The sequence below is a fragment of the Pararge aegeria genome, chromosome Z (genome assembly GCF_905163445.1).
Source record: "Pararge aegeria chromosome Z, ilParAegt1.1, whole genome shotgun sequence".
In the NCBI taxonomy this organism is placed as follows: domain Eukaryota; kingdom Metazoa; phylum Arthropoda; class Insecta; order Lepidoptera; family Nymphalidae; genus Pararge; species Pararge aegeria.
In genome coordinates, this window is record NC_053208.1 from 25,836,657 (window position 1) to 26,322,243 (window position 485,587).

At 37.1% G+C, this 485,587-nt stretch overlaps 7 protein-coding genes and 1 non-coding gene across 13 annotated transcripts; 4 read left to right on the top strand and 4 right to left on the bottom strand.

Moving 5' to 3' along the window:
- Nucleotides 1-367: 367 nt before the first annotated feature.
- Nucleotides 368-12,708, bottom strand: LOC120636673 (protein ABHD13). Of its 2 annotated transcripts, none has more exons than XM_039908240.1 (6): nucleotides 12,614-12,708; nucleotides 12,290-12,390; nucleotides 10,562-10,790; nucleotides 9,305-9,498; nucleotides 7,001-7,161; nucleotides 368-5,881 (listed from the first exon to the last, which is right to left on the bottom strand). In XM_039908240.1, coding segments are annotated over exons 1-6 (948 nt in total). In that variant the 5' UTR covers nucleotides 12,616-12,708; the 3' UTR covers nucleotides 368-5,620. The 2 variants fall into 2 exon arrangements, with proteins under 2 accessions (XP_039764174.1, XP_039764173.1); XM_039908239.1 differs by having other exon boundaries at nucleotides 12,290-12,475.
- An 850-nt stretch (nucleotides 12,709-13,558) lies between these two features.
- On the top strand, nucleotides 13,559-34,974 carry LOC120636672 (serine/threonine-protein kinase tricornered). Its single transcript, XM_039908238.1, has 7 exons — nucleotides 13,559-13,891; nucleotides 22,233-22,313; nucleotides 25,749-26,394; nucleotides 27,111-27,434; nucleotides 32,499-32,663; nucleotides 33,549-33,712; nucleotides 34,809-34,974. Exons 3-7 carry the CDS (start codon nucleotides 25,772-25,774, stop codon nucleotides 34,922-34,924), a joined length of 1,392 nt encoding a protein of 463 aa, XP_039764172.1. The 5' UTR covers nucleotides 13,559-13,891; nucleotides 22,233-22,313; nucleotides 25,749-25,771; the 3' UTR covers nucleotides 34,925-34,974.
- A 19,695-nt stretch (nucleotides 34,975-54,669) lies between these two features.
- LOC120636019 (ecdysone-induced protein 78C-like) lies at nucleotides 54,670-113,451 on the bottom strand. Of its 2 annotated transcripts, XM_039907246.1 has the most exons (9): nucleotides 113,276-113,451; nucleotides 86,175-86,339; nucleotides 74,035-74,228; nucleotides 60,891-61,032; nucleotides 59,586-59,960; nucleotides 57,953-58,131; nucleotides 56,933-57,046; nucleotides 56,261-56,440; nucleotides 54,670-55,826 (listed from the first exon to the last, which is right to left on the bottom strand). In XM_039907246.1, exons 1-9 carry the CDS (start codon nucleotides 113,409-113,411, stop codon nucleotides 55,593-55,595), a joined length of 1,719 nt encoding a protein of 572 aa, XP_039763180.1. In that variant the 5' UTR covers nucleotides 113,412-113,451; the 3' UTR covers nucleotides 54,670-55,592. The 2 variants fall into 2 exon arrangements, with proteins under 2 accessions (XP_039763180.1, XP_039763181.1); XM_039907247.1 differs by lacking the exon at nucleotides 86,175-86,339.
- Nucleotides 113,452-154,062: 40,611 nt separating this feature from the next.
- On the top strand, nucleotides 154,063-170,925 carry LOC120635983 (GATOR complex protein NPRL2-like). Its single transcript, XM_039907196.1, has 9 exons — nucleotides 154,063-154,367; nucleotides 155,484-155,575; nucleotides 157,486-157,642; nucleotides 158,647-158,758; nucleotides 160,170-160,405; nucleotides 161,340-161,450; nucleotides 162,667-162,801; nucleotides 163,914-164,071; nucleotides 165,240-170,925. Exons 1-9 carry the CDS (start codon nucleotides 154,179-154,181, stop codon nucleotides 165,466-165,468), a joined length of 1,419 nt encoding a protein of 472 aa, XP_039763130.1. The 5' UTR covers nucleotides 154,063-154,178; the 3' UTR covers nucleotides 165,469-170,925.
- A 5,734-nt stretch (nucleotides 170,926-176,659) lies between these two features.
- On the bottom strand, nucleotides 176,660-236,925 carry LOC120636377 (proton-coupled amino acid transporter-like protein CG1139). Its single transcript, XM_039907830.1, has 9 exons — nucleotides 236,844-236,925; nucleotides 196,604-196,675; nucleotides 184,507-184,629; nucleotides 184,011-184,161; nucleotides 183,406-183,615; nucleotides 182,781-183,053; nucleotides 182,089-182,267; nucleotides 181,104-181,273; nucleotides 176,660-180,061 (listed from the first exon to the last, which is right to left on the bottom strand). The coding sequence occupies exons 2-9, from the start codon at nucleotides 196,669-196,671 to the stop codon at nucleotides 179,823-179,825; spliced, it is 1,413 nt and encodes a 470-aa protein (XP_039763764.1). The 5' UTR covers nucleotides 196,672-196,675; nucleotides 236,844-236,925; the 3' UTR covers nucleotides 176,660-179,822.
- A 13,429-nt stretch (nucleotides 236,926-250,354) lies between these two features.
- Nucleotides 250,355-270,863, bottom strand: LOC120636043 (coatomer subunit beta'). Of its 2 annotated transcripts, XM_039907304.1 has the most exons (18): nucleotides 270,777-270,863; nucleotides 270,404-270,562; nucleotides 269,433-269,625; nucleotides 267,901-268,049; nucleotides 266,977-267,151; nucleotides 265,646-265,832; nucleotides 264,852-264,985; nucleotides 263,076-263,375; nucleotides 261,587-261,677; nucleotides 258,040-258,205; nucleotides 257,256-257,425; nucleotides 256,121-256,289; nucleotides 255,077-255,368; nucleotides 253,666-253,822; nucleotides 252,596-252,725; nucleotides 252,084-252,250; nucleotides 251,356-251,497; nucleotides 250,355-250,512 (listed from the first exon to the last, which is right to left on the bottom strand). In XM_039907304.1, the coding sequence occupies exons 1-18, from the start codon at nucleotides 270,777-270,779 to the stop codon at nucleotides 250,480-250,482; spliced, it is 2,817 nt and encodes a 938-aa protein (XP_039763238.1). In that variant the 5' UTR covers nucleotides 270,780-270,863; the 3' UTR covers nucleotides 250,355-250,479. The 2 variants fall into 2 exon arrangements, with proteins under 2 accessions (XP_039763238.1, XP_039763236.1); XM_039907302.1 differs by lacking the exon at nucleotides 270,777-270,863 and having other exon boundaries at nucleotides 270,404-270,589.
- Nucleotides 270,864-272,529: 1,666 nt separating this feature from the next.
- LOC120636057 (protein furry) lies at nucleotides 272,530-459,494 on the top strand. 3 transcript variants are annotated; one of them, XM_039907326.1, is made up of 58 exons: nucleotides 272,530-272,726; nucleotides 274,699-274,743; nucleotides 275,500-275,627; nucleotides 276,684-276,902; nucleotides 278,758-278,909; nucleotides 279,700-279,899; nucleotides 281,093-281,305; nucleotides 284,515-284,638; nucleotides 285,136-285,357; nucleotides 286,704-286,938; nucleotides 287,608-288,229; nucleotides 288,848-289,031; nucleotides 289,965-290,167; nucleotides 290,705-290,904; nucleotides 291,985-292,058; nucleotides 292,788-292,909; nucleotides 293,796-293,975; nucleotides 307,890-308,057; nucleotides 308,554-308,703; nucleotides 309,729-309,874; nucleotides 310,866-311,023; nucleotides 314,506-314,616; nucleotides 315,229-315,383; nucleotides 326,676-326,836; nucleotides 377,138-377,260; nucleotides 377,733-377,866; nucleotides 380,487-380,588; nucleotides 388,222-388,356; nucleotides 389,050-389,241; nucleotides 389,603-389,694; nucleotides 397,957-398,074; nucleotides 408,647-408,819; nucleotides 409,431-409,547; nucleotides 414,641-414,810; nucleotides 415,433-415,528; nucleotides 416,359-416,541; nucleotides 417,650-417,816; nucleotides 418,309-418,567; nucleotides 419,013-419,129; nucleotides 419,693-419,799; nucleotides 419,976-420,188; nucleotides 420,421-420,618; nucleotides 421,551-421,730; nucleotides 430,753-430,881; nucleotides 432,629-432,760; nucleotides 433,347-433,491; nucleotides 436,451-436,608; nucleotides 437,144-437,218; nucleotides 438,079-438,108; nucleotides 441,151-441,324; nucleotides 441,411-441,551; nucleotides 441,747-441,897; nucleotides 442,538-442,683; nucleotides 443,390-443,626; nucleotides 447,672-447,803; nucleotides 455,544-455,674; nucleotides 458,554-458,684; nucleotides 459,322-459,494. In XM_039907326.1, exons 3-58 carry the CDS (start codon nucleotides 275,558-275,560, stop codon nucleotides 459,429-459,431), a joined length of 8,967 nt encoding a protein of 2,988 aa, XP_039763260.1. In that variant the 5' UTR covers nucleotides 272,530-272,726; nucleotides 274,699-274,743; nucleotides 275,500-275,557; the 3' UTR covers nucleotides 459,432-459,494. The 3 variants fall into 3 exon arrangements, with proteins under 3 accessions (XP_039763260.1, XP_039763261.1, XP_039763262.1); XM_039907327.1 differs by lacking the exon at nucleotides 438,079-438,108; XM_039907328.1 differs by lacking the exon at nucleotides 438,079-438,108 and having other exon boundaries at nucleotides 397,960-398,074.
- On the top strand, nucleotides 329,713-329,820 carry LOC120636706. Its single transcript, XR_005659396.1, has one exon. It is a non-coding gene; the product is annotated as a U6 spliceosomal RNA (small nuclear RNA).
- Nucleotides 459,495-485,587: the final 26,093 nt, after the last annotated feature.

Genomic DNA, 485,587 nt, shown 5'->3' on the forward strand with positions numbered 1-485,587 from the left:
GGGAATTGAACCCACAGCCTTGGACTCAGAAAGCAGGGTCGCTGCCCACTGCGCCAATCGGCCGTCATAGTGTATTCATTAATTCGCGTTCCTGCTGAAGAGTTCTCGACCTTTCTAAGTTTACATAGGTTACATCTACGTGAACGTAAATTTTACGTCTACTGTAATTTTATGTTGGACCGTACACGTGAAAATTTGTCCACTCCACACAAATTTGACAGATTTACTTAACGTAAGAGTAAGGTTTGTTTGTGTTATAAATAAGGGCACTGATAAATACAGCTGTAACAGTAAATGATTGAGGCGACTTAGTAAGATTAGTATCAGCGACTAAGCTAGGGTGCGGCCGCGTAAATGAATAAAAAAGTAATTTTCGAAAAATATCTTTTAATAGACACTTATTAATTTCACATCAATATTCTTTTGTAGTTAGCAATATTTTTTTTTGTACTAGGTATACATACAATACTTGTATAATACATCTGTAGATAATGGTAGAATACATAGGCAGGAGTTAAGTAATATTTTATTTCACAAGTTGAATGCTGACCGCACAATACGCAGTACGGGCGCACTGTTGCGTGCGATCTGCGGCGCTGCAACTATGACGAATACAAGCGCTACATTACTTATACCATAGTGCCTCTCACAGTCAGCATAATCTCGTAAATTATAGACAAAACATACGAAAGTCTTAAACAAAGCATGATGTAATTTTCGGTGATTGAATTCGTATATATGCCGTTCTTAATTTAAAATAGGCGAAAAGTTTTCGATGTGTGAATTCGTAAACGTAATGTAGCAGGAATATTATACCGATTGGCAATTAACATGAAATTATTGATAGTTTTTCTGAATTAAGGCATATGTACGATTTAAATCTTGAACGCTTGCGAAAAAGATAGTGTGCTTCCAGTAATAGGAGTAATTGACAGTATTATTTTTTAATATACCTACTTAGATTAAAGAAACATTAAAGTTAGTATAATTTATTTTTAAGTTGTCTTTTTTACGAAGTATTATGGCATTATTACTTCACAAGTATAGCAAGTCGTATAGTCATTAAAAAAGATAACATAGTATCATGCATACGACATTTTCATTTTAAATGAACATCAGATGTCGTTATTTACAACACCTTACAAATTTAACAGATATTTAACTTACTAAATTGTGAGAAAGGAAATATTAAGACATATATGGTTACGATAAGTATTAATTGTATGATATATATTAATATTTAGCTTACTTAAAAAATAATTTAATAAAAAAAAAACGATCGGACAAAATGTCCTCGATATCTACTTTGATAAAACGTGTGCCACCGAACTACATGTAAATACATACCTAACTTACGTCAATAAATTTTCATAAGAATTTTCGTAGCCCTTTGAAATAATATTGTACCAGCTACACATTAATAGGTACGCTAGTTGATATGAAAAATGATCATAGATGTCAAGCCGAGCCGTAGACAGATTTTATTTTATAACTAGCCATCGCAATGGGCGTGATGACAGTAACAAAGTGTCGCCAAAATATTTATCAAATGCTGTATGATTCGTGTATTATGAAAAACGTGAGATTGGTATTTATGTTCTATAAATAAAAATTCAAAATCTAGTGATCCGCCATGATGGGTGAAACGCCGACGTTATGACGTCACGTCTATATAAACAATTTTGTATCGCTTGAACATCCAAAATTTCTGCGTATATCGAAAATCATTGCTAAGTTTCTTGCTATCAATTGCCCCAAAAGTAGTAAATAGTTATACAAAATTTGTCATCATGCCCATTAAACCCTCCAAATAAAACCATCCAAATTGGACCATACCTTTGACACAAATCCATATACACCGGAAAACAGCTTAAACTTTTTCTATGAATTTAAATGCCACGTGTAATATAATCTTAACTATTTTGTAGTATTTATACAATATAAAGATAGTTTACAATATTACTACACATTTAAAATACACATTTAAAATTTAAAACGTTGATATAAGTTTACAGTGCACCGTTTCGTGCTCTAATTAAATAAAGACAGTTTATCTACGAATTGACATTGAAAAAGCTTTTACGGTCAAACATTTAAAGCGTTGATATACATCCACAGTTCACTGTATCGTGCTCTAATTAAATAAAGACAGTTTATCTACGAATTGACATTGGAAAAGCTGTTACGGTCATTATTAATTTAATAATTAATAATTATTAATTATTAAATAATTATCACATAAAATGAAAAGGCATCCGAGGATAAGTCGGATATGAAACTTATAGAGAACGCACGTTCGCGATTGCTGTGTCAGATCGAAAACTAGGGGTCATTCAACCCAGTCCACAAATACACAAGAAATTCGGTTATTGTATCCTATCCTCTGATACTGATTTTTTGCGAACAAAACCGCTTTTATTAATTTTGTTCTTAAAGTTTAATCTAACCTCTAAAAAATCACCGGATTAAAATTTTTAAGAAAATTTATTTTGAAATATAAAATCCGCAAATTGGTTTAATGATCTTCCCAATGGAACTGAACTTTATTTACGTTCCCTGAACACTCCATAGAATTTCAAATATTGACCTAATTGAAAAGGATTCAATCTTCACTTCTATGAAATCAAAATAAATAGAAAAAAACAGATAACACACTGAATAAGTACATCGGTAGTGCAAATAATATAAAAAAAAAATCCCGGGGAAATTGTCTACAATCATCCTGGATCATAAACATTCCTCTAAGCATCAATTCAGATCGTGACTTTATCGTCACGTCACATTTTTTTTTACTCCCTCCTCACCTCCCTTCATAAGACATTAGCGCTCTAAACGTCAAAGAACTCATTATTTATATACTATTAAAAACGTTATTAAATAGCTGATAGACGTAAAAGATATTCATTATCATTTTCATATGGGTTGCACTACATACAATAAATAATATATACATACTTATACAACTAAATTCATAAAGTATACAACATTTTCGTAAGCTTGCTCAATGAATTATGAAACTTTTTTTTTTGCGATATTAAAATTCTCTACATACATTTATTACACATACATTTTCTTAATTAATTGTTAACATTTAAAAAAAATATCGAAAAAAGCGTAAGTACGGGACGAAAGAGTTAGTGGAGTGTACAATTTTTTAATACCATATGGTACTAAACAAAAAGCCACTAAACACTTGTTTCATATGTAGATCGCCATTCAACAGTATGACTTAGTCTGAGGTAATAGAGGCATTTAATACAACAGTGACAGATGAGAGCCAACCAATGGCGTGCACTTCATACATGCACAAAAGCAAGGCCTACTCTAGCATTTTTTATCTTCTTGTTCTATGCTCAGTTTGGTCAGAAACCTTGTACACGCCACTGGAGCAAACTTATTGAAAAAACTTTGATGGGGTGCAAAAAAAGTCTTAATATTTATTACTACTATAACTTATGATAAAATATGACCTGGATCTCTTGGAGGAATACATTTGAGGCGAAAGCTTACAGCGCTGTCGCTCTCCCGAATACTGCCATGGTTACACAGGTGCGAAAGTTGTATATTTGCATAAAAATAACTTTGCGCAGAAAAGGACGCTCGTCGATTGGCGATGACCATGTCATTGGGATGGGGGTTAAGTCTGATAGCACTGGTTCGATTGGAGTGAGTCATGTAGAATGCACATTTGGTTATGCCATTCGTCATGTAGGACGCACGAGTTGATTATAGCATTCATCATGACATTCGTTGTGACTATGCATGAATTGGTCATGTCAACAATCATGCAGAATACACGAATTGATCATGACGTTCGCTATGCATAATGCACGAATAGGTCGTGTCGTTTGTTATGCAGAATGCACGAGTTGGTCATGCCGTTCGTCACGCAGAATGCACGAGTTGGTCATGACATTCATTATTTGCAATGCACGAGTTGGTCATGAAATTCGTCAAGCAGAACGCACGAGTTAATCATGTCATGTCATTGGCCACACATAATGCACGAGTTGGTCAGGACGATAATTTTTTGCAATGCACGAGTTGGTCATGAAATTCGTAATACTGAATGCAAGAGTTTGTCTTGTCATGTCATTCGTCACGCAGAATGCACGAGTTGGTCATGAAATTCGTCAAGCAGAACGCACGAGTTAATCATGTCATGTCATTGGCCACACATAATGCACGAGTTGGTCAGGACGATAATTATTTGCAATGCACGAGTTGGTCATGAAATTCGTTACGCTGAATGCACGAGTTGGTCATTCAATTCGTTAAGCAGAATGTCATGTCGACGCGAGTTGGTCATGTCAAGAAATCATTGGCCGCACAGAATGCAGGAGTAGGTCATGAGATTCGTTGTGCAGAATGCATGAGTTGGTCATGACATGTTATTCGTCACTCGGAATTCACGAGTTGGTCATACAGAGCAGATCGAGTAGGGAAACAGCACACGAAAGCATCGCAGCTCGGAGTAAAACTTCGTGCAGGTCCGGATAGTTTTGTGCTCCGGACACCGTGTTGTGTATTCCGTGTATGCTTCTAGAGTTTTACGGGTGAGTACGTATGAGTTCATGTAACAGACCTAGCTTTTTAGCACTGGTTTCAATGCGTCATTTGACACAAGATGCGCAGTGCTTAATGTGTGGGGCAGTGCCATAGGCGTCAGGTATTCAAGAAAGGGCCGTAATTCAAGTTTGTATACTCTAGGTATTTTGCGCTTCTGGTACCACGTTGTGCTCTTGGACAGTGGGATTTTACGAGTCAGAAATGGGAGATTTTTGTTGTTTGTAATTGGGAGACAGTATCTAACCTTATGAGAGGATTTGTACGCTGCTAATAAAATAAAATTTATGAACCTATTTTTGAAGTTCAAATTCATCCAATATTCTAAAGCAAGGATTTTTGGAAGAAAAAAAAACAGAACATTAGGTTTTGGCATTACAGTGTTTGATACCCGAAAACGATTGCAACTTTTACACAAAGTTTATCTTTTCTTTTTCGTTTACTTTATCTTTTAGGATGTGATACCCAAGATCGAAAACTTAGTCACCTTATAGTATCGAAACATTATACCACAATTGCAAAATTGACCTAGTTTAAAGATAAAAATTCGTACTACAGATTTAATTTTTATAAGTGTTTTGCTAAAAGCTGTAGCCATATTATATTAGCTCTTGACAATTCTAAGATGATACGTCTAAGATGGTAGCGGGCTAACCAGTAAGGCTTAGACTTAACCCTAATCTGTTGCTATGCGACATCGTACTCGAACGCTAAAAAGGTAGCACGTATCTGTCGCTAGGGTGGTAACCAAGCCTCCTACAAAACATTGAAAAAATTACAACACTACTTTATCATTTATCACATAAATCTAATTGAATAATAAAATATGTTGAACTACACCAAAGCATTTTCAAATAGACGGAAATCGATACTTTTTTTTTTTTGTGGTGGACTAAAAATGCCTGTAATCAACCGTCCAGCTTTGATCTCTAATACAATGGAAACAGGATCTATTTTACTCTGACGTGACAGTTCGTTAAGATGTCTACTCGCAAAAGAATCTACGTTAACGAGCATGCTAGTACGGCAGCGTTGTTTTGCGGGTCGGTGCTGCTCACACGACGTGCACGGTGTTGGGCGGGCGCGGCGGCACCAGCGGCGGCAGGAGCGCGATGAAGTGCTGCAACTCGTTGTAGTACTCGGCGCAGGTCCACGTGTCGTCGTGCGAGCCCGGCAGCGAGGCGTGACAGCGCACGGCCGCGCCGCAATGCACGAGCAGCAAGCGGCCCATTCGCGGCGGCACCAGCGCGTCGTGCGAGCCGCACACCACCAGCGTGCCGCAGCGCACCGCGCGCATCTTCTTCAGGGACATATACTGCAACCACAAAATTAACAACGTACAGAAGCCTTCTTCGACTACAACCCTTCAGGGTTCTCGACCACGGATTAAAGTAGTGGATGAACTGCTTCATGCACACTTACAGAATATTCAAATTTTGTGTTCATTTATAAAAAATATATATATTTATAAAAAACTAGCTGGTCCCCGCGACTTCGTCGGCGTTTAATTTTGTTTTTTGACGTGGCATTAAAGTTAATAGTAGTTCTATAAAGTTTAAAGTAGGTATTCAGTATCGCTAAGCTTTAAATGAGGGGTCTGCTGCTGTCCGCTGAGGAGTTCTGTCCTCTATCTCCAACCACATTCATCAGATCTACACAAAGTTTGGGCAAAATTAAACACATATTTTAACCTCTATAGTAATTATTTAAATCGGTTATAATTTGTCGGAGTTATGGTGTAAAATCGTCAAACACTTTCATCCCCTCTCCCAAAGGAAACGAGCTTAATATCGGAATAAAAAGTATCCTATATTACTTCTGACACTTCCAAGAATATGTGTATAAAGTTTCATTAGGATAGGTTAAGTAGTTTTTGCGTGAAAGCGTAACAAACAAACTTACATTGACATTTATAATATTAGTAGGGATGTCCTATCCTGACTTTTGATATAAATACTGGTGCATTTTTAATAGACATCAATCTTTAACGTTAATTACCCAAATACCAAGATATATTAAACAACAAGCTTAATTAGCTTCATTCTGCGAAAACTAGGCAAATCTGCACGAAGTTCATATTTTGCATAAATTTGAACTGTCTAACCGTAACGGTTTATGAGATACAGCCTAGTGACGAACGGACGTACAGACTTGGCCAGCGTGAGCCCTTCCCCTTGTAGAAGGAGACCCGTGCCCTGTAGTGGGCCGGTGATGGGTTGATGATTGTATAAAACGGGACTCTATTAATCAAACTTCGAAAGATGTATTTTTTTATCGCTGTAACAACAAACGCTAAAAAACAGAATAAATTAAATATTATAGGCACATGCGAAAAGACAAATGCGAGTTAACTAATGGCTAAAGTAACAAGTACAGGGACGGACCACAAACTTCATACTTACATGCTGTAACAGGCATAGTGATAAAGTTTTACCTTGTTTTTATGGCAGAACATCGGCAGCCAATTCAGACATTTCCACTTCAAAATAACACGAGCCATGTCCGGTATACTTGTGAAGGTGTTCTCAACAATCAGCGCCCATACCCGATCTCGATACTCCAGCCGAGAAGCCAAGTCTATGGCAACGGCTCCACCTGGAACACAGACAATCAACAAACCTGATATTGCGATAATGAAATGTCATAACTGAAAAGTAGCTTTTACCTATACATATATATTAATATTATTCGGTCTTCTTGGTTTTTACCTATGTGTATGCGAATAAACGCACAGAGGAAACAAACATAAGCTCATATATTTCAATGAGTATACAAACTACATTTATAAAGTGTGATATAAATACTATTTCCAATTAAATTGATCCCATATTCAAATAACCAATTTTAAACTCACTCAACACAGATTATACGATTACTTTAATTAAACAAAACCATAACACTATGTTCGGCTCAACCCACTGCACCAATATTAATGAAATTTAGCACATATGTAGTTTGCATCCTGGAGATGGATACAGGATACTCTTTATCCCGGGTAAAAGCACCAGGGTAATGTTTTCTTCCGTTCCCGGGGATTTATTATAAAATTGCAAAACGCGGATAATCCACAGACAATAGCATAGTACTTATAATAAATGCAAACCACAGCGTTGACACGTTGATATCGTGAAGACGGCAGGATAAAACTGGATGCGGCTCACCAACAACAGATGGCGTGATTATGAGGCCTTAGACCTGCAGGGGACTGCAATGGGCTTACGTTGAATAAATGCAAAAAGCGTGTTTGTTTGTTACTCCTTCAATTAAAAGCAACAGAGAAACGGATTGATATAATATAATGCATATAATAAATTTACAGGCTACATTGTGTTACTATGTATGAGATCTATTGCGCGATTCTGCTATTTTACATTTGATACTAAAAATGGTGTGAATGGTTAAAATCTTGAACATGGATTGGAACAGCTTCTAACACAAGTAGTAATTAATTAATTTATTTATTTATTTAATTAATTTCCAAGCTTAAGTAGTAGAGTGTTCTCAGCACGGCTAGCGTAGGCAGGGGACAATTATACCACCGGGGAATGGATATAAATTTACCTTCCCCCACAGCTTAATCAACTCTCAGAGCACTGTCGCACAAGTGGAAGTATTATCCAAACAATAAATGTGTATTAATAAACGGTGTTAAACTTTTCCTATTCCATGTTCCAGTGATTTAGCAGGTGGACACGTTAATTGTATCCCTGGTCAGGGTATATAATCGGTTGATATAATTTTTATCTCCCGCCCGTGCTAGCCCTGCAGGAAGACGATTCTCTTCTCACCGTACTCGCTCCATCTTAGGGCGGATCATAACTTACTATCGAATGTGAAGTGAATGCAGTCAAGCAGGGTACTCATTTACAAAATAAAGTAGTCTTGGAATAATCTACTTACAGAACTATAATATAACTATATTTACTAATTTCAAGATTTCATCCCGAAAAGCCTACAAATATTATCAATGCGACAGTAGTTCCTTTTTTGTTTCACGCAGCAACTATCGCATTAATAACATTAACCGGCGTTGCTGCTGGCAGATCTAATTAATTAAAAAATAATTTCTTTACAACTATGCTTCTTCTATCTAATATTATAGAAAATTAAGATTAATAAACTTTATCTATTAACAGTGATTGACAACAGTGGCGTGCTCAGAGTTATTGACCAGTGTAAACGGAAAGCAGAAAGATGGCATAAAACGAAAATCTCCACCTGCTAGACAAGTTATATAAAAAATTTGGTGTATGCAGTGCTTTTGTGCATGTATGAAGTGCACGCCACTGTGTAATGTATGATATCGTAAATGTACGAGATTATTTTATTATTCATTCAATTTTTTCATTAAATATAATTTCAATTGTAAGTATAAGCGGTCAAACATTTTGTATTGCAAATAAATCAATAATTAGCACCCATACTTTTCTAGCGCATTTTTTTCCCCAACTTCGTTAATAACTTGATAAACAGAATAAATCCGTACAGGGTACAGTGACTTGTCAAAATGTGTTTAGCGAATGCCACTTGCCTTCTATTCCTATCCTACAATAATATATGCAATGCTTTGGTTCGGTGTCATAGTTAGTTGGTGCATATTAATGAAATTTATACTAAAGTTATTATAAGAGCATACGCAATGCAATACTAAGTATGGGCGAGGCTTCAGGATTAGATTTTTCTATTACAAACCTTAAGTACCTTAATAGTACAGTTTATGCAAGAGAATATTACTCACCTAGTGATCTACCGAATACTATAATTTTCGAGTGGTCAATGTCACTTCTTTGCATGATGTAATCAAAAGCACACTGGGCATCAAGATACAGGCCTCGCTCGGATGGACTACCTTCTGATAACCCATAGCCTCTATACTCCACCAGAAGGATGTTTATGTTCAGTTTGTGATAAAATCCAGAAGCATTTGCTAGTCTGAAATAGTAATAGATTAAAATCATTTAGATTAAAATATAGCATCATACCTTAAGATGAATAATATTACAAGCAAAAAAAAACTTGTGATAAACGACTAAGACACAGGAAGGTATCTTTGCATTGTTCGAGTCCATGTAGGACTGAAGGGTATCAATGCAGTTGTTTTTATATAAGTCATGAACATTGATTGTTAATCAAATATAATTTTAATTGTATCTTGAAAACTATTTATTAATGAAATAATAATTATTAGCGTATTTGTAAAAGATCAATTAATTTTATATAATTATTTAAAATTTAAAATAACTGGCCAATATGAATTTATAGAAATAAAAAGTTTAATTAAATTACTGTAACATTCGTTATGCTGTTTACTAGGCTACATAAAATTGCTAATTCATTCAAAGAATTGTGTATTATTTTATAACAAATTATCGAATGAAATCTTTGACATGTCTCTGAATAAGTCCAAAGTTTATATAAATTGTAAGCTTAGAGAATAATCCTGTTACAATATTAAGGATAACGATGATATGAGTTGCTTGGATATGAATTGCTCAACTCCATAGCTAAATATTAACTGACTGTGTAAGTATACTTGACTTGTAGATTTAGGTTTAAATTGGCGAACGTAGTTATCAACATCACCTTGCCATTGTGTATATGTATGAACCCTTCATGAGGGCCTGTGACAGGCCTACATCAATTTTGAATTTTGAACTTTAATGAAGATGTATTCTTCAACATTGGTTAAAAGTAATATGAACCCAATTAGGCAGTCGGTTAAATGTTGTAGGTGAACTAAGGAGCACATACTTATTGGTTTATAATTCATTTTATATACAAAATGCGGAATTCTTGCAGAACAACATTAATCCAATATGTATTCAAGAATTTCTTACTGACCAATTAGAATTACTACCTAAATACAGGCTTTATAGAGTGTATATGTAAATAGATTATACATACAGCTTGTGGAAAGGGTTCAGTGATGATAACTCTTGTTCAGCCAAAAAGTGCTTAGCGCACCTAGAAAAGATTCCACTTATATTATACTAACCTCTGGCCAATATTCCCAGCATTGCCATGAAAGAAGATCATAGTCGGTTTGCAGGCACTTTCAGTTGCTTGCAATATTAGAAACATATGAATTTTGAATCCATCCTTGGTCTTAATCTTAACACTCTCATACGGCAGCTTGAAGGTACTGGGCTGCAGCACGAACATGCGCGAGTTGGTTGGGTCATTGGGGTAGTATAGCAGTAGGTCTTGAACATTATACAGTATGCCTGCCCAATACAATCATACAAGTTACATTCACATGGTCAAATACTGCATTCAGCCACCAAATAGGTACAATCTATTTTGTTATTCACTGAATAGCCTTGAAGCAGAGCATGGAGGGAGTGATGCAGTGCACTAGCAAGCCAATGTAAAAATTGTTTGGCAACCTAACTGGCGTGCTAATTTTCTTAACTCTGATGGCTTGAAAATATATTACAAAAAGAGGGGCTTTCTACATAAGAAGTATTGTCAATAATTGCCAGTGACAGACAGTTACATATTATAATAATCTGGGCTAAGCTACATATATACAACACAAAATTTAGTTTCCCAGTCACCAATTGACGTGTGAACATTACTACTTCAGCCACAGTACAAGCTTAAAGCCTTTCATTTTCAAGAAGCTATAAGTGTCAGCACTTGACTGACTTCTTTACAAAAAACATAAATTGGCTATACTCAGGATATAACAACTTAAAAAATGTGTTTATTATTTACACACACCGCTTTAATTCTTTTATGACACTGAAAAACGTAACAGAAATGTATTTAAAACAATATTAACAATATTTGAGTTTGTTTCTATGGTGTCTGTATCATAAAGAATTACCAATTTACTTTGCGAACAAATTGCAATGTGCACATTGTGGCAGTATGTACAAATGTGGACACACCAGACAATACTGATGACATTAAATTAGTGCAATTTTATGTCTATCTTTCATTTCTAGGCGACATTTAGAAATTTCAGATTTATATCAATATCTTTGCTTCTGGATTACTCAGGAAGATCATAAGTGTGTTATACGTATATATCAGGATATAAATACAATGACATCAATTTGAAATATAATAGCTATTTCCCGTTATTTTGTTTGCATTTAACGTTTGACTTTTGAAAATTTGAAATTCAGTGCCTTCATGTGGCAGTTTGGTATTGGTCTGTCACCATAATCACAAAATGCTACATTTGGGCAGGTGCTCATTATGATTTCTAATCACAGTGTCTTCATTGTTACTAAGTCGAGTGCTATGAGAATATAACAATGTGTGTCTACTATATAGAAGTGAAAATATGGGTTCATGTGATCAAAGACCTGAGTTACTCAGCACTGTCAGTGGACAATTTAGATATCCAGCCTCAATAGTCCTCCCTACAGGAAGTGGACAGGAAGAACCTACCTATGCATACATAACCATACCTTGCTACCTAAGTAGCTCCCGTAGCTCAGTAGTAGTATTAGTAGTAGTAAAAAACCCACCCAGGTTTGCCACAGGTGCAACTGTGCCAAGTTTACTGCAAAACATATTTTTGCAGAAGTTTCAACTCAACTGAACTGAACTGCTAGAAATCATTATGAGCAGGGGTTCTTAGTAGACCTACTTAAACAAATCTTTAGTGGGACATGTTTGAAAATGTATTTTGGGATGGGACCAGATGGGTTTAACAGAAGTTTTTCGAACTACCTACAAACTACAAAATACATACAAAAATAATACGTACCCGCTATTCCACAAATCAGACATAAAAGAGATAAAAGAACGCCATAAAACCAAAAAATTAAAAAACTAAAAAATAAAGTGAATGTGGACACAGCCCACAGCCTGTAAAGTAAGGCACTTAATATATTTTTCATTATCTAAATTTTCCAAAAAATCCTTTATTTATCATGTTTCCGATATTTAATGTCTGGAATTAAATTAGTAAAAAAAAAAGTATGAGTAAAAAAATGTAATAAATTTGCCACTGATAGATAGAGCTGTTTAACCGTGAAAAACTAAAAACGAAAAATATGATTTGTACTGAATATTCAATAAATTTATTTACATTGCTTTGCTACATAGATTGAGTAATATAGATCAAAATATTAAAAAATATTTTATCAAAATTCAGACGAGGCCGTTGTTCGATTTGTAAACATATCAACCACAGACTACACAGTATCACTATCTACAGAGGACAACAGACCGTACCACCGTAGCGATTTTGGAATACAGACTAAAAATTACAAAGTAAACTGTACAGACGAGAAAAGAGAGAAAAACTGTTGTTTGTTTTAATTAAACCAACTTCCTTATTCTTTCAAATAAGAGGAGGTTAACACTTCTGATGTTTTTTTTAAATGTATGTTTAGGTATAACTCCGTCATTTATATGTATATAATTGCATTATAAGTTTTTCAGGTTTAGGTGCGAGTTAGAATATCATTTGGTGAAGAAAAACATCGTCAGAAAACCAGCATTGCCGGTGAGATAATCCACAGCGTTCTTAAAGTTGTGTGTTGTCTATCAATCCACACATGCCAGCGGACTTCGGCCTTAACCTTTTTTATTCTGAGTGGAGTTCCATAGTGGGCCGGTAATGATTTAATTACGATGATAATGATGATGATTATATTGTTTTGTACATAATCCTTCTTCTTATTTTCTTAGCAGAATGGTTTTAAACGTGCGCACTGTTTCTTTAAATTTAAATAACTGGCCATTTAGCGTAGAATTAGAATAAACGCCATTTAGACAGTACACAGACAGGTCGAAAACATTTTCTGGCTTTGTTCTAAGTAGGTTTTATTTTATTTTAGACAGTGATTAGTTTCTTATTCATTTGCCTTACAAAAGGGGGTAAGTAATTCAATCTTTGACTTTAAAATATTTAGATCTGTGATTTTGGTCAAATTTGTTGGCAGCACTGTAAATGATAAATGTCAATTTTGTCATGCAGAAATTGACAATGATTTCTTAGAGCGTCTGTGGCTTGCAAATGCAATAATTCTCATTGTCCGCTTGTGGCTTGACTTGACAATTTCTTTGTGCTTACTGAGGTCGCTCATTGTAAATTCCCGTTACTTCACTTTCGTAAATCATATAACAAAGGCTTCGAATTAATAGAGACGGTGAAGCACGACTTTTGGCGAAGTCTATGTCGGGATCCGTCTACGTTCAGCGCGGAGTGCAGTGACACAGATCTCTATTTGTGATCATATTTTATTGATTATATTTTATTAACGTTGTTGTGCAACACTTTGTTTTTATGCTGTTCATTTATTAGAACATCGGTTAACTGGTGAGCTAGCGGGGACATTTTCGTGCAGAGGGCTCAAACAAGGTAAGTGTTTTGCGAAGTTAAATCTTTCAACATTGACGTGTACTGAGAATACAATCAGTAGGTAATTGATAAGTAATTCAGGCATCTATAAATATCTCCCCATCAGGAAGGCAGAGTCTACTCTCCAGGTAAACCAATGTGATAGAATGGAACAGTGACTATTTTTGGCTGTGATTCACTCATTTATTAGCACTGTTGTTAATGCACTCTAAACTATGCCACAGCACTATCAGTTCCAAATACATAGTTCATTACTTGGTATGTAGTTATTCGTATGAACAGCGGTTGTTTACAATATTTACTGTATTTCTGTTTCATTGTTGAACTAAACTTTTATGCTTGTCTTATTTCTACCTATCACAGGACAGAAGTCTAAAGTAAAATCAGTTTAGTTTTTTGTATAGTGTTAAAAATTCTAATTCAAAAATGATTTATTCATATAGACCTTATTAAAGGCTTGTTCATACATTTAACATGTTACACTAATTAAAAAATGGTGATAACTGCATTTGTTAACTTAAAAGTAAAGCTAGGAGGGTTCCAAACGCGCCCTAGTCTAAGAAGAGACCACAAAAAACTTAGCCAGGTTTTTTTTTGTTGTCACCATCTCACAGCCTAGTTAATGTTGAGCTATGAAGTTAGAGCAATTCATACCAAAGCTTTTTATCATACATGTAATCCTTAATATTATAATAGGAGTTTTCTATAAGCTTACATTTTATATAAATTTTGAACTTATTGAGAGACATCTCAAGGATATCATCTGAAAATTTGATATTTAAAAATATACAATTGCCCTTAAATGAATTACTAATTTTATGCAGCCTAGTACACTGCACTACAATTTTATTTTTAATATTGTTTCAGTCCACTTTCTTTTCAAAATTTGTTATATTTTTATGAACATAAATTAAATTTTTAAATATGTATTGATTATGCACCATCATAATTTTAGCTGCTTTAAATTTATCTCTTATAAAATGGATCCATTTTATATGTTGCTCAAACAGCCCTCTTCTGCAGAATAGAATCAATATCAGCAGCATTACCCCATAACAATATGCTGTAGGACATAGTGCTGTGAAAGTAACTAAAATACACAAGCCTGGCATTTTCCACTATGATGCACAGTTAAGTCTGTTTGATAAATTATTTATATGTATAAGTTTAGCATCTAATGTTATACCTAGAAATATTGTTGTATCCACCTGATCCAATTCCTCATTATTAAGTTCTACAATGGTTTTTACTTGTTGAACATTAGGTGTTGTACATCCACGCTCCTTATGTCCCTTCTAAACAAATCAAGATGATAAAATTTAAAAATCTGTGCTTAGGTTAAGTTACTTTATTGTTTCTTATTTAACAATAACCAATGTATATAATAACTTATACAGTGCAAAACAAATAACCAATGTTTTCAAAAGATAGAAAAGACAGTCTATACCAGAATCAACAGTAAACCTTTATTTTTACCATTATTGACTCCATGGTGCTATTTTTGTATAAAATTATCAAACAGAGCTTTGTTTGTGTTAAAATTGTACTAAGGCTGAATTGTTCATTAAGCAACAGGAGCTTATTTAGCAGATAATTTTGGAGACAGGTGATAGCTCAGTCAGGAGACAGGAGTTGAACTTTTTCGTGGGGGGGGGTGAGTTTGAATCCCATAACTTTTCTTAGTTAAGTGCGTTTGAAGCAATTAAAATATCACTTGCTGCAACGGTAAATGAAAACATTGTGAGGAAACCTGCATACCTGAGATTTCTCCAAAGGGCTGGAAGTCCACCAATCTCCACTTAACCAGCATGGTGGACTACAGCCTTAACCACTTCAAATTGTGGGAGGAGACCTGTGCCCTGTATTGAGAAGTTAAAGATTGTTGTTTATCTAAGTGGAAGCACACTAAAATTATTGAATCACTATAATCAATAGGTAATTTCTGAATAGCTAATAAAATATTCTGTAAAATTCTAATGGAATACTTAAAGTGGGACTTAGATATTACTGTTAATAGTAAATAGAATGTATGATTGTTGGAATATAGGTTTACATTTCTTTAAGATGATATCATTATCATCTTAAAGAAATGTAGGCATCATTCATATGATGCCTACAAAATTTATTGGAAAGGAGCTGGAGCTGGCTAATGTTAGAAGTATCATACAAAATGTGTTGTATGAATTCATCTATCATTCGGCCTTCAACTGAAAAAACCTAATCTTATGGCTGGCATAGCTATATTCAAAGTCAAGTTGTGCTGTTGTGAGTCTGATGTGACCGGCCTTCTAAATCAGATTTTCGAATTTCGAAATTTTGCACCCTAGTCAGGTTAGGTGATAAATATAATAATTACTTTCAGCAGCTGAAGTGTTGTAGTCTGACCATACATATTATACAAATGCCAGCAACTCGTCAACTGGCAACAAGGCCTATTGATCTAAAGTAATTCTTTCTTTAGATAATTGGAAGAATAAACCTTATAAATAGTTTATAAATAGTACTTATCAAATCAACCCATTAACGACCCACTGCAGAACACAGGTCCATTCCCACAATGAGAAGGGACTAAGGCCATAGCCCAACACGCCGACCCAGTGCAAATTGGTGAGCTCCACACACCTTGGAGAACTTTATGTAGAACTGTCAGGAAAGCAGGTTTCCTTACGATGTTTTCCTTCACCATTGAAGAAAGTGATATTAATTACCTAATACTTAACAAGTTAGAGATATAACTTAGATAAGTTAGAGGTGAGTGATGGCATTCTAACTCCACCGCCCCTGAAAGAGCAGCTCTTACCCTGCGCTATCACTGATTCTTAAATTTATCCTATTACATATAATTTTTTTTGTATATATAGCAAGTACAATGGAAAGCTCACCTAAATAATAATTGGCTTGAAGCCAATTCAGTGTAAGAATAACCATTATATAGTCATAAAATAGTTTTTCACACTGCTGCATGTGCGCATTGTCATCAGCTAATCTCTTAACTAAAATCCATCAATTGTGATGACATAGCAATATTGATTAAATCTTGGCCTGTAACTTTCCTGTATGCTTTGATGACAATCTTAAGCTATTCATTCTGGCCATTATAAATAAAACCTAAAAAAAAAAGAATGTAAATGAAACTTGTAACACTAAGGCGTAGGGTTGTTTTACCTAATCTCATCTAGCCACGATAAGTATAGAACTATAATAGTACCAATGCAGGTTAGGTTTAACCTCAAAACTGCATTGATTCTAAGCGCTATAATATTCTGACACTTCTATGAGAGTGAAGGCCAACCAAGTACAACAGGCCCAGGAAAAGAAAAGAAGAAGAGAGAGGAGGCCTGTGACCACAAGTTATTAATTAATCAGCCTGAAAATAATTAGGAGTCCTTGAAAAATCATCATAAACTTATAACTTAAAGTTATCACTTTGATACCTATATCTATATCTGAGGCAGGGAACCATATATGTACTATCAGGGATGAAGAGAATTTTACTTATTAGACTAGAATTTATTTGACTTAGTATTCAGACAATGTCTACTAGTTTAATGGTGCATCAATTGCTAAACACACAGCCTTTATTAAGTGAAGGTAGTGTTTTAAAAAAAAAATTAAGTCTGACTTTGACTTTCAATGAAATCCTTTTTTGTTGTGTTTGCGTCTATGCTCATATTATAATGGTCCTGTGATCTCAACTCTAGTCATTAGCATGTTCAACTTCAGTTCACGTGATCTTGTTTAATTCCCAGGCCAGCATGGAAATCGTTAGGTATTGGGTTCTTCTGTTATCAAATTCTCAGTGCTAGTGTACCAATAAGGCTATGCAAAAAGTTAAACCCTTTCTAAGAAAATAACTTTATCCCGCATAAATAAATAAATAATAAAAGCGTAAGCGTAGCTCATGTTATGGGTACTTAGATGGCTGATGAATATTTTTATATATAATATACATAAATACTTATAATATTCAGATAAACACCCAGACACTAAAAATCATTCATGTTATTATATCCCTTAAATATATTATATCCTTATTTTATCCCCTTTGTGTGTGGAACTTTTATGAAATCTTAAACATTTATTTTACCATTTTAACTGACAACTTGGATACAAATTTTCATCAATATAACTGGAAAAGTAAAGAACATTCACACAACATTTCATTCCCTGTTGGCATATTTGACTTATTTAGTCTGGAACAATAACAGATGTACTATTACAATGTCGTATGTAACACAGAAGGTTTTTTAGATCCGTCAGTAAATTTTTATTAAATTACAATTTTTTCTAATAAATTGTAATAACTGATGGAATTAAAAATAAAATTAAAAACATGAATACAAAAATATGTGAAAAGGTCAAAATAGGATTATGAAATCATAATTCTGCCCGCCTTAGTCCAGACTAGAAGGATCAGACTTTCAAATATGTCCATTTATATCTACTTTTATACTTGCCTTATTACGTAAACAATCTAATTACTTTTTAGCGTGAAGTATGTTGTAAAAATATTAGATATTTAAAAGAGTTTTTGTAAAAATATTAGATATTTAAAAGAGTTTTTGTAAAAATATTAGATATTTAAACAAATACATGTTATTAGTTTTAATCAATTTTTAACATACTCTACAGTAAATAGTAACGAACACGTTATTTACATAATCGGACTAGCAAGAAAAAAATGTCTATAGCTATGCCGGTATAGTAGGTAGGGAATAACTATATCACTTTCCATTTCCTCTGCTACTCCGAGGTCACACAATATTCACTTGTCCGCGTCAGGTAGCGTGACGGCAACGACGTCTTGCTGGCCTCAAGCTCAAAAAACAACACTGAACCCAACGCGCACTGGACCGTGTGCGGACGTTGGCCGATCGAGGCCTTCTGTGGCCTAGTAACTACAGTCTAGCCTAGTAGGATCAAATTCAAACCACAGAAATGGTAGCTCAAGACGAAAAAACTTCATCTTTTAACTCATGAAACATGACCATTAATAAGGTAAAAAGCGTTTATATAACTTGTGTTAACTTTACGACCTTCTTATGGTCAATCTGTTGATAGCAACATTTTTTATAAAAAAATATTAAGTAAACATTTCATTCATCTTAATCGGTCTTTATTTTAGTAATTATAACATCAATAGCGACCAGTGGCGTGCACAGGAATTTGGACCAGGGTAAGCATTAAGAATTAAAATGGCGTAAAATAGCAAAATCCTCATCCGTTGCCAGTTATATGAAACTTTTATGTTGTATGGTAGGCAGCGCTTTTGTGCATGCATGAAGTGCACGCCACTGATAGCGACATAAAACTTACCGGATACGAAATGATTCTATTTTGATTCGCAATTTCACACCAAGCCAACAAACAAAAGCAAGTAAGGTCGGAACCGAAACCTGTCGCACTGTATTTTATGAGAGGATTTATATGCCTACATAAAATGGGCTAGGAACAGCGCGGCGTCATCTCAGATCTCGTTGACCTAAGTCTATAGGGCAAAAGTAGGTGATAGTGAACATTGCGGGCGTATTAAAATGTTAAATTTAAAATGGATAAGATTCAGATTCAGATTCTGCACCATAAATTATTTGCACTGTTTAAGAAAGGTTTAACTATACACCTTAAATATATATTAACTTCCCAAAAAATAAAGTTTTGGTAATTTTACCTTTGTACCGAATAGGCTCCAAAATAATGGGAACGATTTTAACTATTTCTTCTCTAAAAGAAAGCTAAACCATTATGGAGTAACTCAGGCTATAATTTATTGTCAAAATAAATGGAGATCCTTAAGAAAATAGCAATAATTTAAACTAATAACTAGGCGTGCGCTACATGATGAAAGTACTCATTTTTGCAAAAAACACCGTCAGGGAATATATATAGATCGCTGGAAGAAACAAAAGTGGGTTACATTAGTATCGCAGTAATAATTCTTGTTCAAATTAATAGTTTTATCATCAAAAGTATTAAAAAAAAGTACTTTTTAATTAATTCCTTCATTCTATTTTCCTATATTCATTAATTTAACTTGAAGCTATCGCGAGTTTAAAAAATTAAAGACTACACCTGTACAAAACAGTTCTTTTTAGAGATAGTTATTTTTAAAAACTATAGCTGATATATCTGTAGAACTACACCTAAATTGAATGTCACACATCTCCAAAATAAATAGCTTTAAAAACTTGGCCCCAAGTTCGATACCCGGCCTGCACTTCTAAATGGACAACAGACAAAGTGCACTTTTTCAGCAAGTAAACTTGGAGAAATAGTTTCGCTTAGAACTAGTTAGTTTTTTGAAGCTTACTTTTGTCGTGTATGCATCATGGCTAATATCCCTACTTCCTTTCAAACTGCAGAGCAGTATGTCGCGCAGGTGTAGACTAATTGAGAGATGGCGTGATAATTTTATCACTGGAACGTGACGAAATCGATAATTGTCTATTCTAGCAGGCCTGAGTCCCTCCCACCTTCGTACCTATGTATAATGTATGTATCTGTACTAATATTATAAAGAGGTAAACGTTGTGAGTTTGTGTGTGAGAGTGTGTTAGTCTGTGGGTTGTTTTGGGTAATATCTGGATCTTATGTACCGATTAATTCTGTTACAGAAAGCCACATTTTTTGCGAATCTCATAAGCAACATATGTTAGCAAATCTGCCTTTGTATGTACATTTGGTTAAAGATAATAAGGTATCTTCGTTCAGACTTGTCGAAATTTATTTAAATCTGACGGTCGGTATAAGTTGGAGTAGAAATTCAAAATGACAAGAACCCAGATCAAAAAGGAAGGATCATTTAAAATGGCGGCAAAAATAGAGGCACAGAGGAGTACAGACAGAAGTGTGAAGGGATGATTGAAGAAGTTATCTATCTCTTTGTAGTTAATTAACGGTGTGATATAAGTTCAGAGAGATGGATGTTTGAGTTTATAATGTGCCATGTTGTAATTAGAGATACTATATACGATATGAATACGGGGTTTCTTTCACATATTAACCCGTAAAACGAAAAGACTTTTTTGTAGTAGTCGTATTTGCAAAGTAAGTCTGCGAAATAACGGTGGAACGTAAACGTTCCTTACGAACGCTGCCTTAAGTGAGATGCATGATCGAGTTCCAGAGTAGACTAAGAAAAATGAGTGTTCTAGATGTTGATAACTCCAACAAAATTGTCATATATACGTCAAACTTTTTTACTTAGCTTAAAAAAAAAAACGAATACTTAGATCATGTTTATTGGTCATATTATCATCAAAAATTATGAATTCTTATCAAAATAAGTAAACTTGTGGTCACAAGTGTTTAGAATAAAAAACTTATTCCTTTTACAGCATTTAATTTGGGCGAATGGTAAAAGAGATAATACGACATAAGTTATATGTTGGTTTATATCGTCGGATGGAATTTTTGAAAGAAGTTATATTTTTGGACCAAATAATAAAATTAGATCTAATATAGTATACAGAGAAGTTTCGAACAATTAGGTACAATAAACATGAATTAAATCATAATCATTTCATTCACTCATTTGAAACCCGACTTTATAGCCCAGTTGGCGTGCAAATACATTGCAAATAAATCCTAGCACTCAGTACTAAACCGAATCACACTTATAATTTCATCACGAGTAGAAATGCTTACCGCCCAACAAAGTGTGCACGGGTCAGCGTCTAAGGATTCGAAATAACGGCCTCATGATAAGCTTATTTGATATTTTAAAGAATACTTACTACCAAAAAAAATTACTTTTATTTTTACAAAGGGACACTTTTTGAACCAAGAAGAATACTTCGCAAGTTGTACTTATAACATCATCCATAACCTATTACAGTCCACTGTTGAACTAAAGGCCTCCCCAAACGAGAGTATTTCTATATATTCTCCTCAGGAGAGTGTGCGTGATCTCAGTAGATTGTAGTAGTTGCACAGGACGCTGCTGCCCGATCTCTTTTATATTCTCTTAGTTGCCGAGACGTGACAGTCGTGGTGACAAATTTATTCAGATTTTTTGTAACCAGCCGGCGCGGCGCGTTATAATAGGTAACGGAAAACAAGAGATTATAAAATGAATCTGGGCACACTGTTAGCCCTCTATGAAAACGTTGATTGATTCTCTCCATTATCGTGGCATGTTCTTAATGCGTCCCCTTGGTTGATAGAATCTTGGAGGTATCCATGTCGATTCATACGTCGGTTCTCGGCTTTATCGGTCAAGAGGACATGGCGTCTCGACTATATACCACTGGGTATTCCGCGGCTGAGTCATTTCGTTACTTGGTAAACTCGTTCGTTCTACACATGCGTGCTATTGTAATAACCGTTATTTCTTTGTCTGCAGAGTGAGCCGTGTCTTGGGGTAAAAGCAACCCGGGCACTACGGTGGCCCCAGACACCCCGGCGCCAGCGCCCCAGCCCCCGGGTAAGTTACTAGAAACAGACTTATAACATTTATTTTTCAAACATCCAAGCAAAATCCGATGAAAATATTTTTTTTAAACACTGCAATGTGATTAAAGCTTTAAATTATGATATGACGTGTAACAGAATTACGAAATAATATTGAAGGATGCATAAGTACCTATATTAAATAAGGAATCAACCTGTAGAAACATTACATCAAAATAAGTATATTTATTTTTCCATACAAAAGGAATTTAAAACATTCTAAGTGTTCACTCGTTACCACCCTATTGAAGATAAAAGACGCATAAAGTACGCGGCGCGTACCTAAAAACGTGATAGGAGTCATTTGATTTATGATTTAATTTTGCATGTGATGTTGGGGCTGTATCTGATTTCTTTGGACGTACTCCTGAAGGCAGTGGTTTACTCAAAAACTTTTAGGTTTTCGGTTTCACCGATAAGTCTCAGAGACAGTACATAATGTACCTTTAAAGCCTGTGAAGTATTATTTCGGTTTTCATTTATACGGTGTATATCATCTTTAAAAGAACAGTTTTTTAATTTGGCCATTTAATAAAAGTCTCAAAATGAATTATTTACACGTATTAGAAAATAAATAAGTGTCAATATCGCCTAAGAACTGGCTAAGAAAAAATATGATAGACGCACAAGCGTGTAAACAGGTCACCGCCCAACAAATAATCTTGATGATGGGCTTAAAAAGAAAATAAACAGTGATAATATTAAAAATAAACTTATTCAAATTAACAAATATCATATTTCCTTACTATGTCTCAATATGAGTAGACGGTTTGGACGCTCGGTTAAACTTGAGTGGTTTTTGTGGTGCTATTATATCAAAATACTAGTTGACCCGCGCAACGTCGTCTGCTTCAAATCGGTTATGACAGGTTTTAATATCTTAAAAAACCTAGAAACTAATTGCAGCGCCACCTACCAATCCCAGTTTCATTTCCAAACTACATATATAATTCGCGGCCGCGATTTTTAACTTTTGATTCCTCAGATAATATGAAAATGGAAAATGATTTTTGACGTGAGAGTATCGGTTCCGATTGTCCTCGTACCGAAAAACGTCAAATCCAATCGACGGATTACCGAAAACGACCTCCGTACGATCTTGGTTACTGCTAATATTCATTACTACCGCTACTATTAGCTTAGTAACTACACACGAGATGTCTGAGATATAATCTACCTACGCGAGTATTGTGTAGATGTAACAGGTGAAGTCACAGTCATAAACGCTAAGTGCCGAGCCAGTTGCGTTTGTTTGCTCGCGCTCATTGGACGGACAGACCAGCAACCCGTCCGCCACAAGGCCATGATATCATTGTTTTGGGCTAGTTAATTTCAAACAATGCGTTGTTGCTTAATCATATCCAAACAACATTTCGTTAATTGATCCATATAAATAAATTAAAAAGCTTCTGTCTGAGATTTCTAAATAACGCTTTATATGAGCGACTAGCTGATGCCCGAGACATTGTCTTCGTTTGTTTTTGTTTTTAAAGAATCCCGTAGGAACCGTTTATCAGGGAAATGTGTGACATTTAATTTGGGTGTAGTTTAGGTGTACTCTTATAATCTCCTAAAATTTTTTATTTTAAACTCGCGATAGCTTCTAAATTAAATGTTCGATTGGAATAGTTTAAAGTGTATTTTATGGCTATATAAATACCTTTGATGATAAAACTATTTATTTGAATAATAATTAATACTGCGATACTAAAGTAACACACTTTTGTTTCTACCGGTGATTTAATTAAATATTAGAACACTAAAGTGGTTTTGTGACTTAACAGCTGTGATAGTTAGATATATTGACTCGGAAATTTTTGTGTAGGTAATAATGAGTACTTTAATCATCTAATGCATATTTTTGTATGCAGCATCAATAGTTTTCTGAGCGCAAGCCAATTTATTATTATTATAAGCAGAATTTTGCTACTACGGGTTTTTAATGCAATTTAATAAGGATTTCTAATATAAAAAAAATAATAGCCTATTTTAGTTTGTCACAGTGTGACAAACTTTAGCTTTACTAAAACATCTTTTCTTTTTTAGTATTGGTGTATATATGCCATATAATATGGAAGGATTAAGGTTAATTTTCAATAATCTGTGTGCTGTAACTAATATTCTCTTTACAAAACAATAAAAGAATTCATTCATTCAAGTAAATGAAATTTTCTTGTGCATTTGTGTCAATGTACTTAATTAAAAGTATGTATTTAGTGTGAGAAAGCAACTATAAATATATTAAATCTTGATTGAATACTTCATTTTTTCCTAATACAAAAATATATATAAATTATTTATTAAAAAAATTTTGAAATCAATTTCACTTGCACTTTGTATTTATGTGTAACAACAAAGGTAGCATTGTTTGGTTTAAGACAGTCGATTTTGAATAGTTGATGTGATAATAGTTTTCTTAATACAAAAAAACGGAAATAATTCTATCTTGAACCAATTTCCAAATATATATTACCCTTACACCACCCAGGAATAATGCAAGAGCGAAATGCCGATTGTGAAATCAACGTCTCCTGAGGCCTAATAGATTTGTCTGGCCTGGTAGCTCAGCTTCACTGTACTTACTACTTTTTTATGTCGGTTAAATAATATAAGTATCTCCGATTTTAATACCCAACCATCTAAGAGAGCAATTTGTCAACGTTGTATTAATTCAGACAACGATGCTTGTTCGTCATAATTAAGGTTATTGATTTTATGTATAAATAGCTTTGCTTCGCTTCAGCGCTCGCAAATTATGGAAATAGCCCAGTTTCATATTGAAAACATCTACCGTTGATCATTAAAAGGTATTTTTAAAGGTCCTTTTTATTGAACTAAGCAAGTGTAATATCGTCCACAGCGTTACTCAATAAACCGGTGTAATCAAGCACAAAAATGTGTTTCGAATGAAACTGGTATATCCTGAGATTACTTTTCCTATCATACAAAATCTTTAACTTTATAATACAACAAAACGCAACCGATTGTATAAACAGCAAATATTAACGACTATGTATATTAACTATACCTATGTGGTAACAATGATTAACAGTAAACCATTCATTATTGGTAATGATTGAGAGTGACTTGTCGTTGCCCTTTGAGCAGATACGGCCTCCTTCGTCTACAATGATTTATCAGATGTTTACTTTGTATTAAAAAGAAAGAAGAAGAATTATTGCAATTGATTATTTATTGAAATTCATTAAAAAGGATAGCAGATATAATAATAGATGGCTCTCTGCTGTGGAGGCTCTTCTAATAGTCGTCCAAGTTTTGTAATATAATTTTAACTAGGGATTTATTATGTGATTTAAATTAAATAAATAATAATAAACGATATAGAAGTCGATATAGCTCGAATTAGGTCATTAGTAGAGCGTATGCTGACTCCGGTCGTTTGTTGCAGATGTGGTTGCAGGGGTGCTGGAGATGACGGGCGCGGACAACATGCGCTTTAGCGGCCACACCCTCGACAAGGCCACCAAGGCCAAGATGACGCTGGAGAACTTCTACACCAACCTCATCACGCAACACCTCGAGCGCCAGCAGCGGTTGCACAAGCTGGAGGAGTCGCTCAAGGATGAAGCGTTGACGGAGGCCCAGCGCACGGAAAAGCGCCAGCTGCACGCTCAGAAAGAAACAGAGTTTCTGCGGCTCAAACGCTCGCGGCTCGGCGTCGAGGACTTCGAGCCGCTTAAAGTCATAGGGCGCGGCGCCTTTGGGGAGGTGCGCCTCGTGCAGAAGAAGGACACGGGCCACGTTTACGCCATGAAGATCTTGCGCAAGGCCGACATGCTCGAAAAAGAGCAAGTGGCCCACGTACGTGCGGAGCGGGACGTGCTCGTGGAGGCTGACCACCAGTGGGTTGTCAAGATGTACTACAGCTTCCAGGATCCCATGAACCTGTACCTCATCATGGAGTTCCTGCCCGGCGGCGACATGATGACGCTGCTTATGAAGAAAGACACGCTCAGCGAGGAGTGCGCGCAGTTCTACGTGGCAGAGACTGCGCTGGCCATCGACAGCATCCACCGGCTGGGCTTCATACACAGGTGAGTGCGGAATCGCGTGCTAACCCCCGTAGGGTTTCTGGTTGACATCTTTATAAAGGGATGGGCCGAGTAGACACCTAGCAAAACTACTGATGGGCCTTAAATAACATACGCCCCGGGCCTATAATGCTCTGCGTTTAGGATGCTGTCGAGGCTGCCGTGCTTACATACAAAATACTTTTTGTCTTACTACGTAGAAATGGGTCAGGGTTTTTCCTACAGCGCAGAGCTTCCAGCATCCTAAAGGTAAAGGCCACGAAACCCGGCTGTAAACCATGCCTACTGCGCCTCTGTGTGCTGGTAACTATTGGGTGGTTATAACTACTGTAACTGTATTAACCGTGTTATTAAACATACTAAGCTAGTAATTAAGGAAAAAATTTTACTAACATACTAACGTCTGCAATAAATGTTCATAAGTGAAGCTAATCATGCAGATTCCATCATCGAAGCTGGTCGTGATCGTTTCATTTGGCAAAAGAACACTTTATCGCGGTAACTATTTTTATACTATTTTACCTGAGATCTAGACAGATTTATTGTAATGCAAAGAGTAATCAGTGGCATCTTAAAATATGACCGGATTTTAGAAAGATAGATGTAATTTAACTCTTCCAACACAGGTCGGTTGGCATTACTTACGTTCTGCCAAGGACTTACTGTAGTAAATGTTTAGTAGCCGCTGTATTTGTTCACAAGAGTATGGTACTCCACAGAGACATCAAGCCCGACAACCTGCTGCTGGACGCACGTGGCCACATTAAGCTAAGCGACTTCGGGCTCTGCACGGGGCTCAAGAAGAGCCATCGCACGGACTTCTACCGCGACCTGTCGCGCGCCACGCCCTCTGACTTCAACTTTTTCTCCGTGTCCACGTCTTCTTCGGCGCTGGACTCGAAGCGGCGTGCTGAGTCGTGGAAGCGCAATCGGCGCGCGCTCGCTTACTCTACCGTGGGCACGCCCGACTACATCGCGCCAGAGGTCTTCCTGCAGACCGGATACGGACCACAGGCTGACTGGTGGAGCCTTGGAGTCATAATGTGAGTCTTTCATTACACGAACAACACACAAATGCATCGACAACATCATCAACATATTATAACCCCACTGTAGGGCACCTACAATTGGGACCACGCTGACCCAGTGTGGATTACTGGACTGCACACGCATTTGAGATCATTATGGAGAACTCTCAGGCATGCAAATTTCCTCACGATTTTATTCCTCATCGTCGAAGCAAGTACTAATATTATAAATGTGAATGTAAGTTTGTTTGTTACGCTTTCACGTTAAAACTACTTAACCGATCCTCATGAAACTTTGTACACATATTCTTGGAAGTGGTAGAAGTAATATAGGATACTTTTTATCTCGACATAAAACTCGGTTCCTTTGGGAGAGGGGATGAGAGTTTGACGATTTTACACTATAACTCCGACAAATTATAACCGATTTAAATAATTATTTTTGTACTATAGAGGTTATAATATGTGTTTAATTTTGCCCAAACTGTGGTTGGAGATAAAGGACAGAACTCCTCAGCGGACAGCAGCAATCCCCTCATTTAAGGCTTAGCGATACTGAATACATGAAAATTTTTAGATCTACACCTAAATTTAATGCCACATCAAAAAACAAAATCAAACGCACATTGAAGTCGCGGGCAACAGCTAGTAACTTATAAAAGTTAAAGGTGCGTGCTGGGTTCGAACTCAGCCACCCGAAATTGAAGCCGAGTCCTAACCACTAGGCTATCGTTTCAATAACCACTTTCGCTAGCGATTCTATAAATTGCTAATGGCGCTTTTAATACCTAAACTTAAGATCCTTAGATTGCCGACGCGAACTTTTCATTAAGCCTCCGAAATCTGTCTTTCCGTCCATTCGTGTGTCTGTCCGGCTGGTCATGTGCGGATTGGTAGACTTCGCACGCCTTTGAGCATTTCAGATAACTCTGGGACAAGCAGGTTTCCTCACGATATTGCAGCAATTTTGTTACATGTATTATTACTGATCCGCATACAATATGTTTATACATATTGTATTATCTACCATACACCTGTAGCGCATTCGTTTAACGCCTTTACGGCGAAAAACTTTAAGTACTTATTTATATGTTTTGTTTTTTTTTTGCTATGCACAATTAATCAATGTTCATTTATTAATTTATTTAATGCGATTTTTTTAAAGCTATTTTGAATTATTTTGTTGGTTGCGAATCTGTTCGGGAAAATTAATCATTGCCTCTTGCATCATTGTTATGTTTTATGTTTTTTGCATTGCCGTAGTCCCTGCCAAGTTTCCGCATCATTCTAATTAATGTCTCACTGCTGGTCACCGGGTTCTTCCCGAAACACTGAGCCGACGAACACGGGCTTTGTTAAAAAAAAAATTGGCACTTGGTAACGATTTGTATCGTTTCTTATGGGTGAGACGGTTATAGAGCATAGACCCATCACGCTGCTCCTGACACTAACCGGGACCGACGGTTTTACGTGCTCTCCGAGGCACGGAGGCTGACACCGCGAACGTCCTAAACGATAGAAAATACGCAACACCTTGTACAACGTGTAAATCAAAACCGAAATATTTTACAGGCTCTAGAGACATATTATTTACTGTCTCTGAGACTTATCTGTGAAACCGAAACGCTAATAGTTTTTGAGAAAACAGCTACTATAATTCTTACGGAAAAAAAAAAACAGATTAGAATTAGACAACAGCCCTAGAATTACACGCAAAATTAAAATCAAGTGTCACCTTTTGTACATTTAATCTATTATAAAAATATGCGTCGCGTAGCGTAGTTACGAATAAGTAAATAGCGCTTCGAATTCTAGCCATTGCTGATGCAACTTAATTCAGACAATATTAACTTATGTATTCGTTCTATATGTTAAAAGCGAATTAGAATCACTCTTGTAGCGATTGTTCGATAAATCGATTTAATGCGATTATTTGAATTTACACTAGTTGTTTCAAGGCGAATCGTTCGTGTTTGTTTCGTTTTTTTTTTAAATCCTGCGGGAACCATCTTTTTTTAATAATGCTAAAAATTATACGTCTAGAAGAGTCTTTTCAGAGTTTGCCAAGTTTTAACGCAATCTGTTCAGTGATTTAGTCTTAAAAATGGTTACATTCGAATTACCATTGTTGTGATTTATGCAGATGACGCAAAAAAGATTCACTTATTGTCTTAATTAAGACGAAACAATGTAAGTTGATTCCTTGCGTTAAGCACTCACATGCATCGTCATGAGAACCCCGATGTTTAACGGTTCCCGTATTGTTTTAGTTATAGGTGAATTTGAAAATGCTCTTATGTATGAAGAAGTATGGTTAGGGTAAGTCCGGGCTAGTTGGCCATAGTTTTTCGAACGGGCTGTTAAAAAAAAATATTTATTTGAAATTAATCTTTGAACATACAACTATGAAATATGAAATATCAAATAAACAATTTGTAATAAGATTAGATAGTGTTAAGATGGCCATAACATAATCTAGCTTTAGTATTGATTTTTTAGTATTATTTTATGTTTCATAACACCTTATTTCTCTTGAAAATATTTAGAGCACATGTTTTAAAATTAAATGCAATTATCGTGTACCCAAAACGGTCATACCTACTGTGCATTCGAGCCAGTCTTCGATGGTACGTGTTTAATAGTAGTGTTCGTTATATTCCGGATATTGTTTAGCTTAACTTGGTTTTTTTTACCCTATCACGTTATTATTTAATAATTGGACATCGTCACTACTATCAGTTAGTTACCAGGTAGCTTAAACTTTTGTTTACAGATCTAAGAGTGGTTTTATATGAATTTACTTTTTTTCCATCGTTTTCCCGGCATTTTTTATATCAATCTTTTTTCAATTTGTTTTCGATTTTCTTAACATTGAATTCGTAGTCATTACAAAGTTTTTGGCTTGTATTGTTTTGATGTGAGCAATCAATATCTTCTCTTCAAACAAAGTAGATGGCCCATAGTTCCTATTTTACTATTATAACAAAAAGGGTGGTGGTGATAACAAAAAGAACACCCGGCTAAGTTTGTTGTGGGCTTCTTCTTAGACCAGGGCGCGATTGGAACCCTCGTAGCTTTAGTTTTAAGTTTACGATTGTAGTTATCGCCATCACTACTCACTGCTATGTACACATTTTGTATACAATAACGCATCAAAAGTGCCATCTATGTGCCTATTTGAATAAAGAAATATTTGACTTTGACTTTGACTTTATATGTTATTAATATTTTTTCTAATGATTTTCTCGGAGTATAGTAATATTTTTCACAGCACTAATAATGTTTTTATTGATTCTTGTGGGTGTTATTTACTATTTATCTAAAACAAATATGAAAATTAACAATCGTTCAGACGATACATCATTTATGTACCATCGGTATATAATAACCATATGGCCTTCATATACCGACTAAAGATGGCCATCTCTCCTTTTGGAGAGATGACCACACTCAAAATAAAAACAAATAAAAACACGCAACGATTAATTTTTAGAACAAAGTGTTTTTCATATATTTTACAAGAAATACTAAAAATACCTCTCCATTTTAAAAAACAAACATCACAAATACGCTAAATGTGATCCCCTTTAAAAAAAAATGCACTAGACAAAACAATTAAAATGGATTTTACTTACTTTTGCATTTTATTTTAGCCAATATTTTCTCTGTACTTTTGTTCTTACCCACAAAGTGAAGCAGATAAAACAATAACTAGTGACATCTTGATGATTTATTTTTATTTATTAGTGCATTCTATGATTTATTGCGATAGGTCATCTCTTACTTATGGCCATCTACCCCGGAATTACCCTATAAATGAACTGCGAATTAGCGTCGTAAAATTGTATACTTTTTGCAATTCAGTCAGCGGGCGATGCTGTTTGGTCTTTTTTTTTTTGTTTTCTCAGTATAAAAATAAATAGAAACATTTGACAAATCTCAAGATCACGATTGAATGTCCATTAGACTTACGCTGCTCTGCTTTCCATATCATAAATCTTTTGAATTAACTTATAATGTGCGAACTTCATCCTAGCCTACCGATATTTTGTTTTAAAATAACTACTTTTCGATATTAAAAGTTTAATAGCAGATATATTTTTGATGTGTTATTTTTGCTTCTTATATTCGATATGTTATTTTTGCTATGCTTTTATCGACGAATATAATTTGTTTCATTGCTCGCGGCATCCATATGCATTATTTATCTATATATATAAAAGAAAGTTGTGTTTGTTACACCATTTATAACTCAAGAACGGCTGGCCCAATTTTTATGATATTAGATTTTTTGGATTTCTCTTAGACCGGAATAGGATAATAAATATTAAAATATAACATGCATCAAAAAAAAAGCTAGCCGGGACAGCTAGTACATAATATAAACACAATACATATTATACTTAATAGTAATATTAAATGGTAATACATGGTCAAGACCTAGACATAGACAAAAATGAAAAAAAGTTGGAAGAAGCCTGTCTCGCTTGACAAAGCCATGCCCATAATATAATTAGTTAATTGTAAAAAACTTGTATACTATCTGAATAAAGGCTTACATTAAAATTATAATACTAGATGTCGCTGGCGACTTATTCGTATGTTATTCTCTAACCCCTGAACTACTACAAAGTACACTATCAAAAAACATATCAATTGCTCTGTGAAAAACTAAAAAAATATCTTTCCGACGGAAACCATAACTTGTTCCGGGATAAAAAGTCTTTGTTCTATTCCAGACTACAATCTATCAATTTGCTAAATTTCATCCGTTGTGGCGTGTTAGTAAAAATACATTGATACAAACTTTTGCATTTATAATATTAGTTTAAGTATCATCATCATCAACCCAGCCAGCCCACTACAGGGCACGAGTTCACCACGCAGGCCCAGTGCGGATTGGTGGACTCCACACATCTTTGAGAATATTACGGAGAACTCTCATTCATGAAGGTTTCCACACGATGTATTCCTTTAGAAGCAAGTGATATTTGAATTGCTAAAGTATTATATTATATGGTATTTTTAGGTTGAGTTAAAACTGCAGTGGCGCTTGAATCAGAATGATTTGTGTTCCAGGTACGAGATGCTGATCGGGTACCCGCCCTTCTGCTCGGAGTCACCGCAGGAAACGTATCGCAAGGTGATGTCGTGGCGGGAGTCGCTCACCTTCCCGCCCGAGATCCCCATCAGCGAGGAGGCTCGTGAGACCATAATGCGCTTCTGCTCCGAGCCCGACCGCCGGTAACCTTAATCACTCAACTAAACACTTAGTTTTCTGCACTCTTACGCTTACTCTCCTACACTCTTACCATTCTACACTCTGATCATTCTACATTTACCATTTTACACTCTTACTATTCTACACTCTTACCATCTTCTACACTTAACGTTCTATTCTCTACCATTCTACACTCTTACTCTTCTACAGTCTTAGCATTCTACATTTACCACTAGACACTCTTGCTCTTCTATATTCCCACCACTCTATACTTATACTCTTCTACACTCTTACTACGCCCTTATCATGCTGATCTTACTCTCCTACACTCTTACTCCTCTATACAGTAGCGGCTAAACGCTACATCGACTGAAGTTAAAGGTTGATAGAAGCAGGCGACTTACTTTGCGAAATTTCGTGATGTTTTATGAAAATTAAGCTTAATTTGCGCGAAAAGCAGGAGAATCTTAATATTGTTATTTATAATTACTTTAATCCAGATTTTATACACCAGACCAAACAGATCTTCGCCAATGTACCCTCTACGTACATTTTTTGACTTTACAATGAATAATTGTTACTTGAACTGTTAAAGCGTACTTAACAAGTTAAAGCATTGAAATGTGAGCTTTATATCATGAAAATATACTCTTCTACACAATTTTCCACCCTCTCGTGTTTTATACAATATCTATTATACACAATCATTCTGCTACACATATTCTCTTACACAATTAATCTTCTACACATTTGATCTCCTGCACAATGATTCTGCTGTACACTCAATCTCTTACACAATCACTCTCCTGCCCGCTTAGACTCTTCCACACACTTAATTCCTTAATCGTACCTAAGCATTAAACCTGTCGCCAAGCGCCAGTGTGAGTGACGGGGTGGTGTTGTCGCAGGCTGGGGTCGCAACGCGGCATCGAGGACGTGAAGTCGGTGGGTTTCTTCCGCGGCGTGGACTGGGGCCACGTGCGCGAGCGTCCCGCCGCAATCTGCGTCGACGTACGCTCCATCGACGACACCTCCAACTTCGACGACTTCCCCGACGTCAAGCTCGAGATACGTGAGTGCCACTTGCCCTACTTGTCTGTGGTCTCAAAAAATTAAAAAAAAAAAAGCTTAGTGATGAAAACATTCAACTTAAAACTATTACGTGTAGAGAGCGTTTGAAGAAAAGAAACAGTAAGGAGTGTACAGTAAACAATGTAGACATGCAAAGGCGGTCTTATTGCTGCAAGCAATCTCTTTCAGGCAACCTTTGTAGACAGTATTTACAGCAATAAAACGGGATAGTGCCAAAAGTGTTGAGATATATATATATATACATAAATACCAAAATGAATAGAATGTATATTTGAAACAACAAACCTATAAATTTATAAACTACATTATTTTCTGACAGCATAAATACGAAAATGTTCTACAAAACATTACCAGTACAAACAATCCTTACTACAGATAAGTTTTTTCAATTCAGTATGGGATGGGGAAATGCTACAAATACAAATAGAGTATATTGCTCGATAAATAAAAGTAAAGACCAAAATTCAAGAGTTTAGAAATCCTTACACTTTCTGGCAAATGTATTTATGTCAGCAACTTTTGTTAAATATAACCCAAGATCTCTTCGGAAAGGTTACTGGTTCATTAGTAAGTCTAAACGAAGACCGATTAATATTCAATAAATGACCTAGGACAGCCGTATATCTAATAAACTGTAGTGCCATGTGTGTAAAAATCTGTTTCAAAAACAACATCTGTACTACCGTATAAAAAATTTAAGAATATATGGAAAAAGTGGCTATTGAGGAATGTATTTTATCCAATTGATAAATTTCTACAAGTTAAACCTCAGAAGTACATTATTTCATCAATGTTACGTAAATTGAACAAATTTTGTATGTTGTGGTTGCTTGACTGGATATATTGCGATTTTTTATTTTGCTAAGATCTTTTCAACACAAATATATATATATATGTATATATATATATATATATATATATGTATATATATACATTGATACATATCTAATAAAAAAAAACCTGTTAAAACTTAATAACTACTCGTTACAACGTAACGTAACTTTAATTAACTTGTAATAAGGTTTTTTTGTACAAATATATTATGTCGAATAACACAATGCGTGTGCGTGTTTCAGCGTCAGCGCCCATCGCTACTGAGGGCGAGGTTGCGTACAAGGACTGGGTGTTCATCAACTACACGTTCAAGCGCTTCGAGGGCCTCACACAGCGCGGAACGCCCAACAAGAAGTGAGCGTCACTAACGCAGGCGCCGCAGCCGCAGCAACCGCAGCCGGAGGCGCAGCAGCAGCAGCAGCCGCCGCAGCATCAGCAGCAACAACAGCAGCAGCAGCAGCACTACCAGCAACAGCAACAGCAGCAATCTCAGCTGCAGCAGCCGCAGCAGCAGCCGCAAAAGAAGCGGCAAGCGCCGCGGCGGCGACAGGCGCGCGTTGCTGCTCCGCGCAGCACTTGCTGCACGCTGCTGTGACTCCGCTCGCCACTAGGCATGGGTGATATGTTCACACTACACCGCACTGTGCGTTGTTCAGTTCGGCGCTACGTTCCATTTGTATCCGTCTGTGCAAACTAACAACGAATGCGAAATACACCTATGAGTTATAATGTTGAATGCGGCCGCTTAAATGAAATCTTTACACTTATCTATTTTTGTATATATAAGCACGTTTAAAATCTGCCCTTGATTAGTAACTTTTGTGACATTTTAAATCCGGTCGCGACCTTTAATCATACAAATTTACTGTCAATTTACGTGATTTGTATGGAGACTATGAGTTGGAAACTGGTAACACCAAAGCTGCTTAAATAATATGCATAATTGAAATGAAGTAGTTATGGTTACTTGGTGACTATGTGACCATTTCACTGCGTACTAGAGACGAAGTTATTGTAACACATTACACTTTGTAGTCCACTGGGCTGCATGTAACCGATTCATAAGTGATTTTGAAGCTTGCCTTGTATCCAGATTTAAAATTACCCAAAAAAATCTTAAATAACTAAAGGCGTTATTTTATGATATTGCTTAAGCGAGTACTTAGATCTTATTGGATAATGAATGGTGTTAAGTGGTGTTTTATTAGACAATAAATAAGTAAATAAAAAAATATTTAAATAAAAACTATCGCTACCATGTGATCACAAAACTGCTTCATTTTTATTGATAGCCAACGCACCGCATTTTCATTATTACTCACTGGCTACTAACTAGTACACACTGGGCACCCCTGGTAGCTTGGTGAGCGTTTTTCTCGACTCCGCGACGATTTATTTCACCGACGAAAAAAACGCAACGCAAGCAGTATTATTTTTAAACGACGAATAACATACCTTGACGTCACTAAAATACGGATTATAATTCTGACACAAGAGTGTCAAAATTATTTAAATACTTAAGAAAAGCGTTTAAATCTGACGGTATCACGCAACTTAACGCTTTTTAATACTTCCAATGTGTACTAGTTATAATTTTACATTAGGATATCCGATGTTGAATCTATATTTTACAATATCTATGTATTGATGGAAATCTATAGTACTCTCTAGTACTTTGCTCTGTGGTTGCTTTAACTTTTCTTGTTTTCTTCGACTTTTATATATTGCTCTCATTTTTTCTCATTCTATTAAATCAGAGTACCATAGATATACGTTGTTAATAAATACGATATTAACAACGTTGATATAATACCAACGTTGCAGCGATATAGACAGTAACTAATCTGCCGTCAAATATATAGATATTTGTTTTAGTATTGTAAGTGATGTGTAGGTACACCACTACACGATTTATATCGCCCATCCCTAGTAGCAACGTAGTAAGACCACAGTTTAAGGAAGTGGTACAGTGGTTCGACACATTTGATCTCTAGATAAATGCCGACGTAGGTGAAAAAGCGTCGTGCCATTGTATTGGAGCGAGGACACTATCCAATCTGGCACCCGTAGAAGGGGACTTGAAGTAGGATCGCTCTATCTTGACTCTGTGGTGAAGCTCTTCGTACTCAAGACAACGCTAGTATCTGATACTGAACAACTTCAGTGTTTTGCAATATAATTATAAATTTAACGTTTTTAAGATATAAAAACTCGCTGATTTGGTATAGATTAACACAAAGGCTACATCGTTGGTTTAAGCCATCGCTCTTTCATTGGAAATTGCGAATAAACCAAAAAAGCTGAATAAAAAAAGAACCATATGATTCTGTTTAAATACCTGCAATCAATCGATCAATAAAACAAAAAGAAATCTTTCTGCCCATCTGCAAAAATTATTGCCATAAAATAATTGTTTGCTCGAATTCGAGGACGAGTCAAATATTCATTCCTTCAAAAACATAAATTTTATTGAGAGCGCTCGGCACGTCCGCACGCACGAGGTACGGATGTCACACGTATCGGAACCAGCCCTTCCTCGTCCGAGAAACGGCTGTTTTCACGTACAAGATACGGATACAAGACACCAAGAACAACATACGAAGCAGTTTTATGCTACACTTCGTGGCATCCGTTCTTCGAACGAGGCTCAGCCTTACTCGTTGCGTACAATTAACTCTTCACATAAATAGTTCGTGAAGTTATCGACCCGAGTCTCGTCCGTATCTCGTACGGCCACGGTCTAGCATGAACCGTCCTTTAGTCGTTGAGTATTGCCTGATTTTACCTTATTATCTTAATAGTAGCCACTGAGTCGCGATAGCTTTGCGAGCTACGTCTCGTTCAGTTACTACCTGGGGTAATGGGGGCCAGTAGGAACCGAGTCGTTCGCCCCATCGCTTCCGTGCGAGCTGCGAGCGTAGGACGTCCGAACGTAGTGATTTGTAAATATCAATATTCTCGCATCGGCGAACTACCGGAGCCGGGTACCGTTACGGAACCCGTTATATATTGTGTCGATGTATTTATTAGTATCGGAGGCGAGGCACCCCTCTCCATCCAGCGATACGATGGAGGGGGGCGCGCTCTCACTGGGGCGTGCGTCGCTCCCCACTCGAGTGCGTCGCCCCCCACTCGAGTGCGTCGCCCGCCCCGCGGTCGCACACCGCAGTGTGCACTGACCCGCGGCCCCGACCGAGCCGAAAGACTACGATTCCCAATGAAACTTAGCCGCGAAACGTCGCGCCGGCACACTCACGATATATTTTTGAAGGTTAAAATTAAAATAAAGAGATATTCTATTGAGACTTAATATTTTTAGATGATCTACACGAAAGTTATAGCAGAGTTTACGGTTTAGGTGTTCTTCTGTCGGAGTGTTGGCCCGCGAAGAGGCTAATAAGGAATATATTAAAAACTAGCTAGTGCCCGTGGCCTTCGTCCAAGTTTATTACGGTTTTTTGCGAATCCCATGGGAACTGTTCCTTTTCCTGGGATAAAAAGTGGCCTAAGTTACTCACCGTATTTTCAACTAACTCTTAGCCAATAATCAAGCTTGATTGGTTGCTTAGAGCGTAAAGGCAGGACAAACAAACTCACGTTTACAATATTATATTAAGGTTTGCCCTTCACACTGCGCTAATCAAACAGACCGTTAAACTTTTTTCTTTTTGCTTGGCTTACAAGTACCATTAGTTCAGGCTGAATGAAGTCTACATTTAATTTAGACATTCATTTAATTTAGATTTGAATTAAATGTATGACTTTGGAATTAAAAAAGCTTTTGACAGTTAAAAAGATTTATTATATATGTTTTAAAAAATAAACAAATAAATCTTTCCTCTTCGGAGTATTATGATTACTACTTATGATGATTATAAGTTAAAACACTGGGAAGTAGGTCACTAGGTGGCGCTGCTTCGATTCCTTACAAATCGAAGTGAACTTTGACTCAATTCAATAAGCAGATATCTATAGAAAATCTCACACTAGGTACTCTGTTGAGCACGATATTTACAAATCTATTTACAAAACTTCGAAAACAAAGAGGTATTTTTACTCTTAAACTATCTAGATATAGCGACATAGATTTTGCTTATAGTTATGACGTCAAGCCGCTGACACTTCGACAAAATAACATACGTCATAAATGTGCACGCCTGATGCACGGATATAACAGATTATAATATAATGATTTTAATCTGGAAAGATATCATTCGCAGTTCATAGACTATTGGGTGATTATTTTTGTCTGCCTGCAAATTAAAACTTATTAGGTTAAGGCAATGCAATCTAAACATAATACATTAATAATATTTTATTTTTAATTACTAATTTTGACTGATGTTGACAAAAAAAAACTAAAACAACGTCAAATCTTAATATAGTATCTTAACTAGTTATATAATTTTTCTTTTAATTGTTGACGATAGTCTGTGTAGACAAGATATTTTATTTTTCATCATTAGCTGATTATAGCGTTAGATTATTTAAATTACAATGTAGCCTTTATAATATAACTAATTAAATCATTTTAAACTGAACTTATTCAATATATCTAAGAATAAGGCCCAAGGACTTGTCTAAGTTGTTTTACTGTGCAAGATACTTTGTTCTAGTTACCCTGGTGGTCTAGATTTTACTAGCACTACATTCTTTCAAAAGTCTTTTCTTTTAAATCTTTCCTCTTGAGCAGATGAATTCCCTCGATATCTAAATGATGAAAGCGCTCCCGACAGCTTCGTATTATCTGTTGAAAACATATATGAAGTTAATTCGCGTATCCCGGTTTGGTGTTGCAATAACGAAAAATTTCAATATGACACCATGATAAGGATTTTTCTGTTGACCGACAAAAGGAAACCCAATTATAGTGATATCCTTTTATGTATTGAAAAAATAATAATATAATGGTTTAATTAGAATCGTGTTTCGTTGTTATAACGTTTTAGCTGAGTTTCATTTGGATACGCAACGTCATGCACTGTGGTGTAAAGTGCGGGTGTACTGAACGTGCAAAATGTGGTCATGCACCATTAGTACAAGTTAGTGCGTGTCGAAAGCATTGATGGTTTTCGTGACAGTCGACAATAGAACATCGTAAGTTTATTTTTTCATACATGTCCTATGATGCAAACAATCATTCAAAAACTTTAAAGTGTATGTTTTGTAACATACACTTTAAAGTAGAAAAGGAAACAAAATGTTTTAAAAATATTATATACATATAAAAATATTAAGATATTTCAATGCGTTTACTTAAAATTAAAGAAAAGATTATATAAATTTTAGGACAGTTAAAAAATGGACTTAGTATATATATAAACTACATTTTTGTTACTTAGTATAGGACAATTAAGCAATCTTTTTGTTAAACTATCTGTTAAAGTATGTTTTAAAAATAGTTAAATAAAACAAAGGAGTTGAAATAAATAAAAACAATTGTATTTAATATTTTTAAAACATATTTACTAAATTATGAAAAGACCGTTTAAGATAGGTAATAAAATATTAAGTATTTTTGATGGCTACGATTTGCTAACTCTTTGCCATTCTGTGCTGCGTAACATTTTGCACGGTCAGTCGAGTCGAGCATACTCGTGGACATTTGCTCATAAAAACTATTGAGAATTGTTTGTATCTAGTTTATAGTTATTATATTATAGGTATATTATTACATCACATCGCATCGCATCGCATTTTACTTTGATAATAATTATTACTAACTTTTGATTCGATTGGAGTGTTTTATTTATATGGATATGCGCTACGAGTTTTTTTTATGAGCTGTTGTAGGTGTCATTTAGGAATAGCTCTGAAGTATTCATCCGGCCATTTTAGTAATCACAAGCGAATTAATGCGTTTTTATATATCTAAGCCGAGTTTAATGTTTATTAACTAATTAAAATTAAATTAAAGAAATGTATTTATTTAAAAGTAAGTAAGTTACATGCTTTTTCATATTATTTATATTTTTTTTTTTACCTAATTTAATTTTTCTTACACTAAATAAACAATTCATTAGCTGATAAAGATATACCGCACTCATTCAAATGTAATTTATGAATTGTCTTGATCTTCATCTTCCGCGCTCTTATGACGTGACACCAAAAATTAATACACACATACGCCATCTTGCCAAATTGACTCGCACTACAACAGTAGCCTCAGTAAAAAATTTGCTCGCTCGCAATGCAGGAGTCGTTTTCGTTTATGAAAATACTTGAACATCGGAGTAAGATTCTTACTTAAGGTCTTATTTGCATTGCGTTAAAGCTCAAATTTGTCTACAAATCTAGGCTCGGTCCTTGATAGAACATGTGTAAATAAAAAATAAGAAGTAATTTCCCGATCTAAAACAAGTGATACTAGGTCCATTTTGACGGCCGACTGGCGCAGTGGGCAGCGACCCTGCTTTCTGAGGTCATGGCCGTGGGTTCGATTCCCACAACTGGAACATGTATTGTACATTATTAATATTATTCTGAGTAGAATAACGTTTACACCGTTTGAAACATTCTTGTAAACATCGATTGTATAGTTTTATTTTTCACCTATCTGATATTGAAAAAAATCTTTACTTTTAAGATAAAAGTATTTGAATAAAATTCAACCGTTTTGCGTCCATCGCTGGCCATCTGTAGGGAGTTTCACAATCCAAGAGCCTGGGCCGCTGGATTCCAGCGGCACCCAGCCACTCGCTTGATGTCCTCTGTCCAACGCGTTGCAGCCGACCAACGCTGCTTTTTCCGGTGCAGCGTCACCACTCTACTCCAGCACCTTGGGACCTCAACGTCAATCGTAAATCTAGTAAAAAAATGTCGATTTCATCACATAGAGATACTCCTAAAATAGCTCTCTCCATCACCCGCTGAGTGACTGAGCCTTCTTATGAGGCCCATAGCAAGCGACCGCGTTTCAAATCCGTAACGTATTCGTATATATATAATTTATAGATAACAATTTATTTATATATACAACGTGTAAACGAAAACTGAACTATTACTTCGCATGCTTTAGAGGTACATTATTTACTGTCTCTGTGACTTCTGTAAAAATCTGATCTGTAAAAGCGAAACGCTAATAGTTTTGAGTAAACCACTGCCATAGTTTTTAATAAAAGATATTAGATGCAGCCCTAAACATCACATTCAAAATTAAAATCAAGTGACTCCTGACACTTTATTCGTAGCGTAGCGTAGGTATTATGTGCGTGTCGGTATTTTATCTTTAATAGGGTTGTCACAAGTAAGCACTTTGAATGTTTTGAATTTGAGTTTGTGTGGAAAAAGAAATATGCTGCTTGTGATTTCATATTTTTATATGAAAGGTACTTATGCAGCCTTCAACAGTATTTCGTAATTCGGTTACACGTTGAATACTTTATTTTTTAAAAATCTTTTTTAATAAATTAATTGAAAGATTTACTACATTATCCAATAGGCTAGTTAAAATAGTAACCATCTTTAGAGAATCCCCTTTTACGTCACGCATTTTACATTCACATAAGGTGCAATCTAACTGTAAACTTTTTACTTTTATTTCCAATGTCGGCGAGGCAATATAACGCCTAAATGCCGTTAATGCTAATTTTGCCAATACTCAATACATTACTGTCGGAACTTTCTCATAATTTTTCTGATAGTTTACTGTTTTTGTTATAAAAATATTAAAATAATACAATTCTTTATATAGTAGTTAGTACGTAGTCAGTAGTACATAAAAATAGGTCATTGTTTATGCATTTTTTAAATACATTTTCGACTCAAATGAAATATTGTCGACCTCCCTGGCGCAACGGGGAGCGCTCTGGGTTTATTATAATTGGGGAACTTTGGGAATTTAAAACTTCTGAACTTTCTCTGGTCTTGTCTTAGAGGCTTCGGTCGTGACTTGTTACCACACTATTGACAACGACATGCCGCTAAGTGATTTAGCGTTCCAGTACGTAGTACGTAGTAAGTCGCGTGGCAATCGATTGGGATATGGTTGAAAAAAACTGTCATACTCCCTAACAGGTTAGACCGCTAGCATCTTACTCTGCATCAATAAAAAAAGTTTGCTATTTTTTATGTTAAAAAAAGTAAAATTTAGTTTACCGGTCATAATAACGAACGAATCGTTTTATTTTTGTGTCGTTACTATTTATTATAAATATATTATTTAAAATGTAAGTTAAAGATTTATAATACAATTTACTGAGCGAACTCGGTTTACAACTCGTCCGGTCGTTTGCTCTTTTAAATCCAATTAAAACGTAGCGTATTAAGAATAATATTAACTAAGAGATATAATTCACATATTATATTGTACAAATTAACTCGTCCATCTTTTGGTTCCCCGGATTTTACTGTCCTATAAAGCAACGCATTTCTAAAATATTTTTCAACCTTCAGTACATGAAGTGTCTGTAGTTTCTTTTGTAAGTGTGCTTTATTTACATAAAAAAATAATGAAGAGCATACATACGTCTGCAATATAAATTATTAACCTACGGCGACATTCAAAGCCCTCGATTATTTCAATATACATCTCTATTAGAATCTTATGTTTTTACTTGTATCATGGATAGGTACCATATCGCGTGAAAATTTAAACGCGTAATGACATCGCAAAAAAATAATCTTACAATTGACACGTCTGTAACTAACTGTGGAAAACTAAATGAACTTTTTTAAAAACCGTTAAGACTACAAACGATTTATTACCGAAAAATCATGCTCATCGGTATCTTCAAGTACATTATCATGGATAACATGAAAAACATTTAGCCGTTTTCGTTTCGAAATAGCCGTTCTAAAGAATATTAATTTTTTATTTAGTAACAAGCGGACCCCAGCGCCATCTGTCGGGCTGATTTGTGAATCTAAACCATCCAGGGTGCCACCCAAAGGCATACCAAAAAATTCATTCAAATCGGTCCAGCCGTTTAGGAGGAGTTCAGTGACATACACACGCACACAAGAATTATATATATAAAGATATTAAAAAATATATTATGACAATACACACTCAGCATCTGTTTTGCCAAAAGTGATCGCATTTTGTGTTGTGGGTACTAAGAAAAATATTTAAAAATAAACACAAATACGTATAATATACAGATAAACTCAAAGGCACTGAAAAAGATTTATGCTAATCTCAGAAACGTTTTCCAGTTACGTGAGTTCAAACTGTCCGTGATCACAGTGTTTGTATTCTCATAGAAGTTTGTTTACAAAGTGACAAGATGGTGAAAATTACCATTCCCTATTTAATAATTAAAAAGTAATTTAAGAAATGATGCAAGCAGTTAAAAAATTGCAATGTAACTTTTATTAAGAAAAGTTTTAAGTCGTTTATAGTGTCGTTAAGATAAAAAAAAACACTGAAATAAGTGGAAATTACTAAGCTAATTAAATTAAAATCCTAACAATTATGGATCCCGAGGCAATAAACTTACATTTAAAGTTGATTGCAGAATGCTCACATTACTGTCGTTAACTTATCCCCACTGTCACATATAACATATGTATTAAAGATAAAATCAAAGACATCAGCATACCGGTACGATATCGGTTAACACATACACCTGCGTTTAATGTAACTGCTATAGGTTAGCCCGCTTCCATCTTCGATTGCATTACTTACCACCATGTGAGATGCAGATGCAGTCAAGGGCTAACTTGGAGTGATTCCTTAAGTAGTTCCTGAGGGCAAACGTAACATTGTTTACGAGCTAAGCGGTGGGTAGACAGCTTTGAAATTTTGTATGAATGTCACCTAAGCTATGGAAAACTTTACTTTCTATACCGATCTCACAAATAGTTCCCGTCGTGTGATTCAAAATTGTTAACGACTGAAAGTTTAGACCCAGTTCTGAAGCTAGTGTTAACATAATTGTTAAGGACTAGCATGTAGCTAGTCCTTAACAATTATGTGATTTGTAGCGTAGTGATGTCTGTAAATATATTTTGTTTTATGCTACTCCCTTAGGTACGGTATTAAAGGTGATTTAAGTTTACCTATAAAAGCATGGTAGTCTTCTTGTATACAGTCAAACCCGTTTATGGCGACATCGTTTAGAACAACATCCGGTTTAATTGACCAAAATCAAAAGGCCTGGCTGAATACGATATGATCACCTTATCGGAAAACATTGGTCTTTACGACATTGTTTACTACGACATACCGCATTAAGCGACCACATTTGGTTAATGTTTTCGGAAAATTATATCTGTAGAACGACCGGTTCAGCTGTATTGTAAACAATTTGAATAGGTAACAGTATCCACATCTGGCACAGTATAATTGTCAATGGCTATTATCGTAAAAGTAAACAAAGTTTAGGGTCTTTTATAATTCTTAGAAACAAAGCACGTGCATGCCCTAGCCTCAAGGCCCGCTTCGTCATGACTCTTAAGTCTGTTTGTTACTTATCTTTACACAAGACGCACCACAACATATTGTTGAGTTAACTGTGAAAATTGTAACATGTCGCAAAAAAGGAAACTTATCAATATCAAAGAAAAATCGCGTATTACATACATGTATAGTCTTTCCTATTAATACCTGTCACCGGTTGTTACAACTATCGGTTTTTACGACTAAATATGAGTAGTCCCTTCGATGTCGTTATAACAGATTTTGACTGTATTTTCATATCCGGTCACATCATCTCACGAGTCCGAAGGACCCCATATCTGTATGTTGTGTGGTCCGATCTGTATGTTGCTACCAAGAGTATATATGCAAGATAACAGTGCGCATATAACTTATTACTCTTTATCATTTCATATAAACCCATTACCGTCCCACTACACGGCACAGGTCTCCTCCCACTGTGGACTACAAACGCCTTTGAGAACGTTATGGAGATCTCTCTGGCGTGCAGGTTTCCTACAGTGATATTTTAATAGCTTAAAACGCACGCACCTTAGAAAAATATGAGGTGCGTGCTGGGATGTAAACTCTGCCCCCCGTAACTAACGCCGAAGTCCTAACCACTAGGTATCACCGCTTCAATTGCACATATTATTATTATCATAAAATATCCAGCTATTAACAGCCATTTAGCGTAACTGACAAAACACCTTTTTAACAGGAGAAGCTGCATTTCAACTTTTTTTAGCGGCTGATGATCTGTAAACTTAATATACATATTTTGTAACATTATTGTATTTCACATAAGTTACTTGTAAAACACGATAAAATTTCAATTTACTAGCAAATTTGTTTACAAAAATAAAAATAAAATATATTAAAAATGTTAAAAATGTAGAATTGCAGAATTGCTTTTTTGTCGGTAACGGTTGTCGGCTAAGTCTGGTTCAAATATCGAAGAATTGGCCCGAGTAGTTCCGAATCTTTATACCCATATTACAATTTGTAACTTATTTCAGATCCAAGAAACATACGTTGCGTCAGTCGGTCATAGTTTGTCCATTTTCAACTTAATTAGTTACAGGTGACAAAAACACACAGAAGATCGCGTTTACACGATGAAGTTGGTACCATAACACTAGTTCTATAAAAAATGGATCTATATGAAATTATTGATGAAAATAATACTATAACATTGAATTTATTCATACTGTGCTGTTTAAAAAAAACATTTTGTATTATATATAGATGTGTCAGATTTCGGAGCTGTTTGATAATAAGTTAATTTCACCTAGAATATAAGAGTTACAAAATCAATCGAGAAATTACTATTTGAATGTATTTTGTGATCTACCTTATAATGTTTGTATGTTGTTTGTCGCCATTGATAGAAATTACCCAAATATAACAAGTAGTTATATATATATATATATTAAGCAGAAATTCTATTAAAACCATAAATGTACTAAAAGGTCAATTTCATTTTTAAAAGATACTGGATAGAAGCACATACCTACTTTGCGGAATTCCATGATATACTATGAAAATTAAGCTCAATTTGCTATACGAAATACAGGAAGACCATGAATTAAACAATGATTGATTGACGGTCAGCGACCCTGCTTACTGAGTCTAAGGCCTTGGGTTCGAATCCCACAACTGGAAAATGTTTGTTTGATGGACATGAATATTTTTCAGTGTCTGGGTGTTTATCTGTATTTATGTATATTATTCATAAAAACATTTATCAGTCATCTTAGTATCCATACACAAGCTATGCTTACTTTGGGGCTAGATGGTGATGTGTGTATAATCGTAATATATTTATTTAATAATTCATTGTGAAGTCAACATCTCCTGAGGATGCTGGAACGAAACGTTACTAGAGGGTATGCATTGCGGAAAGTCTGTTTGATGTGGAGGATAAATATTGAAGAAATTATATTTGACACTGTACAGATTGTCCTGCTTTTCGCGAAGTACAAATTAAGCAAACTAAGCTTAATTTTTATAGTGTTCTAAAAGTTCGTGTTTCAGTACCGAGATGATAGCTACGACAATGTTATTTTCTATGCCGAATAAATGTAACGGTAGAAATTCTTACACCACCTCATTGCCAGTGATCCTTCAAATGTTGCTATGCCACGTTTCGAAGCTCATGCTATAGTACCTACTGGCAAAAGGTTGCTTGTTTCATCTTGGCAATATATTTAACATTTTCATTCGTTGCAAAATTTTACAGTATTAAATAACTTTAACAAGGTTGTTCTCGATTTTTAGGGTTTTAGGAGTTGCAATATAGAATCCTCCTAGAGCTTGTGTTAAGCGAAGACCAAACCAGGGCGTACTGGCGACCAATCAAGTCGTGTGATTGGTCGCCGTTGGTCGTCGACGTTGTTCAGCGCCTCGGGGCCTCGGCTTACACACAGCGTTAAGGCTTAAGTTAAGAGCATATATAGTATTAAAATGTGATGTTATAATGCACTAATTACTAATTGTTCACTGTCGCTTCACCCGCGAGCGACTGACGGTCGCTTGTTTCGAATTTCGATTGAATTTAGCTAAGTATGCGCTTTGTTATTGTTATAGAGAATGAGATAAAGTATCATTATTTAATTTCATAAATTATTGTAAGTCTTATTATTATTTTAAAATAATATTTTGTTTAATAATAATTATCTTTTCTTCCTTGCGATTTAAGAAAGTGGCAATACAAATAAAGCTATATGAAATTTATATTTATTTTACTCCAACAGTTCCTCGCTTGCCTTCGGTACTACGAAGGGTACACCTGGATGCTCTAGGTAGAGCCGGACTTTTACCGTCCGTACCGTCTAAAGGCCCCCACCCCCCACTCCGGGCATCTTGTACCCGCCACTACACACTACGGTTCTAGGCTCTTGTAGAAGAGCTATTGTAATGCGCTGGGCTTTAACGCTGGCATCGCATTGAATTTGACATCCCTAACGACTGGGCGGTGTTAACCACGGCAGGGAAGGAATCCTGTCAATAATCCACACGAAGTCACAAGTCTAGTTACCAGAGTGCCTGTGAGGAAAAGCCCGGTCAAGGAGGTGTATCGACGTACGCCCAATCGGTCTAGGCCAAACGGAAAAGACTTGAATGTGTGCCCGAGGCCAGTCGTGCACATTACGCAGTTTGTTCAGCGACACTAGCAAATTTTGTAAAGATCTAGATGCTTTTCATGATCATTTCATAGCAAGGCCACAATTACGTTGTCGCCTTAGGATATTTATCCTGCCATGCGGTTTCCTGCAAGCGTGTGTGTAATACACTCACACGGACTGGACCGTCTCCTTTAGTAAAATGCGCCCCGCACGAATAGAGCGTGTGATAGGAAAAAAGGTATATGAAATTATAGAATACGTGCGGCCAGCATGCGTACCTGATCCGCACGCGGGTAGAAATCCGCACGACAGGATATTCCAAGGGCCACTGTTATAGGGCTAGAGCGATGCCTTACGTTGTAATTTATATTAATAAAACTGAATCACAGTTCCGAGAAACAATTTACTCTCGGGCTTACAGACGGCACAAAGGCGTTGCTTGCAAGAACCAGATACAATATGGTAACGACGATTATTCAACAGTACCGTCCTTTTTTTTAGTAATTAAGTGCCGAGCCAAGCAGAAGGCATACCTTATGGCAAGCCTGAAACCATCGCTTGGTAACGAAGCAACACTTCGTAGGGTATGCGAGGTCCTAAGAAGTGCTGCCCTGGGCTCACATCTCTACCGGCATAAGATCAAGTTTTTTTTTAAATTGTGTAAATTTACGGACTAAAGAGATGGTACATCTGATTGTTACCAGAAAACAATCGCTTGTAACAGAGCAACATTGCGCAATAAGACGACTGGTTCTTATTTTATTTCATCTATTTATTAATATAGCTTATCATAATATATATTCGTTTATTATTTTTATATTTATTTTATACATAATATATATATATATATATATATATATTTTTGTGTATATTTTGTTTATGTATTCGTATATAGTTGAATGTAGAATGAATGTAGATTTATAATAATTTTTCACCACCTATCTGTTCTCGCTCTTGTTGTCCTAATCCTAAGGTTGCCTGGCAGAGATCGCTTTTAAGCGATAAGGCTGCCTTTTTTATTCTACTCCAGTTTTTGTGTTTCTCTCTATTCTTCCTTTATTTTCCTAACTGTGTAGTCGTGTACAAATAAAGAGTTTAAATAAATAAATAAATAAATAATAACATTGCCCAGAGCACTTCCTTCAAAACGCTGCCCTGTGTCCATTAACCTTACGTTTAGGTGTTAAGCCTCATGCAGTGGCGTGCACTTCATACATGCGCAAAAGCACTGCTTACCCTAAAATTGATATATAACTCGTATGGGAGGAGGATTTTTGCAATTTTATGCCATTTTCCTGCCTTACGCATACCCTGGTAAGAACCCAGTGCACGCCACTGGCCTGATGTATGATGCAGTATAAATATGCATGGCGGTAATATTTCCCCGGTCGAGCTCTGTTACTAAAAGCTCTACTGCTACTAAAGGGAATCGAGCGGATTCTTAAAGTCAGGTACAATTGCACGCCTCATAAGCGGAGCGTGAGGTGATTATCTTACTCTCGGCATGTCAAAAAACCCAGTCTTTCAAAACTTAAATGATGTTTTTTTTTATTAGTAAGTATAACAGTTACAGGATAATATGAGTGCGCTAACATCAAGTTAAATAATCTGTCTAGCACATATGATATATATTTCATAAGCAATTATTCTTGTTCAATATAGTAAATAATAATAAAACTAATCATTCTTGGACGACCGTGTGTCTGTGTTTACGGATCCGTGTATGTGGCAGAGAAATTGGACGTAAAAATTATCTAACCGGATTTTTTTTTATTAGATATGTAAAGTAATGCACTGTGCTTATTCCTAGTTTTATATATAAATAATAAATAAATAAATAAATATATTACGACAATATACACATCGCCATCTAGCCCCAAAGTAAGCGTAGCTTGTGTTATGGGTACTAAGTTAGCTGATGAATATAATACACATAAATAAATAATAATAATATACAGATAAACACCCAGACACTGAAAAACGTTGAACACTGAAATGTTCATCACACAAACATCTTCCAGTTGTGGGAATCGAACCCACGACCATGGACTCAGAAAGCAGGGTCGCTGCCCACTGCGCCACTCGGCCGTCAATATTAACGTTCTAAGTACTGTCGTTTAATTATTATTTATCAAAAAATAAAAAAAAACCACTGCATTGTATATCTATATATAAATTTTTTTAGTAGGTATATTCTTTTCCCACCTTAGAATTATGGCGCCACAATTTTTATTTTATTTTTGTTTTGATATTTAGTTTTTTTTTTTCTATATGCAAGAGTATGTATGTGGAAAATCAAGATTCGCGCATGCGCTATGTAAATTTCGACTCATAAAATCGTGTGAGACATAAAGATATTAATTTTATTTGTTATTTCACTTTGAAAAACTTAATTTTTGTTTCAGGTTTTTTTTTAAAATGTGAATGACCGCTATGAGGCACTTTTGGATTTTCCATATTTTTTTTATTTTTTCAATGATCAAGAGGTAATAAAAAGAGTGTTTGCCTTTTTTATATACTTTTATTGAACTAAAGTTTACAGCAGCACAAACATAGCGATGATGATTACCTAAATAGCAATATATGTACTATATTTTAATATCTACCAACTAACAAATTAGAATTTACGATTTCCTTGTTACTTTAAAGTTGGATTCACGCTATACCGTGGGTGTCCCGGCTATGGTCAAAACATAAATGAGTGATTACACATGTCAGTAAGTGATGAGGCATACTAAGAAAGAGCGTAATTGATTAAAGAATTCCATTAATAAATAGTTTCAATGGTAGAAATTATAGATAAAGTAGTAATAGTAAATTTATAGTAACGATAACACTGATTTAACATGTTACTACAAAATGTGTGAGTCAGATTATGTTGACTGACATCAACGATCGGAAAATGGAAAATTGTTCATTTTGTTCTAAAAGTCCACACGTGTTAAAAAAGTTAGGGGAAATGTTCCTACTTTCAAGAATGAAATCCTTTTCTATAGATAACCTAAAGTTACTATTCATAGAATATGAAAGTAAAATTGATAAAAATTACTCTTCTAGTTCTAAAATTTAATAGAATAATCTGAGATTCGTTCACGGCGTATCATGGATCCAGCTTTATTGTACAAGTTACAGAAATCTGACCTTAAATCTAACCGACAATAGAATTTTCAATACATAGGCATAATTATTATGGAACATAATTAAATTAACGAAAAGAATATAATTTTTTCAATAGACAACAACTTATCATGACAAAATAAACTTTAACAATAAATTTTATAAGAAAATTAAAAAAATTAAAGAATACGGATATATTTTACCTAGTTTAAAATAAATGCTTATTAAATATATTTTTAAAAACCTTCGAAAAAAAAAAATACTAAATTTGCACATTCATCTTACATTAAACACTAATAGTAAAAATAAGATCAACAAACTTAGCCCATTATAATAATTATAACTCCTCAGTCATCATTTTTATCAATCTAATAGAAACATAAGGAAATAAAATAGGAACACAATTTTACACGTCCTAATTCCAGGCCCTTATTATATGAGTGCACGTCCGCATTCGTAATCATTTTATAGAATTCGAAAAAATCGATAAAGTGAAATGGGACGCCTTTTTTTTAAGTTTGTTCATTCTGCCCTGATTCAAAATGTAGCGCGTTGACGAGCCACGGGTGAAGCTTCCAACAATTTCAGCAGAGAATCAATTCGGAAGTAAAAACTCACCCGGGATTGAATCCGGAAGCTCCAGAGATGTGAATAAAATATAACTGTGAGGATTGCATAGTAAGCATCACGGGCTTTATTCAGATTTCAATGTCACAGAACAAGGGCCCAGTAATCCAGTGTTTTTCAAGTTATCAGTCAAATTAATGTAAAAGTTGGTACAGAGACCGGCAAACATCTCAACCAAAACGCAGGGACATAGGCATCGACTTTAACGCCCGTTAGCCAGTTAATAATAAACGATCTAATCCAAGACTTCAGATTGCAGTTTGCATTTAGTAATGCTTTCCTTATCTACAGCAAAGAAAAGGATCGTACCAAGCTGTTATCTGGAGGATTCGTCCTCTACATAGTACCTTTAAAAGTCGTGTAACCAAAGCAGTTTTTTCAAATTGCCTAGAACGGTTAGTAACGATAACAAAGTACCTACCCATAAAACATTTACCAAATTATTTAAATTAGACTCGATCACTACCTGTCAAAGTCAAATTTATATATTTGGTTATTGAAAGGGGTCCATAGATGGCACTTATGATGCGTACATTAAGTACCATTGCACATGGAATTCATTTCATTTAACCCAGTTTATTAACCCAGTGACTTTGTTGTTAGTCGTGGGTCTGGTGGGCACCCCTTGCGTGTTTGTTATTTTGTTTTAATCCATAACTTCGAGGGTATTGATTTAGTTTATTTATGAAGCCATGTTTGTAGTCACTAAGAATATGGGTGTCATAGGTTCCGGTCCAGCTAACCTTATACGCGTTCACGGAACACACGTAATTCGTCGGCTGCGTCATTACGTGTGTTCCCGTTGTAAACTCGTGTCCATTTTTTTGGATTTTGATAGGGTCTGTAAGGCCTTGTGACAGTCCAGTATGAGTTTGGATGATACTAAAAGGTCGTATAACAAGGTGGTACTGGGATACGACACCTATAAGCTCCATATAATATCCTTTACCAGGTATTGTATTTAGTGTTGAAAATTATACTATACGTTCGAGTATGGTCGCGTTAAGAAAATAGTGAATCACACAAACTCCAATACTTATGTGGAGTAAAGATTTTACAGCGTTAAATAAAATATACCAGAAAGCTATATGCCTCGTAATTCCTGTCATATAAACTAACTTTCTATTCTACAACTTTTCAAAATTCATTTAACAATATATTTCATGAAGAAAATGTTATTTCTATAAAGTGACATTACACTGTGAAACCAGATACATGTCCCTGTTGCGAAACCGCTGCGAGCACGCACGATGGAGTCGTGGTTCGCGGGATGTTGCCGATGTTAAATTACAGTGTAGTAACAAGTAGAGTACCTATCTATGTAAAATATTTAATTTTTCACAAACTTTCGAGTTAAAAAAAGTTAAAGAACAAAAGTTGATAGTTTTATTATGAACAACTACAGACCGAGAGCTTTCTGCTATTTTTTATTTAACCCCGTATATAAAAAATATATAACCCTGTTCATAACATACATTATAGAAATACATTTAGTTAGCTTGAAATAAAATGAAGTCATAATAGGTTTTATCAAGCGTGGCGTAGCGATGGCAAACGATGATTGACTATTTTCTTAACGCAAATGAACTATTATTATTGAAATGATCTGACATGTCATTTCAATGCTATAACATTAGTCGAGTATGTTAGGCGAAGTTTTAGCCTAACTCAGCTCGGCACGGCTAAACTACCCTTCAGTCCTTCGAATATACCTAAAAATTTACTTATCGTACTCAAGGTTATTTTTTTAAGATGTTTGCGAATCTCTGTAACAAGGAAAATACCATCGAAAGAAAATATCTTACCTATTTATATTTTTAAACATTTAATCTAACATCAATTACCTTAATATGATAACACATAATTGAAGAGAAGGGAGATTATATACCACTTGAAAGAAGACGCAAGTCCCGACCCTGCAGCTTTCATTACTCTAAATCGGCAAAGACCGTTTCGCATTGTACATTATTGATTGCGGCGCGAAGACTATGCTTCGTAATTATGCAGATATGGAAAACTGCAATGAAAATACTTTGTAATATAATATTGCACTGGCGACAATGTAAGCCCGTTAGGCATACAACGGTCACCTGTGTGTGGTTGTTATTTTTGTTGCTGTATTGCGCCTATAAGTGCAAGAGAACGCACGCGTTGGGGCCTGGAAGTGCGTAAAACTACTCACACATCTTACTACAAGTCGATTATCATTATATATTTTATATATAGTCACTACATACACATGAAAATTACATTAATACATTGATACATAAAATGTCGCAGTTAAGTGAAGAAAGTGTTCAGCCATTGGTGAAAATACTACGAAAAAATCTACTTAGTTGACCATATACTGAATGTATAACTAATACTAGAGTGGTTAAGTTATATGCAGTATGTCTACATTCCGCATTTTAGGCAAGAAATTATACCTAAAGAGACGGAGTCCGTCGTTGTTGCTAATTCAGTAAAGTGTGGGCTACTCATAGTAACGTTATTTACTTACACTATTGTTCACCGTTTGACCAATTAATAAATGAATTTGTCTTTGCTGCCCAAGTTGTATTGACTTAGAGCGCTGACTGTTCTTTAAATGGTGTCAGCAGCGATTCGTATCTACAAAACAATATCTGTATCATAGTTTAGTAGCGTTATTTGAATAAATCTATCTTGTACTACGAGCATTCTGTGGTATTGGTGAGGGCGAATAATTTTTTATACATATATATTAATTTTAACCATTGAAACTGAATTCATGACGTTATTTAGTATTTTCTTGCGCAGCGAACGCGTAAGAGTACAAAATATTATGTTAGGGTTATAACATTGTCTTTACTTATTGTTGAACAGTCAAGTGTTCTCTACTTTTACGATCTAGTTATAAATCTATTGTGATTAGTGATTTCAATTGTTTTTTTTTTTTTTTTTAATAACTTGCTTTCGTGTACCTACATACGAGATTACAGCAATGCAATAAATAACGTTGTCGTTTCTTTTTGATTGAATTAAGTAGGTAAGGTGTCAAAATTTGAAATCGCCCCGCGCACGCCTCCCTTACCACCCGCGCAATGTTGCTAGCTCACAATCTTTATTCCAGTTTCCCATTGTATGAGAAACGTTTAGAACATGAGAGGTAAAATAATTTCTGCCAACTGCTAAATGATGTTTACTAACCGCCTAATCGAGAAACACTACTAAAGCGGAGGGGTTTTTGATGCTTCAGTATTAGTCGTGTAAACGGTTTCTGTATTTTCTTAATTCTGCATATATTCTCTTAAATGTTAACTATTCTTTTGCCCACTTTACTGTTGAGTTACATTACTGAATCTTCATTAACGACTTAATATGACTATTTTCGATAAAATTTTATGTAATTTATTATAAGTAAGTAATATAGTTAAACACCAAGAATTCAAAAAGGTGGATGTAGCGACAGTTCGTACACATACCATATATCTAATATTATAAAGTTGAATAATTAATTCGTATGTATTAAACGCTAATCTCAGAAACTACTAGCTTTTTTTTTATTTTTTTTTATTTTTATAATTGCATCACTACATACATTCAAAGCAATCGAAATTCCGTTGACGAATAAGCATTTGTTTAAGGCTAAAGCCAAACTAACGCATCGACTAGGCGGCCGCGTTGGCGTGAAAATCTACGATCAACCAGGACGGACCGGTTTGAGATAGTCTAATGAAAAGTAGGACGCACATTTTGACGCGGTGACGACGCGGGTCAGACGTGTTAGTTTGGCCTTGCCTTACGAATTAGTGGTGTGGTGGTCTGGCGGAGCTCTATACTTGGACTTGCATGGCGGGAGCCAAAGCAACCGCGTTTTCTTCCTCCTCGGCCTTGGGGATGTCGAAGATCTCCGCGAACAGCGCTGGCAGCAGCAGACGCTGCCAGTTGATGCGGCACCAGCCCAACAGCTCATCGTGACGCGCCCCCAGCTTGTACGCGTCCACCGCCACCGCGTTCAGCGCATCGAGTCGCGTGTTGGTTTCCAGCCTCGTCATGTGCACCTGACACTGTGGGTGCGAAGCATTTTATAATTCACCATACCTCACTGCAGGTAGGCTAGTTCAAATTACCTATTTATAATTCACAATAATTAATGTAATATGTGTAACGGCCGATTGGCGCAGTTGGCAGTGACCCTGCTTTCGTGATATGTATATTATAAGTGTTTGTGTATATTATTCATTAAAGGGTGTTTATATGTATTATATGTATTTATGTTTATTATTTATTAAAATATTCATCAGTCATCTAAGTACCCATAACACAAGCCACGCTTACTTTAAGGCTAGATGGAGATGTGTGTACAGTCGTAGTATATTTATTTATTATTGAATTTAAAAAATATAAATGTGTTGATACTAGGTTAGAGAAAACAAAAAACACTTTATAATATTAGTAAGGAAGTAAGGATGTAATATGTAAAAAAAGTTTCTTAGCTCACCATGACCTGCAGAGCGTCCTCGACGGATTTGTGCAGAGCGGCAATCCCTTCGCGGTCGGTGAGGCCGGCGCGCACGGGGCACAGCATCAGCCAGGCAGTGTACAGCGCCATCTCCGGCTCGGACAGACGCAACTTCGCCACGCGCTGAGCGTAGCGCAGCAAGAAGTGCGAGAAATCCGTCTGCGAAGCAATCCTCGCCATCAATACTGGGCACAAGCTCGTAGGAGGCTTTGAAGATTAAGATCAACTTAAATGTTGCTCTAATACGGTTTTTAACGATTATCATACGTTTTTGATGTGAAACGTCGAGGGGCCGTCATTCTGTCACAGCAAACGGAATGACGGCCCCTCTTATGCCACCATGACGCCCTTGTGCGCTCGTATACCATAGAATACGAGTGATCATATCAACTCACCCCATTATTGGTCACGGATCTCCTACCACAATGGGAACGGCTGTCCACCACGCCGTAGACTTGCACGTTTCCTCACGATGTTTTTCTTCACCGTTGAAGCAAGTGACTCATACTCACACACACATAATTACTCAGAAAAATTAGAGGTGCGTAATGCGATTAAACTCGAGCCGCGGAAAGGCTATAACCGCTTCAACTTTTTCTAATTATAAAATAATAAATATTTTAATAAACGAAGTGTGGGCATGCTACTCACATCGTACATGGTCTCAAGATGGGTCTGGTTGAAGGATGTCCCATCGTCGAACACGACATCGTCGGGGGTGAAGAAGGAAGAAGCGCGCGAAGCCCATACCTCGAAGAACCCGAGCTACGGACACAAGGTTATAACTAACTATCACGACAGCGCATACGTGTAACGTAATAACACAGCACAACATACATAACATAAAATCACATACATTAAACAATAACAAAACGTAACATAAGCTAAACCATTTATCATTTATTATCTAAGAGCAATTAATAGTCACAATTGTTACAGGCTAATATTTATGCTTTATTCATTAGTATATAATAATAGCAAAGCGAGCAATAATATTATTCGCAAAGCACGCTTTCGCAGAAATATAATTCGCAAACATTCGCGAATAAATTTCTCCTAAATAACATATATATATTTGTTACTTACAGTAATATTCGAAAACGAATTTTAATGTCGACGCCTATAAGAACAGCGTGCCCCCTTACGAAATCTTAGTAAAACATATGTATAACGTTATAGTTTTTTTAAGTTTAAACCCCCTGCTGTAGTTTTTTTGTACTCTTGACGTTTTAAAACCATACTGGGCCCTTATTCTTTGTTCCAAGCATACTATAACCTGAGCTCTAAGCTAACATTTGTTACTGCGATACTGACTTGTGCTTCAAAGAGGTGGCAAGATTGACTCGTAACACATAATTAACTCAGCAAGGTGGTAGCTGTAATTTAAGACATAGAAACGGTAATTCATCGCTTGATTCTTGTTGCTTGTCGCCATTTGAACGTAAATTAACCTCAATAGTAAATACAGGGAAACAGCAGTTGGAAATGACACCTGTGGGCCCAGTAGTAGTAGTATCGGTCTTTAATGCCGCTTACCGGCAGAAGTAAGCATGATGGAAACACTTCCCCGGATCAGCTGTCACAAATATTAACATCAGGCTTAATTTGCTTATAGGGTTATCCGGAACTGGTTAGAACTTGTAGCCGTAGAGAACCCCTCCGCGGTGTTACCTTGATGAGTATCAGCTGATCGTCTTGGGGCAGAAGAGTGAAGCCCGGAATGCGCTTGGTGAACTCCACCACTTGCTGAACCCCAGGCGTCATGCGGAACGCGATGTTGTACCACAGGCTCGCGATCACATCCCTGACTTTGCCCGTAGTCGAAGTAGCAGTCTCTTCGTCACTAGAATCTACAATCACATTACTTGTTTCATCACATGGTATGCCACTGATCACGATTTAACCCTTTTTATTCCACTACAAGTATAAAGATATAGGGTATCTTTCAACCGGTTTCTACGCGACATTGTACAGGAACGTTTAATTGCTTGGTGGCATGACTTTGTCGCTAGGATGGTAACTAGCCACGGTTTAAGCCACCCACCCGACAGAACACACTGGCTTAATAACAGCTTATCCTTATATTTTTTAACTGACTTACAAAAAAGGCGAAGGTTCTCAACTCGGTTGTTTCTTTATGTTTGTTAACCGATTTGAAAAATATTTTATATTGTCTGAGATGACTTACTTCCTATGTGGTCCGATTTAAATCAGATCAAGTTCTGTTGGATCTTGAAGAAATTGAGCGAACTCCTAAAATATTAGAAGGACAATATTTTTTCGAGTAACGCGAGCATTTGCTATCGAAAAGAACCATTTGGTCAATTAAAACTTATGATGACGACCACGGATGGCCACCGGAACTACATAATAATAAGTAGTTACACTGGTTGCGTTTCGATTATGGTATATAGTGGGTAAGCAATTTATTCTCTTCACAATTCAAGAGCTGAAGGTAAAGTGCCGGGGAACTCCTCAAACATGAACTACAGCTACAACTACGGCTCCGGGGAAAGCAATATTTTGTAGAAGGTTATAATCAGTTGACATTCGTCTTTAATTACTTAGATATAATAACAAACTGACTTCATTGGAACTACTATTAAAAGTTTAAGCCCTTATTTGTCATCGATCGTTAAATCGTTAAATCAATCGTTAAACCGAACCGATTTTGATAATTTTGTTCACCATCAGAAGGCTATTTAACCCAGAATTAACGAAGCTTATATTTATTTTGTTTATTGAAGTTATACTTCTTTTGGCGCGTTGGGGAAAAATGATGAGAGTAAATTTTTACGATGCGCACACCGTCACATAAAACCGACACCCTGAAGTTAGCTATAAGGTTTGACAGTGTACACTTTCAATTGTCAAGGTCTGCGGGCGCATTCGGGTGATTCAATTGATTCATTTGTACATAAATCTCAAATTTTAAGGTTGGTTGTCCGATAATGAGTCTAATAGTATTCCAAATTTAATTATGTTTATTATGTCTATTTCTTTAATTTTAAAGATTTTTTTTTGTGATATTTAAATAAACTTTATTTAACTAACTGATATTGCGTTATAATAAAACTTTCAATGTATTAAATACCTTGTCTACAAACGTAGCATAAGGCAAAAGATAAAATTATTGATTTTTTTTATCTCGTTACACCAAAGGAGTATAACTTCTTACGCGTGTACATAAGTACACATACGTTTTTTTCAGTTTGAATCATTACTTATTATATGTGAAGCAAGCCTAAATCACCGCGGATGGACTTAAGGGAACAAGTAATGCGGAACTGATTCGTCGGGCTACCTTCGCTTTCCTCTTCCTCCTCCTTCTTGAGCTGCAGCGGCTTGATCTTCAGGGTACTCTTGAGCGCATCAGTGTATGTGTTGCTGGAGCGGTGCGCGACTAATAGGTCGCGCGCTAGCTCCAAGGCTACCTCTATCTGCATCGCGTTTCGGATCTCCGGGCGGAACTCCCGGGAAGGAGTCGCCACTGCCCTGAGAAGCAGCAGCGAAGAGCCGGGCGAAGATGCTAACGATGCCGACGATGCTGACGATGCCGACGATGCCGATAATCCCGAAGAGGACGATGAGGATGTCACAGCAGTCGAAAGGCATGGCGTAGCCTCCGAGCTGCTTGCTTCCTCGCGGCTTCGTTTCGGCACACGTCCGTACCTAACGGCTGGTGGAATATCTCTCATTGATACCATATAATACTTTGGCCAGACAAGGAGCATATCACTCGCCAGCTCTTTTTAAATTTCAGAGCCCAGAGATTTTGGAGTCACGTATATATGTATTCATATGGTGCTGTGAAATGATGTTCCATCTTTCACTTATAATGGGAGAATGGGCTAACGTGGATGGGACGTAAGTTCACATGAGAGCTTCTAGTAAAACAACTGTAATCAGAAATTATTTAAATTGCGTTGCTCCGTTGCTGCTTAAAAGGATAAACACACTGTCGCATTAACTTCATGAATTTATTCAACTGAGGCTACCCAGTCTTCAATCAAGGAATATTTTAGGTGCGCTTTACTTAAATGGACAGTCTACTCTTTGTCATTTTTCTTCTAAATGAGAACGCGTTGTAGTGGAACGAGTGCAAACGTTGAACTGCGGCCGATGCACGTTGCGTTGGCACTTGATAAATTGGAAAATAGGCGTGAGGCTAACGCACCGCCGGTGCAACGATCCCGTGCTCTATTTCGTTTTCCTACGACCTACGGGACTATAAAAGTTGCAATGATAAATAACCGAAGATTAAATTAAAAATTCAAAAGCTCACACACTTTCGATATAGTGTACATTATTCTACTAGTCAAGCCCTTTTATTTGATAACCATATTGAGGGAATCGTGACAAAATTGTTACGGTGGTCCAGCGAATCACTAGTAGAATAATGTAAACTGTATTGAAAGTTGGGGTTTTTCTTTAATTTGTAACAATAATTGTATTTATTTTGTCATCAAGCCCTAAACTGTCTCGAACTAACTCCTTGAGCGAGGTCACTGCAGCAGCCAAATTGACTTTTATCCAAGTTAAATTAAAGGAAGGGCGTACCTTAGATTTTGATCTTTGGCAAAGCGCAGACAGTGCTCCCAGTACTTACAGTCGCGGCTCATTCCCACGTTCAAGCACTTTTTGAATCTGCAGAACTGACAGCGGTTTCGATTTAGGCGGATAACGTGGCACTTCCCGTCACGTAAACAACGGTACTCGATCTGCTTCTGGATGCTTCTCCTAAAAAAACCCTGCAACAAAACTTAAAATAAGTAAGTGATGACAGCGTCACTCGTAATAGACTCTACTTTAGTGCGAGTGATTAAAAACTCCTATCAAAAGTATCACTGTGTCTAGTCCATAAGGATATTCATGCCGTACACATTTTTCTATATGAAATTATTATTAAAGTTAATCGTTTAATCTGGTATGGCATTTTTATCATTATAGCTGTTACCATTACTTATAATTTAGGTGAGAGATGGTGCGGTCTAAAATGGTAACAGATAAAAAAATTGGGTAAAAAAAAAATTACCCAGCTAAGTTTGTGGTGGGCTCTTCTTAGAACAGGGCACGTTTGGAACGCTCGTAGCTTTAGGTTTAAGTTGGCGAACGAATTTATCACCATTCCTTCACGTAACTATATGAACATATATGTATGAACGCTTCATAAGGGCCTGTGATAAGCCTACATGAATAAAGAAATTTTTAATTTGTATTTAAATTATTAAATTTTTACTCCACATCGGAACGTTAAATTACTTTGCGGCACGGCACGGCTTTGTCAGTAGGGTGTTAGTTAGCCACGGATGAAACTTCCTATCGGGCCAGACCACCGAACATTCAGAAATTATCAATTCGCAATTTGCACCAGCAGGGAATGGCACCCTGGGCCTCCCACTGAAAACCACAGCGCTGACTGTTGCGCCAGGGAGGTCATAAAAAGAATAACTGCGCGACACACGGAATTTAACCTGCTCTCTTAAGCTCAAACAAACAGACAAAATTTTAACTATTTCAGCATTTCCACATTTGACTTAAATGTTCTTACGCATTAAACGGACGCTATTTATTTTCAATTTATTTGAAACGATATGGTTAAACAGCCGTGACAGCGCATTGGATAGGAGCACAACTTAACTGTCGGGGGGCCGAGTTCGAATCCCAGCCTCTAACTTTTCTAAGTTATGAGCGTTCTAAGTAACTAAAATATCACTTGCTTCAAGGGTGAAGGAAAACTTCGTGAGGAGACCTGCATGCCTAAGGGCCTACATAATGTTGTTAAAGGTGTGTGGAGTCCACCAATCCGCACTGGGCCAGCGTGGTGGACTACGGCCCTAACCCCTTCTCATTGTGGGAGGAGACCCGTGTCTATAGAGGGCCGGTAATGGGTTGATGTGATGAAATAAAAAACAATCGACAATTAAAAAACGAGAAATAAATATTTTTCACAACATTTTTAAATCGGTGCCAAGTAAAATGTACGAGTAGTTATAAAAATAATTAAATAGTTCAAACAAACAAGTTTTTCTTGATCTATTATTTTACTTAGAGCAAAATTAATCGGTAACCCATCCACCATTAAAGAGATAAAATATTTTTTTTTTTATTCAGTGTGCCCGTCTCTCGAAATGCAAGTTCTAATTATTATTTAAAACAGGCCATTAAAAAGTAATAGCTAACGCCCTCTACCATCTAGTAGCCTAATGTTTTCTGTGGAATTTGTTAGGTACGCGAACGCCATAGGTTTTTTACATTTGGGTCTAGATGGCGCTGTAGTAATTAGTAAAAAATCTTATTTTTTATAGTGAAAATTGGAATAATCTTTTCAGATTAGTGCATTGTCATCGGTCCTCGGTATATCTACAAAGTTTGAAAGAAATCTGACCGTTTAAAGTGGGTCAAAATCGCGCCCAAAGAAGTCGGTTACAAACAAACATACAAGTGAAGCTAATATAAAGCGTGTAATAATAGATGTTTAGATTTCAGAATTTTTTCCAATCACGGTATTTCTTAAGACTTTCTATGAAATCATAATTGCATTGAATAATTATTTAATATTGAATTTGGTGTTTATGTTTTTGTATCACCATCTTCTACAACAGAGGAGAGGTGGTGACAACTATATTCTGAACTGCCGCCACACTATATGGTAATATGAACATACAACTTTCTATGATGAATAGTTAGAGATGCGTGCGGGGGTTCGAACTCAGGCCCCCGAGTGTAGGCTATCATAGCTTTGGATGGTAGGAGTTGATAATGATAGCAATCTTAACGATATTTGGATATAAGTACCAAAAATTTGGAAACCAGAAACAGATGACGCGTTTAAGGAGGGTCCACACGGCGCCGACTTAAAATTCAATTCAAATTCAAATTCCAAATTCATTAATTTCAAGTAGGCCTAATATAAGCACTTTTGAAACGTCTAATATGTCTGTTTGTAGTGACTCTACCAAAGGTTCGGAAGGCAGATTTTACCGAGAAGAAGCCGGCAAGAAACTCAGCAGTTGCTCTTTTCCAACATTGTTTTACAATTTAATAATCCTTGTTCTATCTTGTGTGAGATGTAAGCGGAGCGGCTTGCTTCCAGGCAACCTTGTCATTAAGAAATTCATCAATAGTATAGTAACCTCGATGTATTAAATGTGTTTTTATACATTCTTTTAACTTATGTAATGGTAAATCTAATATTACTTTGGGTATCATATTATTAAAGCATATATTCAGTCCCACAAAGGTTTTCTATTTTTGGTTCTCGGTCTTAAGCTTATGCTAATGAGCCGTGTGCGTAATATTTGAAACGCTTGTTTGTGACTACCGTAAACGCATGCTTTGCTTAGTCATATTCTAGTCAACCTACCGCCAAGTTGACGTGGGCTAGAAAAAAAACTAGGAAACTCGACGAATGTTAGGATTACTACTATTAATTACAATCTTTAGTAACAAGTATATATATCATCTTCATCATCATATCAACCCATTACAGACCCACTACAGGGCACGGGTCTCCTCCCACAATGAGAAGGGGTTAAGGCCGTAGTCCACCGCGCTTGGACTTCAGTCTTCACACACCTTTGAGAACATTATGGAGAACTCTCAAACTTGCTGGTTTCCTCACGATGTTTTCCTTAACAGTTGAAGCAAGTGATATTTCAATTGCTAAAAACGCACAAAACTTAAAAAAGTTAGAGGTGCGTTACGGGATTCGAACTCGCCCTCTCGAAAGTGAAGTCGAAGTCCTACCCACCGGGCAAGTGTACAACTTCAAAGTACTTGTAAGTAACGTAAACAATATTTTTTTAGAGAGAATTCAAGTTGAATAACATCGCTTTTATGAGCAACCCGAGCTGTCAACGGAATAATGGAAGCTCATTGACACTATTGTGTTAACCTTATACAGTCTAGTTTTTATACCTAATGTATTTTGTTTCGTCTAGATTTTATAATTTGACCTGTGGTTTGTATGGTTAGTTTGGAAAATATAAATTCTGAATTGGATTCGGCGTGTTAATGCCGACAAATGCTCATCGCCTTTAAAACTACCGGAACCATGTCGGGTAGCAAAAATTTAATGCCGAAAGACTCCCAGGTTAAGGGGATTTGAACCATGCCACAGCCTTTAGACTAAGATGGACTATTGACACCTTCCACGCGAACAAATCTGGAGGTTAGATTAGTCTAGACACGTTATGCAATGATTGGGACTAAAAACTGCATGACTTGTATCTCGTTGTATGTATATCGCTCTAACCAAGTTGCTTCTTTAATAGTTGAAATGACAACGTGAGATGGTGATAACAAAAAAAAAACAACCGGCCAAGTTTGTTGTTTGCTTCTTCTTAGACCAGGGCGCGTTTGGAATCCTCATAGCTTTAGTTTTAAGTTGATGAATTTAGTTATCACCATCAACTCACTTCTACGTCATATTTTACATGTTATGTACGCAGCAAAAGTGCCATCTATGTGCCTATTAGAATAAATAAATATTTGGCTTTGACTTTTGACATTGCATAATTGCTTGATCTTTGTTACAGTTGACACTAAAGCACCGAACTATTGAACTATGCGGTTTTATTCGCACTAAACTATATATCATCTGGCGACAAAGATAGGGTCAGTTAGTTCAAATGGAACAACTAATACCATTTGGAGGCAAGACCAGCATTCGCTACCACCTCATAAGAAATGCACAAAGACGGCACTAGTACGATGCTAAGATCAGCGATTGAAACAATACTGGAGATTCAGCCCTTGCACCTATACGACGCCATGTTGGATAAATACTGACTAACGTAGGTTGTACGACGAATTAAAAAACACATCTTATTAAACTGACATGACTTGACAACTGACATGCATGAAGACAGTAGAACGCCAACGCAAGTGAAGTCCTACATCCCCAGCACGAGGTGCCTTTCTTAACGACAATTCTTCTTGGGAGCAGGCTCCGCTTTTATATCTACAAGATAGAAAGTTTTAAAGATTGCAATCTGTAAAATTATGTAGAAAAGAGCAATCTGCTGAGTTTCTTGCCGGCTCTTCTCGGTGGAATCTACCTTCTGAACCGGTAGTAAATCGCTGCAAAGAGGCTGACTTGACGTTTCAAAAGTGCTTATAAACTGGGCCTACTTGAAATCAATGAATTTTGAATTTTTTCGAATTTTAGGTTTTTTGATCATGCTTGGATGGCTGGACCAGCATTTCTCTGGACGGGTCAAAGTTAATATTTAAGACAAATGTTAATGAGGTTTTCACTTGAATTGCGAGAAAATAAAATAACTAGATACGCTTTTGGTTTTATTGATATGGCGTTTGTATGATTGAAATAGTTGTTGCATTATTTTAAACGTTTTTTGGCTAACACGCATTTTGCGCGTGATATCTTTCAACTCTGACAGATTTCGAATTGTTTCTTTGTCTTTACCGGATTCGGAGTAGATCTTAAATAAAGTATTATAGTAGTAGTATAAATTTTTAGTTGATATTAAATAAAGTATTTTAGTGTGCGTGTGTGTGTGCGTGTACATGTGTGTGTGTCTGTGTATATTTGTCTGAACATCGTTGCTACTGAACGGATGAACCAATTTAAATTTTGTTTCTTTTGTTTGAAAGATGAAACGGTCGGGATTGTCCTTCGCTAAGTTTGATGAAATCAGTCCAAGATGGCCGCCGCCACAAGATGGCGGATCACATTTTACACCATTCACTCAATATGCATATTAAATGTAAAAGCTTGACTCGTAAAATAATTAACATTATATTGGACGTAGATTTTTTTTTTTTTAATTTTCAATGCCTTATACAACGCTTAAATGAAAACCGAAATGTTACTTCACAGGCTTTACAGGTATATTATGTTCTTTTTCTGAGACTTATCTGTACTACCGAAACGCTAATAGTTTTTGAGTAAACCACTGCCATAGTTTTTACTCAAAGAAATCAGATCCCTAACATCGCATAAAATTAAAATAAGTGGCTTCTGTCAAATTCAAATTCAAAATTCATTTATTTCAAGTAGGCCTAGTTTATAAGCACTTCTGAAACGTCATGTCAGTCTGTTTTCGTTGACTCTACCACCGGTTTGGAAGACAGATTCCACTGAGAAGAGCCGGCAAGATACTCAGCAGATCCCTCTTTTACTGTTGTAAAAGAGCAATCTGCTCAAAATGATGTTTCATTTTATAGTTTATCAATCTTTATAATTGATCCGTTTTATGAGAGATGAGACCGAAGTGGCCTGCTCCGAGCAGCCTTGTCGTTAAGGAACGTTAAATGATAAACGTTATTCCACCTACACTGTCTTAAAATGGCTTAGTTTTAAATCAGGAGAAGTAAAAAACTGATTTCATTTAAATTTATAACGGATAAAACATTTCTTAGAAACTGTAAATACCTAGAACACAGCATAACAAAACCGGTTTCCAATAAACCCACTAATATCCCTATTAATATTATAAATGTTAATGTAAGTTTGTTTGTTACGCTTTCACGCAAAAACGACTTAACCGATCCTCATGAAACTTTGCACACATATTCTTTAAAGTGTCAGAAGTTATATTCTTTTATTCCGACATTAAGCTCGGTTTCTTTAAGAGAGGGGATGAAAGTGTTTGACGATTTTACACCATAACTCCGACAAATTATAACCGATTAAAACAATTATTTTTGTACTTATAATATGTGTTCAATTTTGCCCAAACTGCGGTTGGAGATAGAGAACAGAACTCCTCAGCGGACAGCAGCAAACCCCTCTTGAATACTTTAATTTTTTTTAGAACAACAATTAAATTTAATGCCGCATCAAAAAACAAAATCAAACGCAGACGAAGTCGCGGGCAACAGCTAGTAGATAATAAATCAATTGCGAAAAAAACCACCACAATACTCGATAAAAGGCGATAAAGTAAAATTAATCAGCAGATAGTACATAGTTTAATTAGGTTGTACTCTCTTTCCCTAATCAACTCAGTTGCCAAGGGGACCGAATACTCTATAATAAAAAAATTAGCCTAATCCTGAAAAGTAATCAGTTACAAAAAAAAAAAAAAGAAAATCTGCTCAGAAACAGACGAGAAAATGGTACTATCATATATTCTCCTTGTCCATTTATTAGAGATAAATCCCTAAGTATCTATCCGTATATTAACAATCGAGAAAATTGGTAAATAGAGAATTGATGAGCCGAATGATTAAATTGTATGGAAATTTACAAAAATGTTGGAACAATAATACGTACCTACCTTTATGCGGAACGGATATCTACCTCCACGACGCTTTAAAACCCGAATGCTGAAATAAAACCCGGCTGACTTTACGATAGGCGGCTAGACACTCTACGGCACGCGGCGTAGACCGTAGGCGTGTAGCAACTGAGCTGAGCTCTTCCGCGATACTCCATGATGGAGTCGCCCCCAACTGCTTTTATACCTGATTCACAGCGCATTGAGCAATATTTTTCACGTGACTTGTGCGTATACAAATTTTAATTTCGCGTGAGATTGAGAAATTTTCTTTTGGCAAAGCCTTCGCAAATAAAATGTATTAAAAATTTTAATTTTATGATTTCCTTTTAATTTAATATTTATACTTTACTAGCTGTTTCTCCGCGACTTCGTCTGCGTTTGATTTTGTTTTTTGATGTGGCATTCAATTTAGTTATAGTTCTAAAAAAAATTAAAGTATTCAGTATCGCTAAGCCTTAAATGAGGGGTTTGCTGCTGTGCGCTGAGGTTCTGTCCTCTATCTCCAACCACATTCATCAGATCTACACAAAGTTTGGGCAAAATTAAATACATATTATAACCTCTATAGTACAAAAAATAATTATTTAAACCGGTTGTAATTTGTCGGAGTTATGGTGTAAAATCGTCAAACACTGTCATCCCCTCTCCCAAAGGAACCGAGATTAATGTCCGGATAAAAAGTATTCTTTATTAGAAGTAATATAGAACTTAAACACTTCCAAGAATATGTGTACAAATCATGAGGATCGGTTAAGTAGTTTTTGCGTGAAAGCGTAACAAACAAACTTACATTGATATTTATAATATTAGTAGGGACTTAAGCGGACAATAAATATGTTTTATGCTTTATTAGTATTATTATTATTATAAATGACTTTGCGGCATTTTATTAAGATATGTGTGCTTATGATCTAGTCTTTTTGATCCTAAGGCAATCTTTTTCGAGGATTTTGGCGGGGTCTTATAAGATGTTTGATGTCTCGTGTGTGTGTGTTTGTGTATTTGTGTGTCTGTGTGTGTGTGTGCGTGCGTGTGCGTGCGTTTGTGTGTTTGTGTGTGTGTGCGTGCGTGCTGTAGCATCATGTTATCATTTAATTTAAACATCTTATTAAAATAAATTGTTCAAGTGCAAAAAAACCGTAGCCGAACAGTAGAATATTTTAACGTATTACCTACTTACGAGTTAATTGTTAGTGAATTTCATTATTATAAGATTTCAAGTATTAATTTCTATGTATTCCGGTTAAACGGTAAGGGTAAAAATACTATTGGTAGTTGAAATATTTACAATACATCACCATTTTGGTGAGCCTATTCTCCATACAAAAACGATGTCTTACTTATGTTATGTATGAAATTTATAAAATTATTTAATTTTAAAAAGTGGCTACGCCCAATCTTTGTATACGTACGTGAAATTAAATAATTAAATTTATTTTAAATATTGTATTATTCATTTTATTTTTATTCATAATAATTGTGTTATGTGTCGTAATTTTTTTTTATTTTTATAAATAAATAAATATACTACGACAATACACACATCGCCTTCTAGCCCCAAAGTAAGCGTAGCTTGTGTTATGGGTACTAAGATGACTGATGAATAGTTTTATGAATAATATACATAAATACTTAGAATATACGTATAAACACCCAGACACTGAAAAACATTCATGCTCATCACACAAACATTTTCCAGTAGTGGGAATCGAACCCACGGCCTTGGGCTCAGAAAGCAGGGTCGCTGCAAACTGCGCCAATCGGCCGTCAAAAATTGAAATTGAAATTGAAAACGATTAACTCCTTTCAATCACTAAACCAGAAGGGGGCTACAAAAAAACATCATGTAGATCTATATCACAGGTACTATGCGATTTTCCGGAACAAAGAGAAGCCTATCACACTCTCCGACCCGTGACCAAACTCCATGCAAAACAAAATTGTTTTTGTGTAAAAGAACAACCAACGCACTTCGCGTTTATATGAATAGTGAGTTGTGTAAGCAACGCAAAAGAAAAAAACGTTTGATCAAAGTTTATGTGTTGCCAGTTTCACCACCGCACGTTGCTTAGTTAACAACAATACCTTCTTGATTGAGAAATACATTTGAGAAGTACAACTTAATAACGAGGAGTTGGATTTGGTGGATACGACAATCTTTTTAGGAATAACTTTTGATGCTAAGCTTCAATGGGGCCCACAAATAAATAATTTAGCGAACAGACTTAGTTCTGCAGCATACGCGGTAAAAAAGATTCGTCATATGACAAACATAGAAACTGCGAGGCTTGTGTATTTTAGTTATTTTCCCAGCATTATGTTCTATGGCATTTTATTATGGGGAAATGCTGCTGATATAGATTCTATTTTCGTCCTGCAGAAAAGGGCTGTTCGTGCGATATATAAAATGGGCCCAAAAGAGTCATTAAGGGATAAATTTAAAGAAGTTAAAATAATGACGGTGCATAGTCAGTACATATATGAAAATTTAATTTATGTCCATAAAAATATATCAAAATTTAAAAAGAAAATGCACTTTCATTCATACAGGTTTAACTTATGGGAGGTGACATGTACGTGGGCGGTCAGAGCAACACTTTGCGGAGCATACACCTTTCATAACAATGCTTTTCCTGGATCCCTCTAACGCAGCGTGGAACGCAGATTTTTTTAAAATTCGGGTTCGGAAAATTTCCACTGACTATTTGTGTGGCTAGTCATATTGTACAGGTTAAGTCTTAGATCCAAGCGGTTCAAATTTTTGACTGTAATCTTGCTATACTAGGCTAAGATGGTACTGGGCTGACCTGTTAGCGCGTTTGTGAAATACACCCTCATTCGATTTAGAAGCGGCATCAGTTCGTTCAGTTTTTCAATTTGTTAGTTGTTTTGTTTTTGATTTTTTTTTCTACAATTATTCTAACACCTTTTTAATGTTAAATGAATACGTGAGTAGTTTTTTTCCCTTTTATCAAAATCTGTAACATTTCATTATAAAAATAACGCTTTTCATTATAAGTGACGTGGTTATTTGCTCAGTTTGATACTGGAGTAGACTGAAAATCAGCGCTGAGCATTCAAATTCATATATTTCCTTATAACAAAAAAAATTTAGGTATTTTAATCTATTATATGGCATTGTTGCCAATTGGCATGTTGTTAAAAAAATTAAGGGGTAATTATGTAGTTCAGACTAAAGAAAATTACCCCTCTCTGAGATCGAACTAAGGATCTTCGGTTTCCAAGATCACAGCGCTCATCGCTGCACGCGGAAAGTATTCAAAACTTATCGCTACGATGCTACGCAGACGGCAGAAGTCGTAGCACCTCTAGTGTACTACGCTTCCATCTCAGTAGTGACTTTACGTACAAATCTCTTAAATAAAAGTCCACTATTTAACGCTAAATACAGTCTCAAAAATTATTGTCAGTTTAAAAGGTTTTTATCATCTTCATCATTCTCGCCCTCCTATGTCAGAGGTTAAAAATATAATGCTCATTTTGACGTAGAGGGCTTAATACGTATCCTTGTACTTTTTATTTTATAGACTAGCCATTGACCGAAATCTCACCTGATGGAAAGTATACATGTGGCCTAAGATGGGACGCGCTTGCCTAAGACTCTTGTTTTAAAGATACCCAGTTTGTAAGAATTAGGAAACATAGAAGTCGGAAAAGCGTTGCGAAACCCAGCTATGAGTATACGAAAAGAAGATGTAAATCGTTTCATGCGAGTTTTTGGGATATTGACAACACCGTGAAAACCCGTCCCGTGAGGTCGAATTGATCAGAAGCAAACATACCCAAATATATCGTATAAAAGATCGACAAACTGGCTATCTTACGACGATGGTCAAAACTTTGGAGTAGCTAAAAGAGGTGAATTCTCACCTGAATGTATCTTGGCGATCCAGCTGCTACTTAGCGGAACCATCATAAAGATAACCATGTATTTATTGATAAAATGGACCCCTTGAGGTATGAAATGGTGATGGAAAATGTACATGAAAGTCCTTATATTTTTAAAGTTAGAAAGAACTAAATTATATGAAAATTTTATTATCCTCCTATTTAAAAACAAACGAATGCTAAAGGGTTCAATAAAGTATTGGAAGATTATAAGAAATCGTTGTGTTTTGCAAGCTGAATACATTAGATTTATTGATTGTGGGTGTTGTGTGGGTGGAAATGAGTAAAAATATATATTTCTATGGAATAGCCACCTGCTAATCTGCAATTAAGTTAATAACTGATTGAATAAAAATCCTTATTACGTAGATTATCTTTTGTACTCGTTTAAGCTTATACATAAATGGACTGCTTTTGCAAATCGGATTATATTGTACCCTACCACTCAACCGAATTGAATATTTTTTAGTTTTTTAAAGGATGTAAAATGAAATTATATCCCGAACAATTTGTTTTCATATTTCTTGGAGACTTAATTAATTGCATATCTGAACCGTATTTCGCCATGGCAAGGAAACTTAACGGTGAAGCTATACAAAAAAAGTTTAAAAGTTGAAAACACGATTGCAAAAACCCTTTGTACACGTTCTTTGACATGTTTTACTGCAAAAAGCATGTCAAAAAACGTGCCGAGAATTAATACGTCTTCTTCTACTTCGTGATGTATTTCCTAACATTTTTATGAAAAGTTACCCAGCTTTGTGGATCTAGTGGTTGACAAGTTCAACTACGGATTGTGTACCATACTTTGGTTCTGGGGTACCGGACTGACAATGGTTGGTAATTAAATTATCAATTTCAGCTCGGTGTTAGGTTAGGTTAGGTTTAAGTAGCGTCCATCTTCTTGTCCCGAATATAAGGTTACTGATAATTTCACTCACATGTTATAATGAACTCTAAAGCCCACCAACCACCTAAATACCTACAGAAATCCTTTGTGGGGATGGGTGCTTAGTGCTTTTATAACATGTTACCGAAGGTTATATTAGATCTACCTTTACCTAAGTTTAAACAATATTTAAAACACATTTAATTAATCTTAGTTTCTACACGATTGATGAATTCCTTAACGAGAAGGCTGGTTGGACGCAGGCCACTCCGCTCTCATCTCTCACAAAATAGAAAAGTTCTAAAGATTGTTTAACTATAAAATGATCTTGGAAAAGAGCAATCTGTTGAGTTTCTTACCGGCTCTTCTCTTTAGAATCTGCCTTCCAACCGCGGTAGAATCTACAAACAGACTGACTTGACGTTTCAAAAGTGCTTATAAACTAGGCCTACTCGAAATAAATGGATTTACCCATAGACCTACTTGAATTTTGAATTTTATTCTTTCTCTGTTAGAAAGGGGGCCCGTGCACAAAAGTAGACGCTAATAATAGGCTGATAATGATGATGATGAGTTATTTAGTTTCATTTGATCAATAGGTAGATGGCTCTAGTGGTATATTTCTGTTTTTTTCGTACTACATGATCGTCGTCACGTCTTTCCACATACAAAGACTAAGCATATCTAAGATGCTACTCAGCAATTTTGTGTCTCATTTGTGAGACTTCAAATTTGCGGCGTTTTAATTACGAATTCTGTCAAGTGTAGTCCCATGTCCTTCCCCTCTTAGCATCATCTAATATAAAATAGATCGGTAGGTTCATAATGAGACATAATATCAAAAGAAGAATGAAAATTCATCACTACGAGTGACGATTTATACTATAAAATTTATTTACGTGTGTTCCAATAAACATTTTCATCCTTTTCAACTAATGCCGCACCCACACTAGTTTGTCTCGCCTTTCAAATAATTCCTTGTAGATGGTATCTTAAAGTCCTTTGTGTAACCTATACATGGTTGTACCATACTGTGTAAAAAGATCTGACGAGGCACATCCCATAAAAGCGCAGCGACAATAATGGAAACATCAAACAACGTATCGAGACTGTCTTTGATAGATCTTACTGAATAATTTTGTTAACTTCGGCTTAAGTGCATTTGTTACTTTGTTAACACAGGTAGTTTCTCTGAACTTGTTTTTAACAGAAAACATAAGTAAACTTTATAATAACATGTTTATCGACCATTTGTGGTAAATTATCTAAGAGAAAGGAAAACCGCATCAAACTCCAAGGAGAGTTAGAACTTTAACATACGGACGCAGAATGCTACTTTGTATATAACTATGTAGAGGTAAATGCCCGTGCTTTGGAGAGCACGTTCAATTCAAGTCCTGCGCTTGATCTCTTTCCAGTCGGAGCAGCAGTGGAGATCCGCAGGAATGTTGTCGAGAGTGAGAGAACAGAGAGTGAACCTGTTTTGGCACACACTTGTGTACTGTATTATTTATATATATCCTGCGTATATAGAATCTATATTTCTTGAGACTTAGCTCTGCTGCTGAAATCGGTTAAGGATATAGTGGAGACGTAGAATTGATCTTGAATTTTATTATTTTCGACTTGCGCTCGCTCGTTTCTTTTTTGTTCATTTTGTCTTCAGATGTGTTCTGCGTCCTAGTACGAGTTTTGTGGTTTCTTACCTTGCAACCCTCGCAGGAGGTGACCCCGTAGTGGTAGCCCGAAGCCTTGTCGCCGCACACCTTGCAAGGAGGCGCCGTCTTGCCACAGTTTACCGAAGTGCTAGAGCTGGCCCCAGCGCTACTGCCCGCAACCCCACTGCTTGGCCCGCCACTCGCTGCACTGCTGCTCCCACCGCCCGCGTCTCCTTGTTGCTCTGCGAACCATTGACATCATTAGCTTTCAATTCAATTCAATTCAATTTTATTCAAAGCAATTCAATTTTATTTATTTGCTGATACAGGTAAATAGGTGTTACAGAAAAAAAAATATGCAGATCTTAACTGTACCACGCTAAATTGGCATGCAAATTGTTGTCAGGGGAGTGTTAAAATTTTAATTTGTTACTACTAAGTACAATTAAGATATTGGCAATTACAATGTTTATAATAGCACAATACAATTAATAAAATAATAAATTACAATAAAGTTTATATGGGCACATGTCAAAGAATACAAATAAATTAATCATTACTAACAAATGTCATTTTAAATATTCATCAATAGTATAAACAGAATGTCTATTTAAATATTGAAATAACTTATCTTTTAAACCATTCATGTCATTTATTAGTGGCTTTTTTCTTGCAACTACTTTTTCAACCCCCGACGCAATAACGGGTTGTTACATGAAGTATTTGTGTTTTTATTTTTTTTGTATTGAAAGGTGAATTCGTTGGAACCGACCGAACTACAGGGCACGGGTTTCCTCCTACATTGAGAAGGGTTATGCCGTTGTACACCAGGCAGGCCCAGTGCGGAACGTTGGACTCGACAGGCATTTGAGAACATAATGAAGAAATTAATATTTAAAATATCTCTTAATACGCTTGATATTTGCTTAACAAAAGATAGACGTGCTGGGATTTGAAACCGCCCCCCCTCGAAAGTGAAGCATAAGCCACCACTGTCACTGCTGCATGAAACCCTCATGTGCCTAGATTTCACTTGCAACCTAGCCTTAGGTGCCAGCGGTCGTAAATAATTCCCGAATGAGCTCCATCACATAAAGCTCTACTAGGTACTAAAAAAATTCTAGCATAAAGTTTTAAAATTCACTACAATTAAACAGCATATATAAAAAAGAAGAAACAGTTTTTTATTATGCATTAAACTTTCTACTTATTATCAGCCATGACAGACAGATGAGCAAACCTATTTTGATTTTTTTTTTCATTAATAATTCAAACTTCGAATTTTTGGAGATTCGATAAAACAGTTGTGAAATATCAAGAACACGTTTAGGCGCATTTAGTAAAGTTTTCCGGTCCGCTGTGGGGGAGAAAGTTCTATTTCGTTTCACGTGTACGCCGTAAACGTGATACAATTAAAAAATACACGTGCATTTTGTTTTATTTCTTAATTTATTGGGCAACAACATCATTATTATTATCAACCCTTCACTCTCAGAATGACCAGGGTACAGTACGTAGTCCGCCATGCCGGTTAAGTGCGCATTGGTGGAATTCACACGCCTTCACACGGTTATAAAGAAATATCAGGCGTGCAAGTTTGTTTTCTCACAATGTTTACCGCTAATGTTAAATAAATATAAACAATGCTTTTATAATAAGATAAATAAAGTCTACGATGATATATCTTACATAAAATTAGAATTACAACTCAATCAAAAATTAAAAAATTAAAAAAACAAAAATATATAAAATAATAATTGCAACCAAATAAATATCAGGCTACCATTTACACAATACAATTAATACAAATTTAATTTATTGAATTGTTATCAAGAAATAATTAAAATTATGCTTGGCTACAAATACAAATTTCATATATCATGCATGCTACATAAAATATTTAAAAAGAAAAAATAATTAAAGTTAAAGAAAGTGGTATTTTATTTACTTAAAATAAAAACGCACTAAACTCTCAAAAGTTACAGATGCTTCATTAAAAAAACTATTTAATGTCCCGGTAGGCGCAGGTTTCAACTCGTAGGAGAGAGATTTTGGAGCATAGATCCACCAAGCTGATCTAATACGGATTAGCGGACTCCCAATAATCGAAACAAACATATATGAAAACGTCGTAGCTATCTGTAATAAGCCCACATGTTTTTTTTAAAAATTGAATATGAACTTTTGATAAATAATAACAAAATGCAACCTTAATATAACGACTTGATTTTTAAAATCTTTCGTAATCCTCTTGGATTGTTCGTAAGAGTCAATTTAAAATTAAACTTTTTAATTGCGATTTTTTCTTGCAAGCTAATTCTTTATAATGAATTCACAATCAGAAAAATTGGAAATACCTCTAACTAAAGAATTTTGTCAACGCCGAACCTTATCAAGTAACTAAAAAAAATATTTGATGTCATTAAAAATTTTTTTTGTCTCCTTATAGCAAATTTTTGACCAACCTTACCTGCATAAAACAAACCTTGATATAACGAATATTTACTTGTTCCCTTCCTATATGTCATATCGAGGTTGCACTGTTATTCCAATTTCGAATCACAAATTTTTAACGCTTACATCAGTTCAGGGGCGGCTACTTTAAAAACACCCTTACCTGCACCGAGTAATGCGATGCACGGGATATAATGCAAGCCCGTTATTGGGATTAGGTACAAGGTACGGTTGCTTGAGTTTCCCGCCATGTGTGTAAGTGAAGTGCGGGAACAGCGCGCTACCTTAGAAATTCACTGTCGCACTGACACGGGGAGCAACAAAGCTGTTTATTATATACCGTATGTGGACGAACTACCAGCCGCTAACGATCGCGGCAACGCGATACGAGTTTATTCATCTTTACATGAATTTCTTTCTGCCTCGTCGAAATAAATAAATTGGGAATCTACACATATAATTATCATCAAAGAAAAGTATATTAGCCATTTTCTTAAACCTTAATATTAATAATATTGAGTAATTAAAATATCACTTGCTTCAACTGAAGGGAAACATTGTGAGGAAATATGTGCGTGCCTGAGAGTTCTGCATAATCTTCTCAAAAGTCCAAATTTCATGTAGCTTGGGGCAATGTTTGAGCCAAACAAACATACATTTAATAATATTAAGCAATTAAAATATCACTTGCTTTTGCGGTGAAGGAAAACATTGTGATTAAACCGGCATGCCTGAAAGTTGCATTTATGCATTTATATTACAGTCTGCACGTGTATTTATTTTTTATTTAACTATCAAAATATTCACTACAAATAATTTATACGGCAGAACAAAGTTTGCTGAGTACTTTAATTAAAACTGATGTAAATTATTGCTTAAATATTATCTTATTACTATAGTTTTGCTGAGACCTTATTTGGCCTTAAATGTTAAACACAGTTTACTTTGACATTGTCACTGCGTAATTTTTTATAAGACCTTTATATTTAACTAAAAGTGTATATCTTTGAAAAAAGGAAAAAAAACAAACGTTTATCAGTATTATGAACAGAGAAATAAACCGACCTAGTGGCACCCCTTATTGCTACCCCTAACATGTGCAACAAGTGTTTGTCCTTTCCCACCCCCATTTTTGTATTACGTTCAGTTCATTGCTGTGCTGTGTGGTAGCGGCAGCATCCTCTATGCTACTACTCGATCTGCGATCACCAACACCCGCATACCCTCCCGTTGGCATTGGCTTTTAATGTAGCGGTGGACCGTTACAGCCTACTTTTGTAGATGCTTCAGATGACTATATTCTTATATCAACCCATTACCGACTCACAACAGGGCCTGGGTCTCTTTCCACAATAAAAGGGCTTGGGCCCTAGTCCACCACGCTGGCCCGGAGAGGATTGGGTGCCTCACATGAGAGAACCCCCAGGCATGCAAGCATCACGATGTTTCCGTTCACCGTTGAAGCTAGTGATATTTTGATTGCTTAAAACGCACATAACTAAGAAAAGTAAGGGATTCGAACTCGACCCCAAGAAAGTGAAGCCGAAGTCCTAACCACTGAGCTATCACCGGGGATGAGTACGTAGGTAGGATATTCGGAAAACTTTGGAAAAACTAGATGTTCTGTTACTAGTCAAGACCTTTCTTAAAATACGAGACAACATAGTAACAGGTAACATACGTATGATCATAGTATAAGTAGGTAATGTCGAATCGATATTAGCGATGGGCTACAATCATTATTAATCTATTACGTTTGCGGGCATATTTTCTGTTATAAATTATAGCAAAAATGTTTTTATTTCGCTTGTAAATTTCAAATGTGTGCTTTTGACGACCGGGCGCAGCCGAATTTTGTGGTTATAGATCCTTGGTTTGATGCTTGGCAGAGAAAATTTGAATTTTCTCTAGTCTGGTTTAATGGGGGTCTACCAGTGGCGTGCATAGAGGGTATGAACAGGGTATGCAGATGATATAAAATGAAGAAAGTCTGCAGCAAGAGTTATAAATGCTTAACGGGTACATACCACCATAATATTTTTGGATTTGTCGATATTATAACCCAGTTGCATGGATCGTGGTCACGACGGGTCATATTATCGTGGTACCCTTTGAATAGATTTAATAAATGTGGATTAACCACGAAATTTTAGTAGGGTAGGCTTTTTATAACTATAACGCCTATCCTTAAGTCTTTTATAACTCGTACTGGAGATTTTCTTCATTTTATATCATCTGCATACCCTGTGCATACCCTCTATGCACGCCACTAGGGGCTACAGCACTGGCTAGCTATCACCCTCCGGTGTTGCGCAACGATGGGGCTCAGAAACTGAGTAGAGGTAGGGTTTTAACACAACTGCAGTAGCCCCTTACAGGTTGGCCTGCTACTATCTTAGACTGTGACATCACATACAAAGAATCAAACTAAATTTAATAACCTTACTATACGATTGATGACACCAATCCGTGACATCGCTGTCACGGCCTTTACCCCTTCTCATTGCGGGAGGAGACCCGTGCCCTGTGGGGGGCCGCTAATGGGTCGCTATGATGAGGAGGAGACCCGTGCCCTGTGGGGGGCCGCTAATGGGTCGCTATGATGATACGATTGATGAATTTCTTAACGACAAGGCTGTTTGGAAGCACTCTCCACTCTCATCACTAACAAAATAGAAAATTCCAATCGTACACCGTAAAATGATGTTGAAATAGAGCAACTGCTGAGTTTCTTGCCGGCTTCTTCTCGGTAGAATCTGCCTTCCGAACCGGTGGTAGAGAAAGACTTGACGTTTCAAATGTGCTTATATTAGGCCTGCTTTAAATAACTGAATTTAGAATTTTGTTTGTATTTGAAATTTTTGAACTTCATGGTATGCTGCTGCTTACTAAGTTGATTATGTATAGATAGAGAAAATATAGCTATGAAGATTAAATATTTCATCGTACGATAGAATTGCATTACATAATGGAAATATGTATATGTTTTCATGTTTGTTAGCTCAGAACTCTTAGCCGACTTAATTTTTATTTTTTATTTTCACGATAATAGCTGTTGGGATATAGTGAAGTGCACTGGCTTTCTTACCAGGGTATGCATAAAGCAGGAAAATTGCGAGCTTTAGATAAATTTTAGGGTAGGCAGTGCTTTTGCGCAAGTATGAAGTGCACGCCACTGGTAGGATACACCTTTCGGCTTTTAAAATTAGTAAAGAACTAAATAGTCTGTGAATCTGTCCTCGTAATCCGCATTGAAATATGTTAACACCTAGATCGAACTAGATAGATATATACGGTGATAGCCTAGAGGGTTCAATTTTGGGGGGCCGACTTCAAATCCCATCAACCACCCATAACTTTTCAAGCAATAAAAATATCACTTGCTTCTACGGTGAAGGAAAACACCGTGAGCAAACCTGCATGCCTGAGAGTTCTCCATAATGTTCTCAACGGTGTGGTGGAGTCCACCTATCCGTACTGGGCCAGCGTGGTGGACTACGGCTAACCCTTTCTCATTGTGGAAGACCCTGTAAAGGGCCGGTAATGGGTTGAGGTGATGACGATGAATTGAAATACAATTTATAACATGTTTTAAATTAAAAAAACAATAACAAATTCAAGTTCAAGGCAAAAATAATATTCGGAATTGCGTATCAATTATTAAAATAGTATTATATACCTTTAGAAATACCTAATTCAAAAAGAGATTGTTAGCTTATGACACGTATTTCTGTCAAGCGAGTGGTGTTCAATAGAATAGGAAAGTTCTAATACTTTAGGTACGTAAATTCATGTACATGAATACGAAATATCTTCTTGTGACATAGGGGTACTACTCTAAAAAAATACTTCAGCGATATATGCATACTTTGTTTCTTAGCGAAAAAAAATGTTATAATTTAATTTAAAAAAAAATGTATGTATGTTCAGAAAAGAACGTTAGGCACCTACTTAGGTACGTACATCTCCTGAATTTAGTTATTTGTATTAGTGTTTTTACCTAAACTTGGAGGATTTATCAATTTTATAAATTTAAAAAGCATGTGTGTATTGTCGTAGTATATTTATTATTTTATTATTATTATTTATTCAAACATTTTCGAAAGCCACAGGATTCGAACCTGCGACTCTTTGACACTTGCGGTTGGAGCACTTTACCAATTAAGCTACGGCTCTCCTACAGTTGATGCCGAAATTAGCCATATTGCCATTCGCAGGTTCAATCCTGTCGGTTCAGAAAATGTTTATATGCATTTTAAAGACATAAAACTCCCAAATTACGCATTCAAATAATATTCTGAAAAGGGTATGCTGTATGTAGGGTATACCAAAAAAGTCGGAGGTTCTCAATTCGGTTGTTTTTTTATGTTTTCAATAAGCTCAAAGGTTATATAAAACGTAAGCTTACAGAAAAATTCTATTATAATACTAGCTGACCCCAGCGCCATCTGTCGGGCTGATTTCTGAATCTAAACCATCCAGGGCGCCACCCAAACGCATACCGAAAAATTCATTCATATCGGTCCAGCCGTCTAGGAGGAGTTCAGTGACATACACACGCACACAAGAAATATATATATAAAGATTAAGGATTAGTATGATAAAAAAAGCTTGGGTATGAATTGCTCCGCTCTAGCTTAAAAGAATTTTCTTTTGTTTGTTGTGGGCTCTTCTTAGACCGGGGCGCGTTTGGTACCCTCGTAACTATAGTTTTAAGTTAACGAATGTTGTTATCATCTTCACCAAACATTAGTCGTAACGTCCTCGTTTGACGAACTCCCTGGCGCAACGGTGAGCGCTGTGAATTTAAGTAGGAGGCCCCGAATTCGATTCCCGGCAGGCAGCTATTAAATTTACAATTTCTGAATTTTCTCTGGTGTTGTGGGAGGCTTTGGACGTGGCTAGTTACCATCCTACCGACAAAGACGTGCCGCTAAGTGATTCGGCCGGTTAGTGTTCCGGTGCGATGTCGCGTATAAACTGATTAGGGGTCAAGATGGGTCAAGGGCTAACTTGCAGTGGAAAAATAAAAAGTAAACATATCATATGTATGAATGCTTCGTAAGTGTCTGAGATAAGGTCAACATTGAATAAAACATTTTTCCAATTTGAATTTACCAACTACGGCCTCCTTTTCAGGAGGGACAAGTTCCACCTCATTCTTTTGGGAAAGTAAGGTACTCTCCGAAATTTATGAGGTGGGACTTGTCCTCATACTTTTCGGAGGGCGACCTCAGTGATCTCTGTGGCCTTATACCTACGTGTACGAGGTTTGTCCCGGTTTCAACCCAGGGAGAGGCAATTGAATGGCAGTGAATTTATAATTTTTGTTATGTCTCTGGTCGGGCTGATTTCTGAATCTAAACCATCCAGGGCGCCACCCAAACGCATACCGAAAAATTCATTCATATCGGTCCAGCCGTCTAGGAGGAGTTCAGTGACATACACACGCACACAAGAAATATATATATAAAGATTAAGGATTAGTATGATAAAAAAAGCTTGGGTATGAATTGCTCCGCTCTAGCTTAAAAGAATTTTCTTTTGTTTGTTGTGGGCTCTTCTTAGACCGGGGCGCGTTTGGTACCCTCGTAACTATAGTTTTAAGTTAACGAATGTTGTTATCATCTTCACCAAACATTAGTCGTAACGTCCTCGTTTGACGAACTCCCTGGCGCAACGGTGAGCGCTGTGAATTTAAGTAGGAGGCCCCGAATTCGATTCCCGGCAGGCAGCTATTAAATTTACAATTTCTGAATTTTCTCTGGTGTGGTGGGAGGCTTTGGACGTGGCTAGTTACCATCCTACCGACAAAGACGTGCCGCTAAGTGATTCGGCCGGTTAGTGTTCCGGTGCGATGTCGCGTATAAACTGATTAGGGGTCAAGATGGGTCAAGGGCTAACTTGCAGTGGAAAAATAAAAAGTAAACATATCATATGTATGAATGCTTCGTAAGTGTCTGAGATAAGGTCAACATTGAATAAAACATTTTTCCAATTTGAATTTACCAACTACGGCCTCCTTTTCAGGAGGGACAAGTCCCACCTCATTCTTTTGGGAAAGTAAGGTACTCTCCGAAATTTATGAGGTGGGACTTGTCCTCATACTTTTCGGAGGGCGACCTCAGTGATCTCTGTGGCCTTATACCTACGTGTACGAGGTTTGTCCCGGTTTCAACCCAGGGAGAGGCAATTGAATGGCAGTGAATTTATAATTTTTGTTATGTCTCTGGTCTGGTGGAAGGTTTTGGTATGGCTACCATCTTACCACTATCAGCAGTCTAAGAGCTAACTTGGGATTCCCAATATTGAAAGGGCCAGTAGAAACAATGGCCAATATTATTATCTTACCGACTGACGTATTTGGTGTGTTTATGGCCTTATTGGGAAAAGAGAATCAGGGAGATGCATGTACTGCAAAGAAACGGACGTTGCACACTATTTTCAATAGCGTCAATTGGGACAAGGAAAGACGAGCTCTCCTCTAAAACGGCTCTTCTCGGTGGAATCTGTCTTCCGAACCGACTAGAGTCGTAGAGTCACTACGAACAGATTGACTTGACGTTTCAAAAGTGCTTATAAACCAGGCCTACTTGAAATAAATGAATTTTGAATTTGTGGCTAGACTACCGACACGGCTACGTCGGTAGTATAGCCACTGGCCACGGCCGAAGTCTCCAACCAGATAAGACCATTAATATTCTCAAAATATTAATTTCCCAAGTCAAATGGTCTCGACCAGTTATCGAACCTGATTCCACCAACTTTATAATTTAGCGGTTACCACTGGAAGGTCGTCAAAATGAATCCGAAAACTTGGGACAAAAGATATCAACGCGTTCGTCTTTGCTATATTTCAGTTATTTTAGTACGTTAATTTTTTTTTATTTATTTATTACTGTCACTAACAGATGATATATATACACTTCAACTAGCCTAGGAAGTATAAGATTGGCAAGCAGAATATAGTGTATTCTATTATATCTTATACTAAAATATAAATCTGAATAGTTTGTTTGTTTACTTGTCTAGTCCGATTTAAAAATTCCTTTAGTGTTAGATAGCTAATCTATTAAGGAAGGCTATAGGCTATTATCATGACGATAGGTCCAATAGGATCATAACACCAATGAAGAATATTTCAAAATCGGAGTTTTTCCTTTTGACAGCTTCCGCTGCGTGCGCTGCGTAAAAGGTTAAAGTTTCGATAAAATCATGTATGACAAAGTGGTTCCCATTTAAAATAAAAAAAAAAGACACATATCTATCTTTTAAGGTTGACTAATACGTGGACGAAGTCGCGGACGGAACGCTAGTACTGTAATAAGGTGTAAACCCAATTACTGGCAAACCGACATATAATGATGCATTTACCAACGGAGTTGAAATCGTTCGTACTGGTAAAGACCGATCAAATCATTAGGTATACTGGTAACTTGGTAAAATTATCACAACGTCTTGCAATCATTTCATCGTCATAATTGCACCGCCCATGGGCATACCCAGGGGGGTGCAAGGAAGGGTAGATGCCCCCCTGGAAATCTCGCAGAAAATTAATGAACTGTTTTAAAAAACGTATGGCAGCCAAGACACAGACAGAGAAGATAAACTTTTTGTCCTTTCCTCTAGGAGAAATGCCTGCCTATACTAGCTAGGGTGCCAGATCTCGTGGTGCACATCTTGGCCCAACTTAAAGATTAAATTTGTGCCAAATTTCACCAACATCGGTGCAGCGTTTAAACCACACAGATATACAAACACTCATGAAATCCCTATCCCTACGAATATTATAAATGTCAATGTTAGTTTGTTTGTTACGCTTTCACGCAAAAACTACTTAACTGATCCTCATAAAACTTTGTACACATATTCTTGGAAGTGTAAGAAGTAATATAGGATACTTTTTATCCCGACATTAAGCTCGGTTCTTTTGGGGGGGGAATAAAAGTGTTTGACGATTTAACACAATAACTCCGACTAATTATAACCGATTTATATAATTATTTGTGTACTATAGATGTTATAATGTGTTTAATTTTGCCCAAACTTTGTGAAGATCTGATGAATGTGGTTGGAGATAGAGGACAGAACTCCTCAGCGGACAGCAGCAAACCCCTCATTTAAGGCTTAGCGATACTGAATTCTTTAAATTTATTTAGTACTACAACTAAATTGAATGCCACATCAAAAAACATAATCAAACGCAGACGAAGTCGCGGGCAACAGCTAGTAGGTATATAAAGAAGCGAACCGGTCTTTGTACGAGCTGAAGTCGTCAATCCTGACCAGCGTCTAATTGACATAATTCGACTGTGTGAGTTATAGCCCAGTGGGTAGGACTTCTATTTCACTTTCGGGGCGCGAGTTCGAATCCCAGCACGCACCTCTAACTTTTCTATGTTATGTGCGTTATATGCAATTAAAAAGTCACTAGCTTTAACGGTGAAGGAAAACATCGTGCGGTGAGAAAGCCTGCAAACCTGAGAGTTGGCCATAATGATCTCAAATGTGTGTGAAGTCCACCGATCCGCACTAGGCCAGTCTGCTGGACTTCGGCCTTAACCTCTTCTTATTGTGGGGGGAGACCGATTCCCTTTAGTGAGGGTAACCTTTATCGGCGTCATTGGTCTAGTGGTATATACAATTATGGATCACAAGGTCCTGGGTTCTATTACTGAGTCAGGCAAAAATTAGATTGTGTTTGGGTTTGAATTTCCTATTCGGGCATGTACACGCCAGTCGCCATCAAGCTATAAGTGCTTTGAACTAACTATATGTGCAAAACTGAACATAGGTAGCAATTAAGCGCTTTCTGACGCGAGTTTGCTGACCTTTTTCATTTTTTTTTTTATGAAAAGAGATGCACAAATCAATACTTGTAATAAAACTGTAAGGGGTCGAATTAATTTCGATACTCAAGCCACAGCTATAATTTTTTCCAATTTTATCTGTCTGTCTATCTGTATCATGGACGTGCATCATGCTGAAACTATTGAATTGAGCCCGTTTTGAGTTCAAAGTACGAGGTAGAGACTAGAATTTCTTTTCCTGAAATTCAGTTCAGTTCCTTTGGGAGAGGGCATAAAAGTTTTTGACTAATTCACACCATAACTTACAGTAACTGCTTAAAGTATTGTTTAATCTAAGGTATACAACTAGCTGTGATAATGCGCAAACTATACCTAACTGCGCTACACACGGTCACCTGAAACGGCATGTCTGTACTCCTATCGCGTAATAGCTTTAAGTCTTAATATGTAGTAATCAAGGACATAGTCGGAAATTTCTGGACACATCTTTGCACTAAAAATATTGCTATGCGACTTCACCAATCGACATACAAGTGTAATACACTGTACCTTACAATATAAGCTGAGATCTGTGGTTGAAAGATTTTACGCGCAATCTACAGCGCCTTAAAGCCTGTAGTTATTTATCATCTTCCCGTGGCTTAGCTCAGATGAGCTCTAAACAAAAAGGGTACAAGTAAGTTAAGTTTTTATATACTCGCTGACGAGACGACCTTTGCTGAGATAAACTGCATTGCTTAATGGCTCCTAGAGATCTAGAGCTTGAATTGTTTAACGTTGCAACCTCTCGTAGTTTAACAACGTCTTAGTGCTACAGCGGTGTTTTGTCACTGAATGAATTTCATCCAACAACAATGTGCAGGTGCAGTGCAGTACCGCTCCGTTTGCGGTTGCAGTCTACTCACAGCGCTGTCAGAGTCATACCTTTCGTCGGCTCAGCTGTGGATGTACTAGTTGGCGTACAAATTGGCAGTGTGTATCTCGTTACATAACTCGGCGCAGCACTTTCTTCCGCGAATGCACCGTCCCGCTCGCACCACCCGCGTGCGACAGAGCCAGCCGCGCGATCTCGGAGATTGCCGTTCAGGGCTGTGGATCCATTCATTTATTGTTTATTAAACGTCGATCTATTTACTATCTAAAACTTTATTTATTGTAAGGATGCTGAAGTGGCAAAAAAATACCAATTGCATTTATTGAAGTAGAACTTCTTTAGGCTCGACTACGGAGTAACTCAGATTTTTTCTGATGGAAGTAACGCTTACGTCAGACGTCTGTCTAGTTTAACTTTTGTAATAAATAAATTATTACTTTTGTATTAGTATTAGTAAATAAATTGTTAATACATTTTCTGACGATTGCGACATTCCATAATATTCAATGACGAGGTTATATTGACATTTGCTGATCTAACCTTCAATTTTCTACTCCCAATTATTCTAGTTTAAAAACGAAAAAAATTGTGAATGTGATATTAATGAATTTTAAATAGAATATAAAATGAAATAGTGAATATTAAATGAAAGGAAATTGTACTCTTTCATCAATAAATAATAATAAAAGATTTACTTCGATCGCATTTTAAGGTTACACGCATACACTTTTTTTCTTTGAATTAAATTGCTGATTATGATCCAATCTAACTTAATTATATTATTATTAAAGCTCGTTAAAGTAAGAGGTTTTCAAACTAACCTATCTAAGTTTGACGTTATATTTAACCAAAAATATTAACCCATATGAATTTATTAACAAGCAATAGTAAATAAGGGTTACTAAAGTCAACAAGTATATGGATAGGTGTCGTACTCGGCTCGTTCTAGAAAGTACCAAAGCCAAAAAATTATGCCATAGAAACATAAACCATCTTCTGCATTTCCGCTGAAAGCTTTGATCGATTAAATTATATTTAGGTTAATGGTATCTTGAATGAAATGATATCTGCCTAAGCAACATTTAGTAAATCCTTAACATCAAACATAACCCCATCTTGAAACCCACCAAACATAATTGGTTTCGCGTGGTGAGTCTAAGCACTCAATCCCAGGCCTGTTATAGACATTGTGTGGCTGCGCTGGATGAATAAAACTTATATTTTCGTTTCAATTCCCATTTCTAACCATTTAACCCGACAGGAGTTGTTCCGATCAATTTGGTTTTTATCCAAAAACCTTCATCACTAGCACTAATTAGAGCAGAGTGATAGCACTAAGTTTTAAATCCCTAAATGGGCACAGGGCACAGGGCATCTCTCGAAGAAGGACCCTGTGACCAGCAGATAAATACTTGTCAAGGAATGTTTAATAAAACTTATTAACACACAAGCACAGTTTCCCTGTAAGATTTGGTCACAGTGGTCAATCACATGGGAGATTTTCTAACTACACGCGATATATAATAATGCAGAAGTGTGGGCGAACTTTATTGTACTATAACTCTCATATTCTGATGTGACAGCAGTTCCGACAACCAGAAAGAGATCAGGGACAGCATCGTCCGCTTAATGTTTTATTCGAAGCACGGGTCCATTTCCAACCTTCGAGCTCGTACATAGAAACCACACCAATACTATTTATATACATTTCCCAGACCGTGGATCGAATCCAGAATTCCTGATCAACAGCCGTTCGATCGTGCTCACAACTAGACCAACGAGGGAAAAAATTAGAAAAATAAAAATATGAGATTCGAAAAATTATATTAAATCAGACATTTTCATCTCTGGAGCCAACGAACTCTGAATAGTCGGGATGAAAAGAATAAATTCTGTACGAATTTATTTCATTGCTATTTTTTCTTTCATAATGAACGACAGCCAATTACCTGGAAAATAATTTCGGTAAGGGTGAAGAAGCACCCTCTCGTTTTTGTTTTTTCAGGCGAGAAAAATATTATTTATTATTAATAATTTGAATCATCCGCTTCGATATTATGTTGATACAATAATTCTATAAAATTAACTTTCAGTTAATCAGTAAAACTTTTACAGTTTTCTTTCAATATAAACCTGAATCGGGGTAATGCGAACATTTATAATAATAAATATCATACCAAATATATATTAATATTGCATTATTTTTTTATTTATATTATATTCAGTCCACAGTGAACTTTGAATTAAAAACGAGTCTTAATGACAAGGTTGCCTGGAAGCAAGCCGCACCGTTTTCATCCCACAATAGATAGAACAATAAGAACAATAATTGTTAAATTGCAAAATGATGTTGGAAAAGAGCAACTGCTGAGTTTCTTGCCGGCTTCTTCTCGGTAGAATCTGTCTTCCGATATGGTGGTGGAATCACTACAAAAAGACATAAGTACTTGACATTTCAAAAGTGCTTATATTAGGCCTACTTGATATATTTGAATTTGATTTTACCTACTATTGGAGTAGTTTATTCCCAAATATATAATTTTAATATGCATATACATTTTTGAACTGCAAACTGCAACTGACGCTAAGAGATTACTGAATAATATAAGGCAGATGGCGCTGAGTGCTTATTACTTGTCAGTTGTTACTTATTATGAACTAGCTGTTGCCCGCGACTTCGTCTGCGTTTGATTTTGTTTTTAAAGTATTCAGTATCACTAAGCCTTAAATGAGTATAGTAGTATATATATAACATGCGACTGTCAATTTATTATAGACAAATAATTTGCAATAAAATAAAATTGCGACTATAATTAAAGACCTAAGCTATCCTATCTCTTAAGTTGGACCAGACTGCTCACGGTGTGTTAATTTAATTTAAAATCGGTTAAGTAGTTTAGGAGTCCATCGCGGACAAACATCGTGACAGGAGATTTATATATATTAAGATTAGTATGTAGCTAGCTCCTTTATCTAAGGTATAAAAACCAAATCTTAAAAAAGTTTTTTTTAATTCTATAATTTATTAAAATCGGAAAAAGTATCTAAAAGTACAAATTATAAGGAAATTGAAAATTCTTTTGTAACGAACATATGGCGCCCTCTAGTCTGAACTGGCTGAACGAGGATAACCTTACTAAGCCGCGGTTCCCGAACCATATGCTGATGGATTGATTCTTATGCCGTTTTCAGCTTTGTAGCGTCTGTTAGCGCCATCTAGTAGGAAACATTTGAAGCGAAGATAGCTTGCTTGGTAGGACTTCGGCTTCACTATCGGGGTGCTGAGTTCGAATCCAAGCACGCACTTCTAACTTTTCTAAGTGCGTTGTGCGTTTAAAAAAAAAAAATATTTGTAAAAAAAAAATTATTTATTTATTTAATATTCTCAAAGGCGTGTGAAGTCTACCTATCCGCACTGGAACAGTGTGGTGGACTCCGGCCCTTCTCGAGACCCGTGGCCTTTATAGGACTGGTAATGGATTGATATGATGATGAGTAGAAATCATTGCAGATTCTACTTTAAACGAGAAATGACCGTTGATTTTTTTAAATTTTAGTAAATATTTATTAAGGGTTAGCTTGGGTCTGAATTGATCTAACTTCATAGCTAAACATTAACTTGACATGGCGATAACAAAAAAAAAACCTGGCTAAGTTACTTGTGGGCTCTAATTAGACCAGAGCGCGTTTGGAACCCTCCTAGCCTTAGTATTAATTTAACGATTGCAGTTATCACAATCACTGATATTAGTGTAAACATGTTAAATGTATAAACGCTTCATAAGTTTCTGTGATATGAATGCAACATTTTTGAACTTGAATTTGAATTTCATTTTTAAATGCATTTCAAAGTTCCGAACTGTCGGGCTTTAAAACATCGCATCTTTTCTACGATCACGTTCTGCTAATAATACCGGAACTTGGAGTTACTTGTTCAAAACCAAACTGAATAAAATTTTTTAAGGATTTTTTTTATCCACTACAAGTTAGCCCTTGACTACAATCTCATCAGCTGGTAAATGATGATGCCGTCTAAGATGGTAGCGGGCTAACCTGACCTTACTTAGCCCATACCACGGGGTAATCGGTTTCTACGCGACATCGTACCGGTCTTTGTCGAGTAGTAACTAGCCACGGCCGAAGACTCCCAAGACAAAAGGTATGGAGGATACATTTTTTTTATTATACTTTACCTTAATGTTTAGTTTAGCCGTGGCATAATAAACTAATTACAGAAACAATTTTATTACCGATTCAGATCAAATATTTTGTAATAAAGGAACAGCCCTGTCAATTTTCCAAAGCAATGATTGCAGTTCAACAAACTGCGCGCGAGTCGAGCATTGAACCTGCACTAACCGTTACTGCGTCTCGCTTGCACGCGCTGCATCCTCAACATCTGTCTCTTTCTAAAACGTCACTTAGGTACCATCGGCATGTCCATCGATGATATGGTACTGAGGGAAATTCCTCAGGATGATTGCGCCTGCGCAATGTATATTTGGTACCAACAAAGTTCTTTCTATCGCAAACTTAACAAAGTCACTCGAGCATAATTTTTTAATTAGGGTTCCCTCGGTCAAAGTTTTTACACTTTTCCTACTAGTAATTTCACCCCGCTGTCTATGCTACATTATATCTGGCCGTTGGTCTATCTGTCATTATATCACATGCCATTTGGATACTTAGTGCAGGTTGGGTATGATTTGGTGTTTATTATGCCAAACTAAATCCGAATACATAATAAGAGCATGTGAGGTTTTAATGTTTAATTTTTTTTTAATGATATACTACGACACATCGCTATCTGGCCCCAAAGTAAACGTAGCTTGTGTTATGCGTACTAAGATGGCTGATGAATATTTTTATGAATAATATACATAAATATTTATAATATAAACCCAGACACTGTAAAACATTCTTGTCATCACACAAACATTTTCCAGTTGAGGGAATCGAACCCACGGCTTTGGACTCGGAAAGTAGGGTCGCTGCCCACTGCAGCAATCAGCCGTCTATTACATCGTTGTCTGAATGAACATTACATTTTTAAACTTATTCGTTGTTAAAAACTGCCTCGTTGATCACTGGTTAGCATGTTCAACTACTAAGCACAAAGTCCTAGGTTTGAGTACTGGGTGGGTGATTGTTTATTTTCTGTTAATAATAATTTTAAGAGTTCAGATTTAGGAAATCAGGGGAGTGATGATCCAGTCTAAGATGGTAACGGGCTAACCTGTTAAAAGTATGGCGGTTATATTAAGGCCAGATTAGGGTTAGGTATTCGGCACGCGATATCGGGCTGGAACGCTAAATCGCTTAGCGGCACGTCTTTGTCGGTAGAATGGTAACTAGCCACGGTTGATGTCTCCCACCAGTCCAGGTAGGAGAAAGTTCAGAAATCATAAACTAAGGAATTGCCCCTGCCTAGGATCGAATCCGGAGCCTCCTATTTTAAAGAAAAGCGCTCACCGCTGCGACATGGAGGTCGTACTTTTTTGTAAAAACATATCAAAATATATTTTGTGATCGCTTAGTGGTACAGTTTCAAGTAAGAATTTATTTTAAACTAAGTTTTAAAAAGCTGTGATAGCGCAGTTAGTAGGAGCTCGACTTCACATTCGGGGAGCCGAGTTCGAATTCTAGCACTCACCTCTAACTTTTCTAAGATATGTGCGTTTTAATTAATTAAAATTATTAATTGCTTCGACGTTGAAGGAAAACAACGTAAGGAAACCTGCATGCCTGAGAGTTCTACATAATGTCCACCAATCCGCACTGGGCCAGCGTGGTGGACTACGACCTTAATCCCTTTTCATTGTGGGAGCAGACCCATGCCCTGTAGTGAACCGGTAATGGATCTATATGATGTTAAGTTCGAAGATTAAAATAGTTCTGGTGTCAAACTTCTTTAAACAAAGATATTGCCCAGGCTTCATTGTAATTATAATTTGTCTTATGTCACTACTGAAAAAGGGTATATAAGCGTGTATATCAAATATTGTAGTGTTTGAAATTTTTTTTATTGATGTTTCAATGTATTTTTAAGCATAATTAAAAAAAAAAAATAGTTACACAATTAAATTTAACCAAACTATTAAATAATACGCGAAAAATGTTAAATGTCTTGTGAGTTTAACTGTCGATATAAACGTCTTGTCCAGCGAATACTGTATGTTATGGAGCCCTAGTATTAACAACCAGGTGGACCGAAAGAAAAATAAAATATATCATGCTAGTTCGCTAGACCAGACATCCGTACGGGACGGATGTTTAATTATTTATTATCTAAATCTAAATTAATTGTTAATTTTCCACGATGTTCTGTTGTTAAAAGATATTCTGTTTTTCTTTTCCGGGGACAATGAGGTGGGCGTTTGCGAGAATAAACTATTTCTATCTATTCCCCAATTAATATATTTTTGGAAATACGAAAACATTATCATTTCTATATAAATTGTATCTCTTTGAACTCTCGATCAAACAGGTACCTACTATATAACTATCGTTTATATCACAAACTCATACAATTAATGTAAGAATAAGTACAACATAACTATGTATGAAATCTTATTTTTTTCTTATTAATCGATGAAATCTTTGAGATGTTTCTCAATAAGTTCAAAGTTTACATAAAACGTAAGCTTAGAAAAATCCTATTAAAATATTAAGGATTGCATGAATTATAAAAAACCTAGGTCTATCTTCTTCATAGCTTAATTTTAATTTGACTGTGAGATGGTGATAACAAAAAAAAAAACCCCGGCTAAGTTTGTTGTGGGCTATTTAAGTTAACGTATAAAGTTATCAACATCACTTCCCATTAATGGTAATAATAGATGTGTGAACGATTCATAAGTGCCTGTGATACCACATATCATGTATGGAGCATATAGGTATACATAAATAAAAAATGTTTGAATTTTGAATTTTATTTTGGAAATTCTGCATTACGTTCTGCCTACTTTATTTTACGAGGAGACGCCGATGCTCCAGATCTTCATAACCAACTGTGTTGCATACGTGCCCCAAAAAAAGAATAACATTCTTGGACAGCAATTCTCAGAGGGATCTATTCCATGACGGGTGGACAGCATTGTTCCGTTAATTGTTGAGATACTCTGAGAATATTGAATGACCTTTACTGCAATACTGGCAGAGTATCACTATAGTGCACGATATTAATATCACGTCGTTTTTAATGGTTAAAGTCATCTTTCATTCATTTGTCTTATACATAAATTATGTAGTTTTATGTAGTTAGTGTGTGATGTAAAATAAAGAAATAAATAATAGATAAAGAAACGATTTCATGTTACTAACGTATTTTTATAATCTGCCTACAATATTGGTTTTTAATAATTTAGGCATAAAGATATGAATGTGGACATTTAAGTATTGAACGTACACAAAATGTACACAATGTACGCGGACTCAATCGCGAGCTGACCTATAGTTATTGATATTATTTTTATAATGTTAGGTTGCTCCCCTACGTAGTTTTGTAAAGTCAGCCTGTCCGTCTTTCCGTCCGAGTATATATGTATCTAACAACGATTTTTGTATAGAAACTATCACTAGGTCCTTTGTTTGATTAACGGGTTAGGCCAATCATTGTTATGTATTTTTTGACGAACTCTTTACCTACTTTGTACAACGTGAAGTGGAAAAAATATATACAAAAAAGTATATAGCCCTTGATTGCAATCTCACCTGGTGGTATTTTGTTATGTTGCAGTCTAAGACGGTAGCGGGTTAAGATGGTAAGGGAAGATGGATAAGGTAGTATTTAGACGAACTCTTTGGCGCAGTGGCGTGGTCTTAAAAGTTGTGATCGATCCTTGGAAAGTTCGACACGACAAGTTGGCGGTACGTCTTTTCAGTCTGGTGGTAAATAGGTAGTTCAGAAATTGTTAATTCACAAATTCCCCTGCCCGGAATCAAAGCCGGAGTTCTACTAAGAAGCCCATAGCGCCAACAAAAGTGCCAGGGCGGTATTAGAAAGAAAATAATATAACCATAACAAAATTCGCGAAAATTATATTCCTCTGTTGTCGACATCTACGGAGTTCTATTCGTTATAAATATTCAAAGTGTCTCTTCCCCGCCATAACAACGTACATTAACCCTATTAACAATGAGGTAAACCAAGGGCGACGTGTAAACCTGTCAACAAGATCACGACATCCAAGCATTTAATACTTGCTTTAAACTCCGTTGGTGACATAGGTGTCTTAAGTCAATACAACGAAACAATTTCAGCAAATTCTTCGTAAAAGAAATGTGAATCTTATAATTTATTTAAAACTATTCAATAAATATTGCTTTTAAAACCTCTCATTTTCGGTCAACAGTTAAAAAATAAAAACAATTTTAGGAGCGACCCAGGACTCGAAACCTGCACCTTTTAGTCCGCGGTCAACCACTGGACAAACGCATTTATTACATCGATTAATGTAAACAATACTGTATTATCATGCAATCAGTGTGGGCCTCAAATTATATTGTCAACGCATACACAATGCACATGTCAGCGAAGCCTGCGTTTGATAACAAATGACAAGCTATTCACCTGCCCAGTGCAAGGCGCTTCGTATAACGTTTCGCACTGTTTACTTATTATATCCTAGCTGTTGCCCGCGACTTTGTCTGCGTCTGATTTTGTTTAAAAAAAAATCCAAAATTTATTTATTTCAAGTAGGCCTAATACAAGCACTTTTGAAACGTCAAGTCGGTCCGTGTGTACTCTACCACCGGTTCGGAAGGCAGATTCTACCGAGTAGAAGCCGGCAAGAAACTCAGCAGTTGCTCTTTTCCAAAATCAAAAATTTAAATTTTACATTTTAACATTCCTTTTTCTATCTTGTGAGAGATGAAAGCGGAGCCAGATGCTTCCAAGCAACCTTATCATTAAGAAACTCATCAATTGTATAATAACCTCGCTGTAATAAATTTGTTTTAACACATTCTTTAAACTTATGCATTGGTAGGTCCAAAATTACCTTAGGAATCCTATTATAAAAGCGTATACTCAATCCCACAAATGACTTCTGCACCTTTCGCAGACGTTATGCAGATGTCACTAATTTATGACCATTTCTTGTAAGTCGACTGTTTATATCCACTTTTTGTTTATAAAGACTAATATGTTGTCTTACAAATACTATATTGTTATAAATATATTGTGAGGCTACCGTAAGTATACCTATTTCTTTAAATTTTTCACGGTGGGATTCACGTGATTTAAGTTTATATATTAACCGCACAGCTCTTTTCTGCAATATGAATATAGTTTCAATATCAGCAGCTTTGCCCAATAATAAGATCCCGTAAGACATCACACTATGAAAGTACGCGAAGTAAACTAGTCTTGCTGTTTCTACGTCAGTAATCTGTCTAATTTTCCTAACGGCGTACCAACCGAGCTTAGTTTACATGCTAGTGTATCTGGGTACCCCACTGAAGCTTACAGTCCAAGGTCATGCCCAGAAAAACTGTGGAATCTTCAATTTTTAGTGATTCTCCATTTATTATTATATTTTGATGTTACAATAAATTTAGTTGTAGTTCAAAAAAAAAATAATAATATTTAGTATCGCTAAGCCTTATATGAGGGGTTTGCAGTTCTGTCGTCTATCTCCAATCACAGGTTTGGCAAAATTGAACACATATTATAACCTCTAAAGTACAAAAATAATTATTTAAATCGGTTATAATTTGTCGGAGTTATGGTGTAAAATCGTCAAACACTCATCCCCTCTCCCTAAGGAACAGAGCTTAAAGTCGGGATAAAAAGTATCCTATATTACCTCTAACACTTCCAAGAATATGTGTACAAAGTTTCATGAGAATCGGTTAAGTAATTTTTGCGTGAAAGCGTAACAAACAAACTTACATTGACATTATATATATAATATTAGTAGGGATAGGGATATTTATATACGAAGCGAAGATAGCCCTGTAGGGAGGACTTCGATTTCGCTTCCGGGGGAACGAGTTCGAATCCCAACACGCACGTCTAACTTTTCAAAGTTATGTGCGTCTTAAGCAATTAAAATAGCACTTGTTTCAACGGTAGAGGGAAACATAGTGAGGAAACTTGCATGCGTGATAGTTCTCCATAATGTTCTCAAAGGTGTGTGGAGTCCACCAACCCGCACCGGGACAGCGTGGTGGACTACGGCCTTAACCCCTTCTCATTGTGGGACCTATGCCCTGTAGTAGGCCGCTAATAGGTTAATATAGTGATATATTTATGTATATACTAGCTGTTGCCTGCGATGCTATTTATAAATATTTTGGAATGCTAAATCAAAGAACGAAAAAAAGTTGGGTCACTTAAGGATGTGGAAAATAGTTGACGACTCGTTCTCAGACCTTCTCAGTACACACAAAATAAATCATAACAATTGAAAAAACCGGAGGAGTTTTATTACAAACACTGTTACCCCAGGATTTATATATTTGATACATTATCATCATCATAGCAACCTATTTCCGGCCCACTACAGGGCACGGGTCTCTACAACGATGAGAAGGGCTTAGTCCACCACGCTGGCCAAGTGCGGATTGGTGGACTCCACACTCCTTTGAGAACATTATGTTTTATTTCGCCGTTAAAGCAAGTGATATTTAATTAGCTTCAAACGCACGTAACTTAGAAACGCCACCCGGCTCTTTTTTTCGTCGCGGATTAAAAATCAAGTCATAGTACGATCTTAGCTTTATTCTAGTCTTACGGCAGGTAGAAAAATTGCTACATGCATGGACTATGCGTATGCATGCATAACGCATGCATAAAAGATATCCATAACCTCCAGCCGAGGTAGGCATTGGATAAGATAAATGTTCTTAGGAATCGGTCATGGATTTACTCTATTGGAAAGTAATAAAATATTCTCTAGGCCATTCCTCGGATAATACAAGGCAGGTAAAGTTTCCTTCCCACCGGGGATACCAGAATTTTTAGCGAGGGTCTACGGCGAATGGGGACGACTGTTTTAAGAATCCAAACTCCCAATCGGTTTGTGTGACACATCGTACCGTAATGCAATATCACTTTCGGTTTTTAAGTTTAAAAGTCAAATTCAAATTTTTTTTTTTTCAAGTAGGCATATTTATAATATATTAGCACTTTTGAAACCAAGTCTGTCTGTTTGTAGTGACTTTACCACCGGTTCGGAAGGCAGATTCTACTGCGAAGAAGCCGGCAAGGAACTCAGGATTTGCTCTTTTCCAACATAAACAATTTACATTTTAACATTCTTGAAGAGAGAGTGAGAGATGAAAACGGAGCCGGATGCTTCCAAGCAACCTTGTCATTAAATTTTTATCCAATGATATCCATTTGGATATTGGATAATATAATGTATTGTTATATAATTGGATACGATGAATATTATATTTAACACTCTATAATTATGATTAATTTTTTTTGTCCATTTTAGTCTTTAATATCCTACTTTTTATAGTATTGTGAAGAAAACTCAAATTATAAGTGGTGCGGATCATATATCCAACTATTGAATTATATATTTAGACGAGTAACAAGATATACCTTTGAGAACATTGTGGGGAACTCTCAGGCATGCAGGTTTTGTCACCTTTGAAGCATGTGATATTTTAATTTTCGACTCTCCGAAAGTGAAGTCGAAGTCTTGCACACTGGGTTATCACCGCTCAAAAATAATGCATATTTTAAAATATTCAAGTGATTTAGGTGCTTCAGTATGCAAACCTACCTACTCATCAGTGGTTATTTTACCAGGGTAAGCATAAAGCAGTCAAATGGCATAGACTGTTAAAATCCTTCTCTTTTACCAGTTATATGAAAATGTTAGGGTAGCTAGCGCTTTTATGCATGTATGAAGTGCATACTAGTGCTACTCGTATATACCAACAAGATCTTCAGCTTTACAATGTGATATGAAGGTAAAACTACAAATATGGCAACAATAGCTAACAATACAACCGATGGCCGTAAGCTTTGTCAACAATGGCCGATGCCGATATTCAGTTTGCTCTATGAATTGGTTCAGTTAATCGCACTGCCGGCTTTCGCCTTTTTGAACACTACGTTCCCATGGACTAAATTCCCTCACTAAACTGTTAATTTAAAATTAACATATCTTACTAAAGCGGCGATAGCCTAGTTTATTGATAACAAATAAATAATAATAAATAAATATACTATAAAAATACACACATCGCCATCTAGCCCCAAAGTAAGCGTAGCTTGTGTTATGGGCACTAAGATGACTGATGGATATTTTTACGAATAATACACATAAATATACAGATAAACACCCAGGCACTGAAAAACATTTTTTATGTTCATAACAAAAACCAATGTTCCAGCTGTGGGAATCGAACCCACGGCCTCAAACTACCCACTCAGAAAGCACGGTCACTGCCCACTGCGCCACTTGCCTGACAGTACCAGGGTAATAGTTTTTTACTCACTGATACCGACTTACGGACGGCATATTTGCTAAATTAAATAAAATAATCCTCTTCTAATTAAATTAATAGACAACCACATTGTAAAAAAAAATGTAGTTTGACATTTTGTGTCGGCGGCCATCTTTGACCGATTTTCATCCAACATGCTAAGAACCCTCACAACAAATACAACTTCCAAACAGCAAATCAAATTCAGTTCATCCGTTAGAGACAGTCACGCACACACAAACAAATAGACACGTCAAACATATAACACGCAGTCGTTTTCGCGTCAAGAGTTGGCAAAGAGTTTCAGGATCAATTAAGTCTGTTTCTGACAAAGAAAGTAAGAATAAAAGTTTTTTTAGGTAACTTCAAACAAACATGTTTGATGTTCAGTATTGAAGTTGACAAAGGGGTTTTGGTAAAAGCAACCTTTAGTATGAACCTGTGCCATTTAGTAGAAAACACGAAATTCTGTTTATATTTTGAGTAGTACGTATATAAGCAGTTCTTTACAGAAGAAAAACTCACAGGTAATCGTGCTCTTTGAATTATTATTTTTAGCAACGGGTTTGCGATTCCAGGCGGTGGTTCGTAGAGTTTGTATATATTAATCATACTTTAGCAGTGCAGTGGGTAGGAGCTTCCCCGCTGTCGTCTAACCCTGGGGCTCTTCACATGGCAAGCTTTCGCGCTCGCCCCAATCCCCCGGTGACGCCGTAGCAACCCCTCAGGTGGTTATCGGCAAGTGTCCATCCCTAAATCAAAATCGGGTAGGAGCTGGACTTCAATTTCGGGGGCCGAGTTCGAATCCCAGCACACACCTCCAAATCTTCTGAGTTATGTGCGTTTTAAGTAATTAAAAATATCACTTGCTTCGACGGTGATGGAAAACATCGTGAGGAAACCTGCATGCCTGAGAGTTCTACATAATGTTCTCAACGGCGTGTGAAGTTTACCAATCCGCACTGGGCCAGCGTGGTAGACTACGGCCTAAACCCTTCTCATTCTGTGAAGACACCCAGCCCTGTAGTGGGAGGGTAATGGGGATTTTCATGACGACGATGGGATTTTATTATTATCATAAACATTGGCACATTTCCTACTTTTTATTGTTTTGTAATTATTCTTTCTCCCGTCCATCGATCCATTTATAGATTTAATTTGATGTGAGACAGTTCAGCAAACATATTACATAGCTGTACAAAAATACATGATGACAATGGAAGTAAATACATCGCCTGGATAGCCTTCGAACAATTAAAAAAAACTGTCAGATAATATAAATACCCATCAATGTGTCAATCAAACGTTTAACGCTACGTTGAACGTTTAACGCAACCTTGTTGGAAGTCGTATTAGAAGTTTCACTTCATAATTAAAAATATGGATCGATAAATCAGTGTACAAACAAAAATACATACAGTCAAATGCAATGAATACTAAGTTTCTTGTCGGCCCTTTTCGGTAGAATTAGCTTTCCGAAAGCTGACTACAAACTTGACGTTTCAAAAGTGCTTATGCATTAGGCCTACTTGCAATAAATTAATTTTGAAATATAACATGTTATGTTTAACAAAGTCCTTTTTGAAAGTATTTTCGTGTCAAAAACTTTGCTTGTCTATTTTACATCAATTCTGTTGGTATTAAATATCTAGAAAAGCGTGCTAATAAATAAATGCAATTTAAGACCAAGGACCATGACCCCACGAGATTCTATGTTTGATTCTTTTGTTGTCCTAACAATTGGACCAAAAAAATAATTATATTATTATTAATACCAACAAGTTGTATGTCGGTAAACTGACGATATTGATTTAAGTACACTATTTACTGTCATTGTGTTTTATATTGTTACTTTGTGTATTTTTTCAATAAAGTAAATAATGATTATACTTTACATATACAAACTCTCACTCTCCCATGCCATCTATAAAGTATGAAGGGTATTCAACATCATCATATCAACCCATTATTGGCCACCAGGCTGGCCCAGTGCGGATTGGTGGACTTCACGCACCTTTGAGAACGTTACGGAGAATTCTCAGGCACGGAGGTTTCAAGCAAGTGTTATTTTAATTGCTTATAAATCAGATAACAGAAAAGTTAGAGAGAAGTACGCATGGGATTCGAACTCTGCCCGCCGTTGTAAACTGTAGTCCTAACCACTGTGCTATTGCTGCGTTTATGAAATGAATATTAAGGTATTATATGTGCTTAAGAGATAAGTAATGACAATTTTCAAATCCCTAACCTACGAGTAAGTTAACGTGAAAGTTGGATCTGGTATAAACAACAAACACGTCTTTTATCAGGCAAAGGCTTGCATAACATTCGGTCGTTGAACCCGCCCCCCTCTCGCCACCCGGCCCTTCCCCCACGCCGACCACCGCACACAGATTCGCGAGCCTTCGGAAATCGAGCGATTAATAATTGTGTTGTACTTTAAATTACATATTAAGATAAACAAACTCCCTAATATAAATTTTAAGGAGCAGGAAATCAACGCATATAAAGGACTACGTAATCGATAAAAAAGCTTTGGTGTGAATTGTTGCTCTAACCAGGTTGCTCTTCTAATAATTTTGACAATGTGAGATGTTGATAACAAAAAACAAAACACACAAGAGGTCCACAACAAACTTAACCGATTAAGTTTGTTGTGGACCTCTTCTTAAACCAGTACGCGTTTGGAACCCTCGTATCCTTAGTTTCAAGTTTACGAATATGGTTATCGTCATCATCTCACTACCGTGTAATTCTCATGTAATGTACAAATCAAAAGTACCACCTATGGGACTTAAATGAACATATTTTTGGCTTTGACTTTGACTTTGACTTCAACGAAATTCCCTGTGGTTTTCGGAAGGGTTTTATCAAAAAATGTTTGGAAAGAACCTTTCCAAAAATGAATATACTTAAGTATTCCGTGTAATGAATAATAATATTGTGGTGTTCAGCCCACTCCATAAATTACAATAAAATAAAATGGGACTAAGAAACACTCTAAAGCGAGTGCGAGCGATGCAGCTGTGATGGCGTCATCCCAGTTACAATCATCGACTTAAAAAAAATTCGAATACGACATGATTTGTTACTTAAAAACTAGTTTAAATATTTATTTCTAACTAACTAGTGTAGTAAACTGATAGAAAAATGATAAGCGGTTATTAAGTTTTCATCACAAGTGTAGTAAACTGAACATAAGTAGATCTGATGGAAAAAATGATGAGCGATTACCTACAAACTACCTACTGAAAATGCCTGTTCGAACCTGATTGGAACTTGTTGTTAGTAGTCAAGCTTTTTGTGACAGAGCGTATTATCGCCATGCCTGTGTCTGCCAGAAAGCAGCATTATTGCAATGCTGCGGTTTCAAGTGCCTTTTTGCCTGTGTAATTACATACATAAACTCAGCACATGAAGCTCAATTCCTACGCCTAAGGTTGATTTCAATTTCAATTTATTCAGCATTATGTTACATTTATAAAATAATATTTAAAAAAAAAACAACTTTTATTTGTATTTCTTTTAACTCTAAAAACTATTAGCGTTTCGGCTTCACAGATAAGACTCAGAGACGGTAAATAATGTGCCTCAAAAGCCTCTGAAGTATTATTTCTGATAAATCAGTTTTAAGTAAAAACAAACGAACGTTTTGTATCGAGTCGTTTTCTTTTGTTATTAAAAAAAATGCTCAAGTTTTATTCGATCTCAAGCAATTACCATAGGGCCATACAAAATTCATTTCTTCGGTCGACCCTACGAAGTATCGCGTTACTTAAAATACTATCTCATTATACTGAGGGTCAGTATGGTGACTTCTTCGTGTTATTTTGCTGCGTGGTTTATAAAGCCACATCATAAATAAGTATAGCAGGCAGGTTTTATAAAATGAGGAATTATAGAAACACGCATCCAGGCTTTTACGTTCCACATATATATACTCATGTAATGCGCGCCAGTCGTAAACCGGTGAAAAAACTCCGCTTTAAAAAAAATAATACAATATTGCTAAACGGCTCGACCAATTTGATTACTTATTTTGATGTTAGTACAAATAAAAAAGAATATATGCAGAGACGGATTACCTACTTTCTGTAGACCGGGTCATAGCTCTTTGTGCCATCCGATATGCCGTAACAAAAACACTCTAAAAATCACCGCGGATAATTCAAAACTGTAAAAATGTTTAACTAAATGAGTTTTCTGCTTTAAAGTAGGGTGGGAGGTTATAGTTTATTTAACATCCACAAATATATAAGAGTGAAGATATTTACAAAAAAATATGGAGACTCTGGAATTATTCTCCTCAGGTTTCCTAAGCTTATGCCTGAGACTCAATGCTTCTCTGCTCCATAATTATTCTATCTATCTTTAACAAACCTCAAACGACACTCGCACAATCACATAACAAAGATATGAAATGTATGAAGAGTGTACATAATAGGTTCTCAGAAAGGAAAAATCCAAAAAGGTTTTACTTTGACCAAGTTTTTCAGTTAAATGATATTTAATAGCTGGTTTAGTGCTAGGTACTTCAGATCATTTGGTCATTAAAATTGCAAAAAATAAACACTAAAATATAAAAACAGAACCCCCCACAGGCTGAAACTTGAATACAAGCACCAGGTCAAGGTTGCCATCTTCTTTAAAAAATTTTTAACTAATTGAATACCAAGTTTCGGATCGCCTCATCAACTAGAAAAATACCGATGGTTCAAACGGCTCGACAGATTTCCTTTCATAGCTGAGGACACTTTAAATCCAGGGAAACGAAAAAACTAAAGCAAAATCTTTTCGGGATATGCGTTGCAAAAAACACACATGTTTTAATTATAACACGTGTTTCCGTTGGAGGTTATGAAAAATAAATAAATAATGATCCTACTTACTTTTTAGTGACTCCAGGGATCGGTGCCCTCCGAAGCAGATCCTGAGCGCGCTTGATCCTGGCTGTGCGTTGTATGTCAGTCAAGCATGCAGCCAGACCACCGTTTGGATATAGGTTAAATACAAAATGAATCTAAGCGTCAACTAATTGGACATAATAAGGAATTTAATAAAAGGTTGCGTCAGTCCACGAGCTCATATACCTACAATCGATATGGTGTCAGCCAAATTGGATACCAAGTGACGCATGAGTTTTTATAAAAACAACACGTCGTTTTTTTTTATATACTCGAATGACCTATTTTATATAGCAAAATTGGAGGGATGTATTAAAAATCATTTCCGTTAGGTTATCCACGTGTCTAGACACAATTCTTTGTAGAACTGCACATCAGCTGCCAAATTGCAGAATCGGAGCAGTTTTTGTGCAGTTTGCGTCACAGTTGCACACCAGCTACTTTTTTTTTCGACTAAAAGGTAGCCCTTGACTGCAATCACATATGGTTGTAAATGAGATGCTGCAGTCTAAGATGGTAGTGAGCTAACCTGTCAGGGGTATGGCAGGTATATTGAACCCTTCATCGGTTTCTGCGCGACATCGTTCCATAACGATAAATAGCTTGGCTGTCTGTCTGTCGTAATTAGCCATGGCTGAAGCATGTCCCCAGATTAAAATGGATTCAGTCTGTCCGTGTCCAGTAATAGTGGTTACCTCTTTGACAACCTCCCAGGTGCAGTGCTGTACTCATAACCCAAGGTCCCGGGCCTACATGGCGCAGTCAGCTCATTGGTTTTGTGGAAATTATTAATTTCTCAATTTACTCTGTTCTGATCTGGTCGGAAACTCTGGCCATAGCTGGGTACTACCCTAACGACAAAACAGAGTTGCCAAGTGATTCAGCGTTCTGGTACGATGTCGTGTAGATGTCGATTGGGGTTCCTTTTTCTAATCATTCTATGACCCATCTCTGCCTATCAATTATAACTTATGGTTTCATTTAGCGTCCCTCAAGAAGCACGGACAATAATCCAGAATTAAGAGGATCAAGTACTATCACCGGCTTGCGTGTGTGAGTTTTCGGAGTAAATTGCGTTTTAAGTAATTTAATATCATTGAAGGAAAACATCTTGAGGAAACATGCATGCCTGAGAATTCTTTGACAAAGGTGTGTGGAGTCCACCAATCCGCACTGGGCTAGCTTGATCGTCAGCAACCCCAATACCCAGCACGCCTACTACTACACAGCACGGGTCTCATCTGAGAAGGGTTTAGGCCGTAGTCCACCACGCTGGCCAAGTGCCAGAACATTATGGAGAACTCACGGGGATGCAGGTTTCCTCACGATGTTTTCCTTCACCGTTTAAAGCAAGTGATATTTAAATTGCTTGAATTAAAAACGCATGCTGGCCATGTGCGAATTGGTAGACTTCACACTTCGTTGAGAACATTATGGAAAACTCTCAGGCATGCAGGTTTCCTCACGATGTATTCCTTCACCGTTTAAAGCAAGTGATATTTAAATGGCTTGAATTAAAAACGCACTTAACTCCGAAATGTTAGTGGTGGAAAAGGAAAGCCGAAGCCTGGCCCACTAGGCTATATCCTTTCTAATTTTGAGAGTAGACCCATGCCTTGTAGAGGGCAGGTAATTGATTTATATATCTACGTATATAAAATTGGAAATAATGGACTTGGTACATCATGGTTTACCTACGGCCACGCATAAATAATAGCTGGCATCAACACAAATAAATATTATTTCAATTAAAAATCCTCTGCGGTGTCGGGTTTCTGAAATATAAGCAATATGATGACATCCCTGGCACAGCGGTGAGCGCTGTGATTTTAAATGGGAGGTCCCGGGTTCTATCCCCGGCATTACTTTAAAGCGATATTATTTTGATAAAAAATAATCCTGCAGTTAATGTGCATTTACTAACCTATGCGTTATAAAAGATAAAAGACAGATATATGCTGTCGCGGCTTTTGTTTGGCACTGTGTACGGAAAACGTATGTATAGTGAGATATTATGTCCTATCTCTTACAGTTTTTGCAGCACACGCTAAGATAGCAATCAGTGGTGAGCGATTAATGAGTGGTAGGCTCCCGGTTCGATTCCCTGCGTGAGTAATTTGCGTCTTTATAATTCAAACTTGCCTCTAGACGTCTGGTCTGGTAGGATTTAAATAAAGATCAAGTAGAAGTCAAAGTAAAGTAACTACTTTACTTTGACTTCTACTTTCATTTGTGTACGAGTCATCATCATCATATCAAGCGATTGCCGGCCCAATACAGCGGAAGGGTCGCCTCCCACAATGAGAAGGGTCCTCCACGCTGGTTTAGTCCTGACTTCCCTTGAGAACACGCAAGTGGTATTTTAATTCCATAAAACGCTCATAACTTAGACGTGCGTGCTGGGATTCGTACTCGACCCCTCCGAAATTGAAGCCGCAGTCCTAACCATTAGGCTATCACCGCTTGTGTACTACTAGGTACAGGTCAAAACCATGTTAAATATTGGATAGAAGATGGCGTTACTTTGCGGAAATCCATGATATATTATGAAAGTAAGCTTAATTTAGGACTTAACAATTATTTATTGAATAAAGTTCAACGGGTACGTACCACGATAATATTTCGATTATCAGTCCCGTCGTGAGCACGATCCATGCAACTGGGTCGAAATATCGACAAATCCAAAATTATCGTGGTATGTACCCGTTGAACTATATTCAAGAAATGTTGATTAACCATGAAAAACTTAGTTTAAAATCCTTAATTATTTATTGTAAAGTCAACATCTTCTGAGGATGCTCCAGTTTTGGAGCGAAACGTGCGTAGAGGGTTCATTGCCTTTTTGTTGTGGAGTATAAGGATTGAAGATATTATAAATAGCACCATACAGATCCTTCTGCTTTACGCGGAGCGTAGCAAATTAAGCTTAATTTTCATAATAAAACCATGTTAATAAATTAATTATTTATGATCGCAGGGTCATCATCATCATCGTATCAACCCATTACCGACCCACTACAGGACACGGGTCTCCTCCCATAATGAGAAGTGGTTAAGGCCGTAATCCACCACTCTGGCACAGTGCGGGTTGGTGGACTCCACATACCTTTGAGAACATTATGTGGAACTCTCAGTCATGCAGATTTCCTCACGATGTTTTCTTTCACCGTGAATTTCAGTCGAGTTATATTTTTAATTACTTAAAACGCACAAAACTTAGAAAAGTTAGAGTACTGGGTTTTCTAGCTGTGCCCCCCGAAGTGAAGCCAAGCTCCTACCCACTGCGCTAACACCGCTTCATAATTCAAATTTAATATGAGGAAATAAAAATAAACACTTGCTTTAACGGTGAAGGAAAATATCGTCAAAACGGCAAGCGTCAGAGTTTTCCATAACATTTTCACATGCAGCTCCTATCCTTTATCACTCTGAGAAGGGTTTACCCAGGCCCTGTATGGTCTAGTTTAAGATTCAGCACCCTGATCCGGCAAGACTGGCCGCCTCATAAATTAATGGAAAAAGCAAAAAAATAATATTATAAAATAAAATACAAAATTTTGTTCATTTGATTGATGATAATACATGAACAAACTAATATGTGTTTGTGCATGGAGAGGATATAACAGATCGCCTGTATTACATCTATGCATTTCTTTGGGATAAAGATTATATTCACAACTTGACTGCGCCGGCTCTTGCAGCCTGCCGTCCCTGGCCCTAAATACATCCTTAGCATGGATGTATTTAGGGCCCGGGACGGCCAACCGAACTAATACGTCATTTAAGAGGAATATGCGGTACCCTGACAAATCTACAAGGCTTAAAGGTGCGAAGAACCTATAAAATATGTTATATTATTGTTTGAATTAATAAAAAAAAAAAAAATTTTTTTTTATTGTTATTTCGCACTTTTTTCCGACCTCCCTGGCGCAATGGTGATCGCTGTGAAGTAAGAGGTCTCGGAATCAATTCCGGGCAGAGGGTATTTAAGAATTTATTATTTCTAAATTTTATCTGGTCCGGTCTGGAAGGCTTTGGTCGTGGCAAGTTACCACCCGATGTAGTTACACCGATTAGGGTGTGTGACTATAATACTCTCTAACAGGTTAGCCCGCTACTATCTTAGACTGCATCCCCACTTACCACCAGATGAGATAGCAGTCAAGGGCTTACCTGTAGTGAATTAAAATAAATTAATGTAGTTGTATTCCCCGTACCCAAATAATTGCGACTAGACATGAGTTCTGCGTTACTAAGTTATTGTACCCAAAATATTAATTTCAAACAAAAGTTTAAATTGCCTCTATAAAAGCCAAGCTAATTAAGAAACTGGTTCTTATCATTAAATTGGAAGTTAAGTACCTGAAAAACGTTTTAAAACTTGCGTTTGAGGGCCTATGGTCTTCGGGCACGAAAAATTTTATTAACATCGTGTCCCAAAAATTGGTCCTTACATCTGGTGACCCAAGAGCTGGCGCTTATTTAGCCCAACGGCTAAGTCTAGCAATTCAAATATGGCATTTTGGGTACCATGCCCATAAGTGAAAAGTTAGACGGCTTATATTTATTGTAAATATTAATTTTAGTTTGTAATTATTATATCCCTAGAATAATATATTTTACGCTGGTTCAAAAAAAAAAAAATCAATGAGTTTAGCAAAGATAAAAAAAAATTTACTCAAACCGCACATAGCTTCTAGAAGTTAGAGGTGCGTGCTGGGATTCGAATTCGGCCCCCCGAAAGTGAAGTCGAATCCCTACCCACTGGGCTATTACCTTATCTTACTATTAATTGGATACGCTGTTTTTCTTTTCTGTTCTATGAACTTTTCGTGGTGCACAATAATCCATTCATCTTTTAAGTGATAAAATAACAAAACTATATAAATACTATAATATCGAATAATTATAATATCGAAATTACCAGTTCGTTTTAAAAATAAGACAATTATTGTAATTGTCAAGTTTTGAAAATGGCGCAATGTGCTTTGAGTGTCGTTTGTTTAATAAACCTACACCACAGATAATAAAAACACAACGTAAGCTAACAAAGGACAAAGACAACGATGTTTAGCGTGAGAGAAAGTGAACTAAGGCTTACTAAGGAATATTATTTTAAAACTAGCTTATGCCAGCATATTCGTATGCATAGAGTTTCTAATATCCCGTGAGACTTAGAAATTTTCCCGTGGTGCATATGCCCTTCTCCAGACGGCGAGCTAAAAGCTAATAAAAGTGAGTATAACTTTTTGAACTGAAGTACTTTTTAAAAACTTTAAGCCCCTTTTATTTCTCTTCGAGCTTCGGGGGTGAAAGTTTAAAACCGTGTAACGCGTACTTCATTATTGTTAAATGAAAGCCATAATACATATTTTTGTTAATATAACAAGAAAAGATTATTATTTAAATATTTGAAGCATATGTTTCTTATTCTTTAACCAAAAGCCGATATGCCAATTTTCATGGCTGAAAAATGTCAGACTTTTATAAAAATTTTCTTCCGCTGGTAAAACCCCTCAGGGATAGAGTTTGGACACTTCTAAAGTTAGATATTTCTTGCGTACATCGTGTCTCGAAGTACTAGGGTCTTAGAAGAATATTCTATCAACATTTCGTACGTTCAGCCAATTGGGCTCTAGATTGTCTGTCAGTAAGTCCGGACAAAGCTTTTCATAGTATAGATAATTGTTTTTGGTGCTCTTGTTGCAGAACTAAAATACAATCATTATTTTAGGGAAGTCAAATTCTTTTTTTTTATTCCACTACAAGTTGACTGCAGTCTCACCTGGTGATGATGCAGTCTAAGATGGCAGCGGGCTAACCTGTTAGGGAGTATGATAGTCATATCCCTAATCGGTTTCAACGCGACATCGCACCTGAACACAAATCGCTTAGCGGCACATCTTTGTCAGTAGGGTGGTAACTATCCGCGGCCGAAGCCTCCCACCAGACCAGATCAGAGAAAATTCAGAAATTATAAAGTCCCAATATAATAAAGTCCTAATTGCTCCTGCCGGGAATCGAACCCGGGCCCTCCTACCTAAATTCACAGCGCTCACCGTTGCGCCTTGGAGGTCGTCAAATCTGTAATATAACTTTCCTTTTAAAGTATCACTGCTTTAAGCGAAGATACTAAGCACGCTGGTGAATGCTTTTTTCTGTAATTGTTACACATACGGTTCTTGGAAAAGCAATAAAAATCTATTTGAAACAACATCTTCATCATCCACATCATAATCAGAATATCAATGTACCAGTAATGATCACAGACACACTCGCAGGGGAAAGAGAGAATTGAAAAATTGTCCCAGCACGTTATTTCAACAAAATTCCCTAAAATTGTAATTTTTTTTTTAAATTATAAGTAACGAACCCGAAAATACTGTTCAGAGTCCGTTGATTAAAAGTTAGAGAGATGGAGTTTTATTCAGATCCGAGCATTCGTTGCAAAGTTAAAATAACGCAGACACATTTACAGATAGAACAAGCGGTCGAACTTGTAGTTAGCCCTCCATTTGGGTCGAGGTTTATTTAAGAACTCTCGTAGTGGTAGAGTTAGTTCAATATGTTCTAAATTCCAAATGAACTATATTGGTCCGTAATTTTTATAAAATTCAAAAATGTTTTATTAATGTTGACCTATCTCAGGCACTTATGAAACGTTAATACATATAAAATGTTACCATAAATGTTAGGCGATGGTGATAACTACATTCGTTAGTTTAAACTAAAGCTAGGAGATTCCAAAATGGCCTGAGAAGAGTCCACATAGAAGGAGGTTTACAGACGATATCCAGCGAGTCGCTGGCAGCCGCTGGAAACAAGTGGCCCAGGACGGTGGTTTTTGAGCTCCCTACAACAGACCTATGTCCAGCAATGGATGTCAATCGGCTCATATGACGATAATTATGATGCGAAAAAACGTAGGCCCAAAACACTTTAACTGATATGTTAATGAGAGTCACAGTCAAAGTCCAATGTTTCTCTATTCTAATAAACACATATATGGCACTTTTAATACTTACATTAACAAATGAAAAATTTGTGCATCGACTTTGATACAATAAACTTAGCGGGGGATATGAACAGAGTACCAGGGGAACCGCCAAAGTGTTGGCTTTTGATGCACTTGTCCGTACCTTATGTAATCCTTTTTATTTAAAAGGAAATAGTGGGGATCAAATATGTTTTGGTGATGCAAGTGCGATCTGAGAATCGGGAAAGTAGTAGTGGAGTTTTTTGTGACAGAACTAGTCCGGGGAAGTACTATCGTCATGCTTATTTTTGCCGCTAAGCAGCATTGTTACAATGCTGTGTTCCGTTCTCAAGGGTGTAATTACAGGCACGAGTCTTAACACTTACGCCTCAAATTGATAGACACAGGGCGGCATGTTGCAGGACGTGATCCTTGCATGCCCTGCGAAGTATTGCTCTGTTTATACGCGATGGTTTTGCATTTACCCTCCGGTGGGTCATTTGCTTTGTCGGTGAAATTATTACAATAAATAAATAAATATACTATCACAATACACACATCGCCATCTAGCCCCAAAGTAAGCGTAGCTTGTGTTATGGGTACTAAGATGACTGATGAATATTTTTATGAATTATATACAAAAATACTTAGAAATTACATATAAACACCCAGACACTGAAAAACATTCATGCTGATCACACAAACATTTTCCAGTAGTGGGACTCAGAAAGCAGGATCGCTGCAAACTGCGCCAATCGGTCGTCGAATATAATAATAAAAAAAAGTAATAAAAAATAAATAATAATGAAAAAAAGGTAGCGCTAAAACAATTCTTCTGAAAACTCCTCATTGAAAATGGAACCAAATAGCGAATCAACGATGAATCTCGGAAGTGCACTATTGTTTTCAACTTTCTGGAAAGTTTGCAATTCGATGAAATGGATGCAATATGTAGAATCCTGTGCTCGGTCGAAAAGTACCGCTTAGCTGTGAGCACCCTTTGCTTTTTCATTCCTAAACCAATGAACTTACTAGATTTCAACGAATCTTCAGAAGATGCTGTAGTTACGCGAAAATTGCTTTTAACCTATTTTGAGGTATATGTAAGACATGAGTGTTGCTAATCCCTATCCCTATCCCTACTAATATTATAAATGTCAAAGTAAATTTGTTTGTTACGCTTTCACGCAAAAACTACTTAACCGATCCTCATGAAACTTTGTAAACATATTCTTGGAAGTGTTAGAAGTAATATAGGATACTTTTTATCCCGACATTAAGCTCGGTTCCTTTGGGAGAGGGGTCGAGTGTTTGACGATTTTACACCACTCCGACCAATTATAAACGTTTTAAATAATTATTTTTTGTACTATAGAGGTTATAATATGTGTTTAATTTTGCCCAAACTTTGTGTAGATCTGAAAGATGTGGTTGGAGATAGAGGACAGAACTCCTCAGCGGACAGCAGCAAACCCCTCATTTTAAGGCTTAGCGATACTGAATACTTTAATTTTTTTTTGGAACTAAACTAAATTGAATGCCTCATAAAAAACAAAATAAAACGCAGACGAAGTCGCGGGCAGCAGCTAGTAAAATATAAATATGAATAATTCCGTGTACTTTTGATCGTCATGAATTATCTCGGGTATAGGTAAAACCGTGCTTCGAATCCGCCGTCAGTCCCCGTTTTAATCACTAAACTGTGATAGAAAATCCAACCCTTCATGATGTAGCTTAGCAGGTCTATGCTTTAAAAAGCCTCTCAACTGTGTAAGTGGGCTGTGCTCTGACTGATGTTGACGTTGATGAGAAAAAGAACATCCTTTTTTCCCCGTGCCTGCCCGCTATGGGGTATACAAATCTGGTAGCAGTTCATGTGGGCCTCATTTAGTGAAAGTATTTTTTTTAAATTGTCTCTCTTACTTTCAGATAAGGGAATTTTCCTTTTAATTATCTATATCCGTCCGCACCCAAATTTAATTCTTAATAGGATTACGCTAATTGGTCCAAGAATCCCGGCAAAGCCTTTATACGTAAATCAAATTTAATTAAGCATTTTTTTTGACGTACGTTTTTAGAACAAGACGAAAAGGTTAGAAGAAGATGTCACACAAGTAAATAAAATGTCTTATCTGCTGTTTGCAAATAGCTACTACTTTTTGTTATCATTTTGTGAATTAGAAGATCAAAAGAGAACTTTTAGCCCGGCCAGCATGGGCCAACAATTATCTCCCCTGAAATAAAAATTTATCTCCTCCCACAGCTTTGCACAAGAGAAAATAATATCTAAGTAATATAGATGTGTAATAATAAACGGGGTAAACTACTCCCATTCCATTTTCCCGTAATTTAGTAGGTGGACACGTTAATTCTATCCCCTATCAGGAGATATAATTGGTGGATGTAATTTTTGTCCCCTGTCTGTGCTAGCCCTGCAGAGCGTAAATTATAAAACTTTTTATCGAAAACAAAAAAAAACTGGCCTGACAGCCGCTCCTAGAGCAACTGATAAAAGCCTTAGCACCATCAGATTAATGCGAACTTTTTAACTCCTCAGCAAGATAATCTTTAATGCAAACTCATCTCATGGCAAGGATGCAATTTAAGATGATTGCGAGATAACCTGTGAGGCATAGGGCGATTATATTAAATCAATACACCTAATCAATCGGTGTCAATCGGTGTCGCGTACGAAGCCTTTCACTAGACCAGACGAGGGAGTGCAGAAATTATAACTTCCAAAATTGCCTTGCTGGGAATCGGACTCGGGACTCACTTATAAGATGTAGGCAGGATAACGAGGCATATTACACAAACTCACCCGTTACAGGAGCAGTTAGCGGCACCGCTTCTCTGTCGAAGAAATTGAGCGCGTACTCGCTGACAGGCTGGATGCTCAGGGAAGACGCAGGGGTTGCGCGCACGCACGGTGTAGACATACCACTCCACACGTCCATGTTGCGAGCATACCGGAACACAACCACCGTCGGCGACGTCGCGCCGCGCACTACAGCACTGTTGCATACTCCCCAACTCAGTACGGAGCGGCCTAAGCTATCCGTAACGCACTTTGCCGCTGCAACTAGCACCGGAGCTTTCGCAGATACAAAGCTCGCGTCGACTTCAGATTCGCTGCCGGCCCAAGCGTTACTTACAATAATTATTAAGTATGCACGTACCTTATTTTTTATTTCGTCGCGTTTCATTCAGGAAGTGGTTAGAGTTACGATGTTTTCGTATATTAGCGATAAGTAAACTTGCTCTTTGAATCTATACCTTCGATATTAAATACTATAATGATTATATGAATTAAAAAAAACACAATAGAGGTGTAATAAGAAAATATATATTTTTTTTAATTTGTTATACTAAAGTCAAGTGATATACGAGCAGATTTGTATTTTAGCTTTCGGATAAAAATTATGAATAGCCTACGGGCTAGACAGTTTTTAAAATTACCTCTCCAATGGTAAATATTATAAAATTATAGCCAGTATTTGGTAATTATTGGCAAAGCTGCCAGCATCTTAGGAACTGTACATCGCTGCGGTGGTTTCGAAGACGTTTTAGATTTTATTTTGTTTTAAATTATTTATTTTAGGTTATGTTTATAAAACAATTATTTTTAAGAATTATTAAAGCCAGTATTTTGATATAAATTTATTTTTATGGAGATGAGAAAACATACATAACAACGCGAATAAATTTCTTAATCTTGCCGTAACGTCCAGTACTTTACAAACTTACTATTGGCAAGTGTAAAAAATATAACTTGCCATAAAATACCTCTCTAGCCTCTATGCTAAAATTTGCAATAGGGAACATTATGGAGAACTCACTTGCGTATAGGTATCCTCACGATGTTTTGCTTCGTTATTAAAAGCAAAGCAAAGCAACTGATATTTAATTAACAAATAACACTGAAAAGTTATAGGTTTTTTTTCATTCCACTACAAGTTAGCCCTTGACTGCAATCTCACGGCTAATCTTTTAGGAAGTATGTCAGTTATACTATTAAGCGCTTACCCTTATCGGTTTCTACACCTTAGTCTGTTGGGTGGTAACTAGCCACGACCGAAGCCTCTCACCAGACAAAACCAGGTGCTAAGAATCACGCCACTAGGTTTTTATTTATTTGGAAAATAATAATGTTTTATATACTTCTTATAACTAAGGTCCCAAAGGAACTGAAAGTGTTATACGTTTCGAATATCAGTCGGAGCTCCTGCAAAGTGGGGCCGGATATAGCTAGGCAATAATAAATAACCCTCCTCTGGCTTCGCCGTAGTCGGGTAAGAAAGGAAATAATTTATTCATTGCTATAAGCTTTCATTTAACTTACCATGTTAGTTAGTAGAGTAGATACCTATGTGTGGGTCAAATCTTGCTTACTGTGCTGAAATCTTGCGTACATTGGTTTGAAAATTTAAACAAATAGGTATACTTACAGTAGCTTTGAAATATATTTATAATAATATAGTCTTTGTTAGACAAAATATTACTTCAAAAACGAAAAGCTGATATTAACAATCGACTTACCAGAAACGGACATAAATTAGTAATATCTGCATATCGTCTGCGAATGGTGTAGAACTCCTTTGTGGGGTTGAGTATACGCTTTTACAATATGATTCCTAAGGTTATTCTTGACCTACCAACACATTTTAAAAATGTTTAAAAACACATCTAATACAGCGGCTACATTTAGGTAGATTGGAAGCCGCCTGCCTCGCTCTCATCTCCCGCAAGATAGAAAAATGATTGTAAATGTTGATGTTGGAAAAGGGCAACCACTGAGTTTCTTGCCGGCTCTTCTTGGTAGAATCCGCTTTCCGAAACGGTGGTAGAGTCACTACAAACATACATACTTGACGTTTCAAAAGCGCTTATAAAGTAGGCCTACTTGAAATAAATGAATTTTTAATTTGAACGGTGATAACTTAAATGTAACTTTAATGATATATGATGGAGATACCTCCATGAGTTGCCAACATAACCGGATGCAAGTAACCAAAGATAGAGATAGAGAAATATTTTACCAGTTAATAATTAATAATCTCTTTATAAATACAACTAAGAACTACTTTTTATATTTTAGTTTATTTTTTCACTTAATATCTTAATATGTATTGAAATTAAATCTATGTATTGTCAGCAAGAAATAAAATGTTTTTTATTATCCATGATAATAATATGGGAATCAAATAAAGTGTTTGCTCGGAAGGTATAAAAAACTTGACTTTGGTTTTAATCATTTTATTCTAGACTTGCGTTCCCCCACCACTTACGAGTGCAACGTCGGATGAATAATTTTGTCAAAAAACTTTCCTCTACGACCCACCGCGTTTAATATCCCGCCCTTGACTCTAAAGTTGTGATGTTTAATAGACTAAAGCTTTCCTCCTGAAACGTGTTTTGTTTTATGTTTTGTCAACGTAAGTATCTACGATGATGTAGATAGGCAATATCAAAGGACTGCTAATGAAAAGAAAAGAGGAAATATATTGAATGAATGAATGAATGATTTATTTATTTCTCCACTTTATTTATAAGTATGAATTCAAAATAATGTTGCTTACGGGCTATTTTGTTACACGTTTATAATGTGGGGACTGATGCTTGAACTAGGTAGAACCTGTATCTCAAGCCACCAGGCCCTTTCCCCAGGATAAAATATACAAGGATGAATATAATATAATTTAAGTAATGTTATAATTACATTATTAATCTTAATTAAACTATTTTTAATTAAAATCCCTTACTCGGGATGCCGAACTTCTTTGATTCTCCAGAAATGAACGCTAAACGCTGGTTAAGGAGTTCCTAAACTTTTTTTTTCGCGGGGAAATCCTCATGGATAACACCGCACCACGCGGAGGCACGGTGATACGTCGGACTCGTGCCGGCTGAAACCGTACAATGTCCCAACCAGTCCAACCTGGTGACTGGGCCTAGGGAATGCTTACGCACACAACCGCGCCGTGGAAGACCCTCCTATAAGACTCTCCTAAAATGGCTCTACAAATCGCCGAAGGTGCCCGAGAACACAGGCTGCGTCTTCCAACCTTAGGAATTATCTCTGTTGGGTGACTGATTCCCCGCATCCAACACGCGGAGGGGCCAGGGGGCGTTCGTGAGCAAGACGTCTCCGCCCGATCCTTCTTTGACGTAACGGTTGAGTTTCCATGACATAACTTGCTCGCAGAAGGAGACCATCGCCTCGGAAGACCTGCCGCTGCCTGCCATAGCCATGACCACAGCTAGCAAATTAGGTCTTGCCTCAAAAGAGTTCCTAACTAAACCTAAGATAATATAACGTATCCAACCTAAGTACTTTTTTTAATTTTTTGAACTTACCCTCAGGTGCCTCGTTGGTCTAGTGGTTAGTACGTTTAACTAGGGATTACGAGGTTTTGAGTTCGAATCCCGGGTCAGGGCAAAAATTTTGAGGTATTGTGTTTAATCTGAAGAATTTCAATACTTACCATACTGGAGTTAGGAAATTGTCAGCCTCTGTGCGCACGAGGGCACATCAAGCCGTTGGTTTCGGTTGTTATTAGTGATAACTTGAGACAATAGTCGTAAATAACTACCAGCCAGCATAGGAGCAGCGTGGTGGGTCTCAAAACGTCTCTATTTATTTATTTTATTTATTTATACACTTTATTTGTACACCACAAATAGTAAAAAAGAACAATGGACACAACAAAAATAAAATTAAAGTAGGATACAAAGGGCGGCCTTATCGCTTAGTAGCGATCTCTTCCAGGCAACCTTAGGATTAGGAAAACCAAGGGAAACCGATTGGTGGGGTGTATTATTATTATATACATACTTACGAACAATTACACACTAATACTTATCAAGATTACACACATAAAATACTAATAATAATAAATATAAAAAATAATAAACTAATATATACTAAATCATACTTAAATATGAGTAGGATTTAATCACTGTCGTCGTTTAATTATTGCTCAAGATAATGGGGGTCTCTCCTATCAGAGTGGAGGCTTGTGCCCAGCAGTGGGACTATAATAGGCTGCGGATGATGATGACGATGATTAGGTGGGTAAGCGACCCGTGCACCCACTGGCTTCTCTTATCAGTGGGTGCAAGTGGAATTCGCATTTACCCGTGCACCCACTGCGTTAGGGTAGGAATTTAATGTAAAAACATATATAAGAGCTATCCAATTTTACCGTCAATTATTATAATAAAAAAACGAACAAACGTACACCTCTATTCTCTCTTCTCTCCTCATCTTTCTCTCTATCTATATTGCATTAATAAAAATAGTTTAGTTATTAATGAAAGTGTGAATGTGTAAATTTTAGTTTTCTAAAATTGTATCTACGCGACAAAATCGCATCCGCTTGTTTATGCATAGGGAGCATATAATGGTTGATTGCCAAATGCTGATCATTCGTAGTAATAAAATGTGTCTGTGATAGCAATACATTTTGGCAATATATGTTATAAATCAAAAATTGCAAATTCCATCATTATGATATTGCGCAAATTTTGCTTAACGGATGTGAATCGTAAACAGTGATTGTTAGGCAATGGAAATATGCTTTGATATCGAATTTAAAGAAAGTGCTGCGCTAAACAGTCGATAGGCCGTCGATGGACAGCCGTTGGACAGTCGTTGATCAGTTGTGTCCACCGGGAGGTGGTCAGCAAGAAGATTATGTTAAATGGAAAACTCTTGTAAATAATATTAGAGGATGTCCCTTTTTTAAGTACCACGATGGTTTAGTGGTCAGCATGAATACCAATCATGAACTACCGGGTTCGATTTACGGGTTCGGCCCAACATCTTTAAGTAATAGATTTTTAATTCAAAATACTAGAGTGAGAAAATTTGCGATGTCTCGGGGAGAAAGTTAAGCCATCGTTCTCGGTTATTATCGCTGACATGGGATAATAGTTATTAAGGCCCGCCAACCTGTTTTAGAGTGGCATGGTGGTTCAATGCTAGAATTAGCTGGATACTTATTTCCTTATAGTCAACAACTCATCAACTCATGGTCCGATCTACTTAAAGTGCACACCATAGCCTCGCCATGAATATAATATATATCTATATATATATAATGAAAATGGTCTTCGTTTGAGGCTCAATCACGCCTAAACCACTGATCGTATCGACATGAAACTACCATCATTCGATGCGAAATTTTTCCTAGATGGTTTATGGCTATCTATTTTTTGAATTCCAACATTCCTTCATTTTTTTATTGCTGTTTTACTTTTATGAACATTTATCCCGCTAATAAAAACAAAAGATAAGCATTTTCTCTTGATTCTTTTGTTTTCATGGATTTCAACAGAGTGTATTAAACGGATTATGGTTTTTTACATTCAGATAAGAATCTACTCACGGTAGTGGAGAACGGCTGGACCAATTGGGCTTCAGAATTGTCAGGAGAAAGTTTTGTATGTAAGAAAATTTTAAAAAACGCCTGATAAAAAGTTAAAAATTTCGATGATAATCGAAGAATTCCCATCTATATAGTCACTCACCACGAAATCTCGGGAACCATAAGACTTAGAAACGTGAAACTTGGTAGGAATATTACTTTTGCTATGTAGAGGTCAGCTATGAATAGATTTTAAGAAATTCTTTCCCCAAAGGGGATTGCGGGGGCGTTAACAATGAACAATTCCCGTTTTTAAACTATAGCTCCTATAGACTTCAAATTTGGTAGGAATCTTCTGTAAGAGGTGTAGAAATAGACTATGAACGAATTTTACGATAGTTCACCCCACAGGGGGTTGCGGGGGTGGGTATTAACAATTAATATTTTTAATTTTCCAGCTAAAGCTCCTACAAGCTCCAAATTTTGTAGGAATTTTCTATAAGTGATGTAAAAATGATTTATGAACAAATTTTACGATATCCCATCCCAAAGAAGATTGCGGGGGCGTTAACAATGAAAATTTTCAATTTCCAAGCGATAGCTCCTATAGACTCGAAATTTAGTGAGAGTATTCTATATGTAATATAGAAATGATCTTCGAGCGGATTTTACAATGAATCACCTCCAAAAAGGTTCGCGGGGGTGGGTGTTAACAATAAAAAATTTCAATTTCGAAATATAGCTTCTAAAAATTCTAAATATGGTAGGAATCTTTTATTATTCACATAAAGAACATCTCAAAATGGATTTCAATAAAGTCTACTTCCGACAGGAATTGCGGGGGTGGGTGTTAAAATCTAAAAAAATTATTTCTAACCTGTAACTTCTACAGACTCCAAATTTGGTGGGGATCTTCGTGTATGTAGGGATATTCGTGTATTTCCTTACAACAATCGTCTTTTTGGCAGCGGAGAAAAAGTCATTGAGAGGTTTCAAAAACTTAACTTTACATGTAGCTATCCAATCAACGGACTAAGAATTTTACATTCATTTTACTTTTGCATACGGGATCGCGGAAATGTAACAGATTCAAATGAATGCATTTTCCAAGCACATGAGACGTGGAAAAGAAATTTAGTTACTTATTCCAATAGAATTCATAAAAAACATGCACAATTAATTTTCTATAAAAAGTTTGTCACGGAGAAAATTTTAGTTAACAGAAAATTCGTCGCACTTGAACCTAGACAGATTTCAACTTCACATATGAGACTTGCAATGACTTTAACTTAAACTTTCAATGCTCATTTCAAATTTTTTTCTTCATGTCAATTATTATTAATTTTTGGAAGAAAGGCACGGAAATGTTATAATGATTGCACATTGAAAGTTACAATGAATATTAGTGAGAAAAATCACCTGGATGAAAGATACAGGCTAAATCGATGGAATTTGGAATTTGAAGTCTAAACAATATCGATGCTTACAGTTCTATCCGCGGGGCCTATTTATGTTCATACAAAAATAAAAAAAAGGAGAATAATAAAAATATGAAAAAAATAAATAAAAATGAAACATAAAATGTAATTTATTTCCTTTTTCAATTCGCCCAGCGAAGCGGGCTGGAAACGGCTAGTATATATATATATCGTCATCCTATCGACCCATAACCGGCCTACTATAGGGCACGGGTCTCTTTCCAAAATGATCGAGAATTGAAGACGTTGTCCGCCACGCCGGTGTGCAGTCGCAGTGCGGATTTGTGGACTCCACACAACTTTGAGAACATGTAGAACATGTAGAACTTTAAGATAGACAAACGCTACCTTCATTGTTATCAGTTTATTAGAGAGTTTCTAGGGCTTTTTGGTTGGATTCGAACTCGGCCCGCCGGAATTGGAGTCAAGCTCCTATCCACTGCACTTATTTTCTTCATCGCTTATTTTTTACAATAATCATTAATTCATCAACTCTTGGTCAGATTTTATTACTTGACGAAAAACTTAAAGAAATGAAACATATTTTAATAATTTAAGTGGTTGCAAAAACTATATATTTGGATATTTGGTTGTTTGGAGGCGCGCGTCACTCGCCAATAAGAATTTCAAATGGCAGCTCGAATTTCAATAAATTCAATAATACAGTGTTTTGAAGGTTTCACAGCGTCGCTGCCGGACTCCGGAACGGATTTTAACTTTTTTGCGTATTATTGCTTTTTTGCATATTATGCTATATTAAGGAAGCTGTGATAACGCAGTGGGTGGGCGATCTACTTCACTTTCGGGGGGCGAATATGATTTGATAGCTTTACTTTTACGTTGCTCAAACGTCTATATTTAAATACATTGTACTCCCTATCCCCTATACAAACTACTTTAAATTTTTTCGCAATTAAAACGCCGATTTTGACGAACGAGGGTTTCTATGACTAAAAATATAGTGTTTTTAGTGACGCTAGTATTAGTTGCTTGGACACTCGTATTACAGCGTCACCTTTCGATCTAATAGTCACAAATTAAATCAATGCTTACTGCCCAATGTCCAAAATTGAGTCAATCCAGAGCCAATCGATTGGAAACAAAAAACATGTCACAGCAGCCTGTCCCGTGGTAGAAAATATTAACACATATAAGAGTCTCTTATATGTATTGTAATAAGAGTTTAAGGGAATTTCTAAATAAATGATTTCTAGATACATGACAGCCGAAAAAGTTACATAAGTGTAAATATACGTCAGGACACATATAAGTTGATATCTACGATTCTAATTTTCGTATACCCGAATAAAAATTCATTTATTTCAAGTATATAGTGGAATAGTCTGTCTTTTTTTTAGTGACTCTTTTCTGACATCAATATTATACATATTAAGAATCGTTATTCTATGTAGTCTATTTTTGACGACCTCCCTGGCGCAACAGCGAACACTGTGAACTTAAGTAATAGGCCTCGGGTTCGATGGCTGGCAAGGGCAATCGGGGAATTTAGTATTTCTGAATTTTCTCTGGTCCGGCATGGCACTGACACAGACGTGCCGCTAAGTTTGTAAGTGCGATGTCAATGTAGAAACCGATTAGCTATACTCCCTAACAGGTTAGCCCACTTTTCATCATTTACCACCAGGTGAGATTGTAGTCAAAGGCTGTAATCTGTAGTACAATAAAAAACAAATTGTGTGAGGTGATGTCGACGACTACTTATAACATTTAAGTTATGTGCGTTTTAATTATTAAAAACATCACTTGCTTCAAAGTTTAAGGAAAACACCAATCCAGCGCCAGCGTGGTGGCCTGCAGTCTTAACCCCTTCTCATCGTGACAGGTGACCCGTGCCCTGATGTGGGCCGGTCATGGGTTGATATGATGATGATGATTGTATGCTATAATAAACATTTATTAATAATTATACTCCGACAATGCACACATCGCCATCTAGCCCCAAAGTGAGCGTAGCTTGTGTTATGGGTACTAAGATGACTGTTGAATATTTTTATGAATAATATACATAAATTACAGAAAAATATTACAATATACAGATAAACACCCAGATACTGAAAAACATTCATGTTCATCACACCAACATTTTCTAGTAGTGGGAATCGAACCCACGGCCTTGGACTCAGAAGCAGGGTCGCATCTTAAAGCAGTTTTTCAGTCCAAGATTCGAGAGCACATGTAAAACCGCAGGTTAATTTTAGTCCAGAATGGACTTGTTGGAATAGTCGAGGTGGCTTATTCTATTGGAAGTTGCTTCGCTTCACTCTCAGCCTGACTCAGTGCCCACCTACCATGGCTAATATACACTTATATAAGAGCAAAAAATTCCACATGGAAACAGTAAACAAAGTAGTGTTGCCCAAATGCAAGAACAAGACGAGACTTAGCCAGTCTTGGTCTTGGTCTTGCGCCAATACACCTGGTCTTGGTCTTGGTCTTGGTCTTGCGCTCCCAGTCTTGGTCTTGGTCTTGGTCTTGCAGCAAGAGTCTTGCAAGTCTTGCAATTACCTATTAGTCTATTACTATTTATTAAAGTTTACTTTAAATCTTAGAAAAACGTATTAGAATTGGAACATTGTGAGCTTGAATTAACATAACCATAGTAAAGATCAAGCAGATTAATAAATAACTGAAGATTTGATAAGAAATTCGAAAAATCAACTGACCTATATGTCGTTTTCCATGGAAGTAACTGTTTCTTAATAAACATTTATGATTTATAAGCTTACATTTGCTAAAACATGTAAAAAAACAAATTAATTACAATAACTTGACTGTATTTTAAAGAACAATACTTATCTGTCTAGAAAGAGATTGAACCCTCAACTTATAAGAAATTTAATAAAAGAGTTTTACGATTTATCATTTATTTGAATAAAGCTGAAGAGTTCGTTTGTATGTTTGATGACAGAAGTTTTAAAATAAATAAATAAATCCTGAACGTCACTATACCTCCAAAGTTACTATTCCTCGTGGACGAAGTCGCGGGCACAGCTAGTAAATACTTACTCTCATCATCTCTCTCAGAGATATTCGAACACTTTTTTGCTATTTTTTCTTGTAAAAACTTAAGAAATATAATGACTAAATGTACAATAATAGTACCTAAGTAATTAGTTTAAAACCATATAAGTAATCAATATTATAATTACTTACTAGAATGAATTATTATGACATCTACTACCTATCCTCACCATTTTATCCTAATCATAATACTACTTGCGTGATCAGTATAATGTATTCATTTTCATTCTAAGCACTCTGAAACTTATTTATTCTTTGGAACACCTGTAGGTACTCTTAAAATTCGAAATTATTTTGCATGAATAGTGTCAAATGTTATGATTTCGGCGCGGCGGCAACGATTGTTTTAGATTTCAAAAGAAGCCGCCGGCGCGTGTATCATAACCATGTACTTCCGAAAAGCGGCAAATTTCTTTGAGAAGTAAGTACAAAACCTTTGATGCCGCATTATCAAAGTGCCGATGGTTAAAACATAACTATGCATGCACTCAGTTTGATTTTAATAGACATTTTTTTATTCGCTATGTTTATGGTATTAGTCGTAATGCGCATAGGTCCAGTTTTTCATATTCTTTGATATAGTTTTTTGCGTCTCATAGAATTCCTAAGCGTACCTACCTACCTATACACCGAACTGTTACACCTAACTACTCCGTGAAATAGCGCTAAGTCCTAGCTGCAAGACGCAAGAGTCTTGCAGGCTATGTCTTGTTCTTGCTCAAGTCTTGCACGGTCAGTCTTGGTCTTGGTCTTGCTAAAAATACGCGGTCTTGTTCTTGGTCTTGGTCTTGCAAAAACGCAAGAACAAGACCAAGACTGCAAGACCAAGACTGAATTTGGGCAACACTAAAACAAAGGCTGTGCGTAGTGCTCCAGATAATTTTGATCTATGAATACTTGAGAAATATTCTTGTAAGTACGTTTCAAGGACCGTACGTTGCCACAGTAACAAGGTACCTTTTTATCATTTATACACGAGAATTCTAAGAGGAACGTGTTTTTATTTGAAGAGGAAGATCGATGAAGATAATAATTGTTTACAGAAAATATGAACTGAAGAGCCCACCTACCGAGGCAAATTTTCTTTTCACATTGAACAGCTTGAAGACTAATGACGAGTTTTCTTGGTTATACTGATTCATATCAGAAGGGACTATACGATATTAATCCACTTATTGCAACTAACTAGCAAAACCGATTGGCATTCCCGCTGCGCTCACCTTCATGCATTATTAGGTAATCTAGATCTAGGTTTACTCCATGATATGATATAAAGTTTTCATAAAATTAACAAATAATACAGCATATCTGATATCATAGATTTTTTTGTGACAGAGCTCGTCCGGGGAATTACTATCACCATATTTATTCCTGACGCTATAGCATTGTTGCAATGTTGTGTTCCGGTCTGATAGGCGAGGTTTAATAGGCAGGACGTGCTCCTTGCATGCCCTGCGACCATCTACTTGTTCCTTCAGTTATTATAACCTAAAAAAATATATACACGCCTAAGCATACGTTAATTTATAGGAGTAAAAACAAACAAATATTTTTTCTAAAATTACAAAAGTTTTTTTTTTTAATAATAATAATATTTATTTAATAATATATTTTTCCATCATTCATTGATTTTCATTTTTATTTAAATTCTTAACATTGCTTAATTATAATAAAAAACAACACTATTAAAAATATATTTAAAAAAAAATGTTTAGTTGAATGGATGAATTAATTAATTTATTTATTTGACTCAAATTTTTATTATTATTATTTTTAATTTCCACATGCAGATATGTTCAGCCTTAAATAAAATAAATAAACACAGATTAATAATCTGAGGGCAATGGTAATTATTAATAATGAAATTCATTGTAATTTTATTGTAATTGTTTATAATTTAAATGTATTATTTTTTTTTCTTTGTATTTTGATTTCATTATACATTTTAATTAACCATCTGCCATTTTATATATTTTGTTTGTAGTCCTATGGGTTAAGCCTGGAATAAATGAATTTTGAATTTTAAATTGTATACTCTTAGGATTAGTTTGCTTGCGTCACAGAGTGAGTGACTCTCTGTTGTTTGCAAGGCGAAATAGTTTTTTGGGCAAGTAGGTACTCATTCATATCTGCCAGTCAATATATTCTATGCTAATTTCAGCTCTGCGACAGACGGCCGCTGCAAATATAGTCATTTTATTTCGTTTTCGGCTACAAAACGTTAACGCTCTGAGATAACACTCTTAGGCTTAGATCAGATGTTACGGATTTTGCCGCGTTTTTTAAAGGAGGCGTCCATTCACTTATGCATTTTAGGTAGAACTATACGTATGTCAGCGTATGCACGAAACTATCGAAACGCGCTTCAACGCCGGCAACCGTACACCATTATTTTTAACAGTTCACTGTTAGACTGAAGGCCTTTCTCAAGAAAGGTTTGCCCATAATCACCACGTTGAGTAAACGGCATGGGTGTACCCAGGGGTGGGCAGGGGATGGCAGTCGCCACCCTCTCCCCTGGAAAGGGCAGATAGGAAACAGACAGACGGACACACAAAAATGATAATCGCATAAGATTTTAGTAAAAACACAGAGTAGAATGTTGCCCGATCTTCTTTATATTATTTTGGTAGCGTTAAAGTTCGCAATGGTAATTTTAAAGTTATATTAAAACGATCGCAAACTACTTTCGTTTTCGAGAAACAAAACCTTTAACGACAAAGCAAATCGAACCAGATGTTAGATGTTTTAGAATCGCAAATTCTTTACTACCCACTTTTATTTGATAAACGTTCCGTCGAAAGCGCTGGATGTAGAAATTGCGCGAATTTGTGCTTTAGAACAAGGCAACTACATTTAATTTTACTTTAAAGTAATAGTATCAAAATTCGCTAACGTTTGCGAGCGTACTTCTAAATAAATAAAGTGCATAGGGAAATACGGTGATAATCGTATTTCACATGACAAAACTTATTGATATTTGCCATAAGTAATTAGGTCCTTTAAAAGTTTATTTTGATGCGGTCGGTCATGTTCGGAAATACGACTTTAACCAATACAAAAATATTCATCCTGCACATATCTCGTTCTAAAGGCACTGATAATGACAGTGTACTTTTTGACCGCAACTTTCCGTCCGTGCGCATTTTACTTTTCTTGTTTTGTTAGTCTTCGCATATAATTAGTTTAATAGTGAAGTAAGTAAACCTATTATAGTGTTGAAATTCCACAGGATGTGTGGTTTATTCCTGAGACACGCCACAATTTGTTAGTTTGCTAAATTCTCAGAAACGGGAATTGGTGATGTCTACCCCTGCCTTTGGGAGCACTCTGAACGACGGCCCTATCAGTATTCATCTCTGTTTTGTGATAATAATCGTTGAAGCCCGCTTATCATTACAAACAATCCGCATTGGAGAAGGTCTGTGCCATTGAAACCCCTTCCCCATAAGAGGGAATGCCGGTGCCCAGCCGTGGGACAGGAGGTCGAGCATGATGATTGATACTTATCGCAATCAAGTGTGACGTGTTATCAATACATAAAAAAAAATATAACTTGAGTAGTACAAAAGCGAAACATAAAGTAGTGTGCTATAGGCCTAGACGCATAAATAAAAGATTTTATTCCATGAATTTAGTTACATTTTTGACTTTTAACTTGTATTATCTAGATGCACCCTGTTAATGCACACTTGTTGTTGCTATGCAATCACCTAATTGGCGCACTCGCTCGCTCGTTTCAATTGTTTATGCCCCTCCAGAGAGTATCTAACTTACATTGTTCACAAATAAAATAGCTACTTCTATCCCCAGAAAACATTTGAGACGGGACTACACGTGTTATAGGACATCGCTAATCATAAGAGTTATGATCAGCAATATCCCATAAAACCTCTCGGTTTCCGCGAAAGCCTAATGAGCGGGAATCGTACGCAACCTACGCTACGTGTACATGTGTCATGTAAAAAGCCCCAGTCTCCATGGCGTTTGCGCAGGGAGCGAAGCTTTGCGCAGGTCAGCGAACCCGGTATAGCTGTTAGAAACTTGCGAGCAAACGAAATCAAACCCTCACGCTATGCAGCTAAGGTCACGTTACGTTTGCGTCGAATCCATCTGTATGTTAGCATCTAATCAAACGTGTTGTGAACGTTTGCTTATTCAATTTGAAACGTATTTTGAGTTGCGTTGGGTTGAATTTTGGAAGTGCGGAAGTGGCGAAGGTTTGCAAAGCAGTGCCATTAGTGGATGGGCCAGGCTGTCTCATAAGATTTGCTGATAACAAAGATTAAGTTTAGAATTAGTTCTGGATGTGGCTCACTTGTGCCGTTTCAACGTGCGCCATAAAACTGATATATTATGGATGGTGTGATAGAGTTTCTCAGTTTCTTAACAGCTCGATACAGATACTAAAATAGTTTTCTTAAGAGTGATTTACCTATATATTTTATTTACTGCCAAAAATTGCTTATTTTATTAATTAAGTAGGTTTTATTGTTTAATAAAAAAACGTACAAAACGCAGCCCGATTTGTATTTAGAGTCACACTGCTGTTTGTCTGTATATTTTATGATTATAAAAGTAGTTTTGGACCTAACAATGGATAAGTTTGAAGAATATGTTAAAACACATTTATTACAGCGAGGTTACTATACAATTGATGAATTTCTTAATAACAAGGTTCAAATAAATAGTTGATGATGGAAAAGAGCAACTGCTGAGTTTCTTGCCGGCTTCTTCTCGGTAGAATCTGTCTTCCGAAACGGTGGTAGAGTCCCCACATACAGACAGACTTGACGTTTCGAAAGTGCTTATACCTACTTGAAATAAATGAATTTTGAATTTTATTCTTTTGTGTTTCCATCCATATAATGCCAAAGATCACTAAGTCACGCGTATACTGCATGAGGTTTAGGCCTAAAAATTAATGACGACTTAAAACCCTCAAAATAAAAAGTTTTATACATATAGCCTACTTAATTCAAAATACAATATTGTTTTTGACAGTGACCCGAATGGAGGAGCCGATAACATAAAAATTCTTACTATAGTTCGCTGGATAGGTATCAATACCTTAGCACTTATTACTTGAGAGCAAACTAGTCAGTTATGCTTACCACTTTTTTATATCATGTAAGTTTTTTAAACTGTATAAATGAACAGATAATACTGAAAACAACATTGTAAACAGTATTTACAAACCAAAACAATCGAACATTTTTTACGATCAAATAAATGATTTAACGTTTCCATCCAAGGTCTGAAATCCTCAGTGCGTTATTTTGACTCGTTGTTTTTGCTACTTTCAATAAAGCAAACAATTATTGTTTATCCAAAAAAATACCAATGTGTCGCAAAAAAACTAATTCAAAATAGGCATAAAAAGTTTTACTAATTTAATTCGAACCTAACGTTCGTTCGAGGGTAATAGGTATTTTATTCCAAATCACCGCCAATCCAGACAACTTTATAAAATACTAGCTGACCCGCGCAACTTCGACTGCATCAAATCGGTTATTATCGGATTTAATATCTTTTAGCATTTCTATACCCGTAGTAATGTCTAAACTTAACGGAGCTACGAGTATGAAGTAAAATCGATGAAAAATTTCATCTCATTTCCCGAGAGAAGCTTATTGTTTATCGGGATAAGAAGTAACCTATATGTTGCCCGGAATATGAGCTACCACTATACCAAATTTTATTTGAATCCGTTCAGTAGTTTTCACGTGATGCCCGGACAGACAGACAGACAGACAGACAGACAGACAGACAGACAAAAATTAAATAAAAATCTGTTTTGGACTCAGTATCGATTATAAAGCATCCCCCGGTCAAAATTTTCAAAATACATTAAATGTACAAAATCTTCCAGTTACAGTTTTATTATAAGTATAGATTAAGTAAACATCGCAATTGGATGAGACCGACTTAGGAGCTACAAATCTTTTGTTTTTACCTATACCCTATCAATACCAATCATATTTATAATACCACTAGCTTTTACACGCAGCTTTGCTCGCGTGGTAATTAGAAAATCTTTGCCAGGAGGAATAGGATACCGATCATGTAGCTAGATGGGAGACAAGGTATTCGGTAAATAACTTTTTATCTCGAGCGTGCAATGCTTTCAACAGCAAATATTGTGAGACGGACATTTAACAAAATTGGCACTTTAAGGAAAATAATTATGGCAAAATAGGTTTTATAAGCTGTTTGATGTTTTTATTTTTTGTTTTAATTTAATTTTGTTGAATAATTTTTGCTTGGCACTAAATTCCGTTTATGTACAACTAAGTTGTGGAAACTTCATTGGTATATTATGTGATATATGATACTTGAAAAGCTAATAAATCATTAAAATAAATAGATGAATACAGAAAAGTTAACTGTTTGAGGACGCTGGTATCTCCTTTATTCTGCGTTCTTTCAACAATTTTTATGCCAAAAACAAAGTGCTTTGGTTACTTTGTTTGAATGTGAATTTAGGACGATTTTTCATGTTTCTTAATGCTCCTGTTTGTCCTTTAATAACGCAGCAACAGAGTAACGGATTGATGAGATTTTTTGCATGGACATAACCTATGTTATTCTACGGCTCGTAAATTATCTCTATTCTAATTGACAAACAATCACACTATTGCATTTATAATATTAGTATGGATAGGTACGTAAAAGGCCTACAATCCGATGAAAAAGGAAATGGCAGCTGAGAGAGCATATCACAGATAGCGGGGGTCATACTGTGGGCTCAGGTAGACCAAAGGCTTGCACATAAAGTACATAGTGATAAAAGGTTCGATAGTACTTAGACAGCCGTAAAACCTGACTGGGACCTAGTTAGACCTTACAATCCTCCTTTTGTAGAACTAATAGAATAATTTTGTAATTCTTATTACACTTACCCTTTCCTAAAATTTAGCCCTCGATGCAATATCATCTCGTATTAAGTGACCATGCATCATCACTTACCACCAGGTGAGATTGCAGTCAAGGGCTAACTTGTAGTGGAATAAAAAAAAAAGTAAGTGTACTAATCTGTTAGTAGCTACAGGTAATTTTGTTACCTAGCTAGCTAGCTAGCTAGAGGTTTACATTAACAATTTTCAGTAAAAACGGAATCCAGCTGATGAAACCAAAGTTTATTTAGAAATTATTAATTTACAAATAACCTCTGCCAGCGACTGAACTTGGGACCTGCACGGTATTTTAATTTTTTTTTGTTCCACTACAAGTAAGACCCTGCCTGCAATCTGAGCTGGTGGTAAGCGATGATGCAGTCTAAGATTGTAGCGCGCTGACTTGTTAGGGAGAATGGTAGTCATACCCCTAATCGGTATCTACGTGACATCGCACTAGAAAACTAAATCGCTTAGCGCCACGTCTTTGTCGGTAGAGTGGTAACTAGCCACGGTCAAAGACTCCCACCAGACCAGACCAGAGAAAAATCTGAAATTTAAAAATCCCAAATTTCCTCTGCCCGGAATCGAACCCGTGGTCTACCACTTAATTTCGAAGCGTTTCCATTTCATTCATTGATGACCGATTGGCGCAGTGGGCAGCGACCCTGCTTTCTGAACCAAGGCCGTGGGATCGATTTCCACAACTGGAAAATGTTTGTGTGATGAACATGAATTTTTCAGTGTCTGTATTAGTGTGTGTATTATATACATAAAGCACAAGCTACGCTAGCTTTGGGGCTAGATGACGCTGTGTGTATTGTCGTAGTATATTTATTTACTTATTTCCCGATTATATTCTTATAAGGATATAAGAAACTCGACAAGAATATGTCGGTAATGTAAATAAAATTAAGCAACTTGTTGTACCTACTCTTAGTATAGAAATCAACCCACTTTAATTTCATGTCTATAAAACTACGCACGCAGTAATATTAAACCTAAACTCTTAATAGGTTACCAGACTGCATCGTATCACTTATGAATGCTAAATCATTTAGCGGCATGGCTTTTTCGGTAGGCTAGTAACTAGCCACATCCGAAGCCGAGCAGAGATAGCTAGATAAGCCACATGTAAAAACATAGCTATACTATTCCGTTTTTAGTAAAAACGGAATAATAAATAATAGCTATGTTCCGGCCGCAAATGCGAAATGAAATGACATGCTTTTTACCCGCGCTCACGCACGGCTTCGAGCCACCAGTCAGTGTACTCTTAAACGCACAATTACTGGAATTTACGAGCATGGTGCATCGCTCCGGTGGTGTTCCCTAAAGCCTTCGCTCCATCGCACAAGGCTTTCTCAATAACTTACTCGCTACAACCAACAATACATTAACAAGCAAATTTATAGGTAAACACTGAACGCACAGTTTTATTTAGGAAAATAATTATGGCATAATAGTTTTATTTTCTTTTTCTAAGCATTTTTTGGTTAATATTATCATTTATGTATAACTTATGTAAGTTATTTTCTTATATTAATTACATAAGTGCTAGTGTATAAAAACCTATAGTATATTTAACGAAGCTGTGATAGCCCAGTGGTAAGGACTTCGGCTTCCCTCGGGGGCAGAGTTCAAATTCCAGTAAGCACCTCTTACTTTTATAAGTTATGTAGATTTTAATTAATTAAAATTTAACTTGCTTCAACGGTGAAGGAAGACATCGTGAGGAAACACGCATGCCTGAGAGTTCTCCATAATGTTCTTAAAGGCGTGTGAAGTCCACCAATCCGCACTGGGCCAGCTTTGTATACTACGGCTTGAATCCTTCTCATTGTGGGAGGAGGAGACCCGTGCCCTGTATTGCTAAGTGATATTTTAATTACTTGAAACGCACACAAGTCCAGTCAGACTGTTTGTAGTGACTCTACCACCGGTTCGGAAGGCAGATTCAACCGAGAAGAGCCGGCAAGGAGGAACTCAGCATATTGCTTTTTTTCAACATCATGTTACAGTTTACAATGAAAAAAATATATATATTAAATTTCTTTATTTATTAAAATCTTGTGAGAGATGAGAGCGGACCCTACATCCAAGCAGCCTTGTCGTTAAGAAATTCATCAATCGTATAGTAACCACGTTTTATTAAATGTGTTTTAACACATTCTTTAAACTTATATAGGTTATTAAAAAATCATAGGACCAGTATCGACTTCGTTCCCCTGCTTTATGTGCGTTTTATATTTATGCAATTGAATATCACTTACTTTAAAGATTTTGTTACAAACTTTGTCAAACAAAATCTGCTCGCCTTCGAATCATCCATAATAGTCTCAAGACGTGTGAAGTCTAGCAATCCGCACTTGGATAGATTGGTGGACTAAAGGCTAAACCTTCCCTATTCTGAGAGGAGACCCGATCCCTATAATGGACTGGAAATAGATTGACGATATCGAAGTTTAGACATTCAGCTTCTTTTATCTCGTGGTAAATACCGACATTAAACAGACCGCGGGACCTAACTGGCGAAGAGTAGCGCACGACAGGAAGCAGTGGCAAGAGCTAGAGGAGGCCTTTGCCAACAGGCAATCCGAAACTCGTGACATAATTAATGAATAATTTAAGTACATAATTTTAATTCAGTATTATTGTATAACCATACCTAACCTAACAATTCAATATATTAATATTTATTAAATTTAAAAGAATAAATGTTTATTAGTGTGTATGAAATGACGTTTTGGAATTAAAGGCTATTTTTTTAATTATTTATTTAAATACCGACATTTACTAGATAGCGTCGCGACAGTGTACAGAGACTATTTTGTTAAGGTCTCTCACTAACGCCAGTACGAGACCAATACTCCACTATTGCTGTCTAAACACCTTCGTTGGACGTTCATAAGCCTACCCCTACTCTGTGATATCAGTAAATAATCTTCTCAGTACACGTACTATAGCTATCGATTATTGAAACTCCATAACGTGCGAGTAAAATGAACTGATAGTGCTTTTTTTAACAACTTTATGGCATGTATATAAAAATGAGTGCGTCTGTTTAAAACATTTGATAAACGACTAAGACACTGGAAGGTATCTTTGCATCGTTCGAGTCCATGTAGGACTGAAGTGTACCGATATGCAGTCGTATTTATATCGAAATACCCACCAACTCAATGTCATGAACATTGGTTGTTAATCAAATATAATTGTAAATCAAATTATATTGTAACCTCTATAGTACAATAATAATAATTTGTCGGAGTTATGGTGTAAAATCGTTAAGCACTCATCCCCTCCCCCAAAGGAACCGAGCATAATGACGGGATAAAAAGTATCCTATATTACTTCTAACACTTCCAAGAATATGTGCACAAAGTTGTATGAGGATCGGTTAAGTAGTTTTTGCGTGAAAGCGTAACAAACAAACTTACTTTGACATTTATAATATTAGTAGGTAGGGATTTGTAAAAACCCTATTCAATTTAATAAAAAAATCTGGCCAATATGAATTTATAGTTATCAAAAGTTTAATAATATACCCACTTTATAAAATTACTTTAACACATTGTAAGTGGCAGACATTAAAACAAGGATTAATTTTTTTTCTTTTACGCATCCGAATTTGGTCATCTTTATCATCTGCAGCCAATTTACGTGCCACTGCTGAACTAAGCTTCATATCTCATAGCATAGATGGTTTCACATCATCACGCTGCTCCAGTGCGGGTTGGTGTTTAATTAAATTGTGGTAATAGTCGATAATCCGTCAGTGTCTGAAGACCAAAGTCTTCAACCTGTGCTATTGATGACTTACGGATCAGAGACGTGGTAAAACTATGGGCCTCATAAGAAGGCTCAGAGTCACTTAACGAGCGTTTGAAAGAACTATGTTAGGAGTATCTCTACGTGATCAAATCAGAAATGAGGAGATCCTTAGAAAAGCTAAAGTTACCGACATAGCTCAACGAGTCGCGAAGATGAGGTGGCAATGGGCGGGGCGCTTAGCTCGGAGAACCGATGGACATTGGGGTTCCAAGGTGTTAAAGTGGCAACCCCGCACCGGTAAACGCAGCGTTGGTCGACCCCCAACCAGGTGGACAGACGGCATCAAACGAGTCGCGGGAAGCCGCTGGATACAAGCGACCCACAATTTGGAACGCCCTACAAAAAAATCTATATCCAGAAGTGGTGATTTGGTGAAGATGATGGTGATGAATACTCGTAAAAGCCCACCATTCCACATTGGAGCAGCGTGGTGGGTGCATGCTCTTAAGTGAGACTCTCATGCCCAGCTGTGGGTCGTTAATAGGCAGCGGATGATGATGATGAATTATTTTCGACTTGAACACAAATCAGCATAGTGGAGTAACGCAGATCACTCCGAAAAAAGCATTTCAGTTCGAATTTTTTGCCAAAAATAACTCTAAAAGTATTGGAACAAAAGAGTTCAACGAGGCAAAGTTTGAAGTTTGCGCGATGCGGTGCAAAAGTGCAATAGTTTTTTCTGGACTAAGTTGTATCTTTTAGCATAACTGAAAAGTGCGATGGCTGCTATGAGTTGACCTTGATTTTAAATTACGTGGGGTGATCAGCCAATGCGATTCCAAGATCGTTGAGTGTGACCATGATATGACCCGAGAAAATGTGGATTTTCGTCGTAGTTTTTTTTATTCTGCTACAAGCTCATGACTTCTATATCATCTTCAATAACAGCAAACAAAGTCGCGGGCAGAAGCTAGTCTTTATTATTTGTTCTCCCACTTCTAAGACCACACCCCTAAGTACTTTGCCAGAGAGGTTGTCATAGCTTAGCTTATAGCTAGCTAGTATTACAGCTCGCTAAGCACATACGACGACCGGCCGAAGTAATATTACATTGGTATTACTACTGCAATCCTAGACCTAGCAATTTTTGCGCTGCGGCCCGCTGCCTCCCACCTGTAGTGTGCGTTGGTCCATAAAATGTACTACATTCTCGCGTACTTTCACAGCGTACTGTCCTCAGGGATTTTTGTTATTATTATTATTATTTATAAGAAAATAAAAAAAACAAAAACATTATGAAAGAATTAGAATACAAAAGGCGGCCTTATCGCTTAATAGCGATCAGGCAACCTTATAAATACGAAAAAAGAAGATGTTTATGCACTGCAGGTGGCGCAGTTAGTAATTTTCTTGACGGCAAGATCTGCTGATATATAAACTCGACTTATAGCAGACAACAGTCATATTAAACGGTCCCTTTTCAAACATTAGGGTGTAATGTGAAAGAGGCTCCAAAAAGTCATTGTGCAGTGTTCAATTGTGTGTATGTTTATTTTTTAAGACATTTGACACTTGTATGTCTGTCTGACAAATAGAGTGTCAGTTGGAAAGATGGATTTTCCTATAAAAACATAATTTATATAAACATTTTAAGCCAAGTTCCATATGAAGAATAAGAGTGCTTTTCGGTTTCACCGACAAAAGATTAGAGAACCAATTTTCTTAGAATAGAATAGAATTACTTTATTTGTTGGATAGTGATATATATTTTGGTCCAACAATAATTATTTGTGACTCCTAAACACTCAACTAAGTAAATATTATGCATAAATTCAAATCAAACTAAATTATTACACAAAACTAGGGCAATATGCAATGACACTCGCATGTGTTTATGTTAAACAGATTTTGAGTTATTAAGATAGCGAAGTGACTCTTAATTGTTCGTGTAATACTACACACGGTAGCTGCGTTGCCAGTTCCTAATTCTTTGCTGGAACTTGGTCAACACACTTTGCGTGTCTTGATTTATTTATTTTATATTTATGATCTGCGTGGAGGGTCTATGTTGTAAGTTCCACTCTTCAACGAGAGAAAAGACCTGCAGTGCACAGAATAGGGACGATGATATATTCTTTTTTGGATTTGTAACTGTCCGTCTGTCGGTCAGTGGGCTGTATTTGTGATCTGTAAACTGTAGAATTTTTCACTGAAATTGAATTTTAATGACCATAATTTTTTTTTTTTTTTTAATTAAAACTACCTGTATACGCGACAACAGACATTTTATAAGACAAGGTTCTTTAACCCAGCAATTTAAAACGGATAGCAACTACCTAATGAAAAATTCACAAGAAGGGAAACGGAATAAAATCGATAGTTTAGCAATAAGTGTATAAGATTATTAAGTCGGAGCCACGAAATTATAGATTGACAGTAAGGTGTCCAATAGTAGCTTATCATCATATGAATAAGTTATTACTGCACTTTTCACGACATTTGACCCGTCTGTATCCACAGACAACGCATCCCACAACAAATGCTTTTGTTTACAGTTTTACTCAATCTATACTTATAATAAAACCGTAACTGGGAGATTTCTGTACATTTAATATATTTTGAAAATTTTGACCGCGGGATGCTTTATAATGAATACTGAGTCCAAAACAGATTTTTATTTAATTTCTGTCTGTCTGTCGGCCCGGGCATCACGTGAAAACTACTGAACGGATTTAGATAAATTTGGTATACCACTATACCAAGCTATATATAGCTGGTATCCCGGGTCAGAATATATGATACTTTTTCCCGATAAACAATAAGTTTCCTCCGGGAAACGGGATGAAATTTTTTATCAATTTTACTTCATATCTCCGTTAAATTTGCACCGATTTTAATAATTCTCTTTTTTGACAGTGTATACAACCAAACATGTAATATCTAATATAATGAAGATCTGATGAATATTGTCGGAGATGAAGGACATAATTTTTCATAGGTAACAGCAAGTCGCAAGACATATGGCACAACGATCGAATGCATGCGTACCATCCTACTAATATTATAAATGCGTAAGTTTGTGAGGAAAGATTTATGGATTGATAGATACATGGGTTTATTTTTCGCTTTAACGCCATAACGAATGAACCGATTTCGCTGAAATTTGGCAGAGATACCTACAATATAGTCTGAAATAGCTCATAGGATTCTTTTTATCCCGGAAAAGCAAACAGCTTCTACAGGATAGCATCGCTATTTAATCCCTATTTGTCTTTCAAAATCCGCCCAACGGATGGGCAGCGTTCTGTGTCTGAAGATTAAAGTCTTCGCAAAGACCGTGGATTGCGGAATTCTCTATAAAAGACCTATGTCCAGTGGACATCAATTGGTTGAATTGATGATGACGATGATGATGATGTATCAGAAAATGAACACGGAACCCCTAATTATCCTTATTCGATTGAAGTCGAAGTCATGCCGACTAGGCCAGGGATAACCAACCTTATCAAGCCAGCGGCGCACTTACATATAAATAATAATAAATGTTAACAATAGGGTGGCTGACCTTGGTGAGGCCGTAGGACATCTGCCCAAAGACTACAACCAAAATTTATTTCTTGATTATTTGACAATTCTTTAATGGGTAAGATTTGCTATGAACTTAAGCAAGCTATGAAAGGTTATAGCTTCCATTACTTAGTTCAAAGGTTAGAATTACGAGAGGATCAGTCTACCTTAAATGGAAGTTCCTTTGCTATGGACGTTGGTGCTTGAGTTCATCCGTATCCAAACTTAATAGCTTTGTAAGTAAAATGAAGGTCTGCACAAGAACAGGCAAACGAAAAAAAAAATAATGAAACCTACCAATAATATAATTACTTTTTTATAGAAAACGATTTGCATCGACAGGTAAGAACGCGGAATAATTTTTACTTTGGATACTATCAAATGAAAAACTTAATAGGCATCAACTTACTAAATATGTTTGAAAGTAAATTTTTATTTTAGTTTCACTAATAATGAATAAGTAATTTGCTTGGGTGAGTCAGGCAAAAATAAACTTAAAACAAAAAGAAGAAAGCTATAATATTCTATTTCATGTTAAATTTTTCTGACCTGGTTCCTACGATGTGACCTCGATAGTTGCAAATCAGGTTTACCGTGGAAATTGATTTATTTTTAATACATAAAACACGAAGTCTGTAGAGCTAGAAAGAATTGTAAAGAAAAGAAAATTTACAAGAATAAGAGAATAATGATTAATGGAAAGAAAAAAATTGGGAATTCCGTAGTTTTTCCGGAATTGGCCTTGGATTATATGCTTCAGTTAGGATTTTATAAAGAGACACTAGCGGGTTTCTAAACTGTTTACTTGTTATGCAGTCAGAAAAATTATACAGTTTAGCAACAATGAAACAGCTTGATGCTCTTTTATTTTGCGTACTTTTGCAGTGTAATGTCCTATCGGATCTTCTTAAGTAAAACAAGATCATACTTTTGCAACTTTTTTGTACTGGGTTTGTATCAGCATTCATTATCTTAGATTTTTTTTATTATAATATACACTGACTTACATTATTTGTACGACATTACGTTTATCTAAAGAAAAAGGACAACCGACCAACTAGACACGGGTAAACCCATGTTTACGCGATGTTATTTTAATCTAGTTTTTGTTATTAGAATTTCTATTAATCGACGACTAGTAGATTGGTTATCTGCTATCGAAGAAGCTGGTTTTGTAAATATTTTGTCTTTGTAAAACCGAAAGAACGAACGAACGACGAATGCAGGTAGCAACGTGTAGTAATATAATTCTATCGCACACAAAGGATCATTTCGAGTCAAAATATGGCTTATATTGATAAGTTTTTGAGCTTTTTGTTCAGAGCTCTTTAGTCATTAAAATATACTTACAGCTGTGTGATAAGAATTACAGCTGTGACGCAAATAGCACTGAGAAAGTATTATTTTTTTTGAAAACGTCTAATAGTTTTTGCAGTATTTTTTTAAACTTTCTAATTTTAGCCAAATAATAGACGTGCCTTTATGCCATGTCGTCGGGATTGCTACCATCTGTCATTCTAATCAAGCAATATTTCAAGCACTAAACTAATTCAAAATGTTCACCTTACCTGAAGAACTGTATCGGCAGAGAGGCGACACCGGATCTTCTCTGAACCTGCAAATAAAACATCCATTAGTATAATAGGTATGTAGAATTATGCGAAACTTCTGTCTGCTATAGTCAGGGGAGAAATGGTATTTAAACGCTGGAATACCATTCCAGAATAAGGCTATTAATAAAGGTTTTCTGTCTCATGACACCTTAGCTTCAGCCTGCGTTGTAGCAGTGGAGTTGACTTATAAAAAGGCATTTATAGGTTCGGACCTTAATGTCGTGCATCCAACGTGTAAAGGGGGACAGACCGCAAACTGATAGTGCCCATGGAAATGTATCTTTTTCCACAGCTTTATTAACTCTAAGAGCACACGTGGAAATAATAACCAAATAATATATGTGCAACTCTTCTATTCCATGTTCCCGTGGACACATTTAACCGGGTGATGTAATGTTTGTCTCCTGCCTGTGGTAGCCCTGCTGAGGGGACACAGAGCCGGGGACAGATAGGAATAATCCAACAACAGTAGCCTTAGTACAAGATCTGCTCAGTCGCAATATTCAAAATAAAATGGACCTAATGCCACTGGTTTAGAGTCGCAAATCCTGTCGCAATTAGAATTACAGGCAAATTTGAGTATAATGAAAAAAAGCTGTATTTAAAAAAAAGACATTGCTATTAAATACCAAACTAATTACTATCTTTTTGTTTAGTTTATTTATAAAAGCGTAATTTTCAGTTTTCTTAAACTATATATATTATTTTATTAGAGCAAACCTAATCGGATCAAATTTAACAAATTTGATCAAATATTAGAGCAAACTGCTAAAGCAAATGGTTGGGAATTAAAATTAACATAATTCCTACCATATCGACTATGGATTGATGAAAACTAAAATAAATTAACAAAAATCTTCTTTTGCATATTAGTTGTTTATTTTATAACTGTACATGATTAAATTTAATTTAACAAAAATAACATAAAATAAACTATTAAAAACTAAATAAAATCTAAAACGTCCTCGAAACCACCGCAGCGAGACACAGTTCCTAAGATGCTGGAAGCATTGCCCCTTTGGATGGTCAAACTAACTGCTCTACCACTCGTTGGCCAAGGTAACTGCCCGCTCTAGGTTCACCGGTAGACTCGATAACCCTTTTCGATAATTCTTTGAAAAGTGCTCTTGCCTCCGGACCCCACGGTCCCAAAGTCTCTACTCCAAAAGGCACAAAAATGAAGCTGCTATCCAGGTTTTCATATTTACGCCTCTTGGCCTGCTCGGCACTGGTAGCAGCCGCACCTACCATTGACGAGGTGGCCTGGATGTGTGATGCAGCTAGGGTATCAACACAAGTTGCATCACACAGAAGTGACCTTCCAAGCCTCCAAGGTATGAGCGTCATACCATCAGGTCAAGTAGAACCTATTGGTTTGGCGCGGCGCGATGGCAAGGGACCTTTTGCATATTGAAAAATCGAATAATATTATCAAATTAGTGTATTGTCATCGTTCCTCGATACACAAAGTTTGAGGGAAATCAGACTTTTTGAAGAGGGCCAAAATCAAGTCCAAATAAGTCAGTTACAATCAAACAAACATACAAGGGAATCTAATAAAAAGCGTCTAAAAAGATCCATGTTACTCTGACGTTCAAGTATTTCCATACTCGAAGACGACTCCTCGATTGCGACCGGGGAAATTCTTGTACTAAGGCTACAGAAATGGAGTTTTGCACGAAAGTCTCGAACTTGCGTTAAGAAACTTCGCTTAAGGATTTATTTATTCGTACGTTATTTTCTGGGTGTTTTTGTGAATTTTGATAACTCATTTGCAAACAAAAAGCAAAAGTGTAACGGATTCAAAATCTTTGAGGATTGTATAATAGATCGAATTATTCCAATCGTTTGGGTCGCGTTTGGCCTCGGACTCAGTCCACAGGCTGTTATTCTTAATGTCTACTGTTGCTATTTGGAACTGCCATACCTATGTGCACTAACTTAGAATAATCATTTTAAAATTGTAAATTTAAAAAAATTAAAATTTATTTATTTAAAGTAGGTAGGTAGTGTCTGTTTGTAGTGACTCTACCATCGGTTCGGAAGGCAGATTCTATAGAGAAGAAGCCAAACCAAGAAACTATTTTTCTAACATACTACCATCATTTTTTTATCTCGCAGGAGAGTAATGATATTATACACAGAGTGCGTTGCGTTATGTACCTACTGTATTATTATACGTTCTTAGGTTATGAACATCCGTCAAAATATATGTAGCGTTATCAAAATATGACTAAGTTAAAATGACAGATGGTGACGTAAATACATGTATTGTAGTAAACTTTATTGAGAACTTATGCTAAAAACACTGGACACTGTTTTTACTATTGTTGCCATTTTTTTGTAAAGTAATGAAATATATCTGTTAAACAAATGTAAGTATATACCATATCAGTCTATGTAGTGCAACAGCACTAGCTAGCAGCAGTTAACTTTAAACCTAAAATATCAAAGAAGTTTATATTGAATATTTTATTGATACCTACTTTATTACTTTTATAGATGAATAAATGAATGAATTTTATAAATGAAAATGTTAACTGGCATCCAATACAACCGAATATTCTTTTATTTTTAAAATAAGATATCCCCATTTTGGAGAACAAGAAGGAAAAGTAAAAAAATTAAAAAGTTTATTTGAACATCGACATTTAACTTGTTTGTTACATACATTAGGTAGGTATTGTTATTAGACACAACAGAATTGAATCGCTAGCGAATACACTAAGCTGAGCTTGATTAGAATATGACTCTTCTTTATAGAACCGTCAAGAATCACGTCACAATAAACAGTTATACGAGTGCGCTACGCCTTCTATGTCACAGGGACACAGCTGCGTAATCAAAACGCTTTGTTTTGGCACCTTGAATAGTTTTTTGAAAACGCATAAACACGGCCAGTAGGTTATTGGGAAGCACGGACCTTCAAGGACATCGCTTTTTGTGAGTTCCCCGGGTGCAGTACAGCCGCACCGCTAGCGACTAGCCTATTTGAATTGTAAACCGGGCTGACCAAAATCGCTTCTGCATTAAACTCTATATCAATATTTCGAGACCGACGGCTTCCGAATTAGGTTCACAGATTCCTCAATCACAGATACAACATCCGATTGAAAAAGCGTTTGACGTGATCGGTTGGGTACCTAACTACTTATACCACTTAATACAGTCGTGAATTAATTTCGCCTCGCTTTATAAATCTTGTCACTTTTTCGAAGTGAAATTTCTTAGCCGACGAAACAGAAATTTTTACTTTGCCTGTGAATTAAAAGTGAAATTTCTAGGATATTTTTTTTTAGTCCAGTACAAGTTTGTCTTGACTGCAATATAACCTGGTGGTAAACGATGAGACAGGCTAAGATGTTAGTGGGCTATCCTGTTAGGGAGTATTGCAGTTATATTTAACCTGTACACTTAATCGGTTTCTATGCTAAATCACTTAGCGGCACGTCTTTGTCGTTAGGGTAACTAGTAACTAGCTACGGCCGAAGCCTCCCACCAGACAAACATCTTCTCTCTAAGCTACATCTTTCTTTACATTAGAAATGAGAAAGATGAGGAAGAAGATGATAAATAATAAGATGCCCCGGATCTAATTGGGACCCTTTAAAATTGAGGCTGAAGTACTAACCGGTATGAACTACGAAACTACTGAACCGATTTAAACTTTTTGGCTTTAAATGTGTATTTTGTTCCTGCTTAAGAGACAGGATAGTTTATATAATTTTGATTTATAATTGGAATATTATTTTATTTAGAATTATTTGTGTTAGTACCTATGAATTTAACGAAATACGATTACGATTTAGCGGTGATAGCCCAGAGGGAAGGACTTCGACTTCACTTCCGAGGAGCCGAGTCCAACTTTTCTAAGTTATGTGTGTTTTAAGCAATTTAAATATCACTTGCTTCAACGGTGAAGGAAAGCGTCGTGAGGAAACCTGCATGCCTGAGAGTTTTACATAATGTACTCAAAGGTGTGTGGAGTCCACCAATCCGCACTGTGCAAGCATGGTGGAGTACAGCCTTAACCCCTTCTGATTGTGTGAGGAAACCCGTGCCCTGTAGTGGGCGGGTAATGAGTTGATATGATGATGATGGGATGAAATCCGAAACTAGTTCAGTAGTTTTTTTTTTTATATATATTGCTAAGTACCTAATAATTGAACGAAATACAAGAAAACCACAGCAACGCGTGGCCGGGTCTTCTAGGTATTCCTTATAGCTCAAATTTTTCCTCATCCTTTAAAGCGTGTATATTCGCTCGATCGCACAAATAGAAGAGAATTTCCTTTCGCCGTTTTCTGCGGTAGATTTCCATGTTCACGCCTTGCGTTTCTATGAAGCTTCTATCAACAATAGATATGTATTGATCGAAATTGCTAACTCCTATTTCTATGTTACGAAAGAAATACCTTTAGTGAAGTTATAGGAATAGTTATGAGTGGGTAGAGCTTTATTGGGAGCGAACAACTAAATTGCTGGTAAATGTTGTATAATATTTTGTAAATATACAACATGGCTGGTGCTATGAATGTTTAACTAAATTCGCTATCTGGGGGGCTAAATCGAGCTGTCTGACAGAGTGCCTAACTATATTTGCATCGCCGGGCCGCCGTCGCCCCCAATGTGTTCAGCCTCACAAACCAGACTGAAATATTAAATTAGTCTAGTTCACAAGCCCGAAATAATGTTAGTGAATAAACCTTTGTGTGTAACATTCATAAAGTTCACATATTGATTTATGTTTTACTAGCTGTTGCCCGCGACATTGTCTGCGTTTGATTTTATTTTTTGATGTGGCATTCAATTTAGTTGTAGCTCTAAAAAAATTAATGTATTCAGTATCGCTAAGCCTTCAATGAGGGGTTTGCTGCTGTCCGCTGAGGAGTTCTGTGCTCTATCTCCAACCACATTCTAAATAATATTATAACCACATATTATAACCTCTATAGTACAAAAATAATTATTTAAATCGGTTATAATTTGTCGGAGTTATGGTGTAAAATCGTCAAACACTTTCATCCCCTCTCCCAAAGGAACCGACCTTTAATGTCGGAATAAAAAGTATCCAATATTACTTCCAAGAATATTTGTTCAAATTATCATGAGGATCGGTTAAGTCGTTTTTGCGTGAAAGCGTAACAAACAAACTTACATTGACATTTATAATATTAGTAGAGATAGGGATAGGGAAGAAGGGATAGGGATAGGGATAGGGAAGGGATTTTACGTAGCATTTTTAATCATTATCATCAACATATCAACCGATTACCGGCCCACCACAGGGCACGGGTCTCCTCCCACAATGAGAGGGGGTTAACGCCGTAGTCCACCATGCTGGTCCAGTGCGGATTAAAAACATTATGGAGAACTCTCAGGCTTGAAGGTTCCCTCACGATGTTTGCCTTCACTTTTGAAGCGAGTGATATTTAAATCATTCTACGAGTATCTTTTCTTCTATATTCTATCTTAAGTCATTAGGCTATCACGGGTTCTACTGCTATTTACTTTTGGTTTGAATTTTATTGGAATAAAAACAGCTGATATGAAAAGAAATGAAAAAAAAATTTAAATTTGTAAGTTAATAATTTCTGATCTCTACGCATGTTTCGTCATTAAGTATTAAAGATGCTCCGGTTTCGAAGTTCTGTTTGGTGTGGAGTATAAGGATTGAAGAAAATACAAATCACACCATACAGATTCTCCTACTTTTCGCGGAGTATACCAAATTAAGCTTATTTTCATAATAATTAGGCATCTTCTAGGCAAGCGCATTCCATCTTAGCCACACCTACACTTCACCTACACACTTGCATCATCAGCGCTATAAACGTCAAAATAAAAAACGACTCCAGTGATAAGGCCTAAGTAAGTAACGCCAATCGATTTTCCCTAGGCAACTCATAGACAAGTTAGGTTATATACCTATCTTGTCTATGATTCTTGCCACAAGGTGTGTTTTTTGTGTTTTTATTATCATATTTTTCATTTTTTATTTCGATTTAAGGTGTTTTCAATTTATTTCATCTCCCAAGTGTCAGTTTACGAATTTCCTAAACATTATGCACCGCCAAATCGTTGTTGATCATCAACCAAGAGAACGTTTTTTTCAGGCATCCTCTAAATAATTAGGCGTCCGATTAAGGTGTTCCCTTAGGTTTAGTGAAAACGGGCGTAAGCGTCGAAATTGATAGCGCCCTCATTAATTATCAAAATCAGTAAAAAATATTTTTTTCGTTTTCGCCTGTAACTGTACTGGAAATAACCACAGGTGTTTGCTTACTCAAGCCTACCTACCCGCATCGGAGCTGCTTGGTGGGTATACGCTCTTAAACCGTCTCGCCTATGCGAGAGGAGGCCTGTTTCCAGCAGTGGGACGATTATAGGCTGCGGATGATGATGCATGCTACTACAAAGATTCAACAGTTTCTTGATGACTGGGATAGAATAATATATGAGCAGAACACCTAACTTCTTTTTTATTCCATTATAATTTAGCCCTTGACTGCAATCTCACCTGATGTCCAGTCCAGTTTAAAAGCACCAATTTGATTCCGAGTGCTTTTGTAAAAAATCTTGGCCTCGTCATAGACAATACTCTGTCGTGGTCCCCACTGGTAGCTGAGGTGAGTCGAAAAATCTTTGCTTCGATTGGGTACTTAAATCGTTGGAAAAATTTCCTTCCTATTAAAACTAAAATTTTCCTTGCTCAATCTCTTCTTCTTCCTATACTGGATTATGCCGACTCATGTTATCCTGACCTTACCGAAGAACTTCTTAATAAGCTCGAGCGCCTTAAAAATGTATGCATCCGGTTTTTGTTTGGACTGCGTAAATTTGATCACATATCGGAGTACCGAGCTAGACTAAAGTGGTTGCCTATCCGTTTACGCCGTGAACTTCATCTACTTTCCTCATTTTATTCTATTCTTAATAGTCATTTATCTCCCTCTTATTTAAGGGATCGTTATCGCTTTATTTCTGACTCATCTTTTCATTCCAACCTTCGATCCCGCCTTGGTAACCGTCTGGTACTCCCATTTTGTAAAACGAAGTTCTTCAGTCATTCTTTCACCTTTAAGGCAATTATGCTGCTGAAATCCGTAGAAGTAGTTCGCTTCCGATATTTAAGAGTCGTCAGAAGGACTACTACCTCTCTTTGAGTGATGGAATTTGAAGTAGATTCTTTATATTCTTTCTTTTAAATTGTGTGATAAAATCTACTTTTATGTTTGTTATTTATTTATATATATTATGTATATTTTATAGTTATATATTACGTATATTTATTTAAATTATATAAGTATTTGTATCTTTACATTTTGGTATTTATGTATCAGCAGTCTTGGCACTATCCCGTTCTCTTGCTGTAAGTCCTATCTACAAAGGTTGCCTGCAAAAGATTGCTTGAAGCAATAAGGCCACCTTTGCATGTCTACATTGTGTACTGTATACTCCTTACTGTTTCTTTTCCTGTATGTTATACGTGCAATAAAATGTTTCTTCTTCTTCTTCTTCTGATGGCCAGTATGATGAATAAGACATTACAGGGCTCACCAGTTAGGGGTGTGGCAGTTATATACCGAAACGATGAATAGCTAAGCAGCTAGTCTTTGTCGGTAGAACATTATCTAGCCACTAATTCAGACCAGAGAAACTTCGTTATATCAACCCTTTACCGGGTTCTAAAGGGCGCGGTCTCCTCCCATAATGAAGCGGTGCCAGCCCAGTCGGAAGACTGAGCAGGAGCTCGGCTTCACTCACTTGAGCTCGACTTTACTCACTTACTAAAATATTAAAATATTACTTGCTTCAACGGTGAAGAAAAACATCGTGAGGAAACCTGCATGCCTGAGAGTTCTCGATAATGTTCTCAAAGGTGTATGGAGTAGACCAATCAGCGCTGGGCCAGCGTGGTGGACAACGGCCTTAACACCTTCTCACAGTGAGGGAAACTTCAAAAACTATGAATTCCCAAAAATCCCCCCGCCAGGAATCGAACCCGGAACTACATTGCGTCAGGGAGGTCAACAGATCATTTCATAAAAACTTTGGCCTTGGCTAGTTACCATTCTACCGACAAAAACGTGCCGCTAAGCGATTCAGCGTTCCGGTACGATGTTGCCTAGAAACCGATTACTGGAATAGGTTTAATAAACTGCCATACCCCTAACTGGTTAGCCCAGTACCGTCTTAAACTGCATCATACTGGCCATGAGGTGAGATTGCAGTCCAGGGCTAACTTGTAGTGGAATAAAAAAAAACATAATATTGATGGACTGAAGGATGCAATACAATCCGGTAGTAGTATTCTCACAGAACCTAAACATCCTACACAGCTCATTATTACCAAGGACGGGCAACATCACAGCAGAGCAATTCACTTGACATTGACCTTCCATCGATTACAACTGTTCTCAAAGTTACGACTATTACAGTGGGCAAATTGCGTAATTCAAGGACACTCTCAAGGCCGCGCACCAGCTGATGCCTGTATCGATCCCGAATGCTGGGAAATGCAACCGGCCGCCAAACAAAACAATGCTGATACAGAAAGTATAGCGTTGCTAAGTTAGCCATTGTCACATTTAAAACTGACAAATAGCCAAACGAGTTCATCACTTTATTTACTTAACGAAAAAAAAAACACAAATAACATGCTGCCGAATCAAAGATATATAATATTTACAATTCAATGTCAAAGCCGCTACGGTGACATCTCGATTCGGTCGTATTATGGTAAAAATTAAGTAAGTACATGATTATGTTTTTTGTTGACAACACATCCCATACAAGAAATACTTTCTTATAAGGTTCCTTTAACCGTATTCTTTGCTCTGACATTAAAATTTGATATTGCACTTACGCGTAAAGATCGTCGGCGACGCTCGACGGCGTAGATTCCGCCAAAACAGAGCAGCTCATTCTTGCAGTTCAAACTTTATATCACTTGGAACTGTTGATGCGCACTGTAATACAGGCGGAAAGCGTATGACTGACATACGGAATAAACTTTATTCCTTCCCATATAAAATAGCAGTTTTTCGTATGAAATCAAAGTCGTCCGGTAAGGGTAGACGTAGTACTGCGTGACCTTTTCAGAACGTCTGTTTTAAAACTTCAAAAAGTTATTTAAGATCTCTTATACAGCATACCGTGTAAGCTAAGGCCTAACCCAAGGTTTTAGGGGCTCGAAAACCCGAAAGACTAAAGCCCGTTTCAGTCTTCCCCTGGTGTTGGAATTTTGTTTATTGAACTAATTAAAGAAAAACATTTTTTGTTCAATTTATTTTCATTGCATCATTATGAAATCGTTACTTTAAAATAACCGATGTAATTTAGGTTAGTCATTACACAACGTGTTAATTAAAACCGAATTTATACTACACAGGTTTTAGGGGAACATTATGTAATGCCTCTGAGACGAAATAGTTTTTCAGTTAACCACTGCCATAGTTTTAACTGAAAGAAATCAGATACAGCCCTACATCACATGCAAAATTAAAATCATGTGACTCCTGTCTCTTTATTAGGTGCATCTCGTAACGTAGGTGATATGCGCGTGTCGGCACATTATCTTTAATAGGGTTGTCATAAGTAAACACTTAAAATGTTTTGTATTAACTTGTATGGAAAAATAAATATGCTTCTTCTGATCTAATATTTCTCAGGGTGATTCCTTATGAAATATACTGATGCTTCCTTCAACATTATTTCGTAATTCGGTTACACGTTGTGCTTGATATACAAAAACGTCCCGTAGTTAGCGGTTGAAACCGCAGGGCACAGTTTTGTGATAAATCAAAGTCGGCAATACAAAGTCACACCGTATTTTATCAACCCCCAGTGCGCACGCGTGTGCTTAACCTTGAAAACACTTCCCGGTTCACGGACAGAAACTGTCACCTGACTTCTAGGTCAATGTGTTTCAGTGTCTACCCCATCCCGGCAGCCTAACTTGAAATATGCGAGACCTAGCAGCTCGGGAATTGTTTGTTTAACTTACGAGAGTACGTTAGATTTTTCTAGAACTTTTTTAGGGTTTAATAGGAAATTACGGCAGTGACCCTGAGTCCAAGGCCACGGGTTCGATTCCCACGACTGGAAAATGTTTTTCAGTGTAAACACCTATTTTATAATTATTCATAAAAATATTCATCAGTCATCTTAGTACCCATAACACAAGCTACGCTTACTTTGGGGCTAGATAGTGATGTGTGTATTGTCCTAGTATATTGATTTATATTTATTTTACAGTTTTTTTTTAAAGATACTTAGAGAGAGAAGATACTTATTTAAATAAAGTTTTCGAGATACGTTTAAACTCTCTACGGTAAGTTTATAAAAAAAAATTGAAAAACGGTTGGCCTAAACGGGTTGGGAAGTATCAGGGATGGCCTCCTGATACTTCCCGCTAATTCCATACTTGTTTTGTTCTTCAAGCTCAACAGTCTGATAGAAGTTTCATAAAGCAATATTTGTGGTGTTTAAACTAAAATTTAGAAATTTAGATTTTAAGATTCTATGTTATTTATTCTTGAAAAAATTGAATAAATAACATTATTCAATTATAGAAAATTAGCAGGGTGGTTCACTCTTCAGGTCCTTTCTTTAAGTTTCCGTTAATTTCATACGTAAGTGCTCAAAACTGAATTTATTACATCGTTTTTGAGCTCTTCGAGCTCGAAAGTCTGATAGAAGTTTCATAAAACGCAATTTTTTTAATTCTCTAATTGCTACAACTTTTGAACGAATCATCCGATTTTCACGTGATTGGCGGCATTCAATGCAGCTTATTGAGTCCTAGGAAGAATTCTAGATCAAAAATCATTCAGACGAAAATTTTTAAAATCATTCTAAAAAAAAATTGGTTGCCTGTAAAGTCGGTATACGGGCGAAAGTTTTACGAGACAACGACTTTGAGTGGTTTGAGTGTTCTTAATAAATTTTCTGACGATTGCGTCATTCTATATAATATTCAATTATAAGGTTATATTGACATGTGTTGATCTAGCCTTCGATTTTCTACTTTCAATTATTCTAATGAAATGAAATAAACAAATGAAAATATTTATAAAATGTGAAAGTCATATTAATGAATTTCAATAGAATATAAAATGAAATAGTGAATATTAAATGAAATGGCGGAGTCTTAGGAACATTTTACTCTTTCATCAATAAATAATAATAAAAGTTTCACTTCAATCGCGCGTTAAGGTTACACTTTTTATTATTAATAATACAAGTATTTCCCACTTCCCTGAAAATTCGTCCACGTTTATTCGGATGTGAACTAGCATACAAATTTTCACCCCTTATTTCAACCTTTCCTTTTTGTCTAAGTTGGGAAACAGAATGAGTAAAGCCCTTTTTCGCTAAACATAGGAATCGCGAAAATCGATTGGTGAAAGGAACCTTCTTTGATTTGGTGTTACCTACTGAGGCGTTGTCCGAAAACGGGTATAAGAGTATCTACTAAAGTGGTTCGGGGTGCTCCACTCGTATTATCAAGTTCCTACCACTCGTAATCTTCATTGACTGCTAAAAGATTTATATCTAATTCGTCTAAAGTCCTCTCAAATCGATCAGACAAATATGTGCATATGGATTTAAAAATCATAGTAGGTAGGTATCTTCAAGTCTAAGCGGTGGTAGCTTTGTAGTTACGTTATCAGTTTTCCTTTCAGGGGGACCGAGTTTGATACGCGGCACGCACATCCACCTTTTCGGAGATGTATGCTTTTGCTGGATAAATCATGAAACCTGCACGCTTTCAAGTTCTCAACAATTAACGGTGCGATAAAGTCTTCCAATACGCACTAGGCCAGCGTGAACACACGCGTGGAATGTAAAACATCCCGTTTACACTTACACAAAAATAAAGTACATAATACATACAAATTGATTCTTTATTATTGGAAACACTGAACGTTTTACGAAGTTTAAAACTTCCTTTAAAAAAATCGTAGTAAAATATTTAAATAATATAAGCTTGTTCTTATCATCACAATTTGCACAAACTACAAGCATGTGACTATACTCGTAGCAAACTGGTAGCATTTAGGAACTTTTACGTTTAACTGTCTTTCGTTCTTGCACCCTACATAATTAAAAATCTACAGAACCCTCAATTCAGCCATGATTGTTTACAATGCATTGTGTCCAAAAACAATGATATCACCCCGCGAATGGCTCACTTCCGCGTATCGAACGGTCCCCCTGAAAGGAAAACTGATAACGTAACTACAAAACTACCACCGCTTAGACTTGAAGATACCTGCCTACGATTTTTAAATCCATGTGCACATATTGGTCTGATCGATTTGAGAGGACTTTAGACGAATTAGATCTAAATGTTTTAGCAGTCAATGAAGATAACTTGATAATACTAAACCCGCGGAATGTTCCTAGCTCACAAACTCTTTCCCATTTTATGGTAAAACATTAGAAGTAAAATAAATACTTATATCATCAACATTATAACAACCCATTGCCGGCCCACTAAAGGGCACGGATCTCCTCCCACAATGAGAAGGGGTTAGGCCGTAGTTCACCACACTGGCCCAGTTGGTGGACATTACACACCTTTAAGAACATTATGGAGAACTCTTAGGTATACAGGTTTCCTCACGATGTTTTCCTTCACCGTTGAAGCGAGTAATATTTTAATTGCTTAAATGGTTATAAATTAGTGTCACCTGCATACCGTCTGCGAAAGGTAAAGAAGTCATTTGTGGGATTGAGTATACGCTTTTGTAATATGATTGCTAAGGTAATTTTGGACCTACAAATGCATAAGTTTATTACAGCGAGGTTACTATACAATTGATAAATTTATTAATGACAAGGTTGCTTGGAAGCATCCGGCTCAGCTTTCATCTCTCACAAGATAGAAAATGAATGTTATAATGTAAAATGTAATTAGGTGATGTTGGAAACGAGCAACTGCTGAGTTTCTTGCCGGCTTCTTCTCGGTAGAATCTGCCTTTCGAACCGGTGGTAGAGACACTACATACAGACAGACTTAACGTTTCTAAAGTGCTTATATAAGATCTACTTGAATCTAATCGGCTTCTACGCGACATCGTCATTTACCGTAACGCTAAAATACTTAACGGCACATCTTTGTCGGTAGGGTGGTTACTATCCATGGCGAAAGCCTCCCACGAGGCCAGACCAGAGATAATTAAGAAATTATAAATTTCCCAATTGCCGGGATTCGAACTTGAGATTAGCTTAAAACCACAGCTCTCGCTTTGATGTTGTCAAAGAATCCCTTCAAAACTTATCTCTGAAACTATATTTAATTAGTATTTATTTAATTAAAGTAAGTGCCGAGTGATGATACTAATTTAATTCCGGAAACTATTATATACATGCTCAAAGTATATGCTTGATTTGCCTATATACTAGCGTTAACTAATTTACATCTCGTCAGGTGCAAAAAGTAAGGTATTAAAAGCAGGGCTACTATAGCTGTCTCCTTCTTGGAAACCCCTAAACTACTATTACTACCACTACCCTTAGGATTCTAGATGCAACATGCATGAAGTGCTAAGTAATAATAACAATTAACATTAATACTACACTTACATTTTCTACTCTCAATTATTCTATTTAACAAATGAAAATATTTATAAAAAGACAAAAATACTAAGAAATTAAAAAATTTAAATACTTACATACAAATAATTATAACTTGTATAGGAGTACGTGTACGTGCGTGTGTGTATGTACGTGTGTGTGTGTGTGTGTGTGTGTGTGTGTGTGTGTGTGTATGTGTGTGGGTGGGTGGGTGTTTGTTCTGTAGTAGTAGTGTGTAGTAGTTTGATGCATAGCTTACAAATGAGTAACATAATAAATCAATGTGGGCAGAAACTAACATTAATCGTGAATTTTCATTTCAAAGTTTGAGATCATTTTAAAAACATCACGCGTACTCTAACTGTTTACAAGGAAAAAAAGATCTTATTGACATTATGTCGTTGGTATAAAGGGACAACCGAAAATCTATTTTTTTTTTTTTTAATATCTTCAAAGTCTTGTTTAGAATATATGATGTATATGATGATATCCACTATATCTTGGTATCTATTGAAACGTCCACAAACACATAGATCACTATTGAACTATGATTGGAAGTGTACACGATAATATTTTATTATTACTATTGATATCGTGACCTGTTATAAAAATAATAATAAGTAAATAATAATAAATATACAACGACAATACACACATCGCTATCTAGCCTCAAAGCAAGCGGAGCTTGTGCTATATATAGGTATGGGTGTCAAGTTGACTGATGAATAATTTTTAATGAATAATATACAAACACCCAGACACTAAAAAACAGACAAGTTCATCACATTTTCCAGTTGTGGGAATCGAACACACGGCCTTGGACTCAGGAATCAGGGTCGCTGCCCGCTGCGCTAATCCGTCGTCGGTAACAATTACCTATGTGGCAGGAATCATAATAATTCCCGTAATTCTGAGTAAAGTAATGTGGTTTAACGATCATCAGTCCACGCGTCAAGTTAAGATAAACGGTCAATTTACGTCTAAATACGAGTAAATAATAAATCGCATTCTTTATTATTTACTCTTTATATCAATATCTAATTGCAGAAGGACCTGTTATGCCTAGGGACTCAATTAAAGACTCTCTCCTTAGGATAGATCGATTCATTGCTATTCCCTAAGTAAAAAAACCACCTTAATATTTATTTTGTGATTTTGCCGCTTTGACAAATTGGATACTCTTTAAACCTATTTTTGTCTGTGGTCGGTGACTTTGACAATAATCTGACATATTTTGTTACACCGTCGTTTTTATGATTTTTTAGAAATAATTCTTGGAAAATGTCCGTTATAATGTCACGCGATCCTTCCTAACTTTTATTCGCTCATTGCTTAGTCCGGAGCAGTGAGGATCTCTTTGTTTAAGTTTAAAAAATTATGTCCTATTAGTTTTATCCAATGCAAGTAGATGACGACTCAGAGTCGACGTGCGAACATGACCATGAAGTCCAAACGAAACTCTCCTCCTTAATGACTTCTAAAATAATGGAAACGCGCTACTACGAGGGTTGCGGGAGAGAAGGGCCCATCCGTTGCATATTCCTGGGCGAATTCCACCCAGTTGCCGGTCCGAAGATATCATGCCAGGTAAATAAACTCGTTACATTCGGATTTTACTTAAGAAACCTGACGGAAACTGACAATCCTTGAATGAAAACTCCTTAACTTGAAGAAGGAACCCATACCCGCTGGCTGGATTCAACGCGGCAACACTATATCTCGTCTTGATTGTGATAAGCACCCCTGCCATATGAACTCAAATTCAAATCCAATTGAACAATTAATTTATATGACACACTTTAAAAAAAATTGTATGTGTGTTTGTAGTAACACTACCAAGCTGGTTATTAAGTTATGTGTTAGACACTAGAGATTTTATTATCCAGTATTATTTGTTCTTAAAATTAACACTTAATTTTAACATTATTTGTAAATGGGCACTTACACTAGAACACATTTATCTGCAGTAAATGTGTCAGTCATTGTTTCCTCTATGAATCATACTTTGGTATTGCAACCTTTAATGTTTCCTCATTACTTCTTACATGGACCAAATTCATCTGTACTATCGCGTAAAGTTTAAATGAGCACACCTTTTAATAGTAATAATTCATAGAAGTAAGCAGCTACATTGTATCTGCATCTAAGAAACCACAAAAGATGTTAAGTAAACCCAATTTCATTTATTTTCATACAGTCTGTTGCTGGTGATATCATCAACTTTTATCAGTGCCACTTAACCTATTAGTTTTCCTGGGATATAAAGTAGCCTATGTGCTATGGCCAGACTCTAATTTACTTAGTGAATGATTGTAAGATTGAAGTGAAAGATTTTAAACTGTAAAATGATGTTGAAAAAGGGCAATCTGCTAAGTTTATTTCTGGCTCTTCTCGGAGGAATCTGCCTTCCTAACCAATGGTAAAGTTATCACAAACAGATTGAATTGATGTTTCAAGAGTACTTATAAACTAGGCCTACTTGAAATAAATGAATTTTGAATTTATTGAGTGCTAAATTTCATCTTGACTTGTTCAGCTGTTTTTTTTTGATCAAGTTATAAACATCCATCCAAACTTTCACACTAGAATATGCTTGTATTGTAGGTGCATCAAATCCAATCGCAATATTATCATACTCAACAATATCAGTATGTATTCCTATTGTACATTCATAATTATTACTTTAAAACTGTCTTGTTCCAGTTTCCAGAAGATTATGTATCCAAAGAGCTGTTTGACGCCATCAGTGCATACATAATCCCTAAACCACAGATACAGAAATGCACTATGACTATGTAAGTATTACAACTTTATAAATTAACATACTTGCATATTATTAGATTTTAACTAGTTTTTAGGAACTATTCAGTTGCTAAATAATGATGTTTGCATCAGACATCCAAAAGCCATTCAACCATATCACATGTCCTGTGCTGTTGACATTTACATTTAGTACACTACTGTTAACTAACTTCAACTGCCTGGAAATAGTTATTGGAGGTAGATTTGCGTGGATAGCCAACTATAAAATCCTAATGATTGGCTGATACTAAATATTGAATTCTGTGCATCACATTGTATGTATTTGTGAAATAAACTTAAATATCTGTTTACTCACATTACTTAGTAAAATAGTGACATGCATTTACAATAACTAGAGCAGCCAACTAACATGCGAGCAGTAGTGAAGCAAAAATGTGACACGAATCTATTCAAATTCAAAAAAACTTTCTTTGAACCAATCGTTTGAATTTTTTTGCTGGTGCAAAAGAAAAATTCAAAAAGGTTAAAGTCAAAGTCAAAAATATCTTTATTCAATAGGTGGCACTTTTGATGCGTACATAAGAATTACACGGTAGTGAGGTTATAAACTTTTAATAACAAAATAAGATCCTTTCAGAGAAGTTTTACTTCTTATCACACTCATTGAAATTAATAAGTATCTGCTTTTTCCACTATGGTATGTGAGATGGTGATAACAAAAAAAAACTGGCTGGCTAAGTTTGTTGTGGGTTAAACTATGCCAGGTTTTTTTTTTGGGAACCAGGGTGGAATCATTTGGAACCCTCCTAGCTTTAGTTTTAAGTTAACAATTAATGCAGTTATCACCATCACGTAACATTAGTGTTAACATGTTAAATGTATAAACGCTTCATAAGTGCCTGTGATAAGGTCAAAATGAATAAAACATTTTAGATTTTAGAATTTTGGTAATTTCTGAACAGTATATCTTCTTTTCATCATGGTTCATTGAATTGTTGATCTAAATACAATACTAAATTTAGTGTATATTTGTAATGTAACACAATCAACAGTATTGAAGCCTGAGTGTCTTATTGGCAAGATTTTAGTGCTTCTATTGTATTATATGTTTTCTTATTTAAAATAACTGGTGTGTTTCATTTCCAAATCCTTTTTAAATCTGTATAAAATTCTTTTATATTACTTTATTTTATATGAATATATTACTTTATTATGTAGTCAACTCAACAGGCTGTAGTCAACTATGCTGGCCCAGTGCAAACTGGGAGACTCCACATACCTTCGAAAACATTATGTCCAACTCTTAGGCATGCAGGTTTCCTCTCGATGTTTGCCGTGATAGTAGAAGCAAGTGATTATTTCATTGCTTAAAATGCACAGAAAAGTTAAAGGTGCGTCCTGGGATTTCAACTCGGCTCCCCGAAAGCAAAGTTGAAATCCTAACTACTGGCCTATCGCCGCGTCTATTGAGTATAATTCATGGATGTTCCATCTTGTATATCTTAAGTTTTTGACGTGACAACGTCTTATAATTCGATGGAGCCGGCTGCACGCACGAAAAAACATGACGCATGCGGCGTTACCTCGCTCTGAGGCGTTCCATTCAAGGCTTGAAGTGCAAGCGAGAGCGCGGAACGAGCGACAAAGAGGCACAGTCGGCCTCCGCGTTCGACATCTGTCTCTCTCCTACTTGAGTGAGCGATGCGTCCGCGTGGACAGCTTCTATACAATAATACATTTACATGTTTTCGGCAAGGATGAAGTGCAGTGAAAAGTGAATGTGGTGTCAATTGTATAGCAACGATAATATCTATCAAACAAATAAATTTTTTTTTTTTTTTTTTGAAAAATGCAACCATTCCATTCGTATTTTTTTACGACGTTGTCACGTTCAACTATCTTCAGTAAGCCGACTTTACAGACGACCAATTTTTGTTTCCAGAAATGCGCTAGGCCACAAGATAATCGGCTATCCAATTAGGATAGACAACTCTCGGTATGAGCGCAACATATATCTGTTCAATCTGTGTTTCGTGTGCGACAGCTGGTCCAAGACTGTGCAATATGAACCTGTGGTCAAGAAGCTTGGGGAACATTTGGTGAGACTCTACTTATTTGTGCAAACAAGGGGCATTTTTATCGTCAGCCTATTAAAATCCTTTAGCTGGGCAGAGGCATCCTTTACCATAGGAGGGAATTAGAGCATAGACCCACCATACGTTTAAGTTGGTGACATAGTTATCACCATAACCTCACAATTATGTAAACATATATGTATGAACGCTTCATAAGTGCCTACATGAAAAAAGACTGTTTGGTACACAGCTCCCATGTAGATTAGCAGCCTTTTATAAATATTATCATGTATTTCTGATAATAACTGGACCTGACAGCTTGCTGCAGTCTGAGTGCTCTTAGAAGCAGGTGGACGCAACAATTTCCTAACTTTTGGCTGTGTAAACTCAATACCCAAAAACCATGAATTGGTTCCAACTATAGCTGAACCAAAAACCTCGTGAAACGTATTTGAACATGACGCGCCTTGTCACTCGTTTGAGCAAGTCCCAGCTTTTGTATTTTATATTAACTATCAACTATAAAACATATTATATTAACTATCAATAACATTTGTAACACTGTGAAAAGATCTAACTGTAGTGGTGATGTGTGGCCTGACATTATTTGTATCGCAAGGAATGTTAGATGTGATTAAACTGTACTCAACTGAAGTTTGACATGATAAAGTGTATTTTAACAGCAGTCCCAGGCTCATCATCATATCAACCCATTACCGGCCCACTATAGGGCACGGGTCCTCTCCCACAAGGAGAAGGGGTTAAGACCGTAGTCCATCACGCTGGACCAGTGCGGAAGTCCATCACACACCTTTGAGAACATTATGGAGAACTCTCAGGTATGCAGGTTTCAAGATTGAAGCAAGTGATATTTTAATTGCTTAAAACGGAAATAACTTAGAAAAGTTGAGGTGCGTGCTGGGATACCCGGGTCGATGTTTTAATATTTGCCCCTAGTATCTAAGTCTAACTTCATATTCCTCCGGGTCTCTACAAAATTGTAAAGTTTTAGCATTTCTGTTCTGCAGACAATAATGGAAGAAGAGACAGGTTTCGTGTCAAGTGGGTCGACGAAGCTACCTACCCTGTTAGCGCATCTCCTGCACGATCTCAACACTTTCCGGAAAGCAACACTGGTTGGTGAGTTCACATCATCACAATATTTATTTAGCTTAACAAATGTTACATAGTTAGTTATAGTTTAACTAATAGCTAGAAAGTTCAAATAATTCAAAATTCATTAATTTCAACTAGGCCTAGTTGATAAGCACTTTTGAAATGTCAAGTCAGTCTGTTTGTAGTGACTCTACCACCGGTTCGGAAAGCAGATTGTACCCAGAAGAGCCGGCAAGAAACTCAGCTGATTGCTCATTTTCTACATTATTTAACTGTTTACAATATGTAGACATTTCTATATATCGAGAGTTAGGGGAGCCTGCTACAAGCGGCCTTGTCGTTGAGAAATTCATCAATCGTATTACCACGATTTATTCAATGTGTTTTAACACATTGTTTAAACTTATGCATGAATAGATCCAACATTGCCTTGGGAATCAAATACTCAATCCCACGAATGATATGCCCATTTCGAGTAAGGAGATTTTTTTTGGTCAAAACGGGAAAAAGTGAAAAAATAATGGTTACAGTAATTTTATAAAGTGGGTAAATAATTAAACTTTTTATAACTTTAAATTTATTTTTTCCAGATATCATATTAAATTGATAAAACAATTAAAATTATATTTGACTAGCTTGTGACCGCGACATCGTCTGCGTGGAATTGTTTCTAAAGCTTCGTTCGTTAACAATTTTTAATCCTACCACGGGAACTATTTGCAAGATCGGTATTGAAACATGTCTTTTTCCATAGCATAGGTGACATGCATACCAAATTTTAAAGCTGTCTGCACATGGCTTTGCTCGTAAAGATCTTAAACAATTATCAATTTTCCCTCAAATAATAAAATATGAAATATGTTCTTTTCTATGTCATGTCTACATGCATGCCAAATTTCATACAAATCCGTTAAGCCGATTTTACTTGATTGAGTAACATAAATCCGCACTTTCACATTTAGTATAAAGTCTAGATTAACAACCAATCTTCATGACATTGAGTTGGTGGGTATTTTGATATAAATACGACTGCATTATCGATACACTTGACTACCGACAATGTGTCCTAACAACAAACAAGCACACAGCCAACACAGCGTCTTCGCCGGCGAAGACGCTGTGTTGGCTGTGGACGTGGATGTGGACCCTTACCACGGTCACGGGGGCATTCGGACTAAACAATAATTAGTCCAAAAGTCCACCAACACTAAGATTAACGTCGAACCGAGCCGAGGTCAGAGTCCTCGCAGGAGGCACCCTTGGAAGTGTGTCGAAGTGTCCCATTTCCCTGGGACTCTTCTCATGGCCAGCTTTCACGCTCGCCCCTATCACCCGGTGACGTCGTAGCAACCCCTCAGGTGGCAGTCCCGTATTGACTCGAACGATGCAATGATACCTCCCGGTGTCTTAGTCGTTATAATGATGGTCTCCCCAGAGGGTGACACAGTGATGCACCTGAAGGTGTTAGAGGTACGCAAGGACCCAATCCCGGTGCACGATTTCGACGTGCCGGTGCTGGTGGCGTCGGTGGGTTTGCCGCGACCGGGCCGCCCGCCACGTGTCGAGCCGCCCGAGGGCGAAGACGCGCAGAGCCAAGAGCACCTGGACGTGGAAGATGACGAGCCCTTCGAGGTGGACATGGAAGCCGACTGGGACCTCACCACCAGGCAGGTAATGATGCTAACGCCCAATCTATTTTGCTACAGTTGAAATTCAAAATTCATTTATTTCAAGTAGGCCTTTAATATAAGCACTTTTGAAACGTCAAGTCTGTCTGTTTGTAGTGACTCTACCACCGGTTGGGAAGGCAGATTCTACCGAGAAGAAGCCGGCAAGAAACTCAGCAGTTGCTTTTTTCCAACATCGTTTTACAATTTAACAATCTTTGTTCTATATTGTGTGAGATGAAAGCGGAGCGGCTTGCTTCCAGGTAACCTTGTCATTAAAAAATTCATCAATATGAAATTGATATAGCTATATTATAATTTATTCGCCCCAACTTTCAATTTTGTGTACATTATTCTACTAGTCAGGCCCTTCCATTTGATACCAACATTGAGGGAGTTGTGAAAAAAATGTAATTTGACAACTTATGGTGGCAACCATCTTGGATTTGAAATTTGTCATAGTGTACAGTAATGTACTTGTAAAGCCCACTCATTTGTTACCCATGTTGAGGAAGTTGTGAAAAAAATAGTAATCCGCCATTTTGTGGTGTGGCGAAATCGATTTCCCTAAAACATATCTAAGAACACTCCCCTAGAAGAGCCTGCAACAAACTTAGCCGGTTTTTTTTTGTTATCACCATGTCATTTTTTTTTTAATTTTTTTTATTTCATTATTTATTTACCATCTCACTTTGAAGTTAGAGCAATTCATACTCAAGCTTTTTTATCGTTTGAGTTCAATCCTTAATATTATAATAGCATTTTTCTATAAGCTTACGTTTTATATAAACTTTGAACTTGCTGAGAGACATCTCAAATTGGCGAACGAAGTTAGTACCTCACAAATTTGTTAACATATATGTATGAACGCTTCATAATGCCTGCGATAGACCCACATGAATAAAAAATTTTAGAATTTTGAATTTATTTTGTCGTAGCTGCTGCCTTACATAAATGGTTACAACCACATCTCGAAGATCGCATCCGACACCAATGTTGAAAAAACTCTCGTCAAGTCCTGCATACAAAATTTAGTGTATTATAAAGTGGTAAGTTTTTTTAGTATCTATTTAACCGACCAAAGATAAAAAACTTTTCGATGCTGGTTGACGGTGAACCTGCACTGGATTATGAAGCCTATGTGGACCTCTTCAATAGGTTATTTAAAATAATGTTAAGAGGCAAATATCCTATTTCATCAATGTACGAGTATAAGTAATGCCTAACTAATATTATAAATGTAAGTTTTTTTTGTTACGCTTTCACACAAAAACTACTTAACCGATCCTCATGAAACTTTGTAAACATATTCTTGGAAGTGGTAGAAGTAATATAGGATACTTTTTATCCCGACATTAAGCTCGGTTCCTTTGGGAGAGGGGATGAAAGTGTTTGACGATTTTACACCATAACTCCGACAAATTATAACCGATTTAAATAATTATTTTTGTACTATAAAGGTTATAATATGTGTTTTATTTTGCCCCAGATTTGTGAAGATCTGATGAATGTCTTTGGAGATAGAGGACAGAACTCCTCAGCGGACAGCAGCAAACCCCTCATTTAAGGCTTAGCGATACTGGATACTTTAATTTTTTAAAGAACTAAAACTAAATTGAATGCCACATCAAAAAAAAAAACCAAACGCAAACGAGGTCGCGGGCAACAGCTAGTGCCTAATCCCAATCGATTCTCACTAAGCAACTCTTATATATTTGACGGACGATTGGCGCAGTGGGCAGCGATCCTGCTCTCTGAGACCAAGGCCGTGGGTTCGATTCCCACAACTGGAAGATGTTTCTGTGATGAACATGAATGTTTTTCAGTGCTGGGTGTTTATCTGTATTTAATAAGTATATATGTATATTATTCATAAAATTATTCATCAGTCATCTTAGTACATGGGTACTAAGATGACTCATGAATAATTTTTAGCTTAAACACAAGCTTTGGGCTAGGTGACGATGTGTGTATATTTATTATTATTTATTTTTATATGATTTATTCTAAACTTGTATATGATTCTTCACTCTAGACTTGGTATTTTTTGATTATATTATCATATATTTCGTTTTTCGTATGGATTAAAGGTTATTAAAAAAGAAAATTATATTTTTTTCATCAGTCCAGTGTCCGTTTTCGAGCACCCTAAAGTGCAGTGTAGTCGGCATCCCACCTACTAGGCTATCACCGCTTCAAACACTTATAATATGATAATGATAAACACGAAGACACTGAAAATAACGGTAGAACGATTGGTTGCAGGTAACGTTAATCCCAGTTCTAAAGTTCAACAACATGTACCGCGCGACGCCCAAACTCAGTAGGCTGTTCGGCGACCACGAGTTGCAGAAGTCCTGTCTCTCCTTCATCAGCAACGACTGCGACAATAAGGATAAGGTGACTAAGCTTTTATATATTTTTTTCTTTTTTTTTTTTTTGCATCCATGGGCATAGCAATAACAAACAGTTGTTAGTTGAAATATATATTAGTTGTCAGAATAATTAGTTACTATTAAAGATCGTCAGGTTAATAAATCTATTTTAATATTTAATAATTGCTCAGCCAATTGTTCTGTCATAAAATTATGTTAAAAATTACTATGGTATGTCATGAGAATAAATTGAAATAAGACGATTATTTAATATTATATAACATAGTATTAGTATACATTTATTATTTCCTATTATCTACTTTTAAAATATATAAAAAATTCTTAAATTCTAAATTCTAAAATTCTAACATTCTAATTTTTAAATTCTAAAATTCTAAATTTCTAAAAATAAAATTCACTATCCGTTTATTTCAAGTAAGCCCACTTCTGAAACGTCATGTATACATGTCTGCAGTTACTCTTAACGCCGGTTCGGAAAGCAGATTCTACCGAGAAGAGTCGGCAAGAAAGTCAGTAGTTTCTTTTTCATACCGCAATATCATTTTTCTCAGATGAAAGCGGAGCTGGCTACTCACATGCTCTCTGTCATTAAGACCCAAAATCAACTCATTATTGGGCCACTACAATGCACGGGTCGCCTCCCACTATGTGAAGTGTTAAGGCCGTGTGTGTATCCATTTTTTTAGCTTGCATCACCATCATCAATTTGACATCGACTGCTGGTCACCAGCCTTTTGTAGGGAGTTCCACAATCCACGGTCTGGGCTGATTGCCTCCAGCGGCTCCCAGCGACTCGCCTGATGTCGTCTGTCCACCTCTTTGGGGGCTAAGCTGGGTTTATCGGTGCGGGGTCGCCTTAAGACCCCAACGTCCATCGGTTCTACGAGCTATGTGGCCCGCCCATTACCACTTCAGCTTCGCGACTCGCTAAGCTATGTCGGTATCTCTAATTCTTCTACGGAGATCCTCATTTAACCAAAAAAATTGATTAATATTATTGATAAATTACCAAATTGCCTTTACCGGGGTTAGAACCTGGGACCTCCGCTTATCTGCGCCACGGAGGTCGACAATTATCACTATTAAAGTATGTCATGATGAATGTGTCCCGCGCAGCCGAACATCGCGTGCGTGGCGGGCGTGTTGTGTGCACTGCAGCAGGGCTCAACCCTGCGCGCGGTGTGCGAGCGCCACGCGGCGGCGGGCACGCTATTCGATGTGCGGCGCCTCGTCGTATTCGCGCAGATTCACGGCCTCGTCAAGTGCCTGCGAAGGTGAGACACCCTTCATTGTACTACTCGCTACACCCCACTACCCTCCAGATATACTCCCAAAGAGAAATTAGATTCGACAATTGGTACGTCTTTTATGGAGGTGCTTATAATACACTTCTGTCGGAATGTGGACCCTGTCTGTCCGTTTGTCATCGGAACCAAAACGAACCATTTGATTTGGTATTTTAGCTACGTTTAAACGAACTTCTAAAATGTAATGCTTCGGTAATTGTTGATGATAAGAGTTTCGCTCTTCCATACTTTGATTCTGATTAATAAAAATACACCGAACGCGTCGGTTAATTTTTGATCAAGAATAACATATCTTTTTTTCACTATGAAGAACTTCAGAGATAATATAATAAATAAATAAATAATAAATATTCTACGAAAACACACACATCGCGATATAGCCAATTATAATGTATATTGTTGTTTTGATCCTCATTCAGGAATACTCATTATCTTAAAGTTATAAACTTGCAATCGTAAACGTAGTAAGGTCAATCAGTTTTTATGGTCTACGTCTATAGTCACTTGTGTTTTTTCACTGTTTTTCCACATATCATAGACAGTTTTTAACAAGCGCTAGTTTAGTAAATATTCTGTATTGACTTCGGCTTCACTTTGGTGGCCACCGATCCTCACTGGGCCAGCGTGGTGGTCTATGGCCTAAACTTTTCTCACTGTGAGTGGAGACCCGTGCCCTGTAGCGGGCCAGTAATATGATGAAGCGTTAACTTGAACCTAAGGTCTAAGCCAGCAAATTTCATACTTTAATTGAAGTGTTCTTACACTTTGCGAAAATATCAGTATAAATTACTTTTTATAATTAAAACAATCAAAATACTCGTACTTTGGCTTTGGCGTGCCTCAGATTTTTTTTTTTTAAGACTCAGTGGGTTGGACATTCTGGGTAAAATTGCAGATCTAAGAATCGGTGGGGATAATATACTTAACCGTCCACCAATCCGCACTAGGCCAGCGTGGTGGACTACGGCCTTGATATTATTAGTTGATATAATGTCGATGAATGTACTTCACTAAATTGTAGTGCAAGTTGCGGGGAACCGCTAGTCATATATGACAGAATAACGTTATTAACGTGAGTTCATATACCAGGGGCGCAGAAATGCAAAAGAGCTCAAATCACTTTTTGTGGTCGAAGGTTTCCAGTTTACCTCCGCCACCCGAGCCGCCCGAACGGGTTCAATAGCCGTGTCGACGGGCTGTCAGCCGCGACGCGCAGCCCGGCGCCGGCGGCCGTCGGCGGCATCCGGCGGCTGTTCACCGGCCGGCACAGCACCGACGAGATCTGCTGCCTGGCGCGCATCGACATGCCCACGCTCGACCAGATCATAGAAGAGGACCCCAACGTCGCCGTCATATGGAGATAAGCTTCGCAATACCGCACCACATTACACAACACTACACCTATCTACACATGGAGACACTAAGCGAAATACACTAGCGACTAAGGCAAACGATTGAGAGAAAAATTGCCTAAATGCCTATCTTGTACATTATATAAATCGCCGGGTGAAAAGTAGATGAACGCATCTAGGAATTTCGAGGAAACTGTATAAGCGTACAAATTAGGGGTAGAAATTTCCTCTGTTACAATGTTTATAAAACTAGGTACAAGTCGCGCTATTAAAGCATACATTTATAAATGATGGTCGATAGCGTGCTGTCTCATTCGCACACTCGAATATGCGAAGCAAGACATCGGCCGCCATTTATAAATCTATTCTTTATTGATATGACTTATATCACGTGTAAACTGTACGTCTGTTTCTCGTGTCCTATGGTGAAATATTCGTCTAGTTTTTAATCGGCGTTAGGCAATAACAAATATCCATGAAAATGAAACGTTTCTGTGGAACCAACATACATGTTGGTTGGTAAATGAGGTACAGTGGAGTATCGCACTTTTCACGACACCAAACCTTGCTTTTTTGATTTAAAAAAAAGTTAAGGTATTTTGGAACATGTGTGCTACATACTGCTGTATTTTTATGCTGTGATTTGTATGTGATTCTTTTTACCTTGGATATTGTCGCGAGGTGGCTCGTGACAATATCGCGTGTAAAAACAAGTGCCGCTTGTATGCGATTAATTAAAGCAATATATGTCTGATGTGATATTCTTAGCGATTTTACACGCGATTATAGAAGGTTCAAAGCTTGGCCGCATAAACGGCAGATTGTATGCGACCAAAAAAAAAAAACGGATACTATAACCTCGCACCCACTTGCTAACTTCAGCCCGGCTAAAAAACTGTGCCGCTTTATTAAAGCTGCGACTGAATATTATAACGCAACTAAAGCTATAATATGACGCTTTTACAGCTTGTATTGGAACAATCTGACTGTTTTACAACTTTTATAGCGCACGCATCGCTTATTGAGTAAGCTTACGATTATGGTTTTTTTTTTAATGATAATTGGCGGACCTAGACGGTGGTACAGGGAAAACCATCGCCTAAAACGTGTCCTGAAAATCGCCGCCAGATGTCCGTCAACCTGAAGCGTATGTGCATAGCCTCATTCGCCTGGAATGACACAGGCAACCACGCCCTTCAGACCGGAACAGTAATGCTGATTAGAAAAACGCACGGCGTAGCAGTGGCGTGCACTTCGTACACGCAAAAAAGCACTGCCTACCCAGAATAGTAGGAGGATTTATTGCATGTGTTGCAATCTTTCCACTGTATGCATACCCTAGTAAGAAACCCATTGCACGCCACTGGGCGGTAGGTAATACTTCCCTGGACTAGCTCTGTTAAGTTGTATTTGAAGTTTAAAATGCGCCATTACATTATTTAAACTTTTTCTCAATATATTATATATAAAAATCTATTCATCATTAAGTTAGAAATGTTTGGGGATCTTTATTCAAATGCATAAAAATCATCCCGGTTAAAACATTCTAATTTAATACAATACCCTCACAGCAGATTTGTTACATTTAAAAGCTAAACAGAAATAGCAGCGTTATAGTAGCTGAGCTGATAAGTACAGCCTCGAATGGGTGCGAGGATATAGCTATAAGAAGGAGAGAGAGAGGGAGAGAGAGAGAGAGAGAAATATAGATAGTTAACAAGTCTATCTATATTCAATAGAGTCGAAGCGTTCCGCTGTGAGAATCCTAAACTTTAACTCCCTACATAAAAGGTGGCGTAACGTCGGATTAGTTACGTAGTATTTTTCCACGCTGCAATATTTGAAATCACTGAGTAACTATACCGGCGTTATGCCCCGTAAGGCCCCAGATAAAAGTGGAACAACGTTGGAATCATTATATAGTCTTTTCATGCTCTGATATATAAAAAATGATGTCAGTTGGTGTGTGAAAAAAACTCCTTATCTATTCCAGCGTTATGCCACGTTTATATGTTAAGCCCTAGCATATACGAGTAGGTTAAGTGCCAATTGCTTTAACTAAAATATATATCACTGCCTCTGCGTTTATAGTATACCTACCTCTTCGATTCGTAAAGATGAAGCGTGTTTATCTAATTTTTCGCACAATGGTAATGCGGGCATGAGAATAACTGCTGTGAGTTTTAGTGAGATCAGCTTTGTAAATTTAGTGTACCTACTACGTGAAATTTTTACTCAGTACAGGTCGCGTCACGTAAATAGAACGCTGGTATGAACAGTGAACAATTTATGCACGTACAAATGAGTGAGATTATATTGGTCAATGAATATTTATTTAGTGTGATAAATATAAATATTAGACAAGAATATAAAATGAAAGTTAAGAAACAAATCTCCGTAGCAAATTAAATGGTCAGGTCTTGGGAATAGATATAGGGAATTTAACTATCATCAATAACCTATAACATTCATTCCCATTGCATTGCCTTAGTTACCTCGTACAACACTAAGGAAGAGAAGGGTTGGTGACAACTGTATTCTGATCTGCCATCACCACATGGACTCAGTGAATCCGTAGCGAAATCCTTTTCAACAGTACACTTTATAAAAAGGTGCTACTTTTAGACTTTTATTACGTTTCGCTGAGACATTCGTGCACCGCTGATTTGTCCCAGCATAGACCGCATATTCGCCTCAAAAAAAGGCTCGGGAGTCACTCATCGGGCGATCGAGAGAGCTATGCTGGGAAATCCGAACAAGAACTAGAGCTACCGACATAGCTCAACGAGCCGCGAAGCTGAAGTGGCAATGAGTCGACCACATATTTCGGAGAACTGATGAACGTTGTAGGTGCTGAATTGGTGATAAATAAGGTTGACAGACGATAGCGAGTCACTGGGAGCCGCTGGAATCCGGCGGCCCAGGCCCTTGGATTTTTGAACTCTACAAAAAACAGTCCTGCAGTGGACGTCAGTCAGTTGTAGTGATGAAGGAACGATCTCTGGACTCATTTCGTCCATGTAAAATGAAGGCGAGAGCATATTTAATTATTTATATCTCTGTACAGTATTCTTCTACAATGTGTTAACGGCGCTCTTATTACGTGACGCGACTTATACAATGGGATATTTGTTAGAAAATAATGACGTGCCTTATGTAGTGTCGTGAAATAATCGTGAAATGAACGCGCGAACACTAGCGTTTGTTCGCGTATGCTCGGTTCAATGACCTGGCAGGATAGTGGAGCTTTATTTTTATAGGAAATTTTTAAATGGCTGTGCTTAAGGCGCAATTAGACGGTGCATGTTCATGAGACGACTATGAACGATGATCATAACGTAATTGGCAATTAATTAATTAGTTCAAATGTTAGGACGCCTATGTACCATACATAGGTGTTGAGTCGGTATTTGAAATTGAAATCGTCTAATTTCGCACTTACTAGCGCAGCGTGTGGAAAGGTTAGCTAATAAAATGTTTCTAACAGATGATAGAAGTAGAAAAGCCTTACTAAGCTATTTACATTTAACCCGCCTCTAAACGTTGGCTCCAACGCTGGACTCAGCGCCCAATATTTGGATCGGCAAACCGAACCAACGTTGGAAGTGTACCAATACTCGCGAAGCATCCGCACATTGGTCAGAATATGGCGCTCTGACGTCCGCGGACGAACGTAAACATTTTAATTTTTTTACTATAACTTTTAATACAGTGTTTTATTTACACTTGGTGAAATATCAAATTAAAAACTCTATGATGCATTTTAATATTTAGGAACGGACAGGATGCTACGGCTACTTTGGGCAATTTGGGCGGTATTGGCTGTATGGGAGCCGTAGTGCAATGGCGAAGTGCTCAGTCCGCGATTGTCTAAGAATCGAAGGTTCAAATCCTGTCGGTCCCGTTATGATTGCATTTAATAAAATTATAAATTTTATAGAACTTTTTCAATCACATAGTGTTATTTAAATTTTCTTTTAAGACGAAATTTTGATAGGCACTGCCTATTATAAGAGCACTTACAGATTTTTTTTTAATCAGACATAACATTGACACAACGTTATCGCCAGTGTGGATGCCGACCAAAATTGCATATCAAATTTACCATCGATGGCACCAACGTGTAAAGTCGGGTTAATATATTTGTGTGTCCCAGCGCTCAGAACAATGATCGTAGTTATTTAGATTGTAAATATAATATATTTATATTATTATAGTCTAACTTTTTTATATCTTATAGTATTTACTTAACTATTTTTGTCTACAAGCAAATGTGTATTAATTCATAATATAAATTTAATATATTTAAACGTGCAATTCTTGTGTATTTTTATAAATATATAAAGTATGTCTCTTAAGAGACTCGTTACGATATAGGTGAAGTTTTGTATCTAGCTAAGGTTTTGCTTCTACTAAATAGATCTTCCTGAGAATATTTCTTGAAAAACAGCGACTTTACGCAAAATAAGAATAGCTAGTATAGAAGATTTATTGAGATAAAGTGGTCATAGTTTTGTATAAAGGCCTCAACCCACTCCAACCTACTTTTAAATTATTCACATATGAGTATTTTTTTGTACAAAAAATAAATAATAATAACTGTCATAAAGAAATATTTATCCTAGTTTATTCTTGGATCAAAGTACTTCCATATTGGACAATAATTAAACTACTAAACTGTATCCAATGAAACATGTTTATTTAAAACATAAACTATCCATTATAGCAATAATATTAATAATATTCATTGTACAAAAATTATATATTAATTTTGTAAAGGCTTTAATTTCTGAAAAAATGTCTTGACAAGCCACTGACCTCTGATTACCACTGGACTGGTTGCTTTTACTTGGTTTACCCGCCATTCAGTCTTTTTCTATATTTTGGTGATGTTTTCTTTCTTCTTTGTGACATTACCAAAAATCATTTTTTCTAATACTACAAATTTTGATACTTAAATTAATAATAGAGAAAAGCCACCGTATATTCAACAACTTCTTGTTGTATGATAAAACTACTTGTTTTCAGCACTTACGTAGCCCGGTTTTACGTTTCTATACGAACTAAATTTGTGTGACGCCATTATAACTGGTACACTGTTATATTCTAGTTCCTTGGCGTAGCAGTGTCTATCCATCTAACGATCACTAAATTAATAGTTCCAGAGACATTCGTATGTCGCTTTGTATATGACCGGCCAGTCCAGTGCTAAAAAAAGAGATCAGTGTGACAAGTAGACGTGTACAAAGAGTATCTTACGCTTTTCACTACGTCCATTGTTCTGAGAGAGGCGCAAGTGCAACTGGCTGTAATAGTGATAGTCTTTCATGTTGACAGTATTATTGTAAGTTAGGGTCGCATATCGAATTAGTTGTAAGTCTCAAGGTTTAAATGTTCCCGCAGACAACAAACTGAATGCCACGTGTGAGTTTTTCTGCCTACGTTTACTTATGCGATCCCGTGAAAGTTAATAACTTTCACGGGAAAGAATTTGTATTACACAGAAGTAGCGCCGTCTAGTGACATAAGGTTTCCCAGTATTGTAATAGATGGCGCTACTGCGATACAATACAAATCGTTGTTAACTTTCACGGGACCGAATAAGTAAACGTAGGTAGAAAACCTCGTGAGTCCCGCTATTTGGTATAACTAGCCGCATCATACATCGAGGACTAAACTGGACATTTGCGTTACATCAATGACGTTCATTTGACATAACTCTTTTCCTGTTTGAACCAGATCCCTTTTAGGTTTGACGTCATTTGAATGTACAGAGGCCCCAGTGTAACTTATCCAATTAAAAACTTAACTTCGGAGTGTAGTAAATCTGTAAATCTGTATGATTCGCTAACTATGAGTCGCATAAGAAGGCTAACAGTCATTCAGCGGGCGATGGTGAGAGCTGTGCTGGGAGTATCTCTACGTAATAAAAACAAAAGTGGGGAGATCCGAAGAAGAACTAGATTTACTGACATAGCTCAACGAGTCGCGAAGATGAAGTGGCAATAAGTAGGGCGCATAGCTCGGGGTGTGACCCCGCTCGGTCACCCCGCACATGTGAACGCAGCGTTAGTCGTCCCCCAACGAGGTGGACAAAGGACATAAAACGTGTCGTTAGGAGCCGCTAGAAACAAAGGAGCCCAGGGTCGTGGTTTATCGAACGCCCTACAAAATGTTAATGTCCAGCAGTGGATGTCAATCAGTAGAAGTGATGGATGGAGTTGTAAAATTTTGACTTGTATAAAATGACAAATTTACGTTACCTCAAAGTTAAGCTTGTTAACTTGATGAGTTACACTAAGGCAACCGATCTTAGAGTCATTAAAGTGACGTTTTACGATATTAACAGATTTCTGGCAGCGTTATTATCGAACAACTATTATGTTTGCACACTAGTTTCAAAATAGATTTCTCTAGTAAGTTTATTAGCTAGCTTATTTTTGATATTTTGTAATTTCGAATATTGTCAGACGATAAAATAAATCGGCATTAAAACTAATGGTTATTCGGTTATAAGCTAGCCAATTAATTACTACCAAATCTGATAAAAGGGACTTGTATAAGGTTATGTGCAAAAGAACAATATGGATCGCCTGCAATGTAAGAATTTCGCTTGTCCTGAATGTTTTGAAGCAAACTATCCTACGTCTTTGTACTTATTAAGTTATGGGCTAAACTAGCTTCCGATCGTGTTTGTAGTTTGCGGGGGTTATAAATGAAAAGTATCGTGACAGATTACCCCCGAATGATACACGAGAAGTATCATTAGGTCTCAAAAGACTGGGTTAAAGTAAATTATACGTGCAAATCAATATATGTGTGTTAAATTTAAGTCATCCATTACCTATAAAGCCCTCTCTACATTCCCGTGAGAATTTGCGACGCGTACTGTCGCTGTTTCACACCGGCTAAAGTTCTCGCCTGGTTCACGCATCCTTCGTCGCGAACACTAAAATCTTAGCATATATTTATGACTAACAATGTTAACAATGCGTGACCTCGAACGCGCTGCAAAACGCAAAGATTACTTGTAATGGTTTCACACTCATATTTGGCTTTTCACGTGATTTCGGCCCTCTTTACGTGTGCCGATGAACTTTCCTATAAAAAATACTATTATTTTTCGTGCCGTGTTCTTTAGGGGGTTATCTGTGGGTATCGCAAGCGCCGGTCGACCTGCGCATTATAACCCTTGAACGTGATACAGTAATGCAAGTTAACTTTTTACATATTTACCTGTGCCCCTGGTGTAACTTAACTTTGTAGTTATATCTGTCAAATTTGTATGGAATTGTCAAGTTTTGACATTTGGCATTTCATATAAAGTGGCAGATGTGCGCTCATGTGGATTTGACGTTCGCTTACATGGAAACATACACTCAGGGTCCTTAATTCCTGGCATTAAAATCTTAATCAAGTACGTGATTTATGAAGTTCTAGAAGTTAGAATTGTTTTGGATGAGTCTGATTTCCAAAAACTCCAAAAACGCTCTACAAATGATCATACCCATACCGATCCGCATACACATAAGCATCCTCAATAGATGTTGACTCTAAAATGCACTATTGCAAATGTGCGTTGACGTCGAAAATAATGTGTTCAAAGACAATATCTTTATATAAAGAAAATTAAGCTTAATTTTCATTATATTTATTTATCATGGAATTCCGCAAAGTAATAACCTTCCATCCAATATGACATTTTTGGTTAAAAGTTAAGTGTTAATAAAGTTACATATTTTGGCTTTCTAACGCACATATTAAAATGTGCGTTGTCTTTGAAATTGTGCGTTTAAAGTCAACTTCTTTGGTGTTTGCGGATTATAGAAAATCAAGTTCATTGTATTACATGAAGTAACTTCTAACGATGTGTTGGGACTTAAATTAATTACAAAGTCTAAACTAAAACTTGGTGTACTGTAGCCTGAGCACAAGATTTTCTCGCGCGCAATCGACTACTCGTTTTCGCATATCAAACTCCATACAAAGTGAAATGGGCCTTATTGTACTCGTTTTAGATTCTCAAATCTCGTATTACAGATTTTTATTAAGCAAATGTTCTGCAAAAAGTCATATATGAAGAATCGTGGGCAAATTTGAGCTTTAATTAAAAAATCATAAGATCCATTTCACTCTGATGTTCAAGTATATTAATACTAGATAACGACGCCTCGATTGCGAGTGGACAAATATATTACTGGTGAATACATGGCTTTACCGCAAGACGTGTAATTATATAAACTGCGCAGGCCGACCGCCAACGCTCTTTTTACGTGATACCTGTTATATCTTACGTGATATTTAACATCATCACAACTGTGCTTACTTAATTTGTGTAATAAGTTTGTTAACCGTGCTAATAAAAGTATTCTGTAATAGTTAATGTAGCCGCTGTCGGCTTGTGGGCAGACTGCTTGATAACGTGTACTTGACAATGTGTACTTATTTCTATAGGGCTCTTACGCCCGTTTTCACTTAACCTCGGAAACGCTTAAATCGGTTGCCTAATGCTTGAGGTGATGCTAGGAGAAAAAAAAAGTTTCACCATCTTAGATACTAACTATCGACATAAAGCGCCATCTGAAGTTACGGCACCGATTCTCCGGTGCGCAATGTTTAAGGAACTCGTACACTGATATTTGACAAAAGAAAAAAAATGTAACCTTAAATCCGTACCAAAACTTTAAATTATGAGAATACAAAAACGAAATACGACATCTAGTGTCAAGAACCATAGACAAGTTAGGTTATATGAGTTACCTAAATAAAATCGATTGGTGAAACGTAAATGTGGGCGTAGGAATCTTCTTAGATTGGGTGTTACTTATGTATAGCCTTGTTCGTCGTTAGTGAAAACGGGCACAAGTATTTCAACTATCGTGAGTGATATTCATCATTCACAAATAATTGTGTTATGCCAGTGCGTTTTGGTCGGCGTCTAGTTGCGGTCGCGGGCCCTTGTACACTGAACCGTTTTCCGTACTTAAGCTTCATCAGTTTTTTACGTGTGACCGGATTACGATATAATCTTTAAGGTTGGATATGTATATTTCGTAAGAAATCACCCTGAAAAATATTAAATCAAAGCAAGCATATTTTTTTTCCATGCAAACTAATTCAAAACATTCTAATAGTTTACTTATGACAGCCCTATAAAAAGTAAAAGGCCGACACGCGCATAGTGCCTACGCTACGCGAAACGTACCTGATAAAGTGTCACTTGATTTTAATTTAGCGTGTAATGTTAGGGCTGTATCTGACTTCTTTCAATAAAAACTATAGCAGTGGTTTACTGAAATTCTGTTAGCGTTTGAGTTCCATATATAAATCTCAGAGACAGTAAATAATGTACCTCGAAAGCCTGTGGAGTACCATTTCACATATAAGTCTCAGGGACAGTAAATAATGTACCTCGAAAGCCTGTGGAGTACCATTTCACATATAAGTCTCAGAGACAGTAAATAATGTACCTCGAAAGCCTGTGAAGTACCATTTCACAGATAAGTCTCAGGGACAGTAAATAATGTACCTCGAAAGCCTGTGAAGTACCATTTCACAGATAAGTCTCAGGGACAGTAAATAATGTACCTCGAAAGCCTGTGGAGTACCATTTCACATATAAGTCTCAGAGACAGTAAATAATGTACCTCGAAAGCCTGTGGAGTACCATTTCACATATAAGTCTCAGGGACAGTAAATAATGTACCTCGAAAGCCTGTGGAGTACCATTTCACAGATAAGTCTCAGGGACAGTAAATAATGTACCTCGAAAGCCTGTGGAGTACCATTTCACATATAAGTCTCAGAGACAGTAAATAATGTACCTCGAAAGCCTGTGGAGTACCATTTCACATATAAGTCTTAGGGACAGTAAATAATGTACCTCGAAAGCCTGTGGAGTACCATTTCACAGATAAGTCTCAGGGACAGTAAATAATGTACCTCTAAAGCCTGTGCAGTACGATTTCGGTTATTATTTACACGTTGTATGTGGTTCAGTATCGTGATTCCGGGGCTCGTTCGCGTGACGTAACAGTCTTAAGTACAAAGCGCTAGGACTATATTAGTCGTTGGACAAACACCGACCAAAACACGCGAGTAGTGACCCAAATTATTTGTGAATTAAGACTTAAGTATTTATGTAGTACAAAATTAGGTATTGGGTAAAGTAATTCGACTTTTTGTATTATTTATTATAGATTAAATTATTTTCCTTGCACCTACTTAATATAAAAGGGTATTCGATATTTTTCGAATGCGCTGGTATCGCATTTTGTAATATTTCTCCAATAGACTTGACTGTATGTAGTTGTAGTAGACTGTAGTAATGTATCAAATTCCTTCAATAAAGTTCTTTTTCTGTATTGGTTTTTAATTGTGGTTCATATTGAGATACATGGTTATATATGTGTTGCAGGACATGTTCCTTGCATGCACTGCGAAGTTTTGCTCTACATATAGGCAGAGGCGTGCACTTCATGCACGAAAGCTCTGCCTACCCTTTTTTTTGACTCTGACAGCAGGTTCGCTACAAAGTGCGCCAATCGGCCGTAAAAGGTTATACTGGAGGTAGAGGACTGAACTTCAAAGCGGACATCAGCAAACCTACTAAAGGGTTAACAATACTGATTACGTGAAAAGTTTTTTTTATTTTACTACAAGTTAGCCCTTGATTGCAATCCCACCTGGTGGTAAGTAATGATGAAATCTAAGATGGTAGCGGGCTAACCTGTTAGGGAGTATGGTAGTCATACCCTTAATTGGTTTCAACGCGACATCCCATCGGAACATTAAATCGCTTAGCGGCACGTCTTTGTCGGTAGGGTGCTAACTAGCCGCGGCCTACTTCTACTTCTACCAGACCAAACCGGAGAAAAATCGGTTCCCGGGAATCGAACCCGGAAAGTTTGTCACTTCATACCATTTAACAGTAATTATTTTACCTCTACTGTTTTAAGCGTTCACCATAAAATAGGAATATGGGGAAAAAATTGTGAGCTAGCAAAATTCCGCAAGTGTTAAGTGAGACGTGCGCAGGTCGTTTTCACTATTTTTATACTCAGCACACAACAAGGTGTAATTCTGTATGTTCAATGGTAAAAACACGAAATTTTCAAAAAACTCGGAAGTTTTTTATTACATAATCAGCCTTTACTGTGATTAAAAGTAGAGGTCTCGTTCAAAAAGAAAATAACGATTTAAAATTGCGTATGATACTTTATTAACGACTGTCAAAACAGCTTCGTACAGCGGATATACAAGACACGACATTTGGTTTATATTTAATCGCATTCATTAGTATACTAAATGAAAACACTTTTAGATCAAAGATATATAAATAAAATAGTTTTAATTTTAGGGTACAACTTCGTGACCTTATCGCTGCATAGCGATCTCTTCCAGGCTTAAAAGGTAAAGGACATTATAAAAGAATATATACTAGTTATACATTTAAGTTAGGTATCTGAAACATTTGTATACTAGTGACTACGTGGCTTTATATAGGTAGTTACTGTAGTAAAAAAATCGGCAGTCCTCAAATTTAGGTTAAATTAAAAAAATATATAGAGATATGTAACGGATGAGACGTCAGCCAGTGCACCGACTACAGATTATAGTTAGACAATTTGTCAAAGCCGTCATGTCGTCGTACTTGACCGCCATGCCAAAAATGTCGCCATTATGGTATGGTACGTCAAGCTAGCCAAAGCCCGCCATTTTTTTGAAAAGTTATTAAAATATTTTGTCGTACCAATATTGTTTTATTTGCGTATCCGTCAGTAGTCCGAGGATAAACTTAAGTGTCTCACTTAACTCCAAACTAACGAAATTCATGGGGCTAGTGTAGTGTCATCTTACACAATGCTTCCTGTGGAAAAGGCTAGTAAAATTTTTGCTTTATCAATTTACTTTATTAAGAGTAATATTTTTGAAAATACTAACTGACGATTTCACTGTGAAATTGCATGGAGTGGCGTGTCTAAAATCCACAGTGACTTAGTAATTAGACTTAGTCAGAATACAGGGCTGCGTAAAAGATGTCTTTGTTTCACAGCTGAATAAAGTTTCTTTATTTATTTATTATAAGTATAGTATTCAATTTCCATAGGAAAATATAAATTTAAAAATAATGCATTATACTTAAAATTATTATACATCCTAATAATTAAAATAAATTGGGAAAATAGGCATTATGCACAGATATTGTATTATATTTATAACGCAAACGTAGCCAGGCAAATAATTTGAACAATATAAACATATATATTTAATCAAACTTTATTTCAAGTAGGCCTACTTTCGATGCACATATAGGTATTGTATTTTTCGTATATTTAGTCAAAATTCAAAGACTCTTTCTATAGAATATTCAAGCAAGAAACTCAGCAATATTAAACAAAATTGCTCTCAGATTTTTAAATATGACTAATATTTCCCTTTGCCTAGCTGAACGTAAACTTCTTGGAGTGGTTACAAGAAAGTTCAACGGGCAGTATTCGCCACCTTTAGATTTTTCGCAGCCCCACGTACTTGTGTTCAACTTATTTGCCGGGGTACTCTCAATCAAAATAATTACTATATTCCCTACACACTCTTAGGAGCTGAGTCTACGCCTCTGGAGTCGTGGATATAGATTTTTTTGTCTGGCGGTTCTCTACTAATAATAAATTGCATTTATTAGAAATGTCGCCTAATTGCAGACCACTTAATTAACTGAATAGGTACTTACTCGGGTAGGTACGTATATTTATGTACCTATCATCGAATACGATTATGCTTCTAAGTTCAAATTAACGTAAATATTTATCTTCAAAAAATCGAAATGAGCATCACAACTGATAATCGGTAACTCGAATTATTCTCATTAGGTATTTTTATGTTTTAATACTTATCTATTACAAAATTCAGAAGATTTCTTAGGCAGCAAATATATTAAATTAATTAAATAATACCTAATAGATCATCACAAAACTATCACTTTATTATAATACCCAATTTATAATTGCATATCACATGATACCTACAGGGTTTAATTGTGAGAGCTGTTAGTGAGTCGAAAATCTAAGTAGTAATATAGTAGGTAATTTAAGTTTTCGCCTTACTGACTGCGCTAAAACAAAATACCCTGTAATATTTATTCTACCTATTCTATTAAAATAATATAGGAAATGACTTACAGTAGTACTTTTGTACTTTCAATATCAGATTTTTGTAGTGCTTACGGAAAATAAAACTACATGCTCGAAAGGATGAGGGCAAGTAGAAGAAGTCAGTGCCAACTATGCAATTTAAGGGCAAACTGGGTCCAAGAAGTGATTATGTTATAGGCTACTACTAGGCCTCGGCAATAAGATCCCTATAAAATGCGCGTATAGATTAAAAAAAACTACAATATTTACTAATATTATTGCACTAATTGCGTAATTTTCTAGTGTCCTTTTAGGACTTGCGTACTTTATCTCCAAAGAAAAGATTCTCACTAAGTTCAAATGGGACCAACAAGATAATACATTCTTGTGTATATAAAAAAAATCGTACTCGAATTCGGATAAGATTTGTCGCGTTTTTAATAAAGCTATTAAATAAGTGTAAAATGTCGCTTTCGTTGAAACATCGCATTAATCCCAAAGTGTGGTTTCAGCCTTACCTACTGGGGTCAGCCTTTAACGAAGGTGTTGTACCTAATTTTTACACGCCCTAGCAGAGCTTTCTTACTCGCTAGGGCCTGGTGACACTGCAGCAACCAGTCTGCTTAGGAGTTTACACAATCCGAAAATTTATTAATTTATAACTTCACTCAACTTACGACTCAACTATAAAAACATTACAGAGAATTCAGTGGATTATCTATAATATGTTACTGCATAATATCCTATATAACACGCTATTCTTCAGTAAATGATTTTTTCGATACAGAGAATCCGCAATAAAATCGGTTTCCCTGCTATAGGTACAATGCCCTACTTGTGTTTTAGAAATTCGTGGAATTATGTATATAATTTTCAAAATGGCTGCGCACAAAAAAATCTCTTAAATCTTGTATTATAAATGTATGTGTATGCAATGTGCTTTATAAATTAAATTGAATACAAAATAATGTCATTGTGTGACAGTGACTTTTGGCAGCAATCACCGCGAAATTTACTCCCGTCGCATGTCTGTTGTGAGATACGAGACCAAGGACATATACTTAGTGGTATATACCGAGGTATAGTGGGCTCTTAACTGTGCTAGCGCATAAAGAAATTGGGTAAAACACCCTAAAGGCTCCAGTAAAGCTGAACAATACCTTGGGATACAAAATAACAGTAAACTATTTTCCCTAACATTCTTACTCTAGAATATAATATAATAATATGTAAACTCTAAAACGCGCGCGCTATCGAAGCGACGCTCTCATAGGTGCCGGTGATGAATATGAATATACCCAGAAGGATGATGAAGGCGTTCTTGAAGGCCATGAGAAGCGGGACGCCGTTCTTGTCCTGGTACGTGGACACCAGCTGGATGACCGGCGGAAACACGAGTGCCAGTGCTGTGCTGCTCACGGCACCCACGAGTGAGATGAACAAGCCAAGCTGTGGAATCGACTCCGCTAGTACAACTGCAAAAAATGTAAAAAAAAAATGGTTTTATTCCACTACAAGATAGTGACCTGGTGTTAAGTGATGATGCAGTCTAAGACGGTAGCGGGCTAACCTGTTAGGGAGTATGGTAGTTATACCCCCGATAGGTTTCTACACGACATCGCACCGGAACACTAAATCGCTTAGCGGCACTTCTTTGTCGGTAGGTTGGTAATCAGCCACGGCCAAAGCCAGACCAGACATTATAAATTCCCAAATCACCTCTGAGGCTCTGCTGCCAGGGACCTCGTATTTAACTTCACATTGCGACAGGGAGGTCGTCAAAAATCTTAATTCTACTCTGGTCTAGTCTGGTCTGTAGTAGGTAGTACTATTGCAAGATAGTATAGCTATACATAACATATCTTACTCGTAAATATCATTCTCTTTCTCTCGAATTTATGTCTCTTCTCTTTCATATATGATATATGACTAAAAGTGATGGCTTCTGGAAATATCACTGTAAATTCTCTCCAAACAAAATATAGAATCGCCGTCGCCTAAGAATTAATAGTTTCACTTCAATAAGTGTGTGAAATAGGTACTTATATTATTCATCTATAGACCTTAACTCTTCGATCACTAATAAAAAGCCTTAATATTTCATAATATTATGGATAGCTATACCTAATAACATGAGAAACCATATCTATAACTATAACTGCCTCATTGGTCTTGTGGTTAGGGTGCCAACGGTCAGGCCATAAATTGTAAGCTATTGTGCAATTCATGTTAAAGAATTTTCTGTACCAGCTTCGGAGAGCACGTTAAGCCGTCAGTCCTCGGTTCACTATCACTTTTGATAATGGTTGTTAAAGCCCACCAACCCGCATTTGAAGCAGCGCGGTGGGTCTATGCTATGAGAGAAGAGACCAGACCCCAGCAGCAGTTAATATACTGCGGGTTGCGATTATGGGTATACTTATTTTATTTATTTGTACACCTCTACAAAGGACGAAATAAATAGAAACACAAAGACTAGAGTCGAATACAAAAGGCGGCCTTATCGCTTATACTTACAGGTAACCAGCACCAAAACGGATCTGAAACCCAACTCCTTGATGACGGACGATTTCTGTGCGTACTTTTTACGTAAGGCTGGCCACGTGATCGAGATGGGCACGTAGAATTGCAGCGGGTAGGTTAACAACATCGCGAGGGTTATCAGTATCTGAACCGTCATGCTCAACCTGGAATTAATTTAATTTTAACTGATGTGCCAATATTTATTTTAACGTACAGTACAGTCGTGAACCGGGGGCAAAAAAAAATCATGGGGAGCATACATATAGCTCATAGAAAGCGTGAGGCTTCGCGCTGTTTGTTTGTTTGTTTGTTTGTTTATTTATTCAAACACCAACAGTATCGTATGTAATACATTGACATATGATAATAGCCTAAGGTTATAGAAACACATGATTTTACTTAAACGTAGCTACAACGTGCATTATTAATTGTTAAAGTTGACGCTAAATGAATATGGACACTATAGCACGAAAAGAAAATAAAAAAAATCTAACATTCAATTCCTATCTTCAAAGTAAGGCTCTAAATCTAAAATTGTACGAGATCACAAGTACGTTATAAAAAAAAAATCGAGATCCATATATCGCTGTAGTTTTATTTTAGGAGTAGTATTACTACCCCTGTGTCAAAAGAAAAACTTCTAAGTCCTTACGATATCGTTTCTCTTATGATTTAAATTCAGGGGCAAAACATTAACAATTTTGCACACTTGTATCATAAGCGACCTATCTTTCGGGCGGACTGAGTTCGATGCCGAAGGCATGCAGTCCTAACTTATCGGAGTTAAGTGTTTTTTTTTTAAATATCATTGCATGAGTTCTCCAATATGTTCTTCAAAAGTGAAGTGCACCAATCCGCACTTTTGCTGGAAGTGGATTGATAATGATGATGATCATGAGTACCTACCTAATTATTGAACTGATGAAATACTGGTACCGGTATGTCATCAAAAATGTGAATCTAAATATAATGGCCTTACACATATCCAGGCTTCAAGTTGAGAGTCAGACTTCCAGCGACATCGTCTCCCCACTTGAGGTACCCTAGGAAGCCCACCGTGACAAATATGCTGGCGACGACCACCATGCCGACATTCAATACTCCTAGTGGCTTCTGGAACTGCTCGGGATTTCTCATTTCATTCTTTAGGGGCAATACCTGCGAATGAAAAATATAAACGATTGCAAAATTGATCTGGAGAAATTTCGAGAAGGGTTGAGGTGATAATATAATTTGTATCGATGGAAATTTTGTGATTCATAACAATCATCTTTATTTTCGTAACCCTTGCCAAAGTGGTAGTGGTATTTACGTTGGGAAACTGTTGCAGTTTTTCTCAATTCTCGCTCTCCACTTTTCCCCATTTAAACACAGTTCCCTTGACGAGACATGATTTTCGAGGTATACCCTGCAAAATCATGTCTCGTCAAGGGGAGGAAACCACCGTCCAAGAAGAGGCATGGATAGCGAGTTTTCAGCTGAATCGTGATTGATGACGTTATCGGAGGTTTGATCTGTAACGTCACGTTACGCACGTCGTCCACAGGACTTAGGCCGTTGAACGTTGAAGACGTCAGCGTATCCAAAAATATGACATAACCAGGCTGTGCTGAAGATGTTGCCTAAACATTATTAAAGGATATTCACATATAGCATAGACTTCTTACTTACCAGTCCAATGCCCTCGAAAGCGTAAATGGCAGTTCCGAAGTATAGTGGCAGCTGAGACCAGGAGGCCAAATAAACCCTCGAGTCTACTGGAGGCAAATCCTGAGTGGCTTCATACAATACGGCACCCACGCCTATCGCCATCAGCACGTTAGCAAGTGTAGAGAACGGCGTCAGATACTTCAGGTTTCGTATCATACATATTATAAGAATCGGTACGAACACAAACATCATGTGAATCGAAAGGTCTATATGTATTTCATATTGGTCACATATCTGGAAAATAAATTATCAATAAGAATTAGAGAACCTCTAAATGGGTTTTGGTAGCTCCTTAGCTAGCTTTGTACGAATAGGAGGAAAACTTTTCAAGGAACTGGTAATCAATATCGCATTTAGTCTTTAATGATCGTGCGTGCAGTGTTAGCTGCACACTCGCAGGGACCTCTTTCTTTTGGATTTGTATATCTTAAAGAGAATTTTGACTCATTAGAGAGGAGATATCTGCGTGATACCCTAGTGCTTGAAATAAAAACCGAATTATATTTACAGCTTTGACTTGGACCTATTCCAAGTCAAAGCTGTAAATATAATTCGGTATAATATAACTTCTTTTTGTTCAGCTCACCATTTTTATGTTGTTGGCTATGAAGACGATGTAAACGCAGCAAAAGCCTAGCTGCGTGATGCAAAGAAAGCTGTTGACGAGCAACTTCATGGCAGGCGCCAGGCGCCGTAGCCGCACTGGCCCGTACTCGAATACAAGCGCCACGGTGTCGGCAAACCCTGGCGGCTTGGCCCTCTTTGTTTTCCTGTACATCTCCTCGGAACAGTCCAGCTGTAGAAAATTTCATGACTGTAAATTTTGTTTTCATAATATACGTAGGACTAGATGATAGTATCTGCTTGAAATAATAAACACTACTTAGCGACATAACGAGGGGTTAGAAGTAAGAGGTGAACTTGCTCAATCTCAGACTAATATTCCTTCATCATTTATTTGGCTTAGTTTTGTAAACATTAAGAGTGGAGTTCTGGTTATTTTTTTTTATTCAAAAGACGGTAGGTTTTTTTGTGCTTGATAACTTATGATTTTGCGAAGAATCCTTTAACTGAGTGACCGAGAGTTTTATTGGGTTAGAACATTCATTCCCAGAACTCCCAGGTAATCAGATTTATTAGCCTGATACCAAAAAAGAAATAACGAAAAAGTACCTATTTTCTGTGACTTACAAGTAAATGTTGCGAATGGACGCAGATGATCCCGAGAAAAATGGTCATGAAGGGAGAGAAGATGATACCGCCATTCTTGAAGGCGTCTCCCATCGCCAGCAGCCCAGAGCCGATGTTGCCCCGGAACAGATGCAGGAGAGTGTCCAAATATCTGGCAAATAGAACAATTACGTAAACCTCCACTTTTCCATCACGCTAATCATTTACCTTGTAAACTCTGGGTCTGGGTACTACGGAAATAATAAATCAGTTAGGTACTATCTATAATTTGTATCATAAGTGTACCGTGTAATTTGCGTGTAGGTAACACGTAAATTCAATTACTCAAACATACCTACAGACCTTCATTTATAAACACAGTCAGTCAGTCAGTTGAAGTAAGACAAGTTCAGTCTTCCTTTTTGGTATCTGTTTGGGGATTTTGGGTACCTGTGCTGAGGTTTAAGTATGTTTATGTTTATTGGCTTAGGATGTACCTTTGTTAGCTGATACTTACGAGGTCGGATGTGTGACATGGTGGTGGTGATTGTCAGTGCTGTTCTCTTCAAGCTGACTCTTGCCTTCCAGGTTCACGATCTGTTGCCGAGACGCAAACCCTTTGTATCCCTCCTCAATGCAGCTGATGAATAGAAAGAAAACAACTAAATCACTCGTCTTTAGCTGATCTTTAAACAATTAAAACTAAAATCAGCCAACTTAAACTAACTACTAACATGGCTGAGTATGTAACTAGCTTCAATTCCTAGATTAAGAATAAATTTTATTCGTATCGATTTGACTATTTCTGTTACTTGTTTTTCCCCTATTTCGCAGGGAACACGAGTAAACGAGGTGTAGGTACAATTAGAAAATTAAGAAGGTTCAATTTCTTTTAAGACACGAAACTAGTCATCATAATCATCACTTCAAATTCAACCGATTAACGTCCACTGCATAGGTCTTTTGTAGGGAATTCCGAAAGCCACGATTCTGGGTCGCTTATACTAAAAAATGATGTCTGAAAACAATGCGTGTAACCAGTGCAATACGCATTGTTCCCAGGCTTTCTTATGTAAGCCCTAGTCAGGACTATAAGGTTTTGAATGAAAAATTGAAAGGAATCATTCCATATTCAAAGTTTGGGGATCTTTCTAATAGGACTATGTTTTCTAGATAGTTACCCGACAAGTTTCATTTGAGCTCTTCCGAAGCGCGATTGTAACCCTTCTAGCTTAAGTTATAAGTTAACGACTGTAGTTATCGCCGTCACCACACAATAATGGTGACATATTTGTATGAACGCTTTATAAGAAGCTTTTATCAAAGCTACATGAATAAAACATTTTTGATTTGACTTTAATTAGGTATAAAAATATTGGCAATTTTGTTCAAAAACTTCAACACTCGGGAGTCGATTCGGAATCCTTATAGTAACCGTTGAGTTATGTTGACACAGCCCAAGTTTTAACTGAATTGAAAGGTTTCTTACACGAACAACAAACAAACTTGCAAAGGGGCGGTTATACTTTGCTTTCTATATTACGTGCTGCATTTGGATGTGTCTATGCTACTAGAGCCCTTGTAAAGGAGTTCGGCTGAAAGTCGTTGAACCTATATAATTAATTAATTAATTAACGTATAATCTAAGGCCATAAATAAATTATTTAGTTTTATACAGTATTTATTAAATTGAAAAAATAAAGTCTTACTTAGTACGTAGGTATTTCTTAAATACTAATGCATTCGTGTATTTTTAAATAACTACTTATCAAACGTTAATAAGCCTGTTGATATAGAGTAAGTAGACAAAAGCATAAAAATTTCGTAACATAAATTATTCGTCAATACGAGATTTGTCGGTATCCGAAAAATGGATTCCTGTGAAAAAATAATTTATCATGTTATGAAATCACGTTACAGAAACAACAATCATCCCCTTTCGACCCTCTAGTCTATCTGTTTGAAGTAGTTTGTACTTTACCATCGGCAGATATGGATAGTAGTCTTATAAAACGTTAAAGCTCATGGAGAAAATCCTAGTCTTATCATAGGCCATTGGTACATTTATAGCTGATGCTTGGCATTAAAATAAAAATATATTTTCATCTCGATTCGTTAGAGATATGCGATGAAAGTTTTTTTTACATTTTACTGCATAACTCCGCCATACCTTCACCGATTTTTACAATTCTTCTTTCACCGGAAAGGCCAAGATCAGGCCAAGGTCCATAACAAGATCTGGTGGTTATTATTATGATTATCTCGTAAGCGGACAGCAGCGAACCCTTTTCTAAAGAGTCAACGAAATATTATGAGAAAACTATACGTGAAAGGTAAAAATTATGTAGGTACCACATGATTAAAGAACTAAATATTAGCTACAAAAGAGTCCGGGAAGAAGTATATCTAACTACTGTAGTTCATCACATCTTGCCGGCTTCTTCTCGGTAGAATCTGCCTTCCGAACCGGTGGTAGAATATCTACACACAGACAGACTAGACGTTTCAAAAGTGCTTATATTAGGCCTACTTGAAATAAATGAATTTTGAATTTTCAATATCAGCTTATGTGTTATAGCATTTTATTAGATCGCCGGTAGAAACAAAAGTGGGTTACATTTTTTTTTGTTTTTTAAATTTATTTATCGCACCATAGAAGCACCGAAAAAACCGCAGAGGTGTATGCTCGGTTCCTCTCTGCAATGTTTACCTGTTGTTCAATTAAATAAAATAAAAAGGCAGCTGTGGGAAAAACGTATTGCTGCATTGTATGAATACTGTTAATATGTATCGCAGTATTAATGCTTATTCAAATAAATAGTTTTATAACGAAGGATAATTTTATAGCAACAAAACTTTTAATTCATTCTAATCGGACATTTAAGTAAGTTGTCAAAAGTTTAAAAAATTAAGTACTACACTTAAACAAAACACTTCTTTTTTGAGCTACACTCAATTAAAAAAGTTCATTTTTAAATCTACACCCGATTCATGTAAGAATAAGCAACTTAAAATTATCTGTACATCTACCCCTAAATTAAAAGGTTCTAACAGAATTCTAATTTTAGTAGATATTTTTACCTATTTGAGTCAACTAAGAGTATCATGTTGTCTCTTAATATAACGGATACTTTTCGTTGTAAGTGATAAAAGCTGAAATCGAAAAACATCAAATTCTCCTTCAAACCTCCAAAGTTGTGGGTCCTATCCATTTACTGACCCCAGTTATCATAGCTTACTCAGAACAATATACACATTGTTGCCGCTGCTACTGCCAGACCTCTCTCAAATGAACTACCGCAGATGCCTTTAAAAACAAAAACAATCGCGTACAAAGTCGCGGGCTACAGCTATGATAGTAAAAATTATAATGCTAGCAAATCTGCCTTTGTATGTACATTTGGTCAAATATAAAAATGTATTTTCGTTCAGACTGGTCAAAATTATGCATAATCTGTAGTCGGTATAGGTTGGAGTATAAAATGGCGAGGAAAATAGAGGTACAAAGGAGTACAGACAGAAGTGTCAAGGGAAGATTGAAGAAGTTATGTCTTTGTAGTTAATTAACATTGTGCTATAAGTTCAGAAAGATTGATGTTTTAGTTTATAATGTGTTATGTTGAAATTAGATATACTAAAAAGATTAAACGTTGTATGAAATGAATATGGGGTTTATGGGGAATTTGGGCTTTTACATGTACTCGTAAGTTGGTAGCGGACGTCATTTCAGGCCAGTAGGGCTAGCATGCGCACCCCGAGACAGTTATCTCTACAGAGATAGACGAGATAACGGGTAGACATAACCCTCTCCTGGCCCTAGCCCTACAGATGCTATAAGCGCCGATATGATATTATGTACGCTTCAGGAATGCCAATAGGTGCATTTGAAAGTTTTATGACGTGATTAAAAAACCGAATGGGTAAATGTCTTGACAAATAAACTATAATAATACTGACATAAAAGACTATGTAAATACAATCGCAATAGGTACGTAGGGACTGCAAACATTCTTTACAGCATGATGGTGGGTTGAAGATCCATATCCCACTGTCCTCTTAGAGAGGTTATATAGCTACTGGTGGCAAAATAGATTTCACACTACTATAAAAAAATAACAAAATCTTATTATTAGTTTTCTATCAAATTCACTTTGAAAAGTATAGCTATTAACCTTGACCATGCATTTAATCTAAAACCAACAGTCATTTGCATTTTATTACATGTTTTGGGAAAAAAAACTTGTTCGGGCTTGATAACGACGATTGATTAAAAGAAAACTCGTTTAAACACGCTGGTAATTAACGTTTTCAAACATTAAACGACAACGTGAAACGCTGAACCACGTAAAGCTTTGTTGGTGCATCGTACCACATAAGCTGGTGCCAAAAAATAGATACGTCCACTGCTGGACATAGTCACATAGGTCTTTTGTAGGGACATCCAAATTCCACGGCTTTTTGCGCGGCTCCCTGCTTTATGTCATCCTTCCAAGGGGTCGACCAACGCTGCGCTGACCAGCGCGGGGCTGCTATACCAGCACCTCACACATGTATATTATCTGCAAATAATTACCATTTGTGCGGCAAAGTTCGGATAACGCTGTGGGAGAGCATACAATTTTATCCTTTAAAATGACTCCTCAAAGTCTGCGATTTCCATTAAAATTTGGTCAACCACTGAGACACTATTGCAATGTCAACTTTTGCCGCTGAAGAGTAACACATGGTGTGCATCTTTTCCCAACTAGACAATGAGTTTCTAAATTACACGATCCTATGAAAATAAAGTAAAGAAGTATACTTCTCATTAAAAAATATCACCAACTAAATTTTTGTGGTAAATTCTAAGTGCGTTAGATATGAATCACTATCAAGCTTTACATAACAACTTTTGCACAACTGAGTCCGTGACCTCTACGACACGACACTGGCACGACACCATTTCAAAATAGGTGATATAACGGTCGGAGATACTGATTCACTTGCTTGTTGAACTTTCTTGGCCTGTTGAAGTAGTTCGCGACCGCGTTGCCGAAGCCCGAAGCTGCAGAGGACACGGCGTTTGAGAACGGCCCATTTTGGTACGGTTGATTGTATCCTTGGTTAAAGCCGAAATTAGGTTGGCTGCCGTATCCATTATAACTTCCTTGATTTCCATGATTTCCGTGACCTCCATGCCCTCCGTGACCTCCGTGACCCCCATGACCCCCGTGACCTCCATGCCCTCCGTGACCTCCATGGCCACCATGACTGCCGTGACCTCCGTGTCCGTGGCCTTGTTGAACCCCCAAAGGTGCAGGAACGCCGCCACAACCAAAGAAATAATTAGTTACTGGAGCGTTAACATAGGTGTAGTCATGTGGACCAAACTTCTCTCCGAATGTTCTTCCATAGCAGGGGTTATTTTGATGTTTTTTCCTCTTCCTGTGCTTGCGGCCGAGCTCGTCGTAGTCTTCGTCGGCGAGGTCTTTGCTATCGCCCGCATCCTCGGATGTTACCAGGAACACAGCACATTGGAGCAGCACAAATATCGATGCGGCTTTCTGGAATAACGGAGATAGTTTTAATAAAGGCATATAAAATTACTTGTAGGCAGGATAGAGGTTTAATGAAAGATGCTGTATTAAGTCATAGAAAGAATGTATGATGTGCAGGGATGATTATTCACTTAAACGACCTTTGAAAAGAAAAACCAAAGTAGCCAGACCCATAGCCAAGTAACACTTAATTACTAACGCAGAGGCATTTTACAGTGGGAGTATTATAAGATTGTACTTCGACTTATAAACGTAATTTAGATGGGTCTGGGTAAAGACCAAAAAATAGGTAACTCATTGAAACATTTAATTAGTGGTTGTCTTGGTTATCGTCATTCTAAAATTTGCAAAATAAATACATAAATATAAATCAAACGAATGCGAAGCGGTGATAGCCCTGTGTATAAGACTTCGACTTCACTTTCGGAGGGGCGAGATCAAATAAAAATTATATCCCACGTTTGGGTATAGTTATAAGGGTAATTAAAAAACGTGTCCACCTGCTAAAGCAAAACAGGGAATAGAAGAAGTTCACTCCCGATTGTTATTACAAATATATTATTTACACTTGTGTGCCAGTGCTCTGTTGATAAAGCTGTGGGAGAAGATAACTTTTTGTCATTTGAAAATTGTCTCCTGGCGTCATGGCTTTATATGATGCAGAATCAAAGAAATAAATAAAATAACAAAGTTAATAACTTACCATTTTATCCCGTGCACTATGCGACAGCTGTGATGTTAGCGGGCACAAATTCGACTGATGCTAACGGTTGTACTCGTACGTTTGTTTCGGGAGATCCCGATGTTGAAAGTGAAAGGTATAAACCCACTATAACCCACGTTACAAAAATAACGCAACTGTTTACGAAAACGAGGGTGTGGGGATTACTTATTGGGCAACCTGGCTCATTGCACGTGGCCGGCTCATGGAACCTAAGAGATCAGATTGATTGTTGAGCGAGAGAAGCGAGTTCTCAGATACTTAGTGGAAATCGACTGTAACTGTACGAGCGATGGCGTAACTAACCGAGGGCTAGGCGTGACAGTCCCTTTAACCTCATGAACGACAATCGTAAAAGTTGCATATATAGTTATATAAATATAATACATACTCGTAGTTGAATAAGGAATCTTGGAATTTTTAGCACCTGACTTCAACCGGCTCGAGCTTATATCACACTAATTGACAAAAGCTTTGTACCATGAAAGTATTTCCTCATGGTTTATCATTAGTCCCAATGCTGCGCAAAGTCAAAGTCAAATATTTCTTTATTCAAATACGCCACTTAGATGGCACTTTCGATGCGTAACGCGACCTACATACGTAAAAAATGGGCACAAAAGGGAGTGAGATGATGAGGATAACTAGAAACTAAAGCCACGTGGATTCAAAACACGACCTGGTAAAAGAAGAAGCCCACAAAAAACTTAGCCAGGTTTTATTTTCATATCACCGTGTCACATTCTCATTTAAATTTATTTAAGCGCGTATTCCGTTTATTTTCTAACTCCAGGCTTGAAATGAGATTTATACAAGTATATTATCTAATATTTACTTTAAATATTTCCAATAAATATCCCTATTCAATTTTGCCCCGGGGCGTAGCTAACCCACTGTTACTGAGTCTTATAATTTCTGAACGTTACAATATACTTAGTAAGTTAAAATTCTCAATTATTATATAAATCTATTTCCAAAGGATATGCAATATAAAAATTATTAGAGCTTAACATTAATAATGTGTGTCACAATCTGTCTTTGTACGCCAAAGCTGAACCTACTCGTTGAAATACATCCCTACTAATATTATAAATGTGAATGTAAGTTCGTTTGTTACGCTTTCACGCAAAAACTACTGAACCGATCATCATGAAACTTTGGAAACATATTCTTGGGGGCAATAGAAGTAATATAGGAAACTTTTTTATTCCGAAATTATGCTCAGTTCCTTTGGAAGAGGTGATGAAAAAGTTTGACGATATTAACGATAGAAATGTTCAACGTTAACCTTTAGCATATAAATAACTAACAATGCGATTTCGATTCGTCCTATAACGATTACAATTTTTGTAAGTGATATGAGGAGCTGAGACTGGTCATACAGTTCTTTTCAGATATTGTTTATGCGAATAGATATAAGAATACACAACTTAAAAGTTTCAGTACAACTACACCTAAATTTAATGTCTATGTCTCTCAAAAAACAAAAACAAACGCAGATGAAGTCGCGGGCAACAGCTAGTATAAAATATGTTGAAAAGAACTATTTTTAACCCCAGACTGTGTGCGTATCTTTGTGTATGTGTGTGTGTGTGTGTGTGTGTGTGTGTCTGTTTATGTCATCGTACTTCCCGAACGGATGAACCGATATTAATTTCGTTTCTTTTGTTTATTGGGTGAATTAGTCGAAAATGTTCGTTCATCATGCATATAATACTAAACATATGAAATGATGAAAATCGGTCAAACATGATATCAAAATTACGTTTTTTTCACAACTGGGTATCAAATGAAAGAGCTTTACTAGTAGAATAAAATACAAATGTATAAATTTCAAATTCAAAATGGCCACTACCATAAAATGGTGAACTACATTTTTTTTCCACAACTCCCTCAATATGCGGGCCTTGACTAGTTTAATAATGTAAGTGTAACATATTGAAAGTCGAGTGTTTACTTTATGTGTAAATCTGCTTCAGTAACTAATATAATCGGAGCGGATAGCTTAGTGGGAAAAGCTTCGCCTTTTGTTTCGGTGGGACAGAGTTCGATGTCCGGCACGCACTCTAACCTTTCGGAGTTTTTTTAGCAAATAAAAGTCACTTGCTTAGTGAAGGAAAACTTAGTGAGTGTCCTTAGAGTTCTCCATGATGTTCTCAAGACTAGACAAGTTCTCAAGTGGAGACTAATAATCCGCACTGGGCCAGCGTGGTGGACTACGGCCTAAAGCCTTCTGAAAGGAGACCCGTTGGCCAGTAATGGGTGAATGACGATGGTGAATTGAAGATTTGGATAGGATCAAGGTGCTAACCATTTTCCTAGTTTTCTCTCTGGCGGTCTCTAGAGAATACCTATTTTTTCAACCTACCATCGTAACATTGACAGCCGAATGGCGCAGTGGCGACCCTGCCCAGTGAGTCCAAGGCCGTGGCTTCGATTCCCATGGTTGGAAAATGTTTGTGTGATGAACATTAATGTTTTTCAGTGTCTCGATGTTTATCTTTATTATAAGTATTTATGTATATTATATTCATAAGAGTATTCATCAGTTATCATAGAACCCATATCACAACTTTAAGCTATGCTCAATTTGGGTCTAATTGGTGATGTGTACTATCGTAGTATATTTATTTATTTATTTATATTTGTATGACAACGAGTCATGTTCACTCCTGGAATATGTTCAAATTAAAATTCTAAAATTCTTTATTCATATATTCAAACATATTTGTTTACATAATTACAAGGTGATGGTGATAACTACAAATGTTCGCCAAATTAAACCAAAAGCGACTAGGGTTCCAAACGCGCCCTAGTCTAAGAAGAGCCCATAACTTAGCCGTGTATTATTTTTTGTTATCACCATCTTATAGGTAATTTATTAAGCTATGAAGTTAGAGCAATTTTTACCCAAGCTTTATATCGATAAGTAATCCTTATTATTTTACCAGAATTTTTCTGTAAGCTCCAGTTTTATATAAACTTTGAACTTATTGAGAGAAATCTCAAACATTTCATTCGGTAATATGTTAACGATAAAATACAATCACCCTTAAATTAATTAACAGTTATATGTAGTCTAGCAAAATGCATAGCGAGTTTATTTTTGCTTCTTATATTCATATTATCACAGTCCATTATCTTTTTTAGTTTTTTTTATATTTCATATTTTAGTATATATTATACAAGGGTATAAACGGGTACAGGTACCACCATCTGCTATTATTATTATTCTTAAATAGGTATTTTTATTGAAACTTTTTCTTCATCCTCTGACGGCGTTAGCTCTATTTGTTTTAAAAACTACACTTTGCTTTAAATGTGTACGTAATTAAGTAAATGTAAATATGCATTAATTTAAAATGCATATAAAAATTTCGGAACTAACAGGACTTTACGGCCGATAGGCGCAGTGGGCAGCGACCCTACTTTCTGAGCCAAGGCCGTGGGTTCGATTCCCATAACTGGACAATGTTTGTGTGATGAACATGAATGTTTTTCAGTGTCTGGATGTTTATCTATATATTATAAGTATTTACGTATATTATTCATATAATAATTCAACAGTCATCTTAGTACCCATAACACAAGCAACGCTTACTTTGGGGCTAGATGGCGATGTGTGTATTGTCGTAGTTTATTTCTTCTTTATTTCTTTAACTTGAACTCGCTGGCAATCGCAGCCACTAAGCTACGCCTCTCCTTCTGGCGATGCCTAAATTAGTATACGCATTTATATCTTGTTTATATTGATATTTTTTCCAAGTGTGGGTAAAACCACTATCAAAAATTATAAAATTAAGTAAATGTTTTCACATCCTTTAATTCAAAACGTTGCCAGTGCACTAAGTTCAGTGAACTGTGCGAAAACATTTTTCTTTAACGCTAACTCCTCTAAATCTCTTAATATTATGGTTATTAACATAACCGAAATGCACGTGCACGAACCGATTTCCACACACGTCAAGACACGAGTGGCATTGTGAGAAAACAACGCTTGACTAATTAAGCAGCGACATCGAACTCCGCTGCTGGCATTATTGCCTCAGTAGTGTGCGCCTTAGTTATTGCATAATTAATTGTGCGTTCAATTTAACGGATTGTAATAAAAACCATTCACGGAAGGATTGAAATCGCATTGATCATTGTCTCGAACGCAGAAGCTTAACCAAGAATATTTCTTGAAGTTTTTATTCAGTCCTAGAGGTGCAGACTGCAGCCCTTATATATTTGGCTACACTTTATGTATTCGGTGTAGTTAAGCCTTGTGTGAGGGGATTGCGAGGATTTCATTTCCACTATCCTAATTAATATCATCAAATCTACCAGATTTTAGCAAAATAAACTTTTATGTGTGCTTTTTTGTAAAAGTTATTTTTAAAATGAGTTTACATTGACGGCAGATTGGCGCAGTGGGCACCCTGCTTTCTGAATCAAGGCTGTGGGTTCGAGTCCCACAACTGGAAAATGTTTGCGTGATGAACATGAATGTTGTTCAGTGTCTGGTATCTGTATATCATAAGTTTTTAATGTTATATATATATAATATTATTTATAAAAATAATAATCAGTTGTCTAAGTACCCATAACACAAGCTATGCTTGCTTTGGGGCTAGATGGCGATGCACAGTATTGCCGTAGTATATTTATTTATTTGATAGAGTTATGGTGTAAAATAGTTAAAACTTTCTTTCCCTCAAATAAGGCACGGCAGTTTGTAAGTGATGGTTCTGCGATTTGTGTTGAATCATTCGCTGCGATGGATTTTCTGGACCCCCATTCACTTTGGTCAAAATAGTTAATTTACGGTGTCGCAAATAAGTATTCAGATGTACCTAATTGTAGGTAGATTAATTATTGATTGTTGAGTCGTATCTTATGTCCTTCCGCTTTAAGGAAGGAAGTATTTTCTGTTTTAGTAATAAGGTCGTTTATCGTAACCCTATGACTAGGTACTACCTGCATCACAAATGATTACTGCTTCCGATGTTACAACATAAGAATTTAAAAAACAGATAGAATCCTCAAATACCACATATTACTGTATGAGCTTTGGCGCCATTTTTTTTCCCCTACGGAAGGGTTACTTATAGATATACCTATTAAAGTACACTTTCATACTTAAGGTAAGTAGTTTATTTTTGGTACTATATATTTTTTAATGTAATCGCGCCCAAACTGGAGCGTTTCCGAGGTTTGATCGCACCCGTTGAACTATTTTAAGCACATTGCTAATACCTTACCATTTTTTATAAAAAAAAAACTTTAATTATTATAACGTCAAAGACAATCTAGGACTTGCTCTATGGCACCTATATCCCACTTGAATAAACAAGTTCAGTCAAAAAACATCACTAAACTCTAGTTATAAAATGATTGAGTATAATTTCAAATAACGATCGCGACTTGGTTTCAGTAAAGTGTGAATGCACCTTAACGAGTAACTGCGCTAACTTGACACTGAGACAGCTGCCATTGAAACCCACTTACGCTTTGAGTGCACTCACCTTTGATATTGACCGCTTATTTGAACCCTAAGCGTACCTCCATTTGAAGCGAACCATTTTATGCGCATATATTTCTCCGCCGTTTCTTGACTGATGCATGATTTATACGAATGACATTTTCGTTACTTTCATTGTAACAGGATAACGGGTTTGTCTTTGCATGAATACGTACCTGACAGGTTGTTTTGAAGTTAAACTTCTATTGGCGCGTTAGGAAAAAATTATGAGAGTAAATTTTTACGATGCGCGCACACCATCACAAAAAACCGCGAACCACGAAGTTAACTATGGTCATCATTTTAGTTTTTCAAAAAAGGTTTGACATTGTAAACTTACAATTATCAAATTATTTTCCTAAAAGTGCCAATTTCGACGTGAAAAATGTCCGTCTCACAATATTTGCTGTTGAAAACATTGCACGAGATTTGTTGCACAAAGTTATTTGCCGAATATATTGTTTTCCATCTAGCCCACGCAAAGAGTCGTTTACGTCTTGCATTTAACCTACGACATGCAAAAACGAAATTACTTAGAAGAAGTGGGGAGGCAACTAAATTATGTTTTATTTTATATAACATCATTTGATCTCTTAAATCGCGTCCTTTTTCTAAAGTAATTTCAGTAGCAGATATACTGTGATCAAATATTAAATTACGACTGTACTCGAATAGACGATGCTACTTTGATACGAAGTTGAATTTGCTAAAAAAGATACAACTCGATGTCTGATTTTCTTTATACCTAAGAAAAATTATTCAATCAAACATAAAAAGGCTTTTGGGCTAGTTAGTTTGGAATCACAGAGTGGCATCATTTTTTTTACTTGGGTAGGTAGAATTGATTTCTTACCTTTCGTCGTTGATAGCGACCGCGCCCCCACTGATGTGACTGATGTCAATCTTCTCTTTGGTCTTCATTTTTCTGGGAAAAAGAGAAATTTTTAAATAAATTATTAAAAAAATTCAAATTTCCTTTATTTAAATGATTCCTTCTTTATAAGCAATTTAGAAACGTCTAGTATGTCTTTTTGTAGTGGCTCTACCACCGGTTTGGAAAGCAGATTCTACCAAGAAAATCCGGCGCAAAATCTCTTGCCAGCTTCAAAACTTGTGACAAATGGTAACATTGCGGCTCGGTTTCGAAAGTTATGGCAAATGGTAACATTGTGGCTCGGTTTCGAAACTTATGGCAAATGGTAACATTGCGGCTCGGTTTCGAAACTTATGGCAAATGGTAACATTGCGGCTCGGTTTCAAACTTGTGGCAAATGCTACCATTTATTGTTAACGTTGTTCAACATTTTCACGTGTTGGAAAAGAGCAACTAAGTAGTAGTAAACAAATAACTGTAATCCGGTAGACAAAGTAAGTAGGTATTAGATTAGTCGCTCGCGTCTCGTGGTAATTTGGTAATTATAGTAGCTGTACATCCAAGCTAATCCAAGTTAATTTAATCAAACACTGATTTACCCTTTTCTGTATTCTTTGTTTCTTTCTGTTTTATACGGGAAAGAAGAACGAAAAATTTTTGTTTTCATAAATTGTTTAGTCATTTTAGTATGAACTGAAAGTCGTAGCTTTAAACAGATTCCATAGAAATAATGAACTTTTCTAGAATATAATGTTTTTCTATATCACTCACTATGTACATAAATACGTAAGTTAAGACGCCTTTAGCTGAAACTCTCATCGTTATCCCAGTTCTTGAGGAAGGCTACGTAAGTTTCGACATTTAATACCTGAGCAAAAAGAATGAGGAAGTACTTAGTGCAAAGCGAAGAGTTACGATACGGTCGGGTATCGTAACTCTTCGGAGAGTTGTGGTTGACACAAGCAGAACAAAGAAATTCATAGTTTTTAATTTGGAGCACTCTACCTACTCTAAGGCGGGTAGGCAGCATTTTTTTATAGATTTAATAGACGGCGCTGCGCAGGGCATGCTAGTAATACTTCCGGCTATGAGCTGCTTTGTGTCCGTCAACCTGGGGCTTTAAGCCCCCATGTGCTTGTAACTACACCGACAACCTTTCTGACCGTAACACAGCATTCCTGTTTTGCGGCATAAAAATACTTCCCAGACGAGCAATGTCACAAAAAAGCTCTACTACAACTGGCTCTGTCACAAAAAGCTCTACTACAACTAGCTCTGTCACAAAAAGCTCTACTACAACTAGCTCTGTCATTAAATGCTAAACTATTACTAGCTCTGTCACAAAAAGCTGCTACAACTAGCTGTGTCACAAAAACCTCTACTACACGTGACTTTGTCAACAAACTCTGCTTGTCAACAACTAACTCTATCCCAAAAAGCTCTAGTATCTTTTTATGACTAGCTCTGTCATAAAAAGCTCTACTAGCTAACTATAACAACAAGCTAGTCATAGATACTCAGACTGACGTATAACGCACCCTCCAAAACACAAAGCGGCGGTTGGAAGAACCCAAATTGGTTTTGTTTGGGAGTATTCGGCCGTGGCTAGTCAACACCCTACCGACAAAGACGTGCCGCTAATCGATTAAGTGTGCTGGTCTTCATGCGCGTTGTTTATAAAAAACCTCAATGCCTACTAGTTTTTAACCTTACGCGGGGTTCGAACCACATGCTAACAAGGCAGTATAATCTCAATTCTAGTTATTTTAATTTCACTACAACGTAGCTCTTGTTTGCAATCCCACCTGCTGGTGAGTGACAATGCATCGCAGTTGCATCAAACCGATAATCATGTTGCTGCGCGATATCATTCCAGAACGCTAAAAATCAGACCAGACCAGAGAAAATGCAAAAAAATCCAAATCGCTTTGCCGGAGGACGAACCTGGGAACTCCCACTAAAACTCACCGCTGCGCCAGGTAGGTCATCAGAACAAGTTAATTATGCAGGAGGTAAACTAGCAACGCGTAGAAGGTACAGACACTAGCATTAGCTCATTAGCCGCCCGCACGCCTCTGTGGCCGCAGTAAGTGGTCATTTCCTTCATTTAAATCCGCTGACCGCTCTAATGTTGCGAATATAACTACGAAAAAACTCGCGACTCCCGTATTGTGCAACATTCGTCATCATCGTCGTCAGCAACCCATTACCGGCCCTTTACAAGGCACGGATGTCCTCTCAAAAGGGTTTAGGCCGTACCACACTGGCCAAGTGTAGATTGGTAGACTTCACACGGAACGTTAGTAGACCAGACCAGACTAGACCAGCGAAAACTCAAAAAAATTATATATTGCCTGGGATCAAACTTAAATAGCGCTCACCACTGCGCAGGGGAGATCGTCAAAACTAACTAAGACTGTGTTCCTGAAGTCTGTGAGTTGTTCAAATGATGCAATAATAAATAGTCAACATAACCTTGTAGGGCAGCATGAATTAAAAACAACTTTTTAAACAAAAGGGCTAAATTATACAACTAATTTAAGTTGATACAATTTTATAGCCTCTTTATGAAGCTTATTTCAACATCATCATAATTAGATCAGTCCATAACCTCCCCACTCCTCCGACAATGAGACGCGCGGATTGGTGGACTCCACACACTTTTGAGAACATTATGTGGAGAACTCTCAGGCATGCAGGTTACCGCACGATGTTTTCTTTCACCGTTGATGCAAATGATGTTTCAATTGCTAAAAACGCACATAACCTAGAAAAGTTAGAGGTGCGTGCTGAGATTCGAACTCGGGCCCCCGGAAGTGAAATCGAAGTCCTACCCACTGGGCGAATGCTTGCTTAGTTAAGATTATTAATTCCAAGATTAATATTGGAAGGAAAAGAAGAGCACACCAAGGACGCATAAGGTTTGACGATATAAAGGGGTGAACTGAAGTGGTCTAGCCAAAACTAAAACTACAATAACACTCAAAGTTTCAACTTACGGTAAGTTATATTATCTGCGCCTGCGACACTGAACTGAATCTGTAAAACTTTGTTATATTTAGTCTTTTTAACTTTTGCATGCGTTTTGTGCAGATTATTTAATTATTACTTTATTAATAAATATACTTTACCGTATGAACTAATGATTAAAATATTTCTGCGAGCAACTCCCCAACTATCATTTCTAAAATATTGTGTTACGTAACAAGGTCGTTTACTATCAAATGCGTCGAACAAATAATAATTTTGTGGGTTGAGGACACCATTCCGGGACCATATTATGCATTACATCGAAACACTCTTAACCGCGATCTATGACGTATTAAATAAATGGGCGATCCTTATATTCTCATACGTAGGCGGCATATAACACACAATTGATTTCAAACAATCCTATCAGTTGTTTGATAGATATTTCAATTAAACGGGAATGTGTGTTAAGTCCCGTTCCGCGACAAAAATTGTGTTAATCTACTTTGTGAGTAGCTATTATACCTGGCGCGATTGCCAGAACACTTCCTGTTATGAGATACGCGTCGGGGAATAACTCTTAATGCCCATTTTCCATTTAACTTGTTTTTCTTACAAAGGACAACCTACCTCAAATTTTATCGAATCTTACAATATCGAATCCGAGACCTCCCAGTTATAAGACAAACGTGCCTGGGAGGACCACTATATATATATATATAAACGAGCTAGTTAGAAAGGGGGATTTTCTTTGAGAATAGTGTCATGAAAAACTTTTGTTATAGGACCGTTGCAGGGCGTGATCCTTGCATGCCCACGTTTATTTATTTATTAATTTAGTACCAAATATTAGCAAATTAACATAGAAAGGACAGGTGCACTACGACAGTCTCGAAAGAGATTTCTTCCGGAAACCCTCGACTATAAGAAAAAAATGAAGAGTAGAGCTGAGTATGCACTTAAAGAAATAACTCATACATCAGATTTGTGTATCCACATCCACAATCGTGTCGGATATGTCCGTCTATTATTATTATTATTTGAAAAAAAAAAAATACGCGGTGACAACCGCTTTACTTTCAAAGCTACTATGGTAACAGAACAAAATAGATAATACTGATGCTCCATTGATATATTAACAATGATGTGAAGTGATTGAATTCAGCTGCTAGGTTTGGCAATGACAATACCAATATGTACCCGGCTATATTTGTTGTGGGCTTCTTCTTAGACCAGGACGCGTTTGGAACCCTCGTAGCTTTAGTTTTAACTTTACGAATATGGTTATCGCCATCATTTCACTACCGTGTAATACTCATGTAAAGTACGCATCAAAAGTGCCACCTATGAGCCGACCTGAATAAAAATATTTTGATTTGACTTTGTATTAAAAAAAAAAAAAAATTGTCAAATAAAGAACCGAATTTGTTGTACAACTCAAAAACTCAATTCGCTATAGGTGTCCCTGTAATATTTGAAGAGTTCCCTGAATTTCTTCAGGATCCCTTTCTTGACCTGATGAAAATGGGACCATCATGGGAAGTATCACATCAAACAATTTTTTTTTAAATCGGTTTGTAAATGACAGAGTTCTGAGCTAACAAACATACAAATATGCAACGGAATTTAAAAACCTACTCCTTTTTGTAAGTCGGTTATAAATTGAAAAATACGTTACCTGAAATTTTAATCTTTTTTTGTAATATATATAATATTAAGTGCTTCTCTTTTCTGGGATGCAAAGTGTGCATTGCTAACAATAGTTATATTTTAAATGTCCCAGGAACGTTAATTACTTTGTACGTAAAGCTGTATGGGAGCTCGATTTTACCAAGATCGGTGCATTGTTTCAACCGAACATAACAAACATTTCGCATTACTACTTCTTAAAAAATAGTTAATTGCTTAAGTAATTTTATTTCTACAGAATGTTTTTTTTTCTTTCGTTTTTCTTTTCTTCGTAGCTTACATTTTTTTTAGCCGTTTACAGCCTTATGTACTCAGCAGATTTGCATGCTATGTTCGCTTCCAGAAGGCCGATTGTATTCACATGCCAAAAAGTGCTATAGTTTATAAGGAAGTAGTTAGTTAGTTGGTAGATTGTCAGTTTAGCGAACTAAATAAAAAAAAATACTAATAGTGCCTGTATAATTTTTCAAGCTTATTCGGCTTTTTTTAAATTCTGGGATCAGATTCCTAGTGCAAGTTTTATGTGTACTAAATTTTGTAAAGAGCGTTGCAGTGGTCGAGCAAAACATAGTTAATAAACAAACAAATATAAAAACAGACTCACTTTCCCATTTATGAATACAATGAGTTAATAAACTTTAATTGTACACCACATAAAAATACAGGAAAAAGTATAAAAAAACTAGTTTACACCTAACCTAACTGTAACTCGCGCGGAAACAATACTTGTCGCATTTAAATTATTTGTATAACGTGATTAACATGAATCTTAAAATATACCCACTAGAATTACATAAATGCAAAGAAATTTTTAATAAGTACCTTTTATCACTAAATTATGATGAGGTGGAATCTTTATTGAAACGTTTTATATGAAATTGAATTTATCAGTAGTAGATTTCACAAATTCTGTGTTACACAAACCATGACCACGCACACACAAACACACACACACACACACACACACACACACACAAACATACACAAAAACATGCACGCACGAACGAAAATTTTTATTAACAACTAAATTTCTGTATAACATGTCTATCCTTTTGTATATCATTGTACCTGTTGTTTGTTTGAATACCTTCCTTTTATTGTAATTTGTTAAGTTTATTTTAATTGTAATGGAAGAGCGGAGTCTTCTGACACAGGGGTAGTAACACTACTCTTGAAAGAAGACTTCGGCGATATACCTATTGGTACCACTCACTTTGTTTCTTACCGAAATAAAATATTTTTTTATAAATTTTCGCCGGCAATTTGTATAGCAGCTTCACGGGAAGGTACGTTAAATAAATAAATATACTACGACAATACACACACCGCCAACTAGTCCCAAAGTAACCGTAGCTTGTATTATGGGTACTAAGATAACTGATGAATATTTTTATGAATAATATACATTAATACTTATAATATACATATAAACACTGAGACACTGAAAAACATTCATGTACATCACACAAACATTTTCCAGTTGTGGGAATGGAACCCACGGCCTTAGACTCAGAAAGCAGGGTCGCTGACCACTGCGCCAATCGGCCGTCAAAGTATATTGAATCGTGTAACTAATTATTCTTTTCTTTCAACTATTTCGCTACAGTCTACACTTGAGGAAGTTAATGAGCCATAAACCAAAATAAGTACTCGCTCATTGAGAGAGCAAGTGCGTGACTAGCATCATGCAGTGCTTGGATTGTCATTGTTTCATTGTGCGGCTACTGCGCCGCGAGCCCCGGGGTCTCGCAATGACAATTCAATGATCTGAATGATCATAGTATCTAGGGATCTGGCGGCAGACACGTTTAAACAATTCCGATTGTGGCAGACGATGAATATAGTTTAGCATTGATATATATGATACTAACGACAGGAGAGAAAACTCAAAACAATTGATATTATGAAAATTAAGCTTAATTTCCTATACTCCGCGAAAAGCAGGAGAGTCTGTATGGTGTAATTAATAATTTCTTCAATCCTTGTACTCCACACCAAACAGGTCTTCGGCAATGTACCCTCTACACACGTTTCGCTCCGAAACCGGAGCTTCCTCAGGAGATGTTGACTTTACAATGAACAATTGTTAAGATCAAAACAATGGAATCCGGCGGTGACGCGAAATTTTAACCCAAAATATTACGACCAAAAAAATTCAAAAAATTTTTATATTGAAGTATATATGATAATACATATACACAGACCACTATACTACTCTTAGCTAGTCTGATGCAATACGTGACTAGCATGTCGAGGTTATAGGTGACGCGAACTCCTAAGTTTTTCCCCTAAAAATAATCGCTCAACGCGGCTGAAGAAGTTTTTACTTTAAAACCATGCTAAAATAGGTTTATTAACACTGTCAACATAAAGAACATATTAAATAAACTTAAAATGCATATAAAATTAAAAAATATTGATGCATTTTAAATTCCTCCAAGTGTACGTTAAGACACTAATAAAATATAAAAAATTATAAAAAAACAATGTGTCATCTCTTATTTCAAATGTATCTCACTGTAATATGGACCTTTGAAGAAGTAGATCGAAACTTAGTAAGAGAGCCGTATATTAATTGGTTAAAGGGGGCGACCATAAATTACGTGAGGAGTTTTTTTTAATTCACTGTCCCTCACTTCCCCCCTGGTGAGATTTTATTCAACCCCCTCCGCCATCCCCCAATCTCACGTGAGATTTTCAAAATGTTGGTTACTTACGTGTAGACGCGTTGGATTGTTATCGTAAAAAGAAAAAACAAATATAGGTATAAGGTATAAAACGGTGGTTTGACAGTCAGTAGATGTACAATGACGTCGTCGCATGTACAATCTAGATTATATGGACTAAAATAATATTTTTTTTTTTGGTTTCTATCAGAAAAAAAATTGCATGATATTTGCCGAGACCCCTTTCTCCAACGTAAGATTAGAAGAGATTTGACTCGACCCCCCCTTAAAAATCTCACGTATTTTATGAACAAGCGCTCAGGCCGCGATTGCTAGATAGTCGCAGGTTCAAATTCTGTCGGTTCCGAAATATTATACATACATTTGTGGTTTATAAAATTGATAATTCTTCCAAGCTAAAAACACTGATATAAGTTATATACAACATATAACTACTTCGTAGTGCATAATAAAGTATCACACGCATTTAATTCTACTACATACTAATGTTTTATTTTCCAGGAAAAAAAGCAAATCAATTCAATTTTACAAATTCAATGTTTTTCTTAAATTCCATAAAAAAATCCAAAACTTAGTTATACTTAAACGACAACGTTAACAACAAAGTGGTTAGTGATTAAGTACGCAACAAAAACTATATGTATGCTGTGCTATAATCATTTTCCTAATAGCGCCAATTTTTACTTAAAAAATGTCTGTCGCACAATATTTACTGTTGAAAATATTGCAGATGAGATAAAAAGTTATGTCCCGAATAACTTGTATATGTGTTACTTTTTAGTTCTCCTAATCCTATGGTTGCCTGGCAGAGATCGCTACTTTTTGTATCCTACTACATTCTTGGAGTGTTTGTCCTCTTTTTTTGATTTCTTAACTGGATGTGGTGTACAAATAAAGAGTATAAGTAAAATAAACAAATATATAGTCTAGCCCATTTAACCTACCACATGCAAAATCATTAAACTAAACTTTCTACACTGCACTAAACTCACATCGTTACAACTCTGTCAAGTACCTCGTTTCTGTAATAGTTAGCATGTTTGACTACGGATCACGAGGACCTGGGTTCGATTTCCTGCTTAGCTAGAATGGGCGGGAAACAAAAATGATATCCCCCTGATAAGGGATAAAATTTACCTTTAAAAACACGGCAGCAGAGAATAGGAGATGTTTACTCCTGTCCATTATTACACGCATATTATTTGGATTTTATGTCCACCTATGTGCCAATGCTCAGAGAATTGATAAAGCTGTGGGAAAAGATAAAAATTTGTCATATCCCCATACAGAAAAATGTCACTGCGGACAGAACGGTAAGCCTTCACTTCCCGTTATTGTCACTAACATCACTACATATTCTAACAACAGTAGTTTCCCGCGGTTTCACCCGCTTTAACGTAATGTTATATTGGCCACGTGGATACCTTATTTATAGACATTAGGTTTTTTTTAATATTCAACGATGTAAATAATAAATAAATATACTTCGACAATAAATCGCCAATCGCCAAAGAAAGACTGATTCATCAGTCTTACTTTTATAAATAATTCGCATAAATACTTATAATATACAGGTAAACACCCAGACACTGAAAAACATTCATGCTCATCCCACATACATTTTGTTGTCCAGTTGTGGGAATCGAACCCACGTCCTTGGACTCAGGAAGCAACGTCGCTGCCCATTGCGCCAGTCGGCCGGCCGGATGTGTCTGTGAATTCTATGGCTGAGGCCACACCGACAGTAAATCAAATTTTTAACTACATATTAAAATACTAAATAACACGAGTTACTGTTTTTGAACGCGATTTTCTGAGCAACTCCCAATAATTACTTCTCAACCCTTTTATCTTACATGTTCAATTACGTTAATACTATTGTAATTTAACCATAGGTATAGGTATTTAAGAAACAGGTAGGCGTTTGAAGTAGGTTTTTTTTATTTTTATTTTATGCAAGCGTGCCACAGCGCACGTGACATAGATGTGATAACATATTATAGGTACAAATTGTCCACTGTGCAATCTCACAGTACTTACTCTATTATCTATACTAATAATATAAAGCTGAAGAGTTAGTATGTTTGAACGCACTAATCTCAGGAACAACTGGTTCGAATCGGTATATTCTTTTGGTGGTGGACTGTCCATTTATCAAGAAAGGCTTGAATATAACATCACGACTAATATGGGCTGATAATCCATGAAAGAAGAACTAAAGTTACTGACATAGCTCAACGAGTCGCGAAGCGGAAGTGGCAATGGGCGGGGCACATAGCTCGGAGAACCGATGGACGTCGCGGTTCCAAGGTGTTGGAGTTGCAACCCCGCACCGGTAAACGCAGCGTTGACAGCGCAGCGCAGACGACATAAAGCTAGTCGCGGGGAGCCGCTGGATACAAGCGGCCCAGAATCGTGGAGTTTGGACCTACAAAAGAGCTATGTCCAGCAGTGGACGTAAATCGTTTGATTTGATGATTATGATGAATCAATGGAAAAAGTTGCCAAAACGGTCTAAATTATTGCTTTTGAGAGCTTCCGTTGCGTGCGATGGGCAAATGGTTTAAGTTACACCGAAATGTTGTATGAAAGAATTGTTTCCCTTTAAACGTTCTAAAAAAAACTGTGAAAGCATATGTGTATCTTATAGGGTTGTCACATACGCGGGGCACCGCTAGCTATTTTATATTTACAGTTAGCTATTTCGTGCCCACATGTCATTTCACTATGTTTTAGTAAAATATACCTGAGACATGACTAGCCGTGTGCAAAGCCAACGCAGCGATCTCCTCAGAACAACATTCCATCACTCACTGTGACGAAACAGAAATATAATTGAAAAAATAATTCACTCAATGCAATTCAGTACCGCGACATTGAACCATAAATTAATTTATGTTGTAGGCAATCCGAGTGTACCTGCATACTTCACGTTTCTTAATAGAATTTCCTACTTTAGCAGCAGTGTTGGCGTAGTGGTTACGATTTCGGCATCACTTTCGGGGGCCGATTTCGAATCTCGGGCGCACCTGTAACTTTTCTTAGTTATGTGCAGCTAAATATCCATCCATTACGTTCTCAAAATCTGCACTTGGCCAGCGTATTGTACTACGGTCTAAACCCATCTCATGCTGAGACTTCTTTTATTGGGCTACTAATGGTTTGATTGACTTCCCTACTTTGCCTATCTTACGGTTAGAAAAAAAAGGCTTGTTTCTACATGTCACAGGTTAATGGGAAACAGAAAACCTAAACCTAATTCAAAAGTTATTTTCAACTAGCTTATGCGTGCGACTTCATCTGCGTGGACTCCAGAATTGCGTCTAAAGCTTGGCTCGTTAACATTTTTTAATCTTACCACGGGAACTATTTGAGAGATCGGTATGGAAAGTACATGTCCTTTTCCATAGCATAGGTGATATGCATACCAAATTTCAAAGCTGTCTGCCCGCGGCTTAGCTCGTAAACCATTTTCAATTTTCCCTCGGGAACTACTGAAGGAATCGGCATAAAAGTAGCTTATGTTCTTTTCCATGTCGAAGGCTATATGCGTGCCGAATTTCATCCAAATCCGTTCAGCCGTTTTAGCGTGATTGAGTTACAAACATCCACTCTTTCCACATTAATAAATAATATTAGTAGGATATCTAATAGTAATCATGCAGTCTTAAATGGTAGCAGGCTAACCTTGTAGTTATACTATACCCATATCCCTAATACTCGTTGCCTGACTCGTTGATTCAGTGATTAACGTTTTCAACTACGGATAACGAGGTCCCGGGTCCGAGTACCCGGTGTGTGTGTGTTCGAATATGCTCGTGTATTGTCTAGTATAAGGTTTTAATCGTTTGATTGGTGCTAGCAACCCAAAACGCATCTTGCATGTGGTACGATATAACTAATTAAACTCAAATCAAAAATTTAATATTTTTTGCATTATTGTCAGGTGAAGATGTAACTATGCCTACGCTCGTTACATATAAACTAAATCTACTATAACCTTCTTAACGCGCCGTTATCTCAGAAAGCAAAATGTTACCTAAAAAACAACACAGTTAGCAGTAGTTAGAATAATTCATAGTCAATATAGTCTATGGCCATAATAGTAGGCGTCCAAGGTTGCGACCACGGCCAGTTGTGATACTTTTAAAACATCAAGTCTGTCTGTTTGTAGCGACTCTACCACCGGTTTACCTCTACCACAGACAACAACAGATTCAACTCGTACTTATTAATTTTGAAGTCTAAATTGGACGATAAAACATTTTCATTTAAATCTTTTGAGAAGATAAAGGTGGAGTCGGAAAAATACCCCGAAAAGACGCTTCTTACTACCTTACCTGTACCTTACTGCTACCTTAGCAGTACCCAGAAGTAAGAGGATGCGTTATTTATTTAATGAACTTATTTAAATAACGAAATAATAATAAAATGTTCCACTTTCAAAGAAAACTAATATTTTGCGACCAACAAACCGGCCGATTATATATGTATGACATTTAAATCGTACACTGAACACTATATAGTGACTATATATGACATAATTATTGACAGTTCTTGTATGAAGATGTATATAATATGATATCGATAGTCTACTGCTTATCTAAAGGCCTCCTCCTCCGAACGGGAGGGTTTGCCCATCAGTCCAATGGCGGGCATATAGTTTGTGACCAAGGTAGGCATAAAGCAGGAAGATGCCATAAAATGGAAAAATCCCCCTACTGTAAGAGTTATATCAAAGAAGGGCAGGCAGTTGACGAACACTTAGCAGACGGGTTGGTGCTCGAATAGATGGTAGAACTAGCAAAGATTAATTCCTTAGGTCGCTTCAAACGACCCCTGCGGGATGCGGAGGGGTGTTAACTGTACTCTGATCTGTCGTCACCACCCGGTTCCAAATTTACGTCTCAAAATGACAAATGCCACCTCGATGTTTATAGGGATAAAAGTAAATCTGTATTCCTACTCTAGCCGGACCTTGAGTGATAAATCATCGATAGTAATCTTTTATACTTCCAAGAACAAGTGATAGTAATCAATTATTGTATCTTAACCAACTGCCATAAATTGCTAATCCTAGCAAGAGACATAAAATACTTTGAAATTTTGCAACATTCATACTAACTAATGCTTCAAATGCGATAGTTCGACTCTTTGTTTTATTTGTTTGGTTGTTACCTATTTAACCAAGCACTGCGCCGTTATTGATAAAGTTATGGACGTATGCTTATTGCTTTGATTCTTTTTAATCCCAGAAAATCACAAGTATGACGTTATCAGGAGTTTTTTTTTTAGCTAGATTATTCCTACGTTATCATTCACAAGTTTACTGTAGGTTTACGGTTAGAAACTACAAAAATAATTAACTACTAATTGATAACAATTTATAAACTAAATAATAACTATTTATCAATTAGTAGTTAATTATTTTTGTAGTTTAAAAACGTTTATACCATAAAGATTTATCAAACAAACAATCTAACCAACTAGTCCATATTCGCAATAATTGTATACAGAACTTTACGCATTGTTACCTGTGGTGATCATTACGTACAGTGAATACTATGACAGTAAGCGATTGAGTAGCTCTGTGTAAAGAGAGATATTTGACGCAAAGGCTCGCAAGGTCGCTTTTTATCATCGTATTTTAACTGCTCAATACGCGCGCTTCTTCTTGTAAACAAGATTATATTCAAAACTAATAATTGCCTTCTAATTGGGTCTAATTCTCTTGACACACAAATCTCTGAAATCATCAACTCTATTAAGACTACATATAAATGGGATAACGTCGGAATATTTTTTCACGCTCTGACATTTTAAATATTCTCGGATTTCAAATGTTAAAATACACTAAATAACTATTTTGTTGTGAGTGCTGTGGTGTGAAAAGGCCCCGGTTCGCGGGCCAACTACCATGATACATTTTTTATTTCTTTCTCACCCCCCCTCAGTAGATGTAGGCTAGACAACTCACTCTAGAGGTGCTGGGACAGGATGTACACGAGTGTCGAAGGGAGTTTCATCAATTCGACCAGGGCCCCAAGTCTGCTATTTTACAAGATTTGTCATTATGACACCATTCCATTGCAATCCAATTATCATTGTGCCCAAAGTCGGTAGTCTACTAAATTCACAATGGTCTTACAATTGGATTGTAATTGGATGATAATTGCATTGTGGTAGAAAGGGAATCAGTGTTGCCATTTGCTCAAAATGTGTTTGAGAAGTAACATTTAAAAAACTACCATTAATTAATAATGTCCAATTAAGCGAATTTTTGATAAGAAATATTTTTAAATGTTATTGATTTGTGTTCTAAAGACGAACTTTGTATCACATTTAGTAAAACAATCAAAGGAATCCAAAAAACAAATATTTTGTGTGCCAAATTTTGTCAAAAATAATTATATTTAATCTGTAACTGTCGAATTGACATTAAATTTCATTGACGTTATTTCGTGCTATTGAAAATATATAAATTATAATCAAAACAAACAAAATGCTCAGCAAAGCAAACTTCGTCGCTGCTTTTGGAGAGTTAGACAGATCAGCCTGGACACTGCGGCTGTACCAATAACGGACGTTGCCCGGCGAAGCGGCATTGGGTTGCGTACCTACGCTCAAATTTTATAAATAAATTCCCACAGAAGAGCGAAAGTAAGTAATGAAATCTTATACTGTTTAAGCATGATATGAAGTCTAAGTAGGTAACAAATTAGTGTGTTTTTTCAACAGTATCTCTGGTAATTTAATATAAAAAAACACAAATATGAGGAGTAATCAAAAAATCAATAAAATTCTTAAATTCTTTATTCATGTACGCATATCACAGGTGCTTATGAACTTGTACTTATCATGGTGGTGCTAACTACATTTTTTAACTTAAAACTAAAGCTAGGAGGTTTTCATTCCATTCTATTTTCTTTTAAATTTTTTATCTTTTAATAACTTGTGGACCCATTTAAGGTATTGCACAAATTGTAACCAGCATCCCTGTAACAGAGTAAAAAATTGTTGTAGAATAATTAAAAACAATAGATAAGACAAAACACTATGTTTAACCCTTGGAACACATATACTCATAATATATGCCTTTGTCCACAGTCTTTTGACAAGAGCCTGCTGCAGTGCCCAACCTTCAAGCAGACCCTGGTTTACTCGTTGAAGTCTCTGTGAACCAAGTCCTTATGTGATAGAGCTGTCCAACTCGGCTCTAATCGTGAACAAAGTGATTTGCTGTTATCTGTTGAAGAATTCTGTCCTCTATCTATAAGGAACTTCATCAGATAAAATAAATAATTCTTGGAATGAATATAAAAAGGGTAACAATAAAGGTTTGGATTTCAAAATGAAATTTGCTATTTAAAGAAAAAATTATATCCTCCTGCTTTTATTGGAAGCCAGCTGAAGAGCCTTCATTTTTTACATGTAATCATTTGTAAACTAAATTACTGTAAATAAAAATCATTGTTCAGTGTCTTCTCTTTATTAACTTGTATTATTTGTCTCCTCATAGATTTATAAAAATAATTTTAATAACACACAAAAGTTAAATGCCTCTTGCAGAAGAATTGCTTTAATTGTGTTGTGGCTTTTATATTGTGCCAAACACAACATGCATCTGCAATCTTGCCAGCAGTGCAATTGTTTAGAGCAAGTATGCATTACAATGCATACTTGCTCTAAACAATTACCAGAAAAAGATATTTGGAAATAAAACACTTGACCATCAAACTATGTACATGATTTACTACAGTTTTCAATCTAGGAGACCCTAACATGCTATCTAAAGCATTTTATTTACTTTACCTGAAACATTCTTCCAATATACTTTTATAGCACTCTACTGTATTGCATACAGTCACAAGTTTCATGCATAGAGTAGTGTGTGGTGTATCTCCCCTCTATAGTATTTAAGTTGGTCATCATAGTTTTCCACAGAGGAAAAACTCACCTGAAAATCCAACCAATATTAACCTTGACAATTAAAAATCTATATTGGAATTAATTAAAAAAACCTAAAATAAGTAATACCTAAAAAAACCTCATGCCCCATTATCATTTAATGGAGTTAAGTGTTGACTGAGTGGGTGACTCTGCCACACATTGGAGTTAAGAGCAGAGCCTGGGTTGCAGGCACAATATATTTAAATCTGAGTCACAGATTGTTAAATAAATTAAAGATTATTGGCTAGATATATCACATAATATTAAAATATGAGTTCAATATTAAAGTTACTATTATAACAGTTAGGGTATGGAATACCTTAGTGTTATAATATTGCCTTTCATGAACATTTGGCCTTATTATTGCCACATGTGTCCCATCTATGATATCTGAAGTAATTTTTTTCATAGAAGCTGAAAAAGCATTCTTCTTGGTAAAGTACTCAGCATATAACTGGTAAAATATAATTTCTTAACTTAGCCTTAATGGCATCCTTATCACTCTGGACATTTAACACTTTTTATTAAATTTGGTGTTAAGCACCTCCGTTATTTGTCCCACAGCTCTTGAGGCAGTGATCTGAGAAACATTGTGGGGGGCTCTCTGCCCAATCGTTATTTTTTAGAGCCAGATGCATAAAATGCTAGTGCTACCAGTAACTGCAACAGAAATACCAGCATTACAGCCATGCCATCATAACATATTCTGAGATGTGGGTACTATACTTAATTAAAAAGCAACGAAAATTAAAGTTGTTTTCTTACCTTTGCCTCCGCCAATATTTCATCATTCCGACGTGGTTTGGGAATGCCTAAGTGGAGCGAGCTCCCACACTTGACTCATTACAGTCTGCTTCCCAAGCAACTCCTTTTTTTATAAATTCCGCATCGGGAATATGAAAGGGGTCTATATTGATCCTGAGTAAGCGGCGGGCTCGACGGCGCCTTCTACGCTCTGAAAGATGGTTTTGGCGAGCATCAACAGCATTAGCCATCTCCAGAATATTCCATCGCAGCCTTAATATTATCTGAACACTTTTATTTTTACACAAATTTTATTTCTATAACAATAATATTGCTAAAAGGCAATGACTGCAGAATTGCGTCTCAATGGTCTCACAATGATCAATAGAACTGTCAAAATATTAGCAGACTACCAATTCGTGCGATCATTGAATTGTCATTGTGCAGCAGACTAGCAAATGTTCATTGAAGTGTCAGTGGTTTTCCATCGGAAAATCATAATGACACCATAATGACACCATTGTGTTAGCAGACTACCAAATATGCCAAAATTGACAATTATGAAGTCACTGATCGATCACTGACACACAATTGTAATAGCAGACTTGGGGCCCAGGTGACGTCCATTGCTGGACATAGGTCTTTTGCAGGGAGTTCCACAATCCACATTCCTGGGCCGCTTGCCTCCAGCGGATCCCAGCGACTCGCCTGCTTAAGTAGTTTTTATGTTTGTGATTGTTCTGTTAAGCACTAACATAGGTAATGAGGTAATACCAACATGCTATGGACCACGTACGAAATAAAGATTTTATTATTATAATTATATATCCGTTATACTTCATTTTATATCGATGAAAATAAAGTATGTTGACAGTTAAAAATGGTAAAATATACTTTTCATAATTTATAAAAAATCCATCTTGAAATAAATTTAACCGGGATTGACATTTTATTGGTTTGTTTATTTGTATTTAAAACATCTATTATAATAATATCGGTATGGACTATTTAAATGCAGAAAAAGTAATAGCACGTAAATTAAATTACAGATTCCGCAACTGAATCTATCTAACTTTTAATTGACAGGCTCACGATGGATAATAGCAATTACTTTATTATAATTTAAGGAAAAAGTATTTCCATTGTGCTAAGATGTTTCGTCATATTACGTCATTTATTAATCTACTTTTTCATTGACGTGTATTCAGTTTCGTTTCACCACTACTTACCTACTAATTCCTCGCGAATTTGATAGATTTTTTAGCTACAACCAATCTATAAAATTTAAATTCAAAAATTCTTTAATCATGTAGACCTATAACAGGCACTTATGAAGCGTTCCTACATCTATGTTTACATAATTGTAAGGGGGGGTGATGAACTTAAACTCTACGAGGGTTCCAAACGCGCCCTGGTCTAAGAAGAGCCCACAACTAACTAAGCCGGGTATTTTTTTTTGTTATCACTATCTCACAGTAAATAATTATTAAGCTATGAAGTTAGAGCAATACACCCAAGCATTTTTGTCGTTTAAATTAATAGAAATCGCAGGCTGTGTAAGAATTCTATATTCTCCTTAGACGGCTGATTGGCGCAGTGGGCAGCGACCCTGACTTCTGATTCCAAGGCTTTAGGTTCGATTCCCACAGCTGGAAAATGTTTGTCCGTGTAAGATTGTTTATTATAAATATTTCTGTATATTATTCATAAAAATATTCATCAGTAATCTAGTACACAACCCATAACACAAGCTACTGTATGTATTGTCGTAGTATATTTATTTATTTATATATAAATACCTATTACACACACAAAACTATCAATAAGTTTGCCATATTAACTTTAAATGTTTGTTAATCTACACAATATAGCCCAACCCACCGCGTCGCATTGCCCTCCTGAGTACCACATTTTAACTTAGTGTTTGGATAATGTTTTTTTTTGCTTGCCTTCTTTGGATCGTGGTGTTAAATAAATAGCTGTCAAATAAGCTGTCAAATGCTAAAATATTATTCCCTCCTTCAAACTAATAAAAACAAAATAGAATCAATAGATTATAATCCACACGCTCTCTATCTTGTTACGCAGTCGGAAGTTTTCGATGTTTTATTTACTTTTTCATTGCATACCTTACCTATCATACTTGTAGTCAGATTATTTACTTACAACCAGACAAATTAAATAATGTTCAGCAGTATTTTTCGTTTGCATTACATTATTAATGTAAAATCCGTATAACGTGATGTAAGTGTGAATGTTCATAAATTGTGTCAACCAATTAGGACGAAGATATTTTATTTTAAGCTTGTTGCTCGATTCAAGCGTAGAGTACTTCTTTTATGTTGGCAATAATCTGATTGTAACTAAACCATAATTTTCCCCCAAATAATATATTTACTACCATACCAAGACTTAACGGTAAAAATTTATTAATCTGTGACCACAATGATAGTGCCGAAAATCAGGAATGTTAGTTTTTAAGATATGCATAGGCGAAAAATGGTTGTTTTTTGCTTTATAAGAAGTACCTGCAAACAATGCCCGTCCTTAGGTCTGGAACAGTATCAATATTAGAAGTAAAAATTAACAAAAAATTGATAATTCATCCATAGGTCATCATATCCCATTACCGGCCCAATACAGGGCACGGATCTCCTCTCACAATGAGAAGAGGTTAAGGCCGTAGTCCACCACGCTGGCCCAGTGCGGATTGGTGGGCTCCACGCACCTTTTGAGAATGTTATGGAGAACTCAGGCAGGTTTCCTCACGATGTTTTCCTACAGCGTTGGAGCAAGTGATTTTTTAATTACTTAAAAACGCACATAACTTCTAAAAGTTAGATGTGCGAACTCAGCCCCCCGAATGAGAAGTCGAGCTCCTACCCAATGCGTTATCGCCGCTTCTAGTAAAAGTAGTACCTGTACTACTCTGCACTTAGAGAGCATTTTTAGCCCTGGCTAAACATGTTCTCTTAGAGGCATGGGGTCTCTAAAGTACCTACTTTAGAGACCCCATGCCTGCAACATGCATGCAACATTAGTAACTTGATTGGTGACCTCACCAATCAAGTTACTAATGTTGCCTTGTCAGCACAATCGCCTGATTTGCTTTGTTGCAACTTTGTGTTCCATCTTATACATACTAAAATTTTTTTTACATTTTAATGCATGCTGTGATAACCTGTTAATAGTTGAACCTTTACTATGTGACTCATTCCAAAAAAAAAAAGTTTTAATGTATCTACTGTTGGTTGTCCTTTATAAATAAATAAATAAATACTAAAACCTTAATCGGTAAATGTGACTGCTGGATATTTTAAACACGATGATTATCTTAACATAAGTTTATTGATATGTTTGAGATGATTTTACTTTTTCTTTGACGTGAAGGAAAACATCGTGAGGAAACCTGCATGCCTGAGAGTTTTACAGAATGTTCTCAAAGGTTCGTGAAGTCCACTAATCCGCATTGGGCCAGCGAGACCCGTGCTCTGTAGTGGGTCGGTAAGGGGGGATGAGATGATGATGAGATGACTAAGAACTAGGTAATTCTTCTCTTAAGATCTCAACTAACTACCAAGGACTCTAATACCAGTTTTACTAACAACGCACAAGGCGTAAGTTAGTAACGCCTATCAAAGAAGATTCCTTAGCATAAATTTCACTTTCACCAATCGATTTCCATCACATAACTCGTGTAAGTCAACTTGTCAATGGTTCTTGCCAGAAGGTGTGGTATTTTGTGTTTGTATTATCATACTTTTCGTATGGATTTAAAGTGTCATTTTATGAGTATCCTAAGCTTTAGGTTTCGCCGAATTGATGTCGTAACTTAAGATGGTGCCTAACGTCGTTAGAGTTAACACATGAGAGTTCATGAAACGTTTTTATTCTCTAGGAATCACCTAAATCACTAGGCATCCCATTAAGGCTATTTCTAAGTTTGGTGAAAAAGGGCTAAAATGTGGTACGAAAATGGCTTAGAAGAAATATTCTCAGTTATCTTATACTTCTCTTCTCAACTAATTAACAACATCCATAATTAGGGCCAGTGGCGTGCACAAGAAAATAGAAAAATCCTCCTACTTTACGAGTGATATCATTTTTAGGGTAGGCAGTGTTTCCGTGCATGTATGAATTTTTATTGCGAGATTATTATATTCCACATTCACTTTCTGTCCCGATAACATTATTATATATAGTTTTAATATTAGTTATTTTACCATATAGTATTTTATTTTATTTTATATATGTACTGTTTTTGTAATCTTTGTAATTATTAATATGTATGTATATTCTTAGAGTTTTGCGCGCCGCTATAAGGATTCGTATGTGAGCCAATTCCTCATAATGGTTGCCTGGAAGAAATCACTATAAGTGATAAGGCCGCCTTTGTTACACAAATTTAATTGTACCTTTGTTGTTTTTGTCTCTTTTATTTTTTGTGTGCAATAAAGTATTTTTGATTGATTGATTGAGTGCACTTCAATGTTTTGCACTCAACATGCCTGCAATAATGGCTGAGTGAGGGTTCTGTAATTCTGTATTTTCTTAGTTCACGAATCACCAGATTTTATTTATTAGACAGTATTATCTTTATGGAAGCATTTTTTACGTGCTCAACAGCAGTCATACAATGACAACTGGAAAGTGTTTGTCTGTCCTTTTTTTGATGCAGCAATAAATCACCAAATCTAAAAGAATTTTTAATCAGAGCTAGGATGAAATTACTTCGACAAAACCATAATTAATTTTGCCCCTTCACGCAGAAACGGTGCAACTGACTCATGAGATAATTCACATGATATATGTGTACAGATATGGAACTGAACCTATTATTATTACAAAAAAAAAACACGCGAACGATGTCGATGGCAAAAACTAAGTAACCGTGTATAAATATTTTTCCATTGTTGTGAGGTGATAATTATATTTGTCAACTTAAAACTACGAGTAAAGCTACCAGATTGCGAATTATTATACCTACTCGTTAAATATGCTATGCAGAGTTTTTTTACCTACCTAGGTAAAAATTTTACTTGAGCAAAATCGCTCGTTGTCATTCTGTCAGCACCCTTTAGCTGTTAAGGTATTAAGGAACGTGACTGTAAGACAAAACTTAATTATAAACTAATTTATTTGACAAGTAGTCATTTGGCTCTCATACAAGCAAGGAGTGAAAACTTTGTTCTAGTGACATTGAATTTGTTCTAAATCATAATGTACTGTTGTAGTCGTTTTGACCGTGAGCCGTTGCCATGAAAGCCTTCCATTTTACCTTAATAATAACATTCAAACCATTATATGCAAGAATTTGACATAAAGCAACGTCTTTCTACGTAAGTGCATAGCCGTAGTTCTTCAAACACGTTTCTCGGCAAAGAAATGACTCCTAAGAAAGCCGGGCTAATAGGAAGGCACTACAGCGGGCTGCAGATCATGTCACGGACCGATGAAACCAAATCGGCAAGACCAGATTGTCTGCTAGTTGCGTGAAGTACGGAAACACAGTCAACTGTTGCAATCAGTCCTCCAACGTGAGCACCATGTTGAAAAGAGACGTTCAAGACCCGGAGTTTTAAACCTCAGCAGTTCCTATTAGGTATCTACGCGTTGTTTTATTGCCTGAATATCTAGGCGTTACGGCTTCGTCAATGTTAACTAGATGGCTGACCATCTCAGAGAAAACTCGAGAATCATCATTTTCCAGCCCATTGCAGGACACAGGTCTCTCTGAATCGTAAGGCTTTAGGCGGTAGTCCAGGCGGTATTGGTAGACTTTAAACGCCTTTGAGAACATTATGCAGAACTAGGCATTCAGATATCCTCACGATGTTTTCCTTTACCGTCAGAGCAAGAGAAATTGTATTGCTTAAAACGCACGTAGTTCTGATATATTCCCGACAGTGACCCTAAGATTCAAACCCATGCCATAAAAGAAAACAAATTCATATTCAATTCTAAATTGTTTTATTCATGTAGACCTGATCATTGGCACTTATGAAGCGTCCATACATAAAACATGTTACCACTAATGTAAGGTGATGGTGATAACTACATTCATTGACTTAAAACGAACTCTAGAAGAGTTCCAGATGCACCCTGGTCTAAGAAGAGCCCGCAACCAACTTAGCCATGTTTTTTTTTGTTATCACCGTCTCAAAGTCGAAATAATATTTAGCTATGAAGTAGTCGTTAACCAAAACTCATATCACTGCAACAGGTGGTTAAAGATCCATTAGGAAGGAAAAAATACAATCCGGAAGAAAACAGATGATTGCCAACGAGGAAAACGTTTCCAAACGGCATAATAAAGTGGACGAAGGTCTAAGTATAAGCTAAAATGTTGACATCCGTTAAGTCGTTTAGTAATAGTTGTATGGCCAAGTTGCCTATGTTTCTGAACGTTGATCAAAAGAAAAACTGGTGACTGGATATACAATTTCACCATCAACATTATCATCAATTCACCGATAGATGCGAGTGCTATAAAGCATAGATCTAACGTGAGGATTTCCATCCTCCACAGTCGTGTGCCGTTCGTATCCAGGGACTCCCTGCGACTAGCTTGATGTCGTCTATCTTTCTAGTGGGGTTTCTAGTCTACGATTACGGCTGTCCCTAATCCAGGATCACCACTCCAGCACCTTGGACTCGAACGTCGATCGGTCCTCAGTGCTGCATGCTCCGCCTATTCCCAATTTAGCTTTGCAATAGCTGGTAACATGTGGGGCATTGATTTTGCCATTAAGAGCACGTTGAGCTGTCAGTCTATTTAATTATTATTATTTCTAAATTAACTTAAACTTCGCTTCGACTCTAATTCACATACTAACTTATGTACGACAGTACCTATTTCCAATCTTTATTTTTACTTACTTATCTTCGTTTACCTATTTTTTTTAAATTTTGTACCTATACCACATTTCCTTGGCTATCTTCATTTCCGATATCCAATATATTGTTGTTTGAACCAAATCAAAGCTAGTAACCGTCAAACCTTTTATTTACTCAAGGAGATTTATAGAACTATTAACGGTTAGCAATGTTAGTATCTTAGAATTAAGAATTAAGGAAAATGGTTATCTGAGTAATTAAAAATACCACCTTTTCAAGTAGGAATACCTAATCTTACCTACGCGGATCTTATATATATTGCGCAGGTATAAGTCACGTCACGTAAAAAACGCAGATGGTCGACTGGTGCAGTGGACAATGTGTCCCCTTTTTTATGGTAAAAAATATTGGGTGACCAATTAGATGGCAAATGTGATGGAACGTGGAAAACCATCGTCTATAAACAAAGCATCACTTCGCAAGGCATGCTAGGACCACATAATACAAAGTGCCGCCCTGTGTCCATCGACCCACGAAGTAGGTGTTTAGTACAAGCCTCATGTGCCTGCAAAAATGCCCTAAAACGGACAAAAGGCTACAAAAGTACCTACATAGCCATTTTAGAGGTTATTTGTCTGGTCGATTTGTTGTTGTTTGCTGATAAAACCGTTTTTAAGACAGCGCGTGTTTGAGTGTGTGTTTGTGTGTTTTATCTACTTTACTATTACAAACAATTAAGATATGAAATGAAAGAAAAAAGAACCCATTGAATGCCAGCCGAATTCACGAAGAACCGTTATTAATTTAGTGTAAATGTAATTATTATTTTTATGTGACGCGTGCTATACGTAAGTTAGTATAAAAACTTAATTAGGTTTTCTTTAATTATCAATTTGTAAGCAATAGTAATAAAATAAAATGGATTGTATATTTTAAAGTAGGGCATTTAGGTACCTAAAATACAAGTTTGTTTTATATTTTAAATTCATTATAGCCTAATTTCGACGTTTCAAAACATGCTGTAACAGTAAATATTTATTATTTCCCTAATAACACTTTAAAAGAGGTTTCCTCCTGCGATCTTGACATCTTTAATCATAAATCTGTTTCTTTCATTAAATCTCTGCGTAGTTGTAGCACTCTGCTTGACAAATGTAAAAAATTAAAAAAAAACTCATCATTTAACTCGACACTGTATTCTTAATGTATATACTTGTATTTATTTATGATATGTAAATTGTTTTTTTTTTAGGAAATTATCCTAGAATGTAAAACCGTCACATCTATTGGCTGTATTTATACACGCATGTGGTGGAGAGTCGCTAGTTTTATTATTATTGGTTGTTGTTCTTTTGTTTATGTTATGTCATGATCTATAAAGTGTGTTAAATAAAACAAAAGAGCAAAATGACTGTTTAGCGAAAGTAACATACAGTAACCATAGAATAACAACGTGAACACCTACGCCACCTAAAAACGAGTGTAAACAGTGGAAAATCCCCGGTAGGAGCATTTTTAAAATTTAGTCTGATCTGGTTTTTCCAGCCGTCGCTTGTTACCAAATTACCGACAAAGACGTTCCACCAAGAACTGACAGCAAAATATTAGTGGTATCGGTTTGATACAACTGTAATATCCCTAACAGATTAGCCTGCTACCACTTTAGACTGAATCATCACTAATCGACACCAGGTTAGAGATTGCCGTCTAGAAGGAACGTGTAGTGAAATTTAAAAAAATACTTGTGATGACCCACCCTCCTTCAGCCATCAGGGCTAACTGAGGGTCATAGCTAAGAAGAACTATCGGGAACCATCGCGCCCACTTTTAGGGTTTTCCAGATATATTGCAGTGTAAAATTATGGGACAGTGGAGAAAAAATCTTGCTTCATTAATATTTTCGAGTATATTTTCTTGATAAACGCCGAGTTACAGGAGTTGTTTTGTCTCTAAATTTTTGTTATAAGAAGTTATTAAGTATATTTAAAATATAGAAGCCGTCTTATTTCTTCATGTAAAAATAGAATGCAATGTTAACACGGACATAAAATTGAATTTATCCTCGACTTGAATATTAAATTTTGATTTGACCAGGGAATCGGATCCTAGATCTCAAAATCAAGAAGAAATCAGAAGCAGACTGTGTAACTCATAACAACCATTTTATCCTAGACTTTAATATCTACATTCGCCTTCGGCTCGGGGAATGAATATCTAGAGCAAAAGGGCTTGATAGAAAATAGATTCCCCACTTTTCGATCACAAGTGCCCAGTGACTGATGCGAAGTAAAAAGCGAGAGAAATCCCCATCTCAATTCTTAACCGTTCGACCTCCACTGATAATGACGCATATATCCTGTGGCTTCCTGCGACTCACTTGATCTCATCTGTTCATACCTACTTGTTAAGTGGGAGGGCTAGCATCGCGTCGCTTTGTTGCGGGGACATCACTCCATTACAGGGCTGGCAGCATAGTCTATGCCAGAGAGTTTTATAGCCCCTAACTATTACCGTGTTTATAGTGGAAACACGTCCTGGGATTAGCGGCTTCAGCTTTTAAGGATATATTTTCTACCCAAAGGCTTTGTGAGTATAATAAACACGCTAGCCAGTTTCATTACTACCCAATCTAAATATTTATTCAGTATATAATATAGCCAAAAATATTGACGGCCGATTGGCGCAGTGGGTGACTGCTTTCTGAGTCCAAGGCCGTGGGTTCGATTCCCACTACTAAAAAAGGTTTGTGAGAGTACTCATCGAAAACAAATCATCAGTCGTCTTAGCACCCATAACTCAAATTACGCTTACTTTGGGGTTAGATGGCGATGTGTGAATTGACGTAGTATATTTATTTTATTTATTTATTTTAAATGTTATACCGCTATGTGTTTTGCTAAGTCCTTGTTAACCAGCCTTAGGTCGCTTAGCTCCCTCTCTCTGAGACAGATGCATATTCTGGTCTAATAATTAATTAGATTGTTAAGTCTACATCATCATCCACCCATTATTATATATATTTACCCAATATTATTTTTGATACACATATTTGTTTTTCATGTGCTAAATAGTTGTGTTAAAGCTAATAAAACTACTAGCACTCTTTAATAACACCAAAACAGAAGTCAAGTTTTACTAACCTAACTGTCACTTGGTTTACCTCGACGAGAACTCTTCTTACGCACTTTTAACACTAAACTATTAATATATACTACTATTTATCATAAAAATTAGAGGAATTTGGGCAATAAAACACAAAATAAAGTCCAGAGATCTTTGAACAACTCCGCTGCCGCACCATAAAAGGATATTTATTTTATTTAATTAGTTATCGAGTCTACCGGTGATCCCAGAGCGGGCAGTTACCTTGGCCAACGAATTAGTTTGGCCATCCAAAGGGGCAATGCTGCCAGCATCTTAGGAACTGTGCCTCGCTGCGGTGGTTCCGAAGACGTTTTAGATTTTATTTAGTTTTACATAGTTTATTTTACGTTATATTTATAAAACAAATGTGAAAGAAAGTGATGACATTAAAATTAAAACATTTATTTAATGAAAAAAAAGGATGAGTTGGTACTAACTTCCATAAAATTAATAACCTTTTTATTATATTCAATCGCATATTTTGATGCACATGTATACCTACAACGTTTTATGCAAATAAAATAATTGAATTGAATAAATGTATGTAAATACTACGTACCAAAAACCATTTGACAAAAAATTAGAAAATATATAAATAATCCTTGTTGGTTTTAAGGTTGAAAATATAGTCACACATTCAGCTATAATGGGTCGACGCCCGCGATGGCAAATTATTTATTATTGTGTGTTCACCTCCATCCCGAAGGCAATTTTAGACTTGCCGTTGCACAAGTTCAAGGCTGCTATACAATTGATGAGTTTAATGACAAAGATGCAGCCACAGCGTTAACATCCTCGAATTGGCTTTAGAGAATTTGCATTATTTCGGTACATCATGTACTCCACATGGGCTTGTGAGATATCAGACAAAACCTTGAGAATTAATTTAAGCAGGAGGGCCCGGGTTCGATTCCCGGCAGGAATAATTTGGGAAAATAAAACTGGTGAATTTTCTCTGGTCTGGTCTGGTGGGAGGCTATGGCCGTGGCTAGTTACCACCATACCGACAAAGATGTCCTGCTAAGCTATTTAGTGTTGAGGTGTAATGTCGCGTAGAAACCGATTTGGGTTATGAATACAACACGCCATAACAGGTTAGCCCGCTACCATCTTAGACTGCATCATCACTTACAACCAGGTGAGATTGTAGTCTAAATTTTGAAGAAAAACTATGAAAACAGTCGAGCGAGTCGAGTAATCTAAAAATGCAAATAACAAGGTTTCTAGGATAAAAAATAATATAAATTATCTTTGTCTATTTTCACGAACTGTTATCTTTGGAGTTTCAGATCAGGCAGATTGAAATATTAGCAAGTGCAGTCTTGAGAAGGACGGAAGGAGGCATTGCAACGAAAGTTTAAGGTCAACATTACTTACAACGTTTAAAAGGAAAACAATTGGAAAATTGAAGAATGCTAGTTATGGTGGAAATGCGAATATTATATTCGGTTGTATCATATATACGCCTTTGTTAAGCAGTTATTTTGTGCGCCAAGTCAACACACAACAAAATAATTCTTATGTATGTACAGGTGCTCAACGTTTGTTTAGGCATGTTATTGAAAGCATCTATGCAATAAATACGCAGAGTACAACACAAATAAGAGATCATTTCGTATCAGCTTATCTTTTGAATGTTTCTGAAACATTTGAAGTCCACGTGTAAAATTAAGATGGATTTATTAGCAATCGCCTAACTCTTAGCATGCGAAACCTAATTTAGCATTTAGCAACACAGCACAACTACAACAATTCTGTTAAACGTGAACGAGATAGTTGTTCGCTTTATAACGCCCGGTTGCGACTACATCGTGTTAGTTGCTCTCATATTTGTGTGTTTGTGTGTGCTGTGGTCATTTCTAGAAATTTTTAAACTCCTGTCTTTCTCTTTTATTTATGTTATTCTCTTGATAATGTCATTGATTGTTACCAGTTACCATTAAATTTTTTTTATTTACTTATATAGAAAAAAAAGTACAATGTACAAGCGTTAGAAGTTGTACTTCTTTGGCGTAACAAGATGAAAATCTTTTCAAAAATTTTATCTTTCGCCTTATACTACGTTTGTGGAAAAAAACGACACTAACAATAGGTAGGTATTGTTGGAATTAATGAAAGTCAACTGTCAAACCTTTTTTAGAAAAACTAAAATGTTGACTATGGCTAACTTCATGGTTCATTTTTTGAGACTGTGTATAAATTTACTCTCACCATTTTTCCCCAAGAAGTAAGGGGGTGTAAGTGGGTGTGGCTAGTACCAGTCAGCCTCCCAAATTGCCAACCTCACCTGCACGTGGTGCACCCTGCCGTTTAACCGACGAGGCTCTGGCGACCGACAAGTGGCGGTATAACCACTTCGAATTGGCTAGGCTGAACAAATGGCACAGACCGGTGTCGGGCAGCAGCGACGCCGGGGCGATCAGTCTAGCCCTGCGATGACCAACCCGCCTGCCCAGCGTGGTCATTATCGGGCACATCTTTAATGAGAAGGAGAAAAAAACCACAGCCCCTAGTTCCCGGCGGCCCCGCTATTCCTGGCTCTGGCAGCGGTTATGGTAACGGCGGGGCAAGGGGTGTTAAGAATCTCCGGCAGAGATTCCGCTGCCAACCCCGACGACTTGACCTGGCAACATACAACGCACGCACGTTGAGGACCGATGGAAAGGTGATTGAGCTGGAAGAAGTGGTGAGCAAGTTGCGCTGGGATATTATAGGATTGTCTGAAGTCCGGCGAGAGGGGGAGGACTCGATAATCTTGGAATCCGGCAACTTGTTTTACTACCGGGAGGGTGACCAACAGTCACAGGGTGGTGTCGGGTTTATCGTCCACAAGTCTCTCGTCAACAATGTTGTAAAAGTCGAAAGTGTGTCGAGCAGGGTAGCATACCTTATACTCAGAATTACCAAACGGTATTCGTTGAAGGTCATACAGGTATACGCGCCGACTTCGGCACACCCAGACGAGGATGTAGAGGTTTTGTATGAGGACATTTCAAAAGCAATACATGCCTCGAACACCTACTACAATATTGTGATGGGGGATTTCAACGCGAAGCTTGGCGAGCGAACTGGTTCAGAGTTGAGGGTGGGGCAATTTGGGTATGGGCAACGGAACCACAGGGGTCAAATGTTGGCTGACTTCATGGAGAAGAAGGGCCTTTATATGATGAACTCCTTCTTCAAGAAGCGGCCACACAGGAAATGGACCTGGATAAGCCCCGATGGTTCCACGAGAAACGAGATCGACTTCATCATGTCGACCAAACTCTGTGATCAACAGGGTTAAAACCGGAAGCGATCACCGTATGGTAAGAGGCACATTGAGTATAAACGTTCAACTTGAAAGAGTCAGACTGGTGAAGTCTACACTCCGGCCTACTCGTGCCCATATTCAAAACCCCGAGAGCTTTCAACTAGAACTACAGAACCGGTTCGGTTGCCTAGCAGATTGCGACACTGTGAACGATTTGAACAACAGGCTGGTGGAAACTGTCCAAACAGTCGGGTCCAAATTCTACAAGACCCACCGTAGAAACAAGGCCAATAGGTTCTCAACCAATACACTCAAGCTTATGACGGAGAGGCAAGAGATGAGACTACAGTCTATAGCAGACGCGTCCGCTTACCGGCGGATTAATAGGCAGATCTCTAAATCACAGACTCGTGATATGCGGCACTTCAATACAGAGCGTATTAAAAATGCCATCGAGCAAAACAGAGGCTCTAAAGTGTTCGCTAGAGATCTGTCTATCGGTCAGAGCCAGTTGATGCGACTGAAGACCAATAATGGTAGTCTTGTCTCTTCCAAACCTAAAGTTCCAAAAGTTCTCAACCTCACCCAAGATCTCGGGTGAGGTTGAGAACTTTTATGGACAGTTGTACACCACAGTACAGACGCCTGTTGAAGATTTGGCTAAGGATCCTAGAGCCAAATTAACTCGACACTTTACCGAAGATATCCCAGACGTCAGCCTATACGAGATTAGTGTGGCTCTCAAGCAGCTTAAAAATGGCAAGGCGCCGGGTGATGACGGAATAACGGCAGAACTCCTGAAGGCAGGTGGAAAACCGATACTGAAAGTCCTTCAGCGATTGTTTGATTCCGTTATTCACCAAGGCACAACGCCAGAGGCATGGCACAGGAGTGTGGTGGTTCTGTTCTTCAAAAAAGGTGATAATACCTTGTTGAAGAATTACAGACCCATCTCGCTGCTGAGTCATGTCTACAAGCTGTTTTCGAGAGTCATTACGAATCGTCTCGCTCGTAGGTTTGATGACTTCCAGCCTCCCGAACAAGCCGGTTTCCGTAAGGGCTTTAGTACCATAGACCACATTCATACGCTGCGGCAGGTTATACAGAAGACTGAAGAGTATAACCGGCCACTTTGCTTAGCGTTTGTGGACTATGAAAAAGCCTTTGATTCGGTGGAAACTTGGGCTGTGTTTAGGTCACTGCAGAGATGCCGAATTGACTACCGGTATATCCAAGTGTTGCAGTGTTTGTACAAAAACGCCACTATGTCAGTTCGTATACAGGATCAGACTACGAGACCAATCCAATTGCAGCGAGGCGTGCGACAGGGAGATGTTATCTCCCCGAAACTATTTACCGCTGCGTTGGAGGACGTCTTTAAGCTTCTGGATTGGAACGGACTTGGCATCAACATTAACGGCGAGTACATCACTCAACTTCGGTTTGCCGACGATGTAGTCATAATGGCAGAGACTCTGGGAGACCTAAATACGATGCTCAATGGTCTCAGCAGAGCTTCTCAACAGGTTGGCCTACGAATGAACATGAGCAAGACGAAGATTATGTCTAATGCTCATGTTCCGCTTCAACCAGTAATCGTTGAGAACACTGCACTCGAAATTGTTGACGAATACGTATACCTAGGACACACGATCCAGTTAGGTAGGTCCAATTTCGAGAAGGAGGTGAACCGCCGAATCCAACTCGGATGGGCAGCGTTCGGGAAACTTCGTGCCATCTTTTCGTCAAAAATCCCTCAGTGCCTGAAGACGAAAGTCTTCGAACAGTGCGTGTTGCCAGTGAAGACCTATGGCTCTGAAACATGGTCGTTAACTATGGGCCTCATAAGACGGCTTAGAGTCACTCAGCGGGCGATGGAGAGAGCTATGCTCGGAGTATCTCTACGCGATCGAATCAGAAATGTGGAGATTCGTAGAAGAACCAAAGTTACCGACATAGCTCAACGAGTCGCGAAGCTTAAGTGGCAATGGGCCGGGCACATAGTTCGGAGAAAGGATGGACGTTGGGGTCCCAAGGTGCTGGAATGGCAGCCCCGTACTGGTAAGCGCAGCGTTGGTCGACCCCCAACGAGGTGGACAGACGACATTAAGCGCGTCGCAGGTAGCCGTTGGATCCAAGCGGCTCAGAATCGTGGAACTTGGAACTCCCTACAAAAGACCTATGTCCAGCAGTGGACTTCTATCGGTTGATGTGATGATGATGATGATGATGATTTTTCCCCAACGCGCCAAAAGAAGTATAACTTCAAAAACTATTTTAAATCATACAACGATGCGATCGCAAACAGACAATATGTTATGTGCCTTCTTCAGACGCCTGGACACAAAAAAAATGGCATGCTTCACATGGCGGCATGCGCGTGCATAAACAGATACCTAAATTAAGTTTTTCTTTGGAATTAAAAATACTATAAGCATTATGATTTAAGCAAATACAGCATAGCAATAGCATGTAACACGAAAATTCGCTGGCTAATGAAATTAACGTAAGACATCCCTAATTCCATACAACATTACCTATAAATGTTATAACTGTACGGTGAACATACGTCTTTATTTTTATGCTATTTTGTTATTTGGTTTGTACTACTAATTTCAGCCACTGCACCGATCTTCACGAAATTAGGTACATAGATTTCCAGTATCCTGTAGAATACTTTATACCGATCTAATCTTTCGATATAGAAATACCGATCCTGTAACACTTAAAAATACAAACTTTGTGTCTTTACAGCGTAAAGCAATCGGTTCTTGATATTATTTATATCGGAAATGCTGGAAAGTTATTTACAGGATACTTTTTAGGAAACATGAACAGTTCCCGCAGGATTATCTTTTAGTGCATAAGTTGACACAGCAGGCAAAATGACAAGAGCCAGTGCAATAATAAATATTAAACAACACAGAGTGTTAGAGTGTCAAACAACCCACAGTCTTAGATATGGCCTATCGTTCAAGTACCCTTCGCATGGCGGGAGATTGTTAAAATGTAACAACAGATTCAGTACCACCTCAGAACACTGAGTCTCGAATTCTGATTAAACGACAAAACAGGTCAATCAACATGTTTTTTCCTCTTCCAGTTTGTCCTTGACTTCAATCTCACTAGCTGCTGAGTTATGATGCAGTCTAAGATGGTCACGGGCTAACCTGTTAGGGGTTTAGCAGTATACTCGTAATCGGTTTCTCCGCGACATCGTACCAGAACGCTAATTAGCTTAGGGGGTCGTCTTTATCAGTAGGGTGGCAACTAGCCACGGTCAAAGCCTTCCATAAGAGCAGAACCGAGGAAATTCAGAACTTCTAAATTCCCAAATTGCTTGGAGTTTGAACCAAACCCGGGACTTCTTAATATCACAGCGCTCGAATTATATGAAGCGCCGTAGACCGTAAACTAGGACATTATCCTATTTCATCAAAGAACAAACTAAGTTTGATACGACAGTGGAAAACCTTTGGAAAAATGTAAAAAATATTCCTCAGTCATATATGTATATAACCTTGGTTAGTGCAACATGACTTTTAAGAGATAACTGCCTCTTTATCCTAGTGTTCAGCGCGACCGAAAACAAATCACGAGCGAACCTGGGTTTATATCGTTTGATATTAAATAGATAAACTTCGCCTCTTTCATGTCACCGTGTTTAGCAGATAGGGAAGTATCGTAATTGTATGCCTTGCCAGGGGATAAAAGTGCTTCGAGATGATAATAATAATGTCTACCCATTTCTTCGTCATAACTTATAGAAATAGGATGAGAAAATCATTGAAATACATAAATAGGACCAAGAAAATTAGCGAGGTAATAGAGATTTTTCTAGCTCAGTACTCAGAGTTAGGGAACTGATATCGTTTAATGTACCCGTGCCTCGGAACGCATGTCAAGCCGACGATTCCGGTTATTACCATTAACACTTGTGCCCGCCAACATGAATCGGCGTCGCGTGGAGGGTCCAAGCTCTAACCTAATCAGTCAGTCATCCTGAGTGTGATAGGCTACTTTCTGTTATGATATACCTAGGTTTTAGTTACTATTTGGTTTATTACTATTTATTTTATTATTCCATCATTTATTGATTTTCTTATATATCTTTTTAAATTCTTAACAATGCTTAGTTTAAAAAAAAAGCTATTAAAAATTTGTAAAAAAAAATCCACCGCTTACGGGATTTTTGAATGCCCAAGCAACCGGCGGTCAGGGACCAGAGTGAGGAACTTCCTCACAATACGCGTCATTTCAAGGACTTCTGCCTTCTGTATACGACCTTTGACCCAACAACCAAGCTTTTTAAGATGTCGGTCGAAGCTTTTCGCGAGTAGGCCATTTACTGAAATGACGATCGGAACAATAACTATAAAATAACTTTTAACATAACAATAAAGTAAATGGTAGTAGGGCCATGGAAGAACAGGATTGTGAAATTCTGAGCACAATCTCTGAAGTGAGTGCCTTCTCATGAAAATAGTCAGACAATGAGTCTGACGGACTATTTTCTTTATTATTATTATTTTAATTAACAGGTAGTTTTGGTAGGGTGAATTATAACATTGCTGTGCCATTATTAGCAGTTCTTCACAGCAGGCAAATGAAGTATTTTTTTTAATTCCACTACAAGTTAGCCCTTGACTGTAATATCAACTGGTGTTGTGATGATGCAGTCTAAGATGGTAGCAGGCATACCTGTTAGGGAGTATGGCAGTTTCAGCTATATTAATACAATACCCCTAATCGGTTTTTACGCGATATCGTACCGGAACGCTAAAGTGGCACGTCTTTGTCGGTAGGTTGGTGTCTAGCCACGGCCGAAGCCTCTCACCAGAAACTCATTTCAGTGATTGTGCACAGAATTTCACAATCCTTTGCCTCATAGCGGTCTTGACGACAAGCCTATGTCTTAAAAAAAACGGTGTAGGGTACCTAGTACCTAGGGCGTAGTTGCCTGTCACATTTACAATAAGCTTTAGATGGGGGCAATTTTATTAATAATCTGAACATGTCCCGAAGTCGATTTGAAAATTGTTATTAATTAATAATGAGGAATTATTATTATAACTTTATATAACGGAGCAGCGTCCTCTGCGCTACTAACATCGTCACCAACCCTTTTTTTTTTGGCGTGTTAGAAAAGCTTTATTGCTACCTATTGACGGTGGATATGTGGGACCAAACTAAAAACCCACATGTCCCCCTCGTTGGCTTTGTTAGACGCCAAGGGATCCTGCGATGACCAGCGTGGCGATTACGAACCGACACTCCTATTGGGAGAGGCTTTGTGTCCAACAGTGGCTATAAATGATAATTATAATTAAAGATGTTACGATTTTATTCATCCAACATTTGACATAGTTCATAAACCTATATTTACAAACTGATGTGACAAAACTTGTCTAAATAACACTACTACTCGTACGTTGTTTTGTTATACTTTTCTTTTTTATGTACTTTTGTGGTGATAACTAACTTATTTAGTTGTTATTGTTTTTCATTAAACCGGATCTTTGTGGATAGAAAACCGACATAACCCCGTAACTACCCCAGGACATCGTCGTCGACAGGTATTCCTCCTACTTTTCCTTGTTAAAAGAACATAGTAGGAAAATAAATGTAATAATGTAACATCGAGATAAGTGTGAGGAAAATCTTGAATATATAAAAAAGATAATGACTAGCTGAATAACTAGTTAGTTAGTCAGGTATCTCGCGCGTGACAAGTGTAGATATAGATGTTATTTCGGTATCAAGCTGCTCGCACACTGCCACTAAAACCGCATCGCTTCTTTTCGTGACAATGAAATTGGGATTTATGTCACATAGGCGATATACTGTGTTCTAATCGAGGCTGGCTGATATGCCAGTCGGTGGTTACGAGCCTCGATTTATTATAGTCTAGGGCTAGGGATATAGCCTATTAGTAGCGCCAGGCCTGCAGGTATGTCTTTATGTCTTTTCCTGGAGGCCTACGTTATCACCGACCCTAGTTACTGTTTATTATTCTCAAGTGAGTAGCTATCTTGAAGCGATGATACCTTCCGGGGGCCTGAGGCCTGACTTCGCTGCCTACACCTCTAACTTTTATAAGTTATGTGCGTTTAAAGCAATTAAAATACGCCAGCCGGGGCCAACGTAGACAGACTACGGCCTTAACCCCTTCTCATTGTGGGGGGTTGATATGATGATGATGATTTTGAGTAGCTCTTGTTTTAAAAAACCCGTTATTGCTCTATGCGGCTTGGTTCGTCAGTAACGCTGTCACCATGGGTCAACGCCAATGAGTGCAGCACGATTAAGCTGATTGTGTGGACCAACTATGTTAATGACTAGATAGTGTGAAAAGTGTCTAATTCTTATAATTATTCTACATTGTTTATGATGAAAAGTTTAAATACCAAAATTTGAATTAAATTCGTTTACTCCGCTGCAAGATTTGGCCGTTTATTCCTCTTCCGGGGTTCGGGGTGTGCTGGTTCAAATAACCAAAACCATTAGATATTCAAGTGGTAGAATCACTACAAACAGACAGACTTGACGTTTCAAAAGTGCTTATATTAGGCCTACTTGAAATAAATTTTGAAGTGCATTCATGTTAGTTTGTCTAATGCTAAACCAGCCCCGAACTGAATTCCACGCTATGGCCTTTTGAACGCCCAAGATCACATCACCAAATAGTATGAAGTAGCGGATAAAATAGTAGACCAACAACGCAACTAACGCAACAATAAACTATTCGCCTTTATAGAAATGAAAAAATTCGCCTTTATAGAATAAATGAAAAAGAAAATGTGCGCGTGTGTCTCGTGTAATGTGCAAGCAGCTTTAACATGTTGGTTATTTGTTTGTTATTTGTCGTATCGTAGTTTATGTGTACTCCTACGTGGGCACACACTTATCATAACAGCGAAACATTATCACTGGCATCAAGAGCAGAACAGATAAAAAAATGGAGTCAATCCTTTATCAGTAATCTTGACTTAGATTAATAAAATTAGAACAGGGCCCTTATTCGCACTCACAACAACAATTTGTGACGTCAAAGTGACTGCTCTTGTATAAAGAAGTGTCAAACGCTATACAGAGAAACAAAGTACCTATTATAACTGTACTTAGCGCATCCCTTATTGGAGCAGCGTGTGAGGTCTTAAACTCGTAGCTCTATGCAGCTCTCCTGTGCCCACTTTTGGGGCATGGTGGATACGGCTTTTAATTATTATTAAAGCTTAGCGAGTTTTTATTTTATTCATGTAGTTGCACAGGGTATGCAGATGATATAAAATGAAGAAAATCTCCAGTACGAGTTATAAAAGACTAAAGGATAGGCGTTATAGGTATAAAAAGCCTACCCTTTAAGATTTTAAACTAAAATTTCGTGGTTAATCCACATTTATTAAATCTATTCAAAGGGTACCACGATCCATGCAACTGGGTTGAAATATCGACCAATCCAAAAATATTATGGTGGTATGTACCCGTTAAGCATTTATAACTCTTGCTGCAGACTTTCTTCATTTTATATCATCTGCATACCCTGTTCATACCCTCTATGCACGCCACTGTCATGTACTATATGACCCGGTGAACTATCTACCTATAACCTAAACAACGCAAGGCAATTCTCATACAACACGTCATATTCAGAAGTTCAGGAATGTCGGAACCTTTTAGGCAATCGTATTTATCCACTGCGTGTTATCTCTGGGCTGTAATCTAAACTTATAATGTAGTCTAAGATGGTAGCGGGCTAACCTATTATGGCGGTTACATTGAACCCATAGGTATCCCTTGGTTTCTACGCGTCATCGTATCCGCAAACTAAATTGCTTGGCAGAACGTATCTGTCGGTAAGGTGGTAACTAGCCACGGCCGAAACAAACTAACATTAATGTTAACAAAAATATAAGCTGTCTTATTTGTATTTAGGTTAACATGGTGAAAAACATGTTTAAGAAAATCAATCCTAAAAGGTTTATATAGAGAAAAAAGGATCATATGTTTGTGTGATGAACATGAAGGTTTTTCAATGTCTGGGTGTTTATATTATGTATTATTTCTCATTAAAATATTCATCAGTCATCTTATTACCCATTACACAAGCTACGCTTACTGTGGGGCTAGATGGCTATATGTTTTTATTATTTATTTTATTTATATGTAACGCTAAACTAAAAGGTTTTCTTTATAATTTTATAGTCTTATTACTGAAGAGGCTACAGCATATTTTACATGACACTACAACTCTTATGCCTGTCTTCACGAAATCGAATGCCTAATGATTTAGGCGGTCTATAAAATAAACTTCTCACCAACTCTTAGGTGATAACTATTGGTGAATGGTGTACGCATAGGAATATCCTTAAATAACACGTTACTTATTTAGACATTGCCTTATTCTTCGTTAATGAAAACAGATATTAGACACATAGTTGGATAACGGGAGGGCGATGCAGCGCGTTGGGTCGTAAAATAAAAGTTGCTATGGGAGAAATTAACTTAGCTGAATTTGTAGATACTCGGACAAAGTCGCGAGAGATTACTAGTTACAAAGGAGTCCTAATACATATACCTACCTACTTACGTGGGCGAAACTTAATGCCCAGAAGCATATACTTCCGGTGTAACCTTTGTAGTGTACTTTGCATACTTTTTGTTCAATATAAATAAGTATTGCTCTTGCAGGTATGAGCTGTGTACTCTATGGTGTAATCATTGCTATGCATACCTACTCTTGAACCAACGGAGGTTAACCACTTTACCTCTATACCTATCATCAAGATCATTATAGCTTATCTTTACTCCTGTTTAAGTATGAAGTTTTTGAGTATATTTGTATTCAACTGCCTCTTAAGTCTAATGGTTAACCTGTTCAACTTCGGATCACGAGGTCTTGGGTTCCGGATAATAATGTTAGAGAATTAATGAATTTTCAGTTCCAGCCCTTAGCTAGGAAAACGGGGGTATCAGCTCACGGGCATCGGAGGGTGGTTAAAGCTCACCACTACATATTGGAGCAGCGTGGTGGGTATATGCTCTAAAACCGTCTCCCCCGTGCCCAGTGGTGGGACGTTAATAGGCTGCGGATGCGGATGAGTATAATTGACTAAACTGCCTCAATGGTTTAGTGGTAATCATGCTCAGCTATCAAAGGTCCTGAGTTCGCATCCCCGGTCGGAACACAAATTATCATGCAGGTTTGCTCAAGATGTTTTCCATCACCTTTGAAGCAAGTGATATTTTAATTGTTTTTTTAAACGCACATAACTTAGAAAAGTTAGTTTCACTTTTGTAAAGCTTCTATCGGTGGCCAAATATCAACTGAAACGACTATGGTAGTTTTCTACGGTTACAATTGGCAGTGTTGGAGAGCAAAAGTATAGCTAACACCTCTGCGGTAGTCCACCGACTACACCTAAATTATAGCATCGTAGTTTGTATTGATTTAAAAATGCTTTTTGAGTAGCTTATATTTTGAAACAAAATGTGGCAAGACAAAGTTGAAGGCCTTTTATGAACAGTCAAGCGTAGAAATAGCCGAATCCGGTAACAATCAGCGCTTCAAAGGCTCTCTTATTGAGAAAACATATTTATAACGATTTCCGTGTCATGCGATCTGCTGAGTCTAAAAAAAAATCATCTTGTCCCAGATGAGCTGACTTATTTAGCACAAATGTTATACTGTAACATTTCAATTAGGTAGTATTTCTTTTTATTTCACTACAAGTTACCCATTGACATTTCGACGGCCGAGTGGCGCAGTGGGCAGCGACCCTGCTTTCTGAGTCCAAGGCCGTGAGTTCGATTCCCACAACTGGAACTGTATATTATAAGTATTTAATACTTTATCTGTATATTATAAGTATTTATGTGTATTATATTCATAAAAAAATATTCATCAGCTATCTCAGTACCCATAACACAAGCTACGTCTATTGTCGTAGTATATTTATTTATTTATTTATTTATTGACTGTAATCTCACCTGGTAGTGAGTGATGATGCAGTCTAAGATGGTAACGGGCTATCCCGTACCCCTAATTTACTACGCGACATCGCACCGGAACACTAAATCGCTTACCAGTATGTCTTTGTCGGTAGGGTTGTAACTAGCCACGGCCGAAGCCTCCCACCAGACCAGACCGGAGAGAATTCAGAAATTGTAAATTCCCAAACTGCCCTTGCCGGGAACAAACCCGGGACTCTTAGGTATAAACATGAGCCAATTCACTACAGGGTACAGGTCTCCTCTCGGTATGGAGAGCGATTTTAGTGCATAGACAGACCGACACGCTGCTATAATGCTGTTAAGCAAGTTTGACGAATATTACCACAGTTCAGTGCTAATATGTGACCGACTGCTTAGTGGGCTCTTCGATTTACAGGGGTGGACAACGACAATTCAAATCGAACCTAGAACCGTAGTCGAACATATTAATCACCAAACCACCAGACAGTTTATCAAGTAAATAAAGTTATATAAGTTACCTAAAGTAATATGTTTGTACCTATTTCGTAAAGTATTAGATAGCTTAGTAGCTAAAGTAAATTTTGCAGTGCACGTAATTTTATGGTTACTTAGACGATAAAAGAATCAACACAATGTAATAAAAACCTTAGAATCATGAAAAACATAATTATGCGCTACGTCACTCGGAGATGGATAAAATATCAAATTATTGGAATATATTCGCCATGGCTACATCATAAACATTTGTGAGAAACACTACTAATTATACATTCCCCAACAAGAGCGGGGCATCGTTAGTCAGTATAGGTCAATAATATTTAAACAACAAATAATTTAAAAAGTATTGTTTTCTATTTTTTTTTTGTTTGAAAATAGGTGTTTCGCTTTTTTGATATGTATTTAAAATTAAAATAAGAATAAAATACTTCACTTGTGGATTAACTTCTATAAAAAATTAAAAGGTACTTACTCGGTATTATTTGATTGATTGATATTAAATGCCGCTTCGGAGACGGCTGGCAGTACTATGTCACTTGCGCGTTGCGGCTGCGCGGTCGGTAAACTGATTGTGCGCGCTGCGGAGCGGGCGCAAGTCTTCGTCCGCGGACCGAACGTGATGCTGACATGAGAGTTTCGCACAAGGACATTTTACCTAACTACGGAAGGGTTATGTGTTTAACAGTCTACGTATGTACTCGTATGTATGCTCCACTTTTGTAACTCCTTTTGTCTCCTATCGTTGGCCACATTTTCAAGTAAGCCCAAGCGACGGTGGTAGTTTTATATTGCTGCAATTGGCAGTTTACAGAGCAAACGTTTACAGACATCTACGGTAGTGGCCACCGACTACACCTTTTGAAGTTAAATAAATAAATATACTACGATAATACACACATCGCCATCTAGCCCCAAAGTAAGCGTAGCTTGTGTTATGGGTACTAAGATGACTGATATACATAAATACTTATAATATACAGATAAACACCCAGACACTGAAAAACATTCACGTTCATCACACAAACATTTTCCAGTTGCGGGAATCGAACCCACGGCCATGGATTCAGAAAGCAGGATCGCTGCACCGTCACCGTCACAAAAAAACGACACTCTGAAGTTAGCTATAGTCAACATTTTAGTTTGACTTTAAAAAGGTTTGACAGTGTACACTTTCAATTGTCAAATCCGCTGGCTCATTCCGGTGATTTAATTCATTCAATTGTATAAAAATCTCAAAATTTTAACTTCTGTTTTTAATTTTTGATAACTAGATCATGCGTTGTATAAATAAAATTATTCAATACAATAAAACTTTCATTGTATTGAATACGTTTTTTCTATTGTTAGTGTTGTTTTTTCTACAAACGCAGAATAAAGCAATCAATAACATTTTGGTAAAGATTTTTATCTCGTTACGCCAAAGAAGTATAACATGTAACGCGTGTACATAAGTCCCCACCCGTTTTTTATACCACTGCAGTTTTTATTGATTTATAACAGCTTTTTGAGTAGCTAGTATATTTTGAAAAATAGTAGATGAATGGGCAAGACAAAATATTGAAGACCTATTATCAACAGCGTCAGGCCTAAAAGTAACCGAATCCGGTAACAATCAGCCCATCTAACGCTCTCTCATTGAGAGAACATATTTGTAACGTTTTCCTGGTCATCCGATCGGCTACTTGTCTTCGCTTCTAATATAATTTACTCGCAAACCTGCACTGCTAGCATGGACAGGAGATAAAAGTCAAATCCTTGACAAGGGATACAATTTACGTGTCCACCTGCCAAAGCGCGGCAACTGAGAGTGGGAGAAGTTTACCCCGCAGGGCACGGTATATGTGCGTTCTAAGCAATGAAATATCACTTGCTTTTCCAGTGCCCGAATCGTGAGAAAACCTGAATACCTCAGAGTTCCCTATAATGGTCTCAAAGGCGTGTGAAGACCACCAATGCGCACTAGGCCAGCGTGGTGGACTTCGGCAACACTACTCTATATGAGAGGACACTTGTGCCCTATACTGGGCCTGGCCCTATAGGTTGGTAATAATAATGAAAATTATGTATTATATTGTTACTTGACTTCATGTGGTGATAGCCCAGTGGGTTGGAGCTCGACTGCACTTTCGAGGGGTCGAGTTTTAAGCCCGGCACGCACCTCCGACTTTTCTAAAGTTATGTGTGATTCAAGTAATTTATATATAGTAAGTGATATATTTAAGGTTACCTGCATGCCTGAGAGTATCGATAATGTTCTCAAAGGTGTGCGGAGTCCACTACCTGGGCCAGCGTGGTGGACTAGGGCCTTAACCCCTGCTCATCATTATGGAAGGCGAACCGTGCTCTGAACCTTCGAACTTGCAAAACAAAACGTATAATATTATAATGTATCACTGTATATATAGAGAGATATTATTCGAGGATACATAATACAAATAGGCGTATATATACATACTAGCTGACCCCAGCGCCATCTGTCGGGCTGATTTGTGAAACTAAACCATGCAGGGTGCCACCCAAATGTATACCGAAAAATTCATTCAAATCGGTCCAGCCGTCTAGGAGGAGTTCAGTGACATACACACGCACACAAGAAATATATATATAAAGATATATCATCAATATTGGATCATCGTCAACCACGGGCACTCTGTCAAACGAGTGAACGACTAAAGAAGGAAAATCATTATCGTCATCATAATTGTAACACACTACGGACATACACTTCTGGTCTTTAGGGATTTCGAAATTCCACGGTCTTGTGCCGCCTGTATCCAGAGGCTCAGTACTCGATGCCATTTGTCTCCCTGAGCGAGGTTCTACCAACGCTGGGTTTCCGATAGTTCTCCGATGTATAATAAACCACTTTGGGACCCCAGCGTCCTTCGTTTCTCCGAGCTACGTGCCCCGCCCACTGTCACTTTAACGTTGCAACTCATTATGTCTGTAGAGTAACCCACACTTGATCACGTAGAAACGCACCGAGTATAGTTCTCTCCATCGCCCGCTGAATGACTGAGCTTTTCCATGAGTATTAAGACCGTGTTTCAGAGCTTTAACTATGACACATTGTTTGGAAATCACAGACACGTGTACGTATAACATTGTTATGTAAATCACTTAAAAAAATTGAAAGAAAATGTACTGCATCGTTATTTTGTTGTTTATCCAAGGCATATCAGATTGCATTTTACTGAAATGTGAGCAGATACCTATCTACGCAGGTTGGCGGTACCTACTTCAGCAAAGTATTCAGCTAGTAAACGACACTAGCATGTCATGCCTATTTAGTATATTATGTAACTCGATTTATATTATTGCATGACAAGTTTTACTTACCAGGCTAAGAAGATAATAGATAATTACAATGATATATTTATCGTCTACGGAAGGTAATTGTTGACCAATGCATCAGTTTAAACAATTTGTTAAAACACTTTTATTACAGCGAGGTTACTATACAATAGATGAATATTATAATAACAAGGTTGCTTTGAAGCAGTCATCTTCGCTCTCATAGAAAAATATATATAAATATTGGAAAAGAGCAGTACAATCTGCTTTCCGAACCGGTGGTAAATTCACAACAAACAGACAGACTGGACGTTTCAAAAGTGCTTATAAACAAGGCCTAATTGAAACAAATTAATTTCGAATTAAAAAATATATAAATACTCTTATACATAAGTATCTCATCATCATTGACATTGTAACACACCACGGACATACCCATCTGTTAAATACCTGAAATGCAAAATTAAATATAATTTGAATAAATTTTGAATTTGATATCTTGAAAGAACTGGCTAGGAACTAATGCTACGCCTGTATTGTATCGCCATACCAAGTCAACTCATTTTAAACATTTTATTTAGGCAATATCCCATGATACGATGTAGGTACTCAGGTAAATTTTGTGACGATTTTTTTTTTCTAGTAGTTTGATCACGACGTCCTGGGGTTCGTTCCCAGAATGGCTATCTCGCGTTCCACGTGATAATTATGTCTCACATTTTCTAGTCCTATTGAGATAAAGTGTAGACATGATTATCTAGAGGCGCTACGCGAACAAACATTAGATCAAGAAACGTTCAATAAACTTTTACAATTGTTGTTGTTCCACACTCGAGCCTCGTTATGCGTACGTACTAAAAAAACTCATATTAAGTAGACAATCCTCATTGATTTTATTGACACGAAATACCACTTAAACTTGTTTGTGTCCTCGATAACACATCATATTAATACAAAACTTAGGTCACCTTAATCGTTGACTAAGACTATAGAACATTGCGAGTCGTGAAATCGAAGTTTTAAAACTATATACTTTCCATATACAAATCCTATATCCGGATATCCGTTTACAATCTCAACGATGTAAACAAGGGTGCCCCCATTTTCGGACACGTAATGGAGGGAATCACATCATTATTCTGGTACTGGCTATCGTTTTACGATACGGTGATTTGCTACGGTCCTTTCAGTTCCGTGCTCAGATTACGTGGAACTAAATAAAAAAATATAAATTAAATATTTACCCCGATTTCAATATAGCCCTTTCATTTGATACCCATATTGAGGGAGTTGTCGAAAAAAATTGTTTCGCCACTTTATCGACGCGGCCATGAAACATGTCACTAGTTAAGCCATTTCGTTTGATATCGATATTGAAGGAACAGTAAAAAAATATGTAATCCACCATTTTATTGCGGCGGCCGTCATGGAGCGAGGATAGCCGAGAACATTCAAGATCAATTAACCTTTCAAATAAAAAAAGCAAAATCAAAATCGGTTCATCCGTTCGGGAAATATGGTGCCTCAGACAGACACACACAGAAACATCAAACTATAACACCCCGTCGTTTTTACGTCAGGGGGTACTTAGATTAATTAAGTTACTTAGAGTGCTTAGTCGGCAACCGTATTTCTTTAAAAAAAAATTAGTAAGCATTAGTGAAGATTTTGACGGCCTACGGCGCAGCGGTGAGCGCTGTGATTTTAAGTTCGAGGTTTCGAGTTTCAATTCCAGGGCCATGGAAAAATTTATAATTTCAGAAATCTAGTCTTTAGTAGTCAAAGACGTGCCACTAAATTGTTTAGCGTCCCCTACGATTTCGCGTAGAAATGGTGGACTACGGCCTTAACTCCTTCTCATTGTAGCAGACCGGTGCTCTGTAGCGGGCCGGTAAAAGCTTTATGTGATGATAATGACTTCCTAACAGGTTACCCCGCTACCATCTAAAACTACATCGTCACTAATAAAGGCCAAATGGTAGCACATATGGAACATCGCCAAAAAACCCATACACGTCGTATTGATATATCGATCGATACCTCCTCCTTTTGCAGGTCGGTAAAATCAAACATGTATCGTGTTTCTACTTAAGAAATTGACACATTTTCGTCCAATCTCGTCCGTATCGCAGATAACCTCTCGAGTGATATCCTAAGTGCTCGTACACTAACTTGTTCTGAGAACGTCTCAGTTCAGATATGTAATCGTTTAATTGGCAATGAGCCTAATCTCGGGAAAAATTGGAATTTTCCTGATGTAAATAATATTTAATCTTATTTTGTAACCTAAATATGAAAGGCTGAACTAAAGTTTCAGTATCAGGACGCCCGATAGTGTGTCAGCCAAGAATAAGGAACTGGCGACGCAGCTACCGTGTGTAATATTACACGAACTATTTAGAGCTACTTTTGCCCTCTTAATTTGTATATTCGTTAAATGCTTCGTTGATCTTCTAGTTCGGTTACCTAATTACCTTGGTTCTATCCTCTATCTAAAACTTATTTAGCTTTATTTAAGGCGACAGTTTTGAGTTCCATTGAGAAAGGAGATAAAGGAGATAGAGGAAGAGATGGAACATAGTAGAGCACTAGATTTTTGACCAACCATATACTTACTTGAATTACCGACAAAAAAAACTATTTTGCGCAATAAGTAATAAACACGTATCCACGTATGTTGACCCCTTGCATAAGAATGCATCCCTACCGACTGTTGCTAACATTGTGATCTTCAAGATTTCCGATAAATTTACACCTACTGAAGCTGCCTAATTGAGGAGCATTTGCATCCAAATTTACAGTTTCTGTAGCAATTTCGCCTGCTGTTCTGACATTCTTTATATAGTTGTACATCATTATCTAAGAATTTAAGCAATAATTGCTCTTTTCCAACATCATTTTACAGTTTACAATCTTAAGAATTTTCTATCTTGTGAGAGATGAGAGCGGAGCTTCCAAGCAGCCTTGTCATTAAATGTGTTAAAACACATTGTTTAAAATTTTTTATTTGTAGGTCCAAAATTACATTATAAAAACATATACCTACCTCACTGACCTCTGTTATACTACAGATAGATATACCTAGTCAATCCCACAAATTACTTCTGTACCTACCTTTCGCCGACGATATGCAGATGACACTTATGTTCATTTGAAGTAAATAAGTTATTTATATCTACTTTTCGTTTATAAACGGCAATGTTTAGTCTTACAATTACTATATTGTTATAAATATAGCTTGAGGTACAATAAGTAAATCTATTCTTTAGAATGTTCACGGTTGTTTTTTAATGATGTATTATCACAGGTAACCCGCTGGCCGCTACCATTTTAGCATCTTTACTTACCACCAGGTGTGATTGCCGTCAAGGTCTAAGTTGCAGTAGAATAAAAAAAGTATAAATGTTAACATTAAAGTTAATTTTTAAGCTGGGTCCCAGAACATTCCCAAGCATGCAGGCTCACGTAGCTACTAAGGTGACATAAAATATGAAGAGCATTACTACTAATGCACCTATATTGGAGCTGCCACGTTTACCGCGAGCGTTTATCCAATGACGCATTTGAGGTGCTACCTCGACGGCGAGTACAAAGTAAGCGTTGCACGTTTATATCAGATCACGTTCTGGGTGTCAATTGCCACATCCCCTGTCCCATGCACTGCAGCGGAGATCGCGTTTAATATACCTACTCGTTCTACCTAGGTAATAGACTAATGCTCGTTTTTACTAACGACGGTCAAGGCAATGCCTACAGGGCACGGGTCTCCTCCCTCAATGAGAACCCCTTCTCATTAAGGCCGTAGTCCACCACGCTGGCCCAGTGCAGATTGGTGGACTCTACATACATAGGTACCTTTGAAAACATTAAAATTCAAATTCAAAATTCATTTATTTCAAGTAGGCCAAGCACTTTTGAAACGGCAAGTCTGTCCGTGTGTAGTGACTCTACCACCGGTTCGGAAGGCAGATTCTACCCAGAAGAAGCCGGCAAGAAACTCAGCAGTTGCTTTTTTCCAACATCAAAAATTTACATTTTTCATTTTAAAATTCATTTTTCTATCTTGTAAAGAGATGAAAGCGGAGCCGGATGCTTCCAAGCAACCTTGTCATTAAGAAACTCATCAATTGTATAATAACCTCGCTGTAATAAATGTGTTTTAACACATTCTTTAAACTTATGCATCGGTAGGTCCAAAATTACCTTAGGAATCATATTATAAAAGCGTATACTCAATCCCACAAATGACTTCTGCACCTTTCGCAGAGGATATGCAGATGTCACAAATTTTTGACCATTTCTTGTAAGTCGACTGTTTATATCCACTTTTTGTTTATAAAGACTAATATGTTGTCTTACAAATACTATATTGTTATAAATATATTGTGCAGAACTCTCAGGCATGTGGGTTTTTCCTCACGATGTTTTCCTTCACCGCCGATGGAAGTGACATTTTAATTACTTAAAACGCACATAACATAGAAAAGTTAGAGGTGCGTGCTGGGATTCGAACTCGGCCCCCCGAAAGTGAAGTCGGGCTCCTACTCACTGCGCTTCTTTTGTACCCCCTAACTTGCTCTAATCTTATTTTCTTTTATTTTTGTTACCTTGAAAACTGATTTTTTTTTGTGCACTTTAGAATAGAGACTGGTCAGGACGGAGGAGGTGCGAGTTATTTTCAAAGATATTTCAAAAAGGGCAAAAGAGTCTACCGGTGATCCTAGAGCTGGCAGGTACCTTGGCCAAAGATTTAGTTTGGCCATTCAATGATTCAATGCCATCAGCATGTTAGGCACTGGTGGTTACGAAGAAGTTTTAGATTTTATTTAGTTCTATTTCTAGTTATTTGTGCTAAAAATAGTACATTGAGCTTTAAGGATATAAAACAATCACTAATGTGTCATAAAACCCATTTTATGATCGAATTACACACTGCTTTTCACTTCGATTGCGAGGTAATTTTTTCGACTTCGAAGGGTCCGATCAAAGTTTATATTTCAGTGAACGTGAACAAAATATTTCTAAAAAAGATATTTGAACTCGTGAAAAACATTTACACAATAAAAGAATTTCAGGTAAAAATCCCAGAGTTGAAAACAGACTGGGTTTAAAAAAAAAACTACATATTATTAGTCTCGTGATTTACCGCCAATTGCTCATATTCTGAAATGTACGTTCATCATAACTAGACAACGCGTCAAGTGATGATCACTTTGTCGTTAATGTTTTTTGATTCAGGTATTTGACACATTGAGGAATAAAGGAATATAATGGACTATTTTTTTAATAAACAGAATATAAAAAAAATTACGAACAACGCAGTGATTATATTCCATTTGCATCAAGAAAAATATGGTCTAAAGGTTAGGTATGCCCAGTGGCGTGCACTGGGTTTCTTACCAGGGCATGCATACGGCAGGAAAATTACATAAAATGGAAAAAATCATCCTCCTATACAAGCTTTATTCCAATTTTAGGTTATGAAGTGCTTTTGTGCATGTATGGAGTGCACGCACCTGGGTATGCCTTATGTTCAACAAATAGGTCTGTGGTAAAACCACCAGCTACGTCGTCGTAGCTACCAGCCCGAATTTGAAATGGAGTTTTACACCACGTGCCACGAAGAGTATGTGAAGCTATAAGCCTCGGTTGTTGTCAATAACGTGTGAAAATAATTGCTAAAGCCCACCTACCCTCATTAGAGTGGCGTGGTGGTTCTCATTTTCTTTGTCTTGCTGATAGCAATGGGACTTTAGCTCACGTTTTTGATAAGTACTTATACAGTTGATAGTCCTTTTTATAACTCACCCAATGATTGACGACCGTCGCGCGACGTAGACTATATTTTTATATAAATGTACTGATGTTTCGACATACCCCTATCTTTCATAATAGAGGCATTAAATATAAACCTTCATGTATCACCATGTTTATGCGGTTTCTTTAAAGCCTGAAGTTAAATCAATCTAATGCAATATCTTCAGTTTGCGGATTGATTTGAAGATACTCCATGAACAAAGATATCGGAAATGTTTTAGCCGCTCTAAACAAGCCTCCCAAGACTTTGGAACTCCTTACAAAAGACCTGTGTCTAGCAGTGGACGTCAAACGGTATAAATAATGATGACGATCTGAAAATTTGGCATTAGATCCATAATTAATTTCGAAAGTAATTCTATAGATTTGATTTGTTTTTTAATAGGATTTATTTGCAAAATAATAAAAAATAATTGAATAATAAATAAGCATTTTATTTAATAAAAATATATATTAGGTAATTGCATGATAACATGCGCTTGTGCCTACATAGCTAGTAAATTTAACAAGTAGACAAGTATGTATACCTTAACAGACAAAAAACATTCAAATGGTAAATATATTAAGCCATTACATTTTATAAAATGATTTTGTGATTAAATATTACTTAAATATTACTTTATATTGCTTGTTATTGATGTTCTTTTTCCATCTAAATTAACTTATCAGGTAAATTCTCGGCTCAATTTCTCGATTATAGTTCGTCAAGCACAAATGCATTAAAAACATCGTGTGCTAATAACACAACCTCGCAAACTTTATCATCATGCTATGCATATACTACTACTCTTAAACTTCTAAAAGTACGAAAAATATTCGTAAATCGTAAATGTGTAAACGCGACAGAAGTGAAACTCCTTTGGTTACGCACTAGTACAGTACGCGTGCTCACACCGCCACGGCCACGGTGCAACTTTTAAAAGCGTCCTTATTTTTAAACCACTTAGGTCCTTTTTCCTGACAAGCGGATTTTTATCCGCGTGCGGATCGCGAGCGGTAGGCGCGCTATTACACGCACGCAGACGTCATCTCGAGTAGTTTTTGAGTTTAGTAATACTTGAATATCGGAGTAAAATGGATCTTAAGCGCACTACACTAAACCCCAAATTTGCCTAAAATTCCTCTGCTCGGCTTTTGACACCCCGTTTTTAAAATAAAAATCAGAACAGGATTTTCTACTTTAAGCGAGTGAAGTTAGGTCCATTTTACTTGGCGACATATAATTTGATGTGCGAAAACTGTGTACTTACTGTACCGCACGCGGACAGAAGATTGTTTGTCAGGAAAAGGACTCTACACGTTACCCACACTAAGTCGTTGGTGGTTACGATCTACCCAGTCACTTTGGTTCACATTACTTTCCTCGCCCGGCTCCAGGGGCTATGATGCAGGTTTCACTGTATCAGCATAAAGTAGATATAAAGCACGTAAAAAATAGCATGTACCTACCATGGGTGTCACAAGAGAGTGCCTACCATTTTCTCAACCTGCTTATCATGATATAATTAAATCGTGGCACGAATCTCAGACCTACTACCGGCTTAGGGAAGGCCTAATTCGGTTGGCTTTGTGTAAAGAGGAAAATAGAAGAGTGACAATATTATTTTTTTATACCACTGCAAGTTAGCCCTTGACTGCAACCTCACCAAGTGTTGATGCACACTAAGATGGGCTAACCTGTATGGCACCCAAATCGGTTACATCGTGGCATTTCTCGAAGATGGGCGGAGGGAGAAACTGTGACGTTATAGCTGTAAATATTTGTCTTTATTATTGCAAACAAGGGATTTGTTTCACTTGATACAGCTGAAATATACAGGATTGTTTTAACCACTACGCAAATATTTTACCGCAGGATAATCAACATTATAATAAATACATGTTTACAAAATTTCGATTATACATATTAAAATTTGCGCACTGGAAACCAACCCTGTATTTTTCCAAGGTTAGTCGCTCTGAGTTTTTGATCGATTAGCGAAGCCTGGCGCACACGTTGGCGTTATTCTTGGAAATCTGCATTTTTGTTAAAATTAAAAAGTATATTGTCAGAAAATATAAAGATAACATTCGTACGAAATATAAATGTAATATATGTATTCCCCAAAATAAATGTTACGTATTTGCGAAAAGTACTTATGCTTGTGGTATAATATTTTTTAACCATTTAAAACCGTAAAGTAAGAAAATTGCACGCCAGAAAGTGGCAGTTTGCCACTTTCTGGCGTGCATTTTTCTGCATTTTTCTTATTTTTCTGGTGTTGGAACTATTCCCAACACCAGAAAAATGTACACAGTTAAACCAATAAAATTTATTATATTCTATTCTAAACGCTTTAAAATAAACTTGCTAATCCTAGTGATAGTGTTATTTTCGTAGATACTTTTTGTTATTATTTATGTTAAAATAACACACATAAATAAATTAATTAGAAATTTTAATTAGCAATTATGTTTTGGTCAGTTTATCACATTCTGCTTTGAAAAGTTCAATACAACGTGTAAGCGAATTACGAAATGCCGTTGAAGGGTGAAAAAATATATCACCCTGTAAGAATATTAAATCAAAAGAAGCATATTTATTTTTCATACAAACTAATTAACAAACTTATGACAACCCTATTGAACAGAAAAGACCGACACGCGCATAGAACCTATGCTATGCGACGCGTGCCTAATGAAGTGAAATGAGTCACTTGTTTTGTAACGTTGCATGTGACGTTAGGGCTGTATCTGATTTCTTTCAGATACAAACTGATGATTATTTTAGTGGTTAACACAAAAACTATTCGCGTTTCGGTTTCACAGATAAGTCTCAGACACAGTAATTTTTCATTAACACGTTGTATATCAAGATACAAAACTTCACAAGTCTGGACTTCAACCGAAACCGTAACCTCAGAAAAGTGCAAACGGAAGTCTTGCCATAATACAATTCACACAAGCAGTTGAGCTTAATTGCCTTTCACATGTACTGCTACGATATACTCGAAAGCAACAAGAGCCATTTTGCACTTGGATAAAAACAACAGTAGTGAATATAATCAAGCAACCATTACGATTAGGTAAACTAAACTCGTCGACAATTACATAAGCAGTTTGCAGACGTTGTCCGGGACACTGTCCGCTTTGGTTTCGGGTTTTTGAAATAACCACTACAAGAAATCTTTCACCCGGGTACAAGGTATCTTTACGAGAAATGTTCTCAATAGTGGATATGCTGTTAAGCTGTACACACCGATTACATACTATCTCATTCGCACTCTATTCGCATCTCTGTTGCGCAAAAAAGATAGCGCGACATATGCCGCCTTTTATAAATATATTTTTTAATGGTTCGGGTTATAATTAATTTCATTATTCTTAAATAACCCGAAACCGGCCTCGGGTTTGTATTCCAAAAAAATACCCTTTGTCCAGGGTGCAAGTTACCTCTTTGGTAAAAATTGTCAAGATTGCTGTACTGGTTTGTCGAAAATAGGTAACTATTCCCGCATTTAAATTTTAGTACCAATTTTTGCTTCAAGATTTTATAGATTGACCAAAATTAGATAGATTGAGATGTTAAGATTTAGATTACGTTGGAGTTTTTGTACGGTATTATTCGATGTATACGTGCTTTAAGGATCTTAGACAATAAATATGATGGTAGACTAAATTTACTTTTGTATGGGCACGCATACAAAAGTAAATTTAGTATAATTGTGTCGTGCCAGCTTTCGCTACTCAAAATACCAGATATATGTATCAGTATTAGTAATACGATGTTCGCGACCACATTGCTGCGGTATAATATTCAAATTCAAATATAATAATCACTTCATTATAGTTACTCAACCAAGCCCCCACAGCCGCACGCTCATCTCAACAAAATAACATACAACTGATAAACACCAAAACGCTACAACTTTCTAGAACATTACGTTATTGTCAACTTTAAAATTAATGGCATTTGCTATTCGCAAACGAAACGTGAGCGGCATCTTATTGGCTTGGCCGGCTGAATTAAACGCAGATAAATAATATCTACTAAGACACGGCAGACCTCCATTTATGTAATACAATCGGTCACCCACGATTTCTGCGAACAATTTCTGATAAGTAAATCGTTTCTTTGTATAGGAATCTGTTTTACACAATATGCCTCCACTCACCGCGTCACAACGCCAATCTTTGTTATTATATCATTAGCTAGGCATTTTTACATATAATTAATTTAACAAATAGTAAACGTTCCAGATTGAAGTAGAAGAAACTCTTCGGCCTTATTATTTGCAGTCGCGTGCACTTCATACGTGCTCAAAAGCACTGCGTACCCTTAATATTAATACAACATGTGTCAGTGGGATTTTTCTATTGTCTGCCATCATCTTGCTTTATGCCTACCCTGGTCCAACAATCCTATGCACGCCACTGACTTCGACCACCTTAACAAAGTATACTAGGTCGCCGGATCAGAAATTCTATCTTTATCTTCAATATCCATATCATATCTGGTACACAGGCGGTATTGTGTTTTTGAACTAAATTTAAAAATACTGTACTAAAAAATAAAACAGGAATCTTTTCTTCTCTTTTGCCTGGAAGTTCCCAACAAGTACGATTTGTAACGTATCTGGCTACAAAACTGGGAAGCATGATTGTCACTAGAATCTTACACTTTGCACCCAGACCAGACAATGGGTAGTCATAATTTTCTCGTGTCGACTTAGTCGGGCGAGACGTGAATTTCTCCGCTCATACGAAACGCGGCCTAGATTACCGTTCGTCACGTGACAACTTTATGTTTGAGGCGCTGGGAAAACATTTGCGTGCGAGTGTGCGACGATGCTCAGGTCGAAGTACGCAAAAAAAAAATAAAAAAAACAAAAAATTAAGGGAAAATATGTATAATACTATAATAAACCTAATGTAACTAATTACCTCTGTAGAAAATACACACTTTATACGCGTAATAATGATATAATAAAATAAGAAAATCTAGCTTTACTTAGGTTCTATTCTAACAAATCTGCGTCGTCCGACAAAACCTGAAACAGAATAAGAGAATATAAATAACTACACGCCGTGTACTAATAACGGTTGAAAGTGTGTTTCTTGTTGAAGTTACGGAGTTCCATCTCTTAAAGATCTTCACCAAAATGGGGTTTTTACATACTTTCAAGAATGGCCCACAAAATATATGAATGGATCCCCGCAAATCACGACCAGTATATATCGATGTTGCTGTGAGATATTCAAAATTAAGATGCGTCGTAAGAAAATTTAAAAACTGCAAAATCCTTCAATAACTTTAATGAATCTTTGAATTTTAGACAATCATCAGCAAAACTACACTCGATAAAATTATAGAGTTTTGAAGTCTATTGGACACGTGTTATGTTGTTTCCAATACAAATACACCCAGCGTCCGAGTAAGTGACGTAACAATTCAAAGAGATCTTGACTTAAAACGAAACGTTTTTTTAAAACTCTTTATTTTCTAACAATCTATTTAGGCGTACTTTAATGCAGATTTTTGCATTACACAGGTATAAGTTCAAGACGAGTCGCGAAGCTGAAATGGCAATGGGCGGGGCACATAGCTCGGATAACCGATAGACGTTGGGGTCCCGAGGTGCTGGAGTTTCTTCTCCGCACCGGTATACGCAGTCGACCCCCAACGAGGTGGACAGACGACATCCAGCAAGTCGCTGGTGGTCTCTGGAAACTAGCGGCCCAGGACCGTCACGTCCAGCGGTGTCAATCAATGGTTGAAGTGGTAAAGTTTAAAGTTTTAGATATGTGTAAAGGCCAGTGGGCACTGTGGAGTTCTTGTTCGTTTGGGATAGTTATTGATTTCAATATTGTGTTGTATTGTTACGATCTCTCACCAGCTCTTCTCCATCGAGGACCATTTCGTTGATCTCTCGGTCGATCTCCTCCATACTGTCGAGGGAGTCTTTGCGCTTCTTTTCGCTCTGTGGCACGATGGGTAACGATTCTCCAGTCTTGGTTTCCTCGTTCTTAGCGCTTCTGTTGGAGAAGTAATAGCAATTCTTCAACATGATTATGTTATTTTGTAAGTTACGCGGCCGGAATTAACGCCAAGGTGAACGAGATATCTAGAGTCCTGAGTGTTCAAGGGCACCATCATTAACTCATATAAAATAATAGCTTCTGCCCGCGACTTTGTATGCTTGGACTTCTGAATTGGATCTAAACCTCCTCTTACCACGGGATCTATTTGAGAGATCGGTATAGAAAGTACATGTTCTTTTCCATAGCATAGGTGACATGCATACCAAATGTCGAAGCTATCTAACTAACTAACCAACCAGCGGCTGAGCTCGAAAGAAATTTTCAATTTTCCCTCGGGAACTTCTTAAGGAATCGGGATAAATGGTATCCTATGTTCTTTTCCATGTCAAAGGCTACATGCATGCCAAATTTCATCAAAATCCGTTCGGCCGTTTTTGCGTAATTAAGCAACAAACATCCACACATTCACATCTATAATATTCTCTCAAATTTCATTTTTCTACGTTCAGCCGCTTCTGCAGTAGGTGTCAGTCAGTTAGTCAGGACAAAGTATTTTAGTTATTAATTTAACTGTACTTACTCATTTACAACGTTGGGCTCCATTTTGCAGACTCCGTTAAGTTCAGTTAATTCTTCTACTAAGTCTCTTTTAATATTGCATTTTTTGTAATTAATCGGTATATTATTAAGGCATGATTGGGACGAAAGGATAACTTGTCTCTGCATTTTTTCTAATTCCAGTGATTCCTGGAAATGAAAGTAAGTGATTGAATGTTGTGTATTAGAAATTTCAATGAATAGATTTTAGTAGGTACTCAATTCGCGGTGAGCAGTCATAACCATACCATACTCGGACGGTGCCAATCAAAATAATATTAGCACTATATTTTTTGTCGTTTTTCAGAATACCAATACAACCATCTACTGCAATCACCAACCCAGCGTTGGACAAAACTCCCGTTGGGAGATGCCTTTAGTCCAGCAGTGAACTATTATAGATTATCGATCGTGGGGAACCCTTTGTGTACCACTCCCCTGGAAAAGCAATAAAATGAGAGAACTAAAATTAAAAAAATATTAAATAAACCTTACTGCGTATTCTGGAAATAGATTTTCGTATTTTTCCGGGTCCGCCAGAGACTGTCCGGACTTTTTATTTGTCGAACTGATTGATTCTCGCCATAGCTTCACCATGTCGTTCATTTTTGATGGAATGTATGACCTGGGGGGCATAAAATCTTATAAGAATTCACTTTTATAAAAAGATACAAAAATACTTTTTAATATGTCACTAGGTTTATACAATGGTAAGGTAATGGTAAGTGGTAAGGTTAGATTAATGGGTTGCGAAATAAAATTAGGGCAGAAATTATAGATTCCCACATAGCCTCTCCCATTTGCATTTATGAGACTGTTTGTGACACGTAGTCAGCGTGTGATTTTTATGGAACTGTCAATGCAAAATTATTTATTTTCATTGCTGTACAGGACTTCATATTAAAGCTTACGAGTGTATGAATCACAATGCTAGAGACTATAACAGGAAACCAAAAAAATTTCAACCAAACCTTAAAAATTTTAAAAAATATTTTACAGCACTTGCAGTTTTATTTAAACGTCTAGTCTGTCTGTTACGAACAGACACCGGTAGTGACTCCACAATCAGTTCGAGAGGTAGATTCTACCGAAGAAGCCGGCAAGGAACTAAGAAGTTGCTGTTTATAAAATCATCATTTGTACAATGAAGAGTAGTGATGTGCAAGCGGCCTTGTAAGTCAGAAATTCATCAATATTTAAGAAAGTAATAAGTATGTTTGAACACATTTTTTATACTTATGCATTTTTAGGGCCAAAATTACCTTGGGAATCAAGATATAAATTCAAAAATTGTTTCCTACGTTCTTTGTCTGCGTTCATTGCGGGTTTTTTACAAATCCCGTGGGAACCGCTTGTATTTCGGAGATAAATAGTAACCTGTGTTACCCTCCAGCCTATCAACTAATTCCATGCCAAAAATCATGTTGTTTGGATGCTTAGTTAGGGCGTCGAGGAAGGACAAGCGTGCAGACGGACTCGCGCATTTGTAATAGTAGTAGCCCGCAAAAGACTTCTGCGGACGATATGAGCTACGACGATACGCCGCAGGGCGTGGTGCACGTCACCTGGCGAAGAATGCGGCTTCGGCCAGCTTGCCCCTGCTGACCAGCAGCTGCAGGCACGCGGGCAGGTCGGCCAGCAGCAGCGACGCGGCGAAGGCGATGTTGTCGTCGCCCTCCTGCGCCGCCATGTGCGCCACGTGCGCGCACAGCGCCCGGTCCCCTGCGCACGCAATGGTAGGCTTTTTACAATTAGTGTTTTTAAACGGTTTTATTCCATTTAATATCACCATGCACGCCACGGTCGTCACCGAACGCTCACCCGTATTATGTACATTGTATATACAACGTGTAACCGAATTACAAAATACCGTTCAAGGGTGCATAAATTTATTTCATACGGAATCACCCTGTAAAAATATAAAATCAAAAGAAGCATTTTTATTTTTCCCAGTAACTATTTCAAATCATTCGCAGTATTTACTTACGACAACCCTTTTGAAGATGAAAGACCGACACGCGCATACCTACGTAGTGACAGGAGTCAGTCGAATTCAATTCAGCATAGCAGCGTAATAGATTAACGAGCACTATTTAGCGTCACTCACACGGGGAGTTACTGTTTCGCTATGAACGCTTTCGTCGTTTCAGTCATGGACAACTGAGTGCAAAACAAAAAAACAATGTGTGGGTGTATTAGTGGATACACGTAAGAAGTCGACTTCTTTACGACATAGTTTTTTTTTTAAGTTTTATTATTACAATTAAGTGATATTTGTATTAATTAAAAATTGCTAGTTTTAAAAAATATCTTTACATTCACTAATATTTACAATCAAAAACCGAGCTTAATCTGAAATACCTAAAAATAATTATGTATGCGTGTAGAAATAAATATGACGCGTAACCTATTGGATAGAAGCAGGCGTTACTTTGCGCAATTTCATGATGTATTTATTGTTCAATAGAGGTTAAGTTGATAAATTGATTTTTTCGTTTTGCAATTCAAACTTCCCATTCTTGTTTAATAATTTTCAATTGTTCCTTCAAATCATGTCTAAATCCTTTGGCGCAAGTGTGTAATATTTCGTATGAATGATAAGTAGCTACGTTATGCCCACTGTCTTAAAGATGTTTTGCAAAATGAGATTTTTCAGGATGGTCATGATTGACGCACGTTTCGCTCCGAAACCAGAGCATCCTCGGGAGATGTTGAAATTACAATTAATAACTGTTAAGTCAACATCTCCTGACCTTCATGGCGCATAACAGAAAAACGTTACAATTTCTTTACATCGCTATAAAATTACTCCCGTACGTCGATTAAGAAGTTTCACTTCAAAAACTGAGTGTGTTAGGAAATAGGCAATTATTATAGGTTTTATCATAGATAAAGTGCTGTAATTCCCTATTTTCAAACGAGTGCGGCGATCCCAGCAAAACGTCCCTGGATCGTAATGGGTCGGATGGTACGCACCGGTGCTGACGGCGAACAGTAGCAGCGCGCTGTAGTCGTGCGCCTTCTGGTAGCAGGTCTTGGTGAGGTCGGTGTCCGCGGCCGCGGCGGCGGCGGCGCCCAGGCGCGACCAACGGGCCGCGGCCGAGCGCGACGGGCCTTCGTCGCCCGCGCCACCGCCCGCGCCCCCGCCCTCGGCCGCCGCCGCCTCCTCCGCCAGCCGCACCGCCCGCTGGAGCTCGCCCAGCGCCAACGCCAGCTCGAACCGGTGCTCCGGCTCCGTGGACACGGCCAGCGCCTGCTGCTTGAAGCCCTGCACCGACACTGCACGGTCACGACGCGCACTCGGAACAACCGAGTGGGCGTACTCTCCGAGTTGGCGACGGGGCAGGTGGGCCGTAATCGGGGACGATGGCGTCCCCCGAGCGGTCCACGACAGTGGATTGCGAGAAACTCCCTTACAAAAAACCTATACCCATCAGTAGATATCCATCGTTTGAAGTGACGATTCTACCGTTCTGTCGTACATGCGATGCGATTCAGTCGTCGGTACGGCCGGACGGCCCCGCCCCCTTTTATACATAGTGATCTCTAAGAACTATAATGTCACCAAAGAAATAATGGTTTGAAGTTACCAATACACTGTTAGCGTGTGATTTGCTGCATTCAGTAGTTCGCCAAAGGAGTTCCCTCCTTCATCTTAGACGACCATACGAGTAAATTGGTAACCTCCAAAGTTTTCAGGACTGTTTTTTTTTAATAACTATGATGAGATCCAGGTTGCAGCACGCTCACCGAGAAAAGTACCCATTTACATTTGTATTGGAGATACTCAAGCTTTTCCTGTCAGGAAACAGTTGCCGAAAGAGCATTCCACGTGTTAGGGGACGTATCAGAAACGTAAATTAAAAACTTTTCGTACATGGCGATTAAATATCAAACGCATGAGAATGCCTCCCGACATCTCGCTGTATTGTAGAATGGGGTCTGAGCGACGAGATCGTAAGTGTCGAAAGGTGGGTAGGTTTCGCTATCGGTGATCCGATTTGGAACCCTAGCGCTCACCTGCTTCTCGAGGAAGTGCGCGACGCGCGTGCGGTGGTCGCGCGGCACGGTGGGCAGCACGCGGTCGGCGCTCTGGAAGTCGCCGCGCATGACCGCCGTCTGGTACTCCAGCACGGACAGCAGCAGGCCGTACGACACCACGTTGAGCTCCTTGTCGTTGAGGTACAGCCTGCGCGGGCGACGCGGTCAGACAGAGTCGCGTTCGGGGCTACACCTCTCGCAAAGTCGAGACGGGCTCACGAACGCTAGGCGGTTCCGTTCGAGGTGTCGTCTCGCAGAAACCAGCCCCGAACCAGTGTTCACACAGTGCGCCCGTCATCCGGCCAGTTCAGGGATATTTTGAGCAATTTAGTAAATAACGCGACTGCGATCACATCTCAAGATCGAGGTGCTATCGGAGAAACTATCTCATTAACAGAGTTTAACCGAGTGACCTGTTTTGTTACCAAAGTGAGATTATCTTCTATATATATTTAAAATAAAGTAATTTATGTATTGGAATATTTTTTGAAAATTCGACACCCCAAACGGGTGTTAATAAAGAATGAAATGCGAATAAAAAATCAACGCACAGCCTAAACCGCTATTCCTAGGAACATAAATTTTGGAGGGTGTATTTTTTATAAAATGTAGTGATCCACTAAGATAAGATATTTTATAATTCACTCCCTAAAAGAGAGAAAACCGAGGGGTTGAATACATTACTCATAATAAAACTGTCCGTCCTACATATACATATTTTTTTTTTAATCAGGGGATGCTTAAAATATCGATAGAAAATACAAACCGTTTTTTTTTTGTCTGTCTGTTTGCCTATCTACCGGTTAGCGTATTATGCGGAAAGTACTAAAAACATTTAAGTATAGCTCATACTCCGGGTAAGTCTTTAGCGATGTTTATTGCAAAAACAATAGGGTTCCTGCGGGAAAAGGGATGACAGATTCAGATAATTTTAAAAAACTCTGTCATATCTCAAACGATTCTGATAAATATTTTTTTTTCTTGGAAAGGTTTGATATCAGTTTAACTATGTCCAACTTGATGAGGACCCTCCCGTGAGTTGCCCGTCGGTCCAGTAGTGGACTATCATAGGATTGAGAATAATATTATCTTATGGTTTTGGATTGGAGCTCACCTGTTTTCTTTAGCAACGTATCCGAGTATGTACATGGTGTGGTCGAGGTGGGATATGGTGACGATCTCTCCGCCGACGTAGTAGCTGATCCTGTTCAGCGAGTTTGTGTAGATGAAGCAATCGCCGATCCAGAGGCCGGTCTTTACTGTCTCATTCACTTCGCCTACGACCTGAATATCGTGTGGTGATTTTAAATGAGCAACACATGAGTTTCCCACACTTTACACTGACTCGATACTGATTCGACTCAAATCGTAGCATTGAAAGGTGGCCTTTATTTCAAGTGTCGAAAAGTGTTATTTGGAGAGGGTAACGCGTGGGTAACGCCTATTCCACCCATAGTATACAACTGAGACTAAAATATTGAAACATTGCTTTACGTCACATTACATAAGGATCACATCCAAACGCTTAAATTTGAGTTTGCAGAAGCCATTAAATGTAAACAAAGTTAGGCAGAAGTTATATTTTTATAAAAAGCAACAAAACATTGTCACTTAAAATTTCATAAATTATTTAGTAGCCTTGCTGTAGAAAGATTTCCTTTACTTCATTCTTCCATAAAGGGTTGTCTGGAGGGGATCGCTTAAAGCGATAGAACCGCCTCTGCACGTTTTATATATTTTTCTTTTGCTTTTGTTATTTATTGTTTTCTCTTTTAATTTGTGCAATGAAGACTTTATATATATGACTAAACTTATGCTCAACCCAACAAATGATTTCTGAACCAATAAGTAATCATCACGTGACAGTACACGCGGGTAGAGCTAGATGCTTGGCGCACCTCGAAAGCGTCCTCGATGCCATCCTCCGTGACGCTAGCGTTGGTTTCCCTGGCGCGGGCCACGACGTCCGGGTTGTACTTCAGCACGTAGTAGGCCTCGTCGCTCGCGAGACACACGAGGTTGCCGCTCTCCGACCAGAACACGTGCCGGGGCTGGATCTCGATCCTGCCGCAACATCAACGTCGCTTAAACTCAACGGTCTTATCAAACACTAGTTTATTTAGCTCAGCTATTAATGTTCCCGGGCGTAGTTGCCGGTGTCATTACAGACACGTGAGGCTTAACACCTTAGGTTGATGGGCACGGGGCGGCATGTTGCAGGCCGTGTTTCTTGCATACCCTGCAAGTTTTTCTCCGTTTATATGAGATGGGCCATCTGCTACGTCAGTTATTACTATCAAAAAAAACTTATGGCAGGTGACATAAAGTGGGCAATCTTCACCCTAAACGCCTATGCAAATGTACCGTCCAAATTGGTTCAGCCGATGCTAGGATTAGTCCCTTATGTGCAAAAGGTAAGGTACCATTTAAGAAACAGAAGGTAGTTCACTTAGGTTAATGAACTAAGCGCCTCGAAAACACTGAAAACCACCTTTTTTCATATGGCGTAACTAATTGCGTATATAACTATTTTTTGCTGCTTTCAAATAAACTTAGCATAAGTACTTGGCATTGTTATTAAATTTCTGGAAAAATTTAAGATCTTCGCCTGGAAAACATTAATGATTAGGGAAATTGAATGGAAAAGCTCTGCGTTATTAGTTTGGAACATAGTTAAAGTTTGAGTTATCAAATTGGTATAACTATCAACTACACATTTTTACCTTCTATTGCGCGGCCAACCTTGCTTACTATACATTCTATAAAGTTAGTTATTTGCTGTTGTATATCGAGGAGTCCTACTATTTTCCCCTTTTTTATAGCAATCATTAACGAGCACCTGATGGTAAGTGGAAAACCATCGCCTATAAACAGCAACATTTCAAAGGGCATACAAGGAGTCCTGCAACATGCCGCCCTGTGTTCATCAATTTGAGGCGTAGGTGTTAAGTTTCATGTGTCTATACACACCGGCAACAATTACTGGAACACAGCATTGCAAGAATGCTGCTTGGCAGAAATAAGCATGGCGATGGTACTACCGCGGACGTGCTCTGTCACAAAAAGCATTTCAACTACAAAAAAAAGTGAAATTAGATTAACGTGGAAAACAGACTTTTAACTGAAATAATAGAGCTATAACAAACGCGTTGACAGAGTGTTAGTATAACCAAATAACCTTGGGCGACTCAAACAGACTGCGAAAAATATGTTAGTACAATTAGTTGGCATAAAATCTATACTAAATATTGTTTGTTTAGCCTTGCAAGTAAGAGGTATCAAAATATCGTAAATAAATGTATGAAAGCTTTGCAGCGACTATTATTATATGCGTAAGTTTGAATGGATGTATGGTTGTAACACAATTATATTCTGTAGTACATAAGCCTCTGTTACTTTTTTTTTGTTTTCACAAAGCAAGAGATCGAAATGTTTTTTGCATAGTGGAAGATTTCCAACATAGTATATGTGCAACTTAATATATCAAATTCAAAATTCAAAATTCATTTATTTCAAGAATGCCTCATATAACAACTTTTGAAACGTCAACGTCCGTCTGTGTGTAGTGACTCTACCACCGGTTCAGAAGGCAGATTCTATCGAGAAGAAGCCGGCAAGAAACTGCTGAGTTTCTTGCCTTGTTCTTTTCTAACATAACCAATTTACATTTTACATTTTAACATTCATTTTTCTATCTTGTGAGCGATGAAAGCGGAGCCTATAAAGCCTAAATATGTATTCACAATGCTACTATATTATTGTAGTATTATAGTATAGTAGCTGTCGCAATCATATAATAACATATTTTTATAATATATGAGAGTTAGTTCGCAATAATAAGAATATAAACGTGTCAATGAAAACCGAAATATTACTTTACAGGCTTTAGAGGTACATTATTTACTGTCTCTGAGACTTATCTGTGAAACCGAAACGCTAAATGAAATAGGTTTATCACGGTAACATCACGTGACGCGTAGCGTAGGTACTATGCGCGTGTCGGTCTTTTATCTTCAATAGGGTTAGATCAGTTGACACTTTTAATGTTCTGTATTAGCTTTTATGGAAAAATAAGTATGCTTCTTTTGATTTAATTTTTTTACGAGGGGTATTCCTCATGAAACTTATGCATTCTGCAACAGTATTTCGTAATTTACGGTTACACGTTTTATATTTGTTGCACAAAAAATGTTTAATCATTTTCTTATTCAAGCGAACTTGGATGGCTTGGATTGGGCATGCTGTCAAAGCGAAAAGTGCCTAGACCATAATTTGATATGATTGCGTGGCAGAAAGAATATGTGTTAAAGTAAGGCCACGCGTAGTGAACATCAATTCTAAATCTAAAAGTATAGTTGAGAAAAAGGTTTAGTTGGTTTTTGCTTTAGACCACTGCACATTTGTAACTGAGTAGGTACAAATATCAACCTCACGGCATATCTAGTGTCTGCAAACGAGCCTATTTTCAACAGTTTTTCACTCATTCTTGTGGGGTATAAAAAATACAGTTGCTATTCCTTAGAAGTACCAAATATCAGATGGTAATCGAACCTATGGGTTATGGGTGCAAAGCAATACTTAAAGCTACCAAATTATTCACCCTAGAAGTAGTCATTCGCATAAAGTCATATTTAAAATAATATACTTTCAAATGGCCAAGATTAAAACAATCGCATTTTTAGCATCAATAAAATATAGTATAAAAGGAAGAGAAATATAAAAAATAAATAAATTAAATTGTCCGTAATTACAAAACATGCCCGTGTCTCGGATGAAAAAATAAATAATCTATGCTTATTTTACACAGGAAAAGACTGATCCAATTGGACGGAACTTTCTCAATTTGGTGTGAAGAGGAGTGTTCTAGGCATCTTTATACCTGAGGTGTGCAGCGATAGTACAAGTAACGAATATTAGTTGTAATGAAGAGGAGTATCCCGAGTGACTTCGTTAAAGTAAGGACGTGCTCTTCATTATTTCACCGTCTATCTCTTTCCCCCTCGTGGGCACACAACATACCACAGGAACTAAAGTAGCAGAAATACTCACTACTCACTTTATTGATATATGTGTATATACCTACAGAGCGCAGTCTATATGTACAGAGCATAAAACGTCTTTACTAAATTCAAAGTTTCAAAAACTTTTGTTCCGCAGCCTTCTTCTTTGATTTATAGTTTAAAGAAATGTTTTTGATGTGAAACATCTATAGTCGGAGGGTAAACCCGATCGTTGGCCGTGGCGACGCTTCGCCACGCTATATGATTGAATTTTCGAATTTCATATGAAACAATAAAAATGAATATTAATTCTGTAATAAAACAGTCATTATTAACCGACTTACAAAAAGGAGTGGTTACCCATTTGCGGAATGAGGGTTCCGTATGTTCCTAGTTCTGTGGCAGTTCTTGCACTGCGCCTAAGGTACGGAATCACTATCCTCACCTTCTGATAAGCTCCAACTGCTCCCAGTCGTAGAAGGAGAAGGCCATCCCGCTGATCGACTTGACGCCCAGCATGAAGCCGCCGAAGATACCTTGCGAACAGAACACTTCACGGTGAGTGGCGGCACTCGACCGAGCATTGCTCGACCATGCCTTGCGAGTGTCCGACGCCGGGACCCATATCACTGGCGACGATACGGGTCCCAGGATCGCGTTCAACCACATAGAGCTACCAATCTATACCGGTCTCCGCCACGAGCGCTTCCACGGCTAGGAATCGTTTCGCTCCTCAGAGAATACCGAGTTCCCTTATAGTTCGGCAATGCGAGCGGCGTGGCATTTAAAAATAATATATGTTCACTAGAACCGTTCGTTCTGCCGTTTTACTCTCGGTCCTTTCGATTAACTTTATGGCAAAGTTTGAGTTAATTGTTTTTTTTTATTTCACTACAAGTTTGCCCTGGAATTGCAATCTCACCTACTAAAAAAAAAATAAGTGATGATGCAGTCTAAGATGGTAGCGGGCTAACCCGTTAGGTAGTGTGGTTGTCATACCCCTAATCGGTTTCTACGCGACATCGCAATGGAAAGCTAAATCGCTTAGCGTCATGTCTTTGTCTGTAGAGTGGTAACCGGCCAAGGTCAGAGAAAATTCAGAAATACCAAATTCCTAAATTGCGTCCTGCGATTCCCGGCCCCCTGCCGGCATGAAGCCGCAACCCGTAGTTCGTCGTTACAATGCTGTAATCGCCTTGGACGAGTGGCGGTGACAACTGTATTCTGACCAGATTTTGTTTTCGTTTTGTTATATCAATTGTATTTATAATCAACTGACAGCAACGCGTCCGGCGGCCAGATTTTAGATGCTAAGCTAGTGTATTAATGCAGGCAGTGTCTGGTACGTGCTGAGGTGCACCAACGCCTCTCGACAGTCTGTACAGTATATCTATAGCCCGGAGCTTTATATTCTACATAGTGTTTATTTAGACTGCAATGCATTTTTTTGCTCAGCCTACACATTGAAGGATTTGACTAAAGCAAAGGTATATCCCGGTAAGTTAAGTCGTGTCTCGTTAGAAAGTTATAAAATTAATAAATACCACACTGCTACCACCGTCTGAATGTTTGTCAAATAAGAATCGTTGTGGATTATCATTAAACTACTTTGCATAGCTCTTTTGACTACAATTAGTGCAAAAAAAAGAAACTAAAAAGACTGAGAAACTACAAAATCAGACTGACGGAGCATTGCGCAATTTTTGTAATAGATATAGCCTATTGCTTTATTAACAAAATATGTCCATTATAATTTCTCTCTTCAAAGGCATATATCATTGGATCTGCGAATAAAATGATTTCCGTAAACTGTAATTTGAAAATAGGGATTTAGATATCTGTTATTCGACAATTTTCGATGCATTTCATTAAAAGGGAAAAATTTCAGTTGGGGGTTTTTGAAGGGTGAGGGTGTCATACCCTTGAAGTTATACCTTCAGCCCCGTACGCCGGCTTGAAGCTCTTGCGCTCTTTGAAGTTCTTGAACACCTTGACGGTGCTGGAGTTCTCCAGCGTGGCGTACTCCGAGCTGTCGAGCGCCCACACGAACTCCTGCGCGGTGCCGAAGGCCTTGTTCCGGAGCGCCATGGCCGTGTAGATGATGTACTCGCCGTCGCCGCACACCACCACGAAGCGGCCGTTGGGGTTGTGCTGGATGCTCTGCGGGTATATCTCGCACGAGCCCATGTCCTTGGCCACCACCGGCACGCGCTCGCCGTCTTTGATTTCTGTACCTTTAATAAGAACACACAATCTTTTTAACAAGTGAAGACTGCGTCGTCGGAATATAGCATGAGTTATAGGGGCCAATAGGCGGGGCATATGTCTGGTGCTGGAACGGCGACCTCGCACCGGTAAACGCGGCGTCGGTGGACCCCCGACAAGGTGGACTCATAGCATCAAACGAGTCGCAGGGAGCCGCGGCACAAAATTCAAAAATCATTTATTTCAATTTGGCCTAAACATAAGCACTTTTGAAACGTCAAATCCCTCTGTTTTTAAGTTACTACCACCGGAAAAGAAGCCGGCAAGAAACTCAGCAGTGGCTCTTTTCCAACATCAACTAATTACATTTTACATTTTAACATTCATTTTTCTATCTTGTGAGAGATGAAAGCGGAGCCGGATGCTTCCAAGCTACCTTATCATTTGGAACCATACAAAATACCTCCGTTCTCGAGTGGACGTCTGTTTCTGGACATGATGATGATATTTTACTAGCGGTTGCCAATAAACGAATTTCTGGGGTTTTTTTTTTATCCTGGGGGAAACTTTAATCTAGCCCAACTATTCAGGTTCATGACTAGTATGCAAGCTGATGTCGCTGATGTGATGCTGATGAGTCGATATGGCTGATAACCCTACGTATTGTGCTTCGGTACTTCTTCTGTTCCAAGAAGAAGAAGAACCACAGGTGCATGGGAAAGAAATGTTAGATTTATAAAGCCCGTTATAACGCTCACAGATGCTTTTCCACGAGAAAGTTTTATTTACATCCTCCAGAATGCCATCCCGTATACCAAAATACATCAAGATCGATGCAGCGCTAAAACCCCAATGTAAGAGAAGCTTGTGTTATGGATACCAAGATGACTGATTAATAAGTTTATGAATAAACTTATCAACTATATAAACATAAATAATTAAATAAACATTCAGACACTGAATAACTATAATGTTCATCCCACTAACATTGTCCAGATGTGGGAATCGAATCCACAGCCTTGAACAGAGAACGCAGAAAACAGGGTCGCTTCCCATTGCGGCTTTGTGGCGAGATGGCGATGTATGTATTGTCGTAGTATAATTATTTATTATCTATTTGAATTTGTATCAAGGCCGCGAATTACATCAAACCCACGAATGCTCATTCTATCCCCATATGAAATTCTTTTGGTGTAAAGAAACGTAGATTTTATGGAACATTCTAAAATGCTCGGTTGTTTGATGTAAACGGCCTTAGAGCGTGCGAACAGTTGCCTAGAGCTTTCTTGCTTGATCTTGTGTGCTCGCTACCCAGAGCGGTCTCTTTAAAACGTTCTTATGTTCTAGCAAAGAGCATTCGTTCGGCTGAGCTAAACATTTGCCCAAGAATTCTAGTTCTCAGTTCTTATTCGTGATCGTTGTTATTTTGGTGTAAACGCAGGAGGTGAGCTCTAATTTACGCTAAAAGATCAAGATTCGGTGTAAATGGACATTTAACTACATACCTTCCGGAAGCGCTTTCAAGTTGACCTGTTGCATTTCCGAGTGCTTCGCCCATATGATCTTTCCACCATTCACATCCATGGATATCGCGGGCTCTTCCCGGCCAACCTTTATCATTATAGTTCCTTCGTCGTACCTACAAAAAATATGTATTAAATCATTCCAAATACTTTCTAGTAAGCCAAATTCAAAAATTTGGCTATTTTGTGTCAGATATATTATTAATGTTGTTTGTACTATAATGCTATCTCAACTATAATTCTAATTTGTACAATATATGGGAATTTGAGATTGATTCGACAGATGCATCAAAGACTCATAACTACAATTGTTGGTCAAAATTACGTATTGATATGCGTAGGTTCTTTTGTAAGAATACAGGGTGACTCCCTGTAAAAATATGAAATCATTTAGATTTTATTTTTTCATACAAACGAATTTCAAAACATCTAAGTGATGACCACCCTATTTAAGATAAAAGACCGATACGCGTATAGTACCTACACTACCCAACTAATTAAGTGACAGAAGTCACATGATTTAATTGTTCATGTGACGTTAGGGCTGTATTTAATTTCTTTCATTTAAAACTGTAGCAGTGGTTTACTCAAAAACTATTAGGTTTTAGGTTTCATAGATAAGTCTCAGAGACAGTACATAATGCAACTCCGAAGACTGTGAGGTAATACTTCGATTTTCATTTACACGTTGCATAAAATGAAAAAGGATTTGTCGAAATCGACGTCTTTCGTCGGATGGGTGGAATCGCCGAGCGCGCGCCGTTTGCGGCTCTCACCCGATGGCGACGTTGTTGGAGCCGTGCATAGAGGAGATGGTCCACACGCGCTCGAAGCCGTAGTTGAGCGACGACTCCAGCCGGTACGTGCCGGCGTGCCACAGCCGCACCGTGCCGTCCTCCGAGCCCGTCAGCAGGATGGGCAGCTCCGGGTGGAACGACACCGCCGACACGTTCTGCGCGTGCCCTGCGGACGGCGAGCGCGCACGTCACACAATGTGTCCGCTAAGATACTCGAGTGCGCAGCGGGTGGCTTGGCTTTCTAAGCGATTAAAATGTAACTCGCTTCAACGGTGAAGGAAAACGTCGCGAGGAAACATGCCCGGTAGTTCTCCATAACTCATAGGCGTGCGAAGTCCCGCAAACCGCACTTTACCAGCGTAGTGGCCTTAACATCCTTCTCATTGTGAGAGGAGACCCTTGCCCTGCAGTGGGCCGGCGGCCACACGTTTGGAACTTGGATAAAAAACAATCGCAGATTTGATGGTTGGTTTTGATGCGCAATTTTTTATATGCCAGCGACTTATCTAGGCGCACTGTCAGTCGTCAAAAAGTGTCACAGAGAAACGAAATCTCAATCTGTTTCTGTATTAATTAGATGGATTAGGAAAAACCGGCATGCTACCGTCCGAAAAAGCAATACAATTGACGGAATACAAATTAGTAAAATAAAACCCTATTTATTATAAGTTAAATTCATGGAAGCAGGTGTTAGTTTGCAAAATCCATAATATACAATGCTATATTCCGCGAAAAGCAGGAGAATCGGTAAACACATTTATCTACGACTTCCAAGTTTATTTAAGTTGAACAAATAAAGATTTATATTGATGAGCCATTCCTTATTTAAACATTCAAGAAGTTAGTCTGACTCTTATTCCCGCTATCCCGTTTTCTTTGGTGAAACAACTGCAACTACGAGGTAAAATAATTACAGTAATCATTTTTAGATAAACTTACTGCATCACCATGATCTAACATCATTTTCATAATTCGTAACAGTATGTATTTCTTCAGGTTTTTTGGATATATATATATTTATATATATATACTGTGTAAGTTAGTTTACATGGTAGGTTCGTTATCTATACTAATATAATAGACAGGTAAAGTTTGTGAGTTTGTAGGGTAATCTCAGGATTTACTTAACCGATTTTGAAAATTCTTTATGTGATGGATTATCCACTTGTCGATTAAAGTTACACCAAAATGATGTACGACGGAATTGTTCCTCTTTAAAAGTTCTAAGAAAATGTCCGCGACAGCATCTTTATAGATCGAGTCGTACGCGGAGGACAGCTAGTTACTAGTTAAGATAGAGCGTACGGTACCTTCTAAAGTCTGGACGCAGGTTTTGTTCTGGTAGTCCCATATTTTGACGAGCCGGTCGTCCGCTCCGCTGATGAGGTAAGGCTTGTCCCCGCCGTTGTAGTAGTCGACGCAGTTCACTCCTTTCTCGTGGCCCTCCAACGTGAAGTTCGAGATGGAGGAGCCCAGTTGCCACACCTGAGCACGCGACGCGGTACGTTAAGAATCACAATGGTGTGCACTAGCACGGGGCACTCTCTACTGTCTCACTCTCACAGTCCGATGGGACGGCTCCGACAAGACCGGAAAGAGATGAGACAGACAGCTTAGCGGCACGGGGGTGAATCAGTGCCAATTTCCAAACTCGGAGCAGATGCTAAGAATTTCCTAATAAAAGTCCCCAATACTATTTATTGGACCGAGACGGGGATCGAACCTCAGGAGCAGTCGAATATGATAACCAGTAGACCAACAAGGCAGTTAAAATGGAAATTGTATGAAATCCATGCCAATATTATAAAAGCTTCTACGAGCGTCTGATTGAAACATCTTTGGAGATAAGCAGTCCTTGTACACCTCCGGACTTTTATATAAATTGTTTTATTAATGTGTGTGTATATACATTGTTTTATGTTAAAAAAAGCGAAAGTGTATCTTTTTCTTAATTTTTATGTTTGTTAAAAAAAAAGTTCGCCGCAACTACTGCTCTAATCTTGACGAATGTGGCACAAAGATAGCAGACTTCTTATCTTAGGAAACATATGGTTCCAACGAGACTAAAGAAACTTAAAAAAACGTGGACATAGTAGCGGTTTAACTTTTTTAGGCTACTTTAATATATCTGTGTTTGCATTTTATTTTATAAAGATCGGTAAGCGGTTAGCAAGAACCGCTCAAATGATCTTTTATAAGGAGAGTTGAATGGTTTTTTTTAATATTAAACATACCTTGACAGTGGTGTCCAGACTGGCACTGGCGAATGTATTATTGTCCTTTGGGTTGATCACAATTTGCATGACATAATGCGTGTGTCCTTCAAACACCTGTTGGCAGGCCCAGTTGCGGTCCCAGTTCCATAGCTTGATCAGCAGGTCGTCTGCAACGACGATAATTGTCTTCAACCCATTCCCTGCTCACTACACAAGTCTCCCCCCAGAATCACAAAGTTTTAGGCTATAATCCACTCAGCTGGCCAAGTGCGGATTGGTAGACTTCACACATCACAGAACATGCTTTAAACGGTGAAGGAAAACATCGTGTGGAAACCTGGATGCCTGAGAGTTCTCTGTAATGTTCTCAAAATGGCGTGAATTCTTCAAATCCACTATTGGCCAGCGTGGTGGACTACAGCCTAAACCACGAGAGGAGTCATTCTGAGAGGAGACCCGTGCCCTGTAGTGGGCCAGTAATGGGTCGATGATGGTAGGGTAAAAGGCTGGTAGGAAAGTTGGATCTGAACAACAACTTATAAAAACTAAAAAAAATTACAACCTTAACTAACTATATTGACTTTATATCACAATATTTACTCCTGTACGCTTAGTTTTTTATTATTATACATTTGTCACGCTCGTAAACTTGGAGTCACTTTGCAAAGCAAAATTGACCTTACGCTCTACGTCTCTACATTTTATAGTTCTGTAGTTCTTCTTTTTATTATGTCACGAACAGTAGAAATCTCGACGAAATTTAGCTTTATAACAAGGATTTTAAATTCCATTTTACTCTGACATTACAAAGCAGTGGTATTGTATATGCGGGAATGTGAACATGTGTGAATTATTGTTTAAAATTATCTAGCATCCCTATTTCTGTTGGCCTAGTAATCTGTGATGCCATTTGATTGTAATTGCAAACACAGCTGATGTAATGATTGCCACTCGGTATCTTTTCATAAAAACTTTGAATAGTTATTTCTCTTGAAGTATTATCACAGGAAAAAGATGTAAAAAGTTTTTTATTAATATTAATACTGTAATACCCTAACAGCATAGTACTGGTGGTACTAGCTAGTATATACAAAACAAGTGAATCTTTGATAGCTCATATTTCAGAAGGTTTTATTTTATTTAAGTAAGTAATTATTTGTATTAGCAGCAGCTATTGAACAATTTAGGTTCTCTTTGTTAGTGCTATTTTGAAAAAAAGAGAAGTTGGCAGATGACTTACCAAAGTTTTTGGGCAAAAAACTAATGGTTTAATTTTTTTTAAGTTTTATATCTTGTGTGTGAAAGTGAACAGTATGCTTCTATGCTTCTTTGACATTGAGAAAATAATCAATTTTATTTTAATACATGTTTTTATAACAGTTTTAGAATTTATTTAAATGCAGATTTGCAGTTAAGAGAATATTATGTATCTAACATCACTGTTTAGTGCTGATTAAAGAATAAATTTTTGTTTAATTATCTTAACAAAGTGATGTGTTAAGATAATTAAATTGTGTTAAATAATTAAATTACCACAATGATTTACTCACCACTACAAGTTAAAATGTAAGGCTGTGTTGGGTGAATGATAATACATCTCACATAGTCTGAATGTGCCTCAAATGAGTGCACTCCCTCCAAGGTGTTATAATTGAACACTCTTATCTGCATGTCATCTGAGCCGGTAACCACCCAGTTTTTTCTGGGCACAAACTTAGCTGCTCGCACAGGCAGGTCACAAACCTACACCAAAAAGATATCTAGATTTAGGCACACAATTTACCAATGCCAATGGCCCAATTTACCAATGCCAGTCTTATCATAGCCCTCAAATTATACAGTACTTATTATCACTGTAATATGTGAGTTTAACTGATATTGAGCAAAGTTTCTAAACAGCTAGAACTTTGTAATTCCACTTGATACAACAACAATGATGCAACATTGATGCCAGATGTACTATTTATATATTCAGTCATATTAATTTCCATTGATAAACACAAGCCCTCAATGAGTATATACATAGATATGTATTGAACAGCATGCAAGTTTTATGTATTTATCCCATGGGGACTATTTAGCATTGAGTAACATGTATTAGTTATTTATTTTACATCTTGAATAAATGTGCTTTTATTGCACACCACAAAAGCACATAAAAAAAAAAAACTATAACAAAAGCCTTATCCACGCACGCATCCAGCAATTTCTTCCAGGCAACCTATGACAAAGATAGAATATACAGAAAATAGTTATCTTGTTCATATGGCAGGGCCACTTACTCTAATAAAATGGAACTATATAATTTATTGATAACTTTAAGACAAATTAATGAAAGATGACATAGAATAAAATAAACAGATGTGAAAACATATATTTATATATAAATACATATTGCTTTATTACGCTTATGAAAGTTATTAACATAGATCGCAACTTCTTGGTACACAGCACTAATTTACTAAAGGATGTAGAAGCACTATATCAATTAAGTTTTAAGAAGTTTGTTTGGGTGCCTTACCTCAAATCTTTTGATCTGTGTGTGCGTTTCATAGTTCCATATATTGACGTCACCCCCGTATATGGAACACAGCAGCCAGGGCTCCGTAGGGTGCTGATCCACGCACTTGACACGGTCCGACCTGGCCGTCAGCTTCCTCTTGATATCCAATCTTAACGGCTTCAGAAACATTACAAAACACGTTAGGCACGCTAAATTGCACCAAATAAATCGCAAAACAACGGTCTTGAGAAGCCGACTCACTAATAGTTGACGACATACTATGATACTACTGACTATAACTAAACGACGTGGCCGGAACTCTGTTAGCGAAAATGAACGACAATTCAATTTTTTGTAAAACTTTCTACGTAAATAAACTACGTTTACTTACCATATTTCGTAGTTAAAACATAAAAAGTTGTCATGCAAATTCTGAGAATCCGTGGAAGTTTTGACAAGGACTGGGTGGACGTGTCACTTAATTTTTTTTGATATGTCAACATTCAATCACAGACTCTTTATTCTGTCTATGGCCCATATTACCATACCACTTTTCTCTATGAATACAAAATATACTATTTCGATACGCGTACCCACGTACCAAAGCTGATATTATAAACTATTGATTTTAAATGTTACTATGAACACTAAAAATAATACTATCAGTAACAATCGCTGCGGTGTTCAGGATTTTAACATTAAAGAGTATAAGACAGAGTTAAGAGCGACGACGCCAGGCGTTGTATACGACTTTCCTCACGCACAATTTCAATTGTGCATGAGTGTACTAAAGTTTTTCAGCAAAACTTACATCTCTTAGTGTACATCCTCAAGAGTTTCAATATTTATAAAATGATCAAAGTCCATGTATGTATGTATACCTTTAAAGTTATAATTTTTAACCCGATTTTTAAACCTTTAGACGTCACAGGCTTGCCACTTATACTCGTTTTCTAAATTAAATATAAAAAACTTTAATTGTCGCACAGACGCACATGTTCACTTTTTTCCGAATGAAATAAATTCCCTAAATCAAGTTTCGAATGCAAGCCCGCGCGTTCGGCTTAAATCAGATATGGCATTTTCACAAATTAGACACCAAAATGTGCAAAGGAAAATAACATATTGGAAAAAAAATGCTAGTTTGTGCCAAATATATTGGAAAAAATATAAAAACCTTTGTACACCATAGGTTTTTTTTTCCAATATAAACCTTGAAATTTATTTTCCGTAACCGTTCTACTGAAATATTATGTAATATACATGCAAACCTAGTCTATAGCTAAAAACATTGGCAAAGTAACTTTCATAACATCATCAGGCCAGCGAAAGAATCTGCGTGGTTAAAATTTTAACTCTCACATCGAGGGCCTCGAGTATATGACCGAGATATGAAGATAGAGCACCCTTTCCATATCTCAGTAATCTTTTCTTCTTCTTCTTCTTTGTGCCAAATCGGCACGCTGTACTTCGCCAATGTTACGTATAGTTGGAAGATCCACAAAGGTGATTGTCAAAAGGTAAATAGTATATAACTATAGCACTATACTTTTTATAAATCTTAGTATTCCAAAATAAGACGTTCGTAATGGAGTGTGGTTAGTGTTATAATTCAAAGATTTTTTTAATTATAAATCATAATCCAATATATTTAGAGCTTCATTTTGCTAGACTGAATATATTTACATACAAATTCTACAAAGCGACTAAAAACAAGCATAAGAAAGCCTGTCATATTTTAGATCATAAAGATATGACCAAGTATTAAAAAAAAAAAACTTAACAACCAACGCGACGTTGGTAATTCTAACGGCTACAATAATTTAACAGTGTTTTGTTAAATATGTAAGTAGTAGATCTTAGTTAATAATCAGGTTTAAAAACTTTTCATAAGTAGTAATTTGCTAAAATAATAAACTAGTTAGACATTTAAAATGAATGTCTTGAATTTTTATTTTTTCCAAAAGCGATATCTAAGCACCTATCCTATTCATAAAAATGCAACGGTCCAACGAGAAATGAGGATACAAACGCTTGTTAGTTCCCAAAATGAATACAGCAAAAAACATGCAAATAACGGTCTTTTTAACTTGGTCGTGTAAAGTGATGTGTCAAATCGCATTAGACTCTTTGTGTCAAATACACGGTCAAATAAGTTATGAGCTCACAAAATGTGATAAAAGTTCATAAATATTAATAAAAGCTGCATATATTTTGCAAATATCTTCGTGAATGTGAAAAGTTCGCTCAATATATTGCCACCTATAATTTGGTTATATTATTTTAAAGTACAAAATGTTACAATACTGATTGCAGGACGGAGGACCATCCAGATATCTGGGTATTTAGAACGTATATTTAGCTTGTTTATCTATTATTATATTGCGCATTTCATATGATTCCGGAAGATTTATTGTTTCTGTATTGCTTGTTTAACGTAATGCATAGTTTTGCGTTGATTATACACAATTTAGATTGACAATAGAATCGACATGACTAACGCAAATCGAAATAAAACATAAAAATTTTAAATATACAATAAGTTGCAAATATTGTTTTGTACTTGTTACCTAAAGCTATAATTTGATTACTTAGCTTGTTCTGCGCTATGCAATATGAATTTAGATTTCAATAGACCTGCAATGTTTTTTCAAATCTTTTATGGCACACTATTATTTTATTGTTGCATGTTAATATTTATAAAAATTAAGAATCATAAAACTAAATATGATAGACATAGAGAAATAAATAAATTAAAAGTTTCTCTTTATATTGTTATAATTTTACTAAATACATATGAAACTATGCAATATGGTACATAAAAATAACAAATCATTTAAAGAGTTTTTCTGTCAGTTTGTCTATTTATGTAAAATACAATAAGTTACTTATTAGCTATATTTATTTATGAATAATTTTCCAATCCCCATTTAACACCTTAGGGGTAAATTTCAAGTGAAAATCTTTCTCAGCTGGCAGACACCTTAAAAGGCCTATTCAAAATTTTTGAGTCCCTAACTTTGAAAAACAGGAATTTTGCATTGTTATTCAACCCCTAATTCATGTTTCTTTTAATAAGTCAATTGCCATGACCAGCCAGACTTATATATTCATTACCAATAACTATTGATGCCCCATTGCCGGACAAGAAGACTGCTCTAATAGAGGTTAGAAGGCTAAAGATTTTGTGTTATATCATAGAAGAGAGAGATTTAGATACTTTTTACTCTACCCAACAACAAGTTGGCAGGATTTTAGTGATATAGTGTAGATTATAGTAATAAGTAGATAAATATTCTGGAGTATTAGCATGGTAGGCAGCTAAAATGTGTGCACATTTGTCACAAGTATCTGTTCCAAAGATATAAATGGAACAAGTAATACAAGGAGAATCACTAATCACTGATCATTGTACGAGTCCCAAATATATTAATTCCAGTATCAACATTGAAATATATTAAATAATGTTGTAATTTTAACACATTACATACATGCATTTATACAATTATTGGCAAGATCATAAATCTCATTGTATTTAATTCACTGACACATTTTTATGGTCCTATGTTTTTTTTTTGCTTATCTATGACCTTGTTTAGTTTTAGAGACTGTCAGTCAGTATGCCATGAAGCAATTGGTACTGATTATATCAAAAGACATGAAATAATAATGCTGAGTTCTTTGCTTCTATGTAGAATCTTTTTTACAAACCTGACATTTCTCAAGTTCCTTAAAGGTTATTTTTTAAACACCAACATATTTTTATATGTGTTCACCTAGTAGGCTATTTTAATAGCGAATGTTTTAATATATAGCAAAATGTGTACGTGTACAATATAACTGGCATAAAAGTTATTGAGATCTAAATTCAGTAATAATATATGTTGGCCAGAACTGTTTCTGCTATCAAGCGAATAACTATTTTTTTGTTAAAAGTATATTCATAGTATATTTTTTTGTAAGTTTTAAAAAAACCAAACATTGATTTGAGTGTTTTGTTTTCTAATTTATTAAAATTACATTTTATTTTGTTATGTGGGGATGTTACTTCAACCTTAACCAATATCTGAAAACTAAATTATTTTGGAGGTAAAGCTTTGTTGAAAGTGGCAGCTGAAGCTCCACAATAAACAGCAATCTGCGCAATAATTTTATTTTTTTTAGATATTCAAGTTGTTTCCTGTTTAAGTTTTGATTGTATTATATATGGCGATATAATTATTAGCTCTGGCGTTGAATTTTATTTGGTCTGTGTTTTGCAATGCAACAGTAATCTATAGATTAAATTAATAAGCTTATAAATTTTGTTTTAGGAACAATGTTGAAGGCTGGGACTTTGTTTGATAATGTTATCAAAGGTGAATTTCTTGGATCATTGGACAGATCTCTGTAAAAAAAATAATCACTGCAAGCTTCTTTTGAAAAAAATGCAAAGGCTAAATAATTTTTTTTTTTGATGTTTTTGTGCTCTAATTCAGTAATATTATTACCACATCATGACATTCATCAGACTTATTAGGACATAGCTGTTAGGTCAGGCTTAGATTAAAAGGAACTCTACATGGAGTGATACAATATATATGCAATAGTTGCTGTGTCCAGTCACTGTCATAATATAAACCTGCATTTATAATAACATAACTGGTGCTAAAAAACCAATACAGATCTGCTGCTGGTGCTATCATTTTCACAATGTTCTTTGTAGAAGAGGTACAAAAAACATTGTGAAGAAGATGACAATACTTGTAGATCTGTCAAATTTGTTACTCTCAATTTTGGTGCACCATTATATGTTTTATTTTTAATTGAATAAACTAAAGCAGTTAAGCTATGTCTTGATAATATTCATTCATGTACTTTCGCTAAAATGATTTTTAGTTGTGTGATCTATTTTACCTGAAACTTCTTTAGGGTATAAAATAATAGTAATTGTTTAGTGTGAAAATTAAAAGCCGCTCATGTTAGTATGAGCTGGGTCAGTGGCATGCCTTAACTTTATCTTAATTAAAAAGAATCCATACACGCGAACGAGCGTATTAATAATAAACTAAACAAGTTTCACCTCTTCCGCGTGTACTCACAGTTACACGCAATCTTTTTTTTTTCTATTTTAGTGACATAATCACAATCCACCATAGTTCCATTCTAGCAGATTATAGTTGCTTACTCACAATGATGACCTCGGAGGAGTCTGACTCACTAGGCACTATACCCTCGGACGGCCACCCCGATGACGCCACAGGTTTGTGTACTACGACGCTGTTTGTTTCAAGCTTTGTTTCAACATGTTACACTCAGATATTATTTTGTATAGCATTCATTAACACTTCCCGTAGTTCAGCAGGGCCCTGATTCTATATGATATATGCTATATGATAGTACTGTAATGGGCGACGCAATGTTACGGTATAGAGAATCAAAGTCCTGAAAGCACTCCCCGTACCTTACATCGAGCAGCATTTTTCCAAAACCTTTAGCACGGACATATACGTACTACTTTACTACTTTAGGAAGGCTATCAATTCAACATGGATTCTGGACAACTTTGACGGCCGGATGGTGCAATAGGCAGCGACCCTGCTTTCTGAGTTCAAGGCCGTGGGTTCGACCCCCACAACGGGAAAATGTTTGTGAGATGAACGTGAATGTTTTTCAGTGACTGGGTGTTTATCTGTATATTATAAGTATTTATGCGTATTATTATATTCATGAAAATATTCATCAGTCATTTTAGTACCCATAACACAAGCTACGCTTACTTTGGGGCTAGATGGCGATGTGTGCATTGTTGTAGTATATTTATTTATTAAATAAAAAAAAAAAAAACTTGCTAATTTTTACTGAAGGATCCGATAAAGATTTTCTGAGATAGATTACAATGCTCAACAACAAATCATATTCAATCAGGGTAATATTGTTATGGTAAAGTTTGAATCATTATGAGCAACAATTTCTGTAAAGCTTCACCTTTATCATCAGGGTCTTCTCTCAGAAAGAGAAAGATTTATGGTGTAGTGCCCAACGCTGGTCAAATGCGGATTGGTAAACTCCACATGCCTTTGAGAATACTATCGAGATCTCTCGGGCATGCAGCTTTCCTCACGACGTTTTCCTTCACCGTCGAAGCAAGTGACAATTAATTGCTTAAAACGCACATACCTTAGAAAAGTTAGAGTTTGCGTGCCGGGAATAGCACTCGGTCCTACCGAAAGCGAAACCGAAATCCTCACTACTAGGCTATCACCGCTTATAAATTTACATTGGAAACACTAGATTTACTATGTTTACATTTGCATAGCATCAGGAACCGAAGAAGCGCCATCATCGATGGTGTCAAGCGAGACGGAGTCGGATGGCAGCATCTTGTCGGAAAGCCATCGCCATGATGCGACGGACGGAGCGCCGGCAGACGCCAGCGAGGCCAGCTTCACCGACCCGGCAATGAACTCCCTGGACAAGGCACTGGGACCGCTTGCTGACGTGGGCAGCACATTAGCTTCCTTGGTATCGACTAGAGGTAACTTGAAAAAATCCAGTGCAATTCATACTCGGCAGAAGGGATACTTCTGAAAAGAAGCTTACTAGAAATTGAGATAGGTTCAAATTATCAGGGGTACAATGCCAAATATAAGGTTTATAATGTAAAACAAATCAAAAATGTCTTTTTCATGTAGATATTATCACAGGCACTTATGAAGCGTTCATACATTTAACATGTTAACACTAATGTTGGGCGATGCTCATAACTGCATTCGTTATTTCGTTCCTGGTATAAGACCAACAAAATTAGCCAGGTTTTTTTTTGTTATTACCACCTCACAGTCGAGTTAATGTCTAGCTATGAAGTTAGAGCAATTCATATCCAAGCTTTTTCATCATACATGTAATTTTTTTATCCGGTAGTTAGTTATAAAATGATATACAATTACCCTTTAATGAATTAGGTACTAATTTTATGCAGCCTACTAAAATGCACTACAAGTTTCTTTTTACTTCTAATATAAATATTGTGACAGTCATTACGTTTATTATTTTTTTACCAAGTTTAAAATATTTTCCATGGGAACTATATAAAAAATGGGTATCGTATTCTATCTCATTCTCTCGTCTACGGTTGTAAGTACTGATTTACAAATCACAACGATTCTGAAAAAAGTTTCGGTATTGGGCGATGATAACCCATCGCGCACATCAGTTACTAACTTCTATGAGTTTTATGTGAAATAAGATAATTAGTATTTTCACATAGTTTAATTTATCAATAGTTTCTAGCATTCCAATACTGGACTATGGGCCTCTCCCAACGGGAGGTTTTGCCCATAATCACCAAGCTGGGCAGACGGGTTGGTGATCGCTGTAGATAGTAGTAGTAGCACAAAGGACGTTGCTGCTCACCGCCTTTAGTCGCCTCGGACGATATGGGGTCGCAGGGGTGGTGACAATTGTGTTCTAAACTGCCGTCACCACACAGCACAGCATACTTAATTAAATTCATAATTCCAGAATTTTCACATGAAATCATGAAGTGTCCGTTTAACGTCTGAATTCAAAACCGTTTTTGCCTTCATACCACAAAAACTAAAAAAGAAAAAAAAATAGAACATTTTTTGTGTTACTACGGAAAACGGTTTGGAACACGGTGTTCATTCACGCTTGACGGCTTCAAAAGGTCCCGAGCGATACTAGCTCAATACATTTATACATTAAAACTAGAGTTATAAGAGCCTACTGACCAGAACGTAGGATCCTCAGTCCGCATACTGCAATACTGAAGCTAGAGACTGACTAATTTTTAGTAGTCATGTCTATTATCTTTGTGTATTCTTTGCAAATATTCAATAATAATAGTTATAATAAAATTAGTTAAAAAGGTTAATTACTTTTGAAAAAAAAAACCGGTTTCTTAGATCTGTATATTTCGACATATTCGATAGTTCGACACTACCCTGCAAAACGTTATTAAACGTTACCAAGCGTCCACTGTGTTATTAAACGCCAAACTGAAAAGAGTTATGATGCAGATATGCAAGATGGAAGCGTTCTGACCTTAAATGGGTACGACAGCTTATTGAGTAAATGCCCCGAATCGGTTTGTACTGCTTCAGCGACATCGCTTTGCGTCTGCTGACAGGACGGTAACCAGCCGGGACAGCCTCCTTCCAGACTAGATTTATGTCAATTTAAAGATCATAAAGATTAACATAAATAAATAAAAGACATTCGAAGACGCCCCAAGGAAAGTTTGTTAGTTTGTATAATTTCACTCCCATGATTTTTTCTTAACGCCGCTAAAGAAGTATATCTTCAAGAATTCCGTAAAAGCATAAGTAGCGGGGGACCGCTTATATACAATAAGTACGTTTGGTTTCCAGGCTCAATGTTACCTTGGGGTCCCAACAAAGGCGCGATGGTGCCGATGGCGGACTCCGACTTGAGGCCGGGAGAGTTTGTGATGCGGCTTCTCTTCACCGAGTTCACTGTACAGGCCGAGAGGAAGATGGAGGCTGTCATGGCGGAACCTATGGTAATGACGTTTTATTTATTTACTAGTTGAGTTTATCTATTTACTTGTTTTAGATGGCGCTATAAACCACATATGTACATTTCTATACTAGTAATAAAGCGAATAATTAGTTTTAAAAAGATCCTATATTGTTTCCATAATACCTAAAAAATAGTAAGGGCGAAACCAATTTTTTTTACTTCACTACAAGTTAGCCCTTGACTGCAATTTCACCTGGTGGTAAGTGATGCAGTCTAAGATGGTAGCGGGCTAACCTGTTAGGGAGTATGGTAGTCATATGATAATATAATATAATAATATATATAATACTGAAAAACATTCATGTTCACCACACAAAAATTTTACAGTTGTGGGAATCGAACTCACGGCTTTGGACGCAGAAAGCAGGGGCGCTGTCCACTTGGCAAAGTGGACAGCGCCCCTGCTTTCTGAGTCTGTGCAAGTGGCTGTCAGATTGTCATTGATTGCATAGTAACTATTACTAATTTAGAATACCTTGAATTTCAAGGAAATTTGCGCGTCTCAGTTATGTGTAGGTAAGTAATTATATGAAAGTGGACTGCTGCAGAAAAAGCTCTTTGAGAAAAGAGCTGTTTTGCTGTATGGGTTGCGTAGTTTATGCATACGTCTTTTACTGCTACAGTTTTCAAATAAATCCAAGTTTTCTTTAACAAAAATGCTAGTCTCATAGACGTACATAATGGGATTAGAACTCGGAACCCCGAGAGTGAAGCCGAAGTGCTTATCGCTGGGCCGTGAAGTGTCGTAACGCGGGTGGTCGCCTCGCCAGGAGAAGCCCCTGAACAAGACGCTGCAGCGGGGCGAGGACCCGCAGCTGGACCAGATCCTGTCGGCCTTCGGCACGGTGGCGGAGCACTGCCTGCCGTCGCTGCTGCGCGCGCTGTTCGGCTGGCTGGAGCGCCAGATGGCGGAGTCGCCGCAGCTGGCCGAGCAGGCCCGGAAGCCGCACCAGGACTCGCGGAACAAGAGGTGAGGCTCCCGACGACGGCCGTCCGAGATGACCCCGACTGCAATGTTTCCGCTCTTCTTAGGTCATGCCTCTTAATATAATCTATCAAATAAAATCATCATCGTCCCATTGAGAACGAACGAAGGGTTAAAGCCGTAGTCCACCGCGCTTCTACTTCACTCACCTTCGAGAACATTACGGAGAACTCTCAGGCTTGCAGGTCGATGAAGCGAGTGATATTTTAATCACTAGAAACGCACACAACTCGGAAAAGCTAGAGGTGCTGGGATTCGAACTCGGCCGCCCTAAAGTGAAGACGAGCTTCTACCGAATGCGCTATCACCGCTTCAAATAAAATAGTGTTCGGTTTATTCTACACTGTTTATTCGGTGTCCCAATAGAGATGTTATTCTTTTGGATAGAATCTCCCACTTCATTTAATCGAAAATTAGTTCACCGACTCGTAACTTCCCACTTCCTAATACTATTGTAAATGCGAATGTTTGTATAGATGCATAGATGATATTTGTTACTATTTCACCGAAAAATAATTGAACAAATTTGCATAAAACTTTCCAGTACTATAGGTGATACATCAAAATAAATTATAGGTTATAACATGTAGAGATATTCAGTATTTTTTTGTTAATTTACTGAATATCTCTATATGTTATAACATATAATTTATTTTCGGGAAAAAATTCAGCTGACGGGTATCTCGGCGTGCATGCATTAATCAGACATCCATCGCAGATAAAGTCTGCTAGTATTTTATATTTGTCAGGAAGACAAATCATTTCTTTAGAATTAGGAGTGTCCTAGTCCCTTGCGATATGTTAATTTAGACAAAGTAGTAGTAATAGAAACGGTAACGGCGCATTAACATCCGGGGGGCCGAGTTCGAACTCCCAGCGCGCACCTCTAACTTTCCTAAGTTATGTGCGTTTCTAGTAATTAAAATATCACTCGCTTCGACGGTGAAGGAAAACATCGACCCGCAAGCCTGAGAGTTCTCCGTAATGTTCTCAAAGGTGTGTGAAGTCCGAGCGCGGTGCACTACGGCACTATTTTATTTTATATTCTATTTCAAATTCATTAATATCACTTTCACATTTAACAAAAATTATCATTTGTTAAATCGGCACATGTCGGAAATGATCCGAGTCGCTCCCGTCGGCGCGCCCGTGGAGTTGAAGTTGCCCGCGCTTTGCAGCATCATCTACATCGTGTCGGGCAGCGGCGCGGGCGAGCCGGCCGAGCGCAGCGGCGAGGAGCTGCGGGCCGAGCGCCGCGACTTGGCCGTGGAGTTCCTGTTCTGCCTGGCCCTCATCGAGGTGCTGCGCCAGCTGCCCTTCCACCCCGGCCACGAGGACCTCGTGCAGTACATCGAGAACGTCGCCTTCAAGAGGTTCAACCACAAGGAGGGGTGAGTCCCCGCACCGCTCCGCACTTCCACCTACCGTCAGCGAGACCGGGCTCGATCGGCACCTCTGGCACCTCCGGCTTTTCGAAGTTATACTTCTGTGCGTTAGGAAAATTATGCGATTTAAAAAAGATCGGACCGGGACCAGGGGCGTGTACGTCCGCCAGCTCAATTTATACGATGCGCGCGCGCACATCGTCACAAGGAACCGACACCCCGAAGTTAGGTATATTTGACATTTTAGTTTTTCAAAAAACGGTTTCACAGTGTACACTTTTAATTGCAGTCTGCGGGCTCATTCCGGTGACTTAATTGATTAAATTGTACAAAACTCTCAAATATCAATGTTCAGTAAAATAACTAGATAATGCGGTATAATAATACTTTCAATGTATTAAATACACTAGCCGTTTCCAGCCCGCTTCGCTGGGCGAATTGAAAAAGGAAATAAATTACATTTTATGTTTCATTTTTATTTATTTTTTTCATATTTTTATTATTCTCCTTTTTTTATTTTTGTATGAACATAAATAGGCCCCGCGGATAGAACTGTAAGCATCGATATTGTTTAGTCTTACTCAAATTCCAAATTCCATCGATTTAGCCTGTATCTTTCATCCAGGTGATTTTTCTCACTAATATTCATTGTATCTTTCAATGTGCAATCATTATAACATTTCCGTGCCTTTCTTCCAAAAATTAATAATAATTGACATGAAGAAAAAAATTTGAAATGAGCATTGAAAGTTTAAGTTAAAGTCATTGCAAGTCTCATATGTGAAGTTGAAATCTGTCTAGGTTCAAGTGCGACGAATTTTCTGTTAACTAAAATTTTCTCCGTGACATCAATTTTTTATAGAAAATTAATTGTGCATGTTTTTTATGAATTCTATTGAAATAAGTAACTAAATTTTTTTTCCACATCTCATGTGCTTGGAAAATGCATTCATTTTAATCTGTTACATATCCGCGATCCCGCAATAAAAGAATTCGTCGGTTATGTAAATCTGCAAAAGTAAAATGAATGTAAAATTCTTAGTCCGTTGATTGGATAGCTACATGTAAAGTTAAGTTTTTGAAACCGCTCAATGACTTTTTCTCCGCTGCCAAAAAGACGATTGTTGTAAGGAAATACACGAATATCCCTACATACACGAAGATCCCCACCAAATTTGGAGTCTGTAGAAGTTACAGGTTAGAAATAAAAATTTTAGATTTTAACACCCACCCCCGCAATTCCTGTCGGAAGTAGATTTTATTGAAATCCATTTTGAGATGTTCTTTATGTGAATAATAAAAGATTCCTACCATATTTAGAATTTTTAGAAGCTATATTTCGAAATTGAAATTTTTTATTGTTAACACCCACCCCCGCGAACCTTATTGGAGGTGATTCATTGTAAAATCCGCTCGAAGATCATTTTTATATTACATATAGAACACTCTCACTAAATTTGGAGTCTATAGGAGCTATCGCTGGAAAATTAAAAATATTAATTGTTAATACCCACCCCCGCAACCCCCTGTGGGGTGAACTATCGTAAAATTCGTTCATAGCCTATTTCTACACCTCTTACAGAAGATTCCTACCAAATTTGAAGTCTATAGGAGCTATAGTTTAAAAACGGGAATTGTTCATTGTTAACGCCCCCGCAATCCCCTTTGGGGAATAATTTCTTAAAATCTATTCATAGCTGACCTCAACATAGCAAAAGTAATATTCCTACCAAGTTTCACGTTTCCTACCAAGTCTTATGGTTCCCGAGATTTCGTGGTGAGTGACTATATAGATGGGAATTCTTCGATTATCATCGAAATTTTTAACTTTTTATCGGGCTTTTTTAAAATTTTCTTACATACAAAACTTTCTCCTGACAATTCTGAAGATAAAAAAAAGCCCAATTGGTCCAGCCGTTCTCCACTACCGTGAGTAGATTCTTAGCTGAATGTAAAAACCCATAATCCGTTTAATACACTCTGTTGAAATCCATGAAAACAAAAGAATCAAGAGAAAATGCTTATCTTTTGTTTTTATTAGCGGGATAAATGTTCATAAAAGTAAAACAGCAATAAAAAAATGAAGGAATGTTGGAATTCAAAAAATAGATAGCCATAAACCATCTAGGAAAAATTTCGCATCGAATGGTGGTAGTTTCATGTCGATACGATCAGTGGTTTAGGCGTGATTGAGCCTCAAACGAAGACCATTTTCATTATATATATATATAGATTAGTTAGTGTCGTTTCTCTACAAACGTAGAATAAGGCGTAAGATAAAAAATTTTAAAAGATTTTTTAAAAGATTCTTGTTACGCCATAGAAGTATAACTTCAAACGTGTGTAAATAAGTACACACACGTTTTTTATGTTCATTTGTAAATTTAAATAATTAAATATCACTTGCTTCAACGGTCAAGGAAAACATGTTGGGACAACCTAAATGCCTGAGAGTTCCCTATAATGTTCTCAAAGGCACATGAAATGTTCCCAAACCGCAGTGGGTCAGCGTGGTGGACCACGGCGTAAATCCCTTTTCATGCGATAAATTTAAAAAAGCTAAAATTATGATGCTGCATGAGCAATATATATTTGGAAATTTAATTTATGTACATAAAAAAATAACATAATTTAAAAATAAAGTGGACTGTAACAATTTCAATATAAGAAGTAAAAATTACAATTTGTAATTCATTTAAAGGTAATTATATATCATTTTATGACAAATTACCAGATGAAATCCTTAAGATGTCTCTCAATAAGTTCAAAGTTTATATACAACATAAGCTTTATATAAACTTATTATAATATTAAGGATTACATGTAAGATATAAAAGCTTGGGTATGAATTACTAATTCAAAGCTAAACATGAACTCAACGGTGAGATGGTGATAGCAAAAAAAAAAAGCTAAGTTTGTTGTGGGCTCTTCTTTGACCAGGGCGCGGTTGGAACCCTCCTAGCTTTAGTTTTAAGATAACGAATGCAGATATCACCATCACCAAACTTTAGTGTTGACATGTTAAATGTATGAACGCTTCATAAGTGCCTGTGATAATGTCTACATGGATAAAACATGTTTGAATATAAAATTTTAATATATTGCTTAGTGAGTAAGATTATTGACAGCTGTTAATAATTATTGGCAGGTGTCAATAATCTTAAATTTGCTATCAATAGGGGTTATATCATATCACTCAAGGGCATTTGTTACAGCTTACAGTCCAACCCCAACGCCGCCAACGTGCACATCATAGCGGACTTGTACGCGGAAGTTATTGGCGTGCTCGCTCAGTCGCGCTTCGCGTCTGTGAGGAAGCGGTTTACCGCGGAATTGAAGGTAACACAATGAGGCGCTAGAACAAGTGGCGTGGACATGGTTTTTGACATAAAAGTCCACGATGGTATATGTATATCTTTAAAGGATAATGCAAAGTAACCAATTTTATCTTTTAAATTTTACAAAAAATTATGGGTTTTTAAACAATATAGTATTATTCCTTATCCAATGAAATACCGTGGATTGTGGAACTCCCTACAAAAGACCTAGGCAGTGGACGTCAATTTGTTGAAATGATGATGATGCTGATGAATTAAATACATGAGATACGTTTTGCATTTCATGTCAAAAAATAGTAATTTATCAGAGATTTAAACTTCCCCAATACAAATTCAAATTACATACATGTACTTAAATACATTGCAGCCGTGCCAAGCCGGGGCGGGTCGCTAGTTATACATAATTAGTTGCTGGAAAACGAATAATGTTTGCTTTAATTCCTGTGTAGTGTCACATTACAATCCAGCGAATGGACTTACATTTATTCATTGCTCCAGGAATTGAAAAGCCGCGAGCCGTCGCCGCACACGACGCAAAGCATAATCTCACTACTGATGGGCATGAAGTTCTTCCGAGTGAAGATGGTGCCCATTGAGGAGTTCGAAGCTTCCTTCCAGTTCCTGCAGGAATGCGCTCAGTACTTCCTGGAAGTGAAGGACAAGGACATCCGCCATGCGCTAGCGGGTCTGTTCGTCGAGATACTCGTACCTGTTGCTGCGGTGAGTCCAACAAAATAGCGATTTCCTTTTTGAGATTCTAACGTGTCGTGTTTCGGTTTTATGGTAAGTCGTGCACCTCATGATCCTACTAATATATTAAATGGGGAAATGTGGATGTTTGTTACTCAATCATGCAAAAACGGTTGAACGTATTTGGATGTAATTTGGCACGCATGTAGCCTTTGACATGGAAAAGAACATAGGCTATCTTTTATCCCGATTCCATAAGTACGCGTAACTAAGCCGCGGGCAGACAGCTTGGCAATTTGGTATGCGAGTCACCTATTGCTAAGGAAAAGGACCTGTACTTTCTATACCGATCTCTCGAACTGTTCTCGTGGTAGGATTAAAAATTGTTAACGAGCGAAGTTTTAGACCCAATTCTGAAGTACACGCAGTCGCTGGCTGAAGCTAGTGGAATTATATAACTATCACTATGGTGTCTATCTGTTTGTAAATCATTCAGTCCATTCATAACCTACCTTTCCAGTAATAAAGGGATAAAATTAAAACTAACCGATGTCCTGTTGCTGTACAAAATAAAGTTACGAAAGTGTTATTAGCATTGAAAACACTTAATGACTGATCACAAATCTAAATCTTCTTCTAAATCTTGAACATTAATTATCGATCACCGGAATGTTTTCGGTGAACGATAATTAATGATAAAGTATTACAAACAAGTAAGCCCTTTAAGAAGTTACGTATATTTAAAGGTAATTGACTTAGTTAACCTGACACTACCTCACTGCGGGCGATAATGGGAGCTCCCCCTAAAAGGCCCTGTATAATTATCAGAATTGGGTTTATCTGAATCGGATAAACCAAGTTCCGTCGGCCGACTGGAGCAGTGGGCAGTGACCCTGCTTTCTGATTCAAAGGGTTTGATTGATAGTGAGTTGGATGTACAAACATTTTCCACAACTAGAAAATGTTTGTGCGATGAAAATAAACATTTTTCAGTGGCGTTTTTTCAGGTGTTTGTTTATCTGTGTAGTTTTAATGTATATTATTCATAAAATCTTTCATCAGTTCTCTTCGTACCCAAGCCAGGGAAAGGGAATAAAAAGGGAATAGATGGTGAAAGTGTGTTTTGTCGTAGTATATATTTATTATTTATACTTTATTTGTTAATAGGCCAGTTTAACTTTGAAATAATTTTAAACATTTAAAGATATTACTTAAAAGAGACTAAAAAAGTTGCTATGAGTGTTTGAACTAAATCTGGTATGAGGATAAGCTACCAAGCAATTCCGTTGGGTACTCACCATGACCATGTGAGACATTGCAACACCATCTTGCAATGTGTCGTATGAACTGTTGTCTATTTATGGTTATTGTTCCAGACTGTCAAAAACGAGGTTAACGTTCCCTGCCTGAAAAACTTCGTGGAGATGCTTTATAGTCACACCCTCGACACGAGCACTAAGTCCAAACACCGCCTGGCACTCTTCCCATTGGTGACTTGCCTACTCTGCGTGTCACAGAAGCAATTCTTTCTGGCCAACTGGCACTGCTTCTTGGCTATGTGCCTCTCGCATTTGAAGAACAGAGACCCTAAGATGTGCCGGGTGGCTTTAGGTAAGTACATCACCACCTTCATCTCGCATCTTGCATCATCATCTGATATCTTTTAGGACTGGAGTGAGTTTAGAGTAACGAACTCTTGGAGTAATGACTATGTATAACAACAACGTGGGCCGATGTCTTTTCGAGGCACTTCCAATTCGGACCTTTACACTGGGTAGAGCTTTACAGCTTAACTAGAATCATTTGATTTGAGTTTTTCATATGACAGTTGGGGCATACTACCTAAAGGTAGGTGAGTTGGTGGATAAACTAAGTAAGCATTACTAGAGCTGGGAAAAGGACGCTTCAGTAGATTTGGACACCGGGAGAGTGTTCAAGCGATTTTGGGAGTCACTATTCGGGACAAAATTTGTAACGACGAATTCGTGTAACGGTGAACGCAGTTTGGGTCGACCTCCAGCCCGCTGGACCTTAAAACGGTGGTCGGAAGCGACCGGATGCGAAAGGCGGAAGACACTTTGTGGTGGCGCGCTATGTTTAGCAGTGGACGCTTGAATACTACTATAGAATGTTAACTTGTCTGAGTTATATCGCAGGAACTCTGCATCTCAGGAATCCTGTGTAGTTTTGGTTGGTGGTCAAAGCGTTCATCTTGTACTTTCTGTTTTGTAAAAACATTTAAATATTACAGTTTCCTTTAAAACTCTTTTTTCATTGTAGAATCCCTGTATCGCCTTCTCTGGGTGTATATGATACGGATTAAATGCGAAAGTAATTCGGCGACACAATCTCGGCTTCAGAGCATCGTCAACTCCCTCTTCCCCAAAGGATCTAAAGGAGTTGTGCCACGGGATACCCCATTGAATATATTTGTCAAAATCATACAGTTCATAGCCCAAGAGAGGCTGGACTTCGCCATGCGGGAAATTGTATTTGATCTCCTCATGGTTGGAAGGCAGATTAAAATTATTTTGACTCCTGAGAGAATGTCTATTGGACTACGAGCTTTCCTAGTAGTGGCGGATAGCTTACAGCAAAAGGAAGGGGAACCCCCTATGCCCCGAACTTCTGGCACCCTCCCTTCAGGAAACACACTACGAGTGAAAAAGACGTTTCTGAATAAAATGTTGACGGATGAAACCGCTAGATCAATTGGGATGAGCGCGTACTTTCCGTACGTGAGGCGAGTTCTAGTGGAAATCCTCAGAGCGTTGGACGCGCACTACGGGCGGCCGCTCATGCTGACCAACACCCAGAATGTTACCAAGGAACAAGAGATCAACACTGGTGAAAGGAAACCGCGGATCGATCTGTTTCGGACGTGCGTGGCAGCTATCCCAAGGCAAGTAAATAAAACTAATGCAACTAAAATTTTATTTCATACATAATATCTATAGATCTATTCCATGACGGGTGGACAGTATTGTTCCGGAAATGATTAAATACTCTGAGAATTTCTTCAATATTCGCAGAGTACCACTATAGTACTTTATCGTGTCTTTATAATTTTTAATGTCCTCTTTCATTCATTGGTTTTATAGTTATCCATAAATTATGTATTTCTTTCTAGTTAGAGTAAGTGGCCCTAGCCGTACTAACAAGGTGTTAAATAAATAAATAATAGCTAACAGAAAATATAAATAAAAGTAATTAACTTACATAAGATTTTTTTTTCCTTGTACTAAACTTTATATGGGCCTCGCACGCCCACTATTACTATTTTCTTTGCGTTTTCCCATCTGTATTTTGTTGCAATAAATTTTTCCATACCTTATTCCCATTTTTGAAATACGAGTCGATTGTCCCAGCATATTTCATATATCACATTCTGTTTACTGAACATCATAGTTGCAGTTTACTTTTCTTTCGGTCCACGAAACTCATTTGGCTTTTGAGTGCATCGTTGCACATGATTGGAAGCGCCGTCACCCCGTGGCTGTGTGTAACGCGAGGCTTGCAGGCTGATCCCGGAGGGCATGAGCCCTGGCGAGCTGGTGGAGCTGCTGTGCCGCCTCACCGTGCACATGGACGAGGAGCTGCGCGGCCTGTCGTTCCAGAGCCTGCAGACCCTCATCGTGGACTTCCCCGAGTGGCGCCAGGACGTGCTGGCGGGCTTCACCCAGTTCCTGGCCAAAGAGGTTCAAGTGAGTGCACAATCCGACCCGTGCGAGCAAGCCAGTCTCCCCGCACTAACGGTTTATACCCATCTATTTCATACGAACTGACCCTCTTTTGGCATCGGTCCTTTCAAACATAAAGTCAAAGTCAAAGTAAAAAATCTCTTTATTCAAGTAGGCCCATAGGTGGCACTTACACACGCTAGTGAGATGATGGCGATAACCATATTCGGAAACTTAAAACTAGAGCTACGAGGGTTCCAAACGCGTCCTGGTCTAAGAAGAAGCCCACAACAAACTTAGCTGGGTGTTTTTTTTATTTTATTATCACCATTAGTAACCTGCGTAGAGCAATAATTCACACCCTAGCTTTTTTATCGAATACGTAGTCCTTTATTAGTTAATAGGACTTTTCTATAAGCTTACGTTTAATACAAACTGAACTTTTTTAGAAACATCTCCAAGATGTCAATGGGTAATGGATGATAAACGAATTATGAATAAGTATACAAGTACATAAGTGGTTTCTGAACGTGTTCCTTGCATGCCCAGCGGAGTATCGCTCTATTCATAGGCGACGGTATTCAACTGACCGTCGGGTGGGCAATCCACTTGGTTTGTCATTTATTACTATTAAAAAATAACACGCGTTACAGTTTTTGAGCACTGCCGATAGAAGTGAAACGGTAATCTATGTACATATATATACAGTATATATATAGCTCATGTGAAGCGTGCGGCGACGATGACACGAGTTTCATGCTTTTTGTCATCCTAAAAAGTATAAATGTGTGCATAGTTTATATATATAGCTCATAGAAAGCGTTCGGTGATGATGGAGCTAGTTCCATAATTTTTGTTCACGCAAAAATTTCGACTAGAGACGTAAAATTATCTCTTAAATAAGTTAGTGAAACTAATGACAAGTGACTTGAGTTTAACCTTAAGTTTGGTCTTCAGGACACGTCTCCTCAACTGGTCGAGAATGGTCTGCGTATGCTGCTTCAGCTGGTGACCAGTTGGAAGAACGGTGAGCCCAGCACATCCGCTCCGCCCAAGCCCGAGCCCCTGGCGTCTGTGATCCGGGGGACCGAAGCCCTGGGACTCGTCATGCTTTGCCAGTGCAAGGCGTATCCCCGACGACTGGCGGTCCATATTCTCAGGTAACATTGCAAGTTTATCATCCGTTTAACTCTCTGCATAATATGGATAGGTCGCGTTACATCGGGGAATCTTGAGATTTATCCTTGAAATAATAAAAAAAAGAAATAATCTAGCTAGCTGAGAGCAGATGGAAATATTCTAGTAATTGAATTTATCCTGAGAATCTGTCAGTCGTCATAAAATGTAAACGAAAAATAAACTCACAACCGCGATTTGAAAACTTATTCTCCATAGTTTGCTAGTGAGAAAACCGACGTTAATCATTTAGAATTGATATTTAACTATGAGTACGAAGAAAAGTGCCGTGGGATGGCGGCAGATCTGAATACAGTCGTCCCCACCACTCTGCCTGCGGGTATCGTACGAGGCGACTTAGGGACTATAACGTTGACCGGGCAGCAGCGCTTTCTGTGCCCCAGCGTGGTGATTATTGGTATACCATAATCTAGGAAGAGGCCTTTAGTTCAACGGCTTTTACGATTGACGATAAAGAAGAGTCGGCCATTGTTCGACCCGACTCGACTTCGTGCTTGCAGAGAGACGAAGTACCTGCTGGAGCGGTTGCAGCTGACTCGCGACGAGCCGGCGCTCATCGACGCGGCGGACCGCCACGTGGCGCACTTCGCCGACAAGTGCTTGCCCGTACTGCCACCCGCGGAGAAGCAAGCCGTGCTGGCGGCCGGCCAGCCCGACCTCGTGTGGCTCGGCGAGCGCAGCCACGCCGCCTGGACCGCGGGTGAGCCCACCGCCGCACCGCACGCATTTAGTTATACGCACGGCTGGGATTCAGAGCGCCCTCCCGATTTCTGGGTTTCCTAACTCTTACAACATGGGTATCTTTAAAACAAGAGTGAAACAGGTGGGATAGTAGTCTAAGCGCTAGCTAGCGCTATTACCAATGAGAAAAAAATTGATAGTTATCCGAAATGCGATTGCCGTAAAGATTTATTCGGCAGTACCTTCGGGTGCTTCGTGTTTTTTTTTAAATTCTGTGCAAACGAGTTGCGCTTGTTTTTCCGTGATAAAAACTTTCACACAACTTTTCCACATACTTATTGAACGGGTTCAATAGGGATTTTTTAAATTTTCAATCCTTCCCCAGGATATAAGCTGTTTCCTCGTCAACTGCAATCCGTCTAGCCCTTAAATCGTGGGTAACAAACAAAAACAAAAACACGGTGACAGACCACAGACAATACTCAAAAGACTTAATAATGGTAGATTGTTCAACAAGGGGTTACCCCATTCGTCTTAAGCAACGTCTTAAATTACTGGCGCCGGGATAAATTTAGGATTTGGCAAACCAGGGATTTAAGTAGCTCTAGGCTGTTGCCTCTAGAATCCTGAGTATAGCGAGAGTTTTATGGGCGCCCAAAACGCAGACTGCTTTCATCCTGTGATGAATACTCTACCTTTCACAAATCGCGAGGCAATAACATTACAGGCTTTCGAGAGTGACAAGAACGCCATCATACGTTAGAGCGAAATGGGCAATATTCGAATGAATAGATTTTATTCAGATACACCGTCATCAGTGGCGTGCATAGAGGGTATGCACAGGGTATGCAGATAAGAAAATCTTCAGTACGAGTTATAAAAAGCCCACCCTTAAGTATTTATAACTCGTATTGGAGATTTTCTTTAAGCAATACATCCTTTAAGCTTTAAAGGATGTATTGACGTACTTTCAAGGTCAACCTTTCATTATTAGGCTATGTAATAAGACATTGTCGAGCGAGTGGTGTGAAATGTAATGTACGTTAATGTTACATAAAAGCATTTTTATGTTATTGTAACCCTTATAATATGTGTACAGGTCTACAGCACGATGATACATCTTCCAAGAATAGTTGGAGTGGCAGCTCTACCAACGGCGCAGATCCGTGGGAGGTAGGCTCTTCTCTTGCATTACTTATAACATAGATATGCTATGATATGGTGGGATATGATTTGGTTGGGTTACTTATCACCTATCTTTTAGATAAAAACGAGATTAAAATCTTACTCCTTTGAATCGAAAGAATAAAAGTTATTTTGTGCGTATACTTTTATATTTATTTGAGTACATACACGACTCTTTTGTCTTCTCATTCAAGAGCTGTAAGTGACTGAAATATATCATTAATCGCTGTTAGTTGTCACAATCATCATCATCATCACATCCTTTCCATTACCGGCCCACTACAGAGCACGGGTGTCCTCCCACAATGAGGAGGGGTTAAGGCCGTAGTCCACCACGCTGGCCGTAGACTCCACACACCTTCGAGAACATTATGGAGAACTCTCACAAATGCAGGTTTCCTCACGATTGAAGCAAATGACATTTGAATTACTTAAAACGCACATAACTTTGAAAAGTTAAAGGTGCGTGCTGGGATTCGAACTCGGCCCGCGAAAGTGAAGTCGAGCTCGTACCCAATGGGCTAACTGGTTGTCACAATCATCATCATCATCATTGCAACCAAAGGACGTCCACTGCTAGACATAGGTCTTTTGTAGGGAGTTCTACAATCCACGGTCCGACTCGCCTGAGGTCGTCTGTCCAGCTCGTTGGAGCCACCTGCTGTCACAATATAAGATATAAAAAATGAGTTCAAACCAAATGTATTACTTTAATAGGTAGTACTGTTTGGTCTTCTGGAGAGGAACCGCGTGCCCGCCCAGTGCCCCGCCACTGTACTCCAGGCGTGGCCAATTCTGCACGCGCGCATACATGCGCTCTACACCATCATAGAACCCGCGTAAGACCCTGCATTATATATTAACATTATAACAAAAGTAAAGAGAAATGGAAGTATCTCTATTAATAAGTTTGTTTGTTTGTATGTTACTCACGTCCGGTTCAGCCTTAAAATTATGTTAGTTTACTTTTAGAGTTTCCTAGAATAAAGAAAATGATTTTCGTCACGAGCTACAACAGATACTTTCGAAAAATAAGTCTTACGATGTTCTGTTCCTCACAAGTACCATTTTCTAAATTGTAACATTTCATAGTCATATATTACGAACTTAAACTGATACCTTCAATAAGCAAGAGGACAAGGAGCTAAAACAAAATCGCAAGATTTTTAGCTTAGCTTCATGTTCAACCCATTGTAAAGTTAATGAGTGATAAAAGCAGGTTTTTAGAGTAGGCTGACGTATAATTTATTTCGTTTGATGTCAATGTAATAAACGCCATATTTTTTCATAAGATAGTTAAATCCAATAGTCTGATTCGGCTATCGGAAGGCGTTGGATCCAGTATTTTGTTTGGACATCCAACACACGTCAGATTCAGAAATTGGCTCGAGGCGTTCACTCGATTTATATACATATTGTATGGATGTTAGCTCGTGTAAGTATGAGTACAGAACGAGCCTGACTAAAGAATTCAATGTGTATCTTCGAAATCACACTAGCTCTTTAGTACTAGATTTGCTCACACGCAATCGAGACATGGAAACGGAGTATTGCATCGGATTGCAGCCCAAATTTGCCTAGATTTATTCAGCTCGGGCTGTCTGATTTACATGATTCTCGACTCTAAAACGAGTGCGACCGCTGTACTTTGGCATACAGTTTGATGTGCGAACGCGGTCGCTTCTCGTGCGAGCCGGCAGCTGTAGTAGTGGGGTCGCGTTGCAGGCCGGTGAGCGACAACCGCGCGTCGCTGCTGTCGCGCGGGCCGGCGCCGCCGCGCAAGCCGGAGAAGGAGCGCGACGGCTACATGCAAGTGTGGAAGTATTACATGACCATGGCGTACCTGGTGGTGCCCGCCGTGCCCAGCCCCGTCGTCAGGTGTGCCAGCCCCGACTTGAGTTTAAGGTAACGCCCCGCCCCGAACGCACCACTCACACACGGCGTCTTGGCGCTCGCTGCAACTTCGAAATGAATTTACAATTCGGATGGATATGGAATGATAAAAAATGGTCATCTGTAACATTTTACGCGATAACGTGCGCCCGAGTGGAAGAGAGACAGGTGCGTCACGAGCCGCACGCTTAGGCCTATTTTGCCTCCCTATCGCTTGTTCCGCGCTCTCGTTTGCACTCTCGATTCGGAACGTAACAATGAGTCACGCTTTTCGTACGTGCAGACGGCGTTCATAGATTTTTAACCGGCGCGTCCGTTCTAGTTTTAGTTTTAAGCTAACGAAGGTAGTTGGCACCATCGCTCCATAAGTGTCTATAATGGGTCTACATGAATGAAACGTTTTTGAATTTGAATTCGATGAAGCTTATGCTGTTCTGTTGGACAACAAGGGACGGACGTTGCATTCTGAGAGGAGACCTTGTAGTGTATTGATAATAATGGTTTTCATACTATATAACAGCCAGTAGGGAATATTCCCGTGGTTTATATTGGTAACATATTTAATATAATACTATATTTTTTATTACCCTAATTACAGTAATATACAAATGAAATGTTAGACATATCCCATGCCTCGCCTGCCAGGATCGTTTTACTGAAACGTTTGGCGAAAGCAAAAACATCATGAGACCGATATGGCAGTGTTTAAATCGGATTGTTATAATTTATAATTAATAATTTATTATCATTCGTGATTTACGAACTAACATAGTCTGCGTCTGCACTTAATCAGCGTGGTGGACTACGGCCTTAAACTCTTCTGATACTGAGAACATATCTGTGCCCTGAAGTAGGCCTGTTTTGTATATTATATAAACCGAAAAAGTTTCTTTTATATATATGTATGTCTTATATTTTAGAATTGCAGAACCTACATAATAATTTTGTATTTGACATTTTGTTCATTTATAGTCTTCATCTTGCTATGACTGTCTATGATAAATAGACGCGGATGGCACCGCAGAGCACAGGTAGTTTAAAAATACAATGATGATGTAAGCTTAGTGTTCATTTAGAATTGTGAATTCATTTTTAAGTTGCACAATAAGAGTTTCTAATATTTCTATATAATGTATATAGGGGCTAAATCTGTTGTTCAGAAAAAATACGCCCTTTTACAGTACTAAAAGTGCGCATGATGCTGCCATAATGTGTCAGTAACCGACGCGTAGCACGCGACCTGATGACATTGACATCATTCGTGTTTTCAGTACTGTATGAATTTCTTGCGCCTGATGCGGTTTATTTAATAGATATGTGTCAATTTTCACGGAACCGTGCAGTTCCATAGACGTGGCTTTCGCCTTTTAATTACCTGCCTTAAAAAGGGTTAAAGCATTAAAAGCGGTGCAATAGTTGTTTAAAATTTTGGGAATGTGTAGAAAAAAATATATATATATGTTTTATAGATAATTGATTATTAATTTTTATTGATATTGCCGCAAAATGTAGTTAAAACATTTGGATAAAAATATTAAATAAAATTTTGATCAACTCGACGATTGCATGCCCCTGAATGCACCAAAAATTGCACCAAAATTTAAAATTCTAAGGTCTTGAGGCATCGAAGCGTTGATAGCGCATTGGGTAGGAGCTCGATTTTACTTACGGGGGGCCGAGTTCAAATCCCAGCACACACCTCTAACTTTTCTAAGTTATGTGCGTTTTAAGTAATTAAAATATCACTTGCTTCAATGATGAAGGAAAACATCTCGAGGAAACCTGCATGCCTGAGAGATCTCCATTATGATCTCAAAGGTGTGTATCTTCTACGATAAAAGGATGTTTTATAATTGACCGTAGATATGGTGCAATGACCGAGTCAATTTTTGTCTCAAAACATTTGGCTTGCTTTAAGGAAAATATTAATGGCACTGTTGATATTCTATACAAAAATTTGGTTCGATTGCCGTTATAAACTGGTTTAACTTTTATCACTATTATGCACAAGAATATAAAAAGTAATTTAAGTTCCCGCGCACCCTAGCACAAGAATTTTAATATGAGGGAAAACTAATTTTATAACCATTATTACACAGCTTTATTAGCGTTTAACTGTTCGTGTTTGGGTCAGCCCGAGCACTGACATGTAAGCATTCGTCTTAAATATACAAAAAATTGTATGGAGATGAACGTTTGACAACCCTTCGGAAAATTTACAAATTACGGCAGCTGTGTCCCGAGAAACTTCACGGTTTAGTGTTTATACTCCTTTAGATAATACCTATTAAAGATCAAATACAAGCAGTTTTCAGCTCTGATATTTCCATGTGAAGTGTAAAGGCAATATCTGGTTGAGTATAACTTTAGGGTTTCTAGATTATTGTATGCAAGCGATGCGATTTCTATACGATTACAAGCGTACGACACAAGCGAACTTATCGCACGCTTTTGCAAGATACACAAAATACTTGCCTGAATTATACAACTGAATAGGTCAATATCTTTGCTTGTCCTAAAGCGGACAAATTAAAAAAAACAACAAAAGATAAAAAAATGGTACGCCGGTTTCTTCACTTTCTGATTTGTAAATTATGCTACGATTATATTATTTATCAAGCTATTTTGAGTGTCAATGCAAAAGTCGATAAATCCACTTTTTTCTAATCTTAGACCTCCAGCCCGGATTCTCTTCTGTATTAATGATGCTAAATATGGCACCTCTCAATTCATCATCTTTCGTGTCACTTGAATTGCTGACGACTGAATGCGTTAATATCACAGAGCATGCGGGCCCTTATCAACGATGGCAGAAATGAAACGCTTATAAAAGCTTTAGGTCAAGTTATTATAATTATTGTCGCTTAAATCTCGAAATACCTAATGATTATTTATATATCGTTGACCATTTATAATATAAGTTGTCACGTACAAGTATATAGTATATTTCTCAATTAAAATATTTTTTTAAACTATTTAATGCAGGCAATATAGAATATCATTTGGTGTCAATATATTATAGTTCAAAAATGAAATTTGTTAAGTATATTTACACGCCACACAGCCAAACATTTTATACTTGTTTTGTCTTTATATAGGGCTTATTATATAACATAATAATATGTAGTATGTTGTTTAATTGCGTACCAATTGGTAAAAGTGTAGTTATTTTTTTGCTATCCTGCGTGGTACTCGATTATATATATATATATATATATACGTATACTTGTTTAATCAATTTATATATTTGATTTGGTGCTGTAGGATTAAATAATTTATAGGCAAGCAATTTTTTTCGATAATAAGCATGTAATTTTAAATTTTAATCGAAAGATATACGCGTAGATATAAAAAATTGTGTGCACATATTTGGTTAATAGTAATATTTATTTAGATAATTATTTTATGTAATGAGAGTTTAACATTATATATTACAATTTTAAGTTTAACATTTTAAGTTTAACATTATATATTCAATTATTTTAATACACATTGTATTGTTAAGGTAGATGAAGATAGGACACATTATCTTTAGGTTTTATTATTATTATATTTGAATATAACGTGTTTTCGAGTCCATACACCCATGGGCAACGGAGTAAAAAGTTGGTGATATTATTACAATGTCTTTATTGCAGGATAGTGGTAAATTTAGGCGGAGAAAAAAAACAAATATTTACAGCTAATAATATTTAATATTATAATGTCCAAGTAAGTTATTGCCAAAGAAAATGACTAATATTTTTTAGGGTAGAGTGGCAGGGTTAATTCTAAAGCCGTAATGGATTTGTACACGCGTACCGCTAGCGCCCTCAGTGTGAGTTTTAAATTAAATTAACGTTACATGGACGTAAATACGTAAATATACATTTCTCAAACATGCTATAGTGAAATTTGAGATAAATCGACCCAGTTGAACTTGCCAAATACATGTGAGCAGCGGCTGGCAAATGTATGAAAATCCATATATGTCGTGTTTTAGCCGCCCAATAAATTACTTAGTAAACTCATGTCTGTCGTGTAATTTAAAAATGGAACGATCTTGGATTTTGAAGCATGCCAACCAAGGAGGTAAGTAGCCAAAGTTTTTATTTAAATATCCAAGAGGCTTGCAAATGGGAAAGATGTTTATTGAGCAAAAAAACTATGAACTCTATAACAAATTGAAAATTACTGTGTTTCGTTGTTTGGCTTTTAGAAAAGTATCAAATGAGTTAAAGTGAAGACATGTTTGAGGAAAGTACTATACTATCTTTGGCCACAACTAGGCAATGGTGGAGCTACGTAGTGCCTCGGCCTTCGACACGTTGATCCGCCATCGTCGCTGCAATAATGTTCTAATGATGTGTGGATGAGGGGTGCTGCTAGCTCGTAGCAGTCGTGTTCACGCATGTGGTCGTTCGGTAGCGCGGGCGCGGGCGCGGGTGAGGGCGCGGGCGACCGGGAGGGGTGGAGCGCGCCGGTGCCGCTGGGCGCGACGGGCGCGGCGGGCGAGGGGCTGACCGCGCCCGGGGGCTTCTTCACCCTGCCGCTGAGCTATGCGCGCTCGCACAAGCAGCACAAGCGGACAAGGTGGCCCACCGTCGCGACCTGTCGCACGCACACACGCACACGAGCAACTGCTCGTGCACGCATCGCGCATTCTGTCGATTCCATCATGCTATACGTGCCTCGAGCTAAAACACGCATCCTCGTATCAAAACCTGCCTCATTTCTTGAAATCGCTTGAAAATGTAAATATTGTTTAGGATTCATTCTCAAAGGAGCTGTGTCCCGTGTTGCCTACGGTGAAAGAGTAATTTGGTTGCTTGTGTAAAAATACGAATGTTCCGGTAAACCGCCCTCGAGAATTTGATGTTTTTTCCAGGACCAAAAGTAACATATGTTACTCTGCGTCCGTCAAACTAACTCTATGGCAAATAACAAGTCAATTGATTGCTTAGATAGAGCATAAAGGGAGGACAAAGAAACTTACACACTTTCGCATTTATAATATTAGTAAGGATGTGAAGATTCGAATCGAGGGAAAGACTTTATTTAGGGAATTTACTTATCGAATTCAAGCTCCCTCTTCTTCAAATTAAACTATATGGAGGTCACTATTTACAAAACTTCAAATTTATTGATATTCTTTCAGTGATGTCTCTTTACATAGTTGCCTTAAGAAAATGTTCTTGTGAAGTGCTGTGAAAAAAGCGGATGGAATCGACTAATCAGCGTATGTATGGTTGTGGGTAACACACACAGTGGCCTTCGGGTTGCCTCAGGTTGGCTGGCCCATTGTCAGCGTCCCTAAAATTCTCACCTTTCGCGACTTACGTTGAGAAACACTTTGTTCATTCATAATATCCATTTAGTGACTGACTTTCATTCGGCTACGGTGATTTTGAGAATTATTGGAGCCCTCGTAATTATTTCCCGCGCTAAACTTAAGATTTTTAAAGCGTTACTCTTGCAGCCTGCACAGCGTTTAGCAAAGCGTTTACTGAAACACAGGTTCCTCGATCGTGGGTTGTTGTTCTGCGAGACGCAAATGCGTGCATCCGTGTCGTTTAGCTGCGTCGCAGCGTACGCCTTTGACATGTTTGCGTCAAGTGCCTATTATGTACTTTTCCCGCACCTCAAAATACGAGCAACCTTGTTGGAATGCGTTTTGGACATTACCTTTGAACATAGTATATCGCAACATATTTTACCAGCGAAGAAATGCTTTAATTTCGAACAGCGAAGAGAAGCAAGGGGGAGGTGGGAGTAGGGTTTGCTTTGGGGGACACTTGCTAGATATAAGTAGTAAAGCCTTAGTAGCCTAGCTCTGAATATCCCAAAGTAGCCCATGTCCTGAAAGAGCGAGAAAACATCATTTGGTATGATGCACGTGCAGCACTTTAAGTCTAGCTCTTAAAAACTCACACGTAGATCCTAGAATCTAAAACAATTCATGAATTAAAATAATGGCTATAAAGCACTTAAAATAACTTTGCTTGAAAAAGAAATTAAACATCATGCACAAATGAAATATTTTGTAATTTGGAATTGTTTTTATTATAATATTAAGTAATAACATATATCTAAGTACTCTCTGCAAAAATGTTCTGTATGCATGAAGAGTATATGATGTAGTTAATATAATATATTAGATTAAAAAAATTATCAGTGGTTGTATAAATTATATGCAGCTAAAATTGTGTATATTTGATAGCAATGTTCTCTGTAGAAAATGAAATATTTCGAAGTATAATAGACATACACATGTATTTTGTATAAATAATGTATACAAAATACATGTACATGTATAACACATCACAATCAACACATATATAACAACACTCACTAATGAATATAACATATTTGTCAAATTAACACACTATTAGGATAGAGTAACAAGTTAAATTAATAAATTAGTACCACATACATTTTATGTGTCGCTAGTATAGTAAAAAAAGTGCAGGCCAATGACTTGTGCCGTAAATATTAAGTTTTACAATTATTCTTGAACGACTATGATTATTTTCATGCATTGAATTGAATTTACGTTATAAACATAAACTGTTGCCATCTATAGATCTATCTTTTTGATGTATTATAAATGAGAAGTATTTATTTGTATATACAACGTGTAACCGAATTACGAAATACTGTTGTTAGTATATTTATAAGGAATCACCTGCAAAATTTACATCAAAAGAAGCATATTAATTTTTTCATACTAACTAATTCAAAGCTATTGGAAGTGTTCACTTATGACAATCCTATTGAAGATAAAAGACCGACACGCGCATAGTACCTACGCTACGTGACAGGTTCCTAATAAAATGACAGGAGTAGCTTGATTTTAATTTAGCATGTGATATAGGCTGTACCTGATTTCTGCCAGTAAAAACTAAAACAGTGGTATACCCAAAAGCTTTTAGCGTTACGGTTCACAGATACGTCTTAGAGACAGTAAACAATGTACCTCTAAAGCCTGCGAAGTACTATTTCGGTTTTCAATTACACATTGTATATCTGTATGTCTACCCAAAAACCGGCACATAATAAATGAACCAAAACGAAAACAAAATCCTTAAAAATTACGGCTCAATAAAGATCTATATTTATGTGACATGATTTACATTAGGGACGTAATCCGTTGAATTAAAACTACGTCACATTAGTAGGATACTGTGACGTAGTTTTAATTGAATTTATACTCTATAGTTATGCGTATAATGTTTCATTTTGCCCGGACAGTGCCCTCTTCTTATCTGCGCTTCCGGAGACGTTGTTGGGGTAAAACAAAGGAAACTATACACCGATACTTATAATTTATATACATTTTTACTCGTTGTTATTGTAGTTTATATAATTTTTAGTTAAAATAAACTCATAGGCAGTCAGTATTAAATATTCGCGATCTATAGACTACTTGGTATACAGTATATAATAAGTAATTTAATAATTTCCTGGTTTTCTCGTTTAAATATCAAGCTGAGTTTTGTAAAACCTAATGATGAATACAATTCTTCAAAAATGATAAACTAAAATAAATTGCAACAAAGGCGAAACAATGTTTGCCTAACTTTATTGTGCGTATCTACTGAAGTGGAACGCAGTCATGCTGGTATTGGCCAATCAGAACCATCAGCTGATAATGTGATAAAATATATCACGTCATCTATTAATAATCTGATAGGTCTTTATCTGCACTTAGATCATTTCATCTAATAATAATTTTATAGGTTCTGCTCTGCAGTCTTCGATCGCACCATTATACAAATATTATGTAAAATGGTTATTTTTGAATTAAACTTTGTATCGGTGTATATTTTCAAAACGCCTATTTACACGATCTTTATGTACAGTAGAGTTGTAAACTTTCACACGTATGTTTACTACGTTTAACTTCGTTTTGACATTTATGGTGCCAGCGACATATTCTGTACTTGTTTCGTCTCGTATCTGTATGGACATTTGATGGGGCGAAACATTATACTATATATTGGTTCTGATGCACTTGTCTAGAAGATATGACTATTCCTTTCATATTTTACATTTGCGTTGGTTTGCGCAATATTCTATAAACTCAAATGTCCTTCTGGTCATTCATATAAAATGCCAGTTCTACGCTGAACCCAAAATCACGTTGGCGATTTTAAACGCTTAATCCACTATTTTAATAAACATTTCAAATATCCCGGTGCCGCGTCTTACTAGACGATTTAAACAATTTTAACCACAGCTGCTCTAAAATTCTGTTGTTTCTTATCATTTCGCAATTTATGAGTAGAGTTTCCTTTTGCCATTCTTCGTATTGTTAAGGAGAAGTTTGTATTCCTTGATTTTATGTTACTCTAGTTTCCTCCATTTATACTTTGGAGATTATGTTAATATTATTGCCCGTGCAACGCTACATACTTCTTAGTATATTAAACTGCTTTCTCGATCTCCCTACGCTATATGTCTCCTCCTTCTGTCGCCTCCTTCTCAATCATGTTACGAAATGTGCCTTAATTATTTTCAAAAAATTTGTTATTAAATTTCTCTTGGTAAATGTGGTTATGTCGATGGCGCGAATGAAACTATACACCCCGTTTAATTAGAATGTTCTGAATGAAATATGTTCGCGCCCACGTACGTGTGAAAGTTACAAACTTGTAGTATCTTCTGCTTTCAAGTTGGAAACGACATGAATCTTGACTGAAGTGTGGCACGTTACTTGCAAAATGTTGTCGTATGTTTTTGTTATTCAGGTCACGCAATATTTAGATATAGATGCACATTTTATTTTTAGATCCTTCAACTTATCTGTGAATTGACGATGCGAGGCGTCATTTTAGTGTACCAAAGCAACAGAATTTTAATTCAAAATCTGCTTAGATAATTTGCACCCCTTCATAACTTTTCAACACACTTGCCCATTTAGATAACCTCGTTTGAACTCTGATTCATTTATCTATACGGAAATAATACTGTAGAACTTTGCTTTTGACAGCTTATCCTCCACAGCATTTTCTTCATCTTAGTAGTTTTGTAGTTCATATTCTTGTATAGATAATAGAAAATACGGTTTTAATAATCATTTAATATAAAGTGTCTTTTTGAGTTGAACCAAGTTTTAATGTAGGGGTGTGATTATATTATATGATGCTGTTTTCGCCACTTCGCAGATATTTTGAATTCAGCTGATAGCACAGTTTTGATTTGTTGACTTTTCGATCCCGCAATGTACAAATCACGATATTTCTTTTTATCCTATATACTTCCAATGGGGTCTGAAAAGATAATAGCTTTGAAGTGTTTTTGCAATTAACTTTAATTTGACGCGCGATTTATGATTATTGGTATTGTATTGTACTGCGTTTAAATAAATAAAATATACTACGACAATACACACACCGCCATCGAGTCCCAAAGTAAGCGTAGCTTGTGTTATGGGTACTAAGATAACTGATGAATATTTTTGAATAACATAAATAACATAAATACTTATAATATACATATAAACACCCAGACACTGAAAAACATTCATTTTCATCACACAAACATTGAGTCTAGCGCACTCTGACTGCTCTTAAAAACGTCGGTGTGCAAACGCTAGTGACCACGCATATTGACACTTCCAACTCGATTTTGTTAACTATTGCTCAATGCCATTTTAAATATATTATTATATATTAAAGATGCCGTCCAAATTTGGCTATTGTCCTTCCGTAAACATAGACTCAGCCTTCGAGCTAAATAAGCGCCAGACTTTTGGGTATCCAGACTTGTGGTTTGATTTTTGGTTAGAATTTTAATGTGCAATGTCACGTGTCCAAAGATTATGGGCCCAAGATCTCAAACGCAAGCACCGCAGTATGTGTGGAGTTTTTGAGATGCTGCCAAAGTATTGACGTAGGTCGCATAATAATCCAAGGCACGCCCCATTGACCACATTACTATAGTCCTCCCGTCTGTCTGTTTTCTTGCCAGAAGGTTCCAATTGTGCAGAAACAGACTCCCATACCCATAATGACCCAACTGTCTGACGTAGTTGCCACGGTGAGAATAATGAGGCTAACATACCTTAATCCCCAAGCGCAAAAACATGGCTACGCGAAGCAATGTCCGGTCAAGCATTGTTTATAAATAAAAACTTTAAAACGTTTAACTTTTAATCTTGCATTACCTTTGTTGAATTTACCAAATTCTAGGCTTCTGCCCTCTAACTCGTTTCACGTAGTATATAACGTTGTATTTTCGGGTACGATGTGGCAAATTACGCATCTTTAGGACCCAATAACATTACTTTTTACCCAATTACGCAGTTTGTTTTCTTCGCAGTTTTGTACGGATCTCGTAATTTCAATTGGTTAACGTAGAGATACTAAGAGTTTTGTAGTTAAACCCTCCATTAAATTTGGAAAGTGTTTGACATCAATATTTACACAATATATATTTATTAAAGGTATTTTTTAGGCATAGAAAGACCAAGAACCAAGGACGAAGTTTCAATATTGTGTATGCAAGAGGCACACCCTTTCTGTGGGTTTGTCGCTATAACGACGAATCAAAGCTTAGTCGTAAATCTATTTAACCATTTTCATCGCGTACACAATTCAAAAATAAGTTTAAAAGACGCGGTCAGCATTTGTGAAGTTTTCTTAGGTTTTGGGTACGTAACCAACCATTTACCTCTTTGGTGACCTCTGGTTGTCTCTTGCCTTTTTTAATAATATTGGGATCCTCTTTGCATATATCTAAAGCAAAAACAATGCAATTTATTTATTGCGAACTAGGGTTAGCAATGGTTCTTATTACAATACTGTACAGCCAAAAATGCAAAAAAAAAAGTTTTTGGCTCGCGGTGGACATGTGTTCTCTTTCTGTATCTACGAGTTTAAATTCCTTTGTTTTTGTTGTGAAACTGTTCCAAGAGATCTTTAGCATCGTTTTGCGTACCCGTACATTTCGAAGGCCTGCAGTCTGCTACTTGCTTCCTTATGTAAATAAATTGGCTGATTAACGCAAGAATATTTCGAAACAATTTTTAAATCGATTGGTCCGTAGATTATCACTTTCTCGCGTACCCATAAACAAATACACTTTAGCATAACAATGTTAGAATAGATTCTTTGCGTGAGTGGAATACTGACAACCACGTCCAGACAGATGTTGCTATATGTTTAGCTCACAAGATATTAAAATTAGGCTTTAAGAAAGTAGCGTCTTACCAAAATTTTCAGCGCGAATTAATTTTAAATAAAAAGGGGAACCGAGTTAACAACACGGGCTCAAAATAACCGTTGATAAAATGGTCGACATTTCCATATTTCGTGTTACAACAAACTACCAAAATAATGTCTACATTTTCATCACACCCATTAGTTTCGCCATGCTTTTAGATGTCTGTGAGATGATTTTCTCATATTGTGTTATCAATTCACGGCTTTATCTGTTATATGTTAATCTGTTAACGTCCACGTTGTTGTTCTCGCTTAGAATCAGTTTTGGATTGGTTTCATGTTAACAAATGATTTGTGTTTAATTGATGTATCGCTTATCATGTAGAGACGAGCTGTTTCAACTGTGTGTTCATTTTTAAACATATTTTAATATGCTGTCCTAGAGAGATATCGGTGCTAATTCAACTGAGCAAACAAATCTAAACTGAACTAAATTGACAGGGCAAACCTATTTTGACTTCGGCATAAGAAAAATGCTGATTTTGCACACCAAAAGTCCTAAATGCAAAAAAAAGCCTGAAAACTTTTGTGCTAAATAAAAAAAAAACAGTTTTATTAGGTTTGTATGTTTTTATTAATGTTTAAATATGCTTTACAAATGAAAAGTACGAAAAGATAAAAAAGTAAAGAAAAAGTTGGTTTGCATCGACACTTAATACCAGGTAAAATGGAATTGCAACGCTTACTTGTACTGGATAAAAAAGAAAAAAAATTTCTGAGCAAAACTTGGTGGAGAAGAGGACACTTAAATTAGACCTGTTGATTTAGTTAGATCAGAAGCGTGTGTGCAAAAATTGAAATAGCACTATTTATTTTGTGTATAAGTGGATGTACAGTAATCGCTAACAAAGTTGGATATTTGGCCACGTGGACCGTAATGTTCTAGAGATGATATTGTAAAGCCTACACTTTATGTCTATTGGCAAGTGGCAACCTAATGAATAAAAATATATGTATTTTATAGCTACACACTTAATCGTGGTTGGCGCATTATGTACAAAAACGAACTTATCAGTTGCTATTTATAATTCTTGAAAAACTGCTAAATTGGAACTTGTCATCATAGTTGTAACATTCAATTAATGTGATTATAAAGAAACAAGTTTAATAACAGGCAGTTATAACAAAATTTGAGACACCTTTATTTTCTTTATTTGGATAGAAGACGGATTTGCCGAAAAGGACGTCGAATATGAAAAAATAAAATATTACTTCGATTTACTTAACTTCAACTTTTTTAACGGTGGCTGTACAAGAACTTTATTTGTTGTATATATTTATGTGGATTTCATAGTAGTGGTAATTGTAGATATTTCAATTGTTATATTTATCGATACATACTGTTTTTGGAGTTTCTATACGTTTCAGATAAGTTGATCATCGGCAAAATGAAATTTCATTGTCTTTTTGGAGTAAAATCAGAAATTATCTGGCACAAGAAATTAAGGACAACAGCTCGTGGAAAATGTGTAGAAACAATTTTGTATCACGTAATTTTTTTTTATCATCAAAGAATAGTAAATTTGCGAAACGTAAAATCAGTAAAATCAGTTAATATTTAATTATGATTACAACATTTTCTTGGTAGGCGATACAGTTATAACAGCTTATGTGAAAGAAGCGGTGAGAGCCTAGTGGTTAGGACTTGGGCTTCACTTTCAGGGAGCCGGCTTCAAATCCCACCACGCACCTCTAACTTTTCTTAGTTATGTGTGTTTCTAAGCAATTAAAATGTCACTTGCAACGGTGAAGAAAAACTGTTGGACTGCGGGCTAAACCCTCCTCATTAAAGAGACCCGTGCCGTTTAAGAAACGAAGATTTGCCAACAATCGACTCATCTGAAACGATTATTTTTTTTTATTTTTTTTTTATTTACTACTTCACACTCCACTATCGCTATTGTTGTGAATTTTGAATTGTTTAATGGGATCATGGTTCTGGATGACATTTAACTCTTAACAACTTGCGAAATTCATTCTGAGACACCACGACTTCTTCGTATAGAAACTGTTAAGGTTGACGTCATAAATTGCAGTTATGAGTTAAGATTTAAATGTCACAGAGAATTAACACACCTAGTACGAGAAGTATACCTCGCATTCATCGATAGTGTTTCGAGTATCACTATGTCATCAGAGCAAAAAGGACCTCATACTCCTTATGTCAGAGTCGCAAATTCGGTTTAGTTTGTCAATGTTTCCCCTAATGACGCTACAAACTGTATTAGACGGAGTAGTGACAACCGCCCTGGCTGGTGAACGTAGTGGTTTTAAGTTAAAGGTCCCGATTTCGATTCCTGTCAGGGGCCATTTGGGAAATTAAATTTTCAAAATTTTCACTGGTGTGGTCTGGTGGGAGGCTTCGGCTGTTGCTCGTTACCACCCGACCGCTAAAGATGTGCCGCTAAGCGATTTAGCATTCCGGTACGATGTCGCGTAGAAATCTATGAGATGTATGGGTGCAATACAGTACAAATTGACTTTGACTTGACTTTAATATAACTACCATACCCCGTAACAATTAACCTGCTGCCATCTTAGTTTGCATCATCACTTAGCACCAGGTGAGATTGCAGTCGAGGGCTATCCTATAGTGGAATAAAAAAAAAGATCCTTTTTACTCGGCCGTTATAGTGTTTCAATACCCGAACGCCATCGACTTGCGAGGTCTGCTGTCGTACTAGGACCAGGGCTCCGTTGTACATGTGTCTGGTGCTACTAGCTCGTCGCCGGACTCGCTGAGCGAGCGCAGCGGGGGCGAGGCCCGAGGAGCGTCGGCGGCGCCCAGCTCGCTGCACAAGCTCGCAGTGCCCCTGGCGCGGTGCGAGGTCCCCGAAGTGAGAGACGCGGCCGTAGCGGCGTGCGGACACATCAACCCAGACGCGCTGAAGTAAGCTTCAAAACTAATAGCATAGGGAGCTTACTACCGTCCCTTAAAGCAGTATTATTCGAAAATCGTTGAGGCTCTCGTTTCTTATAGGTATTATTTTAGTGAGGTCAAGGGATATAGTATAAAACTGTTTTAAATAATACTGTTTTGAGCAACGGTAGTAAGACCGTGGAAATCGAAATAATATTACGTTCTCCACCCTATAGAAGTAACATTTTACATATATATTATTTTCTGTGATCCTTATTTTAGGTAGATACGTCAAGGAATGTGATTTAAAATGTCCAGAAAGGCGTCCAGATTAAAATTAAACACACCACAGAAGTACGTAATAAAATTAATCATTTTAAGAGCTCACGATAGGAACAAATCATTGTTCTCTTCTAAAATTTATTAGTCTTAGTCTTAACTGTAAAAAAATAATCGACCTCAGCGACTTGTCTGGTTCTTAGCAAACGTTTATTGCTGCTTTTAAAAACGACTGTTTGTTCTCAAGGGACCTGTTCGAGGAGCTAGTGCCGTTGCTGCGTGAAGCCGTGGATCGCAAGCAGGAGAACATGCGGCGCCGTCGGCGGCGCGACGCTCTGCGGCTCAATCTCAACAAGATGCTGCTCATCATCGCGCAGCGGAAGACCTTCGCGACCAGGTGACGCAAACAATTCAGGCGGACCATTTTTGACACTTTTCAAACGGTGGTGCTATCATTTTTTGTTGAGATTGCAAATTTCAAAGTCACTCCTATGACCCTATAAACAGAGCATTGAGCAGAGCAACATTTCGCAGGCACAAATGCCAAAGAGAGCTCGAAGCCGTACAGATCAAAAAGTTAGAAGGATAAAGGTAGACTGGCCGTCGTTCAAAGTGCCGCCCTGTGACCATCAACTTGAGATGTAGGGTGTTACGCTTCATGTGCCTGGATTTCCACCGGCAACCACGCCCTTCAGACTGCAACAGAGCGTAGCAACAACTCAGTTTAGCGGCAGAACTAAGCCCGGTGGCATTACTTCCCCAGACGATTTAAAAAAAAATACACAGAGCCTGTAGGCACGAGATGGTAAAACGAATATAATAGAGGGAGAGAGTTATAAAATGGTGCAAAATTTTTTTTTTTCGTAAATCTATAAACTAAACCAAATTGAGATGCTGAATTTGTGGGCATACACTAAGCACTACGTTTAGACCCGTCAATTTGGTTGAGTCTAGAGATTCGTGGAGCTCATGTCAAAAATCGGGATATTTTTAAAGCAGAAGACCTTGGATTTAGTCCAGATTTCGTGATTCGATTCCCAGCAGTGTCAATTTCGGAATTTATAATTTTTGATATTTTATCGGGCTTGAATCGGGTGAGAATCTTTGACGTAACGACAAAGATGTGCCGCTAAGTGATTTCGCGTTCCGGTGCGATACAAACAGAATATAATTATAATAATCTAATCTAGAATATCTTGGACTACACCATCACTTATCTGATGAGATTGGACTCGCGGGCTATCTTGGAGGGAATAAATAAAAAAAATAAAAACGATGTTGGTTTCTAGACTTGGTTTTTCAACAAACTAGTAGACCTCGGTTCGAGCTCAGATGGCTTCCCCTTCTTTTTTGCGCGCTACCTTCCTTGCCTCCCCGGCAGCGGGGGTCGCGGGCCGGTGCGTTACGGTGACGTTGTCGCAGCTCGTACGCGCTGGAGGGCGGCGGCTTGCAGCCCACCGTGGCGGAGTACCTGGACGGCGCGCGCCAGTGCCTGGAGGCGGAAGGCGACAAGGAACAGCGCCTCACCTTCGCGGACTTCGTCACGGAACTCATCAAGAGCTTCCCGCGTGAGTGCCCCTGATGGCTGCTGACTGGCATGTCACATTGGCTACCGGCGAGTCGATGGCCGTTAATACAACGATTCTATAATTTTGACTCAATTGCCTTGCTGGTCTAGTTACCATTTTTCATTTGTTTATCAACCAGTTTGTTTCATAATTTCTCCTGTGTGCCCTTTGGCAAAGGCCTCCTCCGACCCTTTCCAATCTTCTCTATTTATTTCTCCTCCAGTCCAAAATGTTTCTGCTTCCTCCTTTCTCCCTCTCTGGGGAACTACATAATTACTACTTTGTTCCACTTTTCCTCACCCCTTATAGTGTGGCGAGTTTAAATGAGTTTAGTTTCAGTGCTACCTCTTGTGTTCTGGCGGCTTTCCTAATACTATCATGAGGTATTGTGTCCGCTTTACTCTAACCTAACACGCTTCGTTCCATGCTGCTCTGACAGGCAGGGAATATGTTTAATTGATACTTGGTGAGCGCCCATGGCATCCGGGTTATCATATTGTACTGCAGATCACGAGGGCCTGGGTTCGATTCTCGGGTCGGGCCGATTAATGGATCTCTGTGCGATAGCAAAAATAGAGCTATAAGTGTTTCAAAGCGCTTGTTTATGAGAAAGTTGGCCTATTTTTCGCACTGAAACGTTAATAGGCTTGCAATGATCATAACTGTCTCGTTTGTTTACGAGTAGCATGTTATGTATGATTTCGAGATCCCGGGTTCGAATCCCGGGTCTGGGCGAAAGTAGTTGTGTTAAAGAATTTCAAGTAAAGGCTCGGAGTTAATAATTGGCGGTGTCAACCTCCGTGCCTCGGAGAGCCGTCGCTGTCTGTTATTATCACTGATTTGTAGCAGCAGTCCTTACATCCTATTGAAGCGCGTTGGAGCAGCGTAGTCGATGTGTCTTAAACCGTGTCTCCTATGGGAGAGGCCGCCAGTGGCCAGCAGTGGGACGATGCTGGTGTAGCCAGCTCTGACTAGCACGTGTCTCCCGCAGTGGAGATGTCCGGGTCGTTGCTGCGGCGGGAGTTGTGCCGGAGCCTGTTCGCGCTGTTCGCGGGCTGGTGCGGGCCGCTGGGAAAACACCTCGGCACCCTGGTACCACAGCCTCAGGCGCCGGAGGTCGACGACCGCCTCAATCTGTCTGCGTTAAAGGTAAGCCTCAGCCTCCCCCGTGTGGGTGCCTCGTTACCTGCCCACAACGACGTGCCGCCTAGCGATTAATCTCCTGCATCGAATGCCCCGTGATTTAGGCGAATGCCATACCAACTCACCTTCACCACGTCCCTAAATGATATCTATTGGTGCACATCAACCGTGCACCAATAGATATCATTTAGGGTTAGGGTTAGGGTTAGGGTTAGTCTAGGAATCTCCTTAGGCGTCACTTGTTCTCCGTTACTGAAAACGGTGATAAGTGCACCGGTACGATGTCGCGTGGAAACCAATTATGGGTTTAATATAAGTGCCATGTCCTCGAGGTGGCCTGCTACCGTCTTAGACTGCGTCATCGCTTACAAGCTAGTGAGATTGCAGTCAAAGGCTAAACTATACGAGCAATAGCCCATGTGGCGGTCTCCAGATTACTTAACTAGATGGCGCCACAGGATCGCGCTATCGAAGTATTACTTAAACGATAAAAAGCTTGGGTGTGAATTGCTTTAGCTTCATAGCTAAATAAATTTACTGTGAGATGGTGATAACAAAAAAAAAATTAACCGGCTAAGTTTGTTGTGGGCTCTTCTTAGACCAGGGCGCGTTTGGAACCCTCCTAGCTTTAGTTTTAAGTTGGTGAACGAAGATAAAACCATCACCTTACAATTATGTTAACATGTATGTATGAACGCTTCATAAGTGCCTGTGATAGGCCTACATGAATAAAGAAATTTTGAATTTGAATTTTTTTTGAAGTTTTCTTAAATGGGGACAATATATACATCTCAGAGGAAAAACTTGCTATTATTAAGGTCGAGCACATAACCATCGCTCTAGTACACCTACATCGCTATCTGCTATTACACACTGAACTGACTGTCCCTCTACAAATGACTGCTTTTATTTTGACGCCCAATTGATGTATCTCACGTGACATAAGAGTGTCTCTGGAACAAGTAGGCAGCATTGTTGCAATGCTGTTTGTGTTAAAGAGCCAATGTGCTCTTGTCGTCCTAAAGAGTTATGAAAGCGACTGGCAAGATGTTTGGTCACTTTCATATACACTGTTTGTAAGAACCTTCATATTGGTGCCAACAGGCATGTTGTCCCATTTTGAAGAGCGTCAAAATCAAAGTCAAAAGTCAAAATCAAAGTCAAAGTCAAAGTCATATCTTTATTCAAGATAATTACACGGTAGTGAGATGATAGCGATAACCATATTTGTAAACATAAAACTAAAGCTACGAGGGTTACAAACGCGTCCTGGTCGAATAAGAATGCCACAACAAACTTAGCCGGATGTTTTTTTTTTGTTATCACCATTTCACATTGTCATTTAAATTTATTAGAAGAGCAACCTGGTTAGTGCAATAATTCACACCCAAGATTTTTTATCAACTACGTAGTCCTTCATACAATAATAGGTCTTTTCTATCAGCTTACGTTGAATACAAACTTTGAACTTTTTAGGACACATCTCCAAGATGTCAATGGGTAGTTTATTGTAAAATTGTATGCAATATCCTTTAAACGAATTATGAATTTTATTTAATCTAGTATGTTGCACTTTGTTTTTTCTTACTTCTTATGTTTAAATTATTTCAGTCACATTTCTTCTTACATTTAGAAATGTTTTTAAGAACATACAAAAAAAATTCTTATATGTTATGTTCGGAAGTACATTTCTACTAGATACATGATAAAAGACTTATTTCGTTATAGTAGTGCAGTGGAAATTTTATCTCCTTTCTAATAATATATAGTTTATACACTTACTTTATAAAACAAAGTCGAGAAAAAGCGATTTCATGTTCAGGGTATGTGAAAATATTATCACCCCCCGAAAATCCAGGCACATGATGTACAATGACAGTAGCCCGACTTCGGTCCCGACGTTTGACGGGTACGCTCGGCCGAGCTACGTGGTAAGCGGAGTGGGGGTTGTTAGGTTTTATTTTCGTTACGGAATTTCTTGATTCGGTCTCCCCGCTCAAAGCCCGCGATAAAAGCAATAATATGCAATAGCTTAAAACTATTTACTTTCATTCTATAACACAGGAAACGGTGAAAATGCACATTTGTATGTAATTGGTAATGACACCAGTGCGGCTTAACATTTTATAGTGAAGAGCGCCGAGCAAGTTCCAGTGATGTTTAATTTAAGACCTCATTAAGATGAGGAGTATTCTAATATTAAGTTCAACAGTACTTAGTTATTTAGTAAAATTAAAGGGTATCACAAAAACAGTATACTGAGATTACAGAGTTTTTTGGTTTACACAAGCAACTTTGCAAAAAAACATGAAGTACACGGAGCGGCCACGTAGCATTTTAAGTCAAGTTTTAGTTTGTAGCGTTCTGAAATCGAATTCGGTCTACGTTTTTAAAATTTATCTATTTAATATTAAATTATCACAAGAAATGCTCGTTTAAATATTATAGATAGCTATTATATTTTAACGAGGAATTCTTGTTAATATAAATATATTTCTTGTGGTATTTACCAGGTGGTAACAAGATTACCTTATTTGTTCCTTGTTTTAATGTATTGCTAGATGTGTTTAGCCGTCTCATTATCAAAGGAGTCCCGCGTCCTGCAGCGGCCCGGCAAGGGGATAGTGATGATTAGATCATAAGTAATTGTGTTTCTTAAAAAGGCAGAAACGCGAACAAGTTTCAAAGAAAATAAAAACGACATCTCGCCATCAACAACAACATCAACAAAAATTCAATACAGCGCCATCTCGTACACGTTCGATGTACTTCTGTCTTGTGGATGTTAGCATACTGCTTATACATATGGTTTTACCATTCTTCCTTCTGAATGTAATACATCAAAATTGTGTAAGATGGCGCTACAACGTCTGAACATCAACACATAAGGTTTGAAACGGTTCTAACACGGAATGATAATACAGTTAACTTTGGATGTAAAACATCACAATTATGTAAGATGGCGCTACAACATCCGAACAACGGTTTGAAACGGTTCTAACCCTTAAGATGATATATATATTAATTAAAAATGTTTACAAGAAAAGCCGCGGGCAGATAGCTTTGAAATTTGCTATGCATGTCACCTATCACGGGTACGATCTCTCAAATAGTTCACGTGGTAGGATTAAAAATTGTTAACGAGAGAAGCTTAAGACGCAATTCTGATGTCCATGCAGACGAAGTAGCGGGCAGGCTAGTACAATTAGCTATTACGGTTAATATTGATAAGCGTTTATCCCTTCAGCTATTAGAAAGTTTGTTAAATATGTTGATTGCCGTACAGTATGGAACTCTTATAATAAAACATTAGAGCAAATCTCGATCGCCCAGGTACTAAGGTTTATTTTCTTACATAAATAAAATTAAGTTTAGCCATATTTGTGTTAGTTTTCATTTTATATGAATATTATTTAACGTTTTTAAATATCAATTTAACGTTAACGTTATTGATATTTAACGTTATTTATTATTTGTTTTGTCGCCAGGCAATGAGTGCACTGGTATGTTGCGGACCCTGCTTCGCCCCGACCGCGTTGGCTGAGGACGGTTCTCTGTACCCGTGGCTCAGCGAAATGTTGTCTTCAACCAACGATAAGGTAACGATGCTATAGCAATCCCACATGTTAAATATGTTGAATGTACATACACCATGTTACACTTTACAACGTGCGAAAAAAATCATATTTGTACTAAGTTTTATCTAACCTATGTTATAATTTCTTCAATATAGTTCAAAGGGTACAATACCACGATAATATTTTGGGATTTGTCCACAATCCATGCAACTGGGTCGAAATATCGACAAATCCCAAAATTATTTTTTTGTTTCGTTGTCCGTTACCCGTTGCACTATGTTTAAGAAATGTTGATTAACCATAGAAACCGTAGTTTAAAATCTATGTTATAATGTATACAATTTTTGTAATTAATGAAAACATAATGAAAAGGGATCTTGTTGCGGTTTAAGAAATGTATTGTTTTTCATAATATATCATGGAATTCCGCTAATTAACGACTGCTTCTAGAAACTCAAGTTTTAACTTGAGTCGATGCAGCCATATTACCATACTTAAGATGTCGCACGTAATGCAGATTACGAAACTTTTGAGACGTACGGAATATTTTATTGCCTTAGCTTGGCCAGCTAAAATTCTGTGGTCGCCACGATGGTCGTCAAGTTACAAATGTAACACGATGTTCTGTCCCAGACGTACGAGCTGGCCCGGGAGACCATAGTGCTCCTCTTGGACTGCAACCCGGACATCGGGCCTCTGCTGGACTGGACCGTGGACAAGTGTTTCACGGGGCCCGCGCGAGTCGCGGACGGCTGTTTCATGGCGCTCGCTACCATATTCAGCGCTCGGTGAGTGGCAGCTTCATATTAACCCTGATGCAAACACGACGTGCGTGTCTTTCTTGTGATTTTGTTTCAATTTGGTTGAAGAGCGAATTAGTCGCATGTGTTCTTTGCTATGTTCGAATTTAATCGATCCAAGATGGCACCCGTCACAAAATGGCGGATGACATATTTTTTCACAACACCCTCAATATGGGTATCAAATGAAAGGGCCCGAGTAGCAGAATAATGTACGATTTCAGTCAGGGATTTTATAGATTTTAAATTTGTATATTATTTAATTAATAGTACATTACCGCAGCGGCCCGCACAAGAGGCATTGATGGACGGACTTGTGAATCGTGGGCCTTTTCTTTTCAAACTTTACTTTTAGTAATCTATGACGAACAACTAACAACTACAATTTTTCTAAGTGTTCTTTTGTTTTTATTTTTCTATAAACAGCTATCTATTTGTAAGCCAGTCCAAAATTTTAAATAAAACCATCTAACAGGGCAGCCATGTTTGGTAGAAAAAGATCGTTCCATTTTTAAATAACAGATATCAGTTGTTATTATTGTGTTATTTATTTCGCCGCTATTCGCTTGGATTTTAATACAACGTTTGCAGGCCGCTTCTCGAATGTATTTTGCCATTACAACGATTTCGATTGATCTCGAAGATCTTGAAGGTTGTCGAATTATGTTCAAATTTCCAAGGATGTTTGAAAATAAATACCTTAGCTGAGTTTAACGAGCCATCATTTCCCTATATAAGGAAATTGCCGTCGTGTCTCTTCTTTCAGCGAACAGACCGGTTCCCAACCCTGCATCAGCTAGTACTAATAGGCTGCGGTTAACATCAACTACCTTAGCAGAGTTTAACGAGTCTAATATTTCCCGAAGTTACGGAGATATAGTCGTTTTTCAGCGAAGGTTCGGCCTCTAAAGTGAATCAGCACATATTAATAGGTTACCGATGATGATGATGATGATGATGATGATATTAAAATATATAAATTTGAAATGAATATAAAAAATTCTGAACAAAGAAAATCTCAAAAAAATGTGTAGAAAATTTACGGCAATCGATTAGACCGCCGATTTCTGCTTTCTGAATTCAAGGTTCTATTCCCACAATTGGAAAATGTTTGTGTGATGAACATAAATGTTCTCTAAGTGTCTGGGTTTTTATCTTTATATCATAAGTAGTTATGTAAATTATTCATAGAAATATTCCTCACTTATCTTAGTGCCCATAACACAATCAACGTCTACCTTGCGGCTGGATGGTGACTTGTTGTAGTATATTTATTACTTGATTAAAAATATCTTGTTTCGCCTAGTAGGAAACATTGCATTAGTGATCTAATATTGAAATTTCCATATTTATTTTATTCATTTATTCATTAGATTCACCAGCAATGCATTGTAACATAATTCATAACAATTAAACAGAGTAAAAGTTAAATATTCTGTCTAGTGTCATTACAACCGCCAATTATGCATTGTCGAAATAAACCCATTACCGACCCACTGCCACTGCCACTGCCACTGCCACTGCCACTGCCACTGCCCACGGATCCCTCTCAGAATGAGAAGGGTTTAGGCCGTAGTCCACCACGCTGGCCCAGTGCGGGCGGATTGGTGAACTTCACACACCTTTGAAAACTCTCGCGTATGCGTGAGGGGCGTTTCCTCACGATGTCTTTCTTCACCGTTAAAGCAATTGTTATTTTAATTTTATATTTCTTGGAAGAATTATCAATTCTATAAATTTAAAATCCATATAAAAATTTCGGAACCGACAGTATTTGAACTGCTTAAAACACACATAACGTAAAAAACTTAGAGTTGCGTGCTGTGGATTCGAACTCGGCCCCCGAAAGTCAAGTCGGAGTTCTACCCACTGGGCTTCAACGTTAATCCGATTTTACTGGGTATGATAATATTTTTTTTTCAGTGCGGATATTTTAATATGTCATACATGAACAAAATTTATAAACATATATTTTTCTTTTAAGTTTTACTTACCGATACAGAAATTAACGGTTACAAAAGATTAGTCTCCCGAAAAGATAATAATGGGCTGCCTATAATAGCTCTCAGCTGTTAACTTGCGATCAACGTTCTCGCACTCGGTCCTATCGTCGCAGTGGTAATTCCATAAAATAACGCGTAAAAATAATTTAAACAATTAAAATTGAAAAACCCATTACTCACCAATGCATGCTACACATTACGATGTATTTTTTTAATCCACTTCAAGTTAGCTCAAGAATGCAATCTCACCTGGTGGTAAGTGATGATGCAGCCTAAGATGGTAGTGGGCTATTATTTATTAAGGTAGATACTATAACTATAACGAATAGCCATGATTTGCTTATTGTATGCTCGGACATGATAAAACAAAAATATGGAAAATTTATCGGAAATATGTTCTAATACCGATACCGAACCACCAATAAAAAAAATACGCAGTGGTTTCAAAATTATCCTGTATATAAGCTATATAACGGCTGTTTACCAGCAGCCTTTTGCTTTTAGTAACCGAGAAAACGAGTTTATAAGGCGGGTGTATGATGCGACGCGGATAGTAACGGTATGTTGTGTAAATTAGTGGATGAAAGGATAAAAAAAATAACCTACGACAACAAATTTAAGGGGTAACAGCTTTGATCGTTGAATCCGCTATTCAAAACACGCTCCAACACATTATTCAAGGCATGGTCGAAGGCAAACGACCGTGTATGTTGATTGCGTAAAGTGTATATATTCCCAACCTTGATTATCTCCGAACTAACTAATTTCAGTTAGCGGATGCTAAAGACCTCCAACCGGACGTGTCTCGTCCAAGTGATGAAGTCCTTGACATTGAAAGTTAAGCTGTCAGCACGGCTGAAATTGGCAGGAGACAATATCCTCCCCTGGGAAAGGATACATATTTATGTTCTCCGGCGCATAAGTAGAAATAATATACAAATAATATATGTGTAATAATAAAGGGGGGTAAGCTTTATGCTTATATGCCTATTACCTCCCCTATTCGCTTAGCAAGTGGACACGTTAATTATATATCTTGTCGGGGGATATGGTTTTTGTCTCCTGCCAGTGCTAGCCCTGCAGGTGTAAAGAAATAAAGAAAGAAATAAATATACTGCGACAATACACACGACTTGTCTGTACCGGCCGGGCATTGATGGGAATGATCACTGTATTCTTTTTTGTTTATTTCGTTTTCTACATATTTTTGAGGGTTCTTTTATTTTATTTAATTTATTTTTTAATTAAGTATTTATAGTAGCGTATTTGTATGTTTATATGTTTGTATATATGTATGGAATATATTTTATATATTTGTACATATCTTTAATATGTTGTGTTTAGTATATAATATGTTTTATGTTTTTTTTTAATCCTAATATTTAATTATGTTTGTTGTACCACCTACTTATTTCTTATAACATTTTCTTGTATGCCTTTGGTTGCCTGGAAGAGATCGCTATGTAGCGATAAGGCCGCCAAATTGTACGTTCTACCTTATTGTGCTGTTTATTTATTTATTTATTTCGGTTCACAACAACACAGTATCACATTACACAATGGTATACATACGTTCTACCTTATTGTGCTGTTGTATTTGTATCTCTGTAAATTTTCTCTGTGGTGTACAATAAAAGTGTGTTCATTCATTCATTCATTCACATCGCCCTCTAGCCCCAAAGTAAGCGTAGCTTGTGTTATGGGTACTAAGATGAATGATGAATGTTTTCATGAATATAATACTTATAATATACAGATAAACACCCAGACACTGAATAACAATCATGTTCATCACACGAACACCAGTCGGCCGTCAAAGGTGTAAAGAAATATACGTCAACTGTCATATTTGATCATGACAATCGACCATAGCTGCTTAGTTACCGAACCTTGTATCGCTGCCCTAGAAAGTGACTTGGTACTAAGTCACTTTTTAGGGCACAGGGATAAACAAAGTATTTAATTTCATTGTCAAAAAAGATTAAACGGAAGTATATTACTTTGAAAATGCATTTTTTTAAATTGTTTTTATCAAACATTTAATATTGCCTAGGTCTCAAAGGTAGGTATTTTATAAATTGGACATATAAGTTAAAGTACGAACTGAAGTACTGAAAAAACAATTAAGCGCACCAGACGCGTACTTGTGATACACATGTAAGTGCAAAACGATCTTAGAATAAAATCTATTTCTAGATCTCTCAGTTCGTATTTCGTGAGAACTTTCTGAATCCTTTTAACTGAGTTTCGTATTTTTATTGAAGGTTGGTTTCTGCGCTCAAGGAATATTATGAAAACTTTACCAGCTTATGTAAGGATTTGATTCGATCTCTTTTTCGCTAATCGGTAGCGGGAAAGATGTCGGGAATCTGATATATTTAATATTTATTGTATTTTCACTTGCGGCAGCTGCAATAATGTTAATATTGGTGCAATACAATTTTTTTAAATTGAGCATTGTTAAGAATGAAAAAAAAAAATTAAAATCAATAAATGATAGAAAGTAAGTTTACATAACGTGATGATGTCAACTTTACATACATTCACTTAAATAGCCAGTACTAGCATCTGCAGTTACTCGTCTATAAACATAAAAAAACCTGCTTTCGTTGAAAGTCAACCTAATACTAAGCCAATGTATAACTTAGCCATCCTACGGAGTTTCGTGGATTTGGCACGTTCTAAGCATAGACATAAGCAAAAGCGTAGAATAGGAATATAAGAATAAAACACATGAAAATTAACATGTAAATATAACAATGTTTATAATAATTAAGGTAAGTAATTAAGGTTAGGTAATTTTGGACCTACCAATCCATAAGTTTAAAGAATGTGTTAAAACACATTTATTACAGCGAGGTTATTATACAATTGATGAGTTTCTTAATGACAAGGTTGCTTGGAAGCATCCGGCTCCGCTTTCATCTCTCACAAGATAGAAAAATGAATGTTAAAATATAAAATGTAAATTTTTGATGTTGGAAAAGAGCAACTGCTGAGTTTCTTGCCGGCTTCTTCTCGGTAGAATCTGCCTTCCGAACCGGTGGTAGAGTCACTACACACGGACAGACTTGACGTTTCAAAAGTGCTTGTATTAGGCCTACTTGAAATAAATGAATTTTGAATTTTGAATTTTTTGAATGAAAATCCGAACAACAACTGACGCGCACATTCATTGAACTGACAGTACGAGGAGAGCACACAATACACAACATTAACGTATGTCAATTTTGTTGAAGTAATATTGGTAGCATTCAATTTATATATATTGTTAAAATTCTAGACTATTTTTGAATACACTGTAAGTGTTATAATTTGTACACGAAATAAAGTGATTTCTGTTTATTTTGGTTGCTTAACAATTTGGTTTTTTGTGAATGATTCCGAAAAATGAAGGGAAAGTTGTACTTTGGCTAGGCAAAGCAATGCCCATCACATCAACCCATTACCGGCCCACTACATAGCACGGGTCACCACCCACAATGAGAAGGGGTTAGGTCCGCAGTTCACCACGATGTCCTAGTGCGGATTGGTGGGCTCCACACACCTTTGAGAACATCATATAGATCTCTCAGGCATGCAGGTTCCCACACGATGGTCTCCTTCACCGTTGATGCAAGTGATATTTCAATTACTTAAAACGCACATAACTTAGAAAAGTTAGAGGTGCGAACTAGGATTCGAACTGGACCCCCCGAAAGGGAATTCGAGCTCCTACCCAATGCGCTATCACCGCTTCAAATGCCCTTAGACCCGTTTATTTAAGTCGGTATGAGTGCAGGGCTTAGCTATTTCAAAGTGGTTCTTTGCGGAGTGATACTTTCGAAGCGTAGAAAACCTAGTATTAGTTTTGTTTTTAATTCATCACTAACGGTGAAGATCTTGTGTACCGGGCAACACTTTATGGTATCAGTATCTGAGAAGTTCTGCTTCTATCTCTGTTTCCTTATTCATTAGCTATTATGGTACATTCTGCAGTTCCAACAGTCCAGGACGGGTTCGAGTATTTCGAGTGGTATTTGGCAGATTAAGTAGTAATGTTGGCTTCCAGGTACGCTCATAATAGCTAGGAGTCGCTGTGGTCGGATACGGCCAGGAGGATATATATATTTGGACTTTACGTAGCCCCAAAGGAAAAAGTGTAGGGTTGTCAATGTTACAAGATCTTTCAAGATTAACGTGGCCAATAGAACGTGACCTTAAAGAATTTTCTAAAATTAATACCTTGTGACACTTTCGCTCAGTGTCCCCAAATCGTGTCATCTTATGTACACCTTTTTTTATGTAAAGTTAGGTTCAAAAATGCCTATTTGAATAAAGAAACTTTTGACTTTGACTTTGAAGCAATACGTTCGCTTTAAAACGATCCAAGATATTTTATCAGATCCAACATCGATAGTCCCAACAACGCGATGTTGCAGTCCTTCGTTTTTTACGTTAGCTCGAGTTTGTGCAAACAAAACAAACTTCATTAACAAGCTTTCATATTGTTCCTTCGTTGTCATTTTCCAAGTGCGCTCTGCGATTGCTAATTATGTTCGACTTTCTGAGACGTCCGATGTTAATCAATTACCCTCAAATAAACACAAATCGATGAGCGGATGTTCACGGATGGCACGTCGCGATATATTGTGTCGATATCACCACGGTTCTAATTATAGATTGCGGTATCCTGGATACGTTGCGCCACGCATCACTTCACCAAACTAATTGACAGCTCCCATTGAATGCAGATAGTCCGGATCAAGCAGCGTATTAATCCTCTGTGCTGGGGGGAATATCGAGTTAAAGTCCATTCAAGGATGGCAGTGCTCCGACCTGGAAGGGCATGCGAGTTTGTGAAGCCGAGACTAGTTAGGGCATTCCGCCATTTCTATTATCTGGGAGTATATACATACCTAGGCAAAGACGGACAAATATTTCTTTATTCAAACAGGCTCATAGAAAACACAATTTGTATATCTTTATATGTGATATAGGTTACTAACCGGTATGTGATTACTTCTTCCGTAAACTTAAAACTAAAGCTGGAATTAGGTTGTTTTAACATCATTTCACTTTGACACTTAAAACACTTTCAAGAGCAAACTTGAATTAAAGAAACATCTCCGAGATGTCTGCCCCACAAAGGACTCCTATGTTGATATTAAAAAGATTTCATTATTAATGATAATGCTGCTGTTTATATATTTAGTTTTATTATATTAAAAGCAGCACTATCAATATATATAGATCGAATAAAATATGTACAAATTCGGTGCAAGATGGTTATTGAGAGATTTATGCAATACGGGAACCCATACTAAATCACTTTGTTTCTTGTCCGTGAGTGAGTTAAGGCACCTATTCTTCACAGTAACGTCCCACCCGAACCTAAAAAAACAAGTTTCTAATTATACGTAATAATACGGTACACGATGTTTTTATTATATTAAAATTGACACATACAGCAAGCAATTAAAATCTATATCTGTATTTCCCGGCGACAGATATTCATTAATAATGTTACGCATTAAGAGGTCGGACATTGTCTCAGCGATAAAAATAGCGAAGGACTTGGTTTTCGTTACGGGCTATGTGTTACAGTAGAGCTTTACCTTACGCGTATTGATAGTTTTTTTTACGTCTGGTAACGAAATTATTCCCAAACATTCCTTCGCTATTCTAATCAAAAAACCGTGATCCTGCCCACAGCGTCGCATGTCCCTTTCTAGCTCCTAATTAATTTGCTTGCCTCCTAAGAGTCGTGGCGTAATTTAAAGCGTTTAGCGTCACGATTTGTAGCTACGACGCTACGGACCGTAGACGCGTAGCTTCGTAGTTATGAAAGATAAACAATATTTCAAATCCTGACTGTAGTTCCAGAGATTAGCACGTTAAGGAAATAAAACAAACTAGTCAGCTTGCTAAATGCGTTAACAAGAGATATTGATTTGTGTCGAACAGTCATTATTTTACGGTAAGGACCGCGTATATCCGATTTGAAAATCACAATGTCGCTTTTGTGTAGTTACATCGGTTTCCGCGCCTCCCTCTGTGTAACTGTATATCCTTTGCATCCGGTTTGATTTACACTACGTAGTGGTCTAAAAAATTCCTGACAATCATTGCGGGACCTCTCTCTCTGTACGTGTCTGTGTGCGTTTTGTTATAGGGTCGTGTGACAATAAATCAGCTTAGCTTAGCGCTTGAAGTCCAAAGTCTTCGAACAGTGATGACTGATGGCTCCGAAACATAGTCGCGACCTTTAAGCCTTATAAGAAACCTTTACAAAATACCTATTCCTTGCAGTTAATGCACATCCTTTGCTATGATCGGTGATGATCGATAAAGTTTATACCTCCGTGGCGCAGCAGTGCACCGTGGATTTGAGTGGGAGGACCCAGGTTCGATGCCCAGCAGGGGCAATTTGGGAATTTATTATTTCTAATTTTGTGGCTAGTTACCACCCTACTGACAAAGATGTCCCGCTAAGCGATTTAGTGTTCCGGTGCGATGTCGTGGAAACCAATCGGGGGTAGGACTACCATACTCCCTACCTGTTAGGGAGTATGGTAGTAGTAGCCCGCTACGATGTTTGACTGCATTATTACTTCCGACCAGGTGTGATTGCAGCCAAGGGCTACATTGTAGCGAAAAGAAATGATGATAACGTTTTATGCAATCATTGAGGCCTCCGACTTTGATACAATTCATTACCTTGAAAGAGATTCGTATGGCTTTTGATATTTTTTACAAAAATTAAAACTATGCACCGGTAAATCTGCTATGCCGCGCCGGATAAGTACGTTCATATACTGACCTACTTTAGTGATCCAACATGTAGTGCGTTATCATAACGCAGTTCATTTATCTTCAATATAATTGTGGGGCTGGTACAACATAACTTTTTCTAACTTGAAAACGGACTTTATATTTTTGTTTTGGCGTATTTTTTACTACCGCCGCCGCCTCGCTTCAACACTCCTTGGAAATCTGCTTGTTGTTGGTAATTACCGCCACATTCTATTCAAAGGGGTAAGGTTTTAATCCCCTTTTATCTCAGTGGCACTTAAACAGTCACACAAGTCAGTCACTTTGCCTGAGCATACACACGCCCACATGTATTATAATATATTAAAAGAATATGGCAATTCGGCCCTTATGTCATTACTATCTTATACCCTCATTTGATATGACATTCAACTAGATAATCTTAAGAACTGCAGTTTGTAACGTCAATTGTTCTTGTTCGAGGAGGTGACAAATTGGACGTTGCAAAAAGTATTTCGTACAACCTTACGATAACATCAAATACACCGTTTTAAAAATAACTTTCACCCATGAATACAACGCTGCATTTTCACCGAGAAACATAGGCTATAGTACTTCTTAGTACCAATCGATTTATAAGGCTGAAGTAATATGATTTATAAAGCACGCTGTCTAATCGGACCGAGAATACTGTGTACTACACACATTTTGGCCTTTGGTGAATGTAAAATAAAGGTTGCACAGCCAAATACCTATCTGTTATAAACAAGCAATAATAACGAATTTATGAAATAAAATAGAATTAATGAAAAATAAAAATTAAAGCCCGCCGAACCGTATGTAGATCAGCGTGGGCGGGGCTGAGCTCTTAATCCTTCTATAAGAAGGCCCGTGCCCTTAGCGAGTAGTGGAACTTTAGGCACGCCGATAATGATAATACGCTACGAAATATACAATGCATTCACGTACCTATTATACACACCAATTAGACTAACTGATATGGAATGTTTACCAACAAACCGTCGCTGAGCATTCAGTTACCGACAATCAGTGATATACAATTTGACGATTTATTACAAGAAATTTATTCTCATTATTTAATCTATCACAGCAAAAAAAAATTATATATTTCTTTACCCTGTTTCTGACCTAATCGCAATCCGCTGTACAATATTACGTAACATTTTCTCGACAGTCTATTTCTTTACAAGTGCATGATACAAATTGAAACTCCTGATTAAATTTGGCGTTGCTGCTCTAATGGTGTATTTGATTTAAAAAATCTTTCCACTCTGGACTGGCAATAAAGAAAACTTATCTTTTTATTTTTAGTTAGCCCTCCATTGCACTCCCTCCTTATGGTAAATGACGATGTAGTCTTGTTGTGGCGGGCTAACCTGTTAGGGGTATGGCAGTAATATTAAACCCCATAATCATAATCGGTTTCTACGCGATATGCTATCGGGTGTTTGTATTAGCCTAGTGGGTAGAGCTTCGGCCTCGCTTTTTATCTTTCCGGAGTTACGTGCGTTTTAATTTAAGCAGTTGAATATCACTTGCTTTAACGGCGAAGGAAAACATCGTGAAGCCTGCATGTCTTAGAGTTCTCCACAATATCTTCAAGGGCGTGTTGTGAAGTTTTCTAATCCGTACTTGACCAGCGTGAAGGGCTACGGCCTACACCCCTCCGTATTTTGAAAGGGGAGCCGCGCCCTTCAGTGGGTTGGTAATGGCTTGATGATACCGGAACGTTTAGTCCGGCGACCACGACCAAATCCTCCCGCCAGACCTGAGTGCTTAGACTGTATATTTTGTATAAAATAGAATTTAAAATCAATGTAAATTTTATATATTTGTGATAAATGGCTTTTTATTTTATTTTTATTTATTTTTTTATGCAGCTTAGCACTATTTTCGTGCCGCTGAAGAGAGCTGTTCGTGCTATCTAAAAATGGGTCCGAAAGAATAAAAATGACAGTGAATAGTCAATACATATTTGAAAATTTAATGTATTCTCATAAAAAATATTTCTAAATTTAACAAAAAATATGACTGCAATAGTTGAACATTAGAAGTAAGAATTGCAGCGCCAATATACTACGTTACAAAAATTCAAATTCGTTTAAAGGATAGGAGCATACAATTTTACAATAAACTACCCATTAACATCTTGGAGAAGTCTCTTAAAAAGTTCAAAGTTTGTAATAAACGTAAGCTCATAGAAAATATATATATATATATATGATAAAAAAGCTTGAGGGGGAAGTATTGCTTCAGGTTGCTCTTCTGATAATTTGAAGTGACAATAATGTGACATGGTAATAACAAAAGAGAATACGCGGCTTAGTTATTGCTGATGATAGTTGTTTGGCTAGTGGTTATTGCCATCATGTCACCACAATGTACACATTTCACCACACACACACACACACACATATAGGCCAACTTTAATAAATATATTTTTGACTTTGACTTTGAAGACCCCAAGTTCAACGGATTAGTGATGAAGTGTGTTGTTGCTCAGGGAGTACCCGTGCGACCACTACACCGCCATCATCAACGTGACACTGATGTGCACGGGCTGCCCGCGGGCGCCAGTGCACGAGAGCGCTTTGCAACTGCTACAACTGCTGGACAAACGCTTCTTCGGCAGCATCGGCCCCCTGCCCGCAGACGACGACACCAGTGAGTCCTTTGCTTTATATTATAACTAGCTTCTGCCCGCGTCTTCGTCTTCGTGGACTTCATAAATGGGTCTAAAGCTTCGCTCGTTAACAATTTGTTATCTTACCACGTTATAGAATGTACATGTCGTTTTCCATAGCATAGGTGGCATGCATACCAAATTTTAAATCTGTCTGCCCTCGGCTTAGCTCGGAACAATTTTAAGGAATCGGAATGAAAGGTAGCCTATGTTCTCTTCCATGTCAAAGGCTACATGCATGCCAAATTTCATCAAAATTCGTGTGATTGAGTAACATACATCCACACTTTAACATTTATAATATTAGTAGGATAAATAACAACAGTTCCCCAGACCGATTTCGGCTACGGTGATCAGTGCACAACTGTGTGTGAGCAAACAAAAGTACATCCTCTCACTCTCACAGTCCGATGGGACGGCAGCTTCGACACGACTGGGAAGAGATAAGGCACAGGACCTACAGCTTACCGTGATATCCGAGGCACGGATGTGAACTCCTAACTCCGCAAATTTCCAAAGTCCGGGCTCGTACTAATAATTTCTTGATTGAAATACCCAATGCTATTCGCAACGGCTCGATTCTGGGAAGTCGAACGGGTGACCAACGTAGTACGAACAAGGCAGTAATTTATTATTATGCTGCATCTGCGATATCTATTTTTTAATTTGTAGTTATTAGCTAGATAAATGATTAAGTAGGTAGGTACGTAGTTTTTAATAATAATAATATAAGGAATGAAACATAAATACAATGAAAAATATTACGTGTGTTTTGTATTTCAGATTAAGTTTTTGTTTGGTAATTTTTCGCTTTTCAGTCTACCCTTTGTGTTTTATGAAGTCGGTTGAACTTTCCTTTTTCTTTCTAAATATAGGGAAGTAAGTATGGTATACTGATACTCTTTCGTGGCTAACTGCCGTCATGCAAACTAGAGGCGTTGCCCGCGTGAATACAAAAAATATTTACAATCGCGTTATCAATATAACAATAAGATAAGCTAATGGGGTTAATAATTAGCTTCTCTTATCTCAGATGTTAAGATCTAAGTTCGTTGTTACCCCGAGAGTCGACTTTCATAATCGAACATCTGAATAATCATTTGTCTTGCGTATGTTCTCTGTATATGTAACAAAACTGCAGAAGACAGAGAACAAGGATGTTATTAAAGTCTGATTATGGGCTTAGTGGAATGCTGATAAATGCAACTTTACGGTAATAATGCATATAAAACAAAAACATATCAACACCTAGGACTATTAAATAAAATACCTTAATCTAATTAAAATAACATTAAACCAAAAAATAAACAATTAAATAGGTTGTACGTAAATACTGTGTATAAAAAAACTTTTAACTTTACAAGATTAAAATAAAAACTTATCTGGTTAACAAAATGCATCTTATTTGGAAAATAAATATTCATAAAATTAATAGGTGTTTTTCAATAGATACTTTTAGGATGTTCGCATACTAAACTAAAGATAAAACTTTATTTGTGTTCATAATTTAAGAGATAATGTAAATTAAAACAGTATAGTATTAAAGCTGTTTCGTTCAACTGCGCAGCTCGGCCTAAGCGTCTCTGATATTGAGTGGTACGTTTACATCTATGACTACGCGGTTCGTACTCCTTCTTGTTATAATATTACGTAATGCCCCATAGTGAGTTAGCACGTTGTAAATAAATGAAGATAAAAATTTAAAATTAGTTTTTATTTCCAAAACCATACTATTTATTCATTGTAAAAATATTGGTATTAAGTTAATAATGACGTCATGTATTATAATAATTAGTGTATAATGTAAATGGTGATTAATTTAATTGCTATAAGTTATTACGGGTATATTAAGAGTTACGTTAGTTATGTTCTAAGACCGGGCGTATTTAGAAACCTCGTAGCTTTAGTTTTACGTTTGCTATGATAATTACATAATGTTATCACCATCGTCTCATTAAAATGTTAAAAAATGTATTTATGTATGTTTTAGGCATTATTTCACATTTATGATAAAATATTTAAATAAATTCAATGATATAATATAACGTATGTACAACCAGTTTGGGAACAGCCATTCTTAAAATAAAGTTAATCTATGAATTTCAAAACATACGAAGACTTTTTCATTGCAACCACTGAAAATATATGAATTACTTACTGTTTTACATACTCAAAAATGGTCTAACGTCGTTAAGAGCAGTTAACTCTTTAAATAATATGTCGGTGTTATAAGTTTATATATAAGAACTATTTGTCAATGGTGTTCCCTGACAGAAATAAACATTCCATCGTCCCACCCACGTAATTATACTTTTTGATACAATTCTCGGTTAGCTTATATTAAGTTTAGCTTCTGTATGGGAGCTCCAAATTATATTTATTCTATATAATTTTTTTTTACATGAATCGTATAATAATTTGCATTAATAAATATTGGTATCTATTCTATCTTTTTTTCCATTCCATTGAGGTACATCATATAGATGTGCTACATCTACTGTAACGCTTTTGCAATATTTTTCATTAATGCTCCGCTTTGGACGTATGGTAGCGTGATGTTATATAGCCTATCCTTTGTCGCTAATTAAACTATCCGCCACGAAACGATTTTCAAATTCGACCCAGCGGTTTCTGAAATTAGTTCTACCAAACAAACTCTTCAGCTTTATAATATTAGCATAAATTAACTCATAATAGGGACAAATTGAAATATATCGTTTTCCTCGGAGTTTACCTGATTAGTCCTAAAGCAATGAGGGGTATCCTTAGTACGCGCCGCGAACCTTAAGTCGTGAGGTAACTAGGCGGAAATACCCCGAAGAAAATTGCGGCTGGCTGCAGTGGGATACATGTATTTGTACTCGCCCAGGCAGTATTGTATTATACAATTCGAACGATAAAGAGACGATTAGCATGGCTTCTGTGCAAGAATGACCAGCAAAATGACAAAGCGTTCTGGGTTTTATTTTCGTTCGACATGTGTACGTGCTTCCCCAGCGTCTTAATGAAGTCAGCAAGAGGGTCACAACGTGGTGGTTTAAAGTGCGTGTATATACCCTTATGTCTTATATAACCTCCGTCCTGCCCGTGGGACGAGGATATCCATAAACATTTACCACCACGTCAAGAAAATGCTACATAATATTATATAATACTAGCTGTTGCCCGCGAATTCGTCCGCTTTTGTTTGTGTTTTTCGAAAGACATGTGCCTCATAAATGTGGCAGCACTTTATGTATTTAGGATAGCTAAGCCTGGTTTAAAATCGTCAAACACTTTCGTCCCCTCTCCCAAGAGAACTGAGCTTAATTTCGGCATATAAAGCATCCTATATTAAACTTCCAATACCTTCAGGAATATGTGTACAAAGTTTCGTGATGATCGGTTTAGTAGTTTTTGCATGAAAGTGTAACAAACAAACTTACATTCACATTTATAATATTAGTAAGGATCTCTGCGTAATAAACACCACACCGTAATTCCAGATTCTCCTTAAAACAAAAGTTGGTCACCTATCTAGCGACCGACTTGGGTAAACATTATTTACCTAGCGCTGACGATTAATATTTGCTGGCCACATATTTTTATATTATTTTCAGTACTAATTATCACGTGGCCGTGTATGTGAGCGTGTATGTGAGCGTGTTTGCAGAAACCTTTGCTCGATATATGGCGCCGCGTATAAACGGATATTATACGATTCGTTGATATACTTACCTCAATATAGGATGATTAAAGCGCACTTCGATTGTAAACAGCAATTGATATGCGACTTGAAGTAATTCTAGTCGGTTTATTAAGCCGGCATTTCAGTCAGTCAGGTGCCCAATTAGCTGTGTGGGCGGTCTGTGCGCGCAAGCCGGGCCACGACCCAAGCGGGAAGGCGCTGGGTCACAGGGGAGAAAAATAAATGTATCGATTCGCATTGCACCGCGCTCAGTGCGTTGTGTAATATAGTATAGACTTTGCAACTCTAAAAAGAGTTAAAAAACGTGTAACGGAATTACGAAATAAATTTGAAGGAATATTAATATAAAAGAAGCATATTTATTTTTCCATACAAAAGGTTTCAAAAGATTCTAAGTGTTTACTTATGACAACCCTATTGTAGATAAAAGACCGACACGCGCATAGTTTCCACGCTACGCGACTCGTCCCTAATAAAACGACAGGAGTCACATGATTTTTCACAGATAAGTCTTAGATATAGTACATACAGTACCTACCTCTGTGATGTATTATCTTGGTTTTCATTAACACTCAAAACAATCTATACAAAATAGATTCATTTTATATTGACGTTATAGTATTTCGATACACGAAAACTACTCCTTGATTGCGAGCGTTCACATCTTATAATGGGTACAGCATTTGGTACGGGGGACCTTAAAAAATGTAAACACTAAATCATCAGCCCGTTATGGTCACACTGCTGGGCTGGTCCTTTCTCTCATAGGCGAGACGGTTCTTAGAAAAAAGCCTACTACGCTACCGAAGGGCCAAGGTTATTATATAGTATTAATGGCGTACGCTTAATCTCGCGCGGGCACGGGTAACGGAAGCGACTGACCCTAGAGCAGTGAAAAGCCGGCAGCACCAGTCAGCACGGCTCCTACTATTCATCAATTCAGGCAATTATGCACCCGCGCGTTTTAGGGACGCCCTAATTTTCTCTCCGGGGCACGTGACACGGTAGACACGGCCAACTTGATACCACCGGCACACTATTTCTTAAATTCTCTGACAGTTGCTAACCTGTAGCCTCGTCTCGAAACATTATCTATGTGTTCAACTTCCGCTCTGAAATCTGTGTTCAGTATGACGTTGGCTAGTTTAATGGACAGAAGCAACGGCTTGTTGCGGAACCCCATGATATATTATGAAAATTAAGCTTAATTTGCTGCCCTATGAAGTGTTGCTCTGTTTATAAGCCATGACCTTCCACTCATGATCAGGTGGGCCATGTGCTTGGTCCGGCAATTATAACTATGAAAAAACTACAGCGAATCGGTCTTGTCCACTTAAATGACAAGCCATCGCTAACGAAGTCCCTCTTCCGATGATCGAGAAGAAAACCAATTAAAAAACGGTCAACTTATTAAATGAGCCAAAAAGGTCATTCAGAAGTCCTGTTCGTACTCGTTTTGCCAACCAAGTTGCTTATGAAACCGAGCAGTGGCCTTGCATTGCCTATATTACAAACCAAACACGCGTTTTGCATCTACCCTAAAGGCGGATTACCTATATCGTTGCCTACACGAGCTAAGATTAACCCCTACTAGTCTTACAAATACGGAATCGAGAAGTCACTTTCGCATATCAAACTCTGTATCGTTAAAGTAAAATAACATAGAGTCGCAACTCTACTATGAGCGACATTCTAATTTTTGTTTTACAAACATTCTGTCAAAAGTTGATCGAAAGAATTGAAGGCAACTTTGTATTTTAATTTAATGCATATAAAATCCGTATTACTCAGAGGTTCAATTACTTCCATTCACGAAAACGACTCCTCGATTGCGAGCGAGGAAATCTTGTACTAAGACTACTACTGGTAAATAATGATGTAGCCTTAGATGGTAATTTATATTAAACCCTAACCCCCCCAGTCGGTTGCTACGCGACATCGTACCGGAACGCTCGAATCAATTATCGGCACGTCTTTGTGGGTAGGGTGGCAACTAGCCTCAGCCGAAGACCAGAGGTAATTTTTAAACTATAAATTCCCAAATCGTCCTCCTCCTATTAACACTATAAGAACTAGGTATTTTTTGTCTCTTTCTTAGAATTTTTCTCATGCCTCATGCATGTAACGCCACAGATCCCGGTTATTATCACGGATCTCTCCGAGCGTAGGCAAAATCAATTTCCTAAGGCTGGTAGGAGATACTTCACTGAATGGATACATGTAAACCACTAGATCGAATTAGGTGGTGATATATGATGATAGCCTAGTGGGTTAGACTTCGGCATCCCTTTGGGGAACCGAGTTCGATTCCCGGCATGTAGCTCTTACTATTCGAGGCTAAGCGTTGTGCACGCGGTTTATCAATGGCTTCAACGGTTAAGGATAACATAGCGAGGAAACCTGCAAGCTTGAAGTTATCAATAATGCTCTCAGAGGCGTGTACAGTCCACCAATCCGTACTTGACTAACATGTTGAACTACGGCATGAACCCTTCTCATTTTAGAGGAGACCCGCGCCCTTGTGAGCGGGCAATGGATGGATAATGGTGTCGAACCACTAGATAAACGAAGAACTTACTCTCGATGTTCGGTACCATGCAGACTAGTATACTCACTTTTGTTGAATGTCTTTTGCAATACAACACGTTGCCATCAGGATCTGATGAGTAGTTAGTCTAGTTTTTAAAACCACTTTCTTCTAAGGTAATATTATGATTAATTCCTGGGAGATTTTAGAAAATTGATCTTCGCTCCTAGTAGTATTTTCACAGCTAAACCGATGGAGACAAAATTTTGCATAGAAATAGCTTGCAGCCCGGAGTTGTACTGGCAATAGCAAATGTTCCCGAAACATTTTTTACTGAACAGGCTCGGGCAACGGCTACTTTAATATGAAGATATATCAACTTGTATCAACAAAATATATATTATAAGAGCGATTATATAAAAAAACCTAGATACTAACTAAGTTTTCGTGAGATGATATACAACCATACATATCTGTGCGGATAGCCTACGATTTTAGTCTTAAAATGTGTTTGTACACTCACATATACGTGTCTTACTTTTTCACTAAAGAAGTTTCATTGAGGAATTTTCACTTGAAGGGTTCTCATTAAAAATAAAAACCAAATCCAATACATTACACATTTATTTAACATTAAACAGATAACCCCTTACTGATCAACGGTGTAAAGCGGAAGAAGACAAACCTAAGACAAAATATTGCGTACGTTACGTAATGTATAAGTTATGCAATATATTGTCTTCTTCATTGGAATATCAAATTAGTGATAACAGATAAAGGAAAATATTTTATATTTAATTACCAATTATACAGCGTTTATTAGTAAGGTCTATTGTTTGTATATATATTCTATACAGAAAATAATTGAAGTGAATTTAAAAGAGTTGCATAAGAAAATATTGTTTTCTTAACGAAATAATGTTTCAATAAAAAAAAAACCATTAAAGTACACTGGGGCCCAACATTTCAGTTCACATGAGTGGGCTCCATGCCAGCATGTGGAGACTGCTGGAGACTGCTAGAGTCGCGGCAGAGGGCTAGAACCCAGAGCCGTAAAGCGTTTATGGACTTCTGACTTATATTCCTACTACATATTCTTACTTTATAGTCTAATAATTTTTAAATTTTATCTCTTAAATATAATAGCTTAAGTAGCATTTTCTTAAAAGTTATATATTAATGAAGTGGAATATTTACATTTTTACAAATACATTACTCGGCAAATCAAGCCTAGTGGTCCATTTAGGGTAAAGCTAACTGCATAGAGTTTCGCCCGTTGCCCTTAGTTCCACGTTTACCCTCATTCCATTTATGCCTTGGCACGTTTCTCACCTTGTCTTGTGTGGGATCTTTTATGCTCCAAAGCACTAAAACCATTCAAATCCCGGCGTTCATTAAAGAACGGATATTTAAAATGCTACCGATAACATGATATCTTATTCGTACGATATTTGCGTGCCGATATATTAGGCGAAAGAGTAAGCACGACATCGGACACCTTTTACACATCAATTCTTCAGAGGGTCTTAGATTCAAAATTTCATTACGACTTTGCAATCGATAGCAGGTTGTCAATTAAAATTCACTTCTCTGAGTTTATTAACATTGTTCGTTAGTTAATTACAAGTGAAGTTAATAAAAGCACACTGTGGAATTCGTGTGGCCGAACTGTACTTTTATGGAACAAAAAAAATATTAAAACATTATTTCGTTTAGAACACAATGCATTAATTTATTTACGATACTAGTCCTACATTAATTACTACTAAATATTTATGAATAAAATAAATTACAGTGTATGGGACTGAGTTTAAGTTATCCTACTTTAACGTATATAGTATATGCATAATTCTATTGTGCTATTAATTGTTCAATATTGTATAGATTAATATTGAACAATAAATATGTGTTGTGTTTATGAATATATACATGTAAACACACACACATACGCACACACTCACACATGCAAACACACACACACGCGCACACACACCCATACACACACACACACACACACACACACACACACACACACACACACAAATACACAAACACAACAATCTCAAAATTGAGGTAACGTTCGTTGTATGTGAACCAAAAGCAGTCGTACTTATTAGTCTGCTGTAAACTGTACGTACGACGTTCGGGGCCATAATACTCTACTTTCGCTACTTTTACAACCTTTGATGAGCTCGTAATCTAGATAAATATATTTACATAATTATTACTTTAAGTATTTACAATTTATTACACATTTCATAAGAGTCCGCGGCATCTATCGACTAAATCTTAACAACTAGGTTAACTTACTGTATGTACACTAGTTTTTACTTAAAATATACGTTAGAATTTTTTATAATTTTAATTGACGGACCAAGCAGACGGCCTACCGATGGTAAGTGGAAAACCATCGCGTATAAACAGAGCGAGACATCGCAGGGCGTGCAAGGAGCACTGCAACGTTCCGCCCTGTGTCCATCAACCTGACGCGTAGTATTTAAACCTCATGGGCCTGTAGTGTCCAATGTACGTCAAGTTTCATTTGCTATACTCCTCGAAAGGAACCGACAACGGAGCATCCTTCGTAAAATCGGCTAAAATTCCACCTGGTCGTATGTGGTGATGCAGTCTAAGACGGCAGCGGTTTAACCTGTTATTGAGTATGGCAGTTATACAGTTTAATTTTAAAACCACTGTGGATTTTTTTTTTTGGTGGTTCGGTATTGGTACAATAGAATATAACATGTTTCAACTAAATTTTCATATTTTTTTTTACATGTCTGAGCATAAAATAAGCAAATCTCTACTCGTAATAGGTATCTACCTAAATAAATAATAGCCCACTACCATCTTAGGCTGCATCATCACTTACCACCAGGTGAGATCGCAGTCATGGGCTAACTTGTAGTGGATTAAAAAAAAAAATCGTAATGTGTGGCATGCATTACGATGTATGTAAGTAAAGGGTTTTCGAATTTTAATTGTTTAAGTTATTATTATGCTTTATTTTATGGAATTACCGCTGCCGAATGACCGAGTGCGAGAACGTTGATCGCAAGTTAACAGCTGAGAGCTATTCTAGGGTGCCCGTAATTATCTTTTCCGGGACTTATCTTTTATATCCGTTAATTTCTAAAAAAAAATATGTTCATAAATTATCCGCACTGAAAAAAAAAATAACCTGTATAACGTGTACATAAATTATGTACGTTCTCTGACAACTATCTGTGAAATCGAAAACCTAATAGTTTTCTAGTAAACCACTGCCATAGTTTTTACGGAAGCAATCAGATACAATCTTATAATCACATGCAAAATTGACTCCTGTCACTTTATCAGGTACTAAGCGCGTGTCGGTCTTTTACCTTCAGTAGGGTTGTCATAATTCACAAAAAGACACGAATATTTTCAATTTGTTTGTATGGAAAAATAAATATGCTTATTTTGATTTCATATTTATACAGGGCGTTTCCTTATGAAATATACTTATGCATCTTTCAATATTATTTCGTAATTCTTCTACACGTTGTATTTAACCCATATGCCTCATCGGTTCTTAAGCGATATCGTACCGGAACGCTACATTATTATATAATTTTGCTGATATTTTTATTATTTAGTCTACAAACATGTAATTAAGAATGTAGGTTATTTGTAATGCGTCCATCCAAATCTACCCTTAAAGGGGTAAACATGGGTTGGAAGTTTGAATGGAAGTCGCATGTTTTCGAGGTTACAATTCATTCGTTCTAAAATTCGCTTCAAGGTTAAATCATCAATAGCTTATGACAGTCCACTGCTGTACTAAAGAGACGAGTTGCTGATCGCAGAAGTTGGTAGTAGAAACACGGATGAGCCTGCTTCCCTACATCCGTCATATTCCCTTAGTCGCCTCGTACGACACCCGCGGGAAGAGAAGGGGTGGTGACAATTGTATTCTAATCTGCCGTCACCACACGGCTATAGGTTAATGTAAATGCAATAAAACTGTAACGGGTTGAATTCTGTACATTGAAGATATTTAAAAATAATGTTTTGTGTTATTAAAAAGCAACAAAATTTCATATCCTATTTTACCACCCGTTTCGGGAATTATTCAAAATATTTTACATACATTTTCATTATTTAAAGCGCATAACATGTATTGAAGTAAATATATGTTTCGCGTATCTGAGTAACATCTAAAACGCAGGGCTTTCATACAATGTTCCAACCCCTATTTCATCCTTTAGGGGGTGATTTCTTAAAACCGTTTCTCAGCTGGCACCTACATCCTAGCGGGAACCTATCTTTTAAATTTCAAGTTTGTAGGTTTAATAGTTCCTGAGATTTCGTGATGAATCATTCAGTCAGTGTCAACCTTTCGCTTTTATATGTATATACATAAAATCTGGAATTTAAATGTATTTTTGACGGCCGATTGGCGCAGTTGGCTCCGACTCTGCTTTCTGCGTCCAAGGCCGTGGGTTCGATTCCCACAACTGGAAAATATTTGTGTGATGAACATGAATGTTTATCAGTGTCTGGGTGTTTATCTGTATATTATAAGTATTTATGTTTATTATTAATTAAAATATTCATCAGTCATCTTAGTATCCATAGCACAAGCTACGCTTACTTTGGGGTAACATGGCGATTTGTGTATTGTCGTAGTATATTTTTAAGCAGACTTATATTTAAATAGCATAAATGTGTGATCGGGCTTAATATCAGATCCTAGTTTAATACGATACCCGATCTCTCACACGTATACAGTGTGAAAGATTCCTCTTTTTATAATATCAAAGAAGCTCCTTTACAGCTAGATGAACCTCGACATATAACATCGCTTCAGGTTCTGTGGAGTCTATATAGTTATAGAAATAATGAAGTTGGTACATAAATAGATTGCTCCTTGCTTTTCTCAGACGAAGGCGTTTTATTTCAAAAGGATAACCTTCGTGAAATACTCGCTAGATAATGGGGAACTCCTTTCGTCGCTCGGGAAATCCAAAATAAATAAGTTTACAACGTTCATGAAAAAGGTTTATCTAAATATATAAAAGAGAAAATCACTGGCTCACTCACTGATATAATTGTCATAATAAGTCAATATGTAATAATTACGAAATCTCAGGAACTTTAAAGCGTACAAACAAAAAATAGCGAAACATACGTAGAGGGTACATTGCAATAGATCTGTTTGGTGTAGAGTATAAGGCTTGAAGAATCTATAAATTACACCTTACAGATTCTCCTGCTTTTCGCGGAGTTTAGCAAAATCAGCTTATTTTTCATAATATATCAAGGAATTCCGCAAAGTAACGCCTGCTTCTATCCAATACCAGGTACGAGACAGTACAAATGTTACTCTGCACGGAACTTCTTCTGTATTAGATAAGACTTAAAGTAACTTAATTCAATAAGTATATAACTAGATACTAGCAAACGACTATTCCATGGTCGACATTTCTATGCTCTCGCTTACTGTGGCAATGGATGTACAAGGCGTTGACTCACTCCGGCTGTTGTTAAACTTCCACCGCGTGATCGTTCGGCTGGGTTTGCCCCACCGATTCCGGACGATCGTCACGGTAGGCTGTGGAATAGCAGCTTTTCTGCTTCTTGTAGCCGGCCTGCCGCTGGTAGCCTGCTCGCCGCTGGTAGCTTGTAGGCCGCTGGTAGCTCGTACACCGCTGGTACCTCGTCCGCCGCTGGTCGCTCGTCCGCGGCTGGTACCTCGTCCGCCGCTGCTAGCCGGTGCTGTGTGGAGTTCGTGACTCTGATACGAACCTATTGACAAATCTGAATTTCAGTCGTGGTTAAGCGCTGTCCTAAATAGAAAGCACTTGTCTAGATTCTTAATTTTACGGTCAGCATTCAAAACTAAAAAGCTGAAAAAGGTTTCCCTCTGTCATTGTAGCAAAATAGAGTGTTATATTATTCCTAATAGGAAATTTAATCGTATAGATAAGTGAGTGAATAATCGTCGTGAGCTGCACTTACAGCTCATAAAGACTGTTGTCTTGTATAGTTCCCTTACATTCCCTAGGGCTTTAGAATATTATTTTAATAAAAAAAGAATGAAATGAATCAAATGAATTGAATGAATCAAAACATCAGTCTTAACATAACGGCGGGGCAATACCGAAGGGTAGATCGCATAGTATGAAACACTGTAGGGACGCGTCGCGGCTGAACGGCTGATACTATCTTTGACTATTATGCTGCTACGTTTTTCTCTGATGCATGAACGTATTGTTTGTCTGCCACTGGATACTTGATTGATGTACATATAGCTTTTATACTACTTTTACTCCAACAAAAAATCTTTTTGCATCCGACTGCAGACTTTCCTGTTGGTCATTGCAGTCTAATATGGTAGCAGGCTCACCTGTTAGGGGTAAGGTAGTTATGTTAATCGCATTGCCCTGCTCGGTTTCTACGCGGCATCGTACCAGAACGCTAAATATATTCGCGACACTCCTTATTTTATGACAATTAAATAGCTTGACTGGGAATACATTCTAGTATTTCTGATAGCTAGTCAGACTCGTTAGTCTGTATTAATATTATGGCTACTATAGGACGTCCAATTTGTATTACCATTGCTGTTCCGTTTTACTCTACCGCCCATAATGGCGGTTCAAAATCCAGCTCTACGTACGTTCATTTTTCCGAGACGAAATATAAACCGGCTTTTTCGCTCGTTTCGCCAGTTCGAATCCAGTGTAGACACTGACTAGACGCGTCGTTTTGTGGCATGTGCAACAATAGACTAATAAAAACTGTTTAGCTAATTATATAATGATTTAAAGTTCTTTTGAGTTTGTGTGTAATTCAAGCTGTGCCAAAAATACAACCGCTTGGGGTATTTTAGTCGCGGCGCTTATTGTGTACGGGCATGATGCAGATAATTTGTGCTCGCATTTATCGGACCCACAGCGGTGATCCGGAGAATACTCGGGTGTCGATGTCGAATGTCCGATGTACTTAAGCGAGATGCGGAAATCGCCCCCAAAGTGATTCCCATACCCAGAATACGGACCACGTCAAGAGAAATGAGCTTAAATTTTCTCTGCCGGTAGATCTCTCTGCTGGTCCATGAAGCAAGGAGGACCATTGACGGTCATACACCTAATTGGCTGGACCTACTCGTAGTACTGATTAAGGCAATAAGAACCACCAGACAGTTTTCATTATCAGTTGGGGCCCCTTTGCACTACTGATAAGTATGAGGTTAACTCGGTATCGAATTATCACATTCATGACTCCTGACTGCCGAACCACGAGTCCGGCGATACAAGTCAGCAGCTTGGGGTAAAATGCGACATTTTCAATCTCAACCGTGGCAGCAAATTTGCTTCTTCTCTCATGATCTTTTGAGCTACCAGTAAGCCATATATGATGTGATTTATCAAGCGATACAGTTATTCATGCCATACGCTGACGTATCATTTGTCGGCAAGCTGCGGTGGAACAAAACGGAATGCGCTTGTTAGAAGCAGATCAGCGGCAGATCCAGGTACTAACTTTGATACTTGTAAGCTACGGGATAGTATAACTCTATGTCAATAACTGGTCTACATAAAAAAATTACATTTAATATTAAATTACATTTAACAATAATTTTTTTTTCTCATTTGAACCGCCATTTTTGATATAAGGTTTTCCATCTTTGTTTTCTTGGACAATCGTATTGCAATCAATAGGCTAACAGAGAATAATTAAAAAAAAAAAATCAAAGATGTAAAATGTTCGTAACAGGAAGTCATTGTCCAATAAATTGTTTAAGAAATAATAATTATTTATATTTTTAAATAAACAAATAAAACTTTAAAATAATCATATTTTAAATGTCAGCCGCAGCGGATGGTTAAACAAAACCAAAACTGTCCAAAACTATTTTAATTTTAGAATTACAATGGTGTTTTAAGCTAAGCTGCAACTAAACGACACAATGTGCGGACCGATGTGAGGCTACCGCGACATTGGCCGATGGCAGAAGCGCCAAATCTGTTTAATTAATCCATTTGATCTAGCGAGCTATGGGCTCCCAAACTATTATGGGAATGCATAATAGTTTGGGAGCCCATAGCTCGCTAGATGTAACAATCTTTAGTTCACTTCCAACGAAACACCGATGCAACGTCGTCTGTGTGTTTTTTAACGATTATATTATTTTATCTTTTTAAAATTTTAATAGAGAATTGAAAGATAAAAGAAGTATTAAAAACTAAATAATCCTCGCAAAAGTAAATCGGAGAAGTTGCAGGTGTTCCTTCGCTATTTCGTTCAAGTTCAACCATTTTTTTCTCATTCCATGGAACATTTTATTTCGAGTAGTAACATAAGTATTTGTACTATGCGGTTCAAAATACTACGATGTGATTTTCGATAATATGCCAATTATTAAAAAGCATTTATTCACTCGATTGCTTTGTTTGCGTACATTATATAACGTCGCGCGGTTTAATGTTACTTTTTACTCGGCATTTTAATAAAGCTCTAAATACAGCGGCAAACATCCCTTTTTTGGGTACATTACGATATTAAAGCGTTCAAAGTATTGAAGAGTCTCTGTGCAACATAGCAGCGTGGGTTCGGCTCGACGCGCACGTAAAAACCTAACTATAAAATTTCTAAAAGCATGAGTATTCGGGACAATCGTATTGTTTTCCTATTTTTGATTGAAAAAATTTCAAAAGCGTCTTTATAACGTGAAAAAATAGTTTTTGTTTTATACGTTCTCTGACGATCAACATGTGCGGCGCGGTATACAATGGAACTGAGTTCACCTATTGGCCTTTCAGTGCAAACAAAACTAATTGCTCCTTTGTTTCGCTCTCATTACATGTTACCATCGTAACACACTTTTTAAGCAGTATTCGTTTAATAGTAGTCTCTAGTGTTGAAATGGTCCTTGGTCTCTAATTCTGAGTTTGTTCGCGTGACACGGTGCGAAATTTTCTTAGAATGTTTGCTATTTGGAATGACGATTAAATATTAATAAATGCCCCTCTGCTATATAACGCATCTTATATTTCGATATGAATAAATTAATGCTTCATTTTGGTGCATTATCGTGTTTACATCAAGGACTAACTTCCTTGATTGCAATCTCACGCGTTCATAAGTTATGCTGCTGTTTACGACATAGTTTTATTAAACTCGTAATTTTACTCGGGTTCCACGCGACATAATACCGGAACTGTTTCGGTATTAAATTGCTTAGCAATATCTCTTTGTTGGCAGGGTGGTAACTAGCCACTGCCGAAGCCTCCCACCAAACACGACTAGAGAATATACATGTACAAATTCCCAAAAATGCCTCTGCCGGGTATCGAAACCGGACCTCCTACTTAAAACCAAAGCGCTCACCGCTGCACTAGGGAGGTCGTCTTATGTGTATGTAGTATCATTACGCCATGTTAAAGTAACAATTGTACTAAATATTTTATCAGATATGTAACTTAATCTAACGTATCCATGCATAGAGAACTTACTAAGATTTATTTCGTTATCTCCTTAATTCCGACGAATTTCTGCTTCCTCATGCTAAACACACACACCTCTTACATTCACACATACATACACCTGCTCACACACCTTCACTTTTCCTTATCTTTTCCTTATCATAAATAATCTATCTATAGACTAATAATAAAACGATTACGGGTTGAATTCTGTACTCTGTACGGTACTCTGTAATGGATACTGAAGCCAAACCTATAATTTATTTCAAACCGCAGGGCACATCTAGTTTTAAAATAATTTCTGTCTTTTATTTCCTTGTTGCCTACATACGAGAGTCAACCGGATGGTCCCAGGGAAGTGACGACACTGCCGGCCAAGGCTAGCCTAGTGAGAGGGTCAAAGCACTTTTATAGTGTTGTAAGGGTTCAAAGTCAAAGTCAAAGTCAAAGTCAAAAACATCTTTATTCAATGAGTCCCATAGGTGGCACTTTTGATGCGTACATTACGATGTGGGCATGCGTTTATTCCCATGGATCGTTTATCCTTTGTCTCGTGGATATTCACTTAAACTGTCAGAAAACAACGCTGGCGGGAGGCTGAGTGATCCGGTATTTCACCTTAGCATACGTACTTAAATATTTTGTATGCATATAACTATTGTACAAAATAAGTTAATTAACAATACATTTGACACTGGAAATATTTTTTTTTACTAGACGTGCCACGCGGCTTAGCCCGCGTAAATTACGGGACGCAGCGTACTGCTTTATAGTCTCCACCTATCTCAATAAATCAGATACGAAACCTAAAGTTTTTTCAATAGTAATGTTAGTGCCAAAGATACAAAACTATGATATTTAGTACAGATAGTTTTTCAACATGACTGAGGTGTGGGCGAATATCTGTTCCTTGCTCTCGGAGGTTTAATCAACCACTATTTAAAACCTTCAATCTCGTAAACATTGCCATCGCAGATGTGTAAATATTTATATTATATTCGAAAACCTCTCTTATGAATGATCGTGAAATGCGGGTTAGGAGGTTGTATGAGGGTTATTCTAAAATAATGTTTGTCAAACAAAGAAACTTTAAAACTCCAGTTAGTATGTTATTCTTAATAATAAATAATCTGTACGGACGGTGTATCAAAAACAACCCTTAAAAGTTGGCCAGTATTACTTACAGTTATGATTTAATCTTCACTATAATAATACCCTTCAAACTATAAAGTTACTCTTTAAAGATAATTATTTTCTCAAGATCCCTCTAATGATGCAACGGAATATTGTAATTTATATTTGAAAATGTACGCTTATAAAATACTGGCTGAACACGGCAATGCTTCGCTTTAGTTCAGTTTGACATTCGAAATTTGATACTAGTTTACTGTATTGGTCCTTTCACTCCAGGGAGTTTAAGGAGTACGAGCCGTAGGCGAGAACCGATGGTATTTGTTATCTTTACAGAAGTATAGATAACAAATACCATCGGATCAGAAATATTCCAGTTACTATTCCAGTTACAGTATTTCTATACTAATAATAAAACTGTAACTGGAATATTTCTGTACATTTAATATATTGAAAATTTTAACTGGCGGATGCTTTATAATCGATACTGAGTCCAAAACATATTTTTATTTAATTTTTTTCTGTCTGTCTGTCTGTCCGGGCATCACGTGAAAACTACTAACCCCATTTAAAAAACCAAAAACGGTAAAGTGGTAGCTTATATTCCGGGTCAACATATAGGCTACTTTTTATCCCGATAAACAGTAAGCTTCTCTCGGGAAATGAGATGATTTTTTTTATCAATTTTACTTCATTGGTCTGTTAAATTTGAACCGATTTTAAAATTCTTATCTCTTTTATTTTAAAGTAGTAGTACTATCAAGCATGTATTGTATAATTTTAATGAGGATCTGATAAATATTGTCGGTGATAAAGGACATGTGCAGATAACAGATAACGAGTCGTAAGGCAAATGGGACAACTATCAAATGCATGCGTACCATCCTACTAATATTATAAATGCGTAAGTTTGTGAGAATGGATATATGGATGGATTGATGTTTATTACGCCTCAACGCCGTAATTTTGGCAGAGTCATACACGTGGTTTTTTGAAAGGCGGAGTTGAGGATTTGAAAAGTGAATTCCTGTCATGATATTAATCCTTATCCAAATAAATAGTTTTATAATTAAAATTGATTATTTACCTGCAAATTCCTCTTTAAATTATTCAAATTCGACCTATTGTTTAGAAGTAACGACGGTTGTTAAATGTTAAAGCAAGAAAAATGCCGAGGGCCAACCAGCCGCGTATTATATAGTTTGGAAAAAACAGGACCCGGTAGGTTGTGCTGCAATTAGGTTCTTGGATTTTTTTTAGATATTAAAACCGATAATAACCGATTTGATGCTGCGCGGGGGATGGCTAGTAATAAAATAAAATAACGAGTGTACAGGCGTTGTTATGTGATTGTGTAAACATTGCATATATATGCGATATCAGAGCAAACCCGATTGATTTGCTGTGATTTTTTGAACAATTCCGAAGTCTTGTCTCCGAAGTGTTCTGCATATCTATAATTTATGAAATTCAAATGATACCATTTTGGAAAAGGCCCTTGCGTATAAAAAAATAGGCAAATCCGTCTATATTTGACAGACCTATGCCCGAACATACCAAAAAGAAAAAACAAACATCCGAACTGATAACTCATATCCTTTTTCAATCCTTTTGCACACGCGTTTCATACAACTTCAAGGTTTTTCATCACACAAGTTAGCATAAGACCCCCCCGTTATTCAACGTCAGTAACTTTTAATTCCTGAAATGATATAATATATTTAATTTTTTTGTTTATATTATTATAACATTGAATAGAACCAAACTTAGTCCAACCAGTATTACACGGTATATCAATTTATTAGAGTGGAGAGAGCTTAGAGAGGCTCAGTAATTACTAATAAACGAAAACTTTTTCTGAGAAAAGGACTTTATTAATTCTACGCCATTTCAACTGTGAGATAGCTTTTAATCCTTCACACAACCCTCTAAAAAAATTTAAATTCGATATTTATTTATTTCAAGTTGTAATTTATAAGCACTTTTGAAAAGTTAAGTTTTAAGTTTGTAGTGACTCTTTCTTCGGGTCGGAAAGCAGGTTCTACCGTGAGGATCCGGCGAAAACCTCAGTAGTTGCATAAACATTGACAATGACTAAGTTGTATAAACATAGACAATTCCCTTATGCTGATAATCTCACTAAAATTAAACAAGGAAATGAATCTATTTCCTCATATGTTCGATTTCGATATCTGCATCTGCTAGTCCGATATCACTGAAACCCCTTCCTGTATCCTGTCTTCCTGTTCGTGGGAATATTTCCTGTTCTTAGGGCAATAGGATATATCAATCGCGCGCAATTTATATATAAAATATATGCACACGATCTATATGTCCATTCTGAAGGAGCGGAGCCGGAAAAATGCTATGCAAAACCAGTGCAGAGGAGCGGAAGGGAGATCAATTATTGCGTGTAATTCACACTCCATTGAGATACTAATATTTTTCTCCAAATTCAAGCAATGACCATGGGTATCAACAGAGCCGCGCACTTACTTAGGTCACAAAAATGCTAAGCACAGAAACATACGGAATCCTCATTCAGCCATTATCTCACAACGCACACAACTGACTGACAGCTCACAAACTTTTCTCAGTTCCCCTATTTTAAGGTAAACATTTCGAACATAAGAGCGAAAATTATTACTGTCAACTGATAAATGGAATGAAGTCACTAACTGCCTGTTTGATTAAATCTACTAAAGGGAAGTGGTTTTTGTTGCTTCAGTATTACTCGCGTACTCGGATGATTCTGTTTGTTTTTAATTCTTTGGGCTAAGACGTACACAGCTCACTTATTTCTGAATAATCATCGACGTCAGCTAACTTAACGTCGAATTTGCGGGCACATGCCTCCTATGTCGTAGCGGCTGCTAATCTCTACATCGATATGATTGATAAGTTGTAATGTATGTATTTTTTTTGGACCTCCCTGACGTAACGGTGAGCGCTGTGAATTTAATTAGGAGGTCTCGGGCAATTTGGGAATTTATTATTTCTCTGGTCTGGCCTAGACGTGAAAAAGACGTGCCGCTAAGCGTTTTGGTGTTCTTGTAAGATGTCGCGTTGAAACCGATTAGGGGTATGACCACGATACTCCCTAACTGGTTAGCCCGCTACCATTTCAGACTGCATCTTCACATACCACCAGTTGAGATTGCAGTCAAGGGCTAATAGACCAGGGTAGAAGCCTTTATAAATAATAAAAAGTGAAAAAAAAAATAGTAGGATGCAACCTATAAGAAAAGGAGGGGAATATTATAAAAATGAAAGAAAAAATTATTTACGGGCGATCTGAGGTCAGGAATGTGATGGGGGTGAGTTTTTAAGGATGGATGGAAGGATTAAAAACGATTTTTCTTGATTTCCGGCAAAACTAAAAGTCCTATCGAAAAAAGTCAAATGGCAAAGTTGTGGCAATAAAAAGCTCCAAAAATTTTTTATTTACACTTTTTTTACATAACCTCAAAATTTATGTGAAAAATTTAAAATACCAAGTTTTTGGTTTTTTATTTTTATCTTTTACAAAATTTTTGTTTTATCGAAATTTGTTGAAAAGTTACCTAAGAAATGTCCCAATGAGCTGTAATTTGTTTGATTAAAAATATTAATTTTTTACCTAATTTTGAACCTAATTTTGAATTAATATCGAAAAAGCACCCTAATTTTCAATCGAAAATTCACCCGTAAAAATATCAGCTTTTTTCATAAAGTTGGTATGTTTTCTGTTCGTTGAAATCTCTACTTGTAAATCTTCTAAGAAAATGCAAAAAATCGAAAAAAACTCGAATTCGAATTTTTTTCTTATTATTATAAATAATTTTGAGCTATTTATAAAAATTTACACTTTAATTACTCGAAAAACGTTAGACTTCATGCTACATTAATAAAAATTAAAAATTGCAAATCAAAATATACTTCTATAATTAACAAACAAATAAGTTAATATAATTAATATTTAATAAGACATCTACAATATTTGGAGAAAGTTGTCGAATCTTTTTTAAATCATATGCGTAGATGCCTATTATAACTATTTTAAGATAAATTATATATCTGAGTGACCTACGAAAAATTGTAGCCCATCAAAAGGTATTTCATGGATAAGTGGGAAAGGGGCTAGGCGGGTCTGGGTCTTACTACATACATCTCACTATTTCGTAGCTGCTGTTACAACCGTTAGCCTAGCCAGTGTTCGAAATACAGTACAGTATACAACATCTTTTATAAAATTGTGAGTAAAAAGTGCACTTGCACGCGGAGTTTCTTGAAGATAATTGTGACAAGTAAACTTACTTAAGAAAAATAAAACTTTTCGAATCTGCATAGGAAGGTAAATACTATCTGTATCAATCAACTCAAACATAAAAATTGTAATATTTTCTTTAAAAAATAGTATGCTAAAGATTTAAATTAAATGTTTTAGTACAAGATTAAAAAATAATAATTTCCTTAATTTTGAACAAACAAATTTAGTAAATCCCATGAAAAAAATATATATTTCAAAATACATAAAAAATATATTAAAAATATATAAAAAATATATAAAATATCGTAAATATGTTTTAATAACTAACTTTTGGACGATTTTCATATATTTCTTATTCATTTCAAATATTTTTCAGATATATTCAAAATATATTTTTAGCTATGTTTTTTTATGTCTTTTAAGATATATTTTGAATGAGATATAAAAAAATATTAAATAAAATTACTCATAATTAATATAATCATTAAAATAATTGTTTTAAAAATATAACCTAAAATAAACTATTTAAAACTAAATAAAATCTAAAACGTCCTCGAAACCACCGCATCGAGGCAGCGAGTTCCTAAGATGCTGGCAGCATTGCCCCTTTGAATGGCCAAACTAATTCGTTGGCCAAGGTAACTGCCCGCTCTAGGATCACCGGTAGACTCGATAACCCTTTTCGATAATTCTATGAAAAGGGCTCTTGCCTCCGGACCCCACGGTCCCAAAGTATGTTTTTTATAAAAACATAACATATCTTTTTACATTATTTTTTTGAATGTATCTAAAATATATTTATTTAAAATATATGAAATTTACATATAAATCGGCCAAAAGTTAGTTATTAAAAATATATACTATACATATTTTTTATATATTTATACATTTATTACAGATTTTTAATATTTTGCGGCAATCAAATTTTTTTTAGATTTAATTATTTAGAAATTTTAGATGAAATTATTTATAGTAATTAAAAAATAATTTCGAATTCGAGTTTTTTTCGATTTTTTGCATTTTTGAGAAGATTTTCTACTGTAACATATATATATTTTTTTCACCATCGAAAAGTAGAGATTTTAACGAACAGAAAACAAACCAACTTTTTGAAAAAAGCTGATATTTTGACGGGTGAATTTACGATTGAAAATTAGGGCGCTTCTTCGATATTAATTCAAAATAAGGTGAAAAAAGAAATATTTTTAATCAAATAAATTACAGCGTAGTTGGGACCTAAAAAGGTAAGTTTTCACCAAACTTTGATAAAAAATAAAAAAAAAATTGTAAGAGATAAAAATAAAAAAACAAAAACTTGCTTTTTTGAATTTTTCACATAAATTTTGAGGTTATGTGAAAAGTGTAAATACAAAAGTTTTAGATAGGACTTTTAGTTTTGCCGGAAATCGAGAAACACCGTTTTTTACCCTTAAAACTCACCCCCATCCCCTTTCCGACCTCAGATCGCCCGTAAATTATTTTTCCTTTCATTTTTATAATATTCCCCTCCTTTTCTAATGGGTTTCTTCCTACTATTTTTTGTTTTGGTTTTAAAAATTATCGACCCTAGTCTATAACTTGTAGTGGAATAAAAAAAATAGCTAATATATAAATCTACACTCACTAGAACAGCTGCAGGCGCGGACTGGTCTTCTTGCAGGACGTTGCGGATCTTGACGGTACCACCAGACAGTTTGCTGGACAGTTATGACGAGAGCACGTCGAAAGTTTTGGCCGGTCAGGCAGTACAAGTAGAAGTTCATTCCACTATTAGAATGAAATAGCAGAATGAAAATCTGTTGTAAAGCCGTCCATCGCCCACTCAATTCGTCAGTATTCTGGTGACAATTAGAAATGATGAAACTTATTAAGAATCCTACATACATATAACTAAAGAACTTTTCTTGTCTATGGGCAATTTATGTATTAGCAATAGAGCAAAATATTATAATAAAAAATAATAAATTGATAAATATAAAGATTAAGATCCTTAGATATCTAAAAGTAGTAGGATAAAATTGATGAAAAAGCAGACAAACAAACACAGCTCAGCTTCTACCTACTGTGCATATGCAATCGCCGTTGTGCAAATTGGGCAAATATCTTCATTGAAATGCGTGAGGTCGCCTGTGTATCATTGCTTCGTGCCTGAAGTGAAGTGTGATACATATGCACATCCGGGATTTGTCTACTGGTGGCGGGTAGAGGCGAAAATTTCGCTATATTTATCCATAGTAAAAATATAAAATAATTAATAAATTAATTAATTTATATGTAAATAGTTATATCATTTACATATAATAATGAAATCTATAAATAAATAAACTAATTATTATAGTAAATAAATCCATAAATAAATCAATAACCTTTGACTATCCATTGATGGCCTAAGCCCTAAAGGAATCTTCCAAAGTTTAAATCAGTAAATAGTAGTCTAAGAACAAATCTAGCGGATTTTTTGCTCCAATTAAAGTTGTGAGTAAGATGAGTAAGAAAAACGCGTTTTAGATGATTTAAAAGCAAAATAAATAAAATATTTAGTGTACGTAAATTTATTTGTTTGTTCGGATGAAATTATATTTTCCGCGTTGGTCTATGCGAAACCGTCTTTTAATTTGTTATTGAAAATTCACAAATAATTTGAGTGGCTAAGCCACTACTTACGCCTAACTAACTTTATTCTTAACGTTACATAAGTTTGCGTTGTTGTAGAAACTCTGCACTGAGAGAATAATTTTATTCATTATAATTAACATTTAGAATAGGCAGTTACCTTAACAAGTCACTGTATAGAGGGCTATCAGAGTAGCTGAGTCCAGAGACATTTAGCCACTCTTAAAAACTGCTTTATTTGTGACTTTAGTATAGTGCATAGTTTGTAGTTAAACGACAAATACACATCAAATTTGTACAAAGTTATAATGCATAATTTATAATAATGACTTGACAAAAATATTAAATGATTTGTAGCAACAGACGCGTACTAAATATTGGAAAATAACGAAATTGGGAAACTCGTAAGAAGTGATTTTCGGTTTTTTTATTCTAATAAAGTAATATAATGTCAGCTCTGACAAACGGACTGATAAGTGTTTCATTATTTGTAACATATAAAATTACATACATTATGTCTGTGAAAATCACGGAATCATATCAAAGTTTTTGCCTTTGAGAATTCTTGAATTATCCATGTGAAACATGGCCGAGTTAAATAAACAAGTTGAAAGAGTCGACTGTGACATCAAAGGATACATTTATTGCACATTTGCGGGGATATGTTGAGCTGAAAGTTGTAAACACACGTACGCGTATGCAAATGAACGCCAGACCAATTAGCCCCCACCCCGATAGGGCCTGTGCGGCGAGAATAGGTAATCTTTCGATGTTTTTGTTAAATAATTATCAGCCACTAACTAAATGAACCGTCTGGATGCTTAACTGCGTTAACCTTGAAAGGCAAAGTATTCATCACTAACATAAATTTTTTATACTCCGACGTTATGCCGCCGATAGTTCGGTTTTTTTGGATGTTTTTGTGTAGTAATTTATGTTATAATCTATTATGTAGTTTGTATCATTGTGGGAGTAGACCCGTGCCCTGCAGTGGACCGGTAATTGGTTAATATGATTACGATGTGTACCAAACTAACATAGGAAACAACAAACTTGCACAATTTCAACTCACTTTTAACATAATATCACTTGCTTAAATAACCGCGTACATCGTCCGCGTTTTTTCAAAATTACCGTGGGAGCCATTGGTTTTCCCGGCTTTGAGCTTTTAATTAACTCTGTGCTGGAACACAAGTCAATTTGTTTCTCATTAAGAGCATAAAGTAACAAAGAAATAAACACACTGACATTTATTTTTAGCATGGACAGTGGAGATTTTATATCGTAAATTCCTACGCCGGATCTTTTACCATTTAAAAGAGAGAGACTCTGAAATCCAACTCGCTAACTCGCTAATTAGCTTAGTTATTTCTGCTCTAACTAATATTATCTAGATTAACTGACTTTTTCTTGTTTTTAATTTGGTATAAACAACTAATTAACTATACATAATACCGATCCTTGCCATACCGTGCTTTAATTACTTTTAGCAAAGGTTTAAAGGCATTTTTTTTTTTAATGAATTCCTAATGTTAAGTTAAAATGTGGTCTGAGATAGTAGCGGGCTAACCTGTTATGGGTAGTATGGCAGTTATTTTAAACCCATAACTTTTGTAGTTTCAATGCTGCATCCTGCGAAGTGGTCGTTAAGATGTTAACTAGCTGCGGCCGAAGCCTCCCGGATCAGACCAGCCGAAAATCTGAAATAATGAATTCCTTCGGGTGTCAACCCGGGATATCTATAATATATCCCACTTATAAAGAGTCACAGCTCTGAATACTGTGGCAGGCAGTTGACATGGTCTAATTAAATTGGAACGCATTGCCATTCTCCCCCCAGAATCAACAAAACCTTGATACTAAAAGTCTTATAATCAAATTCAATTAATTTTTAAGCTCATCGCTACTATAAATCAGATACACCGCACACGTAAAACCTTTAGGCTCCGTCAGTATATTTTCTAGACTTAATTCAAATGGAGTCCTGTAATCAATATTTAACAAAAATAGTGTTTTTGAAAGGGACGATTCTGTTATTTATTTGTATGCACTTACTGCAAGGGGTGCGCGTGGGTAAGGTGGGGAAGGTGGTTGAGGCGTGACGCGGCGGTGTCAATCAATTTCGGCTTACATTGTTTCAGCGAGTACCGGTCAACGGGGTGCGGGGCTTACAAAAGCAGTTTATGGATACGAATTTGAATAGGTGTATCATGACGCGCATGTCGTATTTACAGATGTCATCCCAGACAACTCTATCATATATTGTGTACCTACTACCGTTTGTCTAGGTGTAAGTAAGGTTAACTGCGAATCGAGAGGGTCTGATTTCGAATCTCAGGTCGGGCAAAACCTTTTTAGTATTTATAGTATTGCAAAATATTTTCAGTCCTAACCCGGAGTTTGAAAATTGGCGGTGTCGACCCCAACGCCTTGGAGAGCACATTAAGTGGTCGCTTTCACAAAAACTATAAAACTAATTTGACTAAATTTGAAATGTGGATAGATAATTTACTGGATAAACACAGGCTTCTTTGTATCACGGATAAATGTGTGGTTGCTAGTTCAAAAAATATCTTCAAGATATTTATAATCAAGAAAGGACGAAATTCAACGAGGATAGAAACTCATAAAGCCTAAAAGACTTATTTTTTAGGGAATTAGGTTCTGGTGGGGTTCTCCCGCACACTATTTTAGTGGAAAAAGTTCCAGTATGCATATTTTGATACAAGCTTTAAAATCGTATCAAAGGCTTTGAACGTTGAAGTTTCATGTAATCTGAATACGTGGTAATCTCAAAGGGTCCATGCTTAAGTAAATGCGAAGGTGCGTCTGTTTCTTTAGAAGTTCATTGTGTGGAAGCTTTGTTCGACTCAACTCTGCACACAACTTTTGTCCCGGAAAACCTATATGACTAGCTTAGCAGCTCAACCTATCAAGCAAAATTTTGTATTCATCTTCGAGCAGACAAGTTGTAGTGGAATAAAAAAAAGAATGCAGCTTGGTAAAAAGAACGAATATTTCGCCTTATTCCGCCTTTGGTGTAATCCGTTTGTATGCTTAAGTAATTGGTAAACAAGTGCAAAGAAACATTTGTATCCTCCGTTCATTGCCTACAGCTTTGTATTTAAAATAGATTAAAAATGAGATATTGCTGGATTCGTCTTAGTTATGAAAATAGCACTGCGCTAGTGACGTCACAAAAATTAAATTAAAGTTAAACCCGCCTGAGTGCCCTCAAAACTTATAATTGCAACTTGAATTGATTTTTAAAAAGTTACTTAATAATACCTGTTGCAGCTTGTTTAATTAGCATCCACATAACTTAACTTCAGTGAATGGGTTAATTTTTATTCTACACTACCGATCCACTTCGTCTTTACACGTATGCAATGTACTCGTATGTATAAGTACGCAGTAAAAGATACTTTAACATGAAATGTACAACGTATCTTCTGTATTTAATTGCACAAAGAAATAAATTGGTAAATGACTAAGCTTGGTAATTGACCCATTTTTATTGTAATATCTAAAGGATGAAAATGGTAACCTTAAGTTATTCTTAGGATATAAATATTTACCATCGCGGATTTTTTTAACATCCTTTTAAGACAACATTCCGTAGTGCATTTTATCTTCTACCTCGTAGGGTTAAGCCACCGTTTGCAATGTAAGCGCAAAAAAATAGTTTACATTACAGATCTTTGATCTTTTTGGCTTTTCTCTACTATTACTATAATATGCAGGCATACTACGCATGAACCTTCCTCTTTAATCACTTTATCTATTGCTGAAAACTGCACGTCTACACGTACAAACAGCCCACTGGCCAATACACACAAACTATTGAGTGCCTTTGAGTACAATTTGGTGCAATACTTCGAGTTAAAATTTAAGCGTTTTTATTTCCCAAAACAATAGGATTATTGCGGCAAAGGATTCTTGCTCATCTGATTTTAATAAACCTTTTTTTATTCGAAGTGTCGTAACCACCCATTTTTCACCCGTTAGCAAGTATTGTTACGATCTTGTGAATATCATGAGAAAAGAACTCAGCAGACAGAAGCAACCCGCTGATTGTAGACATATTCCACATATTATACAATGGCTTGACCCCAAAAACTTTAAAAATAAATGGTAGGAATTTTCTTGGTTTATTTTTACTTTTAATTGAGCGATTACTTAGTCTTTAGTGATAAAAGCTGACACTGGAATACAATAAATTCTCTTTCAAACCTCCAAATTAACGTAAATTAGTAGTAATAGTATTTGCTAGTACTACGTAAAGAAAAAAAGCTAACGTTTCGATTGCCGTCAACAAATACAACCTATTAAAGTGCCCAATAATCTGAGCTCGAGCGTGAATAATTATAACGGGAAAGTTTCTCCGCGGCTGGCTCGGCAGCTCGATATCAACAGGTGCTGCACCCGGCACTCGCCGGCCGAAACACTCGTAATCCCGCACCGTTGATACGAAAAACTGGATATGCGCCCAAATTTAATAATCAAGCTAATCCAAAATCTTCAGATGTACCCTGAACTTTGAATTTAGTAATTCTATAAGTCTCCTAATTTCCCTGTACAAGATTTTTTTTTATTCCACTAGAAGTTAACTCCTGATTGATCTCGAATGGTAGTAGTGATGCAGTCCAATATAGTAGCGAGCTAACGTGTAAGGGAGTATCGTAGTTATACTAAACCCATTACCCTAATCGGTGTCTACGCGGCTAGCCTCGATCAAAGCCTCCCACCGGATCAGTAAAAATTCAGAAATTATAAATTCCCGAAATGCTCTGCCGGGAATCGAACCCGGAACCTCCTACTAAAAACATGAGCTCTGTGTTTTAAGTTTGAGGTTCCACTGCGCAGGTAGGTCATCATGAGTATAGCACCACTAAATTTGCCACCTGAACATTTTTAATTCGATTGATTGTCAACGAAAGGCGTTTATCGTTGGGATAACTCTTTCAGGCCACTTCACGACACATTTACCTACTCAGTTTTTTTCTAAATTAAAATATTTGATACTTCTTTTAGGTGATGACAGTAAAATTCCTTACAATTTTTGGGCCGATAATTTTCTATCAATTTTCTCATTACAGACTTTTAATACATGTACAGCTCATGAATTCTCATAAACGAAACTTTCACTTTTAAAATGTTACATATTCTTGAACTTCGAACTGACTCTATTCAAATAGGAAGTTCTTAAATATTCAGAGCGGCACTTGACTGCAAACACACCTGATGGGAATGGAACGCGCTTGTCTGAATGATTTCTTTTCCCTCACCCTATTTGAGGGAACCGAAGTTATAGGCAGAGTTGCATTCGAGATCTTTCCGGTGCTTATTATTAACATACCTATCTGATAAGAAATCGTTATAAGTTTGATTTTAAATCAATAGTTCGGATTGTGTTGGTTGATAACGAAATAATATTGAAGGATGCATAAATAAGAAATCACCCTGTAAAAATATTGAATCAAAAGATGCAAATTTATTTTTCCGTACCAAGGAATTCGAAACATTCTGAGTGTTTACTTTTGACAACACTATTGAAGATATGTAACATGCCTTTGCATTCTTTTAAATTATAATAAATATTAAGCATTTATTTAAATGTTCGGGTACATTTTTACGTATTTCGGAACGTTTCTCTTATGTCAGTGGTGACAGTGACATGATCAGCTGTGATGAGACTGGTGATTTTTTAAAACTCAAACTGTTAACCGCTGTACTTATTGAAATAATTCTCTGAGATTTAATATCCTTGTGGCTTAACATTCCCATGCTGGGAACTACGGAGGGATAAGAAGTGTCCTTGCCTTTAGACTACCTGTTAGCAGACATAATTACATCTGCAGCTGGCACAGCACTGAAACCTCTGACTGCCTGGAACTTGATGCTGGCCTACCACAAAAGGAGAGTGCGGTACCGAAATACAGTCGAGCTTAGACTGGCCTAGACCTACGCCTTGTATTTCATACTATTACATAGTTTCAAATATACTTGATCTTTAAAATTTTGCCGGTATTCTTTATTTTACCTTTAAGATTAACACGTTGGCTGCTGAAAACACAACGTTTGTGTTTGAAAACTACGTAACGCGTGTGCGGCTCGAACACGCTAGGCGTGTTAAAATAAATGTACCTACAAGGATGCGGCCGAACACGCTGGGCGTGTTTTTCCGGCGTTCTGCGAGTGCGGCAAACACAAACGCTGTGTATACTGTTAGAGCGGCCTTTACGCAACAAGTGTGTTATACGTTACCGCAAGTACGTTTTATTAAATATTAGTTAAACGTTAACGCAATTACGTTTTATTATATATTAGACAGTATACCTACGTTTTATTATATATTAGACAGTATACCTACTTAAAATTCGTTGTTTTGTGAGTTATCTAATCATTATACATGAGTGTTTTTCTTAATAATTCCCATGCCATCGAGAGAATCGACCATCACACGTATAACTAACAAGTTCATATAAAAAACATGTTTTCGACCAAATATTTGCAACAATAGTATAATACCATCGATCACTAAATAATACCCACCTAGATAATTGCATTGTTTTAAAATATTTTATAGGGACGCGAAATAGATATTGATATCGATATAGGATCGTCGTCCTATATTTTAGCATACTCTACAATGTTTTTCTGCAATAAAGGTATCCGCAACATAAGTTTGACGTCTATTTGTATATTTTTTAATATTTGTACGCCTGAGTTCGCCTGCACTATTTTCATTGGTATCGGTATCGTCAAAATAATATTTTATAAATATCGGTTTGCATTCCATTATACCGACAGAATTACAAAACGATGCATCCGCATCCTTATTTTTTCTTATCGTCTTAAATAAACGTTATCGGTGCGGCCAGCGGTACCAATAAACTACTCAGGAATGAGTTACTATTGTTTCGAATTTAAAAGTAAATTTAACAATGGTTCTGTATATTTACTGGAAGGATTATTATATTTAAAATGCATATTATTTTAAAATTTGCTTCTTTGTCGGCAATCCGCATTCGTATGTAAGTAGGTATTTAATACTGTTTTTTTACTTATTTATTTATCATGATTCGTAAATGACATTCACAAGTTACACACAGGTTGACGTTGCCGCGATTTTGAATATAGTAAAATAGTGTACCTACCAGATGTAAAGCCACTATATTTAAAGCTCTTTAGAAAATGATTATTTTTGAAAAAAAGAAAATCTGTGTTGACTACATTAAAGTTTTATTCTATTTTATCCAACAAAAAAATACAAATTGCTATTCAAATGCGACAAGTGTTGGGTTTTCATGTTGTTCAATAAATAAATGAGAAAATACGAGTGATGTAATAACACACCTGTTGCGTAAAGGCCGCATAGCTGTCGCGATAAGTTTAAACACGCCAGGCGTGTGGGGCCGCATGCTCGTAGCGCCTGTGTAATCCTGCCGCACTCGTGTACCGTATTTGTTAATGTTAGGCAGCAGTCAACGTGAATCATATGTCATTTCGATCAGTGCTGTGGCCGGACGGACAATAAGTATCCTCTATCGCAAACATAACAATAAACTACTTATTGCATAAAATAAACTACATTAAACAGCATCTACGTGTATATATATATTTCTACTCATATTTCATTTGCTCTAATATCACGTAACAGCGTTCAACAATAACAGCATTAGCGCTAAGTTTTCGCGCTGCTTAATTCATTTTATTATTATTTTAAAAATATATTTAGGGTATTCTTTTCACATTGCTAATGGTGCCATTTTGCATGCAAGTAATTATTTTGTTGAATTAATTCTTGTAAGTAGCGCTTAAATAAAGTTCTACTGTAAACTTGGTCGTATGTTGTATCAGAAACGTCTACGATATAATGCTACGGCTACGATCGCCTCTACACCTACGATGCCCACAACTGCTACGGCACACGCAACAAAACAGCTACGCTTACTACGGCATTGCCTCGACAAGCTAGCGGCTTTAAGCACGAGTTATATTTCAATTGCTAGAATATTTATCCTTGTTTGGCATTAAATGATTGTTTTTGACAGTTTTCCAATAGTCCAGTAGTAATAGTAATGAGTGTACTATATACACCAGTGATGACCAATATCCAATTAATGAATTAACCATCAGACCGAAAACAAATTCAGAAGTGACGATTGTTTCTCGTTTTTTTGTTATTTATTAAATCTTTGCAACGTTTATAATACGGAAAACTAATAATAGCAATTTATAAGAATACTTATCGCATGAAATAAATACTAAAAAGTGTTTTATCTACGTGTCTGTTCGAAAGATCTAACTTAGAATATATTCTTATAAACAAAATCTCGTTGTTTGTTTAATCTACAATAAGCTTTGCGTAAACTTTTTTTTAGTGTGTTTCCTTCCTCGCGTAGCTCTAACTTTCCAACGACGATAGGGAAACGGGAAACCTACCACCGACATCCTACACAGATACGTAGAAAAGGGGCTATTTCGACTACTTGTAATATCCTATACGGTTGTCGTTGTCATCTGTTCACCTAGTTCTTTTTATGGTGATTAGTTAGTTCTACAATATACTTCTCTATTTAGTCAATAATTTGTTAGTCATTTGTTAGTAATTTGGCATTCCAAAGAAGAAGGTGACAACGTTGTTTGTTTCTGATTGGATCGATTCGGCCTGTTAATATTATATCCTAATATTAATATTATAAATGCGAAATTATGTTTGTTTTGTCCTTTCTTCACACCCTAACTAAGCAGCAAATTAAGTTGTTTTTTATAGGGTTAGTTGAAAGGACGGAGAGTTACATAGGCAATAAGGTTAGGATAGCAAACGGTTCCCACGGACATATAAACGCGGACAAAGAAAGCGTGTTACGGCTAGTATAAAATGGATTCGTCTGAATCTATCTTTTTAATTACAACCCGTAATTAAAATCATATATTTGGAATTATTAATACCTTTATAAATTAAATTTAACCATAATTTGATATGTTTACAGCAACAGCTTAATACGATAATCCGGTTTAACCGTAAAAGGTGTAAAGTGCTGTCCGTAAAATTAACAGATTTTACTTACAAATTTTTAAATGATTATTTTACTGTTACACTTCCTCATAGTAGATATAAATGCGAATTACTTTTAAATGGTTTCATTAAATCCATACTGAAAAATCTATCTCCATGTTATAGGAAAAAGTTAATAAATTTGGAAATGCGACCCCAAAGCCTCCTAACTGAGTATCAGTTAAGTGAAAATCTGTTAACAAGTTATACCTTTTTGATACAATACCTGCCCATCGTATTTAATGTTGTACTCAGACTATATAATTAGTGTTCCTTATTTTAGGGATGAAGTGGGGATAGCGCATTGGGCAGGAGCTTGACTTCCCTTTCGGGGGCCGAGTTCGAATCCCAGCACGCAACTCTAACTTTTCTAAGTTATGTGCGTTTTAAATAATTAAAATATCACTTGCTTTAACGGTAAAGGAAAACATCGCCAGGAAACCTTCATGCCTAAGAGTTCTACTTTATGTTCTCAAAGGTGTGTGGAGTCCACCAATCTGCAATAGGCCAGCGTGGTGGACTTCGGCCTTAACCCCCTCTCATAGTAGGAGGAGACCCGTGCTCTGTAGTGGGCCGGTAATGAGTTGATGTGATGGTTTCAGGATGGGATTAAGGAATAAGACTTCGTTACTTGGGCCTAAAAGAGTTTTTGCAGTTAGTTAAACTGACAACTACCTGTCGCTCAATTAAATTGTTTTTTCTTGTTCTCCGATACTGTTAAATAAAAAAAATTGTATAGAAGTTGAAAGCTTTTCTTCATCAGTTTGAGAAAAAATATGCCAAAAATCGACGTTAATCTAGAAATTAATATACAATGAGTTAAAAGTATACAAAGTAATAATTAAGTTGAATTTTTATTTTTGTCAATAAAATATAAATGGTTGTATGAAATTCTTTGATGTATCTATCGATTTTAAAATTAATAATCTAGGTAAATGTTAAAAAACTCTGCAACTATGTTGACCTAGACTCTAGTACTCCTAGATTATAGATTGAAACAGATGTGCTGTGTTTACTATTGGTTTGTAGACCTGTGGTTTAAAAAAATACCAATTCTATTGTAATCTTAACTAATGTTGTAAATGCGAAAGTGTGTTTGTTTATATTTCCTTCCTTGTCGCCCTAACTAAACTTTTGCCTGGTGGGAGGCTTCGAACGCGGCTAGTTGCCACCCTACTGACAAAGATTTGTCGCTAAGCGATTTAGTGCTCCGTTGCGATGTCTCGTAGAAACTGATTAGGGGTATGAGTACCATACTCCCTAACAGGTTAACCCGCTACCATCTTAGACTGCATCATCACTTGCGAGCATGTTGCGATTGCGAATCCAAGTAGCAGTAGATACTCGCTTTTAGAACTGAGTGTTTTTGTAAGTGCGAACATATATTAATTCATAAAAAAATCTTTAGAAATTACTTAAAAAAAAAGCTCAACATGATAGTTTTAGGTATTAAAAGGGCTTTTTATAATTTTTCGATAGTATGGCAAATACACATCTTAATATTTTAAAAGTTCGAGATAGCACGGCTCACAAGCGGTTTTCAACATCGAAAAAGTTGTTTGGCAGCGCGCTAGTAACAATAGAAGGTGTGCAAGCTAATACTAATAAACAGAGCATACAAATATTACAAACGAGTGCATTTACAGAAGTCCTGTAGTTCTAAACCCTTTTTCCATTCGCTGCAAATAACAAAGAACACTTCCTCTACGTGATCTAAATGTATTATCACTCCGACTATTTTAAGTAGTAGAATAAGGGCCCTAAAACTAAAAATCTCCTACGTTCCAGCATAGTAATCCATCGTTCCAGCTATTTTTCAAAGGTTCTATTTAAAATTTCGCCACACAGAACTACGATTATATTATAACTTTATAAAAAAGAGACACACAAGCACGCTCTACTCATTGGGTTCTATTGTTATATGGTAATCACTAAGAACTCACAAAGCAGTGGTAATACTTGCGGCATTTTTTACATTGAATTTAACTCGTGCGCAATTAATGACACGGTTCAAGTTGTTTGCTTGAAATTTTGCAAAACATTGACAAGAATATATTTAAGAAAGAAGAAAGGTGGTGCATTTTTGTGTTTTTATGAATGTGACTTAGGAAATTCGCGCTGCTACTCACCACATCATAAGCCAGTAGTCGAAAAGTGTACGCCGGTAGGTTGCAAGCCACGAAGACCGAGGAAACTTTGAGTAGCATAGTCGTCACACGCCGTTGCGAGCGCGCGTCGTCGGCGGGCGACGAGCCCACGCGCCCCGCGATCTGGTGCAGTGCGTTGTTCGCCCGGCAGATGTCCACCACAATCAATATGTTGACTATGACGATCACCAGCAGGGGTGTCGTGAACGACAGCATCGTGTCGATCACGTTAAAGCGCCTGGCGGCCAGCAGGTACGCGCGGTCTACGCTGCAGTACCCATCTCGCGGTACCGCGAACCGTAGCACTGGCGTGTTGAACGCGAGCGCCACAACCGCGATGGCCGTGGCAGCCAGGCGCGCGCGCGCCACTGTGCATACAGCGTTGCGGCGCAGCGGGTATTTCACCGCCACCAAGCGCTCTAGAGTGAACGTCACCACCAGCCACGAGCTGGCGCCGCACGACACGTACGACGCGTACATGAAGAACTGGCAGAAGCCGGCGCGCAGGAACACGTCGGAGAGCCCCGCCGTGTTCAGCCATGGCGGCACCAGCTGCAGCAGGAACACGGAGTCGGAGATCGCCAGCGCGGACATGTACAGGCTGGCGGACTGCAGGCGTAGCTTGCTGCGGTAGAACACGAACACGGAGAGCAGGTTGCCGACGCAGCCCAGCAGCACCAGCAGTGGCGTGTAGTACAGGTAGATCGCCGAAGCCACCGTCGACGCCCACACGTCGAACTGCGTCTGGTTCGCATCGGGCGGCGCCGGCGGCTCCAGCAATAAGTGCGTGTCGGACGCCATTTTGTCTGCCTACCGCGGCCCACGCGGCCTAACGCGCGCGAGATAGCGCGGCGCGCGCGGCGCCAGGGCCGCACGCGCCTTCCCCTCGCCCTTCCATTCGCGAGATCAACACACTGCTCTTCCGCCCGAAACGCAGGCGCGTATCCACTGTATAGCGTGCTCAAACATTTTTTTATATAAACCAGGTCCAACGATTGTCTTTTAATTCTGATTTGATTTAAAAATTGTCATTTTCATTACACTGCTACAATGTCTTGTTCTAAACACAAAGATTTAAACACAAACGCCAACGTTGCAGTTCAATAATTCTGGTTTGCTTAAAACAATCACCACCGTCAATGTATTCTACCGCTGGAAAATGTTCATGTACGTCTTCTATTGGCACATTACCTACTGCTATAAAAAGGTCAAAAAACTTGCTATGAGAGCTAATTTTAATTAGGTTCTTATGTTACAGTTAAGATTATCTCCCACAGTAAGTGTAGCTTGTAGCTTGTATAGCCCTACTTCTCTTTAGAATACGAAGTGGATAGTGTTGTAAATAACACCATCCCAAATAAATAAATAAAACAAAATAAAATATTAATAGCCACCACACTGCTACAATGCAGGCTGGCAGGCCTAGCTTAGTCGGCAAACACTATTATAACATGGTATCGATTATAATTAAATTGTAATGACGCTGTTAGTAGATCCCCATGACGCACGTAACGTTTTATTCTAGAGGCTTAGTAATAGTAAACTCAAATTAAAATTAAAGAAACTAATTATTCGGCCAACTCGGCCTCGATGAGGTGATTTCCGCAAGTTTTGAATTCGCGTCCTCGATATTTTAAAACTCACGTCCATAAACGATCTAATTGCATTATTTTGCCGCCATATATTTACTTAGTAACTGCGTCCCGAATGCGTGAACCGGCGCGCCGAACCGAACTCGACTCGTCTAGTCTGCTGGGCGGTCGCAGCGAAACGATATCATAAATATTATTCGACCAAATAAAATAGGGCAGGTGGGAGGAGGCAACGCTTAGCACGATTTAGCCGCTTTACACCCAAAGTTTGGATGGTTTTTCTATATTTAAGAAATGAACTTTCATTCTATTTTTGTAAATAGATAATAATATTTGTTTTTTATTGGTTTATTATCCCGTGCATTATCATTAGTTGGTCAAGTCAAAGTCATATATTTCATCATATATAGTCAACAATTATGTAAACAAATATGTATGAACGCTTCATAAGTGCCTGTGATAGGCCTACATGAATAAATAAATTTTGAATTTGAATTTGAATTTATATTTTCTTATTCAAATAGTCACATAGATGAAACCGACTTCTTGAATATGTGACTTGATGTGGAAACAATGAGTCTCAAACATTACATTTAAACTGGTATTTGGGCCTGCCTCTACTATCGAACGATCAGCAAGTAATTGGATGTACCATTTTCTTCCAAACAGACCCGTCACTCAGTTAACAAGATTAACAGTGAAAAATTTCACAGGAAGTGGCAGTAGATTTGTCTCAAGATATGGCTGAGCTCCGCCAGGTCATCAACAAGCTGAGTTTAAAGCGAAGTGAGGTCTTAGAGATTTAGTTAATTAAAATATAGACTTGCAATCAAACATTGACTGGTTCAACTTGAAGTTAACCAATGGTAATTTTATCGTTTTGTGTGTCTTGCCAGACAGCCCAACGTACCTGACCCCCTTCCTAAAACCAATCTGTGAATTCGCCGGCCATCTTGCCCCAGAATGCACCCCCTCGCTACACCAGTACTAATACTTAATTTTGTAAAAAAAAGTGATGCACGGAATTCAGATAACTATTCGAAGCGGCGCTTATGGGTGCAAGGCGTAATTATTGGAGTGTTTGATCGATGATTGTGCAGCGTTGTCTGCGATCTCAACTGTACCCTTAATATCAGATTTATTCGCTCGAAATCGTAGAGATGCTTTTGAGTAGCATTACACTCTAAAATTGAACTGATCAACTTGGCGTAGAAATGTGCTCTAATAAGTCCACACTTGAGGCAGTTCTCTGCCAGAAGATAAGCGATTCTTAAATGAGTTGAATGACTTCCACTTTATTTTGAAGTCGTAGCATTTCGAAACTCATATGCGATGCCACGATTGCGAGCCAGGCGAACTTATAATAATTTTACTGTTCCTTAGTAAAAATGCAGTATTTATTGGACGCGCGCTAACTTGGCATCGATTAGGCCGTTTTTTGAGCCCGCCGGCTTTTTATTTGTATTCTTAAATTGTATTTGTCGCATTGTTGTGCATTTCGTTATAAACCCGTACGTATCACGATAACAAGAACAAAAATATCGCGCATCTTAAAACCGTAGTGCGCGCTAACACTGCAAGATGCGAGTGGAACTCAATTTGGTAAATCATATATTTTGGCGATGTTACTCAATATCTCCGATAAATATCTTGACTTTACAGATTGTTTTGTGTCGTAAGCCTTTTTTTAACTTTGGTGAGAAAGTAATATTATAATGATATTTGAGATATAGCACCTTCTCAAGAAATAACGCAAAGGTCGAGCAATATGTACTTCATATATATAACTTTAACCCAATATATAAATAGGAGCAGCATTCCTTACATTCCTATGTAAGTAGCCTGTGTTATACAGCGTTGTCCCACCACACTGCTCCAATGTGGGTTGGCGGGCTTGTTAATAGTCTAATGTTAAAATATACCGTAACAATACACACATCGCCATCTAGCCCTAAAGTAAGAGTTGGTTGTGTTATGGGTACTATGATGACTGAAGAATATTTTAGTTAGTAGAAGCGTTACTTATACAAATCGGTTTCATTTTTTCATATCCTTGCTAGCTTGATCATTTTGTACCGGTAATAGATTTAATTTTATTAATCAGCTAGTTGTTTTCGAAGTACAATTCAGTTTCATTGAACGTGGCACCTCCCACTTACAAGACCACAGCACACGCCACTGAGCCTGGGAGGTCTACAAAAATATTCAGCATTTCGATTTCTATCAAATGAATTGTGATAATTCTCATGTGCCTGTAACTACACTGGCAACAACGCCCTTCCGACCGGAACACAGGAATACTGCTTGGCAGCAAAAAAAGCATGCCGGTGCTTTTATTATGTATAGTCAGTACATATATGAAAATTGAATTTATGTCCATAAAAATATAACAAAATTTAAAAAGAAAATGGGCTGTAACAACATAAATATTAGAAGCAAAAATAAACTCGATGTGCAGTTTACTAGGCTACACAAAATTGCAAATTCATTTCAGGGCAATTATATATTATTTTATAACAAATTACCAAATAAAATCTTTGAGATGTCTCTCAATAAGTTCAAAGTTTATATAAAACGTAAGCTTACAGAAAAATCCTATTATAATATTAAGGATTATTTAAACGGTAAAAAAGCTTGGGTGTGAATTTCTCTAGCTTTATAGCTTAATATTAATTTACTGGATGGTGATAACAAAAAAAAAATTACCGGGCTAAGTTTGTTGTGGGCTCTTCTTAGACCAGGGCAGTTCCAGACCAGTTCGGAACCCTCGTAGCTTTAGATTTAAGTTGGCGAACGAAGTTATCGCCATCCCCTTATAATTCTGTAAACATATATGTATGAACGCTTCATAAGTGCCTGTGATAGGCCTACACGAATAAAGAAATTTTGAATTTGAAATTTGAATTTGAATTTCTTCATAAAGCAATTACGAAATATATGACAATACTGGTGATTACCGCTATACAAATGAAGGCGCCGTGGCGCGGGGGCTGGTCTCTTCTAATTGCGGGTACTTACACTTTCTTGGATTGAAGCAGGCCTTACTTTGCGGAACTCCATGATGTATGATGAAAATAAAGCTTCATTTGCTATACTCCGCGAATAGCAGGAGAATCCGTATGGTGTAATTTATTATTTTTTCAATCCATATACTCCACACCAAACAGATCTTCGGCAATGTACCCTCTACGCACGATTCGCTCCGAAACCGGAGCATCCTCAGTAGATGTTGACTTTCATTGTATTGTCTTATTCATTTTCCGGCTTTTCGCAGTGTATAGCAAATTAAGCTTTATTTTCATACTAACACTTTCAACTTGGAATAACAAAGTAAGATAATCAAAGAATGCGCTTCTCACTCATTCAGTTTTTCCTAGACTTTTAAGTGCAAGGTAGTTCCATAATAAATGTCAGTTAGCATCCGACGCGTGTTTTATTACTCAGCACTGGCGACGAGTGAAAACAAATATCGATTTTAATCAGCTAATCTATGTCCGTAAAACTAGTTTTTTTGTGTTTAATCAGTAAATTTATAGAGGTGGTTGAGATGTTAAAAACAACCGCTAGTGTGACAATTAACTCTTTAAGATCCGTTTTTGCGCGATTTGGTCTCCCTTGCCAATTAGTGACAGACAACGGCCCTCCCTTCCTCTCCGAGCAGTTCAAGACGTATTGCCTTAAGAACTGTATTAAACACACGACATCAGCACCCTATCGACCTCAAGGAAATGGTGAGGCGGAAAACGCGGTTAAGACGGTGAAGAAAATAATAAAGCGAGCTAAATATGAAAGGGAGGACATATCAGTGGCATTAAACAGATTTCTGTTCCAATACCGAAATTGTGATCATGCGACCACTAAGGTTTCACCCGCCGTGGCTTTACTAGGTCATAGACTAAGGAGCAGGTTGGATGCCTTGCGGCCAGACGTTACTTCAACTGTCCGCGAGGAACAGGATAAGCAGAGAGCTAGGAGCACAGGGTGTAATAGGGCATTCGGCATAGGCGAAGCGGTACTGGTACGCGATTATACCAAAAGAACGGGGAAATGGTCTGAGGGTTTAATTTCGGAGCAAACGGGGCCAGTATCATATAAAGTCAAAGTGGGTAACGGAACGGAGTGGCGCAGACATCAAGACCAGCTTGCTCCGCTTAAGAATAATAATAATAGGTATTCCTTGTCTCGTGCTAGCCAACCGGAGGGGGAAAATAGTACTAGCGCTTTGAGAGCATACAAACGTTATAATAACCTAAGTAATAATTAGAGTACGTATAATATAAGAACACTTTTGTTATTGCACTTATTGTTATACTTTAAAGGGAGGTATGCAAGGTAGTTCCATAATAAATGTCAGTTAGCATCCGACGCGTGTTTTATTACTCAGCATTAAGAACATCTCTAGTAAACCCACAAGCGCATAATTAAAACCCTGTCTTACTGCTGACTTAAATAGGATTTAACACAACGCCTCGTCAGTCCAGCAGTCAGCTGGAAGTTGGCAATGTTAGATCATGAGGTCCCGCTTTCGATTCCCAGGTCGCGATGAAATATGGAATTGGGTGTTTCGGAAAAAAAACGCAGTATCACCCCTTTGTTAGGAAATTTACGGTTTGCCACGAACAGTAGGCCGTCATAACTAGTACTCCTTATTACTACGTCCTTATTACTATCACTATCATTTGATAATAATGGTTTAAGTCTGCCAATCCGCATGGCAGTGTGGTGGGTCTATTCCTATCATGCTTCCAATGACAGAGGACCCCTAGGCCCAACAGTGGGATGGAGCAGAACGGAAGAGCGCTGACCAGACCCTCACAAAAAAAAATTACGAATTCGAAAATAGGCGAGAATCGAACCCGCAACCTCTCCCGTATCAGCGACGCGGCGATCGCAATGGCGAGAGAATCGTACACACAGCCAATTGCGATCATCGATATAATCACAAGATCATATCGTTAGAATAAGAGTTTGTCCCAAATTGAAGTGTTACTTTTTGGGGTGCCTAAGCCCACCAGCACGCATCAGATAAGCATGGTATGGTGGTTGTTTTTCTGATATCAAAAAGCCTCGTTGGTCTAAAAGTTAACTAGTTTGACTAGGTGTAACGGGGTACAGCGTTCAAATCTCGCAATTGTAAGAGGCAATTTTTTTCTGCATAGAAATTTTCAGTTATTGCGGAATTAGTAAATTGACGTCGGCTTTCCCCATGCCTCGAGGATATTCATGACTTAAGCCAATTGAACCGTACTAGAGCAGCATGGTGCATTTTTATGACCGGGCCGTCCTCCCACCCGATTAGAACAAAGGTAATCTGGACATTATAAATTCCTAAATTTCCCCAACCGGGGTTCGAACCCAGAATTTATAACTTGTAAGACCACAGCGCTCATCACTGCGCCTGGAAGCTCGTCTAATTTTGGGCTAACGAAGATAGGCCCGACCCGGGTACCATGCCCTCAGATCTTGATGATCTTTTAACATTAGAACGACGCGCGATACAAAAAAATATATAACTTTATGCCACGCGACTCAGAAATCCCAGAAGTCGTAGTAGAAATCTTACATTGCGTTACTAAAACACTGACAGTTGAGAATGTGCATAAAGGCTAAATATTTTATTGACACTCTCATCAAATTGAAATTTGGCAAAGTATGCGTCGGTTATTTACAAATGGAAAATAAAAATTGGTTGCAATAATTAAATGTTTTATTTACCACTATAATTATTTTGAATAAATACTTTAAAAACCCGCCTATGGTTGCTACTCTTTTGTGTCAAGGAGATGCTGCTCAAGAATTTTATTACATCCTCATCAAATTGAAATGGGGCAAAGTATATGCCGTTAATTTTTAAATGTAAAATAAATTTTGAAAAAATCCTATTTAGGTTACATATTCGACGGAGATTTAAAGTTAAATCGCTGAAAAACTCACGTTCCTGATATCGGCGATTCCCACGGATGACATGCGATTGGCGTATATAATATATAAAAAAGAAAAAAAAAATATTTGAAAAGTTTTCGAAATTCACAGAATCGCACTCAATTATCGTCCCTTTATTTCAAATAAACACCGGTTTTAACTAAATAGCGAAAGTAGAATATTTTTTTGAGTCTTTGTTTGAATTATTTCACCACCGAACAAGTAGGGTCACCCGCACTGTACTATATAAGCAGGCGGTCCCTTGGTGCTCGAAATTCTAGTGCTTCTCGTAGCGCGATCTGCGGGCGACTGATGCGGGAGCGCACTCTTCACTGATATTTATAAGCTGGAGGGCCAGGTGGCCTCGTTGGTAGGCATCGGGAGGGCAGCGCTAGGCAGGTGTGGGTGGCGGCCCACACCTCCCAACTAATAGCTATGGTATGGTAGCGCTAGGTAGCTATATGTTACATATATATTTTAATATATAGCGATCTCGATGATTCCGATTTTAAAAAAGGTTTATTTAATATCGTACTTTATATTTTGAACCTTTGACACTAGCGGCTTGCACCACTGGTAATGTTAAATAATAGCCCCGACCCGCTGAACTGAAATTGTTTACGCGTATAAATAACTTCAATATTCCAGGATTGCCAAAAGGCTATTTTACTGAAATAGCCTTTTGGCAATCCTGGAATAAATTTTGAATGAAATTATGTTGATCCGCTTGAACGAATATACCTATATAAAGTTATTAATAAACCCGGTTGATTTTCTACTAACGCGGCATTTAACTGTTACAAAAATTGTTTTGACAATATAACAAGTCGGTTACTGTGAACCTACGACGTATGTTATTGCCAATTATTAGCTAAAAGTACTCGTTGAAGTTAGTTTTAACCGTCGCGCGTCTTGCCGACGGCGCGTGATGACGCGCGAGTTACATATCTGGGTACAAAGAAATATAATATATAAGGAACCTCTTACGCAAAGAAAGAGGGCCGTTTGTCGCCCATCGGATGCTTGATGTTATATTAATTTTATTTAATATATGTCATTACAAAAATAAAAAATATTAATGTTTTGTATACTCAGACTACCGAAATACCCTTTGAACACGGCAAAAGAAGTTTAAACACATCTTAATGCTTATATATTATTTTCCGTCTTACTGCTTTTTTTGCTAAAAAATATTTGCAGGGATTACTGATCAATTTGGCTACGCTTAATTTTTATTTAGCCAACAATAAATTGAAAATGTTCATCTCATTTTTGTTTCAACCTCCTGAAATCCCGCCAAACTATTCACAAACTATCCAAACTATTCTAAAGTGCATAGAGCATAAGAATAAGCATGCACTGTTTAAGAGTTTGTAAAACAAAAAACTCTACTGCGAAACTTATAAACCGTTATAATCCACTTGATGAACGAGCATTACTCCAGAAGATTTTAATTAATAAAGATAACATTGAATAACCGACTTACGTTCCTATTGTTTTGTTGAAAAAATGTCGTTTCGATAAAAAGATGCTGTGAGACATACTTCTTATACGGGTTTACATTGATTACAATTGCGTTAATAAAATACTAGCGAAGTGGTCGCGACTGCCATTGCAATTTGTACATGCGTTGAAATTAACACATTATTTTGTCCAAGTGTAGGCTAATTACTTTATTAAAAGAATATATTATAAGCTCGTAATGCCCGCGTAACTAAGCGATAAACACTATCTTAAGTACGTAGCTCCTAAATGAGAGGCTTTGCGAAAGATAATCTAAACAATAAGATGGAATTGATTTGGTAAGATCTCATTAGTTTAGTGCACCGAACGAGAATCTGCGATAGGTGTGCGGTTACTCAATTGGATTATTAAAGACTGAGTACCTCGGCGACCGAACTTCGATCGGAAGTTCTATTTTTTTATGGAGATTTATTTATTTAGGTATAGTTGAAATGCAAAACGTTGACCTAATTTTTATCTAAAACAAGAGTTGTATAGATACATGTAAATATATGAACGGCAGATATTTAAAAGAAAAAAATCATTAAAACAGTAAGTTCAACACTTTTCAAGACAATGTTCTCAGTATTGTTTTCATTGTGTGTAAAGTTACGTTTATGCGCGAGAGATACTAAATTTAAGAAGCAACATCTTCGCCAATGTTGATATAAATGTAAAGTTCACTAAATTTTGTAAAAGAAAGTCCCGCGCCTGCCTGTCTGTCTAAACGCGATTAAAAAAAAATACCAACGCACTATACGCTTAAACAATAGACGGAGTGCTTCATGAGGAAGGTTTTAATGTTTAATTCAGTAAGATTTTCTATGATTCTATGAACAATTCACTGAAATATGTCACAAAAATATGCCGACTGGCGTGCAGTGCAAAATATTATTTATTATTTAGTAACATTATTATTCTTTTTACAATTAAATATTTTCGTAAACAAAAATGATTATGCATATGTGTATCCTATAAATTATTCTAATCAAGCCTTCCGTTAAGAAGTTACGACGTATATAAAAATGCTATGCGTGAAAGTTTAAGTTTAGTTTTTTTTAAGTCCGATTTCTTACGTTCGCAAAACTGGAAAAACAATTTTTTTTGAAGGGGTGATAGCGCAGTGGTTGTAGTTGAGTTCACTTTCGCGGGGCCGAGTTCGAATCCCAGCACACACCTTTAATTTTTTTAAGTTATGTGCGTTTTAAGTAATTAAAATATCACTAGCTTCAATGGTGAAGGAAAACATCGTGAGGAAACCTCCACGCCTGAGAGTTCTACATAATGTTCTCAAAGGTGTGTGCAGTCCACCAATCCGCACTGGGCCAGCGTGGTGGACTGCGGCCTTAACCCCTTCTCATTGTGGGAAGAGACTGGTGCCCTGTAGTGGGCCGGTAATGGGTTGATGTGAAGATAATAATGACTAATTTAAATCCATCGATGGATTAGCTTTTTATCGCCTATTTTCTCACGCTTTCAATAATTAATAAAACTTTAAGCCACAGCAAAGTTTGGCCAGTTACAGCTACCACAATGATTGCCCGCTCACATATTATATTTGTTATTACTGTTTAATGTTTAAAGGCCACCATACCGAAATAAAGCAGGAGCAGCGTGTTGGATCTACGCTTTCACTAAAATATCTCTCTTAGAGACAACACAGTAGTAATAAAAGAAATAACTATTGTTTACTTTAGTAATATTATAATTCATTAAATTAAAGTTATGTTATAATATCAACTGCAAGATTCCTTACGAGATATAAAAAAATGCAAACCTTTTGGCACTTTAAACCGTCTTTCACGCAGCAATAAATGTTGTTTTATACGGTATACGTGATATAGGTTGACGTGGTGTTTATGTTTGTAAAAAGTTCGTAGACCAGAGACAATTTGCCCGGAATAACTCAATAATACTAACAGGTATGATGATTTTTAAGCCCAAAAAGAACTTCATAAATTAGAACCGTGATCTTTACGTCAGCTTTCAAACAAAATAAAAGGCTAATATGCCGCAAACAGACACACTGACACCCACGTAACATATAATAACTTTAGTTACAATAGCGTCAGGGTTTTAAAAAGTTAAGGTGTCATAGGTGTCCGTCATATCCGACGAAAGTCGCGCGCAGGCATGTTAGTTTTCGTCGGGACTTGGCTTGGAAATTTAAGTCCGAACTCTGTCTTACTAATAAGATATAAATACATACAAGGATTGACAAGCTAGGCCGGCAACGCAACGGCGTCTTCTCTGGTGCAACTTATGTTTATTCGCGCTCGTGAACACTTAACGTTAGGCGAACTGCACGACCATATTCCCGCAATTTGTATTAGAAAACACTTTGTATTAAAAATTATCACTACATACGAGAACTGCGTGCGATCACCACGTAGAAGCACAAATAATTTTTTGCAAGATTCAACCGTAGCTGCACATGATTTCACGGCAATAACGATTACAACACACAGGCTAAGTAGCTCGTTTCAGTTCTAAGAAGTTTTAACATTTCCCGAAATTCGTGGCAAACATCGTGGCGTAGTCCGTTCGGAAAGGCGCCCGGCAAACAACTGCTAAGGTAGAGCGGGCCTATTTCCGCGCGGCGTAACGCTGTAGCTCTGATATAGTTTTTATGTGACCGGCCGAATAGTAGGACTATTTTGCTAGTTTGGCGGTGCGTATGAACCAAAGCAAAGTACTTAAGTCGCAGAGTGTGGGGATGATTTACCTGAGTAACACTCATATTGACATATAACATTTGTTCTAAATTCGGGCCGGGCTTGCCCCTACAAATACTCTTTACAAAATGAACGTCCTACAATGCAATGCACTTATATACTGATCGAATGACCTATTGTAATGTTGTTTGTGTGTTTTACTGCAGAATAGAGAAGGAATTTTCTAGCAGTACAATCTTTGGCAAAGTGGACAGGGCAATAATGTTTGGAAATGTTGTCATTCAAAATGGCAAATCGTATTCATAAAAGTTATTGCTGTTTTATTTCCGGCAATTTATAAAACAAACTCACAATAGATTAATCTATTTGGAAAAACATTTTATATACATATAATTCCAGTCTGACTCTGAAATGAAATGAGAATGGATGAAATAAATTATTTTGAAAATCATTACTATTTAAGTAATTTAATATCAATTGGAACTTGTAGTGTGGTTAACGAAAATGATGAGCGATTTCACAATATTACATTACATAACTCATATTTTTGTATACTAACTGTTGCCAGTGACTTCTTTGAACTTTTTTTTTGGTTTTTTAAATAACCGCGGGAACCTATTAATTTCCCGGGATAAAACGTATTGTATATCCCCATCTTACAATATAAGCATGGGTGAACGCAACTATCACTACGTTTATTTATTATATTATGAGTCGAAAAAAAATTAGCTGTTTCTTTGTATTTTTTATAATAACCTTGTTTTGGCAATTACAAACACAAAAAAATATGATCCAACTTGAAGCAGTCGTTCGGAAGTTATATATATATATTTCAACAATTAATTTTTATTTTTAATAAAAGAAAGGGAGAAGGTATATAGATATCACGCCACTTTTATTTATTATAGTTTATAAGACCACATAGCCACATTTAGTCACATTAGACAGACCGATAGCGGAGTCTTTAGGCTCTTTTTAGTTACTGAATCCTAAAACAACAGGTCTAAAATTAGCGCTTTCTTTATAACAATGCACCCCGTATTGTTAGTAGGCCTTGTCAATATTGTTTACTTAAGTTGTTTGTATGGAAGTGAATTAACATCAATTCAATAGGAATGACTCGAAGACTAGAAATAAAAATAGAAACGCCACTTATGCTGTCATACATTAAAAGAAATATAATTCTAAACTGTTGCATTTTGTGATTCTAAATAAACGTATCGTAAAGCTGCGGATTTGAAATAGAACCGGAAGTTACAGGAAGCGGGTTCAAACTTTAATCTAAATATGTAAAAAAAATCTTTGATTTGTGTGGTATATTATTTCGGAATAATATATTTTATTATTTCATAGAATTCGAATATGTTTTGTTTTGTTTGTCTTAAAATAGAGTATATTATGAAAATCTCAACACAACAGTCGATATAGAATATAGAAAATGCCAGTTCTGATTTCTTAAGTACGTAGTACCATGTTAAACGGGTCGTAGTCATAAATGAAACTCTCATAAGCTGTTCCCGCCCCTGTTATTATTTCGTTTACCTGATGCCTAAGTGACTTACTGTCATTTTAAATGTCCTTCAACCTTCCTCATGAATTGCGCTATCAAATTCCAAAAATAATTTTGATATCTTACTGGTAGCTACAGAGTTTAGCGTGTTCGTAGTTAGAAGTCTTATAAACTTGTCCTTAACAATTTCTTTAGCTTTCTGAATGCACGTCAAGTCGCGGTCTTAGTCATTATAACCATGAACCGTATAAGAAGTACGCTGCCTTACACCGCCAACCCGTGTTTCAGCAGCAAATGAATGAAAGCTATATTATTTCATAACAAAATATCGAATCTTTGAGAAATCTCTCAATAAGTTCATAATATTTTTAAATTCTTTGAGTTAGCGAATGTACTTGTCACCTTCCTTGAACGCCTCCTAAGTTCCTGTGATAAGCCTACAAGAATAAAACTACTTTTTGAATGGGAATTTGAATCATTCTCCTCCATCCTGAAAATGAGGAGGCCTGGGCCCAGCAGTGGGATACAATAGAGGCTTAAAATATTGGTGAATGTCGTCGTGATTATGTTGATCCTCAGCTATTTAATGTGTCACAATTATATGAGGGAAGAGGCCACTTGATCACGTCATTGTAGTGATAATTGTCTCGTCGGTCTAGTGGTTAACTTGTTCAACTACGGATCACGAGCTCCTGGGTTCGAATCCCGGGTCGGTAAAAGTTATATTGTGTATTTTAGCTCCTGGTTAGGAAAGTGTAAGTTTCAACCCCCTTGCCTCGGAGGGCATGTAAAGCCGTCGTCGTTATCAGTGCTGAACCGGAGCTCAGAGATTTTGTGCCCGGAGATAACGCCTTCGTCAGTCTCCATTATCACAACATCGTCATCATCCGCAGCCTGTCAACGTCCCGCTGCTGGGAACAGGCCTCGTATCTCACAGAAGAGACGGTTTTAGATCAAGGAGCTACCATGCTGCTCCAATTCGGGTTGATGTAGAAGTGAGAAGAACAAACATTAGAAGTGTATTTTTGCTGCAAAAAGTTTAGCAGGTTAGCGGTATAGAAAAAACTCCGTGCTAAATAAGAAAAGTGCGAATTATAGTTATTATGAGTTAATTATGAGTTATTTTGCTAACTTTTCACTTTTTTAAATGTATTATTTTATTTACAGTAACTTTTTTTTATTTCTGCGCAATCCAAAAGTAGAGTCGAGCACTTGTTGCACAATCTACTATTTTTTGTAAGGAAGAATATTGTTTGCCTTACAATGTAAATTGAAAAGCACTTTTAATTAAAATTATTGTCGACATAAAATGCGTTATTGAAACGTTCCTATGGACTTTTTGTTGAACATAGTATTTACGTATGACATACCATTTTGACAAGGCACGTGTAGCTCGCCATATGGCATTCTCTGGTTTGCTTTACAAATACCGATACACAATGAAATAAATAATTTCCTACACTTTGTTAATCGCTAGGATTGTAGCTATCTATATGTGAGGGAATTCCAACGCCTTTTACAGAACTGTTATAGGTTGTCCAGATATTATTATAGGCATTTCACTGAAAATAGACTTAACGAGGCGCAAGGTGCCGAGTCGCGCAATAGCAATCATGCATTCAACATGTCTAACGGTTTTCCACGTCTGAATGATTAGTTAATCGGTCAAGTCGTTTTTGAAGTTTGGCCATTGACAATAAAACAATATGAAACACAAAAACACTTTTTCCCACGTATTAGTTTTTTGAGTAAAAATCAAAGTAACAAATGAATTCGGATTTTTTTTACTAAACATACAATGATATTACTAAATATCGTATAAACGCAAAATGAACTACACTATTCAAACAACGGAGTAACAAACGTACGAGTGATATAACAATTTTGACCGGAGTTTCAAAGTTTGGTGGAGAGAGCATTGCATGAAGTCTTAAGCTACTTTTTACACTTTTCGCATGAGTGAACTGATATTGAACTTTTACTGTTATATAGGAAATAGACTTTATGGAAGAGGTAATAAAAAAGAAATTCTAAAGTCTCGTTCGATTATGCGTCAAGTTTTGAACTCATGACAGACTCCTACCAACTTGACTTCCATCGCGGTGGATGATGTCAATATTGCCTAACGTGAAATACTGCGATATTAATATTTATCTCCATGCACTGGCGATGTGGAAGCTGTGGTTACAGATTCGTTTTGTTACAGGTTCGGAGAAGGGTCGCGGCACTCTCGACGTATTGCTGTGCACTACCTACTGCCGATCACAGCTCTATCTATCCCGGCAATTGTCGCAACTACATCCCGAACTAACAATGCCAATGTTTTCTGGTAAGTCTATTTTCTGATAGCCTAGTAGTTAAGGCTTCGGCTTCCCTTTCGACGTTCCGGAGTTTGATCCTTGGTAACAACCCACACCTCGCTATCTAGCCCCAAAGTAATCGTAGCTTGCCCTATAATTAACAAAACTTATTTATTAAAAAAATATAGATATACAACAAGACACTGAAAGACATTCTTGTTCATCACACAAACATTTTCCAGTTGTGGGAATCGAACCGTAACTGCGCCAATCAGCCGTCTAACTTTTGAGACGCCAATTCTGTCTACTTCTCACTAGAATGTACCACCGATTTGGACTGATTCTATCTAAAAAAAGCCATATGTAGGAAAAGGGTAACTCTAAAATTGTGTTTAATTTGAAAGAATTGTAAATATCTCCCAAGCTATCTTTTCATCAATTGTTAAGTCACATCCACTATTTTGAGGAAGCTGTTTATATGTGTTTGTTTGCTTGCCGCAGAAATCACGGCGCGTTTTCAAACGGCCCGTACGGAAGTGCGCCAGCTATTGCTGCAATACCTACTTCCCTGGCTCGTGAACATTGAATTGGTGGACCCCAACGTGCCGCCGGCGAACCCGCTCTCCTACATACAGGTGTGTGCAGTTTCCCTCGACATTTTGTACCTTTACCTACAGTTTTTGGCGCAAAATACTGGACCGATGCGCTTCCTGCTGAGCAATAACTTTCTTCATACAAACAAATATATTTACAACCACTTTTAAAACTCGTATTTAGTTTTACTCGCAACGAAACGCATACACATTGCAGGTGGCATTGACCAAAGGAATAATTGAAACAGTTAACGATGGGTAAGAACTATGGAAAAGTTTGTTTCACAAGCTCAATAATGTATTCTACGTCAGTAGTAGTCATGTTTAATGTTTATAGGTTACCTTTGTAATAAAATTCTACTAATCTAATAAACAGCGTTTTAAGAAAGAACTCTTAAAATAATTATTCGGTGAATTATTTCTCAAGATGCCAGTCGGATTGGAATATTTTATTTTGCTTTTGATATTTTGCCCAAGTATTGACGAAGGTATTTATTATGCAAAATTATATCAAAATCAGTTTAGTCGTTAAGCTGTTAATAGGCTACAAAGTATATATTCTTCTTCTCTCAAATTATTATCAATAGTATGGTATTGCAAGAATTGCTTAAGAGTTAGAACTAAACTTAAGTTAAGAAATAAACTTTCAAGTCTCATATAAGCAATAGCACGATCCTAATATATAAGACATCGTTATTGGTCTCACGCGGAGATCCTAGTTATTGCAATTCAAAACTAACAATTCGACAAGATTATGATTGACTAGATCTTTATGATAAGTTGGTAATATCGGCCTGCACCGACGAGGGACTTTTATCCGGGGAAATACTATCACCATGCTTTTTTCTATCGTTTTTGCAAGGTTGTGTTCCGTTCTGAAGGGCCTGGCTGGCGCTTTAATTACGGGCACATGAGGCTTCAAATCTACGCCTCACGGCGACAAGCTAATGGACTTTTCCATTTGACTAGAGGTAAAAAAAAATCCGCCGAGTAAAATGCAAACCAGACAATATCGCAAGCAGTGACTTACTTAGGTATATAAGCAACAATTAAGGCAGAACCTAAACATGAATACTGTAAAGCGGGAAATCATATCTCTCTGAACATGTTATTAAACGACATTCTTCATCTGGTCTATAAGGTAGGGAGCGGGCATCGCACAGTTCTCTTGGGAGATTGATTTTGGTTATAAATAATATGGCATAGGAGAAGATTTAATGGGCAGTCCCAATCTAAAGTTTCTTCAGTCGCCCTAATGGCTTATATAATATTGCCAAAGAGAAAAGGATTACCTTCTCCCAGGATAGAGAAAGGACAAAAAAAGCGTTTCACGTTTGTGGCTGTCGGGGGTGCGGGCTATCTAGAAAAACGACGGAATCGACGATCCATATATGAAGATACGAGATTTTGTATTAATAATCGAAATAATCTTTCCACTTTGTGGTGGCTTTTGAATACAGTTTTGAAAGAATATTTTATTAAGTTTTCATAACATTTGTCTTTTCTGGTTTCACATTTTAAGTTTACCTACGTGTGCTCCGCAGTTGTATTTTTTCCTGTTTGATGAAATATATTTGTTAGTGTGAGTGTCTACTCTTAAGGTAAACGGAAAAAGGTTTATGGGTAAACTATACGGGAAAAAATTATAACAACTCCTATTACTAGCTTAAACTAGTATTACAGTTATTTGTATAAAGTTGGTTAATTAAACTTTTGATAACTATAAATTCATATTGGCCAGATATTTTATTGAATTGATTAGGTTTTTTACAAACACCTTCAAGTTAGTAGTTTTCAAGAAACAATTAAAATTATATTTGATTAACAACCAATGCTCATGAGTTGGTGGGTATTTCGATATCAATGCGACTGCATTATCGATACACTGCAGACCTATTTGGATTAGATTAGAATATCATATTAACCTATACTACGATGGTGCATGCGACATTCTACCTTAACGCCAAATCTGCATAGCTCATAATGCACTAAATTAGCCAGTGATAGGGCACGCACATTTCTGCAAGTAAGAAATCGCGTAAATGCTGCTGTCCTCATAGGTACAGCAATGGTATGTTACTGCAGCGGTCAGCAAACATACTTTTCTCTAATGGTGCGCGGAAATTAAAACTAGGAAGTATCTCGGTAGAACTTTGTAATAAGAATGCAGTTGTTGAATGTGTTTTAATATTTCAAATTTAAATAAAATTACTTTTTAAATTAACTACGAACAACAATATATTTTCCCGCTTCTAAGTGTTAATTCATTTTTTTCTATAATAAACAGCTTTTTATTCTTTTTATTTGCAAGCTAGTTTAAAATTTAAATAAAACGTTTTATAAGTTAACTTCTTGGTTTCCATGTTTACGAAGGATTATAGGTCGTTCCATTTTTAAATTAACACAACAGATATGAGTTTACTATATAATTTATTTGGCTGCTAAATTTTCGTACAACTTTAGCCGGCCGCTGCTCCCGTGTATTTGGCCAGTACAGCAATTGCGATTAATGTCGAAGAAGGTTGTTCAAATAATACTCAAATACCCAAGCATCGAGTAGATTAAATTCATGAGAAATGCCCCTTTGTATTCCAATTATCCGACGTACACTGCGAAGGGAAGTTCTGGTGAGTGTAGGGTTAAATGTGGAATTTTGTTGCAGTACTACGCCGCGGAGGCGGGACGCGCGGGGCGCCGCGAGGGCCTGGGCTCCGTGGAAGCCACGGAGATGGTGCTCAACAATCTCTTCTACATCACCGTGAAGGTTAGTTTTCAAGACACTGTGTCCGTGTAACTCATATTCTTGAAATTTAGAACTTATATATTAAGAACTAGGGCTGGTTTTCCCTAGACAATGCGTCCTCTAGGTGGCGAATCAAAGAACACTCGTAATCCTTAGAGACAGTGAGTATAGGAGAACAAAATGTACCCCGCAGATCAACAGGTTGGCCCCGCTGGGCTACTCGGACTTATTATAAGAAGCAGACCGCTCGAGTGGCAGAGGTTTTGTAAAAGGTTGTGGCATCTCAAGCCTAATTTGGCAAGGAGGCTCTTGATTTAATTAATGAAGCACCCTAAATGACGAACGATTTAATAATAGGGACGATTGCCTGGCTATCTAGTCCTGGAAAAATTTAAGCAGTTAGAACAGTGATCCCGAGTACACAGGATACGGCTAAAGCAAGAGATAAATATCTAATTCACGTGTTTTTTTCTGTGGTAAAATGTCGAATAAAAATCCGCACGCGAAAGTGACATAACAATCAGTCCTCATCATCTTCATCATACCAACCCAATACCGGCCCACTACAGGGCACGGGTCTCCTACCACAATGGTCCGTAGTCCACTAAGCGGGCCTAGTGTGTTGGTGGACTTCACACACTTTTGAGAACATTGTGGAGAACTGTCAGGTATTTCTCCCCCGGTTGAAGCAAGTGATATTTGAATTGCCTAAAATGCATTAACTAAGAAAAGTTAGACCGGAGTGCCGGGATTCGAACTCGCTCCCCTGAAAGTAAAGTAGAAGTCCTATCCCCTGGGCTATCATCGCTTTCAATGTTACTCTCCGTCAATTAAAGTAACTCTGTGCAAAAATCAATCTGATTAATTGCTTAGTTAGGGCGTAAAAGAAGGACAGGCAAACAAACAAACACACTTTCGCATTTATATATTAGTAAGGATTATAGTAATTTAACAATTTCGTTTATTTGTTAAAAATCAGTGCCACAGTTAAAATTGTATTTAGTTTTAATCATAATAATCAGATGAGCTTAGTGCGAGGTTGTTATTTAAAAATCATGCAAACACTTAGATTCGATTCATTTGCATTCATTTAACTTAATCTGCTAAGTAGATTACGTGGAATAATAGACATTAATTTACTTTGTTTTGCCATTACATGGCGTACATAAAAAGTGAACTATATATTCCATAATGAAATCACTACTACTGACTGACTAACTACTGACAGAGTACTAAACTGTTAAAAAGGAGAAAATAAAAGTCAATATAGGCACAACGCTGCTCAGTGTTAAGGGATTTATGTGACTGATGTGTATGTGATATTTTTTGTATGTATTTAGGTATTTCAATAGGCTAGTAATCAGGCATATTGGAAAGCTATGACGAGTTTTGAAAAGCCTTTTCACTCTTGCCTCGATGGTACAAGAATTAGCGTTACGTATCAGATAAAGAAAGGATAAATATCAACTACACAGGAATGCCACCGCTTACGGCGGAGGCGGTGTTCAACGGCAGTTAAAGATCGTGAAGTTCCTGTGCAAACTCTATAAAGAATATCCTCTAGAAAAAACGATAAACAGACAACAAATAGATTATCCATCGAGTCCAAAGCGCCGAGATGATTGACTTGACAAAAGCCGAATTGTTTGGCTGTTATTCGATGTGGCTCTATGATATACCTACTGCGAGAACAATAGAATTTCCCCATGCTTTTTGATCCCCCGGTTTAGGAATGTTTTTTTTACAAACACCCTTTATTGTCAAGAATATTTTATTTGCATTGTTGAAGTTTATGTGATTTTTTAGTTTCCTCAGTTGCTGTAAATGTAGGCATTCACTCTTTGTTGCTCTTTTGGTTTTCACGTAGATATTATTTCGTCCGATGCGTCTTTGATAACTGTTCAAGCACGTGTCTGCTCAAGGGACGCCGCTGCACCGATAGAGTGGTTTATAATCCTCTTTCCATTTCCACCAAATGCATACCTATTTTGTCCGATAAAAGTACTACTTCTTTTTAAAATGTTGGTTTTCTTTTATAGCTGGCAACACTTACTTGTTGCTTGTTGTACTTGTTACATAACTTCTTCATTAAAAGTATCCATTGCAAGTTATTTCTATAGTTACTAGCTTTCCACCTTTTCGTCATCTTTACTTTATAAATCGCCATACTTTTACGGTAATAAGAGTAGACTCCTATCAAGAATATTTATTTCAGTATTTTCGCATTAGAATCATCAGATAAATAGATTATTTTTTTGTATGCATACGAATATTTATAAAAGATGGCGGTTAAAAAAAGAATTAAACGTCCATGAATTTATTTTTCCGTGTATAACTTATTTGTTATGAAATAAAATTACATATGTTGTATGTATGTGATAAAATAATTATGATAAAATAATGGGATTTTAACACATTTTATATTTTTTTATATATAAAGCTTGGATATCAGATGTATCTATTACAAATGCCGCGTGTGGGCACGTGCTTGTGTACATAATATGGCCCCATGCGTGAGTGCTGAATATCCACAAAGCTCTGAAACATGTATTGGCAGAAAGAAGGGGTGTAGACGGGCGCGCCCGTGTTTGCTGGAATCGCTCTACGCAAATGGGGCCTGCAATCGCCTTAATCGTTTCCGCCCAAGCTCTCCCTGCGTCCATAGAGCGAGCTTTGTCCAAACCGCCATAGCCACTAAAGTTACAAAAAATATCTGAGCTGTAAGTTACCAGGACCGATAGCTTGGCTTCCTTTCCAAGGTACAGAGAAAAGGTAAAACATGATTAGCGATTATTAATTGTAAAATCAATGGATGCTCGATATCGGAGCGAAACGTGCGTAGACAGATAATAGCCGAATGGTGTGAAGGATAAAGATCGAAAAAACTATAAATGACATCGTGCAGGTTCGCGGAGTATAGCTAATTAAGCCTAATTTTCTTACTATAATATAATAAATTCGAAAGGGTTTTTGTTTGTTTGTCCTTCCTTCAAGCCCTAACTAAGAAACTAATTTTAAATAAACTTTAATTTGGGCATAGAGTTAGTTGAAGGACGGAGAGTAACAAAAGCTTTTTATCCCAGGAAAACAAACGGTTTCCACGGGATTTAAAAAAAAACCGTAATAAACTCGATGAAGAACGTAGTGTAAAATACTGTTAGTTATAATAATCGCGAACGATCAGTTACACAGGAATATTACCCCGTAATATTTTTGCGCGGACCCGGAAATATATCCAAGGACCACCGTGGCCTTTGACAATAATAAAGTATTTTTCTTAACGTTGCTCATAATTTAAAATCATAATTCTACATTTGGTTATTTCAAATATGCCTACTATAAGCAATTGAAACTCAGCAATTTCTCTTTTCCATAATTTAATATTATACAAACATAATTCGGATCTCCAATGTCGGGCAAACATCCAGTTATTTGGTTTAATGTTGCTGAAACAGCGTAATCGATTTATTTAACTGGGCCGCACTAACCTGCTTATATTATTTGCATTAATTTTAGTATTTAATTGAATGCCAAGTGTATACTACCGACGCGTCCGTTTAAAGGCGGATCTGCATAAACGTCAAAATTACACGACGGCAGTCCACATTCGCCTTTACTCCACTGTGTTCATAACTTTCACGCACACCGTTTTCATAAACTTTTGCAACTCGTCCTAATGTTCCCTAAATATAATCCGCTATTCCCGTTCGATGCTAGAAGCCGAAGAGCCTGTGGGGAATTTGAAAGGTAGATTGCAAAAGGTTCTTGGTTTCTACTTGCTAGGCAAACAGCTTGGTGTAATAAGTGAGACAGATGTCGGAGCGATCGTAGAAAAAAGGTACAGATAAGAAGGGGCGCTGCAATGTTATTTTTTTACTGTGTTACCATTTTCACTCTTGCATTTTATTGGATAATAGCATATCGGGCGATAATACAGTCCGAGATGGAAGCTCGCTAAGGTATACACAGTCCATTAGCCCCAAGAGTAACTCGCTCGCTTTGCCAGTAGGATGGTAAAAAGCTACAGCGCGAAATACTTGCGCTTTTCAATTTTAACCTGCCAATTTTCAATTCGTTAACCTGCCAATTCTGGCCAGCGACCAAACAGTATCCGATTCAACAGTTAGCGTTTCTCTATCAAAGGACGCGCATAACAAAATCTTTTCTACAACTCTAACCATCCGCAACGGAATGACCTTAAGCCTGACGCAAACTCAATCACATTCTTCTTATGTTACTTTCGAAAAGTTTGCTAGTAGCTCAACAGATCTAAATATCGAGACATATTATTGTAGGACGCTTCCCGCACTGCACAATACTAGAAATAGGCACATTTCCGCTATTTATAGTTGTTCACCCGAGGCTGCTAAACCAAGAGAAACACTTTCACGATTATTATATTACGCAAATTTACAGACATACAAAAAACACGTTAGCATCACCTCAATTGACGTACACTGCTGGACATAGGTCAAATTCCACGATCCTGGGCCGCTTGTTTCCAGTGGCTCCCAGCGACTCGTTTCATGTCGCCGGTCCTTCTCGTTGGGGGTCCACCAACACTACGTTTACCGGTGCGGGGTGGCAACCCGAACACCTCGGGACCATCCATAGGTTCTGGGAGCTATGTGCCCGCCCATTGCCAATTCAGCTTCGCGGCTATCTCGGTAACTCGGATACGTACGGATTTCCTCATTTCTGATTTGATGACGGCTCGTTATATAAAGCGTTATTATAGAAGAGCTAATTAGACAAACTGCCATTTATAATCCCGTAGAGAATTCCACTATACCATTACTATACTATACTTTTTTGTATTTTAAATTGTAAGATAATCTTGTAAAGTACTTTGGAAGCAAGAATTTACTTTTAATAATCTGAATATTCTTTAGTTATTGGTGGGGTTTTTATCAAGTAGTTCTCCAAAAGTTGCCATCAGCTTCGAGACTAATTATTCCCATTAGTTGATAAAGGCGCCCAGCTATTGAATTGAGGAATAGCAACGTTCACTATTCATGTCTGTTGAACATCTTAAATGAAATGTCAATCTAGCCGAAAACAAAGATGTATTACCCAACCATTGGCAGTATCTAGCTCATATCATTTGACGATCTGTTTAGTGAGATTGCAGTCGAGGACTAACTTGTAGTGGAATATAAATAAAAAATATTACTTTATTTCGTTCCAGCACTTGTTACTAGCGTGTACTTAAAACATCTCTATCTTGTATGGTCTCCGCCTATTATTATTTATAGGATAATTTAAATTTTAAAACCATCATTTTATATAAGTAGTTAGTACTCGTAGTATTATAATAGTATAGTTATAAAGTTGTCATAATCTATTAAGTTGCTATGTCCGTTATTTCACGCTACTACAAAAATATTGATCTAAAAAGTTTGAAGAGCCAATAATAAATCCCTACTTATATTATAAATGTCTATGTAAGTTTGTTTGTTACGCTTTCACGCAAAAACCACTTAACCGATCCTCATGAAACTTTGTACACATATTCTTGGAAGTATTAGAAGTAATATAGGATTACTTTTATCTTGAAATTAAGAGATAGAGGACAGAACTCCTCAGCGGTTAGCAGCAAACCCCCCATTAAAGGCTTAGCGATACTGAATACCTAAGTGCTGCCACATTTATGAGGACTTCAGTGCTAGGACTAAATAAATAATGTTAAAAATGTTCTTCGTTAACCTTTAGCATATGAATCAACTAACAATGCTATTTCGATTCTTCCTTTAACGATTACTATTCTTTGTAAGTGACAGAAGGAGCTTATACTGATCAGACAGTTCTTTTAAGATATTATTACTATGTGAATTGATTAAATTACTTTTTAAAAACTACACCAGTTTTTTTTTATAAGAATTGGTATTCTTAATTTTTTTCAGAACTACAACGAACTTTAATTTTTTTTTAGGACTAAAACTAACTAAAACAAAATCAAACGCAGACGAAGTCGCGGGTAACAGCTAGTCTAATATAAATTTGCAACGAACTCGCGGTTTATTTCAATAAAAATTTAAAATTAAAGGGTCGATTGTCATGAATAGGAATGGAATATTGTTCCTTACAAATAAAAAAACAATCAAAAAGATCCTAGGTAGATAAACTTTGCCCTTTACAGCGTGTTCTTTTAATGCAAAGGTTAGGAGAGAATAAATAATTATAATCTACTAGCTGTTGCCCGCGACTTCGTCTGCGTTAGATTTTGTTTTTAAAGTATTCAGTATCGCTAATCCTTAAATGAGTATAGTAGTATATATATATAACATGTGACTGTCAATTAATTATAGACAAATAATTTGCAATAAATAAAATTGCGACTATAATTAAAGATCTAAGCTATCCTATCTCTTAAGTTGGAGCAGACTGCTCACGGTGTGCCAATTTAATTTAAAATCGGTTAAGTAGTTTAGGAGTCCATCGCGGACAAACATCGCGACAGGAGATTTATATATATTAAGATGAAGCACGATTGTGCAGCTTGCACATACTAAGCTTCACTGAGGTTGAGTGGTACGCTATGATTACGCCTACGTTCTCTTATGATACACCTTTGATTGCGCGGTTTTTAAGCAGTATTCGACAACTTGAAAATCTAGGGAGGGTTCGATTCCCACGACTGGAAAATCTTCGAGTGATGAACATAAATGTTTTTCAGTGGCTGGGTGTTTATACGTATATTATAAGTATTTATTAATATTATTCATAAAAATATCTATCACTCATCTCAGTACCCATAAGCTACACTTACTTTAGGGCTAGATGGCGATGTGTTTATTGTCGTATATTAATTAACTAGCTGACCCGCGCAACTTCGTCTGTATCAAATCGATTATTATCTGTTTTAATATCTTAAAAAAACTAAGAACCTTATTGCAGCGCCACTTACTGGGTCCAGTTTTATTTCCAAACTGTATAATACGCGACCGGGCGTCCCTCTGCATTTTTCTCGCTTTAAGCATTTTTATACCCGTCGTAACTTCGAAACTTAGGTCTAATTTAAATCATTTATTATCGCATATGCCTTGCGACTTGCTATTATCAGTGAAGAGTTATACCCTTTATCTCCGAGAATATTTATCAGATCTTTCTTAAAATTAGCAATACATGCTTGGTAGTATATACTTTCAAATTAAAAATGAATTATTAAAATCGGTTCAAATTTAACCGAGCTATGAAGTAAAATTGGTAAAAAATTTCATCCCATTTCCCGGAGGAAACTTTTGTTTATCGGGATAAAAAGTAGCCTATATGTTCACCCGGAATATTTGCTACCACTATACCAAATTGCATTTAAATCCGTTCAGTAGTTTCACGCGATGCCCGGACAGACAGACAGACAGACAGACAAACAAAAATTAAATAAAAATTTGTAAATGGACTCAGTATCGATTATAAAGTATCCCCCGGTCAAAATTTTCAAAATATATTAAATGTACAGAAATCTTCCAGTTTTATTACAAGTATAGATAATCACCCTAGAGTAATGCGATTTGACCAGGCCTTTGCTGGGAGTTCAATACATCCGTTCCAGATAATATATGTGCAAAATAAAGATATACATATATTTATTATTATTATAACATTACACGTTACTAAACGTGTGGTACAGCTAGTTCATCTTACTTGCCAACAGTTTTCGGACAATCACCCCAAGGAAATAGAGGAGCTGTGGTCCACGTTGTGCGCATGCTGGCCGAACAACCTCAAAGTGATCATCCGGTACCTCATCATTGTCTCCGGGATGGCACCCAACGAACTGCTACCATATGTGAGTAACTATATCACACTCCCGTCCCGGTTTTAGAAATAGTGGCTTCAAATTTCAAGTCAATAACTGCCTTACACGTCTTTAGCAGGTTTAACTACAGATCACGGGATTCTGGCCTAGAATTGTAAGGTGTTGGGCTTTTCTGTTAATACATTAGTAGTTAGACATTAGCACTGTCTACCGGATTATATAGTATACTAGCTTCTGACTTCGTGTGCGTGGACTTCAGAATTGGTTCTAAAGCTTTGCTCGTTAACAATTTTTAATCGTTTCAGCCGTTTTTGCGTGATTGAGTAAAAAAACGTCCACACTTTCATATTTATAATATTAGTAGGATAATAGGATATGCATAACAGTAAACCGCTCCCCGACTTGGTGGTGCGACGAGTTCCGGAAAGTGGCAGGCAGCCATTGGATGCAGAAGGCTGGGAGTAGCAAGAGTTGGCGCGGATCAAGAGGCCTATGTCCAGCACTGGATGCATATTGGCTGACAAGGATGATGATGAACAGTAGTTAAGAGTCCTCCGCTATGCTCATAACTCTACTTTACTATGATGAAGATAGTGAATAGTAGAGTCATTTTCAAAAGTCTTTAAACACTTTAACTTATTATGTAAACTCTTAGCGGAAACTATTTCTTATTTTTTTAATTTTATAAGTGTAGTGAGCGACAGCTTCTCTTGTGTGTGACAGGCTAAACGAGTTGTCCTCTACCTCGCGCGGTCGAGGCCCGAGCGACTCCTTGACGAGATGATGACAGAGCTACAGACTGTGGAAACATTGAACTGCCTCATCGAAAGGACGGAGACGCCTCCATTTTATAGGCTCACCTCCATGCGCAAGGCCACGTCTGGCCACAGTGACGGCCCGGGCACCGGATCACAGGTTTGTACTCTAAAATTGTTATAAACGGCTACATGTTGCGGACTTCTTGCGCGTTTGTTTCAGATTTCAAAAAATCCTATTTAAAACATTTGTTTCTCCGAGATTAAGTTTTAATTAAAACAATAATTTAGTTAAAATATCACCAACATGCAACGTATAAATATTATAAGACTTGTGTAGGGAATATGGGTTAGGCATTGGACCCCCTTAGAAAACAAAATTGATTCATTCCCCGGGTGTATAGTGCGACTTGCGCGGGGCGCTTTCACTGTTTTCGGACACAATGAACTGCAATGGCTGAATAATGACTGAATGAGTATGTTCTTAGTTCAATGATGTTAATGTATGGGAACGAATGCAGGACGCCACGGGGCGCACGGGTGAGCTGGCCCCGGTGGAGAAGGGCACCATCCACACGAAGCGACACAGCGGAGAAGACCCTGCTAAGGCATCGTGAGTATCTTGTTATATATATTTGTAAAGGCTTCTTGTAATATGTGGTATCTTAACTCGTACAGGAGAAGTAGCAAAATTTAAAAAGAAATAAAACAATAATTCAAACAATAAACTCTCCCTACTAAATGTTCTGTGAAAATTATCTTATTATATGTTTTTAAATGAAATTACTTAATAACAATAAATCCCCAATGGGGAGTTTATCTTTTTCGGATTTTCTTTCGTCTGGTTCTTCTTCGACCGTGGCTCGTTGCCCTCTCGACAAAGACGTGCCGCTCAACGTTAAGCCAATTAAGGGGCTTAATTTAACTGTAAAACCTATAAAAGATTAGCATCACCATCATAGACTGCCACATCGCTTATCAAAGGGATCGCAGATCAGAGCTTACTTTTAATGAAATGAAAAAGCGTAAGAGTATCTGTCGAGGATATAATGTTAACAGTAAAATCTGCTACTGACTGGTAAATCATTTAACGCTAGCAACACTTCATATATCAATATCTGTTAATCCGGCTTTAGGCTGTGTTAAAGAAAATAGTTGATTATGCCGACAAGCTCAACGGGAAATCATGGTTCGAGCTTACAATCTCTGGCTCTTAGATTTTCATAACTCGTAACCTTACTATTAGATAAAAAAATACGGAAAAAATCATCACAATCTAAATGGTAAAGTTTGTGTGCTAAATAATGAACGCTTTTTAAATGTCTAAGAAAACACTTCGACGGTTAGTTTTTATGATTGCTGCGTAGCACACTTTCCAGTCATATTGATTTATACAATAAACGATGAATATTTTAATGAATAACATACATAAATACTATCAACACAGACACTGAAAAACATTCATGTTCATCACACAATCATTTTCCAGTTGTGGAAATCGAATCCACGGCCTTAGACTCAGAAAGCAGGGTCGCTGCCCACTGCGCCAATCGGCCGCTAATAGAAGTATAGTGTCACGCTTTTTTACTCGTAGCCGAAAGCTTGGTTTAATCACACAACTTCCTTTCCGTTATATCATTGTCTCTTTATATTATCGTTCTAAAAGCGTAGAGTTTCATAAAGAATACCATTGCCGAAGCGAGGTTAAAATTAATTTATGCTATTTCTTCAGCTAACAGAAGAAGAGGTGTTTGTTTAAAATTTATATCCGTTGTATTTCAACGTAGCTGATTAAAAATCATGTCAGAAACCGTCCACGTTTAGCGTAACAATTGTGGACCACACTTGTGACATTTAGTGGGACAAGGCTTCGTGACACTTTCATCAACGCTACAAGCGCTCAAAGGATAAAGACGGGCCTACACTTGTTACATGACTGTCACCTAACATCTTCGTCATATCGACCTATCATCTGCTCACTACAGGGCAGGGGTCTCTTCCCACAATGTTGAAGGGGTGATGAGAAGGGGTAAAGGCCGTAGTCCACAACGCTGGCTCAATACTGATCTGTGGACTTCACATACCTTTGAGAACATTATGTAGAACTCCCTGGCACACAGGTATCCTCATGATGTTTTCCTTCACCGTCAGGTGATATTATTAATTACTAAAAACTTTGAAAAGTTGGAGGTGCTTGCTTTACTCGGCCCCCCGAAAGTGAAGTCGAGCTCCTACCCACTGCGCTATCACCGTTTCACGTTTTTTTATGTAACATGAGTGTCTAATTTTATTTTATTTTAAAGCGCCTAGTTTAATACTTTTAGAATGAGAATTTAAATTCGTTTCTGCATGTCTTCAGCAGACAGTATTGTGTTCCAAATAAAAACTAATCCAATCCGTTGTATTTCACCCGTCGCTGATTAGAATCATCATCATCATCTCAACCAATGGACGTCCACTGCTGGACATAGGTCTTTTGTAGGGAGTTCCACAATGCACGGTCCTGGGCCGCTTGCCTCCAACGGCTCCCAGCTACTCGCCTGATGTCATCTGTCCACCTCGTTAGGGGCCGACCTACGCTGCGTTTACCGGTGCGGGGTCGCCATTCCAGCACCTTAAGACCCCAACGTCCATCGGTTCTCCGAGCTATGTGCCCCGCCCATTGCCACTTCAGCTTCGCAACTCGCTGAGCTATGTCGGTAACTCTAGTTCTTCTACGGATCTCCTCATTTCTGATTTGATCACGTAGAGATACTCCTAACATAGCTCTCTCCATCGCCCGCTGAGTGACTCTGAGCCTTCTTATGAGGCCCATAGTTAGCGACCATGTCTCTGATCCGTAAGCCATCACTGGCAACACGCACTGTTCGAAGACTTTAGTCTTCAGGCACTGGGGAATTTTGGACGAGAAGATGTCACGAAGTTTCCCGAACGCTGCCCATCCGAGTTGGATTCGGCGGTTTACCTCTTTCTCGAAATTGGACCTACCTAACTGGATCGTGTGTCCTAGGTATATATACTCGTCTACAATTTCGAGTGCAGAGCTCCCAATAATTATTGGGTGGAGCGGAACATGAGCGTTGGACATAATTTTCGTCTTGCTCATGTTCATACGAAGGCCCACCTGTTGAGAAACTCTGCTGAGGTCATTAAGCATCGCATTAAGGTCTTCCAGAGTTCTGCCATTATGACTACATCGTCGGCAAACCGAAGTGGAGTGATGTACTCGCCGTTAATGTGGCATGTGGTTAACGGGCGTGGCATCAGCCACGCCCGTTCCAATCCAGAAGCTTAAACGTCCTCCAACGCAGCGGTAAACAGCTTCGGGGAGATAACATCTCCCTGTCGCACTCCTCGCTGCAGTTGGATCGGTTTCGTAGTCTGGTCCTGTATACGGACTGACATAGTGGCGTTTTTGTACAAACACTTCAAAACTTCGATGTACCGGTAGTCAATTCGGCATCTCTGCAGTGACCTTAACACAGCCCAGGTTTCCACCGAATCAAAGGCTTTCTCATAGTCCACAAACGCTAAGCAAAGTGGCCGGTTATACTCTTGAGTCTTCTGTATAACCTGCCGCAGCGTATGTATGTGGTCTATGGTACTAAAGCCCTTTCGGAAACCGGCTTGTTCGGGAGGCTGGAAGTCGTCGAACCTATTCGCGAGACGATTCGTAATGACTCTCGAGAACAACTTGTAGACATGGCTCAACAACGAGATAGGTCTGTAGTTCTTCAGCAAGGTATTATCACCTTTTTTGAAGAACAGAACCACCACGCTCCTGTGCCATGCCTCTGGCGTTGTGCCTTGATGAATGACGGAATTGAACAACCGCTGAAGGACTTTAAGTATCGGTTTTCCACCCGCTTTCAGGAGTTCTGCTGTGATTCCGTCATCACCCGGTGCCTTGTTGTTCTTAAGTTGTTTGAGAGCCATACTAATCTCGTAAAGGCTGACATCCGGGATATCTTCAGTGAAGTGTCGGGTCAATTTGGCTCTAGGGTCTTTAGCCAAACTTTCAACAGGCTTTTGTGTTGAGGTGTATAACTGTCCATAGAATTTCTCAACCTCACTCAGGATCTCTGGTTTAGAAGAAATGAGACTACCATTGTCAGTCTTCAGGCGAGTCAACAGGCTCTGTCCGATAGACAGATCTCTTGCGAACACTTTCGAGCCTTTGTTGCGCTCAATGGCGACTTTAATTTTCTCAGTGTTAAAGTGTCGCAAGTCTTTCGTCTGCAACTTCGAGATCTGTCTATTAATACGCCGATATTCAGACGCATCTTTTGAAGACTGTAGTCTCATTTCTTGTCTCTTCTCCATAAGCCCGAGTGTATGGGCCGAGAACTTTTTGGTTCTATGTTTACGGTGGGTCTTAAAGAACTTGGACCCAACCGTATGGACAGTTTCCACGAGCCTGTTGTTAAGATCGTCCACAGAATCGCAGTCCAGGCAATCAAACCGGTTTTGCAGTTCCAGTTGAAAGCTCTCGGGGTTTAGGATATGAGCACGAGTAGGCCGGAGCGTAGACTTTACCAGTCTGACCCTTTCCAGCTTTACATTTATATTCAATGTGCCTCTTACCATACGGTGATCGCTCCCGGTTTTCACCCTGTTGATCACAGAGACATCATTGAATATATGCCGTTTGGTCGACATGATAAAGTCGATCTCATTTCTCGTCGAACCATCGGGGCTCAGCCAGGTCCATTTCCTGTGCGGCCGCTTTTCGAAGAAGGAGTTCATCATAAAGAGGCCCTCCTTCTCCATAAAGTCGGCCAGCATTTGGCCCCGTTCGTTCCGTTGCCCATATCCAAATTGCCCCACTCTCAGCTCTGCACCGCTTCGCTTGCCCAGCCTCGCGTTGAAATCCCCCATCACAACACTGTAGAAGTTTTCGAGGTATGTATGGCTTTCGAAATATCCTCATACAGTGCCTCTACTTCCTCGTCGGAGTGCGCAGTTGTGGGTGCGTAGACCTGTATAACCTTCAGGGAATACCGTTTGGTTATTCTGAGTACAAGGTACGCTACCCTGCTCTACACGCTTTCGACTCGAACAATGTTGTTGACAAGGGATTTGTGGACGATGAATCCGACACCACCTTGGGACTGTTGTTCGCCCTCCCGGTAGTAGAAAAAGTTGCCGAATTTTAGGATTATCGTGTCCTCCCCCTCTCGCCGGACTTCAGATAAACCCATGATACTCCAGCGCAACTTGCTCACTGCTTCTTCCAGCTCGACTAACTTCTCATCGGTCCTCAACGTGCGTGCGTTATACGTTGCCAGGTCCAGTCGTCGGGTTTGGCAGCGGAATCTCTTCCGGAGATTCTTGACACCCCTTGCCCCGCCGTTACCATAACCGCTGATTAGAATGCTTGACAGAAACATTTAGCGTAACAAGTCCGTCGTATATTAAGGCAGACCAGTCTTGTGAGAAGTAAGTGTGAACCCGTCGTTAATGATTTAGCCACGCCCGCTACGCAGTAGTTAGTTGGTAGCTTTATTGAATCACGTCTGACGCGCTGGGTGGCGCATTCCCTATGAAGAGCGACAGCCTGAAATACGATGCGCGTGATGACTGTGGCTTGCATGACATATACTACAGTAGTAGGCGTGACATTAAACGCTTTAAAAATTAACTCCTTGGCGCAGTGGTCAGCGGAGTCTCGGGTTTTATTCGGAAGACAAAATTGGAGAATTTATAATCTCTGAATTTTCTCCGGTCTGGTCTGTCTTCGCTCGTGGCTAACTTTCCGCGTAAAAACTGACCATTGAAATATGGGCTTAATCATCATCATCATCATATAACCGTTATTGAAACAGAGTAGTGGGTCGAAAATCCAATTGCAGCGAGGCGTGCGACAGGGAGATGTTATCTCCCCGAAACTATTTACCGCTGCGTTGGAGGACGTCTTTAAGCTTCTGGAATGGAACGGACTTGGCATCAACATTAACGGCGAGTACATCACTCAACTTCGGTTTGCCGACGATGTAGTCATAATGGCAGAGACTCTGGGAGACCTAAATACGATGCTCGATGGCCTCAGCAGAGCTTCTCAACAGGTTGGCCTACGAATGAACATGAGCAAGACGAAGATTATGTCTAATGCTCATGTTCCGCTTCAACCAGTAATCGTTGAGAACACTGCACTCGAAATTGTTGACGAATACGTATACCTAGGACACACGATCCAGTTAGGTAGGTCCAATTTCGAGAAGGAGGTGAACCGCCGAATCCAACTCGGATGGGCAGCGTTCGGGAAACTCCGTGCCATCTTTTCGTCAGAAATCCCTCAGTGCCTGAAGACGAAAGTCTTCGAACAGTGCGTGTTGCCAGTGATGACCTATGGCTCTGAAACATGGTCGTTAACTATGGGCCTCATAAGAAGGCTTAGAGTCACTCAGCGGGCGATGGAGAGAGCTATGCTCGGAGTATCTCTACGCGATCGAATCAGAAATGTGGAGATTCGTAGAAGAACCAAAGTTACCGACATAGCTCAACGAGTCGCGAAGCTTAAGTGGCAATGGGCCGGGCACATAGTTCGGAGAAAGGATGGACGTTGGGGTCCCAAGGTGCTGGAATGGCAGCCCCGTACTGGTAAGCGCAGCGTTGGTCGACCCCCAACGAGGTGGACAGACGACATTAAGCGCGTCGCAGGTAGCCGTTGGATCCAAGCGGCTCAGAATCGTGGAACTTGGAACTCCCTACAAAAGACCTATGTCCAGCAGTGGACGTCTATCGGTTGATGTGATGATGATGATGATGATGAGTGGGTCGAAGCTTCATATCACTCTCTCGTCACTATTAATATAATATTCAAATAGGTACTTAATTTGTTCAGCTGCTTCCATTTTTCTCATTGCAGAAATTAATGTTTAAACTTTTGGTGTTCCTATATTCCTTAACGTCACTTTAGATCGACTAGATTAAAGGAACTCGTCGTCATCTACAAAAAATGTGTATAATACGCGTCTAGCTATACTAATATTATAGATGCGAAAGTGTGTTTGTTTGTCCCGCCTTACCTAAGAGAGCTATTTGAAAGGACGGAGAGTAACATAAACTTCTTGTTATCTCAGAAAAATAACAGACTTTGTATATAAATCCGTAATAAACGCGTGGGGAGAACGCGCCCATCAGCTATGAGCTGTTAATTATAACATATTTGGCAAGTGCGGTCATTCGAGCGGTTTCCGTCCAATGTCAATATTTGCGCCCGAATCAAAAGAGCTCTCGTGTAGTTTTGTATTCACAAGAGCCTCTGCCGCCAGGTAGCAGCCTTTCATTCGTTTGCTAGTAGCGAGAGTTTACATACTTAGACACCTATCAATATAATAAAGGTTTCTGTAAACTTGGCAATGGAATATAGAATCTAATTGATTTATTCCTTATAAATACAAACGGATTTTTTTACCGCGGAAAACAGATTGCATCTCAAAAAATCGAAAAAATGTCTCCTTAAATAATATTTCACGGAAGTTAAACTCAAGGGAAGTTTTTAATGTGTAACACCTACGACTATTGTATAATATGCCATAATGATGAATGGCTATTAAGCAAACGCCGCGCAGCCGGTGCCCTTTCGACACCAAACAATCACTTCGATTGCACAGTGACGAGGTCTTGCAAAGGAGCAAATATTGATTTTCCTTGTTAAACCATCAAGTTGAACGAGGACGAAGGCTTACCAAATTAGATCTGTCTCAAGACAGATTTCATATAAATATTCAAATTATTCTCTATCTTCATCAAGGAAAGGAGGTTATTAATTACACACGTAGGTGTGTAGTATACGTACTAATAGTATAAAGACGTAAGGTTCTTTGTTTTGTTTGTAATCAATAAGCGTTGAAAGTACAGAATCGACTTTTACATTTTTTTTCTATCACCGATAAAAGGCAGTTTTTTTCAGGCAGTAATATTGGTATTTATAAATTTAGCTACAAGAAAATGCGCGTTTTATCGGCATGCGCTGACTAAATACATCAATACCATGTAATAAAAAAATACTGGTCTAATACAAAAATACCTCTTATAATTAAGCTACAACAACGGACGTCTGAGTGACCGCGTCGCCAATAAAGGTAATAACACTGCGTTACGTTCCTTAATTAACGCGGCTGAAACCGAGGGGAACGTCTGGCGTGAAATATTATTGAAATAACATAATTTTCACATGAATGATAACTTATAAGGATTCCCTAACAAATAAACGAAATTGTTAAGTGTACCTTTACTATAATCCTTACTAGTATATAAATGCGAAAGTGTGTTTGTTTGTTTGTTTGTATGTCTGTCCTTCTTTTAGGCCCTAACCAAGCAAACAAGCCAATTGATTTTTAGCACAGAATTACTTGAACTGACGGAGAGTAACATAGAAAGCGATGGGAGCCCAGTGGGTAGGACTTCAATTTCACTTTCGGGGCCGAGTTTGATTACCAGCACGCAGCTCTAACTTTGCTAAGTAATGTGCGTTTTAAGCAATTAAAATTAATTAAAATTTTAAGCAGTTACTTTGTGAAGGAAAGAACCGTTAGGAAACTACCTGAGAGTTATCCATAATTTTCTCAAAGGTGTGCGGAGTCCACCAATCCGCACTGGTCCAGCGTGGTCCTGCGGCCTTAAACCCTTCTCATTGTGGGAGGAGACCCGTGCCCCGTAGCGGGACGGTAGTGGGTTGATATGATAATCAACATAGGCTATACTTTCTATCCCAGAAAAAAAAACCAGGGATTTGTAAAAATCTGTATCAAACGCGGACATAGAGCATGGCAACAGCTATTTACCCATAATGATTTTGATGAAGTTTGAGATGGGAAGGGATGATGAAGTAATATGTGTTCCTCGTGTGAAGCAATTGCCTTGTTCGCAGCAGCGCCAAGACCGACATACCCATGCGAGCGCAAGACAAGCGCGCGTCTGCACCGCCGTGCGCCACCCCGCCCGCTGAGGACGAACCGCTCGCGCCCTCGGACGGCGACGCTACCCCCGTGAGTTTGCATGTACCTTTGACCCCTGATTCTACCATAACAAGTGATATAATCCGCGCCGCTTAAGAAATGATTTATAAAAGGCCTGCTAACTCTTTCGTACAATTTACAGATGCCTATCCGAATACCGTCCGCCTTTTGTAAGTTTATTCTTACATTATTTTCAGCTCCTATTCACAGAATTTTTCCGATTCTTTATCTTGATTGACACCAAATTTAGCTAGCCACTGTGGAAAGTTTCCGCCAAATAACCTGTTATGTATATTTCCGATTGAGTTTATTTTAACTCTCTTGGCAGACTGAAATTGAATGTTTCTAATATGGATATATTTCTTTCTTGGGTATAAGTCTTTTCTCCTCCAGTGTATAAAGATGCCATGACCATATATATTATTTTTATATTTTTATTGTGTTACTAAGAAGGTCGAAAGTTTTTTTTTAATTGGTAGGTAATACGTAAGAAAATGATAGGACTAAAATGTACATAAGTATAAAGGTGCGTAACAATTAAAGAAATAAAAAGAAAGTATTTACTCGTTTAACTCTTGAATCTGTTTGCGGCGCCGGAGTTCACAATCGGAAGTGTTGTGAAATATTAAATGCTGGAAGCTGGAAGCACATTTTGCATGTACTTACGAAAAGTGCCAGGTGTCAAAGATGATATTGGTTTCGTATCTTATATTTAACACTTTTATTTCAATTAGGTACGCCTAAATATAATTCAAAATAGTAAACACATAATAATAATTACAAAGTAACATTAATATTTACAATAAATATAAGCCGTCTTACTATTCACTTATGGGCATGGTAACCAAAATGCTGGCGCTATTGCCCCATCGAATTGCTAGACTTAGCCGTTGGGCTAAATAAGCGCCAGCTCTTGGGTCACCAGACGTAAGGAACATTTTTTGGGATACGATGTTAATAAAATTTTTCGAGTCCGAGGACCAGAGCCCAGAGTCTCACGCAAGCGCCGCATAAACATAGTCATTACATTAGTATCTTATATTAAGGTCAAATAACAGAAAAAGTGATATTCAAACAACTTTTCCCTTTGCATTATATTAGATCCTTAGAGGCTATAAAAAACTCGTAGTGAACTCTTTGATGTTTGAAAGGAATCTTGGACGACGATGTTTATAGCTATTGATAAAGAAGATCATTTCAGCCGTTTGAAGATCATCAGTTCTTTTCTAGCTGATAAAAGATTGCCGGATCGATTAGAAATTTTGTTTGCTACCTGTTATTTCAAAGATATTGCCGGACATTTTGGTAACCTGACCTGTTGCTTGTATCTGTGCATCTGTCTGTAGCATCGCAGAGAGTATTTCGATTCATAATTTTATTTGATTTATTCCCTGACAGGCTTGCGTTTGATTACGACGACACGTGACAGTACATCCTAATATGGAATCACGCTAAACTAGAATGACAGTTAATTACGAGCAAGCACTATATTTGCATCGAATACAAAAATAATAAATAAAAAAATTCTGCCGTAGTTCTCCTTCGTAGCCCATAACCTTATAAATGAACTTTCTCTGAGATTCCACATACGTTTAAAGCAAAATGTACATCTAGTGAAATTCGACCTCCTGTGGTTTCACCACAAGACCATCGGTCTTGTGGACCGATCAAGACTTGCCGCAGAGCGATTTAGCGTTCCGGTACGTCGCGTAGAAACAGTGTAGCCCGTTATCATGTTAGACCGCACCATAACTTACGTACTAACGCGCGCACTCCGTACCCTCAATGTGACAGCCGAGAAGAATTTATTTTGTTGCATTGTGAGGGAACTCACAAATATAGCGATTTGGATTTGATCATAAACATTATATTTATGTATATTATAAAAAAAAATATAACATGCTGCATTGTCGCATTAGGATAACTTTGTCCTGTAATGACAAAAATGTAAAATGGAAAATATATAAACTTACCATCACGTGGGATTGCAGAGAAGGGCTTTAATAAGATCCCGAATGTTGGTGTTATAGAGACCTAACTATTTCAGCGGTACCTCATGGCCTATAGCGGCAAAAAATATCTATCAAAATATATACCGGTCCCATCGTCGAAGAGATACGATGCCTCTTGACGCAGGCACATAGGAAAATCGCAAAACTGCATTGCCTCTTTTATTTCGTCCCGAGTTAAAAAAATATCAGCTAATCTATTTAGTCTCAAAATAGCAACATGTATATTTTGAATAGTCTGCGCGGGTAATTGAATGGCAGATAAGCCTTTTGTGCAACAGTTACATCGGCATTCAAGAGCGCGCCGCAACTAATTGTATTTTGACATATGAACGCGTCGCGCGTCGCGTAGCGTTGGATGCGTGCAAGATGAGATTTAAAAGATCATTAGTCGGTCTGTTCCATTCAGCAGAAGTCATTACTAATCATAATTTTTGTTGTTCATTGTAATTATTTTTAAGTTACAGTAATTTTCTAAAGTTTGGAAATAACTAAACATTTGTTGACTATTTAGTATTACGTATTATGTGCGAGGTAATTAAATTTAATTGATAAACATTTTAACGAATTTCTAATAAATATATTTATGCAATGAAAATTTTAAAAATAATATACATAAAATTATGTATTATTTTATTTGTGTAGTTCAGTTTATGTATAAGTATGTTGTAATTCAGAAGTAACTTAATTATTAAATATTGCGTATTATTCTCAACTGCCTTGACGACCTTGAGCTTGAACTGTGAGCGATGTGAATTTAAACAGGGGGTCCTGGGTTCGATTCTCGGCAGGGGCAAATTGGGAATTTATAATTTCTCTATTCTCTCTGGTCTGGTCTGGTGGGAGTCTTAGGCTTTGGCCGTGGCTAGTTACCACCTTACAGACAAAGTCGTGCCACTAAGCGATTTAGTGTTCCGGTGCGATGTCGCGTAGAAGCCGATTAGGGGTATTACAGGACCCTAACAGGTTAGCCCGCTACCATATTAGGCTGCATGATCACTTACCACCAGGTGAGATTGCATCCATGGGCTGATTGGTAGAGGAATAAAAAAAATAAAAAAAACCAGTCTGTTTTCCTTGTGTTAACTAATCCTAAGGATGTATTGCAGATATCGCTACTATGTTTTGTCTAACTTAGGATGATCATTTAGACAGCTCACAGAAGGGATGAGGTTTTGTATAATCTTCAATGAACTTATTCGATTATAGATTATTCTTTCCATAGAACTTGGAATCGACAGTAACATGACAATGCTGTATGTATGATTAGATTATAATTTATGATACAAAACATTTGATATTTCATTTCTTTTTTGGATTAATTTATTCCCAACTATGAATTTTACAAGTTACACGAAAGGAAATATTCAGGCGTAATGATTTATTTTAACAAATAACTTGAATGTTTACAAAATATCTTAATATAGTTAAATAATTGTGTGATTTTAATGTGCGATTTACATTATCACAAAACTGATTTTCCATAGTTGTGGTTGGTCGTTATGCGAAGCACGCACTAATTTCCCATCAATGCAGTACGCCATTACCTGTACTTAAATTTACCGGAGAGAATAGTACACTTGACGGGCATGCACCTGCCAAAATCATTATCTTCAAAATCACTTAACAATTATTCATTGTAAAGTCAACATCTCATGAGGATGCTCCGGTTTCGGAGCGAGTGTGTAGAGGGTACGTTGCCGAAGATCTGTTTGGTGTGGATTATAAGGATTGAAGTAGTTATAAATTACACTGTACAGCTTCTCCTGCTTTTCGCGGACTATAGCAAATTAAACTAAATTTTCATAAAATCATCATCCTAAATTGGACAAAGCATAAGCATTATTGCATATATTTTTGTCTATGACTCTGCTCTGTATTCTATGGTTTTAATCTGTCCGCGAATACATCTATCCAAAAGGATTAAATAAAATTATTGAAGCTATTTGAAGGCAACGAAACCGTTATATATAACGTAAGATTTATCGTTGCTTATTTCTTATGAGTGTTGCCTGTGATACCGATGATTCTCTTTTTCCTGTCTGACTTTTTCGGTTTTAGCTTTTCTATTTCTCTTGTATTTCTCAAGTAGTGGTGAGCAAATATAGAGTATCAATGACAATAAAATAAACTATTTAGAACTGGCTATATCAGCTAGCTAATTCAATTTCCGTATTACAAAACAATAATCGCGAGATTGCATTCAATGCCTAAATTAACAGTTAAATAAAAAAGAACGGATAAGTCTATGAGTTTATTGATTCTTATCTGATAGAAATAAGGTAGAGAAATAAGTTACGGCCCTGACCGTGTAGGTACGTGATCTTGACCGTGCACTTCTCAGAGGTCAAGATCACGTACCGTGCACTTCTCAAAGGTCAAGATCAGGTCATTTTCCTAATTTAAATTATTTTGGAATTCTCTTCTTTCAAATTTAAACTTTTAGTGATACCAAAACCAGCCAGATATAAAAAGTATAGCCAAAGAGATTTTATTACAGGCTCATACATACTATAATGCGAAAAAACATTTTCCCCAACCTATTAGTTATCGTACCGTGACGCTTTAACAGTTGATAGTATTCGCCATAGGATGCGGGACAATGTCAAAGAATTTTCACTATAATGCAGTTCTATGCTTTTTTATTAAAGAACTTGCTTATACAATGTTCTAAGAAGGGAAAATGAGGGCGGCGTAATATACACTTTGATGAGCTTCAGTAACATTTCCTTTCGAAGGAAATTCATATTATAAAAGTTAATATTATCTTTCAAAGGGCTAGAAATTTATAAAATATTGCTCGCCTTAGTCGCGCGACAGCACACAGACTCAGTTCTAGTTCCTCTGGGAAAAAAGATCGAGATGGAAATTGCTATTTACAAGGGAGCAAATATACTTATAAAAAATCGACATGTCTATAGCAAGTTGCAAATGCAGCCCATTTGTCTCACGGGCATTACTTTTAAGAAACAAAGAACGAAAAATATTCGTTATATAGAACGGTTTCGTTTTTTTCAAATCGTTTGAATAATTTTATTTAACCAATTTAGACCATTGATAGAGGTATTCGCAGACAGATAAAAACGATAGAATACAGAGCATAGTCATAGACAATATGATACATATAGATGTAGATCACAAAGGTCTTTAGAATATAACAATAGAGCCGAACCTTCAGTGCACAATTCTGACATTGCATTAGGCTGTTCCTTTCATAAAGTTCTTAACACGAGTGCAAACTTTATTGAACTTCTCATATCTCAGAGCGAAATGAAAAATCATTTCTGACTTTCCCACTTAATAATATCCCATTTGAAGAGAAGGTTAAAAAATATCTTGTATGTTTGAAAATATTTATTGGATGCGGATGCGTATTCGTATGGGAATTTTAATGAAGTTATTGGATACTTTTAGTTAGGGCTTATAAACTGGATTACAAAAAGAACTACACCTATATCCCATGTTCAGTGGTCGGCATACCTACGTAATTTTGGTGAAAAAGTATATAACATGGAGCTGTTAAAACCACCGAAAAATAGTTATTCTTTTTTTATGAACATTTAAAGATACTTGTCCGTTTGGTTATTATTGTAATATGGCATACTCTGACGGTGATAGCCTAGAGGTTACTCGCCTCCCTTCGGATCGAGTTCAATGAACGGTGAAGGAAATCGTCGTTAGGAAAACTGCATGCCTGAGAGGTCTCCGTAACGTTTTCAAAGGTGCGTGAAGTCTCATCAAGTCGCACTTGGGTAGCTCGGTGGACTACAGCCTAAACCCAGCCGATCTTGTAATCCTCATTTCGAAGAATAAAAACACTGACATATCGGTGCCTACATATATATATATATATATATAACCCTATAAGTATATATATATATATATATATATATAACCCTATAAGTATATATATATATATATATATATATATATACGTAGGCACTATGTAAGTTTTATTTCGGGAATAAGAAAGGCTAAATAAATTTTCCTCACTAATCTGTAATTTTTTTAAATGCATTCGAAAATGACGCCTTACAAGTATAATAAGTTACCGGGAGAACTAGCATAAAAAATATGTTATTATTACATTAGTAGATAAAGAATGTCAATTATACAAAAAGATTTCTCATGTATAAAATATAGTAGCGGTCGTAACTATATCAAGCTAATTTAGATTCTAATAGCGCTTGCCTACAATCATTTTTGGTGGAGTTACGGTTAGGCTTAATTTCTGACATTTGTTTCTTAATTTAATAGACAAGAGCTAGTAAAGACCTATTTCTACGGAATGCGGGTTGGTTTATGCTATGCGCCAATAGATGGGGCGCATACCTAAAAACAAGAATCAAAAAGTGATGTAATATCCTCTCACCTGAGTTAGCTGCAACTTCAGTTTTGATAGACAAAACACAATAACGCGAGTCTCTCGCTCTGCACACAGTAATCAAATTAACTTACACTTTTAAAAACGAATAGCTTATATTGTTTTTAGAAGCGCGTAAACAAATCGAATCAGTCCGTTCAGCCGTAAAAGCTAAAATTTCACTTTGCTCGTATTTATTTATTTATTCATGCATGCAATCTATTCTGCATGTCTATCAATTTACGTTATTGATATGCCCTTATTGATTAAAGTCCTCGTAGCTTTAGATTTAAGTTGGCGACGAAGTTATCACCATCCCCTTACAATTATGTAAACATTTATGTATGAACGCTTCATAAGTGCCTGTGATAGGCCTACATGAATAAAGAAATTTTGAATTTTGAATTTTGATTTGTGTTATAAATAACAAATTAAAAAAAAAAAAAAAAGAAGGATAGCTAACTAAAGTGACATGTACACGACTAATATTGAAATATCAAAACCACTCCACTTTAGTAGTGTTTCTCGAACAAGCGGTTGGTCATCTCATTCCACTGTTTACCGTAAAATGGGGGAAATCGGAAAAGTTTGGTAGCCAGCAACATTCCGTGGGTGTAAAGTGAGACTTTTTCGATATATTTGGACACAATGAACTATAGCATACAATAATAGCTAAATGAAGGTCCTGATTTTTTTTAGTACTTAGGGGGCGTTCATAAAATACGTGTGATTTTTAAGGGGGGGTGGGGGTCGTGTCAAATCTCATCTAATCTTACGTTGGACAGGGGAGGGGGGGTCTCGTGGATGGATTGGACTAAAATAATTTATTTTGTTCCATTCAATCTAGATTGTTCATGCTTGATATTAAATTTATAATGCAATCGTAATACGATTAAGATCATTCACTAATTCGTTTGAAACAAAATAATTTCATTCAAACTTCAACATTATACATCTACTGACTGTCCAACCATATACCATTTGTTTTTTTTCTTTTTACAACAACAATTTATCGCGTTTACGTACGAAACCCACATTTTGAAAAATCTCACGTGAGATTGTGGAATGAGGGAGGGGGGTAAAACCTTACATTTTTATTCGCCGAGAACACACAAAGACACTACAAACGCTGAAGGCATACACTACGAGCCCGTTACGTCGTCGATCAAAATGTATGGTTAAAAGTCACTTAAAGTTGTATTCACTAATTGCAAAAGTAAACGTAAAGTAATTCCAGTCCACTTTTTAAAGGTGATCTTTTTTTTTTTACAATTTATAGTATTTTTATGACGTGCAGTTACACTAATGTAATTTAACTTGCAATAAAACAATATTTTGTAGTACCAGCGCGTTGAAAGCAACAGGTCGACCGAGCGTCTGGCAGTCACTGAAAATTCTCCCTCCAATTTTATTGTTTTACTAGGTTCGATCCGATTTAAACCGTCCCTACTTTTCCAGCGTATGTCAAAGTCAAAAATATCTTTATTCAAGTAGGCCCATAGGTGGCACTTTTGATGCGTACATTGCATGAGAATTACACGGTAGTGAGATTTTGGCGATAACCACATTCGTAAACTATATATGGATATCGAGTTCAAATTTTGTGTTAGAGTACGACGTAAATTAATATATTTTCAGAATAAAATGACGTAGAGGCGATGTCTTAGGCTGCTAATATTAACAGTTTTTAAAACTATTTTATCTGCTTTTTTAGATAAACTGCCCTGATTAAGTAATGTTCTTTTGTCGGATATTCTACTAACGTATGGCAGAACGGCCGATCTGACGATGTAAACCGTGCTATGTCGCATTTGTAGCACTGGTTTACTGTCTTTAATTTACTTTAAAAAAAAAAACGTGTGTGAAATTTATTTTACCAAATGTAAAGAAAGTTAATAAAAATATAATAATAAATAATAAATGGAGAATCTCTAAAAGTGGAAGATTCCTCAATTTTTCTGGGCATGACCTTAGACTGTAAGCTTCAGTAGTGTACCCATATAGATACACTAGCAGGTAAACTAAGCTCGGCTGCCTATGCCGTTAGAAAAATTAAACAGGTTACTGACGTAGAAACACCAAGACTTGTCAACTTTGCGTACTTAAATAGTGTGATGTCTTACGGGATCTTATTATGGGGCAAAGCTGCTGATACTCAAACCATATTTATATTGCAGAAAAGAGCTGTACTGTCAATACATAAACTTAAATCACGTGAATACCTCCGTGAATAATTTAAAGAAATAGGTATACTTACGTTAGCCACACAATATATTTATATATTTAGTATTTGTAAGACAAAACATTACTCTTTATAAACGAAAAGTGGATGCAGAAGTCATTTGTGGAATTGGGTATACGCTTTTATAATATGATTCCCAAGGTAATTTTGAACCTGTCAATGCATAAGTTTAAACAGTATGTTAAAACACATTTAATAAATAGTGGTTACTAAACCATTGATGAATTTCTTAACGACAAGGTTACTTGGAAGCAGGCTCCGCTCTTGTCTCTCACAAGATAGAAAATTAAAAAGATTGTTAAGCCCATTTATTGCGGATGATGTAGAGTATAATAGAGCATATGAACATAAAACTCTGTCTTAGATTGAGTTATTTTTATATTGAATTGAAGTATTTATAAGGTTGTATTTATAGATATTTTCAGACATTGTTTAGTATTTTTGTATGGCCTGAAATATAAGAGTAATTAATTAAAAATTCTATTCCAAATATGACGTGGTTGAAACCACACCGCTCTGCCGGTAATAAAATAAAAATCAAAGGATTTATCTTTGTAACGTTGAAAACAGACAAATGATAATATTAGTTTTTCATACTAAATAACACAAAGGATATCTACGTAGATGTTGACTCTACGGCGTAGGCATGCCCCAAGACTTGCTACAATATTCTATTGCGAGTTTATCGCATCCACCGCATGTTGCAATTATAAACCGATTTTGATGATTCTATTATAGCTCAGAGGTGGTCCCATTTTAATTTGGTACAGATTTATACTTCAAGGCACTAGGATAGCAATTTGCGTATTTTTAAGGCAACGTGTGCATCTTCTTTAGAAATGCACCATATGGTCTCTTCACTGGAACTATACCATTATTAGTATTACATGGACTGTTCTTCGATTTACGGCTCAGAAAAAAAAAATACTGTAAAAAACCGTCTTTGTTAAACTACTAAAAAGCAAGAAATAAATATTTTCTACAACATTTTTAAGTCGGTTTCAAGCTAAATGTAGAAAATTACAAGGTACTTTCCTTGTTCAAAAATTCAAAAGTCACTAGGCCTACTTTAAAAGCGCCTTTGAAACGTCAAGTATGTATGATTGTAGTGACTTTACAACGTAATAACGGAAAGCAGAAGCCGGCAAGTAACTCGGCAGCTTCTCTTTTCCAACATTGACATTACATTCGTTTTTCTTTCTTGCGGGAACTGACAATTTCTGGGGTTTGCGCAATGGGCAGCGACCCTGCTTTCTGAGTCCAAGACTGTAAGTTCGATTCCCACAACTGGAAAATGTTTGAGTGTCCTCACCAAAACAACGAACCAACTTGAACGTTTTTCAGTGTCTGGTTGGTTATTTGTATATTTTAAGTATTTATGTACGTTATTCATAAAAATATTCTCTAGTCATCTTAGTACCGATAACCGCTTACAGCACTTTAAACCGTCAGTTTTTTTTCCATTACAGTAAGCTGCAATCTTACCCGGTGGTGGTAAATGACCTTTAGTTTTGGAGTAGAGGCCTTAAGTTTTTAAAATATGGCAGCCATACCACTAGCCGATATCTATGCAATATCGTTTTGGTACGCTAAATTTCTTAGAGAAAGAAATTTTTCTTTGATGTTGATTATGTACGTCTCAAGGATCTCAGCGATCTGCTAGGGAGAATATTCTCAGAATGATGAAATGTAATTCTTAATTTATTTTTCTTATGAAATGTAGATCTTATTTTATTTTTCTCTTTTTATAATTTATTATATTAGTTATTAGTAGTATGTACTTTAGTGTGTTAATTTATGTATAGTTTTATTGTAATTGCGATTTTCCGTCTCTCATGTATATTCCTATCGTTAAGGTTAGATCACTTTTAAGGTCGCCTTTTGCCTCTAATATTTTTTAATGTATATTTCTAATTTATCATAATAGAATAAATTAAAGTGATGCTGGATCATGCCGATGTTGATGATATATGTTCCCCTCGTTCCAGACGGGAATGTGCAGCGAGTCCGCGGGCGGGGGCAGCGCGCCGGGTACGCCGCTGGAGCCCCGCGTGGACGCTTCGCAGCCGCGTCCGCTGCCCATGCCGGAATACGGCGGCTTCTTCGCACTCCTCACTGAGTATCTTCCGGACACCAACCAACCCGTGTCTGGCTTCCATCGGTGGGTACTTTGAACTAGCGATATCAGTAGATCCCTTTGTGACAGACCCCTTCCGGGGAAGTACTTTTTTATTACAAGCTAGCCCTTACCTACTGGTATGTGATGATGCAATCTAAGATGATAACCGGCTAACCTTACAGGATGGCAGTTATACTTTATAGCCTACAAGAGAAACCCGTTTCTTTTTTTTTTTCTACCTCCTTGCTTATTTCCGCAAGCATTTTTCTGTGTTCCGACCTGAAGGGCGTGGTTGCAGGAGTCATTGCAGCCAGGCTTAACAGCAACTAGCTCAGGCGCAGCTCTATGGACACAGAGGGTGTATGGCATGCTAAGTTTTCCTCTGTTTAAAGGAAATGGCTTTCTACTTACCATTGAGACGGCCATTAGCCTGTTTCGTCAATTATCCATATTATAGAGATTTGCTTTGCAAGATGAAAATTTTAATATAAAATATATAAAAATCTTAGTTTCGACTACGTAATATAGACGAAATTTGTTAAATTTAGGTTGTAATCCTCCATTTTTCTGATTCATGTGTGGTTTCTTTAATTTAATAAAACATGTTTGATGTTGTCCAGAATTCTGTTGTAATGTGACTTGTGATCCGCCAGGTGCAACGTAGCCGTCATGTTGCTGTGCGACGTGGTGCTCGACGGCGTCGAGCTTGACTGGTCTATCCACGTGCCGCTGATGCTGCATATCGTCTTCTTGGGGATGGACCATACCAGGTAAAGCAAGCTTTTTATCGTAGGTACGCATCATCAATAGCAACAGTCCACACAGTCTAAACCAGTCCACTGCAGACTGAAGGCCTCTGGTCGGGACGGTATGGCCATGAGCACCACGCTGGGCAGATGGACGCCACAGCCCTTCTTATATTCCTCCCTCGTTATGTTCCCCTAGTCGCCTCGTACGACACCCGCGGCAAGACGAAGGGTGGTGACAACTGTATAATGATCTACCGTACCACACGGCCAATCGTGTGCATATTAATTTGTTATTCTCAATTTAATATCTGTTGAGTTAATACAAATATGAGACATACAAGATATACAAACGTACAACTTACACGTCTTCTTTCATACTTTCAGTTAACACGCATACAAATATTCTTCCATTATACATACACTGCGCACACAAGCATAGCCATTCCAATTAAATAATGTGAAATACTAATAACTAGTCGCAATTAAACCTTTACACAAAGTGCATACGTATTTTCTTTTAAACTATCCACAATCTGCAAGCACAAATCAACCTTATTACAATTAACACTATCTTTATTTCCCTACAAAAAATGTCGTTGTTTTCGTCCTAACATTCCGCGTGTTTCGATTTCAATATTCGAGCATGAGAGACTATCCGGTAATGCAGTGGTGATAACTCAGTGGATAAGGCTTCGGGGTGACCGAATTCGATACGCACCTATCGCTTTCAGAGTTATGCGCGTTTTAAATTTAAGGATGTAAATAGGACTTGCTTTAACGGTAAAAGAAAAGATCTAAACCCGCATGACTGAGAGTTCTCCATAACGACATAATTCAAAGGTGTGTGAAGTCTAGCAATCCGCACTTGGCCAGCTTGATGGACTACTATCTACACCCTCCCCACTCTGAGAGGAGACTCATACTGAGTAATGGCCAGTCATGGTGGAAAATTATAATTTTACAACCCTAAATGTCGTCGGTGTCGCCTTAACAGAAAATGTATAATTTTTTGTAAATCGTGTAGCATGTACATTATACAAGGTTTTATTATCATGTAGCAAATGCTGATTTTTTTCACATACAAAATAATTAGGTAACAAAAACCAAATTCCTCCTCACATCAAACAATACATATTATTCGCTTACAATTTCATGCTTCAGAAGTAAGTAGGTATTACTAAAACTTTATATCGTCAATCAACTAAAAAACAAGAATAAAAAATTACTACCAACAATTACATTTTATATACTTTACAGACAAACTATTGGATGCTTTCATGATGATGATATTAGTCGCTAAATTTTTTGCCTCTTATTATATCTGTTTTTTTTTACCTCTACGCACACATCGCAATGTAGCCCCAAAGTAAGCGTAGCTTGTGTTATGGGTACTGAGATGACTGATGAATAGTTTTATGAATAATTTACATAAATAATTATTATATACATATAAACACCGAGTCACTGAAAAACATTCAAGCTCATTACACAAACATTTTCCAGTTGTGGGAATAGAACCCACGACCTTGGACTCAGAAAGCAGGGTCGCTGCAAACTGCGCCAATTGGACGTCCAAACGTACATTCATTATTTAATTATGTTTTGTGGAACATTTAAATTCATCCTCTCATTTATTTATTTATTTTACATATTGTTAGTACGGCAGGGCCACTTACACGAACTAGATAGAACTACATAATTTATGGATAAATGATAACTATAAGACAAATGAATGAAAGATGACATAAAACATTATAAAAGACATGATATTAATATCTCTCATGAACCCTTAATGTAGTATTGAAATCGTCTGCTGCGCAATCTAAAGGGATAGCGTTAGCGTGTCTGTATTTGCAGTACATTAAACTGAAATAAAGCTATGCTAAGTGTGAAGCGAGCGCACTTTTGTATTGAGTCGTAAGTAAACTGGTGGAACGCCGCGGAACTGGCATCGCCGAGATGAGTGGGGCTGTTTGATCCGTGCCGTTTTCATGGAAATGCAACGGTCGCGGCAATATTTACAAGCCGCTTCCCCAGTCGCCATAAGCCGCGCGCATTAGGGAGCTGTTACATTGGTCAGTGGGTAACGCATTCGGCGTGGGAATAATTCCTAACACCATTTCAAAATTAAATAACTGAACATTATTAAAAAAGTTCTCACACAAAGCGATACATCTATATATATATATAAATATAAGTGTTATGTTTGCTTGTGTGCGCTTCAAAAAATCAAAATATTATGCACCGATCGAGCTGAAGTTTTAGCATGATATATAATACGCATCAAGGATTGTTTTTAACTGTTTTTCTCAACCATTCAATTACAATGTGCCACAGCGAAGAGTGGCAGGGTACAGCTAGTATAATATATGTAATTATGGTAAAGAGTGTTTCAGTGCCACCTGCACGGCTAGGATAGGGACGAAATTGTAACTTCACTCAGAGTTTTATCAACTGAGTGCCAATACTCAGCACGGGTGACACTAATATCCAAATAATAATTGTGTAATAATAAACAGGAGTGAACTTTTCCTATGCCATGTTGCCGTGCAAATATAATAAGCCTTTTATTAAGCAATGCTACTGTATTAATTACATATCATTTCAAATCAAGAGTGAATAGGCATCTTCTAGGCAAGCGCGCTCCACCTTAGGCTGCATCATCGCTTATCATCAGGTGTGATTGCAGTCAAGCGCTCGTCTATAAACATTAAAATAAAAATATATATAATCATAATCAATTAATAAACTAAATATACTAATATCAGGCATAAATAATAAACGTGTTTTGTCCGGATAATTTCACTAATTGGCCCGCCAGCATCGTCGCACTGTCGGCGAATGAATACGCGCCCTTAGGCCCTTAGTTATTAGTTTTCACTCCACTTCGTGAGCTGGGCTAATAAAATAGAAAGGCGTTTATTTCATTTGAAATCCTAGTAGATTACATTTCGCTTTAACGAATAGACACAATTATCACTTCCGCTGTATAGTGATGGGGAATATTATATGTACACTCCATTTTTAAGACTTATTATGAAAACAATCTATAAATTCCTTTTTTTATATTTATTAAAATATTAATTAATATTAAGATCCAACATTTATACAGAATATCTCTTTTTATGTATTTTTACAAATTTTTACTCGTAACTTGAGTACCTTCAAGGCGCGAGTGAATAAGCATTTTCTAGGCAAGGGCGCTTCAATCTGGAAGGCATCGTTGCTTTCAATGAGGCACTTTATTGTTAAGCGCAAGCATTCCTGTTGTATTAAAAAAAACTCCGCTATCGAAGCTCTCTATGCGTTTTGTTAAGTACTCAAACGTATCATCATTAAGTGAAATCGTAGAAACAAGACATTCTTTCAATACGTTATTCTACCCAGGTACTCTAGCAAAACACAGTAGTTGTTCATATAAATCTTTCTTATTTCATCTGGTAGGAGTTCTTTGCTAATCCAGTAAAATGTATGCTATGTCTTTCCGTCTCTTATATGCCCTATTTGTGACAAATTTTATCAAATTCTGTCAAGTGTTTGAGTTTATAACGATAAACAAACAAACACATTTAAGCCCCTATTCATCATCAGCATTGGCTGAGCAGAGGCCTTCTATTTTATGGGAATAAAGGTATTAGTGTATAAACCCGACTCGCGGCTCAAATACGTGTTGGCGGGTTTGTCGATTATTATTATGTCATGTTAGTGATACTTAGCGAGACAGACGACTGGACGTGCTCGCTGAGACGAGGGAAACAGAATATTTTTACCGGTAGCCTCGTGATAGTTGACTAGACCAACAAAGCTGTTCTCATTGTCATATTGGTACAGAAGTATTGATTCATACAGTAACTAGACGTCCATTAACAATCGACACATCCAATGAGAACATGACACCCACAAGCGTAAAAGCCCGTGATAATTATGCGCTTCGTCCTTTATGCATCTAATTCAAACAGCACATCGCACTGCAATATCATGTATCCCACAGAATATGAATATCACTGATAGTTGTTACCTTGGGATCGTCATTTTATATAATAGTAACGTTTTTTAGATTATCTGAAGTGATATAAATACAAACAAGACACACTAACGGAAATATTTGTAACTATATCTGTATCAAGTCTCGCCGGTTAAAAATAGTCGGTACTGCGATTAGTTGATATTGTGATACTTTTATCGTTTTTCTGACCGGAAATTTGGTTAGGAAGTCCGCAGTCAGTTAATTAATGTTCCCCATCCCTCGTTAAGTTGTCGGCCATTGTAATTAGGAGGTATCGCTATCGTTTGAGCCTTCCAATCCGCATTGGAGCCGCGTAAGTGAGTCTAACATCTATCCCTTTCTCCATAAGAAAGGAGGCAATAAGCATATCATCGAGGTCAACAATAAGCTGAGGTTCTTGGTATAGTTCGACTCAAACTTTATGTCGTCGCAGAAATAAAAAGCACCGGCTGATTTTCTGATGCCGAATATTGAAATCTGCAAATCGAAACGCAAGAAGTTGTATAAAGATTGATTCGGAAGACTGATGTTCAATTTTTTCGAAGATCCCCATGTCGTATTACATGATAATTTGAATGGACAGTACACCAGCAGTAGAAAATTTGCTCCGGATTGCTATTTTTTGTGTAGACTATAATTGTACTCTCACTTATGGTTACTGGTGATGCAGCCTAAAATGGAGAGCAAGTTATAGATAGTGGCGAAAACGGAAATCGGAAGGCTTTGCGGAACTTTGCGGTGCGTGGAAATGAAGAAGCAAAGCGCTTTTTACGTATCCATGGGACACTCCTTATGTTTTTATTTATTTATTTGTTTATTTATTTATTAGCTTTTTAAGGGAAACAAACTATTGTCGGCCATTTACACATAAGAGTAATGCCGTATTTTTATATCACAAAAACCAATGAAGTTTCCACAACTTAGTTACACATAAACGATAACTTTAACCACAATTGCTTAGGGATGTTTCTACGTAGGGTTGAAGATCCTTACGATGCCTCGTGGTTTGATGGTATAGAGGTGTAGAGAGAACTGGATCATATAGTTTTAGAGTATACTCTCTGATATAAAACTTGTGGAAGTCTAATAGTTTGTCACTGTTTACCAGATGGATAGTCCACCAGCACTGTCGGCAGCTGCTGCTAGATCTGCTGGTGGCTGTGGCGGCGCACCACGACCACCTCACAGTGGCGCGCGTGCTGCTGGCGGCCCGCTCCGCACAGCTTCGCCTGGGCCTGCCGCCGCCGCCGCTGCCGCTCGTGCCGCACAACTTTACAGGTTAACCTGCCTTACTATATCTGTTTGATGTAACTTTTTCATCATCATTCATCGTTTGTACGCCTCGATTTTATTAACTACGAATCTTGTTTTAATGTCGTTTTCAGCAATACATAGAGTGATTCAAGAGTAAGGTTTGTACATGCATAACATAGTCAAGTCGCTTTTTTAAGCTAACATTGCAAAGACATAAAGAACAGTTATATGTGGTTTGTATAATGTATCTGAATTAGTGAAAGGGATCTACAGGTCTCGACTATTACGTTTGAAAGCATTTGATATTTGTTTTCACTAGCAGAGCGTAGAGCGATAAATAGCTGCCTAACATAAATATCTCTGTTGGAAGGCCGTGGAAAGCCGGGGCTAGTAGAATATAAAATAATAGGCCGGTATTTTCCGTTTAATCAGCCGCGATCGGTATGGTTCTTATGACTATCATATCAGGTGTTAGAAGGTCATCAGCTGACTTCCGGCTTAGAAAAGGTGCCTAACCAACCGGTACATGTTCGAAATTTGGTGTTTCTTCAAGATATGGGAACCTTGAGTTAATGCTTTAGTATCAACGTACTTTCATCTGTCCTTGTGTCGCACAGACTTTTAACCGACTTCTGTTTTCCTTTAGAACCAGATGCAGTTTTTGACAACTTTCCTCAGTGCGGCCACTCTCCGCGCTCACACGTACGGTCCCTCTCGTCTGATCCGCAAGTCACACCTGAGGGTAGGTGCTTTGTATATTTTTTTTTAAATAAAAGATTTTCGCTTTGTTAACATATTATGTTACGTATGAGTTCCTAAACTTTATACAATATGGTTAATAATTTATCATTCTTCACGGATTAATATCAAGAATACCTTATTCCCTGACCTGATTTATGACCTTACGGAATACGTTTGGTTTTGTTTTGTTAAATGAATAGACTGTTACATTAATAACATAAGTTACATTCAATTTGTTATACATTATTGAAGGACATTCATTGCTCAGCGCCCATACATAGTTAGCCTAAGAACCAACAGTCACAAAACATTGATTACTAGTACTTTAAAGAAGATTAAAACTAAGGACACTTCTACTAGCAAAAATATTATTGGTTTTGAGGTTATTTTGACTAATCTTTCTACGAATAAAGTAATAGTATCATTTATTTAAGGTTTTTAAATATTCTAATAAAATTTTCTTGCTAGTTTCTTGAATTATTGTAATGATGATAGATAGTACCGTCGCACCTCTTTCGTTGCATTATTTATAGGGTGTTGTAGCGAATTAAAATGAACCCTTTATGTTTAGTCTTTTTTTTCTTCTCTAACTTTATTTGGCCTATGAATAAATAGAAAGGGCACAGAGGGTATGACACCCGTGGATTTTGCTGTTAAAAATTCTCAGTCCCATCTCCAGGAGTTAGGAAACTGGGCGGTGTCTGCGCCAGCAGAAGTAGACAATCAATGCTCGGGGAGTTGATAACATTGTAAAAGAAGATAAAAACTTCTTCCTGTCTCCCTGTCATGCTTGCCGTGTCGATGAGCTCTGGTGACACTGGTCATGCGCAGGTGAGACGGACAACTACCCGTCGCTGCCGGTGATCGTGACTGGCGAGGCAGAGGCCGAGGCGGAAGCAGAGCCCGCTGTCGCCGAGCTGCCCGTGGCCGACGCCATCAAGTCGCTGGTGCACTACCTGGCCAGTCGGCCCACGCACATGCCGCTGTGGCAGTACGAAGACATCACTGCCAAAGGTGGACTATTTAAATTTAAAATTTAAAAATTCTTTATTTATGTAGGCCTATCACAGGCACGAATGAAGCGTTCATACATATATATTTTCATAATTGTAAAGTGATAATTTCGTTCGCCAACTTAAACCTAAAGTTACGAGCGTCTCTAATAAAAAAATAACTTTTTTTTTTTTTTTCATATATAATCAGTCGATAGACTGTAAGTAGATGTTTTGGAGTTCTTATTGACTTTGACAGTTATGAGGGCCAGTGTCCTCAAGTCAGTACGGTATCGAGCACTTCTGTCGATCGAATCTGTCGATTCACACGAGTGGATGAAAAGATTTTGATTTAGTTTTTTTAGCTTGACGGAGAATTAGTCGGGAGTGATCTTAACTATGTTTGATAATAATCGGTCCAAAATGGCCGCCGCCATATAATGACAGATTTCATATTTTTCTCAACTCCCTCACCATATATACACACACTGCGACAAAATTCAAATCCAAAATGGCCGCTACTTAAATAAAGGTTCCAATCAATTTACTGTGTCAGAGATTTATTAATTTTTAATTTAATTACTAGCTGGGGGTTTATAATCTATGTACGCAGTTTTTTTATTAGTTAGACCGGATGTTTGCGTGGCGACATATAATATAATGAGAACAAGAACATATAACAAATGAGTATTTGTTTGGAATGTATAAGAATTAAACCTGTTCTTGGTGAGCTTATTACCCATTTGATTTTGTATTACGAACGTTGGTGTCATTAAATTTAATTTTTGGTTAGCTATCTAGGTTTGGCTAGCATATTGACCATTCATCATCATCCTAACTCCAACCCATTGCCGGCCCTCTATAGGGTACGGGTCCCCTGCCAACTAAGGGCTGGTCAAGTGCAGGTAGTTGGCCTTCAGATGCATTTGATACCATTATGGAGAAGTCTCAGGCATCCAGATTTCCTCACTTTATCTCCTTCACGTTTAAAGCGTGGTATTTAATTGCTTAAAACTTACATAACTTAGAAAAGTTAGAGTCTGTCGGGAATTGAGCTCTTTTCTCACCACCTCCATTTTTTTATTGACCATTAATCAACCAACAATTTATCACCAACGTTGTCCTCGCAGTGTGGACACTCCGCAGCTGTCAGCAAATGTCGACCCTGCTGCGGCACACGCTGCGGATATTCCGTGAATCTCTTCCGCACGCGCTCATCTCCGAGCGCTGGGCGCAGACCGCTTTGCAACTCGGCCTGTCCTGTCCTTCGCGGCACTACGCGGGCAGATCACTGCAGGTAACGCTTTCGGGAAACTGTCACAAATTACCATACCTTACATGCTACCCAATGGTGGTGGTGGACTACTCGTGGCCTGCAGTGCGTTAGTCACTGCAGGCCACGAGTAGTCCACCACCCTGGCAGAGTTCGGATTGGAAGACTTTAGACGCCCTTGAGAACTTTATGAACTAACTCTCAGAAAGGAAAGGCCCCCAACGAGGTGAACAGACGGTCAGTGGCCCAGAATCGTGGATTTTGGATCTCTTTTCAAAAGACCTTTGCCCAGTCCAGTATTAAGAATTAATATATGCCTTCTATCTGAAGTATATTTGAATTATGAAAGTTTATTTTGATTTTGGTGTATAATCTTACGTTTAAAATTTCAATTAGAAAATTTACATTTTAGATAATTTTCACTGTATATGATTGCCGCAATTATTACTTTAAAAAAAATTGTGTAAATATAAAAGTTGACACAGTCTAGTGTTGAATTGATCTTCTCCTTGCTAGGTATTCCGTTTTATCGGCGTTGCCATGACCGGCCGCATGGTGTCAGACATACTGTCCCGGCTGGTGGAGACCGTGGCAGAGCAGGGCGAAGACATGCAGGGCTACGTCACGGAGCTACTGCTGACTCTGGAGGCGGCTGTCGACTCACTAGAGTCCAACTTCAGGCCGCTAGACTACATGAGAGACATTTTCAAGTCTACTCCTAATTTAAACAACAAAGATGGCGGCCCACAACCGAACGGCAACGCTTATGCCGCTGGTAAGTTATCTGAGACGTTGGCTACAAAATAAACAAAAAAACTAAATAAAAGTTATTTACTTTATGGGAAGTTTATATATTTTGCACCTCTCAATTTTTATTTCCCTCAATAAGATAAGATCAATCATGCTTCAGTTATCGGTGTTATAATGTCCAAACAACCTAGTTTCAAAAAATATATCTTTAAAAAAAAATTTATCTTGTTTTTGTTATGCCGTGCCCAATAAAAATTACCGATATTTAGAGTAATTCCTTATATCTAAAGTATTGTTTTCAATAGAAAATACAAAATCTTCGAAAAAGATTATAACTTTCAATGCATTTACGTTATGTACAAAAATATTACCTTTATTACTAGACACTGGGCTCCCAAATCATGAGTGAAACCTTAATTTTCATGTTCGAAGATATTTAGATCAAGTTTTCACAGTTCAATTTGATACAGGCAAACGATCGCCAGGCGTCTGCGTCGGATGCGTCAGTAACCACACTCGCAGTACAAGCTACTCGGTGTCATACTGCATGCGCAAGAGCAACCCGCCGGCGGAAAAGCAACCCCATGGTAAGTCGTGATACAACCTTCTTGTCGCTGTCGTCTAAAACTGAATCATCACTTTTAGCTTAATTTATTTATGGCAAGCTTAATTACTCTTTTTTCCCCTACCTATATTTTTGACGTTGCGGATTTTTGCTCGCCAGTTCAACGCTTTGGGTATTGAAAACTGTCTATTGATGGTGAGAAGGGGTTCAATCACCGGGTCTGGCCTATAAATAGTATCTGGGCTTAATATCAAGAAATTCTTAGTACCAGTCATCGGACGAGAGTGTGGGAATAGAGAGTGCTCCTGTGTTTGCGCACACTTGTGCACTATAATATTTCTCGTGTGGTTGGAAAATATCTCTGGAGAATGACCACCTTGGCCAAAATCGTCAGGAAACTGGGAGCCTTGCCCTAACTGAAATAAATTGAGTAGTCTACACGGACTGGCATCCTTTACTGCTGAAGCGTTGCGATAAAAAGCACCTGATAAATAACTTTCAGTAAATTTTGGGATAAAAATTAATTAAATCTATCCAGATTTCTGGTATAAATCAGGGTAATTAAACTAGTAATGAATTCCACAGAAGCTCGCCCCCCACGATCATGTGAACCCGCGAAGGGCGTGTGTTCCAATCTGTGTCGGTCGAGGTCTGCCCAATCGCTGAAACTTTTGGGGGATTCAGCTACACAGGTACTTAACTCATCCCGAACTATTATTATATCAAAATTTATGTATTTTTGTCATTCTGACCATATGGTGCAGTTGCTTGCCTGTAGCTCAAAACAGATGTCATACTAAGTAATCGAATAAATAATATGGCATGAGCTGTATTGCGCATGCGCACTTTAAAATGAATTTTTGCACAGGATGACAAACTGACAATCTTGGCGACGTTATTCTGGGTGGGAGCGTCTCTACTGGAGTCTGACTATGAACACGAATTCCTACTGGGAGTCCGCCTGCTGTCCCGGGTCATGGCCCGCCTGCCTCTGGACAGACCAGATGCGCGGGAGCGGTTAGATCGCACGCAGGCGCACGGTACCCACGGACCTGCCTCGCTGCATTCACTCCTGCTAAAGGTTTGTTAGTGAAAGATGATGAATGAAACATACACCACTCTTGCTACACCAGTTATGATTTATACGGTTCCCACGCAGACGTCAATATTTTTGATAATGTTCTGCATATTGTCAATAATATTGACTGCGTGTGGGCTGCCATGCGCGATGTTTTATCACTAACCAAGGACTATCCGCTTAGTCCGTCAATGACTACTATAAGGAATCCGGATGACCTCGCGCTCGGTTGCAGGGCTGCACGCACCCCAACACGTACGAGGCCGTGGTGGGCGTGCTGGTGGACACGATCCCGCTGCTGGAGCTGCCGGTCATTGACCCCACGCAGGCGCTCGCCTTCCCCATGACCGTGGTGGCGCTGCTGCCGCACATGCTACTCCACTACGAGGACGCCAGCGAGCTGTGCGTGCGCGCCGCACGCCACATCGCGCAGGTCGGGACTTTAGCTATTTATGCAACTGTGACGTCATGAGGCTCGTTTGACACAAGTGCTATTTTTCATACGAGACTTCATATTCAAATTACAAAATCTAAAAAAAAATTATAATTCTTTTTTTTTTTTTTTGAAAATTCAAGTCTTTCAAGTAGGCCTAGTTATTTTATTTATTTTATTTATTTATTTGTTAATGACACTAATAATATTATTATTATTATTACCATATACAGTAATAAACTTGTACAATATTTAACACATTCCCTTATATGTACATCTATAACAAGTGACCATGACATAATAATAATGACATGTAAACACAGCAAAACTAAAAATAATCATAAATATAGGAAGGAATAGGTGTTCTGTATGTAATATTTATCTTAAGGGAGGGCTCACCGATAGGTAAGCGATAGTTTATAAGTACTTTTGAAACATCAAGTCATTCTGTTTGTAGTGGCTTTACCAGATTCTACAGAGAAGAAGCCGGCAAGAAACTCTTTAGAATGCTATTTTATAACATGATTTTACAGTTTTAACAATTCTTAGTATTATTCTATCTTGTGAGAGATAAGAAACTAAAATAACATTGAGCCACTTTATATAGCAAATGTTTTAAAAAACTTGGTCGATACTTTTGTAAATGTAAGTTATATTTTGACGGCCGACTGGCGCAGTGAACAGCGACCCTGCTTTCTGGGTCCAAGGCCGTGGGTTCGATTCCCACAACTGCAAAATATTTGTGTGATGAATATGAATGCTTTTCAGTGTTTGGGTGTCACAAGTATTTATGTATGTTATTCATAAAAATATTCATCAGTCATCTTAGTACACATAACACGAGCTACGCTTGCTTTGGGATGATGGCGATGTGATACTAGATGGCGATGTGTGTATTGTCACAGTATATTTATTTATTTATTTATTTCCAGTTCACGTCAGAGAAGAGCAAGAAGCTGGAGAACCTTGGCACGGTGATGACGCTATACTCGCGGCGCACCTTCAGCAAGGAGAGCTTCCAGTGGACTAAGTGTGTAGTCAAGTACCTCTGGGACACCTACTCGCACCTCTCGCTACAGATGCTGGCCTTCCTCGTCGAGGTTCTGGAGAAGGTAAATATTTTACAGTATTTATTTTAAAGACAAATTTAGTATCTTTTGATACGGTTTCCCTAAATTTTTTAAAGTACAAAATATTTTTTTAGTTGCATAAATAACCAATCTATGCAACTGTTGCTGAGGGGTATTAAAACACGAATGTGGTTACTATTACCACATTCGTTTTTTAATGCCTAATCTATATATATAAAAGAGAAAGTGTGTGGGTATGTTCCGTATAGGCTCCGAAACGGCTGGACCGATTTCAATGAAACTTTCAGGGAATCTCCGGATTGACCTGGCGAGTAATCCTGTAAAGTTTGGTGACGATCGGAGCACTCCTATTTTTGAACTGTCAAACTGTCAAATACAGCTTTTATTTACTATGATGATATTCTATTGTTGGGTGTACATGGGTGTAGATAATGATCTTCACCTCGAGAAGAGAATAGAAGGGAATGAATACGGAGAGAAATAAATGATTTAATATATTATGAGACTTAAATTAAAAATTTAATGATGTAAGTTTATTGTTTAAATAAAATAAAGCAAAATGTAGCCCGGCGAAGCGGGCTGGGTACGCTAGTTATCATTATTATGCGGTGTGTTGTCAAAGTTTGTATTCCTTATTTTTTTCGTAAAGAAGACAGTAAAAATATCGAAGAGAAATGGCGGGTATTCGAGTAACCTACTTTTACGGCGCGCGGCATTCAGACGGACACGTGCGTGAATTACAACGAAAAAGAAAGGAGTGTTATTATGAAATAAACGTTATATTAACAGTTTGGAGGATATTATGGTTATTATAAAATGGGTGTTTTAATGTTTGCAATAAGCTAACTGTTTCGAAATCTTTTATAGAGAGTTTAAAGCATTGGGCAGGAACTCGACTTCTATTTCGGGTGACCTAGCTCGAATCCCAGCACGCACTTCTAACTTTTGTAACTTATGTGCGTTTTAAGTAATTTAAATATCACTTGCTTCAACGGTGAAGGAAAACATCGTGAGGAAACCTGCATGCCTGAGAGTTCTGCATAATGTTCTAAAAGGTGTGTCTCTCAAAAACCGCACTAGGCTTACGTTAATGCTTAACCCCTTCGCACTGTGAGAGGAGATCCGTGCTTTGACGGCCTTATTGATTCACAGCGGTCCTTTCCAGGCAACCAACAAATACATACAATACGAATGTAAGATGCATCACCAGTGAAAATAAATAATATATATATATATATATATATATATTTCGTGTTTGTAAAAATAAAAAATCAAGTATTTCTGTCAATAACACTTATTATATTATATCTATACATTTATATATATATATATATATATATATAATATAATAAGTGTTATTGACAGAAATACTTGATTTTTTATTGTTACAAACACGAAATTCTGGTCATCCCTTTGCGCTATTAAGTTAACTATTGAGGTAGCTAACCAAAGTTTCATTCCATGGTTCATATAAAAAAGCGTTTACTACGCTAAAAGGTACTCTGGATGTTCCTTGATGGACATTCGCGGTCACGAACGTTTGATATAGAACTCGTGCCGGTGAATGTGCGTCCAAACAAACTGTTCCGAAGATTTGCATATACCGAAACCATTTTTTAAATATGTGTTCGCAACGGTCTGTCAAATCACAGACGAAAGCCCGCGTTTATTACGGTTTATTACAAATCCCGTGGGAATCACAAAAATTCATTCCATTGGTCGCTAACTTAGGGCGTAAAGGAAGGATAAATAATTAAATAAATTTACTTTCGCATTTATAATATATATATTATATTGTATTCCACTACCGGCACTACCGGTAGTGGAATAACGGCTAGTAACGGGCTATTTTAGATATATGTTAGTTACATTCAACCCATATCCCTAACCGATTTCTAAGTGAAATCGTACCGGAACGCTAAAATGCTAATCGTATTCGTCGGTAGGGTGGTAACTAGCCACAGCCGTAGACTCCCACCAGAACAGAAAATCGGGAAGTATAAGTTCCCAAATTGCCCCTGCTGGTGATCGATCCCCAGACCGCCTACTTTAAACCATAGCGTTCACCGCTGCGCCAAAGAGATCGTCAAATATAGATACCGCGAGAAATAAAGATTTAAAGATATGAGGATAGACTAGATGAATAGAAGGAAGATTTTAAAAGTACTTTTGCAATATCAGACGCCGTGCACAAATAAGAGGCTTATCCCTAGAGATCTCCTAGGGGAAATCTAAATAACTATTTTATACTATTTCAAATAACTCGTTTGATCTCGTATTCGATTCTCTGAGATCATGTATTAGTGCTTTTATCCGTATCCAGTTAATGTTCGTATCAGAAGTGGAATATTAAAAATTGTTAATAACGTAGTAAATTTGTTTCAAGTCCTCCCTGCGATGTTTATTTTAAAAGCGGCTTTTATATTTGCTTTTAGGGAAACATACGAAGGTATACATTTCAATATACCTACTAATTAAGTACAACTTGGTTAAGGCCCCGTTCTTTTTTTACTTACAACAAAGTGTAATTAGAAGTACCATGCCGCTGCCATGCGACTTTGAATATCGCATATGAAAGGTGCTCTACTTCATTAAAAAAAATAGTTTTTTGGAATCCTGATATGTACCTTGTTGCACTTGTTATAAAGTCCAAATTTGTTCACACCTCCATGTTCCGATTGATCCAATCTAGAACCAAAAATGGAATAAGTCGCTACATTTAACTCTGTCGTCATATTATCGTGAGGCCACTGAGATCTTGTGAAAGTAAAGCCTATATGCGACTACAATTACTGTAATAAATTACACGGTTCTCAAAAAGCCGCTAGGCAGAAACGCGTGGGAAGCCTTGCAAACCAGCAAAGGACGTATGGGATATGGCTTGTAAATGCCGTAACCCTAACGTATTAGCCAGCTACTGTCTTAGACTACATCATTCCATACCATCAAGTCAGACAACGGCTTACTAATGGGGAAATAAAAAGATGCCAACTGCTTATATGATGATGTTTGTGATGATGACATGTTTTATTTATTTATTTCAAACAAACAAACACATAAAAAGTAATCCAAAGAATACAGATAAAGTCCGTGATTTCCACACTAGGATTCCCTGTGTCGTGGAAGTCACTTCCTTCCAGGTTGAATACAATAAAGGTAACTTAATAATAAAATAAAAATAAAAAATCAAAAACATACAAAAAAAGCAATTGGAGCAATAATGACAAAAAAATTGTTCTTTAATGTGTGCAATGTGTGTGCGTGTGTATGATTGTGTGTATGACTGTGTTTGTGTGTGCATGCGTGTGCATGCGTGTGTCTCTCTGTGTGTTTATTGTATGTTATATTTATTCTAATATTGTGAGCATTTTTTCTGTTTCTCCGTAGTTTGATTCAATTAACCATTTATCAAGTGTCTTTTTACATTTATATCGTGACATTTTTACAATTTTTAGTATTCTGTTAACCTTCGTATAGAGGAATGGTCCAGCAAACAGGTAAAATCTACGTCCAAACTTCGTTCTCAAAAAAGGAAACTTCCACCGTTGAAGGCGTGAGCGCGTTATAACTGTTAAGGCTGCGGACTTATGAAATCGAAGTATAACGGATTTTATATATAACTGTCTAACACGCAAGAACCCACACTCTGAATAAAGGCTGTCAGTAGGATACCGAAAAGGTTTTTTGTACGCAGTTTTTAAGACGGCTCTTTGAGTACGTTCAAGTTTGAGTAAGTAGGTTTTACCAGCTGCACCCCACGCTGGTAGGCAGTAGTTCAGTAGTGATTGGCAGAGTGATTCATAGACAAGCTTTATTATTTCTGCATTAGCCACATTTTTAAGTCTTCCGAATATAAACATAAATTTTCGCAGCCTACCCCTTAGTGCTTCAATTTGTTTGTCCCATCGCAACCCTTCATCTATTACAACACCGAGGTATTTTAAACTACTTACCTGTTCGAGCATGGGACATTTGCAGCTCTCACTTTTGTAGTCAGTACATGTATGGAATTTAATTTTTAATGTATCTATGGGATCAGTTCTACTCGATATTTTAAAACAGATAATTTTTGTTTTGCTTGTGTTAACGGTAAGCAAGTTATTTCTGAGCCACGCAAAAACCTCTTGCAAACCCTGTTGACATAACCGCTCCGCTGAGCCCCAGCTATTTCCATAAAAGACTACGGCCGTGTCATCCGCGAAGGTGAAAAATTTTGCCTGCCTGACGTTGAGGGAGCATAGGTCATTTATGTAGACTAAAAATAGGGTTGGGCCCAATACGCTGCCTTGAGGCACACCGAAATTGACTTCTGCTATTTTACTGGATAGGTTATCAACCGTAACTTTTTGTTTGCGGCCCGTTAAATACGACTGGAACCATTGCAGTGGAGTACCACGTATTCCCAATGCTTCTAATTTCTTGATCAGGATTTTCCTAGACAGAGTGTCAAAAGCCTTGGCTAAATCAAGGAAGACACCAATACATCTATTTCCCTGATCCAACTTCGCAGAAACAAAATTAGTTAGTTCAGTGACCGCGTCTTCAGTAGAACGAATCGCTCTAAAACCGTACTGATTTTCTGAAAGAAGATTTCTAGATTCCAAGTAATCCAACAGCCTTTTATTAACAACCCTTTCAACTATTTTGGATATGCAAGAAAGTAAAGATATCGGCCTGTAGTTTGACACATCTGTAGAATCTCCATCCTTTGGGATAGGACACACATTTGCTATTTTAAACGTATCTGGTACTACCCCCGAAGATAGGCTAAGATTACAAATGAATGTAATAGGACTAGCTAAAACAAGTTTACATGTCTTTAAAAGTTCGTTTGTGATAGTATCTATGCCAGCAGCAGATCTAGTTTTAAGGTTGCTAATGATCTTCAGGATTTCTAGTTCATCAGTCGGTGTGAAAAAGAAAGAATACTGGCTATTGTTTTTGACACTCTGTGCTGAGATATTTTTTGCTAGTTCAGCTTCAGTTTTCCCTACCTCATCCAGAATTGTTCTTGCAAGCTTTTCGCCTATGGTGGAAAAATAGTTATTTGCCTCGTTAAGTACGTGTGTCGGTTGTGGAGTATTTTCAGTTATAAGTTTGTTACATTTTTTGTTATTTTTAGAATTAAGATGACAAATATCTTTAAGAACATCCCACTTCTTTCTCAGATCGTCTTTATTCTCTAATAGTCTTTTTCTATCGTATTCGTCCTTAAGATTTTGTAAGATATTATTGCAGGTATTTCTGTATTTTTTATAGTCAATTAAAAGAGTTTGGTCGTTCGGATTTTTACGTACTGACATATGGAGACGATCGCGTTTCTCCGCACATCTAATCAGGCTTGCAGTCATCCATGGCTTAAGTATACATTGCGAATGACGGATAGTACGCAGCTCTGTATTTTTAGACACAATAGTGTTTATAATATTGATAAACTCATCAGTGGCTTTATTAGCGTTAGTTTTTTCATACAATTTAGACCAGTCTGTAAGCTGAAGATATTTTGTTACTTGCACATAATTAACCTTTTTTAAGTGGATGGGTCTAGGTAAAGTAATTTGCTTATTATTATTAATTGAAAAAATAACAGAATCGTGATCACTTATATCTGATCTGCAGACTACTACTGAAGTTGTTGTTCGTGATTTCACAAGAACGTGGTCCAAGCAGTTTAGGCCCCGAGTTGGAAGTTGATGACCAGGGACAAAGCCATACTGGGCTGTAAGATTTAAGTATTCATCTGATTTCGTATCATTTGTGTCATTTTTAATATCTATATTAATATCGCCTACAATGAAGCAACTTTCACCTTTAATGTTTTTTAATAACTGCTCCAGTGAAGTAAGAAAGTTATCAATGTTTTTGAAGGACGGTGACCTATAGATACATATTACGGTTACAGCCTTCTCTAACTCTACTATTAGGCAGTTTGCATCTAAAAACGATGGCTCAGATATATTAATTTTGAGGCCTTGTCTAAAATAAATGACAATTCCATCACTTTTGTTGAGATATTGTGTAGAGTTTCGTTGCTCATAATTTGTAAGATTAAATGCAGTATTTCCATCCAACAACCAACATTCAGTCAGAATTATTAAATCCGGTAAGAAGTTTAATTTTTGTATGAACACAGTTAGGTAATCTAGGTTTTTACGTACACTTCTTATATTTTGTGATAGAACTGTAATTTGATGTCTAATATCCCCTAGGTATCTAATACATAGCTGGGGCTCATTGACATATGTACTAGTCGATGCGGATACATTAGTATCCAAATCATTTATTACAGCTGTATTAATCATTTTAATTGGTAAAATGGCAAATTACCAGAAAAAAAGGAACAAAATATATAGTTACTACAACTTTTAAATAAACAATGTTTATATACGTAACGGATGTGCCACACGATATTAGACTTTGCGCGGATGTACAAATAATGGTGAGTAAGGTATGGAGGTAGTGTAAGTATAGCTGCTGTGTAGTTAGTTAATATGAAACGAGTTTGGATGATTTCAATATACAATATAAAGTTATTAATACATATTTTGAACAATTTAACCCTACATATCACGTTATATCGACTTAGTATTAAGTCTTTATTCAAAATATTTAACAGAAAAAAAATGCATGGATATTTCACTACTGTCGTAATAATACGATTTATCTTAAAAATAACTATATTTTCCCCAAATAATATATTACCAAAGGGACGATAACATTTCGCGCCAGTCATCTTTCTTAAATTGAACGTAAAACACAGATACATGGTTTGCAGTATAGTATAATTAACACCCATTAGTCACATATTATTCTGCAAGTTTAGTGGTACGGACACAGACGTCGGGGCACTCTCTAGTTTAGCCAATTGCTCTTCAGACTGGATAAGAATATAGGGTTGACCTTCTTTTTTTCTCATGTAAACCTTGTCGTTCGCAGTCCAACAGAACTCATAACCTTTCGACTTAGCGGCCTCCCTGGATAGGTAGAATAACTTTCTAGTTTTGCTTGTAAGGCTGTCCGACACATAAATCGGTTTATTATAACCAAGAAGGCCAAGATGGATAGTATTAAGTGCGGGACCCATTTTATTCTTTCTATAATTTTTTATTGCACTGAGGAACTCCGATTTTATAATTGTATTTGAAAATTCGACTATGAGAGTTGAATTTAATTGATCTCGCTTGTTTGGTATACGTTGCACATCCCGTAGATCGCATACATTTAGTTCGACGTTAAGGTGACTGGATAGTTTCTGGATCAGGGAAAATAAGTCCCGTTTCGTTTCCGTGATACGCTTAGGGACACATCTTACTTCAATTTGGCTTTTAATTGCGTTGCGCTCGATTATCTCAATTTTGTTTTGGAGGAAATTACACGACTCCATCAGCTTTTCTCGATCCTCTTCTAAAAACTTTATTTTGGTCTGTAAATCTGAGACTTGGTCCGATATATACCCTAAGGATTTCTCAATTTCCTTATTAGTTGATTTGATGCATTCATTTTGCCGTTTGATTTCTGTGATATGCTTTTCTAGCGAGTCCAAGCGTGAGTTTTGTTTGTCCATAAAAGAACCTAACATTTCCCTCATTTCGGTTTGGAATAGGCTAAAAACATCACCGGGCTGGTCATCGCTCAAACGTTTAGTACGTTTGGAACGGGTTTGAGTAGTTTCAGATGTTGATGGTTTTTTCGAAATTTCAGAATCGGAAGCAAAATGAATTTTATGTTGCAGCTGAGAGGGATCCATTTCGCACAGCAAGACTTAGTAGTGTAAATAGATGACAAGTGGGTAGTTTTGTATTTAGTACTCGCCGCGTGCGCCGTGGAGATAACGCTCACTCTTGCGAGTCGTTCCTACGAGAGAGACGGCGCGTAAAACAACCTATTCATGCAAACAGTTGTACCAGGGGAGCAGCCAGCCGCAGAGTTATCGAAAGCGGTGCATATGTGTTGCAGTAATTATGTCTATAACGTCTTGTGAGTTGTCACTTACTTGCACACACTGATGAGGCGTAGACAACGTTTGCACGGTTACTTCCTTTAATCTTATGTACTCCTATTTTTTCACTACAATTTAGTCTTCGCGTTTTTGGTTTTCTTCTTTTTATTTATTAATTTACGCAAAAATAAAATTATCTTTTACACGTTCACACCGCTTGAGGGACCGAGGGGAGACCGGAAATGTTGATGATGGTACTTGCCTTAAATAGGCATATTGGATAGAAGCGGGCGTTACTTTGCTTAATTCCATGATATATTATGAAAATTAAGCTTAATTTGCTATACTCCGGAAAAGCAGGCGAATCTGTATGTTGTATTTATATTATTCTTCAATCTTTATACTCCACACAAAACAGATCTTCGGTTATGTAGGGTACATCATATTTCGCACCGAAACCGGAACATTCTCCGGAGATGTTGACAATACAATGAATTACACCATACAGATTCTCCTGCTTTTCGTGGAGAAGTTATAGCGAATTAAGCTTTATTTTCATGAAATTAAGTAGGCATGATGGATGTTATTGTAAATCTGCCATATGATTTTCGGAAGTATCTACTATATCCAAAAAATATTATTGTTGGAGAAATTAACGGTTTTGTTGATAGAAATTCCTAATTATATTTTTAAAAATATTTTATGGCCACACATATTTCGTAACGCTAAAGGCAAATCAGAGCTATCTGCCGTAGTAATCCTTTGTTCCATGACTAAAGATTATTGATTTTGCTATTGATAACAAAAATCAGAGCAACTGATAGAATTTGAAATTATAAAATAATTAATATACTTAAATAGCAAGTGCAGAAATTTTCGAAGATTTTCTGTACAAAATTATGTTTATGTATACGCAATGACATCCGGCTTATTACCTGTCATAACGGATCGCTAGATTTTAAAGTTTTATGATTCCACTTCGAATGTAAATTAAAATACGTATTTCATAATACATGAGTAATATATCATAAGATAAACGCAATATCTCAGCTATTCTTTATTACTGTCATAATGCCTAGTGTTTTTTTTTCGTTTCGTGTCCAGGGTGCGGTAAACCTGCAGCTGCCAGTGCTGTCCATTCTCCACTGCATGCTGTACTACGTGGAGCTGAACGCCCCGGCGGCGCAGCCAGTCAACGCGGACTTGCTGCGGGCTGTCGCCAAATTTATTGACGTAAGTTTCTCAAACCCTACTCCTATTATATCTTATTCATTTATCGATAATCTTACATATATTAAGAGCGATGATAGCATAGTGGATAAGGCATAGGCTTCCCAATCGGGTCGAGTGAGTATGATTTCCGGCACATACCTAACCTAACTTTTCGATGTTATGTGGCTTTTTAATTTCACCAATTAAATATCACATGCTTTTACGGTGTAAAAGTACAATAATATTCTCAAGGCCGTGTGTGTCTGCTATTTCGCACTGGGCCAGTGTGGACAACTACGCCTACACCCTTATCATTCTGAGTGGAGTGTTCAGAGTTCTGTAGTGAGCCAATAATGAGTTGACGATGATAACTTAGTATTGGCTACAACTTTAAAATAAATTTTTAGCCATTCCTGAGGCTGCCTGGTTTGGGTTCAGCACTGACTTTACACTTTTGATTAATGAAGAAACATAATCCTAAATAAAGAAAACGTTTCTTAAGAGACCTTTATTTACTGGCCTACAGACGGTGAATAGAATCACACTTTGTCACTGACTTATCCCCAATTGCTTTTGTACATACTGTAAACCGTATGATAGGTGAAGCTAATGAACTAAAGAGCTTTCAAATTTCAGTTCATTACATAACTGTTCCAATCGAGTTAATAAGTTCTATTAAACCAAAGTGTAATAAAACTCCTGCTGAAGTTAAATACTTTGCTTTACATTCGATTTCGAAACACATTTACGGGTTGTATTTGTGTTTCAAAATCGAATTCAAAGTTTGTTGTGAGCCTCTCATATGAAGTTAGATTTCAAATCCTCATAGCTTTAGTTTTTAAACTATGAACAATTCAAAGGGACGTCAATTTAATAAAGAGAAGTTGAGTTTGTTTACAAATTGTGCATCTGAGAGATAAACGCCAACTCAAATGACGAGTGTTTGTATAATCAAAAAGTCGGGTCCTCTCTATTCTGTAGTTATATTCTATTAGATGATCCGGAAAAATACGCACCACTTAAAATCGATTTGATTACCCTTGTTCATAACTTAAATCCTATTACATAGGTGTAAGGCTCATAATCTAATAAATTGCATGGCATGACCACACTATTGTTTTATAATAAATGTCCCCATAGAATTGTTTGTTGTTGTAACTAACATCGTTATCATTATAACCTCACATTTTACAAAAATACATGTATGAACGCTTCATAAGTGCCTGTGATAGGCCTACATGAATAGAGAATTTTTAAATTTTAATTTTGAATCTCACTGTAAGTTTTATGTGTATCAATAAATTATGATCATGCATAAAATATCCTTACAAGTTTTTATTTTAAAAAGTTACTAAAAAATATTTTTTTACATTTCAATAAATAAATTGCCTTCTTATGAGTAAATGAACATTTAATATGAAAACACCTTGCTTACGGATTAAGCATAGCAGCGAGCAAAACCAATCTTAAAGGCTGTAGTCATAAAAAACTGATTGTGGTTATCTAAAACAATGCTAAGATAATTATCAATGTTAATCTAACGCCACCTATTAAAAGTTGTACGAAGTAGCAATACCCATACAAAGTTAAAAAAAATCGAGAACTAAAATGAAGCGAAGCGAATAAAAGAAATTGAAGTGAATAAAATAACAAAAAGAAACAAATTAATATTTAGATCGAAAGATTATTTTCGAGTTCTTTTGCGAGACACACGCACGGCTATTGGTTTTATGTATTTATAAATGAATCCTCTTTGGTATGTATGCAGCAAGACGGCAACAACTACAAGGAGGCAATGAAGATCCTCAAGCTGGTGGTCACCCGATGCTCCACTTTGGTGGTACCACCGCACTGGGACCACACATCCTCTGTTCTCGACGCTGACTTGCACGGAAAAAAGGTAGTCTATGTTCGAATTAGCTCGTCTTACATTATATAGCTCTAGTTCTTAGTTTAACTATCACGTATTGTGCAACTTGACAGATCATCGTAACCTTACTGGCATCGAGGGTGTGGGTTCGATTCCCACAACTGGAAAATGTTTGTGTAATGTTTTTCAGTGTCTGGGTGTGTTCTATATATCATAAGAATTTATGTATGTTATTCATAAAAATATTCAAGAGTCATCTTAGTACCCATAGCGCAATCTAAGTTTACTTTGAGGCTAGAAGGCGATGTGTATTTTCATAGTATATTTATTTACCTTAATATAAAAGCTGTGATTTGATATCAATGGTTTAACACTCATCGCATATTTTGTATGGTCGAGCCGCCGCTAGGTCGCTTATGGTAGGAAGTTACAAATGTAAGAGCAAATTGCTTTTAAAATACTGTCGATGCACTCTTTGGTGATCCTTGGTGAGACGCGTGTCCCCCATACTCATACATAGGCATATGGCCCCATAGGGATATGGCCATTTTTAATAAAAGACTAGATTCTGATAGTTTTCCCTAAAAGTACTTTATTAAGACGCTTGTTGTTCCAGGAACTGCCCGGCCGCACGATGGACTTCACGTTCGACCTGTCGCAAACACCCGTGATCGGTCGCAAGTACCTGCCAAAGAGTGGCAGTCAACCCGCCACTGGACCCAGCTCACTGTCCAATGCATCTAGTGCTACACCGGATAAAGGTAAAAGTTCGTCACAGTCGTAATTCTTTACATAACATAAGACAAAGTAGATTTCGCTGATTGCGCTTGCATCTTTTAAACTTCTCAGCGTATTCTAATGTAGTGCTTAGGTACGTCTGTCTATCTTAACTGTTTCTAACGCAGAAGCATTATTTTTTTCTAAAACTACTTCAAGTCAAAGCTTGTCTAAACGATTACTCGGGAGAGCAATGCGACGCGGTGGGTCGGAATAATACATCACAGTTTGAATGGGAACAATTTACTTATCAGTTCTACTTTGACATAGTCAAGCCTGTAAAACCTGCTTATTAATCCCTAGCAACTTGATAATTTTATTCTTGGTTGACTAAAAAGCAATTCAATTCTATAAATTTTACACCGACCTTTATTTGTTCCTCTCGCAGTATCGATCGATAGCACTAGGTAAACATTGTAAATCAAATTACGTAACAGATTTTTATGGAACATGTTCTTAAGTTTAACCTTTTTCCTGCGTTCACACTATTGTTTTCGACTGATTTACGTAATCCGGCACGTACTTGAAAAACTAGTTAGCAATGTAAAGCTTTTAAAAGTAATTAAAGTACGGGCGAGAGTTCGCGAGGCAGAATATTCCGCTTGTACGTACTTTATGACAGCCTAGTAGGTAGTTAGGACTTGATATTTTTTCCAAAGTCAAAGTTAAAAATATCTTTATTTAAATAGGTCCATAGGTGGCACTTTTGATGTGTGCATGAGAAATACGCGGTAGTGAGATGATGGCGATAACCATATTCGTAAACTGAAACCTAAAGAGATGAGGGTTCCAAACGCGTCCCGTACTAAGAAGAAGCCCACAACAAACTTAGCCGGGTGTTTTTTTTTTGTTATCACCATCTCACATTATCATTTACGTAGTCCGTACGTTTACGTAGTCCGTACGTTTACGTAGTCCGTACGTTTACGTAGTCCTTTATACTATAATGGGACTTTTCTGTAAGCTTACGTTTCATACAAACTTCCAACTTTTTAAGAGGCAATGGGTAGTTTATTGAAATCTATCTTTATCTAGTTGTCAGGACTTCGGTTTTCCTTTCGGGAGGCCCAAGTTATATATGTAATCGGTTGACGATAATGACGACGACAATTTCTTCACTTTTGTACACATACTTGTTTAGTTGTTTTTGGCATATTTTCTTACGACCGACCACGTGGAATTCGACCTTTCGGTTCGAATAGGTAAAATTGTAAACCCTTTAAATTGCGAAATCAGTTAATCAAACCATCCGCATGACATCAGTCCGAGAGGTTTCTCTTCACATCAGACTATTATACTTTATTAGAACTATTAGAACATCTTATCCGTTGTAAGCCGGGAGTCGCTTTAATTAAGAAGAGGTACCTCTTCTTTTGAGCACATCAAGGGACAGAAAAGATTTCTTGCAAGAAAAGAGTGGAGACCTTTGTCCGTCTCTGGGATGACCTCTAAGTATTATAATATTATAAGTAGAATTAAAAAAAAAAAATAGAAAATCAGAAAAAAAAAGTTTAACTAAGCAAAATCACTATCCGCTATGCGACATTGAAGCTCAAACTTTTTTGTGGGATTGAGTATATGCTTTTATAATATGATTCAGACACACAAACACACACACGCACAACACCCCGTCGTTGTTGCGTCCGGGGGGCAAAACAGATTTAATAAATCATGGTTACTATACGATTGTTGGATTTATTAACGACAAGGCTTCTTTGAAGCATTCGATCTGATCTCCAACAAGATAGAAAAATTCTAAAAATTGTAAACTGTAAAATGAGAGAAAGAGCAACTGCTGATTTTCTTGCCGGCTTCTCGGTAGAATCTGCCTACCGGACCGATGGTAGAATCAATACAAGCAAGCATTTTCACGAGACGTTTCCGAAGTTCTTATAAAACAGGCCAGCTTGAAATAAATGAATTTTGAATTTAACATACGCACTGTTAGATTTTCATTGACGTATAGTTATTATATATGGGTTTATATGTATGCATTTTAGTTTTAAGCTAATATGGTAATTCTAAGAAATTGTATTCCCTTCAAAATAAAATTAATGTTGTATAATTCTCTAGCTCAATGATATATCCAATATGCTTTTTGTAGTTATAGCCGTACATATAACTCGTATTTGAAAGAAATATTCAAACAGCAAAAAATTTAAATCTTATCCTTAAAAATAAAGATAAGTGACTGTTCCGAAAAAGACTGTTCCTGTTCTGAACTATTTAAACAGTGTAAAGTTTTACCAGTGCAGGTATAGTAGAAAACTTTTCCAATAACATATATTGAAACAAAGTAGAACATCCTGTATGCACGCGGGTCGTCACTCGAAGCCGGTTATGCACTTCGGGCGCGTTCAATAGGTATGGCGAGAGCATGAACGTTTACCTATTTCCTCGCCTAATTAATGAATTACCCACTGATGTACTAGACTAATCCTCGTAATATTAAGAATAAACTGGAATCCTTCTTTTTGAGTCACTTATGATCATTTTTATACCCAACATGGTACACTGGGTAACTTAACGTACTTAGACTTAATTCTCTGTGAGCATTATCCCTACTAATATTATAAATGTGAATGTAAGTTTGTTTGTTAAGCTTTCACGCAAAAACTACTTAACCGATCCTCATGAAACTTTGTACACATATTCTTGGAAGTGTTAGAAGTAATAAAGGATACTTTTTATCCCGACATTAAGCTCGGTTTCTTTGGGAGAGGGGATGAGTGTTTGACGATTTTACACCATAACTCCGACAAATAATAACCGATTTAAATAATTATTACATCAAAAAAACAAACGCAGACGAAGTCTCGGGCAACAGCTAGTATAATATAAACTAAACCTTGGTGGTTTTCTGATGTGGTTTTATATATATATATATATATATATAGCTATAAGTATTTTTTGTAAACTTTTGTGTATATATAAATGTGTCAGGGTCGTCGACGTCGGGCTCCGCGTCAACGGTGGTGGGCGCGGAGGCGAGCGGCGCACACGCAGCCCAGGCGCACAGCGCTGCGTCGCCTCGTAGGTCACTGTCGCTGTCGCCTGCCGACGCGCAGGCCGCCGGCTGGAAGAGGCCGTGGATGTCGCAGGTTGGTTAAACAAATAGCATTAGTATATCACATAGTATGAAGCAAAAATATATATATAACATATTATATCGACAGCCTACAAGTTGCCCAGACGGATTGGTGTTCGTTAGTAGCCTCGTACGACACCTGCAGAAAGAGAAGAGGTCACCACACAGCATTTATTGAATATACAGCAAATAAGATTTCTTCTTAGTCTAAACTGGATTACGAAATTTGCTACCCTAAAACGAGTAAAATTTGATCCATTTCAATTTGATGTTACAGTGTTTAGAACCACGATTGCGAGGATATACTATGTACTATAACGAAATAAAGATTTTTAGTAAATTAATGTATTTCAAATAATATTATATCCTAATACAGAATCTAATTACAAAAGAAGTAAATTTGCACTTTTAGTAAATTTAGTAAATTTATCTGCATCAAATAGGCATGACTACATATGAACGTCATGCTGTTTGCCGTTACGGCATACAGATCGATTTCAATGCCTAGTCGTTCCATAATTTGACACTAATTATTTGTTTTTCCACAGAGTCGAGTCCGCGAATGCCTCGTCAACCTCCTCACCACTTGCGGACAACGTGTCGGCTTACCAAAGAGTCCATCTGTAAGCAAAAGCATTCATAACTACACGTGTACAATTTTTATTACGATTATTAATACGAGCATAAACTGTACAGCGCATGATGATGACTACTTACAGTTTAGCCATTTTAATAGGCCTCTTTTACTTTTGCTACCGAGAATTATTATGCCCTTAAAAACGCAAAAATACTAAATTATACCATTTTAGGTATTGTTGAATAAAATGTATAATGAAAATTACATATGGCCTGCTTATGAAAGGCATGTGAATAATATCACAAGTAACCTTTTAAAATGGCTGGGTTTTAGTGTGCGTGTACGCCGAGCAATTTACGTGTACACTGAACAATGAATACAAATATTTCAAACGTCAGTGGCTCAGCTTCTTCCAATATTAATAAGGGTTGGCTGGTGTTTATAATTTCATGGAGTCGGATGCAATGGCACTTCTTGTTATAATGGTGAACACATATTTTTATAAACCTTAACAACATCCCTCTAGTCATAAAAATACTTCGAGAGAGTTATGTCCCCGTTATCAGTCGGTATGAGCCATATATAATAAAAATAAATATATTATTTTTATTATATTATTATTTATTTACGACCCACCACGCTAGTTGGCGGGGTATTATTGTGAATACTGGTTAATAAATAAAAAAAACAATAGTTATAGTTTAATAGAAAATTTTGTCTTGTCCCATTTTGCTCCATGCAATTATAAGTCATACCATAGGTCCAAATCTCATTGAAAAACTTAAGACGTTACCCCCTCATAAAAAAGCTTTATTAGCATCAAGGGAAAGGGGGAATGTTAGTCATGTTAATAAGATTAAGTAGGAAAATAATAAAAGTGATATTTCTATCCATCGCTGCATATAGGACGATTTAATTACCACTTTATGTTCCAAGGTAACGCTGAAACCTAATATATTAACATACATGCTTTCGCACACACACCCCGCTATGTTAAGGCTCTGACAATAGACATACGGATACATTATTGCAAACATCTGTTGACCCCAAAATGTCACGTTTTGGGCATTCAATAGTATGACCATGGCTTTTCATCGACTGTCGCATATACTGGGTGGTAACTGACCAATAGTGGATGGCTGACCAGCCGAAGTCCTCGACTCTCTAACCTATCTAAAACGACGGGTTTTATTATTTTTTCCCTGTAAAGCTGACCCTTGTCTGACAAATGTCGAATAGTCAAAGACAAAGTCTCAAAGTCAAACATATCTTTATTCAAATAGAAACATAGATGGCACTTTTGATGCGTACATTACATGTAAAATTGATGGCGATAACTAAATTCGTCAACTTAAAACTATCACCATCTCACATTGTCATTTAAAACTATTAATAAATTTAGAAGTAAAGCTTATATAAAATTACTTGCACCGGAAATTTGGTAGACCCTCAGTTTTTGGACAGACAAAATCAAAAGAGTAGTTCAAGCATATAAAGGAAGCTGTTAACACATGCGACGTTTAACTTTGGCAAGAAGAAAACCCAACAGACCAAAGTTTAGTAGTGGACGTTTAACGTTAAAAACGACGTCAATAAACAGACGAAAAAAGAATAGGGTTTTTTTTCTTTGTGAAATTTAATTTAATCAATGCATTATAAATTAAAAAAAATTTTCAATTCCGAAATTATAATAGCATATTCTATTTAAAACCGACAAATCAGAACCAATTTTGATTATTTAGTTATTTCCCCTTGTGATAGTTGTATAGTTAGGAACCACAATATGGGGATCACATAAGAATGCATAACAAGACAAATACCAACTTAACTGTTTTCTAATAGTTCGCTCTAACTATTTAGGCATTGGAAAGCCTCGTCTGATGAATGGTCACAAAGAATAAACTTGTAACAAACAAACGTATTATTCAATACTTATTTTAGATTATCGACATACAAAGCAGGCGAATGGACCAAGTACAATATCAATCATGTAAATTAACTTGACAAATAATCCCAAAAAAGTTCAGTTTAGCTAATAAAATATATTACAATCATCCGTATTCATGCCAACTGAATTAGCTATAAAGAATTTTGAATTTGAATTTGAAAAACATAAGTTTTCACAAACGCCCAGTGTATTGCGACAAGCTGTATAACATTTGTGTTTGTGTATGTGTCGTCACATTTTGTGTTGCTTTAGCCGCTTTGTTGTTACCATGTTGTTTACAAACTTAGCTATTTCGCCCATGGAGGTTAAACTCTCAATATATTATACTATAATCTTTTCCAGAAAGTTAGACCCTTTCGGCACGCTTGTTTTATGTTAGCGGCCATTATGCCAACAATAACAATTAGTATAGTAACGCGAATTGAGTAAGCTGCTTAGTGAATAGAGATTGTTTTTTAGACTAGTCTACAAAACGGCGAACATAAACGTCTAGTTTAACTGACTATAATAGTGCTCGGGAATCATCAGGCCCGTTTAGGTTTCATGAGACACTGTATTTAAACTGTGTAATGAAGATTACTAACATCGCTTAGCGGTCACATCGCTAGATTATTAGTTTTAATGACACACCTTGGTGACCCTCAAACAAGGATTAAAATTCTAAAAATCAAGAACGTCAAGCATATTAAAATACCCTACCCATACCCTGTGCATACCCTCTATGCACGCCATTGGTATAATTATTTATATCTCAGAGTAGAAATTTAAAAAAAAAAATGTTTAACCTAACTTGGATTGTTTATTATAATTTATTTGAAATTTCGCGCACGTTTAATCCATACGTATAAACATTTAGCTGTGTACTCTAATTACCTACTTTCCTGAATATTAACTAATTGGTATAGACACAGGGAATCCGGAAGTTTCAAGATGATAACAATGTGGCGTTCTGTGTGATAAAACAAATGTTTTACTATAAACCATCTAAAGCTCTCAATTTCGTCCGTAAAGAGTATAATGTGCTATCCGAGGAACTAAAATATTTACACATCACTCATTAACCATTAACCATTACTTTATTACCTCTAGAGACTAACAAACAAAGCCTAAAGGGACTTGCTATTTGAAAACGACTATAGTTTGGATTATTTTCTCAAGATGTTCACAAAATAGTCTTGATCTACTCTTTCACTTGTTAGTGCTTCCGGTACTACTTCCTTTGTATGCCTATTCCTGTGCCTTAATACTGCAACTGCAATGAGCTTATTAATATATGCTTATTCAATTTGCGTCAGTACGATTTCAATGCAAAAATGGCGTCGTGCCATATGCCAGAAACTATTTAACCTCATCCCAACATCCCCGGTTGTTTATCCGTTTTGATGTGTCAATGTGCGCTAGTATAAACCTTACAGAGGTATTGGTATATTGTTGTATATTTAGAAATTATTTTAACTTACGAAAAGAGAATGGGATATTCTATTTCAACTCGACAAATCTGAATCAGTTTTGATTATTTAGTGCTTTTCTCTTGTAACATTTAGCTAGGTCCCACAATATGGGAATCAGATAAAAATCCTCGCAAACGGAGAAGGGCGGCTTAATGTGAAAGCAGCATTAGTAATTATTATTTCAATCGTATTTACAACACTTTGCACTGCACAAGTGCACATAAGAATGTTGCAAGAAGCATAAATCTGAATGAAGTATGTCTTCTGAGAGTTCACGCTAAATACACTCGATGGCAAACTACAAATGTTTGTTACCGTTTTTGCCCAAAGTTTTTATATTCAATAAAAAAAAACACGTAATAATTGTTATTTTCACATTGAATTCACTTGGTAAGCTAAAGTGGGCCGCACTGCTGTAGAGTTGCGGGCTCGCAAACCTTAAGTGTTATCTTTTGGCCATCATATTATGTGTTAGTAGTTACTAGCGCTCACAGCTCTACAGTTTGGTTGGGTCCACTGTAAATGTATTGCGTCAATGGTATTTCTAAATTATGATATAAGTGACTGTGTTTTGTGTAGGTGATCTTCAGTCAGAGTTCCGAGTTGTTGGAGAGGGAATCTTCAATGGCATCCTCTCTGGAAGAGGTGTCCGGTACTCCGGGAAACGAGCCATCCGGTGGAGCTCCGCCGACTGACCACTTTGGAGTGTTTAAGGACTTTGACTTTCTAGAGTATGAAAGTGAAAGTATTGAGGTGATTTCTTTTATTTTTAAAGCAAAACTATTCTCAATTGTGACTTGCGAGACCCGATTGTTGATGTGATGTTTTTTTCTAATCAGGGCGAGAGTTCAGACAACTTCAACTGGGGCGTGCGTAGACGCTTGCTGAGTGAAGAACGCGAAGAGGGTGGAGTGCCCGAACGTAGTCCGCCGCCGCACCGCTCCAAGCACGACCACGACGCGCCTCACCACTCGAAGACGGTGAGTTACGACCTTTGTCTACTGGAAAACAAACACTACGAAGAACTTAAATACTTTTACAAAATTGTTAAAGGAATTTAAGGAATTAGGACACTATGTCTCCACTAATGTAGTAAAAAGTAACACATACAAAAGCAAATAGTAAGCAGTACGTGATTTAAGGAATGGCAGATGATAGATGTTTTTACTCGGCAGGGTCACGAGGACTCGTCTGACGAGGAGGCCGGCTGGGAGGAGGGCGCCACTCGCGGAGAAGGTGGAGAGGCTGACGCAAATACAGCGCACGAGCTTGCTCTGCGAGCACGTGCACACTCGCTCTCAAGTGCGTCCAGTGGAGAGCCCGATGGTAAGTCACATTTTTTACATGTTTCATTAAATTATATAATATGCTAGGTGACTCGGTGTGCTTTGTTGGTAGATAGTTACTAAAGAAGCTAAAATTACCAATTTAAATTATTCAGTCGTTCCTATGTTAAACTTACCATTGTAGTCAATTTTTTGTTGTATAAAATATTGTACGTTCTGGACATATTACATGGATAAATGTGGCTCGTACGTACCATATGTATATAAGTAATATGTAAGAAATATTACCAAAGAACAAAAAAAACTAGAATATTTAACAATGAACAGTTCCGTAGTATTAGCGTATCAGTCATACATGGTAGGAAACAGTACTAAGTTACAGAGGGAACCAACGAAATTTACTAAAAATAAGACAATTAACCAAATATATTCTTATATTTGGTGATTGCCGCTTACATCTCACACAAGATAGAAAAATATTTTTTAAATTGTAAAATGATGTTGGATGCTGAGTTTATTGCTGGCTTCTCGATAGATAGAATTGCTGGTAGAGTCACTACAAACTTGATAATTCAAAAGTGCTTAATAAATTAATTTTGAATTTTGATATAGATATATGAAATTGGATATTAGCAAGAAGTAGAAGCCATTGATTTTCTAAAGCCAAGATTCTTGCACAGGTGAACGTGGTGACGTAACGCCGGTGCCCAGTTCGGCAGCGGGGCCGGTCCGGGATTCTTGGCGTTGCTCCGTAGCTGCGCTTTTGCGCCACGCCGCGCATTCGCCGCCCATGGCTCTAGTGCACCGGCTACATACAGTACTCAAGGTGAGACTTACTAAAAACTATCTAAAAGCACATTTTCATTTAGTCCTATCTTCCATTTGCACTTACTGGCTCAAGGATTTAGTGATTCAAGGAGGATCTTGGCTTTTTGCTCTCTGCATTACTTCAGTGCGCTGAGATTGAAGATATTTGTAAGTTGCATCTATCTAGCGATTCGTATTACGTTTCACAGGGCTTGTTCCTATATGACATCCTAGACAGAATGTTTTAACGCTACTATGTGGAATAGATTTCTTAGGTGTGAAAACTAAGGGCCAGCACCAATTCCTTTCTGAGGGCTATTGTGACTATATTAGACACTGCTACGGTAGTATCGGTGGCTATGGCTAAGCGTAAGTTATGAAGGCGTTATGAATTTTAATAAAATTTTGACTTTGTTTTCGTTTTTTTTTATAATTTTAATTAATTAATTTTAATTTTTCATTGTTAATTCGATTTCATTATTCATTTTTATTAACCATCTGCCATTTTATATATTTTGTTTCTATTTCTATGGGCTAAGCTTGAAATAAATGAGTTTTGAATTTCAATTTGCCAAAATGGACGGCTCTAAGTGAGTTCAACCGATAAAGTTACTCCGTTTGCATTGAGTTTCACCGTCAGTTCGTGTACTTCTGTTGGTTTCTTTTAGTGTACAGCCAGCCATTTTTGACTGGATTAAATCCTTTATTTGTTGTTGTGGTGACAGGAAGTGACCTCAAAAACGATCTCCGTGTGCGGCGAAGGAGCATTGTTATCTGGCGTCGGAGGTGCGGGCGAGCTGGCCGCAGTGCTGGAGCGACTGGGTTCTGAAGAGCCACCGCTGCTATGGGCGGGCCCTGCGGCGGCCGATTGCGCCCGCGTGAGGGACGCCGTGCGGTACGCCGCGCTTGAAATAAACGAACACCTCGAGACTTACTTTGATCGACGAGAACACGCGCTGGAAGTAAGCTTTAAACATTCTGATCACTCTTCCCCTTACTCTATATCTGTCTCTGGACCCATCCAACTGAAATTTTCACTATTTTTCGTTTTGGATGTTATACAATAAAGGGTTATATTCGGGTTTCGCATATCTATGTCTCTAATCTCCGGCCTGAACTCTTCCTTCTTCATCTTAACAATGCATTCACAGTTAATTTTCACTGAATGCGTTCAAATTACATAAAAACATTTAAAAAACAATATAGTAATCAATATAATAAAAAATTGTTATTAGTTGTAAGTCAACTAATTTGTCAACAGTTTAGTAATTACAACTGTTGGTTTTCCAATTAAAGAAAAGTAAATAAATAATAATATCATTTTGATGAAGAATGACATTGCTAAACCCGTAAGGCTAATAAGTAAGACTATACCAAGAGATGGCGTTGCCTTCACGAAAATAATAGATAACTGCGACATCTGGCGTGAGATAGGAAAGTTAATTTACTCTCTACATGTCGCCTCAAAAATATGTGGGCTAGTTGGGAACTACTTGTTTTTACTGACTAGCAATCTGTAGTTTTCCATTGTCACCATCAAACGAACTGAAACTTTTCACCCGACCATCCACAATTTCCGAATCAATCCGAAAGAGCATATATTTTCGTATATGGTGGTGTGAGATGGTAATTACAATCAGCTTAGTTATGATTGGCTTCTACTTACTTATTATTTACACCATACCGTTTGTTTGGTTGTAGGCAGTTCATCCAGAATGACTAACAATCTAGCTATTTATTTATATATTACTTATAATTATACTCATAATATTATATATTGTTAATTGTCTTGTTTACTGTACGCGCCACAATACCTAGCAGCTATTTGCTGATGTTCGTCCGGTCGCACTTATGTCAGAATAAGACTTCATTACTTCCAACAATTAAAAATATAATAGGGATGGATTTATCATAGTTGGCTAGATTATGTTAACCTTTCGAACTAATAAAATCGTCGTCGAACGTTGTATAATCGTTGGTGTTGCCACTACAAGCATTATTCCAAAAAATAAACCTAATCAAGCGAAGGTAAATCATTTCTTTCGCTAATAGACTCAACGCGTAACATTTAAATTAAAATGTTATATATTGTTCAATGGCTACAGATTTACGTCGTCTTGTCTTCGAATATCGAAACTACATTACAGATGCAGTAGTTTTCTTTATACTCTAGGTTTAGATTACTGTGTTTTTTGGTATTAATGATTGTTGCGCCAAGTTTACATTAAGTCTTAAATATTAATTTAAAACTTCATTGATGTTCCTATTCTCCCAATTCCAAAAACAGCACTGAACGATTCTACCCTTAACGAAGATACCGGCGCCCTCATGCGTCTCTAAATAACTAGAACGCAGAGCTGTCACTTAAATTAACAGATGCAAACGATTAAGACGTTTGCATACTTGCATTCCGTTCGCGAAAAGTAACGGACAATAAGGGTTACTGGCTGCCGGTAATAAAACGTTAAAATATCCTTTTAAGCATGCATTATTACTGCACACAGCCAATAAAACTATAGTTGGTGATGTTTGAAAAGAGAGAACTTTGTGGAGGATATTTGAACAAACGGACGGCGGGCTCCTACCGGATGCCCATGAAAAATAAGGTCAAGTAAGTGCTGTCTGTCCTTTGCTCCGATTCCTTAGCATCTTTTTTTTTGTACACCAATTTACCGCAAAAATTACCATCGATGAGTCGATAATAAGAACAATCCAAATAACTTAATATAACTTGGCGCATACAATGACAAATATGAATTAAGTTTTACAAATTAAAGAGTGCTTACATGTCTCTTTCTGTAATAATATACATGGGTGTCACTTACAGCTCGTTCCCACTTGTCGTGCGTCGGAACCGTATATTAGTCGGATGTCGGCGCCTTTGTTCACACTTTCGGTTAATAATCGATTGTCGGCCACGGTTGAAGCGAATACCAATTTTTAGCACTCTACGCAAAGCAACTAAGTACGATGGACGTCGATGAAGTTCTTGTTGTGATGTATTATTATTTAAGAAGAAAACAAAGAAAGAGAGCCCAGAAAAGACAATATTGGGTGCACCCAATCCTGAGGGAAAGATTTAGTTTGGGAACATTTCAGAACAATAACAGAATTGAGAAGTGACGAAATTAAGTTTTTCAATTATTTTAGGTTGTCAATAACTACATTCAACGATCTACTGGCTCGAATATCAGTGAGCATAGACTACCAAAATACAAGATTTATCGGTTTTTCGACATCTGACAAATGTGAATAGCGACATTCGTACTCATAGGCGAGCGAGATCCGACACAATTGTTTTCCGAGCGTAGAGGGCTGGCAAAACACCCGACATTTCTTGTCGGCGCCGACACAAAATCGGTTTCTGACAACCGCCTGCCACTAGCCACTGGAACCTCCGATTAATATACGGATCCGACACCCGACAAGTGGGAACGAGCTCTTAGGTTTCTGATTACGAATTACATCAGTTTTGAAAATATTGATGGCCGACGTATTATTTAGGTTCCAAACAGCAGCTCCAAAATCATAATATCAATAATTTTTGTTTTAGCGTTAGTACTCGACGTATGAAATGCCAAATTATATTTGCAAATAGGTGCTAACGTTATCATTTTTTTGTGCGGGCTTTAACAATTGACGGCCGTTTGGCCATAAGGTGTGTCCCACACCGCACACACGTCATTACTGTTGAAAGAATTCTGCATATTGACAATTATATTGCCTGTATGCGGAGCGTATGAAAGAATTGAATTTAAAAATCCTATGGATAAAATATTATGGATTACATGAATGATAAAAAAAAACTTGGAAATTAATCGCTCTAACTTCATAGCTAATTATTAATTCGACTGTGAGATGGTGATAACAAAAAAACTGGCTAAGTTTGTTGTGGGCACTTCATATACCAGGGGGCGTTTGGAACCCCCCTAGCTTAGTTTTAAGTTAACGAATGTAGTTATAATCGTCACCTAACATTAATGGTAACTTATTATATGTAAGAACTCTTTACAAATGCCTGTGATACATGAATAGCCATGTTTGTTTTTTTTTTCTTTAAGTATTGCTTTTAAATACTGTCAACTGTGCGGGCAGCCTTAAGAAATTTGTAGGTCCCAGATCCCAGGTGTAGGGTAGGTAAATATGAGGTAAAATGTCTCATAGGACATGCTATTAAAGTTCTCTAAATGTTTAAACCATTATCGATAAACTGCCTAATTTTTTAACCGCCTCGAAAAAACGACGGGTTGTTTAAGTTTAAGGTGTTTGTGTGTGTGTGTGTGTGTGTATGCGCGTTTGTGTGTATGTGTATTGAATAGTGTACATTAAACAGAATGTCGAGGGTTCTTTTTAATTTTAAATTTATATATTTTTTCTGATTGCGTAGACAGCTGAGCTGAGTTTACCCGCTAGTGATTACCTACTAAAGCTTAAAATATGGGGTCACTCGCAAATAAACAGTGGACATTTCTGAAAGATTCAAGGCACTCTCTTTACGTTTGGTTCAACATATTTTTGGCATGCATATAGCCTTTGACATGGAAAAGAACATAGGATACCTCTTATCCCGATTCCTTAAATAGTTCCCGAGAAAAAGTTGAGAATTGTTTACGAGCTAAGCCGCGAGCAGACAGCTTCTGCCCGCGATGGCTCGACAAAAACACTTTTTACTCACAAGAATTTAAAAAACCCTCGCAGACAAAGTGGGGGGCATCCGCTAGCTGAAATTAAACCAGTGCGACACGACCAGTGTGTCAGAATTTATATTCCCATCAGTCTTAAAAATTAGAGATGTATCTGCACATTGTACAATTTAAATGGCATTTACAAACATACATACCAAAAATAGAAAGGGGTCCAAAATTGAGTCCTGTGGGAAAACCATTAAGGTAGTTGAACCTTGAGATTTTAAGTCTTTACAAAAACCTTTTGGGTACTCTTCTTCTTCATTAAAATAATTGTTGACGTCACGTCCGATAGGGTATAAAGCATTGTTTTTTTCCGCAGACGCTGGAGCTTTCCCGAAGCGCAGAGGAAGCAGGCCGCTGTCTGTACAAGTTGATCTTCCAACTTCTGTTACTGCTGGAAACAAACAACAAGATGGTGGTCGCAGTCTACCACGCCGCGCTTGACAATCGCGTAAGTAAATCCAATTGTTTTTTTGTCTTTATTATTTATTCAAGCCCAATTTTAATTCAGTGCTTTTATTAACCGTGCCAAGGTTTTATTTCACAGTTTTACTAGTTCCCTGTGTTACGTATAAATACCTACATTTAGAATTGTTTTCTTCGATTTACTATGTATCCATACTTCTGACTAAAGTTTATTGTCACCAACATGCGATAGTAAACATAAAACTCCCGGCATTTGAGCAGCGTGGTCGGTCTATGCTCTGAAACCCTCGCTGTGATAAAAGACGAGTCCTGTATCCAGCGGGGTTGTGTTAATGTCATAAGGATGGTGATGGTGATATGTTACTTCTGTTTCTATTCTTATTTTAAGCACAAACTCTGTTGCACATACAGCGTTTTCATTTCACTCCTTTGGTTGCCTGTGAGAGATCGCTATATAGGTATATGGCATTTTACCTTACCTTACTGCACTATAATTTTCAGGCTATTAACGTCTCATCGCTGGGCACATGGTACTTATCTCAGGAGTTAGGCTTTAGAACATACGTCTGTAGTAATGTAATTAATATATTGTTATGTTTGAATATATTTCACGAAATATAAAGAACGGTGAAACCGTATACGTCATCATCGTCATCATATCGACCCATTACCGGCCCACTACAGGGCACGGGTCTTCTCTCAGAATGAGAAGGTTTTGGGCCGTAGTCTACGACACTGGCTAAGTGCGGATCGGTGGACTTCACACGCCGTCGAAAAAAATATGGAGAACTCTCAGGCATGCAGGTTTCCTCATGATGATTTTCTTAACCGTTTAAAGAAAGTGATATGTAAATTTCTTAAATTAGAATACACATAACTCAAGTGGTTTAATTGATTTAACTAAAAACGCACGTAACTCCAAAATGTTAGAGGTGCGTCCCGGGATTCGAACTCGGTCTCCACTATAGGAAAGCCGAAACCGTACCCACTAGCCGTAACCGTAACCGTTTCGATTTATTACGAGACGCCTACCGTATGCGTAGTAAACACCAATTCCTATAACCGAAGTATGGGCCAAAAGAAATGAGTGCAGTAGGTTAGGCTTGTTGAATAAATAAACGGATGGTGAATATTGAGATGGGGGCGTTGGTCTGGCCTTGAAGCTAGGGTTACTACATGTCTGGAATTTTAAAAAAAGGCATCTGTATTTTTTTCTGTACTGTCTCGGATTCGAGTAATTTTAATAAAATGACATTGCTGAAGGCTATGCACTTCCCAGGCGATTTCGAGTCAGAAAAAATATTGCACATATTTCTTGCGAAAATCTTTTGATTCTTTTGAGAAACTCAGTGCAATTCTCGCGATCACTTCACTTACAACGCGAGTGAAGTAAAAGAAGTGAAAGACTGAAACTATTGGTGCTTAGAGTCCATGATCCTAAATTAAACTAGAGATAATTTGCTTAAATTAGCACTATAAATATATAATGTGTACTTATTTCTATTTCTATTGTAGTTTTTATCGCGTATTTATGTTTCATTGTTTGCACTGTCTTACTTTCATGTTTTCAATCACTTTTTTATTATATATTTTTCTTTTACTTGTTTTTTTCTTGTATTGTTTCAAAGTTAGTGCAATAAAGTTTTCTAAATAAAATAAAATAAAGCTGTGTGTGACAACCCTACTGGCGTACGTTCGATGGGGTCAAGGCCAAAGGGGTTGGCAGTTTAGTGGAAGTAATATACGGGTATATAGTGAACGGGAATCGATTTCACAAATCGCCCTACTTATATACCAACTTCATATAAAAAGGAGTATGGTTTAAATTTAACTCGTATTGTTTTTTAGGTGATAATATCACTGCTATATCTCATATCAAATTAGAACTTGTTTCGAAGGATTTTTATTCGTCCGAAACTTAGAAAGAACTCTTTCCCATATGTATTGAAGGCTGCTTGCACGCTCTAATAAAAAGTTCTTACCTTTTTTTTCCATGATTGCGAGCACACAACTTAAACTTTGAATATTATTATTGCGCTACAAGTTTATTTTATTGTCTTTTTATATTATTATGTTAGTCTTTTTCTTAAATTTTAAGGGGTCAGACATTGTTTGTTTGAATTTTTAAGTATGTGCCAATTAGGTTCATCTAAATTTAATACTGCCATTCGAAACGGAACGGACGGGACTTCTCAATAGACTGAAACCAATCTCTCGCTCTTAATCTAACAATCTTGATGTCGCCTTTTTGTCTTTTTATTCCACTACAAGTTAGACTGAGTTTGAGTACGCTAAATTAGCCCTTGACTGCATCACCTGGTGATAAGTGATGATGCAGTCTAAGATGGTAGCGGGCTAACCTGTAGGTATGGTAGTCATACCCTTAATCGGTTTCTACGCGACATCGCACCAGAACACTAAATCGCTTAGCGGCACCTCTTTATCGGTGTAACTAGCCCCGGCCAAAGCCTCCCACCAGACCAGACCAGAGAAAAATCAGAAATTATAAATTCCGAATTGAACCGGGAATCGAATCCGGATCTTCCTACTTAAATTCACAGCGCTCACCGTTGCGCTAGGGAAGTCATCGCCTGTCCACCTAGATGGGAGTTTAGTTAGTGCCCAAACCTTCATCGGTTGTCCGATATATAGCCCCGCCCATTGCTACTTTAGCTTCGCGACTCGTTGACTATGTCGGTGATTCTAATTCATCTACGGCTCTCCTCAGGTCTCAGATGAGCACGTAGAGAAAATCAAAGTAGGTATAGCCTCTCGATCGCTCGCTCACTTTACTGTGCAATCGTTCGTAACTCTGTGCTTTGTTATGAGGACCATAGTAAGCGTTTACGTTTCAAAGGCATTATTTATTCCTGTTACTTCGGTCTTCAGGCACCTAGGGATTTCGGACGATGAAACATAAGTTGCGTGAACATCGTCCGTGTTTTTTTTTATATTTCGTGATCGTACCTATTACATTTTCTTCAGTATGAGAGTGAATGAGATTTTGTGTTCTCTTGAAACGTCTTCGTCGTTTCAGTCAAGTGACTACTAATTTCATCTACTCGTAACTTCCCTCCGCATTTTACGAACATATTTCCCTACATTTCCTATTTACTCGGGTCAACGGATTCTCACACGTCAGCAGCCTTACTCTCCTTCCACAATGAGAAAGGGTTAAGACCGGACTCCACTAACCTTTGAAATTCAAAAATTCAAAATTCAAAATTCATTTATTTCAAGTAGGCCTAATATAAGCACTTTTGAAACGTCAAATCTGTCTGTTTGTATTGACTACCACCGGTTTGGAAGGCAGATTCTACCGAGAAGAAGCCATCAAGAAACTCATCAGTTGCTCTTTTCCAACATCAAAAATTTACATTTTACATTTTAACATTCATTTTTCTATCTTGTGAGAGCTGAAAGCGGAGCCGGATGCTTCCAAGCAACCTTGTCATTAAGAACATCATTTGAGAACATTATGTTGATCTTTTAGGCATGCAGGTTTCCTCACTACGTTTTGCTTCAGAGTTGAAGCAAGTGATATTTTAATAACTTACAACGCACATAACTTAAAAAAGTTAGAAGTGCGTGCTGGGATTAGAACTCGGCCCGCCGGAAAGTGAAGTCGAACTACTACCCGATGCGCTATCACCGTTTCTTCTTCTTCTTGATTATTCAAGTATAAGTATAAGTTTGGGCTCAGCCACTAGCTACTATCTTATCACATGTCGTTAACATTTCATTTTTAACAACTTGTCTTAGTGCAGACCTAAGTACCAAATTCCAATTGTCTTGAATTAAATGTGCCTATTACGGTACCTAGTACTTTGTGTATATACAATTTTTTTCTATGATGGGTATTGATATACTTGACTTTTGATCAGTAAAGATTTTCGTAATTCCACGTTTTAAAATGAGAAATTAAATAATTGCAATTATCAAGCTATGGAAGATTTTATATTATGCCCCAGAAAAGTTGATGGTCACAGTCAACTACGCAGTTAGGTAGCTTTATCGATCGCACCCTGCACCTTGCACATGCGCGTTGCATCCCTGGTGCAAACAAAGAGCCTCCCTCATCGCCCCTCCTTGCCTACAAACCCCCTTACTCACCCCACGGCGCTGCCTGTAATCCCCCCCCCCCCTCGTTACATAATGAACTGGATTCTAGAATATTCCTACCGCAAACTAAAGGAAAAGATAGATCGAATACAGACCATAAAAAAAAGTGAAGAGGAGGCACATAATCTTTGCACTTTTAATCATACATAATGAATGAAAGAATAAATATACTTTTATTGCACACCACCTAAACTACATAACAAAGAAAAGTATAACAAAACAACGTATACAATTTGGCGGCCGTATCGATTCATAGCGATTTCTTCCAGGCAACAAATAGCATAATCGTATGATGGGTACTGTTTTTAAAACAAGCAATTTTAAACATTAAATATCAGAATTTCGTTTATTACAAAGAAAGGAAATTAGCCTCGAACGCGAATGCCCTGCTGAATGTTATAAGAATTTCTACAATTTCCCAGATCAGTTCAGTGATACCACAATTATTGTTATCGATACCTCTCAAACGGATTATTTCTAATCGGAAGTTTTATTGATACGAATAATTTAGAACCTCAGCTCCATCGACGGCACAATAGAACTTTGCTAACACAATAGAAAATATAAGGTCGCATACTTACTGACTACTGACTGACTTTGTTTAACCACCTATATTGTTAACATCCCAAAAACTCGCAAAGAGCGATTTGCGTCTTCTTTTCTTATACGCATGGCTGGGGTTCGGAACGCTCCGAATCTACACTTTCCATCAGGTGCGATTGTGGTCGAGCGCTACTCTATTATAGTTAAAAAAAAATAAACCTCGCAGGTGACTTTTTTTTCACTGGTCTGGTCGGGTGGGAGGCTTCGATCTTAGCTAGTAACCCTACCGACAGAGAAGTACCGCTAAACGGTTTAGTGTCCCGGTAGGGTTTAATATAACTGTCATACCTCTAACAGATTCGCCCGCTACCACATTAGATTGCATTATCACTTACCAACTTGGGAGATTGCAGTCAAGCTCTAACTGAAAGTGAAATAAATAAAATAAATATAAATGTTTATTTTTATTTATTCGACTCATGCTCATATGAACATACGAGCAAATTTCTGTAACCTGCAAACTAGCACGCTTATGTAAAATGCGGTTATGCGCACCTAAACTGGATAACTAGACGTTAACAAAGACATTGCCGTATTCTCCGTCTATTGTTATTTAGTCTGCGTATCTGCGCACTAGTTTTCATCGACAAAAGGGTGGGTACTAATTGGAATTAAATTACTTCAGCTTTTACATTTTCTACTTACAGCTTTTTGCTTTGATGCGAGTGAAATTTTATACGCTTCCTATTGTTTGGATTGAAATGAAATTTAATTAATACAGAACAAGGAGAAGTTTTTAATCTATTGTTTTGATTCATCATCATCATCATCATATAAACCCCTAACCAAAACCTTCCCTAACGTTCGCCGAGGGTTTAAGCTACTACATACAGCTTTATATACCATTTTGAATAGATAATTGTTCAGCTTAAATCGATTTGAACGCGCCAGTGCAAGTGGACTGAGCATGGAGAGGATAAATTCTTTACGAATCTCATCTGATTCAGGCCGCCGACTACCAGCTTGGACCTTGGCTTCCCTCGAACTGGAGAACCCTAAGAAGCTGTGATAGCGCATAGGGTACTAGCTCGATTTCACTTTCGGGTTTTCGGTCGAGTTCGAATCCCAGCACGCACCTCTGACTAAGTTATGTGCGTTTTGAGTAATTAAAATATCACTTGCTTCAACGGTAAAGGAAAACATCGTGAGGAAACCTGCATGCCTGATAATGTTCTCAATAATGTTCACAAGCATGTTAAACCCATATCGCTAATTGGTTTCTAGTGGCAAAGGCCATAGACAAGTTTGGTGATATGAGGTGCCTAGTAAACTTGATTGGTGCTTGTTAAATGTATGCCTAGCAATCTTCTTTGTTTGGGTATTGCCATGTGCGTCATGTATTCCAGATGCCCCTGAGTGCTGATGACCTATTAACCTTAATATTTTCGTTCCAGTAACCTAAATACGTTACCAAAGCAGCGCTCCCTCTATTAGGTTATTAGGTCTAGGCTATATCCCATTGCATGTACGTCATGACCCACCTATTTGAACAGAATATCGAGTTCGCTGTTTGCAACAAGGGAGGGGTCCCTTACGTGACTAATAAAATCGCATCGATATTGGCACTGTGATTTGATACATAATATTCAGCTAACGTAGCGTTTGCACTGTTACGTTAGTTTATATACAAGTTTCTGTAAACGGAAAGGTTCTATTTTGAAATAAATAAAAAAATTTTTTTTGGTATGTCCTGATAAACTCACATTGGGGCAGCGTGGTGGGTGTTAGTCTATGCCCAGCTGTGGGACGCTAGTATGCTGAGTTGATATGATATGCTTTTGTTAGAGGTACTGCACCGTTCCAAAGATCCGATGTCGTTCAAAATGACCTCCATTTACATGAAGAAAAACATTGAAATCGATTGATATCTAGCGGAAATATCTTTACTACTCGCGACTGGTGATGCAGCCTTCTTAGACAATGCCCTGTGACGTTTGTTTAGGCAACCAAATCCCAGCGTGTTCGGTTACCGGAATCGCATTACAATATAATTCTGCAGTGCTAATGACGAAGACAATATTTTGACATTTTGCTAAAACTGACTTTCAGACTTGTCCTGCGGAGCACCACCTACGAATCTTATTAGATATTTTCGAAAACTTTTAATGGAAAAACAAAGAAAAAAACGATTATATTTATATTTAGGGCTGGAAGGAACTATGAACAAAAACAAATAAAGAAACTAGCTTTTGCCTTTTATTTCCATTACAAACTAGCCCTTGACCGCCCTCTCGCCTGCAAGCACACAACTTTAACTATGAATATTATTATTGCGCTATAAGTTGATTCTTTGTCGTCACATTGAAATAACCAATGATACTTTTTTTTTTCAAATTTGAAGGTCAGACATTGTTTGTTTGAATTTTTAGTATGTGCCAGTTAGGTTCACTTAAATTCGAGACTAAGGACGGGTCTTCTCAACAGACTAAAGCCAATCCCTCGCTCAAAAAATTTAACAATCTCCACCTTTTTTTTATATTATTCAACTACAAGTTAGCCCTTGACTGCAATCTCGCATGCTCGTAAGTAATGATGCAGTCTAAGATGACAACGGGCTAACCTGTTAGGGGTATGGCAGTTGTATTAGACCCAGACCCCTAACCGGTTTGTACGCGATGTCGTCACCCTACCAGGTCACTAGCCACGCCCGCAGCCTCCGGACAAATTTATAATATTATTGCTATATTATAAATGTTTACGTACGTGCACGGCTGTGGCAGCACATACGCTGACGTCATGGGCGTAGCCGGCTTCTGGTATGGGGCGGGTGGGGGGTGAGGGTGGCAGGTGAGATATTTAGGTCAGCTCGGCCGCGGCTGTTTTGTGTTTTTTTTTTTATAGGGCGCTCCATAATCGATACTGAAGCCAAAACTGTGTTATTATGTTTTCAGTTTCGTCTGTCCGTCTGTTTGTTTCTTGACCGCCATATATATTTTAAGAGAGTTCATACATTATCTGCGAGATTTTTAGGTGGGGGCAGCTGCCATCCCCTGCCCCGCCAGGGTACGTTCAGCGCTGACGGTGTGATTTCGTGTTCCAGGGCGTTGAGATGAGCGGCGCCGTGCTCACAGTCCGCGCCGCGCTGGCCGCGCACCTCAGCGACTCGTGGGCCGAGCACTCGCCCGCGCCGCACGACGACGCGCGCCTTCTGCTGCTCATGCAGAGACAAAGGTACAGTACACGCGCATCAAAAGCACATACGCACCGGACAAATGCGGATGACACGCACTGATAACGACGTCCGACCAACAACACAAGCGCATAGTACAATCCACCAAATAAATAACTAATAATAAATGTACTACCACAATACACACATCACCATCTAGTATTATGGATACTAAGATAACTGATGAATATTTTTATGAATAATACACACAAATAAATCTCACAATACATGTTCCAGTTATATGAATCGATCCCACGGCCGCCAGTCGGCCGTCAAAAACGACACACTTGTCGCACAACGTACGCCTATCACACAACAAACACGTTGCATTATATAGCAAACTCATACGACGCAACACGCATATATAACATTGCACACGATATGAAGTTTATTGTGTACGTGTGACAATGGTACACAGAAGCCTTTTGAAATATTCGAATTACGTGTTTATATTTATTTATTTATATATATTGTTATTGTATATAATGGTTTTAAATAAATAAATAAATAAGTTACTTCGCCTACAGTTCTAAACTAAAAAAAATTAAAAACGATCCTCATTTATTCGTTTTTGAACTTAATTTAATAGAAACTTGGGAACTTGGGACTAAATCCAATCGCTTTACTAACTGAATCTTAGCGTCTGTGTGTCATTTTGAGAGTTCGAAAACAAACATTAACTGCTATGATGAAAAAGAGTTATAATAATTATTTGTTTATATTCATATGTAGGTGACGTGGGATATTGACGCCCTACCTGTCGCAATGGTATGCGTTGTTGACTTATAACATGGAAGTCCCGGGTTCGCTCCCCGGCAGGAGAAATTTGGCATTTACATCTTCCGAATTTTCTCTGTTCTAGTAGGAGATGTAGCGTACTTGTACGTTGTTACTTATAAACCTAGTAGAGGTTCGGATTTAATATAACTACCATACTCCTAAGCTCGTTACCATCTTAGACTGCATGATCACTTACCAGCAAGTCAATGGCTAACTTGGAATTAAAAAAAACTGTGATTTTTAGAAATACTGGGCTTGATTTAAATATATTATTATATAATATAGAACTAGACTTATTTATCAATCCATAACCGGCCCACTACAGTGAACAGGTCTCCTCCCATAAATAGGGTTTAGACTGTAGTAGACCACTCTGGCCCAGTGCGGTTTAGTGGGCTTCACACCCCTTTGATAACATTACGGAGAACTCTCAGGCATGCAGCTTTCCTTACGATGTTTCACATAACTTTGAAAAATTAGTGGCGCGCGCTGGGATTCGAACTCGGATAGTGAAGCCAAAGTCCTAACCACTGGGCTATCGCCGCTTCCCCAGTATTACAATAATAGCATTATTGTAATACTGGACTGGAACAGAATTCAATGCAATAAAGTATTCGTCCCGTTTACTTGTGCGAGGTGAATTTAAATGTCAGGCTCCCGATTGTTAGCCGTTATGCGGAACTGTGATATCGATCCGTGCTACTGAAATAGAGCGGATGCACACTTGCGGCGAGGCCGTGTTACCTTGGTTACCCGCTGCGATAATTGCCCTCGCGACCAATCACAGCCATCTCGGATAGCGCAAGCTTCTCCCATTGGTCGAAGAGCTGGGCAGTTTTGTTGCCCCCACAATGACGTCAATCGAAAGGGGGGAAGCCTTTCGATTGACGTCATTGTGGAGGCAGCTTACTAGATAGTTCTTTAATTAATTTAATTTGCCAGATATACTTCAACCCACGCTACCATATAATAATAGGTATAACTGCAATATAACAGGTTACATACAATTCATGATTCCTTTATTTTATTTTATTTATTAAGGCCCAAAAAGTATACTTAATACTTAAAATTAGTACAAAGAAAATAACACATACACCAATTAAGTAGCCGCTAATAAATCTAACGAATACATTAAAATTGACAGCAAACTTATAACTTAATTATGAAACTTTAGAATATGTATAAAACACATATTATTGACTGATAATGTAAATAAGGGAAGACCATTATTAACAATAACCATCAAAGTGGATATGTGAAAACATAAGTAGTACTTTTACGTAGAACAATTAGAAGTTAGAATTTAGAATAAAGATGTTTAAAGCACAATTCTACAATAAACTACCCATTGACATCTTGGAGATAGCTCTTAAAAAGTTTTAAGTTTGTATTAAACGTAAGCTTATAGATAAGTCCAGTTACAGTATGAAGGATTACATAAAAAGGATAAAAAGCTTTTGTGTGTATAATCCCTCTAACAAGGTTGCTCTTCTAATTATGTGAAATGACAATGTGAGATGATGATAACAAAAAAGAACACCCGGGTTAGTTTGTTGTGGGCTTCTTTTTAGACCAGGACGCGCTTGGAACACAAGTAGCTTTAGGTTTAAGTTTACGTATATGGTTATCGCCATAATCTCACTACCGTGTACTTCTCAAATGGTGTACGCATCAAAATATCCACCTACGGGCCTACTTAAATAAAGACTTTTGAATTTGATGAAACACTATCGGTTGCCCACGACATCCGTCCGCTATATCAATTTTTGTCTCCAATCTCGTGGGAGCTTTTGTATGCAGAGTAGCCTCTGTTAATCTAATCAATCAATCAATCAAAAATACTTTGTTGCACACAAGAAATAAATAAAAGAGAACAAAGGTACAAGTCATTTAAATTTGTGTAACAAAGGCGGCCTTATCACTACTCACTCTACTAACTGATATGGCAAAAATCAAGTTAAATGGTTGCTTAGTTAAGGCGTAAGTAAGGAAAAACAAAGAAACAAACTTTCACTTTTATAATATTATTTGGTTTGGACTTTGCCTTACCCGGTTTGCTCATGTAATCCATGTCGTGACTACTATGGTGGCACGTGCACAGGTGGGGCGCGGCACTGGCGCTGGTGCGGGACCGCAACGCGGAGCGCATCCTCGAGCGAGGGGAACTACCGGAGGATGACGTCACTAGCCTGCTTCACGTGTACTGCAGGGGACTTGCGCAGGCGCAGCCCGGTTAGTGCCCACGTGCCCACCACAGCACGGCTAGCACGGCTAGTGTTTGATTTTGTCTCCAATAGTGAATAAGCATGTATTCTTTTATGTAATAGCTGTTGTGAATTTATTTTTAATTTCATTCCCTTGATTTTTTTTCAATGGTCCTACGACGAGAAATGAGAACGTGGATTTACTTGACCAAGAGTTCATAACAAAGATATAAATAATATAAAGGACCAATTAACTCAATTAATAGCGTTAAACCATTGCACTGCTTTACCAAGACAGTTGTTTATATCGTCAAAAGCTAATTCCTCGCCTTCAGACATTGAACCAGTAATAAAGCGTTCTTGTTTTTTTTAGAAAAATTAAGTGCAAGCGATTATACAGTCAAATAGTAGAGTGCAGTCGATATAGTTTTTATAGTATTAATTTACGGACCAAGCCGATGGCATAGCGGTATATGGACAACCATCGCCCATCCAACATCAACAACAAAATTTCAAAACAGATGTCAGGAACACGGCCTACAAATTGTTCCCTTTAGAAGGGATAAAATATGAGCATGGCGTAGTAGTTCCCTAGACAAGCTCCGTCACAAAAAACTCTACTCCTTCTAGTGCGAAGGCCATAATGGCATGGTGTGGTGTTTCAGACATGGTGGCCATCACGCGGCCCGTCAACGAGCTGTCGCAGAACCTGTCCTTCATGATGGAGAGCCTGTACAAGGTGTCCGTGTCGTTGCAGCGGCAAGAGTTCGGCTGACGCCGCGCGCGCCGCGCGGCCGCGACTCTCGCGCCCCGGCGACGTCCGCGCTACTAGTTACCACTCGCCACCACCGCCACCACCAACCCCACCACCACCGACAACACCACCAACAACACAACTTAGTGCTCGAAGCAACAGGGCATTGTGCTACAAGCACTGTCTCAGTACAAAGTGACGTCGTGCGTTCCGAACTTGTATTGAAAATTGAATCGTCACGCTCAAACAATATAATTTTTAATGGTGGTATTTCTGTTGCGCGTTCATCTCTAAATTAAACTTGATTAGTTGAAAAGTTCTGCTGTCCTTTTCACAATGTTTCTCGTTAAAAGGGATAGCACTATTTTTCGACTTTAGTTCAGTTTAAGATCCGTGTCCAACAAAATTGATTACCTGTAGCACACAACAGTTGTGTATGGACGCATTTCGCGAATCAATTTGTACGAGTGATGTTGTATTCTATAGGTTATACTATGGCCACTGCGACACAATAACAATGACGCTCCGAAGGTCGGACGAATTGTTCATAGATATTCGTCCGGTTTTAGGATGGCTGGCAACACATATATTGGACGAGATATCTAAATACATTTTTAATGAGTACAAAAAATGGAGAACCGGTAAGATTTGAATCCGCATCCCTAAAGATGTCATATCGACAATTTGACATCGGTGGGAGTAATGGCTCAAAAAAGCCGCTAATGCCAGACATATACGGGTTGGAATCCCGCCGGTTCTGCTATTTTGGTGTATGTTTATTAAAACTATTTAGATGTCGATACCTTCGGCTATGACGATATTATATTCGACAGAGACACAGAAATAAATCCTTTTAAATTTTGTGCGGAAAATGAGGTCGCCAGACGTACAACGTCTCATATTATAATGATAGCGTGCACTTTTTATGTGATAAGCTTTATGATTCTTTTTTTACCCTTTTTGTGCATTTTCTTTTATAATTTATTCGATTTTAATAAAAAGTAAGTCACGTTACATTATTATAATTTCGAAACAGGAATTGATGCATGTACTGGAATGTTGTACGATTTGACAAAATTAGTGGCAATAAACTTACTGCCTTACTTTTTAAAAATTAACAATTTCTGGAGCAGAAAAAACCGGTAGTTTATTAATTTAATTCAGATTAGCATTAATTACTTAAGGTTTGTTCAAACTATTACTGTTTATATGACCTTCCCAGCTTACGTCATACGAAGTTTATATTGACACATTCGTTCTGCCCAGCTTTTAAAACGAAAGTAAAATTTTAAAATGGGTTTTTAACGATGTTATCTACGAATTTTGAACACAATTAAATGTTTTATCGAAATATTAATATTAATACATCACTATCTAGTATTAAAATTTATCTAAGTTAAATCGCTCCCGTTCCTATGAATTTGTTATTTATTGGTATTCTTTTTATTTTCTCGCTCGATCCAGGCGGTCCGTTTGAAGGCTTTAGTTAATGGGGTACGGGGGTTGCACTACTGTCGCTTAAAGCAGTATCATTCTTATATTGCTAACGTTTGTTTCGGAATTTACACTCTTATATTAGCATATAAATTGTATGTGAAATGGTTTTTCAATACAGTTTACATCACATACTTTCAATCACACTGTTATATATATATATATATATATATATATTCATAAATATCAATATTTTTACGTTCTTGGATTCGAAAATTTGGTATAGAAACACCTGATGATTCTTGTTTGTCTTTGATCTTCTCTTCAATACAAAGTATCATTTATTGCGTATTCTAAGAAGTCCCATCAAAATGAATGTAGGAATTAGTTTTTACATCGCCTCTACATCCCCTATTCCTGCTGAAGCACTGCCTATATTTTTTCTGGAATACGTACTTCCGTCCCCTTTCAAACTTATTACATCACCCTCATGTTGGGAGTTCACGAACAATCACAACTATAGTCGGAAAAATGTAATAGGCCCGTTTTGACATTTGTGCAAGACCATAGAATGTAACTTGGAACGAAACTGAAAGAAACAAAAAAATAAAAATCAATTACATACAGTGTTTTAAAAAATACGTAAATTTTTTTGGGACGTTAAATAATATGAAAGAATATATCGCGAGTATTCTTTTTGCGCTTACTTCATAGTAGCATGCAATTTATAATTGTTGCGAAACGTTCCGAAAACAGTTACGTTCTCAGTCTTTTTTTTTTTTATACTAGAGCTGTAACCATTTTTTTACTGAATATCGAAATTAAATATTGTGTAGTTATCTTTACTGCAAAGAATAAGCTTGGTTCTCAAAATGGGTTCTAAATAATGAGTCTGAGATAATGTATCTGACCAAGCGGCACATGACTGAAGCGTCCCCGCGCGCACTGCGCAGTTTTTCGTTCCTCATCTTGTAAAGTTGACTGTGCGCTCGTTTAAGTTTGATATAAATTGTTTACTATTACGTTAACTTTGGCTCTTTTATTTTGGACATTAAATTAAACATAGTGATTTGACTCGATTTTTGTGTTTGTTGTTATATAGTACTAACTCTGTTTCAACATGTTGAAAAGTGGACGTATAATCAACAGCCAGTCACGCGTATTGGTTGTGAAGTTAAAGGAATACTTTGAACGAACGAACACTTTACAATACATAATAATATAAATCAAGTACTGATACAAACTTGAATTGATTTATCGTGAGTATCGAGTACAGAGTCTTATGGTTCCATAACTAGTTACGTCGCGATGACAAATGTCAAAACGGGCCTATTACATTTTTACGACTATAGTTTAGCATATTTCACATTACATTTTTTCTAACTTGTTTTGTAATGTAAACAATCTTTCATTACTTTTTAGTGTAAATTATTTTTAAAAAATATAAAAAAACAAGTGCAATAATATAAATAAAAACAAACAAAATAAAAAGATACTTACTTCATGTAAGTGTGTTTTTATTATTTTGTTAAAAATTTAATAAGATATTAAATCATTTTGTTTACATTAAAATATAAGTAAGAAAAAATAAACTAATTTATTCTTATTGCACATTACATCCGAGTCACCACAAGCGGCGAGCTCTAATGCTGAATTTATAATTTGAATACGCTTCGGTAACGCGAAATTCGAATTATAGGAGGGGTATTGTGGGCTCTAGTGTAATACTTATGTCCTACTTGGATCTTAAATCTACATTTGTGACTTTAAGATATTGTCTTACAATATTAAATATTTAAATAATTGCAAGGCTTTATCCAAGAAATAAATAATTATAAACAACTTTTGGGCGTAGTTTTGCTCACGTATAATTTGATCATACTCGAAAAAGCATGCGTAAATATTTAAATCTGCTAACTGTTATAATCTACTTCTGAATTGGGCCTCTCAACAAATAATGAAGGTAGGTCTGGTAATATGCAACCAGTTTTATCCAATTCATAAATAGCTATTTTAATAGCTTGGAACAAGTTAAAATTCTTGTTGATTTAATAATCTTTTCGTCTTAAAAACGATAGTTAATTATAATTTAGTTTTACGACAACAATTATTGAAAATATCTTATTAATTTGATATGTAATTGTGGAAACTAATTAAATATTTAATGAATTTCCCCTAGAAAGCCAAAATTAAGCAGGAAAATTCTCGCATATATTAACGTAACAGAGGATTTTTTTTCTATAACAATTTTTCTTCTTTAGATTCAGATGTATTCAAATTAGTTCCTATTATTTTATATTTTATTCTTTTTCGTCAAAAATTCTGTTATTAATGAATCGATCTCACATCTAAAGGTAACATTTTATCAAACGAGTCCGGGTTGCAGACATTACAAATAATATATTAACGGACCCCTGACTTGACATGTATTATTAAACCAAAAATTGTATATCTCCAGTAAGTGTATACGTAAGTATTTATATTAGCACTAGCGGTTCCCCGCGACTTCGTCTTTATTCAACTTATGATGAGTTAATGTTCTCATACACACTCGCTATCCTGAACAAAATACCCCGATCCACCGCGTCGCATCGACTGCCCGCGTAACTGTTTCTTTTCGCGTTTTCATTTACTCGACTTCTAAGGACCATTATATAGCCAAACATTTCGCAAAATTAGGCTATCGAACGCAAAAATAAATGACAATCGTTCAAACAAACTGTCCAGCTTTATTATTAGTAGCTATAGATATGATATTTAAAACTTGTGTAGTGGTATAGTGTCACTATTAAAGAACGCTACAACTACATGCGTATGGGTGTGCCTTGCTTATTTGAACTCGCTTTTTAGCGTGTGGCGTGTGATTTTTAGAGGTTATAGAGTAAGTGACATTGTATAGAACATATCAAAACCTTTCATTACTTGTCAGAAGCAGCATTATATTCGATTGCGAACGTAAGAATTATAAAAAAACAAACCTATGTTTGTATCCTCTCTTACTCGAGAGATAATGTGACAAAAAAGGTTGGCAATGCCCCAAAAATAGAAAATATTTTTTTTTAATTCTCGCCTTATACTTCGGATTCAGACTTTTTTTCTTTGTGTGCGACAAGGCAATCCAATTGTAAGCAGTTCTTTCTCGAGCAAGTTTCGGCTCGATTAGTTGTTTTCGCTATGATAATACTTTATATTAAAAACATTATCGGTGTCTGTATCACAGTTATCAAATAATTCTATGTATTTTAGTCATTTTATAAAATAATAAATGTATGTTAGATATATACAATTATACAGTTATACACATATTACGTCACACGAAATGGCACGGTGATACCATTTTAATGGCATGCATTTGTGTTTAAATATATATTTTTTAAATCTGTTAGAATAATTTGCTTTACGTTCGAACATGTAAGCAGTGCTATAAAATATTTAAGTAAGCAACACCTATTTTTCAAAAATAGGGAGGGAGGAAGTCCCTCGTTCGATACCCGGCGGGGAATATTTTGGGCTTTGCCGACAAAGATTTATAGTTTCGGTACGATGCTGAGCAGAAACCCAATTGGGGATATAGTTTTAATATAACTGCCATACCCAAATTAACGCGATACCATCTTAGATTACATCATCTTTTAGTTTAATGAAAATAAATATGTAGCCACCGAAATCTGATACTCAAATTTAGTGTGACGTAGTCAGTGCATGACATTCAATCTGCAATGTCTGTATCACCATTTATACGCTTTATATGTTTATATCTGTACTTTAAGAAATATTTAGTCTAAATAAATAGGCTAGTGAGGCTGATGGTACATGACACAAGCGCATCGCATCCGTTGAGTTTTTAAATTCTTTGCATCGCCGTTAGAGCGTGCGGTTTGTTGAGATGTGCTATCACCTTTAACGAACACAAATCTAATGTTAACATGTACACATACACTATTGTTAAGTGAATGTAAGGGCTCGTACACACCGAGGAAGGTAACCGCTGAGATTTTAATTCACTTAGCGAGTAATTACCGTCTAGTGGGAACGCTGAAAGATTTTAAGTGTGCTATAACAAAACACTCCTCTGTGAACATGGAAAAAATCATGTTCATTTATCGCATTTTAGCCATAAACAAATCACGTCTTATATGTTGTGTGTCTAATAGAATTAATTCCTTTTTTACTGTTTAATAGACGGCTGAACTAACGTGATTTTTTTTCGGAGATTGCCTGACTAAACTGACGCAGTGTCGTGTCACGTCAATATACTTACTCTATACAATTTTATCTCCTTTCTTCTCTCTCTTTTCTCCTTTTTTTTTTTTTTTTTTTCATTTTATTAATGACTAAGAGCCCCGAATATTTTCGAAACTAGACAGGCAATGTACGATGAAAATTCTCATGATTTCAGACGTCTATTAAATAGTAAAAATTAATTTCATTCACGATAGTTTATTATTAAATTAAATTAATTCATTCAATTTAACGATTTTTAGCCCTTGTGTACCTAATAACTTAATAATAGTCGATGTTAATTTCTACATGTCTCGTTTAGCTCTCATCTATATGATATTATAATTATTAAGAGTAAACAGATTTTAATGAACCTATCCTACTATGAATAAGATGCTAATACCGGATTCAGTGTCTATGTAACTGTATTTTAATACTATTTGTTTGTGAGGGCTTGGCATACAGCGAGCGGTCGTTCTACCGAAACTATTTTATATATTGTAGATCTGTTATGTATATAATGGATTTGCTTTCATGCACACACAATATTAAATGGAAGGCATTTAAAAAATATATAATTATCACACGACAGACTTGCGACGGACGTAAATCTCGCAATTTTTGATCTCAAATGTTACTAATGTAATATAAATTGCGAAAGTGAGATAAAACTTGCAATTCCCAAAGTATAAAGATTACAAATTAATTAAAACTAATATAGTAAAATTATAACTTTTCAATTATTTAGATTTTCATTTCTATTCTATCGTGCAATTCATACATGCGTTTCAAATCATTCCGCTTTGAATTTACAACGTGTAACAGAATTACGAAATAATATTGTAGGATGCCTAAGTATGTTTCGTAAGGAATCACCCTGTAAACATTCTAAATGTTTTCTTATGACAACCTCATTGAAGATAAAAGACTGTCCCGCGCATAGTACCTATGCTAAGCGACGCGTACCTAATAAAGTGACAAGAGTCACATGCTTTTGATTTAGCATGTGATGTTAGGGCTGTATCTGATTTCTTTCTGTAAAAAATTAAGTTACCGAAGCCTGTGAAGTATTATTTCGGATTTCATTTACACTTATACATATATATATTTAAATTAAAATCATCATTTTGATCCAATTTGATGAAAATCATCAAATGTTCTTGTTTAATCCTTTAAATCAGCCGTCTGCCAAGCCTTTTGATGTCCTTACATTTTAGGCCATTGTAGGCCGTTTTACGAGAAACCACTCATTAGAATATAATGCTTGTCGATATCGGTCTTTTGTAAGTTTCCAATTGAAGCTCTCCAAGAAAGAAACGTGCGAATGGCGATACGTTGTGCTGTCAAATTAGCTTTCGCCGCCCATATGAAATGACAGACGCTTAGGCTGTTTTTCCACCAGAGATATTTTGGCCGGCTAAGCAGTGGGTGAGGTCGAAGCTAGGCTACTAAACGTATCGGACGGTGCTATTCGACCGTTTCTAATAATGCCAAGTTCTCAAGAGCGTCCCTTGCTCACATCTCTTACATAAAAACTAGCTTTGCTAACCTCTATACCAATCCTCGCAAGAGGAGTCATTGATTGTATAATTCTTTTTTAATTTATAATAAAGTATTTGGAGGAAATATGATCACGAAATTTAAAACAGCAAAATACTCAGTAATGTCTACATATTATAATGTAGTATTTAATATTTTAAGTTTTTTTTCTAAATAAATAAGAAAATATATGTAATAACAAATTTCGTGTAAATTTAATAAAATAAATGTTTTTGAAATTCAGTCAGTAATGTAGTCAACAGTAACATATCGTTTATTCATTGTAAAGAACTTCATTAATAGTGTAAGTTCTAAAAAATGTGCGATAAAAAAAATGGTCTTAAGAACATTTCTGGTGGAAAAACAGCCATGCGCCGTTTTACGTTTGTTAACTGGAAAGCATACAAAATAAAACGCTGGCTGTAAGGTAGCCACTGCATGTGCGCCTACAGTACAGCCAGTTTACTAACCCACTTTTGATAAGCGTCACCGATATTTATGATTACATGAAATAAAGCGCCTGTACTACACCGTGTCACATTGATTGTTTTGTTCAATATTATTTTATTTTTTACCGTTTTAACCACAACAAAACTTTTACACTAAAAAAAATCTGAATTGATAACCTGCTCTTTTGTGAATGAAATTAAAAATTTTCACTTTAATTTTAAACTCCCGAGTAAACATTATTTTATATACCTTAGGAATTAATTGATTCGCTGGTGTCGAACTTTGAAAGGAAAACATCCTGCATGCTTGAGTGGTCCCCATATTGTTCCCAAACGTGTGTGGAGTCCACCAATCCGCATTGGGCCAGCGTGGACTACGGCTTTAACCCCTTCTCATTGTGAGAGGAGACACGTGCGCTGTAGTAGGCCGGTAATGGGTCGATATGATAATGATGTACATGAACGCCACAAGGTAGTCATTTCTACCAGTACGTCTTGACAAGAAAGAGTGAGAAAAATTAGATCCCTACTGAGAATTACCTACCCAGCGCTGCTGTATTCCTTGGAATATAGCTACTGCCATGGTTCTGAAGCACAGAGCTGAAGAGGTGAACCACGACGACGCAACATAAGGTTTAATTTTTTAAATGTTTTCCTATTCTTTTATATAATGCTTTGTATGCTTTTAACAAAAGTTCTTAAAACGAACACTTCGTATTAAGCATAGAGCTATACAGGATAAGCATTTAGTCAGAATAAGGTCAATGTAGCGGTCTCCACATTACAAAACTAGATGGCGTCACAAAAATCCTGCATCGCGCTAGCGAAGTGTTCACTAAGAATGCCGAACGCGATCACCCGCTCGGAGGAAGATCTTCCTATTGTTACGGTCGAGCGTATGACCATAGCTATTTTTGCTGTGAGAAATTTAAATTATGTTGTTTGCACCTCATTCTGGACTAGGTACTTAATATTTAAAACCGAAATTCCACCTACAATAAACCGCCCGTAAGAAGCCCGGAAGAAGTGTATTTCTAAAGGCTTATATTTCTATGAATACTGGACTAAGTTTAATTTATCGCTTGATATTCATCATTATTATTTTAAAGACATGATATATTGTGTCAAGGCATTTTTCCAAAGTTCAAATCACCCGCTCGAAAATGCATGGAATCTGTATAGTTCACATATACAGCTTGCGGGCGGCGCGCGCTGACGGCCTTCATTCGGCCCGGCAACCGTGCACGTAAACGCAACGCGCTTGTGCACATCCAATCAATACCAAAACTGCGGCGTAGATGAAAATAGGTTACGAATCCAGAACCCCTGCATTTGCTTGGAAGTTGGTAGAAAATGAACGACTACCACTACTTCTGGAGGGGTAGTTTACTAAACTGGTACACTGATTGCGGGCGGATTTGCTGCTTTGCGTTGATGATATACATATTCCAAAAATCTTCCAAATTCAAATGGGTATATTATGTCGAAACAAATAAAAAAAACACTATAGGTTTTACGGAGATTTACAGTAGGTCGCCAAAAGGTAAAGAAAATTGGATATATTCGAGAGACAGGGGATTATTCGGAACTAATGGAAAAATTAAAATTGAAGTAATAGCAAATAAATGCAGCGAATAGTTTTAATCGTGGCAAGATAGTCGTAAAATTTTCAGTAGATAAGATAAATTACTATAATGACGGGCTTGACATTTATTTCGAGCTTGGTAGATCGGTTTGTGGATTTAAAAAAAAAAGTTTGTTAGTAACATATTTCTTTTTATTTATTCGATTTTGCTTGAACGTGGTACAAAAACATTTGGTTTAATCTCGATACGCTGTGACCCGGAAGTGAGTGTGACTAAAAAAAATATTGCGTTTTATTTAAATAAAGATCATTTCGAAAATCACTGACAAAAAGTTTTTCGTTTATATATATTCCATAATTTCGAGTTCGTTTTGAAATAGGTTGGAAATAAACGACTACGACTACTTCTGGAGGGGTAGGTTACTAAACTAGTACACTGATTACGGAAAGATTTGCTGCTTTGCCTGTATGACTTCCTTCGTAATTCCAATATCTTTCAAATTCAAAGGGTTTTGACTATACGTGATATTTTTCGAACTAAAAAAAATCCTACATATTTTACGGAAATATACAAAAATGAAAATCAAATGGGATCTATTGTAACGGGCTTGAAACTAATTTCGACGTTGGTTGATCGTTAATTCAAATTAAACCGTTGGCTGTGTGCTTGTGTGTGTGTTTCAGTGATACAACCTCTTCAAGTGATTTTTTGTGACTACGAAGTGTGTGTAGTTTGTGTAAGACAAAAAAATAATTGAGTTTTATTTTAATAATTACAGCCGAAAAGGTTTTTGTTCATTTTAATTACTTAATTTCGAGTTTGTTTGGAAGTAGATTGAAAATTAACGACTACTAAAAGGGTAGTTAAATTAGTGACGATGATTGCGCAATGATTTCCAGATTTGCTTCGATAAAATCGCTGATATATGCGAAACTCTTACAAATTCAAATACCAACAATTTCTAATAAGTTAGAGTGGGTATTTTTCCGAACGCAAAAAAGCCTACGATTTTAAGGAAATATGAAATGAATAAATGAATGTACTTACTCGAGGGACAGGGGATTATTCGTAACTAATGGAAAAAATGCACTGAATCCAAAATTAATATTATCAATAGTTTTAATTATGGCAACATAATCGTAAAATGTTCACCAGAATTTTTTTTATTGGTTAGTCGTTAAATCAAACCAAATTGTTTGTTTAAAAAAAAAAATTAAGATGATTCGATGTTTTTTTTTTTCATCTCAACTAAAATAAATTGAATTTGTTTAATTCATTATCATTTCTAGAATCACCGTCGAAAAGGTTTTTGTTTATTAAACATAATTTCGAGTGTCTTCTGCGTTATGCTACCTCTTTTTCTGGACACACTAAATTTAATAAATTATCTCCAAATTTAAATACGCTTACGAAACAGAACTTCAATTCCTGAACTATGCCTTCGTCTAATTTGGGTAGAATTTAGGATGATAATTTGGACAGCTCACAGTAGGGAAGAGGTATTGTAAAATCGTTAATATATCTATTCGATTATCTATTCTTCTTTTCATAGAACTCGGTGTCAATAGTTTGATGGCACTATTGTATAGTCAGATAATAATTTAGGATCAAAACATTTCATAATTAATTTCTATTTTGATAAAATCCGTCCTATCAACAATTAAATATCATTCTACAATAATAAGCATATGTAATTATATCGAATTATAAAGCTAAAATAGTATGTATGTACCTAGTAGTTTCTCTTAAACAAATAATCGCAAATAACTTCTTTAATATTTACAAAAATAATAATATTCTGAGATAGTTGTGTAGAGTGAATGTTCGATTTATTTTATTTCAAAACCGATTTCGATATTCTATACCTAGTTCTTGTTTGTGCGTGGCACTCTCTTTGTGGGCGATACCCGTCCTTGTCATACCTACGACATTATCATTATTATGTTTCACCGGAGAAGAACACGAATCTTTATGGGCGTGCATCTGCCATTGTTACCATCGCATATTAGACAAAGCATAATAAAAGTGCCAGGTTTGCGTTTGAATGGTGTCGCACGACATAGAAACAGATTTTAGCTTATCCTAATATGCTTTAATTACGCAATAATTACAGAATAATAATATAAAAAAGCGGATGGTGACGCCCTTGAACTTTTGACCTTTCGCCCTCTTCCCACTGTGATGCTGAAACAGGGAGGCACGCTTGCTCCCACGCTTCGTTTGCCCCCTTACCCCTACCCTTCCCATTCCTCCTCGGCCGCTCCACTTGCGTGGGTAAGCTGACCCCCTTTCCCCTCTGACCTGCTCTCCATCCGCCCGCATATTGCACATGCGCGTTGCACTCGAAATTGCACAGCGCATGTGAAATTCAGCAATGCAGCAATAAAAAAGAGGCGGAGCCTTTGGTGATTGGTCCTCGGCAGTCCTCGCCCCGGCACGCCCCCAATGCGCATTCAAACAAACTCGGTAGCTCGGGAATGCACTGCGCGTGTGCAGTTGTGATATCATGCTGAGTCCGATGTCCTTGAACTTCTGATATTTGCAGTCCTCGCAACCCCCCCGCCATCTTGCCCGCCGGGCGCTCTCCGCTCGGAAATGCACCGCGCATGTGCAATTGTGCAATGAAGCTTTTAACTGCGTCATACTCGCTAATAATCGATACTGCGACCTTTCCAGTCTTAGTCGAGAAATGTATATATCATGTAGGTATATATATTTGATTGTGGGCTAGGGTAGGTGGTTTTATGTAAGTATAATGACTTTCTTTAAACTTCAAATACCTGCCCATTCTGTCCTCGATCTAGATAAGAGGTTCCCTAACTTTTCTTTCTCGTAGACCGGTCAATTTTTTTCTAGTTTCTTTCATACATTTCTACCACAATTCCAAAACCCAAAACTTTTCAGAAAATGTGAAAATTAGATTGAAATTGAAAGTTTAGTGGAGGTATCAACATAAAAAGAAACGAACTAGTTTTTTTTTGTTTATTAAACTAATTATCGCTACTAATATTATAAATGTGAATGTAAGTTTGTTTGTTACGCTTTCACGCGAAAACTACTGAACCGATCTTCATGAAACTTTTTATACATATTCTTATGGGTATTACAAATGAAATAGTATACTTCTCATTGAAATAAAAATTACGTAAGATAAAAAATGTGAAAAAATCTCAAAATCTCATATATGACTATAGGTGTAGACTGCCTCCCAAAATTACGCGGGCGAAGCCGCAGGGCACATCTAGTATAATTATAATTTTTCTGTACGTGTGTTTGTTACCATACTCATACCTACTTCTTAAGCCGAGACCGATTGGGGTGAAACTATGTGTGTATATTTCAGTAGATTCTTGGATGATTTCATTACACTATTTGACCCGGCAGGTGGCTCTGCTGTCAGTGTGTCACCAAATTTGATTTAAGGATCAAATTTAACGCGGCCCTGCTTTTTTTGGCAGGATGTCTGCTGTTTATTTATTTATTTATTGTTATTGGGTACACAAAACAGGTGAACTAAAGATAGATTTAAATATAAGTAAAAACAAATTTAGTTCTATGCTAAAACCCAAAGTATGTGTGTGTACACAACATGGAATTCAATTAAACAAACAATAAAAATATAATTAAAGTTGAAACAAAAAAATAAATACTTAAATTTATAATCCCTTAAGTTATCATCATATCACCCTATTACGGGCACTACATGGCACGGGTCTCCTTCCATAATGAGAAGGGGTAAGACCCACCACGTTGACCCAGTTCGGAGTTCGGACTGGTAGAATCCACACACCCTTAAAAAATTATGGAGAACTCTCAGGCTTGCAGGTTTCCTTAAGGAGTTTTCTTTCACTGTTGAAGCTAGAAATATTTGAATTGCTTAAAACGCACATAACTTACAAAAGTTAGGGTTGTGTGCTGGGATTCGAACTCAGCCCCCGACAGTGAAGATGAAGTCCTACCCACTGGGCTATCACCGCTTCAATAATAAGCTCATTTGCCTGTTATTAATTAATTAATTTGACTGAAAATGAATATTATAATTTAAAAGACTGCATTTTATGTACACGCAGAACAATCAAAAATGATATATTTAAAAAATTGATCCATTTCCATGAGGACAATGACAATATGTATACTGCCAACTACTAGTGACAGAAAGATTATATTTATGTAGGTCCTTGTCTTCCTACAACAACATCCAAGTCAATATATTTTACGACTTTTGTTATCACTAAAAAAAGATACTAAAATATACTGAAATTAAATTTTTTTTAGATTTTATTTTTTATAATTTTTTTATAATTGAGAAGTCTAAATTACAAACTTGTGTACTTATACGATCCGTTAGTCTCAAACAAAAGTCGAGAACGGTTATACCTATTTAGGTAATTTATGTCTTGAAATATTATTTGAAGTAAAAAGAAAGTTTAAGCGCGGGGAAAATATGAAAAAATAGAACACACAAAGGGAGCTAATATATTTTTGGTGCTCTAGGGACTCTAAGATGCAAGGCAATTTGGGATTGTCAACAAAACAAACAGGCCACTTTTGTATGAAGCCAAAGGAGTGAAAAGTACACCTTGTGAGTTACGCACCTCTCAAATATTTATGATCTCCTAGTAAAGACTGGCAAAATGGGCTTTAGAAAAATCAATAGAGTAAACACGTCATTGGTGAAATTTCACTTTTGTACCGTAAGGTAGTGTTTGTACTCGTCGGTTCTGAAAGTGTGCGCATAAGAGAGACAGACATGAGGTCCTTGTCGAATGGCTTATTTGTTAGAAATTAATAAAGTTACAAAATGAAGTTATTTAACTAACTATTAACATATTGGATAGAAGCGGAATTACATGATATATTATGAAAATTTAGCTTAATTTGCTTATCTCCGCGAAAAGCAGAAGAATCTTGAACAATAAGAGAAAAGAATTGAGAAATTTTGAATAATAAAAATAACATTTATTATACAATCATAATCATTTCTTTTACTCATTTGTAACTCCTGGTAATATAGCCAAATTGACATGCAATTACATACGCACATATGTACTTAAAGCATAAACCTCCTTTTGGAAGTCAGGAAATAAATAAATAGCACTCAGTATTAAACGAAGCACAGTCATAATTTGAATAAAAGTAAAATGTTTAACGCCTAATGAAGTGGGCATGGGTCATATATATAGAACTGTTTAAAGCGATACTAATTTGTCATTAAAAGTATTGTTCGCTAAGCTAGCATATATCTTAATATATCAAAAGTGTATCAGCTAAATTTTTTGAATAAGCTAGGGACACAGAAAACAATTTTAAATCTACTGTTTAAACCATTTTGTTTTACATTTTTACATTCGTACGTATAAGTTGCTGGAGGTGGCGATAGATAGCGGCAAAAGTATATCGCACACAAGTATGTCGCGCTATCGTTTGGTTCTTTAGAAACCCCTATATAACGTATCGAAGCTTTCAGTATTTGTGGCCGTAACAGAGCGCCCACCCTGGTTGCGCTCTGTTACGACCACTAATGAAAGCTTCGACATATTGTGACATATTGTTACAAAAACAATAGCGCGTGCATCCAATCAAATATTCTACTTTAATTTTTTTATGCGTGATCGAAGCCTGCGTACATTTCACACGATTAATTAACAGCCGTAATGCATCCTCTTCAACGTCCCTCACAAGAGGTTTATATAGAGCTTACACCCACCACGCTGCTCTATAATGCTCTATAGTGCGGATAACTAATCTCCCAGCTCTTTAAAATTAGTCCGGTGCATTTAATATTTAATGCAGTTTGCAGCAAAATGTGTTACTCGATCGCTCAGTGCAATCTGCGCTGGCTTTACCTCTTAAGGAAACCTAAGGTGAATTGTTACTAAGAAACATAACCGGAAAATTACCGCTTTTGAACCCATTTTGCATAGTGATAAAGTGTGGCTGACTCTTTATGTCATGGAAATTGCACAAGTACCTAATCTATCTATAAATATAAAAGAGAAAGTGCGTGGGTATGTTCCGTATGGGCTCCGAAACGGCTGGACCGATTTCAATGAAACTTTCAGGAAATCTTTGTATTGACCTGGCGAGTAATCCTGTAAAGTTTGGTGACGATCGGAGCACTCCTATTTTTGAACTGTTAAACTGTCAAATACAGCTTTTATTTACTATACTATGATGATATTCTATTGTTGGGTGTACATGGGTGTAGATAATGATCTTCACCCTCTCGAGAAGAGAATAGAAGAGAATTAATACGGAGGTAAATAAATGATTTAATATATTATTGAGACTACACTGATGAACTGAATGTAAGTTTATTGTTTAAAAAAAATAAAGCAAAATCTAGCCCGGCGAAGCGGGCGCGGGGGTACGCTATTAAAAATAATGCATTTGATGATTGCGATGTAAATTACGAAACCTCTTAAATCTCATCAAGGGTCCGAAAATTTTGAACTCAATAATATTGGTTATAAGTATGATTTGAATGTAATGAGTTATTGGTACGTGAAGTCAAGCAAATATTAGTAAGCATAACATAAAGTGTCACGTTTCATCTTAAGTTCATTCACGATCTTGCTTAGTAATACTTGCATAAGATATAAATAAATTTGTACTTCGTTTTAGGATCTACTCATTTGTTACCGTGATCATAGACATGTTTCCTAGAAAATTATTTTCATTTCTACTCGATCGTGGTGTACCAAATAATGCATAATTTTGTTTTATATTTTAATCAGCCTACATACTCAATGCTTCTTGTGATATACCTACTTACGTTTTCTTTTTTTTTTTTACTAATTAATTAGTACAATATTTATTGTTATTTTTACTTTGTAATCGCGCCATGTGCGTACTAATGCGATATAAAATACTAATGTTTGTAACTAGTTGTATTTGAAATAAATAAATAATGAAATCTTATCGTGTTTTGTTTCTACTACCCTGATTTAGCTCGAACGGTGTTAAACCAAGTGTCATATTATGATCTTAGATGATGTGCCACGGCACTGTTGAGCTTATCCTCTCCCCGTAGAGTACCTTTGTCTCGACTGCATCCATTACACTGCTTCAATTCGGAGCTGGAGTTAGTAAACATGATCGGTATCAAAGGTGGCTTAAAATGCTATCCAAGGCAAGGTGAAAGGTAAATTAACCGATCGACTCGAGCTCAAAGTTATTTAAATAGGACATTCGAGTGTCGATTGCAATTACCTCGTCAAACCTTTATTATTCATATCAGGGCATGGTACAGTCCGATTAGAATATAAATTCAAATTCAAAATTTCTTTATTCATGTAGGACTATCACAGGCACTTATGAAGCGTTCATACATATATGTTTACATAATTGTAAGGGGATGGTGATAACTTCGTTCGTCAACTTAAAACTAAAGCAACGAGGGTTCCAAACGCGACCTGGTCTAAGAGCCCACAAAAAATTTAGCCGGGTATTTTTTTTCTATCATCATCCTTAACTAATGTATGTACCTATATCAGTTATAGGATTTTTCTGTAAGCATACGGTTTATATAAACTTTAAACTTATTGAGAGAGATCTCAAAGATTTCATTCGGTAAATTGTTATAAAATAATATACAATTGCGCTTGAATGAATTAGCAATGTTATGTAGTATAAACTGCACGAGTTTATTTTTACTTCTAATATTAATACTTATTGTTAGTCATTTTCTTTTATCTAATATTGTTATATTTTTATTAATATGTCTCGCCATTATTTTAACTTTTTTAAATTTATCCCTCAAAGACTCTCTTGGGCCCATTTTATATCTTGCACGCCCACCCTTTTCTGCAGGACGAAAAAATAATCTATAACAACATCATTACCCCACAATAAAAAGCCGCGAAAATAACTAAAATACACAAGCCAAGAAGTTTCTATATTTGTCATCTATGTCGTCACAACAATCAGCCGCGAGTGAAGCTTTGCATAGGTAGTTAACTCACACGCGGATAGGCTGATACCAATTATTAAACTCAAAACTCTACGTTATCAAATCAGGAATGAGGATATCCTGAGAGGAACTTCAACTGAACTTCATATAAATAACCTATATCCATTCATTACGATGATGAAATTAGCCAGCTTAGCGTAAAATTTGGAGTCGTCTAACTTCAAAAATCTAACATTGAAATAATTGCCTACCGCGATATGGTTTTGTTTACATGCATCTAAGGGGCAAAGGTTAATTGGAATGAAAACAAAAATTTTAAAGATTTCCATTTATTCTTTATGAATATTGAATAATAAGATCTTAATACATCATCAAACACGAGCAGCGAGTCTCCGACCTCCGTGAGCGTTACGCTATACCTATTTTGATCATAAGTTTTTTAGCACTCACTGGTTACATTTATATCTCTAAAAATGCGCTACTTTAACTCTTGACCCGCACTATAAGCATTGCATTTCCAACAATCTTTCGGTCTATCTTCACCGACGAAGATAGACCGAAGTAAAATTTATACATAGCTATGAATATATAATATGTTTCAGTGATTCCTTAACGCACGCAAGTCTATATGAACAAAAATCATAGATAATACCAGTATGAGTTTGTTAATAGGCACGGCTGTTATTTAGCTTCTGGGGCTAAATACGTGCAGATCAACATAATTGTAGATCCTTTTAAATCATTTCATATAATTAGTAAAATAACGTAACATTACAGTCATGTGTACTTACGTCAAATAAAAAATTCGCAATCCTTGCGCAGAAAAAAATAAGATTGTATTCACAGAATGCGTTTCTTGTTATTGTAAATATGTTAAACTTTAAATATAAGTACTTGAGTCTGTAATGATTTTTAAATTTTTTTCTTAAGAAATGAGCAACATCCTTATAGTGCGAGCGGTATAACATCTACGCGCATATATATATATATATCAATGTAGTTACTCTTAAAGTATACTCTATTTTTTCTAACCGGCCTTATAATGTAGGATATCTTTTCATTATTTTTTGGTGAAAAATATGTTTTAAGAATAGGAATTCAAATGGTGTTAAAGTAAATAAATGCAAATAACAAAAATAGATTTCCTATATCTGTATGTATGTTATTTTTCTAAAACATACTTTACACTAAAAATAAACTATATATAGTTTACATTATAAGACTAGTGAGAAAATATGGACTATTTATTTACACATCTAAACATTGGTTCATCAGTCCATAGTTACAGCGATACATAGCTTAATTCACAGAATTTAGAACAGACAGAAACCACTTACATAATAAGCATCAAAAACCACTCCACTTTAGTAGTGCTCTTGTAATTATTTTACGTCTGTTCGAAACTTTGACCATAAAATGTGAAAATAAGAAACTTTGGGAGCTAGGGGAATGTTGCCCCAGATGTGAAGTAAGACGTGCGCGGTGCGATTTCAGTTTTTGCACTTCATGCAATAATGGCTGAATGAGGGTTCTGTGTGTTTTTAATTCTATGCCTTAAGTCTTAGCAGTTACTACAAAGTCGATCGCATATTTTCACAACAACCGCAAGATGACGAGGCCCAAGAGACAAACGTATATTTCAGAACGAAAATATCCTCTTACAATGATTGTATTTTAGTTCGTTTAGGCCAATTGTTGCAACTGTTAAAAAACAATTACCCCCAACAGGCAATGCGTGTAACCAACGTGATATCATTCTAAATTCAATATAGTGCACTTTTAATGGTAACGGGGCTGTTACCATTAAAAGTGCACTATATTGAATATCAAATGAAAGAATTGCACAGAAGAATGTAAAAAGCTTGCTTTCAAATTTATTTTATAATTATTTAGTTTAGTACATGGAATCTCGCTACCAGAAAAGGATTTGCTATTCATTAAGACTATACCTTGGCTTAGGCGCTTTACATTCGGATTTTTTGTAATTGCGCCAATGTGCGACCAACTTTTATGGCTATCAGTTTTCTATTAGGTTTTCTTTTTATTAATAAATAACGCATGTTTTTATAACATGACTATAATATAATACATTCAAAATATTTGTATACTTAGTTAAAAAGGTATAGAACAAGTAAATTGTAAAAGGTTTGTGGATTCTTAAACACGATTCGGAAGAAAGGATCACATAAAATATATTGCACGGGTTGCTAAAGCTGCCTGGCGACCCCAGCACCAAACTTTCATGTTTTTCAAGAACGAATATGCCATTTTAAGGACTAACTTTTGTATCAGTAGGAATCGTTTGTGAAATAAGATATTACTATTATTTTATTGCAATATTACTATTATTTTATTATTTTATTGGAGGCAAGCGGCCCAGGACCGTGCATTGTGGAACTCCCTACAAAAGACCTATGTCCAGCAGTGGACGTCAATTGGTTGAGATGATGATGATGATTATTATTTTATTTGGTTCCTTTTGGAATTTATTATAAATCGGAAACCGAAAGTATGAAGTTGGACATATAAAACAATAAGAATAATTTAACATAACCTTGTATTTTAAATATTGTTATCACATTTACTCAACGTGAAGTTTAAACCAAAATCATGAAATAGTTTTTCTATGATAGCATGGCTTCAAAATAAAATCGTTGAATCGATCAAGATCGGAGTGGAACGCATTTCAAGGGCTGACCCAAACGTTTATAAATGAATCAGCTGAAACACAGTTTTCATTAATTTGGTGCTGCGGGGCAGGGTTTCAGAAAAGTTATGTAAATAATAAATCTATGAACGTAAATAAGATGACAATAGAAGTGGATACAGACAGAAGTTAGAACACTGATTGGCGATTTGATTGTTGATACCTCAGTTCGAGAATTAGAAATAAACAAATGTTATTCACGTCTCGTCAAATTGTTCCTTAGTCCATTTTTTTATGTTACTATAAAAAGACATATTGTAATTTTATTATTTGTATAGGTATTTTTTAATGCAATTGTTTTTCTCTATTAAAAAATTAAATTAATTGTAAACGCACGCTATGTAATATAGCATCTTCGGACCACAAAAACATTGTAGCTAAAAAACAAATAAGCTTTCTTATTTATTTTTTTAAATAGCATCGGAAAATTAATTTACTTTGCCAGACCGGTAAGTAAAAATGGACTACTACAATAAATAATAAGCGAGCGCTTTCTAAGAACGGTTGTTATTGAATCGCGACTTGAAAACGAGACATGTTTGGTTCGATTTTGAACGATACTCAAAAATAGCTCTATGAGTGAAAAAATCCTACCTTCGGAACACATGGAACTATAGTTGTTCTGATGTTATTTGGCATGAGTATGCATTTACACCTTCCGATTTCTAATTTTTGTGTTATTTCATTTTACTGTTGTATACAAAACAAATTTAATTCTACTTTCGGGGAAAATGAAGAAAGGAATTTTCTAGATATATTCGGCGTGTATCAGACAAGAAATCAAAGTGCCGTGCACGTGTTCATGGGATAATAACTTATAGAGTAGCAAATGGGGTAAATAGCTAAGGATTACTCGACTATAGCTTACGTCTAGATAACAGAATATTATTAAAACACGATTAAGCCTTCACTAGTTATACACAAACGTTCGGATACATCACTTGGATGTTTCCGAAACAAAATGTGTCAGACATTCCGTTCTCATCAATCACAATAATACGTCCGTATGATAAAATAAATGAAAACCAGTTATTTTTTAAGATACAACCATTACTTTCTAAAATAAAAATAATTATACCTATATCTTTGTTATATATTGTTGCGGGGAAATGAAGAAATGTATGTCCTGAAATTCCTAAACGAGGAATTTCCTGTACGAGGCTCGTATGAGACTAATACAGTGATATCATTTTCCTGAAATACCTATAGTTATTTATTTTGTAACTGATATAGCGCATTTGAGTTACAAAATAAAGAAATTTCCACAGGTACTTCTTTGCCAAGTAAAAGCAACATTTTGTTTCAATCTTTCAATAGTTCACGAAAACGTATTTTCATCGTTATACAAGATTTTCAGCTACGCATCACGACACCAAGTCACATGTGCCTTAATAATTCATTAAAGGGGTTTGTGTTATTCCTGAAATATTCTTTTCCCGCAATCTTCGTGCGAAAGAGATAGCTCGATATAGATCATCGATCATCGATTAATGGCGCAGATTATATCATCATTCATTCATTTTTATAAATCAAGAATGGTTGTATCTTATACATTTACACAATACATACTTACAACATGGTTACACTAATGAATACGTGTTATTTTTTTTTTTAATACAGATACAGGGTGATATGTGCACTATACACCGATAACTACGGAGAACACCAATACTTATTATTAACAATTCATTGATAACATATGTTACGACAAATGAAAATTAAAACACATATATTGTATGATTCCATTGAGATAGTTATTAAAATACATTTTAATATCTTATGACATTACATTATATACATAGAAGGTAAATAGTTTATAGCTAAAAGAGACCCTTGCGCCTCGGCTGTAGTAGTGCAGTGTATTTGTGTAGCTTACATTTGACGAATACATGATATCCCAAACTTAAGACAGTGACGATTTACGAATAGTTCCAATAACTTTTTTCTACTTCAACGCGTCAAACGTAATGTAATAACAAGCTAAAAGATACCGCGTAATACAACGTGTTACTACAACCTTAGCCAAGCGGTCTTCGTGATAAAGATCTACTGTAATGGATAATTATACCCTCGGACAACAAATCAAAGTAGATTCATCGTATTATTTTACAAATTTCAATATTATAACGTGCGACAGTATACATATGCTCTAATAAAACGTTTGCACATTAAATACGTAATCACATAATATTATGCCTTTATAAATGATATATTATATAAAAATAGAATCAATAGAAGGTATACGATCATTATTTGTTATCTTATCTAATGTTAATTCATATAACAAGTGAAAATAAATATTATTATGCATCTATCTCGCTCTCGCACAGCTGCCAATCGCTATTAAGAGTACTTGTCTTTGCTGTTGTATGCATTATAATCATTGAAGTATATATTATGGCGTAAGGACCGGGCGGACGGCTCGTGAAAATGACACTAATTAACGGCAAGCGCACACTGGTGAAAGTTGGGATTGACCCCGAGGCTTCAAGAGAATTCGCCATCCATCGCGAATGAATTAACATTGGGAATTTGTAGTAATGTCTGCCTTGGCATCGCCGGTGTGTGCCGACCAACATATTATATCATTTTTTTCGTTATATGTTAATATAGAGACTTTTTAATATTTTGGCGCGCGTGACAGCACGTTGTGCTCGCCATTAAAGTCTATTTTTCCTTCCTTGTCTGTGTATACAATCTTTTTATGAATCAGAAGAAGCTCACCAGAACAACAAAAACCTCATCCTATTGTGCTTTTTTTGTTTTCTTTTGTCGCATATATATTTCTTTAATATTTTTAATTCATACTTTACACTAAAAAGTAATGACAAGATAGTTAACATTAGAAGACAAGTTCGAAAAAATGGAGTGTACACATAAATCTATGACTATAATACTCTAAAGACATTCAAAGCAGTTCAGATAGGCCTGTTCCCGCACTGGAGGGAGTCAATGCCTCCTACGGCACCACGGCGATAAAAGCCCCCTAATACTCAAAACTGTTCCATCCAAACTCAACCTCTACCAAGCAAATTCGATCAATAATTTAATAGAAGTGATGTCAGTCGTCAAAGTTTCCATGGGAGTCGGGAACCTGTTTTCATAAGTTAAGAAAACTAATAAGTAAATTAATAATTGATGGTAAGAAAACTAATGTGTAAAAAAAGTGACAGAAATTAAGGTGAAACAATCTTTTTTTTTTTATTCCTGTACAAGTTAGCCCTTGACTAGAAACTCACCTGGTGTTAAGAGATGATGCAGTCTAAGATGGTAGCGGGCTAACCTGTTAGGGAGTATGGTAGTCATACCCCTAATCTTGTTTAAAAGGTAAGAACTTTTGTGCTTAGATTTCGTATGAGACTAAACAACTAGTAGATTAATGATCGAATGGCCAATAAATCTACTACAGCCAATATTAATAGCAATTATAGGGTATTTGACTGTATTGAAAATATGAACTCATATATCATAATCGCGTACGACGACGTACAGTGTAGACAACAAACGGATTCTTGCACAATTTTAGAACATTTCATATATACAAAATCGATTTCAATAAATACCCCATTGCTTTGAAGATTTCAGTGCTAGGGGGCCTAAACACCAAAATAATTTTTATAATTTTTTAATTGCGCTTTTTATTACAAAAATATAATTTAACGCAGTTTTTAATTATGTACATTCCTTCTTTTAATTTATTAGAGCTAAAATTGTATCTAAGAGAGAGAGACCTTAATTTGTTTTAACATTCATAAGTGTCCCGCTTAGTGCCCGTGCACGTGACACCATAAAACTTACGCAGTGACAACCGACTTTTCTCACCCTACAATTATATTTCATTGTTTTTTACAATATTTTTATTCCTTTATAAGAGACAAAAAAGTGTGTTAAAATACATTAAAAAAAAGAACTTGAAGAAAAGAAAAGTACCTAAAAGAATTGTAATGTTGCATAAGACAAGTAAAAAAAATAGATCTAATATTGTCGCCTAGATCGACCACTTTTTTTAACCAAAGCTTGAAACATAAAGGAAGGGATGCCTGCGCATTGCGTGCTAGATCGAACACAAGCTGGCAAGTGTCAATCAACCCAGTCAACGCTCACCGTTGAGATTGTTTGCCGGCTAAAGCGAATGAAACAGGTCTTTATGTTCTTAATAAAAAATAAAAGGCTGCCAAACCCTGGTTGAACGTTATGTTTAGAAAAAATTTAAAGCTTGTATGATGATAAACTTTTCTTCACGTTAGGTTTCAAAAATCTAGTCGATCAGTTGACAAAATCTCAAATAAGTAATATGGTAGAATCGAGAAAATCTTCTTAATTGCGATAAAATAATAATCTCTTAAGGAATGTGTAGATTTTCCTCCTCTGTTTATCTACCCGCTATTTCATAATATCATTAAGGCAGAGCTTGTTCACGTATACTTGCGACAGCGACTGCGATCACACCCGCTATTCTATTAAACTCAATCAATCAAAAAAAATAGAAAAACGAATACAATATGCTATACATCAATACAAAATGAGAAGGGTAGTCCATTGTCTACCACGCTTGCCAAGTGCGGATTGGTGGACTATTATATCACCGATGGCTGTTAACTTCCTTTGTCCATTTCTGATGGTATCAGATCCAAAGGCATTATTTTCTCATGAACTAGTCACTGCCGCCAGCTGAGCGTGAACACACACCCATAATTGACGCAAGATTCCGCTGACCGCACTCCACACATCGCACCGCACCCATTTTCGGTGCGTTCTTGTGACGCAATTTTATAATGAAAGAATCCCTATAGTGAAATGTGTCTTTTGCTAACCGAGTGCTTAACTTCACAGACGATCATGAAATAAATATGCCGGTGTATAGTTTGGTATAAGTGACGCAATCTACAAGTTTCCAGATCAATTCCTATAATAACCTAAAAGAACGCGGGCAAACGAAGGTGATCAGTATAGTAGTCGATCGAATAGCACGCGTCGTCAGCAGTAAATACGAAATCGGCGATCGACCGCGTGTGCCGATCGAACTTTCGAAACAATCGTCGCAATCGAAGAGACGTTTTCGAGTATACAAATACTTGAACATTGGAGTAAAATTGATCCTATTGGAATTAGGCTAAAGCTCAAATTTGTTTGTGTTTACTTTCTAATATTCTTTAGCAAGGGCTTTGCGAATAAATTGAGTGTCATTAGGTTGATTTTACTCTGACAATACGGAATTTTAATTTCGAAAACGACTCCTCGCATGCAAGCGAACATGTACTGAGCATTCTGGCGTTATACCAACAGAGCATGCCCCGGTGATTTTAGCTGGAACCCCAATCACATGGCTGGCGTTTAGACTGAATTTCTAAATGTTTTTAAATTATCATCTTCAAAAGGTGGTCAAGTCAGTGATTTAATTTTGACCAATACACAATATACAATATGAAGAAAATTCACTCCCTATGTTCTTTTGCTTTAGTGCTTATGCACTTGTTTCTTATTTTAATATGTTCTAATACACAGTAGAAACGACAAGACACCGTATCGATGCAATACAGTTTCGGCTTTTGTTTTGATTCCATAAGATTCAAATTTATTTCTACAAGCTATTGTGATATAGAAACTTGCCTAACATTTAGTTCTTAATTCTATACATCTACTGCATTCAGCCGATTGCCACCTTTTCCTATTTAAATCAAAATTTCAAGTAAATTTCATCATTCCAAATAAAATTAATATAAGAAAAATAATACATATAAAAATTTCATTCAGGTAAGTGTAAATTAGATGACTCAGTAGAATGTATGTCGATGAACTAATAAAATAATGTCAAATATAAAAATTACAACTTGGAAAAGTTGAGAGTTGAGATGAATCGTAATTTAATAATACATTAAAAAGAAATTCTCTAAAATAAAAAAAAATAAAACTTAAAATTATATTAGATTGTAATAATATTCTTAGCCTATAGTTATTAAAACTTACATTTTTACGATATAGAATAAATAGTTACAATGTTTACACCTGATTTCCTAAATATATAAAAAAGTCTGTTTCATTAGAAGCTGGCCAAAATCATAACAATACTTTATAAAAACTTGCGACAATTTAAATACAGGGAAAATGTATCAGTATAACAAACAATTGCGGCAGATGTAGCAAAATAAGTGTGCAATTATTACATAATAAGTTTCTAATGAAACAGAATAAATAAATAAATAAATTTTTTTTTACGTTAAATATATATTTTATTAATAAATATAATAAACTATATATTTAAAAAACCAGAATAGATAATAATCGATTCCGACTATCCCGAAGTAAAGAAGTGATTAACTAAAAATTGG

Coding starts and splice junctions, on each gene's coding strand:
- LOC120636673 (XM_039908239.1), bottom strand. CDS start 12,422: ATGAAAAATATATTAAGTGCCTTACTTTACAGGCTGTGGGCTGTGTCC. Junction 10,791..12,289: donor TCTGATTTGTGGAATAGCGG/GTACGTATTATT, acceptor TGTATTGGGCAG/GCATACTGTATAATGTTCAA. Junction 5,882..7,000: donor TGTTCTGCCATAAAAACAAG/GTAAAACTTTAT, acceptor TTGTGGTTGCAG/TATATGTCCCTGAAGAAGAT.
- LOC120636672 (XM_039908238.1), top strand. CDS start 25,772: ATGACGGGCGCGGACAACATGCGCTTTAGCGGCCACACCCTCGACAAG. Junction 32,664..33,548: donor TGCTCCGAGCCCGACCGCCG/GTAACCTTAATC, acceptor GTGTTGTCGCAG/GCTGGGGTCGCAACGCGGCA. Junction 33,713..34,808: donor CGACGTCAAGCTCGAGATAC/GTGAGTGCCACT, acceptor TGCGTGTTTCAG/CGTCAGCGCCCATCGCTACT.
- LOC120636019 (XM_039907246.1), bottom strand. CDS start 113,411: ATGGACGTGTGGAGTGGTATGTCTACACCGTGCGTGCGCGCAACCCCT. Junction 61,033..74,034: donor CCTCCTGCGAGGGTTGCAAG/GTAAGAAACCAC, acceptor GTTTTGTTGCAG/GGTTTTTTTAGGAGAAGCAT. Junction 55,827..56,260: donor AGGACGCTCTGCAGGTCATG/GTGAGCTAAGAA, acceptor TCGCACCCACAG/TGTCAGGTGCACATGACGAG.
- LOC120635983 (XM_039907196.1), top strand. CDS start 154,179: ATGCAAGTAGATGACGACTCAGAGTCGACGTGCGAACATGACCATGAA. Junction 161,451..162,666: donor ATTTAGTGTATTATAAAGTG/GTAAGTTTTTTT, acceptor GATTGGTTGCAG/GTAACGTTAATCCCAGTTCT. Junction 162,802..163,913: donor ACTGCGACAATAAGGATAAG/GTGACTAAGCTT, acceptor TGTCCCGCGCAG/CCGAACATCGCGTGCGTGGC.
- LOC120636377 (XM_039907830.1), bottom strand. CDS start 196,671: ATGAAGACCAAAGAGAAGATTGACATCAGTCACATCAGTGGGGGCGCG. Junction 184,630..196,603: donor GTCGCTATCAACGACGAAAG/GTAAGAAATCAA, acceptor TCTATTCATCAG/CTGCATTGAGGAGGGATACA. Junction 183,054..183,405: donor TAGCCAACAACATAAAAATG/GTGAGCTGAACA, acceptor TTTATTTTCCAG/ATATGTGACCAATATGAAAT.
- LOC120636043 (XM_039907302.1), bottom strand. CDS start 270,574: ATGTTTCTGAAGCCGTTAAGATTGGATATCAAGAGGAAGCTGACGGCC. Junction 269,626..270,403: donor CACAGATCAAAAGATTTGAG/GTAAGGCACCCA, acceptor TTTTTGGTGTAG/GTTTGTGACCTGCCTGTGCG. Junction 261,678..263,075: donor GCCGGCGTACGGGGCTGAAG/GTATAACTTCAA, acceptor TCTGTTCGCAAG/GTATCTTCGGCGGCTTCATG.
- LOC120636057 (XM_039907326.1), top strand. CDS start 275,558: ATGATGACCTCGGAGGAGTCTGACTCACTAGGCACTATACCCTCGGAC. Junction 293,976..307,889: donor AGCCCCGACTTGAGTTTAAG/GTAACGCCCCGC, acceptor TGGTGCTACTAG/CTCGTCGCCGGACTCGCTGA. Junction 315,384..326,675: donor GCTACCATATTCAGCGCTCG/GTGAGTGGCAGC, acceptor GTTGTTGCTCAG/GGAGTACCCGTGCGACCACT.